This window comes from Ammospiza nelsoni, chromosome 35 (assembly GCF_027579445.1).
Source record: "Ammospiza nelsoni isolate bAmmNel1 chromosome 35, bAmmNel1.pri, whole genome shotgun sequence".
NCBI classification, from domain to species: Eukaryota; Metazoa; Chordata; class Aves; order Passeriformes; family Passerellidae; genus Ammospiza; species Ammospiza nelsoni.
In genome coordinates, this window is record NC_080667.1 from 1306019 (window position 1) to 1793605 (window position 487587).

At 52.3% G+C, this 487587-nt stretch overlaps 8 protein-coding genes, 1 long non-coding RNA gene and 3 pseudogenes across 12 annotated transcripts; 4 read left to right on the forward strand and 8 right to left on the reverse strand.

The window, feature by feature from the left end:
- The first annotated feature begins 38811 nt into the window (after window positions 1-38811).
- On the forward strand, window positions 38812-39744 carry LOC132086050 (olfactory receptor 14A16-like; annotated as a pseudogene).
- A 27008-nt stretch (window positions 39745-66752) lies between these two features.
- LOC132086045 (uncharacterized) lies at window positions 66753-70582 on the reverse strand. 2 transcript variants are annotated; one of them, XM_059491507.1, is made up of 3 exons: window positions 69340-70582; window positions 68263-68424; window positions 66753-67623 (listed from the first exon to the last, which is right to left on the reverse strand). In XM_059491507.1, the coding sequence occupies exon 1, from the start codon at window positions 70580-70582 to the stop codon at window positions 69473-69475; it is 1110 nt and encodes a 369-aa protein (XP_059347490.1). In that variant the 3' UTR covers window positions 66753-67623; window positions 68263-68424; window positions 69340-69472. The 2 variants fall into 2 exon arrangements, with proteins under 2 accessions (XP_059347490.1, XP_059347489.1); XM_059491506.1 differs by having other exon boundaries at window positions 68263-70582.
- Window positions 67911-69072, reverse strand: LOC132086049 (uncharacterized). Its single transcript, XM_059491513.1, has one exon. It carries the CDS (start codon window positions 69070-69072, stop codon window positions 67993-67995), a length of 1080 nt encoding a protein of 359 aa, XP_059347496.1. The 3' UTR covers window positions 67911-67992.
- Window positions 70583-71846: 1264 nt separating the features above from the next.
- On the reverse strand, window positions 71847-75782 carry LOC132086046 (uncharacterized). Of its 2 annotated transcripts, XM_059491509.1 has the most exons (3): window positions 74433-75782; window positions 73356-73517; window positions 71847-72716 (listed from the first exon to the last, which is right to left on the reverse strand). In XM_059491509.1, the coding sequence occupies exon 1, from the start codon at window positions 75673-75675 to the stop codon at window positions 74566-74568; it is 1110 nt and encodes a 369-aa protein (XP_059347492.1). In that variant the 5' UTR covers window positions 75676-75782; the 3' UTR covers window positions 71847-72716; window positions 73356-73517; window positions 74433-74565. The 2 variants fall into 2 exon arrangements, with proteins under 2 accessions (XP_059347492.1, XP_059347491.1); XM_059491508.1 differs by having other exon boundaries at window positions 73356-75782.
- A 31971-nt stretch (window positions 75783-107753) lies between these two features.
- Window positions 107754-112747, reverse strand: LOC132086022 (zinc finger protein 268-like). Its single transcript, XM_059491483.1, is given in 5 exon segments — window positions 107754-108363; window positions 108365-108600; window positions 110851-112007; window positions 112194-112274; window positions 112692-112747. Coding segments are annotated over 4 exon segments (2025 nt in total). The 5' UTR covers window positions 112216-112274; window positions 112692-112747.
- A 2379-nt stretch (window positions 112748-115126) lies between these two features.
- LOC132086055 (uncharacterized) lies at window positions 115127-116259 on the forward strand. The gene is made up of 2 exons (XR_009420341.1): window positions 115127-115205; window positions 115652-116259. It is a non-coding gene; the product is annotated as an uncharacterized LOC132086055 (long non-coding RNA).
- Window positions 116260-134335: 18076 nt separating this feature from the next.
- Window positions 134336-137474, reverse strand: LOC132086054 (histone H3-like centromeric protein A). Its single transcript, XM_059491516.1, has 4 exons — window positions 137273-137474; window positions 136703-136794; window positions 135448-135525; window positions 134336-134833 (listed from the first exon to the last, which is right to left on the reverse strand). The coding sequence occupies exons 1-4, from the start codon at window positions 137346-137348 to the stop codon at window positions 134699-134701; spliced, it is 381 nt and encodes a 126-aa protein (XP_059347499.1). The 5' UTR covers window positions 137349-137474; the 3' UTR covers window positions 134336-134698.
- A 28336-nt stretch (window positions 137475-165810) lies between these two features.
- On the reverse strand, window positions 165811-173280 carry LOC132086044 (zinc finger protein 883-like). Its single transcript, XM_059491505.1, is given in 6 exon segments — window positions 165811-166671; window positions 166673-166736; window positions 166739-167081; window positions 167083-167654; window positions 167841-167919; window positions 171649-173280. Coding segments are annotated over 6 exon segments (1395 nt in total). The 5' UTR covers window positions 171712-173280; the 3' UTR covers window positions 165811-166397.
- A 1488-nt stretch (window positions 173281-174768) lies between these two features.
- Window positions 174769-184434, forward strand: LOC132086052 (U1 small nuclear ribonucleoprotein A-like). Its single transcript, XM_059491515.1, has 7 exons — window positions 174769-174813; window positions 175708-175793; window positions 175929-176101; window positions 178152-178328; window positions 179971-180141; window positions 180896-180984; window positions 183027-184434. Exons 2-7 carry the CDS (start codon window positions 175721-175723, stop codon window positions 183184-183186), a joined length of 843 nt encoding a protein of 280 aa, XP_059347498.1. The 5' UTR covers window positions 174769-174813; window positions 175708-175720; the 3' UTR covers window positions 183187-184434.
- Window positions 184435-224365: 39931 nt separating this feature from the next.
- LOC132086043 (zinc finger protein 271-like) lies at window positions 224366-468454 on the forward strand (annotated as a pseudogene).
- Window positions 424316-433481, reverse strand: LOC132086047 (zinc finger protein 501-like; annotated as a pseudogene).
- LOC132086048 (zinc finger protein 239-like) lies at window positions 458234-468373 on the reverse strand. Of its 2 annotated transcripts, none has more exons than XM_059491511.1 (3): window positions 468316-468373; window positions 459613-459678; window positions 458234-459459 (listed from the first exon to the last, which is right to left on the reverse strand). In XM_059491511.1, exons 1-3 carry the CDS (start codon window positions 468332-468334, stop codon window positions 458453-458455), a joined length of 1092 nt encoding a protein of 363 aa, XP_059347494.1. In that variant the 5' UTR covers window positions 468335-468373; the 3' UTR covers window positions 458234-458452. The 2 variants fall into 2 exon arrangements, with proteins under 2 accessions (XP_059347494.1, XP_059347495.1); XM_059491512.1 differs by lacking the exon at window positions 468316-468373 and adding an exon at window positions 464300-464340.
- Window positions 468455-487587: the final 19133 nt, after the last annotated feature.

Sequence of the window (487587 nt, forward strand, 5' to 3'; positions counted from 1 at the left end):
TGGAAGGGACACACACAGGAAAACAACTCTTGACTGCTTGTTCCTTGTGCTATCTCTGTGCACGTGGCAACTGTGCCCTCAGCTCACAGTGAGTGTCCCTGCGCTGCCACCAGCACCATTTCTGGGGAGCTGGCTGTCACTCCAAGCAGCCCCACACCCACATCCTTGGAACGCTGCGCCTGACCAAGAATCTACTGACTCAGCTTGACAGAGCCGTCGGTTCTGAGAAGGATGTTGTCACTCTTCACATCTCGATGGATCACATTATTTGAATGAAGAAAATCCAGTCCTTGCAGGCACTGAGAGAGAAAACAGAAAGAGGAGGGCAAAAATGAGTGATGTGATTTCATCACATGAGAAAGAAACAAAGAGTCGAAAAGATTCCCTCTCCAGGGGAATGGGGAGTAATTGTAGAACACAGTGCCACTGAGAGGAAGAGCTTGCTGCTCCAACACTTGCACAGCAGGACCTTTCTGAGGAAAGGCATGTCAGCTTTGGAAAGAGCAACAGCACCTGCTCTTTTAGACTGTCCTCTGCAAACCAGCCAGGATGATTCCTGCTGCAGTGGATGTGCTCAGAAGCAAAGAGCATTTTGGCTGCACTCCTGTCCTTCTTAGCTGAGGACTGCGAGAATCGAGTCTCTCTTTTTTCTTTGCTCTTTGTTTCAAATCCTGCCACCAGCACCTTTGCTTTTACAGGCAAGGAATGCAGTGAAGACAGAAAAAAGTTTAGCGAGGCAAGATGGGGAACAGCAAATACAAGAGGCGGAGCGAGAATACAACAGGAGGAGATAAGAGTACTGGCACTGAGTACAGCGAGTGCAGGGCCACTGGCAGGCCTTTCACTTGAGATGCTTTTACTTGCCCATAGCATACCAGCCACACAGAAACAAAGCTTGGCACATGAAATCACTCCTGTTCTGAGCCCCTGTTCCCAGACAATCCTGCCCAAGCCCTCAGAAGCACAGATGGGATTGCTGACCTCCCGACTGATGGCTGCAATGTGGTCTTCAGACAGGAAGGTCTTGTGGATGACATCACTCAGGGCGCCTCCATCCATGTACTCCATTACCAGCCAGAGTTCCTCACCCAGAAGGTAGCTGAAAGAAGGAAACAAGGCCGGGGAAATAAACATGCATGGCTACCTTAATGTTTTGCTTCTGGGTTTCTTGTTTCCAGGTGCCTTTGTGACTAGGACAGAATCAAAGGAATAGACAATCTGCAGTCTGTGCAGTCTGGAGGAGAAAGGCACAGCAGTGAAAAAGGAGATGTCTTAGAGATATCTTAGATGGCCAGGAGGTGAAAAATGCAGTTTAGTAGCAGCCCAGGTAAAAACCTGTCAGGCATGGTGTTCCTGGAAATAAGCACCTAGTCTTTCTGGCATGCACAGCAATGACAAAGAGGGGCAACGATCTAAGAGAAATCCACTTTAGGATGGTTCATCAGCATTTAAGAAACTTTAAAAAATCAATCCCAAAAAAATCTGGAGGCAGTGTACTTTGAGGGTGTTGACTTAGTAAGATACATCTGACCCAGGTTTCAGTAATTTTGGAATAATTTTCAAACGACAAGTGGCAGTGAAAACTCATGCAGACAAGATGCACTCTCCTCACATCCATTGGAGATGAGTAAAGAAATATGTATAAATAAAAAATGAACAGCTCTACTTTCTGCCACTGACCAAAGTGGGTTTTTAACCTCTCATGTTTGCTGTATGTAAATGCCCATTGATGGGATAAGACCATAACCTCTCACCTGTCTAAATAATTCACAACACTGGGACTCCTACACTTCTTCATGATCATGATTTCATTAACAGTTAGTTCCTTCGTTCTTAGTCCTTGAAGATGTATTTTCTTTATGGCCACCTAAAATGACATTGAAAATCAGTAACTCGAGAAGTTGGTGGCATGAGACGACAATGCACATGGAGCAAGTAATTTTGCAATGACACAGCTGAGCTGTGCCAAACTGCCTTGTGATCAGGCGCTGCAATAATTAGGAACTGACATTCCAACAGCCCATTTCTCTGCTCCCTTAGGGAACAGTTACAGGACACGTGGGGCCACTGACGTTTTGCCTTGTCCACTTGGTAACAGTGGTGTCTCAGCTATCACACACAAACCTCTGACCACACTCTCTGCTGCTTTGTTTGGGATTCAGAAGAAGTAATCCATGCCTTAATGCGCTGTGCATACATCTTGGGCTATGGGCATGGTTTAGGGCTTTTAGGGACACCTTGCAGATCTCTCCCTACGTGCAGTTACCAAGTGCAGTACTGCAGGTGGCTAAGGAACTACCAGTAACTTTCAGATGTATTTGCTGGCAGCCAGAAATGAGAATTCAGGACTCTGAAGCTGTAGCCCCAAAGAGCAGTGAGGTGCTCTAAGGCACCACCTTTGTTTTAGCAATGGAGAGCGAGTGAGCGTGTCCTTCTCTGAAAGGAGCCGCTGCCCTCCGTGCCTTCCTTCTGGCAGCTGAGGAGGACAAAGTCCCAAATGTATTTTGCAGGCTGGCACCAGTCTGTTCTTCTTGTGCCTTTTCAGCACAGCTCGTCCCAAAGCTCCAGCCACAGCTCACACCAGAGGGGAAAGCCCTCATGTGCAGCAGAGTCTGCGGGTATTGTTGACATTCACCTCTCCTCCTGTGGCATTGTTGAGTGCTCTGACCACTTGTCCAAAACCCCTAGAAACAAAACAGAGGCAGAGAAAGGAGAAGCTGTTTAGCTCCTAGAGTGAAAGCCAGCCCACACAGGAGATCTCTGCTGGAAGTGTAAAAAACCTGCGGGAAGCAGGAGGGCTCTGCCAGAAGGCAGATGATGCATTTTCCTCTCAAGTGCATGGGCACTGGGCCTGTTCCTGAAGCACTGGGGTTGAACTTCTAAAGGGAGTTTAGTCTTTCCTCTTGGGTTTCACTTTCTAAACTGTGTGGTTCCTATCCTGACCACAGAGTATTTCCTTCTGCAAACCAGGGGAAAGAAATGTGCTTGGGAACTGTTATCTCACACAGCTTTGATAGAGCGTAGGTTGCTCTTTCAGGCAAGCAAGTTTCTTCTTTTCTCATTAATGGGGCAGTATGATTTTGAGACATACAAAAATGCTAAGGAAATTAACACAGAGCTGTCCCACACTTGAGAGACAAGGAGATCTTCCAGGTCCTGTTCCTTGATGCAGGCAAGACCTTGGCAGCATGGAGATGTCACTGACGATGCCTTCTGAGAACACTCACAAATTCTGAGCAGCACTGAGAGATGGGGTCATCTATCCCCAGTGTGTGAACATGTTTGCAGCTGGCCTGACTTCACACTGGATAGACATTCCACCATTCCACCAGAAAAACACCTGGGCCATGGCTGTGCAGGAGTAACTGCGGTTGGACTCAGCTGCTGCCAATGTGTTCCAGTTCGGTGTATATCCTAAAGGGATTTTCCTGGTTCACCATTCTCTCTGAGGGAAACAAAATGCAGGATGGTGACTTTAAAGCAGAGATCCCAGCTTCCAGGAGATACAAAAGGCAGCCCCACTGTCTGGGGCTCTGAGCCCTTTGTGGTCAGCTGGGTAGCAACAACCACAACAGCAACAGGACAGGCAGCCCTGCAGTGCAGATGGCTGGCACAGAGACTGATTTTGTACAGTCCTTTGAAGAGTTCTCTTGACAGGAAACAAAGCACGGGGAGATGCATTCCCAGGAGAGAAGGACATCTTCCCCACCCTTTCAGCAGTTGGCCAAAGGAATTTATTTCCATTTGTAAACCAGAGCAGCTCATGCTATAACAGATCCCGAAGGGGCTTTCAGCATCAGGAGCCTGACCTGTTTATGAGCAGGCTGAGCTCAAAGATGCCCCTCTCCCAGCTAAGGAAGGCTCCAGCCTCTGCAGTCCCTCCAGCCCTCAGGGGCAGGGCAGCTAGCACAACAAGGCTGGCAAAGCCCAAGCATGAGCACTGGCAAGCAGTGGGAAGAAGCCACAGCCAGCCTGAGCCCCTTAGAAGCTGTTGCCCCCATTGAGGACACAACAGGATGGGCTTTGAGATCAGCCACACCGAGGGGTGGATCAGTGCCCTTTTTGTCCCAACAGGTGATGGCAGACACAGAATCCACTGGGCTCTGGTCTCACCCCCACCAGGTCTTATCTGAGAGCACAGCACTGGCAGCTGTTACAGGCAAGAAGCAGATCCATTAGGGTGTGCTGCAGAATAAAAAAGGACTTGATGTGTTTTCCTAGAGACTGATCTGAGCAGGGCTTGGGCCAATGGGTAGGATTCTAACAGTCATGGGAAAGAGTGGGAATCGGGTATGGAAAAGTGCCATGGATCCGAGGGATATACCATACCATGGCTGGGCTGGAGGCTCTCTCCGGAGAAATGCCTGCAGTACAGTTTTATCTGATCACGCCACTTGGATGCGTCTCTTGGACTCATCTTGATAAGTATAAAACTAGAAGATTAAATAAAGGTTGCTACAAAAGTATCGTGTATTTCTTTGAGGGCACATGGAAAACACCTCTTGCTCTCTATTTGTCCTGTAACCTGATGTTCTTTCAAAGTAGTTCTGATTGACAAAAAGATAGCATTTTTGCGAAAATAATCTGCAGATGTAGTAGCGGTAACAGTAGCAGTCATAAAAATGCCATCAGTAAGACGTGGGGCAGAAAAGTTCTTTCAGGATGGAGAAACACCAACTCCACTAAAAAAGCCCCACAAACCATCAACTGAAAAATCCCAAAACACAAAAAACCCCCCACAGAAACAAAAAAAAAAAAAAGTGCCCCATAAAAAACAAAAAAAAAAACCCCAAAAAAACAAACAAACAAACAAAAAAAAAAAAAAAACAAAAAAAAACAAAAAAAAACCACAAAAACAATGCCACTGTTGGAGAATTTTGCTCAGACATGGCTTGAAGGAAGGAGGCCATGAAAATATACAGCTGATGGAAAAGTAAAAGGCAGCTGTAAGCAGCAGTTCCCAAGCCTGTTTCTGTAAATAACTAGGTTCTCAGGCACATTTTTATAAACAGTAGGGTTCTCAGGCAGTTTTCTCATAACAGGTAAACATTCTATCTTTGGCTGTTTTGGGAAAGTAAAAGTAACAGACAGGGAGGTTTTGAGAACCTTTCATATCAGGGTGAGAACACAAATCTTGGTTTCAATAACAAACCACAGGTATTGAAAACAAAAGGAGGGTTGGTGTTTAATCTGTAACCAATGATGAGCTTGGGTTTTACAATATGTATGAGCTTAATTAGCGCTGTTATAAAAAGTGCCTGCTTGAGCAATAAATTGGAGTTCGATGCTGATCAAAGGATGGGTCGTCTCCATTCGCTTTCAACAATTGGTGACACCCGATTGTGATACGGCAATGCACCACGAAGGAGCGAAGAAACGGGTCAGGTCCTAAGCAGTGGGACGGCAGAAACGTGATAAAAGGGATAAAAAAGAAGCTGAGACGTGTCACGCCTTGGGTGATCGTAAAGGCGAGCCCGACTGATACGTTCTGCACGCGACCTTGAAGAGGCTGCATTCTGAGCTGAGAAATTAGGTATGAAAAGGCAAGCAGCATATTTACAAAAACAGCAGGTTAAGGGGATGGATTTGCAAAAGGCTTTACAAGGACTTTGGACTTACGGCCATGCTAGGGGAGTTTTTATTAACCTTCATAGGGTTTATGAGTTAACAGAGTGGCGTAAATTCAGTGATTTATTATGGGAAGCTACTTTGGAGAGTGATAAAACTGCTAAGAAGTTAAGTAAGCCATGGCGCGTGATGTACAATGCACTGCTTCAGCATGTCTCTGAGTGCAATACAGCGGCCGCGGCTCAGGGCGCTTGCGGGGCCGTGCCGCTCCGAACTCGGCATGGGCGCTGCGCCATGGAGAGCAGCCACGGCGAATGACCACCTGAAATGCTGCGCTGCCACAGCGGGAGCCGAGCCGCTGCGGGGGGAGCCACGGGTGCAGCGCACGCAGTGAGTCAGCCTGCCAGTGAATCTTGCAAAACAAAGACCCCAGCGCGGGAGGAGGGGGGGGGGCGGGTCGCCCGCTCCAACACACGCGCCGCGGGACCGGAGTGCTTTTCCAGCGGGAGCGCTTCTCCCTCCGCCCCGCAGCCGGCTAAAGCTTCGGTTTTAGACCTCGCAGCTGTGGTGGATGTAATTTTTGTCAGCAAAAGGAAAAGATCCCTACTACAATTAAGAAACCAGTGATAATAAACAAGCAACACCAAGGACCATTACAACCCAGACGTTTCTCGCATAGCTGATTTTGGCTCAGCATCCGTTATGCTGTCAGAATTACCTGCATTAACACATTAACGTAGACTTTAACATCAGAGGCACACATGGCTCGGTCGGTGGAACAATTAAACTCTGAAACTGTGTTTTGAAAAATTTAAAAATGTTAAAGATGTGTGGAAGCGAATGTATGGGTGAAATGTAGTGAGTGTGCTTTTTATGTTCTTGGAGATTTGCTTGGATGTGATAGATGTGAAGGCAAGCACTGAATTAAAAAGAATTTTCCACAGTTATACCTTAAAAACAAACTCCTTATGTTTAAGTGCATTCAAGTGTAAAAATGCTATAGCAAACATATGAAGACAGTTGCTTCATCTAAGTATTTTAGAATCAGGCCTGTAAGTAAGTTATAGTAAATGCTATATTCTATTTTTATAGTAAGTTTTATTTGTTGCTAAGTAGTTTAAATTAAATTATCTATTAAGTGCCATTAAATCTTAAATATTGTTGGGGTTAAGTTAAAGTATTATTAAGTTTAAGTTAAGTTAGATTCTATTAAGTTTAAATTATATTAGGTTTAAGTTATGTAGAATTTAAAGTCAGTTAAGTTCTACTAAGTTAAGTTCTGTTGAGTTTAATTTCTATTAAGTTTAAGTGATGTTAAGTTCTATTAAGTTTCCATATTTTAAGTGCTGTTAAGATTGATTTATGCTAGATGTTTATTTTATGATCAGGATTTGTTGGAAATATATGTTATGGTGCATACTATTTTCCCACCACTCCAAATCAACAAAGGACTGAGAGTCGCTCAGCTGGTGCCATTTGAGCCAAATGACTAAGGGATTACAGACTGTAAAAAAACAATAGAGGGGGGAAATGGTTTTGAATCCACCGGAGGATTTACCTTACTGACTTTGAACTTTTCTGAGAAACCCAAGAAAAGCGTGGATTTGAAAATTTCAAGGACAGAAAGGATCATTTTCAGGCTTGCTGTTCACCTCCTCTCCAGGTTTGCATGAATGAAAACAGCTAACAGCCTTCTTTTCTTAGTCCAATTACCACCTACCATGCTGTCGTGGTTTGACTGGAAATGGGACATCTGGGATATGTTGTTTTGTTGTGGTTACCAATGGGTGTTCGGATTTTAAGATGAGCACCTGGTTTGACCAGTGGGGTATTGTATCCACCTCTTGAGACTACAAACCCAAGGAGTTAAAAGCAGGGCTCTTGTCCTTCAGAGCCCTCTTGGGATTTCCGTCGTGAAGGGTTGGGCCTCCCTCCCCCGGCCCAGTTGCTGCTGGGCTGGGGGAGGGGAAAGCCACGTGGCCCATCTATGGTAGGCCCAGATTCAGTGGAAGGGTGGGGGAGCATCGAGTGACCTGTTTACCCCCCCCCCCCCCTTTCTGGAGACGAAGAGAATGCAGCCTGTGCTGTTATCTTGAAACTTGATATCATGTGCTGGCAGCACGGCTGGGAGAAGAAGGGGGGGGCTGTGAGAAGCCCAGCCACCTGGGAGAGCTTTTAACTCTTGTGGATAGTGAGAACTTCACGGAACATTACCTTTCCTAGGAAAAGGATAAGAGTGGAAGATGAAGGAAGAAACAGGCCAGTAAGGGGGTCTGGCAAAGAGAAAGAGAAATGTTGAAGGAATGGGGGAAGATGGAGTGGCAACTTTGCTAGACTCTTTTGTTGTAGATCCATGGACTGTTTCCTGGTGATACAGAGGCTGCATTGCAGAGGGAAGTGGAGGCTCGGAGCCAGGAGAGTTTGGTGTTGAGACCCCTCGGCCCCAGGGGGTATAGAAGAAATGGGGGGCACAAAGGTCCCAGAGATGAGAGTGTGCTCTGCTTGGAACGAGAGGAGGCATCCTTAAAAGGCCCACCCTGAAAGCAGGCCTCTGCCTCATCCTATGCCTGGTGGTGAGAGCACCTTGGCATGGAAAGGAGATGTCACGAGATAGCAGGACTCCGGGCGGTGCTAATTGTAACAAGAAGTCCGTAGTACAAGGAAGGACTCCGTCTACTCTTCATAAGCTGAAGATTTGATTTTCTAAAGGGTGGTGCCAGACCGAGTGTGGATAATTTTGGGAAATGAATTGTATTGGGATCTGGAGGAGGAGGGGGAAGTGTTTCTGTGTAGTTTTCATTCTCCTTGTGATTTCTTTTTTTTTTTGTGGGTGTGTAGTTTAGTAATTGTGTGTAGTTTAGTAATTGTGTGTAGTTTAGTTAATAAACTTTTCTTTATGTTTAAGCTGGAGCCTGCTTTGCTTATTCCTGCTCACATCTCACAGCAGATATCAGGTAGAGTGTATACTCATGGGGGCTCTGGCTTTGCCAGGCCCAAACCATAACACATGCAATGCCTGATAAGGCAGGACATTATGGCTCAGTTGGGGGTGGTTTTAACCCTTTGGGGTAAAAGCCATTGCTTGGACCATGGCTGGGGAACCTCATAGAGATACTGAGTGTGCTTTTGAATGCTTTTGCTTGTTTTGCTTTGTATTTTTGGTTGTATTCAGGATATGGTCAGTAGAATGATAGAGAAACCTGGCATACTAACCTCCTTGTGCAAAAAAAAAAAAAAAAGGCGGGAATTTGTTGGAGAATTTTGCTCAGACATGGCTTGAAGGAAAGAGGCCATGAAAATATACAGCTGATGGAAAAGTAAAAGGCAGCTGTAAGCAGCAGTTCCCAAGCCTGTTTCTGTAAATAACTATGTTCTCAGGCACATTTTTATAAACAGTAGGGTTCTCAGGCAGTTTTCTCATAACAGGTAAACATTCTATCTTTGGCTGTTTTGGGAAAGTAAAAGTAACAGACAGGGAGGTTTTGAGAACCTTTCATATCGGGGTGAGAACACAAATCTTGGTTTCAATAACAAACCACAGGTATTGAAAACAAAAGGAGGAGTTGGTGTTTAATCTGTAACCAATGATGAGCTTGGGTTTTGCAATATGTATGAGCTTAATTAACGCTGTTATAAAAAGTGCCTGCTTGAGCAATAAATTGGAGTTCAATGCTGATCAAAGGATGGGTCGTCTCCCTTCACTTTCAACACGCACCCCTCCCAAAAAAAATCCCCAACGAAAAAGACAAAACTCCAAAACCAGTCCATTTATTTCAAGTTTTTTTGCTCTGATTACTGGTTGGAAGTCAGGAGTCTAATGAGAATTTAGGAAGCTGAAAATTCTGTTCAGTTTGGCACTAGCACACGGGACTTGCCTAGATCATTTGCAAGGTCACAGCCTTCTGCTGATCCCAGAACAATCCCTGCTTCATCCTTTAGCAGAGAGGGAAGCTCAGGCAAACCCAAGCCAGTCCCAGGTGCCCTCAGAGGCAGCAGGAACACCCAGAGCTCTCTCGCTGCCTCGGAGCACAGCACTTCCTCTGGGGAGTCCTAAATGGCCCTGTGACACCAAACTCAGGAGGAGCATTTGGTACAGCTCTGCTGATACCTGCCCACAACACACTGTCCCTCAGACAAGAAACACCCCAGACGTACCCAGCATCTCCAGGTGCTTCTCCTCAGTCTCCTCTTTCAGGGAGATGAAGTAACTGCCCGAGCTTGAGCTCCCAGGTTCAACAGAAAGGCTTCCTTGGGATGATGCTGCTGCGGCAGCAGGATCAGAGCCCATGATGTGCTGGACCTAGAGCACTTCTGGCGGGCACTGTTCCTGTACCTCACTCCAAACTTGGGGTCCTTATTGCCAGACATTGGCTGGAATTCTTTGCAGGCTGCCTGGTGAGATGTCAACACTCGCACCTCAAGTCAAACAGAACAAAGCAGTCAGACACTACAGCTTGTCCCTGTCAGCCAGGAGTCATCGACTGTGAGGAAAGGGAAAGAACAGATTGACAAGGGATACAGGCAGCTTGTTTCAGTCCTCCCTCTTGGTCACCACGTTCCACTGTAAAAAGACTTTAAGGAAACAGGAGAGCAGGAATAGGCCAGAAGAACAGAGCAGCAGCGGAGATTCAGCACACCAGGAAATGTCCTTCAGAGTGACTGTGACACACACTAGAGCAGGATGGCACTCACAGGCATGGCCCCACTCCCTGCTGCTCTGAGTGGAAAGGCAAGAAGGGCAGAAACCACCAGTTTGGTGACTGCAGTGACTGCATCCCACTTTCACTCATTCTAGAGCCTGAGGGAGGTGATTAAGCTTCTCTCTGACAATTTTCATTTCTTCCTCCAGCCTCTTCTCCCTTGTCCTGTTGCTAGCCTCAGAGTCCTGCAGCTCTGCCTGCACGTGTCCCTTGATAGACTGGAAAGGAGAAGGGAGAGGACATTTCATGAGTGGAGTGGCTGCCACTCTTTCACTCACCTGGTTTTGTTGATGGCTCCTGTGCTGATGGAGATTCTCCTCTTGAATTCTTCCCATGTCTTCCTTGTTCTTTCTCTTCACGTCCATGATGGCACTCTGAGCTTTGGCCAGCTCTGCTTGTGGCCCTGCCTTGATCTTCTGTGCACACAAATGCAGAGCAAGTGACTGGGAGCTGCCATCAAGCTCAGCTTTTTCCTCTTGCAGCCTCAAAATCACATTTATTCAGCCACTTCTTTCTGCTTCCCTCCCCACATCTGCTTCCATTGCAAACCTCCTGTCCCAGGGCTGATCTCTGTAAATTCCAAGGCCCTGTGCTTCCAGTGCCTGTGGGACTTCCTGGCCTCCTCAGTCCCAAGAGCTCTGGTTTATGCCCCTCTTTGTGCCCTTCCCTCTGCCACCTGGCCAGTCAGGCTCACCTGGCCATTCTCCTGTAGCTCTTCCACCTGCTGCCTGAGCTGCTCTTCCTGCTCTCGGGCTGGGAGCAGCTCTCCCTGAGTCTGGCATGGCATCTCTGATGAAGCACTCTGCTCCTGCTCTTTCTCTAGAAGCACCTGCACAGAAAGCAAGAGAAGATGGGTTTCAACTTCCCATACGCCCTTTGTGGGCCAAGACTCACAGACTGCTGGGCTCATACGTTCCCAAAGCACTGTGCTGCTGCTCTCCTGGGTCGTTCTCTGCCTGAGGGGAGGCACAGATTCCAAAGTGACCCTGGCCTTACAGTCAGGACCATCTGGGATTGAAGCTCCAACAGCCTCTCAGGCAGCTGACAGGGAAGGTGTGGCATTTCTCAAGGGTCTGATGAGGGCCTCCCTCTGCTTCTGCCATGTCCTGTTTGTCTTTCAGTAGTGACTGACACCCCACCATGTCCCACAGCTCCATCCTGGCGCTGAAGGTGGCATCCTGGGTGAGCTCAGCCCTTGTGAGAGACTCCTGGAGTTCACGTTCTCTTCAGGCCTGCACCAGCATTTCTGCCTTTCTGACATCCACACTCTTGTTAGAAAACCTGGTCATTCAGGAGATGAGGATGCATGCAAAGATCTCTGATGGAGGTCTCAGAGTCTCTATGTCCACCTCAGTACATGGAGGAGGACCAAAGTGTTTCTTCTCCCTCTTTTGTCAACTGAGAATTCTGACCAGCAGAAACAGAGGATCTCCTAAGGTCCCAAAAACGAATGCACTTACACAGCCCTGAGGAAGCCAGTGAAGGAAACCATGTGTCATGTAATGCATGGCATGTATGACCAGAGTCACCAAACACCACCTAAACATGGAATTGTTCCACCTCTCTAGGACAGGCAGAAATTGAAAGAATTAACTGGAGACATCAGGACACAAGAGGCCAGAGGAGGAAAACAATTCTGAATGGAAAAACCATCATATCTGGAGGGGGAAACATCTCTGCCTGCTCAGAATTGGTCAAGGGAACATGTCTCTAATCCTCTCCAGAAAGGAATGCTTTTGGTGGTCTTTGCACCTCCAACTGCCTTGGACCACAGCCAAGAAGATTCAGTTATGTAAATGTTACATAGATAGATAGGTAGGAAGATAGATGGATAGATCTCACTACTATAATCTCCAGTTTCTGCCCTCTCTGTTGCTGCACACATCACAACATGGTAGCCAGTGCCCCGATCGGCAGCAATCCCGAGATTGCTCTCCTGTTGCTCAAAAAAGCACACTCTTGGGGAATGTGGTACATGCAGGTCCTTATGGAAAGGGATCAGACCCAGAGCATTGCACTGGGAACTGCACTCTTTGTGCGTCTGTGCTCGGGCAAGTTCTCTTGGACTCAACCACACTGACAATGCGAAAGTGGCTGGAATGAGAAATGCAGCCCAGCCCCTTCCAGTTTCTGTGATCTCTGAGGAGCAGCTGGAATGCAAGGGCATTGACCTCCTGCTAAATTTCCAAAAACATCACACAGTGATTCTCTGGGATGGAGAAGGACAGAGATAGTGTTAAACTCAAAGTGATCTTTAAGGCCATGCATGAAGGCTTGGAAACCCAAAAGCTCCATCTGCATCAAGGTACAAAATGGGCGCAAAATGCCTTCCAGAGCTTGATAAGGGCAGAAAAGATGGTGCAGCAGCATTGTTGCTTGCTGGAAAAAGAGCAAATGAACAGGGCTTTTCCTCCTAGGAATCCCACAAACCACAAGATGGAAGTGTCAACCACTCAGTATCTTAAGCCCTTGGATGCAGTGATGGCATGTTTGGAAGAGAAACAGCCCTTGTGCTGAGCACTGTTATGTAGGGCTTGACGGAAGTCTGCCTGGAGGTGCCTCAACAGCCTCCCATTGTCCAGGCTGAAGCTCCCTCAGCACCTCCTCACTGGCCTTGTGCTCCACCCCCTTGCCCAGCTCCCCTGTCCTTCTGTTCACACGCTGCAGCCCCTCAATGACTCTCTGCTTCCCAGGGGCCCACAAGTGCACACAGCACTCCAGCTGTGGCCGCAGTGCTGCCCAGCAGAGGGCCACACTCACTGCCCTGCTCCTGCTGCCCCACTGCTGCTGACACAGGCCACCATGCCCTTGGCCTTCTTGGCCACCTGGCCACACGCTGCCTCATCTTCATCTGCTGAAGGCCGCCAGCCCTGTGTCCTTTTGGCCCACGCAGCTCCGCAGCCACAAAGGTGCCCATTTCACCTGAGATACAGCAGGCACCATTGCAAGATGGTCTTCCTATTCTGAGCAACAAGACAGCAGTGAAGGACTTGCAGCTTCACCCCCCCTCTGGGCTCCAAGGCACTTGCCAAAGCTGCAGACTTCACCACTAAATGGATCAGCACAAACTTTCCCCTTCTGCTGTTTGCATTTTCTCAAAAGCCAAAACCCAGCTGGGCCAACAGTGAATCTACAAGTGAAGAACAACTCAAGAAAACTACAGAACACTTCCACAAACCAAAGACACCTTTCCAAAAAGAGAAAAGAAACAAACAAAGCCTTTTGACCTCGAGCACTACCATGTGTGCCCTTGGCAGTAACACCACAGAAGTCCAGAGATGGAGCTTCCCTGAACCAAGCAGCCAGAGGATCAGACAGAGCCTCCAGCTCTGCACTGCCCCAACAGGACAGGTCAAAGGCCAATTTCTAGCTGTCACTGCCTGCGGGAAATGGCTACGTCCTGCAGGACTCGAACCCTCAGCATTCTCAGCCAGACACAGCAAGTGCTAGCTGCTCAGAAACTTGCACCTCTGCCTTGCACTAAAGACAGCGCCCACCACAATGGGCACTTACTCTCTTGGAATGATGAGCAGGCCGTGGTGTGACCATGGGTGGACAAAGGCAGTGGTCGTCTTTCTCATTGTCCTCCTCTCTGTCTTCCTCTTCAATAGCAGAGAGGCCCAGGGGAATGATGGCTCTTGCTTTTCTGACCTGTGGCAAGAGACAATCATAGGGAGAGGTGCTACCTGGTGCTTATAACCTTGTTTCGTCTCACACCCACAGCCACCTCCTCTAAGGAGAACTCATCAACTTTGTTAGCAATGGCGTTCTAAGTCACTCCAACCAGACTAAAATGGGCACATTCAAAAGAACAGTATATGGCTATGAATTTGATATTCCTCCCTGGCTGCTATTTGCAAGCAAAGTTATCTCTGCAAAAGGCAGCTTTTGGTTCTTGAAAGCTCTGAAATGGAAAAGTAGGAAAGTGCCAGCAAGGTCTTTGCATCTGCTTCAGCAGTCATGGAAAACCAGAAAGAACTCAGAATCCCTTCCAGTTCTTATAAGGACAGAAAACGTTGTGCAGAAGCATCCTTACATGCTGTAAAAAGAGAAAATGTATAGGGCTTCTCCTCCTAGGAAACCCAGAAACCACATGATGGAAGTGTCACCCAGTCCAGTATCGAAAGGCCTTGGATGCAGTGACGGGATGTTTGGGGGTGAAACAGCCCTTGTGCTGAGCACTGTTATGTAGGGCTTGACAGAAGTCTGCCTGGAGGTGCCTCAACAGCCTCCCATTGTCCAGGCTGAAGCTCCCTCAGCACCTCCTCACTGGCCTTGTGCTCCACCCCTTGCCCAGCTCCCCTGTCCTTCTGTGCACATACTGCAGCCCCTCAATGACTTTCTGCTTCCCAGGGGCCCACTGTTGCAGTGTGTTGCAATTTCCTGTTTTACTTCCCAGTGCCTTCCCAGCTGTGGCAATACCTCTCTTCCCCCTCACCCCCTGCGGGGCTGTCAATCAGTTTTAACATTCCAGCAAGGCCTCATGTGGTTGGTCAAGTTCAAAGGATGCCCTTCTGGGCTGGGGTCATTGGCTTGTCTATGTGTCCCTGAGACCCTCCTCCTCCCACCTGGTTGGTGCCTCACCTGTCCTTTCCCCTCCCCCTGTAACTGGGCTTAAATTGAGCAAGGACCATGTGCTCAGCATTCTGTTGGAGCTGTTACCAGATTCAGACATCTGTGGTCATGGAATAATACTCTGGATATTAACCCTCCGGCAGAATCCATCTCCTTTTCCTCTTCACCCTAGCCTGAAGCCTTTCCACCAAAGGTAAACTGAGTTTCTACAAGCCTGGACTTGTTTCAGTGCCCAGCTGCAACATATCCAGCCAGCCAAAAGTGTCTCTGAGGTGAAATACCACAGTTGCTGCCTTTGGCCCAGCAGCAAGGTCAGATGAGCCAAGGCACAATCTACCTGGTAACATTGGGATCTATTCCAATATTTTGGCACCTAACCGTGGGGCAGAGCGACTCTGCAGCCCCAAGAAGGAATCTCATTACCTCAGACAGGCTTCGGCAGCCGTGAACCCAGCTGAAGAGCTCTCACTGCATTGCTCTCAGCAGAGACTTTGGGACTGACCCACAGAAAGTTTCGTGGACTGTTTGGTGCCTTTGGAAAGTGAAGCTCCTTTCTGGTGAGCTGATTTTCCAGGGGAGAATAGGAGAGCCTTCCCTGGCCCGGGGCGGGGGGGTCCTATTCTGGTGAAGAGACCAGCCTGCCTGGACCTGGCCAGCAACAGTTTCCATTTCGGGTAAGTATCCCTGCTCTTGGGTGGAGTAGAAGCTCAAAAAAACAGACTCTGCCGTGAGTTCTGTTCCTTTTTGCTCTTGCTTTTAGGCTGTGCAGCCCCACAGATGGAAACCATTGTGTTCTGGGCTTCAGCTTTCTGCAGCATGTTTCGCCGTCTTTTGGAATTCGCGGCGCCAGTGGAGGGGCGGGGGTGGTCTCCCTGCCCTTTCCCCCCCGCTCGGCTGCGCAGCGTGCTCGGCTCTCTCTGCAAGGGGAGCTCTCTCGCTGCAAGGGACGCTGCTCTCTCTCTTTGCAGGGGAGGGGGGAGCTCTCTCGGTGAAGGGGACGCTGCTCTCTCTCTGTGCAGGGGAGGGGTGGCTCTCTACACTTGGCGTGGGGCAGGGGGTGCTCTGTACACGCGGCACGGGCCGGCCCCGGTTTCGGCTTGCCGCGTGGTGGGGGGGGAGGCTGCTCTCTCTCAGTACTGAGGGGGGGCTGCATTCTTGGCTGGGGGGAGGCTGCTCTCTTCCTCGGCTCCGCAGGATGTGTCCTGCTGCTGCTGCCTGGCAATTTTAAAAGCAGTATGTACAGCTGCATTGTAAAGCCTTTGCTCGTTATCGCTTTCCTATCTGTGGGGATTTTTTAGAAATCAGTAGCTGATTTTGGCTTTGTTTTTGGTCAGGCAGGATTTTGTACTTTGCCTTTTACATCTAACATGGGCTCAAAGTTGAACATTGCACAAAAAGGAGTGTATTATCATATTGTTAGTATTTCAGTCAGTGGTAATGTGAAGTTCTCTAAAACAGTTTATAAGATGGTTTTTTCTAGACTTCCCACAAATCTCCCGTGAAGAAATCCACAATATTCAATTTTGAGATAAAGTAGGGAATGAATTGATAACCTTAGGACAGTCTGGGAATACATCTTCAGCTAAATTTGTGTTCTGGAGTTTACAAATTCGAACAGCCTCGCTCAAACAAAAGGAATGAGAGAAAAAGCCAATTGTCAAGCCATGTACCTCTGCTCTCCCTGTTTCTCCCTCTCCTAGCTCTAAAACCCCTAAACCCCTTACCCCAAAACTTGGTATTTTAAAGAGAGCACATTCGTTGGGAAGTCGACTCCCAGAGTTCATTAAAATGCCTGAGTTGCCCTGTCCACAAGGCCCTGGCCAGGCTGCGTGGAACCTTTCCTAAAACCCTGTGCCCCCTGCTCTGAAACCCAGAGCATGTGTCAGCTTTTCAGAGAGCAGTGATGTCCAAAATGGTCCCCAGTCCCTTGGGGGTCCACAGGATGGAGGTTGCCATGTGGCATCATCCCAAACCTGCTCTTCTTCTTCCCAAAATCCTTATAAGCATCCCAAAATTCCATCCCCATCCCCCTCCCCTCCTGTTCCTCCTGATACCTTCCCCCCTCCCCCTCCCTTTACTGCAGTACCCTCAGCTCCGCCCCTCTACTCCTCCCAGGGGGCATCTGCTGACGTGATGTCACCAGGTGTCCCCGCCCCCTGCCTGCCCCTGACCCTGCCCCCTGTTCCCACTGTATCCCCACCCCTTGCCAGCCCCCTGTCTCCGCCCCCTGTGCCCATTGAGTCCCTGCCCCCTCCCCGGGTTCCCACGGTGGGGGCACACCCACTGCCTGTCACCAAACCTGTATCTGTTATCCCAATGCTTCCAATTCAAAGGATACAGGGCAGGGAACCTCAGACCTAATACAGGGTCCCATTTTGTCATTTGCTCCTGTTACGTTTCAGCCTGCAGCACAAGAGGGGGCGGCCCCAACTGCTAATTGGAACTCTTTTGGATGACAATTGATTAAAGAGATCTGTAAATCTCATAAAAATATGGTCCCCACAATCAATATTTCCGTGGCCTTTTAAATTCTGAACTGAGTAGGACTGTAGTAGTCCCACATGATTTAAAACAGCTTTTTTCGTGCCTCATGACCTCCACGGAATTCAAATTATGGGAATTAGCATGGAAACAACTGCTAAAAGATGCTCTCCCAGGCTTGCATGCTGATCCATACACAGCGAAAGATACTAATGGCATGCCATTAAGCATCTCTCTGGCGAGGGCCAATGGTCTTCAACCTCAACCCAAGCTACTGTAATTCCTGTAGAAACACTCGAGAAAGTAAGGGAAGCAGCTGAAAAAGCATTCTTTTCCCTCCAACCTGAGGGCCCATTTGAGCCCCATAGTAAGATCAAGCTGCTACCATCAAAGCCTTTTCTGAAATTTGTAGAAAGGTTAACTAGAGCTATTGAAATATGAGTTAAAAAGAGAGTGCAAGGGAAGAGGTTGTAGAGGAAATGGCATTTACAAATGCAGATAAACAGTGTTGAGTGGCAATTTTGAGTCTTCCTCTTGAACCTCCCCTACACGAAAAGATATGCTTCTAGTCTGTAACAGGAAAGTGCATCTGATGAGTGTTGCTGAAGACACAAGACCAAGTCTGCTGCCAAGACTCCCTCAGCGTGCACCTATTCCCTCAGCACATCAGTACCCTGGGCAGCAGCAAAGACCAGCAATGGTTGACCCCACAAAGCCATGCCTGCTTTGCAACAACCTTGGGAACTGGAGTAACCAGTGCCCCCTGAAAAAGCAATTTGATGAATTTAGAAATGGCAGGGGAGGAGAACTACAAGCACTCCCAGGGGGTCAACAACAGCAAAAAAACTGAATGGGGAGCGCCGGCCTCCCAGGCGTGCAGACACAAAAAGGGCAGGCCAAGGGAATAAGGGAAGCAAAATAAACCAAGCGCATCATAATATTAATATTTGTGTAAGTGAAGCAGATGCTTCAAAGACCATGTCTGCAGTCCACTGTTGAAAGTTAAATGAAGTAACCTTTGTTATGATTTAGGTCAACCTATGTTAACCACGTCTTCTGTCAATGAGCCTTAGAGGTTGCAGCTGTCTTTCACTCCACCTGAAAGACACTGACTGGCATTTTGTCTCTGTTAATCCAGAACAGAAGGGTACTTGGCACCAAATTCATTTGTAAGTACATCTTCATTGGGGACACCAAACACACACCACAAGAGATTGAAATTGGTCCAGGAATGACAACATCAGATCCTGAGCAATTCGTTCTCGGGCTGCACTGTTTCCACCCACCCCTGTTTCTTCCCAAAGGACAAATTGTTGCACAAGCTGTCCCTGTGCCGTGTTTACCTGAAGGCACCAAAAAACAAGGGCTCACAGTCGCCCGTGTCCAAGTTATTGGGAAAGACAAACCCAAATTATGGTGTAATGTCAGTGGGGGTGGGGAGTCAAAATGCATTGAGATGCTTGTAGACATGGGTGCAGACTGCGTGGTGATCCCAGTACAAGACTGGCCAGCACATTGGCCTTTGCAAAACGTTGCTGGTCACGTTCGAGGTGTAGGAGGCCTGAAATTGGTGAGACAATCCAAAAGCATCATCCAAATCGAGAGACCAAATAGACAATTGGCAAATATCTGTCCATTTGTGTTAGATTATTCGGAACCTTTGTTAGGGGGAGATGTAATGGCCCAGTGGGGTGTCACAATTGATATTCCAGACTCTCCACAGCATTTTAGTACAGCGATCATTGAACAGCGCCCCACCCAAAAACCAAAGTGGAAAACAGACAAACCAGTTCAGGTGAAACAGTGGCCGCTCAGTAAACAAAAAAAAAAAGGTGCTGGAGGAGCTAGTGGAAGAGCAACTGAAAAAGGGTCACATTGTGGAGACCATGTCCCCATGGAACTCTCCAGTGCTTGTCATCCAGAAGGCTGACAAAAAGAGATGGCGGCCCCTCCACGACCTCCGACAAATTAATAATGTCATTGAGGATATAGGCTCTCCCCACCCTGGTATGCCATCCCAAATAATGCTTCCCCAGGACTGGAAATTAGCTGTTATTGATATAAAAGTATGTTTTTTCCAAATTTCCCTACACCCTGACGATGAACCGTGTTTTGCATTCTCCGTCCCCACCATCAAAATGGAAGCCCCTATGAAAAGGTACCATTGGAAAGTTCTTCCTCAGGGATTAAAGGTATCTCCAGCAATCTGCCAGTGGTATGTCTCTTCCCTGCTTTCCCCAGTGCGTGCAGCTGCAGAGAAGGCCATCATCTATCATTATATGGATGATATCCTTGTGTGTGCCCCCAATGATGATTTACTCACATATGCGCTTGACCTAACGATCGATGCATTGATTGTTGCAGGGTTCGAGCTCCAGGAAAAGAAAATTCAAAAGATGCCACCTTGGAAGTATTTGGGCTTAGAAATTGGAAATAGGACCATTGTTCCTCAAAAACTAGAAATCAATCCAAGGATCAAGACCCTTGCGGATGTCCACAAGTTGTGTGGGTCCTTGAATTGGGTAAGACCATGGCTCGGTCTGACTAATGAAGACCTTGCCCCTCTTTCCAATTTATTGAAAGGGGGAGAGGACTCGGGTGCTCCTAGGTCTATTACCCCAGAGGCACGGAAAGCTCTAGAAAAGGTTCAGATTGCAATGTCCACAAGACAGGCCAACTGATGCCGGCCTGACCTGCCATTCAAATTTATCATCCTAGGTAAGTTGCCACACCTCCATGGAATTATTTTCCAGTGGGAGGAAAAACAAACACCTAAGGCAAAGGACACACCAAAAAAGGACTGGGACCAGAGGGACCCTCTCTTGATCATAGAATGGGTTTTCCTCAGTCACAACAGGTCCAAGAGACTGACAAAGCCTCAGGAGCTGATAGCGGAACTGATCCGGAAAGCAAGGACCTGGATCAGGGAGGCAGCAGGATGTGATTTTAAGTGCATTCACATTCCAGTTGAGTTAAAATCGGGTCAAAATACTATGAAAATACTGGAACAATTGTTTCAAGAAAATGAAGTGTTGCAGTTTGCTCTGGATTCCTACTCAGGACAAATTTCTGTAGAGTGCCTGCCCACAAAATGTTCGAACAAGATGTTCAATTTGCTCTGAAATTGAGAAGTGCTCAGAGTAGGAGACCTTTAAAAAAGGCTCTGACTGTCTTTACAGATGCGTCTGGGAGGTCCCACAAGTCCGTTATGACTTGGAAGGATCCTCAAACCCAGCAGGGAGACGGACATTGCTGAGGTGGAAGGTTCACCTCAGGTTGCTGAGTTGGCTGCAGTTGTTAGGGCTTTTGAAAGGTTCTCACAACCATTCAATCTGATTACAGACTCTGCATATATGGCAGGAGTAGTATCCAGGGCAGATCATGCAATACTGCAAGAAGTGTCTAACATCACACTTTTGGAATTGCTCTCAAAACTGGTAAAGTTAGTGACTCACCGAGAGCAACCATTTTATATGATGCATATCAGGTCACACACCGACTTGCCAGGGTTTATCGCTGAAGGCAACAGAAGGGCAGATGCTCTTGCTGCACCTGCAGTGATGGCCACTCTCCCAAATGTTTTTGAACAGGCAAAGTCAGCCACCAGCTTTTCCACCAAAATACACCTGGCCTAGTTTGTCAGTTTAACATCACTCAGGAACAGGCCAAAGCGATTGTGGCCACATGCCCAAATTGCCAACAACATGCACTCCCTACAGTGAAAACGGGAGCAAACTCCAGGGGGTTGAACAGTTGTGAACTGAGGCAAACAAATGTAATGCACATACAGTCATTTGGACGGCAGAAATATGTTCATGTTAGTGTAGATACCTTTTCTGGTCTATGCTTCTACCCACACAGAAGAATCATCTATCGATGCCATTAAGCACCTCTTACAGGCTTTTTCTTCAATGGGCATCCCCAAGAAATTGAAAACTAATAATGGGCCTGCCTACAAATCCAAGGAATTCAGGAGCTGCCTGCAGCAATGGGGAGTAGAGCACAAAACTGGCATCCCCTACTCCCCTACAGGTCAAGCCATTGTAGAAAGAACTCACCGTGATATTAAAAGAGTCCTGGACCAGCAACAACAGGTTCTGAAGGTGGAACCTCCCCACATCCAGTTATCCAGGGCGCTGTTCACTGTCAATTTTCTGAAACGTTCCTTTGGCAGCCTGAACCCACCCATCCTACGCCACTTTGTGGGGAGCAGTCGTACATATGAAAGAAAAGCCTCTGGTCTTAGTAAAGGACCCTGAGACTTGGAAGACAGTGGAACCTTACAAATTAGTTACTTGGGGATGTTGATATGCCTGTGTGTCTACCCTCTCTGGTTTAAAGTGGGTTCCTTCCAAATGGATAAAGCCCTATCTTCCCAAGGACTCAAAGATATCTACAGAAGCGCCCCTTGTTGCTAACGCTACCTGGAGAAGGAAACACCGCACACGTTCTCTGGAGGAAATTCCATTTAAGACTCCTATCTGGAACAGTTTGTAATATATGTTTGTCTCAAGTTCCTTGTACCAGGTTAGATCCTGCTGTTCGTGTACAGTCTCGAGACACCATGAGACTGAGCCTGCTCCACATCCTACCTGCAATCATTTCTTCAGCGGTCTCCTGGATAGTCCCTCAGCCCAAAGCGAACGTATGGACCACCTTGGCCAGAGCCCTTGGACAAGATCATATTTGTCTCTCCACAGCGATGGCCTCTGACCCCCTGTCAACTTGCCTGGTGGGAGTTCCGTTTAAACCCTCAGAGTTCCCAAATGAAATGTGGCATGCTTTAAGTGAAGTTAACTTACTCGCACCTTCTCCTGGCCACTATCCTGCTGACAATCCTTTACTGTTTTGGCAGGAGTCGGTGAGAAAGTTACCAGTGCCATAAAGGGAGCCACAAGAGTTCCATCTCTTACGCTCCATGAATGCAACCTTTTGCGCTCACTTTAAATTCAATTCCCACTTACCATATCGTGAAGCTAGATGGAACACCTATCCTGACCCTAGCAACCCACACTGCACAGACAAAAACTGGTGTGAAAATTCAGTCCTAGTCATGCACTCATCAAGTGGTGATTACAAGCCTCGTGAACACCCAAAAGGTGTGTTTTTACTATGTAGAGACAGAGCATGGGCAGGTCTCCCTCCTCGTCTGCTTGGAGGTCCATGTACCTTTGGCAAGCTGAGCCTGTTAACCCCAAATCGTACAAACCTAATACACTGGCAAATAAAAAACAACACACATGCATTAGCTATCCAAAAAAGAGACCTAAGGCAATTAGACCCTGGCTGTAATTCGGAAATTGTTCACTGGTCCAGACCTAAGGCCACCGCAATTACAGTCCTTCTGCTGTGAATCTCAGCAGCAAAAGCATGGGATAATTAGGCCAATTGGAATGTTGGGTTGTAAAACAGCCATACCTCACTTCTACTGCCCTGACTGACCTCTTATCAGATGAGGAAATTACCAGGCAAGCCACCATTCAAAATAGTGCAGCCATAGACTATCTGCTCCTTCTGTACAACCATCGCTGTGAAGAATTTGAAGGTCTCTGCTGCCTCAACTTGTTATCAAAAGCAGAGAACGTCCATGCCACGATTGACAAGATGAAAACCATGGTGAGCGACATCAAGAGAGGAACTGACGACTGGCTGAGTGGACTGTTCAAGGGATGGGGACTCTTGGGCTGGTTGGGATCTATTCTGAAAATTGTGGTTTTAGTACTGTTTATTTTAGTTATTGGTATTGTAGTTCTTAGCATTGTTTTTGGACTAACCAAACACATGGTTCTCAAGTTGATTTCAAGCTCATCTCCCCCTTCGGAAGTTTACCATTTGGAAGCCCTTAGTGCTCCAATGGATGACATGGAAGCCTCAGCGGAGAACACTGACCCTCCTGTAGAAGAGGAACCGACTTACCAACCATGGTTTGGCAAGCACTCTGCACCACAAACCCAGTCCTCTTCTTTTTAAACAAAACTAGGGGGAGATGTTGCAGTGTGAAGCCATTTCCTGTTTCAACTATCCCAACCCCTCAGGTGTGCCAACCTCTCCTTTCCCCTCCCCCTTGCTCTCCTGCTGGGTGCTGTCCATCAGGCTTAACATTCCAGCATGGGCATCGTGTGATTGGCAGAGGTTCAAAAGATGCCCCTCAGACCTGGGGTCATTGGCCTGTCTAAGTGTCATTGTCCCCTGAGACTCACCTCCTCCCACCTGGTTGGTGGCTCACCTATCCTTTCCCTCCCCACTCCCCCGGGCTTAAAAGGACACTCAGAACATGCGGTCAGGATTCTGTTGGAGCCATTACCAAGATTCATATATCTGTCACCCTGGAATAAAATTCTGGATTTATCCTCCGGCAGAATCTGTCTCCTTTTCTTCTTCACCTCGCCTAGAGCCTTTTCATCAGAGGTAATAACTGAATTCCTACAAGCCTGCACTTGTTCCAAGCGCCAGCTGCAATTTCCAGCTACCCAACGGTGTCTCTGAGGTGAAACACCACAGCTGCTGCCTTTGGTCCATCAACAAGGGTCAGATGAGCCCAGGCACATTCCACCCGGTAATGTTGGGATCATACCACCCTAATTTTGCTTTCTCCCTGGCAACTCTTGATGTAAGACCAAAGTTCCATGTATTATTGTTTCAGTGGAACTCAAATATCACAAGATGCCCTGATAATAATTGAATGTGTTTTCAGAGCACACCAACCTACTAAAATGATTACAACCCTACCAAAAATTATTGTACAACTAATCAGGAAAGGTAGAGAGTGTCTGTGCTTCCTTGCAGGAACAGACTTTGTGAATATATACTTACTTCTCACTCAAGAGCACCTCAATTGGCTACTTCAAACATCTGAACCACTGCAGTATGCCTTTGATAGTTTTTACACAGGCTAGGATCAGCCACCAATTCTACCATCAAAACATTCCTGCACTGCTCAGGATGTTTAAAATTACCCGAGACCCAGCAAGATCCATTGTAGCCACCTGCCCAAGGAACATGCCCTTGCTTCTGTCAGAGCTGGAGTCAATCCAAGAGGATGAGAGAGTCTCCACATCTGGCCATCAGACATCACACACTAAGCCCCTTTTGCCAGACTAAAATACATCCACGTCTCAATCAACACCTTTTTCCATGCGGTTTTGCCTCTGCCCATGCTGGTGAAAAATCAGAAGATGCTACAAAACATTAGTTTTTACTTTTTTGCACCTTAGCACTTCCACAGGAAATTAAAACTGATAATGCTCCTGCTTATACCTTGCACTGATTCCAACAAGTTTCTGACCACTGGGGTATAAAACATGTCACAGGCATACCACACTCCACCACAGGACAGTCCATAGTCAAGAAGGCCCGCTGATCCATCAAAAGGATCCTTGATCAACAGAGAGGGTGAGTGCAGATATTATCCCCCATTGAGAAACTGGCCAAGGCCCTTTAGGTGTTCAACATTTTGAACAACTCATTTATGGAGCCAACTCCCCCAGTCATCAGGCATTTTACTAATTCAACTGCAGCCCAATTAAAAGAAAAGCCACCTGTGTTGATCAAAGACTGAATCTAAACAAATTATGGGCCCTTTCCTATTAATTACTTGGGGAAGAGAAGATGCCCTTGTCTCTACAGAAACAGACCCAAGATGGATCCCAGCAAAATCATAAAACTGTTATTGGGAACGGTGAGGCAAACACCAGAGCCACCATCAGAAGAACAGAATGAAAGCCTAAGAGAGACAGCAGCAGCCTGGAAAAGAAGGACATAAGAAGATCTCCTAAGCAGCGTTGAGCACACACACCAAGACCAAGATAGCTCAGACACCACTAACCACGAGTGTCAGGGTTTGACACTGGCGCAATGCCAGTGCCCCCATGAAAATATGTGGAGAGCTTTGTGGACAGTTGGTTAGCTGAGAAAGGTCACGTCAACAATGCCGCTGGTTAAGCTAGAAGGGGACAAGCATAGGAGTCAGTAGTCAGTGTCCAATAACAGACAAGGACATTGTGCCCTTGGTGCAACAACAGGATAGGGAAGAACATCTTTGGCAGAAATATGAAGAATAGTTTCAATAAAATATCCACAAGAATGCAGAAGTAGGCGTAGTTGGCTGATAAGTAACTAACCAGTAGTAAGCTCGCCTTTGCAATATGTATGAGCTTCATTAACACCGATATAAATATGTGTACCTATCAATAAAGTTTGAGGTTTGCTGATCACTCATATTGCGTGCCACATTTCTCCTGCCGATCCCAACAAAAATACACTCTCTCTGGTGTCTGCTGTGAGATGTGACCAGGAATAAGCAAAGTAAGCCCCCACTTAGAAATAAAGAAAAGAAAACTTTATTCACGAAACTACAACTATATGTAAAAAGAAACACACAGGAAAAATGAAAACCTTCCAAAAACATTTCCTCCTTCCCCCACCAAATTTCCAATGCATCCATCCCTCAGATCACCAACTCTCAGTCCATTACCACCCTTTAGATAATCAATTATCAGTTCATCAAGAGGAGAGGAGTCGTTCTTGTTCCATAGGCTTCCCCAGGAAACACCGTTGAAACCGCGTGTGTTTCCATGTCACTCATGGCAGCGCTCAGAGAATATTTGCCCTGGTGACCTCTTCCTTCCATGTCCAATGCTCTCACCACATGGACCAGAGCTGCTTCTAGGGTTTTCCTTTTAAGGATGCTTTGTCCCGTTCCAAAAAGAGCGCAGTCTCTCACTTTTGGGACACCTGTCCCCCCCAGATTTCCTCCCCTGGGGCCGAGGGATCTCAACACTGAACCCTCTTGGCTCTGAGCCATTGCCTCCCCCTGGATGCAGTCTCTGTGTCACAGGAAACATGGTTCTGTCCATGGCTATACAAGAAAGGTCCACCTAAGGCCACTGCATCATTTCCTCCCACCTATGATTCTTCTCCACTCTTCTGACATATTTCACTCACAGGGACTTTCATCACACTTGCCCATTTCCTCCTCCATTTCATCTCTATCTCTCTTCTAGGAAGGTTAATGTTCTGCAAAGTTTTCATTATCCAAAATAAGGGTTAAAATCTCGGGCTGTGCCGGAAACTTTGTTGCTGCACTCCACCCCCCCATCCCCCCTGCCCATCCTCGGGGCCAGGCCTACCTCACATGGCTGCATGGCTTCCCCTCCCTCGCCCAGATGGCAGCTGGGCAGGGGAGGTCTGACCTGCTTCCCTTGCCAGAACCCAAGCAAGCTTCCCCTGGGAGTTCTCTGCTTTTAACCCCTGTGTTCTCAGAGGCGTATCCATGTCCCCAGTGGCCACACCAGGTGCCAATATTCAAATCTGAGCACCCATTGGTGTGACCACAGCATCCCAAAAAACTCACTTCCTCTCAAAACGTGACAGTGGGTAATGCAGAAAGATGGAGAAAGACGTTGTGTACCACAGTGAAACCTAGTCTTGAGTGAGAACTGTGTGTAAGGATTCATTGTGATGCACGTGGAAATAGAATAAAGGATGGATAATGTTCCAGATTGCAAGGTAATGTGTGTATTCTATTTGCCATCTGTTAGAGGTAGGGCAGTTATCTTCTGTTAATTGGGCAGATTTTTAATCTCTTCCACAAACTAATCCTCCCTCTGGGAAATATCTTCTGTTCAATTTTGGCCATGGGTACCTGGAGGAAAAGGACAGGAAGGAAAGCCCAGAGCCCCAGTGTTCCAGGGGCAGAGAGCAGCAGCCCTCGACATGCCAAACCAGCCAGACCTGTTCCATGTCCCCTGGGTTCCATGGGGCCCCCACAGTTCACAATGGTCTCTTTGATTCCATGAAGCACCTCTGTGTCACCAAGGCCCCTTGGTTCCAGGAGGTTCTGCACTGTCAGCAATGGTCTCCTTGTTTCTGCAGTGTCACAATGGCTACACGAAGGCCTGAGGGTTCAAAAGAACAGAGCACGAGCTCAGTCCATGGTCTGGACCCTCCTTCTCCTGGGGTTTGTGTCTCACCCACACTGGAACCCAAGCAGTTAGTAGCTGTATCTGTGTCTGTCTGTAAATGTGTCTTTCTACCATTCTCTCTCTTTGTTTTTTCTTATTTTCCTCTTTACCTTGAACATTTTTGAGTAACTTAACATCTTAAGGGTTAGAGGTATCCAGGATAGACAGGCAAGTTAATGAAGTTAATGCTGTATTTAGAGTTTTGTGTTGAATTGGATGTTCTGTTAAATTCTTTTCCAAAGTTCCTTGACTTTCTGTATTTTACCAGTAAAACTTTGTGTCATTTTGATCTCTTGAGAATATCTGGTTGGTGTTTCTCTTGTGCACCAAACTCAAGTAAAGGAGCCTTTGGTCACTCCCAGCATTTGAGTGTTCTGGGGTGTCCCAGCCCCGCAGGCTCACAATGGCCTCTTGTTTCCATGAGGCCCCACTGTGTCACACCGGCCCTCAGCTCCCTGAGAATCTGGAGTGTCACACGGGTTTATGGCATTTGTCCTTGCTGCCCCTCACATCCCCCTGGCCCACCAAGAGCCCCAAGGCAGCCATGAGGGACAGGCCCTGCTGGCCCAGGCTGGGCTCAGGGCTTGGCCTTTCTGCTTCCTGCAGCCAAGCCAGGCCTTGCTCAGCATCGCAGTTCCCTGCTCAGAGCCCTGGGCTCCCTGCAATCCTGGCCTCAAGGATCTGCTCTCACCAGGGCCTGGGCAGCCTTTGGCACTCCCTGCCCTCACTGGGGCCCAGACATGCTCCAAGGCACTTGGAGTTTTGTTGCTGACTCCTTGAGCAGCTTCTTCATCCTTCTCTCTGTGCCTGAGGCTCCTGGAGCCAGGCCCAAATCCACTGTGGGTTTGATTAAAATACAGAAAGCCCTCAGGACCTCTTTCTCTCCCTTCCATTGTTTTCCAGTCTCCAGAGCTTGTGCAGTGATTAGAGTCAGTTTGGACTTCTTTTCAGAAGGGAGATTCCAAAGTGCACCTCATGATTTTTGATTTAGGTCAAGGAAATATTTTTTTACTTTTCATTCCAGAGAAGAGGGAATAGAAGCATTCCCCAAGAGATCTTGATGCTGAATTTCTCCTTAGGAGGTCTGGGCATGGAGAACGATGAGCCCCTTGCAGGCTGACCCTGTTTGGACAAGTTGTTCCTCACTCCCAGCCTCACCATGTCTGACATGGCCCACCTGGCACTTACATCCCTGTGCCCTGCAGCAGAACCTTGTCCCCTGAGCTCTGCAGCTCCATGTCCCAGCCCATTGCACCATGTCCCACCTGCTCTCCTCAGGGCTCTGCCTGCACACCGGCCCAGGAGAAGTTTCCCTGATGGGAAGGAAAGAATGGAAAAGCCTGAGCAGGTTTCCTAAACAACAACCCCCACTCAGGAACCTCCTGCTCACTACACGCTGCCTGGAATGGTAGAATGTCGCCTTTCTACAAGGGACGGTGTGAGCAGAAATGATATCTGGAAGCAGAATTCTCTGAGTCTTGCAGCTGAATTCTCTGTCCCTGTCCTTTCCCTGGCTGTCTGTTGCAGATGGAAGCTGCTGGTGCCATCCTCACCTTTACCCTCTCTTTTGAATGCAAACAGATGTTCCCAGGTGTGTTAAGCAGGATTTGCTCAATGTTTCCTCAAAACTTCTGTGTTCCTCATGGAATGAAGGGGCCATTTTGTCAGCGAGGGGGTGACATGGAAGTAAGGAGTCAGTTGTGACACTGGGGTCCCATGGAAGCAAGGGACCATGGTGACACAGCAGGGCCTTGTGGATCCAGTGGTCCATTGTGACGCTGTGGATCCAAGGAGACCATGGAGACACCCCCAGAACCTCAGGGAACCAAGGAGTCCATGGTAACCCAGTGGGGCTGCATGGAGCCAATGGTCCATGGTGACACTACCCATCCAAAGAGTTTATTTTGACACTGTGGGAGTTCATGGAGCTAGGGAGGCCATTATGACACTGAAGAAATTCATGGCACCAAATATTCATGGTGACACAGCAGGGCATCATGGGAACCAAGGAAATGCTGTTGGCAGCAGGGAAACTCATTGAACCAGAGGCCCTTGTGGCATTGAAGAACCAACAGAGCTGCTGGACCTTTTCCCCTGGCTCTGCACAGCTCCTTGGAAGGCACGGCAGGAGCAGCACCCTGGGAGCCTTGGGAATGCCCCTCTGGGATCCATGGCACACAATCCCCGGGGCTGGAATTCCAGTTTCCAGCCAGAAAAAGATGTACCTGTCCTGGGAGTCAAAGCTCTTAAGAAGGAGCCAAAAGCCAAATTGAGCAAGATCTTACAGTGACATTTCACTGCCAGACTGCATAACTTCACCCATGGTTGTTGTAGCTCCCAGATTGGGAATTAAATCAGGCCAGGGCCTTTGGTGGGAGCTCCCCTGGGTAAAGGGCGACACTGAGAGAGAAACAGAGCAGGCAAAGAGAGGCAGGAGAGAAAGGAGAACACAAACACAATCAGCTGAGAAGGTGGCACTCTGAAAAACAAACCTGAACTGACTGAAAATGAATGGAACATAAAGAAATAATTTTGTAACTTGATTTCCTATCAAAATAGAATTTCCTCCATTTCTCATAAACCTCCTCCCTGTGTCATTCAGCAGGGCTGTCAAAAAGGTTTTGTTCTGAGTGGATGTTCCAGGCTGCAGCCACAAGCAAAAAGGGAACGGGAATTTTCCTGCTCCTGGTGAGTTTGACATCTTCAGCTGAGGAGAGGAGGAGGCACCAGAGGAAAAGGGCAGCTGGGCTTCATCCTTCCACAGAAAAGAGTGAGGGGAAAATCTCCCATCCTGTCGATGAGAAGGAGGATGAGGAGGAGGAGGAGGAGGATGACGTAAATTAAGAGGAGAATGAGGCCATGGACGAGGAGGACGATGATGACAAGAAGGAAGAGGACGACGAGGAGGAGTGTGATGAAGAGGATGAGAAAGAGGATGAGAAAGAGGAGGAGGATGAGGAGGAGGAGGCGGAGGATGAGGACAAAAATTGAGGAGACGTGGAGGAGGCAGATGAGGAGGAGGCCGTGGACAAGGAGGACAAGGGGGAGTAGGAGAAGGAGGAAAGGGATCAGGAGAAGGAGGAGGACGAGGACGATGAGTAGAAGGAGGAAGAGGAGGAGGACAACAAGGAGAAGGAGGAGGAGGATGAGGAGGAGGACGAGTAAAAAGAGGAGGAGGAAGAGAACGATGTAAAGGAGGAGGAGGACAACACCCTGGATGAGGAGGACAATAATGAGGAGGAGGAGGAAGACGACGACAACAAGAAGGAAGAGGAGGAAGAAGAGGACGAGAAGGAGTGTGATGAGGAGGATGAGGAGGAGGACAATGAAGAGGACAAGGACGAGGATGTGGAGGAGGTAGACAAGAAGGAGGACAGGAGGGAGGAGGAAAGGGAAGAAGAGCAGGAGGAGGATGATGAGGAGAAGGAGGAGGAGGACAAGGAGGAGGCAGAGGATGAGGAGGTGGACATGGAGGAGGTAGAGGAGGAGGAGCTCAATTAGGACGAGAAGGAGGAGGATGAGGGGGAGGAGGAGAAGGACGTCGAGGAGGGGAAGGAGGATGAGGAGGAGGACAAGGACAAAGAGAAAGAGGAGAAGGACGAGGAAGAGGAGGATGAGGAGGATGATGACAATGATGAGAAAGAGGACGAGGAGGAGGAGGATGATGAGGAGAAGCAGGAGGAGGAGGAGGAGGATGGGGAGCAGGAGGACGAGGAGGAGGCCGAGGATGAGGGGGATGACGAGGTTGACAAGGAGGAGGAGGAAAAGGAGGAGGAGGGGGAAAAAGAGGGGTAGGAGGAGGAAGAGGAGAGAGAGGTTGAGGACGAGGAGGAGTCATGAGGATGAAGAGAAGGGCAGGGAGGAGGAGGGCAGGGAGGAGGAGGAAGAGAAGGAGGCAAAGGATGAGGAGGTGGACATGGAGGAGGTAGAGGAGGACGAGGCGGAGGAAGAAGAGGATGAGGAGGAGGACGAGGAGGAGAAGGAGGACATCAAGGAGCGGGAGGAGGACGAGGATGAGGGGGATGATGAGGATGAAGACAAAGAGAAAGAGGAGTAAGAGGATGAGGATGAGGACGTGTAGGAGGAGGACAACGATGAGGACATGGAGGAGGAGGAGGAGGAGGGGGACGACAACGAAGAGGAGAAGGAGGCTGAGGAAGAGGAGGACAAGGAGGAGAAGGAGGAGGAGGACAAAGATGAGGAGGACGAGGAGGAGGAAGAGTACAAGGAGGTGGAGGAGTGGGACGACGAGGATGAAGAAAAGGAGGAGGACGTGGACGAATGGGATGGGGAGGATGAGGAGGATGACTAGGGGGAGGGGGAGGACTTTGAGGAGGAGGACGAAGAGGAGGAAGAGGATGAGTAGGAGGAGGAAGAGGATGAGAAAGAGGACAAGGAGAAGGAGGAGGATGACAATGAGGGGGACAAGAAGGAGGAGGAGGAGGATGAAGACTAGGATGAGGAGGAGGAGCAGGAGGAGGAGGAGGACGTGGAGGAGGAGGAAGCGTACGAGGAGGAGGAGGAGGATGAGGACGAAGAAGAGCAGGCGGACGTGGATGAGGAGGAGGAGGACGAAGATGAGGGCAAGGGGAAGGGGAGGACTAGGAGGAGGAGGACGAGGAGAATCAGGAGGATGCAGAGGATGAGGAGGAGGACAATGAGGAGGATGAGGAGAAGGACAAGGAGGAGGAAAAGGAGGAGGATGAAGAGGATGAGGACGAGGAGGACGAGAAAGATGAGGACGAGGATGATGGGGATGAGGATGATGAGGAGGACAAGGAGAAGGACGAGGAGGACAAGGAGGACGAGGATGTGGTGGAGGATGAGGACGAGGAGGCGGATGATGATGAGGAGGAGGAGGAGTAGGAGGAAGACATGGATGAGGACAAGGAGGAGGAGGACAACGAGTATGAGGAGGAGGAAGAGGAGGAGGAGGAGGAGGAAGAGGAGGAGGAGGAGGAGGAGCACGAGGAGGATGTGCAATGTGGAAGGTCATGGACATCACACCATGAACAATATGATCCAGTGAAGGCAAATTTATTATCCCTAAAAATACTATATTTATAATAAATCTCTACTGTCCATGCATCTCTAGTTAATACATAATTGGTTAATCCTAGCTGTTCATGCATCTAAAATAGAATTCTGATTGGATCACCTAATTTTTCACAGGTCTCTCACACATCTGGCCCAACCATGGCTCACTTTTTTCTAACTTTCCCAAGCTTGCTGTCAAACTTGCTGAGTCCTGATGACTCTTTTTTTTGTATCTTTTTCAAGGATATACCAACGCCATTTCTGAATATGTCCATTATTCATGTTTGTGAACGTGTACATTGTCCATTATTAAAAGCAGGCTGGATTATGCATCATCTGAATATGGTCATTGCCTAACAAAAACTCCTCAATCTGCAAAAAACTCTCAACAAACTGTGACAGATCGTGAGGGGCCATGATGAGTCATGAGGGGCCATGAAAGGCTGTTGGGGTCCTTGAGGGGGACAAAGGTCTCTGAGAGGCTGTGGGAGGGCAGGCACCTCATGGAACCAAGGGTCCATTATGACACTGTGGAACCAAGGAGACTGATGTTTGCAGTATTGAAACTTATGGAGTCAAAAGTCCATCATGACTTTCTGGGGCCTCATGGAACCATGGAGAACCATTATGACACTTCAGGACCCACTGGAACCAAGGGGCAATTGTGACACTGCAGGGTCTCATTTAACCAAGGGCTCATTGTAGCACGGCAGGGCCTCATGGAATCAAGGGGATCGTAGTGGGGCTCCATGAGACCACGGGGATATTTTGACTCTGGTGAACCAAGGAGACCATTGTGACATTCCAGGGCTGCATGGAACTGAGAACTGATATGACAGTGAGAAGCTGTGGTGGTTTGACCAGGAAGAAGTGGGAATTCTGGGATGCTGTGGTCAAACCAATGGGTGCTTGGATTTTGATATTGGCACCTGGTGTAGCCAGTGGGTTTTTGGACACACCTCTGAGAACACACAGGGGTTAAAAGCAGAGCTTCGGCCCTGGGAGGCTCTCTTGGGACTTCGAGGGACGGAGGTCGGATCTCCCTTCCCCCGTCCAGCCGCTGCTGCTGGGCGGGGGAGGGGCAGCCATGTGGTAGGCCTGGGCCTGGACAGAGATGGGAGGTGAGGAGGCCCTGGAGGATGGAAGGGTGGACGAGCCCCAAGAGACATCGAGCAGTCATCCCCCTCCCCCCACCCCTTGGAGACAGACAGAGAGAGAGAGAGTGCAGCCTGTGTTTGTGTGCCGTTACCTTGAAATTCAGTAAACATGTGCTGGCAGCAGGCAGCCCGGCTGAGGAGATGGGGGGGGTGCAGACAGGAGTCCAGCCGCTTGGAGGAGTTTTTAACCCCTTTTGGACAATGAAAACCTTACAGAACATTAACCCTTCCTAGACGAGAGATAAGAGTGGAGGAGGACAAAGGAAATGAGCGAGTGATGGAGGTCTGGACCAAAGAGAGAGTGAGAGATGTTAGAAGAATGGGGAAGATGGAGTGGCATTTTATGCTGGACTCTTTTGTGTAGCCATGGACAGAGCCATGTTTCTGTGTGATACAGAGACTGAGTCCAGGGGGAGAAATGTCCCAGAGCCAAAGAAGATTCAGTGTGGGTACCCCTCGGCCCCAGGGGGTATATAAAATATGGGGGGGACAGATGTCCCAAAGGTGAGATATTGTGCTTTTCTGGAACTGGACAAAGCATCCTTAAAAAGACAACCCTGGAAGCAGCCCTGATTCTTGTTCGGTGGTGAGAGCACCGGAACAAGGACGGAAGAGGCCACCATGACACATGGAAGGACTCCCTCTCCTCTTGAGGAACTGAAAGTTGAGCATTCTAAAGGGGTGGTGCTGGACCCAGAATTGGTGATTTTGGAAGACCTATTGTATTGGGAATTTAGAGGGGAGGAGGAGGAGAGTGTTTCTGTGAGGTTTTCATTTTCATTGTGGTTTTTTTTTTTCTTTTGTGCGTAGTTTAGTAATTGTTTGTGTAGTTTAGTTAATAAACTTTTCTTTATGTTTAAGCTGGAGCCTGCTTTGCTTATTCCTGGTCACATCTCACAGCAGACACCAGGGAGAAGGTATACTCATGGGGGCTCTGGCTTTGCCAGGCCCAAACCATGACAGAAGCCCAATGGAATCAAGAGGCCATTCCATACTTCAGGGCCTCATGGAACCGAGGAGCCCTTGTGACAATGCAGGGCCTCATGGAATCCTGGAGGCCATTATGGCACTTTGAGGCCTCGTTGAATCAAGGGGCTCTGCAGGGCCTTGTGGAACCAAGGAGCTCCCTGTGACACTGCAGGGACTTGTGAAAGCAATGAGACCATTCTGGCACTCTGAGTCCCCATGGCACCAAGGGGCAAGTGTGATACAGCCAGGCCTTGTGGAACCAAGAGGCCATTGTGATCCTGGGGAGCCCAATAGAACCAAGGGGCCATTATGCCATTGTGCATTTCCATGGAACCAAGGAGCCCATTGTAGTATTGCTGGGCCTTATGGGAACAAAGATCTCTTGTGATACTACGGGACCTCACAGAACCAAGGGGCAATTGTGGTGCTGCAGGGCCCAAGGGATCCAAGAACATGGAAAAGTTCTGGTTGGCTTGGTTTAACTGGTCCAGCTGACCTTGGCATGTTGAGGGTTGCTTCTCATCTAGTCCTGGAGTTCTCTGCTTTCCTTCCTGTGCGAAAAACTTTCCGTTTCCTCCAGGGATGCATGGCTGAAACTGGGATTCTATCTCCATATTTGATTAAATACACAGATTATCCCATATGAAACCTGCAAGAACAGAAAGTTCTGGATGGCCTTGGCATGCTGGGGGCCACCTCTCATCTATCTTCAAAACAAGGCAGGGGGAGGCTGGGTGTGTTTTCTTTCCATGGAAAAGAACATCTTTCAATTCAGGTGTCCATAACCAAAATTGGAAATCTGCCTCCAAAATTCCTTATATCCAAGGATTGCTCCCAGACAAAAGCTGCCAAGACAAACTGGTCTGGCTGGCCTTGGCCTCCTTGGGGCTGCCTCTAATCATCCTTTGAAAAACTGGGGCTCTGCCCTTTCCTTCCTGTGGAGAAGAACTGTCATTCTGGCCCAGGCACTCAGGGCTGAAATGGAATTCCACCTCCAAAACTCCACAAATATCCAAGGATTGCTTTCAGACAAAAGCTGCCAGGACAGACAGGTCTGGCTTGCCTTGGCCTCTGGTGACTGCCTCTGATCTGCCTTCAAAACCCTGGGGCTCTGCGGTTTCCTTCCTGAAGAAAAGATCTGTCCTTCTTGTCCAGGTGCCCATGGCCTCAAGCACATGAGCACTGTGCAGGGACAAAGGAGCTCGGTGCTCAGTGAGGTGGAGACTGAGGAGAGCAGAGAAAAGCCCTGGGAGGGAGTGAAGGGTGGTTTCAGAGATGGTGGATCCTTTTTACATAGTAGAGAACACCTGGAAAAATGAAAAAAATTAATGCCAAGGGCAGATGGGGAGGCCCAGACTAGATACAAGGAGAAAGGAATTTCCGTCCCAGGGCAGGGCTGTAGTGCAACACATCCCCCAGAAGGAGCCTGGAGCAGCCCAAGGCTTTGTGTGGGCACGCAGGGGCAGGCAGGAGGAAGAGCTGTCAGCAAAGGAAGGGGCCAGCCAGGTGGGGCAGCCAGGGAATGCTGACAGCCTGCAGCGACAGAGGAGCAGGGCAGGGACACCGTAGCACAGCCTGGGCTGCACAGGGCACAGGGATGGGCAGCAGCTGCAAGACAGCCCTGACAGAGCCAACTTGGGCAGCACTTTGGCCATGGCTGCTGGCCCTGGGCCTGAGGCAGGAGCAGGAGACAAGTGAGCCTTGCAGGCCTGTGGCCTCATTGCCTCCTTGTCCCTGCTCAGCAGCCTGGCAGGGGTCACCCCATCCCGGGAAGAGCCCTGAGCAAGGACAGAGTCTGCCCTGCCAGGGGCTGGGGCTCAGGCCTTGGCCTTTTGCATTCCTGAACCACATCCAGCTTTGCTCAGCACCAGAGACACCTTTGCCTTGTTTGTGCCCAGCTGCCATCACTGCCTCCAGTGTTCTGCTCTAACTGGAACCTGGGGACACTTTCTCAGTTGTGTATCTCAGTGGGACCCATTAAAACTTCAAGAAACTTTGGGGTTTCAATTTCATTTTGAGTTCTTGAGAAGTTGTTGACCCTCTCAGGGACTGAGTCTGATGTAAACAACACAAAATCCCCAAGAGGCTCATTAAAATCCTTGTGCTGTGTCTGTGCTGCTGAGCTTTAAAGGAACAGCTCTTCCCAGGGCCAGCACCTCTGCCAGCCCAGCAGGGCTGAGGGCTCTGCCTGCAGGCACTGAGGGGACAGGAGCCAGGCAGAGACAGGCTGAAGGCAATCAGTATTGGGAAGACATTGAGCTGAGACTTCACTTGGGGAAAGATCTTCACAGCCCTCTGCATGGTGAGTGTGTGGGTGCAAGGCAATGTCCCCTGTGCTCCTGGAGGGATCTCCTGAAGCCAGCACACCCCACAGCCTGGGGGGTGTGTGAGGAGGACTCTCCCAGTTTCTCTGTGGCATAGGAGGAGGAGGAGGAGGAGGAGGATGTGCTGCAGAGCGGGGCTGCCCTGGGCACCATCAGAGGGACAGGCTGGATGGCTCCTGCTGCCAGGGACGGCTGCAGGGGGTGAAGCTGGGGCTGCAGCCAGGGCTGCCCAGGGCTGTCCTGCAGAGCAGCTCCTGCAGCCCTCAGGGCTCTTGGCCAGTCCAGGGCATGTGCCACCTGCCAGGGGCAGCTCTCAGCCTGCCTGGCAGCTCCCCATGGACGCTGTAGAGGACAAGGTGGAGGTGGAAGGAGCCACCCCCATCAGGGCAGATTCCTCCTGCTGTGGAGATGGTGCTGCATGGCCAGGGCTGCTCTCAACTTTCTCCTAAAGGGAAGGGAAAGGGGCTGTCAGCTTTGGCTGTGTCACTGAGACTCCTGCACTGTCAGCCTGGGCATCAGCAGATATGCCTCAGATCTCCCTCAGAAAGTGCCTCCTCAGCCTCCTATCCCTACAGACAGCAGCAGCAGCACCTTGGCTTGCAGCATCTCTGCTTGTCTGGCCTGCCCTTAAGCCCTGCTGCCAGGGAGATGCCCCTGGGCAGTGCCCTGTGCTGGGAGGGGTCTTCAGGGCAGAGCTGAGCCCCCAGGGCTGGGCTGGGCTCAGGCAGCACAGGCAGGGCCCAGCCCTGGGCACAGGGAGCAACTGCTGGCAGGGCTAGCTCCAGGGAGCAGAGCCCTGGGCAGGCAGGGAGAGGGAGCTGCTGCTGAAATTCCGTGGCAGGGGGGTTAAGGCAGCTCTGGGCCAGCCCTGCACTGCAGATTTCTTCCCCACCACAAGCCCTTGATCTCCTGCACCACCCATCAAAGCCTTCCCCTCCAAGGCCATGGGATCAGTGGCAGGAGTTCCCTCCCTGCAGATCCCCCTGATAAGGGGACACTCCCAAGGCCCATCTGATGTTCCCGTATGGCCTCCAGAGCAGTGCTGGGCAATTTCTCCTTTTTCCCCTCCTCTTCCTGCTGCCTTTGATCCCAGCTCAGGTGGGAGCTCTGGGCACTGAGAGTGCAACACTCTCCATTCAGGATGGAATATCTCTGGGACACTCAGGAATATCTCTGGGACACTCTGGATGCTGCTGCTGTCCTGCAGGCTCTGTTTCTGATGGGGTCAGCTCTCCCCTGCAGCTCTGTGCTCCCACAGCCCCTCGGCACTGAGGCCAGGGCAGTGGTGCTGGCAGGGCTGTGCAGGCACTGCCATGAGCCCTCTGTGCCCCTGGCTGTGAGGGGAGAGCCCAGCTCTGCCTTGGGCAGGATGAGACAGGAGCAGGAATTTGGAGTCCTGCCCTTGAGACTGGATTCACCAGCTCTCCACAGGGTCTAGTTTCTCCTCAGAGAGCCCCTGGGTGCCCCCCAGCCCCAAGAGGGGACAGCCCTGGGCACTGAGAGCAGGGCTGATGGACAGAGTGTCTGCCCCATCCTGCACGAAGGGATGATCTCTGTGCCTCACAGCACCCACCAAGTGTCCCTCAGGCAGAACTGCAAATGCCAAGGATTTCTGCCTTAAAAATTCCACTGCCTGTGCTGGGGCAAGTAGAAGCAAACAACCAAAAGAACATCCCCAGAGCTCTGCTCTGCAGTCGGGTGAGTTGGGAGTGACAGTGATGAAAAGCTGTTTAATTCCTGGGTGCATTTAAACAAACATCACTGCCAGTTCCTATTTATCTGTTTTTATAGAGCAGAACTGACTTCTCCAGAGATTCAGCAGAGCCCCTTGCTCCTTAGAGCTTTCTGAGCAAGTCCTCATTAGAGTTCTTAAAATGGGCCATTAAAGGTTTATGTGAGACAGGAGAAGTGACTGCAGGGGGATTTACATGACACCTCGAATAGATTTTATTCTGTGACATCAAAAGTAATCTGGCACTGCCATTTCCTTCCCTGACAGGTGTTATTCCTCCATAAATAACCATACACAAGGCTGCAAATGTCCAACAGCAGCTCCATCAGGCACTTCCTCCTGCTGGCATTGGCAGACACACGGCAGCTGCAGCTCCTGCACTTCTGCCTCTTGCTGGGCATTTCCCTGGCTGCCCTCCTGGGCAATGGCCTCATCATCAGCGCCGTAGCCTGCGGCCACCACCTGCACACGCCCATGTTCTTCTTCCTGCTCAACCTGGCCCTCAGCGACCTGGGCTCCATCTGCACCACTGTCCCCAAAGCCATGCACAATTGCCTCTGGGACACCAGGGACATCTCCTACACAGGATGTGCTGCACAGCTATTTCTGTAAGTATTTTTCATGTCAGCAGAATTTTCCCTCCTGACCATCATGTGCTATGACCGCTACGTGTCCATCTGCAAACCCCTGCACTATGGGACCCTCCTGGGCAGCAGAGCTTGTGCCCACATGGCAGCAGCTGCCTGGGCCAGTGCCTTTCTCTATTCACTGCTGCACACAGCCAATACATTTTCCCTGCCCCTGTGCCATGGCAATGTCCTGGGCCAGTTCTTCTGTGAAATCCCTCAGATTCTCAAGCTCTCCTGCTCCAAATCCAAACTCAGGGAACTTGGTCTTATTGTGCCTGGTGCCTCTTTAGCATTTGGCTGTTTTGTGTTCATTGTTTTCTCCTATGTGCAGATCTTCAGGGCTGTGCTGAGGATCCCCTCTGAGCAGGGCTGGCACAAAGCCTTTTCCACCTGCCTCCCTTACTTGGCTGTGGTCTCCCTGTTTCTCACCACTGTCATTTTTGCCTACCTGAAACCCCCTTCCATCTCCTCCCCATCCCTGGATCTGGCCCTGTCAGTTCTGTACTCGGTGGTGCCTCCAGCCCTGAACCCCCTCATCTACAGCCTGAGGAACCAGGAGTTCAAGGCTGCAGTGTGGAGACTGATAGCTGGACAATTTAAGAAACATTAAACTGCTGGGCAGTTTTTGCAAGTCACTTGTAATAAAACTCATTTTTTGGCACCTCCAGTCCTCTGGGACCTCCCTGCTGAGCCAGCACTGATGGTAAATGATGGAGAGCAGCTTGGGGAGCTCATCCACCAGCTCCCTCATCCCCCTGGGATGGATCCCATCTGCTCCCAGAGACACCTGTGAGCATCTGAGTGGCTTAGCAGGTCCGCAGTTGCTTCCTACTGTATTACAGGGGGCTTTTCTGCTCCCTGTGCCCATCTACAGCTCAGAAGAACACTTGTCCTGAGGACAACTTGACTTATTGTTGAAAATTGAGACAAACAAGGTGTTAAGCAGCTCAGCCTTTTCCTTATATTTAGTTACTATCATTCCCCACTGCATCCAATAGAGAGCAGAGATTCTCCTTTTCCCTTCTTTTGCTCTTAATTTATTTCTGAAAAAATTTTTATTCTTTTTCACTGAAGTGGCCAGGTTGTGTCTTAATTGAGCTTTCACCAAACTACTTTTCTTTCTCCATGACCTAACAACATCCTTAAACACTTCCTGAGTTGCCTGACCTTCTGTGGAAAGGTGATGCACCCTCTTTTTCCCCCAAGTTCTCACAAAAGCTCCCTGTCCAGCCAGGCCAGTCATTTTCCTGCTCTCATCTTTTGTCACAGAGGCACAGGCTTCTCCTTCCCCCTTAGGATTATTTTATTGAGGTGTGTCCATCCTTCCTGGATCCCTTTGTTTTTTAGGGTTGATTTCCTTTTAAAAAATCAGTATCTGATATAATATTACCCAAATCTGCATCATAAAAAGGCCAAACTCTACTCTCTGTAAGTCCAGCATAGAAGTTTTGTTGATGCCTCTCCTCCTTTCACAGAATATTGAAAACTCAATAATTTCATGGTCACTGTACCCCAGGCAGACTCCAACCCCCACATCTCCCACCAGCCCTTCTCTGTTTGTGACCAGCAGGAGGCAGAGCTTTCCTTGGGAGTGGGAGTGTTAGCAAACATTCAGTTAAATAGAAAATCATTAATACCAATGTAGCATTAAGAAGCAGCATTCTTTATTCAGCTGGATGCACAGGGGATAGCTCCTCCCAAAGTCCTGCATGCTGCGTACAGGAAAGTTTCTGTTTATATTCTGTATTTTGCACACATATTCATTGATTGTCCTGGACTAAACATACATATGATAATCATTACCCCAAAATCTTTAACATATTTCCCCTTCTCTTTTGCATGCATTCTTCTGTCCTGAGGGTCTCTCTGGTGGTCCCTGGTGCTCATGGACCCCAATGTTTCAGTCAGGCTGGCGGAGCTGGCAGGACACTGAGGCTGGTGAATTTCAGTTCCCCTTCTCACACAATGGGCATTGTCTGGTTTCCATAGGCCTGGGGTTTTGGAGAACCAGCATTGTGTGTGCTCACCTGGTGTAGACAATTTATCATCTGGTAACATGAGATCACAGAGTGGGCTGTGACATCACAGAGTGGGTTATGTGAGGTCACTGAGCAACTACAGCATCATAGGCTGTCTCTGTGACACCACAGAGCAGACTATGACAACACAGAGTTGGCTGTGACATCAGAGACCAGCTGTGTGACATTAGAGAAAGGGCTGTGACATCACACAGGGGGCTTTGTGACATCACTTGTTGCTGTTGGGGGTACAACTGACACCAAAGAAGGCTTCAAGCATCAGCCCTTTATTGTCCTTCAGTACAACCTTTTATATCCTTCATCTTACATGCATTGCACCTGTGTGCCCTCTGTACCCTTTTGTGATTTGTCAGTACACCTCAGCACTCCATGTCTCATTGCCTTTAATACTGTTCACCTGCACTGCATGGTTGTAGCACTAAGGGATGAGGCTCAACCACAGCTCCACTCCCAATTACCACAAACTGTGTGCCTACAATTCCCCTTTTTTTTTCTTTTAAATAAATGCCATGTCTACCCTCCCCCTACAGGGCCCTTGCAGAAGAAATAGCAAAAATGGTACAAGTATCCCTTGTGTAGATTCCACTAACTCTGGAATGCATCCATGAACTGACCTTGATTTATTCCCCAAACTTACATTATCTATCATCAAAAATCCTGATACCTCCACTTCTAGACTATTGACAATACCAGTAGTTGTGCAACTTTATAAGGCAACACACAAGAATAAGCTGAAGGCCATATATTAGGATAGTAACAAAATCAACAGCCACATAATTTTATCAAAGGCTATACAACTTGAACAACATCAATAACTATACAATTTCATCAAGTAACATACAAGGATAAGAGAGAGTCTATATGTTCCTATCACCCACACATTTTTGCTTATTTCAGGGAGTCAAGTGTGCCATAGCTGGGTTCATTGCTTTGAGGGCTGTCATGCAACACAAGCTGAACGCAATGAGCAGGCATCCACTGAACTCCAATATCTGTCGAGTGTACATATGCATATGGAATATAAACTTTTACACTTATGCCTAATCAAAGATTAGTATTTGCAATTCACAAACAAAATACACATTCTATCAGCAAACAAATACACTGCACTGAACAATAGAGCTACTCTATCCCCAGCTCCCACTGCTACTTTAATATTTCTATTCTTCCTTTTACAGTTCTTTTGTATTAATTGGTCACTGCAAGCCTCTCTTGTCCTGCTCTGTTTTCCATTATTTTCAAATCTCATGGAGCAATCTCCAGGTGGTAGCCAAATCTGCAGCTGCCTTGTCCCTTTTTATACTATATCCCATAGTCTTTCTCCAACTTCATTCTATGTACTAACACTAAAAGCAGTACTTGCATCAGTCTCAAAATCTTGTGACTTTGCTCATAGTAAAACACTATGAAGGGTGTACTCAGTAGTCTTAATGCCTTTTCTTTCCAACAAAGCTTTCCATGTAGACAAAACAATCTGTTCTTCACTTGATAGGTTATTTCCCATTCTGTCCCCAGGGACTCACCTGTCACCCTGGTTTTTTGAGATTTTCTAAGCCTTCTGATGTTGACATTCTTGTAGTGAACTTTCTCACACACTTTCTGTAAATAACTCATTGTTTTTCATTCCTTTATGGAGAAGGAGAGAGTTGATGGACTGTTGGTTTGACCTGTGTCATTGCAGAGCTGTTACTGTCACCTTCCAATCCACTGTCACTTTTGTAAAACTATAAATATTGGAGTCAGAGAATAAAACTTCCCTTTTTTCCTTCACCTTGAGAGAGGTGGTGTGTGTTCTTTCGTGTCCGTCAGTGACATCTGGTGACCGCTGAAGTGTGTTGCAACCTAGGCTGAAACACAGACAGCGGATTGCGGTGAGGTTTTCCCCTCCTCCTTTTTGGTGCTTTGCCTGCTGTTCTCGGGCAATGGAAACCTCTGTGGCTTTCCGGGACGATTCCCTCATTTTGGATCTCTGGAGGGTGGTTCTGGAGTGGAAACAGGTGTCTGTTTCCTGGGATGGTTTGGAGAGATTGATTCTGTGGGCCCGAGAGCTAGGGTTTTTTTCGGACATTGCGAAGGTGTTCAATAGGCAGGAGTGGTCTCGCTTGGGGGACCACCTTATGGAGGCCCTCTTTGATGATTGCACTGTAGATGTGGGACCGCTGCTGCTGCAGTGGAGGCAATGTGAGGAGCTTTGGCAGGGGTCCGGTTCTTGTACCCCTCGGAGCTCCCAGGGAAGCCCTTCTATTTCAGATGTGGATGAGGAGGAGATTGAGCTCCTGTATGATGTGGACCTCCCCTCCCCGCCTCGTGACGGTGTGCTGGGGAGTGGCCATTATCCGCCTGGGGTGGATTGGGCTCACAGCCAGCTGGTCCCGAGTCCGGGGGGCTCTCTGGATTTGGCGGGCCGTCCTCGCCCCGCCTCGTCCTATGCGGGTGGCGGGACGGGGGGCGGGTTGCCCTCTCTGTGTGCCTTCCCGGCCTTTAAGGGTCAGCCTCCGCCCCGATTTGAGGCTGCTGCGGTGACTACCTGTTGTCCGAACTGCGGTGTGTCCACCACGTTTCCCCTGAGCGAGGTGGGGGTGGGTTCTCCCACCTCCGAATCGGGTTCCTCAGCGGGGGGAGCGATTTCGCCCTCCTCCACGTCTGTGCAGCCTGCTGGGCATGCGCAGCCGGTGGAGGCAGTCGGGGGCGGGACATTGCCCGCCTCTGGGTCTGCGCAGCCGGTGAAGGCAGCCAGGGGCGGGGCGTTGCCCGCCTCTGTGTCTGCGCAGCCGGTGAAGGCAGCCGGGGGCGGGGCGTCGGTCGATGCTCTGCCCGGCCCCGCTCCGGTGGGCGGGCAGCCCGTCCCTCTCCGTTCGGTGGGGGCCGTGCCCGCTACGGGATCTTGCAGATTGGGGCGGGCTCTCATAGGGGGCCTTCCCGGCTCCCTTGTGCCGCCCCGCAGTGACGCGGCTCCGCGGGCTGCGCCTCCCTCGGCATCCCACCCCGCCCCCGTATCAGGGGATGGGGGCCCCGCGCCGGTTTCGTCCAGCGCTGTGCCAGATGTGCGGGCTGTGCCGGCAGCTGCGGCCGCCGAGGCGGCTCCGGCCGGAGCTGCAGCGCAGCAGGGGACTGGGGTGTTTACCTTTAGTGCAACTGCTGACGCGACCGGCGGGAGGCCGGCGGGTGCCCGGGGCCATGGCCCTTTCTCGTCAGGTCTTTGGACGCTTCCTGCGTGCCAGGTGACTGTGCGTCCAACTGAACGTTTTTGGCCAGAGGCAAAAACCAAGACTGACAAGATGAATGAACATCTCTCTTCACGGCATCTGCAGGGTCGGGGGGTGGATTCCTTTGGCTCTGCCGGTGCTGCAGGGAGCGCAGGGATGAGTGGTGTTGCCCCGGCTCCCAGTCAATCAATCCCTCCTGTCTCTGGGGGGCCCAAGGATCGGGGCACGGCAGGTGCGGTGGCTTTGCCAGGGGGTCCCCAGGCTTTCCCTGTGCTCAGGGGCGTCACTCATAACACTTATGAACCCCTTGTGTATAAGCTGGAGAAGGAACTCCGTGAAGCGGTTGCTCAGCATGGTTTGAGGTCTGCTGAGGTTATGCACATTCTTCGGAGGCTTGATCAGGATGTGCTGACACCTCACGATGTCCATTGTGTGGCACATTCTCTTTTTGACCCTGTGCAATTTGGTGTTTTTGAGACCAAGTGGGCTCGTCTGGCAGCCCAAGCAGTGAGGTGGAATGCTGCGCTGGCGCCGGAGGACCCCAGGCGTGCAGTTGTTGTTGATACGCTGTTGGGGACAGGGCGTTATGAGAATGTTCAGGGGCAGGTTGGATATGATCCCCTTGTGCTTCAGCAATGCAACACTCTGGGCATGGGAGCGATTGTGCAGACCCTGGAAATGGCTGCTCCGAAGCAGCCGTTCTCAACTGTTGTCCAGGGGGATGATGAGCCTTTTATGGTATTTGCGGTGAGGTTGATTGCATCCGTGGAGAGGCAGGTGCCTGATCCTGTGGCGAGGGACGTTACAATTGCAAACCTTGTCAAGTGCAATTGTAATGACGCTTGTAATAAGGTTATAGCGGCTATGCCTGGTGATCCTAGTATCTGGGAGATGGCAGAAGCCTGTGCGAACGTCATTCCCTCACGTCGGAAGTTGGCCACTGTGGCTGCCGCTGTGCAGCCGGTCTGGGCAGCACCACAGGGCGGGCGGCTGCAGCAGGGGAATGCGCAGACTAGCAGGAAGCGGGGGAAGAAGGTTCAGAAGGTCAAATTCCCCATGTTCTTGTGTGGTCGGTGTGGTAGGCCGAATCACATGGCTAACGTTTGTAAGGCGACTGTTCATGCTAATGGCCAGGCGTTGCCAGGTTCGGGAAACGTGAAGCGGAGCGCGCAGCAGGAGGGGCACGCTCAGACACAAGCTTCCCTCCAGACCCAGGTGCCGATGGAGGTCTCCTTTGCCGGCTTGCAGCCAGCATCCGCGGATCAGCAGGCGTGGATGTCTGCACCGCAGCAACAGTTGTCTTAGATTCGTCTGAGATACGCAAGGTTCCCCTGGATGCCTTTGGTCCCTTGGGTGGGGGCATGAGTGCTCTCCTTATGGGGAGGTCTAGTGCCACCCTTCAGGGCATCATTGTGCACCTGGGGCTCATTGATGCAGATTTCAAAGGGCAGATTTGTGCCATGGTCTCCACACTCACTCCCCCTGTCACAATCCCAAAAGGGACACGGCTTGCTCAACTTGTGCCTTTTAAGTCTTCTGTTCACAGGACAGCTGACCGGTCACGTGGAGCTGGTGGCTTTGGATCCACTGGGCCGCCTCAGGTTCACTGGACTGCTGTCCTGACCAAGGACCGGCCCGAGATGCTGTGTACCCTGTCTGTTCCTGGTGCGACACCGTCGGAAATCCACCTCCGCGGGCTTCTCGACAGTGGTGCTGACATCACTGTTCTCTCCCTTGCTGCCTGGCCCTCGGAGTGGCCCCTGGATCCGGTGGGGACATCTGTCGCGGGCCTGGGAGGGACGGCACAATGCTACGTGGCCCAGCAGCCCGTGCTGGTCACCAACCTGGAGGGACAGATGGCCTGGGTTAGGCCTCATGTTACTTCTACTCCTGCCAGCCTTTGGGGGAGGGATGTTCCGTCTGCCTGGGGGGTGCGTATCGGGACGGATTTTTAATGGGGGCCACTGCAGTGAAGGGCGCAGAGTGTCCTACGCCTCCTATACGGTGGCTGGTGGACAAACCCGTTTGGGAGAAGCAGTGGTCCCTCCCTGATGATAAATTAGTCGCCCTTCGGAATTTGGTGCAGGAGCAGTTGGACCAGGGTCATCTGGAGCCTTCTAACAGTCCTTGGAACACTCCTGTCTTCTGTATCAAGAAGAAATCTGGGAAATGGAGGTTGTTGCAAGACCTCTGGAAGGTCAATGCCGTGATGGAAAGCATGGGACCATTGCAGGCGGGCATGCCATCGCCTACCATGCTTCCTGCAGGCTGGCCGGTCCTCATTGTGGATCTGAAGGATTGTTTCTTTTCGATTCCTTGCATCCCGATGACAGACCGAAGTTTGCCTTCTCGGTGCCAGTGATTAACGAGGCTGAGCCCCCACAGAGATATCAATGGAGGACATTGCCTCAGGGTATGCGTAATTCTCCTGCCATATGCCAGTGGTATGTGGCCCGTGCCTTGTCTGGAGTTCGCAAGCAGTTTCCTGATGCGCGTCTGTATCATTATATGGACGACATTTTGGTGGCTGCGTCCACCCAGGATGAGCTGCTGAGGATTCAGCCTCGGTTGCTTGATGCTTTGCATGCTCATGGACTGCAAGTGGCTCCAGAAAAGGTTCAACAAAAACCACCCTGGAAGTACTTGGGGGTCAAAATTTTGGAACGGACAATCTGTCACCAGGAGGTGCAATTTGTGCATTCTGTGAAGACACTGAATGATGCTCAGAAATTGATAGGTGTCATCACTTGGTTACGTCCTTATTTGGGACTAACCAACACACAGCTGTCTCCTCTGTATGATTTGTTGAAAGGAGACTCTGATCTGAAGTCACCTCGCACACTGACCCCTGAGGCACGTAAGGCGTTGGAGGTGGTTCAGCAAGCTGTTTTGGCTTGTCAGGTTTATCGCATTGATCCCTCCGTTGATGTCACTGTGTTCATTACCACTCCAGATTCGCATCCCACAGGTATCATTGGTCAATGGAGTGACAAATGGTCTGATTCCTTGCACATTCTGGAATGGGTTTTCCTGCCCCATCAGCCGCAGAAGACGGCAACTACGTTGCTTGAGCTGATTGCTCGCTTGATAATCAAATGCCGACAACGGTGTTTGCAATTGATGGGTGCGGATCCTGCAAAGATCATACTCCCGGTGCAACGGGAGGATTTTGACTGGAGCTTTGCAAACAGTGTGTCTCTGCAGAGTGCTCTGGAAAATTTTTCAGGGCAGATCACTTATCATCTGCCCAGCCATAGGCTGTTGCATATGGCGAAATCTACACAAATTTCTTTGTGGCCCAAGAATAGTCAGGAACCCGTGCAAGGACCCACCGTCTTCACTGATGGTTCAGGAAGGACAGGAAAGGCCATTGTTACCTGGAGGGATGGGTCTGAGTGGCAGGTTCTGGAAGGCCATGAGAATGGGTCAGCTCAATTGGTTGAACTGCGGGCTGCTGTCATGGTATTTGAGAAATTTTCCCAGGAACCTTTCAACTTGGTCACGGATTCCGCCTATGTGGCTGATATCGCACAGCGGTTGGGTCATTTGGTTTTGAAGGAGGTCAGTAATCCTGCCTTGTTTCAGTTACTGAAGACCTTGTGGTGTGCCATTCAGGCCCGAGTTCATCCATTTTATGTTCTGCATGTGAGGAGTCACACCGATTTGCCAGGTTTTATAGTGGAAGGTAATGCAAGGGCTGACAAGTTTGCCAACCCAGCATGGGTAACGCCTCAGCCTGATACACTCGCACAGGCCAAGGCATCGCATGGGTTTTTCCACCAGAATGCACATACCTTGCAGAAGCAGTTTCAGCTGACGCCAACTGAGGCTCGTGACATTGTCGAGTCATGTGATGACTGCCATGCACTTGCTCCGCCTCTGCCAGCAGGGGTAAATCCCAGAGGCCTTAGGGCCTTGGAGCTTTGGCAGACCGATGTCACCCAGGTTGCCGAGTTTGGCCGGTTCAAGTATGTGCATGTCACTGTGGACACGTTCTCTTCTGCGATGTGGGCTTCGGCTCACACTGGGGAGAAGGCCCGTGATGTCCTTGCCCACTGGAGGCAGGCCTTTGCTGTTCTGGGCATACTTTCTGCTGTGAAAACCGACAATGGTCCTGCTTACGCATCACAAAAGGTGCGGCAGTTCCTGCAGTTGTGGGGTGTCTCGCACAAGTTTGGTATCCCTCATTCTCCAACTGGTCAAGCTATTGTAGAACGCGCTCATGGTACTCTGAAGCAGGTTCTTCAAAAACAAAAACGGGGAATGCAGGGTGAAACCCCGCACAGTCGATTGGCAAAAGCTTTGTGTACAATCAATCATCTCACTGTGCCACAGAACTCAAATAACCCTGTCATTTTGAATCACCATCTCTCATTGCAGGCGGCAGACGAGGCACATCAGCCTCGAGCGAAGGTTCGGGTGCGGAATTTAGTCACGAAACAGTGGGAAGGTCCCTATGACCTTATTGCTTCGGGGCGCGGGTATGCTTGTGTATCCACAGATACTGGGGTACGCTGGGTACCTTCCAAATGTGTTCGCCCTGATCTGCGACCGCAGAGACAGAATCCAGCTGATGAGCAGGATGGAGACCGTGACCAACCTGAAAGGCATCAAGCAGGGGAATCATTGAGTGATGATTCGGATGCAGACGTTGAGAGTGATCACTCCGATGATTCCTCTGCAAGTGGACACTGAGTGTTGTTCCTATTTTCCTCTTCACATTGTTCATTTTCCTTTTTTCTTTTTTAAACGGAAAAGGGTGAGATGTCGCCCTGGTTTTTTGAGATTTTCTAAGCCTTCTGATGTTGACATTCTTGTAGTGAACTTTCTCACACACTTTCTGTAAATAACTCATTGTTTTTCATTCCTTTATGGAGGAGGAGAGAGTTGATGGACTGTTGGTTTGACCTGTGTCATTGCAGAGCTGTTACTGTCACCTTCCAATCCACTGTCACTTTTGTAAAACTATAAATATTGGAGTCAGAGAATAAAACTTCCCTTTTTTCCTTCACCTTGAGAGAGGTGGTGTGCTTGTGTTCTTTCGTGTCCGTCAGCGACACTCACCTGTACCCCAGGTGTCAAAATCAGTCTGGTCCAGACCAAGCAGCATCCCCCCGCTGCTCTCAACACTACGCCAGGCTCCATCTCCGTCTGTACCTCGCTCTACAGCCCAATCCCAAATCACATCGGGTCACTGTGGAGTTGGCCACCATAGAATTTCAGAAGGCTTCTCTTATGTGCTTTCTGTGCAGCTCTTGACTCTGCCTCTCAGAGTTTGAGGTTGTTTTTGTTCCAATGCTCGTACAGCAGCGATTTAGCAAGCCTCCCCCACACTCCTTGGGGGCCGTGCTGCTGCTGAGGCACCGGCTGCTGCAGTGGCCATGCCATTTGCCACTTCCATTGCACCGTTTCTGTGTCCCACTGCACGCACTGCCATTTAGGGGGAACCCAGCACTGTCCTTGGTCCCCGCCTGACTGTGCCCATACCTTGGTAAAGGCGCAGGGCTCGATCCAATGCACCTGCAGAGAGCAGCAGGCAGCGGCACAAGTGAAAGTGTGGCTGATACTCTCCCACATTTTAATAAAAAAGGCAGTTTGTACGTTACCTCCCAAGCCATCTCCTTCCAAACAAGCAAAGTGCATAGCCTCACTCTATTTCTTGCACACCAAATAAGCAAAGTGTGTAGTGCCTGTCCTCATATCCAGCACCCTTCCTCTTGGGGGTGGTGTCTCATATATTGTACAGACTTCTAGGCTCTCAGATCCACCTACATTTCTTTCAGGATCTCAGGTCTGCCTGGCTATAGCTCATCTGGCTCTTGGTCCACCCTGCTCAGATCCCAGGCTCCTAGTCTGCCTGGCACCACCATCTTACTGCTTGTAGGTCCACAGTGGTCTGCTCAACTCACCTTGCCTGGGAAGGGCTTCCAATGTGGGGCTGGAGCCCTTGGGCTGTGAGCAGAGGCTGAGGGAGATGGGCTCCTCCAGCCTGGAGCAGGGAAGGCTGAGGGGCTCCTCATCCCAGCCTGGCAGTGCCAGCGAGGAGGGGATGGAGAACTCAGAGCCAGGCTCTTCACCAGGGGGCCTGGGGGGAAACAAAAGCCAATGGGAAGGGGAAAGAGAGGAGATCAGCCACGACAGAAGGAGTTGAAATGAGTCAGGCTGGTTTCAGCATTTCCTCAACACCAAAAGCAGCCTGACCCAATTCTCCATCCACCACTGACAGCTTTAAAATTGGGAATTATTCAGGCTGTTTTATCCCAGTTCACCCAGAGCATCCTGAGACAGCAACTTCACTGTGTTTATAACTGTCGCAGAATCATCTTTGTCTAAAATTGGTTTTGTACAAATATCCCTTGTGAATGGTGGACATGTCAGATGTTGATCGGATGTCTCACACTGCTGAGAGAAGAGTTTCCATGTTTCTTAAATTGTATCATGTTTACATTTTTTTTATTTTGGCCATGAAGAGAAACTTCCTTTGCTTCTGAGTCCCACCAGTTCCTGACCCCCAGAGGACACAAACCTGGTGAGTTCTGGCTCCCACTCCAGTGGTGGCACCTGCACCTCCCTCCACAGCCAGAGCAGAGCTCCCTTGTCCCAGAAAGTCCCTGGCAATGCAGGGATGAAGGAAACAGGACAGGTTGTGGGGATCAGGGGCAAGGCACAGTCAGGGATTTGGGGTGGTTGTGAGTCCAGGGCAGGACCCAGCCCTTGGCCTTGGTGAACCTCATCCCATTGTCCTAGACCCATGGCTCCAGCCTGTCCAGATCCCTCTGCAGAGCTTCCTGCCCTCCAGCACAGCCACACTCCCACCCAGCTTGGGCTCACCTGGGAGCTGACTGAGAGTGCCCTCAATGGCCTCATCCAGATCAGCAATAAAGAGATTTCACTGACCTGACCCCAGTCCTGAGCCCTGGGGACACCCCTGGATGTGACTCCATTCCTCAGCTGCTCTGAGTGCCACGGGTTGGATGGGGGAAATGGTGGGGAGGGGGTAGGGACAAAGTGTGATTGATTGTCAGCGATGAAGGGTCTTGATTTTCAAATCTGTTCAGACTGCATTAGGAGGTGCTGGGTATCAATATCAACTGGAGATTGCTGATACCAATCAATAAACAGGGAAAGAAAATTAAACAGCACAAAACAATTCTCTATTCATTGTTTTGAATATAGTAGATTCACTTTGAATACACTTCTGAATTCTGTCTAATTAACCACAGTAGAACTGAAGATTTGAATTATTCCCATGAACTTCCCTTGTTTGGATGTTTTGAACAAATGTGAATGAGTCTTTGTCACAGAATTCCTCAGCTGAAGAGCTCAAGAAAGAAGAGGCCTCTGGAAAAGTAAAATTCATCAGCAACCTCCAAGGTGCTGAGGATCCATCCCCATCAGTGCAGCAATGAGCAGAAATGGGCACAGTTTTGTGGCTGCCCCAGCTCTGGGATGGGCCCTGGGCCTGGAGCAGGAGCAGCTCTTGAGGGCCACAAGGCCGGGGCTCTTGTGCTGCCCTGGGCAGATGGGATGGCAGCAGGGGCTGCAGAGCCCTCAGCACCTCAGCCCGAGGGGAGCAGGACAGCTAGGGAGCCTCCTTTGGCCTTGGCCAAGCACCTTCTCCATGGCTGGGGCTGAGTCCTGTGGCAGCTGCAGCTGCTGCTGTGCCCTTGCCAGGGGCTGAGGCCATGGGGCAGTGCACAGAGCTCTGGCCTGAGCAGAGCTGTGGGGCCAGAGCCGGCTCGGCTGGGCTGGGGAGAGGCCCTTGGTGCTGCCCAGTGCTCAGGGCAGCTGGCAGAGCTTGCAGGGAGCTGGGCTGGGCTCAGAGAGCCTGACCCAGAAGCCATCAGTGTCCATCTCAGCCTGGCTGAGTGTGCAGGGGCCAAGAAGAGCAGCCCAGGGTCTGCAAGTTCTCTGGGTGGGAGCTGTGCTTGTGAGCCCCTGAGCCCTGCCGAGTGCTGGGGCTGCACCTCCAGCTCCAGAGGAGATGGCACAGATGGGAGCACAGACAAATCATTCCTGCTGCATTCTTTCTTGTGTTTGCTTTTACAGGTGACCTGGATCCATATGTAGAGAAGGAGTTTTGTATCAGATAACACTGGTAGAGTGAGAAGAATAGGAGTTTTTAGCTGAAAATATTATTTCATGCATAATATAGAATGAGAAAAAAAGACACATGATGAGAAGAGCATCTGAGTTTTTCAGAGGAGGAGAGACTCATTGATGTTCCAGTAGTCAAATCCGTTCAAATACTTTCCTCAGGGCTTCCTTGAGATGAGAGGTGACCACCAGAGGCCAAGGCCAGCCAGAGCTCTGTCCTGGGAGATTTTGTCTGGGAGAACCCTTCCATATAGGGAATTTTTCAGGGGGAGTATCAGTTTTGGCTGTGGGGACCTGGAAAGGTGGGTGGTTCTTTTCCATAGTGCTGCTTCACACTGGCACCTTGGGACCATGTGGCCCAGATGCCACAATGATTGCCTTGATTCCATGGGGTCCCCACAGTGTCACAATGGCCCCTTGGTTCCATGATGCCCATATTTGTTACCATGATCTCCACATGAAGGAAAGCACAGAGCCTCAATGTTTCAGGGGCTGATGAACAGCAGCCACCAGAGACCAAGGCCAGCCTGAGCTGTCTGTTCTGGCAGATTTCATCTAGGAGCAACTGAATAAATATCTTTGATTCTGTATCTCAGATTTACAGAATTTTAGAAGTAGAATCCTGATTTTAGAAATGAGCACCTGGTGGAGAAGGCCAGTTCATTCCCACAGGAAGGAAAGCCCAGAGCCCCAGTGTTTCAGGGGCACATGGGAACAGACCCTCAACATGCCAAGGGCAGTTGAGCCAATCAGGCCAAGCCAACCACACCTGTTCCCTGTTCCCTTGGATCCACAAGACCCCACAGTTTCAAAATGCTGGTGTCATATTAAATCCTTGGTTACACGAGGTTCTTCTGTGTTCTACTTGCTTCCATTGGGCCCTGCAGTGACACAATGGTCTCCCACTTCCATGAAGCCTTGCAGTGTCAAAAGTGTTTCCTTGGTTCCATGGAGCTCCAGAATGCCAAAATGGCCCCTTGGTTTCATGAGGCTGCAGAGTGTCCCAATAGCCCTTTGGTTCCTTTGGGCTCCTCAGGATCCCAGTGGCCCCTTGGCTGCATGAGTCCCAGCTTTTTCACACTGGCCCCTTGCTTCCACTGGGCCCCACAGCATCACAATTGTCCCCCCTTAATTCCATGAGGCCCCTCAATGTCACAATGGACCTTTGGTTGCATGAGTCCCACACTGTTCCATGAATCCTTAGTTTCATGAGGCCCTGTAGTGTCACAATGGTCCCTTGGTTCCATAGAGACATGAAGTGCCACAATTGGCCCTTTGGTTTCACAAGGCCTCAAAGTGTGAAAATGGCCTCCATGGTTTCATGCAGCCATGCTGTGTCAAAATGGACTTTTGGTTCCATGATGCCCCACAGTGTCACAGTGGTCTCCTTGCTTCTGCACTTTAAGAATCTCCCCTTGGCTCTTGGTGCCCCACAGTGTCACTATTGTGCCCTTGGTTCCATGAGGCTTTGCTGTGTCACAATGGCCTCCTTGGTTCCATGATGTCCCATAGCAGAGCAATGGTCTCCTTGGTTCCACAGTGTCAGAATGGCCCCTTTGTCCCATGGAGCCCCACAGTGTCACTATGGTCCCCTTGATTCCATGAGGCCCTGCAGTGTCACAATGGCCTCTTGGTTCCAATGGGTTCTGAAGGGTCATAATGTTCTCCATGGTTCCATGAGGCCCTGCAATATCCCAATGGACCCTTGGTTCCAAGGGCCCCGCAGTGTCACAAGGCTGCCTTAGTTCCACGAGGCCATGCAGTGTCATGGTGGCCCCTTGGCTCCATGAGGCAAAGCAGAATCAGAATGGCCCCTTGGTTGCATGGAGCACCACGGTGTCACCATGGTCCCATTGGTTCCACAGGGCCCCTCAGTGTAACAATGGACCTTTGGTTCCATGAGGTTCCTAAGTGTCTCAGTGGGTTCTTGGCTCCATGTGGCTCTGCTGTGTCACAGTGCCAGGTGGTTCCATGAGGCCCTACAATGTCCAAATGATCTCCTTGGTTCTGGGAAGCCCTACAGAGCCACAATGGACCCTTGGTTCCACAAGGCCTTGCTCTGATACAATGGATTTTGGCTCCATGGGGTTCCACAGTGTCACAGCTGAGTCCTTGGTTCTGTGAGCCTCTGCTGTCACCAAATGTCCAAAATATCAGAATAAGGCTCCTTAACACTCATTTTGTGTTTGAGAGAGCAAAATTTATTCAAGCCTGAGGACCAACATGGGATAACTCCCAACCTTACGTGGACATGTAATTCTACCAATGTGTTGCTTATATACAGTCACTAAATATGAATTACAATTTACCTATTTCCATAAAACCCACCCCAAGTTCCCAGATACACTCCTTATTTTCTTCATCCCTGCACCCTTAAGCCAGATGTCTTCTTCTTCTCTTCCAGCCATCCTTGCTGGGAAAGCAGCCCCTGCATGCCTTGTTCCAGTGCTGAAAGTTCACAGGCAGGGTAAAAATGGAATGAACCCTTTTGGTATCAGCCCAAGGCTTTGTGTGGGCAGGCAGAGGCAGGCAGGAGGCAGAGCTGTCAGCAAAGGAAGGGCCCAGCCATGTGGGGCAGCCGGGGGATGCCGACAGCCTGCAGCGACAGAGGAGCAGGGCAGGGACACTGTGGGACAGCCTGGGCTGCACAGGGCACAGGGATGGGCAGCAGCTGCAAGACAGCCCTGACAGAGCCAGCTTGGGCAGCACTTTGGCCATGGCTGCTGGCCCTGAGCCTGAGGCCAGGAGGGGACAAGTGAGCCTTGCAGGCCTGTGGCCTCATTGCCTCCTTGTCCCTGCTCAGCAGCCTGGCAGGGGCTGCCCCATGCTCCTGCTCTTGCCATTGCACATCCCCACAGGCCAGTGACCATCCCGGGAAGAGCCCTGAGCAAGGAGGGAGGGACAGAGTCTGCCCTGCCAGGGGCTGGGGCTCAGGCCTTGGCCTTTTGCATTCCTGAACCACATCCAGCTTTGCTCAGCACCAGAGACGCCTTTGCCTTGTTTGTGCCCAGCTGCCATCACTGCCTCCAGTGTTCTGCTCTAACTGGAACCTGGGGATACTTTCTCACCTGTGTCCCTCAGTGGAACCCATTAAAACTTTTATAAACTTCAGAGTTTAAATTTGAGTTGTTGAGAAGTTTTCTGAACACTCTCTCAGGGACTGAGTCTGATGTAAACAACACAAAACCCTGAGAGGGGCAATAAAGTTTTTTAGTCCAGTTATGGACAGAGATTTCAAACACCTTGTCAGAAATACACATTCCTATTTTAAATTATGTTGGTAATTTTTATTTCTCCTTAGAGCAGAGGTGATTGCAGCATTCTGTGATTGATATTGACCCAGGGTCTCTCCTCAGTGAAATAAACAGGGCAGGAGACTTTTTCTCCTTTTAATGCCTTTATTAAAAGTGATCAGCTCAGGATTGGGCAGCTCGGACGGGGCTCCAGCTTCCCATCGTCTCTCCCAGGGCAACGAGGAGGAGGAGGGTATGCGCAGCTTTGTCCACTAGGGGCAGAGCTGGGGGTCTGGTCCTCGTGGGAGCCTTTAGGGCGTGGTGACCCCTTCGGATGTTGTTGCTCACAGCTTCGCCCTGATTGCTCCCGTGCTCAGGGTGAGAGGGACTACGAAGGTGTTCAGCATCTCTGCAGGCTCCAGCACTCTGTTCCTGACGTCCAGACATCACTCCAATCTCGCAACTCTATGTTGGCTCGTTGTTTTGGGAGTCTTTTTTAACAAGATAGAAGCAGTAGCTTCTCATGGCATGCTGATCTTGGGGTTATTTTGCATGTCTCCTGTCGAGGTCCGCCCGAGTGAACGGGTGATGGATGATTTTTTGGTGCAAAAAATAACCAACAAGGCACAGGGGCTTTGCAGTAACAAATCAACAAAATGCAATTTTATTGATAATAACCACAACTAAATATGCATTTGGTTAGGGAATCTGGGGAAGAAAAGGGTAAGACAAGGGAAGAGGGAGGAAAGAAGTTCAGGGAGGGGCTATAGCTACCGAAATGTGATGTCTTCAGGGTCCCGCCATTGAAGCTCACTGGTGTACGTCTCGGGGAGATCTCAGAGGACGGTCGGAGTGCACCCCAAAATATACCGTTTTTCGTTGGGGGAAGGGTGGTCGAAATTAGGTTTCCAAGGAGAGAAAAGAATAGGAATTGAAGGAGACGGTGTTTATTTCTATTGTTTTCATGGCCGAATGCTTGCAGGTACGTTTATTCTGGGCAGTTTTTCCCCCCCTCCCCGAGCTGGGGGGGGGGGGGGGTCAGTCCCAGTCTCTTGAAGGGGATTACCAGGGGGGTGCCAAGGGGGTGCCAGGGGGTGCCAAGAGGGTGCCAAGGGAGTTTCTTGTCTTGTCTTGGTTCCTTGATGAGGGGATTTGCATCTCTGTTTGCCTGTCACGGTGGTTGAAGGCAGGCAAGAGGGGCCTTCTCTTGGAGGGGGGAGCCACCCCAGAGCTCAGACCAGCCTAGTCAGGAGGTATTGAGAAAGTCTAGATCCATTGTTCAGAAAAGGGCACCATGCCCCTTTCAAGTTCAGCATGGCATGTTCTGCAAACACCACCTGTGAACATACTGAATAAGCATGAGACTTCCCAACTGGCTCAACAGTTTCTAACCTTTCGGTGGTCTTTTCTCATGACAATTGTGAGGCAAAAATGAAGGATTTTCAGATAGACTCTCACATCTCCCCCTTTCTTAAGTCTCTTCTCCTCACTGTTTGGGGAGGTCCCACCCTTCACTGTCCCAGAGAAGAGCCATTAACTCGGCCCCAGCTAGGCTTTTACTGATACAAAAACAACTATTAACAACAACGACTCGTAATTACCATAACACACAAGCAGCACCTCAGCAGCAACAGTGGTAACCTTTTTCTCACAAAAAAAGTGCAGATTTTTGTTTATAACAGTTCCCCTTCTTTTTCTTTGATCGAGCCTAAATTTAAGCTTGCATCAACTTACAATTTTTTCTTCATGGGCTTCATATTTAATTTTTTGTATTGATTATAAATTTCTTGAGCACTCTGGTAATCATTGTCACTTAACTTCGTTGCCTTTCTTGGCTTCTTTAGGTTGGTCTGCATGGCCAATACAACTTCAATGAAACAGGGAAACAAGCATAGTAAAAAGAGCAATTCTCTAAGTATACACACAGTGAGAAAAACTTTTTCCTGTATACACTCTTATTGAAAATCCATAGGTTATCTCACTAACTGGAATCAAGTGTAGGAGTTTGTTCTTGGTTATTCACACATGCTAATTTTTTTATTTTGTTTGAAATGTTTCTGATAATTGCATTCTTTATTTTTAATACTCCTTGGAGCTTGATGATTCTGTTTAACATAGATATTGGAGTCCGAACTTGGCTTTTACAATTTTGAATTTTCTTAATTTCTATTGCACTTTGCTTCTTCTGTTTGGTTTCTCTAAATCATTGTATATAGGAACTCCTAAACTTGATCTAGTTTCTTTGGGTAATAGGTTTTATTATTCTAGCTGCGTAGCTGCCAGACCAGTCTCCTGACAATTTAGTGTATGCTGTAGTACTAGAGATCAAAACCAGGTGTTTAGAGCTCTCCCAAATTGTATTATCAGTTTCTGTTGGGCATTCCTTATATTTACACAGTTCTTTCATTTTCTAAGAGGGGTTTATCCCTTTTTCAGTATACTTATTCATATACTTCATAGTGGGTACAGTTGTCTCTTTCTCTTTTCTCAACAGACTCTAATTTGTTTGGATCTGTTGGGATCTACTGGGTAGCTGAACACTTTACTGCAAAATACTTGTTACAAACCATCTTTCTTACTGTTTTCACCATTTCTTTGCTTTTTACTAGATCTACTGAGCTTGTTTCAGCAGCATCACATTCAAAGCACAACCAGGCTTCTCCTACAGGGCACTCTCCCAGGAGTGGCTGCCTGAAAGTGGCAGTATTGTGTGCTATCTAATACATTCTCTTATTTTTCTGATAAAGGACCAATTGGGAGAGGTTAACACAATCAGGGTTAGAATTGATGTGGACTCTCGACAAAGAGCTCACTTCTTCCTCCTCATAGCGGGGTAGGTAGCACTCACTGCACGGCTCTCCTGGGCTCCCCAGAGCACCACCAGCAATCAGAGCCATCATTACTACCCTTCCCAAGAGTCCGGTATGGGTCATTTTGCACAGCCTGCCCACCCGGCCTTGCCTCTTGGGGAATTTTACTGAGAAGAAGCTTCCAAGCTCTTTAGAGTCCATTCTACCCACTTCTCTGGTTAAACCTCTCTTGGTCTGTTCCCTACCAATTTTGGTTTATCTTAGGGGAGTGTTCTGTAGAGGATTAACCTGGAGTCTTTAGGACTAAATTGGGGAACTTAACTAGAATTACTTATTTACAGTCTTAAACTTTTTACCAACATACTTTACACAGAACTGTCCTGAAACATTTTAAGCAATGTTAGAGCTCTGATACCAATTATTTTCCCATACAGTTCAGTCTTTTTGACTCTTCTTTCTGAGAGTCAACTTTAAATCACAGTACACTCAGGTGAATTAACTTGTGAAGTGGATGAATCTTTATCCAGTGTCTGGAGGTGAGAGTGGTGTGGACTCTGGCCCAATGCCAGAGGGAAAAACTGGGACTCTGGCCCAATGCCAGAGGGAGAATGGGGTGGAGTCTGGTCTAATGCCAGAATGCCAGAGTGGAAAAAACTGATGTTGAATCTTGGTCCAGTGCCAGGGGGTGAGAGTGATGTGGGTCCAACCTTTTTCTTCTGGTCTTCACAGTCAAATTAGTAATGAAGAGTACCTGAAATGGGCTTTCAAATATAGGCATTGATGGTCTGCTATTTTATGATTCTATCAAAACTCAGTTTCTCTGTTTAACGTTATTGGTTAATTTCTCTTTTTTCATAACTTGTTTGTTTCTCTCATCAACTTCTGCAAACTCTGTATTTTACAAGGAGTTGTATTTCTGTTAGCTAACTTAACTCCCAAAGTGCTTTTATTCTCCTATTTTTCTGTGTATTTAACTTACTGGTTTTCTGTTCTATTTTCAAGATCTTATCTATTTATCTCTTGCTTCTGTTTCTTACTTTCACTTACAGCTTAAATACTACTTTTCTTTCAACTCCTTACACTTAATTTTTTTTCTCACACTGTTCTTCTACACAATACACTTCCCTCTAAGGAGATGTGTTAAAACTTATAATGCACAATCTACATTACCTCTATTCTAATTTGTCTGCATTCACTCTCTTTCATTTCTCATTCACTCTCACACATTCCTTCACACCCTCAAGACACAAACTGGATCATTATTGCTAGAAAATCACAGGTCTTTGTGGCTCCCCTCACCTTGGGGTTGGCCTACACGTCTCAGTATCTCTGGGCCTCTTGGAAGGGCCCTGAGTCTAGTTGCCTCTAGTGCACATTCACCTGTGAGGCTGTGTGTCACTGACGCTCTTACAGCTACGGCTCCCTTACACATCTGGGGAACACTAGTCTGGTTTGCAGGTCACACACACACTTCCACTGCCCCCCTTCCCACCTGTCCAGGAACTTGAGGCTGACTTCGTGACTCACTCTCACACACACAACAAGACAACAATAAGGTACCTTTTATTTTCACATCACTTGTTACAAGTTTATTGCTACTGGCCAGTTTTGGTGCTATTGGATATCCTTTCTACTTAGCTGTTTTTGTCTAACTTCAAATGTTTTCTCACTATACTATACTTTTTAGTACTTTGTTGAGACAGGACTTATCTTCTCCTGTATCTACTCAAAAATTCTAATTCTTCATTCAGGGGTCCCACCTCAAAGTTTACCAAGGGCTCTTTTAGATGTTGCATCGAGTCCCCTAAAGTGTAAAGCCCCTGACCCTCTACTCGTCACCTCTAAGGATCTTCCCTAAATTATCTTGTTCCCTGGCTATTGCTTCATCGAGAATGAGCTTTCTACAAAATCTCCTGACGTGTCCTGCCTCTCCACAGTAATAGCAATGTTGTTCTCACAAAGGGACTTGAGATCTCTCCATCCCTCTTGTACCTGACAGTACTGGCCAATCCTTGCCTCCTCCTGGTGGTGGACTCGCCCACCCTGCACTTTCTCTAGCTACAGCAACCATGATCTTAGCCTTGGCCTTTGCTTTTTCTTCCTCCCTCCTTAAATACACCTTCAATGCTTCTCTCAATAACTCATTTATGTCTTTCTCTTGCCAATCTTCAATCTTTTCCAGTTTTCTCCATATATCTGGCCAAGATTTGGTAACAAATTGGACTTTTAGAAGCACTTGACCTTCTGGGATGTCTGGGTCTATTCTAGAGTACAACTGGAAGTTACGCTTTACTGCCTGGCGGTTAAGCCAGGCAACAGGAGCTTCATCCTTCTCTTGTGCACCCTCAAATGCCAATTTGGTATTAGTTTGTTTGGGAACTGACTCTTTGATCCCCCGTATTATCAAAGACCTATATTCCATCATGGCCTTCTTCTCTTCCTCCTGGTTAGGGCTCCAGCTGGGATCCGTTAGTGGCAATTTATGTTCACCTGTTGGCACCTGGGGTCCTGGATGGTTCTCTTTCTCCCAAATTCTTATGCCACCGGCCCTAATTATCCGGACCTCTTCTGGGGAAAATAATATATTGAGGATGGAATTCATCTCCCCCCAAGTGTAGATATTTGGACCTAAGAATTGATCCACTTGGTTTGCTATGCCCCCTGGGTCCTCGACTAAATGCCCCAACTCTTTCTTGAATTCTCTCACCTCAGAAGCAGTTAGGGGAGCATTCACAAAGCCAACACCTCCTGCTACACCTCCCATAGGAACTTCTCTGAGGGGAAAGAGTTTCTCTGTCTTGGAGGTCTTGGATCTGGTGCTACAGTACGGCCCACCTTCAGATGCCAAACTACTAGTTTGAGGGATATCTGGGTTACCCTGAACTATCTGCACATCAGCAGCTGTATTTGCTGATAGCTGTTTACTGGACAAGGAGATATTTGTGTCCCAACTAGGAGGAGGTAAAGGGACAGCAATAGGAGGGGGAGAAGAGCCTGAGTGGATATTAAGTGGAGCTGGAGAAGGGGTGGAGAATGCAGCAGGTGGAGTAGGCACTTGTGGTGATTGTGAAGGTCCGCCAGAAATAAACGGGTGACGAATGATTTTTGGGTGCAAAAATAACCAACACAAGGCACAGGGGTTTTGCAGTAACAAATCAACAAGGTGCAATTTATTGATTATAACCACAGCTAAATATGCGTTGGTTAAGGGATCCGGGGAAGAGAAGGGTAAGACAAGGAAAAAGGGAGGAAAGAGGTCAGGGAATGGGGTATAGCTACCAAAACGTGATGTCTTCGGGGTCCCGCCGCCGAAACTCGCTGGTACACGTCTTGGGGAGATCTCAAAGGACAGTCAGGCCAAACCCCAATATATATACTGTTCTTGGTTGGGGGAAGGTAACTGAAATTAGGTTTCCATGGAGGGGAGAAGTCCATTGTTTTCATGGCCGAATGCTCACATGTACGTTAAGTTTTCCCCCTCCCTGAGTTGGGAGGGAGTGCAGTCCCAGTCTCTGGAAGGAGGTTGCCAGGGGGGTGCCATGGGGGTGCCATGGGGGTGACAATAGGGTGCCAGAGGGGTTCTTGGTTCCTTGATGAGGGGATTCTCATCTCTGTTGGTCTGTCACGGTGGTTGAAGACAGGCAAGAGGGGTTTTCCCATGGAGCGGGGGGGGGAGCCACCCCAGAGCTCAGTCCAGCCAGCTCAGGAGTTTGGAAGAAAGTCCAGTTCAATTGTCCAGAAAAGGGCAGCATGCCCCCTTCGAGTACAGCATGGCGTGTTCTGCAAACATCACTTGTGAACACACTAGATAAGCAGGAGACTTTCTTTCTCAACCAGCTCAGCAGCTTTAACCCTTCGGTAGTCTTTTCTCATGACAATTGTGAGGCAAAAAATGAAGGATTTTCGGATGGACTTCTACACGACCCCGTGACTCACGATTGTCTTGAGGAATCTTCATCAGCAGAGCTCTAGAGTGTCTTCGATACTCGTTGCACGTCGGTAGCATAACCCTGGAAAAGTAGGGATGACAGGGGAGAGGGGATAAAAGGGGAAGAGAAGGAAAAGAAAGAGGGGAAAAAGGGAATCAACAAACATAAACATAAACATAATTAATATTGATCATCATAACAACTTCACACGTGGTTATTTGTTATTACAATTTCAAAAATTATTATTAATTTTAACAATTTCACAAAATATTAATCAGTTAAAGCAATATCATTTGTTTAACAATTTCAAAATGATTAAAACAAATCACAAACAACAAACAAATCATAATATAACCATCGTCTTTTAAAATTATTTTCTAAAAATTAAAGTAACTTTCTGTGAATCATACTTGATATTTAAGAAGTTGTTCTAAGGCACATATGCCTGATTCATAACTGTTTTGTATCAAGTGTTTTGGGGACATCTATTGTATCGAGTACATCAGCTAAGCGGTGTGCATTGACTACAGTTGACAGTTTCTTAAGCTTTTTAATCGTTCTCCAATTCAAAATGAATAGGGCTGCTGACAAGATAAAGCCAAGCGTAACTAGGATCAAAAGAACAACAATTGGATGGCACACACTGTTCAGAACACCTGTGGCAGTAGGTGACCACCCAAAAAGAGTATCCCACCACCTATGCTCAGCATCCTGCTTTACCCTCTCCATAACTCGGTGTATTTGTCTCACGTTGTGATGAACAGTCACCAGGGTCTTCTGTCCACTCTCCTTGATTTTCTTGAGGATGTCAATCAGGTCTTGATGGAGCAATAGTTGTCTCACGAGGGTGAGGTTCATTCCGATAGGAGTGGGCATCAGCTTCTGGATCAGTGTGTAGTTGGATTGCAGTAAGTGGTGAGAAGTAACTGGAACTTCATAAGAGAAATCGCATCCTACTATCTTAGTAAAGTTACAAGCACAAAAGTTTGAATGATTCTTTGTATCTACCACAACATCTCCTACAAAGACAGAATCACATGTCGTTCTAAAGCATGCACAGCCATTGCCTATGTATATAAGAACTGTCTGGGTATCCTCATGTGGACAAATCTTGAAATGACAGTTGTTCTGCTCTGTGTCCAAACACATATCCTGAGCTACAATTGCATTGCTTTCACAGATAAACCCTTGCTGTTCTCGGACAATACAAGTTTCCAGGTTAACAGTTTGCCATTTGTCATCAACCTGACGAGCCCATCCCCTACGTTCAGTAGGATAGAGAACAGCTCCGTCATGGTTTAATCCTAATGCAATAACAGGGAAGACCAAATGTACAGAGGCATTGCGTATGGTTAGGACAAAAGCAGTGGCTGTGTTTGAGATGGGATCATAGGTAAAGTTCACCAGGTTCCACCAGGATTGGAATTCTCTTTCAAATTCAGTGGCACTGTCCCAGATTATTTTCCAAATTTCTGTGGGGAAGGTGCCTTCCTCGCCCTCTCTTATGATTGCAGCAGAGAGAGATTGCATCCACAATTGTGCCTGGATACAGCTGAAGGCTAAGGAAACATTGTTCTGTGTAGCACTAAGTGCATCAATTACCAATTTGTGATTATCCACATTCACTCTTTCCCAATTTGGTAATATGCTTGATAGCAGCCACTGGTGTGTTCGCAAAAGCCAATAAGAATGACTGCAGTAGTTGCTGTAATTTGGTCAAATCTCTAGTTGTGACAGCCAATTTATTCAAGTTCAATTAATTTACATGTTATGTATAATATCATCACTTGGTGTTACCATAAGGGGAAGGGAAAACATCATTTCTGTTGTCCATCACTAGTGTTATCATGGTTTATCAGGTCTTCATGTCCCTCGGAGTTCTTCTGAAAAAGTAAACACAACAGACTCTGCCACGAAGAGACAGAAAAGGTTAGAAGAATGGAATTGTCAGAGAGGTTTTGAACAGCAGTGGTACTTCCCCTACAGCAGCGGGGGGTCCACCAAAAACAGGTTGTCCAGGGTAATGCCCTGGGTTCTTGAAATCATCTGCTCCCTGTAGTGAAGGAATTGTGCTTGGAGCTGTCTGGCAAAAAGCAGTGATTTTGGAACACTCATTTACCCCCCATCTATAGTAAGAGGTGTGAGAAGTCCATTTAATCTTTTTACCTTCTGCCCTATCCTGCACACTTTTGACAGTAAAGTGAGAAACATTACCAGATTGAATTTCCTGTGGGTTTAGGAAAATCCCAAACCATCCCTGCATTGCTTTAACAGTATTATCTCCTGTAGCTCTTTTAAAAGCATCAGCCTGGAGCAACCCAAATATAAACATAGCATAGGACTTGGTGTTAATACAGACAAGAAAGTAATTCTGTCCCTCACTTTGGAAAATACTCCAAACAGTTAACAGTTCCCCAACCTGGGCATTGTCCTGTTCCTCTCTGTTAGCAGAAGTGGGGGAGAGAGGAGGGGTTGCTCTAGTCACAGAGGCAGGTTTATTTTGGCTGCTGCCCAAGCTCCCAGTTTCTTGGATTGCCCAGTTCTCCTCCACCTCTCTGGGAGCCAAGCCAACCACAAACACCCCTTCCCAGGTAGTGTACCTTTTCTTTTCATGAATCAATTGCAGGCAGCCAGCTTTGTGAATGTTTTCCAGGAGTTGGTCGGGGGTACGGACCAAAGGGTCTCTCCTTTCCAAGGGGTTGAGCCCCTCTGCCCAATGATCTTTGTGCTGAGTTAGGGACCATGGGATGCATCTGTCTGCTGTTGTTAGGAACACCCCATGTCCCCAGCACCCACCGGCTTCTTGTTCTGACAAAAGAATCTGATCTCCCCCAGTGAGAGACACTTGACAAATGTGTTCTGTTTCAGATTTTTGGGGGAGAAGCCCGTACTGCTTTGCAAGTTTTGTTAATTCAGTAGCAGTGTACGGGATTTCTTTAGTGGTTTTGTGCGGGCTAAAATCTTCATTATTGATATAGTTGCATTCTGTTTTAATTAGAGGTTTTATGTTGTTACAGCAGTGTTTCCCACAATTTTTCATCAGGGTTAATTCTGTTTGAGAACAATTTTGACTACTGTGAGGAGTTTTTTTCTCCTCTGTTTCTTTTGAGGAATCAGAGTTCTATGAATTTTTAACATGTTCCTCTCTCAGGGCAGTCCGTAACAAGTTATTTACATTTCTTTCTTCATCCAATTGTTTTTGCAAAACTTCAACTAGGTTTTGGAGGGAGTCTATGATAGCATTTTCCCCACTTTTTCACTTAAAGCGAGTTTCTATGGCTGCTGTGAGACAGGCACCCAAGACTGAGCAGAGGATGGTTTTATTTTTGCCCAGTTTAAATTTTGTTTCATGTTGCAAAGAAGATATTCTATCAATAATATTTTCTAAGTTAAACCAATTGCAGTTTGCCCATTCTTCTCCCCCCGGAGAAGGTGTGGCATTGTATTTAGCAAGCAGAGCATAAAATTCAGCTTTACCTTTTGCACTGAAGTTTTTAGTCATTTTGTGAGGGGACCAAAGCTACACCAGGGAGTTAACTTAAGTTACACAAATCACACAGCCTTTCCACTGTCCCCTTGCTTCCCTGGGTAGTTGAAGAGGCAGAATCAGTCTGGGAGGCCCTGTGAGGTTGCTTCAAATTTGTCTCTTCCTTCCCAGACAGTACAGATACACACTCACATGAACACATACACACAGAAATGTTTTCTTTGTGAGGGGACCAGAACCTAGAACAGGGAAAAAGCCACTCAGCCTTCGCTGGGCCACCCCTCGCTCCCTGTGTAGGTGAAGGGACAATATCTGTCTAAAAGGCACTGCTTAATTACTTCAAGTCTGCCCCTTCCCTTTTAGACAGTCCAGGTACACAAAATACAGCAGTAAAAAAACAGTAACAGGTTCAAATTCACCTCAAAAACAACAGTGACAGGTTCAGATTCAATTCAAATACAACAACAACAACAACAGTATCAATATCAGTAACAGCATCAATATCAGGATCAGGAGAAGTATCAGTGTCAGTGTCCCTGCCAGTAAAATCAGTAACAGAAGTGACAGTAACAATTTCCCCTGCTTTTGCACCAAAAAAATCTTTTGTGTCAATTCCGGGGCCTGTGTGCTCAATCGAGCATGAGGTTTGGCTTTGGCATGTGTAGTCTGCGAGAGGTTACAAACTACACAAAACCTGCAAAATCTCACTGGCTGCTGGAATCCTTGTCCGTGACGCCAATTATGTGAAGGTCCGCCAGAAATAAACGGGTGACGAATGATTTTTGGGTGCAAAAATAACCAACACAAGGCACAGGGGTTTTGCAGTAACAAATCAACAAGGTGCAATTTATTGATTATAACCACAGCTAAATATGCGTTGGTTAAGGGATCCGGGGAAGAGAAGGGTAAGACAAGGAAAAAGGGAGGAAAGAGGTCAGGGAATGGGGTATAGCTACCAAAACGTGATGTCTTCGGGGTCCCGCCGCCGAAACTCGCTGGTACACGTCTTGGGGAGATCTCAAAGGACAGTCGGGCCAAACCCCAATATATATACTGTTCTTGGTTGGGGGAAGGTAACTGAAATTAGGTTTCCATGGAGGGGAGAAGTCCATTGTTTTCATGGCCGAATGCTCACATGTACGTTAAGTTTTCCCCCTCCCTGAGTTGGGAGGGAGTGCAGTCCCAGTCTCTGGAAGGAGGTTGCCAGGGGGGTGCCATGGGGGTGCCATGGGGGTGACAATAGGGTGCCAGAGGGGTTCTTGGTTCCTTGATGAGGGGATTCTCATCTCTGTTGGTCTGTCACGGTGGTTGAAGACAGGCAAGAGGGGTTTTCCCATGGAGCGGGGGGGGGGAGCCACCCCAGAGCTCAGTCCAGCCAGCTCAGGAGTTTGGAAGAAAGTCCAGTTCAATTGTCCAGAAAAGGGCAGCATGCCCCCTTCGAGTACAGCATGGCGTGTTCTGCAAACATCACTTGTGAACACACTAGATAAGCAGGAGACTTTCTTTCTCAACCAGCTCAGCAGCTTTAACCCTTCGGTAGTCTTTTCTCATGACAATTGTGAGGCAAAAAATGAAGGATTTTCGGATGGACTTCTACACGACCCCGTGACTCACGATTGTCTTGAGGAATCTTCATCAGCAGAGCTCTAGAGTGTCTTCGATACTCGTTGCACGTCGGTAGCATAACCCTGGAAAAGTAGGGATGACAGGGGAGAGGGGATAAAAGGGGAAGAGAAGGAAAAGAAAGAGGGGAAAAAGGGAATCAACAAACATAAACATAAACATAATTAATATTGATCATCATAACAACTTCACACGTGGTTATTTGTTATTACAATTTCAAAAATTATTATTAATTTTAACAATTTCACAAAATATTAATCAGTTAAAGCAATATCATTTGTTTAACAATTTCAAAATGATTAAAACAAATCACAAACAACAAACAAATCATAATATAACCATCGTCTTTTAAAATTATTTTCTAAAAATTAAAGTAACTTTCTGTGAATCATACTTGATATTTAAGAAGTTGTTCTAAGGCACATATGCCTGATTCATAACTGTTTTGTATCAAGTGTTTTGGGGACATCTATTGTATCGAGTACATCAGCTAAGCGGTGTGCATTGACTACAGTTGACAGTTTCTTAAGCTTTTTAATCGTTCTCCAATTCAAAATGAATAGGGCTGCTGACAAGATAAAGCCAAGCGTAACTAGGATCAAAAGAACAACAATTGGATGGCACACACTGTTCAGAACACCTGTGGCAGTAGGTGACCACCCAAAAAGAGTATCCCACCACCTATGCTCAGCATCCTGCTTTACCCTCTCCATAACTCGGTGTATTTGTCTCACGTTGTGATGAACAGTCACCAGGGTCTTCTGTCCACTCTCCTTGATTTTCTTGAGGATGTCAATCAGGTCTTGATGGAGCAATAGTTGTCTCACGAGGGTGAGGTTCATTCCGATAGGAGTGGGCATCAGCTTCTGGATCAGTGTGTAGTTGGATTGCAGTAAGTGGTGAGAAGTAACTGGAACTTCATAAGAGAAATCGCATCCTACTATCTTAGTAAAGTTACAAGCACAAAAGTTTGAATGATTCTTTGTATCTACCACAACATCTCCTACAAAGACAGAATCACATGTCGTTCTAAAGCATGCACAGCCATTGCCTATGTATATAAGAACTGTCTGGGTATCCTCATGTGGACAAATCTTGAAATGACAGTTGTTCTGCTCTGTGTCCAAACACATATCCTGAGCTACAATTGCATTGCTTTCACAGATAAACCCTTGCTGTTCTCGGACAATACAAGTTTCCAGGTTAACAGTTTGCCATTTGTCATCAACCTGACGAGCCCATCCCCTACGTTCAGTAGGATAGAGAACAGCTCCGTCATGGTTTAATCCTAATGCAATAACAGGGAAGACCAAATGTACAGAGGCATTGCGTATGGTTAGGACAAAAGCAGTGGCTGTGTTTGAGATGGGATCATAGGTAAAGTTCACCAGGTTCCACCAGGATTGGAATTCTCTTTCAAATTCAGTGGCACTGTCCCAGATTATTTTCCAAATTTCTGTGGGGAAGGTGCCTTCCTCGCCCTCTCTTATGATTGCAGCAGAGAGAGATTGCATCCACAATTGTGCCTGGATACAGCTGAAGGCTAAGGAAACATTGTTCTGTGTAGCACTAAGTGCATCAATTACCAATTTGTGATTATCCACATTCACTCTTTCCCAATTTGGTAATATGCTTGATAGCAGCCACTGGTGTGTTCGCAAAAGCCAATAAGAATGACTGCAGTAGTTGCTGTAATTTGGTCAAATCTCTAGTTGTGACAGCCAATTTATTCAAGTTCAATTAATTTACATGTTATGTATAATATCATCACTTGGTGTTACCATAAGGGGAAGGGAAAACATCATTTCTGTTGTCCATCACTAGTGTTATCATGGTTTATCAGGTCTTCATGTCCCTCGGAGTTCTTCTGAAAAAGTAAACACAACAGACTCTGCCACGAAGAGACAGAAAAGGTTAGAAGAATGGAATTGTCAGAGAGGTTTTGAACAGCAGTGGTACTTCCCCTACAGCAGCGGGGGGTCCACCAAAAACAGGTTGTCCAGGGTAATGCCCTGGGTTCTTGAAATCATCTGCTCCCTGTAGTGAAGGAATTGTGCTTGGAGCTGTCTGGCAAAAAGCAGTGATTTTGGAACACTCATTTACCCCCCATCTATAGTAAGAGGTGTGAGAAGTCCATTTAATCTTTTTACCTTCTGCCCTATCCTGCACACTTTTGACAGTAAAGTGAGAAACATTACCAGATTGAATTTCCTGTGGGTTTAGGAAAATCCCAAACCATCCCTGCATTGCTTTAACAGTATTATCTCCTGTAGCTCTTTTAAAAGCATCAGCCTGGAGCAACCCAAATATAAACATAGCATAGGACTTGGTGTTAATACAGACAAGAAAGTAATTCTGTCCCTCACTTTGGAAAATACTCCAAACAGTTAACAGTTCCCCAACCTGGGCATTGTCCTGTTCCTCTCTGTTAGCAGAAGTGGGGGAGAGAGGAGGGGTTGCTCTAGTCACAGAGGCAGGTTTATTTTGGCTGCTGCCCAAGCTCCCAGTTTCTTGGATTGCCCAGTTCTCCTCCACCTCTCTGGGAGCCAAGCCAACCACAAACACCCCTTCCCAGGTAGTGTACCTTTTCTTTTCATGAATCAATTGCAGGCAGCCAGCTTTGTGAATGTTTTCCAGGAGTTGGTCGGGGGTACGGACCAAAGGGTCTCTCCTTTCCAAGGGGTTGAGCCCCTCTGCCCAATGATCTTTGTGCTGAGTTAGGGACCATGGGATGCGTCTGTCTGCTGTTGTTAGGAACACCCCATGTCCCCAGCACCCACCGGCTTCTTGTTCTGACAAAAGAATCTGATCTCCCCCAGTGAGAGACACTTGACAAATGTGTTCTGTTTCAGATTTTTGGGGGAGAAGCCCGTACTGCTTTGCAAGTTTTGTTAATTCAGTAGCAGTGTACGGGATTTCTTTAGTGGTTTTGTGCGGGCTAAAATCTTCATTATTGATATAGTTGCATTCTGTTTTAATTAGAGGTTTTATGTTGTTACAGCAGTGTTTCCCACAATTTTTCATCAGGGTTAATTCTGTTTGAGAACAATTTTGACTACTGTGAGGAGTTTTTTTCTCCTCTGTTTCTTTTGAGGAATCAGAGTTCTATGAATTTTTAACATGTTCCTCTCTCAGGGCAGTCCGTAACAAGTTATTTACATTTCTTTCTTCATCCAATTGTTTTTGCAAAACTTCAACTAGGTTTTGGAGGGAGTCTATGATAGCATTTTCCCCACTTTTTCACTTAAAGCGAGTTTCTATGGCTGCTGTGAGACAGGCACCCAAGACTGAGCAGAGGATGGTTTTATTTTTGCCCAGTTTAAATTTTGTTTCATGTTGCAAAGAAGATATTCTATCAATAATATTTTCTAAGTTAAACCAATTGCAGTTTGCCCATTCTTCTCCCCCCGGAGAAGGTGTGGCATTGTATTTAGCAAGCAGAGCATAAAATTCAGCTTTACCTTTTGCACTGAAGTTTTTAGTCATTTTGTGAGGGGACCAAAGCTACACCAGGGAGTTAACTTAAGTTACACAAATCACACAGCCTTTCCACTGTCCCCTTGCTTCCCTGGGTAGTTGAAGAGGCAGAATCAGTCTGGGAGGCCCTGTGAGGTTGCTTCAAATTTGTCTCTTCCTTCCCAGACAGTACAGATACACACTCACATGAACACATACACACAGAAATGTTTTCTTTGTGAGGGGACCAGAACCTAGAACAGGGAAAAAGCCACTCAGCCTTCGCTGGGCCACCCCTCGCTCCCTGTGTAGGTGAAGGGACAATATCTGTCTAAAAGGCACTGCTTAATTACTTCAAGTCTGCCCCTTCCCTTTTAGACAGTCCAGGTACACAAAATACAGCAGTAAAAAAACAGTAACAGGTTCAAATTCACCTCAAAAACAACAGTGACAGGTTCAGATTCAATTCAAATACAACAACAACAACAACAGTATCAATATCAGTAACAGCATCAATATCAGGATCAGGAGAAGTATCAGTGTCAGTGTCCCTGCCAGTAAAATCAGTAACAGAAGTGACAGTAACAATTTCCCCTGCTTTTGCACCAAAAAAATCTTTTGTGTCAATTCCGGGGCCTGTGTGCTCAATCGAGCATGAGGTTTGGCTTTGGCATGTGTAGTCTGCGAGAGGTTACAAACTACACAAAACCTGCAAAATCTCACTGGCTGCTGGAATCCTTGTCCGTGACGCCAATTATGTGAAGGTCCGCCAGAAATAAACGGGTGACGAATGATTTTTGGGTGCAAAAATAACCAACACAAGGCACAGGGGTTTTGCAGTAACAAATCAACAAGGTGCAATTTATTGATTATAACCACAGCTAAATATGCGTTGGTTAAGGGATCCGGGGAAGAGAAGGGTAAGACAAGGAAAAAGGGAGGAAAGAGGTCAGGGAATGGGGTATAGCTACCAAAACGTGATGTCTTCGGGGTCCCGCCGCCGAAACTCGCTGGTACACGTCTTGGGGAGATCTCAAAGGACAGTCGGGCCAAACCCCAATATATATACTGTTCTTGGTTGGGGGAAGGTAACTGAAATTAGGTTTCCATGGAGGGGAGAAGTCCATTGTTTTCATGGCCGAATGCTCACATGTACGTTAAGTTTTCCCCCTCCCTGAGTTGGGAGGGAGTGCAGTCCCAGTCTCTGGAAGGAGGTTGCCAGGGGGGTGCCATGGGGGTGCCATGGGGGTGACAATAGGGTGCCAGAGGGGTTCTTGGTTCCTTGATGAGGGGATTCTCATCTCTGTTGGTCTGTCACAGTGGTTGAAGACAGGCAAGAGGGGTTTTCCCATGGAGCGGGGGGGGGAGCCACCCCAGAGCTCAGTCCAGCCAGCTCAGGAGTTTGGAAGAAAGTCCAGTTCAATTGTCCAGAAAAGGGCAGCATGCCCCCTTCGAGTACAGCATGGCGTGTTCTGCAAACATCACTTGTGAACACACTAGATAAGCAGGAGACTTTCTTTCTCAACCAGCTCAGCAGCTTTAACCCTTCGGTAGTCTTTTCTCATGACAATTGTGAGGCAAAAAATGAAGGATTTTCGGATGGACTTCTACACGACCCCGTGACTCACGATTGTCTTGAGGAATCTTCATCAGCAGAGCTCTAGAGTGTCTTCGATACTCGTTGCACGTCGGTAGCATAACCCTGGAAAAGTAGGGATGACAGGGGAGAGGGGATAAAAGGGGAAGAGAAGGAAAAGAAAGAGGGGAAAAAGGGAATCAACAAACATAAACATAAACATAATTAATATTGATCATCATAACAACTTCACACGTGGTTATTTGTTATTACAATTTCAAAAATTATTATTAATTTTAACAATTTCACAAAATATTAATCAGTTAAAGCAATATCATTTGTTTAACAATTTCAAAATGATTAAAACAAATCACAAACAACAAACAAATCATAATATAACCATCGTCTTTTAAAATTATTTTCTAAAAATTAAAGTAACTTTCTGTGAATCATACTTGATATTTAAGAAGTTGTTCTAAGGCACATATGCCTGATTCATAACTGTTTTGTATCAAGTGTTTTGGGGACATCTATTGTATCGAGTACATCAGCTAAGCGGTGTGCATTGACTACAGTTGACAGTTTCTTAAGCTTTTTAATCGTTCTCCAATTCAAAATGAATAGGGCTGCTGACAAGATAAAGCCAAGCGTAACTAGGATCAAAAGAACAACAATTGGATGGCACACACTGTTCAGAACACCTGTGGCAGTAGGTGACCACCCAAAAAGAGTATCCCACCACCTATGCTCAGCATCCTGCTTTACCCTCTCCATAACTCGGTGTATTTGTCTCACGTTGTGATGAACAGTCACCAGGGTCTTCTGTCCACTCTCCTTGATTTTCTTGAGGATGTCAATCAGGTCTTGATGGAGCAATAGTTGTCTCACGAGGGTGAGGTTCATTCCGATAGGAGTGGGCATCAGCTTCTGGATCAGTGTGTAGTTGGATTGCAGTAAGTGGTGAGAAGTAACTGGAACTTCATAAGAGAAATCGCATCCTACTATCTTAGTAAAGTTACAAGCACAAAAGTTTGAATGATTCTTTGTATCTACCACAACATCTCCTACAAAGACAGAATCACATGTCGTTCTAAAGCATGCACAGCCATTGCCTATGTATATAAGAACTGTCTGGGTATCCTCATGTGGACAAATCTTGAAATGACAGTTGTTCTGCTCTGTGTCCAAACACATATCCTGAGCTACAATTGCATTGCTTTCACAGATAAACCCTTGCTGTTCTCGGACAATACAAGTTTCCAGGTTAACAGTTTGCCATTTGTCATCAACCTGACGAGCCCATCCCCTACGTTCAGTAGGATAGAGAACAGCTCCGTCATGGTTTAATCCTAATGCAATAACAGGGAAGACCAAATGTACAGAGGCATTGCGTATGGTTAGGACAAAAGCAGTGGCTGTGTTTGAGATGGGATCATAGGTAAAGTTCACCAGGTTCCACCAGGATTGGAATTCTCTTTCAAATTCAGTGGCACTGTCCCAGATTATTTTCCAAATTTCTGTGGGGAAGGTGCCTTCCTCGCCCTCTCTTATGATTGCAGCAGAGAGAGATTGCATCCACAATTGTGCCTGGATACAGCTGAAGGCTAAGGAAACATTGTTCTGTGTAGCACTAAGTGCATCAATTACCAATTTGTGATTATCCACATTCACTCTTTCCCAATTTGGTAATATGCTTGATAGCAGCCACTGGTGTGTTCGCAAAAGCCAATAAGAATGACTGCAGTAGTTGCTGTAATTTGGTCAAATCTCTAGTTGTGACAGCCAATTTATTCAAGTTCAATTAATTTACATGTTATGTATAATATCATCACTTGGTGTTACCATAAGGGGAAGGGAAAACATCATTTCTGTTGTCCATCACTAGTGTTATCATGGTTTATCAGGTCTTCATGTCCCTCGGAGTTCTTCTGAAAAAGTAAACACAACAGACTCTGCCACGAAGAGACAGAAAAGGTTAGAAGAATGGAATTGTCAGAGAGGTTTTGAACAGCAGTGGTACTTCCCCTACAGCAGCGGGGGGTCCACCAAAAACAGGTTGTCCAGGGTAATGCCCTGGGTTCTTGAAATCATCTGCTCCCTGTAGTGAAGGAATTGTGCTTGGAGCTGTCTGGCAAAAAGCAGTGATTTTGGAACACTCATTTACCCCCCATCTATAGTAAGAGGTGTGAGAAGTCCATTTAATCTTTTTACCTTCTGCCCTATCCTGCACACTTTTGACAGTAAAGTGAGAAACATTACCAGATTGAATTTCCTGTGGGTTTAGGAAAATCCCAAACCATCCCTGCATTGCTTTAACAGTATTATCTCCTGTAGCTCTTTTAAAAGCATCAGCCTGGAGCAACCCAAATATAAACATAGCATAGGACTTGGTGTTAATACAGACAAGAAAGTAATTCTGTCCCTCACTTTGGAAAATACTCCAAACAGTTAACAGTTCCCCAACCTGGGCATTGTCCTGTTCCTCTCTGTTAGCAGAAGTGGGGGAGAGAGGAGGGGTTGCTCTAGTCACAGAGGCAGGTTTATTTTGGCTGCTGCCCAAGCTCCCAGTTTCTTGGATTGCCCAGTTCTCCTCCACCTCTCTGGGAGCCAAGCCAACCACAAACACCCCTTCCCAGGTAGTGTACCTTTTCTTTTCATGAATCAATTGCAGGCAGCCAGCTTTGTGAATGTTTTCCAGGAGTTGGTCGGGGGTACGGACCAAAGGGTCTCTCCTTTCCAAGGGGTTGAGCCCCTCTGCCCAATGATCTTTGTGCTGAGTTAGGGACCATGGGATGCGTCTGTCTGCTGTTGTTAGGAACACCCCATGTCCCCAGCACCCACCGGCTTCTTGTTCTGACAAAAGAATCTGATCTCCCCCAGTGAGAGACACTTGACAAATGTGTTCTGTTTCAGATTTTTGGGGGAGAAGCCCGTACTGCTTTGCAAGTTTTGTTAATTCAGTAGCAGTGTACGGGATTTCTTTAGTGGTTTTGTGCGGGCTAAAATCTTCATTATTGATATAGTTGCATTCTGTTTTAATTAGAGGTTTTATGTTGTTACAGCAGTGTTTCCCACAATTTTTCATCAGGGTTAATTCTGTTTGAGAACAATTTTGACTACTGTGAGGAGTTTTTTTCTCCTCTGTTTCTTTTGAGGAATCAGAGTTCTATGAATTTTTAACATGTTCCTCTCTCAGGGCAGTCCGTAACAAGTTATTTACATTTCTTTCTTCATCCAATTGTTTTTGCAAAACTTCAACTAGGTTTTGGAGGGAGTCTATGATAGCATTTTCCCCACTTTTTCACTTAAAGCGAGTTTCTATGGCTGCTGTGAGACAGGCACCCAAGACTGAGCAGAGGATGGTTTTATTTTTGCCCAGTTTAAATTTTGTTTCATGTTGCAAAGAAGATATTCTATCAATAATATTTTCTAAGTTAAACCAATTGCAGTTTGCCCATTCTTCTCCCCCCGGAGAAGGTGTGGCATTGTATTTAGCAAGCAGAGCATAAAATTCAGCTTTACCTTTTGCACTGAAGTTTTTAGTCATTTTGTGAGGGGACCAAAGCTACACCAGGGAGTTAACTTAAGTTACACAAATCACACAGCCTTTCCACTGTCCCCTTGCTTCCCTGGGTAGTTGAAGAGGCAGAATCAGTCTGGGAGGCCCTGTGAGGTTGCTTCAAATTTGTCTCTTCCTTCCCAGACAGTACAGATACACACTCACATGAACACATACACACAGAAATGTTTTCTTTGTGAGGGGACCAGAACCTAGAACAGGGAAAAAGCCACTCAGCCTTCGCTGGGCCACCCCTCGCTCCCTGTGTAGGTGAAGGGACAATATCTGTCTAAAAGGCACTGCTTAATTACTTCAAGTCTGCCCCTTCCCTTTTAGACAGTCCAGGTACACAAAATACAGCAGTAAAAAAACAGTAACAGGTTCAAATTCACCTCAAAAACAACAGTGACAGGTTCAGATTCAATTCAAATACAACAACAACAACAACAGTATCAATATCAGTAACAGCATCAATATCAGGATCAGGAGAAGTATCAGTGTCAGTGTCCCTGCCAGTAAAATCAGTAACAGAAGTGACAGTAACAATTTCCCCTGCTTTTGCACCAAAAAAATCTTTTGTGTCAATTCCGGGGCCTGTGTGCTCAATCGAGCATGAGGTTTGGCTTTGGCATGTGTAGTCTGCGAGAGGTTACAAACTACACAAAACCTGCAAAATCTCACTGGCTGCTGGAATCCTTGTCCGTGACGCCAATTATGTGAAGGTCCGCCAGAAATAAACGGGTGACGAATGATTTTTGGGTGCAAAAATAACCAACACAAGGCACAGGGGTTTTGCAGTAACAAATCAACAAGGTGCAATTTATTGATTATAACCACAGCTAAATATGCGTTGGTTAAGGGATCCGGGGAAGAGAAGGGTAAGACAAGGAAAAAGGGAGGAAAGAGGTCAGGGAATGGGGTATAGCTACCAAAACGTGATGTCTTCGGGGTCCCGCCGCCGAAACTCGCTGGTACACGTCTTGGGGAGATCTCAAAGGACAGTCGGGCCAAACCCCAATATATATACTGTTCTTGGTTGGGGGAAGGTAACTGAAATTAGGTTTCCATGGAGGGGAGAAGTCCATTGTTTTCATGGCCGAATGCTCACATGTACGTTAAGTTTTCCCCCTCCCTGAGTTGGGAGGGAGTGCAGTCCCAGTCTCTGGAAGGAGGTTGCCAGGGGGGTGCCATGGGGGTGCCATGGGGGTGACAATAGGGTGCCAGAGGGGTTCTTGGTTCCTTGATGAGGGGATTCTCATCTCTGTTGGTCTGTCACGGTGGTTGAAGACAGGCAAGAGGGGTTTTCCCATGGAGCGGGGGGGGGGAGCCACCCCAGAGCTCAGTCCAGCCAGCTCAGGAGTTTGGAAGAAAGTCCAGTTCAATTGTCCAGAAAAGGGCAGCATGCCCCCTTCGAGTACAGCATGGCGTGTTCTGCAAACATCACTTGTGAACACACTAGATAAGCAGGAGACTTTCTTTCTCAACCAGCTCAGCAGCTTTAACCCTTCGGTAGTCTTTTCTCATGACAATTGTGAGGCAAAAAATGAAGGATTTTCGGATGGACTTCTACAGTGATGCAGAAGGAACTGGAGGAGCTGAAGGTGGTGAGGGAGTGGTTACTGGAGGAGATACTGGGTTTATCATAGGGGAAGCTGAAGAGATAGAAGGAGGAATTTGAGCAGGTGGTAATGAGATGGCAGCCAGGGGAAGAACTGGACCTGCCGTTTGAAGTGCTCGAAGAAGAGGATTATAAGATGGAGGGGCAGAAGGAGGCAAATAATCCAGGGGGTCCCATCTTTTACTAATTCCATCATCCCCTCCTTCATTCTCCTCCTTCTTCTTCTGTACCTTACAAATTCGCACCCCTTCATCCCCAATAGTGTTCTTTAACCAGCAAGATACATACAGTAATTGCTCAGGATCAGTATCTCCTCAAGCTGTCAGATAATGATTTAGTTGTTGGCACATCCACTTATCCTTTGTCCCACACCAAGGCCATCCTCCTTGCACCTCTAATTCCGGCCAGACTTCTACACAATAGTGGATCATTTTCACTTTATCTAATCCCTCTGTGGCCTCTAGAGAATCTCATTTCTCTAACAGTTCTCCTAAGGGACTATTGGGAAGTATATTCCTCAGTCTCTTGCCGGTCTTTTTATTATTACACCCTCCCATTTTTCAGGTCTCAACAGTAAAAAATCCCAAAGGTGCCTCTACTGACAGATAATTTCAAGAAAAATCTTGTTTGAGGAGCTTCAACCTCCTCCACCGAACTTCAAATTTTTGCCTGATGCTCAGGACTTTATACTGAAACAACTGCCTGAACTCTTGATTGCCTGACTTCCTAACGTCAGATCTTACATCTATCAGGACTTGAACACACGAAACCTCGGCCTAAGAATCCGGGTTGTGCCTGACACCCTCTGTCAGGAAAAACAACTGCCTGATTTTTAGTTTGCCTAACCTGCCAATTTTGAGGCTTCACCGTATCAGGACTTAAAAACAAACCGCAGCCTCCTTTGCTGGGATTTGTGCCTGACTCCTTTGTCAGGACTTACTTTGCCTGCAGGGCTTGTGAGCTTACCCGAATCCTTCTCAGGACTTACAATCTGCCTGACTTCCCTCTGTCAGGACTTACTTTGGGTGCGTGCCACTCATACAACTATTCCCTTTGCACACCCGGCAGGGGGGGCCTCCTATCCCCCTTAGGAGACGACCCACTCACACTAGTTCGACGCACTTCCCACTGTTCCCAGCCGGCCCCTTCGCCGGAGTCCGGAAAGGCGGTACTAAAGGGGTCCACTCTCACTCCGAAGGTGCAGCTGCCGGCCCTCGTCTTACACACACACTCGCCTGTCTACCTCTCCCGCCACCGGATTTCTCACCAGCCGGGTGCTCCAGTGTTCCTCTGCCTCACTGGTCCTGAGACGATCTCTCTGGTCCTGGTAGTCAGCTGTCCTGGAGGTCCAAGATGGCCAGTCCTGGTGATCTCTTTCGGCATGGCTATCCCAGACGAGCAGCCCTGCTGAAATAAACAGGGCAGAAAACTTTTTTTCCTTTTAATGCCTTTATTAAAAGTGATCAGCTCAGGATTGGGCAGCTCCGACAGGGCTCCAGCTTCCCATCGTCTCTCCCAGGGCAACGAGGAGGAGGAGGGTATGCGCAGCTTTATCCACTAGGGGCAGAGCTGGGGGGTCTGGTCCTCGTGGGAGCCTTTAGGGCGTGGTGACCCCTTCGGATGTTGTTGCTCACAGCTTCGCCCTGTTTGCTCCTGGTGTTGGGACGACTCCCGTGCTCAGGGTGAGAGGGACTACGAAGGTGTTCAGCATCTCTGCAGGCTCCAGCACTCTGTTCCAGATGTCCAGACATCACTCCAATCTCGCAACTCTGTGTTGGCTTGTTGTTTTGGGGGTCTTGTTTAACAAGCTAAAAGCAGTAGCTTCTCATGGCATGCTGGTCCTGGAGTTATTTTGCATATCTCCCCCCCCAATTCTCTTCTCGTCACTGTTTGGGGAGGTCCCCACCCTTCACTGTCCCAGAGAAGAGCCATTAACTCGGCCCCAGCTAGGATTCTACGGATACAAAAACAACTGTTAACGACAACAACCCGTAATTACCATAACACACAAGCAGCACCACAGCAGAAACAGTGGCAACTTTTCTAACAAAACAAAATTGGCAGAATTTTTGTTCATAACAGGAGGGATCTCAGAAAGCTGCGAATGGAGCAGAAACTGCAGAAGTTAAGCAAGTGCCTGGTAAGGACGGCCTGGAATCCCCAACTCAGCCAGGAGAAGGCCGCTGGGGCCAGCGCTCAGTGTGCGGGTGGGGCACTCGTGCCCCTGCGTGCTGCTGCAGCCAGAGGCCGCGCGGGCTCTTCTCAGGCTCCCGTGGGCCCAAGCCGGGTGCCCATGGAGCACGGGCCCGGTGGGGCTGCAAGGCAGGGGTGCCACCGCGGCTCCCCAGGCAGCACCTGGCCCTCTCTCCCTCCCCTCGGGAGCCCGGTGCCAGCGGCTGCTGGCCGCGCCTCAGGGCTGTGCGGGCAGGGGAGGCCGATGCTTGGCGCAGGCAGCGCCCAGCACAAGGGCTGAGCCCGCGCCAACCCTTCCCTCCTGCCGCTCTCTCCAGCTGGCAGATGACAGGAGAAGAGCGGCCGAGCACCTGCGCCGGGCCCTGAGCTACCTGGAGAGCCCACAGGCGCCCCTGCGAGAGGCAGCCATCAGGTTCATGGGTGAGTTACGAGCCCGGGCTCCCTCCCCAGCCTGCCGCAGCTCAGCCCCAGCTCCGCCTGCTGCCCCGGCAGCGGCAGCCGGGCCCGGCGCCGTGGAGCCCCGCCCGGCCTGGACATTGCTGCTGCCGCCCTCTGACAGGCGTGCCCTGGGGCGACAGCGTGCTGCATAGGCTGAGCTGAGCCCTGCCGGGCCAGCAGCCCGTGTGGCCACAGCGCCGGCAGCGGCGCTGGCAGGGAGCTATGCGGCTGGGACCGTGACAGGCTCTGTGTTCACAGGCATAGCGGGGCGGCACCTGAGGGGGCAGCAGCAAGAGCTGCAGCTGATCTGCACTGGTGAGTGGTGGCAGCGGGCTGACAGCGGGGGCTGCCGGGGGGAGCTGCAAGCCCTGCCCCGGCTGCGGAGGGCTCTGCTCCTGTGGGCAGAGCACACTGAGATTTCAGGGCCACGCGGGCCATTCGTGGCCAGCAGCTTCGGGCTGATCCCCTTGCTCCCTTCTCCCTCCTGGCCATGGCAAGAGCCGGCTGGGATGGCCCTTGCAGGGGGCTCTTCCTCGGCTCCCTGCAGCTCCAGCTTCTGACCGTGCCTCTGTTCCTCTCTCTCGCAGCCCTGGAAGACAAAACGAATGACGTCAGCCTCGCCGTCGGAAGCCTGGCAATTCAAACAATGTGCATCCTCAGGTCAGGAGAGTGGGTTCCCATCTCCAGGTTCCAGTGGCTCCAAAACCACCTGCGCACGGCGTGGAAGACACAGCCTCGTCTGCCACGGCTCAGCTGCCTGCCCTGCCAGAGCTCTGTGGAGAGCTGATCGCAGAAGCTCTTTTTGCTGGGGCCACCTGAGTCAGGTGGAATTTTCTTTTTCTTCAAGAATTTTCTTTTCTTTTTTTTTTTTTTTTTTTTTCTTTTACCATGTAAATATAGACTATGTTAAAATACACAGACTCCCAGGATCTTTCTTTTGCTGCCCAGGGTCCATAAGGCATAGTGGAGGAGAGGGAAATGGGTGCTTGCGCTCAGCCAGCTGCCCAGGTGTGCAGTGGGCCAGGGGAAATGGCCAAAAGCCCCTTGGCCTGTGGTGGTTCTGCTGAAGCCTTTGTGCTGCCCACAGAGCGGCTGGGCAGGGGCCGGAGCTGCGGGGATCCCTGCCAGAGCGGTGCCTGGAGATGGCCACAAGCCCTGTGCCAGGCAGGAAGCGCCATGTGTGTCCTCCAGCCCGTTTGCTGCTGGCTGCCTTGCTGAGGGCTCCCAGGTGCCTCTGGATGGGGCTGCTCTGGAGCTGCTGTGGGGCTGTGGCACTCCTGCCGGGCAGCTTGGCCTGGCTGGGGCAGCCTCTGAGGGGCTGGGGCGCTGGCAAGCCCTGGGCAATGGGCTGTCAGAGGCCACAAGCAGCCCCCCAGCAGCCGCCTTGTTCCTGCCAGAGTTGACTTGCAAGACGCATCCTGGGCACTCTGGAATTAACAGCATCAGTGTTGTTGGAAATCCAAATGCAGAGAAATCTCAGACCTTTGGTCTTGTCAGCAAAGCTTAGAATTAAACACAGGATTTGATCTGAGACTTTGGAAAGGACTTCTAAACTAAGGTGCTAGAAGCTAGAATGCGGATTTCTAGTCTATAGCAGCGACACGGGGAGGAAAGTTGAAGTGGAGGAAAGTTTAGAGTTCTAGAGTTCAAGATCTAGGAAGAAATCAAAGTAGTTACAATGGTAAACAAGAAGTTTAGGATGCAGTGCTGTAGGTTTGTGTGTCATAGCATGATTGGCTAAGGAAGCTTACACTGTTAGCTTGATGGGGGAACCCAGGAAATTACTCTGGCTGCCCTGCAGGACTCCAGACCCTGTCAGAGGGCTCAGAGACCTTGGCACAGAGCCCAAGACCCCTGTGCCTTTGATTTAGCCCTTGGAAGAAACAATCACCAACCTTGTATGAAGAATGACCAGCCACAAAAATTTGAAGTAGAAAGGTAGTGAATTTATCCCAGAGTGGAAAACTAGATTTTGAGGGTTTTTAGAATGGGGCTTCAGGGGGCAAGATGGAGGAATCTGGGCATGTCCAGCCTTTCTCCTTCTTCTTCTTGGCCTCCCTCTTCTGCTGTGATGTTGGCACTTCCAGATTGGTCTAGAGCAGAAGCTCACTGTCTAACATAGATGATAGGGATTGGAAAGTAATTGTAAATATTGTACAGGTAGTTTTTAGTATATAAAGATAACACCACCCCAGGGGAGGCAGAATGCCTTAGACTGTCTTGCTGAGCGGACCTTGGCGGGACAGGAGAAAGAATTTTACAGATAAGATACAATAAACAACCTTGAGACCGAGAAATGAAGAGCTCTGACTCCTCCTTCGACCACCGGGCTGGGAAAAGAGACTTTCTAACTTATCTCAGGGTCACTCTGACCAGCTAGAGACCCCAAGAGCATGAGTCCGTAAGATGAAATCTTGAAGATTGGATGCAAAACATAAAGATCCTTGTTGGCCGTGTCTTCTTGGCCAAGAAATCCTTCAAAGCTCTTGTAACTACAAGTCTTGCAGCCCTGTGAGCCATGCGATGGAGATGTGAGCCAAACTGAACCCTTCCTGCCTATGTAGAAGAGAAGAAAAAGCAATGGCATCATCTAAAAATCTCAGAGGTCCGCTCTCTAGCTCGTTCCAAACTCCTTCAACTCCCCCAAAGTGGGATTTAGCTACAAATAGATGACAAGGACTCTTAGGGCTGGCTTTTTGACTCCAGAGCGGCTGCTTTAGAATCTTTCACATAACCCTGTGTAATTAGGTGCCAGAAATGTATAATTTGAAGAAACTTTCCCAACTGACTTGCATGGAGGCTTGTTTGAAGGGTGTTTGAAGGCAAAGCCTCCCAGCAGAGGTGTGGGCTTTGGCCTAGCTGTGTCCCCTGCTGATTGTGAAGTGTGCCATCAGCTGAAGGGCTATCTGGGCTAAAAATATCCTCCAGTCACTTGGACCTGCTCTTTTTGGCCTATAAAAGCTGGACCCACTTTCGGGGCAAATTTGGAGACCTCATCTATGGGTGGATGGACCACCTAGGATTTTCCCAGTTGCTGGGAATTGTTCTCCATGTCCCTGGATTAAAAGTGGGTTGCCCAGCAACTGCGCATCTGCAAGATGTCAATTGTCTTGGTTTGAAGAGAGAGGTGTCTGCTAAGGAAGGCAGAAGTCTTCTCTGATATGGAAAATGTAAATCCCCTCCCTTCAAACGATTTTCATTTAGAAATTCAAATGCTCTCAGGGAAAGATATGGGGATAGGCCTGAGCCCGCAGAGCACGGCAGCCTTTTCTTATGGTCTGAGCCCTTCCTAAAGATCCTGTCAGGCTGTCTTAGACACCTGGGACCAGGGATTCCTTCCAAGCTGGGCCACTTTGGCTGGGCTGGGGCCAGCCCCAGGGCAGGAGGCAGTGTGTGCAAGGGCCCTGGGTGGCACGCTGCAGCACGGTCACCATGCCATGGAACGGAACCCGGTCTCCAAGGTCCCTTTGTGACACATGGGAAATAGAAGCTTGCCCGGTGCTGGGAACAAGCAACGGGGCACGACGGGACAGAGCGGTGCTGTGAGGAGCCCCCACACAGCGCACTCATTCCAGTCTGACCAGGAGCTTTTCTGCAGCGTTGGTCCTGCAGCTGAGCTCGAGGCCAGAGTACAGGACTCGGTGACCCGTGGCCTTCCGAGGCTTCTATTCTGCAGCTGCCCTCAAGGCCAGAGTGTGGGACTTGGTGCCCCGGAGCTTTCCCAAGGCATCTCTCCTGCAAGTAGCTCCAGTCACAGACATGGAGCAGAGACCCCCGAGAGTGCCCAAGATGGCCTGGGTGGAGGAGGAGGAGGAGGAGGAAGAAGGACCTGGAGCAGCCCCAGCACAGCAGACTGAAGAGGTGGTGCCCTTCCATCCACTGCAGGAGGGTTAGTGGCAGAACTGGGCTGCAGGGCTGGAGCCTGCAGCCAACTTGGCCCCATGCCATGCCATGCCATGCCATGCCATGCCATGCCATGCCATGCCATGCCATGCCATCCCCTGGGGAAATGCCCATGGACAGGCGGGAAGAGGGGCCGGGCAGACACCCCACAGCAGCCTCGCTCCATCCCCCTGGGGCATCCCGCGGATCTCCCTGCCTGGGGACCGCAGGCCTGGGCTGTGTTCTCCGGCCTCTCCCGCAGCCCCTCAGCTCTGGCTGCGCTCCCTCTTTGCCAGATGAAGCTGTGGAGCACACACAAGAGCAGGAATCTAGCCGTGGCCGCTTCCACAGAACAGCGCAGGTACCTGCAGCCACCCCCACCTGGGCTGGGCCTGCTCTCCCTGCTCAGCCCAGCACCATGTGTGCAGCACTCCATGCAACATCCCCGGCATCTTGCCCTTCTCCTACACCTCGTTTGCGACTTCATCTGGAGCATTCGGCCAGAAGAGACCCACACCATGGGCACTGGGCTCAGAGCTCACTCTGAGCTCCTCAAGCATGAGACCAGTGCCACCCTGCTGGATTTGCTCCTGGAGAAGGGTGTTGCCAGGCCAGAACAAGTAAGCAGCCTGGGACCAGGCTTCAATTCCCCCATGAGTCACATGGCTTCCCCAACCACGCCAGCTGGTCCCTCAGAGCCTTTGAGGCCATGGCAGTGCACTGGCAAGGGAAGCACTTCTCTGGGGAGCCTGGAGACATTGCTCTCTCTGGCAGCTTTCCAAGTCTCTCCGTGCCTCCTGCAGGTGCCTGCCATGGTGAGGTACATTCACCGATAGCTCCTGGCCAACGATTCTGCTGAGCACAGGCTGGACAAGGCCGGATGAAACTCACCAAAGCACACCCGGCTGATGCAGTCAAGAGGCTCCTGCGTGTGGCCCCATCCTGTGACAGGTATGGGGCCCACCTGCCCAGAGGGCTCAGGCCTCCCCAGCCCATCACCCTGTACCGCCTGGCTCAGGTGTCTGAGCAACAGAGAGTTCCAGAACCCTCTGGCTGCTGCCTTTCCCAGCCCTGGCATGTCAGCCCCTGAGCCTGCTGCCATGCTGCCTTGCTGCCCCTCAGGGCCTGTCCTCACAGGGCTGGGCTGCCTGGCTGCTGCCAGCAAGGGCCAGAGGGCAGAGGAAGAGCCGGCGGTCAGCCTGGGCCCCTAAGGATGCCCAGGCCATGATGCTGTGTCTGAGACCCCACCATGAGACAGAGCTCTAACCCCACAGAGCTGCCATCTCCATGTGGAAGACCATCATGTGCTCGTCCAGGATTGCGGAGCCAGTGCAGCTGATCCTCCTGGATGTGCTGGGGAGCTGGCCAGAGTACAGCACATGCACCTCGGATGGGGACAAAACGGCTGTCTTTGCCCTGACTGTGAGTTTCCGCAACTGGCCTTTGCTGGCCCCAAGGCCGCCTCTCCAGCAGCTCTCCATCCTCCTTCCCCCACTGCATCTGCCTGCCTCAGGTGCTGGCCAGAAACTTGGCCCAGGGGCAGCATCAGGCCCACCAGGCCCTGTGCTCCCCCTGCCTCTCTCCGAGCCTCTCCCTGCCACGCTCGGGCCCTGCCACACGGACACCTCGGCACTGAGCACTGTCTTGGGGGGCTTTGTCCTTTGCAGGCAACCGTGGTGATGTGGAAGATCCTCCAGGAGTCCTCTGTCCCACGTGTAGTGAGGCCATATTTCCCCCGCCTTTTTGTTCATCTGCTCTTCCAAGTGTTCTCCAGCACAGAAGAGATGCCAGAGGAGGTCCAAACCTTCTGGAAGGATTATCTGGAAGAGCACGGTCTTGCCACCAGCCCCAACAGGTGCTCCATCCCACTCCTCCGGTCCTTGACACGTGGCCTGCAAAGGAGCCAGTGCTGCCAGTGTGACCTGGGGTTTGCTGTGCACACAGGTTTGCAGTGCAGACCCTGAAGTCCCTGCTCTGCCAAAAGCAGTACAAGGATGTGGTGTTGTCAGTGGAAGGCAAGTGTGGCTGGGACACGCTGCTCTGTGCTGACACCCGCCACTATGCCATGGGTCTGCTGGCCAGGTGAGACTCTCTTTCTCCCCATTGATCCTGGCATTTGTGCTCTGTGCCCGAGCTGTCCCACACATTCCCCGAGGACCTGGGACACACTGAGGGACAGCTAAGGAAACACTGAGGGACGGCCAAGCAGACTGGAAAAGGCTGGGAGGGGAGACAGCACAGGAGGAGACACCTCCTAAAGGGCCCAGATCCCCTTGCAGAGTGGTGGTAAAAGACCAGCAGGCTCTGTAAGCCTGTCCTTGGAGAGATTTGCTTAGGTTCCTGCTCCCTTTTTTGCCCTCCTAGGGAGATGCGCCATGCTTGTCATCGGTTGTGTTCCAGTATTGCACTCCACCTCCTCTGGCTGCTCAGCACACAGGAGCCACACTGGGATCTGCCCGCCCTGGCATTCCTTGTGGAGGTCAGCCGGGTGTCCAGCGCTGCCTGGCTGAGCTGCCTCCCAGCTCTCTGCCCTCTCGTGGCAGCAGCCGCCTGGGACGGTGCCCGTACCCTGTGCTGCTGCTGCTGCTGCATCCTGGGCCCAGCACTGTGCGGCTGCGGGCTCCTGCCGGCCGGCTCCCCTGTCACTGGCCTGTGCCTTTCAGGTCCTCATGTGCCTGGATTCTAGTGAATGTGGTGACAGTGTTGTGAAGGTCTCTTCACGGTACCTGCAGAGCGAGTGCAGGGAGAGGCGTCGCCTGGCGCTCAGGGCCCTCCTCGAGCTCATTGATGATGCCTCAATGGTGAGAAGGGGGCAGTGGCTGAAGCTGCGCTGGGAACGCAGTCACTTGGCCTGGCCTGGCCTTTGGGCTCTGGGGCAGCTGCTCCTATCTCCTGCTTCAGCTGCCCCAGTGCTTCAGGACAGTCCTTTGGCCTCTGGGCCCTGTGGCAGTAGGGTGGGACTTCACAGACTTGTGTTCCGCACAGGCCAAAAGAATGTGGAGCTTGACCAAAAGCCTCATGCACCTACTGGGGGACAATGATGCACAGATAGCTGGGATGGCACTCATCACACTCAGCTTTATACTCCTGCACAAACACATTCTGATGTCAACCCCCATTGCCATGCAGCTGGCTGAGGCAGTCCTGCCACTCTTTGACCACGTAAGGCTCCGTGCCCCCAGCTACAGCCACTGGCTGCTGCCTGGAAACTGTGTGCCCTGTGCATTTCCAGCCCTGTGCCCAGGGTGCCCTGGAGGAGCCAATGCTGAGGTGTTTTTTCTTTTTTTTTTCATCTAGGATAATAGCCAAGTACAGCTGCTCTCCATAAAACTCTTCCGAGACATGATGGAGTATTTGGAAGAGAGAGAAAAACCTTTGGAAAGCCCTGTGCAACAGAGCCTGCTTCCACTCTTCTTCCACTGCAATGATGAGAATCAGCATGTGGCAGAGGTGAGGACTCCTGGGCTGCTGCTGTCCGCCTGGCAGGGGGCTCAGCTGCCTCCTGCCCTGTGCCTTGTCGACGGAAGGAGACCCAGACATCAATTAGATCATCGCAGGTCCAATTTTATTGATCGATACAGTGGGTTAAATACAGTTCATAATAAGCCTCATACATATTGCAAGGCTGAGCTCAGGATTGGTTAGTTACATATCAGCAACTACGCCTACTTCTGCATTCTTGTGGTTATACTTTTGATACTTTTTGCATATTTCCAGCAAGAATCTCTCTTCCCTATCCTCATGTTGCGGCAAGGGCATCCTGTCCTTGCCTGTCATTGGTCACTGACTGCTGACTTCTCTTTTCAGATTAACCAGCAGCAGTATGGTAGTATGGCCTTTCTCAGCTAACCAACTGTTAACAAAACTCTCCAGATTTCCCCCATTTTCTTCTTGAGCAAGAAGATTAGTCTGCCAGGTTTTTGCTATCGTACGGCTGACCATATTTTGGATACAATTAAAGACACAAGGCAAAATAAGCAAAAACAATAAAATTACACTCAGTAGTCCTATAGCATAGATCACAAGGTTCCTCAGCCATGGTCCAAGTCCTAAGCTTTTAAGCCATTCGTCAATTCCTAAACCCTCTTCTTCCTTGAGATTGTGAAGTCCCTGTTGCAATTCTTTTATCTTAGTGTGAATGGACACCGAATGATCAGACAAATTCATGCAACACATTCCCTCAAACTCTTCACATCCATGCCCTTGTGCTAAGAGTAAAAAATCTACAGCAGCTCTATTTTGCAAAACAGCATGATTAACACTCTGCACATCTGCGGTTAGCATGTCTAAAATTTGCGATGTCTTGTTTAGCTCATCCTTTGCCCAGCACCCTAATTGTTTTGCTAAATTCGTAGCTTTATTGGCAGATCCTCCTGGCAAGATTGTTCAAACTACCACTTGTTTGAATGTACCCCAAAACTGTGGATCTCCTATCTGGATGCAGTCTAAGTCATGTATACTATGTCTCCTCCTGTTTGACTTTTGACTCAGCTGCATTAACAAGAACACATTAGGGTGAAACAATGACAATTTTCCCAAAAAACAGGGTCCACCCTGTGGTTTAGCTGGTATACCATTCCACGCCCTGTCTCCAAAAATTAGATATATTCCTGTGGGTAATTTCATTGGTGTCGTGATATTTGTGCCGTTACATTGACTGTAATGCTGCAGAGAGAATTTACTCAAATTCAGGGATGAATCTAAGGTGGCCCATGTTTCTTTAGGTTGATTTAAATTCTGAGCATCCAAAGGTTCAAAACTAAACCATCCACCAGCTGTAGTGTTGGACATACTGGCGTTTGTACTTCCAAAAAGATCCAATTCCTCAGGAGGAGAATGCAAAGAAGTGTTAAGTGATTGGATTAGTAAGCTTTGGCGATAGCCATCACTCTGACTTGCAGTATACCCTTGTTGAGCTGGCAGTTTGATGTTTGCCATGTTATGCATGCATAAGGTTTGATTATCTATTAAACTGCAAAATTCTCCAGGAGACCACACCGGAAGTCCTACCAGGCATGTTCGAAATGGGTTAGTGACCCCTCCAAGACTAAGACAAAGCGATGATTGATTAATTTGATTGGCAAATGTTACCCATAGATTTTCTCTTGGCTGACTAAAATGTGTTATCCCTACTGCTTCACTCGCTACAGCATTGAGCAGTATAATAAAAACAAACCTCATTTTTCTCTCTTCTTTCCCTGTTTTTCCTTTCTTTGTTGTCTTTTCCCTGGTTTGTTAGAGTGACTAATGTGGACCTGAGTTAGTCTTTGAATACACTGATCTAATTCCAAATCAGAATCCTTGCTTACAGGTATAGCGCCAGGTAGGTTTAAAGGCAAATTAGCTTTACGGCGGGCTGCTATGATGCGTGAAGATGTAGTAATTTCAAGCTCTCTAAGTATTTGCTGCAACTTTCACCTCATATAGGCTATGGCTACTTGTTCTGCAGTTTCATAAAGTTGTAATCCCGACCTTCCTGGTAGACCAGTACTTTGCTCAAGAGCGTTATACCAGGAAGAATCTCGAATCCACTTCCCAAAACAAGGTCTACACCATAAATATCCTATTGTCCTTTGCAAGTACCAATAAACCTTATTACAATATGCACAATGCAAAGCTATCCATGCATAGCACTTATCATTATCCTTTTTACAAACATAGCAAGGAAGTGTATATAAGAAAGGATCAGTATTAAAGTCCGTTTCTATAACCCAATCCAACCAGTTCAATGGTGGTGATTGCAAAGCCTCTTCACCTTTCTTACTATATGAGGCTAACAGTTCAAGCTCTTTCTTTAGTGTAAGGCGTATCTTTTTTTGTAATCGCTGTTCTTGTTCTTCAACAACTACAGCATCCCACCAGGCAGGGTCCCGTAGACGTGAAATTGCCCTAATCATAGAAAACTAATTAGCAATCACTAATAGCTTTACTTAGATGAAGTTGTTCCCTTTCTTGCCTTCTTTTTCTTATCTGTCTTCAGTTTTGCTGCTCCTAATTTTACTGGTCCTGTCACATGCAAACTCAATTTTTGCAACTTTTCAAAGCAGCAGTCTAATGCTCTTTCGGGATTCCCTCTGAAGGGCCCTACAATTGAACGCTGCATTAAAGGTACTAATTTTCTACACCTAACAGAGACTATGCGTGATTTATTTGGAACCTTAATTCTGTTCACAATACATTGTACTTCCCATCAATAATAAGCAAGAATTTTCTGTTCAAGAGACAAGATAAAGATTTAAAGCTGCATATGCATTTTGCCCCGTTTGTCTCCTTAATTCATCCTGCCAGCTTTTACCCCACGTGTACTCGTGCTCAAAAGTGTTACACCAAAAATCCCATAATAATGATTGTTCTATCCAAAAAGTTCTATCACAACCCCCACAATGTAGGGCTCTCCAAGCAGCACAGTGTGAATTGTGACAGTCAAGGCAATTTTCTTTTGCTGGACTTATTAAGCGAAAGGTTGATAAAGAGTCAATAAAACCAATCAGCTCCTGGGCCATCCAGTAGTGATGCGTCAGTGCTCTGTCCACCATTTTCGAGTGTCCCTTCAGCTGTAGCAGTAGCGGTCGTAGGACTAGAAGCAGTTTCTTCCCCAGTCGCTCCTTGTCCTCCTCCGTGAGGAGGTCCACCAGATGCTGCATCAAAAACAGGTTTAGTCCACTTAGCAGGCACCCACAAAGGCCCTGTAGGTGAGGAAACACAAAGATACCCTCGACCCCAGTATAACACTTTTGCAGGTTTTTCCCATAATCCTGTACTCGGGTTCTTATACTTAACCCAGACCTCCCTTTCCTTAGTAGTTTCCTGACCTGACCTCGGGTGATGTTTAATTGCAGGAGGGGTATCGTCTTCCCCAAAATACATAAATGGTTGATCACATACAGAACCTTAGCCAAACATGCTTGTGGGTCTCTTAAATCTTGATGCTTTTCAATATACTGCTTAAGGGTGCTGTTTGCTCTTTCCACTATTGCCTGTCCAGTAGGGGAGTGTGGAATACCTGTCACATGCTTAACGGACCATTGATTCAAAAACCTCTGGACCCTAGCACTTACATAAGCTGGACCATTATCCATTTTGATACTCTTTGGGACTCCCATGACAGCAAAGCAACTTAACAGGTGCCTGATAACATGTATAGCTTTCACTCCTGCTTGAGCCGTAGCCCATATGTAATGACTATATGTATCTATAGTGACATGCACTTACTTGACTCTACCAAATCTAGCTACATGCGTAACATCCATTTGCCATTTCTCATTTATTTCTAAACCTCGAGGATTAACTCCGACGCCTAAACCTATTCCCCCATTATGATAACTACATGTTGGACATGCTCTAAAATTGGCCTTAGCTTCTGACAGACTCAGCTCAAAGTGCCTTTCTAATCCTTTTGCATTTTGATGATATCTACTATGTGCTTCTCTGGCCAATGTATGCTTATCAACAGGACAAGAGTTATCAATGGGTAAGGTAACCAATTTGTCTGCTCGTTCATTCCCTTCTCCTAAACCTTCAGACCATTTATGGCTCCTAATATGAATCACAGAATACACTGCATTTCTCTCCCGTAAAGCTTTCCTTAATTGTACCAGTAACTCATACAATTGTTTATTATTCACTTCCTTAATTGCTGCTTCCTCTATTCGTCTGACTACTCCTGCGACATACATAGAGTCTGTGACCACATTTAAAGGCTCCTGTAAATTGGACACTGCCCATACTACTGCTAACAATTCCAAGGTTTGTAAGCTATCTGCAGGGTCTGCTGTGAGGAGTTGATGCTTCCATTGTCCTTTTTCTTGCCAGGTGACAGCAGCACGCCTTGATTTCTTTCCTGCATCTGTAAAAGCTGTAATAGCTCCTTCTATGGGGTGTTCTTCTCTCAACGGTCGGGTGATCCAGTTCCATTCTGTCATCCTTTGCAAAACTCTAGGCACTAATTTGCTAGTCTCTACTTTAGCAGACGATGTCAATAATGCTTCCTGTAAATCCTTTGAATTAATCAAGTACCAGTCCAGGGTTTCTTTTTCCATAGGCAATCTAATAGTAGCGGGTTCTCTACCATCCACTTCAATAATTCTGAGACGCCCCTTTTTGATTAATGCAGCCAATTGTTCGATTTTTGAAAATATTGTTTTCTTATGTTGTAGTGGTGGTGACAACCATTCCAAAACCCGTATCTCCCCCGTTTTCTTTAGCTGTTGAGAGAGAGCACCAAGCAAGTGGCAAGGGCTATTCCAGATGGTAAGGTCAATGGGGTAGTCGAGTTGTCGATGAGACACGTACCCTTGTTGTACACAGTTACTAATTTGCTGCAAAGCAAGATGGTGCTCCTTTGTGAGGTGTACAGGTGTAGTGGGGTCAAGGCCCTTTAACAAAGGCCATAGGGTTTCTAACAAATGATTTGGTATTCCCACAATGGGCTTTAACCATTGTAAGTCTCCCAGCAACTTCTGTGCATCATGCAGAGTCTTAATGTCTAATTGTAATTCTAATTTTTGAGGTATTACTATTTGATCCATCAAAGTCCATCCCAAATATTTCCAGGGGTTTGTGATCTGAATTTTCTCTGAAGCAATAACAAGTGAATATGCTGAAAGAGTATCTCTAATGTTGTCAATCTGTAAAGAGGAAAATGGTTGTTGCTGTGAAAACAAAATATCATCCATGTAATGATATATTATAGTTGCTGGCCATTTGCGACGTAGTGGCTGTAATGCAGCATCAACATAAAGCTGACACAACGTCGGAGAATTGCGCATGCCCTGCGGAAGAGTCGTCCATTCAAATCTTTTGTCTGGTTCTCCACGATTTATTGCCGGTAAAGTAAAAGCAAATCTCTTCATGTCATCAGGATGCAGCCCAATAGTGAAAAAACAATCCTTTAGATCAATAATTAAAAGTGGCCAGTGTTCTGGAATCATAGCTGGATTTGGAAGAACAGGCTGTAAGGCCCCCATTGGTTCCATCTGGTCATTTACAGCCCGTAAATCATGTATCAAACGGTATTTCCCTGATTTCTTCTTGATTACAAAAATAGGTGTATTCCAAGGGCTCGTGGAAAGTTGTAGATGTCCCTTTGTATATTGTTCCTTTACCAATTCATGGGCATGCATAAGACTCTCCCCTTTTAATGGCCATTGCTTAACCATCACCGGTGTATCCGTTTCCCAGGTGAGTGGAATGGGGAAAGTCCAAGCAATGGCAATTACCCCAAAGGGTGATGGTTAGTTAACACCACTCCTAATTGTGTTAAAATGTCCCTTCCAATTAAGCAAGAAACTGTAGGAGGCAATTGAACAATTGAAAACACAGCAGATACTTGTTGATTATCAATGCACACAGACAAAGGCGGCGATCTGCTTGCTAACGAAAATCGTCCTATTCCTGTGAGCATGTTTGATGATGGGAATAGGGGCCAATGTTGTGGCCATGCTTCTGGAGAAATGATGCTGGTATCTGCTCCTGTATCCAATAATCCATAAAGGGTTATGCTTTGATGTCCATGGGTAATTTCAACTTTTTGTTTTGGTCTATTTTGTAAATCCACAGTCAAAAGTGTAACACCAGTAGAGCCAAAACCCTTTTCATTCCGTTTGCCCAGTAAATGATTGTATTCCCGATGTCATTTGTGATAGTGGTACCAATTGTGCGATGCGTTGTCCTTTTGTTATTTTAATCGGAGGATAAAGGGTGTAAACCATGATTTGTATTTCCCCTGTAAAGTCCGCATCAATAACACCAGTCAAAACAAATAATCCCAGCATGGTTGTTGAGGAGCGTCCTAATAACAATGCTCCACATCTTTGTCCATTTAATATAAGAGGACCTTTTACTCCAATTGGTATTCTCTCGGGCCGATTTGTCATTAATGTAACGTCTACTGCTGCTGCTAAGTCCAAACCGAGGCTCCCTGCTGTTGCTGGTTGCAGACAGGAGGTGGCAGTGATGTTACGGCAGCAGCTGGTGTCTCCGATGTTACGGCGGCAACTTGTGTCTGGGCGCGGCCCCCCAGCACGCTCATCCGATGGTTTCCCGGCCGGCGCCTACAAGCTGTAGAATTGTGGGAACTGGATCGGCAGCTTTGACACCATATACCAGTTGCTCGACACGTTCGGCGCGTATGTCCCTCATTGCCGCATCGGTAACACTTGATGAATGGTCTCGAGCCTCCTTGCGTGACTGCCAGTGAGCTGCTTCGGAGAGGAGCAAGAGCAGCTAACACTTGGTTCTGAGTAGACTCTGCTTGCTTTTGCAACCCTAATCCTAATTCCTTTAAAGCTTCTGCTATAAATGCCTGTGAAGCTGTTGGCATTAATGCCATTCGCTCTAATGCCTCCTCAATAGTCCAATTTGCTCCTAAAGTAGCTAACACTCTTTGTGTTGCTGGATTGCTATTTTGTAAATCACACTGTTTCAATAGCACCCCCTTCATATATTCTGCAACACCAGCCCGATCTATGGCAGCAGCTGCCCTATCAATAAAACTTCCAAATGACTCTTCTTCTACCTTGTTTAATACCCATATAAGCCGGTAACCCTCCTGGCTCCTTAACCATGTCTACTGCAGAACACACTAATCGCATAGCCTCTCTAAGCTTATCTGCTCCCGATATCATCTGTGCCTATGTACGCAAATATGCTCCTAAGCCCATCAGCTCCTCTACTGTTACTCCATGTAATGGATCTCCCTGAGCTCGTTGTACAGGAACCGACTCATTAACCAGAGCTTGCCAATGTGCATTAAACAATAACTGCTGATGCTGAGTGAATATCAAACGCACTATTCCTCTTAAATCATTTGGGCATAAAACCTGAGTATTAAAAAGATAGTCTAGCATTTGCCTAACAGGTTCACTTTTTACTCCAAACTGACTAACCGTAGAACGTAACTGAGCTAACAACTTCCAATCTAAGGGGGTATACTCCGCTATATTATGCGTAAGGTTCCCCTGTGCATCATACTGTGGTGTGTATGTAACCGGACATGCAAGACTAGAAGCTACTTCCACCGCCTCGCCATCCCCCATTTGCATTACTTCTTTTGCCAAAGCAGCCCAAGCGTCCCTCCTCTGTCTAGCCATTTCCCCCCATAGGTCACTGTGTGCCCCTGGGATGGGATCTGACTCCTTGAGGGTGCTATGCTGCTGGCACTTCGGTACAGGCACCGAGATTTCGCGCAGGGGAGGCGGTGGAACCAGAGCTTACTCGCGTGGGGGAAGCGGTCCCCCCAGCCGGAGCTGGAACGGGAGCCGGCTCGCTCGGGGGAAGTGGCGGAGGCAAAGCTGGCAGCGGAGGCGAAGCTGGCTTGCTCCCACCCCCACCATCCAACTCGCCTTAAGCTGGTGGCGGAGGCAAAGCTGGCTTGCTCTTACCTCCACCATCCAACTCGCCCTCCCCCTCTGACAAGAAGGGTGCAGACAGTTCCACTGTGTCTATAGGAAAATCCTCCACACCACTTTGCTGGGGACTCTTAGGCATAAGAATCTTAGTTACAGAAGGTGCTAAGGGATCATCCTAATGACCATACCGTTTATTCCTCTTATGAGCTTCTGTCGCCCTTTCTGCTGCCTTTCTCTCAGAAACATGCTGAAGCAACGTGTTATACACCACCCGCCATAACTTCCCTAATTTCTTTGCTGACTTATCATCGTCTAACACTGTATCCCACAGGATATCCCCAAACTTCTTCCACTCTGTTAGCTCATGAACTGTATGTGGGTTAGCAAAAATACCTTTAGCATGGCCGTAAGTTAATAACCCTGGTAACTCCTTTTTTATATCTATCCCCTTTATTCCTCGTCATTCTAAATACGCGGCAAATATATCGTATGCCGCTTGACTATCCATACCTATTTGTCAGCACGCGCTGTTGCAGCTCTCCAGGCTCCTGCAGCACGTATTGGCTTGAGTCACCGTTGTGAACCTCAAGGGTGCTTCAAATTCCGGCACCGTCCCGGTTGCAAGGACCCAAACCCAACTTTCTCGACCGTGGTGCGTTTTCCCTTTTTCTTTTAATCCGAGAAAAAAGGGCAGAGGTTCGGCGTTGCCCGCATTCTCCACCATTTGTCGACGGAAGGAGACCCAGACACCAGTTGGTTCATCACAGGTGCGATTTATTGATCAGTACGGCGGGTTAAATACAGTTCATAATAAGCTTCATACATATTGCAAAAGCTGAGCTCAGGATTGGTTAGTTACATATCAGCAACTACGCCTACTTCTGCATTGCTATGGTTCTACTTTTGATACTTTCTACATCTTCTCAGGATATATTCAGGAATAATCTCTACTTCCTATCCTCATGTTGCAGCAAGGTCACTGACTACTGACCTCTCCTTTCAGCTTGCTGACTGCTGACTTTCCTCCTTCAGCTCAACCAGCGGCATTATGTCAGTATGGCCTTTCTCAGCTAACCAATTATTAATAAATCTCTCCAAAGGCTAACCAATTATTAATAAATCTCTCCACAGTCAACAAGGATATTTATGTTTTGGACCCAATCTTCAAGATTTCATCTTACGGACTCATGCTCTTGGGGTCTCTAGCTGGTCAGAGTGACCCTGAGATAAGTTAGAAAATCTCTTTTCCCAGCCCGGTGGTCGAAGGAGGAGTCAGAGCTCTTCATTTCTCAGTCTCAAGGTTGTTTATTGTATCTTATCTGTAAAATTCTTTCTCCTGTCCCGCCAAGGTTCGCTCAGCAAGACAGTCTAAGGCACTCTGCCTCCCCTGGGGTGGTGTTACCTTTTTATACTAAAAACTACCTGTACAATATTTACAATTACTTTCCAATCCCTATCATCTATGTTAGACAGTGAGCTTCTGCTCTAGACCAATCTGGAAGTGCCAACATCACAGCAGAAGAGGGAGGCCAAGAAGAAGAAGGAGAAAGGCTGGACATGCCCAGAGTCCTCCATCTTGCCCCCTGAAGCCCCATTCTATAAACCCTCAAAATCTAGTTTTCCACTCTGGGATAAATTCACTATCATTCTACTTAAACTTTTTGTGGCTGGTCATTCTTCATACAAGGTTGGTGATTGTTTTTTCCAAGGGCTAAATCAAAGGCACAGGGGTCTTGGGCTCTGTACCAAGGTCTCTGAGCCCTCTGACAGGGTCTGGAGTCCTGCAGGGCAGCCAGAGTAATTTCCTGGGTTCCCACATCCTACTGGAGTGTAAGCTTCCTTAGCCAATCATGCTATGACACACAAACCTACAGCACTGCATCCTAAACTTCTTGTTTACCATTGTAACTACTTTGATTTCTTCCTAGATCTTGAACTCTAAAACTCTAAACTTTCCTCCACTTCAACTTTTCTCCCCGTGTCGCTGCTATAAACTAGAAATCTGCATTCTTGCTTCTAGCAAGAATGCAGATTTCTAGTTTGGGAGCCCTTTCCAAAGTCTCAGATCAAATCCTGTGTTTAATTCTAAGCTTTGCTGACAAGATCAAAGGTCTGAGATTTCTCTGCATTTGGGTTTCCAACAACACTGATGCTGTTAGTTGCAGAGTGCCCAGTATGCGTCTTGCAAGTCAACTCTGGCAGGAACAAGGCGGCTGCTGGGGGGCTGCTTGTGGCCTCTGACAGCCCATTGCCCAGGGCTTGCCAGCGCCCCAGCCCCTCAGGGGCTGCCCCAGCCAGGCCAAGCTGCCCGGCAGGAGTGCCGCAGCCCCACAGCAGCTCCAGAGCAGCCCCATCCAGAGGCACCTGGGAGCCCTCAGCAAGGCAGCCAGCAGCACACAGGCAGGAGGACACGGCTGGCGCTTCCTGCCTGGCACAGGGCTTGTGGCCATCTCCAGGCACCGCTCTGGCAGGGATCCCCGCAGCTCCGGCCCCTGCCCAGCCGCTCTGTGGGCAGCACAAAGGCTTCAGCAGAACCACCAAAGGCCAAGGGGCTTTTGGCCATTTCCCCTGGCCCACTGCATGCCTGGGCAGCTGGCTGAGCGCAAGCACCCATTTCCCTCTCCTCCACTATGCCTTACGGACCCTGGGCAGCAAAAGAAAGATCCTGGGAGTCTGTGTATTTTAACATAGTCTATATTTACATGGTAAAAGAAACAAAAAAGAAACAATGAAAAGAAAATTCTTGAAGAAAAAGAAAATTCCACCTGACTCAGGTGGCCCCAGCAGAAATAACTTCTGCGATCAGCTCTCCACAGAGCTCTGGCAGGGCAGGCAGCTGAGCCGTGGTAGACGAGGCTGTGTCTTCCATGCCGTGCGCAGGTGATTTTGGAGCCACTGGAACCTGGAGATGGGAGCCCACTCTCCTGACCTGAGGATGCACATTGTTTGAATTGCCAGGCTTCTGACGGCGAGGCTGACATCATTCGTTTTGTCTTCCAGGGCTGCGAGAGAGAGGAACAGAGGCACGGTCAGAAGCTGGAGCTGCAGGGAGCCGAGGAAGAGCCCCCTGCAAGGGCCATCCCAGCCAGCTCTTGCCATGGCCAGGAGGGAGAAGGGAGCAAGGGGATCAGCCCGAAGCTGCTGGCCACGAATGGCCCGCGTGGCCCTGAAATCTCAGTGTGCTCTGCCCACAGGAGCAGAGCCCTTCGCAGGCGGGGCAGGGCTTGCAGTTCCCCCCGGCAGCCCCCGCTGTCAGCCCGCTGCCATCACTCACCAGTGCAGATCCGCTGCAGCTCTTGCTGCTGCCCCCTCAGGTGCCGCCCGGCAATGCCTGTGAACACAGAGCCTGTCACGGCCCCAGTGGCACAGCTCCCTGCCAGCGCCGCTGCCGGCACTGTGGCCACATGGGCTGCTGGCCCGGCAGGGCAGGGCTCAGCCTATGCAGCACGCTGTCGCCCCAGGGCATGGCTGTCAGAGGGCGGCAACAGCAACGCCCAGGCCGGGCGGGGCTCCACGGCGCCGGGCCCGGCTGGCACTGCCGGGGCAGCAGGCCGGGCTGGGGCCGAGCTGCGGCGGGCTGGGGAGGGAGCCCGGGCTCGTAACTCACCCATGAACCTGATGGCTGCCTCTCGCAGGGGCGCCTGTGGGCTCTCCAGGTAGCACAGGGCCCGGCGTAGGTGCTTGGCCGCTCTGCTCCTGTCCTCTGCCAGCTGCAGAGAGCGGCAGGAGGGAAGGGTTGGCGCGGGCTCAGCCCTTGTGCTGGGCGCTGCCTGCGCCAAGCATCGGCCTCCCCTGCCCGCACAGCCCTGAGGCGCGGCCAGCAGCCGCTGGCACCGGGCTCCCGAGGGGAGGGAGAGAGGGCCAGGTGCTGCCTGGGGAGCCGTAGTGCTGGCCCTGCCTTGCAGCCCCGCCAGGCTGGGGTTTCATGGGCACCCGGCTTGGGCCCACAGGAGCCTGGTGAAGAGCCCGCGCGGCCTCTGGCTGCAGCAGCGCGCAGGGGCACAGCTGCCCGGCCCGCACACTGAGCACTGCCCTCAGGGGCCTTCTCCTGGCTGAGTTGGGGATTCCAGGCCGTCCTTACCAGGCACTTTCTGAACTTCCACAGTTTCTGCTTCTTCACCAGCTTTTTGAGATCCCTCCTCTTCATGAACTTGACTGCATAAAGTAGCGTTTCCCGAGAAGCCTGGAGAGCAGCAGAGACGCGGAGATGGCCCTGCAGCCCAGGGCACGGGACGCGCCTCCCCCTGCCATGGCCTGGAGGAGGGTGCAGTCCAGCAGGCGCTGTGGAGAGTTTTGTTAACAGTTGGTTAGCTGAGAAAGGCCATACTGACATAATGCCGCTGGTTGAGCTGAAGGAGGAAAGTCAGCAGTCAGCAAGCTGAAAGGAGAGGTCAGTAGTCAGTGACCTTGCTGCAACATGAGGATAGGAAGTAGAGATTATTCCTGAATATATCCTGAGAAGATGTAGAAAGTATCAAAAGTAGAACCATAGCAATGCAGAAGTAGGCGTAGTTGCTGATATGTAACTAACCAATCCTGAGCTCAGCTTTTGCAATATGTATGAAGCTTATTATGAACTGTATTTAACCCGCCGTACTGATCAATAAATCGCACCTGTGATGAACCAACTGGTGTCTGGGTCTCCTTCCGTCGACAAATGGTGGAGAATGCGGGCAACGCCGAACCTCTGCCCTTTTTTCTCGGATTAAAAGAAAAAGGGAAAACGCACCACGGTCGAGAAAGTTGGGTTTGGGTCCTTGCAACCGGGACGGTGCCGGAATTTGAAGCACCCTTGAGGTTCACAACGGTGACTCAAGCCAATACGTGCTGCAGGAGCCTGGAGAGCTGCAACAGCGCGTGCTGACAAATAGGTATGGATAGTCAAGCGGCATACGATATATTTGCCGCGTATTTAGAATGACGAGGAATAAAGGGGATAGATATAAAAAAGGAGTTACCAGGGTTATTAACTTACGGCCATGCTAAAGGTATTTTTGCTAACCCACATACAGTTCATGAGCTAACAGAGTGGAAGAAGTTTGGGGATATCCTGTGGGATACAGTGTTAGACGATGATAAGTCAGCAAAGAAATTAGGGAAGTTATGGCGGGTGGTGTATAACACGTTGCTTCAGCATGTTTCTGAGAGAAAGGCAGCAGAAAGGGCGACAGAAGCTCATAAGAGGAATAAACGGTATGGTCATTAGGATGATCCCTTAGCACCTTCTGTAACTAAGATTCTTATGCCTAAGAGTCCCCAGCAAAGTGGTGTGGAGGATTTTCCTATAGACACAGTGGAACTGTCTGCACCCTTCTTGTCAGAGGGGGAGGGCGAGTTGGATGGTGGAGGTAAGAGCAAGCCAGCTTTGCCTCCGCCACCAGCTTAAGGCGAGTTGGATGGTGGGGGTGGGAGCAAGCCAGCTTCGCCTCCGCTGCCAGCTTTGCCTCCGCCACTTCCCCCGAGCGAGCCGGCTCCCGTTCCAGCTCCGGCTGGGGGGACCGCTTCCCCCACGCGAGTAAGCTCTGGTTCCACCGCCTCCCCTGCGCGAAATCTCGGTGCCTGTACCGAAGTGCCAGCAGCATAGCACCCTCAAGGAGTCAGATCCCATCCCAGGGGCACACAGTGACCTATGGGGGGAAATGGCTAGACAGAGGAGGGACGCTTGGGCTGCTTTGGCAAAAGAAGTAATGCAAATGGGGGATGGCGAGGCGGTGGAAGTAGCTTCTAGTCTTGCATGTCCGGTTACATACACACCACAGTATGATGCACAGGGGAACCTTACGCATAATATAGCGGAGTATACCCCCTTAGATTGGAAGTTGTTAGCTCAGTTACGTTCTACGGTTAGTCAGTTTGGAGTAAAAAGTGAACCTGTTAGGCAAATGCTAGACTATCTTTTTAATACTCAGGTTTTATGCCCAAATGATTTAAGAGGAATAGTGCGTTTGATATTCACTCAGCATCAGCAGTTATTGTTTAATGCACATTGGCAAGCTCTGGTTAATGAGTCGGTTCCTGTACAACGAGCTCAGGGAGATCCATTACATGGAGTAACAGTAGAGGAGCTGATGGGCTTAGGAGCATATTTGCGTACATAGGCACAGATGATATCGGGAGCAGATAAGCTTAGAGAGGCTATGCGATTAGTGTGTTCTGCAGTAGACATGGTTAAGGAGCCAGGAGGGTTACCGGCTTATATGGGTATTAAACAAGGTAGAAGAAGAGTCATTTGGAAGTTTTATTGATAGGGCAGCTGCTGCCATAGATCGGGCTGGTGTTGCAGAATATATGAAGGGGGTGCTATTGAAACAGTGTGATTTACAAAATAGCAATCCAGCAACACAAAGAGTGTTAGCTACTTTAGGAGCAAATTGGACTATTGAGGAGGCATTAGAGCGAATGGCATTAATGCCAACAGCTTCACAGGCATTTATAGCAGAAGCTTTAAAGGAATTAGGATTAGGGTTGCAAAAGCAAGCAGAGTCTACTCAGAACCAAGTGTTAGCTGCTCTTGCTCCTCTCCGAAGCAGCTCACTGGCAGTCACGCAAGGAGGCTCGAGACCATTCATCAAGTGTTACCGATGCGGCAATGAGGGACATACGCGCCGAACGTGTCGAGCAACTGGTATATGGTGTCAAAGCTGCCGATCCAGTTCCCACAATTCTACAGCTTGTAGGCGCCGGCCGGGAAACCATCGGATGAGCGTGCTGGGGGGCCGCGCCCAGACACAAGTTGCCGCCGTAACATCGGAGACACCAGCTGCTGCCGTAACATCACTGCCACCTCCTGTCTGCAACCAGCAACAGCAGGGAGCCTCGGTTTGGACTTAGCAGCAGCAGTAGACGTTACATTAATGACAAATCGGCCCGAGAGAATACCAATTGGAGTAAAAGGTCCTCTTATATTAAATGGACAAAGATGTGGAGCATTGTTATTAGGACGCTCCTCAACAACCATGCTGGGATTATTTGTTTTGACTGGTGTTATTGATGCGGACTTTACAGGGGAAATACAAATCATGGTTTACACCCTTTATCCTCCGATTAAAATAACAAAAGGACAACGCATCGCACAATTGGTACCACTATCACAAATGACATCGGGAATACAATCATTTACTGGGCAAACGGAATGAAAAGGGTTTTGGCTCTACTGGTGTTACACTTTTGACTGTGGATTTACAAAATAGACCAAAACAAAAAGTTGAAATTACCCATGGACATCAAAGCATAACCCTTTATGGATTATTGGATACAGGAGCAGATACCAGCATCATTTCTCCAGAAGCGTGGCCACAACATTGGCCCCTATTCCCATCATCAAACATGCTCACAGGAATAGGACGATTTTCGTTAGCAAGCAGATCGCCGCCTTTGTCTGTGTGCATTGATAATCAACAAGTATCTGCTGTGTTTTCAATTGTTCAATTGCCTCCTACAGTTTCTTGCTTAATTGGAAGGGACATTTTAACACAATTAGGAGTGGTGTTAACTAACCATCACCCTTTGGGGTAATTGCCATTGCTTGGACTTTCCCCATTCCACTCACCTGGGAAACGGATACACCGGTGATGGTTAAGCAATGGCCATTAAAAGGGGAGAGTCTTATGCATGCCCATGAATTGGTAAAGGAACAATATACAAAGGGACATCTACAACTTTCCACGAGCCCTTGGAATACACCTATTTTTGTAATCAAGAAGAAATCAGGGAAATACCGTTTGATACATGATTTACGGGCTGTAAATGACCAGATGGAACCAATGGGGGCCTTACAGCCTGTTCTTCCAAATCCAGCTATGATTCCAGAACACTGGCCACTTTTAATTATTGATCTAAAGGATTGTTTTTTCACTATTGGGCTGCATCCTGATGACATGAAGAGATTTGCTTTTACTTTACCGGCAATAAATCGTGGAGAACCAGACAAAAGATTTGAATGGACGACTCTTCCGCAGGGCATGCGCAATTCTCCGACGTTGTGTCAGCTTTATGTTGATGCTGCATTACAGCCACTACGTCGCAAATGGCCAGCAACTATAATATATCATTACATGGATGATATTTTGTTTTCACAGCAACAACCATTTTCCTCTTTACAGATTGACAACATTAGAGATACTCTTTCAGCATATTCACTTGTTATTGCTTCAGAGAAAATTCAGATCACAAACCCCTGGAAATATTTGGGATGGACTTTGATGGATCAAATAGTAATACCTCAAAAATTAGAATTACAATTAGACATTAAGACTCTGCATGATGCACAGAAGTTGCTGGGAGACTTACAATGGTTAAAGCCCATTGTGGGAATACCAAATCATTTGTTAGAAACCCTATGGCCTTTGTTAAAGGGCCTTGACCCCACTACACCTGTACACCTCACAAAGGAGCACCATCTTGCTTTGCAGCAAATTAGTAACTGTGTACAACAAGGGTACGTGTCTCATCGACAACTCGACTACCCCATTGACCTTACCATCTGGAATAGCCCTTGCCACTTGCTTGGTGCTCTCTCTCAACAGCTAAAGAAAACGGGGGAGATACGGGTTTTGGAATGGTTGTCACCACCACTACAACATAAGAAAACAATATTTTCAAAAATCGAACAATTGGCTGCATTAATCAAAAAGGGGCGTCTCAGAATTATTGAAGTGGATGGTAGAGAACCCGCTACTATTAGATTGCCTATGGAAAAAGAAACCCTGGACTGGTACTTGATTAATTCAAAGGATTTACAGGAAGCATTATTGACATCGTCTGCTAAAGTAGAGACTAGCAAATTAGTGCCTAGAGTTTTGCAAAGGATGACAGAATGGAACTGGATCACCCGACCGTTGAGAGAAGAACACCCCATAGAAGGAGCTATTACAGCTTTTACAGATGCAGGAAAGAAATCAAGGCGTGCTGCTGTCACCTGGCAAGAAAAAGGACAATGGAAGCATCAACTCCTCACAGCAGACCCTGCAGATAGCTTACAAACCTTGGAATTGTTAGCAGTAGTATGGGCAGTGTCCAATTTACAGGAGCCTTTAAATGTGGTCACAGACTCTATGTATGTCGCAGGAGTAGTCAGACGAATAGAGGAAGCAGCAATTAAGGAAGTGAATAATAAACAATTGTATGAGTTACTGGTACAATTAAGGAAAGCTTTACGGGAGAGAAATGCAGTGTATTCTGTGATTCATATTAGGAGCCATAAATGGTCTGAAGGTTTAGGAGAAGGGAATGAACGAGCAGACAAATTGGTTACCTTACCCATTGATAACTCTTGTCCTGTTGATAAGCATACATTGGCCAGAGAAGCACATAGTAGATATCATCAAAATGCAAAAGGATTAGAAAGGCACTTTGAGCTGAGTCTGTCAGAAGCTAAGGCCAATTTTAGAGCATGTCCAACATGTAGTTATCATAATGGGGGAATAGGTTTAGGCGTCGGAGTTAATCCTCGAGGTTTAGAAATAAATGAGAAATGGCAAATGGATGTTACGCATGTAGCTAGATTTGGTAGAGTCAAGTAAGTGCATGTCACTATAGATACATATAGTCATTACATATGGGCTACGGCTCAAGCAGGAGTGAAAGCTATACATGTTATCAGGCACCTGTTAAGTTGCTTTGCTGTCATGGGAGTCCCAAAGAGTATCAAAATGGATAATGGTCCAGCTTATGTAAGTGCTAGGGTCCAGAGGTTTTTGAATCAATGGTCCGTTAAGCATGTGACAGGTATTCCACACTCCCCTACTGGACAGGCAATAGTGGAAAGAGCAAACAGCACCCTTAAGCAGTATATTGAAAAGCATCAAGATTTAAGAGACCCACAAGCATGTTTGGCTAAGGTTCTGTATGTGATCAACCATTTATGTATTTTGGGGAAGACGATACCCCTCCTGCAATTAAACATCACCCGAGGTCAGGTCAGGAAACTACTAAGGAAACGGAGGTCTGGGTTAAGTATAAGAACCCGAGTACAGGATTATGGGAAAAACCTGCAAAAGTGTTATACTGGGGTCGAGGGTATCTTTGTGTTTCCTCACCTACAGGGCCTTTGTGGGTGCCTGCTAAGTGGACTAAACCTGTTTTTGATGCAGCATCATAGGGCTACTGGGTGTAATGTTAATGTTTTTGCCTATATTGCCTTGTGTCTTTAATTGTATTCAAAACATGGTCAGCCGTATGATAGCAAAAACGTGGCAGACTAGTCTTCTTGCTCAAGAAGAAAACGGGGGAAATGTGGAGTTTTGTTAACAGTTGGTTAGCTGAGAAAGGCCATGTTGACATAATGCCGCTGGTTAAGCTTAAAAGGGAAGTCAGCAGTCAGTGACCAATGACAGGCAAGGACATGATGCCCTTGCCGCAACATGAGGATAGGGAAGAGAGATTCTTGCTGAAAATATGCAGAGTATCAAAAGAATAACTACAAAAATGCAGAAGTAGGCATAGTTGCTGATATGTAACTAACCAATCCTGAGCTCAGCTTTTGCAATATGTATGAAGCTTATTATGAACTGTATTTAACCTGCCGTATCGATCAATAAATCGGACCTGTGATGAACCAACTGGTGTCTGGGTCTCCTTCCATCGACACCCTGCCAACCCCCCCTTTGTCACTCCCTCAGCCTGGGGGGGAGCTTGGTGGCACCGCAGGACCCCTCTCTGTGCCATCCCTGAGGTGGCACCTGTGTTTTTTGTCACCACCACCCACCAATTTGTCACCAGTGCCCCAAAACGGGGTGGCCCACATCCTACGGTGGGGTGTAAGGGACAACAACATTTTTGGTGTCTCCCTCACTACTTCCTTTCCCCCAAGGATGCTGTGCGACTCTGCACCGCCCCCTCACACCTCCTCCTCCTCCTTCACCTGTGCCCCAGGAGGTGATGCCGCTGCTCCCACTGGGGAGTGACACCAGTGACACCGAGGGGACACTGTGGGTCACCCCTCAAAGGGACTGCAGGGTCACAGTGGCTCCTGGAGTTACAGCTGGTGGCTCCTGCAGTGACAGTTGGAGGTCCCACCATGCTGTGGTGACAATTTTGGGGGTGAGTGCTCTTTTTGGGGTCTCCAGGGTGGGTCCCAAAATCCCCTACCATCACCACAAAGTCCTCCCCAGCCCTCGCCTCAGTTTCCCTCTAGCTCTGTAGGGACTATGTGGAGCTGATATTATACCATTGGGTTTATCTTGGGGGATTTTGGGTTGGGGGCTACTGGGATGGGCTGGTGGGACAGTGGGATGGGCCAGGCTGTGGCCAGGCTGGTGGTCATCTGGCCTGGGGGCAGGCCAGGCTGGAGGGCTGCAGGGTCAGGGGCTGTCCAGATCAGAATCCAGCTGGGATCCATGGCTCTGATGTCCATCTGGACCAGGGTCCATCCAGAGTGGGATCCATGGTCTGGTGTCCATCTGGACCAGTGTCCATCAAGAGTGGGATCCATGGTCTCGTGTCCATCTGGACCAGGGTCCAACCTCTCCTGCCCCCATCAATCCCATACTCTCTGGCCAGGGCCACTCCTCACTGCAGAGTGGACAAGACCCTCAGTCAGTGCCAAGATGACCCCAAACCCTGTCCCAGCAACCTCACCAGGCCACCCATCCCGAGCCCCAGTGCCACTGGTGTGCCCTGGAAGCCAGGCCAGCTCTGGAACTCCTGGAAAAGGAGATCCATAGTCCTGGGCTGGGGACTCAAGGGCATCCAGGATAGCGAGCGCTGAGTCCATGTGGCATGGGGGGACAGTTAGGAACACAGCTGGCGACATGCCTGGGTGGACCGGGGTGGGGGGTGAAGGAGGTTTAGGGATGGGGAGAGGGTTGGAGGGCGGGATGCACCCAAAACTTTACCAAGTCAAAGGGGAGGATGTTCAAAACTGGGGGGGAAAGGATGGAAGTGAGGGAAAGGAGCCAAAAAGGGGGAAAAGGACCCCAAATAGGGGAAGAGTGACCCAAAATGGGGGGAGGACCCAAATGACAGAGAAAGGATCCAAAATAGGGAGGAAAAGACGCAAAAGACCGGGAAAGGATCCAAAACAGGGGGAAACGTCCAAAGTGGGGGGAAAGGACCCAAAATCAGAGGACAAAAGGTGTCACGGGAATGAAGCTCTTCCTGCACTTGGGGTGCTCGCAGGGCTGCCCTTAGTGCAGGGTTTGTTGGTGTCTGCTCAAGATAGAGCTCTGACAGAAGCTCTTCCCACACTCAGAACACTCGTAGGGCCTCTCCCCGGTGTGGATGCACCAGTGGCTGATGAGAGCAGCGTTCTGCTTGAAGCCCTTCCTGCAGTCAGGGCAGCAGAAGGGCCTCTCATCTGTGTGAAGCTGCTGGTGCAGGAGGAAAAAGGAGCTGGTCTGAAACCTCTTCATGCATTAAACACACTCATAGGGCCTCTCCCCAGTGTGGATCGTCTGGTGGTCAATCAGGTGGGACTTTGACATGAAGCTCTTCCCACACCGCCCACATTTGTAGGGCTGTTCCAGCCCTGTGTGGACTTCCATGTGGTGGGTCAGGTGGCACCTCCTCTGGTAGCTGTTCCCACATTCCCCACACTCAAAAGGCCGTTCCCCAGGGTGGTTTCTCTGGTGGATGGTCAGTTCAGAGCTCGTCCTGAAGCTCTTCCCACACTCTGCACACTCGTAGGGCCATTCCCCCGTGTGGGTCCTCAGGTGGGCAGTCAGGGTGGAGTTCTGGGTGAAGCTCTTTCCACACTCAGGACACTCGTAGGGCCTCTCCCCGCTGTGATGCGCAGGCAGTGATGAGGCCAGAGTTGTACCTGAAGCCTTTTGCACAATGGGGGCAGCAGAACGGCCTCTCACCTTTGTGACTCTGCTGATGCCTGACAAGACAGTAACTCATATGAAACCTCTTCCTGCATTTATCACACTTGTAGGGACGTTCCTCTGTGTGGATTCTCATGTGGCGGACCAGGGAGGATCTCAGGGAGAAGCTCTTCCCACATTCTGAGCACTTGAGAGACTTCTCCCCATCCTGGAGCTGCTCATGGACCCCCAGCTCTGAGCTCCAGCTCCCTCCCGGGCCCAGGGTGGGTCTTTCCTCCGCAGATCCCCATGATCTGCGTTTGCAGACCCTCCTCGTGAGAGATCTATGGGGCTTTTCTTTCCCTTTTGATGCATGTGCTGTTGAGCTGCACAAAACAACTTCCACAACGTTCTCCTGTGGGGATTTGTCCTCCCTGGTCTCTGGCTTTAGCTCCTTCTCTGGGGAAGGAAGGACAAGGAGAGGATGGGATTTGCCTCTGTGTCACAGGGAAGGACAAGGAGATCCCCCCAGTGCATCCCCAGCAGGACAGCTTTGGCAGCAGGGTTGTCCTGCAGCCGGGGGCCGTGCTGGGCTGGAACATGGAGCAGGACAGAGGGGGAAAGGGGCACTGACTTCCTCCTCACCTGCCTGGGGCTCCGGGGACATCTTCCTCCTCACGGCCATCTTCCTTCTTCATGGGGCCAAGGTTTGTGAATGGGAAATCCTGTTTTGGGGGAAAACAAGGGCTGAACGCATTGGGTTTGATGGTCCCGCTGCCCAAGAGCAGCTGGAGAAGTCAGCGCCCCTTTCAGCCTCGGGGGGCCCGGAGCCCGCTCATCCCCAGCCTCCCGCATCCCTCCAGGCAGCCGGTTTGTCCCCCAGCTCCGGGATGGCCCCTCTGCGCTCTCCCCTCTCCGGGGCTCCCGAGCTCCCCCCGGCTCTCCCGGGCATCCCCCAGCCCGAGATCGCCCCTGTGCCCACCGGTACCGGGCGAACGTGAGACTGTTCCCTCCACGGCAAATTCACAGTTCGGGTTTGAGGTCCTGCAAGAGTCAAACATCCCCTGCCCCACGAAAAAACCCTCCCGGAGACCCCCCGATGGATCTGGTGCGAGCTCCCCCATCCCGCTCCCCTGCGGCTGCTGGAGGGGGCGATGCAGCCCGAGCTGGGGGAGCTTCGGCGTGAGCGGCGGGGGAAGGCGGCGGGGAAACCAACGTGGTTCTGCCGCTCCTCTTCCTTCCGCTCCTCCTCTTACTCCTCATCTGTTCCTCCTCTTCCTCCCGCTTTTCTTTCACTCCTAGCCCGGCCCGGGCAATGCTGACACCCAAAAGCAGCCGCGCTCTGCCCTGGGCGGGTTCCGAAACAGCAGAACAGTGAAACTGGGGAGTGAAACTGGGAGCACCGGGAAAGATCCTGAGAGCCGCGGGAAGGAATTAGGAGCACTTTCCCTGCGAGTCCCGCTCTTACTGGGAGCACTGGGAGAGAACTGGGAGGAAACAGCGCCCAGAGGCGGCTGCAGCCAGCGGAGCCACCACAGAAAGCGTGGTTATGAGGAGAGCACACTGGGATTGGTGGGTGGGAGCAGCGCGGGGTTTGCTCGGTTATGTGAGGGCCGGAGGGGCTGCAGCGATGGCAGCGGGGTCCGGTGAGAGTGGACAGGGAACGGGAATGGGGACCGGGAAGAGGAATGGGAATGGGGACATAATTGGAAATGGCATCCGGAACTGGAATGGCACAGATAATGGCGACAGGGACCAGGAATTGGAATATGGATATGGGACAGGGAATATTGAAATAGAAATATGGGAACAGGAGCGGGTCCGTGAATAAGAGAAGGGGAACAGAGACTTGGAATATGGGACAGGGAATGGGATTCAGGCTGGGATGGGAGCGGAACGGTACCAGGGTGACATGGGAATGGGTGGGTGAGACGGGAGTGACAGCAGGGAGAGGGGGATCCTGGACAGGGGACACTGGCAACCAGGACAGAGGGACATGGAGACGGGGACAGTTCCAGGGCAGGGGGTCCTGGATCAGCTGCCTCACAACTTTCGCCAGGGTCTCCCAGCACTTCTGCAGCTACTGGGCCTGTTCTGCCCAAAGCTCTGAGCAACCTTTAAATCCCTCCCAGGAACCCTCACCTCCCTCAAACCCAGCATGCCCCCCATCCCCTAGGAGATCCCCCCCATGTCCCCATCAATGGCTTATTTCAATGTCTTTATTTTTACCCCAGTTTTGGGTGTTTTGAAGGGACAAAGAGAAATGAAAGGAAAATCCAGGCCATGGGGTGCCAGGAGGATGTGAAGCCCACAGACCAGTGATTACCAAGATGGATCACTGGCACCAGGGATTGCCCGGGCTCTGCCCAGCGAGGGTCACTGGGGATCAGCCAGGGTGGATCCCTCTGTGGGGGATGGTGCTCGAGCAGTGCAGGAAGCTCTTCCTGCACTCAGGGCACTCACGGGGCTGTCCTTAGTGATGGCTCCGTTGGTGTCTGGCCAAGTTACCGCTCTGAGAGAAGCTCTTCCCACACTCAGAACACTCATAGGGCCTCTCCCCGGTGTGGATGCGCTGGTGCTTGACGAGGGTGCAGTTGTGCTGAAAGCCCTTCCCACAGTCGGGGCATCGGAAGGGCCTCTCATCTGTGTGAATGCGCTGGTGCAGCAGGAGATGGGAGCTGGTCTGAAACCTCTTCCTGCATTTATCACACTCGTAGGGCCTCTCCCCAGTGTGGCTCCTCCGGTGGATGACGAGGGTGCAGTTGTACCTGAAGCCCTTCCCGCAGTCGGGGCAGCGGAAGGGCCTCTCCTCTGTGTGAGTGCGCTGGTGCTTGATGAGATTGGACTTGGTGTAAAACATCTTCCTGCATTTATCACACTCGTAGGGACCTTCCCCCATGTGGCTCCTCTGGTGTTTGATCAGGTCAGGACGCTTGCAGAAGCTCTTCCCACACTCGGGACACTTGTAGGGCTGTTCCCCTGTGTTTCTCCTCTGGTGTCTGCTCAGTTCGTAGCTCCTTCTGAAGCTCTTCCCACACTGCCCACACTCGTAGGGCCGTTCCCCTGAGTGGATTACCATGTGGATGATCAGGCCGGAGCTATGGCTGAAGCTCTTCCCACACACCCCACACGTATAGGGCCTCTCCCCTGTGTGGCTCCTCTGGTGTTTGATCAGGTCAGGACGGTTGTAGAAGCTCTTCCCACACTGGGGACACTCATGGGGCCGTTCTCCTGTGTGGATCCTCCGGTGTCTGCTCAGTTCTGAGTTCCTCTTGAAGCTCTTCCCACACTGCCCACACTCATAGGGCCGTTCCCCAGTGTGGATTCTGCAGTGGATGATCAGGGAGGATCTCTTACTAAAGCTCTTCCCACATTCTGAGCACTTGTGGGGCTTCTCCCCATCCTGAACCTGCTCATGGACCCCCAGCTCCGAGCTCCGGTCACCTCCCAGGCCCAGGTTGGGTCTTTCCTCCTCAGATCCTCGTGATCTGCGTTTGCAGCCCCTCCTCATGCGGGATCTCTGGGGCTTTTCTTCCCCATTGGATTCCTGTGCTGTGGAGCTGCACAATATGGCCTCTTCCACGAGGTTCTGCTGTGGGGATTTGTCCTCCCTGCTCTCCATCCTCAGCTCCAGATCTGGGGGAGGAAGGACAAGGAGAGAATGGGATTTGCCTCCATGCCACAGGGAAGGACAAGGAGATCCCCCCAGTGCATCCCCAGCAGGACAGCTTTGGCAGCAGGGTTGTCCTGCAGCCGGGGGCCGTGCTGGGCTGGGACATGGAGCAGGACAGAGGGGCAAAGGGGCACTGACTTCCTCCTCACCTGCCTGGGGCTCCGGGGACATCTTCCTCACGGCCTCCTTCTTTTTCTTCCTGCCAAGGTTTGGGAATAACGAATCCTGGTCTGGGGGGAAAACAAGGCTTACTGAATTGGCTTTGATGGTGCCGCTGCCCAAGAGCAGCTGGAGAAGTCAGCGCCCCTTTCAGCCTCGGGGGGCCCGGAGCCCGCTCATCCCCAGCCTCCCGCACCCCTCCAGGCAGCCGGTTGGTCCCCCGGCTCCGGGATCGCCCCTCTGCGCTCTCCCCTCTCCGGGGCTCCCGCGTTCCCCCCGGCTCTCCCGCGTATCCCCAAAATCCGTGATTGCGGCTGTGCCCGCCGGTACCGGGCGATCGCCACGTGGGACCCCCCCCAAGATCCCTGCAGGGGCATTTCCGGCCCAGGTTTGGCGTCCCGCAAGATCCAGACATACCCTGCCTCGCAAAAAAAACATCCCGGAGACCCCTCCGATGGATTTGGGGCGAGCTCCCCCAGCCCGCTCACCTGCGGGTTCCGGCGGAGAGGGCGATGCTGGCGGATCCGGGGGAGCGGCGGGCTGAGCGGGGAAACCGCGGGCTGTTGGTGCTGCTCTTCCTCCTCCTCCTCCTCCTCCTCCTCTGTCCCTCCTCTTCCTCCTACTCCTCCTCCGCTCCCAGCCCGGCCTGGGCAATGCAGACCCCCAAAAGCAGCCGCGCTCTGCCCTGGGCGGGTTTCACAGCGGGCCCGTCCCGCGCGGCACTGGGAGCGATCCTGGGAGCACCGACAGCGATCCTGAGATCAGCGGGAAGGAACTGGGAGCGCTTTCCCTGCCGGTGCCGCTCTTACTGGGAGTACTGGGAGGGAACTGGGAGCAAACAGCGCCCGGAGGTGGCTGCAGCCGGCGGTGGGCGGGGCCAAACTGCAGGGAGTGGTTATGGAAATACGGGAGCGATCGCGCGCTGGGATTGGTGGGCGGGAGCAGCGCGCGGTTTGCTCGGTTATGTGAGGGCCGGGGGAGCCGGAGCGATGGCGGCTGCGTCCGGTGCGAGGGGACAGGGAGCGGGAATGGGGACAGGGAGCGGGAATGGGGCTGGGGAATGAGAATGAGAATGGGGACAGGGACCGCTGATGGGGACAGGGAATGGAGATAGGGACCGGGAATGGGGACAGGGACCGGAGATGGGGATGGGAATGGGGACAGGGACCGGGGATGGGGACAGGGACTGTGAATAAGACCTGGGATGGGAATATGGGAACGGGACAGGGAACATGGAAAGAGCAACCACAGAGAGAATATGGGCTGGGGATTGGTGCTCCAAAGTGTCCCAGTGAAAGCCAGCAGGGGCTGTGAGCTCTGCAGCTGGGCCTCCCCTGCGCTGCTGCGGCCCAGGGCCCAAAGGCGGGAGCTGTAGCCTCGCTCCTGTCTTAAGAACAGGAGCCTCCTCCAGGCCCATGGCCCCTGCATGGCCCCAGTGTGAGGGAGGGCTCTGAGGCACAGCGGCTGCTGGCAAGAGGGGCTGCTCCGGCCAGCTGGGGGCCTCTGAGAAATGCCCAAAGCCTTGTGCTCTCTGCAGCTGGCCAAGGACAGCAGCCGGGCTGAACGGTTCGTGTGGCACAGCCAGCCCGAGCTCTGCAGCCCTCAGGGCCCCATGGGAGAGGCGGCCCTTAGGAATGGGACCGGGAGTACGGGACTGGGACCAATACTGGGATCAGGAATGGATACAGGGACAGGAAATATGGGACTGGGGATAAGGACATGAATGAGGACAGGAACCAGGAATATGGGAGAGGGACCTGGAATGGGACCAGGAATGGGAATATGGGAACAGGACAGGGAATACGGGAATGGAAATCTCAGAGGAGCATTGGGACCAGGAATAGGAGCAGGACAGGGAATGTGGGACAGGAACAGGAATTGAGACCAGGAGTGGGATTCACGCTGGGATGGGTGCACAACGTGTCCCAGAACAGGGTGACATGGGAACGGGAGGGAGTGAGGGGGGTGAAAACAGGAATAGAGGGATCCTGCACAGGGGACACCAGGAACTGAGACAGGGGGACATGGGGACAGTCCTGGGCCAGGGGCTCCTTGATCAGCTGCCCCAGAACCTCCACGGGGGTCTCCCAGTGCAGCTGGAGCTGCTAGGCCTGGGGTGCCCAAAGGCCCGAGCAACCCCCAAGTCCCTCCCAGGAAACCTCACCTCCCTCTAATCCAGCATCCCCCACATCCCCTGCAAGATTCCCCCATGTCCCCATCCTTGCCTTAGTTCAACATCTTTATTTTTACCCAGTTTTTGGGTTTTTTGAAAGGACAAAGAGAAATTAAAAGACAATCAAGGGTACAGGGAGCCAGGATGAATTGGAGCCCCCCAGGCAGGTGTCTTCCCAAAATGGATCACCAGCACCAAGGATCACCGGGGCTCTGCCCACCTCGGGTCACTGGGGATCATCCAGTGTGGACTGTCCCATGGGGGATGGAGCTGGAGCAGTGCATGGAGCTCTTCCCGCACTCAGGGCACTCACAGGGCTGCCCTTAGTGGTGCCTCCATTGGTGTTGGGTCAAGGCTGAGCTCTGGCAGAAGCTCTTCCCACACTTGGGACACTCATGGGCCTGTGACATCACAAGGAGCGGAGATGGATGTCAGGCACCCACCAAAGCTGCTCTCTCACTCCCCTCCAGAGATGGAGAGGAGAGAGAAAATAGAATGAAGTCTTCATGGGTTGAGTTAAGGACTGGGACAGATCACTCAGCAAATGCCATCATGGGCAAAACAGTTCAAAATTAGAGACATTAATTGAATTTATTACTATCAATCAGAGCAGGATAGTGAGAAGTAAAATAAAGCTTTAAAAACACCTTCTGCCCATCCCTCCCTCCCTCCCTGCTCTGCCTCCTCCCTCAGTGGTGCAGGCAGACAGGCAATGGGGGTTCTGCTCAGTTCATTCCTGTTGTTTCTCCTGCTGCTCAAGGAGAGGAGTCGTTCCCCTGCTGCACCATGGGGTCCCTCCTGGAGACACTTCTCCATGAACTTCTCCAAGGTGAGTTCATCTCAGGGACAGCAGCTCTTCACAAACTGCTGCAGCGTGCCTCACTCTCCCATGGACTCACGTGGAAGGACCCTGCTCCTGCGTGGGCTCCTCTCTCCATGGGTTTGCAGGCCTCTGCCTGGTCCCTGCTCCAGCACAGGCTTCTCATGGGTTCACAGCCCCTGCTCAGGCACCCCCTGCTCCAGCACGGGCCCCTCCAGGTGCTGCAGGTGCATCTCTGTTCTCTGTGCCCTCCATGAGCTGCAGGGGCCCAGCTGCCTCCCCAGGGGCTGCCCCAGGGAATCTCAGGGCAATCAGCTCCAGCCCCTGGAGCAGCTCCTGCCCCTTGTCCTGCCCTGCCCTGGGGTGTGCAGAGTTGTTCCTCTCTCACATGTTCTCACCCTGGTCACAGCTACAACTACATGATAACCTATTTTCATAAATCTCTTATCCCAAAGGTGTTACCACCATTTCTAACGGGCCCAACCTTGGCCAGCGGCTGGTCTGTCCTGGAGCTGCCTGGAATTTCCTCTGTGGGACATGGAGGAGCAGCTGCTTCCATCATCCTCTCACAGAAGGTGCTCCTAGAGCCCCCTCTTACCAAAACCTGGCCATGCAATCCTAGTATAAGTATGGTCGGGTTTTATTACCATTATTCATTCTTATTATTGCTATTTTGGATACTTTTGCTCTTAATATTACAGTTACTACTTGTATTTTTTAGTCTTTCTGACTCTATATTAAGAGTGTCTTTAGTAGAACTTGAAACAAGAGTTCTTAATTGCAAGTAGAAGTTATCATTTTTTCAGCCTCTTGCCCTGCCCTGTTCTGTGTCATTGTGGTGTGTGAAGCTGCTGCTGCCAGGGCTCCCCATTTCCCTGGTTTGGGAAATTTGATGGCATTGTTCACATGTCAGAAAGAGAGGGCTTATTCCAATCAAATGCATTGCCTGAACTCTTCTAGTCCCAGCTGTTGGAACCTTGTTTTGTAATGTTGTTGACTTTCCCAGTATCTGTTAATATTTGTGATTTTATGACAAAATGTTCTTGGATGTGATTTTGCAAAATTCTGTAGTCAGCTTTCAGTTTGCTCTGGGATTTCTTAATGGTGTGTCAGAACTGAATGCAGCATTTTGGGTGGTGTGAAAAACAAGTTCACTCTCCTGTGAAAATTTAAAAAGTGTAATAAAGGACAATAGGAGACAGGGACCATAGAGCAAAGGGTATTATGGCCGGGTGCACCTTGGCACTCAGGCAAGACCACCCTGTTACCTTTGGGGATACCCCTTAAATACCTTTTCCATTATATCAGCCTGTTGCATATTCATAGATCCTTATGCATAGTAAACTTTTCCCCAAACTAGTTTACATGTTCCAAGAGTTATTTAGCATGGCTCCTCCTTGGGTTCACCTTTTTAGAGCATGCAGATTCCTTGGTTGTGGATTTAGTCCTTTTTTATCACCTCCAGTTTTTGGGTCTTGGTCCACACTGTCTTCATACGGTGAGTGCTGATATTTGACATACCTGTAGCAGGTGTCCTCATCCTATGTTCATTGGATGTTATCCCATCCAAGCAGGCATTTTAACACAAGCATGGCTATTTCACTTCTATGTCTAAGCTTAATTAACAACAGAAAGAAAAACCATATAACAAAGTTAGTTTAACATTACACATACAAAATCCGTTTTTTATTGGCAAAAGCCATTATTATAATATGCATCTCTAACAGGTGGAAAGCCTTCACTCAGAGCTAGCATTGTCTCAGCAGCAGCTGGTTTTGCACTTGCAAGCAGAGATAACAAAGATTCCATGAGATGAATGTTCCGCCTCGTTGCAGAACCTCCAGTGGTGGCTGGAGCCAGCTGCCCTGGGAGATGCAGGTGGTGCCGGGGCGGGCAGTGGCCGGAGCCCATGGCAGGGGCTGGCCATGGACACTGACCCTGGGCTGAGCTGGGGCTCGGGGCCCTGCAGCGCCGGGCGCTTGGGGCCCGCTCACACTGGGATCCTGCGGGAGCCGGGAGCAGTGAGAGAGCCCGGGCCAAACATCAGCACCCGTGAATCATGATTTAAAAAAAAATTTTTAAAAATTTAGGATTTTAGGTGAGAGTTAGAGCCAGTTCATATTGAAGTTAGATAAACCAACAATATGTTAATGATTATTAGATGCTTAAGCTAAAGCTAATTGTTATATTATGAGCTCATTTGTTGAAGGAAGTGGAGCAAGTGAACCATTATAGGAACATATTGAAACCAGTAGAACAATGCCCAGCACCTGGACTCTGTGTCAATCCATCAGGAAGCAGGGGGCCTTGGATCGTGCCAGAGGGTCACAGAGACCTGACCAAGACCTTCCTGTCTTCTTCCCTGGGACCACTGACCCAATTCAGGACCACCAACCCAATTCAAGAGAAGAAATGTGCACTCATGAAGGACTAATGACCTCATTTTAGTACAAAGTGTTATAAATGAGAAGCTTGACTAGGTCAATATTCAAGCAACAATCAATTTATTAATAATTATGGTAAAGTATGAGCAATACAGTGCTAGGTACAGTGGGGGAAGTTTTCCCTCCAACTGCACACTGATAGTTGAGGCTTACAGCTATTTATAGGGGTACTCATAAGCTTTCTCAGCAGTTTCTATTCCCAATTTTTACTCATCAGCAGTTTCTATTTCCAATTTTTACTCATCGGCAGTTTCTACTTCCAATTTTTATGTCCCAATTCTATACACTGTTGTGATTTAGTTTTTCTCAGGATGTATCCTAAAAAGGAGTATCCCCAGATAATGGTGGTCCGGCTTCTGAAAGAAGAAAAAAATATCCCAGTTGATGGGGTTCCAGTTTCCAGATGTGTGTCCACCTTTTAATTGCAAGGACTATAAATCTCATAACAGTGATGTGCAGCTTCCCTTGGTCGACACTATTAATCATTGAGTTGATGTTCATCTTCCTTTCTCAAGCTGCTTTTCACTGTTTTGTTAAGGCGTGAGATAAGCATGTTTCCTTTTTATATATTCTAAAGCTATGGTTTCAAAGATCCTTACTATAAGCAATATTCTAAAATTATATAATTTATATTTATATAAAATTTATATAAAATTTATATAAAATAATATGTCCTGGTTTAGGGCAAATTTGTTAAAGAATCTGCAAAGGAGGGCCCCTCCAGAAAGCAAACCCACACGGCCCCTCTCCCCAACTGGTTCGGGAAGAATTCCTCGGAGAGAAGTGGGAAGAACCTGTCTATTTAAGGCAGAGCACCCCCCAGCACACAAAATGAACAATACCAGATGACACCGCTCTGAGAAAGATGGCAAAATCAGAAAGTCTCTTTCGGGGGTGGTTGCTCTGTTCTCAGTTCCTCTGGCACTGGGACAGCTGCTGCAGCCAAACGGTGCAAACCCTCAGTGTTCCCAGGTCCCAGTCCGGAGCAAGTTCAAGATGGTTGAAGAAAAGGAGAGGAGAAACAGTCCAGGGAGGAATTTGGACTGTTTAGCTAGAGCTGGCTAATAAGCAGAGGCCAAAGCAGAGCAGAAGCGAGAGCAGAAAGAGAGCAAGCAAAGCAGCAAGCCGAAAGCAAGAAGCGAAAAACAGCCCTATGTACTGCCCATCTCTGTGTCCCTGATAAGAGAAACCCAAACAAAACTTTCACTCTTCAGAGCCGGTTTTAAAGGCACAGAACAGATGAATGGGGATACAAGCATCATAACGTCACCCCAGGACATTCCACCCCTTATCACCATATCATCAACATACTACAACACATCATGCATTATTCATACAAAATTTCCATCTGTTCCCCCAAAATTTACAAGCAATACCCATCATGCCTTCATCACATCCCCACACTGGACCACTGAATCCAGGCCCTATATTACAGAGCTGCAGGATTCCCCCCTTTTACTTTACTCACTTAAAGCTCCATCTATCACTTGCTCAGACCTTCGACACTTACACATTTCCTTCTATCTCATGTCTGTATGGTTTAATGTACAGACAATGGCAGTAACATCCAATAAGCAGCGATATTGCATATCATTCTTACCCCACAATCAGATCTCCCTGAGGTACACATCATGCTGTTCCATCTCTTTGCATTATCCACCATGTGCAACCTGGTCCCTGAGCAAAGACAACCCCACGAATGGGTTTGTCTGTACTCGAGGCAGAATTGATCCACACAGTCTTCCCTAACAAACCTCTGATATATACCACTGGGACTTTGTCTCCTATTACATTCAGGGACTCAGACTGGGCAGGACCTGCTCGGTTGGTGGAACCTCGGGTGTTAACTAACCAGGTGGCCTTTGCTAAATGCTGCTCCCAATTTTTGAAAGATCCCCCACCCAAAGCTTTCAACTGGGTTTTTAGTAGTCCATTGTACCTCTCCACTTTTCTTGCAGCTGGTGCATGGTAGGGGATATGGTACACCCACTCAATGCCATGTTCCCTAGCCCAGGTGTTGATAAGGCTGTTCTTGAAATGAGTCCCATTGTCTGACTCGATCCTCTCAGGGGTACCATGTCTCCACAGGACTTGCTTTCCAAGGCTCAGGATGGTGTTCTGGGCTGTAGCATGAGGCACAGGGTGGGTTTCCAACCATCCAGTGGTGGCTTCCACCATGGTCAGCACGTAGCGCTTGCCCTGGCGTGTCTGGGGCAGTGTGATAGAGTCAATCTGCCAGGCCTCCCCATACTTGTACTTGGACCACCGCCCACCGTACCAGAGGGCTTCACTCGCTTGGCCTGCTTGATGGCAGCACACATCTCACAGTCATGGATAATCTGAGAAATACTGTCCATGGTTAGATCCACCCCTCGGTCTTGTGCCCACTTAGAGGTGGCATTCCTGCCCTGATGGCCTGAGGCATCATGAGCCCATCGAGCAAGGAATAACTCTCCCTTGTATTCCCAATCTAGGTCTATCTTGGACACCCCTATCTTTGCAGCTTGGTCTACCTGCTCATTGTTTTGGTGCTCCTCATTGGCCCTACTCTTGGGTACATGGGCATCTACATGGTGGACTTTCACAAGTAGCCTCCTTACCCTGGTAGCAATGTCTTTCCACTCATCAGCAGCCCAAATTGGTTTCCCTCTACGTTGCCAGTTAGCCTTTTTCCACCTCTCCAGCCATCCCCACAGAGCATTGGCTACCATCCATGAATCAGTGTAGAGATAGAGCTTTGGCCACTTCTCTTTCTCAGCAATGTCTAGGGCCAGTTGAACAGCTTTGAGTTCAGCAAGTTGGCTTGATCCACCTTCTCCTTCGGTAGCTTGTGCAACCTGTCGTGGGGCTCCATACGGCTGCTTTCCACTTCCGGTTCATCCCTACGATGCGACAGGAACCATCAGTGAAAAGAACGTAGTGTGTTTCCTCTGGTGGCAGTTGGTTACAGGGAGGAGCCTCTTCAGCCCGTGTCACAGGTTCTTGTTCCTCTTCATTTGTGACACCAAAATTCTCACCTTTGGGCCAATTTGTAATGACCTCCAAGATTCCAGGGCGATTCAGTTTACCTATACAGGCGCACTGAGTGATGAGAGCAATCCACTTGCTCCATGTAGCACTGGTGGCATGGTGAGTGGAAGGAACCTTGCCTTTGAACATCCACCCCAGCAGTGGTAGTCGGGGTGCCAGGAGGAGTTGTGCTTCAGTGCCTATTACCTCCGAGGCAGCCTGGACTCCTTCATAGGCAGCCAAGATTTCCTTCTCTGTTGGAGTGTAGTTGGCTTCAGACCCTCTGTAGTTTCGACTCCAAAATCCCAGTGGTCGACCCCAAGTCTCCCCAGGCACCTTCTGCCAAAGGCTCCAGGACAAGCCATTGTATCCAGCTGCAGAGTAGAGCATGTTCTTTACCTCTGGTCCTGTCCTGACAGGGCCAAGGTCTACTGCATGAGCAATCTCCTGCTTGATCTGTGCAAAGGCTTGTTGCCGCTCAGGGCCCCACTGGAAATTATTCTTCTTGCGGGTGACCAGGTAAAGAGGGCTCACGATCTGACTGTACTCAGGAATATGCATCCTCCAAAAACCTATGGCACCCAAGAAAGCTTGTGTCTCTTTCTTATTGGTGGGTGGAGACATTGCTGTGATCTTGTTGATGACATCTGTAGGAATCTGACGCCGTCCATCTTGCCACTTCACTCCTAGGAATTGAATCTCATGAGCTGGTCCCTTTACTTTGCTCTTTTTAATGGCGAAACCAGCTCCCAGGAGGATCTGGATGATTTCCTTCCCTTTCTTCAAACACTTCCGCAGCTGTGTTCCCTCACACAATGATGTCATGCATGTACTGCAGATGTTCTGGAGCCTCACCCCTTTCTAGTGCAGTCTGGATCAGTCCATGGCAGATGGTGGGGCTGTGCTTCCACCCCTGGGGCAGTCGGTTCCAGGTGTACTGCACGCCCCTCCATATGAAAGCAAACTGAGGCCTGCATTCTGCTGCCAGAGGAATGGAGAAAAATGCATTGGCAATGTCTATAGTGGCAAAGCACTTCGCTGCCTTGGACCCAAGCTCATACTGGAGCTCTAATATGTCTGGCACAGCAGCACTCAGTGGTGGAGTCACTTCATTCAATGCACGGTAGTCCACAGTCAATCTCCATTCTCCTTCAGATTTTCGCAGGCCAAATGGGGCTGTTGAAGGGTGAGTGGGTCTTGCTGACCACCTCTTGGCTCTCCAGCTCTCGGATCATCTTATGGATGGGGATCACAGCATCTCCAGTGGTTCTATACTGTCGTCGATGCACTATGGAAGTGGCAATTGGCACTCGTTGCTCTTCTCCCGTCAGGCATCCTACTGCAGATGGATTCTCAGACAACCCAGGCAAGGTGTTCAATTGCTGGATGCCCTCTGTCTCTACAGCAGCTATTCCAAATGCCCATCTGAGTCCTTTTGGGGTACCCACTTCGAAGGTAGTCTATGCCCAAAATACATGGGGCCTCTGGGCCAGTCACAATAGAATGCTTCTTCCACTCATTTCCCATTAGGCTCACATCAGCTTCCACCAAAGTGAAATCCTGGGATCCCCCTGTCACACCAGCAATAGAAACAGACTCTGTCCCCACATGTCTTGATGGGATTAATGTGCATTGCGCACCAGTATCGACCAAAGCTTTGTACTCTTGTGGTTCCGATGTGCCAGGCCAACGAATCCACACAGACCAGAAAGCACGATTTTCCCTGGCCTCTACCTGTCTAGAGGCAGGGTCCCTCTAAGCCTGGTTATCCTTCTTTCCCTGGGCATATGTTTTGGATGTTCCTTCAAGGGGATTAGACATGTCATCATCATCATACCTGGCAGTTTGGCTACGGGCATCTGGAGCTGCTTTCCTCCTGGTGGCTTCCTTCAATTCACGCACCTGTCGTGCCAGAACAGCAGTAGGTTTCCTATCCCACCTTCTCATGTTCTCCCCACGATCACGCAGGTAAAACCACAGCTCAGCTCGTGGGGTGTACCTTCTCTCACCATCTGGGAAACGTCTGCCTTGGATACCAGAACCTTGGATCTGTACTGCTGAAATTTGGAGGTCTTCTTTAATCTCCTCTCTAAGCTTCTTATGGTTCTCCTCTATCTTATCCTCTAAATTCTGCAGACGTGTTCCTACCGCTGCGATTCTGGCATGTGTTGGGCCCTGCACAGCATCTGCATATGCTCGGAGCTTCCTTGCCATGTCAAGCACAGTCTCATCCCATTCTTGGATCGTCCAGTTCTCCTCCACCTCCCTAGGAGCCAAGCCAACCACAAACACCCTCCTTCCCAGGTAGCGTGCCTTTTCTCAGCATCTTTGAAACCACAGGAATAAAAACCAACAAGCTTTGTCCGACCCTCAGGACCCCACTGCCAAATGTGTACTGAAAGCTGTGAGGAGGCAAATCCCCACTCCACCTGAAAGGGATCTGTAGGATGCATAGGGTCCAGTGCTTGGTGCGCTGTCACTTCAAAAATCAGTAATTGCAATGTTTCTTCCTGAGAAGAAGTCAAATCACATTTTGTTCTTTTTCTCAGCAAGTCATAAAAGGGAACAAAAAGGTCATTCTGGTTACTAAGAAGTTTATCTGGTCTTTCTATAGGAGACAGAGCTACTATGGTTTTCTGAAGGAGAATTGCTGTAGGCTTAAGTGTTCCTGGAAGCCCTTGAGTTAAAGAGGTCATAATTTCAGGCTTTACAGGTGATTTCATTGGTGACTCAAAACCAGGAATTAATTTCTTTTCATGGATCAATTGCAGGCATTTGTGGCTTTGTGAATGTTTTCCTGGAGTTGGTCGGGGGTACCAACCAAAGGGTCTCTCCTTTCTAAGGGGTTAAGCCCCCCTGCCCAATGAGCTGTGTGCTGATTTGGGGACCATGGGATGTGTCTGTCTGCTGTTGTTAAGAACACCCCATGTCCCCAGCACCCACCGACTTCTTGTTCTGACAAAAGAATCTGATCTCCCCCAGTGAGAGACACTTGACAAATGTGTTCTGTTTCAGATTTTTGAGGGAGAAGCCCGTACTGCTTTGCAAGTTTTATTAATTCAGTAGCAGTGTACCGAAATTTCTTTAGTGGTTATGTGCGGGTCAAGATCTTCATTATAGATATGGTTGCATTCTATTTGAGAGCAATTTTGATTAATGTGAGGAGTTTCTTTCTCCTCCGTTTCCTTTGAGGAATCTCCATTATGTGAATTTTTAACATGTTCCTCTCTCAGGGCAGCCTGTAACAAGTTATTTACATTTCTTTCTTCATCTAATTGTTTTTGCAAAACTTCAACTAGGTTTTGGAGGGAGTCTATGATAGCATTTTCCTCACTTTTCTGCTTAAAGCAAGTTTCTATGGCTGCTGTGAGGCAGGCTCCCAAAACTGAGCAGAGGATTGTTTTATTATTTGTGCCCAGTTTGAATTTTGATTCGTGTTGCAGAGAACATATTCTATCAATGACATTTTCCAAATTAAACCAATTGTTCTCTGCCCAAGTTTCTCCACCAGGTGATGGTTTTGCATTGTGTTTAGCAAGCAATGAGTAAAAGTCAGCTTTTGCTTTAGCACTGAAGTTTTTAGTCATTTTGTGAGGGGACCAAAACTACACCAGGGAGTTAATTGTAAACTCAAGTTACACAAATCACACAGCCTTACTAGTGTCCGCTTGCTTCCCTGGGTAGTTGAAGAGACAGAATCTGCTGGGAGCCTCTGTGTGGTTACATCACGTTTGTCTCTTCCTTCCCAGACAGTGTATACACATGCACACACGCACACACATGATTCCTTTGTGAGGGCACCAGGACCTACATCAGGGGGAAAGTCACTCAGCCTTTGCTGCGCCGCCCCTCACTCCCCTGTGTAGGTGAAGGGACAAAATCTGTCTAGGAGGCTCTGTGTGGCTGCTTCAAGTTTGTCCCTTCCTTCCTACACAGTCCAGATACACACAAATACAAGAGTAACAGTTATCCCCGTTTTGCACCGAAAAATCTTTTGTGCCAATTCCGGAGCCTGAGCGCTCAGTTGAGCATGAGATTTGCCTTTTAGGCGTGTGCAGTTTGCGAGAGATTCGAATCACACCCTTTTGGAGTAGACTCTCTCTCCCCTGTTACAGACTACACAGAACCTGCAAATCTCTTTGGCTACCAGAATGTTGTCCATGAAGCCAATTATGTCACAATCCATTCCAGTGAACGGGTGATGCGATGATTTTAAGGTGCAAAAAGAACCAACAAAGGCACAGGGGATTTACAGTAACAGAATCAACAAATGCAGTTTTATTAAAATAACCCCAACAGAAATGCGTTGCTAAGGGGGAACTGGGGAAAAAAGGAGAAGATAAGGAAAAGGAGGAGAAGAGGGGAGATGGATATAACTACCGAAACATGATGCTGCTTTTGTCCTTCGAAGGTCCAGCCATCGAAAGCTCACCAGGCCATGTCCGGGGAGATCTCAAAATCTCTAGCTAACTCAGAGGTTTTTATTATTGAAAATTGTGAGGGGTGGGGAAACAGATACAATAGGGAATAGATGTAGCAGGTAGTCTATGTTCGCAGCAGTAAATGAGAGCCATTGTTTTCTTGGTCCAGTGGTCACAACCTGCAGGCAAACATCTCGCTTTGGTCAGCTTGCTTCCCCCACACACCTCCCCCGGGCTGGGGGTTTCAGTCCCAGTCCTTGGAAGGAGCAGAGGGGCATTTTCACATAGGAGTTTCATGTCTCAGTCCTTGATGGAGCGGCTTCTTACATCCCAGTCTGTCTGTCACGGTGGTTGTAAAACAGGTGAGGGTTTTTTGTGGGAGCCCACCTGAAACTCAGGAGAAGTCCAGCCAGGCCGAGAGGTGGGACAGCTTCCAAGGCTATTGTTGCAAACGGGGCAGGGTGCCCCCTTCTTAGAATACAGCAAACACTCCTGTGAAAACAACTAACACTGTGCTTTCAGGTCTCAGGGCCTTTGGCATGAGACTTTCTCCTTCAGAGCCAGAGATCCTAGACAGTGGGGTCTTCTCTTCAGTGGTCCCCCAATAACAATCGTGAGGCAGATGAGGGATATTTCGGACAGACTCTCACACCACCCAAGCTGATTTTTAATAAAGGCGTTAAAAAGGAGAAAGATCTCCTGCGTTATTTATTTCAGAAGGGATTTGGGGGAAATGTATGGGGAGTGCAGGAAATCGGGAGTGGTTAGGGGCACACTGGGTATCTATAGGGCATCTAGAAGAGGTCTGTGGAATTTTTGGGGGAGACTCTAGGAGTGCTGAGGAAAATCTGTGAAAGGAATTGGGGGTTCAGGTAGGGCTTTGGGAGATCTTTGACGGTCCGGGGGTCTGTGGGATGTTTTGGGGGGCCCAGGACGGCGTTGGGAGGTCTATGGGCACCAGCAAGTCTATAGGGGTGCCTGGGGCTTCGTTGGGCATTTCGGAGCAGGGAGCCCCCAAACCCATGGGAGTGGAGCTCACCTGTCTTCTTCACCTTCACACGGCTGACGTGCGCCGGGGGGTTCTGGTGGCTCTCCGCCCCTGAGGGCGCTGGGGGGGAAGGGGAGGGGTCAGAAGCTCCCCCTGAGCCCTCAAAAATCCCTCGTGCCCCCCCTCGCCTCCCACTTGCCTCTGGTTCCGCGCCAGTTTACTCACTTCCTGGACTACAACTCCCAAAAGACCGCGGGGCCCCGTAGGACGCCGATAGAGCCGGGACTGCGGTTCCCGTCATGCCCCGCAGCCCGCGAGAGGCCAGTCAGGGCCGGGACTGTCCCCTAAGCACCGTCCCAGCTGCTCCCCGAGTGCTCCCCTGAACTGTGAGTGCGCCCCGGGGCCCCGTAAGTACCCCCAGTTTCCCTCTCCTGACCCCCAAGTGCCCCTCAGGGTCCCGAAGTTCCACCGACCCCCACTTGCTCCCAAATGCTGCCTGTGTGTCCCCTCGGACCCCCAAGTGCTCTGCACCTGCCTCCCCGCCCCCTAAGCGCCCCTCCAGACCCTTTAATGATCCCCCAGCTGGCCTCCAAGCGCCCCTCGAGTGTCTCCTGGGAATTGGCTTGATGACAACAATGTAGAGAAAGACCCTGACTCTATCGCAGTATCAGCAACACTTCAGCCTTTAATTAAAATTTGAATCAAAACTGCAATTGCCGATGTTTAGGATGAAAAGGCCTCCGCACTTTTTCGTGCCACTCCCGTGGTCCCTCTTGGAGCCAGGGAAATTGCAGGAAAAGCATTCTTGCATGTTGCATGCATCAAAATTTCATGGGAATCAGGAACAGAGTCTGTGTAGTGAACTTCCCTGACAGGTGGAGAAAATCCTGTCAGATGAAGAGCAGGTTGAGAGGGCTTTGGGGACGTGGAGTATACAAAATCCCAGAGACCCCCCTCCATCCCCTACAGACTCCCCAGTAGATCCCAAACATGCTCAGAATCCCCTCAAAATGCTCCATAGCTCCCCCTCCCCCCCGAACACCCTATAAACCCTCAGGACCCTGCCTCTAAAACCTCCTGAGGCTCTCTAAAATAATCCATAGATGTGCCCAAACCCTTGGCACTCCCCCACACCCCCAAAAGGGGCTACCCCAGGTGGACTGCCTGAGCTACTTTTTGGGCTGATATGTATGTAGGTATAAATCTAATAGAGAGATAAAATATAATACAGAAAGGGGCCTCCAGGAGAGCTGGGGAGGGGCTTTGTCAGGGGACAGGATGGAGGGTGAGGGTTTTCACCTGCCAGAGGGCAGGGTTAGATGGGATATTGGGATGAAATTCCTCCCTGTGAGGGTGGTGAGACCCTGGCACTGGTCCAGAGAAGCTGCAGCTGCCCCATCCCTGGAAGTGTCCAAGGCCAGGTTGGACAGGGCTTGGAGCAACCTGGGATAGTGGAAGATCTCCCTGCCCATGGCAGGGGGTGGATGGAGATGACCTTTGAAGTCCCTTCCAACCCAAACCAGCCTGGGTATCTAAAAGTGGGGGAGGTTTGGGGTAGGAAGCCTTGGCTGACCCCAGGTGCCCTCCCAGGCTGCTCCATCACTCACACTTCAGGAAGAAACAGCAAGAGAAAACCTGATGAAAAAGCTCCTGGGAGAGATGGGTTGGGGGGGTGTGAGTCTCTCAGGAACTGCTCCAGCCCTTTCCAGTCCCTCAGGTGGAGGCACTTAGGGCATGATTCCTACCCAATAGGCATCCCAATGGGGGAGAAGACAGGTTCAACCTCTTGATCTAGCCTGTCCCGATCCCTCTGCAGAGCCTTGCTGCCCTCCAGCAGGTCCGCAGTCCCACACAAACTGGTGTTATTTGTGAAATTAGTTTGACTTCCACTTGATCCCCTCATCCAGATCATCAATAAAGATGTTGAACAGGACTGGACCCAGCACTGACTCCTGGGGTCACCCACAAGGAATTGGGTGTTATGGATAGAGTGGGAGCTTCAGACAAGCCCTGTCTTAGGCTAATATTTTTGGATACAGCTTGAATTAGGTGGCCAGCACCTAAACCACTCTGGCTTACAAGTTCTAAGAGTGGCAGATCAGGTCTATTATGAAATTAGTTATTTCTTGAATAGACTGGAGATAATAGACAAAAGGTCTTGAACAGAGTTACTTACTACACGGTATAAAACAGAAGAACTACTAGTAGATTACATAAAACCGTGCACAACATTAAGGTTCCTATATCAAAGCTAGGAAAGAAATAACATAGATTAGGAGTCAATGTAACTTACCAACAAACTGGCAAGAGTGTGCACAGAGACTCTTCACTCAACCCTCAAGAGAGGAACCACAAAACCAGCATCCCAACTTTGAGGGAAAAGTCCCACTCATTTCCAGGGAATGTGCAGGAACTTCTACTTTGTGAAAGTTTAGTGTAGCTTTAATAGATTGTGAAGTAAAATGTCTGTCAGAAATTCCAGCTTATCTTTCCACAATCTTGCTTCCACAGCAAGATGTTTATTGTCAGCCAGAAGTACTGCTTCCATGGCACCCAAATAACCACGAGACAAGCGGTCTTTAGTGATTTATTTCACCAATCAGCAAGCTCTTGTGGCAGGGAACACGTCCTGCTACACTAACCCCAGCTGGATTTAGTTCCATTCCCCACCACTCTCTGGGCTTGGGCATCAGCCAGTTTCTCATGCAGCAAACAGTTGCCCTGTCCAATCCATGAGCAGCCAGCTCCTCCAGTGCCAAAGGCTTTACTGCTGTCTATAAATATCCATCCATGGCCCTTCCCTCATCTCCTGAGTGGGTCATTCTGTCACTGCCTGCAGCCCCTTGGCCTGGGCGGGAACAGCCTGTGGCACTGGGCAGCTGTGGCATTCCAGGGACTTCCACGGCTTTGCTGGCTTTCCCTGGCCCGCAGCCGCTGCTGGAGGTGAGCGTGGCCGCACTGCAGGCGGTGCAGGTGACTCTGGGCGTGCTGGAGCTGCTGCCAATGTGCTGCGCTGCCTGAGCCCACACCCGCGTCAGCTGCCGCCTTTCCGCTCCCTGCATGGCCTCTGAGAGCTGAAGCTGCAGGCGCAGCAGCCACAGGGGATGCGCATGGTTCCACAACGCTTCTTCCAGGGCCTCAGTGCCTTGCGCTCGCTCTGCCTGTCTCAGAACTCGCTCTCGGCCATCCCTGCCGATGCCTTCGATGACCTGGCACCTGTGGCAGTGTTGTTGGCTGTGACTGACTCTGTGCGAGGTAGTGTGCATGGTGGTGTGCCTGCTGGTAACTCCAAAACAGAAATTTTTAACTTTTAAGAAAAAGATGGTTACTTTAGGGAAACATTCTTTTCTTTCCCTCCCAATCTCGCTCCCTCTGGTTTTACAAAGGAACTCTGGGGAAAGGGATTAGTGGGATTAATGGAGGGAGGCCGTGGAAGGGGGGAAAAGGAGGTAGGAATTTGTGGGAACATAAAAAAGGGGTAGTAGGACAATGGAAAGGAAAAGTGGAAAGTGGGAGAGGGGCAGGGAGGCCACAGGAATTGGGGAAGGGTATTAGAAGCGAGACTTATCTGATTGGAAGGTTCAGTCATTATGCTTTACCATGGGAAGGAAAGGATATAGCCCCAGTGGTTTAGGTGGAAGTTACAGGCTGCCCTAGGGAGGTAAAGATCAGCAAAAGCTTTCTGATCTGGCTGCTTTTGTATGAGAGTCATCTTTGAGCATATATAATATCAGAGGTGGTATCCACATTTGAATGATGGGCTTCTGGATGAGAATGAGAGTTCTCTTCTGTAGGAAGGAAAGCATGTAGCCCCAGTGTTTGCGGTGCTGATGAGAGGCTGCACAGAGGAGGTAAAGGCCAGCCAAGACCTCTCTACCTCTCTATCATGGCACCTTTTTGGAGGGAGCAATCCTTGGACATAATATTGGAAGTGTTATCTAATTTGGGTAATGGGTAAAATCCCTGGTCATATTCAATTAAGTGCACTTACAACTGAAAAGCATATGTGATGTAGAATGCATGTACTAAGTTACCATACTTACTAGCTTAAATAAAATAAGTGACTCTACCCTGTGGGTTGAACTTGTTAATATGTGAACCAAATTTGCTTCCTGTTGGCAGTGATTGCTCCTGCAATAAGGATAAGCTGCCCTTTGATGGTTAACTTGATCCTTAGTGGGGGTGTGCTGGCATCATTACTGATATCATTCCTGGATAGAAAAAACAGTATTAGTCTCAGCAGCATTAGCCTGAACAGGTTACCCCTTTATTACTGCGCCTGAATGGGTCGCAGCTGGTGAGAGAGAGACGGTGAATCTTGTTTCTTGAATCAGAAGGCTTGATTTATTTATATATTATATATAATACATTATTACTATGCTAATAGAATATAGAGAGAGGTTTGCAGAGCAGCTAGGCTAGGCTAGGAATCGATAGAAAGAAGAATCCACAACAAAGTTGTGTCCAAGGACTGAGTCCCTGGCTTACACTTTGTGATTGGCCCTTAATTATAAACAAAGAAAATGAGCCAATCAAGGTGCGTCCCATTACATTCCACAGCAGCTGATAATAATTGTTTACCTTGTCTTCCGAGGCCTCTGGCCTCCAGAAGACACAGAAATCCGAAAGAAAGGATTTCTGTGAAGAAATGTCTGCGACACCCCTTAGTGGCTCAAGTTGTTTAATCACTTGGACTAATGACAAAATTCCTTTTTCCCACTCAAAATCTCTCTGTTCCATCTCTTTAAATGGGGTTGAGTTGAATAGTAAATATTTCTTTGGTCTTTTGTGGTGTTAGGCCTTGACATTCTTCAGGAGGAATCTCAACTTCTACTTTATGAAGTGCTTGTCCACTGCTGTTGCTGCTTCCCGTGTTTTCAGGGGGGTCTCCTGCAATTTGAGTTGTCCTCCATGGGTAGTGTGCTCTCCTAATTTCAGCTATCAGTTCTGCAAAGTTTAGTACAGCAGTGATTGTAGGTGTGTTCAACTGCCTGTAATAAATCATAAGCCAAAACTGTCTGTTCAGCTCTTCCATGAGCCAGACCCTAAGACTGGCTCAGTTGGTCTGAGCATGGTGCTGAACCACAGTTGTTGGTTCAATCTGTGTATGGCCCATTCACTTAACAGCTGGACTTGATAATCTTTGTGGGTCCCTTTCAACTCAGAATATTCTGTGATCTGTGACATAATGGCAATGCCAACAGCAAACGTTGGCTAAACACTGGCATGTTCTATGTGGCTGGAGTGTTAAAATGATCACTGGCCACTGTCTCTGACAGGAGAGATAGGAATGTGATTGAGTGATAGTACCTTTTTTCTTTTAATCTGTCACCACCCCATCAATGCCCAAGCACACGGGTGCTTATATGTGGCCGTTAGGTTTGCAGTAATTGGATATTTCAACTCCTAGTTGGGCCACATTGGCCAGAACTTCAGAAATTCCACTTCTCCCTGCAGCAAAAATCCAGCATGGGGACACACTAGCAGTCTTTGGATCAGGGAGTGCAGGTGCCATGTGGAGTCAGCACAGTCTCTGGATTCCTTTTAGGGTTTGGGCTAATGTTCAAACATTAACATTGACTCACTGCCATCAGGCAGACAACAGATTTAAATGCTCAGAACATCAAAACCCTAAATATTGTCATTGTGATCTTTGATTGCAAAGCAAGTAGCCAATATCCACTTCTCATCCAGAACCCATAAATTAACCATAAGCAGCTTGACAGATAACATTTTCTCCATTTACTAAAGTGATTTTAACTCTTAGCGTCTGGGTCATACACCCAGCGTCTTGGCATCCTGCTTCATTAGTACTGAATGCTGTGCTCCTGTATCTACTAGAAATGTAATTGATCATTGACAATAACCAACTGGAATCTAGATGTGTGGGTCATTAGTATGTATTGATAGGGCTCCACTTGTTGCATTTCAGTCTCACTTGGCTTGTGCCTGGAATGCTTTTGCAAATCAGCCACCTGAATGGACTCTTGCACAATACAGGGTGAATTGGTAGCTTGCTTAAGCATCACCTTTGCTGTTTCTTTCAGTTTTCATCTTTTCTCCTTTTCTTCCTGGAACTGTTCCTGCAACTGTTCATTTCTCAGTAACAGGGATAAATAAGGTTTCCTCTCTCAGTTCTTGTTTCTTTCTTCTATAATTTTCCCTATTCAAATTCTAAAATAATTGTCTTTCCTTACACTCTGCTGAAGCAAGTAGGGTCCTAAGATGGTCTTTCTCAGTCATAAGTTGATCCACTTGGATTCTCAGCTTTTCTCCTGTCTCCATCTCAGAGGCCAGTGGTGACTTTGATACCTCATTTTCTGTGTAAGTCTTACTTTTGGGGAGCTTCCTTAAGTGTTTGCAGCTGCCAGCCCCCCGCTCACTGAGGATGCCAAAAGTTGTTTCTAAGACTCCAATTAACAACATTAGCCTGTGAGGCCATAGTAATGGTAGGTCTCCCAGGAGTTCCAACTCCCACATCAACATTTTTATGCTGCTTGTGGCAAAAGAGTGCAACTTTCCTTTTCCCCAGGTACTAAATTCTCCAGAACAGCAGTGGATAATTTATCACTTCCCAAGAAATTCCTTTCTGCAAGCCTTTCACTCAAACTGCATTCCATTATGCACTGGCACCCTCCTGCTCCCTTTTGGGCAGTCTGCTTCCTTGGTGCAAGTCCAATCTCCTGATTTGGATGTTCTGTTTACTAATTGTTAAGTGACACCCATCCTTCTGCCATAGCTAATTAGCCCTGAAGATCTCTTTCACCACAAGGTCTTTTCCCTAGTTTTCCTCTCTGTGGGGTTAACACTTGCTTCAAGTGATCCTGAAATTCTGCCACAGTGTTTTATCATGTCCAGCAAAACTCTAACCATGGCAGCCACATACTTGGTTAATCAGTGATGTAGGTGAGGGCTGTCCTGGAACATCTGTCATTCATCAGTTGCAAAAACACTGCCTTCTGTACACCCTCTGTCCCATGATCAATGGTTGGGGTCTCAATCCTAAGCAAATCACTCCTCTCTAATGGATGCAACCTCCTGCTCAATAGGCGGCACTCTGAGTTAAAGACCACAGTTTTCACTCACCATTGAAAATACTTCTGGCCTCCAGAAGCCTTGGGCCTCCACCTCAGACAAATGATTTAATCACCCTCTGCCAGAGGCACTCTCCAAACATATCCAGTTTCTGATTACTATGTAAGTCTGCTGTACTTTTCCTGGAACTTTGCTATCTTGGCTGCTGTGTACCACACTGTTTTAGTAACAGTGTGCAGACCCTGACTATCATAGAAGGTTTCATCTTTAATTTGGGGTTGTAATGTGATTTCCTCATTATCAAATGTACTGCTGCTTATAGGGACATTAGAGAGGTCAAAGCAATTTTCTGTCCTGCCCACAATTTGCACTATGAACTTTCTTTGAAAGTTCAGTAACAAAAATATTCCCCACCAGACTGGGGAAAAAAGAGGGTTGAGGAGACCCCAAAACTGGAGGTATTTCAAACCAGGTGGGTTGGGGCTGGGCTGGGATTTTAGGGGAGATATTTGGGGTCCCTGAGGTTTGGGGGGCTCAGAGGGTACCCCAAGGATTGCAGGGATGGGCAGTTTTAAGGGGATTTGGGTAGGTTTTGGGTTCTGAGGCTCGGGGGGAGTCTCCAAGGCATGAGGAAGGGGGGGTTGGAGTCCCAGGGCAGGGTTGGGGTTGGGCGGGTCCGTTCTGGGGTCCCTCCCGTGCCCTCAGGCGCGGGCACAGGCGCTGCCGGTGCAGCGCCCCCGCAGGTCCCGCCCCTCCCCGCTCAGCAGCGCCCCGAGCGGCACCAGCGGGAACAGCAGCCGGGGACGGCCCAGAACCCCATGGCCCCGCCCCCCAAGTGTGGCCTTCCCCAAGCCCCGCCCCATAGCGGGGACCCCGTTGAAGCCCCACCCCCAGAGCTCCGCCCATGGACGGGAGACCTCCAGAGCCCCCCCCGCGGGGGTACTAAGCCCCGCCCCCCAGAGGCAACCCTACCACGTTCAAGCCACCTCTAAGCACCGCCCCCAAAGCCCTGACCTCCGCTCAAAAAGCGAATCCCTTAAGCGCCACCCCCTAGCCGACCCCCCCCCCCCCCACCTCTATACGTGGAAACCCTTAGGCCCCAAGATCATCCTGGCCCCCATCCCAAGTGCCCTTACCTAGAATACTCAGAGCCCCTCTCCCTGTGGCTTCTCCTCCCCTCCCGAGTTCCCCCCTGCGGTGCCTCAACTCCAAATCCCCTCCAAGCTCCCCAGCATCAGCACCTAGGGGTCACAAACATTTATTGGGGTACAGCAGAACTGGGAGGGTCTCCACTAGGGTGGAGGTCCTGGGTAGGTTTCCCTGGGACTGGCATGCTGGTGATGGGGGTTCCAGGGGGATCGTGGGTAGGGGTCCTCAATAATCTGAGAGGTGCTGGACTAAGGAAGGGGACCTTCACCCAGGATGGGTCCCTGAAGGGGTTGTTGGGGATCCTGAGGTGGGGGAGTCTATGGGGTGGGTCCACGTGGGGGGCCTTGGGGGACCCCATGGTGGGGGGGGAGGGTCTCAGCATGATGGTCCCATAGGAGGTCCCAGTAAGATTATGGGTGTGAGATTATCAGGAGAGACCCCTCAGAGGGTCCTCATTCAGATGCCCCCCAGCTCGGGTCCCCGCAGGCGCCGGGCCAGCTGCAGATCCTTGAGGAACAGGGTGACTTGGCGGGTGTGCAGCAAGCACAGGTATGCTTCTTCCAACAGCCTCGCCATGAAGGCCTCTGCTGCCTGTGAACCAAAACCTGAGGGAGGGTCCCCAAAGCTCCCCAGCATGCTCCAACCCCCACACCTTCCTCCAGAGTCACCCCCCCCCAAACACACACCCGAGGGGGCAGGGTCCCTCCAAACCCACCCATGGGTGACCAAAGCACCTTGTGCCTGTAAATGTCTTAGGGGGGGGATCAATACCCAGTGACCCATCCTCAATCCCTGACAGACCCTGGGAGTAAGGGACCCCCCCCCACCCAGCACCCAGAGACCCTCTCAACATCCATGGAACCCTGTCCCAGAACCCATAGACCCTCCCCCCAGCCAATGGAGACCCTCCTAGACTCCTCCTCAGCTCCCATCACATTCACCCAGCAAACCTCTCAGCCTTATCCAAGCATCCAAAGAGACCTTCCTGGACCTCCTCAGCTCCCAGAGACACCCCCAGCACCCACAGGACCCCCTGCAGCACCCACAGACCCCCAACCCCCATGGAAACCTTCTCAGTACCCATGAGATCCCCCTCAGCCCCTTCCCCACGCCCCTAAGTCCCTGGATACCCCTGCAGGACCCATAGGACCCCTCCAGCCCCTCTGTGACCTCCCTCCACCATGCCTGAGCCCCGCGAGCTGCACCTCCTGCAGCGCCAGCAGGGCCATGCTCTGCCAGTGGTAATCGATCCCGCGGGTGAAGAGCAGGCAGAGCTCCCGCACCTGCGGCAGAGAGGGCACAGCAAGGGGGGCACATGGGGGCAGCAGGGTCACAGGGAGTGTGGGGACATCGGGACAACATGGAGGGGATATGGGGGCATTGGGGACATCCTGGGCTGGGGACACCACCATGGCGATACCCTGGAGACATGGAGACACTGCCCTGGGGACATCCCAGGGACCTGGGGACACCCTTTTGTCACCCTAGAGACACTTTGGGGACACCCCAGGGAGAGGAACACTGGGGACAGGAACACCTGGGAATACACTGGGGAGTGAGGACATGGGAACACCATTATGGGGACACCCTGGGATCTCCCAGGTGGGAGGAAGGGGCGAAGCACCACTCTGGGAACATCTTGGGAACACCCTCTGCCATGGGAACATGGGGACACCCCAATGGGACAGGGGTACAGTGCCAGCACAGCAGGAGGGGCACAGGGAACTCTCAATGCATGCAGCCTCTGAAGGTGGCAGGACACAAGGATGTCTGGAACCACAGAATGACATTGGAGGATATGCAAGGATGTTGGGGGAGGACAGGCCCACTATGTCACGAGGATGGAGAGGACAAGGACATGGGGAGGGCTGGAACAGGGTTGAGGGGGAGGCCTGGGGAAAAGGGATGGTCTTGAAGAGTCCCAGGGGGTGATCTGGGGTTCTGAGGGGTAACTTGGTGGGTCTGTAGGGGGTTGGAAAATTGCAGTGGGTTTTTGGGGTGGGGTCCACAGGGAAGTTGGAGGGTTCCAGGTTGGATTTCAGGCGTCCCAGGGTGGATTTGGGGTTGGATTTTAAGGGGCCCTAGGGATTGCTTGAAGGGTTGCAGTGGGTATTTGGGAGAGCCCAATGGGGAGCTGAAGGGTCCCAGGGTGGATTTGAAGGCTCTGGGGGAAGTTGCAGGGTCAAGAGGGTTGATCTGGGGTATCCTGGGACAGATTTGGGGATCCCAGGAGAGGGGATCCAGAGTGGTTTGGAAGATCCCAGACAATGCTGGAGGTTCTGGGGTGAAAATGGGGGGGGGGGTCCTGGAGGGGTTTGGGGGTCCCACAGTAGATTTTGTGCGTATCTGAGATGATCTGTGTGGTCCCAGGGGAGTTTGGGAGTCCTTGGGGGTGCTGGGGAGGTTCTAGGGGGGGAAATCAGGATGTCTGGGGATTTTAGGGATGTGGGGGGTTCTCACCAGGCGGGCAAAGGGGCCAGGGCGCAGCAGCAGGCGGGTGCTACTCTGGTACTTGCGGATCTCCTGCAATGCCCGCTGACCTGGGCGGCACCCTGTGGGGGCATCGGATAGGGGTCTGTGGGGGCTTTAGGGGATCTATTTAGCCTGGGGGACACAGATGGGGAGCTCAAAAGGAACATGGGGGTATAGATCTATAGCCTCTGTCAGAACACAGGGGGCTATAGGGGATCTGTGGGGGCTATAGGGGCCTGGGGACAGGGTGAGGCTGTGGGGGTTATAAGGGATCTGTAAGGTCTGGGGGGACATTGTGGGTATAAAGGATCTATAGAGAGCTAAAGTGATGTCTGATATAGGGGAGTTATAGGGACAGGGAGTATGGGGGTAGAGAGGCTATAGGGGAGAGGGAGTGTGGGGTGACTGTAGGTGATGGAAGCATATAGGGGTATATAGGGTGCAGACTAGGGGCGGAGGAAAACAACAGAGGGAGTCCATAGGAATGCTCTAGAGGGGGGCCTGAAAGGGGGCTCGATGTAGGAGGTCCATAAGGGGAGTCCCCCGCCCCTCACTCACTGCGTGCCAGCGGCGGGGGCGATGGGGGGGCTGGGGAACGCCCGCGCCGTCGGGGGGTGGGTTTGGGGCGGGGCATGGTGTGGCCGAGTCCACCGCAGGGTCAGGGCGAGTTCAGAAGGGGACCCAGCGGCTGGGGAAGGGAGAGTCAGGGTGAGCTCAGCTGTGCGGGGTCTCGACACGCTGCCGCCATCCGCCGCGCCGTTCAAATCTCCCGCCGCGCCGCTCGTGACGTCACTTCCCTCCGCGCGCCTATCGGGGCGCGCGACCGCCCGGTGCCGCGCCGGACTCCGCCCGCCGAGGGCTCATTAGCATAACTCTGCATGGCCCCACCCCCAGGCACCCCGCGCCTCCGTGCTGCCGGGGTAGTCTCAGTTACCGTCCCCGTGCGGTGCCAGTACGGGCTCTGTAATCGTCCTGGTGTGATCCCAGTCACTCTCATGTGGTTCCCGTTGCTCTCAGTCATCTGCATGGTTCCATTTACGCCCAGAGTGATTCCAGTATGATTCCAGTCCCCTGCAGTATGATTTTAGTGCTTTCCAGTCACTCCCAGTGTGAGTCCAGTATGATCACAACGACTGTCACTATGATCCCTGCCACATCCCCAACGGTCCCAATCAATTCCTGTCACTACTAGAATGATCCCACCATGATCCCAATCACTCCCAGTATGATACCAGTTGCCCCCAGTGTGGTTCCAGACACTCCCAGTATGAACCCAGTGTGGTTCCAGTTGTCCCCTCGTGTATGATCCTAGTTGCCCCAGTTATGGTCCCAGTACCCCAAACATGGTTCCAGCATCTTCCCTTTGCTCCCAGTGTTTCTTCAGTTGTCTCCCAACATGGTCCCAGTAGCTCCCTGTGATTCCCAGTACCCAGTAGGGGTCAGTCAAGGATTACAACTGTCCATGAAATCCATTGGGAGAAGTAGATTGGGGCGTTAGTGAACCCATGGTGGCCCAGGTGGACTTTGGGGTCTCTTGAGGGCATTGCCTCGCAGACCTCCCAGCTAACCCCCAGTTTTCCCAGCGGGCAGACACACTCCTTATTTGACCCCATCAAGCCTCCCAGTTGCCCCTAGTTGTCCACCCAGGCCAGATGTTGAATAGGACCGGCCCCAACACTGAGCCCTGGGGAACCCAGCAGTGCCCAGCCCCAGCTGGCTGTGGCCCCATTCCCACTCCTCCTTGGCTTGGCCACCAGCCAGGCGTTCCCAGCGAGAGGCACCTGTCCCAGCTGCGAGCTGCAGGTGCTCCAGGAGAGGCAGGGAGATGGAGGCAGTGCCAAAGGCTTTGCTGAGCTGCAGGCAGACACACCCACACATGTCCAACACCCACTGGGGTCACCTGGGCGCAGCAGGAGATCAGATGAGTCAGGCAGTACCTGCTTTTCCCAAGCCCTGGCTGTTCCCAATGCCCTGGTTTTCCTGTCCGTGCCATGGGTGCTGAAGTCCCAGTTGGTGCCATGTTGCCAATGGGACACCGTTGTGCTGGCCATCAGTACCTGCTGTTCTTCAGCTACCTCAGCAGTCCCACAGCAGAAGGGTCCTCTGAAAGACCAAGCAAGGGATTCAGCTGTCTTAATTTCTTCTGTTTCCACAGCAGCTTTCCCAAAGCTCAGTGGTGTCCTTTTAGATCCTTGAAATACCTCTCCTGAGGTAATTTGTGCCAAGGGTACATGCAGCCTCTAGGCCAGCAACAATGGCGTTTTTCTGCCACTCATGCTCAGTCAGGAGCTCTTCAGCTTCCAATATAGTCCCTGTTGGGATCCCCCTGTCATCCCAGAAACAGAGGTGGATTCTGCCCCTGCATGATGGCATCAGGGTGCATTGTGCACCCATGTCAGCTAAAGCCTTGTGCTCCTGTGGCTCTGCTGTGCCAGGCCATGGATCCACACAGTCCAACTGACTCCACTGTCCTTTTTCCACACCTGGCTGGAGCCAGGGCCCCTCTAGCTCTGATCATGGTACTTGTTGCTTGCTCCTTGTAAATATGACCTGGAGGTCCCTTCCAGAGGGTCAGAAGTAACATCAGCCCTTCAATTCCACCTGAAGACTTGCCCAGTGGAAACTGAGTGACATTTTTCCTTGAAGAGTTTTCTGTGGTGGTTAATTTTTCTTCTCAACTCACATACCTGTGCTGCCAAGGCAGAGGTGGGTTTTCCCTCCAACTTCCATATGTCTTCACCATGGCCAGGCAAGTAAAACCACAGGTTACCTTGTGGTGTGCCCCTCTCTCTTGAGCAGGGGGCACCTGCCCCCTATAGAGTCCAGTCTGTGCTAGTGGAGCATAGGGCACTTTTTTCAGTTGCTGGAGGTCTTTACCACAGACAAGATGCAAGCCCATAGGGTGAAAAAGATACTTTCTTCATATTGTGAGAGTTTAGTAACCAAATTATCGACTCTTTGTTCTCCTTTCCATGACATCACTGCCAATGAGTTGGTATATGGTGATGGCACCTCAGTAGGAACTTCCATCACGTGGTTTGTGTACACTGAACCTCATGTGGATCTACAGGGAACTGTAGGTCTGGACACAATCCTGTGCCATGTGCCCCCGATGATCCTGCCTGAGCAGGAAGGTTGAACCAGATGATCCGCTGGCCCCTTCCAACCAAACTGATTTTGTGATTCTGTGAAAGCAGGAGCAACTCGCAAGTGATGATGGCATACAGACAATTGGGGGAAAGAAAGTTCTAGTTACAGGGAGGAATTATGGTACAGGGAGCAGGACAAAGGGATACAGAAAGGAGATATGGCACAGGGATGGATGATGGCACAGTGTTACCGTATTTTAGCTGGTTTGTGATAGACAAACCAACTGTCCCCTGGTTTGACTGACAGGGGCCTTGCCCAGTCACATCTCTCCCAAGGCTGCAGGCATTTCCTTGGCCAGGACCTGAAAGGGAGTAGAGTTCTGAACTATGGAAGCATCCAGATGGGATTTTTCAAATGCCCTATATAAGCAAGGGCTTGGGAAATAAAAGCTCACTGTTGCCACATGAACATTGGGGTTGTTACAGATTGAATTTATTTTATTGATTCCTTGTTAAGTGGTTTGTTCTGTTGTACCTCCATGTTCTCCCCAAGTTGGTTTACCCCTGGGTTTTATCCTCCCTCAAAGCTGTCCCTCATGCCATTCCCCACCCCTTGTTCCAGCTCTTTCCCTGCCTGTCAAATCCAGCCCTTGATTCCTGAACCTCCCCTGCCACTTAAACCTCAGGCCAATCCCCGTCCTGCAACACCCCTTAGGAATTCCCCTACTCCTGGAGGCCCCACTGGCCCATGTGACCCATCCTCTCCACCCTCCTACCCCAGCTGGCCTGGGGCACTCCGTGTAATCCCCTCACTCATCCCCTGAGGATTTCGTGTTGGTTAGCTGTTTGTATCTCCCCCTGACTTGTATCTGTACAAAACCCCTTGCGCAATGGAGCTAGGGGCTCTTTGTCCTGCTCCCTTCATCTGGAATAAACTGTTCCTTGTGGAACCTCAAGATGGAGAGCCTCCTCCTTTCTCTTCTGCCTGCTCCCTGTCGTGGCTTGTGTCTGGCACCTTAGAGCAAGTGGCTATAAAGGTTCTGCCTCTGGTAAATCCCCATACCGAGGCAGTTCCCCTCTCCTGGCATGGCACTGGAGCTCTAAGAGCCAGCCCGAGTTCTGGCAGTCACTTCAGGGGTGAGTGGTCTTTGTGTCCTGCCAATTTCCCCCCCCACCACCGAACACTCACAGCACGGGGAGCAGGACAGAGCAACTGGAGATAAACCAGGAGGAAGGCAGGGAGAAGGTTCCCCACTGGACTCCATAAAATTACATCATAGAACCGATCTAATTGCCTTCTATTGCGGGGTGTAGAGGTTTAGGGACATCACACCATGACCAAAATGATGCAGTGAAGCCAAATTTATTATCCCTAAAAAGACTCCATTTATAATAAATCTCTACTGTCCACGTGTCTCTAGCTAATACATGATTGGTTAATCCTAGCTGTTCATGCGTCTAAATTAAAATGCTGATTGGATCATCTAATTTTTCACACATCTTGCTGTGGTCGTCTGGCCCACCCATGACTCACATTTTTCTTACTTTCCCAGGCTTGCTGACAAACTTGCTGAGTGCTGATGATTCTTCTTCTTGTATCTCTTTCAAGGATATACTGACCCCATTTCTGAATATGTCCATTATTCATTGTTTGTGAACGTGTTCATTGTCCACGATTACAAGCAGGCTGGATTGTGCATCGGCTGAATATGGCCATTGTCTTGCCAAAACTCATCAATCTACAAAAGACTCTCAACAGTTCCCTGTTTTTTGGGGTTTTTTTGCCACAAGCCAGACTGATTTAAAAACACGGTCAATTACTTTTTGCACACAGAGTAGTAAGCAAGGCACTATAAGCAGAATTGAAAAAAGAATACAAAGTAACATAATACCAAAGAGTACCAAGTCCTTGAGCCAGCCTGTTATTCCCCAGGATTTTAGTCACTCATCAAAAGAATTCTCAACAACTGTCAGCTTTTTCATATTCTCCTTAAGCAATGACAGTTTCTTGTCAACAGATTCAGAGTGGTCAGAGAGATTCATGCAACACATCCCTTCAAAATCTTCACACCCATCTCCTTGTGCTAGCAACAAAAAATCTATAGCAGCCCTATCCTGTAACACAGTGTGGCGTATGCTACCTACATCAGTGGGTAAGCTCTTTCAGTATTGCAGATGTAATGTTAATTTGTTTGTCTGGCCAACAAGCCAATCGTTTGAATTGTATAAGGGCCTTTGATGAAGCTATTCCTGGTGTAAAAAGTGATGCCAGTATAACCAAAGGCATATTCTACAATTCTACATTATCCTTACAGTCTGAGCCTAATAGATGCACACTACGTTTTGGACGTTGGAATTTGTGCCTGGTGTCAAGCATCTCTTGAATGCTAGGGGCAAACAGTGTCAATTTCCCAAAAGAGCACGGTCCTCCTCATGCTTTCTGAGGAATTGCAGGCTAAGCTTTATCTCCACAAATGAGAAAAACTCCAGGAGGTGACATCCTTGCAGATTTTTTGTTTTAGGGATACAGACCATGTCCAATTGGCACAGTATGCCATGGTATTGTAATACCAGGAAGAAACTGGAGATATCCAAGTGCTATCATCTCTGGGTTTTCCTGATTTCTCCCTAATCAGCTCTTTACCCTTGTAGTACTCAAAGAACAAACAATAATTTCCTGGCACTGATCCCAAAATATCCAGTTCCTGTGCTTCCTGACTTGTAGTATTTAAACCTTGAGTGATTGTAAATGCTTGAGTTCTTAAAGGATTTCTAGGGATTTTTTGTTTTTCACACCAATTTTCTGTGATCACCCCATTTTTATTAGTACACCAATTTGACCAGGCCTTACTTAAGTTGCCATAAATTTGAGCTCTGGTCCAATGTCCGAATTCTTCCATTGAGTCTAAGGGCATCCCAATTCAACAGGTGCCAAATGGTTCTGAAGGTGTAGCTAGTGATAAGCAGAAAGATTCTTGCCTTGTTCTGTTAGCCTATGTAACTCACATGTTAGCTCGCTGCTCTATATTGTATACTCCCTGCATTTCCTTAATCACTCCACTAAACAACATTAATATTTGCCAGACTGGTGCCACTGTTGCCCTTGTCGTCCATCAGGTCTGTGCTTTGCCCAAATTGCTTTAGCTTCTTCTCACTCCAAATCTCTCAAGTGATGGATTTGTGGTATTGCTATTCCTACTCCACATTCAGCAGCTATTATCTTGCTTTCTAGTACAATTTGGTTTACTATAGCAATTAAAGCAAAGTTAAACTGCAACCACAGTAACAATCTTTGCTTATATACTTCTATCAAAGATACATCTTGGAGAAAACTCTGATATCCTCCTGAGGTACGCCCTAAAACTTTAGCTAATGGTACTCTCGGGGTACTAGTATTAAGTATGTGAAAGCTGTTATTGCATATTAGGTTAATAGGCCTAAATTTTTGCTTTTCCCCTCGGACCACTGCTAAATTATGCTCTTGACAAATTTGTCGCCAAGTTTTTAAGTTACACTTTATACAATGAACCTTAAGCCATGGCTTACATGTACAACCATGCAGATATCAAGCATTTTCTATCTGACTTACAACTTGTGATGGAAGTGAAGGTAAAAGAAGTCTGTCTATATCTAACTCGTGTGTATTAAGCTTATCTGGAATTGCTCGTACTTCCTCAGCATAGTCCAGCAAACTTGGTAGGTATTCCAACCATTGGTCAGCTGTTGAAGAATCGGATTCAGGGCTGTCTGGAATCGGTGCTTTCGCTGATTCTCCGCCTCTGGGCACAACATTGGTTGATAACAATGGTTTCACCCACTTGGCTGGAATCCAGCGAATGCCTTTATCTGTAAGTAAGCACATAGAACCTCTTCCTCGTAATTTGACTGTAGCTGGTCCTTTCCACACCCCTGTTTCTGGATTTTTGAACATGACCTGAATACCGTCAGGCAATTCCTCCCTTGGATTATGTGTGAGGGCATGATGCACAAGAATAGGTGGATCTTCCCTATCTCCTGTTGTTCTAAGGTAATTAAGTACAAAAATAGCTTTAGCTATTTTTTCTTCAGAGGATAACCCTGAAGTTCCCCCTTTTTGTTTTTGCAGCATGCCCTTGAACATCTGATGGGCATGCTCAATAATTGCCTGTCCAGTAGGATTGTGAGGAATACCGATGTCACGTCAAATACCCCATAAATTACAGAAATGTTTGAATCTTAAGGAACAGGAAGCAGGACTATTGTCAGTCTTAATTGCTAAGGGGATACCTAATATGGCAAAGCAATTGTACAAATTTTCTCAACATGATGTCTCACCTGTTAAGGGAGTAGCCCATAAAACACAAGCATAGGTATCAATGGAAACATATACAGATTTTTTCTGACCAAATTCTGCTACATGAGTTACATCCATTTGCCATAATTGCAAGGGTTGAGTACCCCTAGGGTTAACACCAGTGCCTAAACCAGTGCCATCTCATTGACAGGTCAGGACAGGATGGCACAAAACTAGAAGCATCAGTAAGGGGAATAGCAAATTGTTTACCTAACATTTTTGCAGATTGATGAAGAAATGCATGGGAAGTTTTGGCTTGCTGAAATTTATCAGAGTTTGGCATTGGCCAGACAGTGGCTACTAACCCATCAGCTTGAGCGCTACCTTCAGACAGACCAGGGAGAGCTTGATGACTACAAACATGAGTAATAAAGTATTCCTGCTGTCGTTGATTTAGGTTTTTAAGCAGTCAGCTTAAAAGGGAATACAAATGCTTATTAGTCACCTCCTTAAGTACTGCTCTTTCAAGGCGTTGGACACAGCCAACTACGTAAAGTGAATCAGAAACAATGTTAATGGCCTCATTATTCCAATTTTCAAAAGCCCAAATCACAGCTTTCAATTCTATTGTCTGCAACATATCTCTTACCTCTCCAAAAAATGACATGCTTTTTCCACACTTTGTCTTGCTGCCAAGTGCAGGCAGCCCTTTTGGACCTTTTACCTGCATCTGTAAATACTGTCTGCCCAGACACCGGCCAATCAGATCTCCAGGGTCTGTCCTCCAGACGCTGATGCTCCACTAAAGATAACACCCAGTGCCGTGGATAAGTATTGTGAACTTTACTGTCATATCCAGCCCAAGCTATCTGTAACGAAACAGAATGTCTAATTCCCCATTCAAAATACCAGTTAGCCATTGAATATGGTTCATGTCCCCAGATTTCCAATATTCTCCCTCTGCCCTTCATCATCAAATGAGCAAAAAGTTCCAGTCGAGTGGTAATAGCTCTAGATTGTTTTACAGGTAAAAATACCCATTCCAAAATAACTAAAGGATTAGCCCGAGTTTTAATCCATTGACAAATCAAGGCAAAAGGATGCTTGGCATAATTGTCACCCTCCTTGCTCTGATTGATGATCATCAGCTGAACTGGAACATGCTGGATCAGAGGATGTGCATACGATGTAGCAACCTTTCTGGCAATGTGATCCAAGGCCTGCTGTTGTCTCTTATCCAGGCTCTGGCGTTCATCTGTCTGAGAAAAAGTGCCTAGTAACTCTATTTGTCGGGAGTTTAGTTCAAGCATGGCTTAAAGAAAAAGGCCACGAAGCCATGCAACTGAGAGAAAAGTAACAGGTAGCTGTGAAGCAGTTTCAAAGCAGTTTCCAGCCTGACTTCTATAAACAATTAGTCTCTCTCAGGCATCATTGTATAAACAATAAGGTTCTCAGGCAGTCTTCCCATAACAAATGTAACATCCTCTCTGGGAAAAGATGGCACCCTGGAAACAGATGTGGAAGTTTTGGGAGCCGTTCATATCACAGTGGGAACACTGGTTTTGTTTTATGTAAACAATCAACGGTATTGTAAAACAAAAGGAGTGGTTAGAGTTTTCTCTGTTAGCCTATCGTAAAGCTGTATTTTGGAATATGCATGAAGTTAATTAACACTGTTATTTAAAGTGACTGATCGATCAATAAATTCGGAGTTCGATGCACAATGGTCGTTCTCCCCCTCACTTCAACAAATTGGTGACCCCGACGTGATAACGGAACCACGACGATCGCGGCCACCACGGGGATTGCGAACACCAAAGGATAAGTGAGGACTGGTTCAGGCTCCGAAGCAGCGGGAGCGGCAATAAGCGCGAAATTAAAGCGGAGGAAAAAAGGAAACCGCCGATACGCGCCGTGCCCTGGCGACCATATTAGATGGGACCAGCTGATACGTGCGGCATAGTCTGGGAAAACGCTGCTAGGTGAAAGTGCGCACTTAAAAAGAGGTATGGAAAGACAAGCCGCATATGAACTTTTTATTATGTTTTTGCAAAAAAGGCAAATTAAGGGAATAGACTTACGGAAGGAATTGCAAGGTCTTTTGGCTTATGGTCTGGAACGGGGAATCTTTGTGAATCCCCACACAGTTTACGAGTTAACGGAATTGCGTGAATTCGGTGATTTATTGTCAGAGGCTGCTTTAGAGAGTGGTAAATCTGCCAAGAAGCTAAGCAGGCCATGGCGAGTGATATATGGTGCACTATTTTACTATCTCTCTGAGTGCAAGACAGCGGCCGCAGCTCGTGGCACTTCCGAGTCTGTGCTACTCCGAACTCGGCACGGGCGCTCTGCCATGGGGATCAGCCGCGGTGAGCGACCGCCTAAAACGCTGCGCTATAGCGGCGGGAGCGGAGGCAGCGGCGGGGAGAGCGGAGCCGCCCCGGGAGAGAGCGAAGCCGCCGCGGGGGGAGAGCGAAGCCGCCGCGGGGGGAGCCACGGGTGCAGCGGTGCCTGCAGCGGAGTCAGCCTGCCGGCGAGTAAACAAAGAGCCCAGCACAGGGGGGGTTTTCGCCCGCTCCGACACACGCACCGCGGGACTGGAGCGCTTTTTGCAGCGGGAGCGTTTCTCCCTCCCCCCACAGCCGGCAAAATCTTCAGTTTAAGACCTAACAGCCTAATGGATGTAACTTTTGTCAACAAAAGGAAAAGATCCCTGTTGAAATTAAGAAACAAGTGATGGTAAACAAGGAAAGTTAAAGGCACTTTAGTTCTTCCTGGCAGAGACTGAAACAGGAATCAGCGTACTGTATGCATGGGTCAAATTTCGGCCGGTTTGGCTCGGCATTGGTTATGCTGTCTTGAAATCACCTGTATTGGCAGAGACTTTAACATCAGAAGCCCAGATGGCTCAGTCAGTGGAACATCAGACTCTAGAATTATATTTTGAAAAGTTTAAAAATGTTAAGATATGTTAGACTGATCGTATGAGTGAGATGTTGTGAGTGTGCTTTTTGATATAGAAATGCTATAGCAAACACGTGAACAAAGTTATTTTAGCTTAATATTTTAGAATCAGGCCTGTAAGTAAGTTATAGTAAATGCTATATTTTATGTCTATAGTAAGTTTTATATGTTATTAAGTAGTTTAAGTTAAATTAAATGCTAAATACTATTAAGGTTAAGTTTGTTAAGTTTATTTGCTGTTAAGTTCGAGGTCTGTTAAGGTTAAATCATATTAGGTTTAAGATAAGTTAGATTCTGTTAAGTTTGATCTTACATTATTTACAAATAAGTCTAAAATCAGTTAAATTTTGTTATAGTTTTGTTAGAATTAAGAGATTTTACATGTAAGTTCTGTTGATTTAAAATTCTATTAAGTTTAAGTAAAGATAAGTTTAAGTAATGTTAAGTTCTATTAAGTTTAAATATTTTAAGTATTTTAAGTATAAGTGCTATTAAGTTTAAGTGATGTTAGATAGATTTATGCTTTTACGATAGGTGTTTGTTTTATGACTTGTGTTCAAAGTGTTGTTGTGAACATCAGAGAAACCTTGCTAGCTGAAAATACTATTTAGTTATTAGAATTGCCTATTCTTATGTTGCAAAGAGTGTAGCACAGTTAGCCCATAGAATTTTGAAGCCAGTTAAGTTCTATTAATTTGAAAATAAGTCTGCTAAGTTAAGTATTTTAAGTGCTTCAAGTGCATACTACTTTCTCACCACTCCAAATCAACAAAGGACTGAGAATCGCCCAGCTGATGCCATTTCAGCCAAATGACTAAAGGATTACAGACTATAAAGCTGATTTTGAACATTTTTGAGAAACCCAGGGAAGAGGTGGATGTGAAAATCTCATGGACAGAAAGGATCGTTTTCAGACTTGCCATTCACCTCCTCTCCAGGTTCACATGAATGAAAACAGCTAACAGCTTTCTTTTCTTAGTCCAATTACCACCTGCCGTGCAATGCCTGATAAGGCCGGACATTGTGGCTCAGCTGAGGGTGGTTTTAACCTTTGGGATAAAACGCTGTTGCCGGACGACCAGGGAACTGATTGACATTATTGAATCATTATCATCTTTCCATATAAAAGGACCGGCAAAAGAGAACTGCCTTGAATGTCACAGCCCAAATTGTGCTGCTTGGGTTGCACTGTGTTGTGGAGGTTGTGACAGGACCTTTTGGGTGGATCAGCTGTCACTTTTCCATTTATGGTGTAACACCTGTAATTATAGACATACCTGAAAACATAATTGGGAGTGGGCTCTAAGGAACGAAACAGGACTAAACACTGCCTCAGCTTTAGATCTTTATGAATCACATGAGCAGAAAATCTTGGCTTATTATCGGTGGGAGGTACAGTGTATTTTGAAAAGGGTTAAAGGTTAAAAACTGATAAGAAAAAAAAAAAGGTCAAAGTAAAAACAGAAAAATGAGGTTTACTTTTGTTATATTGCTAGGTGTAGTGGTAGCTGAAGAATTAAGGGTAATACAGTTTAATCAACCTAGAGATAATGTATGAATAACACTTGCTAGACAGATTAATCAGTCGTCGCTTTGTCTCAGCATTGCCAGTATCGTCTCCTCAAGAATTCTGCAGTCTTATTAATAATCGTGCTTTATGTATGCACAATATGGTAAATATTAAATTGCCTGCATAGAAAGGGTATACTGCCAGTCAGAGTGATGGCTACCAACAATGTCTGTTAATTCAATCACTTAATACTCCTTTGCATTCTCCACCTGAGGAGTTGGAGCTTTTTGGAAGTGCAAATGCTAGCATGACCAGCACTTCCAACAGTGGATGGTTTAGCTTTGATTATTCTAATCCTCAAAAGATGAATCCATATAAACAAACATGGGCTACTCTGGATTCAGCTCTAAAGCCAAACATAGTGTCTAAACAACTCTACAGCCATTGTAAAGGCTCTAGCATCATGACACCTAAGAAATTACCTACAGGAATATTTCTGGTTTGTGGAGATAGAGCCTGGAATGGAATACCAGCCCAACCTCAGGGTGGACCTTGTTATTTAGGCAAGTTATCACTATTCCACCCTAATATATTTGTGTTAATGCAATTAAGTCATAAGACAAGCAGGCAAGGGCGCAGCTTACATGACTTGGACTGTAGTCCAGTGGGGGATCCATGGTTCTGGAGTAGATTTAAACAAGTGATGGTTTCAGCTCTCCTACCATGGGGTGCTGCAAGCAAAGCCATGACTCTAGCAAAACAAATAGGGTGTTGGGCTAAGGGTGAACTAAATAAAACTTCACAGATATTAGATATGTTAACTTCAGATGTACAAAGTGTTAATCACGCTGTTCTACAAAATAGAGCTGCTATAGATTTCTTATTATTAGCACAAGGCCATGGGTGTGAAGAGTTTGAAGGGATGTGTTGCATGAACTTATCTGATCATTCTGTATCTATTCATGCTAAGTTAAAGGAGCTATGACTAGGGCTTAACAGCCTTAAGGAAGAAGAAGGATTGGGTATTGATGAGTGGCTTAAAAGTTTAGGATTGGGACCATGGCTAAGAAACCTTGTAAAATATGCTATAGGGATATTAGGTGTACTCTTATTGCTTTTGCTTATCTTGCCTTGTTTCTGTAGCTGTATCCAAAAGATGGTTAGTAGGATGATAGAGAAAATGTGGCAAACTAACCTCCTTTCTTTTAAAGAAAAAGACGGGGGAAATGTCGGGAGTTTAGTTCAAGCATGGCTTAAAGAAAAAGGCCACGAAGCCATGCAACTGAGAGAAAAGTAACAGGTAGCTGTGAAGCAGTTTCAAAGCAGTTTCCAGCCTGACTTCTATAAACAATTAGTCTCTCTCAGGCATCATTGTATAAACAATAAGGTTCTCAGGCAGTCTTCCCATAACAAATGTAACATCCTCTCTGGGAAAAGATGGCACCCTGGAAACAGATGTGGAAGTTTTGGGAGCCGTTCATATCACAGTGTGTCCTGGTTTAGGACAAATTAGGGGAAATCTCCAAAAGGGAGCCCCCCAAAAACAAAACAAACCTCCAACCACCCCTCCCCCAACACCGGGTTCGGGAAGGAATTTCTCGGAGGAGCAAAGTGGAAAACAAAACCTATTTATTTACAAGTAACAAAAGAACACTCCCCAACACAAGAAAAGAAAAGAAAACAGAAAAAAAAGACTGTGTGTTGAGAGGGCGCGGCGCTTCTCTGCAAGCTTCGGGTGTCCTGGACGCCTTCAGGTCACGTCCGGAGCCGGTCCAGTATCTTCAGGGGAGGGTAAGAAAGAGGGAGCAAGAGAAAAGGAAAAAAACAGCACAAAAAAGCAGAAAGCAAGCAAGCAAAGCGGCTAGCCAAGCCAAGCAGCAAAAGCCAAAAGCAAAAAAAGGCCTGGTCAAACACTCCCCCCTCTCTTCCCCGCCCCGCCGCAGCAAGACGGCCGGGGGGGGGGGAAGAGAGAAAAGGCACAGCTGCCAGACACAACACACGATATTGGGATAAAGGCTGTCAACCCACGACACTCCACCCCTTATCCCATATCGTGAATATACAATAAAAACTTTCATTTCACTTACTCACACCTTTGACACTTACGCATTCCTCTCATCTTACTTGCTCAGACCTTTGACACTTACAGTTTCCTTCTGTCTCACATTCAACAAACAATGACATTCATATATGAATCTCATCCCACAATCAGGTCTCCCTGAGGTACACACCGTGTTGTTCCATCTTTCTGCATTATCCACCATGTATAACCTGGTCCTTGAGCAAAGACAATCCCACGGATGGGTTTGTCTGTACTCGAGGCAGGGTTGATCCATACTGTCTTTCCCAACAAACCTCTGACATGGGCCACTGGGGCTTTATCCCCATCTACTATATTAAGGAGCTCAGACTGAGCAGGACCCGCTCGGTTGGTGGAACCTCGAGTGTTAACTAACCAGGTAGCCTTTGCCAAATGCTGCTCCCAGTTTTTAAAAGACCCCCCACCCAATGCTTTTAAGGTGGTTTTTAACAATCCATTATACCTTTCCACTTTCCCTGCAGCTGGTGCATGATAGGGGATATGGTATATCCACTCGATACCATGTTCCCTAGCCCAAGTATTAATAAGATTGTTTTTAAAATGAGTTCCATTATCCGACTCAATTCTCTCGGGAGTACCGTGCCTCCAAAGGACCTGCTTTTCAAGGCCCAAGATAGTGTTACGGGCTGTGGCATGAGACACAGGGTAGGTTTCCAACCATCCCGTGGTGGCTTCTACCATGGTTAGTACATAGCGCTTGCCCTGGCGGGTTTGAGGCAGTGTGATGTAATCAATCTGCCAGGCCTCCCCGTATTTGTACTTAGACCACCGCCCCCCATACCAGAGGGGCTTCACCCGCTTGGCCTGCTTGATGGCAGCGCACGTCTCACAGTCACGAATAACCTGAGAGATACTGTCCATGGTTAGATCCACCCCTCGGTCTCGTGCCCACTTATAGGTGGCATCTCTACCCTGGTGGCCTGAGGCATCATGGGCCCATCGTGCTAAGAATAACTCTCCCTTATGCTCCCAGTCGAGATCTATCTTCAACTCCCCTATCTTTGCAGCCTGATGGACTTGCTGGTTGTTTTGCTGCTCTTCATTAGCTCTACTTCTGGGGACATGGGCATCTACATGGCGAATCTTCACAGGTAACTTCTCTACCCGAGTAGCGATATCTTTCCACTCTTCCGCAGCCCAAATTGGTTTTCCTCTTCGCTGCCAGTTCGCCTCTTTCCATCTCTTCAGCCAACCCCATAGAGCATTGGCTGCCATCCAGGAATCGGTATACAAATAGAGCCTTGGCCACCTCTCTCTCTCTGCAATACCTAGGGCCAGTTGAATAGCTTTGATTTCAGCAAATTGACTGGATTCACCCTCTCCTTCAGTAGCCTCTGCAACCCGTCGAGTGGGACTCCACACAGCTGCTTTCCACCTCCGTTTCATCCCTATGACACGACAAGAACCATCGGTGAATAGAGCATAGCGTGTTTCTTCTACTGGTAACTGATTGTATGGCGGAGCTTCCTCAACCCGGGTCACTGGCTCTTGTTCCTCATCTGCGACACTAAAGCTTTCACCTTCAGGCCAATTTGTAATTATCTCCAGGATCCCAGGGCGATTTAACTTCCCAATTCGAGCGCGCTGCGCAATGAGGGCAATCCACTTACTCCAAGTAGCACTGGTGGCATGGTGGGTAGAGGGAACCTTTCCTCTGAACATCCATCCCAACACCGGTAGTCGGGGTGCCAAAAAGAGTTGTGCCTCTGTACCAATCACCTCCGAGGCGGCTTGGACTCCTTCATAGGCGGCCAAGATTTCCTTTTCTGTTGGAGTATAGTTATCTTCAGACCCCCTGTAGCTCCGACTCCAAAATCCCAATGGTCGGCCTCGGGTCTCGCCAGGTACCTTCTGCCAAAGGCTCCAGGACAGACCATGGCTCCCGGCTGCAGAGTAGAGCACGTTCTTCACATCTGGTCCCGTCCTGACTGGACCAAGGGCTACAGCATGAGCGATCTCCTGCTTGATTTGGACAAAAGCTTGCTGCTGCTCAGGGCCCCAATGGAAGTCGTTCTTCTTGCGGGTAACCAGATAAAGGGGTCTCACAATCTGACTATACTCAGGGATGTGCATCCTCCAGAAACCTATAGCGCCTAAGAAAGCTTGTGTTTCCTTTTTATCAGTTGGTGGGGACATGGCAGTGATTTTATTAATAACATCCACAGGAATCTGATGCCGTCCATCTTGCCACTTCACCCCCAAGAACTGAATTTCTCGGGCAGGTCCCTTGACTTTGCTCTTCTTAATGGCAAATCCAGCTTCCAAGAGAATATGAATTATCTTCTCTCCTTTCTCGAACACTTCTATTGCCGTGCTCCCCCAAACAATGATATCATCAATATATTGCAGATGTTCTGGAGCCTCACCCTCTTCTAGTGCAGCCTGGATCAGTCCATGACAGATGGTAGGACTGTGTTTCCACCCTTGGGGCAGTCGGTTCCAGGTATACTGCACTCCCCTCCATGTAAAAGCAAACTGAGGCCTGCAGTCTGCTGCCAGAGGGATGGAGAAAAACACGTTAGCAATATCGATGGTCGCATACCACTTTGCTGCCTTAGACTCCAGCTCGTACTGCAGTTCCAGTATGTCCGGTACAGCCGCACTCAGTGGTGGAGTCACTTCATTCAAGGCACGATAGTCCACAGTCAGTCTCCATTCTCCGTCAGATTTTCGCACAGGCCAGATAGGGCTGTTAAAGGGTGAGTGGGTTTTACTGACCACCCCTTGGCTCTCCAGCTCTCGGATCATTTTGTGGATGGGGATCACGGCATCTCGATTCGTCCGGTACTGCCTGCGGTGCACTGTTGAGGTGGCAATTGGCACTCGCTGCTCCTCTACCTTCAAGAGTCCTACTGCAGATGGGTTCTCTGATAGTCCAGACAAGGTGTTCAATTGTTTAATACCCTCTATCTCCACTGCAGCTATTCCAAAAGCCCACCTGAATCCCTTAGGATCTTTGTAATAGCCATTCCGGAGGAAGTCTATGCCCAAAATACACGGAGCCTCTGGACCAGTCACAATCGGGTGTTCCTGCCATTCCTTCCCAGTCAAGCTCACCTCAGCTTCCAACAAAGTCAACTGTTGTGATCCTCCCGTCACTCCAGCAATGGAAACAGGTTCTGTCCCCACGTGTTCCGATGGCATTAAGGTACACTGTGATCCAGTGTCAACCAACGCTTCATAGTCTTGTGGCTCTGATGTGCCAGGCCATCTGATCCACACCTTCCAAAAAACCCGGTTCTCCCGTGCCTCTTCCTGGCTGGAGGCAGGGCCCCTCTAAGCCAGATTGTCCTTCTTTCCTTGGGCATATGCCTTAGAAGTTCCTTCAAGGGGATCGGACATGTCATCGTCATCATTATACTTAACATCTCGGCTACGAGCGACCGGAGCTGCTATCCTTTTGGTGATACTTTCTCTTTTCTTCAAATCACGCACCCGTTGTGCCAAAGCAGCGGTGGGTTTTCCATCCCATCTCCTCATGTCTTCTCCAGACTCACGCAGAAAAGCCCATAACTCAGTCCGTGGGGTGTACCTTCTCTCCCCATCAAAGGAGCGCCAGCGTTGGACACCAGGACCTCTAATTTGTACAGCTGAGATTTGAATAAGGTCCTCCTTAATCTCTTCCCGGAGTTTCTTATGATTCTCCTCAATTTTATCCTCTAGTTTCTGCAGTCGGGTTTCCACTGCTGCAATTCTGGCATGAGTTGGGCCATGCACAGCATCTGCATACGCTCGAAGCTTCTTTGCCATATCGAGCACAGTCTCATATGTATCATCCCGCTTCATTATTGCTAGGGCAGAAGCGTATTCAGGTGGCCCAAGTCGCACGAGTTTCCTCCACATTACAGGTGTGCATGGTACCAGGTCCGGATTTCTAGTTGTTGTGTCATCTGAGAAAATGAGCTCTGCCACCGCCATCTCTCTCAGGCGTTGGATCCCCTGTTCTATGGTCTTCCACCGTGTCTGCTGCATATAGAGATCATCCGTACACAGGTATCGTTCTGCTACGCTTCTTAGGACCCGTTCCCAGAGGCTGTGAGGGTTAGCCCCCCTCATCATACCTTGATCGATGACAGGATCATGTGACAGGGATCCCAAATGCCTCGCTTCAGTACCATCCAAAATCGTAACCTCCCCTGCAGCATCCCAAAGGCGGACTAACCAACTAATTATAGATTCGTCAGGTTGTCGTCTGTAATCCTTTCTTAGGCCTCTGAGGTCCTTCAGAGAAAAGGAGTCAATATTAGCTCCAGATTCTGTGCCCCTTGATGTGGCCTCTGATTTTGGTGAGGGTCCTTCTCCTGCATCATCATCCTCATCATCCTCCACCTTTCGATCGGTCTTGCCTTTACACTTTCCACCTCTTGTATTAGCTGCAACAGCCATGGTTTGGGGCCTACTGTCTGATGCAGCTGCTAGCCTGGAGCCTGGGAGGTTAGCTGCAGCCTGGGTCACTGGGGTAGTAACTAACTTATCACCCTGTTCCCTTTCTGCTATCTGCTGCTCCACAGTATCTAGCAGAGTACGGTAAACAAATGCCAAGGCCCAGCTCACTGCAGTAATCCTTTCTTCCTTAGTGTTACCATGGCACTTCTCCCTCAAATACTTTGCCACCTCGACTGGATTCTGAATTTGATCAGATGGAAAGTCCCAGTCCATAGGATCAGAAAATTCCTTTAAAGTCTGGCCCATGTCCTCCCATTTCCCACTCCAGTCAAGATTTTTCCTGCTTTGTTTTACTCCTAAGTCAGGAGTGTCTCTAACCCCTATAGAAATCTCAGTCTTCATTTTATACACACTCCAGACAGTATAGAAAAGGCTTAATAAATTAAATGCCAGAAAGATGGTTTCTTTCAAACTCAGGGGAAATTCAGTATTTTCTAATAGAGATGTCAACAATTTGGAGGACAAGAAGGAAGACAAAGGCTGAAAAGCCCCTTCCCCTTCTTCTCCCCAAACAAACTGAGTAAACAACCATAATAACAGTCCATAGATTCCTGAAATAAAGTCCAGCATTTTTATCCGACACATCATCATACATAAGACCAGCACAATGACTATTCTGGTTAGTGCCCCCCGCTTACAAAAGCTACTTATTAGGGCCAACATCAGAGCTATTTTTGGGTAAGGAAATAACCCCAGGGACCACAAAAGTATTAAAACTTCAAAAACCCCTAGGGACCAGAACGACCGGCAAGCTTCCACTCCAAATGACATTATGAATCACCGATATGCCCACAAAATAGCCAAAACCAAAATATTATTGTTATAGGTTTTTTTCCACTGTTTTTTGGCCTCCCTTTCCCGGCCAACGCACCAAAAGTATATTGTCCTGGTTTAGGACAAATTAGGGGAAATCTCCAAAAGGGAGCCCCCCAAAAACAAAACAAACCTCCAACCACCCCTCCCCCAACACCGGGTTCGGGAAGGAATTTCTCGGAGGAGCAAAGTGGAAAACAAAACCTATTTATTTACAAGTAACAAAAGAACACTCCCCAACACAAGAAAAGAAAAGAAAACAGAAAAAAAAAGACTGTGTGTTGAGAGGGCGCGGCGCTTCTCTGCAAGCTTCGGGTGTCCTGGACGCCTTCAGGTCACGTCCGGAGCCGGTCCAGTATCTTCAGGGGAGGGTAAGAAAGAGGGAGCAAGAGAAAAGGAAAAAAACAGCACAAAAAAGCAGAAAGCAAGCAAGCAAAGCGGCTAGCCAAGCCAAGCAGCAAAAGCCAAAAGCAAAAAAAGGCCTGGTCAAACACTCCCCCCTCTCTTCCCCGCCCCGCCGCAGCAAGACAGCCGGGGGGGGGGAAGAGAGAAAAGGCACAGCTGCCAGACACAACACACGATATTGGGATAAAGGCTGTCAACCCACGACACAGTGGGAACACTGGTTTTGTTTTATGTAAACAATCAACGGTATTGTAAAACAAAAGGAGTGGTTAGAGTTTCCTCTGTTAGCCTATCGTAAACCTGGATTTTGGAATATGCATGAAGTTAATTAACACTGTTATTTAAAGTGACTGATCGATCAATAAATTCGGAGTTCGATGCACAATGGTCGTTCTCCCCCTCACTTCAACATCTATTAACGGTCCAAGTTCTTCATTAGTTATCCCACAAATAGGTCGAATCCATTGAATATCCCCCACTCACTTCTGGACACCATGTACAGTTTTAATTTCAGTGGTAATGGTGAGTTTCTGTGGCTTCACTACAGACTGATCAATTGGCCACCCAAGATATTTCCAAGGAGCAGAATATTGCACTTTATCAGGAGCAATTTTTAAACCCCTTTCCTCTAGCAAAACTCTTGTGGTTTTTAGAACAGTTACAGAGTCTAATTGTTTTCCAGCCACTAATATATCATCCATGCAGTGATAGATGATATACTCAGGGAATTGCTGCCAAACAGGTTCTAATGCCCAAGCAACATAAATTTGGCACACCATAGGGGAGTTTCGCATGCCTTGGGGCAAAGAAATCCATTCATACCTTTTGTAGGGTTCTGCCTTCTTGATAGATGGAACAGAAAATGCAAAATGACTCGTGTCATCTGGAGAGTTAATTTCAGGTGAAAGAATTTGTAAAATAATTTCCCAAGTTTATGCTGCATAGTATTACAGCACATAAGAAAAGATGTTTGTGTTACCCAATTCTTGAATAAAAAAACAATGTGCACATCACTTTTCCCAGTGGAAATACTGATGGCATACAGAGTTATAAATAAATACTATGTGGAATCTGTGTGGAAAAGTCCCCATTGTCTTTCTGATTTCAGTCATCAAGGGAATGGTGAAAAAACAGTCTTTGAGATAAATGATCAATAGATTCTATGACTCAGGTATCATAGTAGGAGATGGAAGACCAGATTGCAAGGCACCCATCCTTAGCATTACTGCATTAACAGCGTGTAAGTCATGGAGCAACCTCCATTTCCCACTCTTTTTTGGGATGGCAAAAATTGGAGTGTTCCAAGGGCTAGTGGATGCCTTTATGTGCCCTTCCTCAAGCTCTTCTTGCACTAATTGTTGGATTATGGGCAGTTTTTCCTTTGACAGAGGCCACTGATCAATCCACACAGGTGTATCAGTGGTCTAGCTGATTTTGAGGATTGGCTGCCTTCCAGTGGCCGCTGCTAAAAAGGCTGTGGAACAATGGCAGCTTTTAACTAGCCTAACAGATCCCTAACCAAGCAAACCTAGTAAAGTACCAGGAGTTTGCATGACATAAGGCCTTGTAGATACATTCACTCCATCTGGGAAAGTAAAAGTAATTACTTCCCTGCTCATCTGAGTTGCCTGAGTCCCTCCAATACCCACAATGCCTAAAGCAGGATTGACCAATGCCTAATGTTTTGGCCATATTGTGTTTGAAATGATGGTTACAACTGCTTCAGTATCAATTATGAGTTTCTTAGTAATGGAATCACTATTAGGATGTGTCAGGGTTACCTGTTTGTCTGGTTTACCTCTTGTGATGTCCATGGCCCACTATACTTCTGGTTTACCTGTGGAACCAAAGCTTCCTGTTCCCCCTTCCTTGTAGCGTGTACAGGGGACACAAGACTTAGAAGAAACAAGCTGAGCAATTCATGAACCTTTGGGAATAGATACAGGAGGGAAAAATGTTCTAACCATAATTTTAACAACCCCTTGATAGTCTGGAATTACATCCAATCCCTTTTTACTGGTAGATGATCTCCCTAACAGAAAAGCACTCAGCCCATCCCCCAAGGGTCCTTTTACATTAGTATCTATCAGGTGCACAGCAGAGTCGGTGATGGTAACATCTACTGCGGTTTCCATGTCCACTCTGGCGCTTCTAGAAGTTGATTATCTGAGTGAGCAAAGTCCTCCTCCTCCTCCATGGGAGGCTGAGCTATCCAGACAGCTCTCTGTACTTGTTTCTTTACCCACAGAGATTATGCGCTCCTAAGTTCGTTTCCCTGGAACCAACATTATTTAGTATTGTGGTTATCTTTTTTGCAGATAGAACAAAATTTTTTCATAGTTGCAGAGTGACACAACTCCCAACATGTCCAATTTTACCACACTCAAAGCATTTAATATTCTTTCCTTTGGCTCTCTTTTGCTGTTTAGAAATCAATGGTTTTACTGCATCCTGTACTGCAGCAGCTACATAGGCTGTTTTTTCTCTCTCTGTAGTTCTAGCCATAAGTTCTGGCATTTCTGTAACATCAGCTCCCTTCTTTAATGTTCCCAAAATCTGACGAGTTTTAGCATTAGCATTGTCAAAAGCAAGCATATTAAACAATTGTACCTTTGTGTCTGAATCCAAATCAGGACGATCATAGATAGCTTCATGCAATTTGTCTACAAATTTATCAAAGTCTTCATTCATTCCTTGGCAAATCTGTGTAAAGGACTTAGTGCGTAACCCATCTGGAAGTGCAAGGATAGCATTATATGCTAGTTGTTGGCTCATCTCTAAGACTTGATCAATGCTCCTAGCCTGGGCAGTGGCAGTAGCCCAGGGCCCTTTGCCAAGTAACTGTTGTGCTGTTAAACCATACAGAGGATCACCCTGCACTCTAGGTCTTGCTGGTTCTTGAGTACACTTTTTCTCCCAGCTTTTATGACACATCACCTGCTGAGAGGGTGGCATTATAAGTCTTATTAGGGTATGCACATCAGCTGGAATTAGTGTTAGATGGAAAAATATACTGCAGAAGTGGCTGTGCAAGTTGGGATTTTAAACCAAATTGTGAAATTGCAACTCTCAACTTTCCTAAAATCTTCCAATTGAAAGGTTCTCCAACTCAACTTGCAGCATTAGTTACTACAGGAAAACCTTCTACATCATTTGAGAGAAAAGTCCCTTCTACAATAGCTTCTGTAATAACTCCCTTCCACTTTCGTTTCTGAGCTGCTTCTATTTCAAGGTCACATTCCAACTCTAATTCCACATTCTTTACAGCGTGGAGGGAGGATTTCATTTAACCAGCTTGAATACTGGCTCAGAGACAAAATGAGAGGGTGGTAACCGCTTTCCTGGTAGTCTGTCTGAACCTACTATCATTGGCAAGTCCATTTTCTCGAAAGAATAGTCTCTTTTGGGGACAACTGAATCTTTTTGTTGAATTACCAATTTTTGCAAAGTGTCCACTAAAGATTTTAAATCCTCTTCAATAGAAGCATTACTCATAACATATCCTTCCTTATCCTTTTCACTTTCAGCATGTTTAGTTCCTAAATTACTGTTATCAACAGTTTGTTCACTCTGAGTACAACTGTCCTCTGTTCTGCAGCCTAACCCCCCTTGAAGAGGCAGCAGCTTCCTCATTCCCGCTCTGAGCTGGAGGAGCAGTTGGTGTCATGCTCGATTCTGAGCTGAGGGGTTGTGGGCTGCGTGAAGGAATATCTAAGGTGGTAGGAAACAGTTGCTGAACTGAAGTTACTGGAAATGCCTGAGGCTGTTCCGACTGAGAGGCAAGGGCTGTGCAAGCCGCAGCAGCAGCTTTTCTCTCTGCTTTTAAGGCTTGCAACACCTCTATGACAGTTTTCTACAAAGTAGCATATTTAGATGCCTCTTTTGCCTCACTCCTGCCAGATGCAATGCTATCCCACAACTTCCGCCCCACAACTTGCCATGTCAAAATCTCTAAAGCAACCTGTGCTCCTGCTATGAGATTATAGTCCCAAACCCAGTGTAATAGTCTCTTCAAATTGGAAGCATCATACTTTTGTTCTCTCTTAGAGAGGACATGTTGGAGGAGTTTCTGAACACTTTCCCTTTCATGTTCAGACCCCATCTCCTCCCTGGCCGCTCGCCTTGATCAGGGTGAGATTCAAGTCATCTACGATTGGAGCTCCAGTAACCCTTTCCTCTCACCAGGGCAGTGAGGATACTTTCGACCAGCTTCTCCGCTCCTCCAGGGTTGGCTCTGATCCTCTGCACAGCAGCCAAATTGCCGACCTCGAGTCCCTCTGGTGCTATGACATTGGGCCTGCCCGTGTTCTCCACCAGAAATGCGGAGGTTCAGGGACATCACACCATAACCAATATGATCCAGTGAAGCCAAATTTATTATCCCTAAAAAGACTATATTTTATTATAAATCTCTACTGTCCACGTGTCTCTAGCTAATACATGATTGGTTAATCCTAGCTGTTCACGTGTCTAAAATGGAATGCTGATTGGATCATGTAATTTTTCATGTGTCTTGCTGTGGTTGTCCGGCTCACCCATGGCTCACGTTTTTCTTACTTTCTCAAGCTCACTGACAAACTTGCTGAGCCCAATGACTCTTCTTCTTGTATCTTTTTCAAGGATATACTGACCCCATTTCTGAATATGTCCATAATTCTTTGTTTGTGAACATGACCATTGTCCATTATTACAAGCAGGCTGGATTATGCATTGGCTGAATATAGCCATTGTCTTGCAAAAACTCCTCAACCTGCAAAATATTCTCGACAGGTGTTTCTTATTTGCAGGGACAGGGCATGGCCCAGTATCACTTCACACATCAAAGGCGGACTTTGAAACTTGGAGAGGCTTACCTTGCTGGCACCCAACATGAAAATGATTCATAGCCAAAGAGATAGAGTGAAAAGATCTATGCACTACTTCGAATCTGATTGAAAAGACAGTGTTATGTATTGGAGTTAAAACAAGACAAAATCAGCCTCCATCTTGTGCCCTTGGGTGGCTGAATCCAAAGCCTTAGTGATGGTATAGGGATAAAATGTTTCTAAAATCATGGAATATTCGGGTGAGTTAGAAAGGAAGGATAGGCCTGGTAGGTCCTGGGAAAATGTTGAAGGAGACCCTGGGAAAATGTTAGGCTGCACCTGTATAATCATTTAATGACTGTGATAAATTATATGATTGTTAGATGCTTGTTGGATGATTGTTTGGTAATTGGATATAATCACTGTTAGATGATTGTTAGATGATTGTTAGATGATTGTTTGGTAATTGGATATAATCACTGTTTAATCGTAACAAGGATAATGAGAAATTATGTTAGGGGGGTTTGATGGAAATTACGGAAATCCATTCTTGGATGAAATCAATGTATACAATAGAACAATATAAGTTTAATAATTAGTATGTAGTTATATAACGATAAGTGTATAAAACCATGTTCATCCTGAATCCATGTTGTAGTCAGATTTGGGTCTGTGCCCCTGACACCCAGAGCTCTTCAATAAAAGCACCTGCATACAATCATTCTGTGATTATGTGTTCCTGAACGCTAACATTAGGACAATTAGACCATCTTGGGTGCCTAAGTAAGCAAACCAATGCTACCTCCCTTGCATTGAGTGGCCTGCTGTCAGATGTAGATACCATCAGACACACTACCTTGCAGAACAGGGCAGAATAGACTTTCTACTTTTGGCACATGAGCACAGCTGTGAGGACTTTGAGGGAATGTGTTTCATGAACCTCTCCCGCCACAGCAAGTCAATCCACAGCAGCATTCAAGTGCTGAGGGGAGGGTTCGAGAAGCTTCAGGTGGAAAACAAAGACTGGTTGAATGAACTCTTCAAATCCTGGGGACTGAAGGGTTGGATGATGTCTTTAGTCAAGATGGGACTGTTAGTTTCCTTGGTTGTTGTTGCTGTGATGTTGGTTGTTCCATGCTTGTTTGGATGTTTTTACAGTTTTGCAAAGTTCTTTCCGCTCCATTTTTGTTAGGAAACAGAAAGGAAGAGATGTGGGAATTGGCCCAGCTGTGACACGAAGTCAGCCAGATTTTACCCCAAAAGAACTGGGCATTAGTTTCAAGCCCTGGGAATCATTTGTTTAACTTAAGGTGAGACTGAGAGTTCCCCCATAAGCCCATGGTGTTATTATGTTAAGTTGTCCAAGTTCTGCTCCCCTATTGATTACTTGTTTCCCATATATGGTTATAGTTCCAGAATGTTCCACCCCCAAGTGTACATGTTGCTGCTTCCCCTTTGTTTTGGGTCTCTGGATGCTGCCCCTCACACTGTGCTCAGCTACTCCACATTTGCTGTTTTTCACCCTTTATTAAAGTTCTTTCCAGGCAACTCCATTGAACCCGCTCCTTTTCATTTTCGCCACCCTCGCCCTGAAGTTAGGGAACCAAAGAGGTTTGCTGCAGCCATCCTCACCACGACAGTGATGGATCTTAATCACTGCAGGTAATATTTGGTAGTGATGATTGGGTGCATTGCTGAGCTTCTCCTTCTGTGATTCTTTGCTGCTTTGAACTACAGTAAATTACACTGATTCCTTCAGTTCATGTTTGTTTCTTTGGTGCTGACCCTGCCCACTCATGAAACAAAACTGGCACAGTCTGGCCAGATCAAAACAAAATGTCACTTCTTAAATGTAAATTTAAGGAATCAGTTCCATCTGAAATTCACAGATGGGAAGCCCTTCCCTAGAGTTTGCTGACTCTGGAGTGGACTGAGGTCAGAACACCGTCTGAGCAATGAGGCAGTCACTTTAAAGAAACTGAACCACTGGATGTATTAAAATGCATCCAAAAATTGCATATGGAGAAAGGAAAACAATTTGTGAGTGGGTAAAGATGAGGATGAATTTTGTTAACAGCCCATTGGAAACAGCACCAATAGAAGGACCGGTTGTTGTTGCTCTCACATGGAGTGACAGCAGAAGTTTTTAATCTTGAGCATATATTAATTTGTTCAAGTGAAAGAATATTAATATAATAACTATATACATATGTGTAATAAAATATAACATTTTAATATATATTTATAAACATTTATCTATGTTTCTATCTATATCTTTATCTATATATAAAATAATAATGTGAAATAATGCTGACAATTCTGATTTACCACCTGTGACTTCTCAAGGATCTAGCACTAAATATCCTACAGAAAAGCGTTCTCCAGGACCCAAATGTCGGTGGTAAACTTTGTAAGATTGTATACAACAAATAAAGGAGGAATGGATGAAATTGGCTATTTTTATGGGGTTTGCTGATACTGTGATGTGGAATGCTTTGTCTGTTACTGTGAAAAATACAGTGATTAAGACTGCTAGGTTTTTCATACACCAGACTATCCACAATCTGCTAGATTGATTGAATGGGTAAAAGGGTTATTCAAAGAGCAGTTGAAAAAAGGAGATGGGAACCTGCCCCCGTGGAGAACCCATCTCACAGATGTGCTCTATAGATTTAACAAGGGTACAAGGGCCCCCCTGGGAAATGGAAACCCCCTGGATGTGCATGGCTGCACCCAATTTGCAAATACAACTATAACTATGAACAGTGACACTTTAACTTCCTGAGAAATTATTCTGGTCTGATGGCCCCTGACAGGGCCCTCCTAGAGGCTGCAGGGCTGGACCTTCATGCATTATAATTAATTAGGATAAATCAAAAGCAAATGAGAATTATCAATACTGACATAGGAATTCCAATTCCTCTAGGACACTTTGGTTTGATAACTGCTCACTGGAGCTTGGCTTTGAAAAGTGTACCTGTCATGGGAGGAGTTGATGCAGATTATCAAGGAGGAATTAAAGTAATTAATGTAATTAAAGTCACTAAACAATAATGAATAAAGTGTGATTATTCCACCCCATGACAGGGTAGCACAGTTATTGATATTGCAGTTTTAAAAACAATTGTGAAAAAAGGAGATGCACCTCCAAATATCACTGTTGTTGGAGATAAAGGGTTTGAATCCATCAGTCCTAATAATGGAGCCAAAGCGTGGGTCCAGAGGCCAAAAGGCCCTCGTAATCCATCTGAAGGAACAGCTGTGGGGAAAGACAACACTGTTTGAATCCTGAAACCAAAATCACCAAGAAAAGGGGGCTAAAATCACCCACACGGGCTTAAGATCCACCCATATAGGTTTAAAATCATCCAAAGGGACCTAAAATCCCCACTAAAATGCTTGAAATCACTCAGATCTAAAACCCACCCTAAACTTGCCCAGCTTGGCCTAAAATCACCCAAATGGGCCTAAAATTTCAGGGACTGGGACCAAGTCTGGGACCAGAACTGATACCAGAACCAAGACCAGCACCGCTCTGGGACAGGCACCATTACTGGGACCGAAACTGAAACCAGCACCAGAACTGGCACTGGGACAAAGACTGAGACTAAGACTGACACTGGGACTTGCTACCCGGAGTGCTCTGGGACCAGGACCAGGACTGGAACTGAGACCAGCACTGGCACCAGGACCTCTCTGGGACCGGGACCAGGATGGAGACTATCTGGAGCACTGCGGGACTGAGACCAAGACTGGCATTGGAATCAGCACCGAGACTGGCAGCGCTCTGGGACTGGGGCTGAGGCTGGCACAGGGAGCACTCCAGGACCAAGACTGGCACAGGTACCAGCATTAGAACCAGGACAATTCAGAGACCGAGTCTGAGATGAGGACTGAAACCAGAAGCAGCACCAGCACCAAGACTGGCACTGCTCTTGGACTCAAACTGAGACCAGGACCAGCACAGCTGGTTGACATTGAGATCAACACCAGGATGAGAATCAGCACTGGGAATGCTCCAGGAGCACCCTGAGACTGAGACTGGACTGGGACTAAGACTGACACTGGGAGTACTCCTGGACAGAGACTGAGACCAAAACTGGGAACGGGATTGGCACCGGGATCGATCCAGGACTTCCGTGTTCACTCTGGAGAGTTTTGGCTATGCCCCCGTGCAGGACTGGGAGGGATCCCTGGGCGGGGTGGGACTGCCTCAGTTCACATTGTTCTGGTGCAGCCATCCCAGTCCATATGATCCCAGTCCGCATGATCCCAGTCTGTATGGTCCTGCATGGCACACACTCCAAAAGTCTGGAATTCCAGTTCCCCCTGAGGAAAAAGTGTTCCTGCCCTTGAAGGCAGAGCGCTTAAGAAGGGGCTGAAAGCCAAGTCTACTTGCAAGATCTTACAGTGACATTTCACTGCCAGCCTTCAAAACCTCACCGATCGTTGCTGTAGCTCCTGCATTGGGAATTAAATCAAAGCAGGGTGGCAGCTGCCCTGACTCAAGGGAGATACTGAGAGAGAAACAGAGCAGGCAAAGAGAGGCAGGAGAGAAAGGAGGACACAAAAAAATCAGCTGTGAAGGTGGCACTTCGGAAACAGAACTGCAACTGACTGAAAATGAATGGGACAGAAATCACTAACTCTGAAAGTTTTATTTACTATCAAATACATCCCACTCACCCAGCCCCACGCAATCCCAATCCACCATTCCAAATTTGGATCCCACTTCTCCCAATCTCCTTCCAACCCCTTCTCACCATGGCGGCTTTGGAATCAAGTGAGTTTGGCACACAGTTGAGATTTTTGAGGAGGGAACAAGGAATTTTGAGTTGGGTTTGAGCCATTTTGGGGTACAACTGTATGGTTTTCAGTGGGGCTGAGTTGCTATGAGGAGACAGATTGATCCCTCTTGGTTTCTGCAGTGCAAAGAGATGGAGAACACTGCCCAAAAGCCTCCCAGAACCCATAAATCCTCAAGATCATGTCCCCAAATCATAAATTCCCTCTAAAACTGTGAAATGGTCGGACTTTAGATATCTTTGATCAGTTTCTTTCTTTTCAAGCCTGTTTTGCCTGTTTTTAAGGGATGAAGATGAATCAGAAGAAAATGAAGGCCAAAACAAAAGGATAACCAGCTAGGTGCCTTCCCAACATGGATCAAAGGGAATGTGGGTCACCAGGGCTCTTCCCAACAAGGGTCCTCCAGTGGGGAATGGAGTTGGAGCAGCATATGAAGGTCTTCCTGAAACTGGGGCACTCACAGGGTTTTCCTTACTGGTGGCTCTGTTGGTGCTTGGTCAAGACTGAGCTCTGTGAGAAGCTCTTCCCACACTGTGGACACTCATAGGGCCTCTTCCCAGTGTGGATGCACCGATGGCAGATCAGGGAGGAATTGTGCTTGTAGCCCTTCCCGCAGTCAGGGCAGTGGAAGGGCCTCTCCTTTGTGTGAATCTGTTGGTGGTTGATGAGGGTGGAGTTGTACATGAATCCCTTCCCACAGTCGCGACAGTGGAAGGGCCTCTCCTCTGTGTGAGTCCGACAGTGTACGAGGAGATGAGCTGATCCGAAACCCCTTCCCACATTCTGAACACTTGTAGGGCCTCTCCCTGTGTGGATGACCTGGTGCTGAACCAGGTTGACACGCTGGCTGAAGCCCTTCCCACATTCCCCACATTTGTAGGGCCTCTTCCCAGTGTGAATGTTCTGGTGCTGGATCAGGTTGGTACTCTGTCTGAAGCTCTTCCCACATTCCCCACACTCATAGGGCTGCTCCCCAGTGTGGGTCCTCTGGTGGTGGATCAGGTGCGAGCTCCGGCTGAAGCTCATCCCACATTTCTCACACTCATGAGGCCTCTCCCCAGTGTGGATGCGCCGGTGCCTGACAAGATGGGCATTTTGCCTGAAGCCCTTCCCACAGTCGGGGAAGCGGAAGGTCCTCTCCTCTGTGTGCCGTGCACTGGTGCACAAGGAGACTAGAGCTGAGCTGAAACCTCTTCCTGCACTGATCACACTCATAGGGCCTCTCCCCAGTGTGGACCACCTGGTGATGGATGAGGGAGCAGCTCCGGCTGAAGCTCTTCCCACATTCCCCACACTCATAGGGTTGTTCTCCAGTGTGGTTAATCTGGTGGCAGATCAAGCTGGAGCTGACTCTGAAGCTCTTCCCACATACCCCACACTCATATGGCCGTTCCCCAGTGTGGATCCTCTGGTGCTGAATCAGGCTGGAGCTCCGGCTGAAGCTCTTCCCACACTCCAAGCACTTATGGGGCTTCCTGCAATCATGAAGCTGCTCATGGACCACCAAGTCCAAGCTCTGGCTCGATCCCTGGCCGCCTTCCTGGCCCAGGTTGGGTCTTTCCTCCTCAGATCCCCGTGATCTGCGTTTGCAGCCCCTCCTTGCGTGTGATCTCCGGGGCTTTTCTTTCCCCTTTGATTCCTGTGCTGTGGAGCTGCTCAAAACAGCCTCTTCCAGGAGGTTCTGGTGCAGGGATTTGTCCTCCCTGGTCTCCATGCTCAGCTCCTGGTCTGGGGGAGGAAGGACAAGGAGAGGATGGGATTTCCCTCTGTGCCACAGGGAAGGACAAGGAGATCCCCCCAGTGCATCCCCAGCAGGACAGCTTTGGCAGCAGGGTTGTCCTGCAGCCGGGGGCCGTGCTGGGCTGGGAGATGGAGCAGAAGAGAGGGGGAAAGGGGCACTGACTTCCTCCTCACCTGCCTGGGTGTTCCGTGGCATCTTCCTTGTCCTTGCACCCTCCTTCTCCATCCAGCCAAGGGCTGGGAATGGGAAATCCTGGTTTGAGGAAAAACAAGGGATAAGCATGTTGAGTTTGAAGGTCCTTCTGCCCAAGTCCATCATCTCTGGAAGTCACTGGGCATCGGGGGTCCATAGAATCCTCCAGAACACCAAGATTCAGCTCTGAAAAAACCTCACAGAAGTTCCCCATCTCTGGTCTCTCCCCTTTGGTCTTAGGGGATTCCTCCCTGTCCCAGCTGCTTGGGGTCGTGCTCATATTGTGGGTCTCCCTTCTCCTCGGTTCCCATCCTCCTCAGGCTGCTGTGAATCCCAGGAATCCAAAAGGTTCTCCTCTCCTCAGTCTCCCCATTTAGGAATGCTGGAGGTTTTCTGGGGTCCCAGGGTGCCTTCTCCCCTTATTTCTCTGCTTTGGGGTGCAGAAGCTCCAAGGAGTTCCCCCTGCCCCTCTCCAGGCTGTTGAAGGTCCTGTGAATCACGGCACTCCCCCTTCTCTGAGCTCCCCACTTTGGGCTCCTGGGGAACACAGGGCTCTGCTCCTCCAGGCTGCCTCTGCCGGCAGCTGCCACTGGAACCCCTCAATGTCCCCAAAAGGGGCCTTTTCCACTCAGCTGTACAGTTCTTCATTCTCCAAACACTGCCCCCCAAAAAACCCAACCCACAGAGCCCCCAGAATATCTGGGCCAAGGTCCCCTTTCCCTGTCACCTGCAAGATGGGGGGGTGATGATCCCACAGGTGCAGGGCTGCAAATTCAGGGAGTGCTCGACCTCGTGGTTCCTTCTCCTTTCCTTGATCCTCCTCTTCCTTGCACTCCTCCTCTTCCATCCCTCCTCCTCCTCCTCCCTAAGCCCACCTCCTTCTCCTACTTCCAACCCTTCTCCCCCAGCAGCAGCCACACCCTCGCAGCCCGCAGCAGGAGCGGGGATGGAGCCGGAACAGGTCAGGATGGGCAGAGCGGGGCTCTCGCCTGCTCCCACCCACTGGGGCCGGGGGGAACCTGGCCTGGGCCAAAGGAGAGGCAAACTGGGCCTTGCTGGGGGCTGCACATCCACACTGGGGCTTGCTGGGGACCCTGCCTGGCCACTGTCAGCCTTTGGGGCTCCTCTTGGGACATCCAGGAGCGGGGGGATGCAGAGAGGGCTGGGGGATACCAGGAGTGGCATCACAGGGAGGAACTATGCTATACTGGGGTAACTGGAAACTTACTGGGGCAACTGGGAATGACTGGGAATTACTACAAGCATGCTGAGAGCAACTGGGGTATACTAGGAGTGTCTGTAACCATACTGAGCTGACTGGAACCACACTGGGAACAACGGGGACCATGTTGAGGAGAACTGGGATGACAATGTGGGCAACTGGGAGGGAATGCGGGTGACTGGGTCTGCACTGGTGGCAACTGGGCATGACTGCGACCATGTTGGGAGGGATTGGGATCATCCACAGCATGACTAGGACTATACTAGGGACAACTGGGTGCAACTGGCTTCACACTGGGAGGAACGGGGAGAAATCGGAACCATGCTGGGGGTAACTGGGATCCTACAGGGATCACAGTGGAAGCAGCTGGGCCCATGCTGGGACAGACTAGGATCATACTTGCAGCAACTGGGACTGCACTAATGGTGACTGGGAGTAGCTGTGATCAAATGAGCTGGAAGCAACTCTGGGCATCTGGGAGTGCTGGGAACATGCTGGGACCAGCTGGGTTATACTGGGAGAGACTGAAACAATAGTGGGGGTAAATGGGAGCAACTGGAATCATGCTGAGTGATAATGGCAGGAGGTATGCCTATGTCAAGGTCATACTGGGATCATACTGGGAGTAAGTACAATAGTACTGAGAGTATGTAAGAGTGACTGGGATCCTACTGGAATCAGACTGGGGGTGACTGGAAAGGTGCTTGCCATGACTGGAACCATACTGGAGGTGACTGGGAGCAACTAGGACCACACTAGGAGTTATAGAGAGTCACTCTGGGCATGACTGGAATAATACTGGGAGGATCTAGAAGATACTGGATGCAACTGGGATCATACTAGGAATGACTGGAACCATACTGGCAGTGACTATGGGCACTACTGGGACCACCCTGGGAGCTACTGGGATTACAATGGGTGTGAATGGAACCTGACTGGGGGTTACTGAGAGCTACTGGGCCCATGTTGGGAGGAAATTGTGGACACATTGGGAGCAACTGGGATCAACTGGACTGTACTGGAACCATGCTGAGGGGACTGAGCTCACAACTGGGATCATACTGGAAGCAACTAGGACTGTACTTTGGGCAACAAACAAAAACTGGGATCATGCTGGAGGCAACTGGGAATAACTGGAAAATACTGGGATAATTCTCAGGTAACTAGAGCCTCACTGGGGCAACTTGGAGTGCCTGTAACCATACTAGGGATAACTGGAACAACACTGGGAACAGCAGGGACCATGCTGGGGATGACTGGGACTACTCTACAGAAACTGCAAGTGATTGAATCTACACTGGGGGACACTGGATGTGACAGGGACCATGCTGAGAAGGACTAGGACTATTCTAGGGGCAACTGGGATCATACTTGTAGGAACTAGGAACAACTGGAACTATGCTGGGGGCAACTGGATCATACTGAGGGTGACTGGAATCATACTGGGATTGACTAGGAGTGGCTGTGGGCAACTGGAATCATGCTGAAAGTTACTGGGAGCATGCTGGGGGTGACTGGGATACACTGGGAGAGACAGGGATTTACCGGGATCATACTGGAGGCTACTGGGGTCACTCTGGCATTGACAGGGAGCAACTGGGATCACACTGGGGGCAACTGACATCAGACTGGGAGTGATTGGAATTATACTGGGATTAGAGTGCCTGTCATTGGACCCTTATTGGGGGTTATTGGGAGCTACCAGGCCCATGCTGGGAGCCAACTGGGGACATAATTAGAAGAACTGGGAGCAAGTGGGATAAAAACAGGGGCAAGTAAAACAGGAGGTTCACTGAGGTAACTAGAAGTGCCTGGCAATAACTACGAGAAAGTTCAGGGTACCTGGGATATACTGGAAGTGTCTGACACCATAGAAGTAGTGCCTGGGACCAAAGTGGGAGTGGCTGAGAATGCTCTAGAGGACCTGGGATCATGCTGGGGGCAAGTGTGAGTGACTGGGGCCATGCTGGGAGAGACGGGGACCATATTGGAATGACTAGGACTATGCTAGGGGCAACTGGGAGAACTGGGAACACACGAGATGAAACTGGGAGCAAGTGAGATCTTGCTAGGAGCAAATTGCATCATCATAGGGAATGACTGGGAGTGACTGGGCTCATAGTGGGAATGTTGCGGAAACTGGAAACGGGGGGAGCAACGAGGGGGCTCATAGTGGGAGCAGCCACTTCCAGCACCAGGAACCCCAAACCCCATTCCCAGTTATCCCACCTGCTGGGGTCCTGGCAATCCCAGGGTTCCCCCCCTCTCAGGGTCCCCGCTTTGCCCTTCCGGGGCTCTCCTGGGGCTCCCCAGAACCGGTGTCCCCCCGCCGGTGCCGCTGCTCCCGCGCGCTCCCCATGAGGCCCCAGCAGAGCTCGGAGGGCCGGCCGGGAAGCCCAACCCCTCCCGCCAGGGCTCTGCCACCACCCACACCGGGACCCCCTAAAACACCTCCCAGGGACCCCTGATGTCCCCCCAAGGGCCATCCACGGCTCGGCTTTGGAGCCCTGCCAGATGCAAACATCCCCCCCAAAAAACCCCAAAGCCAGCTCCCCCTGCCCAGGCACCTGCAGGATGGGGGACGATGGTCCCTGGGTGGCTGCAGTGAGTTCAGGAACTGCCAGGGCCATGAGATTCCCCCGTTGTCTCTTCCTCTGTTGCTTCCTGCTGCCACTCCACCTCTTCCTCCCTCCCTCTCCCCCATTCCCAAACCCCAAACTGTGAGGCAAAAGGGGCGCGGTAGAGGGGACACGCACTCCTATAAGGACCCAGTTTGGCCTAAAATCAGCCAATTGGGATTCAAGTTATCCAACGGGGTCTAATGGTTTGGTCTAAAATCCAACCAAATGGGCCTAAAATTGCCCAAAGTAGTTTGCACAAAATGGCCCAAAATCACCCTGAATTTCCAAAATGGGCTTAAAATCCACCCTGAAAGTATCTGGTTTTGCCTAAAATGACCCAAATGTGTATAAATCCACCCTAAAATCCACCTGTTTTTTACTAAAATCACCCACATGGACCTAAATTCACCCAAACATGCCTGAAACCAACACAAGAGGACCTAAAATCACCTTAAAAAGACTTGATTTGACCTAAAATTAACTAAAGAAGCCAAAAATCTGACTAAATGGGCCCAAAATCACCAAAACAAGGAACCTAAAATCACCCACCCAGGATTAAAATTCACCCAGTATGGGCATAAAATCAGCCAAAGGGTCCCAAAATACACACTAAAACTGCCCAGTTTATCCTAAAATCATCCAAACAGGCCTAAACTCTATACAAACGGGCCTAAAATCATCCCGAAGGATCTAAAATCCACTCTAAAACCCACAAGATTTAGCCTAAAAGTCATTCAAAGAGGCCTAAAATCCACACTACAAGGCTTGAAATCACTCCAAAGGATCTGCAACCCACCCTAAACCCACCCAGTTTGGCCCAAAATCACCCAAATGGGCTGAGATTGGGGCCGAGACTGGGATTGTCACCAGGATCGGTTCCGGTATCCGCGCGTTTGGCTGCACCCCTGGATGGGACTGAGTTGAGACTGGCAGGGGCCAGGGCTCTCAGGAGAGCTTTTGGGGACACTGGCCTCTTCTGAGCTTCGGGGAATTTTGTTGGGAGTTTAAGGGAAATTATTGGGTTTTTTGAAGATAATTGCAGGGTTTTCGGTGAGTTGAGGAACTTTGAGGGGTTTGGATTTGGGGGGATTTTATTGGTGCTTTGCGGGGTTGTTTTCTAGGGGTGTTTGGGAGCTTATTGAGATTTTTTGGGGTTTTGTTAAATTTTAGTGGGGTTTACTATGATTTTGTTGGAGTCTGGAGTTTTTAATGGTTTTATTATATTTAGGGGGGTTGAGGGCATTTTATTAGAATTTGGGGGGCATTTAGTGGGATTCTTTGAGGGTTTGGGTTCATTTGGGATTTTTTTGGTTTTTGGGGAGATTTTGGTGGGTTTTTGTGGGGCTTTTTGGGTGTTGCCAGGATTTCTTTGGATCTTGGGGGGATTTTGTGGGACTTTTTGTGGTTTTGGAGATATTTTTGGGGTTTAATTGGAGTTTTGAGAGGTTTGTTGGGATTTCAAGAGATTGTGTGGGCTTTTACTGAAATTCTAGGGTGTTCTAAGGGGATTTTGTGAGATTTAATTGGGATTTTATGGGTTTTATTGGGACTTTTGGGGGTTTTAAGGAGATTTTGGTACCTCTAAGCCCTTCCCCGCACCCAGGGGCAACCATAAAGCCCCCCAACCCTGAAGCCCCCCCAAACACCCACTAAAAACAAAATCCTCTAAAAATCCCAATAAATTCTTCGAAAAACCCAGAGAATACCTCAAAATCTCAGTAAAACCCACCAAAATTCAAAAAAAACTTCCCAAAATTTCTATAAACCCCCCCAAAACCCCAATATAATCCCCCAAAATCCAAAACCCCCCAAACCCACAAAACCCCCCAAAACCCAGTAATTCTCTCCAAAAACCCACTAATTCCTCCTAAACTCCTGACAAAATCCCCCAAAGCCCAAAAAAGCCCCCCCAAAACGCCCAAAAATCCCCACAAAATCCCCCAGACTCATGGGGGCTGTCTTGGATCAAGGGGGCACTGGCTGGAGGAACAGGAGCCACTTCAGTGGCCCTTGAAGCTTTTTGGGGAGGGGGAACGATGGGAGACCTGCATAAAAACGGGGATTGGGAACCCCTGTTGTGCCCCCTCTGCCCAAAACACCCAGACCCCGGTCCAGGGTGGGCCTGGGACCCCCTGGGACACCCAAATCTCCCCCAGTATTTCCCAAATCACCCCTCCAGGAACCCCAAACCCTTACAGAGCCCCCCAAGGTTGGCCCAGGACCACCCTGGACCCCTAACCCCTCCCCAGGTCCCCCATACCCCCAGAAACCCCTGAGACCCCCAGGAGCCCCCTGAGAGCCCCCAGACCCCAATCAGGCCCAGCCCAGGATGTCCCCGGAGACCCCCCCCCCCCCCACCCAGAGCCTTCCCAAGACCCCCCCCCCAGAAGCCTTCCCTCCGACCCCTCCCCAATCCCCCTCAGGGATCATCCGCAGATCCCCCAGACCCCTCCCCAAAACCAAGCCAGGACCCCGCAGGGCCCCAAAAACCCCTCACACAACACCCCAGGACCTCCCAGACCCTCCAAAGACCTTCCTACGACCCCCCACCTCAAGACCCCATCCACATCGCCCCCCCCCCCAGATCCCCCCCGTCAATGCCCCACGACCCCTCCCCAGAGCCTCCCTGACACCTCCAGGACCCCTCAGGATCCCCCCCCACCAAATACCCCTCCCCAGACCCCCAGGACCCCAAGAACCCCCCCAAGAACCTCCCACAATTCCCTCTTAGAACCCCCAACCCCCCCCCACATCTCCCATCCCCCACCCGTCCCGGCCGCCTCAGCAGCTCCAGGATCCCTCGGTCCTCTCCCAGCGCCTCCCGGAGCACCCGCCCGAGCCCGGGACAGCGGAGGAGGCGGAGGAGCAGGAGGAGGAGGGAACGCCCGCTTCAAGACCGACCCCGGGGTCAGAGGGCTCCACTTCCGGCTCGCCTCTAATTGGCTGGAGTTGAGCGGGGGAGGCGGGCGTTGTGAGGCGAGCCGCACGATGAGTGGTTGGTTTGGGGAGGATCGCGCCGCTATTGGTTGGAAGGGGCCCGCGCACGCGGCGGACGCGGTCGCGGCAGTGGCAGTCAGTCGTGAGGGGAGAACGGCTGAGGAGGGAGCTGAGGTGGGGTATGAACGGAATGGAGTGGTCTTAGATGGCTTTGGGGGGAAATAGGTGGGGGTTGAGGCGGCTCTGAGGGAAAGTGGGAGGTGTGAGGTTGCTGGTTGCTGCGGGACGGATTTGGGGGAAATTGGGCGGGTCTGAGGGATTTTTGCGGGGTCTGAGGGATAATTAGTGGCATGTCAGGTTGTTCCGGGGGGGAAACTGCAGGGAAAAGACGGGTATCTGAGGTGGGTTGGGAATGCGTTTGGGGGCAGTTGGGGTTGTTTGAGGGGCTTTTGTGGGGTGTGAGGCGGATTTGGGGCGAACGTGAAGGGAATTGAGGCGGTTTGAGGGGGATTTGGGAGGAGTTAGGGGCGTTTGAGGTGGGTGTAGGTGCATTGAGTGGTCCGAGGCTGTTGGGGGGCGCTTTGGGTGGTTTGAGGAGTTTTTGTGGGGTCTGAGGTAGAACTGGGGGGAAATGGAGGGGGAGGGGGCGCTTTGAGGTGAGTCTGGGCAGGAATGGGGAGATCTGAGGTTGGTTAGGGGGTTCTGAGGTGAGTCTGAGGAGAAATGGACGATTTTGGAGGAATGGTTAAGGGAAAATAGGGGGATCTGAGGTCGGTTTGGGGGGAATGAGGGAGTCTGAGGGGCTTGGGGAGGAGCTTGAAAGGGTCTGGAGGGTTCTCAGGTGGGTTTAGAGGGGTCTGAGGGGGATTCGGAGCATCTGGGGGGTTCTGAGGTGACTCTGGGGGGAATTTGCGGGGTATCTCAGGTGGGTCTGGGGTCAATTTTGGGGGGAACTGGGCGGGTCTGTGGGAAATTTGGGGAGGTTTAGGTGGGTCTGGGGGCACCTAAAGGGGGTGTCAGGGGGTGAAGGGGTCCCAGATGCCCCCTAAAGCCCTCCTGTCCCCACAGAGGAGTCCTGGCCATGGCAGTGCAGGACCCCCGGCCCAACCACACCATCTACATCAACAACCTGAATGAGAAGATCAAGAAGGATGGTGAGGAGGGGCTGGGGGGGTCTCTGAGTGTCACCAGGGGCTCAGGCTGTCCCTTGTGCGTCCCCACTGTCACCGTGATGTCCCCATTGCCAGTGTGCTGTCCCCATTGTCACCGTGCTGTCACTCTGTCCCCAGAGCTGAAGAAGTCCCTCTATGCCATTTTCTCGCAGTTTGGGCAGATTTTGGACATTTTGGTGTCTCGCAGTCTCCGCATGCGGGGCCAGGCCTTTGTCATCTTCAAGGAGATGAGCAGTGCCACCAACGCCCTGCGCTCCATGCAGGGCTTCCCCTTCTATGACAAACCCATGGTGAGACAGAGACTGGGGGAGAATTCTGGGATTTTGGGAAAAAAATGGAATTCTAGGGAAAAAACACCAAAATGTGACCACAAATATCCCTAAAATCTAACTTATAATCCTTCTGAATTCACCCTGAGCACCCCAAAACTTCCTCCTCTATGATACACTCATGGTGAAACAGAAATTCTGTGGAAAAACACTGGAATTGTGGGAAAAATTCCTGGTATTTTAGGAAAAAGACTGAATTTCTGGGAAAAAAACCGCAAAATCCTGCTGGAAATCTACCAAAAATCCCCTGGGAACACTCTCAAATCAAACTACGAATCAAAGCTTCCCCTTCTATGACAAGCCCACAGTGGGACAGAAACTTGATGAAAAAAAATCTGACATTCTAGGGAAAAACTGGAATTCTGGGGGAAAAAATGCCAGAATCTGGCCTCAAGTATTCCCAAAATCCAACCTGTAATCCTCCAAATTCACCCTGACCACCGTAAGGCTTCCCCTTCTATGACAAGTGCATGGTGATAGCCAAACCTGAGGGAAAATTTTGACATTTTGTGAAAAAATCCTGGAATTCTGGGGAAAATCCTGAATTCCTGGGGGGAAAAACCCCAAAATGCAGCATCAAATATCCCCAAAATTCAACCAGACCACCCCAAAGCTTCCAATTTTATGGCAAGTTTCTGGTGAGAGACAATTCTGGGGGGAAATGCTCAAATTACGGGAAAAATCCGCAAATTTTGGGGGAAAAAAACCTGAATTCTTGGGGGGAAAAATTAAATCCAGCCTCAAATATCCCCAAAATCCCACCAAAAAAAAAAAACAAAAAAAAACAAAAAAAACCAAATCCCACTAGGAATGCACCAAAATCAAGCCAGGACCTGCCCCAAAGTTTCCTCTGCTACAGCCAAACCCAGTGAGAACCAAATCATGGGAGAAACCCCAAAATTACTGGAAACCCCCTGAAATCTAGCCAGGAATTCCCAAAGCTTTCACTTCTATGGCAAACCTGTGGTGAAACTGCAAATTCAACCTGGAAGCCCCAAAAATCTGTTGGAAACCCCCAAATCCCTCTTGGAGCTCCTCCAAAATCTCTGAATTCCTCAGAAACTCCCAAATCCCTCCTAAATATTTCTGAATTCCCTCAAAATCCCTCAGAAATTCCTAGATCCCTGCTAGGACTCCTGAAATACTCCCAGATTCCTCTTGGAGCTCCCCCAAACGCCATCTGAAAATCCCAAAATACTTTCTGGAACCTTCCCAAATCCCTCGCAACCCCTGAAAATCCCTTGGAAAACCCCAACCCCCCGCTGAAACCTCTTCAAATTCTTCCAAATTCCCTCTTGAAATTCCCTAAAACCCCTCAGAACCCCCCAAAATCCCTCAGAAACTCCCTGAATCCCTCCTTGAATCTCTCCCAAATCCCTCAGAACCCTTGAAAATCCTTCAGAAAACCCCAAAATCCCCCTTGGCAATCCCAAAATCCCTGTTGGCACCTCCCAAATTCCTCTGAATTCTCCCAAAATTCCTTCTTGAACTTCCCAAAATTCCTCAAAAATGTCCCTAATTGCTCTTGGAACCCCCCCATATCCTGTCTGGAACCTCCCCAAATGCCACAGAATTCCTGAAAATCCCATGGAAAACCCCAAAATCCCTCTTGGAACTCACCCAAATCCCCTCTAAATTCCCTCAAATTCCTCTGAAATTTGCAAAACTCTTTCTAGAACTTCCCAGAGTTCGTTGAAAAACCCAATATCTTTCTTGGAACTCCCCCAAATACTTGAGAAAGTCTCAAATCCCTCAGAAAACCCCAATTCCTCCCCAGATCCCCCCAAAATCCTCGGGAACACCCCCAAAACCCCCTGGACTGATCCCAAATCTTCTGGAACCACCCCAAAATCCCATGGAACAACCCCAAATCCTCTTTGGAACCTCCAGAAATCCCTTGGAAAGCAGCAAATCTGAGCACTCCTGGGAAAACCCCAAAATCCCTCCCAGAGATGCCCCGAATGCTCTGAAATCCCCCAGATGCCCCAATCTTGGGAATGTGCCATCCCAGCGGATCCAGTACGCCAAGACGGACTCAGACATCATCGCCAAGATGAAGGGAATGTTCGTGGAGCGGGATCGGGACCGGGAGTGCAAACGGGACAAGCGCAAAGCCAAGGGGGGAGAGGCCCCTGGCCCCAAAAAGAGTGGGGCTGGAGCGCAGGGGGCAACGCAGGGGGCAGTGCCCGTGAGTGCCAGGGGATTGCTTGATTGGACTGGGGTCATTAGTGGGATTTTGGTTGTTCGTGGGATTTGGGGTTATTAGTGGGATTTGGGGTCATTCATGGGATTGGGGTTATTAGTGGGATTTGGGGTCATTCATGGGATTGGGGTTATTCGTGGGATTTGGGGTCATTAGTGGGATTGGGGTTGTTTGTGGGATTTGGGATCATTCGTGGGATTTGGGGTAATTCGTGGGATTTGAGGTCATTCGTGGGATTTGGGGTTGTTTGTGGGATTTGGGATCATTCGTGGGATTGGGGTTATTAGTGGGATTTGGGGTTATTTCGTGGGATTGGGGTCGTTCATGGGATTTATGGGATTGTTTTGTGGGATTTGGAATCATTTATGGGATTGGGCTCATTTGTGGGATTTTGAGATCAGAATCAGGGCACAGGGGATGGTGCCAGTGGGTGCCAAGAGATTTATAGAATCTTTTATGGGATTTGGGGTAATTTGTGGATTTTGTGATTGTTGCACAAGGGTCAGTGCCCATGAGTCCCAGGGTATTTATGGGATTGTTTTATGGGCTTTGGGGTCATTCATGGGATTTGGGGTCATCTATGGAATTTTGAGATCAGAATCAGGGCACAGGGGGTGGTGCTCAGTGGGTGCTAGGAGATTTACAGGGTCATTTATGGGATTTGGAGTCATTTATAGGATTTGGGATTGGGAACAAGGCACAGAAGGCAGTGCTCGTGAGTGCCAGGGGAATTTGGGATGGTTTTGGGGGATTTTGGGATTGTTTTATGGGATTTGGGATTGTTCCCAGGGCATTTGGGATCACTACAGGGGGTTTGGGATTGTTTAATGAGACTTTGGGATCATTTTGGGGGTGGTTCTGGGGGATTTGGGATCATTCCATTGGATTTTGGGGTGGATTTATGGGATTTGGGATTGGGGCACAGGGGACAGTGCCTGTGAGTGCCAGGAATTTGGGATCGGTTCAGGGGATTTTGGGATCAGTCCTGGGGGATTTGGAGATGTTTGGGTGGGGATTGGGGATCATTCCTGGGGATTTGGAATCAGTTGATGGGAATTTGGCATCATTTTATGGGATTTTGGGGATTGTTCTTAGGAGATTTGGGATTGTTTAATAGGGTTTTGGGATGGTTCCAGGGGATTTTGGAATCATTCCAGGGGGTTTGGGGAAAGGTTCAGGGAGATTTTGGGATTGTTCCAGAGAATTTTGGGGGATTTGTGGGGATTTGGGATCATTCCAGGGGATTTGGGATTGTTCCTGGGCATTCTGGGAGGGCATGGGGGGATTTGGATGGGATTTGGGGAGGATTTGAGTTATTTGGGTTCTTTGTGTGCCTTTGGGGTTATGTAGGGTAATTTTGGGGTTATTTAGGGTAATTTTGAAGTTGTTTGGTGTAATTTTGGGATTTTCAGGGTAAGTTTGGGATAATTTGGGGTAATTTTTCATAGTTTTGGGAAAATTGGGGGGTTTTGGGGCCCGCATGTCTGTAGGGTAATTCAGGGATAATTCCATGTGGGTTTGGCATAATTCTACATAGATTTGAGATTCTCACTGTACTTTTGGCATAACTTTGGGATTCTGTCTGTGCCTTTGGGATGATTTGGGATGTGTTGGGGTCTCTCCTCAGGGGATGCCGCCACTGGCGCAGCCGCCCCGGATGCTGCCGCACCTGGGGGGACAACCGCCCTACATCCCCCCCCCGGGCATGATTCCAGCCCCAGGAATAGCCCCAAATCCCGGAATTCCCCCGGGAATGGCCCCACAGCCTGGAATGGCGCCGATCCCTACCCCACAGCCTGTGAGTGACCCCAGAACCTGAGTAATTTAGAGGACTTGTGGGATTTTTGGGATGGAATTTGGTGGGATTTTGAGGGAATTTTTGGTGGAGAATTTTTGGGTGGATTTCCTGAGATTTTTGGTAGGATTGAGGGAACTTGGGGGCATTTTTTGGTGGATTTGTGAGGGTTTTGGTGGGATTTTGATGCGGATTTTTTGAATGGATTTGCAGTGGGTTTTGTGGCTTTTGGGACAATTTTTGTGCAATATTTTAAGGGGATATTTTGGACGATTTTGAGGGATTTTTTGGGTGGATTTTGTTTAATTTGGGGATTTTGGGTGGGATTTTTGTGCAGATTTTTCTGCATGGATTCTGTGAGATTTTCATGGGGATTTAGTGGTACTTTTTGAAGATTTTTACTGTGAGATTTAGGGGGATTTTTGGGGTGATTTTTGTGGGATTTTTTGGGGATTTTGAGGGATTTCTGTGGGCTTCGGTGCATTTTTTGTAAGGATTTTTGGCATGAACTTTGTGGTCTTTTGGGTGGAATTTTGGTGAATTTTTGGTCAGATTTGGAGAGACTTTTTGGGGGATTATTTAGAGAGATTTTTGGGGGGTTTTGGTGGGATATTGCACAGATTTTTATGGGGGTTTTTCCAGGATTTTTGGGCAGATTTTTTTTTAGTGTGTACACAGTGTGACTTTAGGTAGATTTTGGGCCTGATTTGGGGCAGATTTGGTGCTGATTCTGGGGTTTTTCTCTCATTCCCCACAGCTGTCGGAAAACCCCCCGAACCACATCCTGTTCCTGACCAACCTCCCTGAGGAAACCAACGAGCTGATGCTCTCCATGCTCTTCAACCAGTGAGAACTTGGGCAATTCCGGGAATTCTAGGCAGGGACTGGGGTATTGGGGTATTCTGGGGCTTTGAGAGGGTGGAGAGAGGTGAGGAGGCCTTTGGGCTCGATTTTTTTTTTTTTTTTTTTTTTGGCAAATATCAGGATTTTGGGGGGGAAGTTCTGGATTTTTTGAGTAGGAATTTCTGGGTTTTTGGAGGAATGTTTCCAGATTTTTTTGAGGAATGTTTTTTGGTTTTTTAGGGGAGTTGGGTTTTTGGGTTTATTTGGGAACGGCTCTGGAGTTTTTGGGGGAAGTTCCACGATATTTTGGGAATGCTTCAGGATTTTTTTTTGGAGAAACTTTCTGGACTAGGGGGACAGGTTTATCAGTTTTAGGGGGAACATTTCTGTTTTTTCTTAAGAAGGTTTCTAGATTCTGAGGAATGTTTCCAGATTTTTGGGGGAACATTTGTGGATTTTGGGAGGAAGTTCCTTGATTTGGGGGAATATTTCAGGATTTTCTGCAGGAAAAGCTTCTGGCTTTTTGTGGGGACAGTTACGGATTTTTTGCGGAAAGATCCTCAATTTTAGAGTTTATTGGGGTTTTTGGGGGGATGTTTCTGGACTTTTTGAGGACCATTTCTCAGTTTTTGGGGGAAATGTTTCTAGATGTTTTGGGGGACACTCCTGGATTTTTTTGGGGAACATCTCTGGATTTTTGGCAATCTTTCTGGATTTTTTCAGGGAGGCTTTGGTGGGGGGGAATGTTTCTTCACTTTTAGGGAGGTTGGATTTTGGAGGTTTTGAACAATTTTGGGAGGGTTTTTGTGGGATCTTGGAGGTATGTTTCTGGACGTGGTGGAATTTTTCGGGATCTTGTGGGATATTTCTGGATTTTGGGGGGTGTTGGGTTTTTGGAGTTTTGGGAATTTTGAGAATGTTTAAGTGGGATTTAGAGTTGGATTTTTGATTGATGGGATGTTGGATCTTTGGAAATGTTTTGGAATCTTTGGGTTTGTTGGATTTTTGGGGAGTTGAACATTGAAAGATTTTCAGAGCATTTCCCTGGAATTTTGGGGAAATCCTGCAGGACTTTTGGGGTTCTTGGGGATATTTTGGGATTTTGAGGGACTTTCTGAGATTCGCAAGCCATTTTGAGAGCATTTCAGTCGTATTTTGGGGGTAATTTCCCAATACTGGGGGTTTTCCCAAACTCGGGCTCTCCCCCTTGGATTTCTCAGGGATTTCCCCAAATTCTCAGCTCCTCCTGACCCCAACCCCCCATCCCAAATTCCCAGGCATTGGGAATCCAGGAGCTCCCTCGGGGGCATTTGGTGGCATTCCTGGAATTTGAGATTTTTTTGGGTATTTTGAGAGGAGTCATGTGGGGAATGCGTTGGATTTTTGGGGGAATGTTTCTGGAATTTTTGGAGGGAAATGTTTCCAGACGTTAGGGAATGTTTATGGAGTTGGATTTCTGGGGTTTTGGGGAGCATTGCTGGATATTTTTGGGGATGTTTCTGGATATTTGGTGCAGTTGGATTTCTGGATCTTTTGAGGGGGAAAAGTCTGGAATTTGAGCGGAAATTCTGGATATTAGGGGAACATTTCTGGACTTTTATGGGGAGTTGGATTTCTGGAACTTTTTTTGAAGCGTTTCTGGATTTTGGGGGGATGTAGCCAGATCTTTTTGGGAATGTTTCCAAGTTTTTTGGGGGGAATGCTTCTGGATTTTGGGGGAAAATTTTTAGGTTCTCGGGTTTTTTGAGGAATATTTCTGAGTTTTTGAGAGAAGTTTCTGGATTTTTTGGGGAACATGGCTGGATATTTGGGAATGGTGCTGGATTTCTAAGAGACGCTGTTTCAGGGGTTTTTGGGGGGGATGCTTCTGGATTTTTGGGGGGTGCATTTCTGGATTTTGTTGCGGAACATTTCTGAATTTTTGGGGAACCATTTCTGGAATATTTTTGGGGAACATTGTCAGATTTTTTGGGGAACGGTCCCAGGTTTCTGGGAGAACGGTTGCAGGTTTTTTCAGGCTCTCCTGACTCCACTCCCCATCCCAGGTTCCCAGGGTTCAAGGAGGTGCGCCTGGTGCCCGGGCGCCACGACATCGCCTTCGTGGAGTTCGACACAGAGGTGCAGGCGGGCGCTGCCCGTGAGGCCCTGCAGGGCTTCAAGATCACCCAGAGCAACGCCATGAAGATCTCTTTCGCCAAAAAGTGACCCAAAACACCCCAAACCCCACCAAAATACCCCTAACCCCCCCCAAAAAAGGGCCTGAAATACCCCAAGATCCAAAAAAGCGCCTCAAAACCGCCCCTAAATACCCAAAACCTGCCCCAAAACACCCCAAAATCCCATAGAAACGCCCTAAAATCCCTCAAAACCACCCCAAAACAACCTAAATCCCATAAAACTGCTCCCAAATTCCAGAAAACTGCCCCAGAAAAAGTCCTGGCCCCGATCCAAACCCCACACACACCCCTACTCCCCCAGGTAAGTTCAGCTCCGCCCAAATCTTCATTTTTTTAACCCAAATCCTCCTTTTTCCCACCTCAAATTATTTTTTTTCCAGCCCAAATCCTTTGTGAGTCCCCAAATCCCTTTTCCTATCCCAAAATCTCCCTTTTCCACCTCAATTCCCTACCCCAAATCCTGTTTTTTTCACCTCAAATCATTTGTGCATCCCAAATCTCCTTTATCTACCCCAGATAACCCTTTTCCACCCCAAATGCTTCCCTGCCCACCTGAAATCCCCTTTTCCCACACAAAATCTCCTTTTTTAACTCCAAATCCTCTTTTCCCATCCCAAGTGCTTCCCAGCCCACCCTAAATCCTCTTTTTCCACCAAAAATCTTTCCTCACCCTAAATGCCTCAATTCCCACCTCAATCTCCCTTTTCCCCTCCCCACCCTAAATCCCCCTTCCCCCACCCAAAATTCCTTTTTTACCCCAAAATCTCCTTTTTTCATCTTAAATCCTTCTTTTTCCACCCCAAATCCCCTTTTTCCACCCCAAAATCCGTTTCCATCCCAAGATTTCCTTTTCCCACCCAAATCTCCTTTTTTCCATCCCAAATCCTCCTCTCACACGAAAATCTCCTTTATCCATCTTAAATGCTCTTCTTTCCTCCCTACATCTTCTTACCCCAAATCCTTCTTCTTTCACCCCAAATGCCCTTCTTCCACCCTGGATCCCCACCCCAAATTCACTTTCTCCACCCCCCAGGGGCTTTTGGGGTTCCCAGGGAGTTTTTGGGGTTTTTCCCAGCATTGTACCCAGGGTCTCTCTGCAGACATTGCACCTGGAGCTGCCCCCACCCCAGATAAGCCCAAATCCCCTTTTCCCACTCCCCCACATGTTTCTGGGGTTCCCAAGGGGGTTTTGGGGTCTTTCCCAGCATTGTACCCAGAGTCTCTCTGCAGACATTGCACCTGGAGCCTTCCAAAATAAACCCCACTATGCCCCCCAGGGCTGGAGTGGTTTTGGGGGGATGTTGGGGATGGGGGGGTGGGGGGCGTGACCCCTGAGACTTCGGGGACTGGGGGGGATTTGATCCTGAAATTTGGGGGTTGGGGTGTTTGACACCCCAGGGTTTGAGGTTTGGGAGTATTTGACCAGGATTTGGGATTTTGGGGGGCTTTGACCCCAGGATTTGGGGATTAGGGGATTGGACCCCAGATTTTGGGGATGAGGGTTGGATACCCCACATATTTCAAACCCCAGGAGTTGGGGATTGGGGGTTTTAAGCCCAAATTTTGGAGATTGAGGGTGTTTGGCACCTTAGGGTTTGGAGATATTTGACCCCAAACTTTGGGAATTTGAGATGGTGGACACCCCAGATGTTTTAAACCCCAGGATTTGGGGCTATGGGGATTCTACCCAAACACTTGGGAATTGGGGAGTGTTTGACACCCCGGGATTTGGGGGTTTGATTCTAAAATTTAGGTTTCAGGGTGGAGGGGGGAGGTTGACATCCCAGAATTCGGGTTTAGGGATGTTTGACCTCCCCTGCCAGTGTTGGAACCCCCAGGATCTGGGGTCAAGGACTTGACCCCAGGATTTGGCATGTTTGACCCCAGGATTTGGGGTGTTTGACCGCCTCAGGTTTGTGGTCGGGGTTGAGATCGGAGCCATTCCCTTGAAACAGCGGCGGGATCAGGAAAGGGAGACACCTCAACCCAATAACGGTCCCCGACCCCGGGGAGAGACCTCGTCCCAATCCCGGAATGGACCCATCCCCACAATCCCGGACCCCTCCCCATTCCTAGACCCTGTCCATCTTATGGATCCCTTCCCCAATCCTAGACCCCTCCCCAGTTCCAGATCGTTGTGTTAACTGATCTCGGAGTGCAAAACACAACATGGAAAGGGGATTGCAGTATCAATCAAAAACAAATGCACCTTTATAGAATGACCACAGCAAATGTGTGAAAGGAATTAGGGAGAGGAAAAGAATAGAAAAGAGGGGGAGAAAGAGAGAGGGAGTATATCTACCAAATGTGGAGAGACGAAGTCCTTGTAGTCCAGCCGATGGAGTTTGCCTAGTCATGTTGGCAAGATCGCAAAGTCCCGGTTAACTCAAGGTTCTATTATAGTCCATTGCTGAGGGGGGAAACAGATATTGAAATGGCTGAGGGGGAAGAGATACAATCAAGAAGTCTATTGAAATGGCTAAGGGGGGGGAAAAGGTATTGAAGACAGGTACAGACAGTCATGTTCTCAGCAGGATAAGTCAGTATCAGCAGTGAGTGGGACCGACTGTTTCAGGACTGCTTTCTATGGGAAACCAATCTATGTCCAGTGAACACATCTGTACGCAACACTTAGCAGGCTTCCTGCTTCAGTCAGGCCAGCACCCCTGCATCAGAATTACGGGGGTCTGAGTCCTTGGCAGGGGGCTTCAATCTCTGTCCCTCATGGTGGTAGTGGAGCAGATGAAGGATTTTCCATGGTGGTTCTACCAAAGTTGCCCCAGCAAGTTCATGTGTCCAAGAGGTGGGAAAATTCCTGGCCTATTGTCAAGAAGCAGGTGCAGTCATAGGGCGTGTTGCCCCTTGGCAGGCCCTGCTAGAAGCAGTCACTGTAGACACAGCTGTGAACAATCACTTGGCAGGCCAGAATTCTGCTCAGGGGCCTCAGGATTTTTGGTGTTCATCCACGTCAAGCAGGCCAGAATTCCGATCAGGATCCTCAGGGTCCCGATATCTGTCCTGGGGATGGATGGTCGTGAGGTAAATGAGGGGAACTTGAGATCATCTCTCATACCAGCCGGTGACTCATGACAGTCTGCCATAGGTCTTCATCAGCAGGGTTCCATAGCATAGTTGCAAAGTCTTCAGGGCTTGTCGAGTGTTGGTAGTATATTCTGGAAAACAGAGACAGAATGTAGAGAGAGAGAGAAAAGAAGGAAAAAGAAAAGATAGAAAAAGGGGAAAAGGGAAACAATGAACAAATATAATTAATATTAATTAAAACAATATTCTTTTCAAACAATTTCTTCAAACGATCCAAACAAATCACAAATAATCAAAGGCATTAAAGCAATAAACAAATACAGTAAGTATTAATTTAAAATAATTTTTGCAAAACAAATCACCAAAAATCAAAAGTAATTTTCACAAAATCACAAAAGAAAATTGAGGATTATTTCAAAACACATACTCTAATTTGTAATTACCTTGTGTCAACAGTTTTGGGGATGTCCACAGTGAAGAGGACATCAGCCAAGTTGTGTGCATTAATTACAAACTTCAATTTTGTTAACCATTTAATCATTCTCCAATTCATAATGAATAAGATTGCTGATAAAATAAAACCAATCAGAACTAGAATCTAAAGCATAATGATGGGATGATACACATTGTTCAGAACACTTGTGGCAGTAGGTGATCATGCGAAAAGAGTGTCCCACCACCTGTGTTCGGCCTCTTTTTTTACTTTCTCTATGACACAGTGTATTTCTTTCACTTGGTGATGAACAGTTACCAGGGCTTTCTGTGCATTCTTCTTGATCTTCTCTAATATTTTTATTAAGTCCTGGTGAAGCAACAATTGCTTTACCAAAGTAATGTTCATCCCAATGGGAGTAGGTAATAATTTGTGAATTGGTGTTTAATTGGATTGTAAAAGGTAATGAGAGGTAACTGGAGCTTCATAAGAAGAATCACATCTTGCAATTTTGGTAAAGTTACAAGCACAAAAATTTGAATTATTTTTAGTATCCACTACTACATTTTCTATAAATACAATATCACAAGCAGTTCTAAAGCATGCACACCTATTGCCTATGTGTTTAAGGACTCCTTTCAGAAGTCTTGTTAGGACTAATTTCAAAATGACATTTTGCTCTGTGTCCAAACGTCTTGAGCTATAATTGCATTGCTTTCACAGATGAACACTTGTTCTTGGACAATACAAGGTTCCAAATTACCAGTTTGCCATTTTTTACCAATTTGACAGGCCCATTATCTATGTTCAGAAGGATAGAGAACAGCTCCATCATGATTCAGCCCTAATGCATTGATAGGAAATCTCAAATGCACTGAGGCATTGCATATAGTTAACACAAAAGCTATGGCTGTGTTTGTAATGAGGTCATAAGTAAAATTCACCAAGTTCCACCAGGACTGGAATTCTCTTTCAATATCAATGGCACTGTCCCAAATTTTTTTCTGAATTTTAGTAGGAAAATTCCTTCTTCACCTTCTCTTATCATTGAGGCAGCAACTGACTGCATCCACAATTGTGCCTGGATACAGCTGAGAACCAAAGAAAGGTTGTTGTGTGTAGCACTGAGCGCATCAATTACCAATTTGTGATTGTTTACATTTACCTTCTTCCAATTTGGTCATATGTTTGATAACAACCAGTGCAGTCATCCTTATTGGCTTTGGAAACGCAGCAGTTGTTGTTATAATTTAGTCAAATCCCTATTTGTGGCAGCCAATTTATTCATTAGTACTTCTGAATCAATGCTATTTAGCGTTCCCAAACCTGTTCCTGCAACACCAGTTATGTCTCTTAGCATCCATTTTTTAAAAGAGCTCCCTTTTCACAGCCAGGTCATCCAACCCTCAAAGGAAGTCTGCAATAAAGGTAAACAGGCCGGCTGAATTTCTGAGACATTGTTTTGCATCAGCAATTTGACTTGTTTAAGAGACCATGCCGGATTGAATATTTGTTGTTGTCCAGTTTTCCTGATTATGTATGGTCCAATTTCAAAAATTCTCAGACTAAGCATAATCGGTGGTTGGGAGGGAGTGGTGGTAGTAGAAGGTTGGGTCATAGCATTTATTATAAACTTAAGAGAAAGGCCTTTAGTATTTTTAGACCAGACACAAACTACTTCTGTGGTTTGTGTTAATGTAAAATTGTGCCAACAGTCTTCTACGCTGGGTGCATACAAACCTGTTCACACTTATTTGTCTGATCTGTCAAAACACTGATTGAGATTGCTTTGCTATAAGTAGTTCTGCAAATCATTCAGCTAATTTCTTCTCCCAGTACCCCTTGAAGCTGCCAGGATTTTTGTTTTTCCCATTCCTCCAAAGTGAACAAAAGCCTGGGACCAAGGCCATTCGGTAACACACTGACTAAGGGTACTCTCAGTCCCTTCTACCAGTTGGGGTATAACTATTGTACTTAATGTGGGCTTCGTAGTCTCAGTCCCTTCTGCCCACTGGGATGTAACTACTGTACTTAATGTGAGCTTTGTGCTCTCAGTCCCTTCTACCCATTGGCGTGTAACTACGGTTCTCAGTGTGCGCTTCATGCTCTCAGTCCCTTCTATCCACTGAGATGTAAATACAGTACTCAGTGTGGGTTTTGTTATAGCATCTATCCTAAATTTATGAACTAAGCCTTTTCAACCTAACGGGTCAGTCAAGTTATTTTGCAGGTGGCATGTCACATAAGTCGGTTTAGCTAAAGTAAAATTATGACAGCAATCGGTTCATTTTTACAATCCTTTGTACTTGCAACATTGTTTGTTTTGGGACCTAGCGTGTAATGCCCAACATACTCCTGGCAGCATCACAGAGTAAGGGGAAGTTGTTTGGCACACTCCCACTTGTTTGTATGACACAGTCTCGCTGAAGGGATATCCAGATCATTTTTCCCACCTGCTTCCATAAAATTTCCGACAACTGTAATGGAGGTGGCTTTCTCATGGAGAAATCTTTCCACTTTTCTGCATGCTACCACAATCATTTCACCAATTGTTCCAGTTAGGATTCTAGTCCAGTCCTTCTGATCCCATCCCTGCTCACTTGGATGATATACCTCGGAGTCATGCAGCACTACAGGCTCTAGGTTCGGGTGGCCACCCTTGGGATACGCTCCTAGAACATTAGTGTGATGGAGGGTAGCTTCAGATCATGACCATTCATCAGGATTCTGTCCATGGAATTGTGGTAGGATGCAGAAAGCAGGATTCTGTCCATGGAATTGCGGTAGGATGCAGAAAAATATCACCAGTGTTATCATGGTTCAGATGATTCTCATGTCCCTCGGGGTTCTTCTGTAAAAGTAAAAACAACAGAAATCCTTCCACTGAGGGGCAGAAAAGACTTAAAATGATAGGATTATCCAGCATGTATTTATCCAATGCTCTTTCCCTAGAGTATCAGAGGCTGCCCATGCATATTTATTCAGAGGGGTTTTCAGCACTAGTGGTACTTCCCCTACAGTAGGGAGGTCCACCAGAACAGGTTGTCCAGGGTAATGTGCTGGATTTTTTGAATTGTCAGGTCCCTGCTGTGAGGGAATGATTCTTGGAGCTGTTGGGCAAAAGGCAGTGATTTTGGGACATGCATTCACCCCCCCGCCATCTACTGTTCACTCCTTTAGCAGCTTCCCATAACTGAATTTCCCAATTTCCCTCCTGTGGCTTCAGAAGTCGTTTCAAAAGACCATTGGTCCTTTCCATTAGCTTGAGGGTAGTAAGGGGTGTGGAAAGTCCACTTAATTCCTTCACCTTTTGCCCAGTGCTGTACACCTCTAGCAGTGAAGTGGGACCTGTTGTCAGATTAAATTTCCTGTGGCTTTGGGAAAGTTCCAAACCACCCCTGCAAAGCTTTAACCGTATTACGACCTGTGGCCCTTTTAAAAGCATCAGCTTGAACGAACCCAGATACAATTTCTACTCCTACCAGCACGAAGTGTTTACCTCCTGACTTCTTAAAGGGACCGATATAGTCTACCTGCCACACGTCCCAAAAGCCTTTACCCTTTCTTCAATGCAGAGGGTCATCTTCTAAAGGATGTTTTACACATTTCCTTGGTAACCAGCCAACCACGAGCATGAGCTTCTTTGTAGAAATCTTTTGCACCCATGTTCTTTTTACGTGCAGCCATTCTAATAGTTGATCCCAGTCCTCAGTAATTTGTTCCTTATCCAGGGGGCTGAGTCTTGCTAGTTCATCAGCTCTATTATTCCACTCTCCTGCTGGATTTCCATCTGTTTGGTGAGAAGCTACCCAACCAACAGCAAAATTTCCTTGACTTGCAAAATCTAAAATTTCTTGCCACTTTTCCTTTTGCCACACTGGAATTCCTAACTTCCCAATCATTTTGCTGCCAGAAAGGAAGCCACTTGGTACAACCTTTGTACACTGCATAAGAGTCGCTGTAAATGCAGACAAGAGAAATGTTCTGTGCCTCATGTCAGAAAACACTCCAAACAGCTATGAGTTCCCCAGCCCGAGGGCTGCCTTCCCCTTTGGTAATGATTCTTTCACCAGATGAAATGTGTAAGGCAGCTGCTCTATATCTCCATACCTTCCCTTCCTGTTTTGCAGAGGCATCTGTGAACCAAGAACTTGCTGCTAGTTCGGGGAGAAAGGAAGGGCAGCTTTGATTACAGAGGCAGGTTTATCTTAGTTTCTAGCCAGGCTCTCAGTGCCTTGGATTGCTAGATTTTTAGCAGCATCTTCTGTTATTGAGACGGTATTACAGTAGGCTTCCATCTGAGCATACCATTTTATAACTGAGGCCCTTTGGGCTACCCCATCAGGTGGGGGGAGGTCCCATTAGTGGCAATTTTGATAACTTTGAAAGGGTCTCTTAAAACAATAGGCCATTGTTGTGCAATTTTTTCCACTTCTAGGAGAGCTAAGCTAACCACAAACAACCCCTTTCCCCAGGTAGTGTATCTTTTCTCAGCATCTTTGAAACCACAGGAACAAAAACCAAGAGGCCCCGTCAGACCCTCGGGACCCCACTGGCAAATATGTACTGATAGCCCTGAGGAGGCAAATCCCCATTCCACTTGAAAGGGGTCTGTGGGATGGATAGAGCCTAGTGCTTGGTGAGCTGTTGCCTCAAAAATCAGTAATTGCAATGCTTCTTCCTGAGAAGGAGTCCAATCAGTGTCATCCTTTTCCTCAGCAAGTCATAAAGCAGCCTAGCAATTATTGAGAAATCTGGGATGTATTTTCTCCAGAACACTAATAGTCCTAGAGCTTGCTGGAAGTCTTTCCTCCATTCAGACATTTGAATCTGATCTAAAGAGGTTAGGATATCAGTGGAATACATGTCATACTTCCTTTCCACCAAATTCCCAAAAACTTCACTTCCTGAGAAGGCTTCTGAATTTTCTCTGGGGGCATCTGCAAATCAATACTTTCTAAGTAAGAGATTATTTTCTGCTGATGTTCCCTTACTACCTCTATTTCAACCCCCCTCCCCCTGCCCCGCCCTCACCCCAGAATGTTATCAATGATTATCAGCTACAGGATCAGGTTTGGGTATATTTTCTAATTCCCGGGCTAAAGCATGGTGGGCTAAAGTGGGGGAGTGTTTGTAGCCTTGGGGAAGCCTAGTGAAAGTGTATTGCTGTCCTTTCCCATGTGAAGGCAAAATGGTCCATATCTTCTGGCTGTATAGGTATCATAAAGATGTCTTTGACATCCATAGTTGCCATTGCCGTGATTGAGTGAGCCTTTTCTTGAATTGATGTTATTAATTCAGCTAAGTTTGGGACCGCTGCTGTAAGAGTGTCTGTGTTGGCATTAAGCCTGTGAAAATCTATTGTTAGTCTCCACTTTCCATTGGCTTTTCAGACTGGCCATACCGGTGAATTAAAAGGAGAATGTGTGTGAATTATTACCCCTTAGTTTCTCAAGTCCTGTAGAACCGCTTTGATACCTTCTCTGGCACCAGAAGGTAGAGGGTATTGTTTTACATTAGTTGTTTTATTATAGGGTAGAGAGGGTGCAGCTTGAAGCAGCCTAATGTTAAGTGGCAGTGTGCCAAAAGACCACAGAAATCCCTCAGAGTCTTCCCACTGCCTCCCAGCAAGGACATCCATTCCTAATCAATTATTTGCAATGTTCCAAATTACCATTTTGACGACTAGTTGATGCCCATCTCCAGGGAGCGTCAGTTTGACTAAGACAACATTCATAGATTCTATAGTTCCCAGAGCATTAGGAACACAGCATTGTCTCTTAGTTGGAACAATTCCACACCTCTGGGTATCCTTTTTTGTTAGTGGAGAGATTTGATCCCCAGTGTCAATCAAAAAGGTTACTAGTACTCTTTTGGGGCCCATGATAGCTGTGATTAATTTATCTCCTGATTTATTTTTAGTGAACATTCTTAAATAAATTCAAGCTCTGCCCCTTTGCCCACCTGTAAGCAGCAGAGAGATTCTTTTTCCCGAAAACTCTTGGTTTTGGTTCACTGCCTATGTTCTGTGGGAGAGGCTGGGAGAGGGTTAGTTTTGGTTCCTGAGAAGGGAGGGGTGCACTGGGTTGAGTCAATGAATTAGGTGCTAATTATTTATTATTTTCTGCAATTTATCAAGGGGCAAACCATCCATCACCTCTTTGGGGACCCCTTTATAATTTCCAACAACCACCAATGGTGGCGGTTAGAGATCTGTTTTCCCTTCTCTATATTTTCACTGTGAGGAGCCCCAATAAACCAAACACCTTTTGTTTTTTCTGATTTCTCCTCCGGGGTTTTTATAGGTCCATTAATTAATTGTCTACAATAACTAATCAGATCTACTGCAATTTCACCCCATGTCCAAACTTTACAGCTACTGGCAGGTGAATCAGATTGAGAAGCTGAAGGCTGTGAGGGGGAAGAGTATGGAGTGAAGCCAGGCTCAGTAGATCCACTTTGGTCAGTGGAGTTCCTGAGGAATCTATCTAGTCTTTCTACAGGATTCAAAGCCATTATGGTTTTGTGTAGAGTCATTGCTGTAGGTTTAAACATTTCTGGAAGCCCACAAATTCAAGGGGTCATTAGTTCTGGCTTCACAGGTAATTGCATTGGGGATTCAAAACCAGGATGTAATTTCTTTTCATGAATCATTTGCAGGCCGCTTTGTGGACACTTTCAAAGAGCTGGTCAGGGTGCCAACGATTGCCTGGGGGGGTCACCCCTTTCCAAAGGATTCATTTTCCCGGCCCAGAAAGACGCGCCCTGTGTCAGGGACCATCCGTCACACTTATCTCCTTATCTCCTGTTGTCAAGAAGACTCCATGTCCCCAGTACCCACTGGCCTCCTGTTCAGCTAATTCAATTTGATCTCCACCACTGAGGGACACTCGGAAGACATATTCTGTCTCCAATTCTTGTGGGAGGTGCCCGAATTCTTTTTTCAGCTTAGCTAATTAGGTAGCACTGAATGGTATTTGTTTAGTTGTGATGTGTGGGTCAAGATCCTCATCATTAATATAGTTATATTCTGTTTGAACCAAGGGTCTCAAGCGAGGACAGCAGTACTCCCCACAATTTTTTACCCCCTGAAATTCCTTATGGGGATAGATTTTTTAATCTGAGGAGTTTCCTTTTCCTCTGTAGAGGAATCAGTATTATGTGAATTCTTAACATATTCCTCTCTAAGGGCAGCTCACAACATATAGATCTCGTTTCTATCTTCATTTAATTGTTTTTTCAAAATTTCAACTAGGTTTTGAGGGTAATCTATTATTGCCCTTTTCTCACTTCTTCACTTAAAACGGGTCTCTATGGCTGCTGTGAGACAAGCTCCCAAAACTGAGCAGAGGATGGTCTTATTTTTGCCCAGTTTAAATTTTGTTTTGTGTTGTAAAGAACATATTCTGTCAATAACATTTTCTAAATTAACCAGTTGTTCTCTGCCCAAACTTCCCAGTTTGGCATTGTATTTAGCGAACAGAGCACAAAACTCAGCTTTAACTTTTTCACTGAAGTTTTCACTCATTTTGTGAAGAGACCAGAACCATGACAAGGAGATACAGACTTAAGTTACACAATCACACAGCCTTTGCTGTGTTCCCCTTTGCTTCCCTGGGTGGGTGAAGGGACAAAGCTGCCTGAGAGGCCCTGCTTAGTTACTCCAAAGGCGTCCCCTCCTTCCCAGACAGTCCAGATACACACACTAAAACGGTTTTTTTGTGAAGGGACCAAAAACCACAACAGGGAGGTACAAACTAAGTTACACAACTACACAACTCTTGCTGTGTTTCCCCTCACTTCCCTGGGTGGGTGTGGGGATGAATCTGTCTGAGAGGCCCTGCTTAGTTACTCCAAAGGTGTCCCTTCCTTCCCAGACAGTCCAGATACACACAAACACTAAAACAGTTTCCCCTTTTTGCACTTAGAGATCTTTTGTGAAATTCTGAAGACAGAACCCTCAGTTAAGTATTGGGATGTTTTTCACCTAGGTGTGTGCAGTTTGCGGGAAATTCTAGTAACGCCCCTTGCTATCCAGATATGTTCAACTCTTTGGGGAATTGTCGCAGACATTTCTCCACAGAAATCCTTTCTTTCAGATTTCTGCGTCTTCAGGAGGCCAGAGGCCCCCAAAGAGAAGGTAAACAATTATTATCAGCTGCTGTGGAATGCAATAGGATTCACCTTGATTGGCTCATTTTCTATGTTTATAATTAAGGGCCAATCATCAGTGCAAGATAGGGGACTGAGTCCCTGGACACAACTTTGTTATGGATTTTTTTCTATCTATTCTTAGCTTAGCTAGCAGCTCTGCAAACCTCTCTCTATATTCTATTTAGTATAGTCATAATGTATTATATATCATATCTTAATAAATCAAGCCTTCTGATCAAGATACAAGATTCACCGTCTCTCTCTCACCAGCAGCGGCCCACTCAGGTCAATGTAATATCTGGTGACCCCTCGTGTCAGAGCAAAAATTAATTTGATAAGACCAGAGGAGCAAAATTGCTGCACTGGGTAAAAATCCTGTATGTGTAGCATTTGATGGTTGCTTTGAAGCGACCACGAAAGTGGATTCAAGCCAGGAGCTGAAGAACTGAAGATCCTGATTTGGACAGAGTTCACAGCCAAGGCTGACCACAAGAGAACCTTTCCTCTGGAAAACCATCAGGAAAGATGATGGAAAAGAGCAGCAGACCTGTGGAGCTGGCCAGAGCAAGCTGGACTCTTTCAAAAGGTACTGTTCACTTTTCTATCCCTGATGAACCAGCCCTTCGTAGCTTGTGGCTGTTCGTATGGCAGACCCATGCCTTGCCAGAAGAGATTCAATTCTCCCCTTCAGAGGAGAAAATCATGGCCCTCTGGAAATATTGGTGCAGAGAAGACGGTTTCCTTTTGTCAAAAACAGATATCTATGAATTCTTTCGATGGGCAAAGCTTTTTGGGTTCTTTGCTGATGTCTTATATGCTTTAGATGTTTTTGTCTGGGAGTGCATGGACTCAATTATCCAGTGCATCTACAGTAAGGGACGCGTGTTGCCTTCTATCTACCCAGCATTTATAAAGCTTTTCCCTGTCCTGAAGCGCAGAGCAGCTTGTTTTCCATGGATCTCTAACTGTTATGGCCAAGCTCTGTTTCCACTGCCCTTGGCAGAAGACCTGGTGGGTGATGACTTTGGGCTTTTTTCCCCCCCCGCTTCACGGCGGAGGGGGGCGAAACTTCGCGGTGCGAAGAAGTTTTTTTTACTCTTTCTCCGGACCATGCTCAGATGGAGCCTTCTCCTTTCCCCCCTTCTCTCTCTCCGGGGGGATGGGAGTGGCCGCTCAAGCCAGGGCCGGCCTCTCAGACTCCGCCTTCAGACATGGGGGCGGCACCGGTCTATGAGGTTTCCTCCACGCCCCTGCCAGAGCTGTCACTCCAGGAGATCCCGCCCCCGCCAGAGCCTGTGTCGGAGAAGACAGAAGAAACAGCACTGTCAGCGATTGACCTGTTGCTAAGCAACAGCGACGCTCCGCCGCTCCTCCCAGCTCCGCTGGTGCCCGTGCCGTGCCCGCCGCCGCTTTCAGAGCCAAGGGACGCAGCAACAGCGTGTTCCCGCGCGTCCCCGCCGCCTCCGCAGCGGACCCCAGAGTCAGCAGCAGAAAACGGAGTTGAGCCCGCGGGACCCTCGGAGCAGCCCGCGGCGGATCCCACGCTCAGCGCGGTTCCCCCCCCCGGTTCCGGCTCCCTCCCCGATGCTTCCACCAGACGTCCCAGCAGTCGCTCTGGCGGGGGGTCTCTCCTTCCGTGGAGCGGGGGCTGCCCGCCAGCTCACTGTTGTGGCAGTCCAGCTGCCTGTTTTTAAGATCAGCATTCTCGGCGGTTTGGGGGGTGGTTTTTCGGGGATTGTCCCATGGAGGCCGCCGCCTCTCTTGTGCCCTAGTGGCATGGGGGGGCAGGTGCATCCAGAGAGTTCTGCCTCTGATCTCCAGCCCGGAGGGGATGGGGATGAAGCCAGGGGGCGGATGAGAGACAAACCCGATGCATTGCCAAGGGAGAGGGCACAATTGGAGGAGACCATAGCTGGTTTGCTGTGGGAAACAAACATCTCCAGACCCCAGATGGGATTGCTGGGGAAGGCTTCTATTTCCCTGCTGCTGGCATGCCTCAGTGGTTTAGGGGAAAGGAAGCGTCTCACTACCCGTGCTGCCATTGTGCTGGCAGCAGGGTTCAGGCCTGTGGATATACACAGCCTTCCTTATGAGTTTGGCCTGGGCCGTTTGGCTCAGAAAATTCCTGGGCCAGGCCCACTGCGAGGCCTCCTTATGATTTTGGGGATACTGGTTTGTCCTACCGGTCCGGGTCCCCCCCTGTGTGAGCCAGTTTTGGGGTTCCTGGTCCAGTATGGGCCAGGGCCCCCAGGGCCTTTCCTTCTCTGGCACTGCTCTGCCCAGCTGCTGCTCTTTTGCTTTTCGATCAAAAAAAAAAAAAAAAAAAAAAAAAAAAAAAAAAAAAAAAAAAAAAAAAAAATTAAATAAAAAAGATTGAAAATACTGGGCAGCAGCTCTGAAGCGCTGAAGCACTGAAAGCACTGAAGGGCCAGAAAAGGACATTCTAAAAATTGTTCAAATTGTTTAAAATTGTTTAAAATTGTGTTATGCTGTTTCAGGACAAAAAGGACTCTAAGGACTCTCAGATGTCCAAAAGAAACAACTTCAGCTGATGGACTGTTCCTGAAACTCAGCTGCATGGACTTGAATTCTCTTTACATTGTATTTTGCAATTTTCTTATATTGTAGGATTGTTTTAGTGAATTGTTAGTATTCTATATTTTATAGGTGAAGGAATTTCCTGTTCATTCCACATCAGCATTTTTTCTTTTATTTTATACAATTTAGAAAGGTGAGATGTCGCAGACATTTCTCCACAGAAATCCTTTCTTTCAGATTTCTGCATCTTCAGGAGGCCAGAGGCCCCCGAAGAGAAGGTAAACAATTATTATCAGCTGCTGTGGAATGCAATAGGATTCACCTTGATTGGCTCATTTTCTATGTTTATAATTAAGGGCCAATCATCAGTGCAAGATAGGGGACTGAGTCCCTGGACACAACTTTGTTATGGATTTTTTTCTATCTATTCTTAGCTTAGCTAGCAGCTCTGCAAACCTCTCTCTATATTCTATTTAGTATAGTCATAATGTATTATATATCGTATCTTAATAAATCAAGCCTTCTGATCAAGATGCAAGATTCACCGTCTCTCTCTCACCAGCAGCGGCCCATTCAGGTCGATGTAATAGGGAATGAGGGGCTGGGTGTGGCTGGTGTAGAACTTTTTACCTGTATTATCAGCCCATGCCTGGTCCTTCTTCAGTCTAACCTGGTTTTAGCTAATTTTGCGGTTTGCAAGTTCTGTTAAACTTGTTATCTTGCTCTTGATAGCATTTGTTGTGTCACTTGCTCTGCTATCTTGCTTTCTCTTCTGTCTCGCTTTATGTGCACATCTCATTCCAGTGCTGCTTGTGGTGAACCTTTCCTTGCACACCACTAAGGATTCCCCCATACCCCAGTGTCCCAGCAGCTCCATGCCCAGCCAGGAGGAGCAGCAGGTTTGACAGGGCATCCCCCCAGATTTTACCCACACTAATAATACAGCCGGACACTTGGGAAGCTGCCTTAGGCTTTATTGTCCACCACCATCCCAGGAGGGAGCAGCAAATTGTCCCCCCTCCTGCAGACGCTGATTCCGGGGGCTCACAATGCTTCCTTGCTTCCATGAGGTTCTGTCAAGTCCCAGTGAAACCTTGGTGCCATATTGTTCCAGAGCCTCACACTGCTCTCCTGGCTTCCACAAGGTTCCTCTGTTACCCACTGCAGCCTTGGCTGCATGAGGGTCTCTTGGCTTCTATGAGGGTCTCCTGACTTCCAAGTTCCTCTCTGACCCACTGCAGCCTTGGCTGCATGAGGGTCTCTTGACTTCTGTGAGGGTCTCCTGGCTTTCATGATGCTCCACTATGTCCCAAGGGGCATCTGTGGCTTGGCTTTGGAGTCCTGCAAGATCCAAAGATTTCCCCTCAAAAAACACCAGCCCAGGGACCCCCAGGGTATTTGGGCTGAGCTGCCCTTCTCCAGGCATCTGCTTGGAACCCAAGTGACTGTTGTGACTCCATTGGAATGTCATGGAACAAACTGTCCCTTGTAAGACTGTGGGGTGCCACTGTGAACATTGCCACTGCCCATGGAACCAAGTGTCCATGGTGACACATTAGGCCAGGCCTAATGGAACACGGGAGGCCACTGTGACCCAATGGAAACTCATGGAACCAAGGCTCTGTTGTGAAACAGAGGGGCCTCATGGCACCAAGGAGACCATTGTGAGGCAATGAAATGTCCTGGAACAAGGAGTAAATTGTCAACACAACAGGGCCTGATGGAGCCTAGGTGCTGATGGGACATTTCCAAGTGTTCATAGTGACAGAGCCTGGTCTAATGGCACACAGGACAACATTGTTACCTAATGGAATCTCATGGAACCAAGTGTGCACTGTTTTACAGTGCAGCCTCATAGAAGTGAGACCATTGTGTTGCAATGGAATATCCCGAAACCAAGGCTCTGTTGTGACAAGGACACCACTGTGATGGAATGGAATCTCAAGGAACCAAGGGTCAACTGTCAACACATCAGGTTCTCAAGAAACCAAGTAAAATACTGTGACACTGTGGAATCTCATGGAACCAAGTCTGAATTGTTACAAACAGGGGCCTCATGGGACCCAGGGAACCATAACAACACCATGGAATCTCATGGAAGCAAGTGTCCACAGTTTCACGGTGCAGCCTCACAGAGCGCTGGACACCATTGTGTTGCAATGGGAACACATGGAACAAAGGCTCCAAAATGACACAACAGGGCCTCATGGAATGCAAGAGATCATCCTGATGGGATGGAAACCCATGGAACCAAGGGTCCACTGTTTTACAGCATGGCCTCATGGAGTACTGGAGACCATTGTGACACCATGGAAATGAATAGCCGAAAGGCTCCACTGTGACCCAGCAGGGCCTCATGGAATCCAAGGAGACCGCTGTGATACAATGGAATCTCTAAGCTCCAAGGATCAATTGTCAACCCATGAGGTTCTCATGAAAGCAAGCAGAACATTGTGACAGAGTGGAATCTCATGGAAGCAAGGCTCTACTTTGATCAAGTGGGGCCTCGTGGGACACAGGTGCCACTGGACATTGTCAGGCCTAGTAGGAACAAGACACCACTGTGGCAGACCAAGGCCTCATGGGACCTGGGAGAGCACTGTGACACAATGGAACCTGATGGAACCAAGGGCCCATTGTGACACAGCAGGGTCTCATGGAACGCCTGTGCCACTGGGACATTGCCAAGGCTCGTGCAAGCAAGGTTACACTGTGACAAAGGAAGGCCTCATGGTAGCCAGGAGATCACTGTGATGCAATGGATTCTCATCAATCCAAGGCTCCATTGTGACAAAGCACGGCCTTATGGAAACCTGGTGCCATTGAGACATCCCCAGCCTTGGTGGAAGCAAGTGTCCATTGTGACACAGCACAGCCTCAAATCACAGGAGAGCAGAGGGATGCCATGGAATCTTGGGGAACCAAGTGTCAATTCTAAACATATCGAGGACTCATGGAACCCAGGAGACTATGGTGATGCTGCACTTTGCCACAATGGGGCCATGCTTCTGTGAGAATCCATGGACCCACAGTGTTCTCCTGGGTTCCAAGAGGCCACACTGTGTCACAATGGCCCCTTACTTCCACAAGCCACGACATGGTCCCAGTTGCCCCTGGGTTCAATGAGGCCATGCTGCGTTCACAACTGACACTTGCTTCCATGAGATTCCATTGCATCACAGTGGTCCCCATGTTTCCATGAGGCTGTGCTCTCTCACAATGGACACTGGGTTCCACAAGAGCTGGCAATGTCCTGGTGGCACCTGTGTCCTATGGGCCCCACTTTGCCAAAGTAGAACCTTGGCTCCATGAGATTCCAGGCTGTCCCAGTGCTCTGCTGAGTTTGATGAGGCTGTGCTGTGTCACAATGGACACTGAGTTCCACCTGCCCTGGCAATATCCAACTGGCACCTGGCTTCCACGACGCCCCGTTGTGTTTGCAGTTGACACTTGGTTCACCAAGATGTCACTGTGTCACACTGCTCTCCTGGAAGCCCTGAGGCCTTGCTGTGCAATAATGGAGCCTTATTCCAACTAGACCTAACAATGTCCCAGTGGCACCTGTGTCCCATGAGGCCCCACTCGGTCAAAGCAGAACCTTGGGTTAACAACTGACCCTTGTTTCCTTGAGATTCCATTGTACCACAGCCATCTCCTTAGTTCCATGAGGCCCAGTTGTGCTACAATGGTCTCCAGCATTCCATGAGGCCCTGCTGTGTCACTATGGAGCCTTTGTTCCATGTGTTCCCATTGTGACATGATGGTCTCCAGTACTCTATGAGGCTGCGCCTTGAAACTCTGGACTCTTGTTTTCATAAGATTCCATGTTATCACTGCCAGGAAAATCCACAAACGCCAGAGGTTTATGTCCAAAAATGAGACAGAGGAGTCCTCCAACTTTATGTGAATAAAGGGAGAGAGTTCACTGGGGCACACAGCTGAAGGGTTTTCTCTCTCAAGGTTTCCGAGGGTGCAGCTTCTTTTTATCCTAAACTCCCGGCTGCATGCTGTCCTCTTCCTTTTCCCATTGGCCAAGGTACTAGGAAGGCACAGCCTTCTCAACCTGCCTACCCCATATTCCTTCTTGAACCTGGCATTACCCCTCAAAGTTCAGGCTTGTGCAGACCCTTGTCTGTTTCAGGAGTCAAGTTGTCTTCACCCAGCAACAAACCTGCTGCCCAAAGGCAGTAGAAATATTACCACCCATTTCAAAGATATTAACACCCATCCCTTTACCCATCAAATTATTTGTAAAGACATTAGCTCACATATTTCCTCTCAAATTGATGTATCTTGTGCTGGTGACAGTCTTTTAAATCCAGCCTTCTGCTTGACCTTTCTGTTGTTGTAGTTCCATGGGCAGAGGTTGTTGTGTTTTACACCTTCCCATGGGCAGGCTGGTGTTCAGCCATCTCCAGGACAGCAGGGCCCCACCCCACATCACTGTGACCTGGGAAGACAAAATCCATCACTCCAAATGTCCCTCCTGTCTCCTTCTTCCCAGGCATTTGGTTTGCTGCTGGTTGCTGCAGGAAAAAGGAGATGACTGTGACACTTTGGGGCACATGGAAACAAGGAAACTCCTATGACACTCTGGAGTCCCATGGAACCAATATCCATTGTGACACACAGAAGGTCAGAGAACCAAAGAAAGTCCTGTGACACTGTGGGGACCATGGAACCAAAAGGCTGACATGTGGAAATAGAGATTCCGCAACCAGCAGGTTAGTGAAGTAGATATGTTTGTTTATTCAGCACTGGACACATGGGGAATCACTTCTTCAAAGCTGGGTGTGTCCAGCAGAGCAGATGCTCTGTATTATATACACTTAAACCCATACATATTTATCATTGCCTATACATATCCATAACCTCTCCCTGCCTGCTCTCACTTTGTATGTCAATCAGCTTTTATTGTTCTGTGCTTGTACACTTTTAGCACTCTTCACATCTGCAATTCTCCAAGGCTTCTTGTCATGGTCCAAATCACAAATCCAGTTTTTACCAATTTTTCAAGCACTGGTTCAGTCTTCAACAATAGGCGAGATCCCTTAAAGTACAGAAAGTCCCCTTAAGGTATAGGAAAGAGGACCATCTGCTCTTGATTACACAGCAATATAGGAAACTTTTCTTGATTACACTGTGAACTATAGTCTGTTTAAACCTTGATTACACAGCCAACTATAGTCTGTTTAAGCCTACATCAATCCCCCTTTTCAAAACTATAGGCAAATTCTTTTGCCTTCTAGGTGATACCACAATATTTTTATTGTGTTTTCATGTGCTTCAAGAATTGCAATCGTTACATTTATAGATTTCATTATCCTAACAATCCAAATAAGCATAAACAATAATACAACTAGACTTATGCAAACTAAAACTAAAAGCACTATTATAGGATGACACAACATATTTAAGATCCCAGTGGCGGTAGGGGACTGTCACTTGTATTAGGGATGGCTGAATAAAGCGACACAGACTCCAATGTTGTCAAAAGGCAAATGCCCAGTTTATTAGCCATCACATTCTTTTATAGACTGTTCTGACAAAGCTGGACCTGATTGGTCCTCAATAAACACTCCTCACATCATTGGCTAATTAGGAATAACACCCTTCTTGTTAACATCATACAAGTAAATAATAAAACACCAGCTGCAAAGATAAAATATTGTTTTAATTCTTTCTCTGAGCTGTCTCAAAAATCCCCAGAGCAATGCCTGGGAAAGTTTATCTGACTCTCTCTGACCAGACTGTCAGCATCCACAGGGGACCATCCAAAAAGTACTTCCCACCAATGGTGTGTCATGTCATCCCTTACTTGCCTTAAAACTTTCCCTATCTCCTCAACATCATGGTGGATTGTGATTAAAGTTTTCTTTCCAGTCTCCTTTACTTCTTTGAGAATGTTCCCTAGGTCTTCATGTCTTAATAATTGTTTTACCAGAGTAAGGTTCATGTAGGTAATATCTCCTGAACCGTAGTAAAATTAGTTTTTGCATGCCCACCTATTTTGACAAAATTGCAGATACAAAGGTTAGAGTGGTTATAGATCATAGAATCATCTATCAGTATGGTGGGGCATGCTGTTCTTAGATATGCACAGCCTTGGCCTATATACACAAGCATAGTTATTTGGTTAACTGGATGAACCTCAAAATGACAGATGCTCTGTTCAGTATCTAGGCAAATGTCTTGTTCATCTATGGTGTTGCTTTCACAAATGAACCCTAGTTGTTCCCTTGCAAGACAAGACTCTATATTTATAGTTCACCACTTTCCTTTAGTCTTTCGTGCGCAAGTTCTATGTTCTGAAGGATATAACAAGGTTTTGTCACGGTTCAATCCTAAGGCAATGATGGGGTGGATCATGTGTATTGAGGCATTATGAATGGTCAACATGAAATCAGTCACTATGCTAGTGACAGGCTCATAAGTGAAATTTACTAAAGCCCACCAGGGCTCCACCAATCTCTCTTTCTACCTCAGCAGTATTGTCCCAAACAATCCTTCAGATCTCAGTGGGGAAGGTGCCCTCCCCTCCCACTTGTATAATTGAGGCAGCGATTGATTGCATCCATAGTTGTGCCTATATACAGCTGAAAACATTTTAATGAAATATTGTCTTGGAATGTATTTAGTGCAGTTATTGTTAACTCATAATGCCACAGTTCCTCCATATTTTCCCACCCTGGTAATACTTTCAATAATTTGCATTGGCTAGTGCCTTATGCTAGCAAGGAAGACTGAGAGGTTTTTATAAATTAACTAGATTGCTGCCTGCTATAGCTAATCTGTTCATTAATCTTTCTGAATCCATTGTATTCAAACCCCCAGTCCTGTTCCCAGCACCTCTGTAAGGTTTTTCTTCCTTCAAGTTGTAGGTATAATTTTCTGTAGCCAATTGGTCCATTCCATGAAGGAAGTCTTAAGAAATGGAGCACATTTTGACCAGATGTTAGAAGCACTCACCTGCATTGCCATTTCGACTCACTTCAGGGACCATTCTGGGTTAATCAATAGCTTTTGAATTCCCGAGGGGAATTGGGCCCTATTTTGGTAATCAGAGGTTGGAGCTCCTTTTTATATTGGGGCTTTTAATTTTTTTTTATGTTTTCATCAAGATCCTTGACTTAATTTAAATAAATTTGTGTTATTGTATAGAAATTGTATACCCCAGTGTTCTTTGCTTTCAATAAGAATTCAGAAACTGTACAGTTAATTAAGCTTTTATTGCCAACCTCTGTTGAACCTATGGGCCCATATTTTGTTGCATCATATAATACTTTCCCTAAGAAGTTTGTAGCATTCCCAGTAACAATCATACCTGTAGACTCATAGAAGCCTCCCAACAACTTTTAAATAGTGGTGATGCCATTGAAGGTGCACATTGGTATGACATTTTTTGGATTTTGCATATTCACACATCCTTTGATTAAGATTAGGATTGTGTAAAGAGTAGCTTTCCAGGACATACTTGTGTGACCTTCCAGGAAGACTGTGAAGCCTTTTTGATTCTTGTGTGATGTATCCGTGATGCTTGTTCCTTGATCTTGACTGCTGTGAAGGATGTGAGGAGCCATTGGAATGGTCTCTCCCACTGTGGTTCCAGAGTTTTTTTGTGAGAGTCTTTACATACACACAATCTCCAAGTTGGATGTTATGCACAGGCCCATCCAAACCCCTGCTTCAAGTCCCAACTACATTTCTCAGTTTCTCAGTTTTGTTTAGTTGTTTGCCTAATGCCACTATGTATGAGATCATAATTTCATCCCTAGCTTATGTGGACATCCCTTTTTGTATTCCATAAGGTCTCCCATACAAGATTTCAAAAGGGCTCAGTCCTTCTTTTCCCCTTGGCCTAGTTTGTAGGCACAAAAGTGTTAGAGAAATAGACTGAGGCCAGGTCAAGTTTGTTTCTTGTCCTAATTTCACAATCTGCTGTTTGATTAAGTGGTTCATCATTTCTACCTGTCCACTTGACTAGAATGATATGGGGTATGAAGCTGCCAATCGATACCCAAATGGTAGCTGATTTGCTGCACTATTTTTGAGGTAAAATGTGGTCCTCTTAATCCTCTTTGTCCTCTTAGACATAGTTGCTGGAACTCCAAAGAGCGGTATGATTTCCTCTATTTGTATTCTTGTTACCTTCCAAGCCTTGGCTGTTCTGGTAGGGAATGCCTCTGGCCAGCCTGAAAAGGTATCAGTTAGTATCAGTAAATATCTATACCCCCCTTTTCCTGGAGTTCCATAAAATCATTCTGCCACTGATGCCCAGGTCCTTTGCCTTTCCCAGTTTGGCCTAATTTTGGTTTGGGGGTATTATATTTTTGGGATTAGTCTGGAGGCAAAGATCGCATTGCAGAGTCACCTGTTTCACAGTGGCATGTAATTCCTAGCAATAATTCCTTTAAGTAGAAACTGGTGTAGGGCGTCTGCCCCCCAGTACCTTTTCTTGTGCTCTTCCCTAACCAAAGGCCATATTAAATAGGAGGGAATGATCAGTTGTCCTTGTGGGGTGACAGCCTACCCTTCTTTATTAAATGACCCATCTAGGTCAGAAATGAGGCTTTGATACGCTTTGGTATATTTTGGCTCACCTTCTAAGGAGATTCGCCTATCAAGGCTCCTGTTTTTACCTTTTTCTTGGCTGCCTGTTTTGCCTCTCTGTCCACCAGCTAATTTCCTTTTTCCAATTCCTAACTTACTTTTTGGAGTGCTTTGATGTCCATGATTGCCCCTTTCTCAGGGAGTTGGTCTGCCTCCAACAGTTTCAGGATCTCTTCTACACATTTAATGTTTTTGCCCTGTGAATTTAATAGTCCTCTTTCCTTCCAGATTGCTCCGAGTGCACATACGACTCAAAGCTATATTTTGAGTCTGTATAGATATTCACAGTTTTGCCTTGGGCCAGTTCCAAGGCTTGAGTTAGAGCAATTACCTCTGCCTTTTGTGCAGAGGTATTGATGGGCAAAGGTCCTGACTGTATTATTTCTCGGCTGGTGGTGATGGCATATCTAGTGTGTCTTTTACTGCTTAGGGCATAACTGCTTCCATCTGTGAACCAGTTTTCTGTGTTCTCCACAGGACTATGTTTCAGGTCTGGACAGCTTAAATATGTCACTTTGGTGGTTTCCAGACAGTCACGATGTGCTGGTTCTTCTGTATTTCTGCTGAGGAAAGAGGCTGGATTAACAATATTATTTACCACAATTTACACATTGTCTTGTTCTATCATTGTAGCCTGATATTTCAAAAGTCTTTGTTGGGAAAACCACTGCCCACCTTTCATTTCTAGTACTGCAGATACTGTATGAGACACTAGCATGGTCATTGTCTGGCCCAAGATAAATTTTCAGGCCTTCTGGATGTTTAGTGCCAGGGCTGCGACTGCTCACAAACATCCAGGCCAACCTTTTGCACTTGTGTCCAGCTGTTAGGAAAAGTAAGCCACTGATCGGTGATACTGGCCCAGATCCTGTGCCAATATTCCTAGGGCAATCCCCTGCTTCTGATGGGAAAAGAGAAAAAATGGTTTACTCACATCTGGAGTCCCAAGGCTGGAGCTGACATCAGAGCCTTTTTCAGTGACTCAAAGGCTTGTGTAGCTCCCTTGTTCCATTGAAGGTTCTTTCATTCAGTGGTTGTCAGCATATATAGGGGTTTAATCAGCAGTCCATAGTTGTAGATCCACAGCCACCACCACCCCAAAAAGGTTTGTAATTCTTTCACTCTTTGTGGCCTTGGCATTTGGCATATTGACTCTTTTTGGGCTCATCTTAGAGTTCTTTGTGTCCAGTACTAATCTCATGTCCTAGATAAATTACCTCCTGCTGCATTACTCGGGCCTTCTTCTTAGATAACCAGTACCAAGAAGTTTAGCAGACTCACCATCCAGGTCAGGCTAGCGTCCTTTTTTTTGGTGCCAATCAGGATATCATCTACATATTGTAACAGCTTCCCTTCTTCCGATGGGGCCTCCCAGGACTCAAGATCTTTTGCTTATTGATTGCTGAATATAGTGGGGCTGTTCTTGAATCCTTGGGGTAATACAGTCCAAGTAAGGTGGGTTTTACACCCACTTTTGGGGTTTTCCCATTCTAATGCAAATATATTTTGGCTGGCTTTATGGAGAGGGAGGCAAAAGAAGGCATCCTTCAGGTCTAAAATAGTAAACCAGGTTAGTTCAGATGTCAATACAGTCAACAAGGCATATGGGTTTGCCAACACTGGATAGAGGTCCTCAGTTATTTTATTTACAGCTCATAAGTCCTGCACCACTCAATACAACCCGTCAGGTTTATGGGCAGGTAATATGGGGGTAATAAAATCAGACTCGCACTCCTTTACAATCCTAGTTGTAAAAATTTTTCTATCACTGGCCAAATTCCTTCCTGGTCTTCCCTTTTCAGGGGCTACTGTTTGATTCTTACTGGCTGCAATCCCTCTTTAAGTTTGACTTTGGTGGGCAGAGCATTCTTTGCTCTCTGGGCCACATCAGTGGCCCATACCCTGGGATATACCTGGTCTGCGATTTCTTCACTGGTTTTGTTCTCTGTAGAAACACTAGCTAGGGGTAAGCTCATTATTTGTATATAGTGCTGCTCATTTACCTCTGGAGTAATCTTTCCTTTTTCAAATTTAATTACTGCCTCAAATTGCTCTAATAAATCTCTTCCAAAAAACTCCCTTCAGAGAGTTAGGCATATACAGAAATTTGTGGATGCCCTATTGTTTTTCCAGTTTGTATCTCAGAGGTTCACAAAAGTACACCTTTTCACTTTGACGAGTTGCACCTTTTACCAAGATATAATAATTTACCAGGGGCATCAAATCTTGGTTCAAAACCAGATACATTGCCCCTGTGTTGACCAAAAATTCCACTTTCTTTTGTTTTTCCCTAGCTTCATTACAATCAGTGGATCCACTAGGGTGGATTCCCTAGGTCCCCGTCAGTCTTCTTCTACAGGGGCCACTATCTTCCTTTTCTGGTTATTCTGTACTATCTCCTTATCCTTGGATTTTTCTGGACATTCATTTTTACAGTGGTCAAACCTTTTGCATAACACACATTGGTCCTTGCCTAGTCAGGGCAGTCCCCATTTCCTTTCTCCCTCCTCCCTGGTGACCGTCACCACCCTTCCATGTCCCCACTTGTACTTTTCTTCCCTGTTACTAAAAACTCTCCATGCTTCATCCAGGAACACTTATTTATATATTCCTGCTTTCTGTAGGATGCAGCTTTTGCAGCTTGCGCCTAATATCTCCTCTAGACTTGCCCAGAAACAAAGAAACGAGTTATTGTGTTCCTACCTCTGACCCAGGATCCAGCAGTGTGTTATGGCGCATCATATCCCTCAGGTGATCCAGGAATTCAGATGGTGATTCAGAGGAACCTTGTTTGATTATGTGTCATGTGGACAAATTTATGGTTTTATGAATGGCCCTTTACATTCCTTTTGAGATTCACCCCTGGTATGCCTGTAATTTCTCTATGTGTGCAGACCTGTTCACAGCCCATTTTGGGTCTTGGAAGGGGAAGTATTCTATAATGTCTTCCCCCTTGGTTTTATAATAATCATCAGCCAAATCCCCTGTAGTTTTTAGAATTAATTGCTCTTCTGTTTTAGTCATATATTCTAACAATAACTGCGTCATTCCAATCAGGATTGTGTCGCTTTACTATAAACTGGAAGTGTTTGGATGCACTTAGTGGGTCTTTCTGATAATCTTTAGCAACTTTTTCCATGCCTCTAAATTGGTGACAGAAAAAGGTGTCTTAATCAGCAGTGTCCCTCCCTCAGGCACTACTGCCTCCCAGAGAGGTGCCTGCACCACCTCGGGAGCTGATTTTTTCTGGTGTGGGAAGACACAGGATTATCTGAGGGAGTGAGGGTTCTGTCTGAGTCTGCATCTGTTCCTGTAATTGTGGAGGAGGCTTAAACAAATCAGTTAGGTCCTATTCTCGTGCCTGGTGAATTTTATCTCTTCTAGAGTACTGTTGGCCAATTTTGCATGCTGAGCAACATCGCTTCAATTTACCTTTAAGGTCTTTGTGTTTTTCCTTCTCAAGGGCAAGTACAAGAGAATCTTGTGGTGGCACAGTCTCTCTGCCACTATGGGTGGTTTCAGAAGGTAAAAAACATACCTGCATTTGATGCTTCATCCCATTTTCCCTCTCTCCTTAAGAACAGAATTAACTGCAAAGTAATGTTATAGTCTATAGTTCTGTTAAGGGGCTATTCAGCCTCATTCTCTAATCTATACAACAGCCACCACTGGTTGCAATATTTAATAAGAGTCCTTTTATTTTTTGTCTCTCCTGAGCCAACTATATGTTTCCAGTGCACTAATATGCAGCCTAAAGGGGTTTTTCACTGGACCTCTTTACTCTGGCCTTTCCCCATTCCTTCTGTTCCCTTTGGGGCTTCTTGCCCCTAGTTTCCATGGAACTTCTTTGTACACTTTCTTATAGTCTTGTCCCAGTTATTTTCCTAGCTATCGTATTTCTGGCCATCAAAACAGCCTGTCACATACACAGATACACATTCACTAGTTTCAAAGCTAGCTTAATATATTATTGGTTACAACTTGGATCCATAGTTTGCTGATGTTTTAAGTATACAAACTGTTTGCAGTACTGGACGTACCATACAAAACATTTTAGGCACTTTGTCCATCACTGACCATGCCCCTTGCAGGGTCACAGAACTGCAGATCAGAACTCCCTCTTGCTTTGCAGTGATGCTGCATCTCAAACACACACACACACACACACACACAAAAAAAAAACCAACACGGAATGTTTTAAGTACTTAACATAAAATACCCAGGCATTTACAAATTTAACATCCAATTATTATTCCACTTAATACCCCTCCAGCAGCTGTAAGTATAATCCAAGTAATCATTTAAAAGGGTCTGCTTACCCTTTTCCTGCTTCAATCATTAGCAGGTCCATCCTGGCTCCTGATGCTGGGATGCAGCAGTAACCCTGGATTTGCTTGATCTGCACTCAAGATTGCTAGCTCTATCAGTCAGCAAATCCCAGGGCACCCTCCTCTGAAAATTCAGGGCCCCCTCCTCCTAAACAGGGACTATGCCGTACACCAGATGTCTCTGAGTGGTTTACCAGCAGCCCCTGACCAGGCACCAGCATCCCCTACAACTTACTGGCCCCACCTTTGTCAAACATGCTCTTTGCAACCACAGGAGGTTCTTCCCTGCTCCTGCAGTGAGCAGCTGGGGAAGGAGTTACTCCAAGAAAAGGGCTCGGGGTGTGCCTAGGACATCATCCTCCAGTCAGTCCTGCAGACGAGCAGAGAGACTCCTGACTGGTTCACCAACTGACATGTAGAAATAAGGACTCCACAACCAGCAGATTAGTGAAGTAGAAGTTTGTTTGTTCAGTGCTGGACACACGGGGAATCACTTCATCAAAGCTGTGTGTGTCCAGCAGAGCAGATGCTCTGTATTAAATACTCTTAAGCTCATACAAATTTGTCATCGCCTATACATATCCATAATCTATCCCCGCCTACTCTCACTTCGTATGTTAATCAGTTTTTATTGTTCTGCGCCTGCACACTCTTAGCACTGTGTCCTGGATTGCCAAGCAAATTGTATTCTATTTGCCATCTGTATGGCACTTGTCTTCTGTTAAGGGGGCAGTTTTCCTTATCTCTTCCACAACCAGGGAGACATCTGCTGATGACAGGCTATTGAATGTCATTGCATGACTGATAAGAACTACAGCATCCCATTGTGAGATGCTCTGCCTGGAGGGAGGAGCCAAGCATTCCTAGTTGGATGTAATCTGGAGTTTCTGGAACACCAGCACAGCTTTCTCCACTGGATCTTCAGAGGAAGACTACACCCTTCTACAGGATCCCTGCTCCAACAGAACCACACCTGACACTCCAGGGGGACTGCAGCCACAATTCCAATGGGACTGCTGCCAACATCCTGACCAACAGGGTGTCAGGTTGTGTTCTCACTCTATCAGTATCGTTTTGGTCTGCTGCATTGTTTATCTTTTTATTTTCTTCCCTAATAAAGAACTGTTATTCCTGCTCCCATATATTTGCCTGACAGCCCCTTAATTTCAAATTTATAACAATTTGGTGGGGGGGGTTTTACATTTTTCCATTTCAGGGGAGGCTCCTGCCTCCTTAGCAGACACCTGTCTTTCCAAACTAAGACATATTGCTTTCTGGGGGTCTTCTGGGCAGTGGTCATGGGATGAAGTAAGCAGTCTTCCTAGTATGCCCTTTGAATGAACCTGGTCTTTGTGCAGACTCTCTTCACATTTGGCCATTCTCCAAGGCTTCTGGCCATGGTCTGAAACACAGATCCAGTTTCTACCATTTTTTTTGAGCACTTCTTTAGTCTTAAACAATAAACTATATTCCCTTAGGGTATAGAGGATCCCCTTAAAGTATAGGAAAGAGGACCATCTGCTCTTGATTATACAGCAGTACAGGAAAAGGACCACCTTTTTTTGATTACACTGTAAACTACAGTTTGTTTAACCCTTGATTACATAGCCGACTATAATCTGTTTAAGCCTGTATCACGGCCAAAGTGACACCGTGCAGCCCCATGCAACTGAGGGTCCATTGTGACACAGCATGGCCTCATGGAACCAAAGAATCCAAAGGAATAAAACATTTCTTGCAGAGCTCTGTCTTGGGGAAAGGGAATGTCTTTGGTGGCAGCTTGGGCTTGGCACATACTTGAGGGTGTCTTTCCTCATTTTTCAATGAGGAAACTCAGGAATTTTTGATTGCTTCAAAAAAACAAATCCCTAATTTGCCTGAGTGCAGCCAGTTCTCCAAGCAAAACAGGTCCCAGGCGCGTGAGGAGAGACAGGATGGGGTTGGGAATGTTGAGCAAGGTTGTCCACACTGGATCAGGCCTCAATGCACAGCTTCTCTGACCAGGCCTGACCACCTGAGGAAAGTCCCTGGGTCAATAGCAGTCACTGAATGCTGCAATCAACTCTTCTCTAAAGAGAAACTTAATAAAATACAATCTTTAAAATAGGAACTCATATTTTTTAGAAGCACTTTGAAGTATTTCTCCATTACTGCAGTAGGAAAACCTTCTTAATGAATGGCACCAGATCAGAGGGAAATCAAGGCAGAGCCATGCTTTGTCAGGACTGCCTTGATCCTAATGAACCCTGTGGTGCATTTAGTGCTGAGCCCTGGAATCTCAGAGCCTAAGAGGAGATTGCACAAACCTTTGGAGTCAGTCAGAAAAAAATCCCAAAGTGCCTCGAGGCATTAATGGGTCCCACTGAGGTCCATCCCCAACACAGGCTCCTCATGGACTCCTTGGAGGAGAGAATTGGAGACCAGATTGCACAAAAACCTCTCAGAGACTCAGTGTGGAAAAGAAAGTCCAAAGCACCTTAAACACCTTGCATATCTCAAAGTATTAATGAGCCCCACTGAGTGTCAATACAAAGCTCTCAAGGGACTAATTAACGCAAATAACTGGGGTCATGATTGCACAAACTTCTCACCGAGTCTATACTGATGCCTTAAGAGGCTACCTGGAACAGAGGTGAGACAGTGTTAGATTGTTTTGTCTACACTGTGAAGAGAACTTGCTAACACTCTATCTGAAGTTCAGAGTTATATACTAATGCAGTACTGAATCTGGAAAGTATGAAAGCTGAAACTTAAGGCATCAGTATCAAAAGGGAAACACCAAGTACTTTGAAAAAATGGAAGTACCTCGAAGCATTAATAAGCCCACTGAGTGTTGTTACTGACAAAGAATCCTAAGGGACTCATTACATCAGATAATTGGAGGCCATGATTGCACAAACCTCTCAGAAATCCAATGCAAAAGCACAACCCAAAGTCCTTTGAAGAACGTGCACTCCCTGGAAGCCCCCACAGGGCCATTGCTGAGCAAGGCTCCCCAGGGACTCCTTCCAGCAGATCCTTGAGGCCACTGGGATGTGGGCTAGGGGGAGATGCTGAGGGCAGGACAAGGGGCTGAGAGTGCCCAGCCTGGCTGGGGCTGTGCCAGGAGGCCCCAGTGCCTCAGGACAAGGTGTCTCCTCACAGCCCTTGGTGGCACAGACCCTGCTGTGCCCCAGGGCAGCAAGACTTGGCTTCTCTTTGTCCCCACCTGTCATCACTGCCTCCAGTTCTCTGCTCTGCCTGGGGCCTGGGGCCACTTTCTCAGTTGTGTCCCCATTAAAGGTACCAGGAACTTTGGAGTTTGGTTCCGACTGTGGATTCTTTAGAGGTTTCTTCATCTCCCTCTCAGGGACTGATGTTCAGGGCCTCAGCACAAAGCCCCAGAGGCTCATTAAAGTCCTGGTACTGTGTCTGTGCTGCTGAGCTGGGCTGGGCTGCACCAGCAGGGCACAGACAGAGCTCCCAGGGGCTCAGCACTGGCAGGGGCTGTGGGATATCCCAGAGGGGGCTGTGCCACAGTGGCACCTCTGCGGCTGTGTCATAGAGGCACAGAGCAGCTGTGATGTCAGAAAGGGGCTGTGTGACAGCACAGAGTGGGTTGGGTGAGGTCACAGATGGGGCTATGACATCACAGAGTCTGTAATGTGAGGTCATCAAGCAGCTACAGCATCATAGAGGGCACTATGTGACTTCACTGAGCAGGCTGTGATGGCTCAATTGTATGACATCATAGAGCAGGTTATGATGTCACATGGTGGTGATATGACTTCATAGAGTGGGCTGCAAGGTGACAGAGGAGACATCCTAGAGTGGGCTGTGACATCACAGGGCAGGTTGTGTGACCTCACAGTGTCGACTGTAACATGTCTTAGGTTGCAATGCAAGATGTGACCAAAAGTATGTTATCTATCACTGGGAGGTAGTGTCACGATCCATCCTTATGAACCAGTTTCATGATGGTTCGTGGATTGATCTCAGGGTGCAAAAGAACCGACACGGTACAAGGGATTGGCAGTGATAATCAAAACAAATGCACCTTTATTGAATGACTACAGCAAAATGCGGTAGAGGGATTAAGGGAGAGAAAAGATAGAGAGAAAGGAAAGAGAGAGAGAGGTGGGGGGGGGGGGGATATAGCTACCAAATGTAGAGACAAAGTCCTTTGGTCCAGTCCAGTTGAGGATCTGCCTGTTACGTTGGGGAGATCTCAAAATCTCTAGCTAACTCAGAGGTTTTTATTATGATAATTCTATTGAAAATTTGGGGCGGGGGGGATACAATAAGGAATAGATGTAACAGGTAGTCTATGTTCTCAACAGTAAGCAAGAGCCATTGTCTTCTTGGTCCAGTGGTCACACCTGCTGCAGGCAAACATCTCCCTTTGGTCAGCTTGCCTCCCCCAGGCTGGGGGTTTCAGTCCCAGTGCTTGGAAGGAGGAGAGGGGCCTTTTCACATAGGAGTTTCATGTCTCAGTCCTTGATGGAGAGGCTTCTGACATCTCAGTCTGTCTGTCACGGTGGTTGCAAAACAGGTGAGGGTCCTCTGTGGGAGACCACCCAAAACTGAGGAGAATTCCAGCCAGTCCGAGAGGTGGGACAGCTTCCAAGGCTATTGTTGCAAAAAGGACACAGAGCCCCCTTCTTTGGGCTCAGTGTAGCATACAGCAAACAATACCTGTGAAGACAGTAACTTAGCACTGTGCTCTCCAGGTCTCAGGGCCTTTGGCATGTGACTTTCTCCTTCAGAGCCAGAGATTCCAGACAGGGGTGGTCTTCTCTTCAGTGGTCCCCAAATGACAATCATGAGGCAGATGAGGGAAAATTCGGACAGACTCTCACAGGTAAGGGGTGTTCTTTATCTTTTCCATGTCTCATCCTTCATAACTCTGAGGGCATATCTTCTGTTAATGGCCAAGATGTTAAAACCAGATGGGGCAGTTTTCTTTACCTCTTCCACGACCAATCCTCCCTCTGGGGAGATACCTTCTGTTAATGGGCCATTGAGCCTCACTGCATTGTGGAGAGATTTATTAATAATTGGTTAGCTGAGAAAGACCACGCTGAAATAATGCCGCTGGTTAAGCTGAAAGAGAAAAGCCAGCAGTCAGCAAGCTAAAAGGAAAGGTCAGCAGTGACCTTGCTGCAACATGAGGAAAGGGAGTAGAGATATTCCTGAATATATCCTGAGAATATGTAGAAAGTATCAAAAGTAGAACCATAGGAATGTAGAAGTAGGCGTAGATGCTGATATGTAAGCTGACCAATCCTGAGCTCAACTTTTGCAATATGTATGAAGCTTATTATTAACTGTATTTAACCCGCCGTACTGATCAATAAAATTGGGCCTATGATGATCAACGGATGTCTGGGTCTCCTTCCGTCGACAAATGGTGGAGAATGCGGGCATAACCGAATCTCTGCCCTTTTTCTCGATTAAAAGAAAAAGGGATTACGCCACGGTCGGGAAGTTGGGTTTGGGTCCCGGCAGCAGGGACGGTGCCGGAATTTGAAGCACCCTTAAGGTTCACAACGGTGGACTTAAGCCAATACGTGCCGCGGGAGCCTGGAGAGCTGCAACAGCGCGCGCTGATTAACAGGTATGGATAGGCAAGCGGCATATGATTTATTTACCGCCTATTTAGAGCGGCGTGGGATAAAAGGGATAGATTTAAAAAAGGAGTTACCAGGGTTATTAGCCTATGGCCATGCTAAGGGTATTTTTTCTAACCCTCATACAGTTCATGAGCTAGCAGAGTGGAAGAAGTTTGGGGAAATATTGTGGGATACAGTGTTGGACGATGATAAGTCAGCAAAGAAATTCGGGAAGTTATGGCGGGTGGTGTATAACACGTTACTGCAGCAGGTCTCTGAGAGAAAGGCAGCAGAAAGGGCAACAGAAGCTCATAGGAGGAATATAGGGTATGGTCGTGAGGATGATCCCCTGGCACCTTCTGTAACTAAGATACTTATGCCTAAGGGTCCCCAGGAAAGTAGTGTGGAAGATTTTCCTATAGGCGCAGTGGAACCGTCTGCACCTTTCCTGTCTGAGGGGGAGGGCGAGTCGGATGGTGGGGGTAAGAGCAAACCAGCTTTGCCTCCGCCACCGGCTTCGGGCGGGTCGGACGGTGGGAGTGGGAGCAAGCCAGCTTCGCCTCCGCCGCCAGCCTTGCCTCCGCCGCTTCCCCTCAATGAGCCGGCTCCGGTTACAGCTTCGGCGGGGGGGCTGCATACCCCGCGCGAGCCGGCTCCAGCGGGGGGGCTGATTGCCCCCCGCGGGCCGTCTCAGCTTGAGCCGGCTCCGGTTTCACTGTCAGCTCCAGCGGGGGGGCTGCTTCCCCTGCTTCCCCCGCGCGAGCCAGCCTCTGCTTCACTGCCTTCCCCGTGCGAAAACTCGGTGCCTGCACCGAAGCGCCAGCAGCATAGCACCCTTAAAGAGCCAGATCCCATCCCAGGGGCACACCGTGATCCATGGGGGGAGATGGCTAAACAGAGGAGGGAAGCTTGGGCTGCTTTGGCGAAAGAAGTAATGCAAATGGGGGATGGTGAGGCGGTGGAAATAGCTTCTAGTCTTGCATGCCCAGTTACATACACACCACACTATGATGCACAGGGGAACCTTACGCATAATATAGCAGAATATACTCCCTTAGATTGGAAGCTGTTAACTCAGCTACGTTCTACGGTTAGTCAGTTTGGAGTAAAAAGTGAACCTGTTAAGCAAATGCTAGATTATCTTTTTAATACTCAGGTTTTATGTCCTAATGATTTAAGAGGTTGATATTCACTCAGCATCAGCAGTTGTTGTTTAATGCACATGACCCATTACATGGAGTAACAGTAAAGGAGCTGATGGGCTTAGAGGCATTTTTACGTACAGAGGCACAGATGATATCGGGAGAAGATAAACTTAGGGAGTCTATGTGGTTAGTGAGTGCTGCAATTGACATGGTTAAAGAGCCAGGAGGGTTACCGGTTTATATGGGCATTAAACAAGGTAGAGAAGAATCATTTGGAAATTTTATCGATAGAGCAGCTACTGCTATAGATCGGGCTGGTGTTGCAGGGCCCTATTGAAGTAGTGTGCCTTGCAAAATAGCAATCCAGCAACCCAAAGAGTGCTAGCTACTTTAGGGGCAAATTGGGCTATTGAGGAAGCATTAGAGTGAATGGCATTAATGCCAACAGCTTCACAGGCATTTATAGTAGAAGCCTTAAAGGAATTAGGATTAGGGTTGCAAAAGCATAGTCTACTCAAAATCAGGTGTTAGCTGCTCTTGCTCCTCTCCGAAGTGGCTCACTGGTGGTCACGTAAGGAGGCTCGAGACCATTCATCAAGTGTTACCGATGCGGCAATGAGGGACAGACACAAGTTGCCACCGTGTCATCAGAGACACCAGCTGCTGCTGTAACATCGCTGCTACCTCCTGTCTGCAACCCGCAACAACAGGGAGCCTCGGCTTGGACTTATCAGCAGCAGTAGACGTCACACTAATGACGAATCGGCCTGAGAGGATACCCACTGGAGTAAAGGGCCCTCTTATATTAAATGGACAAACATGTGGAGCATTATTGCTGGGACGTTCTTCTACAACTATGTTGGGATTATTTGTTTTGCCTGGTGTTATCGATGCAGACTTTACTGGGGAAATACAAATCATGGCTTACACCCTTTATCCTCCGATTAAAATTACAAAAGGACAACGCATTGCACAATTGGTACCACTGTCACAAATGACATCAGGAATACAATCATTTACTGGACAAACACGGGATGAAAAAGGTTTTGGCTCTACTGGTGTTACACTTTTAACTGTGGATTTACAAAATAGACCAAAGCAAAAGGTTGGAATTACTTATGGGCATCAAAGCATTACCCTTTATGGATTATTGGATACAGGAGCAGATACTAGCATCATTTCTCCAGAAGCATGGCCACAACACTGGCCTCTATTTCCCTCATCAAACATGCTCACAGGAGTGGGAGGATTTACACTGGCAAGCAGGTCGCCGCCTTTGTCTGTGTGTATTGAGAATCAACAAATATCTGCTGTGTTTTCAATTGTTCAACTGCCTCCTACAGTTTCTTGTTTAATTGGAAGGGACATTTTAACCCAATTGGGAGTGGTGTTAACTAATCAGCACCCTTTGGGGTAATTGCCATTGCTTGGACTTTCCCCATTCCACTCACCTGGAAAACAGATACACCGGAGGTACTCTTTGGGAGGGATGGACAGCATGATAATGACTCTGACAAGGTCAAGTGCACAGGCAAATGCTGTGGAGTCTGGCAAATCTGGGGCCATCCCAATACATCACCTTCATTGCAACAATTAATGCTGATACCAACCGAGAGACAGTGGGTTCTGTAGCCAACAAGCTTAGAAACTGTGAGAGTGTGATCAATGACCCCATGCAGGATCATGTCTCTGCTGTGGTTAAGAGTCTCCAAGAGGACATAAGGGAGATGAGGGAGGAGGTGAGGAGGAACAGTTCCCACATTGCACCAGTGCGAGTCACAGGCCCCAGAGTCAGAGCCCAACGTTCCCCAGAGAGAGAGGGTACACCCCGCAGGTTGAGCTGTGGTTTTTTCTGCGTGACCATGGGGAAGACATGGGAATGGTGGGATGGAAAACCCAATTCTGTCCTGGCAGCATGGGTGCACCAGCTCAAGAAGGTAAACATTAAGCAAGTGATGGTCCACTGAAGTGAAAGCCTTCATTGACCAAGCTGCCAGGTATGATCTGTCATATCTCCTTGAAGGAACCTCTAGTATGTATGCCCAGGAAAGAAGTAAAAACCAGGCCTAGAGGGGCCCTGCCTCTAGCCAATAAGAGGCACAGGAAAACTGGGTCTTTTGGATGGTGTGGATTGATAACCTGGCACATCAGAGCCACAGAAATATGGCTCTGAAGTGTTAGTTGATACTGATGCACAGCGTACCCTGATACTATCAGGACATGTGGGGGCAGAACCCGTTTCCATTGCCAGGGTGATGGGGGGATCAAAGCAATTGACTCTGATGGAAGTTGAGGTGAGCCTGATTGGGAAGGAGTGGCAGAAATTCCTAATGTGAGTGGCCCAGAGGCCCCGTGTATTCTGGGCATAGACTTCCTCCGGAATGGCTTTACAAAGACCCAAAGGGACTCAGGTGGGCTTTTGGAATAGCTGCTGTAGAGACAGAGAACATGAAGCAGTTGAACACCTTGCCTGGACTATGAAAAGACCCATCTGCAGTAGGACTCCTGAAGGTGGAAGAGCAACGAGTGCCGACTGCCACATTTGACGGTGCACCGCTGGTAGTATCAAATGAATCAAGATGCTGTGATCCCCATCCACAGAATGATCTGTGAGCTTGAGAGCCAAGGGGTGGTCAGTAAGGCCCACTCACCCTTCAACAGCCCCATCTGGCCTGTGTGCAATTCTGACAGAGAATGGAGATTGACTGTGGACTCTCCTGCCTTAAATGAAGTGACTCCACCGCTGAGCGCTGCTGGGCCGGACATGCTGGAACTCCAGTATGAGCTGGAGTCCAAGGCAGCAGAGTGGTACGCCACTGTTGGCATTGCTAATGCATTTCTCTCCATTCCTCCGGCTGCAGAATGCAGGCCTCAGTTTGCTTTCACCAGGAGGGGCGTGCAGTGCACCTGGAAATGCCTGCTGCAGGGGTGGAAACACAGCCCCATCATCTGCCATGGACTGATCCAGGCTGCACTGGAAAAGGGTGAAGCTCCAGAACACCTGCAGTACATGGATGGCATCATTGTGTGGGGGAACACAGCAATGGAAGTATTTCAGAAAGCAGAAAAAATCATCCAGAATCTACTGGAGGCCAGGTTTGCCATCAAGAAGAGCAAAGTCAAGGGACCTGCCTGAGAGATCCAGTTCCTGGGAGTGAAGTGGCAAGATGGATGGCGTCAGATTCCCACTCAGATCATCAGCAAGATCACCGTGATGTCTCCACCAACCAGTAAGAGGGAAACACCCGCTTTCCTAGGCACCATAGGCTTTTGGAGAATGCACATTCCTGAGTACAGTCAGATCATGAGCCCTCTCTACCTGGTCACTCGCAAGAAGTACGATTTCCACTGGGGCCCAAAGCAGCAACAAGCTTTTACCCAGATTAAGCAGGAGATCGCTCATGTGGTAGCCCTTGGCCCATTTAGGACTGGACCAGACGTAAGGAATGTTCTTTGCTCTGCAGCTGGGTACAATGGCTTGTCCTGGTGCCTTTGGCAGAAGGTGCCTGGGGAGACTCGAGGCCGACCACTGGGATTCTGGAGCTGAAGTTACAGAGGGTCTACAGCCATCTACACTCCCACAGAGAAGGAAATCTTGGCTGCCTATGAAGGAGTCCAGGCTGCCTCAGAGGTGACTGGCACGGAAGCACAACTCCTCCTGGCACCCTGACTACCAGTGCTGGGGTGGATGGTGATGGAAAGGTTCCCACCACCCACCCCGCCTCTGACGCTATATGGAGGAAATGGATTGCTCTTATCACACAGTGCACCTGTATAGGAAACCTGAATCACCCTGGGATTTTGGGGATAATTACAAACTGGCTGGAAGGTGAAAACTTTGGTCTCGCTGATGAAGAGGAGCAGGAACAAGTTACAAGGGCTGAAGAAGCTCCATGATACAACCAACCACCACCAGAGGAAACACAATACGCTTTTTTCACTGACGGTTCCTCTCACATCATAGGGATGAACTGGATTTGAAAAGCACCCATATGGAGCCCCACATGACAGGTTGCACAAGCTACCGAAGGAGAAGGTGGATCAAGTCAGCTTGCTGAACTCAAGGCCGTTCAGTTGCCCCAGGACATTGCTAAGAGAGAGAAATGGCCAAAGCTCTACCTCTACACTGATTCATGGATGGTAGCCAATGCTCTGTGAGGCTGGCTGGAAAGGTGGAAAAAGGCTAACTGGCAGCGTAGAGGAAAACCAATTTGGGCTGCTGATGAGTGGAAAGACATTGCTACCAGGGTAGGGAGGCTACCTGTGAAAGTCCACCATGTAGATGCCCATGCTCCCAAGAGTAGAGCTTATGAGGAACACTGAAACAATGAGCAGGTAGACCAGGCTGCAAAGATAGGGGTGTCCAAGATAGACTTAAATTGGGAACACAAGGGAGAGTTATTCCTAGCTGGATGGGCCCATGATGCCTCTGTAAGTGGGCACGAGACCGAGGGGTGGATCTAACCATGGACAGTATTGCTCAGGTTATCCACGACTGTGAGATGTGTGCTGCCATCAAGCAGGCCAAGCCCCTATGGTGTTGGGAAGGATGAAAGTTTGGCAAGAAAGTCTCACAGATATGTATGCTTAGCAGAAAGATTTTTAAATGTAGAGTCTGATGAAGGAATGGAGATGGAAGCAAGTTTTGATATAGAAGAAAAGAATTGCTGAAACAGTCTTACTGGATAACTAAGATGGCAAAGGGTATGTTAGTGAGAAGGGGGTTTTTATGACTTAGAGCAAAGGATAAAGCCACCTCAAACAAGCAGATGTTTTTACTGAGCAGAAAGATAGCACAGGCAAACAAGCCTGCTGATGTTGCAAGTAGAAAAAAGGTCTCCAGATTTTCCACTGCAAGAAAACTGAAAAACAACTTCTAGCTTAAACTGTAATGTACTAACTTTTAGTGACTGGAGAATACTAACATGAATATGGTAATTATAGCAGTAATGATAGGCTGTAGATAATAGTTAAGGTATAGGTTGGTTCTACTGTATTAAGATGCTCAGCAAAGAAAAGTATATAATGCAATGTAACCAAAACCAAAGGGTCTGCAGGCCTGCTTGTAGCAGGAGCTGACAGCTGCAGGCACAGGCTCTGTCGCCCACAACCCTGGACTGCTGTAACATCTTAGATAGAATAAACTGCATTTTGAAGAGCCACCTGGAGTCCCACATCCCTCATTTCGGCTCTTACACCTGAGGACCCTGATTGGAATTTTGACCTGCTTGAGGTGGATGCATGCCAAGCCCTTGAGCAGAGTTCTGGCCTGCCCAGTGATTGTTTGCAGGGCTATTTGCCGCCATGGTACACTGTTTTTAACAGGGCCTGGTTAAGGGGGTGATGGGCCTGTGTGCTTGCACCTGCTTTGCGACAACAGCCCAGGAATTTTCCCACCTCTTGGCCCAATTAACTTGCTGGAGCAACTTTGGTGGTCCTCCCCATGGAAAATCCTTTGTCTGTTTCACTACCACCATGACGAACAGAGATTGAAGCCCCTCTGCCAAGGACTGAGACTGAGACCCCTATAATTCCGACACAGTGTGCTGACCAGATAGAAGTGAGCAAAAACGTAGTGGCCAAGGGCCTTGTTGGAGACAGACAGGTACTGTGGGGACAGGGACATGGGGCTGGAGGTGGCCCTGTGGTACCTCAGTGTCCCCACATCCCCTCCATCGCCCTGAGAATCTCCATGTCCCCAAACCACCACTGTGTCCGCAACCCCTCCCAGTGTCCCCGTGGCACCTTCTTGAGGGAATATGCAGGGTGCTCCAGGAGGTCCTGATGTCCCCAGCCTCTCCTGGTGTCCTCAACCCTGCCTGGTATCCCTGTGCCACCTTCTAAAGGGAGTAGACCACATGCTCCAGGAGGTCCCCTTGTCCTCAAGCCCCACAATGCCCCCAACTCCCCCGATGTCCCCAACCCCTCCCAGTATTCCCATGCCATCTTCTTGAGGACAAAGGCCAGGTGCTTCAGGAGGTTCCTGCAGGTGTAGATGGCCTGGGTGTCATTGGTGCCGTCTTTGTAGCCCAACAGGTGCTTGAAGGCCAGCACCAGCTGGTTGCTGAGCCTGAACAGGATCAGCTTGGGTACAAAGGCCACCACCTCTGTCACCACATATTCTGTCATGGTGACAATGGTGAGTTTTATCCCAAAACAGTGACACCCCATGCTTGGGAACAAAGTCCTCCATGGTCAGGCCCTGTCCCACCCTGGCAACACCATCATGTTTCACCCCAAAGCAGTGTCACTCTATGGTTTGGGACAAAGGCCACCACTGCCATCAGCTCCTTTCTCACCACGGTGATGCTGCCATGCTTTGTCCCAGGACACCCCAGCATCCCTTTCAAAGTGTCCCCATGTCCCCGTGCTCCCTCCCTGGTATCCCAGTCCCTCGTGCTACTGTCCCCAGTGTCCCCACCTGCCATCCCCACTGTCCCAGCTCGCTGTCTACTGAGACCACAGCCACCTCGGATGTGCTGTACCTGGGGCCGCAGCTCAGCAGCTGCTTGGTCTCTGGGGACACTCGCCGATGTCACATCAGTCTGGTGTCCCTGCTGCTCGGTGTCACCCCCTGGTCCATGTCCCCGCTGTTCGGTGTCACCCCGTGTCCTGGGATCACCCCTGTTCCGGTGTCCCCCTACTCGGTGTCACTCCCCGGTCTGTGTCCCCCTCGGTCCGGTGCCACTCCTCTCTTCCGGTGTCCCCACTGCCCAGTGCACACTGTCCCCTGCCTCCGATAAACCCCCGGTCAGGACTCCCTGTCCCCGGTGTCACCCTCGTCCCCGTGTTCCCCCACCCTGTTCTGGTGTCTCCTCCGCTCGCCGTCCCCTCTGCCCACAGGGCAGGTGCACAGCGTCCCCTGGAGCCGTTAACTTCCCCGGCCCGGGCCTCGGTGTCCCCCCACCCGAGTGTCGCTCCTGTTCCCGGCCGCTCCTCGCCCCGGTGTCACCCCGCTCCCGCCCGCTTCCCAGCACTCCCATTGCCCGTGTCCCTCTTGCCCGGTTCCCATCCCTGTCCCGTTCCCGGTCCCATTCCCGTATTTCCAGTCCCATTCCCGGTTCCGGGCTCCCGGTCCCTGTTCCCATTCCCAGTCGCAATACCGGTCCCGGCTCCTGTCCGCATTGCCAATCCCAGTCCCGTATTCCCTGGCCCATTCCGAGTCCCGCTCCCCATTCCCGCTCCCAGCCCCCTCTCACCGGACGCCGCCGCCATCGCTCCGGCCCTCACGTGACCGAGGAGACCCCGCGCTGCTCCCGCCCACCAATCCCAGTGCGCGATCTCTCCTGTATTTGCGTAACCACGCCCTTCGATTTGGCCCCGCCCACCGCCGCCTGAAGCCGCCTCCAGGCGCTGTTTGCTTCCAGTTCCCTCCCAGTGCTCCCAGTAGAAGCGGGACTGGCAGGGAAAGCGCTCCCAATTCCTTCCCGCGGCTCTCAGGATCGCTCCCACTCCCGGGGCCGCTATGGGAACCCCACCCTAGGGCAGAGCGCGACGCCTTTTGTGTGCCGGCACTGCCCGGGCCGGGCTGGGAGCGGAGGAGGAGCGGGAGGAAGAGGCGGGACAGAGAAAGAGGAAAAGGAAGAAGACGAGCAGGAACTGGAGAAAGAGACGGGCAAGGAATAGCAGCAGTATCAGCAACACCGCGCGGTTCCCCCGCTCAGGCCGCAGCTCCCCCGGCTCCTGCTGCATCGCCCTCCTCGCCTCCAGAACCCGCAGGTGAGTGGGGAGCGGGAGGTCGCCCCAAATCCATCGGGGGGGGTCTCTGGGAGAGTTTTTTTTGTGGGGAAGGGATCTTAGGATCTTCCAGGACCCAAAAGCTGAGTCACAAATAACCCTTGGGGGAGTCCCGCGTGCCCTGTCCCTGCGGGCAGAGAGGCGATCTCGGGTTTGGGGATCCCAGGGAGAGCCGGGGGGAACGCGGGAGCCCCGGATGGGGGAGAGCACAAAGGGGCGATCACACAGCTGGGATACCCCGGCAGCCTGGAGGGTTGAAGGAAGCGAGAGATGAGCGGGCTCCGGGCCCCCCGAGGCTGAAAGGGGCGCTGACTTCTCCAGCTGCACTTGGGCAGCGGGACCATCAAAGCCAACACACTCAGCCCTTGTTTTCACGTCCAAAGCAGGATTTCCCGTTCCTAAACCTTGGCCGGATGGAGGAAGAGGAGGCTGCGAGGAAGAGGAAGATGGCCCGGGAGCCCCAGGCAGGTGAGGAGGAAGTCAAGGCCCTTTCCCCCTCTGTCCTGCTCCATCTCCCAGCCCAGCACGGCCCCCGGCTGCAGGACAACCCTGTTGCCAAAGCTGTCCTGCTTGGGACGCACTGGGGGGAATCTCTTTGTCCTTCCGTGTGGCACGGAGGGAAATCCCATCCTCTCCTTGTCCTTCCTCTCCCCAGGCACTGAGCTGAGGGCGGAGACCAGGGAGGATGAGTCACCACAGCAGAATCTCGTGGATGAGGCCATTTTGAGCAGCTCCACAGCACAGGAATCTAACGGGGAAGAAAAGTCCCGGAGATCCCTCACGAGGAGGGGCTGCAAACGCAGATCACGGGGATCTGAGGAGGAAAGACCCACCCTGGGCCGGGAAGGTGGCCGGAGCTCAGAGCTGGGGGTCCCTGAGCAGCTTCAGGATGGGGAGAAGCCCTACAGGTGTGGAGAATGTGGGAAGAGCTTCAGCCGAAGCTCAGCCCTGATCCGCCACCAAAGGATCCACACTGGACAAAGGCCCCATGAGTGTGGGCAGTGTGGGAAGAGCTGCAGAGATAACTTTGACCTGATCAACCACCAGAGGAGCCACACGGGGGAGCGGCCGTATGAGTGTGGGGAATGTGGGAAGAGCTTTCAGAGAAGCTCCACTCTTCTGAAGCATCAGCGGACACACACAAATGAGAGGCCCTATGAGTGTCCCAAATGTGCGAAGAGGTTTCAGACAAGCTCCCATCTGCTCACACACGAGCGGATTCACACAGATGAGAGGCCCTTCCGCTGCCCCGACTGCATGAAGGGCTTCAAATATAACCCCGACCTCATCAAGCACCGGCGCATCCACACCGGGGAGAGGCCCTACGAGTGTCCTGAGTGTGGGAAGAGATTCACCCAGAAGTCGAACCTGATTGTCCACAAGAGGATCCACACCGGCGAGAGGCCCTATGAGTGTGGGCTGTGTGGGAAGAGATTCAGCCAGAGCTCTGAACTGATGCTTCACCAGAGGATCCACACTGGGGAACGGCCTTACGAGTGTCCCGACTGTGGGAAGACCTACAGCCGGAGCGATCACCTGATGATCCACCAGAGGAGCCACACTGGGGAGCGGCCCTACGAGTGTGGGGAGTGTGGGAAGAGGTTTCAAAGCAGCTCAGATGTCCTCGTACATCAGCGCATTCATACAGATGAAAGGCCCTTCCGCTGCCCTGACTGCGGGAAGGGCTTCAAGCACAACTCCACCCTGATCACCCACCAGCGCATCCACACTGGGGAGAGGCCCTACAAATGTCCCCAGTGTGGGAAGACCTTCAGCCAGAGGTCAGCCTTGACCCAACACGAATGGAGGCATCACTCGGAAAGCCCTGTGAGTGCCCCAAGTGTGCCCCAAGTGTGCACTGCTACAGTTCCCCAAGTGTGCACTGCTGCAGTTCCCCAGGTGTGCACTGTTACAGTTCCATACCCTGTGGCAGTGTTTGTGCTGCATGCTGTCCAGTGGGCAGAGCCCCAGTGATCTGTGGTGCTGGTAAGCTGTGTTGGGAAGACACCTGGCTGGGGGCTCTACCTCTTAATGGCTCCATGTAGCCTTGATTATCTTTTAATTTCTCTCTGTCCTTTCAAAACACTCCAAACCAGGATAAAAATAAAAACATTGAACTAAGACAAGGATGAGGACGTGTGTGGATCTTCCAGGGGATGTGGGGGCTGCTATGTTCCAGGGAGTTGAGGGTTCCTGGGTGGGACTTGGGGGCTGTTCTGGGCTTTGGGCACCCCAGGTTGAGTGACTCTGGCTGCACTGGGAGAGCATGGCAGAGTTTCTTGGGTAGCTGATCAAGGACCCCCTGCCCTGGAACTGTCCCCATGACTCCATGTTCTGGTTCCCCATGTCACCTGTCCACGATCCCCCTCTCCCTGCTGTCACTCCCCTTGCTCCCCACCCGTTCCTATGTCACTGCACTTCTTGTCCCGTCCAGCTCCCATCCCAGTCTGGATCCCGTTCCCAGTCTCATTCCCCGTCCCAGTCCACTATTTGTCTGGTTGCCGTTCCCATATTCCCAGGCCCATATTCCGGGTCTCACTGCCGATTGTGAGTCCGTTCCCATATTTCCCTTTCTATGTTCCCAGTCCCATTCCTGTATTCCCGTTTGCGAACCTGGTCTCATCTTCCTAATCCCCATCTCATATTCTCTCTCCAGTTTCGGTTTCCATATTCCCTGTTCTGGTCCCATATTCCCATTCCCGCTCCCTGCCCCCTCTCACCGGACGCCGCCACCATCGCTCCGGCCCCCCCGGCCCTCACGTGACCGAGGAGACCCCGCGCTGCTCCCGCCCACCAATCCCAGTGCGCGATCTCTCCTGTATTTGCGTAACCACGCCCTTCGATTTGGCCCCGCCCACCGCCGCCTGAAGCCGCCTCCAGGCGCTGTTTGCTTCCAGTTCCCTCCCAGTGCTCCCAGTAGAAGCGGGACTGGCAGGAAAAGCGCTCCCAATTCCTTCCCGCGGCTCTCAGGATTCCACCCAGTGTTCCCTGTATCACTCCAGTGCCGCGTGGGCCGGGGCCGCTTTAGGAACCCCCCTAGGGCAGAGCGCGGCTGCATTTGAATGTTTGCCCCTGCCCGAGCCGGGCTGAGAGCGGAGGAAGAGGAGGGACAGAGGAGAGGAGGAGGAAGAGCAGGAACAGGAGGAATACGAGCAGCAGCAGCAGCAGAACCAAGCGGTTCCCCTGCCCGCCCGTTCAGGCCGCTGCTCCCCCTGTCTCGCCGGCATCGCTCCCCTCCGGAACCCACAGGTGAGCGGGCTGGGGGAGGTCTCTGGGAGGGTTTTTTTGCGAGGCAAGGGATGTTTGGATCTTGCTGGACGCCAAAGCAGAGCCACAAATGCCCCTGGAGGGATCTTGGGGGTCCCGCTTGGCGATCACCCGGTACCGACGGGCACAGCGGCATTCACGGATTTGGGGATCCCCGGGAGAGCCGGGGGGAACGCGGGAGCCCCGGAGTGGGGAGAGCGCAGAGGGGCCATCCCGGATCCGGGGGACCAACCGGCTGCCTGGAGGGGTGCGGGAGGCTGGGGATGAGCGGGCTCCGGGCCCCCCGAGGCCGAAACGGGCGCTGACCTCCAGCTGCTCTTGGGCAGCGGGACCATCAAAGCAAATTCAGTAAGCCTTGTTTTCCCCCAGACCAGGATTTCCCATTCCCAAGCCTTGGTCCAATGCAGGAGAAGGAGTAGGTTGCAAGGAAGAGGAAGATGTCCCGGGAGCCCCAGGCAGGTGAGGAGGAAGTCAGTGCCCCTTTCCCCCTCTGTCCTGCTCCATCTCCCAGCCCAGCACGGCCCCTGCACTGGGGACGCACTGGGGGGGATCTCCTTGCCCTTCCGTGTGGCACGGAGGGAAATCCCATCCTCTCCTTGTCCTTCCTCCCCCAGACCAGGAGCTGATGATGGAGACCAGGGAGGACAAATCCCCACAGCAGAACCCCATGGAAGAGGCTGTTTTGAGCAGCTCCACAGCACAGGAACCCAACGGAGGGGAAAAGTCCCGGAGATCCCTCACGAGGAGGGGTTGCAAACGCAGATCACGGGGATCTGAGGAGGAAAGACCCACCCTGGTCCGGGGAGGCAGCCAGAGCTCAGAGCTGGGGGTCCATGAGCAGCTTCAGGATGGGGAGAAGCCCCACAAGTGCTCAGAATGTGGGAAGAGCTTCAGCAAGAGATCCTACCTGATCTGCCATTGGAGAATCCACACTGGGGAACAGCCATACGAGTGTGGGGAGTGTGGAAAAAGCTTCTTCGAGCACTGCCTGCTGATTGTCCACCAGAGGAGCCACACCGGGGAGAAGCCTTACAAGTGTGATAAATGCAGGAAGAGATTTCAGATCAGCTCCACTCTCGTCAGGCATCAGAGGATTCACACAGATGAGAGGCCCTTTCTCTGCCCCGACTGCGGGAAAGGATTTAACCGTAATTGCACCCTCATCAAGCACCGGCGCATCCACACCAGGGAGAGGCCCTACAAGTGTGCTGAGTGTGGGGAGAGCTTCTCCCAGAGCTCTCGCTTGACCAAACACCAACGGAGCCAGCACTAAGGGCAGCCCTGCGAGTGCCCTGAGGGCAGGAAGAGCTTCCTGTGCTGCTCCAGCTCCATCCCTCACTGCAGGATCCGTGCTGGATGATCCCCAGTGAGCCATTGTGGGCAGAGCCCTGGTGATCTGTGGCGCCGGTGATCCGTGTTGGGAAGACACCTGCCTGGGGGGCTCCACATCCTCCTGGCTCCCCATGGGCACCTGCACACATCCACAGCCCAACATCAGAAATCCATTGTGGAGAGTGGATTGGTCAACTTCTGACTGCAGAAAAATCTCACATTTTTCATCATCTCAGTGGCATTGAGCAATACTGGATAGCCTTGCAGGTCTTCTCCTACATAAATCCAGTGTTTTAGTTCTCCATGGCCCACGGCTGTCTTTCACAGCCAAATGAAGACAGACTGGGGCAAAACCTCTGATTTTGGAGACAGTGGGATGGAAACCCCTCCAAAAAATGTTCTTTTCACCCACCCAAGCACATGGATGTTCTGCTGGCCGGGACATGTAAATAATTTTGTTTTGGCCTTGATTTTCTTTTCCTTTCTGTTCATCCCTTTGAAACTCTTGAAACTGGGGTAAAAATAAAGACATTGAACTAAACATGGATGGGGGCATGGGATGACAATGACATGGGTGGGGACAAGGGGGGACATGGAAATAGGTGGGGACATGGGTGACCCAGACATAGGTGGGGACATGGGAGGACAGAGACATGGGGGTGATGCCCTAAGTTTTAGCTTTCATGTTTTTCAGATTCTATACTGCCTTGTGTGTAACTCTGAACTTTGTATGGATTGTTAGTAAGTTCTCTTCACAGGGTAGTTAGACAAAACCATCCTTTTCCAGCTTGAGAATCCAAGGACATCTGTTACGGCCTCAGACCCAAAAAGCATAAACAGTGAGTTGAAGGGAGAAGACAAGGAGGATGGGACTTCATAACCTGAAGTTATAATTGGACAACTAACCCCAGTATGTAAATAGTTATTTACCAAACCATTATTTATGAAAGTGTGAAAAACTTATAAAAGTGTGAAAACTTGTGACTGATGGTCCATGTTGTGTCCATCTTGGGCAGAGCCCCGGCCAGGCTCTTGTACTGCCTAAGGTATATCCTTTAAAGGCCTTTTAATAAACGCCTGCTTTATTCCTTTAACTCTGTCTAGCCTCTGTTCCAGGTCAGCCTCTCATAGGCATCAGTTCTGGCACCCCATGAAGGGACAGAAGGCATCAGGAAAACCCCCTGGACCAGAGGAAGACCTAGCTGCTCCCCCCCACTCTTGCCAGCACTCCCAGGGTGCCCCAGCTGCAGTAGTGAAGGTATCAGAGCCTGAGAATCCTTGGGCCTGGCACAGAGGCATGTGAGTAACTCAATAAAGGAGGTATTCTGTTTTAGCACCTGTGTTAGCTGTTAGGAGATCTCTTGTAGTTTTGTTTAGTGTGGAAGGACCCTAGGGGGTCCAGGTGGAGTTGCTTTATGTTCACTCTCTGTCTCACCCACTAGAGTGAGAGAGGAGACTCTCTGGAAAAGTGAGCCTTTAGCACTACAGTGGGAAGTATTGGCCTGAGGCCTGGGCGGGTGCCATAGGTTAGCTCCTGCACTATGGTTCCAAAGGTTGTGAGCTCTAATCCTGCGTCTTACTTGTTCTTGCTTGCTCTTTCTCTCTACCTCTTGCTGGTTCTTTTGATCTCTGCAGACTTTCCTACTCACTAATGTTAATATGGGGTTTGTATTCTCCTGTGATTGTAATAGTAATATATCGAGAAGTAGTCCTCTGGGGTTAATATTGAAAAACTGGCACGAACTAACAGATCATTGCTTTTTAAACCCAGACTTATCAGGCTCTCAGAAAAGATGTGTCCAACATATGAACTAGACAACAAGATGTGGCCTGAATTTGGTAGTTCCGGTAAGAAATTAATATCAAGTTTAATATCCCACATATGGGAGGACAAATATTTTGACAAGTTAGAATATGCTAGGCTTTTTATGGTATTAGCATGTCAGCAAAGCCCATCAGCAAACAAAAAGGAACAGCATATATTGGTTTTAAATAAAAAAGACGGGAAAAGTAAAAAGGAGCAGTTGATATTGAGCAGTGGATGTAAAAATAAGGAGAAGGTGGAGTTAGACCTCATCACCCCTGATCTGAGGGTGGGGCCCAGAGCCCCTCCACCCCCGCCTGTGCTGTCGGTACTGTGAAAAATGCCAATCACTTGTTTTTAAAATTTTAAAAGTTTAATAGTAATAAAATGGTTATAAAAAATAGTAGTACAATTAGAGTAATAATAATTTGGACAACTTGAATTAGGACAATATAAGACAATAAATATAAAAAGTTACGGACGTCCGGGTACCTTTTTCTGGGCAGCATGAGCCCGAAAAAGGACACAGATTAACAGAGGATTAACCCTTAAAAGCAATAGCCTGTTGCATATTCACACACTTTATACATGATGCATAAATTCTATTCAAACACAGGATTCTGTCTGGTCATTGTCAACTTCTTCCTTCTAATCCTAACAGCGCCTTCGAGGCAGGAAGAAATTCATTTCTTCTGATAAGAGGGCAATAGATTCTTTTTCTGTGAAAGATTTAGGTGTCCTGTGGCTGCTATCTCGCTGCAAGTCCCTTCTTTAAAAAAAGTATCCTACATAGCATAGTTTGTATTTTAACATTTTTTGTAACCTAAAACTATATTTAACACAGTATTTAAGAGAATTAATACAGCATTACTTTTTAACACAACACATATAATATTAATTTTAATATTTGTGAAAAGCTAATCATAAAATACATGCATTTTTCACAGGTGTCACCCCTGGCGGTGGCCCCACCGTCCGAGCATGTTGGGGGCAGGATGGGGGGAGCATGCCCCCGGCTGCTCCTGGGCAGTGAAGGAGCAGCAGGGAGGGCTCTGGCAGCCATCGCTGCAGCTATGGCCATCCGCTGCAGCTGAGTCCCCCTCCCATCCCCACTTGTCCTGGGGGGCAGGTTCGGGGGGCAGAGCCTTCTGCCGAGAGTGGCCCGCCCGTGGGGGTCTGGTGCTGCTTCTGCTCACAGGCCCATGAGTTTCCGCAGCAACCCCGAACACTGCGGAGCCGCCTCTGGAGATGGCATCTTCAAAGTGAGCAGGCACACAGCCTGGCTTCCACCACAGTGTAAGTCATGCTTAGTGCTGTCTAGAACTGGGATTGGTCGAAGCAGATGTACCACTCCAGCAGAGTCAACAGAGTCAGACAGCTCTTGCTCGAGTAACTCCAAGGAGGAGAAGAAGAATGAGATTGCTGCCCCGAGCAAGCAAAGGAGGGAAAAGATAGATAAACAGGCCATACCACACCCCCATAGTGAAATGTACTAGGTCAAAAAAAAGGTAAAGAACTGGTTTTGCAAGCCCCATTGCGGCAGGCAGTCGGCAACCAGGGGCCAATATGTGTAAAGGTTCCATACTCCCTTACTGAGTTGGAGTAGTGGAAAACTACTGTGAAGAAATATAAAGAGAATTCAGATTAAGGTGGCAAAATTAGTAGAAAGGGCAATTAACTAAAAACCCTGACTGGGCTGATTTGAACTCCACGAACTCAGATGCATTACTTGATCCCACTGAGAGACAAATGGTCAATGAAACAATTACATCAGTAGAGGCTAGCATAGCAAATGGGTTGCTTCAAGGCACCATTACACAGATATTTCCCCTAGAAAATCCAGGTAGGGATCTAAATACCAGAACATATGGCAAAGTTAAAACAATATCAAAGTCTCATGGTATATGGGTTAAAACATGGTGTCCCTAAAGCGATAAATTGGTCAAAGGCTTACAAAGTAAGGCAAAATTATGATGAATCACCCACTGATTTTTTAAACAGATTAAGAGAAACTGCCATCAAATATGCAGATGTAGATCCTGAATCAGCTGATGGCAAAGCACATCTAGTTCTCTTATTTACAGCTCAAGCTACAAATGATATAAGAAGAAAGCTGCAAAAGATACAAGGGAGTTTGAGACATAGATAAATTGGTAGAGGTGGCCTGGGAGGTATTTTGAGACAGGGGCCCAACTGAAAGAGTTAAATCCCAACCTAGTAAGAAGGGAACTCAGGAAAAGTCATCCAAGAAAACATCCTCTGCAGAGAAAGATCAGTTTGTTTATTGTAAAAAATGGGGACATTGGAAGAATGACTGTCCAGCATTGAAAGTCCCCAGTTCCCCAGCTCCCGGTAGGTCAAGTTCCAAGTGATGTGGACTGAAGGCTGCCCCTCAGTGGAGCCTTCAGTTATAGCTGAACTGTGGAAAGATGACATTGAATTTTTAGTAGATACTGAAGTAGCTGATATGTTAAATACCTTAGAAGGGAAGGCAAGTCACGATACTGCACATGTTGTTGGGGCAGCTGGGTTAAGCGAAACATGGCTTTTCTTCCAACCTTTAAAATTTAAACTGGGAAAGCACTGGGTAACCATCAATTCCTCTATATGCCAAACTCCCCTAAACCATTGCTGGGGAGGGATTTACTAGAAAAATTGGAAGCAGAAATTAAATTTTAAAAAGGAAAAGGGGGTAAGAGTTGTAATTCCTGAATCTAAATTTATCCAAGTTGCTGCACTTTTTATACATGAAAAATGTAGTGAAATTCCCATTGAAGTTGAGAATGTGGTAAGTCCATTAGTGTGGGCCAGTGATCTCCCAGGAAGATCCAAACAAGCAGAACCAGGGAGTATTGCATTCAGACCAGGAGCCACACCGGTAAGGCAAAAACAATACCCTTGAAATTGGAAAACCATAAGGGATTATTATCTGTAATTGAAAAACCCCCTCCAACATGGGTTACTAGTGCAATGTGGGTCCAAATACAACACCCCCGTCTTAGCTGTTAAAAAAGCAGATGGCAAAAGTTATCAATTAGTACAAGATTTGGGAGCAATTAACAAAATTACACAGGACATATTGTCACCTGGGGGGGGGGGGTCACACGGCCCTATGCTGGGTGTCACCAGAGGCATCCTGGTAGCAGTGTTCTCACAGGTGTGGCGACATTGTCCTCTGATGCGTGTCCTGGTGGCATTGTGTCCCCATCCCCTGCCGTGGCTCCCTGTCACCTCTCTGTTGTCCCTGTCCTGCCCCGTGTGACTCTTTCCCCCTGTGCGTCCTGTCCTTATCTCCCCTGTGTGTCCCTATCCCCTTCTCTGTGTTCCAGTCCCTTCCACAATGTTCCTGCCTCCTGTCCTCTGCGGGGCTCAAGTCCCAGAGGTCCCAAGGCCGTGTCCTACAGGGTGTCACCATGTGCCTCAGGATGTTCCTGTGGCTGCTCCTGGCGCTGAGCGTCTGCACCGGCCCCACCACAGGTGGAGACATGACAAGACACCCTGTGACCCCCATCCCACAATGTTCCACAACACCCCTTCTCCTCTGATTTTGGGTCCATCCCCATCCATTTAGTGTCCATTCCCTCTGTTTTGGGTCCCACATCAAATCACCCCAAAGTCCCCCAAAATTCCTCACCCACGATTGTCCACCCCCTGGACCCCCCACAGGCACCTGGCCACAGAGCTGTCTCTGGTGCACCACAAAATCCCTGAAAATCACCCCAAAAGCCATTGAGATCCCCTAAAATGTTCACCCATTATGTCCACGTGCCCACCCCCGGGCTCCTGCCCCAGGCACTCAGCCACAGAGCTGTCACTGGTGATACCAAGCCGCAGGATCTGCAGGGTGTCCCAGACGGGGCCCCCAGCCACTGCCTCCAGCGGCCTCTGCCGCAACAGGTGCCCAGGACTGCAACACCAGAAATGGTCAGAGACCCAAAAATTAATCAGGGATCCCAAAAACCCATCAGGGATTCCAAAATTCTGGGTTAGGGACAATACCAGGGTGTCTGCCCCCTCCCCTCCCAGTATTTCCCATGTGCCCTCCCACCTTGGGGACATTTGGGGGACACTCCCTTCACCCTCCCGGAGTGTCCTCCCTTTCCCTCCCACGTTGGGGACAATTCTGGTCCCCCCTTCCCTTTTGTGGTGTCTGCCCCTTTACTCCTGTGTTGGGGACATTTGGGGACAACCCCCCTCACCCTCCCATGTTCTGCACATCCCAGGATAATCCTTAACGAGTTGGGGACAATCCCAGGACATCCCCCCTGACCCTCCTTGACTTGGAGACATTTGGGAATACCCGCTTTACCCAGGTATCTCTTCTGGGGGTCCCAGGTGAGCTGCATGGCCACGGCCAGGCTAACGCCCAAGGAGCAGCTGGTGACAAGGACAGTGTGGGCTGGGGGGGTGGCCATGGTGTCACCTCCCCACCCCTGGCAAAGGCTCTTAACAGGATCAGCGCTCATGTGGCACTGGAACTGGGGTCAAGACAGGAGGGAACAAATGGAGGTGACACCCTGAGATCCCCCCAACAGGGGGGCACAAAGGGGGAATCCTCCCATAGCTGCCTCCAGGGGTGGCAGAGATTTGGGGACATTCCTGCAGACAAGGCAAAGTGTGGGGTTGGCCCACCCCGTGGGAGTTTTGCAGGCACCCCCAACATGGACAAGATGAGAATCTGACTCCTTGTTTCAGAAGGCTTGATTTATTATTTTATGGTATATATTATATTAAAACTATACTAAAAGAATGGAAGAAATAATTTCGTCAGAAGGTGTCCTGGTTTAGGACAAATTAGGGGAAATCTCCAAAAGGGAGCCCCCCAAAACAAAACAAACCTCCAACCACCCCTCCCCCAATACCAGGTTCGGGAAGGAATTTCTCAGAGGAGCAAAGTGGAAAACAAAACCTATTTATTTACAAGTAACAAAAGAACACTCCCCAACACAAGAAAAGAAAAGAAAACCGACTGTGTTGTGAGGGCGTCAAGCTTCTGTTGCAAGCTCCAGGTGTCCTGGACGTCTCAGGTCTGGTCCGGAGCCAGTCCAGTATCTTCAGGGAAGGGTAAGAAAGAGGGAGCAAAAGAAAAGGAAAAAAAAACAGCGCAAAAAGCAGAAAGCAAGCAAGCAAAGCTCAAAAGACCTCGCTCAAATCCACTGGGGGATCTTGGGGAGTTTTTTTTTTGTGGGGCCGGAGATGTTTGGATATTGCAGAACTCCAAAGCTGAGATGGAAATATCCCCAAAAGGACTTTGGCGGATGCCATGTGGTGATCGCCTGGTACCAGCAGGCAGAGGGGTGATATTGGGTTGGGGATCCTCAGGAGAACCGGGGTGGAACATGGGAGCCCTGAAGTAGGGACAGCAAGAGGAGTGATCCCAGAGCTGGTGGACCTCCGGCAGCCTGGAGGAATAGGGGAGGCTGGAGATGAGTGGGCTCCAAGTCCCCTGAAGCTGAAAGGGGCACTTGTAAGAATCCGTGTATCTCGGGCTGCTGTATGAGTCCATTCTGGCTAGCTCTGGACCCTGGCCCACACGGTCTTACATGGACGAAGCAAAAGAGGAGAAACGCTCTTCTCCACGTGGAGATGAGTGTCCTGTTTATTGCTTTGGGAAGAGACACTTGAGGATTTGGAGACCTCCCAAGTGGAAAAGAGGGTGTAATATTCTTGCAGGGGACCTTTATACTCGAGGGATGGGGGTGGGGGAAGAGGACCGCAGCCAATGGGGTACCATTGAGGAGGGGTGAGGGGAGGGGTAACCAGGGGCCAAACCACCAGGGAGTATAGCAGAGGGGTGCATGAGGGAAGGGAGAAGAGAAATAACAATCTACATGACATAACATACTCAGTACAAATTTCCAATCGCCCAGTGCAAAACAACAACTAAATAAACTATTTAGTTCAATACAACACTTCCCCCTTTTCTCTTAACAAAAATAAAAGGAAATGCATCAGACTATTTCTGCTGCAGATTATGAATTTGTCCACCACTCATGATTCGCGGGCCTGTCGATTTGCTTTAGGTCCACAAACTCTGTGCGGTTGACTTCTGCGGTACTGCAGACCAAACCGTTGATAGCCTTTAAAAGTATGCGACGTAGAATCCCAAACGCTAACATGACTAGAAAAAGAGCAATAAAAAACAACAAAATTGTCCTAATTATAGAGGTCCACCACCCCAAGAGTCCCCAGTCCTTGAACCTCCCTGTGGTGGTTTGACCAAAAAGAAGGGGGAATTCTGGGATGTTGTGGTCAAACCAATGGGTGCTTGGATTTTGATATTGGCACCTGGGGTAGCCAGTGGGTTTTAGGACACACCTCCGAGAACACCCAGGGGTTAAAAGCAGAGCTTCGGCCCTGGGAGGCCCTCTTGGGACTTCGAGGGACAGAGGTCGGAGCTCTTCCCCGTTCAGCCGCTGCCGCTGGGCGGGGGAGGGGCAGCCATGCGGTAGGCCTGGACAGACATGGGAGTGAGGAGGCCCTGGAGGATGGAAGGGTGGAGAGCAACAAGAGACATTGGGCAGCCATTCCCCCCCCCCCCCCCCCTTTTGGAGACAGAGAGAGAGAGAGAGAGAGAGTGCAGCCTGTGTTACCTTGAAATTCAGTAAATATGTGCTGGCAGCAGGCAGCCCAGCTGAGGAGATGGGGGGGGGGGGGGGGTGCAGCCAGGAGTCCAGCCGCCTGGAGGAGTTTTTACCCCTTTTGGACAATGAAAACCCTACAGAACATTAACCCTTCCTAGACGTGTGCTAAGAATGGAGGAGGATGAAGGAAATGAACCAGTGATGGGGGTCTGGACCAGAGAGAGAGAGAGTGAGAGATGTTGAAAGAAGGGAGAAGATGGAGTGGCATTTTATGCTGGACTCTTTTGTGTAGCCATGGACAGAGCTATGTTTCCGTGAGATACAGAGACTGAGTCCAGGGGGAGAAATGTCCTGGTGCCAGAGAAGATTCAGTGTGGGTACCCCTCGGCCCCAGGGGGTATATAAAATATGGGGGGGACGGATGTCCCAAAGGTGAGCAGGTGAGATACTGTATTTTTCTGGAACTGGACAAAGCATCCTTAAAAAAAGACAACCCTGGAAGCAGCCCTGATCCCTGTTCGGTGGTGAGAGCACCGGAACAAGGACGGAAGAGGCCACCATGACACATGGAAGGACTCCCTCTCCTCTTGAGGAGCTGAAAGTCTGAGCAATCTGAAGGGTGGTGTTGGACCTAGAATTGGTGATTTTGGAGGATGTATTGTATTGGGAATTTAGGGGGGAGGAGGGGGGAGAGTGTTTTTTGTGAGGTTTTCATTTTCCTCGTGGTTTTTTTTCTCTTTCTTTCCTCTTTTGTGAGTAGTTTAGTAATTGTTTGTGTGTAGCTTAGTTAATAAAATTTTCTTTATGTTTAAGTTTGGAGCCTGCTTTGCTTATTCCTGGTCACATCTCACAGCAGACACTGGGGAGAAGGTGTACTCATGGGGGCTCTGGCTTTACCAGGCCCAAACCATAACACTCCCGCTGAACCAGTCCTCAGATTCCTGCTTGACTCGTCCGATCAGGCTTTTCACTTCTCGGAGAGCTGCGTGGATGTTGGGTGCCTTTGATGCTAGGTTCAGGCAGCACAGTCCTTCAAATTCCTGGCACTCGTGTCCATGCAGCAGCAGGAGGAAATCTATGGCCGCACGATTTTGGAGTATGGCCTGCCTGGTAATCTCCTCGTCCTCTAGGAGGGAGCTGATGGCCGTGGATGTCAAGTTTGCCTGTTTGACTACCCAGCACTCTAGGTGGCCCAATTCACATAGAGCCTTGGCTGCTGCAACCCATGGAAGGAACAGGGATACGGCAACTCTTTTTGACTTGGCCCAATGGAGGATGTCTGCATCACAATTTGGGTCCAAATTGTCAACGCTTCTCTTGTGAATTTTGCTAGCCGAATTGTTCTTTTGAGTCCATTTGCCAATCATGGTTTGGTTGCGTGTCAACAGGGACAACCGCCCAATGGTACATGGCCCTCCTAAAAGCCGAGAGGGGATTCCTGCCCATGCCAAATCCCCACAAATTCGTAGTATTTTGGTGTGAAGGGTGTCTTTTGTTGCTGGCTTTGGGGGCAGTCTTGGGCAGTGTCCTGGTTTTTTGCATCTGAAGCAAATGACATGTTGAAGTTGCTCTGGTGACATCTGTTGCCTCCTCACTCCTGGAGATACAGCTGTCACAGTCTCTGGGTTTGTCGGCCTTGACCATGCCTCCCGTGCAGCAAACAATTCCACCTTCCCAGCACAGGTTTCCATCATCTCTGCCAGTGTAGGCGGGGGGTTGAGAGGCAGTCCCAGGAGCACCCTGCTGCAGACTTCATTAGCATTCCTCTGCGCCATCTCTTTCACTATCTCCGCTTGTGTCTTGAGGTCCTGTACTTGTCTCTCAATCTGTGCATGGAGCCAGTTGCAAGAAACTGCAAGAAACTTTCTGAAGGAGACTGTTTAATGTCAAGGAAACTACCACTAGCTTCAGCAGTTGGTAGCTGGTTAAAAGCCTTATCCACAGCCTTTGAAATCTTATCTAGAATGAATTTTGACAACACCCAAGCTTGGTCCTCAGGCTTAGCCCACTCCCCCTTGCCGAACCGTTGCCTTCTGATATAAGGCAAGGCAACCTGGTTCTGAGGAACAGCACAGTGACCCAAACTCTCCAGGGTCGCTCGGGCCAAGGAGCACGCAGACACCAAATGTGGTGGATGGTCCAAAGGCCTTTATTATCTTTATTATAAAACCCCCTTTATATGGGGTTTTATAATCTAGGGGGTCTTCTACGTCAGAGGGGGTCTGTCTTTACTATCTATGGTTAGTAAGGAGTGGAAAGTTACTGGGTAGGGAATGGAAAGTTACTGGCACTCAGTTTAGGGAGGCTACATTCCTATGATAATTTCTTATCTAAGGGGAACGGGGTCCTGCCTTCCCATTACATTGCGAGATCTTCCGACCGCCTGTCCCTATCTACCACATCTCCCCCCCGCTTTTACACAAATGAATGAGGTAGTCATACACATAGGTACTGAAATGAGGTATAAGGTTGTAGTTTGACAAGGGAAAGGGATTTGGTAAACCTGAGTAAGTTTTTGCCAGACAAGTTTAGAACTTGTGACTGGCAGTGTTCCCTGGTTGAATTCACAGCAATTGTTGCCGGCCTATGAACAGGATGTTGGTCCGTTCTAGGCGGGCCTGAATGAATGAGACTAGCTTGTTCAGCAGGCATGGTCCGAAGGTAACTGCCAAAAGCAGCAATGCCAATGGACCTATTAGGGTAGGAATCAGAGTGGTTAGCCATGGTGATTGATTGAACCAGGACTCGAACCAACCCTGTTGGGCTTCCCTGTCCTTCTGCCTCTGAGCCAGTCAGCTTCGGACTTCCATCATGGAGTCTCTTACAACTCCTGTGTGGTCTGCATAGAAGCAGCACTCCTCTTTCAAGGCGGCACACAGGCCTCCTTGCTGCATGAACAGGAGGTCCAGACCTCGCCTGTTCTGCAGGACCACCTCCGAAAGTGAGGAGACTGACTTCTCTAGAAAGGAGATGGATTTCTCGATCCTTTGCAAGTCCTCATTGATTGTCATTTGCAGCTGGGACAGTCCTTGGTGTTGGGTCACTAAGGCTGAGACACCCGTTGCCGTTCCTGCTGCTCCTAGACCGAGCAGCATTGCAATAGTTACACCTGTTATTATTTCTCTTTTGTGGAGCCGGCTGGGTCCCTCAAAAAGGTGGTATACTTCTTCGTCTGAGTGGTACAGGACCCTAGGAACAATCAGAACTTGGACACAAAAGTTATTAGAGTCATCGGATTTGGCAAGGAACACACAGGGACTCACTCCAGATCGCTGGCAAACCCACATCCCAGATGTGGATGGGACTACCCACTTATTGTTTTTCCTGTTGGGCTTGACAACTTTGGTGCAGACGTTGCCTTTCCGCCTAGCTAGGGTTGCATTGCAAAGAATCTGCCCTGGCCTGTGACTTGACTCAGGGTGATCCCTTTGCGAGGGGTTTCCCATCTGCACTGGTGAGGGGCATTGGCTGTGGAGTAACTGAAGGGAGTGTTTAAAGCGACTCCTTTGTAAAAGGGGGTTTGACACTGTAACAAAGCCAGCAGGATTCGGTTAGGTTAGGGTTGGATTCGTTCAGGGATACAAAGGTAGCTTCTAACATACGAAGGATTGGGTCTGAGTCCGACCCGGCTGAACGGCCTATATGAGAGGCTTCCGAATGGCCGGTCGGGACGTTGCTGACCCCTGTGGGTAAGGTTTTGGGGTAGGTTACGTTTCTCCCTTTCGGCACGCTTTTAATCGCTTTGTTGGGTCCGACCGCTTGGGGCGCCGACGGTTGGAGCCTGATAATTCGCACATTCACCCTCTCTTTTGACCCTTGAAGGACTACTGTCCATGTTCTGCCTATGGCCCAACTGGGGTGATGTGGCTGCAAGACCGTCATGTTGTAGCTAGTACATTTCCGAATTTTTGGGACTTTATGGCGATTTCGATAGAAGCTTCCGTGAAGGAAGACGGGTGTTTTGCAGCCGCTGGGTGCCCAGGTGAACTGTAAGAATTTGTTGGGCTCTTGTGGATCCCACCCACGCCCCGATGGTCTGGCATCTGTAACTATGGTTTCGCAGCCCCAGTGCCCACAATATCCTCGCCCTGGGTGATTGCAGTAGCTTTTCCCAGGGTTTGAAGCTGGGCACCAGTAGGATAGGTACATGTGTGTGGCATGTGGGGAATTGGGGTCTACCTTTGGTCGTCCTGGAAACAGGTTGGTGATGCGGAGCACGAAGGATGGGGTGTTTGGTGTGGTGATTTCTCTGAGCACCTTGTGACTACTAAGGTGTCGCATGACCCACCTGAATGGCCGATGGGGGTAGTGATCTGGGCTGGCTTGCCCTCTGGCAACAAGCCCCAACAGCAAAATCACACAGAAACACCGTTGATGCTTGGGTCCCGCCCTACTTCCCACATGCCCAGCATGGTCCCTTAAATCCCTCTTGGCATGATGGAGCAGCTGCTGATAGGCGCCTTGGCCGGGGGCAGTTTACTGCCAAGTGGCCTGCCTGGCCACACTTAGGGCATGCCGTCACACTGGACTGTGTGGGCTGCAGTGTGGACTGCCGCTTGCATGGGAGCAAGGTGTTCCTCCTTTGCAATGTGTCTAATCATGTCTGCTGTATTAGACCCAGGTGGCAGTGATCTTAAAATGTCCTTGGTGGCTGAGTTGCATTGCTGGCGTAGGCAGTCTGCCAGCATGGGACCCTTAGCCTCTGAGGGTAATGAGGAGGAATCTAATGCTGCCTGAAGCCTGTCCACAAACTGAGTGAAGCTCTCACTTTCGCTCTATCCTATGGTGGACCACGGGGCAGGGTTAGCCACTACTTTGGAAGCAGAACGAATGGCCTCTCGGGCAGCCCGGGTGGTTGTCATAACTTCATGGGCCCTTAATCCCTCAGCCTGGGCCTGGGGGGTGATCATAGTGGGGTCTCTGTCCATCAATCTCTGTATACTGGAGCCGTGTAGTGGATGGTCAGGTCCCGTTATCTGGGCTAGCTCCTTTGTGCATTGATTCTCCCACTCTTGTTTGAAAACAATCATTCCTGCCCCATCAAAAATCATTCTGCACGTCTGTTTGATGTCAAAGGGAAGCATGTCATCCCCCCCAAAAACGCCGTCACTAAGTGTGGTAACCATGGCAGAATTAATCCCCTTGTCTGCAATCGCTTTAATAATTGCCTGTACCTCTTTCGGATTCACTGGAGAATAGCTCCTTCTTTGGTTTTCGCCTGCCCCCCCCACGCGGACTGGGAACACTAGCTTGGCTGAAGGGGTGTACTCGGCGCAGGCTATCTTTATTTTTCGCCAGTCTGTAAGTGGGGTTCGGTCTTTCTCTGCTGACCCCTTCACCCATGTGGGAGTGCTGCGACTGGAGACCTTATATGCTGCTGCTCTCCCTCTGTTAAGGCTAGAATCGGAATCGGAGCTCCCCGACTCCCTCTCAGACTCATCCCGGCTTGAGTCGGAGTTGGAATGGCCGAGCACTTCCAGACTGCTCTGCCTTTTTCTCAGGCTCCGACCCCGCCCCCTCCTGCAGGGGGAGGACCTTTCCCTCCCCCTGGGGTCTCCCTGCCTCCTGCTGGGGGAGGTCCTTGCCTTATACGGGCTTAATTTGAATAGAGCGCTCTGATTGGTCTCACCCTCCACCGCGGGGACAGCCCCCCCCCCCCCCCCCCGCTCTCCCACGCATGTGATGTTAAGCGGGCTGACTCCATTTCCGCCCTTTTCCCCCTCTTCTCTTCTGCCCTGACCACGCGGCCGGCCGCCATCTTTGAGCCCATACGGCGGTGGAGAGATTTTATCGATCCGGGCGGTTTCTGACCGTCCCGCCGCTTCCCGCGCCTCCTCCACCAGCCCCCACCAAAAACACTGCACCCGTTGCTCTGCCTCCTGCGCTGGGTCGGCAATCGGCGGGGGAGGGGACGGGTAGAGGAGCCACGGTTTTGTCGAGAGGCTCTGAGGAGGGGCTGGGATCTGGCGGGCTCCGCGGGGGGGTTGGGGGGTCTCCTGGAGGTTTTGGGCTCGGGCTCGAGGGGAGGTGGGACACGCCTAGCCCCCGCACATCCCCATCTGCAATCTGATCACTTTCCGGGGTGGTCTGGGTCGTAGCTCCTACCCCAACTGCGGAGCAGCTATTAAACAGCTTCTGGCAGCTTTCCAGGTTTCTTGCTCTTGTCGAGCTTTTTGCAGAGCCCGGATGACTCTGCCCCACGATTTTAGGGCTTTCCCCGAGCCTGAACACATGGTATCCTTGGCCAGGGTTTTCGTACAATTATCCCACACCTCCGGGTGTAAAATATCCACGGGACTTTCTATAGCCCCCAGCTTAATCAATCTCGGCAATGCGAGAGTCATATATTTAAGCTTACATTCAATTCCCCATTGTGCATGCATTTCACTTACTACCTTTGCAATTGCTTCCATGATTCGAGGGCGTCCCCTCTGCTGCACAAGGCCAGCTGTGCAGCCGCCGTCTTCTCTCCAGACGAATCCCCGTTCCCCGGGCGCTGGTTTGTTCCCGGGTTTCCGGCACCAGTTGTTGCCTTCTGATGCAAGCCAAGGTGACCTGGTTCTGAGGAAACGGCACGGCGACCCAAACTCTCCAGGGTCACTCAGGCCAAAGACGCACGCAGACACCAATATGGTGGACGGTCTAAAGGCCTTTATTGTCCCGTCTCGTCGGGTTTAATACTCGGGAAGGTTTTTTCTCTACGTCAGGGGGTCTTACCTTACTGTAATTGGTTAGTAAGGAGTCGAAAGTTACTAATGTTAGGGGGGACTGCATTCTTGGGTGATCCCTTATCACTAGGCGTTAGGGGGAGAGGAATCCTGCTGCTTTCCGTGACATCGCGAGGTTTTCCGAGCACCTGACCCTATCTACTACAAATTCCTAATTCCATATCTTTCCCTGAGAGCCCGTTAATTTCAAAATTATAGTAATTTGGAGGGAGGGGGTTTACATTTTCAATTTTAAGGGAGTCTCTGCCTTCCTTAGCAGACACTTGTCTTTTCAAATCAAGACAGGCAGTGGGACCATGAAACCAAACACGCTCATTCCTTGTTTTCCCCCAAATCAGGATTTCCCATTCCCAAACCTTGGCCTGAGGGAGGAGAAGGAGGAGGCTGCAAGGAAGAAGATGCCCAGGGAGCCCCAGACAGGTGAGGAGGAAGTCAGTACCCCTTTCCCCCTCTGTCCTGCTCCATCTCCCAGCCCAGCACGGCCCCCGGCTGCAGGACAGCCCTGCTGCCAAAGCTGTCCTGCTGGGGATGCACTGGGGGGATCTCCTTGCCCTTCCCTGTGGCATGGAGGCAAATCCCATCCTCTACTTGTCCTTCCTCCCCCAGACCAGGAGCTGAGGATGCAGACCAGGGAGGACAAATCCCCACAGCAGAACCTCGTGGAAGAGGCCATTTTGAGCAGCTCCACAGCACAGGAATCCAATGGGGAGGAAAAACCTCGGAGATCCCTCACAAGGAGGGGCTGCAAACGCAGATCACGGGGATCTGAGGAGGAAAGACCCACCCTGGGACTGGGAGGCAGCCAGAGCTCAGAGCTGGGGGTCCATGAGCAGCTTCAGGATGGGGAGAATCCACACCAGTGCTCAAAGTGTGGGAAGAGCTTCAGGTGGAGATCGGAACTGATCCGCCACAGGAGAATCCACACAGGGGAATGGCCATACAAGTGTGGAGAGTGTGGAAAGAGCTTCAGGATGAGCTCTGAACAGACCAGACACCATAGGAACCCCACAGGGGAACAGCCCTACAAGTGTGCCATGTGTGGGAAGAGCTTCTGCGACTGTGCCAGCCTGATCAAACACCTGAGGACCCACATGGGTGAACGGCCCTACATGTGTGAGGAGTGTGGGAAGAGCTTCAGCCAGAGCTCCCACCTGATTGTCCACATGAGGAGCCACAATGGGGAGAGACCCCACAAGTGCAGGGAGTGTGAGAAGAGCTTCGGCCACATCCTCAGCCTAATTGTCCACCTGAGAAACCACAGCAGGGAGAGGCCCTACAAGCGTGAGCAATGCAGGAAGAGGTTTCTGAGCCGTCCTCCACCACCAGCTCATTCACACAGAGGAGATACTCTTCCACTGCCCTGACTGTGGGAAGGGCTTCAACCACAACTCCAACCTCATCAGGCATCTTCACATCCACACCAGTGAGAGGCCCTATAAGTGTCCCGAGTGTGGGAAGAGCTTCTCACAGAGTGGTAACTTGACCAGACACCAACGGAGCCACCACTAAGGGAAGCCCTGTGTTGAAGATTGCAATGCAAGATGTTTCCCATTACCATCTGTATGGCAGATTACCTTTGTGAAGTTGACAGTTTACCTTATCTCTCTTTTTGAGTGACCACATTCACACCTCCCTGGGGAGGGGACATCTGCTGATAACAGACTATTGAATGTCACTGCATGACTGATAAGAACTATAGCATCCTATTGTGAGATGCTCTGCCAAGAGGCAGGGGCCAAGCATTGCTACCCAGATATAATCCAGAAGTTTTTTAAACACCAGCAGGGCTTTCTCCATGGGATTCCCCAGAGGAAGAGCAGCTGCCTCTTCTTACACTGGATCTTCAGAAGAAGAATACATCCTTCTCTACAGATCCCCCTTGCTCCAACAGGACCGCACCTGATTCTTCAGGAGGACTGCAGCCACAGTTCCAATTGGACTGCCACCCACAGGGTGTCAGGTTGGGTTCTCACTCTGTCAGTGTTGTTCTAGTGTACATTGTTTATTTTATCCTTTTTTTTCCCTTTCTGTATTAAAGAACTGTTATTTTCTGCTCCCATATTTTTGCATGAGAGCCCCTTAATTTAAAATTTATAGCAATTCGGAGGGGTGGGGAGGGTTTACATTCTCCATTTCAGGGGAGGCTCCTGCCTTCATTAGCAGACTCCTGTCTTTCCAAACCAAGACACCCTGTGAGTGCCCTGAGTGTGGGAAAAGGTTTGTGCACTGCTCCAGCTTTATCCCCCACAGTAGGACCCACCCTGGATGTTCCCCCGTGAGTGCTGATGGGCAGAGTCCTGGTGATCCGTGGTGTCAGTGATCTGTGTTGGGAAGGCACCTGCCTGGGGGGCTCCACATCCTCCTGGCTCTCCCTGGTCACCTGAACTCATCCACAGCCCAAGATCAGAAATCCCTTGTGGAGAGCCAATTTGTTAACTTCTGACCCCAGAAAAATCTGCCTTTTTGCATCTTCTGGTGTCATCAAGCAATGCTAGATAGCCTTGGAGTTCCTCCTACATAAATCCATCGTTTTGATTCCCTCTGCTCCACGGGCATCTTCCACAGCCAAATGGGGATGGACTGGGGCAAACCCCATGATTTTGGAGATAGTGGGGTGGAAACCCTTCTAAAATGTTCTTCCCACCCACCCAAGCACATGAATACTCTGCTGGCAAAGACACATAAATTATTTTGTTTTATCCTCGAAACGAAAAGGTTTCTGTTCATCTCTGTGAGAGCCCTGAAACTGGTGTTAAAAAAAAAGGCATTGAACTAAGACATGTCTGGATGCATGTGGGGGACAATGACATGTGTAAGGCCATGGAGGGATATGGACATGAGAGGTCATGGACATGGGCGGGAACGTGGGAATCATCAATGGGGACATGAACTGAGACAGCATCAGTGCCACCACCTGTGCCACCACAGTACCAGCAGCACCTTCGTCTTGGTCATGTCCCTGATGCACTTCCTGTCACCACATCCCCACTGTCACCACTGCGGTGTCCCAGCCAAATATCACCACCCACCAGGGCAGGATGGGGACCTTGTTCAGCTGGTGACAAGTGGCTCGGAAGCCAATGGCAGCCACCAGTGTGTCCCAGGGCCACTGCACTCAGGAGGCCCCAGTCACCCCTGGGGACAGACTGGGGACAGGGTAAGGCTCAGTGTTGCTATGAATATGAACAAGGCCAAACTGTCTCCAGAGAAAGAGGTTCTCATTTATTAAAATAGCTGCAAGGAACGGAGTACCCAGGATAAGCCCAGGCACCCACACAGCAAGCCAAAACCAGAACAGTGTGCTAACCCCAAATGCACTGGATTCTCCCCAAAAAGCAAAGTATCCAAAAAGAAGAACCCTGACCCAATTGAACTCCCCACATTTATAGCCCCTTTTGAGTCCAGGATTGGTCCATTTTGGATCCACATGACAATTGGTCCATTTCCAGGCTTCTCATTGGTCTTTAGCGCTGTTCATTCTGGACCAAATGTTTCTGCAGGGCTTTGAATGATTGGTCAGATCTTCCATCCAATCCATCTTTGACCTCGCCTTGCCCTGCCAGAGCACTGTTCCACCAAATCCTGGACCCTTCTCCTAGCACATTCTAATAGGCCCCCCTCTTTTGACATAATACAATTAATATAACATAATTAATACAATATAATTGAGCTATACTCTTATTTAACTTAACTTTTACCTATAACAGTGTCATGTGTGGGAGTCACGTGGCCCTCTGCTGGGTGTCACCAGAGGCGCCCTGGTGGCAGTGTCCCCACAGTTGTGATGACATTGTCCCCTGATGTGTGTCCTGGTGGCATCACATCCCCTCCCCTCCATTTGTCCCATTGACAGGGACCGTGGCTCCCTGTCACCCCTCTGTGCTTCCCGGGCCTGGCCTGTGTGTCCGTGTCACTCCTCTGTGAGTCCATGTCCCCATCTCCCCCATTGTGTCCCTGATATTGGAGACACGACAGAGCACACCAAGGCTCCTGCAACAACAGCCAACTGTTATTGAGTGCTTTTCTGATATAGTTTTGAATGTGTCCATGGTTTGTCAAAATTGCCTGAACTAGAGTCCACCCAGTCAACTGGCCAACAGCTAGCTGTGTCTGCAATGGCCAGGACCTGCTCCCCAACAGTCCAGTTATATGGTTGAGGTACTTACATAATTAGTTATATAATTAGTTCTATTTTATTTATAAGATTAGGATTATTTATAACTTTGAGGTCTTCAAGCCAGCTGTTACCCACAGCAGTTGCCACTTTTTGTTTTTAAATAAAAAAGCATTATCTGTCATCCTCTGCAGGGCTTTGCAGACATGATGATAACAAGTTCTGGCCTGGATGGTATGCCTCAAAGTTTTTAGTAGATCAAAAAACTGTGCATGGTCAATTTCTTTTAACAGGGCGAGCCCTGTGAGAGGCTTGCCCAAGGCATTGTGGTAGTACAACACCATATTAGGTCTTTGATCTCTGTCTTAGGTTGAAAGTTTTAGCTGGGGGTTGCATCCCATTTGCCATCTATTATCTTCTGTTAATTGGGCAGCTTTCTTTATCTCTTCCACAAACCACACTGTCCTCTGCGAAGATATCTTCTGTTAATAGGCCATCAAGTCTCACTGATAAAATTACATCACCCCATTGTGAGATGCTCTGCCCAGCGGGAGGAGCCAAGTTACAGAGGGTCCAAAGCCAACTTCTCTCCCACAGAGAAGGAAATCTTGGCTGCCTATGAAGGAGTTCAAGCCCCCTCAGAGGAGACTGGCCCAGAAGCACAACTGTTCCTGGTACCCCAAGGACCTGTGCTGTAGTGGATGTTTAAAGGAAAGGTTCCCAGTGCCCACCATGCCTCTGATGCTACATGGAACAAATGGATTGCCCTCATCACACAGCGCATCCATGTTAGAAACCCAAATTGCCCTGGAATTTTGGAAATAATTACAAACTGGCCAGAAGGTGAAAACTTTGGTCTCATTGATGAAGACGAGCAGGAACAAGTGACAACGACTGAAGAAGCTCCACCATACAACCAACAACCTCATGTTTCCTACTACTGAGGAAACACAATAAGCTCTTTTGGCTGATGGTTCGTGTCACATTGTAGGGATGAACTGAAAGTGGAAAGCAGCTGTATGGAGCCCCACATGATCAGGTTGCACAAGCTACCAAAGGAGAAGGTGGATCAAGTCAACTTGCTGAACTCAAAGCTGTTTAGCTGGCCCTGTACATTGCTAAGAGAGAGAAATGGCCAAAGCTCCACCTTTATACTAATTAATGGATGGTAGCCAATGCTCTCTGGGGTTGGCTGGAAAGGTGGAAAAAGGCCAACAGGCAGCGTAAAGGAAAACCAATTTGGGCAGTTGAAGAGTGGTTGGTTAGAGAAGCTGCCTGTGAAAGTCCACCATGTAGATGCCCATGTCCCCAAGAGTCGGGCTACTGAAGAACACCGAAACAATGAGCAGGTAGACCAGGCAGCAAAAATAGAGGTGTCAAATATAGACTTAGATTGGCAAAACAAGGGAGAGTTATTCCTAGCTCAATGGGCACATGATGCCTCAGGCCATCAGGGCAGAGATGCCACCTATAAGTGGGCACGAGACCGAGGGGTGGATCTAACCATGGACAGTATTTCTCAGGTTACCCATGACTGTGAGACGTGCTGAGATCAAGCAGGCCAAGTCAGTGGAGCCCTTGTGGTATGGCAGGCAGTGGTCCAAATATAAATGTGGGGAGGCCTGGCAGTTGACTACATCATACTGTCCCAGACACGCCAAGGCAAGCACTACGTGCTGATCATGGTGGAAGCCACCACTGGATGGTTGGAGACCTACCCTGTGCCTCATGCTACTGCCTGGAACACCATCCTGGGTCTGGAAAAGCAAGTCCTGTGGAGACATGGCACCCCTGAGAGGATTGAGTCAGACAATGGGACCCATTTCAAGAACAGCCTTATCAACACCTGGGACAAGGAACATGGTATTGAATGGATAGATCATATCCCCTACCATGCACCAGCTGCCGGGAAATTTGAACGATGCAATGGACTACTTAAAACAACCCTGAAGGCACTCGGGGTGGAGGGGACTTTTAGAAATTGGGAAATTAACCTAGCAAAAGCCACCTGGATGGTCAACACCAGAGGGTCCATGAATTGAGCTGGTCCTGCCCAGTCTGAACCTCTGCACACAGTGGATGGAGAAAAAGTCCCTGTTGTACACATGAAAGGTATCTGAGGAAAGACCGTTTTGATTACTCCCACCTCAGGCAAGGACAAACCCATCCGTGGAATTTTTTTTGTTCAAGGATCTGGTTACACTTGGTGGGTAATGCAGAAAGATGGAGAAAGCCATTGTGTACCACAGGGAAACCTAGCCTTAGGTGAGAACTGTGTGTAAGGTTTCTTTGTGATGCAGATGGAAAAAGAAAAAGGGGTGGATAATGTTGGAGATTGCAATGCAAGTTGCTTACAATTACTATCTGTATGGAAGATTACCTCTGTCAAGTGGGCAGTTTGCTTTATCTCTCTCTTTTTGAGTGACCACATTCACACCTCCCTTGGGAAGGGACATCGGCTGATAACAGACTATTGAATGTCACTGAATGACTGATAAGAACTATAGCATCCTATTGTGAGATGCTCTGCCCAGAGGCAGGAGCCAAGCACTGCTACCCAGGCATAATCCAGAAGTTTTTCAAACACCAGCATGGCTTTCTCTACGGGATTCCCCAGAGGAAGAGCAGCTGCCTCTTCTTACACTGGATCTTCAGAGGAAGAATACATCCTTCTCTACAGATGCCCCTTGCTCCAACAGAACCACACCTGACATTTCAGGAGGACTGCAGCCACATTTCCAATTGGACTGCCACCCATAGGGTGTCAGGTTGGGTTCTGACTCTGTCAGTGTTGTTCTAGTTTACTTCATTGTTTATTTTATCCTTTTATTTTTTTTCCCTTTCTGTATTAAAGAACTGTTATTTTCTGCTCCCATATTTTTGCGTGAGAGCCCCTTAATTTCAAATTTAGTATCTCAAGTCCTCAAATCTTTTAAGTACAATGTTTACACAAAGAACCAAAGTTGACTTACAACCTAACTCATCATAGAAGAACAATTTACATTACAAGCACACCAAATACTAGCACAAATATCACTGTAATCTCTTACATGTTTTAGCCCAGTGATTAAGATCTAGTAGCTCCTGCAAGTTCCCTCACAAAGATTAGAGGCACTACTCTGTGTTTACAAAGTACATCCATAATGAACAAGTCCTAAACGAAAGGCAGCAGCAGCGCATCCTTTTGTTGTTCAGAATCCTCTCACCATCTAGAAGAGAAACATCCTGTCCCAATAGAGAAGAAAACTAGAAGGACGCCTGTGATAAAAACCACGTCAAAACTAAACTAGAAAACTAATAATCCTATATAAATTGATCAATAACCTTTAAAAAAATCCTTAAAAGATTAATAAAAGAACAATTATAGCAAAGTCACATCACCCCCACAAATAGTCTCTCAAAATTCAGCAATAGTCATCGCCTATAAAAAGACATTAGACTCCTAGAATTTACTTCATGTCCTGAAAAAGATCAATAAAGTGATTAAATAAGACCTCTTCAACCTAAACTCCCTTCTTTATCAAGAATCCCAAAACACCAGCCTCTCATTATCATTAATTTCAAAGACTGTTTTTTCCACATCCCACTTCATCCTAATAATACTCCAAAATGTACTTTTTCAGTTCCCATCATCAATCAAAGAGAACCCATACAGAGATATCACTAAAAATCATTGACCCAAAGAATGAGGAATTCACCTATAATTTATCAATATTTTGTCACACAAACTTTGTCTCCAGTCCAACAAAAGTATCCAAGATCCATGATTTTACACTACATAGGTAATTTGCTCATCACAGCTCCATCACAAACAAAAATAAAACAAACTGGTGCTAGTGTTGTTACTAAAATCCAAACTACTAACCTTCAAATTTCTATAACCAAAATTCAGAAAGTTTCACCCTAAAAGTATCTAAAACAAAAGATAACTGAAAAACCAATTACACCACAAATGATACAGCTCCAAACCAGTGTCAACAACCTACAAAATTTACAACTTCTAAGAAAAATTAATTGAGTAAAACCTATTTTAAAAATTACCAACGATGAGCTAAATCCACTTTTCAATTTATTAAGAAGAAACTGCAACATCAACTCTCCTAAAACTCTAACATCTAACGCTCATACAGCCCTTAACAAAGTCATAAAAGCTCTCCAAAGACAACAAACTCATCACTATATTCCAAAAAAGCCTTCAGTTTTTACAATTTTAAGAGAAAAAATACATCTTTATAGTCTCATTTTTCAGTAAAACTCTTCTAAGAAAAATCCTTTGTTGATAATAGGTTTTTCTTCCCTACAAGTTTCCAAAGACTATTTTTACAGTTTTAAAGATGATTTCCCAAATTATAATTAAAGCCAAAACAAACAGTTTATTAAGTTTAACAAGTCAAAAATTTCCAGTTATCTATTTACCATTTTAAAAATATTATCTTAATTAAACACTACAAAATTCTAATGATTTGTAATATACATTGTTGAACTTCCCACGTGTTTGTTCTATTCATTACCCAACTCACAAATTATTACAAACAAAACAAAATTAAACTTTAGAGAGAAACCTATGTTAAGTAAAGAATCTTTAAATACAAGAACTCTCTTCACTAATAAATCTAGCAAAAGTCACAAATCTGTCATCACTTGGTTAAACCAAAGAACTAATGCTTAAGAGTCAGATATTCAAATATAGTCAGATATTCAAATAGTAAAAAGATCTCCTCAAATTGCTGAACTTACTACTATAGTTCAAGTTTTCAGCTCTTTTCACAACCTTTTAATTTAATCACAAATTCTACTTATGTTGCTTATGTGGTTAAAAGATTAAAAAGATCAATTTAAAAAATGTTAGTAATAACAGTTTATACCATTAGCTTTCATACCTTTATGTAACTTTACAATATAGAATTAATCTATATTTTGTTTCTCACATTAAGACTCATTCTTTGCTTCCTAGATCTTTAGTAGGAAAACCGTGAGAGCAAACAAACTAACAATAGTTATTTCAGACACTTTACCAAACATTTTTAAGCAAGCAAAACTAAGTCACGCCTTTTTCCCCCAAAATGCACAAGCACTTGTATGAATGTTTCAAATTTCCAAAAGTCAAGCTAAAGCTATTGTCAGTACTTACCCGTCAATTTATACAGCCTCCTGTTTCTACAAGAGCCATCAACCCTCAAAGCTTACAAAACCTGCAGTTGTGGCAAACAAATACCACTAAATACCATTCTTTCAATAAATTTTAAGATATTAATGTTTCAGTAAACACATTCTCTAGTAAAATTTTTACTTCTCTTCACACAGGCGAAACAAGTAATCGTACCTATCACCATTTTTTACAAATTTTTGCATCATTAAGTTTACCCCAAAAAGTAAAAACCAACAATAGTCCCACATATATATCTCAAAAATTACCCATATTTAAAAAAAATAGGGTGTTCATCACATCTTTAGTATTCCTTGCTCTCCCACAAGTCAAACAATTATTAAAAAAAAATCAAATATTAAAACACATTCTTAATCAAGAGAAGAGGGGAGTAAAGCTCACACCACAAATAAAGTTAAACAAAGATTTATATGTTTTTAATTTTTAAAGAACTCTGTTGTAAAACCCAATCCACCAATTTTTAAACATTTTTCAAATAACGCACCAGCAAAACTCAAAAATAAAAAATTTATTTTTGTTTTAATTAAACACCCTGTTTTAATTAAAAACCCTAAAACCAAACAAATTAAAAGTCCTTTCCAATTAATTACTTAAAGCAAAAGGTATACTTCTGTCTCTGCAAGTACAAAAATTGAGTTCCAACCAAAACCATCAAACCATATCACACCCCAAAACATGTTAACAAGTCCAAAACCATGAAAACAAGTACACAGATGTGAACCAAACCAAAAGATCACAAGCCACACCTAATGTTCCTTATTCGTCAGTAAAACCTACAAATGCTAATTTTATGTTATTTAAAAATGTGTCAATTATTAGTTTCATAGAGCTAATTTTTGGCAAAAGCATAATTTTTATTTTGTTATGTTAAAAATATTAGACTTTTGTCGGAACTCAGTACATCCCTCTGGGTGTCCAGAGTTGCTGGGCCCCCTGCCGGGGGGCTCGGAGACCCTGGCACGCAGCCCAGAACACCTGTGGGTTTGATTATGAGCCATGGAGCAAATTACCAGCTCTGTATGAGGACCTGAAAGTCACAGAAGTTTAAATAATGTAATAATAAAATTATCACTGGGTGAAAAGGTAGATTTTGGGATTTTTAGAATAGGGGTTTTGGGGACAAGATGGAGGGACTTGGGCATGTCTAGTCCTGCTTCTTCTTCTTCTCTGCCTCCATCTTCTGCTGTGACACTGGCACTTTGGGATTGGTTTAGAATTAGAAGTGCACTGTCTAACATAGGTGATAGGTATTGGAAAGTAATTGTAAATATGCTATACATAGTTTGTAATATAAAAATACAACACTGCCCCAAGGGTGGTCAGAGTGCTGCTGGCTGCCCTGCTGAGCAGACCTCGGCTGGGCAGCAGAAAATTTTTGTAGATAAGATATAATAAACAATGTTGAGACTGAAAACTGAAGAAGTCCGGCTTGTTCGTTGAACGTGAGGGCCGAAACAGAGACTTTTCACAAATCTCAGGGCTGCAATTAGAGAGACTTTCAAAAGTAAAATTTAATTTAAAGTCAAAACCAAAGTTTTAAAATTACTATATATAGAAAGATTTTTTGCCAAAAATTAACTCACAAAAAACCCCACCAAAATTAAATAATATACTAGTGTTAGTTAGTTTTAACTGCTTCTTATAATACAAACAGTTTCATACCTTAAAATACTACAAAAAGTTTCAACAAGTTTATTTTTACCCCCAACTAATTTCAACAATAACATTAAAACAATTAAATCAAGTTGGCTAAGCAAACAAACTAATACCACATCCACTACAAACAGTGATATGTTAACAAATGTTAATAGTGTTAAACATATTACCCTTCAAAATAAAGCAACTGTTAGTTTTTTTTTACTAACACATAAACACAGTTGTAAAGGATTTAAAAGACTGCATCGTATATACCTATCTAATAATTTTAAATCCATCCAAAAAAACATACAAAAGCTAAAAGATTTAACAACTCAAATTAAAAAAAATAGTGAGTCATAATTAGATAATTCATTCCAAAAAATAGAAATTTGCACCTTAACTAAACAAACTTTATAAAATAAGTCTATATGTGTTAAGTATTTTAATAGTCATATTAGTAGTAACACCTTACATACTACAGTGTGCAACAAATAATAAACAAAATGATCTAAAAAGTTTTTATCATATAAAAGAAAAAAAATTTCACAGAGTTCTCAAAATCTTACAAAAATAGTAAAAGTATAAACATAAAAAAAAGTTTTAAATTAAAACCTTCAGACCAACAAAACTTTTTCAAACAATAACTTATAATTGGTTTCAAACATAACTTATACCCTTTAACTAAACTTTCACAAGATTAAAACTTCTATATTATAATATAACAATACTTAATGCAAAATAAAATACTTTAGGTAAGTAATAAACAAATATATTATAGTAAAACTACAAAACACAAAGTAGTTTATACACAACACAATTACAAAAGTTTCTTTTAAAGTAAACTGAAAAAGAGAATTGTAAAAATCCATAAAATCAAAAAGTTTTTAAAAGGCTACAGAAAACAAATCATAAAACAAAAAACCTATAATCAAAGATAAACAGTAACCATAAGATTAATCAACAAAAAATTATGTAAAAAATAGACAAATAAAGACAAATAAAACAATAGTCTCTATATTAACACTTAAATAACTCCCTAAGCTACAAAAAAATCTAACAAAATATTAAGAAGTTCTAAGCTTAATAATAAAGCTCTATACATTGTATTTTAAAACTTACAAGGGAGTATGTGTTCAAAATAAACAAACATTTTTTTTACCAAAAATATGTACACTTATAGTAGGTAGAACTACTGTCAATATACTTTTACTTTGTGTAATTAGTCAAAAAACTTTTAAAGTAAATTGTAACATTAAGTTCTTAGTCTGCTACCTAAGATATAAACTAATAGCATCTTCCCATTATCATGAATATATAATAAAACTAATACTAAAAAATAAGACAACTCCAAACATGTTCCCAACAATCCCATCCCATTCACAGTTTATACATAACCCCCAACTAACAATAGGTGGAAGCCACCATTGGACAGCTGAAGACTCACCCTGTACTTCACACCACTGCCTGGAACACCATCCTGGGCCTGGAAAAGCAAATCCTGTGGAGACATGGCACCCCTGAGAGAATCGACTTGGACAATGGGAGCCATTTCAAAAACGGCCTGACAAACACCTGGGGCAGACAAATGGTATTGAATGGCTAGATCATATCCCTTATCATGCACCAGCTGCTGGGAAAGTTGAACGGTGCAATGGACTACTTAAGACTTCCCTGAAGACTTCCCCTACTTGGCAGGGGAATTTTTAGAAACTGGGAAAGGAACTTAGCAAAAGTCACCTGGATGGTCAACACCTGAGGGTTCATCAATCGAGCTGGTCCTGCCCAGTCTGAACCCCTGCACACAGTGGATGGAGATTAAGTCCCTGTGGTACACATGAAAGGTATTTTAGGAAAGACTGTTTGGATTCATCCCACCTCAGGCAAGGACAAACTCATCTGTGGGATTGTTTATGCTCTACTGGTTACACTTGGTGGGTAATGCACAAAGATGGAGAAGCCCATTATGTACCACAGGAAAATCTAGTTTTAAGTGAGAGCTGTGTGTAAGATTTCATTGTGATGCAGATGGAAATAGAATAAAAGGTGGAAAATGTCTTAGGTTGGAAATGGGTGTGTGTATTCTATTCCTGTCAGTTAGAGGTGGGGCAGTTATTGCCTGTTAATTGGGCAGTTTTCTTTATTTCTTCCACAACTAATCCTCCCTCCATGGAGATATCTTCTGTAAATGGACCATGAATCCCACTGCATGACTGATAAAAATGACATCATTCCATTGTGAGAAGCTCTGCCCAGAGGGAGGAAACAAGCATTCCTACCTGGATATGATCAGAGATTTGGAAGTCCACAGCCAACCTTTCCCACTGGATTCCCAGAGGAGCAGCTTTTTTCTCTAATGGATTCTTAAAGGAAGACCAGGCCCATCTACAACACCACTGGATCTTCAGAGGAAAAGTACAGCCTTCAACAGGATCATTGCTCAACAGAACCACATCTGTCAGTCCAGGAGGACTGCAGCCACCATTTAATCAGACTGCTGACAACACCCTGACCAACAAGGTGCCAGGTTGGATTCTGACTCTGTCAGTGTTTTTTTTCTGTTTGTACTATTGCATTTGTATTTTAAATTTTCCTAGGAAAGAACTTTTTATTCTTTTTCCCATATCTTTCCCTGAGAGCCTCTTAATGTCAAAATCATAATAATTCAGAGGAAAGAAATTTACATTTTCCATTTCCCATTAGCAGATTCCTATCTTTTCAAGCCACAGGGCAGTGTGGAGCTTTCCTGTTCTGAGGAGGCTGTAATCTGACACTAAGGCTCCTCCCGTGGACACCTGATAAAACCCCCACTGTGGGTCTGCTTTGTTCTTTTTTCTCTCTGCTCTCGGCTCTCTGGGGCTCTGCTCGGGCTCCCAGGCCTCTGCCTCCTGCCCCCACTACCACGGCACGGGATGGGGGGGGAGATAAAATGGACTCCTGTGCTAAACAACGAAGGAGTTTGTCTTGTCTGTTTCTCCTGCTGTCGGCTGTGGCCTCCCTGGACACGATCTCATCATTGTAGCTGCACACTGCTACAGGGCAGCACAAAGGGGAATTTCTGTGGAAGCTGCAGAACCTCTGCCAGAAGTGGAATTCCCAATGTTTTACCCACTGTCCGAAAGCAACACCCAAACTCGGCTCTTCCCACCTAACCCCGGGTTTTCCCACCTAAACCCTTCTCTTCCCACCTAAACCTGTCTCTTCCCACCTAAACCCGTCTCTTCCCGTCTAAATCCAACTTTTCCTACCTAAACCCGACTTTTCCCACCTAAACCCAGCTTTTCCCATCACCAGCTCTGGGAAATTGCACATGCCAAGGACCCGAAATACCAGACACAGCACCAAAGCAGAGACACAAAACTTCCTGCAGAGTCCATGCCCAAAATCCTGCAGCTGCTTTGGCTGTTCCCAGCCTGGAGAACACCCTGAGATCGCCTGGAGCACAGAGATGGAGGACAAGGACACCACAAGCCCCTCAGTGTTGCGTTGTGATTTCAGGGTTTATCTCAGAACCTCGGGTCCCTCCCCTGATAATTCCCTGCAAGGTGTGTCAGTCACCTCTCCTTCCCCCTCTCTTGCCCCCTCCTAGCACTGTCTGTCAATCCTGGAATTCCAGGAGGGCGTCGAGTGATTGGCAGATCCAAAGGATGCCCTCTACCCCTGGGCATTGGGCCATCCATGTGTCCTTTGTCCCTTGAGACCTCCCTTCCTGTACCTGGTTAGTGGGATCCCTACCCCTTCCCTGCCCTTCTCCCTGGGGTTAAAATGAACAGCAACCACAGCGTCAGGGAGTTCTGTTGGAGCTGTTGCTGGATAGTGGGCCAGAATAAAGCTCTGGATCCAAACCCTCCATCAGAACCGGCTCCTTTCCTTCACCATCACCTTAAAGCTTCTCTAGCAGAAGTAAACTGAGGAGCAGACCCTGTTATGGTGGGAAGCTCCATCCCAGCACCACCCGAGTGCTGCATGCCTGGACTTGTCTCCACGTGCCCAGCTGCAGCACCTAGCCAGCCAAAAGTGTCTCTGGGGTGAAACACCACACACCCAGCCAGCCAAAAGTGTCTCTGGGGTGAAAAAGCCAAAAGTGTCTCTGGGGTGACCCCTGTGATGTCCTCATGTCCTCTGTGGTGTCCCCATGTCCTTTATGACTTCCCCATGTCCCTTATGGTATCCCCATGTTCCCTACCATGTCCCCATGACCTCTGTGGTGTCCCCATGTCCCTTATGATGTCCCCATGTCCCCTGTGGTGTCCCCACATCCCCTATGATGTCCCCATGTCCTCTATGGTGTCCCCATGTCCCTTACCATATCTCCATGACCCCTCTGAAGTCCCCATATCCCCTCTCATGTCCCCATGTCCTCTCTGATGTCCCCACTCCCCCCCACATGTCCCCCCTTCAAGGACACCAAAGCCAATTGCTGAGAAATTACTTTTTTAACCAAAAACCCAAAAAACCATGAGGGGACAAAAAGCAACAGGAGTAGAGCAGTGATACCCCAGCACTGGGTGCCACTGGTGGGTTGGTAATACCCCAGGGTGGTGGCATCTCGGGGACTCAGCTGGGACAGCCGAAGAACGTCATGGACTCGGAGAACTCGACGAAGTCCTGGCAGCGCCGCTGGAGCAACGCGTCCTGGCATGTGGCCTCCGAGGGCCACTCCTCCAGCCAGGTGTCCTTCCCGATCAGGTATCTGTACCTGGGGACACAGGGGACAGCTGGGGACACGGGGAGAGACAGGGGGACATGGGGACAGTGGGGACAGTGGGGATATAGGGGTGGCCTCCGAGGGCCACTCCTCCAGCCAGGTGTCCTTCCTGATCAGGTACCTGTACCTGGGGACATGGGATCAGCTGGGGATGTGGGGACAGACAGGAGGATATGGGGACAGTGGGGACAATGGGGATAATGGGGACATGGGGGAAATGGGGATTTATGGGTAATGGAGATATAGAGACAATGGGTACAATAGGGACAATGGGGACAGTGGAGATAATGGGGGCAATGGGGACACATGGGGATATAGGGGGCAATGGGGAGACAGGAGACAGCTGGGGACATGGGGACAGCCAGGGGGACATGGGGATATATGGGGATATAGGGGACAATTGAGACAATGGGGATATAGAGACAGTGGAGACAATGGGGACATGGGGACAGTGGGGACATAGGGGACAGTGGGGATATAGAGGTGGTCTTCGAGGGCCACTCCTCCAGCCAGGTGTCCTTCCTGATCAGATACTTTTACCTGGGGACATAGAGGACAGCTGGGGACATGGGACAGCTGGGGACACGGGGACAGCGGGGGACACAGGGACAGCCAGCGGGACATGGGGACAGCTGTAGGGACAGACATGGGGACAGTGGGGACAATGGGGATAGAGAGGCAATGGGGACAGTGGGAACAGTGGGGACAGTGAGGACAGTGGGTACAATGGGGACAGTGGGGACAATGGGGCAATAGGGACATCTGGAATTCAGGGGACAATGGGGACAATAGGGAAAATGGGGATTTAGGGTCAATAGGGCCAATGGGGCCAATGGGGACCCAGGGGACACAGGGGACAGTGGGGACCATGTCCTACTGTCTGCCGCTGGCCCAGAGGTCGCTGGCCTGTCCCCAGACCAGGTAGTCCTCTCCTCTCTGCAGCCTCAGGGTCTCCCTGCACTGCTGGTGGCTCACAAAGGTCCTGTTGCTGCCGGCTGGGTCCTCGTCTGTGCCTGTCACAGTGTTACCATGTCACCGTGGCACCGTGTCACCATGGCATTGTGTCACCATGGCCTTGTCCACTCTATGGTGGCCTTGTGTCCCCCTGAGGTGACCATGTCACCTTGTTGAGGTGACCTTGTCCTCCTTCCATGTGCACCCATGACAGCTATGTCCCCCCATGATGGCCTTGTCTCCCCTGTGGTGGCCTTGTCCCCCCCGAGGTGGCCGTACCCATCTTGATGACCGACAGGATCTCCATGATGTAATTGTCGTAGGTCAGGGTCTCCTCCTGTGCCACCACCCTCACCTTGTACACTGCCAGGGGACACATTGGGGACAATGGGGACAGTCACCCCTGCCAGGGTGGCCCTTCTGTGTCCCCTGTTCCCACCGTGACCTTCCCTGCCCCCACCAAGTCCCCAATGTCCCTAACACCACCTGCCATGACCCCATATCACCCCATGTCCCCATTGTCCCCAATGGCCTCAATGTCTCCAATGCCCCAATGTCCCCAATGCCCCAACGTCCCCACTGTCCCCAAGGTCCCCATTGTTCCCAAGGTCCCCAATGTTCCCATTGCCCCCCAATATCCACATTGTCCCCAACATCTCTGATGTCCCCAATGCTCTGTGTCCCTAATGTCTCCATTGCCCCCAATTCCCCATTGTCCCCAATGTCCCCAATGCCCCATTGTCTCCATTGCCTCCATTTTCCCCAATATCCCCATTGTCCCCAACGTCCCTGAGGTCCCCATTGCTCCCAATGTCCCCGATGTCCCTGATGTCACCAATTCCTCCAATTCCCCAATGTCTCCAATGTCCCCAGTGTCCCAGATGTTGCCATTGTCCCCAGTGTCCCCAATGTCCCAAATGCCCTCAATGTCCCCAATGCTCCCAATGTCTCCAATGTCCCCAGTGTCCCCATTTCCCACCGAAGTCCACCCCAGGCTCGCAGGCACACTCGATGCGTTGGTTGACGGTGATGTCCCCAGGCTCCTCCTGATGCTTGAAGCAGCTCTCTGTGGGGACATTGTGGGGACATCACGAGGACATCACGGGGACATCATGGGGATATCGCAGGGACATTGTGGGGACATCACGGGGACATCATGGAGACATCATGAGGGTATCACAGGGACATCATGGGAACATCATGGGGGCATCACGGGGACATCACGGGGACACAGCCATGACAAGGTCAACTCTGGCAGGGACATGTCCCCATCAGAGTCATGACATATGACATCTCATCAATGATGTGTCCCAGACAGGGTCATGACGTGTCCCACCACAGCAGGAACATGTCCCCATCATGGCCGTGATGTGTCCCATCATGGCCAGGGTATATCCCCACCATGGTGACATGTGACATCTCATTATTGATGTGTCCCACCATGACCATGACATGTCCTTACCATGCCCATGATGTGTCCCACCATGTCCATGTCACATCAACGTGTCCCACCATGACATGTCCCCATCATGGTGACATGTGACATCTCATCATTAATGGGTCCCACCATGACCATGACATGTCCTTACCGTGCCCATGACGTGTCCCCATCAGGGCCATGAAGTGTCCCATCACATCAAGGTGTCCCACCATGACCAGGACATGTCTCCACCATGGCCATGACACGTTCCCATCATGGTGACGTGATATCTCATCATTGATGTGTCCCACCATGTCCATGATGTGTCCCACCCTGGCCATGAAGTGTCTTATCACATCAACATGTCCCACCATGGCCAGGACATGTCCCCATCATGGTCATGACGTGTCCCACCCTGTCCCCATGTCCCTGTGTCCGCGTGTCCCCGTGTCACCTTCAGCACAGCGACAAACGTCCCCCTGGCAGATCTTGTTCAGTTTCCCTCCCTCCTTGTACAGGTGGTAGAACCGGGTGCAGCGATCGTCTGCAGGGACACGGGGACATCAGAGGACAGCGGGGGACAGCTGGGGACAGCAGGGGATGTGGGGACAACTGGGGACATCAGGGGACACGGAAACATCAGGGGACAGCAGGGGGCAGTGGGGACAGCAGGGGAGACAGCAGGGGACATCAGCCAGGGAGACACAAGGAGATCAGGACACAGGTGACAGAGGTAACTCTGGTGACCTGGGTGGCACTAGGGACAGGGACAGGGACAGGGATGGGGTGAAGATGGGGAGGGGACAGGGCACAGAGGAGTGGGACAGGGGACAGGGGTCAGGGACAGGGACAAGGATGGAGACAGGGACGAGGATAGGGGACAGGGATGGGGACAGAGGAGACAGTGACAGTGACAGTGACAGTGACAGGGAGGGGACAGTGACAGTGACAGTGACAGTGAGAGAGGTGACAGAGGGGACAGTGACAGTGACAGGGACAATGACAGAGGGGACAATGACAATGACAGTGACAATGACAGTGACACACTGATGCTGTAGTAGCTGTAGACAGTGACACAGTGACAGTGACAGTGACAGTGACAATGACAATGACAGTGACAGTGACACAGTGACACAGTGACAGTGACAATGACAGTGACACAGTGACACAGTGACACAGTGACAATGACAATGACAATGACACAGTGACAGTGACAGTGACAGTGACAATGACAATGACAATGACACACCAATGCTGTAGTAGCTGTAGACGCTGATGGCCGCCAGCTGGATCAGCCCCACCTGGAACCTCTGGTGGGCCTTGAAGGCGAAACACTCCTGGGCCCTGTGTGACACCTGGGGACAGCGCAGGGACAGCCGGGGACAGAGACAGGGACAAGGGACAGGGGACAGCAGGGGGACAGGGACAGAGACAGGGGACAGCACGGGGACAGGGATAGGGACAAGGGACAGGGATCAGCACGGGGACAGCACAAGGACAGCACAGGGACGGGGACAGGGGACAGCACGGGGACAGGGACAGCATGGGGGGACAGGGGACAGGGATGGGGACAGGGAACAGGGACAGGGGACATGGGGGTGGCACTCAGACAGGCTGTGAGTCACCTCCACAACACACTCGGTCCTGTCCCCAGCTATGTCCCCATGCTGTCCCCACCCATCCCTGTCCTTGTCACCACCTTGAGACTGTTGCTGTCACCACCCTTGTCCCCAGCTGTGTCCCTGTCACAGCCCTGTCCCTGCCCATGTCCCCAACTCCATCCTGATCCCTGTTCCTGTCCTGTCCCTGTCCCCATTCCTGTCCTCTCACATTTCTGTCCCATCTTGTCCCCATGTCCCTCCTGTCCCCAGTGTCCCCCGTGTCCCCATCTTCATCATCACGACTGTCACCCTCCTGTCCCTGTTCATGTCCCCCATCCACCTTGGTCCCTGTCCCATCCTGTCCCCACCTCTGTCCCACCTTCTCCCTGTCCCTGTCCCTGTACCATCCTGCCTTTGTCCCATCTTGTCTCTGCCATCACCCCAGTCCTGTCCCCATCCCCGTGGCCCCAGTGTCCCCAGTGTCCCCACCTTGTCCAGGTAAATGACGACATTGCTCCGCTCTTTGTCCTGGTCCAGCTCAAACTTGGAGATGTACCTGTCCACACCCTCGGACAGCTGGGGACAGCGGGGACACAGTGACATTGGGGACACTGGGGACAGAGTGACACCGATGACAGCGGGGACACAGTGACATTGGGGGCAGTGGGAACAGTGTGACACTGGGAACAATGGGGACAGAGTAACATCAGGGACAGAGTGGCATCGGGCATGGAGGACAACGGGGACAGCGTGACACTTGGGACAGTGTGACATTGAGTGTCCCCATGTCGTGTGTTGTCCCCGCCCCCCCCCCCCACCCCCCGGTGCCCCAATGTCCCCTGCTGTCCCCTGCTGTCCCTATGTCCCCCTGTTGTCCCCATGTCCCTGTGATGTCCCCATGTCCCTGCAGTGTCCCCATGTCCCCCGGTGTCCCCACAGTGTTCTCATGTCCCCACACTGACCCTCCTGAGGTCCTGCACGTCCAGTGTGAATCCCGTGAGCATGGACACGTCCAGGATGGACATGGTGGCATCCACGGTGTCCAGGTACCTGTGGGGACACAGCTGAGGCCACCCCACCTGTCCCCACCCCTGCAGTGTCCCCAGCGTCCCCTCCCTGATGTCCCCAACACCCCCATGGGACAAGGTGAGTGTTTTTTGTCTCCAGTGTCCCCCATGCTTGTCCCTAGTGTCCCCAATGTCCCCAGTGTCCCTTCATCCCACTCCCCATCCTGTCCTCACTGTCCCCAATGTCCCCAATGTCCCCATCCTTTCACTGATATTCCTGCCCCCAATGTCCCCTCTATCTCCCCAATGTCCCCATGTTGTCCTCAATATCTCCATTCTCTCTCTGGTGCCCCTGTCCCCAACACCCCCTCTCTGTCTCTGTTGTCCCCAGTGTCTCCAATGTCCCCAAGGTCCCCAGTGTCCCCAACGTCCCCGTCCTTTCCCTGCTGTCCCTGTCCCCAATGTCCCCATTTTCCTCCCTGTCCCCAGTATCCCCATTTTACTCCTTGTCACCAATGTCCCCAATGTCCCCATTTTCCTCCTTGTTCCCAATGTCCCTCCCGCCCCTTCTCCCTGTCTCTGATGTCCCCAGTGTCCCCAGTGTCCCCACTGTCCCCAATGTCCCTGCTGTCCCCATCCTTTCCCCAGTGTCCCTGTCCCCAACACCTCTTCTCTGTCTCAGTTATCCCCAGTGTCCCCAATGTCCCCAGTGTGCCCAATGCCCCCTGTGTCCCTCCATCCCATTCCCCATCCTGTCCCCAATGTCCCCAGTGTTCCCATCCTTTCCCTGCTGTTCCAGTCCCCAGTGTCCCCATTTTCCTGGATGTCTCTGCTGTCCCCCTGTCCCTGATGTCCCCATATTCTTCCTTGTCCCCAATGTCCCTCCCTCCCCTTCTCCCTGTCCCCACTGTCCCCAATGTCCCTGCTGTCCCCACCTTGACCCCAAAGTCCCCAATGTCTCCATTTTCCTCCCTGTCCCCTATGTCCCTTCTTCCCCTTCTCCTCTGTGACCCCACTGTCTCCAATGTCCCCAGTGTCCCCAACATCCCCAATGTCCCCACCTGGTGCAGATGTTGATCTTGACTGTCCTGATGATGTCCTCCTCTTCCCTGCCTGGGTGGGGACACTGAGGTGACATTGAAGGTGACACGAGGTACTCACAGAGGGGACATGGGGAGGGGATGGTGGTGAAATTGCGAGGACAGGAAGGGGACAGTTGGGGACCCACCCTTGTTGACCTCCTGCACATCCACGGTCAGGTTGAACTTGTCACACTTGTCCTCCCTCTCAGGGACCTTGGCGTGGTACACAGTCACCACTGTCATTGTCCCCTTGCCCATGCCCTCCGCCTTGACCGTGAAGTCCTTATTGTGCTTTGTCTGAGGGGACAGTGGGGACACTGGGGACACTGGGGACATTGGGGATGTGGTACATGGTCACCACTGTCGTCCCCTTGCCCACGCCCTCCGCCCTTGGTCTGAGGGGACATTGGGAAGGGACAGAGGATGTCCCCAGGAGGGACAGGGGACATTGGGAGGGGACAGGTGACATTGGGAAGGGGACAGGAGACAGTGGGAAGGGACAGAGGATGTCCCCAGGAGGGACAGGGGACATTGGGAAGGGACAGGGGATGTCCCCAGGAGGGACAGGGGACATTGGGAGGGGACAGGTGACATGGGGAAGGGGACAGGGGACATTGGGAAGGAACAATGGATGTCCCCAGGAGGGACAGGGGACATTGGGAAGCTACAGGTGATATTGGGAAGGGGACAGGGGACATTGGGGAGGGACAGGAGATGTCCCCAGGAGGGACAAGCAGAGGTGCAGGGGCACGTGGGAACATGGACGGGACGGGCAGGACACAGAAGGGGTGGCAGCGCTGCAGAGATAGAGGGGACAGGGACATTGAAGGACACGGAGGGGACGCGGAGATCAGGAGGACAGAGAGGTGACAAGGACATTGCAGGTCACAGCAGGGGAGGGGACAAGGCCAGCCTGGGACATTCCAAGCCTGGAGAGGATACAGAGGTGACAGGAGGGGACATGGAAGGGACAAGGACAATGGTGGCCATAGTCATGGGATGGGATTATCCCACGAGGAGACCCAGAGGTGACAGTGTCAGGTGACAATGCCAGGGACAGGTGACAGGGACGGGTGACAGGTGCCAGTGACAAGGAGAGATGACAAGGACAGGTACCTCGGTGGAGCGCGCCACCAGCGCATTGCGGTTCTCGATGCGGTACTTAACGGGGCTGGCGCGGCGCGGCAGCAGCACCGACACGTCCAGCTCCAGCTGCTCCTGGGCCTGCGCAGCCACCTGGTACTGGGCCAGTGCTTGGAACACGAGGATGGTGGCCTGAGGGGACACTGGTGTCACTAGGGCTTGGGGACACTGGGTGGAGATCCCACAAGGGCTCTGGGGTGGCCTGAGGGGACACTGGGGTAACCAGGGTTTGGGGACCCTGATGGAGAACCCACAAGTTCTCCTGTGTGGCCTGAGGGGACATCAGGGTTACCATGGCTTGGGTACACTGGTGGAGAACCCACAAGATCTTCTGAGTAACCTTGAGGGGACACCCGTGTCACCAGAGCTTGGAGACATCACCTGGAGCACGCCCAAACTCTTCTGAGTGACCTTTGGCTCCTGTGCCACCCAAGATGTCCCCAAAATGACAACGCCCATCCCTGTCAACCCCAGCGCCACCAGGTGTCCCAGGGATGTCCCCGCGCATGGCCGGGGCTGTCCCATGTCCCACCTGGGTGGAGCCGTAGGTCTCTCCATAGTAGTTCTGCTGGGCCAGCCACCGGACCACTGGCCCAGCCAGCTCGGACTTCTTCATCTGCACCAGGGCCAGCAGTGCATAGGACGTGCCCTCGATGTTGTAGGTGCAGGCGTTGCGCTCCTCCCAGCTGGCCCCACCTCTGGGGACATCAGAGACATCTTCAGCCACCAGGGACCCCCACGGCCACCTCAGCCTGGCCACAAATTACAGCCTCGGGTGAGGCGTTATCTCAGGAGGGTCCTAAACCACTTCTGGAGAACCTCAGGAGGACCCAAACCTACCTCCTCTGATCCCAGTTTCATCCCTTTTAACCCCAAGGTGAGGTTGGAGAACCTCAGGAGAACCCAAAACCAGATTTGGAGAACCTCAGGAGGACCCAAAACCACTTTCCCTGACCCTAAAATACAACCCTGGGTGAGAATTCAGTTCTGGAGAACGTCATGAGGACCCAAAACCAGATTTGGAGAGCCTTGTGAGAACCCAGAACCACCTCCTCTTACCCCAGTTTCATTCCTTTTAACCACAAGGTGAGGTGTCACCTTCGAAAACCTTAGGAGAACACAAAACCAACTTTGGAGAACCTTCTGACGACCCAAAACCACCTCTCCTGACCCTAAATTCCAACCCTTTCCACACCAAGGGGAGATGTCACTTTTGATGAACCTCATGATGATCCCAAACCACCTCCTTTCACCTCAAATTGCATCTCCCAGGTGAAACTACCTCCCCTCACCCAAATTTCCACCCCAAGTTTGGTGTCATCTTTGGAGAACCTCCTGAAGACACAAAACCAGTTTTCCTGATGCCAATTTTGACCCCTTTGGATAACCTCATGAGAACCCAAACCCACCTCCTTTCACCCCAATTTGACCCCTCTTGAAATGTCACCTTTGGAGAACCTCCTGAAGACCTAAACCCACCTCCTTTCACCTCGCTTTGACCTCTCTTGGGGTGTCTCCTTTGGAGAACATCCAAACCCACCTCCTTTCACCTCTATTTTGACCCTTCTTGAGGTATTACCTTTGAAGAACCTCCTGAAGACCCAAACCCACCTCCTTTCACCCCAACTTTGACCCCTCTTGAGGCATCACCTTTGGAGAACCTCATGAGAACCCAAACCCACCTCCTTTCACCTCAATTTTGACCCCTCTTGAGGCGTCACCTTTGGAGAACCTCATGAGAACCCAAATCCACTTCTTTTCACCCCAGTTTTGACCAATTTCCACCCCAGGTTTGGTGTCATCTTTGGAGAACCTCCTGAAGATCCAAAACCAATTTTCCTGGTGCCAATTTTGACCTGCTAAGGCATCACCTTTGAAGAACCTCCTGAAGACCCAAACCCACCTCTTTTCACCCCGGTTTGACCCCTCTTGAGATGCCGCCTTTGGAGAACCTCATGAGAACCCAAATTCACCTCCTTTCACCCCACTTTTGACCCCTGTTGAGATGTCACCTTTGGAGAACCTCATGAGGATCCTCTCACTCTTGAGGTTCCCAGCCAGGGCCAGCGTGTAGGACGCCAGGGCCACTGTGTAGGGCTGGGCCAGCCCCTCGTAGCACCATGCCAGGAACCCGGTGGCCTTGTTGATGCTGTCATCCAAGCTCTGGGAACCAAGGATGGAGAATTTGGCATCTCAGGTGGCTTTCATAATGGTCTGAAACTGCAGGAATGTCACCTGTGGGGTCACTCACATTTATGTGGTCCTTGCAGATGCCCCGTGCCTCCTCCAGGGCGATGAGGACGAAGGCGGTGAGGGACACCTCGGGCTCGGCACCTTGGTAGCCTCCCTGTGGGATGAAAAAGAGGGAAAAAATCTCGGGATCAGGGTTTTCCAAACATTTGGTGGTCCACCAGCAGCTCATTCCAAAGATCTGTCCTTGACCAATCTGAGGGACATTCAAATGTCACCTGAGGGACATTCAAACAGTATCTGACCTTCATGTGAGCAACACCCAAGGGACAATCAAGGGACATCCAATGGACACTCAAATGTCACACAAGGGACACCCAAAGAATATCTGACCTTCACCTGACCTTTTTATGAGGAACATCCATGGGACATTCAAGGGACACTCAAGGGACACCCAAGGGACACCAAATGGGCATCCAGACTTCACCCAAGGGACACCCAAGGAACACCCAAGGAATGTTTGACTTTCCCCTGACCTTCATCCCAGGAAGGTCCAAGGAACACCCAAAAACCATCTAAGGAACACTTGACCTCCAGGCAAGGAACACCCAAAACCCACCCAAACTTCAACCAAGGAACACTCAAAGAATTCCTGAGGTTCACCTGACATACACCCAAGGAACATCCAAGGAACATCCAAAGTTCACCAGACCTTCACCCAAAACCCACACAAAACCTCCCATCCTCCACCCGAGATCCCCCAAGCTTCGGCCACCAGCACTGACATGGTTGAGGTGTCCCCTTACCATCATCCCCTTATGGATGACAGGCGCGTCCTCCTGGAAGACCCCGTCTGGCTTCTGCTTGTTGAGGATGAGCCACTTGATGGGGCCGCAGATCTCGCCGTGCTCGATGTCTGTCAGCTTCCTGGCCATGACGAACACCTTCACCACGTAGGCGGTCAACCTGGAGATGGGGACACCTGAGGGTCACACCTGTCCCTGTCACCTGGGCTGGGTGGTGGTGGCGGCAGCAGGTCCCTCACCAGGTGCTGGAGGGGCGATCGAGGAAGGCGGCGTATGAACTGTCGGGCTTGCGGAAGGCCAACTGCTGGGTGTAACCTGCAAGGAGATGGCTGTTGGTCAACGTGAGGGGTGGCCTGGGTGGGCTTCAGGTCACCAATGTCTTCCAACCGTTGGTCAACATGAAGGGTAGCCTCAGGCCACCAATGTCCTCCAACTGTTGGTCAACATGAGGGGTGGCCTCAGGCCATCAATGTTCTCCAACCGTTGGTCAACATGAGGGGTGGCTTGGGTGGGCTTCAGGCCACCAATGTCCTCCAACCACTAGCCAACACAAAGAGCACCCACCCAAGCTGAGGAACCCTCAGGACACCAACCTGCTCTGGAGCCCCTCCCAGTGCACACCAGTAACTCTGGAAACCCCAAACTGGCATCACCCAACCCAGGTCACCTCCAGAGGAGCAACCTTCTGTACCACCTCAGATGACAGGAACCTTCTGTGACGCGAGAGCAGACACCAAGGGACATTCCTACCCCTTTTGAGGACATTTCCACCATTTCTGAGGCTGTTCACACCATTTTGGGGCCATTCCCACCCCTTTCGGAGCTGTTCCCACAATTTTGAGGATATTCCCACAATTTTGAGGATGTTCCCCCCATTTTGGAGCTGTTCCAATGCCTTTAAGAGCCATTTCCACCCCTTTCAGGCCTGTTCCCACCATTTTGAGTACATTCCCACCACTTTTGAGGCCATTCGCACCACTTTTGAGGACAGTCCCCTCCCTTTCGGTGCAGTTCCCATCATTTTGAGGACATTCCACTATTTTGAGTACATTCCCACCATTTTGGTGCTGTTCCCACCATTTTGGGGACCCTCCCACCACTTTCAGTGCTGTTCCCACCATTTTGGATCCGTTCCCACCCTTCTGAGGATATTACCACCATTTTGAGGACATTCCCACTATTTTAAGGACATTCTCACCACTTTCGGTGCCATTCCCACCCTTCTGAGGACATTCCCACCACTTTTGAGGCCATTTCCACCATTTTAAGGCCATTCCCACCACATTTGAGGACAGTCTCATCCCTAGCAGTTCCCACTATTTTGAGGACATTCCTAACATTTTGAGGACATTCCCACTATTTTGAGGACATTCCACCATTTTGAGGAGGTTTCCACCATTTTGAGGACATTCCCACCATTTTGGTGACATTCCCACCATTTTAAGGACATTCCCACCACTTTCGGTGCCATTCCCACTATTCTGAGGACATTCTCACTACTTTCGGTGCTGTTCCCACCACTCTGGGGACACTCCCACCACTTTTGGGGCTGTTCCCACCATTTTGGTGCCGTTCCCACCATTTAAAGGCAATCCCTCCATTCTGGGGCCGTTCCCAACTTTCTTGATCAGCTCAATGGCACCAGCCCGGTGATCAATGCCGAAGGTCTCCCACTGCATGGTGTTGTCCAGGTAGTGGACAGCGATGACCGTGGGCATCAGGAAGATCATGTTCTGCTCCCCACAGCCCTTTGGCGTCACGATCAGGTGCTGCAGCTTGGCCCCATCAATGGCCTTCTCCATGATGATGGACACGGGGTTGCCTGGGCAAGGAGAGGTTCTGCTTCAGCAGAATCACCACAGGCCAAGGGGCTTCTGGCCATTTTCCCTGCAGCACTGCACGCCTGGGCAGCTGGCTGAGCACAAGCACCCTTTCCCCCTCTTCCCCTATGCCCTACGGACCCTGGGCAGCAAAAGAAAGATCCTGGGAGTCTGTTTATTGGAACACATTCTATATTTACATCGTAAAGGAAAACAAAAGAAGAAATTAACAGTCTTGAACACAAGGAAAATCCCCGCTGGCTCAGGGCCCAGCAGACAGAGCCTCTGGGATCATCTCTCCATAGAGCTCCAGCAGCAGAGGTGGCCAAGCCCTGAGAGACCAAGCCCTTTTTTCCACGCCCTGCGGAGCCGATCTTCCAGGTCCTCCAAGATGGAATATCGAATTGTAGCTTCTGCCCTGAGAATGTGTAAAGTTTGAAGAGCGAGGCCTCTGACAGAAAGGCTGATGTCATCTGCCATTTCTTCAAGGGCTGCAAGAGAGAGGAACAGAATCACGGTCAGACACCAGATCGGCGGGGAGCCGAGGAGAGCCCCCAGCCAGGGCCATCCCAACCGGCTCTTGCCATGGCCAGGAGGGAGCAGGGAGCAAGTGGATCAGCCCGAAGCTGCTGGTCACGAATGGCCCACGTGGCCCTGAAATCTCGGCCCACGGCAGCAGAGCTCGGCCCACGGCAGCAGAGCCCTTCGCAGCCGGGGCAGGACTTGCAGCTCCTCCTGGCAGTCCCTGCTGTCAGCCCGCTGCCCTCACTCACCAGTGCAGATCCGCTGCAGCTCTTGCTGCTGCCCCGTCAGGTGCCGCCCGGCCATGCCTGTGAACACAGAGCCTGTCACGGCCCCAGCGGCACAGCTCCCTGCCAGCGCCGCTGCCGGCGCTGTGGCCACACAGGCTGCTGGCCCAGCAGTGCTCAGCCGGGCCCTTGCCGCACGCTGCCGCCCCAGGGCACGGCTGCCAGAGGGCGGCAGCAGCAACGCCCAGGCCAGGCGGGGCTCCACGGGGCCGGGCCCGGCTGGCGCTGCCGGGGCAGCAGGCGGGGCCGGGGCCGAGCTGCGGCGGGCCGGGCCGGGGAGGGAGCCCGGGCTCGGGACTCACCCATGAACCTGATGGCCGCCTCTCGCAGGGGCTCCTGTGGGCTCCGCAGGTAGCGCAGGGCCTGGCGCAGGTGCTCGGCCGCTCTTCTCCTGTCCTCTGCCAGCTGCAGAGAGCGGCAGGAGTGAAGGGTTGGCACGGGCTCAGCCCCTGGGCCGGGCGCTGCCTGCACCCCACCCCGGCCTCCCCTGCCCGCACAGCCCTGAGGCGCGGCCAGCAGTCGCTGGCCAAGGGCCTCCGAGGGCAGGGGACAGAGGGCAGGCTGCTGCCCGGGGAGCCGCGGTGCCGCCCCGCCGGGCCGGGGCTGCATGGGCACCCGGCTCAGGCCCACGGGAGCCTGGAGAAGAACCCGCGCGGCCTCTGGCTGCAGCAGCAGGCAGGGGCACAGTTGCCCGGCCTGCACAGTGAGCACTGCCCTCAGGGCCCTTCTCCAGGCTGAGGATTCTTGGCTGCTCTTACCAGGCTCTCGCCGAACCTCCATATCTCATCCACCTCTGGCATTTGTTCGAGATTCCTTCTCTTCAGGAATCTGGCTGCAGAATGCAGTACTACACAGGAGGCCTGGAGAGCAGCAGAGACGCACAGATGGCCCCACAGGCCAGGGCACAGGAGCATCCCAGTGCCACAGCCTGGAGGAGGCTGCAGCCCGCAAGGTGCCAAGGCAGGAGGCAGCCCAGCCCCTTCCCATGGGGACAGCAGCCGGCCACAAGTCCTCACCTCAGCAACCATCTGGTTTTCATCATGGCAGTGGAGGTAGAGTGGGACCAGGCTCTGGCGCACGTGGGACTTCAGGGCCTTTCTTCCATCTTTGCTTAATGAGTCCAGAATCTCTTGAAAGACACACATGGAGCTCAGCTGCACCTGGCTATCATCCTGTATGAGAGGAAGGGCAAAAGACCTGAGCATCAGCTGCTTCAGGCCCCCCAGGGCACAGGCCTGCATCTCCACAGGGCACCAAGTGTCCGGGCAGCAGCCAGTGGCCGTGGCTGTGGACACAGAGCCTTACATGGTCAAAGAGTGGCAGGAGTGCCTCAGCCAGCTGCAGGGCAATGGGGGTGGGTATTAGGGCACCATCATCCAGGAGCAAATATCTTAAAAGAAGAATGGTCATCCCAGTCATGTCGCTATCATTTTCCTGCAGGAGCTCCACAAGACTTTCAGTCAGGCTCCACATTTTTTCAGCCTGTGTGGAACACAAGTTTGTGAAAGGCCACCCTGCTGCCGCAGGGCCCAGAGGCCAAAGGCCTGTCCCGAAGCACTGGGGCAGCTGAAGCGGGAGGCAGGAGAGCTGGGAGCAGCTGCCTCAGCGCTCGAAGCCCAGGCAAGGCCAAGCGACTGCGTTGCCCAGCCCCACGCTGCCTGCACGGCTTCAGCCACTGCCCCCTTCTCACCATCAAGGGATTCTTGCCCAGCACTACGAGGCCTCTGAGTGCCAAGTAACGCCTGGCCCTGTGCTCGTTCTGCAGGTTCTGTGTCATGATCTCTAGAACACTGTCACTGCATTCCCTCATGTCCAGGCACTCGAGGACCTGAAAGGCACAGGGCAGTGACAGGGAGCCGGCCGGCAGGAGCTCGGAGCAGCACAGGGCCGGGCCCAGGCAGCAGCACAGGGCACGGGCACCGTCCTGGCAGCTGTGCCTACGAGAGGCCAGAGAACTGGGAGGCAGCTCAGCCAGGCAGCACTGGCCTTGAGGCTCACCTCCACAAGGAACGCCAGGGCAGGGAAATCCCAGTACGGCATCTCTTCACCGAGCATAGCAAGCAGGTAGAATGCAATCCCGGAACAAAAGTGTATGGCTGAATGGCAAAGTATCCTGACGAGAGGAAAAGGAAACAAGACCCTGAGCCAGTGGGGCAAACCTCTCCCAGGAGAGACTCACAGAGTCCTCATCTTTCCCCACCACCTTTCCAGCCAGGGGAGCTGGCCCACTTGGGAGTTGGTTGCTCATGGGCACCCTCCTCTGCCAGCCTTTTCCAGTGTGCTTGGCCGTCCCTCAGTGACAAGGCCCTCTGGCCCATGACCACGGTGACTTTGTGGGACACCCTGGGCAGAGAGCACAAATGTCAGAGGCAGTGGAGAGAAGGGGCTCTCACCTGGCCAGCAGAGCCACGGCAAAGTGGTGGGTGTCAAGAGAGAGCAGCGTGTCCCAGCCACACCTGCGTTCCATTGCCACCACCACATCCTCACAGCGGACAAGGCAGAGCAGGGACTTCAGGGTGCGCACTGCAAATCTGTGTGCGCAGCAAAGCCCAGGTCACACTGGCAGCACTGGCTCCTTGGCAGGCCACGTGGCAGGATCAGGAGGAGTGGGATGGAGCACCTGTTGGGGCTGGTGGCAAGGCCGTGCTCTTGCTGGCATGCCTTCCAGAATGGATCGACCTCCTCTGGCATATCCAGAGTGCTGAAGAACACTTGGAAGAGGAGATGCACAAATAGGCGGGGGAAATACACCTTTAATATCCGTGGCAGACAGGGCACCTGGAGGATCTTCCACATCACCACGGTTGCCTGCAAAGGACAAAGCCCCCCGAGACAGCGCTCAGTGCCGAGGTGTGCGTGTGGCAGGGCCCGTGCGTGGCAGGGAGAGGCCAGGAGAGACCTTGGCAGGGGGAGCACGGGGCCTGGTGGGCCTGAAGCTGCCCCTGGGCCAGGTTTCAGGCCCAGGGGCCTGAGGCAGGCAGATGCAGTGGGGGAAGGAGGATGGAGAGCTGCTGGAGAGGCGGCCTTGGGTCCAGCAAAGGCCAATGTCAGAAACTCACAGCCAGGGCAAAGACACCAGTTTCGTCCCCATCGGAGGTGCACGTGCTGTGCTCTGGCCAGCTCCCCAGCACATCCAGAAGGATCAGCTGCGCCAGCTCCGCAGTCCTGGCTGAGCCCATGATGGTCTTCCACATGGCCATGGCAGCTCTGCGGGGTCAGAGCTCTGTCTCAGGGGTGTCTCAGACACAGCACCGGGGGGAGCTGAGCTGGCTGCCAGTTCTGCCTCTGCCCACTGGCTCTGGCCAGCAGCAGCCAGGCAGCCCAGCCCCGTGGGCACAGAGCCCTGAGGGGCAGGGAGGGAGCATGGCAGCAGGCTTGGGGGCTGACATGCCAGGGCTGGGAAAGGCAGCAGCCAGAGGGCCTGGGAAGTCTCTGTTGGTCAGACAGAGGCCTGGGACAGTCTGTACAGGGTGTTGCGCTGGGGAGGCCTGAGCCCTGTGGGCAGGTGGGCCCCATACCTGTCACAGGATGGGGCCACACGCAGGAGCGTCATCACTGCGTCATCTGGCTGTGCTTCCGTGAGATCCAGCAGGGCCTCGTCCAGCCTGTGCTCAGCACAGTCATTGGCCAGGAGCCACTGGTGGATGAACCTCACCATGGCGGGCACCTGGATAATTGGGTAACAAGCACCAGGAGACTTGGAAAGCTGCCAGAGGGAGCAGTGTTCCCAGCTTCCCCAGAGAAGTGCTTCCCTTCCCAGCCCACTGCCATGTGGCCCCAAAGGCTCACAGCAACCAGCATTGCTTGGCTTGGGAGGCCAAGCAATTCCTGGGAGGATCAAACCCTGCCCACAGGCTGCTTACTTGGTTTGGATAGTAAAAATTTTCCTCTACAAGCATACACAGGAGGGCAGCGCTGGGCTTGGTTTGGAAGCTGGGAGAGTAGGGTCTGAGCCCAGTGCTCATGGTGATGCTCTCTTCCTCCTGCATTCTCTTGATGAATTTCCAGACAAGCTGTAGGAGAAGGGCAGGAAGCCGGGGATGTTGCATGGAGCGCTGCAAACGCGGTGCTGGGCTGAGCAGGGACAGAAGGCCCAGCCCAGGTGAGGGTGGCTGCAGGTACCTGGGCTGTGCTGCGGAAGCGGCCACGGCTGCATTCCTGCTCTTGTGTGCGCTCCAGGGCTGCATCTGGCAAAGAGCGAATGCAGCCAGAGCTGAGGGGCTGTGGGAGAGGCCGGAGAACACAGCCCAGCCCTGAGCTCCCCAGGCAGGGAGAGCCCCGGGATGCCCCAGGGGATGGAGCAGGGCCACTGCGTCGGGTCTGTCCATGGGCATTTCCGTCCTGTCCATGGGCATTTCCTCTGGGGATTGCATGGCATGGCCTGGCATGGCATGGGGCCAAGCTGGCTGCAGGCACCAGTCCCACAGTCAGGCTCTGCCACTCACCCTCCTGCGGTGGATTGAACGGCACCACCTCCTGGGTCTCCTGTGATGGGGCAGCTCGTGGGCCTTCTTCCTCCTCCTCCACCCAGGCCATCTTGGGCACTACCGGGGGTCTCTGCTCCATAGCTTTGACTGGGTTTGGGGCAACTTGCAGGAGAGATGCCTTGGAAAAGCTCCAAGTCACCAAGTCCTGCAGTTGTGCCTGGAAGGCACCTTCAAGAGAGAAGCCTCAGGAAGGCTGCAGGACAGCAAGTCCTGCACTCGCTCTCAAGGGCTCCTGCCACAAGGACAGGAGACTCCTGTCAAGGATTGTGGTCTGGCCTCGAGGGCACCTGCAGAAAAGAAGCCTCAGGGAGACCACGGCTCAGCAAGTCCTGTGGTCTGGCCTCGAGCTCAGCTGCAGGAACAAGGCCTCGGAAAAGCTCCGGGTGGGAGGCGAACGAGCGCGCTGTGCGGGGGCTCCTCACGGCACCGCTCTGTCCCGTCCTGTCCCGTCGCGTGCTCCGAGCACTGTGGCCTGCTCTTCTCACCGGCAGCTCCTGTGTCACCACGTGTCACAAAGGGCCCTTGGACACCCGGTTCCATGTCACAGTGACTGTGCGGCACCGTGTCACCAAGGGCCCTTGCACACCCTGCCGCCTGCCCTGGGGCCGCCCCCAGCCCAGCCAAAGTGGCCCAGGCTGGACGGAATGCCTGGCCCCAGGTGTCTAAGGCAGCCCGACAAGATCTTTAGGAAGGGCTCAGAGCATCAGCAAACGCCGCCTGGCTCTGCCGGCTCAGTCCTTTCCCCATATCTTTCCCTGAGAGCATTTGAATTTCTAAATGAGAATCATTTGAAGGGAGGGGATTTACATTTTCCATTTCAGAGAAGGCTTCTGCCTTCCTTAGCAGACATGTCTCTCTTCAAACCAAGACAATTGCTTATCATTTTGCAGATGTGCAGTTGCTGGGCAGCCCCGTTTTACACCAGGGACCTGGAGAACCATTCCCAGCAACTGGGAAAATCCTAGGTGGTCCATCCACCCATAGATGAGGTCTCCAAATTTGCCCCAAAAGTGGGTCCAGCTTTTATAGGCCAAAAAGAGCAAGTCCAAGTGTCCTGATGATATTTTCAGCCCAGAAAGCCATGCTGCTGATGGCACACTTCTCAATCAGCAGGGGACACAGCTAGGCAAAAGCCCAGACCTCTGCTGGGAGGCTTTCTCCTCAAACACCCTTCAAACAAGCCTCCATGCAAGTCAGTTGGGAAAGTTTCTTCAAATGATCCATTTCTGGCATAGAACTACACAGGGTTATGTGAAAGATTCTAAAGCAGCTGCTCTGGAGTCAAAGAGTCAGCACTAAGAGTCCCTGTCATCTATTTGTAGCTCAATCACACTTTGGGGGAGTTGAAGGAGTTTGGAACGAGCTAGAGAGCGGACCTCTGAGTGTTTGAGATGATGCCATTGCTTTTTCTTCTCTTCTACATAGACAGGAAGGGTGAGTTTGGCTCACATCCCCACCGCATGGCTCACAGGGCCGCAAGACTTGTAGTTACGAGAGCTTTGAAGGATTTCTTGGCCAAGAAGACACGGCCAACAAGGATCTTTTTGTTTTGCACCCAATCCTTCAATATTTCGTCTTACGGACTCATGCTCTCGGAGTCTCTAGCTGGTCAGAGTGACCCCAGACGAGTTAGAAAGTCTCTTTTCCCAGCCCGGCGGTACAAGAAGGAGTCAGAGCTCTTCATTTCTCGGTCTCAAGGTTGTTTATTGTATCTTATCTATACAATTCTTTCTCCTGTCCTGCCGAGGTCCGCTCAGCAAGACAGTCTAAGGCACTCTGCCTCCCCCGGGGCGGTGTTATCTTTTTATACTAAAAACAACTACGTGTACAATATTTGCAGTTACTTTCCAATACCTATCATCTACGTTAGACAGTGAGCTTCTACTCTAAACCAATCTAAAAGTGCCAACATCACAGCAGAAGATGGGGGCCAAGAAGAAGAAGGAGAAAGGCTGGACATGCCCAGAGTCCTCCATCTTGCCCCCTGAAGCCCCATTCTAAAAACCCCCCAAATCAATTTTTCCACTCTGTGATAAATTCACTATCATTCTACTTAAACTTTTGTGGCTTGTCATTCTTCCTACAAGGTTGGTAATTGTTTTCTCCAAGGGCTAAATCAAAGGCACAAGGGTCTTGGGCTCTGTGTCAAAGTCTCTGAGCCCTCTGACAGGGTCTCGAGTCTTGCAGGGCAGCCAGAGGAATTTCCTGGGTTCCCACATCATGCTACAGTGTAAGCCTCCTTAGCCAATCATGCTATGACACACAAACCTACAGCACTGCATCCTAAACTTCTTGTTAGTTACCATTGTAACTACTTTGATTTTTTCTAGATCTTGAACTCTAAATCTCTTACTTTTCCTCCACTTCAACTTTCCTCCCTGTGTCTCTGCTATAAACTAGAAATCCGCACTCTTGCTTCTAGCACCTAAGTTTGGGAGCCCTTTCCAAGGTCTCCGATCAAATCCTGTGTTTAATTCTAAGCTTTGCTGACAAGACCAAAGGTCTGAGATTTCCCTGCATTTGGATTTCCAACAACACTGATGCTGTTAATTCCAGAGTGCCCGTGATGCGTCTTGCAAGTCAACTCTGGCAGGAACAAGGCGGCTGCTGGGGGGCTGCTTGTGGCCTCTGATAGCCCATTGCTCAGGGCTTGCCAGCGCCCCAGCCCCTCAGAGGCTGCCCCAGCCCAGCCAAGCTGCCCGGCAGCAGCGCCGCAGCCCCACCGCAGCTCCAGAGCAGCCCCATCCAGAGGCACCTGGGAGCCCTCAGCAAGGCAGCCAGCAGCACACGGGCACGAGGACACACATGGCGCTTCCTGCCTGGCACAGGGCTTGTGGCCATCTCCAGGCACCGCTCTGGCAGGGATCCCCGCAGCCCCGGCCCCTGCCCAGCCGCTCTGTGGGCAGCACAAAGGCTTCAGCAGAACCACCACAGGCCAAGGGGCTTCTGGCCATTTTCCCTGCAGCACTGCATGCCTGGGCAGCTGGCTGAGTGCAAGCACCCTTTCCCCCCTCCTCCCCTATGCCCCACGGACCCTGGGCAGCAAAAGAAAGATCCTGGGAGTCTGTTTATTGGAACACATTCTATATTTACATCGTAAAGGAAAACAAAAGAAGAAATTAACAGTCTTGAACACAAGGAAAATCCCTGCTGGCTCAGGGCCCAGCAGACAGAGCCTCTGGGATCATCTCTCCATGAGAGCTCCAGCAGCAGAGGCGGCCAAGCCCTGAGAGACCAAGCCTTTTTTTCCACGCCCTGCGGAGCCGATCTTCCAGGTCCTCCAAGATGGAATATCGAATTGTAGCTTCTGCCCTGAGAATGTGTAAAGTTTGAAGAGCGAGGCCTCTGACAGAAAGGCTGATGTCATCTGCCATTTCTTCAAGGGCTGCAAGAGAGAGGAACAGAATCACGGTCAGACACCAGATCGGCGGGGAGCCGAGGAGAGCCCCCAGCCAGGGCCATCCCAACCGGCTCTTGCCATGGCCAGGAGGGAGCAGGGAGCAAGTGGATCAGCCCGAAGCTGCTGGTCACGAATGGCCCACGTGGCCCTGAAATCTCGGCCCACGGCAGCAGAGCTCGGCCCACGGCAGCAGAGCCCTTCGCAGCCGGGGCAGGACTTGCAGCTCCTCCTGGCAGTCCCTGCTGTCAGCCCGCTGCCCTCACTCACCAGTGCAGATCTGCTGCAGCTCTTGCTGCTGCCCCCTCAGGTGCCGCCCGGCCATGCCTGTGAACACAGAGCCTGTCACGGCCCCAGCGGCACAGCTCCCTGCCAGCGCCGCTGCCGGCGCTGTGGCCACACGGGCTGCTGGCCCGGCAGTGCTCAGCCGGGCCCTTGCCGCACGCTGCCGCCCCAGGGCACGGCTGCCAGAGGACGGCAGCAGCAACGCCCAGGCCAGGCGGGGCTCCACGGGGCCGGGCCCGGCTGGCGCTGCCGGGGCAGCAGGCGGGGCCGGGGCCGAGCTGCGGCGGGCCGGGCCGGGGAGGGAGCCCGGGCTCGGGACTCACCCATGAACCTGATGGCCGCCTCTCGCAGGGGCTCCTGTGGGCTCCGCAGGTAGCGCAGGGCCTGGCGCAGGTGCTCGGCCGCTCTTCTCCTGTCCTCTGCCAGCTGCAGAGAGTGGCAGGAGTGAAGGGTTGGCGCGGGCTCAGCCCCTGGGCCGGGCGCTGCCTCCACCCCGCCCCGGCCTCCCCTGCCCGCACAGCCCTGAGGCGCGGCCAGCAGTCGCTGGCCAAGGGCTTCCGAGAGCAGGGGACAGAGGGCAGGCTGCTGCCCGGGGAGCCGCGGTGCTGCCCCGCCGGGCCGGGGCTGCATGGGCACCCGGCTCAGGCCCACGGGAGCCTGGAGAAGAACCCGCGCGGCCTCTGGCTGCAGCAGCAGGCAGGGGCACAGTTGCCCGGCCTGCACAGTGAGCACTGCCCTCAGGGCCCTTCTCCAGGCTGAGGATTCTTGGCTGCTCTTACCAGGCTCTCGCCGAACCTCCATATCTCATCCACCTCTGGCATTTGTTCGAGATTCCTTCTCTTCAGGAATCTGGCTGCAGAATGCAGTACTACACAGGAGGCCTGGAGAGCAGCAGAGACGCACAGATGGCCCCACAGGCCAGGGCACAGGAGCATCCCAGTGCCACAGCCTGGAGGAGGCTGCAGCCCGCAAGGTGCCAAGGCAGGAGGCAGCCCAGCCCCTTCCCATGGGGACAGCAGCCGGCCACAAGTCCTCACCTCAGCAACCATCTGGTTTTCATCATGGCAGTGGAGGTAGAGTGGGACCAGGCTCTGGCGCACGTGGGACTTCAGGGCCTTTCTTCCATCTTTGCTTAATGAGTCCAGAATCTCTTGAAAGACACACATGGAGCTCAGCTGCACCTGGCTATCATCCTGTATGAGAGGAAGGGCAAAAGACCTGAGCATCAGCTGCTTCAGGCCCCCCAGGGCACAGGCCTGCATCTCCACAGGGCACCAAGTGTCCGGGCAGCAGCCAGTGGCCGTGGCTGTGGACACAGAGCCTTACATGGTCAAAGAGTGGCAGGAGTGCCTCAGCCAGCTGCAGGGCAATGGGGGTGGGTATTAGGGCACCATCATCCAGGAGCAAATATCTTAAAAGAAGAATGGTCATCCCAATCATGTCGCTATCATTTTCCTGCAGGAGCTCCACAAGACTTTCAGTCAGGCTCCACATTTTTTCAGCCTGTGTGGAACACAAGTTTGTGAAAGGCCACCCTGCTGCCGCAGGGCCCAGAGGCCAAAGGCCTGTCCCGAAGCACTGGGGCAGCTGAAGCGGGAGGCAGGAGAGCTGGGAGCAGCTGCCTCAGCGCTCGAAGCCCAGGCAAGGCCAAGCGACTGCGTTGCCCAGCCCCACGCTGCCTGCACGGCTTCAGCCACTGCCCCCTTCTCACCATCAAGGGATTCTTGCCCAGCACTACGAGGCCTCTGAGTGCCAAGTAACGCCTGGCCCTGTGCTCGTTCTGCAGGTTCTGTGTCATGATCTCTAGAACACTGTCACTGCATTCCCTCATGTCCAGGCACTCGAGGACCTGAAAGGCACAGGGCAGTGACAGGGAGCCGGCCGGCAGGAGCTCGGAGCTGCACAGGGCCGGGCCCAGGCAGCAGCACAGGGCACGGGCACCGTCCTGGCAGCTGTGCCTACGAGAGGCCAGAGAACTGGGAGGCAGCTCAGCCAGGCAGCACTGGCCTTGAGGCTCACCTCCACAAGGAACGCCAGGGCAGGGAAATCCCAGTACGGCATCTCTTCACCGAGCATAGCAAGCAGGTAGAATGCAATCCCGGAACAAAAGTGTATGGCTGAATGGCAAAGTATCCTGACGAGAGGAAAAGGAAACAAGACCCTGAGCCAGTGGGGCAAACCTCTCCCAGGAGAGACTCACAGAGTCCTCATCTTTCCCCACCACCTTTCCAGCCAGGGGAGCTGGCCCACTTGGGAGTTGGTTGCTCATGGGCACCCTCCTCTGCCAGCCTTTTCCAGTGTGCTTGGCCGTCCCTCAGTGACAAGGCCCTCTGGCCCATGACCACGGTGACTTTGTGGGACACCCTGGGCAGAGAGCACAAATGTCAGAGGCAGTGGAGAGAAGGGGCTCTCACCTGGCCAGCAGAGCCACGGCAAAGTGGTGGGTGTCAAGAGAGAGCAGCGTGTCCCAGCCACACCTGCGTTCCTTTGCCACCACCACATCCTCACAGCGGACAAGGCAGAGCAGGGACTTCAGGGTGCGCACTGCAAACCTGTGTGCGCAGCAAAGCCCAGGTCACACTGGCAGCACTGGCTCCTTGGCAGGCCACGTGGCAGGATCAGGAGGAGTGGGATGGAGCACCTGTTGGGGCTGGTGGCAAGGCCGTGCTCTTGCTGGCATGCCTTCCAGAATGGATCGACCTCCTCTGGCATATCCAGAGTGCTGAAGAACACTTGGAAGAGGAGATGCACAAATAGGCGGGGGAAATACACCTTTAATATCCGTGGCAGACAGGGCACCTGGAGGATCTTCCACATCACCACGGTTGCCTGCAAAGGACAAAGCCCCCCGAGACAGCGCTCAGTGCCGAGGTGTGCGTGTGGCAGGGCCCGTGCGTGGCAGGGAGAGGCCAGGAGAGACCTTGGCAGGGGGAGCACGGGGCCTGGTGGGCCTGAAGCTGCCCCTGGGCCAGGTTTCAGGCCCAGGGGCCTGAGGCAGGCAGATGCAGTGGGGGAAGGAGGATGGAGAGCTGCTGGAGAGGCGGCCTTGGGTCCAGCAAAGGCCAGTGTCAGAAACTCACAGCCAGGGCAAAGACACCAGTTTCGTCCCCATCGGAGGTGCACGTGCTGTGCTCTGGCCAGCTCCCCAGCACATCCAGAAGGATCAGCTGCGCCAGCTCCGCAGTCCTGGCTGAGCCCATGATGGTCTTCCACATGGCCATGGCAGCTCTGCGGGGTCAGAGCTCTGTCTCAGGGGTGTCTCAGACACAGCACCGGGGGGAGCTGAGCTGGCTGCCAGTTCTGCCTCTGCCCACTGGCTCTGGCCAGCAGCAGCCAGGCAGCCCAGCCCTGTGGGCACAGAGCCCTGAGGGGCAGGGAGGGAGCATGGCAGCAGGCTTGGGGGCTGACATGCCAGGGCTGGGAAAGGCAGCAGCCAGAGGGCCTGGGAAGTCTCTGTTGGTCAGACAGAGGCCTGGGACAGTCTGTACAGGGTGTTGCGCTGGGGAGGCCTGAGCCCTGTGGGCAGGTGGGCCCCATACCTGTCACAGGATGGGGCCACACGCAGGAGCGTCATCACTGCGTCATCTGGCTGTGCTTCCGTGAGATCCAGCAGGGCCTCGTCCAGCCTGTGCTCAGCACAGTCATTGGCCAGGAGCCACTGGTGGATGAACCTCACCATGGCGGGCACCTGGATAATTGGGTAACAAGCACCAGGAGACTTGGAAAGCTGCCAGAGGGAGCAATGTTCCCAGCTTCCCCAGAGAAGTGCTTCCCTTCCCAGCCCACTGCCATGTGGCCCCAAAGGCTCACAGCAACCAGCATTGCTTGGCTTGGGAGGCCAAGCAATTCCTGGGAGGATCAAACCCTGCCCACAGGCTGCTTACTTGGTTTGGATAGTAAAAATTTTCCTCTACAAGCATACACAGGAGGGCAGCGCTGGGCTTGGTTTGGAAGCTGGGAGAGTAGGGTCTGAGCCCAGTGCTCATGGTGATGCTCTCTTCCTCCTGCATTCTCTTGATGAATTTCCAGACAAGCTGTAGGAGAAGGGCAGGAAGCCGGGGATGTTGCATGGAGCGCTGCAAACGCGGTGCTGGGCTGAGCAGGGACAGAAGGCCCAGCCCAGGTGAGGGTGGCTGCAGGTACCTGGGCTGTGCTGCGGAAGCGGCCACGGCTGCATTCCTGCTCTTGTGTGCGCTCCAGGGCTGCATCTGGCAAAGAGCGAATGCAGCCAGAGCTGAGGGGCTGTGGGAGAGGCCGGAGAACACAGCCCAGCCCTGAGCTCCCCAGGCAGGGAGAGCCCCGGGATGCCCCAGGGGATGGAGCAGGGCCACTGCGTCGGGTCTGTCCATGGGCATTTCCGTCCTGTCCATGGGCATTTCCTCTGGGGATTGCATGGCATGGCCTGGCATGGCATGGGGCCAAGCTGGCTGCAGGCACCAGTCCCACAGTCAGGCTCTGCCACTCACCCTCCTGCGGTGGATTGAACGGCACCACCTCCTGGGTCTCCTGTGATGGGGCAGCTCGTGGGCCTTCTTCCTCCTCCTCCACCCAGGCCATCTTGGGCACTACCGGGGGTCTCTGCTCCATAGCTTTGACTGGGTTTGGGGCAACTTGCAGGAGAGATGCCTTGGAAAAGCTCCAAGTCACCAAGTCCTGCAGTTGTGCCTGGAAGGCACCTTCAAGAGAGAAGCCTCAGGAAGGCTGCAGGACAGCAAGTCCTGCACTCGCTCTCAAGGGCTCCTGCCACAAGGACAGGAGACTCCTGTCAAGGATTGTGGTCTGGCCTCGAGGGCACCTGCAGAAAAGAAGCCTCAGGGAGACCACGGCTCAGCAAGTCCTGTGGTCTGGCCTCGAGCTCAGCTGCAGGAACAAGGCCTCGGAAAAGCTCCGGGTGGGAGGCGAACGAGCGCGCTGTGCGGGGGCTCCTCACGGCACCGCTCTGTCCCGTCCTGTCCCGTCGCGTGCTCCGAGCACTGTGGCCTGCTCTTCTCACCGGCAGCTCCTGTGTCACCACGTGTCACAAAGGGCCCTTGGACACCCGGTTCCATGTCACAGTGACTGTGCGGCACCATGTCACCAAGGGCCCTTGCACACCCTGCCGCCTGCCCTGGGGCCGCCCCCAGCCCAGCCAAAGTGGCCCAGGCTGGACGGAATGCCTGGCCCCAGGTGTCTAAGGCAGCCCGACAAGATCTTTAGGAAGGGCTCAGAGCATCAGCAAACGCCGCCTGGCTCTGCCGGCTCAGTCCTTTCCCCATATCTTTCCCTGAGAGCATTTGAATTTCTAAATGAGAATCATTTGAAGGGAGGGGATTTACATTTTCCATTTCAGAGAAGGCTTCTGCCTTCCTTAGCAGACATGTCTCTCTTCAAACCAAGACAATTGCTTATCATTTTGCAGATGTGCAGTTGCTGGGCAGCCCCGTTTTACACCAGGGACCTGGAGAACCATTCCCAGCAACTGGGAAAATCCTAGGTGGTCCATCCACCCATAGATGAGGTCTCCAAATTTGCCCCAAAAGTGGGTCCAGCTTTTATAGGCCAAAAAGAGCAAGTCCAAGTGTCCTGATGATATTTTCAGCCCAGAAAGCCATGCTGCTGATGGCACACTTCTCAATCAGCAGGGGACACAGCTAGGCAAAAGCCCAGACCTCTGCTGGGAGGCTTTCTCCTCAAACACCCTTCAAACAAGCCTCCATGCAAGTCAGTTGGGAAAGTTTCTTCAAATGATCCATTTCTGGCATAGAACTACACAGGGTTATGTGAAAGATTCTAAAGCAGCTGCTCTGGAGTCAAAGAGTCAGCACTAAGAGTCCCTGTCATCTATTTGTAGCTCAATCACACTTTGGGGGAGTTGAAGGAGTTTGGAACGAGCTAGAGAGCGGACCTCTGAGTGTTTGAGATGATGCCATTGCTTTTTCTTCTCTTCTACATAGACAGGAAGGGTGAGTTTGGCTCACATCCCCACCGCATGGCTCACAGGGCCGCAAGACTTGTAGTTACGAGAGCTTTGAAGGATTTCTTGGCCAAGAAGACACGGCCAACAAGGATCTTTTTGTTTTGCACCCAATCCTTCAATATTTCGTCTTACGGACTCATGCTCTCGGAGTCTCTAGCTGGTCAGAGTGACCCCAGACGAGTTAGAAAGTCTCTTTTCCCAGCCCGGCGGTACAAGAAGGAGTCAGAGCTCTTCATTTCTCGGTCTCAAGGTTGTTTATTGTATCTTATCTATACAATTCTTTCTCCTGTCCTGCCGAGGTCCGCTCAGCAAGACAGTCTAAGGCACTCTGCCTCCCCCGGGGCGGTGTTATCTTTTTATACTAAAAACAACTACGTGTACAATATTTGCAGTTACTTTCCAATACCTATCATCTACGTTAGACAGTGAGCTTCTACTCTAAACCAATCTAAAAGTGCCAACATCACAGCAGAAGATGGGGGCCAAGAAGAAGAAGGAGAAAGGCTGGACATGCCCAGAGTCCTCCATCTTGCCCCCTGAAGCCCCATTCTAAAAACCCCCCAAATCAATTTTTCCACTCTGTGATAAATTCACTATCATTCTACTTAAACTTTTGTGGCTTGTCATTCTTCCTACAAGGTTGGTAATTGTTTTCTCCAAGGGCTAAATCAAAGGCACAAGGGTCTTGGGCTCTGTGTCAAAGTCTCTGAGCCCTCTGACAGGGTCTCGAGTCTTGCAGGGCAGCCAGAGGAATTTCCTGGGTTCCCACATCATGCTACAGTGTAAGCCTCCTTAGCCAATCATGCTATGACACACAAACCTACAGCACTGCATCCTAAACTTCTTGTTAGTTACCATTGTAACTACTTTGATTTTTTCTAGATCTTGAACTCTAAATCTCTTATTTTTCCTCCACTTCAACTTTCCTCCCTGTGTCTCTGCTATAAACTAGAAATCCGCACTCTTGCTTCTAGCACCTAAGTTTGGGAGCCCTTTCCAAGGTCTCCGATCAAATCCTGTGTTTAATTCTAAGCTTTGCTGACAAGACCAAAGGTCTGAGATTTCCCTGCATTTGGATTTCCAACAACACTGATGCTGTTAATTCCAGAGTGCCCGTGATGCGTCTTGCAAGTCAACTCTGGCAGGAACAAGGCGGCTGCTGGGGGGCTGCTTGTGGCCTCTGATAGCCCATTGCTCAGGGCTTGCCAGCGCCCCAGCCCCTCAGAGGCTGCCCCAGCCCAGCCAAGCTGCCCGGCAGCAGCGCCGCAGCCCCACCGCAGCTCCAGAGCAGCCCCATCCAGAGGCACCTGGGAGCCCTCAGCAAGGCAGCCAGCAGCACACGGGCACGAGGACACACATGGCGCTTCCTGCCTGGCACAGGGCTTGTGGCCATCTCCAGGCACCGCTCTGGCAGGGATCCCCGCAGCCCCGGCCCCTGCCCAGCCGCTCTGTGGGCAGCACAAAGGCTTCAGCAGAACCACCACAGGCCAAGGGGCTTCTGGCCATTTTCCCTGCAGCACTGCATGCCTGGGCAGCTGGCTGAGTGCAAGCACCCTTTCCCCCCTCCTCCCCTATGCCCCACGGACCCTGGGCAGCAAAAGAAAGATCCTGGGAGTCTGTTTATTGGAACACATTCTATATTTACATCGTAAAGGAAAACAAAAGAAGAAATTAACAGTCTTGAACACAAGGAAAATCCCTGCTGGCTCAGGGCCCAGCAGACAGAGCCTCTGGGATCATCTCTCCATAGAGCTCCAGCAGCAGAGGCGGCCAAGCCCTGAGAGACCAAGCCTTTTTTTCCACGCCCTGCGGAGCCGATCTTCCAGGTCCTCCAAGATGGAATATCGAATTGTAGCTTCTGCCCTGAGAATGTGTAAAGTTTGAAGAGCGAGGCCTCTGACAGAAAGGCTGATGTCATCTGCCATTTCTTCAAGGGCTGCAAGAGAGAGGAACAGAATCACGGTCAGACACCAGATCGGCGGGGAGCCGAGGAGAGCCCCCAGCCAGGGCCATCCCAACCGGCTCTTGCCATGGCCAGGAGGGAGCAGGGAGCAAGTGGATCAGCCCGAAGCTGCTGGTCACGAATGGCCCACGTGGCCCTGAAATCTCGGCCCACGGCAGCAGAGCTCGGCCCACGGCAGCAGAGCCCTTCGCAGCCGGGGCAGGACTTGCAGCTCCTCCTGGCAGTCCCTGCTGTCAGCCCGCTGCCCTCACTCACCAGTGCAGATCCGCTGCAGCTCTTGCTGCTGCCCCGTCAGGTGCCGCCCGGCCATGCCTGTGAACACAGAGCCTGTCACGGCCCCAGCGGCACAGCTCCCTGCCAGCGCCGCTGCCGGCGCTGTGGCCACACAGGCTGCTGGCCCAGCAGTGCTCAGCCGGGCCCTTGCCGCACGCTGCCGCCCCAGGGCACGGCTGCCAGAGGGCGGCAGCAGCAACGCCCAGGCCAGGCGGGGCTCCACGGGGCCGGGCCCGGCTGGCGCTGCCGGGGCAGCAGGTGGGGCCGGGGCCGAGCTGCGGCGGGCCGGGCCGGGGAGGGAGCCCGGGCTCGGGACTCACCCATGAACCTGATGGCCGCCTCTCGCAGGGGCTCCTGTGGGCTCCGCAGGTAGCGCAGGGCCTGGCGCAGGTGCTCGGCCGCTCTTCTCCTGTCCTCTGCCAGCTGCAGAGAGTGGCAGGAGTGAAGGGTTGGCACGGGCTCAGCCCCTGGGCCGGGCGCTGCCTGCACCCCACCCCGGCCTCCCCTGCCCGCACAGCCCTGAGGCGCGGCCAGCAGTCGCTGGCCAAGGGCTTCCGAGAGCAGGGGACAGAGGGCAGGCTGCTGCCCGGGGAGCCGCGGTGCCGCCCCGCCGGGCCGGGGCTGCATGGGCACCCGGCTCAGGCCCACGGGAGCCTGGAGAAGAACCCGCGCGGCCTCTGGCTGCAGCAGCAGGCAGGGGCACAGTTGCCCGGCCTGCACAGTGAGCACTGCCCTCAGGGCCCTTCTCCAGGCTGAGGATTCTTGGCTGCTCTTACCAGGCTCTCGCCGAACCTCCATATCTCATCCACCTCTGGCATTTGTTCGAGATTCCTTCTCTTCAGGAATCTGGCTGCAGAATGCAGTACTACACAGGAGGCCTGGAGAGCAGCAGAGACGCACAGATGGCCCCACAGGCCAGGGCACAGGAGCATCCCAGTGCCACAGCCTGGAGGAGGCTGCAGCCCGCAAGGTGCCAAGGCAGGAGGCAGCCCAGCCCCTTCCCATGGGGACAGCAGCCGGCCACAAGTCCTCACCTCAGCAACCATCTGGTTTTCATCATGGCAGTGGAGGTAGAGTGGGACCAGGCTCTGGCGCACGTGGGACTTCAGGGCCTTTCTTCCATCTTTGCTTAATGAGTCCAGAATCTCTTGAAAGACACACATGGAGCTCAGCTGCACCTGGCTATCATCCTGTATGAGAGGAAGGGCAAAAGACCTGAGCATCAGCTGCTTCAGGCCCCCCAGGGCACAGGCCTGCATCTCCACAGGGCACCAAGTGTCCGGGCAGCAGCCAGTGGCCGTGGCTGTGGACACAGAGCCTTACATGGTCAAAGAGTGGCAGGAGTGCCTCAGCCAGCTGCAGGGCAATGGGGGTGGGTATTAGGGCACCATCATCCAGGAGCAAATATCTTAAAAGAAGAATGGTCATCCCAGTCATGTCGCTATCATTTTCCTGCAGGAGCTCCACAAGACTTTCAGTCAGGCTCCACATTTTTTCAGCCTGTGTGGAACACAAGTTTGTGAAAGGCCACCCTGCTGCCGCAGGGCCCAGAGGCCAAAGGCCTGTCCCGAAGCACTGGGGCAGCTGAAGCGGGAGGCAGGAGAGCTGGGAGTAGCTGCCTCAGCGCTCGAAGCCCAGGCAAGGCCAAGCGACTGCGTTGCCCAGCCCCACGCTGCCTGCACGGCTTCAGCCACTGCCCCCTTCTCACCATCAAGGGATTCTTGCCCAGCACTACGAGGCCTCTGAGTGCCAAGTAACGCCTGGCCCTGTGCTCGTTCTGCAGGTTCTGTGTCATGATCTCTAGAACACTGTCACTGCATTCCCTCATGTCCAGGCACTCGAGGACCTGAAAGGCACAGGGCAGTGACAGGGAGCCGGCCGGCAGGAGCTCGGAGCAGCACAGGGCCGGGCCCAGGCAGCAGCACAGGGCACGGGCACCGTCCTGGCAGCTGTGCCTACGAGAGGCCAGAGAACTGGGAGGCAGCTCAGCCAGGCAGCACTGGCCTTGAGGCTCACCTCCACAAGGAACGCCAGGGCAGGGAAATCCCAGTACGGCATCTCTTCACCGAGCATAGCAAGCAGGTAGAATGCAATCCCGGAACAAAAGTGTATGGCTGAATGGCAAAGTATCCTGACGAGAGGAAAAGGAAACAAGACCCTGAGCCAGTGGGGCAAACCTCTCCCAGGAGAGACTCACAGAGTCCTCATCTTTCCCCACCACCTTTCCAGCCAGGGGAGCTGGCCCACTTGGGAGTTGGTTGCTCATGGGCACCCTCCTCTGCCAGCCTTTTCCAGTGTGCTTGGCCGTCCCTCAGTGACAAGGCCCTCTGGCCCATGACCACGGTGACTTTGTGGGACACCCTGGGCAGAGAGCACAAATGTCAGAGGCAGTGGAGAGAAGGGGCTCTCACCTGGCCAGCAGAGCCACGGCAAAGTGGTGGGTGTCAAGAGAGAGCAGCGTGTCCCAGCCACACCTGCGTTCCATTGCCACCACCACATCCTCACAGCGGACAAGGCAGAGCAGGGACTTCAGGGTGCGCACTGCAAACCTGTGTGCGCAGCAAAGCCCAGGTCACACTGGCAGCACTGGCTCCTTGGCAGGCCACGTGGCAGGATCAGGAGGAGTGGGATGGAGCACCTGTTGGGGCTGGTGGCAAGGCCGTGCTCTTGCTGGCATGCCTTCCAGAATGGATCGACCTCCTCTGGCATATCCAGAGTGCTGAAGAACACTTGGAAGAGGAGATGCACAAATAGGCGGGGGAAATACACCTTTAATATCCGTGGCAGACAGGGCACCTGGAGGATCTTCCACATCACCACGGTTGCCTGCAAAGGACAAAGCCCCCCGAGACAGCGCTCAGTGCCGAGGTGTGCGTGTGGCAGGGCCCGTGCGTGGCAGGGAGAGGCCAGGAGAGACCTTGGCAGGGGGAGCACGGGGCCTGGTGGGCCTGAAGCTGCCCCTGGGCCAGGTTTCAGGCCCAGGGGCCTGAGGCAGGCAGATGCAGTGGGGGAAGGAGGATGGAGAGCTGCTGGAGAGGCGGCCTTGGGTCCAGCAAAGGCCAGTGTCAGAAACTCACAGCCAGGGCAAAGACACCAGTTTTGTCCCCATCGGAGGTGCACGTGCTGTGCTCTGGCCAGCTCCCCAGCACATCCAGAAGGATCATCTGCGCCAGCTCCGCAGTCCTGGCTGAGCCCATGATGGTCTTCCACATGGCCATGGCAGCTCTGCGGGGTCAGAGCTCTGTCTCAGGGGTGTCTCAGACACAGCACCGGGGGGAGCTGAGCTGGCTGCCAGTTCTGCCTCTGCCCACTGGCTCTGGCCAGCAGCAGCCAGGCAGCCCAGCCCTGTGGGCACAGAGCCCTGAGGGGCAGGGAGGGAGCATGGCAGCAGGCTTGGGGGCTGACATGCCAGGGCTGGGAAAGGCAGCAGCCAGAGGGCCTGGGAAGTCTCTGTTGGTCAGACAGAGGCCTGGGACAGTCTGTACAGGGTGTTGCGCTGGGGAGGCCTGAGCCCTGTGGGCAGGTGGGCCCCATACCTGTCACAGGATGGGGCCACACGCAGGAGCGTCATCACTGCGTCATCTGGCTGTGCTTCCGTGAGATCCAGCAGGGCCTCGTCCAGCCTGTGCTCAGCACAGTCATTGGCCAGGAGCCACTGGTGGATGAACCTCACCATGGCGGGCACCTGGATAATTGGGTAACAAGCACCAGGAGACTTGGAAAGCTGCCAGAGGGAGCAATGTTCCCAGCTTCCCCAGAGAAGTGCTTCCCTTCCCAGCCCACTGCCATGTGGCCCCAGAGGCTCACAGTAACCAGCATTGCTTGGCTTGGGAGGCCAAGCAATTCCTGGGAGGATCAAACCCTGCCCACAGGCTGCTTACTTGGTTTGGATAGTAAAAATTTTCCTCTACAAGCATACACAGGAGGGCAGCGCTGGGCTTGGTTTGGAAGCTGGGAGAGTAGGGTCTGAGCCCAGTGCTCATGGTGATGCTCTCTTCCTCCTGCATTCTCTTGATGAATTTCCAGACAAGCTGTAGGAGAAGGGCAGGAAGCCGGGGATGTTGCATGGAGCGCTGCAAACGCGGTGCTGGGCTGAGCAGGGACAGAAGGCCCAGCCCAGGTGAGGGTGGCTGCAGGTACCTGGGCTGTGCTGCGGAAGCGGCCACGGCTGCATTCCTGCTCTTGTGTGCGCTCCAGGGCTGCATCTGGCAAAGAGCGAATGCAGCCAGAGCTGAGGGGCTGTGGGAGAGGCCGGAGAACACAGCCCAGCCCTGAGCTCCCCAGGCAGGGAGAGCCCCGGGATGCCCCAGGGGATGGAGCAGGGCCACTGCGTCGGGTCTGTCCATGGGCATTTCCGTCCTGTCCATGGGCATTTCCTCTGGGGATTGCATGGCATGGCCTGGCATGGCATGGGGCCAAGCTGGCTGCAGGCACCAGTCCCACAGTCAGGCTCTGCCACTCACCCTCCTGCGGTGGATTGAACGGCAGCACCTCCTGGGTCTCCTGTGATGGGGCAGCTCGTGGGCCTTCTTCCTCCTCCTCCACCCAGGCCATCTTGGGCACTACCGGGGGTCTCTGCTCCATAGCTTTGACTGGGTTTGGGGCAACTTGCAGGAGAGATGCCTTGGAAAAGCTCCAAGTCACCAAGTCCTGCAGTTGTGCCTGGAAGGCACCTTCAAGAGAGAAGCCTCAGGAAGGCTGCAGGACAGCAAGTCCTGCACTCGCTCTCAAGGGCTCCTGCCACAAGGACAGGAGACTCCTGTCAAGGATTGTGGTCTGGCCTCGAGGGCACCTGCAGAAAAGAAGCCTCAGGGAGACCACGGCTCAGCAAGTCCTGTGGTCTGGCCTCGAGCTCAGCTGCAGGAACAAGGCCTCGGAAAAGCTCCGGGTGGGAGGCGAACGAGCGCGCTGTGCGGGGGCTCCTCACGGCACCGCTCTGTCCCGTCCTGTCCCGTCGCGTGCTCCGAGCACTGTGGCCTGCTCTTCTCACCGGCAGCTCCTGTGTCACCACGTGTCACAAAGGGCCCTTGGACACCCGGTTCCATGTCACAGTGACTGTGCGGCACCGTGTCACCAAGGGCCCTTGCACACCCTGCCGCCTGCCCTGGGGCCGCCCCCAGCCCAGCCAAAGTGGCCCAGGCTGGACGGAATGCCTGGCCCCAGGTGTCTAAGGCAGCCCGACAAGATCTTTAGGAAGGGCTCAGAGCATCAGCAAACGCCGCCTGGCTCTGCCGGCTCAGTCCTTTCCCCATATCTTTCCCTGAGAGCATTTGAATTTCTAAATGAGAATCATTTGAAGGGAGGGGATTTACATTTTCCATTTCAGAGAAGGCTTCTGCCTTCCTTAGCAGACATGTCTCTCTTCAAACCAAGACAATTGCTTATCATTTTGCAGATGTGCAGTTGCTGGGCAGCCCCGTTTTACACCAGGGACCTGGAGAACCATTCCCAGCAACTGGGAAAATCCTAGGTGGTCCATCCACCCATAGATGAGGTCTCCAAATTTGCCCCAAAAGTGGGTCCAGCTTTTATAGGCCAAAAAGAGCAAGTCCAAGTGTCCTGATGATATTTTCAGCCCAGAAAGCCATGCTGCTGATGGCACACTTCTCAATCAGCAGGGGACACAGCTAGGCAAAAGCCCAGACCTCTGCTGGGAGGCTTTCTCCTCAAACACCCTTCAAACAAGCCTCCATGCAAGTCAGTTGGGAAAGTTTCTTCAAATGATCCATTTCTGGCATAGAACTACACAGGGTTATGTGAAAGATTCTAAAGCAGCTGCTCTGGAGTCAAAGAGTCAGCACTAAGAGTCCCTGTCATCTATTTGTAGCTCAATCACACTTTGGGGGAGTTGAAGGAGTTTGGAACGAGCTAGAGAGCGGACCTCTGAGTGTTTGAGATGATGCCATTGCTTTTTCTTCTCTTCTACATAGACAGGAAGGGTGAGTTTGGCTCACATCCCCACCGCATGGCTCACAGGGCCGCAAGACTTGTAGTTACGAGAGCTTTGAAGGATTTCTTGGCCAAGAAGACACGGCCAACAAGGATCTTTTTGTTTTGCACCCAATCCTTCAATATTTCGTCTTACGGACTCATGCTCTCGGAGTCTCTAGCTGGTCAGAGTGACCCCAGACGAGTTAGAAAGTCTCTTTTCCCAGCCCGGCGGTACAAGAAGGAGTCAGAGCTCTTCATTTCTCGGTCTCAAGGTTGTTTATTGTAGCTTATCTATACAATTCTTTCTCCTGTCCTGCCGAGGTCCGCTCAGCAAGACAGTCTAAGGCACTCTGCCTCCCCCGGGGCGGTGTTATCTTTTTATACTAAAAACAACTACGTGTACAATATTTGCAGTTACTTTCCAATACCTATCATCTACGTTAGACAGTGAGCTTCTACTCTAAACCAATCTAAAAGTGCCAACATCACAGCAGAAGATGGGGGCCAAGAAGAAGAAGGAGAAAGGCTGGACATGCCCAGAGTCCTCCATCTTGCCCCCTGAAGCCCCATTCTAAAAACCCCCCAAATCAATTTTTCCACTCTGTGATAAATTCACTATCATTCTACTTAAACTTTTGTGGCTTGTCATTCTTCCTACAAGGTTGGTAATTGTTTTCTCCAAGGGCTAAATCAAAGGCACAAGGGTCTTGGGCTCTGTGTCAAAGTCTCTGAGCCCTCTGACAGGGTCTCGAGTCTTGCAGGGCAGCCAGAGGAATTTCCTGGGTTCCCACATCATGCTACAGTGTAAGCCTCCTTAGCCAATCATGCTATGACACACAAACCTACAGCACTGCATCCTAAACTTCTTGTTAGTTACCATTGTAACTACTTTGATTTTTTCTAGATCTTGAACTCTAAATCTCTTACTTTTCCTCCACTTCAACTTTCCTCCCTGTGTCTCTGCTATAAACTAGAAATCCGCACTCTTGCTTCTAGCACCTAAGTTTGGGAGCCCTTTCCAAGGTCTCCGATCAAATCCTGTGTTTAATTCTAAGCTTTGCTGACAAGACCAAAGGTCTGAGATTTCCCTGCATTTGGATTTCCAACAACACTGATGCTGTTAATTCCAGAGTGCCCGTGATGCGTCTTGCAAGTCAACTCTGGCAGGAACAAGGCGGCTGCTGGGGGGCTGCTTGTGGCCTCTGATAGCCCATTGCTCAGGGCTTGCCAGCGCCCCAGCCCCTCAGAGGCTGCCCCAGCCCAGCCAAGCTGCCCGGCAGCAGCGCCGCAGCCCCACCGCAGCTCCAGAGCAGCCCCATCCAGAGGCACCTGGGAGCCCTCAGCAAGGCAGCCAGCAGCACACGGGCACGAGGACACACATGGCGCTTCCTGCCTGGCACAGGGCTTGTGGCCATCTCCAGGCACCGCTCTGGCAGGGATCCCCGCAGCCCCGGCCCCTGCCCAGCCGCTCTGTGGGCAGCACAAAGGCTTCAGCAGAACCACCACAGGCCAAGGGGCTTCTGGCCATTTTCCCTGCAGCACTGCATGCCTGGGCAGCTGGCTGAGTGCAAGCACCCTTTCCCCCCTCCTCCCCTATGCCCCACGGACCCTGGGCAGCAAAAGAAAGATCCTGGGAGTCTGTTTATTGGAACACATTCTATATTTACATCGTAAAGGAAAACAAAAGAAGAAATTAACAGTCTTGAACACAAGGAAAATCCCTGCTGGCTCAGGGCCCAGCAGACAGAGCCTCTGGGATCATCTCTCCATAGAGCTCCAGCAGCAGAGGCGGCCAAGCCCTGAGAGACCAAGTCTTTTTTTCCACGCCCTGCGGAGCCGATCTTCCAGGTCCTCCAAGATGGAATATCGAATTGTAGCTTCTGCCCTGAGAATGTGTAAAGTTTGAAGAGCGAGGCCTCTGACAGAAAGGCTGATGTCATCTGCCATTTCTTCAAGGGCTGCAAGAGAGAGGAACAGAATCACGGTCAGACACCAGATCGGCGGGGAGCCGAGGAGAGCCCCCAGCCAGGGCCATCCCAACCGGCTCTTGCCATGGCCAGGAGGGAGCAGGGAGCAAGTGGATCAGCCCGAAGCTGCTGGTCACGAATGGCCCACGTGGCCCTGAAATCTCGGCCCACGGCAGCAGAGCTCGGCCCACGGCAGCAGAGCCCTTCGCAGCCGGGGCAGGACTTGCAGCTCCTCCTGGCAGTCCCTGCTGTCAGCCCGCTGCCCTCACTCACCAGTGCAGATCCGCTGCAGCTCTTGCTGCTGCCCCGTCAGGTGCCGCCCGGCCATGCCTGTGAACACAGAGCCTGTCACGGCCCCAGCGGCACAGCTCCCTGCCAGCGCCGCTGCCAGCGCTGTGGCCACACAGGCTGCTGGCCCGGCAGTGCTCAGCCGGGCCCTTGCCGCACGCTGCCGCCCCAGGGCACGGCTGCCAGAGGGCGGCAGCAGCAACGCCCAGGCCAGGCGGGGCTCCACGGGGCCGGGCCCGGCTGGCGCTGCCGGGGCAGCAGGCGGGGCCGGGGCCGAGCTGCGGCGGGCCGGGCCGGGGAGGGAGCCCGGGCTCGGGACTCACCCATGAACCTGATGGCCGCCTCTCGCAGGGGCTCCTGTGGGCTCCGCAGGTAGCGCAGGGCCTGGCGCAGGTGCTCGGCCGCTCTTCTCCTGTCCTCTGCCAGCTGCAGAGAGTGGCAGGAGTGAAGGGTTGGCACGGGCTCAGCCCCTGGGCCGGGCGCTGCCTCCACCCCGCCCCGGCCTCCCCTGCCCGCACAGCCCTGAGGCGCGGCCAGCAGTCGCTGGCCAAGGGCTTCCGAGGGCAGGGGCCAGAGGGCAGGCTGCTGCCCGGGGAGCCGCGGTGCCGCCCCGCCGGGCCGGGGCTGCATGGGCACCCGGCTCAGGCCCACGGGAGCCTGGAGAAGAACCCGCGCGGCCTCTGGCTGCAGCAGCAGGCAGGGGCACAGTTGCCCGGCCTGCACAGTGAGCACTGCCCTCAGGGCCCTTCTCCAGGCTGAGGATTCTTGGCTGCTCTTACCAGGCTCTCGCCGAACCTCCATATCTCATCCACCTCTGGCATTTGTTCGAGATTCCTTCTCTTCAGGAATCTGGCTGCAGAATGCAGTACTACACAGGAGGCCTGGAGAGCAGCAGAGATGCACAGATGGCCCCACAGGCCAGGGCACAGGAGCATCCCAGTGCCACAGCCTGGAGGAGGCTGCAGCCCGCAAGGTGCCAAGGCAGGAGGCAGCCCAGCCCCTTCCCATGGGGACAGCAGCCGGCCACAAGTCCTCACCTCAGCAACCATCTGGTTTTCATCATGGCAGTGGAGGTAGAGTGGGACCAGGCTCTGGCGCACGTGGGACTTCAGGGCCTTTCTTCCATCTTTGCTTAATGAGTCCAGAATCTCTTGAAAGACACACATGGAGCTCAGCTGCACCTGGCTATCATCCTGTATGAGAGGAAGGGCAAAAGACCTGAGCATCAGCTGCTTCAGGCCCCCCAGGGCACAGGCCTGCATCTCCACAGGGCACCAAGTGTCCGGGCAGCAGCCAGTGGCCGTGGCTGTGGACACAGAGCCTTACATGGTCAAAGAGTGGCAGGAGTGCCTCAGCCAGCTGCAGGGCAATGGGGGTGGGTATTAGGGCACCATCATCCAGGAGCAAATATCTTAAAAGAAGAATGGTCATCCCAGTCATGTCGCTATCATTTTCCTGCAGGAGCTCCACAAGACTTTCAGTCAGGCTCCACATTTTTTCAGCCTGTGTGGAACACAAGTTTGTGAAAGGCCACCCTGCTGCCGCAGGGCCCAGAGGCCAAAGGCCTGTCCCGAAGCACTGGGGCAGCTGAAGCGGGAGGCAGGAGAGCTGGGAGTAGCTGCCTCAGCGCTCGAAGCCCAGGCAAGGCCAAGCGACTGCGTTGCCCAGCCCCACGCTGCCTGCACGGCTTCAGCCACTGCCCCCTTCTCACCATCAAGGGATTCTTGCCCAGCACTACGAGGCCTCTGAGTGCCAAGTAACGCCTGGCCCTGTGCTCGTTCTGCAGGTTCTGTGTCATGATCTCTAGAACACTGTCACTGCATTCCCTCATGTCCAGGCACTCGAGGACCTGAAAGGCACAGGGCAGTGACAGGGAGCCGGCCGGCAGGAGCTCGGAGCTGCACAGGGCCGGGCCCAGGCAGCAGCACAGGGCACGGGCACCGTCCTGGCAGCTGTGCCTACGAGAGGCCAGAGAACTGGGAGGCAGCTCAGCCAGGCAGCACTGGCCTTGAGGCTCACCTCCACAAGGAACGCCAGGGCAGGGAAATCCCAGTACGGCATCTCTTCACCGAGCATAGCAAGCAGGTAGAATGCAATCCCGGAACAAAAGTGTATGGCTGAATGGCAAAGTATCCTGACGAGAGGAAAAGGAAACAAGACCCTGAGCCAGTGGGGCAAACCTCTCCCAGGAGAGACTCACAGAGTCCTCATCTTTCCCCACCACCTTTCCAGCCAGGGGAGCTGGCCCACTTGGGAGTTGGTTGCTCATGGGCACCCTCCTCTGCCAGCCTTTTCCAGTGTGCTTGGCCGTCCCTCAGTGACAAGGCCCTCTGGCCCATGACCACGGTGACTTTGTGGGACACCCTGGGCAGAGAGCACAAATGTCAGAGGCAGTGGAGAGAAGGGGCTCTCACCTGGCCAGCAGAGCCACGGCAAAGTGGTGGGTGTCAAGAGAGAGCAGCGTGTCCCAGCCACACCTGCGTTCCATTGCCACCACCACATCCTCACAGCGGACAAGGCAGAGCAGGGACTTCAGGGTGCGCACTGCAAACCTGTGTGCGCAGCAAAGCCCAGGTCACACTGGCAGCACTGGCTCCTTGGCAGGCCACGTGGCAGGATCAGGAGGAGTGGGATGGAGCACCTGTTGGGGCTGGTGGCAAGGCCGTGCTCTTGCTGGCATGCCTTCCAGAATGGATCGACCTCCTCTGGCATATCCAGAGTGCTGAAGAACACTTGGAAGAGGAGATGCACAAATAGGCGGGGGAAATACACCTTTAATATCCGTGGCAGACAGGGCACCTGGAGGATCTTCCACATCACCACGGTTGCCTGCAAAGGACAAAGCCCCCCGAGACAGCGCTCAGTGCCGAGGTGTGCGTGTGGCAGGGCCCGTGCGTGGCAGGGAGAGGCCAGGAGAGACCTTGGCAGGGGGAGCACGGGGCCTGGTGGGCCTGAAGCTGCCCCTGGGCCAGGTTTCAGGCCCAGGGGCCTGAGGCAGGCAGATGCAGTGGGGGAAGGAGGATGGAGAGCTGCTGGAGAGGCGGCCTTGGGTCCAGCAAAGGCCAGTGTCAGAAACTCACAGCCAGGGCAAAGACACCAGTTTTGTCCCCATCGGAGGTGCACGTGCTGTGCTCTGGCCAGCTCCCCAGCACATCCAGAAGGATCATCTGCGCCAGCTCCGCAGTCCTGGCTGAGCCCATGATGGTCTTCCACATGGCCATGGCAGCTCTGCGGGGTCAGAGCTCTGTCTCAGGGGTGTCTCAGACACAGCACCGGGGGGAGCTGAGCTGGCTGCCAGTTCTGCCTCTGCCCACTGGCTCTGGCCAGCAGCAGCCAGGCAGCCCAGCCCTGTGGGCACAGAGCCCTGAGGGGCAGGGAGGGAGCATGGCAGCAGGCTTGGGGGCTGACATGCCAGGGCTGGGAAAGGCAGCAGCCAGAGGGCCTGGGAAGTCTCTGTTGGTCAGACAGAGGCCTGGGACAGTCTGTACAGGGTGTTGCGCTGGGGAGGCCTGAGCCCTGTGGGCAGGTGGGCCCCATACCTGTCACAGGATGGGGCCACACGCAGGAGCGTCATCACTGCGTCATCTGGCTGTGCTTCCGTGAGATCCAGCAGGGCCTCGTCCAGCCTGTGCTCAGCACAGTCATTGGCCAGGAGCCACTGGTGGATGAACCTCACCATGGCGGGCACCTGGATAATTGGGTAACAAGCACCAGGAGACTTGGAAAGCTGCCAGAGGGAGCAGTGTTCCCAGCTTCCCCAGAGAAGTGCTTCCCTTCCCAGCCCACTGCCATGTGGCCCCAGAGGCTCACAGTAACCAGCATTGCTTGGCTTGGGAGGCCAAGCAATTCCTGGGAGGATCAAACCCTGCCCACAGGCTGCTTACTTGGTTTGGATAGTAAAAATTTTCCTCTACAAGCATACACAGGAGGGCAGCGCTGGGCTTGGTTTGGAAGCTGGGAGAGTAGGGTCTGAGCCCAGTGCTCATGGTGATGCTCTCTTCCTCCTGCATTCTCTTGATGAATTTCCAGACAAGCTGTAGGAGAAGGGCAGGAAGCCGGGGATGTTGCATGGAGCGCTGCAAACGCGGTGCTGGGCTGAGCAGGGACAGAAGGCCCAGCCCAGGTGAGGGTGGCTGCAGGTACCTGGGCTGTGCTGCGGAAGCGGCCACGGCTGCATTCCTGCTCTTGTGTGCGCTCCAGGGCTGCATCTGGCAAAGAGCGAATGCAGCCAGAGCTGAGGGGCTGTGGGAGAGGCCGGAGAACACAGCCCAGCCCTGAGCTCCCCAGGCAGGGAGAGCCCCGGGATGCCCCAGGGGATGGAGCAGGGCCACTGCGTCGGGTCTGTCCATGGGCATTTCCGTCCTGTCCATGGGCATTTCCTCTGGGGATTGCATGGCATGGCCTGGCATGGCATGGGGCCAAGCTGGCTGCAGGCACCAGTCCCACAGTCAGGCTCTGCCACTCACCCTCCTGCGGTGGATTGAACGGCACCACCTCCTGGGTCTCCTGTGATGGGGCAGCTCGTGGGCCTTCTTCCTCCTCCTCCACCCAGGCCATCTTGGGCACTACCGGGGGTCTCTGCTCCATAGCTTTGACTGGGTTTGGGGCAACTTGCAGGAGAGATGCCTTGGAAAAGCTCCAAGTCACCAAGTCCTGCAGTTGTGCCTGGAAGGCACCTTCAAGAGAGAAGCCTCAGGAAGGCTGCAGGACAGCAAGTCCTGCACTCGCTCTCAAGGGCTCCTGCCACAAGGACAGGAGACTCCTGTCAAGGATTGTGGTCTGGCCTCGAGGGCACCTGCAGAAAAGAAGCCTCAGGGAGACCACGGCTCAGCAAGTCCTGTGGTCTGGCCTCGAGCTCAGCTGCAGGAACAAGGCCTCGGAAAAGCTCCGGGTGGGAGGCGAACGAGCGCGCTGTGCGGGGGCTCCTCACGGCACTGCTCTGTCCCGTCCTGTCCCGTCGCGTGCTCCGAGCACTGTGGCCTGCTCTTCTCACCGGCAGCTCCTGTGTCACCACGTGTCACAAAGGGCCCTTGGACACCCGGTTCCATGTCACAGTGACTGTGCGGCACCGTGTCACCAAGGGCCCTTGCACACCCTGCCGCCTGCCCTGGGGCCGCCCCCAGCCCAGCCAAAGTGGCCCAGGCTGGACGGAATGCCTGGCCCCAGGTGTCTAAGGCAGCCCGACAAGATCTTTAGGAAGGGCTCAGAGCATCAGCAAACGCCGCCTGGCTCTGCCGGCTCAGTCCTTTCCCCATATCTTTCCCTGAGAGCATTTGAATTTCTAAATGAGAATCATTTGAAGGGAGGGGATTTACATTTTCCATTTCAGAGAAGGCTTCTGCCTTCCTTAGCAGACATGTCTCTCTTCAAACCAAGACAATTGCTTATCATTTTGCAGATGTGCAGTTGCTGGGCAGCCCCGTTTTACACCAGGGACCTGGAGAACCATTCCCAGCAACTGGGAAAATCCTAGGTGGTCCATCCACCCATAGATGAGGTCTCCAAATTTGCCCCAAAAGTGGGTCCAGCTTTTATAGGCCAAAAAGAGCAAGTCCAAGTGTCCTGATGATATTTTCAGCCCAGAAAGCCATGCTGCTGATGGCACACTTCTCAATCAGCAGGGGACACAGCTAGGCAAAAGCCCAGACCTCTGCTGGGAGGCTTTCTCCTCAAACACCCTTCAAACAAGCCTCCATGCAAGTCAGTTGGGAAAGTTTCTTCAAATGATCCATTTCTGGCATAGAACTACACAGGGTTATGTGAAAGATTCTAAAGCAGCTGCTCTGGAGTCAAAGAGTCAGCACTAAGAGTCCCTGTCATCTATTTGTAGCTCAATCACACTTTGGGGGAGTTGAAGGAGTTTGGAACGAGCTAGAGAGCGGACCTCTGAGTGTTTGAGATGATGCCATTGCTTTTTCTTCTCTTCTACATAGACAGGAAGGGTGAGTTTGGCTCACATCCCCACCGCATGGCTCACAGGGCCGCAAGACTTGTAGTTACGAGAGCTTTGAAGGATTTCTTGGCCAAGAAGACACGGCCAACAAGGATCTTTTTGTTTTGCACCCAATCCTTCAATATTTCGTCTTACGGACTCATGCTCTCGGAGTCTCTAGCTGGTCAGAGTGACCCCAGACGAGTTAGAAAGTCTCTTTTCCCAGCCCGGCGGTACAAGAAGGAGTCAGAGCTCTTCATTTCTCGGTCTCAAGGTTGTTTATTGTATCTTATCTATACAATTCTTTCTCCTGTCCTGCCGAGGTCCGCTCAGCAAGACAGTCTAAGGCACTCTGCCTCCCCCGGGGCGGTGTTATCTTTTTATACTAAAAACAACTACGTGTACAATATTTGCAGTTACTTTCCAATACCTATCATCTACGTTAGACAGTGAGCTTCTACTCTAAACCAATCTAAAAGTGCCAACATCACAGCAGAAGATGGGGGCCAAGAAGAAGAAGGAGAAAGGCTGGACATGCCCAGAGTCCTCCATCTTGCCCCCTGAAGCCCCATTCTAAAAACCCCCCAAATCAATTTTTCCACTCTGTGATAAATTCACTATCATTCTACTTAAACTTTTGTGGCTTGTCATTCTTCCTACAAGGTTGGTAATTGTTTTCTCCAAGGGCTAAATCAAAGGCACAAGGGTCTTGGGCTCTGTGTCAAAGTCTCTGAGCCCTCTGACAGGGTCTCGAGTCTTGCAGGGCAGCCAGAGGAATTTCCTGGGTTCCCACATCATGCTACAGTGTAAGCCTCCTTAGCCAATCATGCTATGACACACAAACCTACAGCACTGCATCCTAAACTTCTTGTTAGTTACCATTGTAACTACTTTGATTTTTTCTAGATCTTGAACTCTAAATCTCTTATTTTTCCTCCACTTCAACTTTCCTCCCTGTGTCTCTGCTATAAACTAGAAATCCGCACTCTTGCTTCTAGCACCTAAGTTTGGGAGCCCTTTCCAAGGTCTCCGATCAAATCCTGTGTTTAATTCTAAGCTTTGCTGACAAGACCAAAGGTCTGAGATTTCCCTGCATTTGGATTTCCAACAACACTGATGCTGTTAATTCCAGAGTGCCCGTGATGCGTCTTGCAAGTCAACTCTGGCAGGAACAAGGCGGCTGCTGGGGGGCTGCTTGTGGCCTCTGATAGCCCATTGCTCAGGGCTTGCCAGCGCCCCAGCCCCTCAGAGGCTGCCCCAGCCCAGCCAAGCTGCCCGGCAGCAGCGCCGCAGCCCCACCGCAGCTCCAGAGCAGCCCCATCCAGAGGCACCTGGGAGCCCTCAGCAAGGCAGCCAGCAGCACACGGGCACGAGGACACACATGGCGCTTCCTGCCTGGCACAGGGCTTGTGGCCATCTCCAGGCACCGCTCTGGCAGGGATCCCCGCAGCCCCGGCCCCTGCCCAGCCGCTCTGTGGGCAGCACAAAGGCTTCAGCAGAACCACCACAGGCCAAGGGGCTTCTGGCCATTTTCCCTGCAGCACTGCATGCCTGGGCAGCTGGCTGAGTGCAAGCACCCTTTCCCCCCTCCTCCCCTATGCCCCACGGACCCTGGGCAGCAAAAGAAAGATCCTGGGAGTCTGTTTATTGGAACACATTCTATATTTACATCGTAAAGGAAAACAAAAGAAGAAATTAACAGTCTTGAACACAAGGAAAATCCCTGCTGGCTCAGGGCCCAGCAGACAGAGCCTCTGGGATCATCTCTCCATAGAGCTCCAGCAGCAGAGGCGGCCAAGCCCTGAGAGACCAAGCCTTTTTTTCCACGCCCTGCGGAGCCGATCTTCCAGGTCCTCCAAGATGGAATATCGAATTGTAGCTTCTGCCCTGAGAATGTGTAAAGTTTGAAGAGCGAGGCCTCTGACAGAAAGGCTGATGTCATCTGCCATTTCTTCAAGGGCTGCAAGAGAGAGGAACAGAATCACGGTCAGACACCAGATCGGCGGGGAGCCGAGGAGAGCCCCCAGCCAGGGCCATCCCAACCGGCTCTTGCCATGGCCAGGAGGGAGCAGGGAGCAAGTGGATCAGCCCGAAGCTGCTGGTCACGAATGGCCCACGTGGCCCTGAAATCTCGGCCCACGGCAGCAGAGCTCGGCCCACGGCAGCAGAGCCCTTCGCAGCCGGGGCAGGACTTGCAGCTCCTCCTGGCAGTCCCTGCTGTCAGCCCGCTGCCCTCACTCACCAGTGCAGATCCGCTGCAGCTCTTGCTGCTGCCCCATCAGGTGCCGCCCGGCCATGCCTGTGAACACAGAGCCTGTCACGGCCCCAGCGGCACAGCTCCCTGCCAGCGCCGCTGCCAGCGCTGTGGCCACACAGGCTGCTGGCCCGGCAGTGCTCAGCCGGGCCCTTGCCGCACGCTGCCGCCCCAGGGCACGGCTGCCAGAGGGCGGCAGCAGCAACGCCCAGGCCAGGCGGGGCTCCACGGGGCCGGGCCCGGCTGGCGCTGCCGGGGCAGCAGGTGGGGCCGGGGCCGAGCTGCGGCGGGCCGGGCCGGGGAGGGAGCCCGGGCTCGGGACTCACCCATGAACCTGATGGCCGCCTCTCGCAGGGGCTCCTGTGGGCTCCGCAGGTAGCGCAGGGCCTGGCGCAGGTGCTCGGCCGCTCTTCTCCTGTCCTCTGCCAGCTGCAGAGAGTGGCAGGAGTGAAGGGTTGGCGCGGGCTCAGCCCCTGGGCCGGGCGCTGCCTGCACCCCACCCCGGCCTCCCCTGCCCGCACAGCCCTGAGGCGCGGCCAGCAGTCGCTGGCCAAGGGCTTCCGAGGGCAGGGGCCAGAGGGCAGGCTGCTGCCCGGGGAGCCGCGGTGCCGCCCCGCCGGGCCGGGGCTGCATGGGCACCCGGCTCAGGCCCACGGGAGCCTGGAGAAGAACCCGCGCGGCCTCTGGCTGCAGCAGCAGGCAGGGGCACAGTTGCCCGGCCTGCACAGTGAGCACTGCCCTCAGGGCCCTTCTCCAGGCTGAGGATTCTTGGCTGCTCTTACCAGGCTCTCGCCGAACCTCCATATCTCATCCACCTCTGGCATTTGTTCGAGATTCCTTCTCTTCAGGAATCTGGCTGCAGAATGCAGTACTACACAGGAGGCCTGGAGAGCAGCAGAGACGCACAGATGGCCCCACAGGCCAGGGCACAGGAGCATCCCAGTGCCACAGCCTGGAGGAGGCTGCAGCCCGCAAGGTGCCAAGGCAGGAGGCAGCCCAGCCCCTTCCCATGGGGACAGCAGCCGGCCACAAGTCCTCACCTCAGCAACCATCTGGTTTTCATCATGGCAGTGGAGGTAGAGTGGGACCAGGCTCTGGCGCACGTGGGACTTCAGGGCCTTTCTTCCATCTTTGCTTAATGAGTCCAGAATCTCTTGAAAGACACACATGGAGCTCAGCTGCACCTGGCTATCATCCTGTATGAGAGGAAGGGCAAAAGACCTGAGCATCAGCTGCTTCAGGCCCCCCAGGGCACAGGCCTGCATCTCCACAGGGCACCAAGTGTCCGGGCAGCAGCCAGTGGCCGTGGCTGTGGACACAGAGCCTTACATGGTCAAAGAGTGGCAGGAGTGCCTCAGCCAGCTGCAGGGCAATGGGGGTGGGTATTAGGGCACCATCATCCAGGAGCAAATATCTTAAAAGAAGAATGGTCATCCCAGTCATGTCGCTATCATTTTCCTGCAGGAGCTCCACAAGACTTTCAGTCAGGCTCCACATTTTTTCAGCCTGTGTGGAACACAAGTTTGTGAAAGGCCACCCTGCTGCCGCAGGGCCCAGAGGCCAAAGGCCTGTCCCGAAGCACTGGGGCAGCTGAAGCGGGAGGCAGGAGAGCTGGGAGTAGCTGCCTCAGCGCTCGAAGCCCAGGCAAGGCCAAGCGACTGCGTTGCCCAGCCCCACGCTGCCTGCACGGCTTCAGCCACTGCCCCCTTCTCACCATCAAGGGATTCTTGCCCAGCACTACGAGGCCTCTGAGTGCCAAGTAACGCCTGGCCCTGTGCTCGTTCTGCAGGTTCTGTGTCATGATCTCTAGAACACTGTCACTGCATTCCCTCATGTCCAGGCACTCGAGGACCTGAAAGGCACAGGGCAGTGACAGGGAGCCGGCCGGCAGGAGCTCGGAGCTGCACAGGGCCGGGCCCAGGCAGCAGCACAGGGCACGGGCACCGTCCTGGCAGCTGTGCCTACGAGAGGCCAGAGAACTGGGAGGCAGCTCAGCCAGGCAGCACTGGCCTTGAGGCTCACCTCCACAAGGAATGCCAGGGCAGGGAAATCCCAGTACGGCATCTCTTCACCGAGCATAGCAAGCAGGTAGAATGCAATCCCGGAACAAAAGTGTATGGCTGAATGGCAAAGTATCCTGACGAGAGGAAAAGGAAACAAGACCCTGAGCCAGTGGGGCAAACCTCTCCCAGGAGAGACTCACAGAGTCCTCATCTTTCCCCACCACCTTTCCAGCCAGGGGAGCTGGCCCACTTGGGAGTTGGTTGCTCATGGGCACCCTCCTCTGCCAGCCTTTTCCAGTGTGCTTGGCCGTCCCTCAGTGACAAGGCCCTCTGGCCCATGACCACGGTGACTTTGTGGGACACCCTGGGCAGAGAGCACAAATGTCAGAGGCAGTGGAGAGAAGGGGCTCTCACCTGGCCAGCAGAGCCACGGCAAAGTGGTGGGTGTCAAGAGAGAGCAGCGTGTCCCAGCCACACCTGCGTTCCATTGCCACCACCACATCCTCACAGCGGACAAGGCAGAGCAGGGACTTCAGGGTGCGCACTGCAAACCTGTGTGCGCAGCAAAGCCCAGGTCACACTGGCAGCACTGGCTCCTTGGCAGGCCACGTGGCAGGATCAGGAGGAGTGGGATGGAGCACCTGTTGGGGCTGGTGGCAAGGCCGTGCTCTTGCTGGCATGCCTTCCAGAATGGATCGACCTCCTCTGGCATATCCAGAGTGCTGAAGAACACTTGGAAGAGGAGATGCACAAATAGGCGGGGGAAATACACCTTTAATATCCGTGGCAGACAGGGCACCTGGAGGATCTTCCACATCACCACGGTTGCCTGCAAAGGACAAAGCCCCCCGAGACAGCGCTCAGTGCCGAGGTGTGCGTGTGGCAGGGCCCGTGCGTGGCAGGGAGAGGCCAGGAGAGACCTTGGCAGGGGGAGCACGGGGCCTGGTGGGCCTGAAGCTGCCCCTGGGCCAGGTTTCAGGCCCAGGGGCCTGAGGCAGGCAGATGCAGTGGGGGAAGGAGGATGGAGAGCTGCTGGAGAGGCGGCCTTGGGTCCAGCAAAGGCCAGTGTCAGAAACTCACAGCCAGGGCAAAGACACCAGTTTTGTCCCCATCGGAGGTGCACGTGCTGTGCTCTGGCCAGCTCCCCAGCACATCCAGAAGGATCATCTGCGCCAGCTCCGCAGTCCTGGCTGAGCCCATGATGGTCTTCCACATGGCCATGGCAGCTCTGCGGGGTCAGAGCTCTGTCTCAGGGGTGTCTCAGACACAGCACCGGGGGGAGCTGAGCTGGCTGCCAGTTCTGCCTCTGCCCACTGGCTCTGGCCAGCAGCAGCCAGGCAGCCCAGCCCTGTGGGCACAGAGCCCTGAGGGGCAGGGAGGGAGCATGGCAGCAGGCTTGGGGGCTGACATGCCAGGGCTGGGAAAGGCAGCAGCCAGAGGGCCTGGGAAGTCTCTGTTGGTCAGACAGAGGCCTGGGACAGTCTGTACAGGGTGTTGCGCTGGGGAGGCCTGAGCCCTGTGGGCAGGTGGGCCCCATACCTGTCACAGGATGGGGCCACACGCAGGAGCGTCATCACTGCGTCATCTGGCTGTGCTTCCGTGAGATCCAGCAGGGCCTCGTCCAGCCTGTGCTCAGCACAGTCATTGGCCAGGAGCCACTGGTGGATGAACCTCACCAAGGCGGGCACCTGGATAATTGGGTAACAAGCACCAGGAGACTTGGAAAGCTGCCAGAGGGAGCAGTGTTCCCAGCTTCCCCAGAGAAGTGCTTCCCTTCCCAGCCCACTGCCATGTGGCCCCAGAGGCTCACAGTAACCAGCATTGCTTGGCTTGGGAGGCCAAGCAATTCCTGGGAGGATCAAACCCTGCCCACAGGCTGCTTACTTGGTTTGGATAGTAAAAATTTTCCTCTACAAGCATACACAGGAGGGCAGCGCTGGGCTTGGTTTGGAAGCTGGGAGAGTAGGGTCTGAGCCCAGTGCTCATGGTGATGCTCTCTTCCTCCTGCATTCTCTTGATGAATTTCCAGACAAGCTGTAGGAGAAGGGCAGGAAGCCGGGGATGTTGCATGGAGCGCTGCAAACGCGGTGCTGGGCTGAGCAGGGACAGAAGGCCCAGCCCAGGTGAGGGTGGCTGCAGGTACCTGGGCTGTGCTGCGGAAGCGGCCACGGCTGCATTCCTGCTCTTGTGTGCGCTCCAGGGCTGCATCTGGCAAAGAGCGAATGCAGCCAGAGCTGAGGGGCTGTGGGAGAGGCCGGAGAACACAGCCCAGCCCTGAGCTCCCCAGGCAGGGAGAGCCCCGGGATGCCCCAGGGGATGGAGCAGGGCCACTGCGTCGGGTCTGTCCATGGGCATTTCCGTCCTGTCCATGGGCATTTCCTCTGGGGATTGCATGGCATGGCCTGGCATGGCATGGGGCCAAGCTGGCTGCAGGCACCAGTCCCACAGTCAGGCTCTGCCACTCACCCTCCTGCGGTGGATTGAACGGCACCACCTCCTGGGTCTCCTGTGATGGGGCAGCTCGTGGGCCTTCTTCCTCCTCCTCCACCCAGGCCATCTTGGGCACTACCGGGGGTCTCTGCTCCATAGCTTTGACTGGGTTTGGGGCAACTTGCAGGAGAGATGCCTTGGAAAAGCTCCAAGTCACCAAGTCCTGCAGTTGTGCCTGGAAGGCACCTTCAAGAGAGAAGCCTCAGGAAGGCTGCAGGACAGCAAGTCCTGCACTCGCTCTCAAGGGCTCCTGCCACAAGGACAGGAGACTCCTGTCAAGGATTGTGGTCTGGCCTCGAGGGCACCTGCAGAAAAGAAGCCTCAGGGAGACCACGGCTCAGCAAGTCCTGTGGTCTGGCCTCGAGCTCAGCTGCAGGAACAAGGCCTCGGAAAAGCTCCGGGTGGGAGGCGAACGAGCGCGCTGTGCGGGGGCTCCTCACGGCACCGCTCTGTCCCGTCCTGTCCCGTCGCGTGCTCCGAGCACTGTGGCCTGCTCTTCTCACCGGCAGCTCCTGTGTCACCACGTGTCACAAAGGGCCCTTGGACACCCGGTTCCATGTCACAGTGACTGTGCGGCACCGTGTCACCAAGGGCCCTTGCACACCCTGCCGCCTGCCCTGGGGCCGCCCCCAGCCCAGCCAAAGTGGCCCAGGCTGGACGGAATGCCTGGCCCCAGGTGTCTAAGGCAGCCCGACAAGATCTTTAGGAAGGGCTCAGAGCATCAGCAAACGCCGCCTGGCTCTGCCGGCTCAGTCCTTTCCCCATATCTTTCCCTGAGAGCATTTGAATTTCTAAATGAGAATCATTTGAAGGGAGGGGATTTACATTTTCCATTTCAGAGAAGGCTTCTGCCTTCCTTAGCAGACATGTCTCTCTTCAAACCAAGACAATTGCTTATCATTTTGCAGATGTGCAGTTGCTGGGCAGCCCCGTTTTACACCAGGGACCTGGAGAACCATTCCCAGCAACTGGGAAAATCCTAGGTGGTCCATCCACCCATAGATGAGGTCTCCAAATTTGCCCCAAAAGTGGGTCCAGCTTTTATAGGCCAAAAAGAGCAAGTCCAAGTGTCCTGATGATATTTTCAGCCCAGAAAGCCATGCTGCTGATGGCACACTTCTCAATCAGCAGGGGACACAGCTAGGCAAAAGCCCAGACCTCTGCTGGGAGGCTTTCTCCTCAAACACCCTTCAAACAAGCCTCCATGCAAGTCAGTTGGGAAAGTTTCTTCAAATGATCCATTTCTGGCATAGAACTACACAGGGTTATGTGAAAGATTCTAAAGCAGCTGCTCTGGAGTCAAAGAGTCAGCACTAAGAGTCCCTGTCATCTATTTGTAGCTCAATCACACTTTGGGGGAGTTGAAGGAGTTTGGAACGAGCTAGAGAGCGGACCTCTGAGTGTTTGAGATGATGCCATTGCTTTTTCTTCTCTTCTACATAGACAGGAAGGGTGAGTTTGGCTCACATCCCCACCGCATGGCTCACAGGGCCGCAAGACTTGTAGTTACGAGAGCTTTGAAGGATTTCTTGGCCAAGAAGACACGGCCAACAAGGATCTTTTTGTTTTGCACCCAATCCTTCAATATTTCGTCTTACGGACTCATGCTCTCGGAGTCTCTAGCTGGTCAGAGTGACCCCAGACGAGTTAGAAAGTCTCTTTTCCCAGCCCGGCGGTACAAGAAGGAGTCAGAGCTCTTCATTTCTCGGTCTCAAGGTTGTTTATTGTAGCTTATCTATACAATTCTTTCTCCTGTCCTGCCGAGGTCCGCTCAGCAAGACAGTCTAAGGCACTCTGCCTCCCCCGGGGCGGTGTTATCTTTTTATACTAAAAACAACTACGTGTACAATATTTGCAGTTACTTTCCAATACCTATCATCTACGTTAGACAGTGAGCTTCTACTCTAAACCAATCTAAAAGTGCCAACATCACAGCAGAAGATGGGGGCCAAGAAGAAGAAGGAGAAAGGCTGGACATGCCCAGAGTCCTCCATCTTGCCCCCTGAAGCCCCATTCTAAAAACCCCCCAAATCAATTTTTCCACTCTGTGATAAATTCACTATCATTCTACTTAAACTTTTGTGGCTTGTCATTCTTCCTACAAGGTTGGTAATTGTTTTCTCCAAGGGCTAAATCAAAGGCACAAGGGTCTTGGGCTCTGTGTCAAAGTCTCTGAGCCCTCTGACAGGGTCTCGAGTCTTGCAGGGCAGCCAGAGGAATTTCCTGGGTTCCCACATCATGCTACAGTGTAAGCCTCCTTAGCCAATCATGCTATGACACACAAACCTACAGCACTGCATCCTAAACTTCTTGTTAGTTACCATTGTAACTACTTTGATTTTTTCTAGATCTTGAACTCTAAATCTCTTACTTTTCCTCCACTTCAACTTTCCTCCCTGTGTCTCTGCTATAAACTAGAAATCCGCACTCTTGCTTCTAGCACCTAAGTTTGGGAGCCCTTTCCAAGGTCTCCGATCAAATCCTGTGTTTAATTCTAAGCTTTGCTGACAAGACCAAAGGTCTGAGATTTCCCTGCATTTGGATTTCCAACAACACTGATGCTGTTAATTCCAGAGTGCCCGTGATGCGTCTTGCAAGTCAACTCTGGCAGGAACAAGGCGGCTGCTGGGGGGCTGCTTGTGGCCTCTGATAGCCCATTGCTCAGGGCTTGCCAGCGCCCCAGCCCCTCAGAGGCTGCCCCAGCCCAGCCAAGCTGCCCGGCAGCAGCGCCGCAGCCCCACCGCAGCTCCAGAGCAGCCCCATCCAGAGGCACCTGGGAGCCCTCAGCAAGGCAGCCAGCAGCACACGGGCACGAGGACACACATGGCGCTTCCTGCCTGGCACAGGGCTTGTGGCCATCTCCAGGCACCGCTCTGGCAGGGATCCCCGCAGCCCCGGCCCCTGCCCAGCCGCTCTGTGGGCAGCACAAAGGCTTCAGCAGAACCACCACAGGCCAAGGGGCTTCTGGCCATTTTCCCTGCAGCACTGCATGCCTGGGCAGCTGGCTGAGTGCAAGCACCCTTTCCCCCCTCCTCCCCTATGCCCCACGGACCCTGGGCAGCAAAAGAAAGATCCTGGGAGTCTGTTTATTGGAACACATTCTATATTTACATCGTAAAGGAAAACAAAAGAAGAAATTAACAGTCTTGAACACAAGGAAAATCCCTGCTGGCTCAGGGCCCAGCAGACAGAGCCTCTGGGATCATCTCTCCATAGAGCTCCAGCAGCAGAGGCGGCCAAGCCCTGAGAGACCAAGCCTTTTTTTCCACGCCCTGCGGAGCCGATCTTCCAGGTCCTCCAAGATGGAATATCGAATTGTAGCTTCTGCCCTGAGAATGTGTAAAGTTTGAAGAGCGAGGCCTCTGACAGAAAGGCTGATGTCATCTGCCATTTCTTCAAGGGCTGCAAGAGAGAGGAACAGAATCACGGTCAGACACCAGATCGGCGGGGAGCCGAGGAGAGCCCCCAGCCAGGGCCATCCCAACCGGCTCTTGCCATGGCCAGGAGGGAGCAGGGAGCAAGTGGATCAGCCCGAAGCTGCTGGTCACGAATGGCCCACGTGGCCCTGAAATCTCGGCCCACGGCAGCAGAGCTCGGCCCACGGCAGCAGAGCCCTTCGCAGCCGGGGCAGGACTTGCAGCTCCTCCTGGCAGTCCCTGCTGTCAGCCCGCTGCCCTCACTCACCAGTGCAGATCCGCTGCAGCTCTTGCTGCTGCCCCGTCAGGTGCCGCCCGGCCATGCCTGTGAACACAGAGCCTGTCACGGCCCCAGCGGCACAGCTCCCTGCCAGCGCCGCTGCCGGCGCTGTGGCCACACAGGCTGCTGGCCCGGCAGTGCTCAGCCGGGCCCTTGCCGCACGCTGCCGCCCCAGGGCACGGCTGCCAGAGGGCGGCAGCAGCAACGCCCAGGCCAGGCGGGGCTCCACGGGGCCGGGCCCGGCTGGCGCTGCCGGGGCAGCAGGCGGGGCCGGGGCCGAGCTGCGGCGGGCCGGGCCGGGGAGGGAGCCCGGGCTCGGGACTCACCCATGAACCTGATGGCCGCCTCTCGCAGGGGCTCCTGTGGGCTCCGCAGGTAGCGCAGGGCCTGGCGCAGGTGCTCGGCCGCTCTTCTCCTGTCCTCTGCCAGCTGCAGAGAGTGGCAGGAGTGAAGGGTTGGCGCGGGCTCAGCCCCTGGGCCGGGCGCTGCCTGCACCCCGCCCCGGCCTCCCCTGCCCGCACAGCCCTGAGGCGCGGCCAGCAGTCGCTGGCCAAGGGCTTCCGAGAGCAGGGGACAGAGGGCAGGCTGCTGCCCGGGGAGCCGCGGTGCTGCCCCGCCGGGCCGGGGCTGCATGGGCACCCGGCTCAGGCCCACGGGAGCCTGGAGAAGAACCCGCGCGGCCTCTGGCTGCAGCAGCAGGCAGGGGCACAGTTGCCCGGCCTGCACAGTGAGCACTGCCCTCAGGGCCCTTCTCCAGGCTGAGGATTCTTGGCTGCTCTTACCAGGCTCTCGCCGAACCTCCGTATCTCATCCACCTCTGGCATTTGTTCGAGATTCCTTCTCTTCAGGAATCTGGCTGCAGAATGCAGTACTACACAGGAGGCCTGGAGAGCAGCAGAGACGCACAGATGGCCCCACAGGCCAGGGCACAGGAGCATCCCAGTGCCACAGCCTGGAGGAGGCTGCAGCCCGCAAGGTGCCAAGGCAGGAGGCAGCCCAGCCCCTTCCCATGGGGACAGCAGCCGGCCACAAGTCCTCACCTCAGCAACCATCTGGTTTTCATCATGGCAGTGGAGGTAGAGTGGGACCAGGCTCTGGCGCACGTGGGACTTCAGGGCCTTTCTTCCATCTTTGCTTAATGAGTCCAGAATCTCTTGAAAGACACACATGGAGCTCAGCTGCACCTGGCTATCATCCTGTATGAGAGGAAGGGCAAAAGACCTGAGCATCAGCTGCTTCAGGCCCCCCAGGGCACAGGCCTGCATCTCCACAGGGCACCAAGTGTCCGGGCAGCAGCCAGTGGCCGTGGCTGTGGACACAGAACCTTACATGGTCAAAGAGTGGCAGGAGTGCCTCAGCCAGCTGCAGGGCAATGGGGGTGGGTATTAGGGCACCATCATCCAGGAGCAAATATCTTAAAAGAAGAATGGTCATCCCAATCATGTCGCTATCATTTTCCTGCAGGAGCTCCACAAGACTTTCAGTCAGGCTCCACATTTTTTCAGCCTGTGTGGAACACAAGTTTGTGAAAGGCCACCCTGCTGCCGCAGGGCCCAGAGGCCAAAGGCCTGTCCCGAAGCACTGGGGCAGCTGAAGCGGGAGGCAGGAGAGCTGGGAGCAGCTGCCTCAGCGCTCGAAGCCCAGGCAAGGCCAAGCGACTGCGTTGCCCAGCCCCACGCTGCCTGCACGGCTTCAGCCACTGCCCCCTTCTCACCATCAAGGGATTCTTGCCCAGCACTACGAGGCCTCTGAGTGCCAAGTAACGCCTGGCCCTGTGCTCGTTCTGCAGGTTCTGTGTCATGATCTCTAGAACACTGTCACTGCATTCCCTCATGTCCAGGCACTCGAGGACCTGAAAGGCACAGGGCAGTGACAGGGAGCCGGCCGGCAGGAGCCCGGAGCTGCACAGGGCCGGGCCCAGGCAGCAGCACAGGGCACGGGCACCGTCCTGGCAGCTGTGCCTACGAGAGGCCAGAGAACTGGGAGGCAGCTCAGCCAGGCAGCACTGGCCTTGAGGCTCACCTCCACAAGGAACGCCAGGGCAGGGAAATCCCAGTACGGCATCTCTTCACCGAGCATAGCAAGCAGGTAGAATGCAATCCCGGAACAAAAGTGTATGGCTGAATGGCAAAGTATCCTGACGAGAGGAAAAGGAAACAAGACCCTGAGCCAGTGGGGCAAACCTCTCCCAGGAGAGACTCACAGAGTCCTCATCTTTCCCCACCACCTTTCCAGCCAGGGGAGCTGGCCCACTTGGGAGTTGGTTGCTCATGGGCACCCTCCTCTGCCAGCCTTTTCCAGTGTGCTTGGCCGTCCCTCAGTGACAAGGCCCTCTGGCCCATGACCACGGTGACTTTGTGGGACACCCTGGGCAGAGAGCACAAATGTCAGAGGCAGTGGAGAGAAGGGGCTCTCACCTGGCCAGCAGAGCCACGGCAAAGTGGTGGGTGTCAAGAGAGAGCAGCGTGTCCCAGCCACACCTGCGTTCCATTGCCACCACCACATCCTCACAGCGGACAAGGCAGAGCAGGGACTTCAGGGTGCGCACTGCAAACCTGTGTGCACAGCAAAGCACAGGTCACACTGGCAGCACTGGCTCCTTGGCAGGCCACGTGGCAGGATCAGGAGGAGTGGGATGGAGCACCTGTTGGGGCTGGTGGCAAGGCCGTGCTCTTGCTGGCATGCCTTCCAGAATGGATCCACCTCCTCTGGCATATCCAGAGTGCTGAAGAACACTTGGAAGAGGAGATGCACAAATAGGCGGGGGAAATACACCTTTAATATCCGTGGTAGACAGGGCACCTGGAGGATCTTCCACATCACCACGGTTGCCTGCAAAGGACAAAGCCCCCCGAGACAGCGCTCAGTGCCGAGGTGTGCGTGTGGCAGGGCCCGTGCGTGGCAGGGAGAGGCCAGGAGAGACCTTGGCAGGGGGAGCACGGGGCCTGGTGGGCCTGAAGCTGCCCCTGGGCCAGGTTTCAGGCCCAGGGGCCTGAGGCAGGCAGATGCAGTGGGGGAAGGAGGATGGAGAGCTGCTGGAGAGGCGGCCTTGGGTCCAGCAAAGGCCAGTGTCAGAAACTCACAGCCAGGGCAAAGACACCAGTTTCGTCCCCATCGGAGGTGCACGTGCTGTGCTCTGGCCAGCTCCCCAGCACATCCAGAAGGATCAGCTGCGCCAGCTCCGCAGTCCTGGCTGAGCCCATGATGGTCTTCCACATGGCCATGGCAGCTCTGCGGGGTCAGAGCTCTGTCTCAGGGGTGTCTCAGACACAGCACCGGGGGGAGCTGAGCTGGCTGCCAGTTCTGCCTCTGCCCACTGGCTCTGGCCAGCAGCAGCCAGGCAGCCCAGCCTTTTGGGCACAGAGCCCTGAGGGGCAGGGAGGGAGCATGGCAGCAGGCTTGGGGGCTGACATGCCAGGGCTGGGAAAGGCAGCAGCCAGAGGGCCTGGGAAGTCTCTGTTGGTCAGACAGAGGCCTGGGACAGTCTGTACAGGGTGTTGCGCTGGGGAGGCCTGAGCCCTGTGGGCAGGTGGGCCCCATACCTGTCACAGGATGGGGCCACACGCAGGAGCGTCATCACTGCGTCATCTGGCTGTGCTTCCGTGAGATCCAGCAGGGCCTCGTCCAGCCTGTGCTCAGCACAGTCATTGGCCAGGAGCCACTGGTGGATGAACCTCACCATGGCGGGCACCTGGATAATTGGGTAACAAGCACCAGGAGACTTGGAAAGCTGCCAGAGGGAGCAGTGTTCCCAGCTTCCCCAGAGAAGTGCTTCCCTTCCCAGCCCACTGCCATGTGGCCCCAAAGGCTCACAGCAACCAGCATTGCTTGGCTTGGGAGGCCAAGCAATTCCTGGGAGGATCAAACCCTGCCCACAGGCTGCTTACTTGGTTTGGATAGTAAAAATTTTCCTCTACAAGCATACACAGGAGGGCAGCGCTGGGCTTGGTTTGGAAGCTGGGAGAGTAGGGTCTGAGCCCAGTGCTCATGGTGATGCTCTCTTCCTCCTGCATTCTCTTGATGAATTTCCAGACAAGCTGTAGGAGAAGGGCAGGAAGCCGGGGATGTTGCATGGAGCGCTGCAAACGCGGTGCTGGGCTGAGCAGGGACAGAAGGCCCAGCCCAGGTGAGGGTGGCTGCAGGTACCTGGGCTGTGCTGCGGAAGCGGCCACGGCTGCATTCCTGCTCTTGTGTGCGCTCCAGGGCTGCATCTGGCAAAGAGCGAATGCAGCCAGAGCTGAGGGGCTGTGGGAGAGGCCGGAGAACACAGCCCAGCCCTGAGCTCCCCAGGCAGGGAGAGCCCCGGGATGCCCCAGGGGATGGAGCAGGGCCACTGCGTCGGGTCTGTCCATGGGCATTTCCGTCCTGTCCATGGGCATTTCCTCTGGGGATTGCATGGCATGGCCTGGCATGGCATGGGGCCAAGCTGGCTGCAGGCACCAGTCCCACAGTCAGGCTCTGCCACTCACCCTCCTGCGGTGGATTGAACGGCACCACCTCCTGGGTCTCCTGTGATGGGGCAGCTCGTGGGCCTTCTTCCTCCTCCTCCACCCAGGCCATCTTGGGCACTACCGGGGGTCTCTGCTCCATAGCTTTGACTGGGTTTGGGGCAACTTGCAGGAGAGATGCCTTGGAAAAGCTCCAAGTCACCAAGTCCTGCAGTTGTGCCTGGAAGGCACCTTCAAGAGAGAAGCCTCAGGAAGGCTGCAGGACAGCAAGTCCTGCACTCGCTCTCAAGGGCTCCTGCCACAAGGACAGGAGACTCCTGTCAAGGATTGTGGTCTGGCCTCGAGGGCACCTGCAGAAAAGAAGCCTCAGGGAGACCACGGCTCAGCAAGTCCTGTGGTCTGGCCTCGAGCTCAGCTGCAGGAACAAGGCCTCGGAAAAGCTCCGGGTGGGAGGCGAACGAGCGCGCTGTGCGGGGGCTCCTCACGGCACCGCTCTGTCCCGTCCTGTCCCGTCGCGTGCTCCGAGCACTGTGGCCTGCTCTTCTCACCGGCAGCTCCTGTGTCACCACGTGTCACAAAGGGCCCTTGGACACCCGGTTCCATGTCACAGTGACTGTGCGGCACCGTGTCACCAAGGGCCCTTGCACACCCTGCCGCCTGCCCTGGGGCCGCCCCCAGCCCAGCCAAAGTGGCCCAGGCTGGACGGAATGCCTGGCCCCAGGTGTCTAAGGCAGCCCGACAAGATCTTTAGGAAGGGCTCAGAGCATCAGCAAACGCCGCCTGGCTCTGCCGGCTCAGTCCTTTCCCCATATCTTTCCCTGAGAGCATTTGAATTTCTAAATGAGAATCATTTGAAGGGAGGGGATTTACATTTTCCATTTCAGAGAAGGCTTCTGCCTTCCTTAGCAGACATGTCTCTCTTCAAACCAAGACAATTGCTTATCATTTTGCAGATGTGCAGTTGCTGGGCAGCCCCGTTTTACACCAGGGACCTGGAGAACCATTCCCAGCAACTGGGAAAATCCTAGGTGGTCCATCCACCCATAGATGAGGTCTCCAAATTTGCCCCAAAAGTGGGTCCAGCTTTTATAGGCCAAAAAGAGCAAGTCCAAGTGTCCTGATGATATTTTCAGCCCAGAAAGCCATGCTGCTGATGGCACACTTCTCAATCAGCAGGGGACACAGCTAGGCAAAAGCCCAGACCTCTGCTGGGAGGCTTTCTCCTCAAACACCCTTCAAACAAGCCTCCATGCAAGTCAGTTGGGAAAGTTTCTTCAAATGATCCATTTCTGGCATAGAACTACACAGGGTTATGTGAAAGATTCTAAAGCAGCTGCTCTGGAGTCAAAGAGTCAGCACTAAGAGTCCCTGTCATCTATTTGTAGCTCAATCACACTTTGGGGGAGTTGAAGGAGTTTGGAACGAGCTAGAGAGCGGACCTCTGAGTGTTTGAGATGATGCCATTGCTTTTTCTTCTCTTCTACATAGACAGGAAGGGTGAGTTTGGCTCACATCCCCACCGCATGGCTCACAGGGCCGCAAGACTTGTAGTTACGAGAGCTTTGAAGGATTTCTTGGCCAAGAAGACACGGCCAACAAGGATCTTTTTGTTTTGCACCCAATCCTTCAATATTTCGTCTTACGGACTCATGCTCTCGGAGTCTCTAGCTGGTCAGAGTGACCCCAGATGAGTTAGAAAGTCTCTTTTCCCAGCCCGGCGGTACAAGAAGGAGTCAGAGCTCTTCATTTCTCGGTCTCAAGGTTGTTTATTGTATCTTATCTATACAATTCTTTCTCCTGTCCTGCCGAGGTCCGCTCAGCAAGACAGTCTAAGGCACTCTGCCTCCCCCGGGGCGGTGTTATCTTTTTATACTAAAAACAACTACGTGTACAATATTTGCAGTTACTTTCCAATACCTATCATCTACGTTAGACAGTGAGCTTCTACTCTAAACCAATCTAAAAGTGCCAACATCACAGCAGAAGATGGGGGCCAAGAAGAAGAAGGAGAAAGGCTGGACATGCCCAGAGTCCTCCATCTTGCCCCCTGAAGCCCCATTCTAAAAACCCCCCAAATCAATTTTTCCACTCTGTGATAAATTCACTATCATTCTACTTAAACTTTTGTGGCTTGTCATTCTTCCTACAAGGTTGGTAATTGTTTTCTCCAAGGGCTAAATCAAAGGCACAAGGGTCTTGGGCTCTGTGTCAAAGTCTCTGAGCCCTCTGACAGGGTCTCGAGTCTTGCAGGGCAGCCAGAGGAATTTCCTGGGTTCCCACATCATGCTACAGTGTAAGCCTCCTTAGCCAATCATGCTATGACACACAAACCTACAGCACTGCATCCTAAACTTCTTGTTAGTTACCATTGTAACTACTTTGATTTTTTCTAGATCTTGAACTCTAAATCTCTTACTTTTCCTCCACTTCAACTTTCCTCCCTGTGTCTCTGCTATAAACTAGAAATCCGCACTCTTGCTTCTAGCACCTAAGTTTGGGAGCCCTTTCCAAGGTCTCCGATCAAATCCTGTGTTTAATTCTAAGCTTTGCTGACAAGACCAAAGGTCTGAGATTTCCCTGCATTTGGATTTCCAACAACACTGATGCTGTTAATTCCAGAGTGCCCGTGATGCGTCTTGCAAGTCAACTCTGGCAGGAACAAGGCGGCTGCTGGGGGGCTGCTTGTGGCCTCTGATAGCCCATTGCTCAGGGCTTGCCAGCGCCCCAGCCCCTCAGAGGCTGCCCCAGCCCAGCCAAGCTGCCCGGCAGCAGCGCCGCAGCCCCACCGCAGCTCCAGAGCAGCCCCATCCAGAGGCACCTGGGAGCCCTCAGCAAGGCAGCCAGCAGCACACGGGCACGAGGACACACATGGCGCTTCCTGCCTGGCACAGGGCTTGTGGCCATCTCCAGGCACCGCTCTGGCAGGGATCCCCGCAGCCCCGGCCCCTGCCCAGCCGCTCTGTGGGCAGCACAAAGGCTTCAGCAGAACCACCACAGGCCAAGGGGCTTCTGGCCATTTTCCCTGCAGCACTGCATGCCTGGGCAGCTGGCTGAGTGCAAGCACCCTTTCCCCCCTCCTCCCCTATGCCCCACGGACCCTGGGCAGCAAAAGAAAGATCCTGGGAGTCTGTTTATTGGAACACATTCTATATTTACATCGTAAAGGAAAACAAAAGAAGAAATTAACAGTCTTGAACACAAGGAAAATCCCTGCTGGCTCAGGGCCCAGCAGACAGAGCCTCTGGGATCATCTCTCCATAGAGCTCCAGCAGCAGAGGCGGCCAAGCCCTGAGAGACCAAGCCTTTTTTTCCACGCCCTGCGGAGCCGATCTTCCAGGTCCTCCAAGATGGAATATCGAATTGTAGCTTCTGCCCTGAGAATGTGTAAAGTTTGAAGAGCGAGGCCTCTGACAGAAAGGCTGATGTCATCTGCCATTTCTTCAAGGGCTGCAAGAGAGAGGAACAGAATCACGGTCAGACACCAGATCGGCGGGGAGCCGAGGAGAGCCCCCAGCCAGGGCCATCCCAACCGGCTCTTGCCATGGCCAGGAGGGAGCAGGGAGCAAGTGGATCAGCCCGAAGCTGCTGGTCACGAATGGCCCACGTGGCCCTGAAATCTCGGCCCACGGCAGCAGAGCTCGGCCCACGGCAGCAGAGCCCTTCGCAGCCGGGGCAGGACTTGCAGCTCCTCCTGGCAGTCCCTGCTGTCAGCCCGCTGCCCTCACTCACCAGTGCAGATCCGCTGCAGCTCTTGCTGCTGCCCCCTCAGGTGCCGCCCGGCCATGCCTGTGAACACAGAGCCTGTCACGGCCCCAGCGGCACAGCTCCCTGCCAGCGCCGCTGCCGGCGCTGTGGCCACACGGGCTGCTGGCCCGGCAGTGCTCAGCCGGGCCCTTGCCGCACGCTGCCGCCCCAGGGCACGGCTGCCAGAGGGCGGCAGCAGCAACGCCCAGGCCAGGCGGGGCTCCACGGGGCCGGGCCCGGCTGGCGCTGCCGGGGCAGCAGGCGGGGCCGGGGCCGAGCTGCGGCGGGCCGGGCCGGGGAGGGAGCCCGGGCTCGGGACTCACCCATGAACCTGATGGCCGCCTCTCGCAGGGGCTCCTGTGGGCTCCGCAGGTAGCGCAGGGCCTGGCGCAGGTGCTCGGCCGCTCTTCTCCTGTCCTCTGCCAGCTGCAGAGAGTGGCAGGAGTGAAGGGTTGGCGCGGGCTCAGCCCCTGGGCCGGGCGCTGCCTCCACCCCGCCCCGGCCTCCCCTGCCCGCACAGCCCTGAGGCGCGGCCAGCAGTCGCTGGCCAAGGGCTTCCGAGAGCAGGGGACAGAGGGCAGGCTGCTGCCCGGGGAGCCGCGGTGCTGCCCCGCCGGGCCGGGGCTGCATGGGCACCCGGCTCAGGCCCACGGGAGCCTGGAGAAGAACCCGCGCGGCCTCTGGCTGCAGCAGCAGGCAGGGGCACAGTTGCCCGGCCTGCACAGTGAGCACTGCCCTCAGGGCCCTTCTCCAGGCTGAGGATTCTTGGCTGCTCTTACCAGGCTCTCGCCGAACCTCCATATCTCATCCACCTCTGGCATTTGTTCGAGATTCCTTCTCTTCAGGAATCTGGCTGCAGAATGCAGTACTACACAGGAGGCCTGGAGAGCAGCAGAGATGCACAGATGGCCCCACAGGCCAGGGCACAGGAGCATCCCAGTGCCACAGCCTGGAGGAGGCTGCAGCCCGCAAGGTGCCAAGGCAGGAGGCAGCCCAGCCCCTTCCCATGGGGACAGCAGCCGGCCACAAGTCCTCACCTCAGCAACCATCTGGTTTTCATCATGGCAGTGGAGGTAGAGTGGGACCAGGCTCTGGCGCACGTGGGACTTCAGGGCCTTTCTTCCATCTTTGCTTAATGAGTCCAGAATCTCTTGAAAGACACACATGGAGCTCAGCTGCACCTGGCTATCATCCTGTATGAGAGGAAGGGCAAAAGACCTGAGCATCAGCTGCTTCAGGCCCCCCAGGGCACAGGCCTGCATCTCCACAGGGCACCAAGTGTCCGGGCAGCAGCCAGTGGCCGTGGCTGTGGACACAGAGCCTTACATGGTCAAAGAGTGGCAGGAGTGCCTCAGCCAGCTGCAGGGCAATGGGGGTGGGTATTAGGGCACCATCATCCAGGAGCAAATATCTTAAAAGAAGAATGGTCATCCCAATCATGTCGCTATCATTTTCCTGCAGGAGCTCCACAAGACTTTCAGTCAGGCTCCACATTTTTTCAGCCTGTGTGGAACACAAGTTTGTGAAAGGCCACCCTGCTGCCGCAGGGCCCAGAGGCCAAAGGCCTGTCCCGAAGCACTGGGGCAGCTGAAGCGGGAGGCAGGAGAGCTGGGAGCAGCTGCCTCAGCGCTCGAAGCCCAGGCAAGGCCAAGCGACTGCGTTGCCCAGCCCCACGCTGCCTGCACGGCTTCAGCCACTGCCCCCTTCTCACCATCAAGGGATTCTTGCCCAGCACTACGAGGCCTCTGAGTGCCAAGTAACGCCTGGCCCTGTGCTCGTTCTGCAGGTTCTGTGTCATGATCTCTAGAACACTGTCACTGCATTCCCTCATGTCCAGGCACTCGAGGACCTGAAAGGCACAGGGCAGTGACAGGGAGCCGGCCGGCAGGAGCTCGGAGCTGCACAGGGCCGGGCCCAGGCAGCAGCACAGGGCACGGGCACCGTCCTGGCAGCTGTGCCTACGAGAGGCCAGAGAACTGGGAGGCAGCTCAGCCAGGCAGCACTGGCCTTGAGGCTCACCTCCACAAGGAACGCCAGGGCAGGGAAATCCCAGTACGGCATCTCTTCACCGAGCATAGCAAGCAGGTAGAATGCAATCCCGGAACAAAAGTGTATGGCTGAATGGCAAAGTATCCTGACGAGAGGAAAAGGAAACAAGACCCTGAGCCAGTGGGGCAAACCTCTCCCAGGAGAGACTCACAGAGTCCTCATCTTTCCCCACCACCTTTCCAGCCAGGGGAGCTGGCCCACTTGGGAGTTGGTTGCTCATGGGCACCCTCCTCTGCCAGCCTTTTCCAGTGTGCTTGGCCGTCCCTCAGTGACAAGGCCCTCTGGCCCATGACCACGGTGACTTTGTGGGACACCCTGGGCAGAGAGCACAAATGTCAGAGGCAGTGGAGAGAAGGGGCTCTCACCTGGCCAGCAGAGCCACGGCAAAGTGGTGGGTGTCAAGAGAGAGCAGCGTGTCCCAGCCACACCTGCGTTCCATTGCCACCACCACATCCTCACAGCGGACAAGGCAGAGCAGGGACTTCAGGGTGCGCACTGCAAACCTGTGTGCGCAGCAAAGCCCAGGTCACACTGGCAGCACTGGCTCCTTGGCAGGCCACGTGGCAGGATCAGGAGGAGTGGGATGGAGCACCTGTTGGGGCTGGTGGCAAGGCCGTGCTCTTGCTGGCATGCCTTCCAGAATGGATCGACCTCCTCTGGCATATCCAGAGTGCTGAAGAACACTTGGAAGAGGAGATGCACAAATAGGCGGGGGAAATACACCTTTAATATCCGTGGCAGACAGGGCACCTGGAGGATCTTCCACATCACCACGGTTGCCTGCAAAGGACAAAGCCCCCCGAGACAGCGCTCAGTGCCGAGGTGTGCGTGTGGCAGGGCCCGTGCGTGGCAGGGAGAGGCCAGGAGAGACCTTGGCAGGGGGAGCACGGGGCCTGGTGGGCCTGAAGCTGCCCCTGGGCCAGGTTTCAGGCCCAGGGGCCTGAGGCAGGCAGATGCAGTGGGGGAAGGAGGATGGAGAGCTGCTGGAGAGGCGGCCTTGGGTCCAGCAAAGGCCAGTGTCAGAAACTCACAGCCAGGGCAAAGACACCAGTTTCGTCCCCATCGGAGGTGCACGTGCTGTGCTCTGGCCAGCTCCCCAGCACATCCAGAAGGATCAGCTGCGCCAGCTCCGCAGTCCTGGCTGAGCCCATGATGGTCTTCCACATGGCCATGGCAGCTCTGCGGGGTCAGAGCTCTGTCTCAGGGGTGTCTCAGACACAGCACCGGGGGGAGCTGAGCTGGCTGCCAGTTCTGCCTCTGCCCACTGGCTCTGGCCAGCAGCAGCCAGGCAGCCCAGCCCTGTGGGCACAGAGCCCTGAGGGGCAGGGAGGGAGCATGGCAGCAGGCTTGGGGGCTGACATGCCAGGGCTGGGAAAGGCAGCAGCCAGAGGGCCTGGGAAGTCTCTGTTGGTCAGACAGAGGCCTGGGACAGTCTGTACAGGGTGTTGCGCTGGGGAGGCCTGAGCCCTGTGGGCAGGTGGGCCCCATACCTGTCACAGGATGGGGCCACACGCAGGAGCGTCATCACTGCGTCATCTGGCTGTGCTTCCGTGAGATCCAGCAGGGCCTCGTCCAGCCTGTGCTCAGCACAGTCATTGGCCAGGAGCCACTGGTGGATGAACCTCACCATGGCGGGCACCTGGATAATTGGGTAACAAGCACCAGGAGACTTGGAAAGCTGCCAGAGGGAGCAATGTTCCCAGCTTCCCCAGAGAAGTGCTTCCCTTCCCAGCCCACTGCCATGTGGCCCCAAAGGCTCACAGCAACCAGCATTGCTTGGCTTGGGAGGCCAAGCAATTCCTGGGAGGATCAAACCCTGCCCACAGGCTGCTTACTTGGTTTGGATAGTAAAAATTTTCCTCTACAAGCATACACAGGAGGGCAGCGCTGGGCTTGGTTTGGAAGCTGGGAGAGTAGGGTCTGAGCCCAGTGCTCATGGTGATGCTCTCTTCCTCCTGCATTCTCTTGATGAATTTCCAGACAAGCTGTAGGAGAAGGGCAGGAAGCCGGGGATGTTGCATGGAGCGCTGCAAACGCGGTGCTGGGCTGAGCAGGGACAGAAGGCCCAGCCCAGGTGAGGGTGGCTGCAGGTACCTGGGCTGTGCTGCGGAAGCGGCCACGGCTGCATTCCTGCTCTTGTGTGCGCTCCAGGGCTGCATCTGGCAAAGAGCGAATGCAGCCAGAGCTGAGGGGCTGTGGGAGAGGCCGGAGAACACAGCCCAGCCCTGAGCTCCCCAGGCAGGGAGAGCCCCGGGATGCCCCAGGGGATGGAGCAGGGCCACTGCGTCGGGTCTGTCCATGGGCATTTCCGTCCTGTCCATGGGCATTTCCTCTGGGGATTGCATGGCATGGCCTGGCATGGCATGGGGCCAAGCTGGCTGCAGGCACCAGTCCCACAGTCAGGCTCTGCCACTCACCCTCCTGCGGTGGATTGAACGGCACCACCTCCTGGGTCTCCTGTGATGGGGCAGCTCGTGGGCCTTCTTCCTCCTCCTCCACCCAGGCCATCTTGGGCACTACCGGGGGTCTCTGCTCCATAGCTTTGACTGGGTTTGGGGCAACTTGCAGGAGAGATGCCTTGGAAAAGCTCCAAGTCACCAAGTCCTGCAGTTGTGCCTGGAAGGCACCTTCAAGAGAGAAGCCTCAGGAAGGCTGCAGGACAGCAAGTCCTGCACTCGCTCTCAAGGGCTCCTGCCACAAGGACAGGAGACTCCTGTCAAGGATTGTGGTCTGGCCTCGAGGGCACCTGCAGAAAAGAAGCCTCAGGGAGACCACGGCTCAGCAAGTCCTGTGGTCTGGCCTCGAGCTCAGCTGCAGGAACAAGGCCTCGGAAAAGCTCCGGGTGGGAGGCGAACGAGCGCGCTGTGCGGGGGCTCCTCACGGCACCGCTCTGTCCCGTCCTGTCCCGTCGCGTGCTCCGAGCACTGTGGCCTGCTCTTCTCACCGGCAGCTCCTGTGTCACCACGTGTCACAAAGGGCCCTTGGACACCCGGTTCCATGTCACAGTGACTGTGCGGCACCGTGTCACCAAGGGCCCTTGCACACCCTGCCGCCTGCCCTGGGGCCGCCCCCAGCCCAGCCAAAGTGGCCCAGGCTGGACGGAATGCCTGGCCCCAGGTGTCTAAGGCAGCCCGACAAGATCTTTAGGAAGGGCTCAGAGCATCAGCAAACGCCGCCTGGCTCTGCCGGCTCAGTCCTTTCCCCATATCTTTCCCTGAGAGCATTTGAATTTCTAAATGAGAATCATTTGAAGGGAGGGGATTTACATTTTCCATTTCAGAGAAGGCTTCTGCCTTCCTTAGCAGACATGTCTCTCTTCAAACCAAGACAATTGCTTATCATTTTGCAGATGTGCAGTTGCTGGGCAGCCCCGTTTTACACCAGGGACCTGGAGAACCATTCCCAGCAACTGGGAAAATCCTAGGTGGTCCATCCACCCATAGATGAGGTCTCCAAATTTGCCCCAAAAGTGGGTCCAGCTTTTATAGGCCAAAAAGAGCAAGTCCAAGTGTCCTGATGATATTTTCAGCCCAGAAAGCCATGCTGCTGATGGCACACTTCTCAATCAGCAGGGGACACAGCTAGGCAAAAGCCCAGACCTCTGCTGGGAGGCTTTCTCCTCAAACACCCTTCAAACAAGCCTCCATGCAAGTCAGTTGGGAAAGTTTCTTCAAATGATCCATTTCTGGCATAGAACTACACAGGGTTATGTGAAAGATTCTAAAGCAGCTGCTCTGGAGTCAAAGAGTCAGCACTAAGAGTCCCTGTCATCTATTTGTAGCTCAATCACACTTTGGGGGAGTTGAAGGAGTTTGGAACGAGCTAGAGAGCGGACCTCTGAGTGTTTGAGATGATGCCATTGCTTTTTCTTCTCTTCTACATAGACAGGAAGGGTGAGTTTGGCTCACATCCCCACCGCATGGCTCACAGGGCCGCAAGACTTGTAGTTACGAGAGCTTTGAAGGATTTCTTGGCCAAGAAGACACGGCCAACAAGGATCATTTTGTTTTGCACCCAATCCTTCAATATTTCGTCTTACGGACTCATGCTCTCGGAGTCTCTAGCTGGTCAGAGTGACCCCAGATGAGTTAGAAAGTCTCTTTTCCCAGCCCGGCGGTACAAGAAGGAGTCAGAGCTCTTCATTTCTCGGTCTCAAGGTTGTTTATTGTATCTTATCTATACAATTCTTTCTCCTGTCCTGCCGAGGTCCGCTCAGCAAGACAGTCTAAGGCACTCTGCCTCCCCCGGGGCGGTGTTATCTTTTTATACTAAAAACAACTACGTGTACAATATTTGCAGTTACTTTCCAATACCTATCATCTACGTTAGACAGTGAGCTTCTACTCTAAACCAATCTAAAAGTGCCAACATCACAGCAGAAGATGGGGGCCAAGAAGAAGAAGGAGAAAGGCTGGACATGCCCAGAGTCCTCCATCTTGCCCCCTGAAGCCCCATTCTAAAAACCCCCCAAATCAATTTTTCCACTCTGTGATAAATTCACTATCATTCTACTTAAACTTTTGTGGCTTGTCATTCTTCCTACAAGGTTGGTAATTGTTTTCTCCAAGGGCTAAATCAAAGGCACAAGGGTCTTGGGCTCTGTGTCAAAGTCTCTGAGCCCTCTGACAGGGTCTCGAGTCTTGCAGGGCAGCCAGAGGAATTTCCTGGGTTCCCACATCATGCTACAGTGTAAGCCTCCTTAGCCAATCATGCTATGACACACAAACCTACAGCACTGCATCCTAAACTTCTTGTTAGTTACCATTGTAACTACTTTGATTTTTTCTAGATCTTGAACTCTAAATCTCTTACTTTTCCTCCACTTCAACTTTCCTCCCTGTGTCTCTGCTATAAACTAGAAATCCGCACTCTTGCTTCTAGCACCTAAGTTTGGGAGCCCTTTCCAAGGTCTCCGATCAAATCCTGTGTTTAATTCTAAGCTTTGCTGACAAGACCAAAGGTCTGAGATTTCCCTGCATTTGGATTTCCAACAACACTGATGCTGTTAATTCCAGAGTGCCCGTGATGCGTCTTGCAAGTCAACGCTGGCAGGAACAAGGCGGCTGCTGGGGGGCTGCCTGTGGCCTCTGATAGCCCATTGCTCAGGGCTTGCCAGCGCCCCAGCCCCTCAGAGGCTGCCCCAGCCCAGCCAAGCTGCCCGGCAGCAGCGCCGCAGCCCCACCGCAGCTCCAGAGCAGCCCCATCCAGAGGCACCTGGGAGCCCTCAGCAAGGCAGCCAGCAGCACACGGGCACGAGGACACACATGGCGCTTCCTGCCTGGCACAGGGCTTGTGGCCATCTCCAGGCACCGCTCTGGCAGGGATCCCCGCAGCCCCGGCCCCTGCCCAGCCGCTCTGTGGGCAGCACAAAGGCTTCAGCAGAACCACCACAGGCCAAGGGGCTTCTGGCCATTTTCCCTGCAGCACTGCATGCCTGGGCAGCTGGCTGAGTGCAAGCACCCTTTCCCCCCTCCTCCCCTATGCCCCACGGACCCTGGGCAGCAAAAGAAAGATCCTGGGAGTCTGTTTATTGGAACACATTCTATATTTACATCGTAAAGGAAAACAAAAGAAGAAATTAACAGTCTTGAACACAAGGAAAATCCCTGCTGGCTCAGGGCCCAGCAGACAGAGCCTCTGGGATCATCTCTCCATAGAGCTCCAGCAGCAGAGGCGGCCAAGCCCTGAGAGACCAAGCCTTTTTTTCCACGCCCTGCGGAGCCGATCTTCCAGGTCCTCCAAGATGGAATATCGAATTGTAGCTTCTGCCCTGAGAATGTGTAAAGTTTGAAGAGCGAGGCCTCTGACAGAAAGGCTGATGTCATCTGCCATTTCTTCAAGGGCTGCAAGAGAGAGGAACAGAATCACGGTCAGACACCAGATCGGCGGGGAGCCGAGGAGAGCCCCCAGCCAGGGCCATCCCAACCGGCTCTTGCCATGGCCAGGAGGGAGCAGGGAGCAAGTGGATCAGCCCGAAGCTGCTGGTCACGAATGGCCCACGTGGCCCTGAAATCTCGGCCCACGGCAGCAGAGCTCGGCCCACGGCAGCAGAGCCCTTCGCAGCCGGGGCAGGACTTGCAGCTCCTCCTGGCAGTCCCTGCTGTCAGCCCGCTGCCCTCACTCACCAGTGCAGATCTGCTGCAGCTCTTGCTGCTGCCCCCTCAGGTGCCGCCCGGCCATGCCTGTGAACACAGAGCCTGTCACGGCCCCAGCGGCACAGCTCCCTGCCAGCGCCGCTGCCGGCGCTGTGGCCACACGGGCTGCTGGCCCGGCAGTGCTCAGCCGGGCCCTTGCCGCACGCTGCCGCCCCAGGGCACGGCTGCCAGAGGACGGCAGCAGCAACGCCCAGGCCAGGCGGGGCTCCACGGGGCCGGGCCCGGCTGGCGCTGCCGGGGCAGCAGGCGGGGCCGGGGCCGAGCTGCGGCGGGCCGGGCCGGGGAGGGAGCCCGGGCTCGGGACTCACCCATGAACCTGATGGCCGCCTCTCGCAGGGGCTCCTGTGGGCTCCGCAGGTAGCGCAGGGCCTGGCGCAGGTGCTCGGCCGCTCTTCTCCTGTCCTCTGCCAGCTGCAGAGAGTGGCAGGAGTGAAGGGTTGGCGCGGGCTCAGCCCCTGGGCCGGGCGCTGCCTGCACCCCGCCCCGGCCTCCCCTGCCCGCACAGCCCTGAGGCGCGGCCAGCAGTCGCTGGCCAAGGGCTTCCGAGAGCAGGGGACAGAGGGCAGGCTGCTGCCCGGGGAGCCGCGGTGCTGCCCCGCCGGGCCGGGGCTGCATGGGCACCCGGCTCAGGCCCACGGGAGCCTGGAGAAGAACCCGCGCGGCCTCTGGCTGCAGCAGCAGGCAGGGGCACAGTTGCCCGGCCTGCACAGTGAGCACTGCCCTCAGGGCCCTTCTCCAGGCTGAGGATTCTTGGCTGCTCTTACCAGGCTCTCGCCGAACCTCCATATCTCATCCACCTCTGGCATTTGTTCGAGATTCCTTCTCTTCAGGAATCTGGCTGCAGAATGCAGTACTACACAGGAGGCCTGGAGAGCAGCAGAGATGCACAGATGGCCCCACAGGCCAGGGCACAGGAGCATCCCAGTGCCACAGCCTGGAGGAGGCTGCAGCCTGCAAGGTGCCAAGGCAGGAGGCAGCCCAGCCCCTTCCCATGGGGACAGCAGCCGGCCACAAGTCCTCACCTCAGCAACCATCTGGTTTTCATCATGGCAGTGGAGGTAGAGTGGGACCAGGCTCTGGCGCACGTGGGACTTCAGGGCCTTTCTTCCATCTTTGCTTAATGAGTCCAGAATCTCTTGAAAGACACACATGGAGCTCAGCTGCACCTGGCTATCATCCTGTATGAGAGGAAGGGCAAAAGACCTGAGCATCAGCTGCTTCAGGCCCCCCAGGGCACAGGCCTGCATCTCCACAGGGCACCAAGTGTCCGGGCAGCAGCCAGTGGCCGTGGCTGTGGACACAGAGCCTTACATGGTCAAAGAGTGGCAGGAGTGCCTCAGCCAGCTGCAGGGCAATGGGGGTGGGTATTAGGGCACCATCATCCAGGAGCAAATATCTTAAAAGAAGAATGGTCATCCCAATCATGTCGCTATCATTTTCCTGCAGGAGCTCCACAAGACTTTCAGTCAGGCTCCACATTTTTTCAGCCTGTGTGGAACACAAGTTTGTGAAAGGCCACCCTGCTGCCGCAGGGCCCAGAGGCCAAAGGCCTGTCCCGAAGCACTGGGGCAGCTGAAGCGGGAGGCAGGAGAGCTGGGAGCAGCTGCCTCAGCGCTCGAAGCCCAGGCAAGGCCAAGCGACTGCGTTGCCCAGCCCCACGCTGCCTGCACGGCTTCAGCCACTGCCCCCTTCTCACCATCAAGGGATTCTTGCCCAGCACTACGAGGCCTCTGAGTGCCAAGTAACGCCTGGCCCTGTGCTCGTTCTGCAGGTTCTGTGTCATGATCTCTAGAACACTGTCACTGCATTCCCTCATGTCCAGGCACTCGAGGACCTGAAAGGCACAGGGCAGTGACAGGGAGCCGGCCGGCAGGAGCTCGGAGCTGCACAGGGCCGGGCCCAGGCAGCAGCACAGGGCACGGGCACCGTCCTGGCAGCTGTGCCTACGAGAGGCCAGAGAACTGGGAGGCAGCTCAGCCAGGCAGCACTGGCCTTGAGGCTCACCTCCACAAGGAGCGCCAGGGCAGGGAAATCCCAGTACGGCATCTCTTCACCGAGCATAGCAAGCAGGTAGAATGCAATCCCGGAACAAAAGTGTATGGCTGAATGGCAAAGTATCCTGACGAGAGGAAAAGGAAACAAGACCCTGAGCCAGTGGGGCAAACCTCTCCCAGGAGAGACTCACAGAGTCCTCATCTTTCCCCACCACCTTTCCAGCCAGGGGAGCTGGCCCACTTGGGAGTTGGTTGCTCATGGGCACCCTCCTCTGCCAGCCTTTTCCAGTGTGCTTGGCCGTCCCTCAGTGACAAGGCCCTCTGGCCCATGACCACGGTGACTTTGTGGGACACCCTGGGCAGAGAGCACAAATGTCAGAGGCAGTGGAGAGAAGGGGCTCTCACCTGGCCAGCAGAGCCACGGCAAAGTGGTGGGTGTCAAGAGAGAGCAGCGTGTCCCAGCCACACCTGCGTTCCATTGCCACCACCACATCCTCACAGCGGACAAGGCAGAGCAGGGACTTCAGGGTGCGCACTGCAAACCTGTGTGCGCAGCAAAGCCCAGGTCACACTGGCAGCACTGGCTCCTTGGCAGGCCACGTGGCAGGATCAGGAGGAGTGGGATGGAGCACCTGTTGGGGCTGGTGGCAAGGCCGTGCTCTTGCTGGCATGCCTTCCAGAATGGATCGACCTCCTCTGGCATATCCAGAGTGCTGAAGAACACTTGGAAGAGGAGATGCACAAATAGGCGGGGGAAATACACCTTTAATATCCGTGGCAGACAGGGCACCTGGAGGATCTTCCACATCACCACGGTTGCCTGCAAAGGACAAAGCCCCCCGAGACAGCGCTCAGTGCCGAGGTGTGCGTGTGGCAGGGCCCGTGCGTGGCAGGGAGAGGCCAGGAGAGACCTTGGCAGGGGGAGCACGGGGCCTGGTGGGCCTGAAGCTGCCCCTGGGCCAGGTTTCAGGCCCAGGGGCCTGAGGCAGGCAGATGCAGTGGGGGAAGGAGGATGGAGAGCTGCTGGAGAGGCGGCCTTGGGTCCAGCAAAGGCCAGTGTCAGAAACTCACAGCCAGGGCAAAGACACCAGTTTCGTCCCCATCGGAGGTGCACGTGCTGTGCTCTGGCCAGCTCCCCAGCACATCCAGAAGGATCAGCTGCGCCAGCTCCGCAGTCCTGGCTGAGCCCATGATGGTCTTCCACATGGCCATGGCAGCTCTGCGGGGTCAGAGCTCTGTCTCAGGGGTGTCTCAGACACAGCACCGGGGGGAGCTGAGCTGGCTGCCAGTTCTGCCTCTGCCCACTGGCTCTGGCCAGCAGCAGCCAGGCAGCCCAGCCCTGTGGGCACAGAGCCCTGAGGGGCAGGGAGGGAGCATGGCAGCAGGCTTGGGGGCTGACATGCCAGGGCTGGGAAAGGCAGCAGCCAGAGGGCCTGGGAAGTCTCTGTTGGTCAGACAGAGGCCTGGGACAGTCTGTACAGGGTGTTGCGCTGGGGAGGCCTGAGCCCTGTGGGCAGGTGGGCCCCATACCTGTCACAGGATGGGGCCACACGCAGGAGCGTCATCACTGCGTCATCTGGCTGTGCTTCCGTGAGATCCAGCAGGGCATCGTCCAGCCTGTGCTCAGCACAGTCATTGGCCAGGAGCCACTGGTGGATGAACCTCACCATGGCGGGCACCTGGATAATTGGGTAACAAGCACCAGGAGACTTGGAAAGCTGCCAGAGGGAGCAATGTTCCCAGCTTCCCCAGAGAAGTGCTTCCCTTCCCAGCCCACTGCCATGTGGCCCCAAAGGCTCACAGCAACCAGCATTGCTTGGCTTGGGAGGCCAAGCAATTCCTGGGAGGATCAAACCCTGCCCACAGGCTGCTTACTTGGTTTGGATAGTAAAAATTTTCCTCTACAAGCATACACAGGAGGGCAGCGCTGGGCTTGGTTTGGAAGCTGGGAGAGTAGGGTCTGAGCCCAGTGCTCATGGTGATGCTCTCTTCCTCCTGCATTCTCTTGATGAATTTCCAGACAAGCTGTAGGAGAAGGGCAGGAAGCCGGGGATGTTGCATGGAGCGCTGCAAACGCGGTGCTGGGCTGAGCAGGGACAGAAGGCCCAGCCCAGGTGAGGGTGGCTGCAGGTACCTGGGCTGTGCTGCGGAAGCGGCCACGGCTGCATTCCTGCTCTTGTGTGCGCTCCAGGGCTGCATCTGGCAAAGAGCGAATGCAGCCAGAGCTGAGGGGCTGTGGGAGAGGCCGGAGAACACAGCCCAGCCCTGAGCTCCCCAGGCAGGGAGAGCCCCGGGATGCCCCAGGGGATGGAGCAGGGCCACTGCGTCGGGTCTGTCCATTTCCTCTGGGGATTGCATGGCATGGCCTGGCATGGCATGGGGCCAAGCTGGCTGCAGGCACCAGTCCCACAGTCAGGCTCTGCCACTCACCCTCCTGCGGTGGATTGAACGGCACCACCTCCTGGGTCTCCTGTGATGGGGCAGCTCGTGGGCCTTCTTCCTCCTCCTCCACCCAGGCCATCTTGGGCACTACCGGGGGTCTCTGCTCCATAGCTTTGACTGGGTTTGGGGCAACTTGCAGGAGAGATGCCTTGGAAAAGCTCCAAGTCACCAAGTCCTGCAGTTGTGCCTGGAAGGCACCTTCAAGAGAGAAGCCTCAGGAAGGCTGCAGGACAGCAAGTCCTGCACTCGCTCTCAAGGGCTCCTGCCACAAGGACAGGAGACTCCTGTCAAGGATTGTGGTCTGGCCTCGAGGGCACCTGCAGAAAAGAAGCCTCAGGGAGACCACGGCTCAGCAAGTCCTGTGGTCTGGCCTCGAGCTCAGCTGCAGGAACAAGGCCTCGGAAAAGCTCCGGGTGGGAGGCGAACGAGCGCGCTGTGCGGGGGCTCCTCACGGCACCGCTCTGTCCCGTCCTGTCCCGTCGCGTGCTCCGAGCACTGTGGCCTGCTCTTCTCACCGGCAGCTCCTGTGTCACCACGTGTCACAAAGGGCCCTTGGACACCCGGTTCCATGTCACAGTGACTGTGCGGCACCGTGTCACCAAGGGCCCTTGCACACCCTGCCGCCTGCCCTGGGGCCGCCCCCAGCCCAGCCAAAGTGGCCCAGGCTGGACGGAATGCCTGGCCCCAGGTGTCTAAGGCAGCCCGACAAGATCTTTAGGAAGGGCTCAGAGCATCAGCAAACGCCGCCTGGCTCTGCCGGCTCAGTCCTTTCCCCATATCTTTCCCTGAGAGCATTTGAATTTCTAAATGAGAATCATTTGAAGGGAGGGGATTTACATTTTCCATTTCAGAGAAGGCTTCTGCCTTCCTTAGCAGACATGTCTCTCTTCAAACCAAGACAATTGCTTATCATTTTGCAGATGTGCAGTTGCTGGGCAGCCCCGTTTTACACCAGGGACCTGGAGAACCATTCCCAGCAACTGGGAAAATCCTAGGTGGTCCATCCACCCATAGATGAGGTCTCCAAATTTGCCCCAAAAGTGGGTCCAGCTTTTATAGGCCAAAAAGAGCAAGTCCAAGTGTCCTGATGATATTTTCAGCCCAGAAAGCCATGCTGCTGATGGCACACTTCTCAATCAGCAGGGGACACAGCTAGGCAAAAGCCCAGACCTCTGCTGGGAGGCTTTCTCCTCAAACACCCTTCAAACAAGCCTCCATGCAAGTCAGTTGGGAAAGTTTCTTCAAATGATCCATTTCTGGCATAGAACTACACAGGGTTATGTGAAAGATTCTAAAGCAGCTGCTCTGGAGTCAAAGAGTCAGCACTAAGAGTCCCTGTCATCTATTTGTAGCTCAATCACACTTTGGGGGAGTTGAAGGAGTTTGGAACGAGCTAGAGAGCGGACCTCTGAGTGTTTGAGATGATGCCATTGCTTTTTCTTCTCTTCTACATAGACAGGAAGGGTGAGTTTGGCTCACATCCCCACCGCATGGCTCACAGGGCCGCAAGACTTGTAGTTACGAGAGCTTTGAAGGATTTCTTGGCCAAGAAGACACGGCCAACAAGGATCATTTTGTTTTGCACCCAATCCTTCAATATTTCGTCTTACGGACTCATGCTCTCGGAGTCTCTAGCTGGTCAGAGTGACCCCAGATGAGTTAGAAAGTCTCTTTTCCCAGCCCGGCGGTACAAGAAGGAGTCAGAGCTCTTCATTTCTCGGTCTCAAGGTTGTTTATTGTATCTTATCTATACAATTCTTTCTCCTGTCCTGCCGAGGTCCGCTCAGCAAGACAGTCTAAGGCACTCTGCCTCCCCCGGGGCGGTGTTATCTTTTTATACTAAAAACAACTACGTGTACAATATTTGCAGTTACTTTCCAATACCTATCATCTACGTTAGACAGTGAGCTTCTACTCTAAACCAATCTAAAAGTGCCAACATCACAGCAGAAGATGGGGGCCAAGAAGAAGAAGGAGAAAGGCTGGACATGCCCAGAGTCCTCCATCTTGCCCCCTGAAGCCCCATTCTAAAAACCCCCCAAATCAATTTTTCCACTCTGTGATAAATTCACTATCATTCTACTTAAACTTTTGTGGCTTGTCATTCTTCCTACAAGGTTGGTAATTGTTTTCTCCAAGGGCTAAATCAAAGGCACAAGGGTCTTGGGCTCTGTGTCAAAGTCTCTGAGCCCTCTGACAGGGTCTCGAGTCTTGCAGGGCAGCCAGAGGAATTTCCTGGGTTCCCACATCATGCTACAGTGTAAGCCTCCTTAGCCAATCATGCTATGACACACAAACCTACAGCACTGCATCCTAAACTTCTTGTTAGTTACCATTGTAACTACTTTGATTTTTTCTAGATCTTGAACTCTAAATCTCTTACTTTTCCTCCACTTCAACTTTCCTCCCTGTGTCTCTGCTATAAACTAGAAATCCGCACTCTTGCTTCTAGCACCTAAGTTTGGGAGCCCTTTCCAAGGTCTCCGATCAAATCCTGTGTTTAATTCTAAGCTTTGCTGACAAGACCAAAGGTCTGAGATTTCCCTGCATTTGGATTTCCAACAACACTGATGCTGTTAATTCCAGAGTGCCCGTGATGCGTCTTGCAAGTCAACGCTGGCAGGAACAAGGCGGCTGCTGGGGGGCTGCCTGTGGCCTCTGATAGCCCATTGCTCAGGGCTTGCCAGCGCCCCAGCCCCTCAGAGGCTGCCCCAGCCCAGCCAAGCTGCCCGGCAGCAGCGCCGCAGCCCCACCGCAGCTCCAGAGCAGCCCCATCCAGAGGCACCTGGGAGCCCTCAGCAAGGCAGCCAGCAGCACACGGGCACGAGGACACACATGGCGCTTCCTGCCTGGCACAGGGCTTGTGGCCATCTCCAGGCACCGCTCTGGCAGGGATCCCCGCAGCCCCGGCCCCTGCCCAGCCGCTCTGTGGGCAGCACAAAGGCTTCAGCAGAACCACCACAGGCCAAGGGGCTTCTGGCCATTTTCCCTGCAGCACTGCATGCCTGGGCAGCTGGCTGAGTGCAAGCACCCTTTCCCCCCTCCTCCCCTATGCCCCACGGACCCTGGGCAGCAAAAGAAAGATCCTGGGAGTCTGTTTATTGGAACACATTCTATATTTACATCGTAAAGGAAAACAAAAGAAGAAATTAACAGTCTTGAACACAAGGAAAATCCCTGCTGGCTCAGGGCCCAGCAGACAGAGCCTCTGGGATCATCTCTCCATAGAGCTCCAGCAGCAGAGGCGGCCAAGCCCTGAGAGACCAAGCCTTTTTTTCCACGCCCTGCGGAGCCGATCTTCCAGGTCCTCCAAGATGGAATATCGAATTGTAGCTTCTGCCCTGAGAATGTGTAAAGTTTGAAGAGCGAGGCCTCTGACAGAAAGGCTGATGTCATCTGCCATTTCTTCAAGGGCTGCAAGAGAGAGGAACAGAATCACGGTCAGACACCAGATCGGCGGGGAGCCGAGGAGAGCCCCCAGCCAGGGCCATCCCAACCGGCTCTTGCCATGGCCAGGAGGGAGCAGGGAGCAAGTGGATCAGCCCGAAGCTGCTGGTCACGAATGGCCCACGTGGCCCTGAAATCTCGGCCCACGGCAGCAGAGCTCGGCCCACGGCAGCAGAGCCCTTCGCAGCCGGGGCAGGACTTGCAGCTCCTCCTGGCAGTCCCTGCTGTCAGCCCGCTGCCCTCACTCACCAGTGCAGATCTGCTGCAGCTCTTGCTGCTGCCCCCTCAGGTGCCGCCCGGCCATGCCTGTGAACACAGAGCCTGTCACGGCCCCAGCGGCACAGCTCCCTGCCAGCGCCGCTGCCGGCGCTGTGGCCACACGGGCTGCTGGCCCGGCAGTGCTCAGCCGGGCCCTTGCCGCACGCTGCCGCCCCAGGGCACGGCTGCCAGAGGACGGCAGCAGCAACGCCCAGGCCAGGCGGGGCTCCACGGGGCCGGGCCCGGCTGGCGCTGCCGGGGCAGCAGGCGGGGCCGGGGCCGAGCTGCGGCGGGCCGGGCCGGGGAGGGAGCCCGGGCTCGGGACTCACCCATGAACCTGATGGCCGCCTCTCGCAGGGGCTCCTGTGGGCTCCGCAGGTAGCGCAGGGCCTGGCGCAGGTGCTCGGCCGCTCTTCTCCTGTCCTCTGCCAGCTGCAGAGAGTGGCAGGAGTGAAGGGTTGGCGCGGGCTCAGCCCCTGGGCCGGGCGCTGCCTCCACCCCGCCCCGGCCTCCCCTGCCCGCACAGCCCTGAGGCGCGGCCAGCAGTCGCTGGCCAAGGGCTTCCGAGAGCAGGGGACAGAGGGCAGGCTGCTGCCCGGGGAGCCGCGGTGCTGCCCCGCCGGGCCGGGGCTGCATGGGCACCCGGCTCAGGCCCACGGGAGCCTGGAGAAGAACCCGCGCGGCCTCTGGCTGCAGCAGCAGGCAGGGGCACAGTTGCCCGGCCTGCACAGTGAGCACTGCCCTCAGGGCCCTTCTCCAGGCTGAGGATTCTTGGCTGCTCTTACCAGGCTCTCGCCGAACCTCCATATCTCATCCACCTCTGGCATTTGTTCGAGATTCCTTCTCTTCAGGAATCTGGCTGCAGAATGCAGTACTACACAGGAGGCCTGGAGAGCAGCAGAGATGCACAGATGGCCCCACAGGCCAGGGCACAGGAGCATCCCAGTGCCACAGCCTGGAGGAGGCTGCAGCCTGCAAGGTGCCAAGGCAGGAGGCAGCCCAGCCCCTTCCCATGGGGACAGCAGCCGGCCACAAGTCCTCACCTCAGCAACCATCTGGTTTTCATCATGGCAGTGGAGGTAGAGTGGGACCAGGCTCTGGCGCACGTGGGACTTCAGGGCCTTTCTTCCATCTTTGCTTAATGAGTCCAGAATCTCTTGAAAGACACACATGGAGCTCAGCTGCACCTGGCTATCATCCTGTATGAGAGGAAGGGCAAAAGACCTGAGCATCAGCTGCTTCAGGCCCCCCAGGGCACAGGCCTGCATCTCCACAGGGCACCAAGTGTCCGGGCAGCAGCCAGTGGCCGTGGCTGTGGACACAGAGCCTTACATGGTCAAAGAGTGGCAGGAGTGCCTCAGCCAGCTGCAGGGCAATGGGGGTGGGTATTAGGGCACCATCATCCAGGAGCAAATATCTTAAAAGAAGAATGGTCATCCCAATCATGTCGCTATCATTTTCCTGCAGGAGCTCCACAAGACTTTCAGTCAGGCTCCACATTTTTTCAGCCTGTGTGGAACACAAGTTTGTGAAAGGCCACCCTGCTGCCGCAGGGCCCAGAGGCCAAAGGCCTGTCCCGAAGCACTGGGGCAGCTGAAGCGGGAGGCAGGAGAGCTGGGAGCAGCTGCCTCAGCGCTCGAAGCCCAGGCAAGGCCAAGCGACTGCGTTGCCCAGCCCCACGCTGCCTGCACGGCTTCAGCCACTGCCCCCTTCTCACCATCAAGGGATTCTTGCCCAGCACTACGAGGCCTCTGAGTGCCAAGTAACGCCTGGCCCTGTGCTCGTTCTGCAGGTTCTGTGTCATGATCTCTAGAACACTGTCACTGCATTCCCTCATGTCCAGGCACTCGAGGACCTGAAAGGCACAGGGCAGTGACAGGGAGCCGGCCGGCAGGAGCTCGGAGCTGCACAGGGCCGGGCCCAGGCAGCAGCACAGGGCACGGGCACCGTCCTGGCAGCTGTGCCTACGAGAGGCCAGAGAACTGGGAGGCAGCTCAGCCAGGCAGCACTGGCCTTGAGGCTCACCTCCACAAGGAACGCCAGGGCAGGGAAATCCCAGTACGGCATCTCTTCACCGAGCATAGCAAGCAGGTAGAATGCAATCCCGGAACAAAAGTGTATGGCTGAATGGCAAAGTATCCTGACGAGAGGAAAAGGAAACAAGACCCTGAGCCAGTGGGGCAAACCTCTCCCAGGAGAGACTCACAGAGTCCTCATCTTTCCCCACCACCTTTCCAGCCAGGGGAGCTGGCCCACTTGGGAGTTGGTTGCTCATGGGCACCCTCCTCTGCCAGCCTTTTCCAGTGTGCTTGGCCGTCCCTCAGTGACAAGGCCCTCTGGCCCATGACCACGGTGACTTTGTGGGACACCCTGGGCAGAGAGCACAAATGTCAGAGGCAGTGGAGAGAAGGGGCTCTCACCTGGCCAGCAGAGCCACGGCAAAGTGGTGGGTGTCAAGAGAGAGCAGCGTGTCCCAGCCACACCTGCGTTCCATTGCCACCACCACATCCTCACAGCGGACAAGGCAGAGCAGGGACTTCAGGGTGCGCACTGCAAACCTGTGTGCGCAGCAAAGCCCAGGTCACACTGGCAGCACTGGCTCCTTGGCAGGCCACGTGGCAGGATCAGGAGGAGTGGGATGGAGCACCTGTTGGGGCTGGTGGCAAGGCCGTGCTCTTGCTGGCATGCCTTCCAGAATGGATCGACCTCCTCTGGCATATCCAGAGTGCTGAAGAACACTTGGAAGAGGAGATGCACAAATAGGCGGGGGAAATACACCTTTAATATCCGTGGCAGACAGGGCACCTGGAGGATCTTCCACATCACCACGGTTGCCTGCAAAGGACAAAGCCCCCCGAGACAGCGCTCAGTGCCGAGGTGTGCGTGTGGCAGGGCCCGTGCGTGGCAGGGAGAGGCCAGGAGAGACCTTGGCAGGGGGAGCACGGGGCCTGGTGGGCCTGAAGCTGCCCCTGGGCCAGGTTTCAGGCCCAGGGGCCTGAGGCAGGCAGATGCAGTGGGGGAAGGAGGATGGAGAGCTGCTGGAGAGGCGGCCTTGGGTCCAGCAAAGGCCAGTGTCAGAAACTCACAGCCAGGGCAAAGACACCAGTTTCGTCCCCATCGGAGGTGCACGTGCTGTGCTCTGGCCAGCTCCCCAGCACATCCAGAAGGATCAGCTGCGCCAGCTCCGCAGTCCTGGCTGAGCCCATGATGGTCTTCCACATGGCCATGGCAGCTCTGCGGGGTCAGAGCTCTGTCTCAGGGGTGTCTCAGACACAGCACCGGGGGGAGCTGAGCTGGCTGCCAGTTCTGCCTCTGCCCACTGGCTCTGGCCAGCAGCAGCCAGGCAGCCCAGCCCTGTGGGCACAGAGCCCTGAGGGGCAGGGAGGGAGCATGGCAGCAGGCTTGGGGGCTGACATGCCAGGGCTGGGAAAGGCAGCAGCCAGAGGGCCTGGGAAGTCTCTGTTGGTCAGACAGAGGCCTGGGACAGTCTGTACAGGGTGTTGCGCTGGGGAGGCCTGAGCCCTGTGGGCAGGTGGGCCCCATACCTGTCACAGGATGGGGCCACACGCAGGAGCGTCATCACTGCGTCATCTGGCTGTGCTTCCGTGAGATCCAGCAGGGCATCGTCCAGCCTGTGCTCAGCACAGTCATTGGCCAGGAGCCACTGGTGGATGAACCTCACCATGGCGGGCACCTGGATAATTGGGTAACAAGCACCAGGAGACTTGGAAAGCTGCCAGAGGGAGCAATGTTCCCAGCTTCCCCAGAGAAGTGCTTCCCTTCCCAGCCCACTGCCATGTGGCCCCAAAGGCTCACAGCAACCAGCATTGCTTGGCTTGGGAGGCCAAGCAATTCCTGGGAGGATCAAACCCTGCCCACAGGCTGCTTACTTGGTTTGGATAGTAAAAATTTTCCTCTACAAGCATACACAGGAGGGCAGCGCTGGGCTTGGTTTGGAAGCTGGGAGAGTAGGGTCTGAGCCCAGTGCTCATGGTGATGCTCTCTTCCTCCTGCATTCTCTTGATGAATTTCCAGACAAGCTGTAGGAGAAGGGCAGGAAGCCGGGGATGTTGCATGGAGCGCTGCAAACGCGGTGCTGGGCTGAGCAGGGACAGAAGGCCCAGCCCAGGTGAGGGTGGCTGCAGGTACCTGGGCTGTGCTGCGGAAGCGGCCACGGCTGCATTCCTGCTCTTGTGTGCGCTCCAGGGCTGCATCTGGCAAAGAGCGAATGCAGCCAGAGCTGAGGGGCTGTGGGAGAGGCCGGAGAACACAGCCCAGCCCTGAGCTCCCCAGGCAGGGAGAGCCCCGGGATGCCCCAGGGGATGGAGCAGGGCCACTGCGTCGGGTCTGTCCATGGGCATTTCCGTCCTGTCCATGGGCATTTCCTCTGGGGATTGCATGGCATGGCCTGGCATGGCATGGGGCCAAGCTGGCTGCAGGCACCAGTCCCACAGTCAGGCTCTGCCACTCACCCTCCTGCGGTGGATTGAACGGCACCACCTCCTGGGTCTCCTGTGATGGGGCAGCTCGTGGGCCTTCTTCCTCCTCCTCCACCCAGGCCATCTTGGGCACTACCGGGGGTCTCTGCTCCATAGCTTTGACTGGGTTTGGGGCAACTTGCAGGAGAGATGCCTTGGAAAAGCTCCAAGTCACCAAGTCCTGCAGTTGTGCCTGGAAGGCACCTTCAAGAGAGAAGCCTCAGGAAGGCTGCAGGACAGCAAGTCCTGCACTCGCTCTCAAGGGCTCCTGCCACAAGGACAGGAGACTCCTGTCAAGGATTGTGGTCTGGCCTCGAGGGCACCTGCAGAAAAGAAGCCTCAGGGAGACCACGGCTCAGCAAGTCCTGTGGTCTGGCCTCGAGCTCAGCTGCAGGAACAAGGCCTCGGAAAAGCTCCGGGTGGGAGGCGAACGAGCGCGCTGTGCGGGGGCTCCTCACGGCACCGCTCTGTCCCGTCCTGTCCCGTCGCGTGCTCCGAGCACTGTGGCCTGCTCTTCTCACCGGCAGCTCCTGTGTCACCACGTGTCACAAAGGGCCCTTGGACACCCGGTTCCATGTCACAGTGACTGTGCGGCACCGTGTCACCAAGGGCCCTTGCACACCCTGCCGCCTGCCCTGGGGCCGCCCCCAGCCCAGCCAAAGTGGCCCAGGCTGGACGGAATGCCTGGCCCCAGGTGTCTAAGGCAGCCCGACAAGATCTTTAGGAAGGGCTCAGAGCATCAGCAAACGCCGCCTGGCTCTGCCGGCTCAGTCCTTTCCCCATATCTTTCCCTGAGAGCATTTGAATTTCTAAATGAGAATCATTTGAAGGGAGGGGATTTACATTTTCCATTTCAGAGAAGGCTTCTGCCTTCCTTAGCAGACATGTCTCTCTTCAAACCAAGACAATTGCTTATCATTTTGCAGATGTGCAGTTGCTGGGCAGCCCCGTTTTACACCAGGGACCTGGAGAACCATTCCCAGCAACTGGGAAAATCCTAGGTGGTCCATCCACCCATAGATGAGGTCTCCAAATTTGCCCCAAAAGTGGGTCCAGCTTTTATAGGCCAAAAAGAGCAAGTCCAAGTGTCCTGATGATATTTTCAGCCCAGAAAGCCATGCTGCTGATGGCACACTTCTCAATCAGCAGGGGACACAGCTAGGCAAAAGCCCAGACCTCTGCTGGGAGGCTTTCTCCTCAAACACCCTTCAAACAAGCCTCCATGCAAGTCAGTTGGGAAAGTTTCTTCAAATGATCCATTTCTGGCATAGAACTACACAGGGTTATGTGAAAGATTCTAAAGCAGCTGCTCTGGAGTCAAAGAGTCAGCACTAAGAGTCCCTGTCATCTATTTGTAGCTCAATCACACTTTGGGGGAGTTGAAGGAGTTTGGAACGAGCTAGAGAGCGGACCTCTGAGTGTTTGAGATGATGCCATTGCTTTTTCTTCTCTTCTACATAGACAGGAAGGGTGAGTTTGGCTCACATCCCCACCGCATGGCTCACAGGGCCGCAAGACTTGTAGTTACGAGAGCTTTGAAGGATTTCTTGGCCAAGAAGACACGGCCAACAAGGATCATTTTGTTTTGCACCCAATCCTTCAATATTTCGTCTTACGGACTCATGCTCTCGGAGTCTCTAGCTGGTCAGAGTGACCCCAGATGAGTTAGAAAGTCTCTTTTCCCAGCCCGGCGGTACAAGAAGGAGTCAGAGCTCTTCATTTCTCGGTCTCAAGGTTGTTTATTGTATCTTATCTATACAATTCTTTCTCCTGTCCTGCCGAGGTCCGCTCAGCAAGACAGTCTAAGGCACTCTGCCTCCCCCGGGGCGGTGTTATCTTTTTATACTAAAAACAACTACGTGTACAATATTTGCAGTTACTTTCCAATACCTATCATCTACGTTAGACAGTGAGCTTCTACTCTAAACCAATCTAAAAGTGCCAACATCACAGCAGAAGATGGGGGCCAAGAAGAAGAAGGAGAAAGGCTGGACATGCCCAGAGTCCTCCATCTTGCCCCCTGAAGCCCCATTCTAAAAACCCCCCAAATCAATTTTTCCACTCTGTGATAAATTCACTATCATTCTACTTAAACTTTTGTGGCTTGTCATTCTTCCTACAAGGTTGGTAATTGTTTTCTCCAAGGGCTAAATCAAAGGCACAAGGGTCTTGGGCTCTGTGTCAAAGTCTCTGAGCCCTCTGACAGGGTCTCGAGTCTTGCAGGGCAGCCAGAGGAATTTCCTGGGTTCCCACATCATGCTACAGTGTAAGCCTCCTTAGCCAATCATGCTATGACACACAAACCTACAGCACTGCATCCTAAACTTCTTGTTAGTTACCATTGTAACTACTTTGATTTTTTCTAGATCTTGAACTCTAAATCTCTTACTTTTCCTCCACTTCAACTTTCCTCCCTGTGTCTCTGCTATAAACTAGAAATCCGCACTCTTGCTTCTAGCACCTAAGTTTGGGAGCCCTTTCCAAGGTCTCCGATCAAATCCTGTGTTTAATTCTAAGCTTTGCTGACAAGACCAAAGGTCTGAGATTTCCCTGCATTTGGATTTCCAACAACACTGATGCTGTTAATTCCAGAGTGCCCGTGATGCGTCTTGCAAGTCAACGCTGGCAGGAACAAGGCGGCTGCTGGGGGGCTGCCTGTGGCCTCTGATAGCCCATTGCTCAGGGCTTGCCAGCGCCCCAGCCCCTCAGAGGCTGCCCCAGCCCAGCCAAGCTGCCCGGCAGCAGCGCCGCAGCCTCACCGCAGCTCCAGAGCAGCCCCATCCAGAGGCACCTGGGAGCCCTCAGCAAGGCAGCCAGCAGCACACGGGCACGAGGACACACATGGCGCTTCCTGCCTGGCACAGGGCTTGTGGCCATCTCCAGGCACCGCTCTGGCAGGGATCCCCGCAGCCCCGGCCCCTGCCCAGCCGCTCTGTGGGCAGCACAAAGGCTTCAGCAGAACCACCACAGGCCAAGGGGCTTCTGGCCATTTTCCCTGCAGCACTGCATGCCTGGGCAGCTGGCTGAGTGCAAGCACCCTTTCCCCCCTCCTCCCCTATGCCCCACGGACCCTGGGCAGCAAAAGAAAGATCCTGGGAGTCTGTTTATTGGAACACATTCTATATTTACATCGTAAAGGAAAACAAAAGAAGAAATTAACAGTCTTGAACACAAGGAAAATCCCTGCTGGCTCAGGGCCCAGCAGACAGAGCCTCTGGGATCATCTCTCCATAGAGCTCCAGCAGCAGAGGCGGCCAAGCCCTGAGAGACCAAGCCTTTTTTTCCACGCCCTGCGGAGCCGATCTTCCAGGTCCTCCAAGATGGAATATCGAATTGTAGCTTCTGCCCTGAGAATGTGTAAAGTTTGAAGAGCGAGGCCTCTGACAGAAAGGCTGATGTCATCTGCCATTTCTTCAAGGGCTGCAAGAGAGAGGAACAGAATCACAGTCAGACACCAGATCGGCGGGGAGCCGAGGAGAGCCCCCAGCCAGGGCCATCCCAACCGGCTCTTGCCATGGCCAGGAGGGAGCAGGGAGCAAGTGGATCAGCCCGAAGCTGCTGGTCACGAATGGCCCACGTGGCCCTGAAATCTCGGCCCACGGCAGCAGAGCTCGGCCCACGGCAGCAGAGCCCTTCGCAGCCGGGGCAGGACTTGCAGCTCCTCCTGGCAGTCCCTGCTGTCAGCCCGCTGCCCTCACTCACCAGTGCAGATCTGCTGCAGCTCTTGCTGCTGCCCCCTCAGGTGCCGCCCGGCCATGCCTGTGAACACAGAGCCTGTCACGGCCCCAGCGGCACAGCTCCCTGCCAGCGCCGCTGCCGGCGCTGTGGCCACACGGGCTGCTGGCCCGGCAGTGCTCAGCCGGGCCCTTGCCGCACGCTGCCGCCCCAGGGCACGGCTGCCAGAGGACGGCAGCAGCAACGCCCAGGCCAGGCGGGGCTCCACGGGGCCGGGCCCGGCTGGCGCTGCCGGGGCAGCAGGCGGGGCCGGGGCCGAGCTGCGGCGGGCCGGGCCGGGGAGGGAGCCCGGGCTCGGGACTCACCCATGAACCTGATGGCCGCCTCTCGCAGGGGCTCCTGTGGGCTCCGCAGGTAGCGCAGGGCCTGGCGCAGGTGCTCGGCCGCTCTTCTCCTGTCCTCTGCCAGCTGCAGAGAGTGGCAGGAGTGAAGGGTTGGCGCGGGCTCAGCCCCTGGGCCGGGCGCTGCCTCCACCCCGCCCCGGCCTCCCCTGCCCGCACAGCCCTGAGGCGCGGCCAGCAGTCGCTGGCCAAGGGCTTCCGAGAGCAGGGGACAGAGGGCAGGCTGCTGCCCGGGGAGCCGCGGTGCTGCCCCGCCGGGCCGGGGCTGCATGGGCACCCGGCTCAGGCCCACGGGAGCCTGGAGAAGAACCCGCGCGGCCTCTGGCTGCAGCAGCAGGCAGGGGCACAGTTGCCCGGCCTGCACAGTGAGCACTGCCCTCAGGGCCCTTCTCCAGGCTGAGGATTCTTGGCTGCTCTTACCAGGCTCTCGCCGAACCTCCATATCTCATCCACCTCTGGCATTTGTTCGAGATTCCTTCTCTTCAGGAATCTGGCTGCAGAATGCAGTACTACACAGGAGGCCTGGAGAGCAGCAGAGATGCACAGATGGCCCCACAGGCCAGGGCACAGGAGCATCCCAGTGCCACAGCCTGGAGGAGGCTGCAGCCTGCAAGGTGCCAAGGCAGGAGGCAGCCCAGCCCCTTCCCATGGGGACAGCAGCCGGCCACAAGTCCTCACCTCAGCAACCATCTGGTTTTCATCATGGCAGTGGAGGTAGAGTGGGACCAGGCTCTGGCGCACGTGGGACTTCAGGGCCTTTCTTCCATCTTTGCTTAATGAGTCCAGAATCTCTTGAAAGACACACATGGAGCTCAGCTGCACCTGGCTATCATCCTGTATGAGAGGAAGGGCAAAAGACCTGAGCATCAGCTGCTTCAGGCCCCCCAGGGCACAGGCCTGCATCTCCACAGGGCACCAAGTGTCCGGGCAGCAGCCAGTGGCCGTGGCTGTGGACACAGAGCCTTACATGGTCAAAGAGTGGCAGGAGTGCCTCAGCCAGCTGCAGGGCAATGGGGGTGGGTATTAGGGCACCATCATCCAGGAGCAAATATCTTAAAAGAAGAATGGTCATCCCAATCATGTCGCTATCATTTTCCTGCAGGAGCTCCACAAGACTTTCAGTCAGGCTCCACATTTTTTCAGCCTGTGTGGAACACAAGTTTGTGAAAGGCCACCCTGCTGCCGCAGGGCCCAGAGGCCAAAGGCCTGTCCCGAAGCACTGGGGCAGCTGAAGCGGGAGGCAGGAGAGCTGGGAGCAGCTGCCTCAGCGCTCGAAGCCCAGGCAAGGCCAAGCGACTGCGTTGCCCAGCCCCACGCTGCCTGCACGGCTTCAGCCACTGCCCCCTTCTCACCATCAAGGGATTCTTGCCCAGCACTACGAGGCCTCTGAGTGCCAAGTAACGCCTGGCCCTGTGCTCGTTCTGCAGGTTCTGTGTCATGATCTCTAGAACACTGTCACTGCATTCCCTCATGTCCAGGCACTCGAGGACCTGAAAGGCACAGGGCAGTGACAGGGAGCCGGCCGGCAGGAGCTCGGAGCTGCACAGGGCCGGGCCCAGGCAGCAGCACAGGGCACGGGCACCGTCCTGGCAGCTGTGCCTACGAGAGGCCAGAGAACTGGGAGGCAGCTCAGCCAGGCAGCACTGGCCTTGAGGCTCACCTCCACAAGGAACGCCAGGGCAGGGAAATCCCAGTACGGCATCTCTTCACCGAGCATAGCAAGCAGGTAGAATGCAATCCCGGAACAAAAGTGTATGGCTGAATGGCAAAGTATCCTGACGAGAGGAAAAGGAAACAAGACCCTGAGCCAGTGGGGCAAACCTCTCCCAGGAGAGACTCACAGAGTCCTCATCTTTCCCCACCACCTTTCCAGCCAGGGGAGCTGGCCCACTTGGGAGTTGGTTGCTCATGGGCACCCTCCTCTGCCAGCCTTTTCCAGTGTGCTTGGCCGTCCCTCAGTGACAAGGCCCTCTGGCCCATGACCACGGTGACTTTGTGGGACACCCTGGGCAGAGAGCACAAATGTCAGAGGCAGTGGAGAGAAGGGGCTCTCACCTGGCCAGCAGAGCCACGGCAAAGTGGTGGGTGTCAAGAGAGAGCAGCGTGTCCCAGCCACACCTGCGTTCCATTGCCACCACCACATCCTCACAGCGGACAAGGCAGAGCAGGGACTTCAGGGTGCGCACTGCAAACCTGTGTGCGCAGCAAAGCCCAGGTCACACTGGCAGCACTGGCTCCTTGGCAGGCCACGTGGCAGGATCAGGAGGAGTGGGATGGAGCACCTGTTGGGGCTGGTGGCAAGGCCGTGCTCTTGCTGGCATGCCTTCCAGAATGGATCGACCTCCTCTGGCATATCCAGAGTGCTGAAGAACACTTGGAAGAGGAGATGCACAAATAGGCGGGGGAAATACACCTTTAATATCCGTGGCAGACAGGGCACCTGGAGGATCTTCCACATCACCACGGTTGCCTGCAAAGGACAAAGCCCCCCGAGACAGCGCTCAGTGCCGAGGTGTGCGTGTGGCAGGGCCCGTGCGTGGCAGGGAGAGGCCAGGAGAGACCTTGGCAGGGGGAGCACGGGGCCTGGTGGGCCTGAAGCTGCCCCTGGGCCAGGTTTCAGGCCCAGGGGCCTGAGGCAGGCAGATGCAGTGGGGGAAGGAGGATGGAGAGCTGCTGGAGAGGCGGCCTTGGGTCCAGCAAAGGCCAGTGTCAGAAACTCACAGCCAGGGCAAAGACACCAGTTTCGTCCCCATCGGAGGTGCACGTGCTGTGCTCTGGCCAGCTCCCCAGCACATCCAGAAGGATCAGCTGCGCCAGCTCCGCAGTCCTGGCTGAGCCCATGATGGTCTTCCACATGGCCATGGCAGCTCTGCGGGGTCAGAGCTCTGTCTCAGGGGTGTCTCAGACACAGCACCGGGGGGAGCTGAGCTGGCTGCCAGTTCTGCCTCTGCCCACTGGCTCTGGCCAGCAGCAGCCAGGCAGCCCAGCCCTGTGGGCACAGAGCCCTGAGGGGCAGGGAGGGAGCATGGCAGCAGGCTTGGGGGCTGACATGCCAGGGCTGGGAAAGGCAGCAGCCAGAGGGCCTGGGAAGTCTCTGTTGGTCAGACAGAGGCCTGGGACAGTCTGTACAGGGTGTTGCGCTGGGGAGGCCTGAGCCCTGTGGGCAGGTGGGCCCCATACCTGTCACAGGATGGGGCCACACGCAGGAGCGTCATCACTGCGTCATCTGGCTGTGCTTCCGTGAGATCCAGCAGGGCCTCGTCCAGCCTGTGCTCAGCACAGTCATTGGCCAGGAGCCACTGGTGGATGAACCTCACCATGGCGGGCACCTGGATAATTGGGTAACAAGCACCAGGAGACTTGGAAAGCTGCCAGAGGGAGCAATGTTCCCAGCTTCCCCAGAGAAGTGCTTCCCTTCCCAGCCCACTGCCATGTGGCCCCAAAGGCTCACAGCAACCAGCATTGCTTGGCTTGGGAGGCCAAGCAATTCCTGGGAGGATCAAACCCTGCCCACAGGCTGCTTACTTGGTTTGGATAGTAAAAATTTTCCTCTACAAGCATACACAGGAGGGCAGCGCTGGGCTTGGTTTGGAAGCTGGGAGAGTAGGGTCTGAGCCCAGTGCTCATGGTGATGCTCTCTTCCTCCTGCATTCTCTTGATGAATTTCCAGACAAGCTGTAGGAGAAGGGCAGGAAGCCGGGGATGTTGCATGGAGCGCTGCAAACGCGGTGCTGGGCTGAGCAGGGACAGAAGGCCCAGCCCAGGTGAGGGTGGCTGCAGGTACCTGGGCTGTGCTGCGGAAGCGGCCACGGCTGCATTCCTGCTCTTGTGTGCGCTCCAGGGCTGCATCTGGCAAAGAGCGAATGCAGCCAGAGCTGAGGGGCTGTGGGAGAGGCCGGAGAACACAGCCCAGCCCTGAGCTCCCCAGGCAGGGAGAGCCCCGGGATGCCCCAGGGGATGGAGCAGGGCCACTGCGTCGGGTCTGTCCATGGGCATTTCCGTCCTGTCCATGGGCATTTCCTCTGGGGATTGCATGGCATGGCCTGGCATGGCATGGGGCCAAACTGGCTGCAGGCACCAGTCCCACAGTCAGGCTCTGCCACTCACCCTCCTGCGGTGGATTGAACGGCACCACCTCCTGGGTCTCCTGTGATGGGGCAGCTCGTGGGCCTTCTTCCTCCTCCTCCACCCAGGCCATCTTGGGCACTACCGGGGGTCTCTGCTCCATAGCTTTGACTGGGTTTGGGGCAACTTGCAGGAGAGATGCCTTGGAAAAGCTCCAAGTCACCAAGTCCTGCAGTTGTGCCTGGAAGGCACCTTCAAGAGAGAAGCCTCAGGAAGGCTGCAGGACAGCAAGTCCTGCACTCGCTCTCAAGGGCTCCTGCCACAAGGACAGGAGACTCCTGTCAAGGATTGTGGTCTGGCCTCGAGGGCACCTGCAGAAAAGAAGCCTCAGGGAGACCACGGCTCAGCAAGTCCTGTGGTCTGGCCTCGAGCTCAGCTGCAGGAACAAGGCCTCGGAAAAGCTCCGGGTGGGAGGCGAACGAGCGCGCTGTGCGGGGGCTCCTCACGGCACCGCTCTGTCCCGTCCTGTCCCGTCGCGTGCTCCGAGCACTGTGGCCTGCTCTTCTCACCGGCAGCTCCTGTGTCACCACGTGTCACAAAGGGCCCTTGGACACCCGGTTCCATGTCACAGTGACTGTGCGGCACCGTGTCACCAAGGGCCCTTGCACACCCTGCCGCCTGCCCTGGGGCCGCCCCCAGCCCAGCCAAAGTGGCCCAGGCTGGACGGAATGCCTGGCCCCAGGTGTCTAAGGCAGCCCGACAAGATCTTTAGGAAGGGCTCAGAGCATCAGCAAACGCCGCCTGGCTCTGCCGGCTCAGTCCTTTCCCCATATCTTTCCCTGAGAGCATTTGAATTTCTAAATGAGAATCATTTGAAGGGAGGGGATTTACATTTTCCATTTCAGAGAAGGCTTCTGCCTTCCTTAGCAGACATGTCTCTCTTCAAACCAAGACAATTGCTTATCATTTTGCAGATGTGCAGTTGCTGGGCAGCCCCGTTTTACACCAGGGACCTGGAGAACCATTCCCAGCAACTGGGAAAATCCTAGGTGGTCCATCCACCCATAGATGAGGTCTCCAAATTTGCCCCAAAAGTGGGTCCAGCTTTTATAGGCCAAAAAGAGCAAGTCCAAGTGTCCTGATGATATTTTCAGCCCAGAAAGCCATGCTGCTGATGGCACACTTCTCAATCAGCAGGGGACACAGCTAGGCAAAAGCCCAGACCTCTGCTGGGAGGCTTTCTCCTCAAACACCCTTCAAACAAGCCTCCATGCAAGTCAGTTGGGAAAGTTTCTTCAAATGATCCATTTCTGGCATAGAACTACACAGGGTTATGTGAAAGATTCTAAAGCAGCTGCTCTGGAGTCAAAGAGTCAGCACTAAGAGTCCCTGTCATCTATTTGTAGCTCAATCACACTTTGGGGGAGTTGAAGGAGTTTGGAACGAGCTAGAGAGCGGACCTCTGAGTGTTTGAGATGATGCCATTGCTTTTTCTTCTCTTCTACATAGACAGGAAGGGTGAGTTTGGCTCACATCCCCACCGCATGGCTCACAGGGCCGCAAGACTTGTAGTTACGAGAGCTTTGAAGGATTTCTTGGCCAAGAAGACACGGCCAACAAGGATCTTTTTGTTTTGCACCCAATCCTTCAATATTTCGTCTTACGGACTCATGCTCTCGGAGTCTCTAGCTGGTCAGAGTGACCCCAGATGAGTTAGAAAGTCTCTTTTCCCAGCCCGGCGGTACAAGAAGGAGTCAGAGCTCTTCATTTCTCGGTCTCAAGGTTGTTTATTGTATCTTATCTATACAATTCTTTCTCCTGTCCTGCCGAGGTCCACTCAGCAAGACAGTCTAAGGCACTCTGCCTCCCCCGGGGCGGTGTTATCTTTTTATACTAAAAACAACTACGTGTACAATATTTGCAGTTACTTTCCAATACCTATCATCTACGTTAGACAGTGAGCTTCTACTCTAAACCAATCTAAAAGTGCCAACATCACAGCAGAAGATGGGGGCCAAGAAGAAGAAGGAGAAAGGCTGGACATGCCCAGAGTCCTCCATCTTGCCCCCTGAAGCCCCATTCTAAAAACCCCCCAAATCAATTTTTCCACTCTGTGATAAATTCACTATCATTCTACTTAAACTTTTGTGGCTTGTCATTCTTCCTACAAGGTTGGTAATTGTTTTCTCCAAGGGCTAAATCAAAGGCACAAGGGTCTTGGGCTCTGTGTCAAAGTCTCTGAGCCCTCTGACAGGGTCTCGAGTCTTGCAGGGCAGCCAGAGGAATTTCCTGGGTTCCCACATCATGCTACAGTGTAAGCCTCCTTAGCCAATCATGCTATGACACACAAACCTACAGCACTGCATCCTAAACTTCTTGTTAGTTACCATTGTAACTACTTTGATTTTTTCTAGATCTTGAACTCTAAATCTCTTACTTTTCCTCCACTTCAACTTTCCTCCCTGTGTCTCTGCTATAAACTAGAAATCCGCACTCTTGCTTCTAGCACCTAAGTTTGGGAGCCCTTTCCAAGGTCTCCGATCAAATCCTGTGTTTAATTCTAAGCTTTGCTGACAAGACCAAAGGTCTGAGATTTCCCTGCATTTGGATTTCCAACAACACTGATGCTGTTAATTCCAGAGTGCCCGTGATGCGTCTTGCAAGTCAACTCTGGCAGGAACAAGGCGGCTGCTGGGGGGCTGCTTGTGGCCTCTGATAGCCCATTGCTCAGGGCTTGCCAGCGCCCCAGCCCCTCAGAGGCTGCCCCAGCCCAGCCAAGCTGCCCGGCAGCAGCGCCGCAGCCCCACCGCAGCTCCAGAGCAGCCCCATCCAGAGGCACCTGGGAGCCCTCAGCAAGGCAGCCAGCAGCACACGGGCACGAGGACACACATGGCGCTTCCTGCCTGGCACAGGGCTTGTGGCCATCTCCAGGCACCGCTCTGGCAGGGATCCCCGCAGCCCCGGCCCCTGCCCAGCCGCTCTGTGGGCAGCACAAAGGCTTCAGCAGAACCACCACAGGCCAAGGGGCTTCTGGCCATTTTCCCTGCAGCACTGCATGCCTGGGCAGCTGGCTGAGTGCAAGCACCCTTTCCCCCCTCCTCCCCTATGCCCCACGGACCCTGGGCAGCAAAAGAAAGATCCTGGGAGTCTGTTTATTGGAACACATTCTATATTTACATCGTAAAGGAAAACAAAAGAAGAAATTAACAGTCTTGAACACAAGGAAAATCCCTGCTGGCTCAGGGCCCAGCAGACAGAGCCTCTGGGATCATCTCTCCATAGAGCTCCAGCAGCAGAGGCGGCCAAGCCCTGAGAGACCAAGCCTTTTTTTCCACGCCCTGCGGAGCCGATCTTCCAGGTCCTCCAAGATGGAATATCGAATTGTAGCTTCTGCCCTGAGAATGTGTAAAGTTTGAAGAGCGAGGCCTCTGACAGAAAGGCTGATGTCATCTGCCATTTCTTCAAGGGCTGCAAGAGAGAGGAACAGAATCACGGTCAGACACCAGATCGGCGGGGAGCCGAGGAGAGCCCCCAGCCAGGGCCATCCCAACCGGCTCTTGCCATGGCCAGGAGGGAGCAGGGAGCAAGTGGATCAGCCCGAAGCTGCTGGTCACGAATGGCCCACGTGGCCCTGAAATCTCGGCCCACGGCAGCAGAGCTCGGCCCACGGCAGCAGAGCCCTTCGCAGCCGGGGCAGGACTTGCAGCTCCTCCTGGCAGTCCCTGCTGTCAGCCCGCTGCCCTCACTCACCAGTGCAGATCCGCTGCAGCTCTTGCTGCTGCCCCCTCAGGTGCCGCCCGGCCATGCCTGTGAACACAGAGCCTGTCACGGCCCCAGCGGCACAGCTCCCTGCCAGCGCCGCTGCCGGCGCTGTGGCCACACGGGCTGCTGGCCCGGCAGTGCTCAGCCGGGCCCTTGCCGCACGCTGCCGCCCCAGGGCACGGCTGCCAGAGGACGGCAGCAGCAACGCCCAGGCCAGGCGGGGCTCCACGGGGCCGGGCCCGGCTGGCGCTGCCGGGGCAGCAGGCGGGGCCGGGGCCGAGCTGCGGCGGGCCGGGCCGGGGAGGGAGCCCGGGCTCGGGACTCACCCATGAACCTGATGGCCGCCTCTCGCAGGGGCTCCTGTGGGCTCCGCAGGTAGCGCAGGGCCTGGCGCAGGTGCTCGGCCGCTCTTCTCCTGTCCTCTGCCAGCTGCAGAGAGTGGCAGGAGTGAAGGGTTGGCGCGGGCTCAGCCCCTGGGCCGGGCGCTGCCTCCACCCCGCCCCGGCCTCCCCTGCCCGCACAGCCCTGAGGCGCGGCCAGCAGTCGCTGGCCAAGGGCTTCCGAGAGCAGGGGACAGAGGGCAGGCTGCTGCCCGGGGAGCCGCGGTGCTGCCCCGCCGGGCCGGGGCTGCATGGGCACCCGGCTCAGGCCCACGGGAGCCTGGAGAAGAACCCGCGCGGCCTCTGGCTGCAGCAGCAGGCAGGGGCACAGTTGCCCGGCCTGCACAGTGAGCACTGCCCTCAGGGCCCTTCTCCAGGCTGAGGATTCTTGGCTGCTCTTACCAGGCTCTCGCCGAACCTCCATATCTCATCCACCTCTGGCATTTGTTCGAGATTCCTTCTCTTCAGGAATCTGGCTGCAGAATGCAGTACTACACAGGAGGCCTGGAGAGCAGCAGAGACGCACAGATGGCCCCACAGGCCAGGGCACAGGAGCATCCCAGTGCCACAGCCTGGAGGAGGCTGCAGCCCGCAAGGTGCCAAGGCAGGAGGCAGCCCAGCCCCTTCCCATGGGGACAGCAGCCGGCCACAAGTCCTCACCTCAGCAACCATCTGGTTTTCATCATGGCAGTGGAGGTAGAGTGGGACCAGGCTCTGGCGCACGTGGGACTTCAGGGCCTTTCTTCCATCTTTGCTTAATGAGTCCAGAATCTCTTGAAAGACACACATGGAGCTCAGCTGCACCTGGCTATCATCCTGTATGAGAGGAAGGGCAAAAGACCTGAGCATCAGCTGCTTCAGGCCCCCCAGGGCACAGGCCTGCATCTCCACAGGGCACCAAGTGTCCGGGCAGCAGCCAGTGGCCGTGGCTGTGGACACAGAGCCTTACATGGTCAAAGAGTGGCAGGAGTGCCTCAGCCAGCTGCAGGGCAATGGGGGTGGGTATTAGGGCACCATCATCCAGGAGCAAATATCTTAAAAGAAGAATGGTCATCCCAATCATGTCGCTATCATTTTCCTGCAGGAGCTCCACAAGACTTTCAGTCAGGCTCCACATTTTTTCAGCCTGTGTGGAACACAAGTTTGTGAAAGGCCACCCTGCTGCCGCAGGGCCCAGAGGCCAAAGGCCTGTCCCGAAGCACTGGGGCAGCTGAAGCGGGAGGCAGGAGAGCTGGGAGCAGCTGCCTCAGCGCTCGAAGCCCAGGCAAGGCCAAGCGACTGCGTTGCCCAGCCCCACGCTGCCTGCACGGCTTCAGCCACTGCCCCCTTCTCACCATCAAGGGATTCTTGCCCAGCACTACGAGGCCTCTGAGTGCCAAGTAACGCCTGGCCCTGTGCTCGTTCTGCAGGTTCTGTGTCATGATCTCTAGAACACTGTCACTGCATTCCCTCATGTCCAGGCACTCGAGGACCTGAAAGGCACAGGGCAGTGACAGGGAGCCGGCCGGCAGGAGCTCGGAGCTGCACAGGGCCGGGCCCAGGCAGCAGCACAGGGCACGGGCACCGTCCTGGCAGCTGTGCCTACGAGAGGCCAGAGAACTGGGAGGCAGCTCAGCCAGGCAGCACTGGCCTTGAGGCTCACCTCCACAAGGAACGCCAGGGCAGGGAAATCCCAGTACGGCATCTCTTCACCGAGCATAGCAAGCAGGTAGAATGCAATCCCGGAACAAAAGTGTATGGCTGAATGGCAAAGTATCCTGACGAGAGGAAAAGGAAACAAGACCCTGAGCCAGTGGGGCAAACCTCTCCCAGGAGAGACTCACAGAGTCCTCATCTTTCCCCACCACCTTTCCAGCCAGGGGAGCTGGCCCACTTGGGAGTTGGTTGCTCATGGGCACCCTCCTCTGCCAGCCTTTTCCAGTGTGCTTGGCCGTCCCTCAGTGACAAGGCCCTCTGGCCCATGACCACGGTGACTTTGTGGGACACCCTGGGCAGAGAGCACAAATGTCAGAGGCAGTGGAGAGAAGGGGCTCTCACCTGGCCAGCAGAGCCACGGCAAAGTGGTGGGTGTCAAGAGAGAGCAGCGTGTCCCAGCCACACCTGCGTTCCATTGCCACCACCACATCCTCACAGCGGACAAGGCAGAGCAGGGACTTCAGGGTGCGCACTGCAAACCTGTGTGCGCAGCAAAGCCCAGGTCACACTGGCAGCACTGGCTCCTTGGCAGGCCACGTGGCAGGATCAGGAGGAGTGGGATGGAGCACCTGTTGGGGCTGGTGGCAAGGCCGTGCTCTTGCTGGCATGCCTTCCAGAATGGATCGACCTCCTCTGGCATATCCAGAGTGCTGAAGAACACTTGGAAGAGGAGATGCACAAATAGGCGGGGGAAATACACCTTTAATATCCGTGGCAGACAGGGCACCTGGAGGATCTTCCACATCACCACGGTTGCCTGCAAAGGACAAAGCCCCCCGAGACAGCGCTCAGTGCCGAGGTGTGCGTGTGGCAGGGCCCGTGCGTGGCAGGGAGAGGCCAGGAGAGACCTTGGCAGGGGGAGCACGGGGCCTGGTGGGCCTGAAGCTGCCCCTGGGCCAGGTTTCAGGCCCAGGGGCCTGAGGCAGGCAGATGCAGTGGGGGAAGGAGGATGGAGAGCTGCTGGAGAGGCGGCCTTGGGTCCAGCAAAGGCCAGTGTCAGAAACTCACAGCCAGGGCAAAGACACCAGTTTCGTCCCCATCGGAGGTGCACGTGCTGTGCTCTGGCCAGCTCCCCAGCACATCCAGAAGGATCAGCTGCGCCAGCTCCGCAGTCCTGGCTGAGCCCATGATGGTCTTCCACATGGCCATGGCAGCTCTGCGGGGTCAGAGCTCTGTCTCAGGGGTGTCTCAGACACAGCACCGGGGGGAGCTGAGCTGGCTGCCAGTTCTGCCTCTGCCCACTGGCTCTGGCTAGCAGCAGCCAGGCAGCCCAGCCCTGTGGGCAGAGAGCCCTGAGGGGCAGGGAGGGAGCATGGCAGCAGGCTTGGGGGCTGACATGCCAGGGCTGGGAAAGGCAGCAGCCAGAGGGCCTGGGAAGTCTCTGTTGGTCAGACAGAGGCCTGGGACAGTCTGTACAGGGTGTTGCGCTGGGGAGGCCTGAGCCCTGTGGGCAGGTGGGCCCCATACCTGTCACAGGATGGGGCCACACGCAGGAGCGTCATCACTGCGTCATCTGGCTGTGCTTCCGTGAGATCCAGCAGGGCCTCGTCCAGCCTGTGCTCAGCACAGTCATTGGCCAGGAGCCACTGGTGGATGAACCTCACCATGGCGGGCACCTGGATAATTGGGTAACAAGCACCAGGAGACTTGGAAAGCTGCCAGAGGGAGCAATGTTCCCAGCTTCCCCAGAGAAGTGCTTCCCTTCCCAGCCCACTGCCATGTGGCCCCAAAGGCTCACAGCAACCAGCATTGCTTGGCTTGGGAGGCCAAGCAATTCCTGGGAGGATCAAACCCTGCCCACAGGCTGCTTACTTGGTTTGGATAGTAAAAATTTTCCTCTACAAGCATACACAGGAGGGCAGCGCTGGGCTTGGTTTGGAAGCTGGGAGAGTAGGGTCTGAGCCCAGTGCTCATGGTGATGCTCTCTTCCTCCTGCATTCTCTTGATGAATTTCCAGACAAGCTGTAGGAGAAGGGCAGGAAGCCGGGGATGTTGCATGGAGCGCTGCAAACGCGGTGCTGGGCTGAGCAGGGACAGAAGGCCCAGCCCAGGTGAGGGTGGCTGCAGGTACCTGGGCTGTGCTGCGGAAGCGGCCACGGCTGCATTCCTGCTCTTGTGTGCGCTCCAGGGCTGCATCTGGCAAAGAGCGAATGCAGCCAGAGCTGAGGGGCTGTGGGAGAGGCCGGAGAACACAGCCCAGCCCTGAGCTCCCCAGGCAGGGAGAGCCCCGGGATGCCCCAGGGGATGGAGCAGGGCCACTGTGTCGGGTCTGTCCATGGGCATTTCCTCTGGGGATTGCATGGCATGGCCTGGCATGGCATGGGGCCAAGCTGGCTGCAGGCACCAGTCCCACAGTCAGGCTCTGCCACTCACCCTCCTGCGGTGGATTGAACGGCAGCACCTCCTGGGTCTCCTGTGATGGGGCAGCTCGTGGGCCTTCTTCCTCCTCCTCCACCCAGGCCATCTTGGGCACTACCGGGGGTCTCTGCTCCATAGCTTTGACTGGGTTTGGGGCAACTTGCAGGAGAGATGCCTTGGAAAAGCTCCAAGTCACCAAGTCCTGCAGTTGTGCCTGGAAGGCACCTTCAAGAGAGAAGCCTCAGGAAGGCTGCAGGACAGCAAGTCCTGCACTCGCTCTCAAGGGCTCCTGCCACAAGGACAGGAGACTCCTGTCAAGGATTGTGGTCTGGCCTCGAGGGCACCTGCAGAAAAGAAGCCTCAGGGAGACCACGGCTCAGCAAGTCCTGTGGTCTGGCCTCGAGCTCAGCTGCAGGAACAAGGCCTCGGAAAAGCTCCGGGTGGGAGGCGAACGAGCGCGCTGTGCGGGGGCTCCTCACGGCACCGCTCTGTCCTGTCCTGTCCCGTCGCGTGCTCCGAGCACTGTGGCCTGCTCTTCTCACCGGCAGCTCCTGTGTCACCACGTGTCACAAAGGGCCCTTGGACACCCGGTTCCATGTCACAGTGACTGTGCGGCACCGTGTCACCAAGGGCCCTTGCACACCCTGCCGCCTGCCCTGGGGCCGCCCCCAGCCCAGCCAAAGTGGCCCAGGCTGGACGGAATGCCTGGCCCCAGGTGTCTAAGGCAGCCCGACAAGATCTTTAGGAAGGGCTCAGAGCATCAGCAAACGCCGCCTGGCTCTGCCGGCTCAGTCCTTTCCCCATATCTTTCCCTGAGAGCATTTGAATTTCTAAATGAGAATCATTTGAAGGGAGGGGATTTACATTTTCCATTTCAGAGAAGGCTTCTGCCTTCCTTAGCAGACATGTCTCTCTTCAAACCAAGACAATTGCTTATCATTTTGCAGATGTGCAGTTGCTGGGCAGCCCCGTTTTACACCAGGGACCTGGAGAACCATTCCCAGCAACTGGGAAAATCCTAGGTGGTCCATCCACCCATAGATGAGGTCTCCAAATTTGCCCCAAAAGTGGGTCCAGCTTTTATAGGCCAAAAAGAGCAAGTCCAAGTGTCCTGATGATATTTTCAGCCCAGAAAGCCATGCTGCTGATGGCACACTTCTCAATCAGCAGGGGACACAGCTAGGCAAAAGCCCAGACCTCTGCTGGGAGGCTTTCTCCTCAAACACCCTTCAAACAAGCCTCCATGCAAGTCAGTTGGGAAAGTTTCTTCAAATGATCCATTTCTGGCATAGAACTACACAGGGTTATGTGAAAGATTCTAAAGCAGCTGCTCTGGAGTCAAAGAGTCAGCACTAAGAGTCCCTGTCATCTATTTGTAGCTCAATCACACTTTGGGGGAGTTGAAGGAGTTTGGAACGAGCTAGAGAGCGGACCTCTGAGTGTTTGAGATGATGCCATTGCTTTTTCTTCTCTTCTACATAGACAGGAAGGGTGAGTTTGGCTCACATCCCCACCGCATGGCTCACAGGGCCGCAAGACTTGTAGTTACGAGAGCTTTGAAGGATTTCTTGGCCAAGAAGACACGGCCAACAAGGATCTTTTTGTTTTGCACCCAATCCTTCAATATTTCGTCTTACGGACTCATGCTCTCGGAGTCTCTAGCTGGTCAGAGTGACCCCAGATGAGTTAGAAAGTCTCTTTTCCCAGCCCGGCGGTACAAGAAGGAGTCAGAGCTCTTCATTTCTCGGTCTCAAGGTTGTTTATTGTATCTTATCTATACAATTCTTTCTCCTGTCCTGCCGAGGTCCGCTCAGCAAGACAGTCTAAGGCACTCTGCCTCCCCCGGGGCGGTGTTATCTTTTTATACTAAAAACAACTACGTGTACAATATTTGCAGTTACTTTCCAATACCTATCATCTACGTTAGACAGTGAGCTTCTACTCTAAACCAATCTAAAAGTGCCAACATCACAGCAGAAGATGGGGGCCAAGAAGAAGAAGGAGAAAGGCTGGACATGCCCAGAGTCCTCCATCTTGCCCCCTGAAGCCCCATTCTAAAAACCCCCCAAATCAATTTTTCCACTCTGTGATAAATTCACTATCATTCTACTTAAACTTTTGTGGCTTGTCATTCTTCCTACAAGGTTGGTAATTGTTTTCTCCAAGGGCTAAATCAAAGGCACAAGGGTCTTGGGCTCTGTGTCAAAGTCTCTGAGCCCTCTGACAGGGTCTCGAGTCTTGCAGGGCAGCCAGAGGAATTTCCTGGGTTCCCACATCATGCTACAGTGTAAGCCTCCTTAGCCAATCATGCTATGACACACAAACCTACAGCACTGCATCCTAAACTTCTTGTTAGTTACCATTGTAACTACTTTGATTTTTTCTAGATCTTGAACTCTAAATCTCTTACTTTTCCTCCACTTCAACTTTCCTCCCTGTGTCTCTGCTATAAACTAGAAATCCGCACTCTTGCTTCTAGCACCTAAGTTTGGGAGCCCTTTCCAAGGTCTCCGATCAAATCCTGTGTTTAATTCTAAGCTTTGCTGACAAGACCAAAGGTCTGAGATTTCCCTGCATTTGGATTTCCAACAACACTGATGCTGTTAATTCCAGAGTGCCCGTGATGCGTCTTGCAAGTCAACTCTGGCAGGAACAAGGCGGCTGCTGGGGGGCTGCTTGTGGCCTCTGATAGCCCATTGCTCAGGGCTTGCCAGCGCCCCAGCCCCTCAGAGGCTGCCCCAGCCCAGCCAAGCTGCCCGGCAGCAGCGCCGCAGCCCCACCGCAGCTCCAGAGCAGCCCCATCCAGAGGCACCTGGGAGCCCTCAGCAAGGCAGCCAGCAGCACACGGGCACGAGGACACACATGGCGCTTCCTGCCTGGCACAGGGCTTGTGGCCATCTCCAGGCACCGCTCTGGCAGGGATCCCCGCAGCCCCGGCCCCTGCCCAGCCGCTCTGTGGGCAGCACAAAGGCTTCAGCAGAACCACCACAGGCCAAGGGGCTTCTGGCCATTTTCCCTGCAGCACTGCATGCCTGGGCAGCTGGCTGAGTGCAAGCACCCTTTCCCCCCTCCTCCCCTATGCCCCACGGACCCTGGGCAGCAAAAGAAAGATCCTGGGAGTCTGTTTATTGGAACACATTCTATATTTACATCGTAAAGGAAAACAAAAGAAGAAATTAACAGTCTTGAACACAAGGAAAATCCCTGCTGGCTCAGGGCCCAGCAGACAGAGCCTCTGGGATCATCTCTCCATAGAGCTCCAGCAGCAGAGGCGGCCAAGCCCTGAGAGACCAAGCCTTTTTTTCCACGCCCTGCGGAGCCGATCTTCCAGGTCCTCCAAGATGGAATATCGAATTGTAGCTTCTGCCCTGAGAATGTGTAAAGTTTGAAGAGCGAGGCCTCTGACAGAAAGGCTGATGTCATCTGCCATTTCTTCAAGGGCTGCAAGAGAGAGGAACAGAATCACGGTCAGACACCAGATCGGCGGGGAGCCGAGGAGAGCCCCCAGCCAGGGCCATCCCAACCGGCTCTTGCCATGGCCAGGAGGGAGCAGGGAGCAAGTGGATCAGCCCGAAGCTGCTGGTCACGAATGGCCCACGTGGCCCTGAAATCTCGGCCCACGGCAGCAGAGCTCGGCCCACGGCAGCAGAGCCCTTCGCAGCCGGGGCAGGACTTGCAGCTCCTCCTGGCAGTCCCTGCTGTCAGCCCGCTGCCCTCACTCACCAGTGCAGATCCGCTGCAGCTCTTGCTGCTGCCCCCTCAGGTGCCGCCCGGCCATGCCTGTGAACACAGAGCCTGTCACGGCCCCAGCGGCACAGCTCCCTGCCAGCGCCGCTGCCGGCGCTGTGGCCACACGGGCTGCTGGCCCGGCAGTGCTCAGCCGGGCCCTTGCCGCACGCTGCCGCCCCAGGGCACGGCTGCCAGAGGACGGCAGCAGCAACGCCCAGGCCAGGCGGGGCTCCACGGGGCCGGGCCCGGCTGGCGCTGCCGGGGCAGCAGGCGGGGCCGGGGCCGAGCTGCGGCGGGCCGGGCCGGGGAGGGAGCCCGGGCTCGGGACTCACCCATGAGCCTGATGGCCGCCTCTCGCAGGGGCTCCTGTGGGCTCCGCAGGTAGCGCAGGGCCTGGCGCAGGTGCTCGGCCGCTCTTCTCCTGTCCTCTGCCAGCTGCAGAGAGCGGCAGGAGTGAAGGGTTGGCGCGGGCTCAGCCCCTGGGCCGGGCGCTGCCTCCACCCCGCCCCGGCCTCCCCTGCCCGCACAGCCCTGAGGCGCGGCCAGCAGTCGCTGGCCAAGGGCTTCCGAGAGCAGGGGACAGAGGGCAGGCTGCTGCCCGGGGAGCCGCGGTGCTGCCCCGCCGGGCCGGGGCTGCATGGGCACCCGGCTCAGGCCCACGGGAGCCTGGAGAAGAACCCGCGCGGCCTCTGGCTGCAGCAGCAGGCAGGGGCACAGTTGCCCGGCCTGCACAGTGAGCACTGCCCTCAGGGCCCTTCTCCAGGCTGAGGATTCTTGGCTGCTCTTACCAGGCTCTCGCCGAACCTCCATATCTCATCCACCTCTGGCATTTGTTCGAGATTCCTTCTCTTCAGGAATCTGGCTGCAGAATGCAGTACTACACAGGAGGCCTGGAGAGCAGCAGAGATGCACAGATGGCCCCACAGGCCAGGGCACAGGAGCATCCCAGTGCCACAGCCTGGAGGAGGCTGCAGCCCGCAAGGTGCCAAGGCAGGAGGCAGCCCAGCCCCTTCCCATGGGGACAGCAGCCGGCCACAAGTCCTCACCTCAGCAACCATCTGGTTTTCATCATGGCAGTGGAGGTAGAGTGGGACCAGGCTCTGGCGCACGTGGGACTTCAGGGCCTTTCTTCCATCTTTGCTTAATGAGTCCAGAATCTCTTGAAAGACACACATGGAGCTCAGCTGCACCTGGCTATCATCCTGTATGAGAGGAAGGGCAAAAGACCTGAGCATCAGCTGCTTCAGGCCCCCCAGGGCACAGGCCTGCATCTCCACAGGGCACCAAGTGTCCGGGCAGCAGCCAGTGGCCGTGGCTGTGGACACAGAGCCTTACATGGTCAAAGAGTGGCAGGAGTGCCTCAGCCAGCTGCAGGGCAATGGGGGTGGGTATTAGGGCACCATCATCCAGGAGCAAATATCTTAAAAGAAGAATGGTCATCCCAATCATGTCGCTATCATTTTCCTGCAGGAGCTCCACAAGACTTTCAGTCAGGCTCCACATTTTTTCAGCCTGTGTGGAACACAAGTTTGTGAAAGGCCACCCTGCTGCCGCAGGGCCCAGAGGCCAAAGGCCTGTCCCGAAGCACTGGGGCAGCTGAAGCGGGAGGCAGGAGAGCTGGGAGCAGCTGCCTCAGCGCTCGAAGCCCAGGCAAGGCCAAGCGACTGCGTTGCCCAGCCCCACGCTGCCTGCACGGCTTCAGCCACTGCCCCCTTCTCACCATCAAGGGATTCTTGCCCAGCACTACGAGGCCTCTGAGTGCCAAGTAACGCCTGGCCCTGTGCTCGTTCTGCAGGTTCTGTGTCATGATCTCTAGAACACTGTCACTGCATTCCCTCATGTCCAGGCACTCGAGGACCTGAAAGGCACAGGGCAGTGACAGGGAGCCGGCCGGCAGGAGCTCGGAGCTGCACAGGGCCGGGCCCAGGCAGCAGCACAGGGCACGGGCACCGTCCTGGCAGCTGTGCCTACGAGAGGCCAGAGAACTGGGAGGCAGCTCAGCCAGGCAGCACTGGCCTTGAGGCTCACCTCCACAAGGAACGCCAGGGCAGGGAAATCCCAGTACGGCATCTCTTCACCGAGCATAGCAAGCAGGTAGAATGCAATCCCGGAACAAAAGTGTATGGCTGAATGGCAAAGTATCCTGACGAGAGGAAAAGGAAACAAGACCCTGAGCCAGTGGGGCAAACCTCTCCCAGGAGAGACTCACAGAGTCCTCATCTTTCCCCACCACCTTTCCAGCCAGGGGAGCTGGCCCACTTGGGAGTTGGTTGCTCATGGGCACCCTCCTCTGCCAGCCTTTTCCAGTGTGCTTGGCCGTCCCTCAGTGACAAGGCCCTCTGGCCCATGACCACGGTGACTTTGTGGGACACCCTGGGCAGAGAGCACAAATGTCAGAGGCAGTGGAGAGAAGGGGCTCTCACCTGGCCAGCAGAGCCACGGCAAAGTGGTGGGTGTCAAGAGAGAGCAGCGTGTCCCAGCCACACCTGCGTTCCATTGCCACCACCACATCCTCACAGCGGACAAGGCAGAGCAGGGACTTCAGGGTGCGCACTGCAAACCTGTGTGCGCAGCAAAGCCCAGGTCACACTGGCAGCACTGGCTCCTTGGCAGGCCACGTGGCAGGATCAGGAGGAGTGGGATGGAGCACCTGTTGGGGCTGGTGGCAAGGCCGTGCTCTTGCTGGCATGCCTTCCAGAATGGATCGACCTCCTCTGGCATATCCAGAGTGCTGAAGAACACTTGGAAGAGGAGATGCACAAATAGGCGGGGGAAATACACCTTTAATATCCGTGGCAGACAGGGCACCTGGAGGATCTTCCACATCACCACGGTTGCCTGCAAAGGACAAAGCCCCCCGAGACAGCGCTCAGTGCCGAGGTGTGCGTGTGGCAGGGCCCGTGCGTGGCAGGGAGAGGCCAGGAGAGACCTTGGCAGGGGGAGCACGGGGCCTGGTGGGCCTGAAGCTGCCCCTGGGCCAGGTTTCAGGCCCAGGGGCCTGAGGCAGGCAGATGCAGTGGGGGAAGGAGGATGGAGAGCTGCTGGAGAGGCGGCCTTGGGTCCAGCAAAGGCCAGTGTCAGAAACTCACAGCCAGGGCAAAGACACCAGTTTCGTCCCCATCGGAGGTGCACGTGCTGTGCTCTGGCCAGCTCCCCAGCACATCCAGAAGGATCAGCTGCGCCAGCTCCGCAGTCCTGGCTGAGCCCATGATGGTCTTCCACATGGCCATGGCAGCTCTGCGGGGTCAGAGCTCTGTCTCAGGGGTGTCTCAGACACAGCACCGGGGGGAGCTGAGCTGGCTGCCAGTTCTGCCTCTGCCCACTGGCTCTGGCCAGCAGCAGCCAGGCAGCCCAGCCCTGTGGGCACAGAGCCCTGAGGGGCAGGGAGGGAGCATGGCAGCAGGCTTGGGGGCTGACATGCCAGGGCTGGGAAAGGCAGCAGCCAGAGGGCCTGGGAAGTCTCTGTTGGTCAGACAGAGGCCTGGGACAGTCTGTACAGGGTGTTGCGCTGGGGAGGCCTGAGCCCTGTGGGCAGGTGGGCCCCATACCTGTCACAGGATGGGGCCACACGCAGGAGCGTCATCACTGCGTCATCTGGCTGTGCTTCCGTGAGATCCAGCAGGGCCTCGTCCAGCCTGTGCTCAGCACAGTCATTGGCCAGGAGCCACTGGTGGATGAACCTCACCATGGCGGGCACCTGGATAATTGGGTAACAAGCACCAGGAGACTTGGAAAGCTGCCAGAGGGAGCAATGTTCCCAGCTTCCCCAGAGAAGTGCTTCCCTTCCCAGCCCACTGCCATGTGGCCCCAAAGGCTCACAGCAACCAGCATTGCTTGGCTTGGGAGGCCAAGCAATTCCTGGGAGGATCAAACCCTGCCCACAGGCTGCTTACTTGGTTTGGATAGTAAAAATTTTCCTCTACAAGCATACACAGGAGGGCAGCGCTGGGCTTGGTTTGGAAGCTGGGAGAGTAGGGTCTGAGCCCAGTGCTCATGGTGATGCTCTCTTCCTCCTGCATTCTCTTGATGAATTTCCAGACAAGCTGTAGGAGAAGGGCAGGAAGCCGGGGATGTTGCATGGAGCGCTGCAAACGCGGTGCTGGGCTGAGCAGGGACAGAAGGCCCAGCCCAGGTGAGGGTGGCTGCAGGTACCTGGGCTGTGCTGCGGAAGCGGCCACGGCTGCATTCCTGCTCTTGTGTGCGCTCCAGGGCTGCATCTGGCAAAGAGCGAATGCAGCCAGAGCTGAGGGGCTGTGGGAGAGGCCGGAGAACACAGCCCAGCCCTGAGCTCCCCAGGCAGGGAGAGCCCCGGGATGCCCCAGGGGATGGAGCAGGGCCACTGTGTCGGGTCTGTCCATGGGCATTTCCTCTGGGGATTGCATGGCATGGCCTGGCATGGCATGGGGCCAAGCTGGCTGCAGGCACCAGTCCCACAGTCAGGCTCTGCCACTCACCCTCCTGCGGTGGATTGAACGGCAGCACCTCCTGGGTCTCCTGTGATGGGGCAGCTCGTGGGCCTTCTTCCTCCTCCTCCACCCAGGCCATCTTGGGCACTACCGGGGGTCTCTGCTCCATAGCTTTGACTGGGTTTGGGGCAACTTGCAGGAGAGATGCCTTGGAAAAGCTCCAAGTCACCAAGTCCTGCAGTTGTGCCTGGAAGGCACCTTCAAGAGAGAAGCCTCAGGAAGGCTGCAGGACAGCAAGTCCTGCACTCGCTCTCAAGGGCTCCTGCCACAAGGACAGGAGACTCCTGTCAAGGATTGTGGTCTGGCCTCGAGGGCACCTGCAGAAAAGAAGCCTCAGGGAGACCACGGCTCAGCAAGTCCTGTGGTCTGGCCTCGAGCTCAGCTGCAGGAACAAGGCCTCGGAAAAGCTCCGGGTGGGAGGCGAACGAGCGCGCTGTGCGGGGGCTCCTCACGGCACCACTCTGTCCCGTCCTGTCCCGTCGCGTGCTCCGAGCACTGTGGCCTGCTCTTCTCACCGGCAGCTCCTGTGTCACCACGTGTCACAAAGGGCCCTTGGACACCCGGTTCCATGTCACAGTGACTGTGCGGCACCGTGTCACCAAGGGCCCTTGCACACCCTGCCGCCTGCCCTGGGGCCGCCCCCAGCCCAGCCAAAGTGGCCCAGGCTGGACGGAATGCCTGGCCCCAGGTGTCTAAGGCAGCCCGACAAGATCTTTAGGAAGGGCTCAGAGCATCAGCAAACGCCGCCTGGCTCTGCCGGCTCAGTCCTTTCCCCATATCTTTCCCTGAGAGCATTTGAATTTCTAAATGAGAATCATTTGAAGGGAGGGGATTTACATTTTCCATTTCAGAGAAGGCTTCTGCCTTCCTTAGCAGACATGTCTCTCTTCAAACCAAGACAATTGCTTATCATTTTGCAGATGTGCAGTTGCTGGGCAGCCCCGTTTTACACCAGGGACCTGGAGAACCATTCCCAGCAACTGGGAAAATCCTAGGTGGTCCATCCACCCATAGATGAGGTCTCCAAATTTGCCCCAAAAGTGGGTCCAGCTTTTATAGGCCAAAAAGAGCAAGTCCAAGTGTCCTGATGATATTTTCAGCCCAGAAAGCCATGCTGCTGATGGCACACTTCTCAATCAGCAGGGGACACAGCTAGGCAAAAGCCCAGACCTCTGCTGGGAGGCTTTCTCCTCAAACACCCTTCAAACAAGCCTCCATGCAAGTCAGTTGGGAAAGTTTCTTCAAATGATCCATTTCTGGCATAGAACTACACAGGGTTATGTGAAAGATTCTAAAGCAGCTGCTCTGGAGTCAAAGAGTCAGCACTAAGAGTCCCTGTCATCTATTTGTAGCTCAATCACACTTTGGGGGAGTTGAAGGAGTTTGGAACGAGCTAGAGAGCGGACCTCTGAGTGTTTGAGATGATGCCATTGCTTTTTCTTCTCTTCTACATAGACAGGAAGGGTGAGTTTGGCTCACATCCCCACCGCATGGCTCACAGGGCCGCAAGACTTGTAGTTACGAGAGCTTTGAAGGATTTCTTGGCCAAGAAGACACGGCCAACAAGGATCTTTTTGTTTTGCACCCAATCCTTCAATATTTCGTCTTACGGACTCATGCTCTCGGAGTCTCTAGCTGGTCAGAGTGACCCCAGATGAGTTAGAAAGTCTCTTTTCCCAGCCCGGCGGTACAAGAAGGAGTCAGAGCTCTTCATTTCTCGGTCTCAAGGTTGTTTATTGTATCTTATCTATACAATTCTTTCTCCTGTCCTGCCGAGGTCCACTCAGCAAGACAGTCTAAGGCACTCTGCCTCCCCCGGGGCGGTGTTATCTTTTTATACTAAAAACAACTACGTGTACAATATTTGCAGTTACTTTCCAATACCTATCATCTACGTTAGACAGTGAGCTTCTACTCTAAACCAATCTAAAAGTGCCAACATCACAGCAGAAGATGGGGGCCAAGAAGAAGAAGGAGAAAGGCTGGACATGCCCAGAGTCCTCCATCTTGCCCCCTGAAGCCCCATTCTAAAAACCCCCCAAATCAATTTTTCCACTCTGTGATAAATTCACTATCATTCTACTTAAACTTTTGTGGCTTGTCATTCTTCCTACAAGGTTGGTAATTGTTTTCTCCAAGGGCTAAATCAAAGGCACAAGGGTCTTGGGCTCTGTGTCAAAGTCTCTGAGCCCTCTGACAGGGTCTCGAGTCTTGCAGGGCAGCCAGAGGAATTTCCTGGGTTCCCACATCATGCTACAGTGTAAGCCTCCTTAGCCAATCATGCTATGACACACAAACCTACAGCACTGCATCCTAAACTTCTTGTTAGTTACCATTGTAACTACTTTGATTTTTTCTAGATCTTGAACTCTAAATCTCTTACTTTTCCTCCACTTCAACTTTCCTCCCTGTGTCTCTGCTATAAACTAGAAATCCGCACTCTTGCTTCTAGCACCTAAGTTTGGGAGCCCTTTCCAAGGTCTCCGATCAAATCCTGTGTTTAATTCTAAGCTTTGCTGACAAGACCAAAGGTCTGAGATTTCCCTGCATTTGGATTTCCAACAACACTGATGCTGTTAATTCCAGAGTGCCCGTGATGCGTCTTGCAAGTCAACTCTGGCAGGAACAAGGCGGCTGCTGGGGGGCTGCTTGTGGCCTCTGATAGCCCATTGCTCAGGGCTTGCCAGCGCCCCAGCCCCTCAGAGGCTGCCCCAGCCCAGCCAAGCTGCCCGGCAGCAGCGCCGCAGCCCCACCGCAGCTCCAGAGCAGCCCCATCCAGAGGCACCTGGGAGCCCTCAGCAAGGCAGCCAGCAGCACACGGGCACGAGGACACACATGGCGCTTCCTGCCTGGCACAGGGCTTGTGGCCATCTCCAGGCACCGCTCTGGCAGGGATCCCCGCAGCCCCGGCCCCTGCCCAGCCGCTCTGTGGGCAGCACAAAGGCTTCAGCAGAACCACCACAGGCCAAGGGGCTTCTGGCCATTTTCCCTGCAGCACTGCATGCCTGGGCAGCTGGCTGAGTGCAAGCACCCTTTCCCCCCTCCTCCCCTATGCCCCACGGACCCTGGGCAGCAAAAGAAAGATCCTGGGAGTCTGTTTATTGGAACACATTCTATATTTACATCGTAAAGGAAAACAAAAGAAGAAATTAACAGTCTTGAACACAAGGAAAATCCCTGCTGGCTCAGGGCCCAGCAGACAGAGCCTCTGGGATCATCTCTCCATAGAGCTCCAGCAGCAGAGGCGGCCAAGCCCTGAGAGACCAAGCCTTTTTTTCCACGCCCTGCGGAGCCGATCTTCCAGGTCCTCCAAGATGGAATATCGAATTGTAGCTTCTGCCCTGAGAATGTGTAAAGTTTGAAGAGCGAGGCCTCTGACAGAAAGGCTGATGTCATCTGCCATTTCTTCAAGGGCTGCAAGAGAGAGGAACAGAATCACGGTCAGACACCAGATCGGCGGGGAGCCGAGGAGAGCCCCCAGCCAGGGCCATCCCAACCGGCTCTTGCCATGGCCAGGAGGGAGCAGGGAGCAAGTGGATCAGCCCGAAGCTGCTGGTCACGAATGGCCCACGTGGCCCTGAAATCTCGGCCCACGGCAGCAGAGCTCGGCCCACGGCAGCAGAGCCCTTCGCAGCCGGGGCAGGACTTGCAGCTCCTCCTGGCAGTCCCTGCTGTCAGCCCGCTGCCCTCACTCACCAGTGCAGATCCGCTGCAGCTCTTGCTGCTGCCCCCTCAGGTGCCGCCCGGCCATGCCTGTGAACACAGAGCCTGTCACGGCCCCAGCGGCACAGCTCCCTGCCAGCGCCGCTGCCGGCGCTGTGGCCACACGGGCTGCTGGCCCGGCAGTGCTCAGCCGGGCCCTTGCCGCACGCTGCCGCCCCAGGGCACGGCTGCCAGAGGACGGCAGCAGCAACGCCCAGGCCAGGCGGGGCTCCACGGGGCCGGGCCCGGCTGGCGCTGCCGGGGCAGCAGGCGGGGCCGGGGCCGAGCTGCGGCGGGCCGGGCCGGGGAGGGAGCCCGGGCTCGGGACTCACCCATGAACCTGATGGCCGCCTCTCGCAGGGGCTCCTGTGGGCTCCGCAGGTAGCGCAGGGCCTGGCGCAGGTGCTCGGCCGCTCTTCTCCTGTCCTCTGCCAGCTGCAGAGAGTGGCAGGAGTGAAGGGTTGGCGCGGGCTCAGCCCCTGGGCCGGGCGCTGCCTCCACCCCGCCCCGGCCTCCCCTGCCCGCACAGCCCTGAGGCGCGGCCAGCAGTCGCTGGCCAAGGGCTTCCGAGAGCAGGGGACAGAGGGCAGGCTGCTGCCCGGGGAGCCGCGGTGCTGCCCCGCCGGGCCGGGGCTGCATGGGCACCCGGCTCAGGCCCACGGGAGCCTGGAGAAGAACCCGCGCGGCCTCTGGCTGCAGCAGCAGGCAGGGGCACAGTTGCCCGGCCTGCACAGTGAGCACTGCCCTCAGGGCCCTTCTCCAGGCTGAGGATTCTTGGCTGCTCTTACCAGGCTCTCGCCGAACCTCCATATCTCATCCACCTCTGGCATTTGTTCGAGATTCCTTCTCTTCAGGAATCTGGCTGCAGAATGCAGTACTACACAGGAGGCCTGGAGAGCAGCAGAGACGCACAGATGGCCCCACAGGCCAGGGCACAGGAGCATCCCAGTGCCACAGCCTGGAGGAGGCTGCAGCCCGCAAGGTGCCAAGGCAGGAGGCAGCCCAGCCCCTTCCCATGGGGACAGCAGCCGGCCACAAGTCCTCACCTCAGCAACCATCTGGTTTTCATCATGGCAGTGGAGGTAGAGTGGGACCAGGCTCTGGCGCACGTGGGACTTCAGGGCCTTTCTTCCATCTTTGCTTAATGAGTCCAGAATCTCTTGAAAGACACACATGGAGCTCAGCTGCACCTGGCTATCATCCTGTATGAGAGGAAGGGCAAAAGACCTGAGCATCAGCTGCTTCAGGCCCCCCAGGGCACAGGCCTGCATCTCCACAGGGCACCAAGTGTCCGGGCAGCAGCCAGTGGCCGTGGCTGTGGACACAGAGCCTTACATGGTCAAAGAGTGGCAGGAGTGCCTCAGCCAGCTGCAGGGCAATGGGGGTGGGTATTAGGGCACCATCATCCAGGAGCAAATATCTTAAAAGAAGAATGGTCATCCCAATCATGTCGCTATCATTTTCCTGCAGGAGCTCCACAAGACTTTCAGTCAGGCTCCACATTTTTTCAGCCTGTGTGGAACACAAGTTTGTGAAAGGCCACCCTGCTGCCGCAGGGCCCAGAGGCCAAAGGCCTGTCCCGAAGCACTGGGGCAGCTGAAGCGGGAGGCAGGAGAGCTGGGAGCAGCTGCCTCAGCGCTCGAAGCCCAGGCAAGGCCAAGCGACTGCGTTGCCCAGCCCCACGCTGCCTGCACGGCTTCAGCCACTGCCCCCTTCTCACCATCAAGGGATTCTTGCCCAGCACTACGAGGCCTCTGAGTGCCAAGTAACGCCTGGCCCTGTGCTCGTTCTGCAGGTTCTGTGTCATGATCTCTAGAACACTGTCACTGCATTCCCTCATGTCCAGGCACTCGAGGACCTGAAAGGCACAGGGCAGTGACAGGGAGCCGGCCGGCAGGAGCTCGGAGCTGCACAGGGCCGGGCCCAGGCAGCAGCACAGGGCACGGGCACCGTCCTGGCAGCTGTGCCTACGAGAGGCCAGAGAACTGGGAGGCAGCTCAGCCAGGCAGCACTGGCCTTGAGGCTCACCTCCACAAGGAACGCCAGGGCAGGGAAATCCCAGTACGGCATCTCTTCACCGAGCATAGCAAGCAGGTAGAATGCAATCCCGGAACAAAAGTGTATGGCTGAATGGCAAAGTATCCTGACGAGAGGAAAAGGAAACAAGACCCTGAGCCAGTGGGGCAAACCTCTCCCAGGAGAGACTCACAGAGTCCTCATCTTTCCCCACCACCTTTCCAGCCAGGGGAGCTGGCCCACTTGGGAGTTGGTTGCTCATGGGCACCCTCCTCTGCCAGCCTTTTCCAGTGTGCTTGGCCGTCCCTCAGTGACAAGGCCCTCTGGCCCATGACCACGGTGACTTTGTGGGACACCCTGGGCAGAGAGCACAAATGTCAGAGGCAGTGGAGAGAAGGGGCTCTCACCTGGCCAGCAGAGCCACGGCAAAGTGGTGGGTGTCAAGAGAGAGCAGCGTGTCCCAGCCACACCTGCGTTCCATTGCCACCACCACATCCTCACAGCGGACAAGGCAGAGCAGGGACTTCAGGGTGCGCACTGCAAACCTGTGTGCGCAGCAAAGCCCAGGTCACACTGGCAGCACTGGCTCCTTGGCAGGCCACGTGGCAGGATCAGGAGGAGTGGGATGGAGCACCTGTTGGGGCTGGTGGCAAGGCCGTGCTCTTGCTGGCATGCCTTCCAGAATGGATCGACCTCCTCTGGCATATCCAGAGTGCTGAAGAACACTTGGAAGAGGAGATGCACAAATAGGCGGGGGAAATACACCTTTAATATCCGTGGCAGACAGGGCACCTGGAGGATCTTCCACATCACCACGGTTGCCTGCAAAGGACAAAGCCCCCCGAGACAGCGCTCAGTGCCGAGTTGTGCGTGTGGCAGGGCCCGTGCGTGGCAGGGAGAGGCCAGGAGAGACCTTGGCAGGGGGAGCACGGGGCCTGGTGGGCCTGAAGCTGCCCCTGGGCCAGGTTTCAGGCCCAGGGGCCTGAGGCAGGCAGATGCAGTGGGGGAAGGAGGATGGAGAGCTGCTGGAGAGGCGGCCTTGGGTCCAGCAAAGGCCAGTGTCAGAAACTCACAGCCAGGGCAAAGACACCAGTTTCGTCCCCATCGGAGGTGCACGTGCTGTGCTCTGGCCAGCTCCCCAGCACATCCAGAAGGATCAGCTGCGCCAGCTCCGCAGTCCTGGCTGAGCCCATGATGGTCTTCCACATGGCCATGGCAGCTCTGCGGGGTCAGAGCTCTGTCTCAGGGGTGTCTCAGACACAGCACCGGGGGGAGCTGAGCTGGCTGCCAGTTCTGCCTCTGCCCACTGGCTCTGGCCAGCAGCAGCCAGGCAGCCCAGCCCTGTGGGCACAGAGCCCTGAGGGGCAGGGAGGGAGCATGGCAGCAGGCTTGGGGGCTGACATGCCAGGGCTGGGAAAGGCAGCAGCCAGAGGGCCTGGGAAGTCTCTGTTGGTCAGACAGAGGCCTGGGACAGTCTGTACAGGGTGTTGCGCTGGGGAGGCCTGAGCCCTGTGGGCAGGTGGGCCCCATACCTGTCACAGGATGGGGCCACACGCAGGAGCGTCATCACTGCGTCATCTGGCTGTGCTTCCGTGAGATCCAGCAGGGCCTTGTCCAGCCTGTGCTCAGCACAGTCATTGGCCAGGAGCCACTGGTGGATGAACCTCACCATGGCGGGCACCTGGATAATTGGGTAACAAGCACCAGGAGACTTGGAAAGCTGCCAGAGGGAGCAATGTTCCCAGCTTCCCCAGAGAAGTGCTTCCCTTCCCAGCCCACTGCCATGTGGCCCCAAAGGCTCACAGCAACCAGCATTGCTTGGCTTGGGAGGCCAAGCAATTCCTGGGAGGATCAAACCCTGCCCACAGGCTGCTTACTTGGTTTGGATAGTAAAAATTTTCCTCTACAAGCATACACAGGAGGGCAGCGCTGGGCTTGGTTTGGAAGCTGGGAGAGTAGGGTCTGAGCCCAGTGCTCATGGTGATGCTCTCTTCCTCCTGCATTCTCTTGATGAATTTCCAGACAAGCTGTAGGAGAAGGGCAGGAAGCCGGGGATGTTGCATGGAGCGCTGCAAACGCGGTGCTGGGCTGAGCAGGGACAGAAGGCCCAGCCCAGGTGAGGGTGGCTGCAGGTACCTGGGCTGTGCTGCGGAAGCGGCCACGGCTGCATTCCTGCTCTTGTGTGCGCTCCAGGGCTGCATCTGGCAAAGAGCGAATGCAGCCAGAGCTGAGGGGCTGTGGGAGAGGCCGGAGAACACAGCCCAGCCCTGAGCTCCCCAGGCAGGGAGAGCCCCGGGATGCCCCAGGGGATGGAGCAGGGCCACTGTGTCGGGTCTGTCCATGGGCATTTCCTCTGGGGATTGCATGGCATGGCCTGGCATGGCATGGGGCCAAGCTGGCTGCAGGCACCAGTCCCACAGTCAGGCTCTGCCACTCACCCTCCTGCGGTGGATTGAACGGCACCACCTCCTGGGTCTCCTGTGATGGGGCAGCTCGTGGGCCTTCTTCCTCCTCCTCCACCCAGGCCATCTTGGGCACTACCGGGGGTCTCTGCTCCATAGCTTTGACTGGGTTTGGGGCAACTTGCAGGAGAGATGCCTTGGAAAAGCTCCAAGTCACCAAGTCCTGCAGTTGTGCCTGGAAGGCACCTTCAAGAGAGAAGCCTCAGGAAGGCTGCAGGACAGCAAGTCCTGCACTCGCTCTCAAGGGCTCCTGCCACAAGGACAGGAGACTCCTGTCAAGGATTGTGGTCTGGCCTCGAGGGCACCTGCAGAAAAGAAGCCTCAGGGAGACCACGGCTCAGCAAGTCCTGTGGTCTGGCCTCGAGCTCAGCTGCAGGAACAAGGCCTCGGAAAAGCTCCGGGTGGGAGGCGAACGAGCGCGCTGTGCGGGGGCTCCTCACGGCACCGCTCTGTCCCGTCCTGTCCCGTCGCGTGCTCCGAGCACTGTGGCCTGCTCTTCTCACCGGCAGCTCCTGTGTCACCACGTGTCACAAAGGGCCCTTGGACACCCGGTTCCATGTCACAGTGACTGTGCGGCACCGTGTCACCAAGGGCCCTTGCACACCCTGCCGCCTGCCCTGGGGCCGCCCCCAGCCCAGCCAAAGTGGCCCAGGCTGGACGGAATGCCTGGCCCCAGGTGTCTAAGGCAGCCCGACAAGATCTTTAGGAAGGGCTCAGAGCATCAGCAAACGCCGCCTGGCTCTGCCGGCTCAGTCCTTTCCCCATATCTTTCCCTGAGAGCATTTGAATTTCTAAATGAGAATCATTTGAAGGGAGGGGATTTACATTTTCCATTTCAGAGAAGGCTTCTGCCTTCCTTAGCAGACATGTCTCTCTTCAAACCAAGACAATTGCTTATCATTTTGCAGATGTGCAGTTGCTGGGCAGCCCCGTTTTACACCAGGGACCTGGAGAACCATTCCCAGCAACTGGGAAAATCCTAGGTGGTCCATCCACCCATAGATGAGGTCTCCAAATTTGCCCCAAAAGTGGGTCCAGCTTTTATAGGCCAAAAAGAGCAAGTCCAAGTGTCCTGATGATATTTTCAGCCCAGAAAGCCATGCTGCTGATGGCACACTTCTCAATCAGCAGGGGACACAGCTAGGCAAAAGCCCAGACCTCTGCTGGGAGGCTTTCTCCTCAAACACCCTTCAAACAAGCCTCCATGCAAGTCAGTTGGGAAAGTTTCTTCAAATGATCCATTTCTGGCATAGAACTACACAGGGTTATGTGAAAGATTCTAAAGCAGCTGCTCTGGAGTCAAAGAGTCAGCACTAAGAGTCCCTGTCATCTATTTGTAGCTCAATCACACTTTGGGGGAGTTGAAGGAGTTTGGAACGAGCTAGAGAGCGGACCTCTGAGTGTTTGAGATGATGCCATTGCTTTTTCTTCTCTTCTACATAGACAGGAAGGGTGAGTTTGGCTCACATCCCCACCGCATGGCTCACAGGGCCGCAAGACTTGTAGTTACGAGAGCTTTGAAGGATTTCTTGGCCAAGAAGACACGGCCAACAAGGATCTTTTTGTTTTGCACCCAATCCTTCAATATTTCGTCTTACGGACTCATGCTCTCGGAGTCTCTAGCTGGTCAGAGTGACCCCAGATGAGTTAGAAAGTCTCTTTTCCCAGCCCGGCGGTACAAGAAGGAGTCAGAGCTCTTCATTTCTCGGTCTCAAGGTTGTTTATTGTATCTTATCTATACAATTCTTTCTCCTGTCCTGCCGAGGTCCGCTCAGCAAGACAGTCTAAGGCACTCTGCCTCCCCCGGGGCGGTGTTATCTTTTTATACTAAAAACAACTACGTGTACAATATTTGCAGTTACTTTCCAATACCTATCATCTACGTTAGACAGTGAGCTTCTACTCTAAACCAATCTAAAAGTGCCAACATCACAGCAGAAGATGGGGGCCAAGAAGAAGAAGGAGAAAGGCTGGACATGCCCAGAGTCCTCCATCTTGCCCCCTGAAGCCCCATTCTAAAAACCCCCCAAATCAATTTTTCCACTCTGTGATAAATTCACTATCATTCTACTTAAACTTTTGTGGCTTGTCATTCTTCCTACAAGGTTGGTAATTGTTTTCTCCAAGGGCTAAATCAAAGGCACAAGGGTCTTGGGCTCTGTGTCAAAGTCTCTGAGCCCTCTGACAGGGTCTCGAGTCTTGCAGGGCAGCCAGAGGAATTTCCTGGGTTCCCACATCATGCTACAGTGTAAGCCTCCTTAGCCAATCATGCTATGACACACAAACCTACAGCACTGCATCCTAAACTTCTTGTTAGTTACCATTGTAACTACTTTGATTTTTTCTAGATCTTGAACTCTAAATCTCTTACTTTTCCTCCACTTCAACTTTCCTCCCTGTGTCTCTGCTATAAACTAGAAATCCGCACTCTTGCTTCTAGCACCTAAGTTTGGGAGCCCTTTCCAAGGTCTCCGATCAAATCCTGTGTTTAATTCTAAGCTTTGCTGACAAGACCAAAGGTCTGAGATTTCCCTGCATTTGGATTTCCAACAACACTGATGCTGTTAATTCCAGAGTGCCCGTGATGCGTCTTGCAAGTCAACTCTGGCAGGAACAAGGCGGCTGCTGGGGGGCTGCTTGTGGCCTCTGATAGCCCATTGCTCAGGGCTTGCCAGCGCCCCAGCCCCTCAGAGGCTGCCCCAGCCCAGCCAAGCTGCCCGGAAGCAGCGCCGCAGCCCCACCGCAGCTCCAGAGCAGCCCCATCCAGAGGCACCTGGGAGCCCTCAGCAAGGCAGCCAGCAGCACACGGGCACGAGGACACACATGGCGCTTCCTGCCTGGCACAGGGCTTGTGGCCATCTCCAGGCACCGCTCTGGCAGGGATCCCCGCAGCCCCGGCCCCTGCCCAGCCGCTCTGTGGGCAGCACAAAGGCTTCAGCAGAACCACCACAGGCCAAGGGGCTTCTGGCCATTTTCCCTGCAGCACTGCATGCCTGGGCAGCTGGCTGAGTGCAAGCACCCTTTCCCCCCTCCTCCCCTATGCCCCACGGACCCTGGGCAGCAAAAGAAAGATCCTGGGAGTCTGTTTATTGGAACACATTCTATATTTACATCGTAAAGGAAAACAAAAGAAGAAATTAACAGTCTTGAACACAAGGAAAATCCCTGCTGGCTCAGGGCCCAGCAGACAGAGCCTCTGGGATCATCTCTCCATAGAGCTCCAGCAGCAGAGGCGGCCAAGCCCTGAGAGACCAAGCCTTTTTTTCCACGCCCTGCGGAGCCGATCTTCCAGGTCCTCCAAGATGGAATATCGAATTGTAGCTTCTGCCCTGAGAATGTGTAAAGTTTGAAGAGCGAGGCCTCTGACAGAAAGGCTGATGTCATCTGCCATTTCTTCAAGGGCTGCAAGAGAGAGGAACAGAATCACGGTCAGACACCAGATCGGCGGGGAGCCGAGGAGAGCCCCCAGCCAGGGCCATCCCAACCGGCTCTTGCCATGGCCAGGAGGGAGCAGGGAGCAAGTGGATCAGCCCGAAGCTGCTGGTCACGAATGGCCCACGTGGCCCTGAAATCTCGGCCCACGGCAGCAGAGCTCGGCCCACGGCAGCAGAGCCCTTCGCAGCCGGGGCAGGACTTGCAGCTCCTCCTGGCAGTCCCTGCTGTCAGCCCGCTGCCCTCACTCACCAGTGCAGATCCGCTGCAGCTCTTGCTGCTGCCCCCTCAGGTGCCGCCCGGCCATGCCTGTGAACACAGAGCCTGTCACGGCCCCAGCGGCACAGCTCCCTGCCAGCGCCGCTGCCGGCGCTGTGGCCACACGGGCTGCTGGCCCGGCAGTGCTCAGCCGGGCCCTTGCCGCACGCTGCCGCCCCAGGGCACGGCTGCCAGAGGACGGCAGCAGCAACGCCCAGGCCAGGCGGGGCTCCACGGGGCCGGGCCCGGCTGGCGCTGCCGGGGCAGCAGGCGGGGCCGGGGCCGAGCTGCGGCGGGCCGGGCCGGGGAGGGAGCCCGGGCTCGGGACTCACCCATGAACCTGATGGCCGCCTCTCGCAGGGGCTCCTGTGGGCTCCGCAGGTAGCGCAGGGCCTGGCGCAGGTGCTCGGCCGCTCTTCTCCTGTCCTCTGCCAGCTGCAGAGAGTGGCAGGAGTGAAGGGTTGGCGCGGGCTCAGCCCCTGGGCCGGGCGCTGCCTCCACCCCGCCCCGGCCTCCCCTGCCCGCACAGCCCTGAGGCGCGGCCAGCAGTCGCTGGCCAAGGGCTTCCGAGAGCAGGGGCCAGAGGGCAGGCTGCTGCCCGGGGAGCCGCGGTGCTGCCCCGCCGGGCCGGGGCTGCATGGGCACCCGGCTCAGGCCCACGGGAGCCTGGAGAAGAACCCGCGCGGCCTCTGGCTGCAGCAGCAGGCAGGGGCACAGTTGCCCGGCCTGCACAGTGAGCACTGCCCTCAGGGCCCTTCTCCAGGCTGAGGATTCTTGGCTGCTCTTACCAGGCTCTCGCCGAACCTCCATATCTCATCCACCTCTGGCATTTGTTCGAGATTCCTTCTCTTCAGGAATCTGGCTGCAGAATGCAGTACTACACAGGAGGCCTGGAGAGCAGCAGAGATGCACAGATGGCCCCACAGGCCAGGGCACAGGAGCATCCCAGTGCCACAGCCTGGAGGAGGCTGCAGCCCGCAAGGTGCCAAGGCAGGAGGCAGCCCAGCCCCTTCCCATGGGGACAGCAGCCGGCCACAAGTCCTCACCTCAGCAACCATCTGGTTTTCATCATGGCAGTGGAGGTAGAGTGGGACCAGGCTCTGGCGCACGTGGGACTTCAGGGCCTTTCTTCCATCTTTGCTTAATGAGTCCAGAATCTCTTGAAAGACACACATGGAGCTCAGCTGCACCTGGCTATCATCCTGTATGAGAGGAAGGGCAAAAGACCTGAGCATCAGCTGCTTCAGGCCCCCCAGGGCACAGGCCTGCATCTCCACAGGGCACCAAGTGTCCGGGCAGCAGCCAGTGGCCGTGGCTGTGGACACAGAGCCTTACATGGTCAAAGAGTGGCAGGAGTGCCTCAGCCAGCTGCAGGGCAATGGGGGTGGGTATTAGGGCACCATCATCCAGGAGCAAATATCTTAAAAGAAGAATGGTCATCCCAATCATGTCGCTATCATTTTCCTGCAGGAGCTCCACAAGACTTTCAGTCAGGCTCCACATTTTTTCAGCCTGTGTGGAACACAAGTTTGTGAAAGGCCACCCTGCTGCCGCAGGGCCCAGAGGCCAAAGGCCTGTCCCGAAGCACTGGGGCAGCTGAAGCGGGAGGCAGGAGAGCTGGGAGCAGCTGCCTCAGCGCTCGAAGCCCAGGCAAGGCCAAGCGACTGCGTTGCCCAGCCCCACGCTGCCTGCACGGCTTCAGCCACTGCCCCCTTCTCACCATCAAGGGATTCTTGCCCAGCACTACGAGGCCTCTGAGTGCCAAGTAACGCCTGGCCCTGTGCTCGTTCTGCAGGTTCTGTGTCATGATCTCTAGAACACTGTCACTGCATTCCCTCATGTCCAGGCACTCGAGGACCTGAAAGGCACAGGGCAGTGACAGGGAGCCGGCCGGCAGGAGCTCGGAGCTGCACAGGGCCGGGCCCAGGCAGCAGCACAGGGCACGGGCACCGTCCTGGCAGCTGTGCCTACGAGAGGCCAGAGAACTGGGAGGCAGCTCAGCCAGGCAGCACTGGCCTTGAGGCTCACCTCCACAAGGAACGCCAGGGCAGGGAAATCCCAGTACGGCATCTCTTCACCGAGCATAGCAAGCAGGTAGAATGCAATCCCGGAACAAAAGTGTATGGCTGAATGGCAAAGTATCCTGACGAGAGGAAAAGGAAACAAGACCCTGAGCCAGTGGGGCAAACCTCTCCCAGGAGAGACTCACAGAGTCCTCATCTTTCCCCACCACCTTTCCAGCCAGGGGAGCTGGCCCACTTGGGAGTTGGTTGCTCATGGGCACCCTCCTCTGCCAGCCTTTTCCAGTGTGCTTGGCCGTCCCTCAGTGACAAGGCCCTCTGGCCCATGACCACGGTGACTTTGTGGGACACCCTGGGCAGAGAGCACAAATGTCAGAGGCAGTGGAGAGAAGGGGCTCTCACCTGGCCAGCAGAGCCACGGCAAAGTGGTGGGTGTCAAGAGAGAGCAGCGTGTCCCAGCCACACCTGCGTTCCATTGCCACCACCACATCCTCACAGCGGACAAGGCAGAGCAGGGACTTCAGGGTGCGCACTGCAAACCTGTGTGCGCAGCAAAGCCCAGGTCACACTGGCAGCACTGGCTCCTTGGCAGGCCACGTGGCAGGATCAGGAGGAGTGGGATGGAGCACCTGTTGGGGCTGGTGGCAAGGCCGTGCTCTTGCTGGCATGCCTTCCAGAATGGATCGACCTCCTCTGGCATATCCAGAGTGCTGAAGAACACTTGGAAGAGGAGATGCACAAATAGGCGGGGGAAATACACCTTTAATATCCGTGGCAGACAGGGCACCTGGAGGATCTTCCACATCACCACGGTTGCCTGCAAAGGACAAAGCCCCCCGAGACAGCGCTCAGTGCCGAGGTGTGCGTGTGGCAGGGCCCGTGCGTGGCAGGGAGAGGCCAGGAGAGACCTTGGCAGGGGGAGCACGGGGCCTGGTGGGCCTGAAGCTGCCCCTGGGCCAGGTTTCAGGCCCAGGGGCCTGAGGCAGGCAGATGCAGTGGGGGAAGGAGGATGGAGAGCTGCTGGAGAGGCGGCCTTGGGTCCAGCAAAGGCCAGTGTCAGAAACTCACAGCCAGGGCAAAGACACCAGTTTCGTCCCCATCGGAGGTGCACGTGCTGTGCTCTGGCCAGCTCCCCAGCACATCCAGAAGGATCAGCTGCGCCAGCTCCGCAGTCCTGGCTGAGCCCATGATGGTCTTCCACATGGCCATGGCAGCTCTGCGGGGTCAGAGCTCTGTCTCAGGGGTGTCTCAGACACAGCACCGGGGGGAGCTGAGCTGGCTGCCAGTTCTGCCTCTGCCCACTGGCTCTGGCCAGCAGCAGCCAGGCAGCCCAGCCCTGTGGGCACAGAGCCCTGAGGGGCAGGGAGGGAGCATGGCAGCAGGCTTGGGGGCTGACATGCCAGGGCTGGGAAAGGCAGCAGCCAGAGGGCCTGGGAAGTCTCTGTTGGTCAGACAGAGGCCTGGGACAGTCTGTACAGGGTGTTGCGCTGGGGAGGCCTGAGCCCTGTGGGCAGGTGGGCCCCATACCTGTCACAGGATGGGGCCACACGCAGGAGCGTCATCACTGCGTCATCTGGCTGTGCTTCCGTGAGATCCAGCAGGGCCTCGTCCAGCCTGTGCTCAGCACAGTCATTGGCCAGGAGCCACTGGTGGATGAACCTCACCATGGCGGGCACCTGGATAATTGGGTAACAAGCACCAGGAGACTTAGAAAGCTGCCAGAGGGAGCAGTGTTCCCAGCTTCCCCAGAGAAGTGCTTCCCTTCCCAGCCCACTGCCATGTGGCCCCAAAGGCTCACAGCAACCAGCATTGCTTGGCTTGGGAGGCCAAGCAATTCCTGGGAGGATCAAACCCTGCCCACAGGCTGCTTACTTGGTTTGGATAGTAAAAATTTTCCTCTACAAGCATACACAGGAGGGCAGCGCTGGGCTTGGTTTGGAAGCTGGGAGAGTAGGGTCTGAGCCCAGTGCTCATGGTGATGCTCTCTTCCTCCTGCATTCTCTTGATGAATTTCCAGACAAGCTGTAGGAGAAGGGCAGGAAGCCGGGGATGTTGCATGGAGCGCTGCAAACGCGGTGCTGGGCTGAGCAGGGACAGAAGGCCCAGCCCAGGTGAGGGTGGCTGCAGGTACCTGGGCTGTGCTGCGGAAGCGGCCACGGCTGCATTCCTGCTCTTGTGTGCGCTCCAGGGCTGCATCTGGCAAAGAGCGAATGCAGCCAGAGCTGAGGGGCTGTGGGAGAGGCCGGAGAACACAGCCCAGCCCTGAGCTCCCCAGGCAGGGAGAGCCCCGGGATGCCCCAGGGGATGGAGCAGGGCCACTGCGTCGGGTCTGTCCATGGGCATTTCCTCTGGGGATTGCATGGCATGGCCTGGCATGGCATGGGGCCAAGCTGGCTGCAGGCACCAGTCCCACAGTCAGGCTCTGCCACTCACCCTCCTGCGGTGGATTGAACGGCACCACCTCCTGGGTCTCCTGTGATGGGGCAGCTCGTGGGCCTTCTTCCTCCTCCTCCACCCAGGCCATCTTGGGCACTACCGGGGGTCTCTGCTCCATAGCTTTGACTGGGTTTGGGGCAACTTGCAGGAGAGATGCCTTGGAAAAGCTCCAAGTCACCAAGTCCTGCAGTTGTGCCTGGAAGGCACCTTCAAGAGAGAAGCCTCAGGAAGGCTGCAGGACAGCAAGTCCTGCACTCGCTCTCAAGGGCTCCTGCCACAAGGACAGGAGACTCCTGTCAAGGATTGTGGTCTGGCCTCGAGGGCACCTGCAGAAAAGAAGCCTCAGGGAGACCACGGCTCAGCAAGTCCTGTGGTCTGGCCTCGAGCTCAGCTGCAGGAACAAGGCCTCGGAAAAGCTCCGGGTGGGAGGCGAACGAGCGCGCTGTGCGGGGGCTCCTCACGGCACCGCTCTGTCCCGTCCTGTCCCGTCGCATGCTCCGAGCACTGTGGCCTGCTCTTCTCACCGGCAGCTCCTGTGTCACCACGTGTCACAAAGGGCCCTTGGACACCCGGTTCCATGTCACAGTGACTGTGCGGCACCGTGTCACCAAGGGCCCTTGCACACCCTGCCGCCTGCCCTGGGGCCGCCCCCAGCCCAGCCAAAGTGGCCCAGGCTGGACGGAATGCCTGGCCCCAGGTGTCTAAGGCAGCCCGACAAGATCTTTAGGAAGGGCTCAGAGCATCAGCAAACGCCGCCTGGCTCTGCCGGCTCAGTCCTTTCCCCATATCTTTCCCTGAGAGCATTTGAATTTCTAAATGAGAATCATTTGAAGGGAGGGGATTTACATTTTCCATTTCAGAGAAGGCTTCTGCCTTCCTTAGCAGACATGTCTCTCTTCAAACCAAGACAATTGCTTATCATTTTGCAGATGTGCAGTTGCTGGGCAGCCCCGTTTTACACCAGGGACCTGGAGAACCATTCCCAGCAACTGGGAAAATCCTAGGTGGTCCATCCACCCATAGATGAGGTCTCCAAATTTGCCCCAAAAGTGGGTCCAGCTTTTATAGGCCAAAAAGAGCAAGTCCAAGTGTCCTGATGATATTTTCAGCCCAGAAAGCCATGCTGCTGATGGCACACTTCTCAATCAGCAGGGGACACAGCTAGGCAAAAGCCCAGACCTCTGCTGGGAGGCTTTCTCCTCAAACACCCTTCAAACAAGCCTCCATGCAAGTCAGTTGGGAAAGTTTCTTCAAATGATCCATTTCTGGCATAGAACTACACAGGGTTATGTGAAAGATTCTAAAGCAGCTGCTCTGGAGTCAAAGAGTCAGCACTAAGAGTCCCTGTCATCTATTTGTAGCTCAATCACACTTTGGGGGAGTTGAAGGAGTTTGGAACGAGCTAGAGAGCGGACCTCTGAGTGTTTGAGATGATGCCATTGCTTTTTCTTCTCTTCTACATAGACAGGAAGGGTGAGTTTGGCTCACATCCCCACCGCATGGCTCACAGGGCCGCAAGACTTGTAGTTACGAGAGCTTTGAAGGATTTCTTGGCCAAGAAGACACGGCCAACAAGGATCTTTTTGTTTTGCACCCAATCCTTCAATATTTCGTCTTACGGACTCATGCTCTCGGAGTCTCTAGCTGGTCAGAGTGACCCCAGATGAGTTAGAAAGTCTCTTTTCCCAGCCCGGCGGTACAAGAAGGAGTCAGAGCTCTTCATTTCTCGGTCTCAAGGTTGTTTATTGTATCTTATCTATACAATTCTTTCTCCTGTCCTGCCGAGGTCCGCTCAGCAAGACAGTCTAAGGCACTCTGCCTCCCCCGGGGCGGTGTTATCTTTTTATACTAAAAACAACTACGTGTACAATATTTGCAGTTACTTTCCAATACCTATCATCTACGTTAGACAGTGAGCTTCTACTCTAAACCAATCTAAAAGTGCCAACATCACAGCAGAAGATGGGGGCCAAGAAGAAGAAGGAGAAAGGCTGGACATGCCCAGAGTCCTCCATCTTGCCCCCTGAAGCCCCATTCTAAAAACCCCCCAAATCAATTTTTCCACTCTGTGATAAATTCACTATCATTCTACTTAAACTTTTGTGGCTTGTCATTCTTCCTACAAGGTTGGTAATTGTTTTCTCCAAGGGCTAAATCAAAGGCACAAGGGTCTTGGGCTCTGTGTCAAAGTCTCTGAGCCCTCTGACAGGGTCTCGAGTCTTGCAGGGCAGCCAGAGGAATTTCCTGGGTTCCCACATCATGCTACAGTGTAAGCCTCCTTAGCCAATCATGCTATGACACACAAACCTACAGCACTGCATCCTAAACTTCTTGTTAGTTACCATTGTAACTACTTTGATTTTTTCTAGATCTTGAACTCTAAATCTCTTACTTTTCCTCCACTTCAACTTTCCTCCCTGTGTCTCTGCTATAAACTAGAAATCCGCACTCTTGCTTCTAGCACCTAAGTTTGGGAGCCCTTTCCAAGGTCTCCGATCAAATCCTGTGTTTAATTCTAAGCTTTGCTGACAAGACCAAAGGTCTGAGATTTCCCTGCATTTGGATTTCCAACAACACTGATGCTGTTAATTCCAGAGTGCCCGTGATGCGTCTTGCAAGTCAACGCTGGCAGGAACAAGGCGGCTGCTGGGGGGCTGCTTGTGGCCTCTGATAGCCCATTGCTCAGGGCTTGCCAGCGCCCCAGCCCCTCAGAGGCTGCCCCAGCCCAGCCAAGCTGCCCGGCAGCAGCGCCGCAGCCCCACCGCAGCTCCAGAGCAGCCCCATCCAGAGGCACCTGGGAGCCCTCAGCAAGGCAGCCAGCAGCACACGGGCATGAGGACACACATGGCGCTTCCTGCCTGGCACAGGGCTTGTGGCCATCTCCAGGCACCGCTCTGGCAGGGATCCCCGCAGCCCCGGCCCCTGCCCAGCCGCTCTGTGGGCAGCACAAAGGCTTCAGCAGAACCACCACAGGTCAAGGGGCTTCTGGCCATTTTCCCTGCAGCACTGCATGCCTGGGCAGCTGGCTGAGTGCAAGCACCCTTTCCCCCCTCCTCCCCTATGCCCCACGGACCCTGGGCAGCAAAAGAAAGATCCTGGGAGTCTGTTTATTGGAACACATTCTATATTTACATCGTAAAGGAAAACAAAAGAAGAAATTAACAGTCTTGAACACAAGGAAAATCCCTGCTGGCTCAGGGCCCAGCAGACAGAGCCTCTGGGACCATCTCTCCATAGAGCTCCAGCAGCAGAGGCGGCCAAGCCCTGAGAGACCAAGCCTTTTTTTCCATGCCCTGAGGAGCCGATCTTCCAGGTCCTCCAAGATGGAATATCGAATTGTAGCTTCTGCCCTGAGAATGTGTAAAGTTTGAAGAGCGAGGCCTCTGACAGAAAGGCTGATGTCATCTGCCATTTCTTCAAGGGCTGCAAGAGAGAGGAACAGAATCACGGTCAGACACCAGATCGGCGGGGAGCCGAGGAGAGCCCCCAGCCAGGGCCATCCCAACCGGCTCTTGCCATGGCCAGGAGGGAGCAGGGAGCAAGTGGATCAGCCCGAAGCTGCTGGTCACGAATGGCCCACGTGGCCCTGAAATCTCGGCCCACGGCAGCAGAGCTCGGCCCACGGCAGCAGAGCCCTTCGCAGCCGGGGCAGGACTTGCAGCTCCTCCTGGCAGTCCCTGCTGTCAGCCCGCTGCCCTCACTCACCAGTGCAGATCCGCTGCAGCTCTTGCTGCTGCCCCCTCAGGTGCCGCCCGGCCATGCCTGTGAACACAGAGCCTGTCACGGCCCCAGCGGCACAGCTCCCTGCCAGCGCCGCTGCCGGCGCTGTGGCCACACGGGCTGCTGGCCCGGCAGTGCTCAGCCGGGCCCTTGCCGCACGCTGCCGCCCCAGGGCACGGCTGCCAGAGGACGGCAGCAGCAACGCCCAGGCCAGGCGGGGCTCCACGGGGCCGGGCCCGGCTGGCGCTGCCGGGGCAGCAGGCGGGGCCGGGGCCGAGCTGCGGCGGGCCGGGCCGGGGAGGGAGCCCGGGCTCGGGACTCACCCATGAACCTGATGGCCGCCTCTCGCAGGGGCTCCTGTGGGCTCCGCAGGTAGCGCAGGGCCTGGCGCAGGTGCTCGGCCGCTCTTCTCCTGTCCTCTGCCAGCTGCAGAGAGTGGCAGGAGTGAAGGGTTGGCGCGGGCTCAGCCCCTGGGCCGGGCGCTGCCTCCACCCCGCCCCGGCCTCCCCTGCCCGCACAGCCCTGAGGCGCGGCCAGCAGTCGCTGGCCAAGGGCTTCCGAGAGCAGGGGCCAGAGGGCAGGCTGCTGCCCGGGGAGCCGCGGTGCTGCCCCGCCGGGCCGGGGCTGCATGGGCACCCGGCTCAGGCCCACGGGAGCCTGGAGAAGAACCCGCGCGGCCTCTGGCTGCAGCAGCAGGCAGGGGCACAGTTGCCCGGCCTGCACAGTGAGCACTGCCCTCAGGGCCCTTCTCCAGGCTGAGGATTCTTGGCTGCTCTTACCAGGCTCTCGCCGAACCTCCATATCTCATCCACCTCTGGCATTTGTTCGAGATTCCTTCTCTTCAGGAATCTGGCTGCAGAATGCAGTACTACACAGGAGGCCTGGAGAGCAGCAGAGATGCACAGATGGCCCCACAGGCCAGGGCACAGGAGCATCCCAGTGCCACAGCCTGGAGGAGGCTGCAGCCCGCAAGGTGCCAAGGCAGGAGGCAGCCCAGCCCCTTCCCATGGGGACAGCAGCTGGCCACAAGTCCTCACCTCAGCAACCATCTGGTTTTCATCATGGCAGTGGAGGTAGAGTGGGACCAGGCTCTGGCGCACGTGGGACTTCAGGGCCTTTCTTCCATCTTTGCTTAATGAGTCCAGAATCTCTTGAAAGACACACATGGAGCTCAGCTGCACCTGGCTATCATCCTGTATGAGAGGAAGGGCAAAAGACCTGAGCATCAGCTGCTTCAGGCCCCCCAGGGCACAGGCCTGCATCTCCACAGGGCACCAAGTGTCCGGGCAGCAGCCAGTGGCCGTGGCTGTGGACACAGAGCCTTACATGGTCAAAGAGTGGCAGGAGTGCCTCAGCCAGCTGCAGGGCAATGGGGGTGGGTATTAGGGCACCATCATCCAGGAGCAAATATCTTAAAAGAAGAATGGTCATCCCAATCATGTCGCTATCATTTTCCTGCAGGAGCTCCACAAGACTTTCAGTCAGGCTCCACATTTTTTCAGCCTGTGTGGAACACAAGTTTGTGAAAGGCCACCCTGCTGCCGCAGGGCCCAGAGGCCAAAGGCCTGTCCCGAAGCACTGGGGCAGCTGAAGCGGGAGGCAGGAGAGCTGGGAGCAGCTGCCTCAGCGCTCGAAGCCCAGGCAAGGCCAAGCGACTGCGTTGCCCAGCCCCACGCTGCCTGCACGGCTTCAGCCACTGCCCCCTTCTCACCATCAAGGGATTCTTGCCCAGCACTACGAGGCCTCTGAGTGCCAAGTAACGCCTGGCCCTGTGCTCGTTCTGCAGGTTCTGTGTCATGATCTCTAGAACACTGTCACTGCATTCCCTCATGTCCAGGCACTCGAGGACCTGAAAGGCACAGGGCAGTGACAGGGAGCCGGCCGGCAGGAGCTCGGAGCTGCACAGGGCCGGGCCCAGGCAGCAGCACAGGGCACGGGCACCGTCCTGGCAGCTGTGCCTACGAGAGGCCAGAGAACTGGGAGGCAGCTCAGCCAGGCAGCACTGGCCTTGAGGCTCACCTCCACAAGGAACGCCAGGGCAGGGAAATCCCAGTACGGCATCTCTTCACCGAGCATAGCAAGCAGGTAGAATGCAATCCCGGAACAAAAGTGTATGGCTGAATGGCAAAGTATCCTGACGAGAGGAAAAGGAAACAAGACCCTGAGCCAGTGGGGCAAACCTCTCCCAGGAGAGACTCACAGAGTCCTCATCTTTCCCCACCACCTTTCCAGCCAGGGGAGCTGGCCCACTTGGGAGTTGGTTGCTCATGGGCACCCTCCTCTGCCAGCCTTTTCCAGTGTGCTTGGCCGTCCCTCAGTGACAAGGCCCTCTGGCCCATGACCACGGTGACTTTGTGGGACACCCTGGGCAGAGAGCACAAATGTCAGAGGCAGTGGAGAGAAGGGGCTCTCACCTGGCCAGCAGAGCCACGGCAAAGTGGTGGGTGTCAAGAGAGAGCAGCGTGTCCCAGCCACACCTGCGTTCCATTGCCACCACCACATCCTCACAGCGGACAAGGCAGAGCAGGGACTTCAGGGTGCGCACTGCAAACCTGTGTGCGCAGCAAAGCCCAGGTCACACTGGCAGCACTGGCTCCTTGGCAGGCCACGTGGCAGGATCAGGAGGAGTGGGATGGAGCACCTGTTGGGGCTGGTGGCAAGGCCGTGCTCTTGCTGGCATGCCTTCCAGAATGGATCGACCTCCTCTGGCATATCCAGAGTGCTGAAGAACACTTGGAAGAGGAGATGCACAAATAGGCGGGGGAAATACACCTTTAATATCCGTGGCAGACAGGGCACCTGGAGGATCTTCCACATCACCACGGTTGCCTGCAAAGGACAAAGCCCCCCGAGACAGCGCTCAGTGCCGAGGTGTGCGTGTGGCAGGGCCCGTGCGTGGCAGGGAGAGGCCAGGAGAGACCTTGGCAGGGGGAGCACGGGGCCTGGTGGGCCTGAAGCTGCCCCTGGGCCAGGTTTCAGGCCCAGGGGCCTGAGGCAGGCAGATGCAGTGGGGGAAGGAGGATGGAGAGCTGCTGGAGAGGCGGCCTTGGGTCCAGCAAAGGCCAGTGTCAGAAACTCACAGCCAGGGCAAAGACACCAGTTTCGTCCCCATCGGAGGTGCACGTGCTGTGCTCTGGCCAGCTCCCCAGCACATCCAGAAGGATCAGCTGCGCCAGCTCCGCAGTCCTGGCTGAGCCCATGATGGTCTTCCACATGGCCATGGCAGCTCTGCGGGGTCAGAGCTCTGTCTCAGGGGTGTCTCAGACACAGCACCGGGGGGAGCTGAGCTGGCTGCCAGTTCTGCCTCTGCCCACTGGCTCTGGCCAGCAGCAGCCAGGCAGCCCAGCCCTGTGGGCACAGAGCCCTGAGGGGCAGGGAGGGAGCATGGCAGCAGGCTTGGGGGCTGACATGCCAGGGCTGGGAAAGGCAGCAGCCAGAGGGCCTGGGAAGTCTCTGTTGGTCAGACAGAGGCCTGGGACAGTCTGTACAGGGTGTTGCGCTGGGGAGGCCTGAGCCCTGTGGGCAGGTGGGCCCCATACCTGTCACAGGATGGGGCCACACGCAGGAGCGTCATCACTGCGTCATCTGGCTGTGCTTCCGTGAGATCCAGCAGGGCCTCGTCCAGCCTGTGCTCAGCACAGTCATTGGCCAGGAGCCACTGGTGGATGAACCTCACCATGGCGGGCACCTGGATAATTGGGTAACAAGCACCAGGAGACTTGGAAAGCTGCCAGAGGGAGCAATGTTCCCAGCTTCCCCAGAGAAGTGCTTCCCTTCCCAGCCCACTGCCATGTGGCCCCAAAGGCTCACAGCAACCAGCATTGCTTGGCTTGGGAGGCCAAGCAATTCCTGGGAGGATCAAACCCTGCCCACAGGCTGCTTACTTGGTTTGGATAGTAAAAATTTTCCTCTACAAGCATACACAGGAGGGCAGCGCTGGGCTTGGTTTGGAAGCTGGGAGAGTAGGGTCTGAGCCCAGTGCTCATGGTGATGCTCTCTTCCTCCTGCATTCTCTTGATGAATTTCCAGACAAGCTGTAGGAGAAGGGCAGGAAGCCGGGGATGTTGCATGGAGCGCTGCAAACGCGGTGCTGGGCTGAGCAGGGACAGAAGGCCCAGCCCAGGTGAGGGTGGCTGCAGGTACCTGGGCTGTGCTGCGGAAGCGGCCACGGCTGCATTCCTGCTCTTGTGTGCGCTCCAGGGCTGCATCTGGCAAAGAGCGAATGCAGCCAGAGCTGAGGGGCTGTGGGAGAGGCCGGAGAACACAGCCCAGCCCTGAGCTCCCCAGGCAGGGAGAGCCCCGGGATGCCCCAGGGGATGGAGCAGGGCCACTGCGTCGGGTCTGTCCATGGGCATTTCCGTCCTGTCCATGGGCATTTCCTCTGGGGATTGCATGGCATGGCCTGGCATGGCATGGGGCCAAGCTGGCTGCAGGCACCAGTCCCACAGTCAGGCTCTGCCACTCACCCTCCTGCGGTGGATTGAACGGCACCACCTCCTGGGTCTCCTGTGATGGGGCAGCTCGTGGGCCTTCTTCCTCCTCCTCCACCCAGGCCATCTTGGGCACTACCGGGGGTCTCTGCTCCATAGCTTTGACTGGGTTTGGGGCAACTTGCAGGAGAGATGCCTTGGAAAAGCTCCAAGTCACCAAGTCCTGCAGTTGTGCCTGGAAGGCACCTTCAAGAGAGAAGCCTCAGGAAGGCTGCAGGACAGCAAGTCCTGCACTCGCTCTCAAGGGCTCCTGCCACAAGGACAGGAGACTCCTGTCAAGGATTGTGGTCTGGCCTCGAGGGCACCTGCAGAAAAGAAGCCTCAGGGAGACCACGGCTCAGCAAGTCCTGTGGTCTGGCCTCGAGCTCAGCTGCAGGAACAAGGCCTCGGAAAAGCTCCGGGTGGGAGGCGAACGAGCGCGCTGTGCGGGGGCTCCTCACGGCACCGCTCTGTCCCGTCCTGTCCCGTCGCGTGCTCCGAGCACTGTGGCCTGCTCTTCTCACCGGCAGCTCCTGTGTCACCACGTGTCACAAAGGGCCCTTGGACACCCGGTTCCATGTCACAGTGACTGTGCGGCACCGTGTCACCAAGGGCCCTTGCACACCCTGCCGCCTGCCCTGGGGCCGCCCCCAGCCCAGCCAAAGTGGCCCAGGCTGGACGGAATGCCTGGCCCCAGGTGTCTAAGGCAGCCCGACAAGATCTTTAGGAAGGGCTCAGAGCATCAGCAAACGCCACCTGGCTCTGCCGGCTCAGTCCTTTCCCCATATCTTTCCCTGAGAGCATTTGAATTTCTAAATGAGAATCATTTGAAGGGAGGGGATTTACATTTTCCATTTCAGAGAAGGCTTCTGCCTTCCTTAGCAGACATGTCTCTCTTCAAACCAAGACAATTGCTTATCATTTTGCAGATGTGCAGTTGCTGGGCAGCCCCGTTTTACACCAGGGACCTGGAGAACCATTCCCAGCAACTGGGAAAATCCTAGGTGGTCCATCCACCCATAGATGAGATCTCCAAATTTGCCCCAAAAGTGGGTCCAGCTTTTATAGGCCAAAAAGAGCAAGTCCAAGTGTCCTGATGATATTTTCAGCCCAGAAAGCCATGCTGCTGATGGCACACTTCTCAATCAGCAGGGGACACAGCTAGGCAAAAGCCCAGACCTCTGCTGGGAGGCTTTCTCCTCAAACACCCTTCAAACAAGCCTCCATGCAAGTCAGTTGGGAAAGTTTCTTCAAATGATCCATTTCTGGCATAGAACTACACAGGGTTATGTGAAAGATTCTAAAGCAGCTGCTCTGGAGTCAAAGAGTCAGCACTAAGAGTCCCTGTCATCTATTTGTAGCTCAATCACACTTTGGGGGAGTTGAAGGAGTTTGGAACGAGCTAGAGAGCGGACCTCTGAGTGTTTGAGATGATGCCATTGCTTTTTCTTCTCTTCTACATAGACAGGAAGGGTGAGTTTGGCTCACATCCCCACCGCATGGCTCACAGGGCCGCAAGACTTGTAGTTACGAGAGCTTTGAAGGATTTCTTGGCCAAGAAGACACGGCCAACAAGGATCTTTTTGTTTTGCACCCAATCCTTCAATATTTCGTCTTACGGACTCATGCTCTCGGAGTCTCTAGCTGGTCAGAGTGACCCCAGATGAGTTAGAAAGTCTCTTTTCCCAGCCCGGCGGTACAAGAAGGAGTCAGAGCTCTTCATTTCTCGGTCTCAAGGTTGTTTATTGTATCTTATCTATACAATTCTTTCTCCTGTCCTGCCGAGGTCCGCTCAGCAAGACAGTCTAAGGCACTCTGCCTCCCCCGGGGCGGTGTTATCTTTTTATACTAAAAACAACTACGTGTACAATATTTGCAGTTACTTTCCAATACCTATCATCTACGTTAGACAGTGAGCTTCTACTCTAAACCAATCTAAAAGTGCCAACATCACAGCAGAAGATGGGGGCCAAGAAGAAGAAGGAGAAAGGCTGGACATGCCCAGAGTCCTCCATCTTGCCCCCTGAAGCCCCATTCTAAAAACCCCCCAAATCAATTTTTCCACTCTGTGATAAATTCACTATCATTCTACTTAAACTTTTGTGGCTTGTCATTCTTCCTACAAGGTTGGTAATTGTTTTCTCCAAGGGCTAAATCAAAGGCACAAGGGTCTTGGGCTCTGTGTCAAAGTCTCTGAGCCCTCTGACAGGGTCTCGAGTCTTGCAGGGCAGCCAGAGGAATTTCCTGGGTTCCCACATCATGCTACAGTGTAAGCCTCCTTAGCCAATCATGCTATGACACACAAACCTACAGCACTGCATCCTAAACTTCTTGTTAGTTACCATTGTAACTACTTTGATTTTTTCTAGATCTTGAACTCTAAATCTCTTACTTTTCCTCCACTTCAACTTTCCTCCCTGTGTCTCTGCTATAAACTAGAAATCCGCACTCTTGCTTCTAGCACCTAAGTTTGGGAGCCCTTTCCAAGGTCTCCGATCAAATCCTGTGTTTAATTCTAAGCTTTGCTGACAAGACCAAAGGTCTGAGATTTCCCTGCATTTGGATTTCCAACAACACTGATGCTGTTAATTCCAGAGTGCCCGTGATGCGTCTTGCAAGTCAACGCTGGCAGGAACAAGGCGGCTGCTGGGGGGCTGCTTGTGGCCTCTGATAGCCCATTGCTCAGGGCTTGCCAGCGCCCCAGCCCCTCAGAGGCTGCCCCAGCCCAGCCAAGCTGCCCGGCAGCAGCGCCGCAGCCCCACCGCAGCTCCAGAGCAGCCCCATCCAGAGGCACCTGGGAGCCCTCAGCAAGGCAGCCAGCAGCACACGGGCATGAGGACACACATGGCGCTTCCTGCCTGGCACAGGGCTTGTGGCCATCTCCAGGCACCGCTCTGGCAGGGATCCCCGCAGCCCCGGCCCCTGCCCAGCCGCTCTGTGGGCAGCACAAAGGCTTCAGCAGAACCACCACAGGTCAAGGGGCTTCTGGCCATTTTCCCTGCAGCACTGCATGCCTGGGCAGCTGGCTGAGTGCAAGCACCCTTTCCCCCCTCCTCCCCTATGCCCCACGGACCCTGGGCAGCAAAAGAAAGATCCTGGGAGTCTGTTTATTGGAACACATTCTATATTTACATCGTAAAGGAAAACAAAAGAAGAAATTAACAGTCTTGAACACAAGGAAAATCCCTGCTGGCTCAGGGCCCAGCAGACAGAGCCTTTGGGATCATCTCTCCATAGAGCTCCAGCAGCAGAGGCGGCCAAGCCCTGAGAGACCAAGCCTTTTTTTCCATGCCCTGAGGAGCCGATCTTCCAGGTCCTCCAAGATGGAATATCGAATTGTAGCTTCTGCTCTGAGAATGTGTAAAGTTTGAAGAGCGAGGCCTCTGACAGAAAGGCTGATGTCATCTGCCATTTCTTCAAGGGCTGCAAGAGAGAGGAACAGAATCACGGTCAGACACCAGATCGGCGGGGAGCCGAGGAGAGCCCCCTGCCAGGGCCATCCCAACCGGCTCTTGCCATGGCCAGGAGGGAGCAGGGAGCAAGTGGATCAGCCCGAAGCTGCTGGCCACGAATGGCCCACGTGGCCCTGAAATCTCGGCCCACGGCAGCAGAGCCCTTCGCAGCCGGGGCAGGACTTGCAGCTCCTCCTGGCAGTCCCTGCTGTCAGCCCGCTGCCCTCACTCACCAGTGCAGATCCGCTGCAGCTCTTGCTGCTGCCCCCTCAGGTGCCGCCCGGCCATGCCTGTGAACACAGAGCCTGTCACGGCCCCAGCGGCACAGCTCTCTGCCAGCGCCGCTGCCGGCGCTGTGGCCACACGGGCTGCTGGCCCGGGCCCTTGCCGCACGCTGCCGCCCCAGGGCACGGCTGCCAGAGGACGGCAGCAGCAACGCCCAGGCCAGGCGGGGCTCCACGGGGCCGGGCCCGGCTGGCGCTGCCGGGGCAGCAGGCGGGGCCGGGGCCGAGCTGCGGCGGGCCGGGCCGGGGAGGGAGCCCGGGCTCGGGACTCACCCATGAACCTGATGGCCGCCTCTCGCAGGGGCTCCTGTGGGCTCCGCAGGTAGCGCAGGGCCTGGCGCAGGTGCTCGGCCGCTCTTCTCCTGTCCTCTGCCAGCTGCAGAGAGTGGCAGGAGTGAAGGGTTGGCGCGGGCTCAGCCCCTGGGCCGGGCGCTGCCTCCACCCCGCCCCGGCCTCCCCTGCCCGCACAGCCCTGAGGCGCGGCCAGCAGTCGCTGGCCAAGGGCTTCCGAGAGCAGGGGACAGAGGGCAGGCTGCTGCCCGGGGAGCCGCGGTGCTGCCCCGCCGGGCCGGGGCTGCATGGGCACCCGGCTCAGGCCCACGGGAGCCTGGAGAAGAACCCGCGCGGCCTCTGGCTGCAGCAGCAGGCAGGGGCACAGTTGCCCGGCCTGCACAGTGAGCACTGCCCTCAGGGCCCTTCTCCAGGCTGAGGATTCTTGGCTGCTCTTACCAGGCTCTCGCCGAACCTCCATATCTCATCCACCTCTGGCATTTGTTCGAGATTCCTTCTCTTCAGGAATCTGGCTGCAGAATGCAGTACTACACAGGAGGCCTGGAGAGCAGCAGAGACGCACAGATGGCCCCACAGGCCAGGGCACAGGAGCATCCCAGTGCCACAGCCTGGAGGAGGCTGCAGCCCGCAAGGTGCCAAGGCAGGAGGCAGCCCAGCCCCTTCCCATGGGGACAGCAGCCGGCCACAAGTCCTCACCTCAGCAACCATCTGGTTTTCATCATGGCAGTGGAGGTAGAGTGGGACCAGGCTCTGGCGCACGTGGGACTTCAGGGCCTTTCTTCCATCTTTGCTTAATGAGTCCAGAATCTCTTGAAAGACACACATGGAGCTCAGCTGCACCTGGCTATCATCCTGTATGAGAGGAAGGGCAAAAGACCTGAGCATCAGCTGCTTCAAGCCCCCCAGGGCACAGGCCTGCATCTCCACAGGGCACCAAGTGTCCGGGCAGCAGCCAGTGGCCGTGGCTGTGGACACAGAGCCTTACATGGTCAAAGAGTGGCAGGAGTGCCTCAGCCAGCTGCAGGGCAATGGGGGTGGGTATTAGGGCACCATCATCCAGGAGCAAATATCTTAAAAGAAGAATGGTCATCCCAATCATGTCGCTATCATTTTCCTGCAGGAGCTCCACAAGACTTTCAGTCAGGCTCCACATTTTTTCAGCCTGTGTGGAACACAAGTTTGTGAAAGGCCACCCTGCTGCCGCAGGGCCCAGAGGCCAAAGGCCTGTCCCGAAGCACTGGGGCAGCTGAAGCGGGAGGCAGGAGAGCTGGGAGCAGCTGCCTCAGCGCTCGAAGCCCAGGCAAGGCCAAGCGACTGCGTTGCCCAGCCCCACGCTGCCTGCACGGCTTCAGCCACTGCCCCCTTCTCACCATCAAGGGATTCTTGCCCAGCACTACGAGGCCTCTGAGTGCCAAGTAACGCCTGGCCCTGTGCTCGTTCTGCAGGTTCTGTGTCATGATCTCTAGAACACTGTCACTGCATTCCCTCATGTCCAGGCACTCGAGGACCTGAAAGGCACAGGGCAGTGACAGGGAGCCGGCCGGCAGGAGCTCGGAGCTGCACAGGGCCGGGCCCAGGCAGCAGCACAGGGCACGGGCACCGTCCTGGCAGCTGTGCCTACGAGAGGCCAGAGAACTGGGAGGCAGCTCAGCCAGGCAGCACTGGCCTTGAGGCTCACCTCCACAAGGAACGCCAGGGCAGGGAAATCCCAGTACGGCATCTCTTCACCGAGCATAGCAAGCAGGTAGAATGCAATCCCGGAACAAAAGTGTATGGCTGAATGGCAAAGTATCCTGACGAGAGGAAAAGGAAACAAGACCCTGAGCCAGTGGGGCAAACCTCTCCCAGGAGAGACTCACAGAGTCCTCATCTTTCCCCACCACCTTTCCAGCCAGGGGAGCTGGCCCACTTGGGAGTTGGTTGCTCATGGGCACCCTCCTCTGCCAGCCTTTTCCAGTGTGCTTGGCCGTCCCTCAGTGACAAGGCCCTCTGGCCCATGACCACGGTGACTTTGTGGGACACCCTGGGCAGAGAGCACAAATGTCAGAGGCAGTGGAGAGAAGGGGCTCTCACCTGGCCAGCAGAGCCACGGCAAAGTGGTGGGTGTCAAGAGAGAGCAGCGTGTCCCAGCCACACCTGCGTTCCATTGCCACCACCACATCCTCACAGCGGACAAGGCAGAGCAGGGACTTCAGGGTGCGCACTGCAAACCTGTGTGCGCAGCAAAGCCCAGGTCACACTGGCAGCACTGGCTCCTTGGCAGGCCACGTGGCAGGATCAGGAGGAGTGGGATGGAGCACCTGTTGGGGCTGGTGGCAAGGCCGTGCTCTTGCTGGCATGCCTTCCAGAATGGATCGACCTCCTCTGGCATATCCAGAGTGCTGAAGAACACTTGGAAGAGGAGATGCACAAATAGGCGGGGGAAATACACCTTTAATATCCGTGGCAGACAGGGCACCTGGAGGATCTTCCACATCACCACGGTTGCCTGCAAAGGACAAAGCCCCCCGAGACAGCGCTCAGTGCCGAGGTGTGCGTGTGGCAGGGCCCGTGCGTGGCAGGGAGAGGCCAGGAGAGACCTTGGCAGGGGGAGCACGGGGCCTGGTGGGCCTGAAGCTGCCCCTGGGCCAGGTTTCAGGCCCAGGGGCCTGAGGCAGGCAGATGCAGTGGGGGAAGGAGGATGGAGAGCTGCTGGAGAGGCGGCCTTGGGTCCAGCAAAGGCCAGTGTCAGAAACTCACAGCCAGGGCAAAGACACCAGTTTCGTCCCCATCGGAGGTGCACGTGCTGTGCTCTGGCCAGCTCCCCAGCACATCCAGAAGGATCAGCTGCGCCAGCTCCGCAGTCCTGGCTGAGCCCATGATGGTCTTCCACATGGCCATGGCAGCTCTGCGGGGTCAGAGCTCTGTCTCAGGGGTGTCTCAGACACAGCACCGGGGGGAGCTGAGCTGGCTGCCAGTTCTGCCTCTGCCCACTGGCTCTGGCCAGCAGCAGCCAGGCAGCCCAGCCCTGTGGGCACAGAGCCCTGAGGGGCAGGGAGGGAGCATGGCAGCAGGCTTGGGGGCTGACATGCCAGGGCTGGGAAAGGCAGCAGCCAGAGGGCCTGGGAAGTCTCTGTTGGTCAGACAGAGGCCTGGGACAGTCTGTACAGGGTGTTGCGCTGGGGAGGCCTGAGCCCTGTGGGCAGGTGGGCCCCATACCTGTCACAGGATGGGGCCACACGCAGGAGCGTCATCACTGCGTCATCTGGCTGTGCTTCCGTGAGATCCAGCAGGGCCTCGTCCAGCCTGTGCTCAGCACAGTCATTGGCCAGGAGCCACTGGTGGATGAACCTCACCATGGCGGGCACCTGGATAATTGGGTAACAAGCACCAGGAGACTTGGAAAGCTGCCAGAGGGAGCAATGTTCCCAGCTTCCCCAGAGAAGTGCTTCCCTTCCCAGCCCACTGCCATGTGGCCCCAAAGGCTCACAGCAACCAGCATTGCTTGGCTTGGGAGGCCAAGCAATTCCTGGGAGGATCAAACCCTGCCCACAGGCTGCTTACTTGGTTTGGATAGTAAAAATTTTCCTCTACAAGCATACACAGGAGGGCAGCGCTGGGCTTGGTTTGGAAGCTGGGAGAGTAGGGTCTGAGCCCAGTGCTCATGGTGATGCTCTCTTCCTCCTGCATTCTCTTGATGAATTTCCAGACAAGCTGTAGGAGAAGGGCAGGAAGCCGGGGATGTTGCATGGAGCGCTGCAAACGCGGTGCTGGGCTGAGCAGGGACAGAAGGCCCAGCCCAGGTGAGGGTGGCTGCAGGTACCTGGGCTGTGCTGCGGAAGCGGCCACGGCTGCATTCCTGCTCTTGTGTGCGCTCCAGGGCTGCATCTGGCAAAGAGCGAATGCAGCCAGAGCTGAGGGGCTGTGGGAGAGGCCGGAGAACACAGCCCAGCCCTGAGCTCCCCAGGCAGGGAGAGCCCCGGGATGCCCCAGGGGATGGAGCAGGGCCACTGCGTCGGGTCTGTCCATGGGCATTTCCGTCCTGTCCATGGGCATTTCCTCTGGGGATTGCATGGCATGGCCTGGCATGGCATGGGGCCAAGCTGGCTGCAGGCACCAGTCCCACAGTCAGGCTCTGCCACTCACCCTCCTGCGGTGGATTGAACGGCACCACCTCCTGGGTCTCCTGTGATGGGGCAGCTCGTGGGCCTTCTTCCTCCTCCTCCACCCAGGCCATCTTGGGCACTACCGGGGGTCTCTGCTCCATAGCTTTGACTGGGTTTGGGGCAACTTGCAGGAGAGATGCCTTGGAAAAGCTCCAAGTCACCAAGTCCTGCAGTTGTGCCTGGAAGGCACCTTCAAGAGAGAAGCCTCAGGAAGGCTGCAGGACAGCAAGTCCTGCACTCGCTCTCAAGGGCTCCTGCCACAAGGACAGGAGACTCCTGTCAAGGATTGTGGTCTGGCCTCGAGGGCACCTGCAGAAAAGAAGCCTCAGGGAGACCACGGCTCAGCAAGTCCTGTGGTCTGGCCTCGAGCTCAGCTGCAGGAACAAGGCCTCGGAAAAGCTCCGGGTGGGAGGCGAACGAGCGCGCTGTGCGGGGGCTCCTCACGGCACCGCTCTGTCCCGTCCTGTCCCGTCGCGTGCTCCGAGCACTGTGGCCTGCTCTTCTCACCGGCAGCTCCTGTGTCACCACGTGTCACAAAGGGCCCTTGGACACCCGGTTCCATGTCACAGTGACTGTGCGGCACCGTGTCACCAAGGGCCCTTGCACACCCTGCCGCCTGCCCTGGGGCCGCCCCCAGCCCAGCCAAAGTGGCCCAGGCTGGACGGAATGCCTGGCCCCAGGTGTCTAAGGCAGCCCGACAAGATCTTTAGGAAGGGCTCAGAGCATCAGCAAACGCCGCCTGGCTCTGCCGGCTCAGTCCTTTCCCCATATCTTTCCCTGAGAGCATTTGAATTTCTAAATGAGAATCATTTGAAGGGAGGGGATTTACATTTTCCATTTCAGAGAAGGCTTCTGCCTTCCTTAGCAGACATGTCTCTCTTCAAACCAAGACAATTGCTTATCATTTTGCAGATGTGCAGTTGCTGGGCAGCCCCGTTTTACACCAGGGACCTGGAGAACCATTCCCAGCAACTGGGAAAATCCTAGGTGGTCCATCCACCCATAGATGAGGTCTCCAAATTTGCCCCAAAAGTGGGTCCAGCTTTTATAGGCCAAAAAGAGCAAGTCCAAGTGTCCTGATGATATTTTCAGCCCAGAAAGCCATGCTGCTGATGGCACACTTCTCAATCAGCAGGGGACACAGCTAGGCAAAAGCCCAGACCTCTGCTGGGAGGCTTTCTCCTCAAACACCCTTCAAACAAGCCTCCATGCAAGTCAGTTGGGAAAGTTTCTTCAAATGATCCATTTCTGGCATAGAACTACACAGGGTTATGTGAAAGATTCTAAAGCAGCTGCTCTGGAGTCAAAGAGTCAGCACTAAGAGTCCCTGTCATCTATTTGTAGCTCAATCACACTTTGGGGGAGTTGAAGGAGTTTGGAACGAGCTAGAGAGCGGACCTCTGAGTGTTTGAGATGATGCCATTGCTTTTTCTTCTCTTCTACATAGACAGGAAGGGTGAGTTTGGCTCACATCCCCACCGCATGGCTCACAGGGCCGCAAGACTTGTAGTTACGAGAGCTTTGAAGGATTTCTTGGCCAAGAAGACACGGCCAACAAGGATCTTTTTGTTTTGCACCCAATCCTTCAATATTTCGTCTTACGGACTCATGCTCTCGGAGTCTCTAGCTGGTCAGAGTGACCCCAGATGAGTTAGAAAGTCTCTTTTCCCAGCCCGGCGGTACAAGAAGGAGTCAGAGCTCTTCATTTCTCGGTCTCAAGGTTGTTTATTGTATCTTATCTATACAATTCTTTCTCCTGTCCTGCCGAGGTCCGCTCAGCAAGAAATATTTGCAGTTACTTTCCAATACCTATCATCTACGTTAGACAGTGAGCTTCTACTCTAAACCAATCTAAAAGTGCCAACATCACAGCAGAAGATGGGGGCCAAGAAGAAGAAGGAGAAAGGCTGGACATGCCCAGAGTCCTCCATCTTGCCCCCTGAAGCCCCATTCTAAAAACCCCCCAAATCAATTTTTCCACTCTGTGATAAATTCACTATCATTCTACTTAAACTTTTGTGGCTTGTCATTCTTCCTACAAGGTTGGTAATTGTTTTCTCCAAGGGCTAAATCAAAGGCACAAGGGTCTTGGGCTCTGTGTCAAAGTCTCTGAGCCCTCTGACAGGGTCTCGAGTCTTGCAGGGCAGCCAGAGGAATTTCCTGGGTTCCCACATCATGCTACAGTGTAAGCCTCCTTAGCCAATCATGCTATGACACACAAACCTACAGCACTGCATCCTAAACTTCTTGTTAGTTACCATTGTAACTACTTTGATTTTTTCTAGATCTTGAACTCTAAATCTCTTACTTTTCCTCCACTTCAACTTTCCTCCCTGTGTCTCTGCTATAAACTAGAAATCCGCACTCTTGCTTCTAGCACCTAAGTTTGGGAGCCCTTTCCAAGGTCTCCGATCAAATCCTGTGTTTAATTCTAAGCTTTGCTGACAAGACCAAAGGTCTGAGATTTCCCTGCATTTGGATTTCCAACAACACTGATGCTGTTAATTCCAGAGTGCCCGTGATGCGTCTTGCAAGTCAACGCTGGCAGGAACAAGGCGGCTGCTGGGGGGCTGCTTGTGGCCTCTGATAGCCCATTGCTCAGGGCTTGCCAGCGCCCCAGCCCCTCAGAGGCTGCCCCAGCCCAGCCAAGCTGCCCGGCAGCAGCGCCGCAGCCCCACCGCAGCTCCAGAGCAGCCCCATCCAGAGGCACCTGGGAGCCCTCAGCAAGGCAGCCAGCAGCACACGGGCATGAGGACACACATGGCGCTTCCTGCCTGGCACAGGGCTTGTGGCCATCTCCAGGCACCGCTCTGGCAGGGATCCCCGCAGCCCCGGCCCCTGCCCAGCCGCTCTGTGGGCAGCACAAAGGCTTCAGCAGAACCACCACAGGTCAAGGGGCTTCTGGCCATTTTCCCTGCAGCACTGCATGCCTGGGCAGCTGGCTGAGTGCAAGCACCCTTTCCCCCCTCCTCCCCTATGCCCCACGGACCCTGGGCAGCAAAAGAAAGATCCTGGGAGTCTGTTTATTGGAACACATTCTATATTTACATCGTAAAGGAAAACAAAAGAAGAAATTAACAGTCTTGAACACAAGGAAAATCCCTGCTGGCTCAGGGCCCAGCAGACAGAGCCTCTGGGATCATCTCTCCATAGAGCTCCAGCAGCAGAGGCGGCCAAGCCCTGAGAGACCAAGCCTTTTTTTCCATGCCCTGAGGAGCCGATCTTCCAGGTCCTCCAAGATGGAATATCGAATTGTAGCTTCTGCCCTGAGAATGTGTAAAGTTTGAAGAGCGAGGCCTCTGACAGAAAGGCTGATGTCATCTGCCATTTCTTCAAGGGCTGCAAGAGAGAGGAACAGAATCACGGTCAGACACCAGATCGGCGGGGAGCCGAGGAGAGCCCCCTGCCAGGGCCATCCCAACCGGCTCTTGCCATGGCCAGGAGGGAGCAGGGAGCAAGTGGATCAGCCCGAAGCTGCTGGCCACGAATGGCCCACGTGGCCCTGAAATCTCGGCCCACGGCAGCAGAGCCCTTCGCAGCCGGGGCAGGACTTGCAGCTCCTCCTGGCAGTCCCTGCTGTCAGCCCGCTGCCCTCACTCACCAGTGCAGATCTGCTGCAGCTCTTGCTGCTGCCCCCTCAGGTGCCGCCCGGCCATGCCTGTGAACACAGAGCCTGTCACGGCCCCAGCGGCACAGCTCTCTGCCAGCGCCGCTGCCGGCGCTGTGGCCACACGGGCTGCTGGCCCGGGCCCTTGCCGCACGCTGCCGCCCCAGGGCACGGCTGCCAGAGGACGGCAGCAGCAACGCCCAGGCCAGGCGGGGCTCCACGGGGCCGGGCCCGGCTGGCGCTGCCGGGGCAGCAGGCGGGGCCGGGGCCGAGCTGCGGCGGGCCGGGCCGGGGAGGGAGCCCGGGCTCGGGACTCACCCATGAACCTGATGGCCGCCTCTCGCAGGGGCTCCTGTGGGCTCCGCAGGTAGCGCAGGGCCTGGCGCAGGTGCTCGGCCGCTCTTCTCCTGTCCTCTGCCAGCTGCAGAGAGTGGCAGGAGTGAAGGGTTGGCGCGGGCTCAGCCCCTGGGCCGGGCGCTGCCTCCACCCCGCCCCGGCCTCCCCTGCCCGCACAGCCCTGAGGCGCGGCCAGCAGTCGCTGGCCAAGGGCTTCCGAGAGCAGGGGACAGAGGGCAGGCTGCTGCCCGGGGAGCCGCGGTGCCGCCCCGCCGGGCCGGGGCTGCATGGGCACCCGGCTCAGGCCCACGGGAGCCTGGAGAAGAACCCGCGCGGCCTCTGGCTGCAGCAGCAGGCAGGGGCACAGTTGCCCGGCCTGCACAGTGAGCACTGCCCTCAGGGCCCTTCTCCAGGCTGAGGATTCTTGGCTGCTCTTACCAGGCTCTCGCCGAACCTCCATATCTCATCCACCTCTGGCATTTGTTCGAGATTCCTTCTCTTCAGGAATCTGGCTGCAGAATGCAGTACTACACAGGAGGCCTGGAGAGCAGCAGAGACGCACAGATGGCCCCACAGGCCAGGGCACAGGAGCATCCCAGTGCCACAGCCTGGAGGAGGCTGCAGCCCGCAAGGTGCCAAGGCAGGAGGCAGCCCAGCCCCTTCCCATGGGGACAGCAGCCGGCCACAAGTCCTCACCTCAGCAACCATCTGGTTTTCATCATGGCAGTGGAGGTAGAGTGGGACCAGGCTCTGGCGCACGTGGGACTTCAGGGCCTTTCTTCCATCTTTGCTTAATGAGTCCAGAATCTCTTGAAAGACACACATGGAGCTCAGCTGCACCTGGCTATCATCCTGTATGAGAGGAAGGGCAAAAGACCTGAGCATCAGCTGCTTCAAGCCCCCCAGGGCACAGGCCTGCATCTCCACAGGGCACCAAGTGTCCGGGCAGCAGCCAGTGGCCGTGGCTGTGGACACAGAGCCTTACATGGTCAAAGAGTGGCAGGAGTGCCTCAGCCAGCTGCAGGGCAATGGGGGTGGGTATTAGGGCACCATCATCCAGGAGCAAATATCTTAAAAGAAGAATGGTCATCCCAATCATGTCGCTATCATTTTCCTGCAGGAGCTCCACAAGACTTTCAGTCAGGCTCCACATTTTTTCAGCCTGTGTGGAACACAAGTTTGTGAAAGGCCACCCTGCTGCCGCAGGGCCCAGAGGCCAAAGGCCTGTCCCGAAGCACTGGGGCAGCTGAAGCGGGAGGCAGGAGAGCTGGGAGCAGCTGCCTCAGCGCTCGAAGCCCAGGCAAGGCCAAGCGACTGCGTTGCCCAGCCCCACGCTGCCTGCACGGCTTCAGCCACTGCCCCCTTCTCACCATCAAGGGATTCTTGCCCAGCACTACGAGGCCTCTGAGTGCCAAGTAACGCCTGGCCCTGTGCTCGTTCTGCAGGTTCTGTGTCATGATCTCTAGAACACTGTCACTGCATTCCCTCATGTCCAGGCACTCGAGGACCTGAAAGGCACAGGGCAGTGACAGGGAGCCGGCCGGCAGGAGCTCGGAGCTGCACAGGGCCGGGCCCAGGCAGCAGCACAGGGCACGGGCACCGTCCTGGCAGCTGTGCCTACGAGAGGCCAGAGAACTGGGAGGCAGCTCAGCCAGGCAGCACTGGCCTTGAGGCTCACCTCCACAAGGAACGCCAGGGCAGGGAAATCCCAGTACGGCATCTCTTCACCGAGCATAGCAAGCAGGTAGAATGCAATCCCGGAACAAAAGTGTATGGCTGAATGGCAAAGTATCCTGACGAGAGGAAAAGGAAACAAGACCCTGAGCCAGTGGGGCAAACCTCTCCCAGGAGAGACTCACAGAGTCCTCATCTTTCCCCACCACCTTTCCAGCCAGGGGAGCTGGCCCACTTGGGAGTTGGTTGCTCATGGGCACCCTCCTCTGCCAGCCTTTTCCAGTGTGCTTGGCCGTCCCTCAGTGACAAGGCCCTCTGGCCCATGACCACGGTGACTTTGTGGGACACCCTGGGCAGAGAGCACAAATGTCAGAGGCAGTGGAGAGAAGGGGCTCTCACCTGGCCAGCAGAGCCACGGCAAAGTGGTGGGTGTCAAGAGAGAGCAGCGTGTCCCAGCCACACCTGCGTTCCATTGCCACCACCACATCCTCACAGCGGACAAGGCAGAGCAGGGACTTCAGGGTGCGCACTGCAAACCTGTGTGCGCAGCAAAGCCCAGGTCACACTGGCAGCACTGGCTCCTTGGCAGGCCACGTGGCAGGATCAGGAGGAGTGGGATGGAGCACCTGTTGGGGCTGGTGGCAAGGCCGTGCTCTTGCTGGCATGCCTTCCAGAATGGATCGACCTCCTCTGGCATATCCAGAGTGCTGAAGAACACTTGGAAGAGGAGATGCACAAATAGGCGGGGGAAATACACCTTTAATATCCGTGGCAGACAGGGCACCTGGAGGATCTTCCACATCACCACGGTTGCCTGCAAAGGACAAAGCCCCCCGAGACAGCGCTCAGTGCCGAGGTGTGCGTGTGGCAGGGCCCGTGCGTGGCAGGGAGAGGCCAGGAGAGACCTTGGCAGGGGGAGCACGGGGCCTGGTGGGCCTGAAGCTGCCCCTGGGCCAGGTTTCAGGCCCAGGGGCCTGAGGCAGGCAGATGCAGTGGGGGAAGGAGGATGGAGAGCTGCTGGAGAGGCGGCCTTGGGTCCAGCAAAGGCCAGTGTCAGAAACTCACAGCCAGGGCAAAGACACCAGTTTCGTCCCCATCGGAGGTGCACGTGCTGTGCTCTGGCCAGCTCCCCAGCACATCCAGAAGGATCAGCTGCGCCAGCTCCGCAGTCCTGGCTGAGCCCATGATGGTCTTCCACATGGCCATGGCAGCTCTGCGGGGTCAGAGCTCTGTCTCAGGGGTGTCTCAGACACAGCACCGGGGGGAGCTGAGCTGGCTGCCAGTTCTGCCTCTGCCCACTGGCTCTGGCCAGCAGCAGCCAGGCAGCCCAGCCCTGTGGGCACAGAGCCCTGAGGGGCAGGGAGGGAGCATGGCAGCAGGCTTGGGGGCTGACATGCCAGGGCTGGGAAAGGCAGCAGCCAGAGGGCCTGGGAAGTCTCTGTTGGTCAGACAGAGGCCTGGGACAGTCTGTACAGGGTGTTGCGCTGGGGAGGCCTGAGCCCTGTGGGCAGGTGGGCCCCATACCTGTCACAGGATGGGGCCACACGCAGGAGCGTCATCACTGCGTCATCTGGCTGTGCTTCCGTGAGATCCAGCAGGGCCTCGTCCAGCCTGTGCTCAGCACAGTCATTGGCCAGGAGCCACTGGTGGATGAACCTCACCATGGCGGGCACCTGGATAATTGGGTAACAAGCACCAGGAGACTTGGAAAGCTGCCAGAGGGAGCAATGTTCCCAGCTTCCCCAGAGAAGTGCTTCCCTTCCCAGCCCACTGCCATGTGGCCCCAAAGGCTCACAGCAACCAGCATTGCTTGGCTTGGGAGGCCAAGCAATTCCTGGGAGGATCAAACCCTGCCCACAGGCTGCTTACTTGGTTTGGATAGTAAAAATTTTCCTCTACAAGCATACACAGGAGGGCAGCGCTGGGCTTGGTTTGGAAGCTGGGAGAGTAGGGTCTGAGCCCAGTGCTCATGGTGATGCTCTCTTCCTCCTGCATTCTCTTGATGAATTTCCAGACAAGCTGTAGGAGAAGGGCAGGAAGCCGGGGATGTTGCATGGAGCGCTGCAAACGCGGTGCTGGGCTGAGCAGGGACAGAAGGCCCAGCCCAGGTGAGGGTGGCTGCAGGTACCTGGGCTGTGCTGCGGAAGCGGCCACGGCTGCATTCCTGCTCTTGTGTGCGCTCCAGGGCTGCATCTGGCAAAGAGCGAATGCAGCCAGAGCTGAGGGGCTGTGGGAGAGGCCGGAGAACACAGCCCAGCCCTGAGCTCCCCAGGCAGGGAGAGCCCCGGGATGCCCCAGGGGATGGAGCAGGGCCACTGCGTCGGGTCTGTCCATGGGCATTTCCGTCCTGTCCATGGGCATTTCCTCTGGGGATTGCATGGCATGGCCTGGCATGGCATGGGGCCAAGCTGGCTGCAGGCACCAGTCCCACAGTCAGGCTCTGCCACTCACCCTCCTGCGGTGGATTGAACGGCACCACCTCCTGGGTCTCCTGTGATGGGGCAGCTCGTGGGCCTTCTTCCTCCTCCTCCACCCAGGCCATCTTGGGCACTACCGGGGGTCTCTGCTCCATAGCTTTGACTGGGTTTGGGGCAACTTGCAGGAGAGATGCCTTGGAAAAGCTCCAAGTCACCAAGTCCTGCAGTTGTGCCTGGAAGGCACCTTCAAGAGAGAAGCCTCAGGAAGGCTGCAGGACAGCAAGTCCTGCACTCGCTCTCAAGGGCTCCTGCCACAAGGACAGGAGACTCCTGTCAAGGATTGTGGTCTGGCCTCGAGGGCACCTGCAGAAAAGAAGCCTCAGGGAGACCACGGCTCAGCAAGTCCTGTGGTCTGGCCTCGAGCTCAGCTGCAGGAACAAGGCCTCGGAAAAGCTCCGGGTGGGAGGCGAACGAGCGCGCTGTGCGGGGGCTCCTCACGGCACCGCTCTGTCCCGTCCTGTCCCGTCGCGTGCTCCGAGCACTGTGGCCTGCTCTTCTCACCGGCAGCTCCTGTGTCACCACGTGTCACAAAGGGCCCTTGGACACCCGGTTCCATGTCACAGTGACTGTGCGGCACCGTGTCACCAAGGGCCCTTGCACACCCTGCCGCCTGCCCTGGGGCCGCCCCCAGCCCAGCCAAAGTGGCCCAGGCTGGACGGAATGCCTGGCCCCAGGTGTCTAAGGCAGCCCGACAAGATCTTTAGGAAGGGCTCAGAGCATCAGCAAACGCCGCCTGGCTCTGCCGGCTCAGTCCTTTCCCCATATCTTTCCCTGAGAGCATTTGAATTTCTAAATGAGAATCATTTGAAGGGAGGGGATTTACATTTTCCATTTCAGAGAAGGCTTCTGCCTTCCTTAGCAGACATGTCTCTCTTCAAACCAAGACAATTGCTTATCATTTTGCAGATGTGCAGTTGCTGGGCAGCCCCGTTTTACACCAGGGACCTGGAGAACCATTCCCAGCAACTGGGAAAATCCTAGGTGGTCCATCCACCCATAGATGAGGTCTCCAAATTTGCCCCAAAAGTGGGTCCAGCTTTTATAGGCCAAAAAGAGCAAGTCCAAGTGTCCTGATGATATTTTCAGCCCAGAAAGCCATGCTGCTGATGGCACACTTCTCAATCAGCAGGGGACACAGCTAGGCAAAAGCCCAGACCTCTGCTGGGAGGCTTTCTCCTCAAACACCCTTCAAACAAGCCTCCATGCAAGTCAGTTGGGAAAGTTTCTTCAAATGATCCATTTCTGGCATAGAACTACACAGGGTTATGTGAAAGATTCTAAAGCAGCTGCTCTGGAGTCAAAGAGTCAGCACTAAGAGTCCCTGTCATCTATTTGTAGCTCAATCACACTTTGGGGGAGTTGAAGGAGTTTGGAACGAGCTAGAGAGCGGACCTCTGAGTGTTTGAGATGATGCCATTGCTTTTTCTTCTCTTCTACATAGACAGGAAGGGTGAGTTTGGCTCACATCCCCACCGCATGGCTCACAGGGCCGCAAGACTTGTAGTTACGAGAGCTTTGAAGGATTTCTTGGCCAAGAAGACACGGCCAACAAGGATCTTTTTGTTTTGCACCCAATCCTTCAATATTTCGTCTTACGGACTCATGCTCTCGGAGTCTCTAGCTGGTCAGAGTGACCCCAGATGAGTTAGAAAGTCTCTTTTCCCAGCCCGGCGGTACAAGAAGGAGTCAGAGCTCTTCATTTCTCGGTCTCAAGGTTGTTTATTGTATCTTATCTATACAATTCTTTCTCCTGTCCTGCCGAGGTCCGCTCAGCAAGAAATATTTGCAGTTACTTTCCAATACCTATCATCTACGTTAGACAGTGAGCTTCTACTCTAAACCAATCTAAAAGTGCCAACATCACAGCAGAAGATGGGGGCCAAGAAGAAGAAGGAGAAAGGCTGGACATGCCCAGAGTCCTCCATCTTGCCCCCTGAAGCCCCATTCTAAAAACCCCCCAAATCAATTTTTCCACTCTGTGATAAATTCACTATCATTCTACTTAAACTTTTGTGGCTTGTCATTCTTCCTACAAGGTTGGTAATTGTTTTCTCCAAGGGCTAAATCAAAGGCACAAGGGTCTTGGGCTCTGTGTCAAAGTCTCTGAGCCCTCTGACAGGGTCTCGAGTCTTGCAGGGCAGCCAGAGGAATTTCCTGGGTTCCCACATCATGCTACAGTGTAAGCCTCCTTAGCCAATCATGCTATGACACACAAACCTACAGCACTGCATCCTAAACTTCTTGTTAGTTACCATTGTAACTACTTTGATTTTTTCTAGATCTTGAACTCTAAATCTCTTACTTTTCCTCCACTTCAACTTTCCTCCCTGTGTCTCTGCTATAAACTAGAAATCCGCACTCTTGCTTCTAGCACCTAAGTTTGGGAGCCCTTTCCAAGGTCTCCGATCAAATCCTGTGTTTAATTCTAAGCTTTGCTGACAAGACCAAAGGTCTGAGATTTCCCTGCATTTGGATTTCCAACAACACTGATGCTGTTAATTCCAGAGTGCCCGTGATGCGTCTTGCAAGTCAACGCTGGCAGGAACAAGGCGGCTGCTGGGGGGCTGCTTGTGGCCTCTGATAGCCCATTGCTCAGGGCTTGCCAGCGCCCCAGCCCCTCAGAGGCTGCCCCAGCCCAGCCAAGCTGCCCGGCAGCAGCGCCGCAGCCCCACCGCAGCTCCAGAGCAGCCCCATCCAGAGGCACCTGGGAGCCCTCAGCAAGGCAGCCAGCAGCACACGGGCATGAGGACACACATGGCGCTTCCTGCCTGGCACAGGGCTTGTGGCCATCTCCAGGCACCGCTCTGGCAGGGATCCCCGCAGCCCCGGCCCCTGCCCAGCCGCTCTGTGGGCAGCACAAAGGCTTCAGCAGAACCACCACAGGTCAAGGGGCTTCTGGCCATTTTCCCTGCAGCACTGCATGCCTGGGCAGCTGGCTGAGTGCAAGCACCCTTTCCCCCCTCCTCCCCTATGCCCCACGGACCCTGGGCAGCAAAAGAAAGATCCTGGGAGTCTGTTTATTGGAACACATTCTATATTTACATCGTAAAGGAAAACAAAAGAAGAAATTAACAGTCTTGAACACAAGGAAAATCCCTGCTGGCTCAGGGCCCAGCAGACAGAGCCTCTGGGATCATCTCTCCATAGAGCTCCAGCAGCAGAGGCGGCCAAGCCCTGAGAGACCAAGCCTTTTTTTCCATGCCCTGAGGAGCCGATCTTCCAGGTCCTCCAAGATGGAATATCGAATTGTAGCTTCTGCCCTGAGAATGTGTAAAGTTTGAAGAGCGAGGCCTCTGACAGAAAGGCTGATGTCATCTGCCATTTCTTCAAGGGCTGCAAGAGAGAGGAACAGAATCACGGTCAGACACCAGATCGGCGGGGAGCCGAGGAGAGCCCCCTGCCAGGGCCATCCCAACCGGCTCTTGCCATGGCCAGGAGGGAGCAGGGAGCAAGTGGATCAGCCCGAAGCTGCTGGCCACGAATGGCCCACGTGGCCCTGAAATCTCGGCCCACGGCAGCAGAGCCCTTCGCAGCCGGGGCAGGACTTGCAGCTCCTCCTGGCAGTCCCTGCTGTCAGCCCGCTGCCCTCACTCACCAGTGCAGATCTGCTGCAGCTCTTGCTGCTGCCCCCTCAGGTGCCGCCCGGCCATGCCTGTGAACACAGAGCCTGTCACGGCCCCAGCGGCACAGCTCTCTGCCAGCGCCGCTGCCGGCGCTGTGGCCACACGGGCTGCTGGCCCGGGCCCTTGCCGCACGCTGCCGCCCCAGGGCACGGCTGCCAGAGGACGGCAGCAGCAACGCCCAGGCCAGGCGGGGCTCCACGGGGCCGGGCCCGGCTGGCGCTGCCGGGGCAGCAGGCGGGGCCGGGGCCGAGCTGCGGCGGGCCGGGCCGGGGAGGGAGCCCGGGCTCGGGACTCACCCATGAACCTGATGGCCGCCTCTCGCAGGGGCTCCTGTGGGCTCCGCAGGTAGCGCAGGGCCTGGCGCAGGTGCTCGGCCGCTCTTCTCCTGTCCTCTGCCAGCTGCAGAGAGTGGCAGGAGTGAAGGGTTGGCGCGGGCTCAGCCCCTGGGCCGGGCGCTGCCTCCACCCCGCCCCGGCCTCCCCTGCCCGCACAGCCCTGAGGCGCGGCCAGCAGTCGCTGGCCAAGGGCTTCCGAGAGCAGGGGACAGAGGGCAGGCTGCTGCCCGGGGAGCCGCGGTGCCGCCCCGCCGGGCCGGGGCTGCATGGGCACCCGGCTCAGGCCCACGGGAGCCTGGAGAAGAACCCGCGCGGCCTCTGGCTGCAGCAGCAGGCAGGGGCACAGTTGCCCGGCCTGCACAGTGAGCACTGCCCTCAGGGCCCTTCTCCAGGCTGAGGATTCTTGGCTGCTCTTACCAGGCTCTCGCCGAACCTCCATATCTCATCCACCTCTGGCATTTGTTCGAGATTCCTTCTCTTCAGGAATCTGGCTGCAGAATGCAGTACTACACAGGAGGCCTGGAGAGCAGCAGAGACGCACAGATGGCCCCACAGGCCAGGGCACAGGAGCATCCCAGTGCCACAGCCTGGAGGAGGCTGCAGCCCGCAAGGTGCCAAGGCAGGAGGCAGCCCAGCCCCTTCCCATGGGGACAGCAGCCGGCCACAAGTCCTCACCTCAGCAACCATCTGGTTTTCATCATGGCAGTGGAGGTAGAGTGGGACCAGGCTCTGGCGCACGTGGGACTTCAGGGCCTTTCTTCCATCTTTGCTTAATGAGTCCAGAATCTCTTGAAAGACACACATGGAGCTCAGCTGCACCTGGCTATCATCCTGTATGAGAGGAAGGGCAAAAGACCTGAGCATCAGCTGCTTCAAGCCCCCCAGGGCACAGGCCTGCATCTCCACAGGGCACCAAGTGTCCGGGCAGCAGCCAGTGGCCGTGGCTGTGGACACAGAGCCTTACATGGTCAAAGAGTGGCAGGAGTGCCTCAGCCAGCTGCAGGGCAATGGGGGTGGGTATTAGGGCACCATCATCCAGGAGCAAATATCTTAAAAGAAGAATGGTCATCCCAATCATGTCGCTATCATTTTCCTGCAGGAGCTCCACAAGACTTTCAGTCAGGCTCCACATTTTTTCAGCCTGTGTGGAACACAAGTTTGTGAAAGGCCACCCTGCTGCCGCAGGGCCCAGAGGCCAAAGGCCTGTCCCGAAGCACTGGGGCAGCTGAAGCGGGAGGCAGGAGAGCTGGGAGCAGCTGCCTCAGCGCTCGAAGCCCAGGCAAGGCCAAGCGACTGCGTTGCCCAGCCCCACGCTGCCTGCACGGCTTCAGCCACTGCCCCCTTCTCACCATCAAGGGATTCTTGCCCAGCACTACGAGGCCTCTGAGTGCCAAGTAACGCCTGGCCCTGTGCTCGTTCTGCAGGTTCTGTGTCATGATCTCTAGAACACTGTCACTGCATTCCCTCATGTCCAGGCACTCGAGGACCTGAAAGGCACAGGGCAGTGACAGGGAGCCGGCCGGCAGGAGCTCGGAGCTGCACAGGGCCGGGCCCAGGCAGCAGCACAGGGCACGGGCACCGTCCTGGCAGCTGTGCCTACGAGAGGCCAGAGAACTGGGAGGCAGCTCAGCCAGGCAGCACTGGCCTTGAGGCTCACCTCCACAAGGAACGCCAGGGCAGGGAAATCCCAGTACGGCATCTCTTCACCGAGCATAGCAAGCAGGTAGAATGCAATCCCGGAACAAAAGTGTATGGCTGAATGGCAAAGTATCCTGACGAGAGGAAAAGGAAACAAGACCCTGAGCCAGTGGGGCAAACCTCTCCCAGGAGAGACTCACAGAGTCCTCATCTTTCCCCACCACCTTTCCAGCCAGGGGAGCTGGCCCACTTGGGAGTTGGTTGCTCATGGGCACCCTCCTCTGCCAGCCTTTTCCAGTGTGCTTGGCCGTCCCTCAGTGACAAGGCCCTCTGGCCCATGACCACGGTGACTTTGTGGGACACCCTGGGCAGAGAGCACAAATGTCAGAGGCAGTGGAGAGAAGGGGCTCTCACCTGGCCAGCAGAGCCACGGCAAAGTGGTGGGTGTCAAGAGAGAGCAGCGTGTCCCAGCCACACCTGCGTTCCATTGCCACCACCACATCCTCACAGCGGACAAGGCAGAGCAGGGACTTCAGGGTGCGCACTGCAAACCTGTGTGCGCAGCAAAGCCCAGGTCACACTGGCAGCACTGGCTCCTTGGCAGGCCACGTGGCAGGATCAGGAGGAGTGGGATGGAGCACCTGTTGGGGCTGGTGGCAAGGCCGTGCTCTTGCTGGCATGCCTTCCAGAATGGATCGACCTCCTCTGGCATATCCAGAGTGCTGAAGAACACTTGGAAGAGGAGATGCACAAATAGGCGGGGGAAATACACCTTTAATATCCGTGGCAGACAGGGCACCTGGAGGATCTTCCACATCACCACGGTTGCCTGCAAAGGACAAAGCCCCCCGAGACAGCGCTCAGTGCCGAGGTGTGCGTATGGCAGGGCCCGTGCGTGGCAGGGAGAGGCCAGGAGAGACCTTGGCAGGGGGAGCACGGGGCCTGGTGGGCCTGAAGCTGCCCCTGGGCCAGGTTTCAGGCCCAGGGGCCTGAGGCAGGCAGATGCAGTGGGGGAAGGAGGATGGAGAGCTGCTGGAGAGGCGGCCTTGGGTCCAGCAAAGGCCAGTGTCAGAAACTCACAGCCAGGGCAAAGACACCAGTTTCGTCCCCATCGGAGGTGCACGTGCTGTGCTCTGGCCAGCTCCCCAGCACATCCAGAAGGATCAGCTGCGCCAGCTCCGCAGTCCTGGCTGAGCCCATGATGGTCTTCCACATGGCCATGGCAGCTCTGCGGGGTCAGAGCTCTGTCTCAGGGGTGTCTCAGACACAGCACCGGGGGGAGCTGAGCTGGCTGCCAGTTCTGCCTCTGCCCACTGGCTCTGGCCAGCAGCAGCCAGGCAGCCCAGCCCTGTGGGCACAGAGCCCTGAGGGGCAGGGAGGGAGCATGGCAGCAGGCTTGGGGGCTGACATGCCAGGGCTGGGAAAGGCAGCAGCCAGAGGGCCTGGGAAGTCTCTGTTGGTCAGACAGAGGCCTGGGACAGTCTGTACAGGGTGTTGCGCTGGGGAGGCCTGAGCCCTGTGGGCAGGTGGGCCCCATACCTGTCACAGGATGGGGCCACACGCAGGAGCGTCATCACTGCGTCATCTGGCTGTGCTTCCGTGAGATCCAGCAGGGCCTCGTCCAGCCTGTGCTCAGCACAGTCATTGGCCAGGAGCCACTGGTGGATGAACCTCACCATGGCGGGCACCTGGATAATTGGGTAACAAGCACCAGGAGACTTGGAAAGCTGCCAGAGGGAGCAATGTTCCCAGCTTCCCCAGAGAAGTGCTTCCCTTCCCAGCCCACTGCCATGTGGCCCCAAAGGCTCACAGCAACCAGCATTGCTTGGCTTGGGAGGCCAAGCAATTCCTGGGAGGATCAAACCCTGCCCACAGGCTGCTTACTTGGTTTGGATAGTAAAAATTTTCCTCTACAAGCATACACAGGAGGGCAGCGCTGGGCTTGGTTTGGAAGCTGGGAGAGTAGGGTCTGAGCCCAGTGCTCATGGTGATGCTCTCTTCCTCCTGCATTCTCTTGATGAATTTCCAGACAAGCTGTAGGAGAAGGGCAGGAAGCCGGGGATGTTGCATGGAGCGCTGCAAACGCGGTGCTGGGCTGAGCAGGGACAGAAGGCCCAGCCCAGGTGAGGGTGGCTGCAGGTACCTGGGCTGTGCTGCGGAAGCGGCCACGGCTGCATTCCTGCTCTTGTGTGCGCTCCAGGGCTGCATCTGGCAAAGAGCGAATGCAGCCAGAGCTGAGGGGCTGTGGGAGAGGCCGGAGAACACAGCCCAGCCCTGAGCTCCCCAGGCAGGGAGAGCCCCGGGATGCCCCAGGGGATGGAGCAGGGCCACTGCGTCGGGTCTGTCCATGGGCATTTCCGTCCTGTCCATGGGCATTTCCTCTGGGGATTGCATGGCATGGCCTGGCATGGCATGGGGCCAAGCTGGCTGCAGGCACCAGTCCCACAGTCAGGCTCTGCCACTCACCCTCCTGCGGTGGATTGAACGGCACCACCTCCTGGGTCTCCTGTGATGGGGCAGCTCGTGGGCCTTCTTCCTCCTCCTCCACCCAGGCCATCTTGGGCACTACCGGGGGTCTCTGCTCCATAGCTTTGACTGGGTTTGGGGCAACTTGCAGGAGAGATGCCTTGGAAAAGCTCCAAGTCACCAAGTCCTGCAGTTGTGCCTGGAAGGCACCTTCAAGAGAGAAGCCTCAGGAAGGCTGCAGGACAGCAAGTCCTGCACTCGCTCTCAAGGGCTCCTGCCACAAGGACAGGAGACTCCTGTCAAGGATTGTGGTCTGGCCTCGAGGGCACCTGCAGAAAAGAAGCCTCAGGGAGACCACGGCTCAGCAAGTCCTGTGGTCTGGCCTCGAGCTCAGCTGCAGGAACAAGGCCTCGGAAAAGCTCCGGGTGGGAGGCGAACGAGCGCGCTGTGCGGGGGCTCCTCACGGCACCGCTCTGTCCCGTCCTGTCCCGTCGCGTGCTCCGAGCACTGTGGCCTGCTCTTCTCACCGGCAGCTCCTGTGTCACCACGTGTCACAAAGGGCCCTTGGACACCCGGTTCCATGTCACAGTGACTGTGCGGCACCGTGTCACCAAGGGCCCTTGCACACCCTGCCGCCTGCCCTGGGGCCGCCCCCAGCCCAGCCAAAGTGGCCCAGGCTGGACGGAATGCCTGGCCCCAGGTGTCTAAGGCAGCCCGACAAGATCTTTAGGAAGGGCTCAGAGCATCAGCAAACGCCGCCTGGCTCTGCCGGCTCAGTCCTTTCCCCATATCTTTCCCTGAGAGCATTTGAATTTCTAAATGAGAATCATTTGAAGGGAGGGGATTTACATTTTCCATTTCAGAGAAGGCTTCTGCCTTCCTTAGCAGACATGTCTCTCTTCAAACCAAGACAATTGCTTATCATTTTGCAGATGTGCAGTTGCTGGGCAGCCCCGTTTTACACCAGGGACCTGGAGAACCATTCCCAGCAACTGGGAAAATCCTAGGTGGTCCATCCACCCATAGATGAGGTCTCCAAATTTGCCCCAAAAGTGGGTCCAGCTTTTATAGGCCAAAAAGAGCAAGTCCAAGTGTCCTGATGATATTTTCAGCCCAGAAAGCCATGCTGCTGATGGCACACTTCTCAATCAGCAGGGGACACAGCTAGGCAAAAGCCCAGACCTCTGCTGGGAGGCTTTCTCCTCAAACACCCTTCAAACAAGCCTCCATGCAAGTCAGTTGGGAAAGTTTCTTCAAATGATCCATTTCTGGCATAGAACTACACAGGGTTATGTGAAAGATTCTAAAGCAGCTGCTCTGGAGTCAAAGAGTCAGCACTAAGAGTCCCTGTCATCTATTTGTAGCTCAATCACACTTTGGGGGAGTTGAAGGAGTTTGGAACGAGCTAGAGAGCGGACCTCTGAGTGTTTGAGATGATGCCATTGCTTTTTCTTCTCTTCTACATAGACAGGAAGGGTGAGTTTGGCTCACATCCCCACCGCATGGCTCACAGGGCCGCAAGACTTGTAGTTACGAGAGCTTTGAAGGATTTCTTGGCCAAGAAGACACGGCCAACAAGGATCTTTTTGTTTTGCACCCAATCCTTCAATATTTCGTCTTACGGACTCATGCTCTCGGAGTCTCTAGCTGGTCAGAGTGACCCCAGATGAGTTAGAAAGTCTCTTTTCCCAGCCCGGCGGTACAAGAAGGAGTCAGAGCTCTTCATTTCTCGGTCTCAAGGTTGTTTATTGTATCTTATCTATACAATTCTTTCTCCTGTCCTGCCGAGGTCCGCTCAGCAAGAAATATTTGCAGTTACTTTCCAATACCTATCATCTACGTTAGACAGTGAGCTTCTACTCTAAACCAATCTAAAAGTGCCAACATCACAGCAGAAGATGGGGGCCAAGAAGAAGAAGGAGAAAGGCTGGACATGCCCAGAGTCCTCCATCTTGCCCCCTGAAGCCCCATTCTAAAAACCCCCCAAATCAATTTTTCCACTCTGTGATAAATTCACTATCATTCTACTTAAACTTTTGTGGCTTGTCATTCTTCCTACAAGGTTGGTAATTGTTTTCTCCAAGGGCTAAATCAAAGGCACAAGGGTCTTGGGCTCTGTGTCAAAGTCTCTGAGCCCTCTGACAGGGTCTCGAGTCTTGCAGGGCAGCCAGAGGAATTTCCTGGGTTCCCACATCATGCTACAGTGTAAGCCTCCTTAGCCAATCATGCTATGACACATAAACCTACAGCACTGCATCCTAAACTTCTTGTTAGTTACCATTGTAACTACTTTGATTTTTTCTAGATCTTGAACTCTAAATCTCTTACTTTTCCTCCACTTCAACTTTCCTCCCTGTGTCTCTGCTATAAACTAGAAATCCGCACTCTTGCTTCTAGCACCTAAGTTTGGGAGCCCTTTCCAAGGTCTCCGATCAAATCCTGTGTTTAATTCTAAGCTTTGCTGACAAGACCAAAGGTCTGAGATTTCCCTGCATTTGGATTTCCAACAACACTGATGCTGTTAATTCCAGAGTGCCCGTGATGCGTCTTGCAAGTCAACTCTGGCAGGAACAAGGCGGCTGCTGGGGGGCTGCTTGTGGCCTCTGATAGCCCATTGCTCAGGGCTTGCCAGCGCCCCAGCCCCTCAGAGGCTGCCCCAGCCCAGCCAAGCTGCCCGGCAGCAGCGCCGCAGCCCCACTGCAGCTCCAGAGCAGCCCCATCCAGAGGCACCTGGGAGCCCTCAGCAAGGCAGCCAGCAGCACACGGGCACGAGGACACACATGGCGCTTCCTGCCTGGCACAGGGCTTGTGGCCATCTCCAGGCACCGCTCTGGCAGGGATCCCCGCAGCCCCGGCCCCTGCCCAGCCGCTCTGTGGGCAGCACAAAGGCTTCAGCAGAACCACCACAGGCCAAGGGGCTTCTGGCCATTTTCCCTGCAGCACTGCATGCCTGGGCAGCTGGCTGAGTGCAAGCACCCTTTCCCCCCTCCTCCCCTATGCCCCACGGACCCTGGGCAGCAAAAGAAAGATACTGGGAATCTGTTTATTGGAACACATTCTATATTTACATCGTAAAGGAAAAGAAAATAAGAAATTAACGGTCTTGAACACAAGGAAAATCCCCGCTGGCTCAGGGCCCAGCAGACAGAGCCTCTGGGATCATCTCTCCATAGAGCTCCAGCAGCAGAGGCGGCCAAGCCCTGAGAGACCAAGCCTTTTTTTCCACGCCCTGCGGAGCCGATCTTCCAGGTCCTCCAAGATGGAATATCGAATTGTAGCTTCTGCCCTGAGAATGTGTAAAGTTTGAAGAGCGAGGCCTCTGACAGAAAGGCTGATGTCATCTGCCATTTCTTCGAGGGCTGCAAGAGAGAGGAACAGAATCACGGTCAGACGCCAGATCGGCGGGGAGCCGAGGAGAGCCCCCTGCCAGGGCCATGGCAACCGACTCTTGCCATGGCCAGGAGGGAGCAGGGAGCAAGTGGATCAGCCCGAAGCTGCTGGCCACGAATGGCCCACGTGGCCCTGAAATCTCGGCCCACGGCAGCAGAGCTCGGCCCACGGCAGCAGAGCCCTTCGCAGCCGGGGCAGGACTTGCAGCTCCTCCTGGCAGTCCCTGCTGTCAGCCCGCTGCCCTCACTCACCAGTGCAGATCCGCTGCAGCTCTTGCTGCTGCCCTCTCAGGTGCCGCCCGGCCATGCCTGTGAACACAGAGCCTGTCACGGCCCCAGCGGCACAGCTCCCTGCCAGCGCCGCTGCCGGCGCTGTGGCCACACGGGCTGCTGGCCCGGCAGTGCTCAGCCGGGCCCTTGCCGCACGCTGCCGCCCCAGGGCACGGCTGCCAGAGGGCGGCAGCAGCAACGCCCAGGCCAGGCGGGGCTCCACGGGGCCGGGCCCGGCTGGCGCTGCCGGGGCAGCAGGCGGGGCCGGGGCCGAGCTGCGGCGGGCCGGGCCGGGGAGGGAGCCCGGGCTCGGGACTCACCCATGAACCTGATGGCCGCCTCTCGCAGGGGCTCCTGTGGGCTCCGCAGGTAGCGCAGGGCCTGGCGCAGGTGCTCGGCCGCTCTTCTCCTGTCCTCTGCCAGCTGCAGAGAGCGGCAGGAGTGAAGGGTTGGCGCGGGCTCAGCCCCTGGGCCGGGCGCTGCCTGCACCCCGCCCCGGCCTCCCCTGCCCGCACAGCCCTGAGGCGCGGCCAGCAGTCGCTGGCCAAGGGCTTCCGAGGGCAGGGGCCAGAGGGCAGGCTGCTGCCCGGGGAGCCGCGGTGCCGCCCCGCCGGGCCGGGGCTGCATGGGCACCCGGCTCAGGCCCACGGGAGCCTGGAGAAGAACCCGCGCGGCCTCTGGCTGCAGCAGCAGGCAGGGGCACAGTTGCCCGGCCTGCACAGTGAGCACTGCCCTCAGGGCCCTTCTCCAGGCTGAGGATTCTTGGCTGCTCTTACCAGGCTCTCGCCGAACCTCCATATCTCATCCACCTCTGGCATTTGTTCGAGATTCCTTCTCTTCAGGAATCTGGCTGCAGAATGCAGTACTACACAGGAGGCCTGGAGAGCAGCAGAGACGCACAGATGGCCCCACAGGCCAGGGCACAGGAGCATCCCAGTGCCACAGCCTGGAGGAGGCTGCAGCCCGCAAGGTGCCAAGGCAGGAGGCAGCCCAGCCCCTTCCCATGGGGACAGCAGCCGGCCACAAGTCCTCACCTCAGCAACCATCTGGTTTTCATCATGGCAGTGGAGGTAGAGTGGGACCAGGCTCTGGCGCACGTGGGACTTCAGGGCCTTTCTTCCATCTTTGCTTAATGAGTCCAGAATCTCTTGAAAGACACACATGGAGCTCAGCTGCACCTGGCTATCATCCTGTATGAGAGGAAGGGCAAAAGACCTGAGCATCAGCTGCTTCAGGCCCCCCAGGGCACAGGCCTGCATCTCCACAGGGCACCAAGTGTCCGGGCAGCAGCCAGTGGCCGTGGCTGTGGACACAGAGCCTTACATGGTCAAAGAGTGGCAGGAGTGCCTCAGCCAGCTGCAGGGCAATGGGGGTGGGTATTAGGGCACCATCATCCAGGAGCAAATATCTTAAAAGAAGAATGGTCATCCCAGTCATGTCGCTATCATTTTCCTGCAGGAGCTCCACAAGACTTTCAGTCAGGCTCCACATTTTTTCAGCCTGTGTGGAACACAAGTTTGTGTTTGCGCTGGGCCCTTCCGTGCCTGCAGAGCCTACAGAGGCCCGCGCGAGAGGCGGTCGTCAGGTTCATTGCTGAGCCCCGAGCCCGGTGCCCCTCCCTTTCCCCGGCCCGGCTGCTGCCCCGGCTACAGCGGGAGCCGCGCCCCGGCTGCTGCAGCCCCACCCGCCCTGTGCGCTGCCGCCGCCCTCCCGCAGCCGTGCCCTGGGCCGGCAGCGGGCGGCAGGGCCCGGCAGGAACCCTGCCCGGGAGCAGGGCGTGCGGCCGCAGGGCTGGCAGAGCCCGTGTCGGGCAGCTGTGCCGCCTGGGGCCGCCACATGCTCTGTCTTGCCAGGGGTGGCCGGAGTGCTCACGATGGGGCAGTAGGAAGAGCTCCACGTCCTCCCTGAGGGTGAGTCAGGGCAGCTGCGTGGCAGCGAGCACTGCCGGGCGGGGGCAGCTCCAAATGCCGACCCCGCAGCTACAATCCCTGCCCGGGCTGCCGAGGGCTCTGCTCCCTGTACGGACGGGGGGTGGCGGGGATAGAGCCCGGAGAGCTGCCAGCGACACGCGGGGGTCCGTGGCCAGCACCTTCCGGCCGAAGCCATGGCAAGAGCCGCCTGGGATGGCCCTGGCAGGAGGCTTTCCTTGGATTCCCTCAATCTGGCCTCTGACCTTGGCTCTGTTCCTCTCTCTTCTAGCTCTTCAAGCCCTGAAGGAAGGTGAGAGTCCATCGTGCATGAGCAAACTGCTTCAGATGACCTTTGATAGAAGATCTGCAGGACTTTGTTTGCCTGATGGATCAGATGTACCAGCGTCCATTAGCGATTTCCAGTGCCCATTGAAGATGGGAGCACCTGCAGAGCAGGATGGACCCGCTGGAGCTCCAGGCACAGCTCTGGCTGCTCAGAGATGAGCCTGTGCGAAGCTCCAGGAGCTCCTGCCATCTCTCTCCCTGTTGACAGCTCCTTCCCTTCCCTGCAGCCCTCAGGCCCTGCCCATCCCCTTTTCTGCCTCCCAGCTCACCCCTTCGCTTCGCTTTCCCTTAATAAACTGTTTGGGTTTTTCACTTGACCCGCGTCTCCGTGGAACTGAAGCGACGCAAAACCTGAGCCCGGGGACACGCAGGGCCCTGCTGCCGTTCTCCTCGGCGCTGTGTTCCGTGCACGGACAGAGAGGAACAAGGGCAGCTCAGGCTGCAGAGGTCCCTGTCCCGCTGCTCCCGGGGCCATTTCCAGCCAATCAGAGCGTTTGTCGCTGATGACTCATCAGTTGCCAGGAGCGGAATTTGGGGCGGCGGGAGGTGACCCCGGGGATGGGGATGGGGCGTGCGGGGGCAGCCGGGGCCGCACTGGTGGCACTGGGGGTGCTCGGAGCCCCCCCGGCCGCGGGGGGAGCGGGGGGCTGGGGAAGAAGGGGGGCCCCAAATTAATCCAAAGGGGTGTCGGGACTCCCAAAGGGAGCAGGAGGCGCCTGGAACCCCCAAAACCAAGCACGGGGGAAGGGACTGGGGACTGGGGGAACGATGGGGAAAGGGCAGGAGAGCGGGGGGAAGGAGGGGGAGGGAGTCCCAAACAGGATCAAGACAACTTGATGTGGCCACCTTGAGAGGGGGATGGCAGCCAAAGGTAGCCTATGGTAGCCAGAGCTTTTTCCCAGTCCGTGTGATCCCAGCTTGCGCAATCCCAGTCCATATAATCTCAACCCAGTTTATCCCAGTCTGTATTGTCCTGATCTGTATGGTCCCATTCCATATGGTCCCAGCTCATATTTGATCCCAGTTCATATTTGATCCCAGACTGCATGGTCCTGCACGCACGCCCAGGGTCTGGAATTCCAGTTCCCAGCCAGGAAAAAATGTTCCTGCCCTTGAACTTCCTTCCTATCCTCTCAAAAAAATGCAATAAAATTATAAACAAAAAAAAATTAAACTTGAAATTAAATAAATTATTATAAAAATACAATATAAAAATTTCAAGTCTTCTTTACAATACTCCAACAATGATTCAACCCAAACCAACAACTATTACTATAATATTACCAATGCATATAAATAAACAAATTATATACCAAGAAATACGTTTGAAAGTCTTAACTCAATAACTAATATACTTTAGATAAAAAATATCTAAAAAAACTAACATACAATCTAACACACCTTAGGAAAACAATTCATATTACAAATACACTAAACAGAAAACCAAACACCACTATAATTTCTCATACATTTTAAGCAAACAATTAAACTTTAATAACATCCTTAAGTACTCTTGAAAATTTTTTTTTTTTTTCAAACTTCTAATTTCAGGTGCGTGGTTTTATTTGGATATTGGTTTTTGGATTGTTTGGGTTAGATGATTTAAAAAATGAAATTTTTATAGGAATTTAATCAGCTGAGAAGGCAGCACTCTGCAAACAGAACTGACTGAAAATGAATCGGACGGAAATAAGTAACTCTGAAAGTTTTCTTTGCTATCAAATACATCCCACCCAGCCACCCCACACAATCCCCATCCCACTGCTCAAAATTGGGATCCCACTTCTACCAATCACCTCCCAACCCCAACTCACCCTGGTGGCGGTGGAATCAAGTGAGTCTGGCGTGAGACTGAGATTTTGTGAGGCAGGAATAAGCAATTTGAGGTGGGTGTGAGCCCTGTTGGGTTACAATCCAGTTGTTTTCAGAGGGATTTGAGTGGTTTTGAAGTGACAGATTGATCCCTCTTGGCTTTTGGAGAGCAAAGACATGGAGAAGAGAAAAAAATTTAAGCCAAACCAAAAGGAGAAGCAGCCAGCTGTGTACCCGACATGGATCACAGGGAATGTGAGTGACCAGGGCTGTGCCCAAAGTGCCTCCTCCAGTGGGGGATGGAGCTGGAGCAGCGCACGAAGCTCTTCTCGCACTCGGTGAACTCGCAGGGCTTCCCTTAGTGGTGCCTTCATTGGTGTTGGGTCAAGTGAGAGCTCCTGGAGAAGCTCTTCCCACACTGGAGACACTCGTAGGGACTCTCCCCAGTGTGGATACGCCAGTGGGTGTATTTGTGATGAGGGTGTATTTGTCCCTGAATCCCTTCCCGCAGTCGGGGCATTGGAAGGGCCTCTCCTCTGTGTGAATCCGATAGTGCTGGAGGAGATGGGAGCTGGTCTGAAACCTCTTCCCACACTCGGACCACTCATAGGGCCTCTCCCCACTGTGGATCCTCTGGCACTTGGTCAGGTCAGACCTCCACCTGAAGCTCTGCCCACACTCCCCACACTTGTAGGGCTGTTCCCCAGTGTGGGTGGGTCCTCGATCCAGTGTGGTGCACGATCAGGATGGAGCTGCATGAAGCTCTTCCCACACTGCCCAAATTCCAAAGGAACCCAAATCCCCAGGACTCCAAATTCCCAGGACTCCCGCAATTCCCTGTGACTCCAAACTCCTGTGACCCCAAATTCCAGCAATGTCCCCAAAATGGTGAGACTCCCGGTGACGCCAAATTTCCCGTGACTTCTCCAATTCCTCGTGACTTCCTCAAATTCTGCTTTTGGGGTCCCCCCCAATCCCCCTATTCTCCCCCATTTCGGGGGCCCCTCGTTCCCTGTTTTGGGGTCCCCCTTGTCCTCATTTTTAGGGTCCCTCATTCCCGGTTTTGGGATCCTCCAATCCTCCCAAATTCTCTCCAAATTCTCACAATTTTGGGGTTCCAAATTCCCCCATTTTGGGGTCCCCTAATTCTCCTCCTTTCTCTTTTTGGAATCCCCCAAATTCCCCCCATTTTAGGGTCCCCCATCCCCATTTTTGGGGACCCCCTTCCCCCCCAATTTCCTCCAATTTTGGGGTCCCCTCAATTTACCCCATTCCCGGTTCTTGGGATCCCAAATCCCCTAAAATCTCATTTAGGGGTCCCTCTTTCCCCTTTTGGGATCCTCAATCCCTCCAAAAACTCCCCCAATTTTAGGACATCCGTTCCCATTTTTGGAATCCCAAATCTCCCTTGAACTCCCCCAATTTTGGGGTCCCCGTGTCCGTTTTTAGGGTCCCCTGTACCCATTTTGGGATCCCCCTGTTCCCAGTTTTTGGGGTAACTCCATTCCCGCTTTTTGGGGTCCCCAATTCCCCCAAATTTTGGGGTCCCAGTGCCCATTTTGGGTCCCCCATGCCCATTTTGGAGTCCCTCCGTTCCAGCTTTTTGGGGTCCCAAATCGCCCCAAATCCCCCCAAATTTTGGTGTCCCCGTGCCCATTTTTGGGGTGCCCTGTACCCGTTTTTGTGGTGTCCTGTTCCACTTTTGGGGTTCCTCCATTCCCGATTTTAGCATCCCCAATCCCCCCAAACTCTCCCAAATTTGGGATCCCCGTGCCCATTTTTGGGGTGTCCCGTGCCCGTTTTTGGGGTGTCCCGTGCCCTGCTCCAGCGCCAGCCCCAGCGTGACACGCCCGGTTCTGCCGGTGGCTCCGAAGATCGCGATCTTCATCCCCCGCGCCGTGAACCGAACCGGAACGAACTGGATCGAACCAGACCGAACCGCGAACGGGATCGGCATCGGCACCGGGAGCGCTCCGGGAGCTCCGCGATTACTCCGAGGAGTTTTGGCCTCACCGCCGGGCAGGACTGGGAGGAACTGGGCGGGACCCCGGGACTGGGAGGAACTGGGAGGGACGGGGCGGGAATTGGGAGGGACCCCCTTTACTGGGAGGGAACTGGGAGGGACGGAGGGGAGCGGGACCACCTCGGTTCGCACGGTTCCGGTTCAGCCAACCCGGTCCGGATGGTCCCAGTCCCTGTTTGATCCCAGTCCATATTTGATCCCAGTATATATGATCTCAGCCCAGTTTATCCCAGTCAGGATTATCCCAGTCCATATCTGATCCCAGTCCAGTTTATCCTAGTCAACTGTTGATCCCAGTCTATATTTGATCCCAATCCAATGGTCGCAGTCCATATTTAATCCCAGCCCAAATTTGATCACAGTCCCTATTCGATCCCAGTCCACTTTATCCCAATCTGTATGGTCCCAATCCGTAGGATCCCAGTCCATATTTGATCCCAGTCTAAATAATCTCAGTCCAGTTTATCCCACTCTGTACAACCCCAGTCAATATTTGATCCCAGTCCATGTTTGATCGAGACCCTATTTGATCCCAGTTCCTATTTGATCCCAGTCAATAGTTCATCCCGGTCTGTATTTGATCCCAGTCCACATTTATTCCAAGTCCATATTTGATCCCACCCAATATTTTACCCCAGTCCATATTTGATCCGAGCCCATATTTGATCCCAGTCTATATAATCTCAGTCCAGTTTATCCCAGTCTGCATTTGATCCCAGTCCATTTGATCCCAATCCATATTCTATCCCAGTCCATTTGATCCCAATCCATATTTAATCCCAATCCATATTTGATCTCAGTCCATTTCTGATCCCAGTCCATATCTGATCCCAGTCCATATTTGATGGAGTTCCTATTTGATCCCAGTTCCTATTTGATCCTGGTCTATATAATCTCAGTTCAGTTTATCCCAGTCTGTATTTGATCCCAATCCATATTTAATCCCAATCCATATTTGATCTATGTCCATATCTGATCTCAGTCCCTATTTGATTCCAGTCCGTATTGCCCTGCACACATTGCAAAAGGCTGGAATTCCAGCTCCCAGACAGGAAAAGATGTTCTCGCCCTTGAAGGCAAATGGAGCAAAATCCTACAGAGATATTTCCCTGCCAGCCTTCAGGACTTCAGATCCTGGGACTGGGAATAAAAATAATAATTGGGAAATAAAATAATAAAAAAAACAAGGGAGGGTCTGTGGGGACAGAGGGGACAATTAAATCAGGGCAGGGTCAGTTAAATTAGGGGAAGGTCTTTGGTGGCAGAGGGGTCAATTAAATCAGGGGACAGACTTTGGTGGTCCCTGGGGCAATTAAATATAGGGAGGGTCTCTGGTGCTGCTTGGGTCAATTAAATCAGGGGAGGATCTCTGGTGCTGCCTGGGTCAACTGAATCAGGGGAGGGTCTCTGGTGGTCCCTGGGTCAAGGGAGACACTGAGAGAGAAACAGAGCAGGCAAAGAGAGGCAGGAGAGAGCAGGGGACACAAACACAATCAGTTGAGAAGGCAGCACTCTGCAAACAGAACTGCAACGGGCTGAATATGAACAGGAAAGAAATCAGTACGTCTGACAGTTTTATTTGCTATCAAATACATCCCACACACCCAGCCCCACACAATCCTCTTCCCACCACTCCAAATTGGGATCCCACATCTCCCAGTCTCCTCCCAAGCCCATCTCACTCTGGAGGCTATGGAATCGAGTAAATTTGCTATGGGATTGGGTTTTTCTGAGGTGGGTTTGAGCATTTCTGGGATGGGATTGAGCTATTTTCACTGGGATTTGAGTGGTTTTGAAGTGAGAGATCCATCCCTCTTGGCTGTTGGAGTGCAAAGAGATTGAGAAGAAGAAAAAATTAAGGTGAAACGAAAAGTAGAAGCAGACAGGTGTATTGCCAACATGGATCACAGCGAATGTGAGTGACCAGGGCTGTTCCCAAAGTGCCTCCTCCAGTGGGGGATGGAGCTGGAGCAGCACACAAAGCTCTTCCCACACTCGGGGCACTCACAGGGCTTCCCTTAGTGGCGACACCAACGCCTCCGTTGGTGTCGGGTCAAGGTAGAGTTCCTGGAGAAGCTCTTCCCACACTGGGGACACTCATAGGGCCTCTCCCCAGTGTGGATGCGCCGGTGCCTGACGAGCGTGCAGTTGCGCTGGAATCCCTTCCCACAGTCAGGGCAGCGGAAGGGCCTCTCCTCTGTGTGCTTGCGCTGGTGCAGGAGGAGATTGGAGCTGGTCTGAAACCTCTTGCTGCATTTATCACATTCGTAGAGCCTCTCCCCAGTGTGGATGCGGCGGTGCTTGACAAGGGTAGAGCTGTCCTTGAATCCCTTCCCACACTCAGGGCATTGGAAGGGCCTCTCCTCTCTGTGAATGTGATAGTGCCGTAAGAGATGGGACCTGATCTTAAACCTCTTCCCACACTTGGAACACTCGTAGGGCCTCTCCCCAGTGTGGGTCCTCTGGTGGTTGATGAGCTTGTACTTCCACCTGAAGCTCTTCCCACACTCCACGCACGTGTGGGGCTTCTCCCCATCATGGAGCTGCTCACGGAGCACCAGCTCTGAGCTCTGGCTCAACCTCCGGCCGCCTTCCTGGCCCAGGCTGGCTCTTTCCCCCTCAGATCCCCGCCAGCTGCGTTTGCAGCCCCTCCTCGTGCGGCATCTCCAGGGCTTTTCCTCCCCGTTGCCTTCCTGCGCCGTGGAGCCGCTCAAAACGGCCTCTGCCACCAGGTTCTGCCGCAGGCATTTGTCCTCCCTGCTCTCCATGCTCAGCTCCTGCTCTGGGGGAGGAAGGACAAGGACAGGATGGGATTTGCCTCCGTGCCACAGGCAAGGGCAAGGAGATCCCCCCAGGGCTGTGCTGCAGCCGGGGCCGTGCTGGGCTGGGAGATGGAGCAGCACAGAGGGGAAAGGGGCACTGACTTCCTCCTCACCTGCCTCAGTGTCCTGGGACATCGTCCTCTTCCTCACAGTCCAGCAGTCCACCAGGGGTCGGCAATGGGAAATCCTGGTTTGGGGAAAACAAGGGATGAGCATGTTTGTACAGTGTCGGGGGGTAGCAAGGTCGGGACGGACGGAGACGAGAGATCTGTGAAGCCAGGTCGTGGAACTTGTGTTTTATTGCAAAGGGCCTGGGTGCAGGGCCCTGCTTGGAGCTGCCAGCCACAGCTTGGAGCAGGCCCGAGAGAACAGAGGGGTACAGAGGATGAGAGGGTGAGAGAGCAAGAGAGTAAGGTTACCGATAGAATACAATAAATCTTCTGTGTTAAATATTCTATCTCTCACTAACCAAGATACTAATCCTAGAGCATTTACATACAGCCTGCAGGATTCATTACGTCACCATATGTGTTATATTTTAAACCCTAAAATGCACACTTTGGACCCCTTCTGCTGAGCTAGTAGGGTCTGCTCTGACCCTTGGACCTCTCTGCAAGCAGAGGGAGTTGTTTCATCTAAAGAGGATTACCTTATATCGGGCCACACCACTGTTTTCCAGTAGTTCAGTAAGTAAGGTATCTCAAACCTTGTTTTCATTTTATCTTGCTTTTACTTTCTATATTCTCAAAATCATTTGCCAGACAACCATATTTATAAGGCTTTCCTGTTTCTTCTTCCCCAACACACCTTTAGTTTCAAGGTCCCTCTGCTCGAGTCCATCTCTACAAGTCACCAGCCACCTGGGCTCCACAATATCTTCCAAAACCACAGAGATTCAGCTCCGGAAAAGCCTCCCAGGAGCTCCCCATGCCTGGTCCCTCCCCTCTGGTGTTCAGCAATTCCCCCTGTCCCACCTGCTGGGGTCACACTTGGACTGGGGCTCCCCCTTCTCCTCGGTGCCCGCCCAGCCCAGGCTGCTGGCAGTCCCAGCAATGCCAAAAGCTCCCCCCTCTTCACTCTCCCCATTTCAGGATGCCGGGGCTCTTGGGCTCCTGGGCTCCCTTCTCCCCTCGTTCTCTGCTCGGGGCTGCAGCGGCTCCAAGGAGTCCCCCCTGCCCCTCTCCAGGCTCTTGAGGCTCCCGCCAATGGCGGCGCTCCCCCCTCTCTGGGCTCCCCACTTTGGGCTCCTGGGGCACACAGGGCTCTGCTCCTCCAGGCTGCCTCTGCCGGCAGCCGCCACCGGCACCCCCCGATGTCCTCCCTGAGGAGCCTTTTCCGCTCAGCCTTGGACTGCTTCATTCTCCAAACATCCCCTCAAAAACCCAACTAGGAGCAACTGGGAGTGACTGGGAACATGCCAGAGGGAACTGGGCTACACTGGGAGATACTGGGACGGACAGGAATGAAAGCGAGGGTAAAAGAGAGCAACTGGAACCATGTGGAGCACAACTGGTTCATACTGGCAGGGACTGGGAGCACACTGGGCTCATCATTGGATCATACTGGGAGGGACTGGACTAATACTGGGAGTATATGAGAGCAACTGGGAACACACCCTGCACATCATCCCCCATACTGGGCCTGACTGGGAGCAACTGGGAGCATGCTGGGAGCAAATGGCATCATACTGGGACTGACTGGGCTGATCTAGGAAGCAACTGGAACCATGCTGGGGGCAGCTGGGATCATACTGGGAGAAACTGGAAACAACTGGGACCACACTGGGAGGGCTGCCATGTGACTGGTATCAAACTGGAGCTTACTGGGATCATACTGCGGTCAAAGTGAGTGACTGGCATCACAGTTTGGGCCACTGGGAACAACTGACAGAAACTGGGATGATGCTGCAAGCAAACTGGAGGAACTGGGAAGGACTGGATGCATGCTGGAGGCAACTGGGATATACTGGGCATGACTGGGGGATCATACTGGGAGAACTGACACCTTACTGGGGCCACTGGCAGTGTCTGGAAATGACTACAGACATGCTGGGGGAACTGGGATATACTGGAAGTGTCTGTAACCATACTGGGGGGACTGGAACCACACTGGGAACAGCTGGGACCACAGTGGGGAGAACTGGGACCACATTGGGGGCAACTGGGAGTGAGTGGGACCATGATGGGAGGGACAGGGATCATATGGGGAGTGACTGGGATTAGAGCAGAGGCAACTGGGTTTAACTGGGACCATACTGGGAGTGTTTGTAACCATAGGGGAGTGATGGAAGCACACTGGGAACAGCTGGGCCCATGCTGGGAGCAACTGGGATCACACTGGGGGCACTGGCATCAGACTGGGAGTGACTGGGAGCAACTGGGATTAGACTGCAGGTGACTGGAATCATACTGGGAGTGGCTACACTCATACTGGGATTATACTGGGCATGAATGGAACCTGACTGGGGGTTACTGGGAGCTACTGGGCCCATGTTGGGAGGAAAATGTGACACACTGGGAGCAAGTGGAAACAGCTGGAAGGTACTGGAACCATGCTGAGAGGACTGAGACTATAACTGGGGCAACTGGCATCATACTGGGAGCAACTGGGGCCACCCTTTGAGCAACAGATGGAAACTGGGATTATGCTAGAGGAAACTGGGAGTAACTGTGAAAGACTGGGATCATTCTGAGGTAACTAAAACATACTTGGAGTGTCTCTAACCATACTGGAACCACACTGGGAACAGCTGGGATAATACTGGGAGCAACTGGGACTACTCTTGGGGAAACTGGGATCATAATGGGAGGAAATGGGAACATCTGGAATTATGCTGGGAACAACTGGGATCATACTGGGATCACAGTGAGAGCAGCTGAGTCGATACCGGGTTACACTGGGATCTCATTAAGAGCGACTGGAATCATACTGGGATTGACTGGGAGTGGTTGGTTTTGTGGATTTTGGGGGATTGTATTGGTATTTTGAGGGGGAGTTTTTCTGGGCATATTTGGGGGTTTATTGAATTTTTTTGTGGCTTTTTTTGAATTTCGGGGGTTTTACTGGGATTTAGTTGGGATTTATTTGGATTCTCAGAAATTCTGGGGGTTTTATTGGGATTTTTAGGAGATTTTGGGGCATTTTATTGGAATTGTGGTGGCATTTATTGGGATTCATTGCAGATTTGGGTTTTTTTGGGATTTTTGGTGGGATTTGGGGAGTTTTGTGGGGGTTTTTGGGTGTTGCCAGGATTTCCTTGGATCTTGGAGGAGATTTTGTGGGACTTTTGGGGCTTTTAAGGCTTTGGGGATATTTTTGGGGGATTTGCAGAGTTTAATCAGGATTTTTGGCGCTATTAGGATTTCACAGGATTTTGTAGGCATTTATTGGGATTCTAGGGTGTTCTAATGGGATTTTGAGAGATTTAATAGGGATTTAGTGGGTTTTATTGGAACTTTTGGAGGTTTTAAAGAGATTTTGGTGCTAATCAGCCCTTCACCACACCCAGGGAATGCCCCAAAGCCTCCCTAAAATTCCACAAAAACCCCACAACATCCCCAAAAATTACAAGAAAACCCTCAAAAACCCCAGAGAATCTCCAAAAATCCTAGTGGAACTCAACAAAATTTAAAAGGGCTCCCAAAAACGTCAACAAATCCCTCCCCTCCAAAAAACCCCCATAACCCCAATACAATCACCCACAATCCAAAACCCCCCAAAACAACACAATCCCCCAAAATTACGTAACCATCTCAAAACCCAATAATTCTCCCCAAAAACCCCAATAATTCCCCACAAACTCCCCAAAAAAAACTCCAAGCCCAAAAAAGCTCCTCCCGAAATCCCCAAAAACCCCTCTCAAAATCCCCCAAAATCCCCACAAATCCCCCCAGACTCAGTGGGGCCGTCCTGGATCAGGGGGCACCGGCGGGTGGAACAGGAGCCACTTCAGGGGGCCCTCGGAGCGTTTTGGGGAGGGGGCACCATGGGAGACCCCCAAAAACCGGGGTGGGGGGGGACCCCTGCTGTGCCCCTTCCCCCCGAAACCCCCAGACCCCGGTTCAGGGTGGGCCTGGGACCCCCCGAGACCCCCAAATCTCCCCCGGACCCCTCCAGGAACCCCAAACCCCCCAGAGCTCCCCCAGTGTTGGCCCAGAACCACCCCGGACCCCAAAAACCTCCCCAGGACCCTCAGACCCCCCCATTTCCCCCAAAATTCACCCCAGACCCCCCTAAGACCCCCCCCCGCCCCAAATCCATCAGACTGCCCCAAATCCCCCTCAGGCCCCTCAATCTCCCCCAAACCCTATGAAATCCCCTCAGACGCCCACACATTTTTCCAGAGCCACCTCAAAACCCCCCAGATCCACTCGCAACCCCACAGTTCCTCTCACAATCCCCCCAAAGCCCCTCAGACCCTCCCAATTCCCCTCAGATCCTCCTAAACCCACCTGAGAACGCTCTAGACCTCTCAAGCTCCCCCCAAAGCTCCCGAAAGCCCCCTCATTCTGTCCAAACCCACCACACACCCCCTTGTTTCCCGTCGATGCCCCCAAAAATCACCAATTTCCCCTCAGACCCGCCCCAAACCCCCCCTGCTTTCCCCGGACCCACCTCAGCTCTGCTCTCCCCTCACAATCTCCCGCCTCTGCCGCGTGCGCGGGCTACCAACAATGGCGGCGCGCCCCGCCCGGAACCAACCAATCACCGCGCTGCACGTCCTGGAAGCAACCAATCACGGCGCCGCTCCCCTCAGCAATGCCCGCCCCCCCCGCCGCCTCAGCCAATCAGAGGCGACCCAGAAGCGGCGCCCCCTTCCCCGCTGCTGCCGGGACCCGCCGGGCTCGGGACGGGAGCGGGAGGGGCCCGAGAGGGGATTGGGAGGGGGGGGGCGGGGGAGTGTCCGGGGGGGTCTGGGGGGCCTTTGGGGAGGGGTCCGGGGGTTTGGGGGGTCTGGGGGGGGTCCTGGGGCATTGTGGGGGCACATGTGGGGCGCATATAATATGTATCTATAACAGTGGCTGCAGGGCAGGGAGAGCCGAGCTCAGGGTCCCAGGCAGACGGGGATGGTCCCTCTTTTATGGAGGTGGGTGGTAATAAGATCCCAGTGCAGTCTCACAGCAGAGGCTCACCCTGATTTGCAGAAAAAATGCCGCAATTTGTAGAAGCTGTAAAGCCAGTATGATTTATTTCAGTGCTGCCCTAAGGACACAGGCACCCCCGAAAATTCCCAAGTCTATTTTACCTCTTGTTGCATATACATAAAAGACATGTGCATATGAGAGGAATGTGGGATTTGTCTTTACAAACCAGCTGTGGGTCTGCTGCTAGATAAAACCAGCACTGAGAGATAAAAGAAACAATGGGAAGGATTCCAGTAATTGATAAATGGAAAAAGATATGTGTTTTTACAAATAAACTTTATGGTTGCTGATAAATTAAATTGTATGCTGAAAGATGAAAGAAACAATGGGGGGAAACCTAAATTCCATAAGAATTGAAAATTAAAAGGGAGGGTTATACATCAGAGGGGAATCTCTGATATCAGATGTTTTGGGAAGTCTGTACCTCTCAAGTACCTCAGCCACTGGGGAAAGAGAGAAGGGAAATTGGGATAAAAAGGAGGCTGCATCCTGCAAAAATTGGAGAGACCCCAGGGGAATGCCCCATGGTCTCTCCCATTATGCAAATAAAGTCAAAGGACTCCTCTGTCTCCTTTTTGGACATAAACCTCTGATGTTTGTGGATTCATTTTCCTGGCACACATGTATTAAACTGTCTTATAAATTTTATGAGCCTGCCAGTTGTTTAGTCACATAGTTGTAACCCAGATCCAGTTTTTCCATCAGCTTCAGCCCCAGGGTCGGCGGGGGGGGAGGGGGCCCCTCTCCTTATCTCTCTTCAGCTTGGATGTTTGCATTCCTTTCTAGGTAGCCTTGAATCTCCTTTGTTTTCTCTGCAGGCTTTTTTGGGAGCACACAAGTTAACAGACTACAGGAGATTAAACAGCAGACTTCAGCTAAATCTAAAATTGGTTTCTATCCCGAGTTAAATTTCTAACCCACAGCTGGAGAAGCAGCTCTGGGCTGGGCTGGGAGAAACTCCCAGATAAGAGAACTGCAGCCAGGTGCCCTCCTCCCTGAGCTTGATCACATCTTTTGTTTTCTGAAGTATCCAGTTCTTAGTGTTTCCTAGCAATTCTCTAAGCAAACAGGAACAAAAGGACCCCCCAACATACCTTTGCACCCTAAAAATTCTGCTCTGTCCAATCATTTCTTCTGGTGGCATCGAGCATAGGTGGATGATCCTTGGAGGTCCTTTCCAACCTAAATAATTTCCATCTTTATCCCATCAAAACACCCAGAACTGAAGTAAAAATAAAGAAATTAAAGAAAGAGATCTAAAGCTGCACCACTTCACTGGGATTTGGAGGTGAATTTGGGGTTCAGAGGAATATCCAGGAGGATGTGGGTGTTGTAGGGCTGTGGGGCCACAATCTTGTAGCTGTGCTGGCAGAGTTTGTCCCCCTGAGCCCGTCTGTTCTCCAGGAATTCTGGTTCTGTCCCAGTCCCTGGCCTGGCTCTCCCCGTTTGGGGTGTCTCCCCAAAGTGCCCAAATCGCTGCTGAAGTGCCTGGGCTGCTCCTGGCTGGGGATGTTGCTGCCCACCAGCCTCTCCTGGTCAGTGCCAGGGGGTGGGAGGGGGTTTGGGGGGTCCTGGGGGAATGGGGAGAGGCTTCTGTGGCTCTTGGGGTGTTTGTGGTGCTGGGAGGGGTTTGGGGGGCTTTTGTGGCAGACTGTGAGGGGGGTTTGGGGTCCTGGCTGGGCTGTGTGGCTTGCAGAGAATTTGGGTGGGTTTTGGGGGAGATGGGAAGGGGGTTTGGTGGCTCTTAGGACCATTTACATTGCAGGGAGTGTCACGGACATATTTTCTAAAAATTCCTTTCGCTAGGAGTTTTCTCCTGAGGAGCTGAGAAGCCTCAGAAAAGAAATGTAAACAATAACTCTATGATGGCTGTGGAATGTGGTCTGGAGATGGTTTACCAACAGGTGCATCTTTGATTGGTCTCATGTGGTTGTTTTTAATTAATGAACAATCATAGGTCCAGCTGTGTCAGGACTCTGAGCAGTCACAAGATTTTATTCCTTTCTTTGCTAGCCTTCTGATGTCTCCTTTCTCTTTCGTTAGTGTAGTTCTAATTTATCATTTTCTTATAATATATATCATAAAATAATAAATCAGCCTTCTGAAACACGGAGTCAAGATTCTCATCCCTTCCCTCGTCCTGGGCACCCTCAAACACCACCACAGAGGGAGTGCTTTGGGGGAGTCCTGGCCAGGAGCTGTGGCGTGGTTTGGGGGGTCTGGGAGGGGTTTTAGGGCAGATGTGACCCCCCAAAGCAGCCACCAGACCCCACCCCCAAGATGCTGCCAGGGCTCTGTGGCTCCATGTTGGGGTTCATCCTCCTGGTGCTGCAGCAGAAGGTGAGGGGGAGTCCCCAGGGGCTGTGTGTGTCCCCCCCATGCCGGTGTCACCCCCTTGTCCCTCCCCACAGGGCTCCTGCCCCAGCTCCTGCTCCCCAGAGGGAATTTGGGGAGGGGGCAGAGGGGGTGCACAGCCCCCATCAGGGGATGACCCCAGCCCAGCCCCTTTGCTCAGCACCAGGCTGAGCTCGGGGCCGATGGAAAGCAGATCCTGCAGCTGGGACAGTGTCACTGTGATGTTTTCTGAAAAAACCCTTTGCCAGTGTGAAAAACGCCAATCGCTTTTTTTTTTAATTTTACAAGTTTAATAGTAATAAAATGGTTATAAAAATAGTAATATAATTAGAGTGATAATAATTTGGACAATTTGAATTAGGACAATATGAGACAATAGAGACAAGGAGTTACGGACATCCGAGTACCTTTTTCTGGGGAGCACGAGACTGAAAGAGGACCCACGTTAGCAAAGGATTAACCCTTTAAAACAGCAGCCTGTTGCATATTTATACACCTCATCCATGATGCATAAATTCCATTCAAATAGAGGATTCTGTCTGGTCAGTGCCACCTTCTTCCTCTGAATCCTAACAGGGCCTTCGAGGCTGGAAGGAGTTCATTTTTTTGATAAGAGGGCAATAAATTCTTTTTCTCTGAACGATTTTGGTATCCTGTGGCTGCTATCTCACAGTGAGTCCTTTCTTTAAAAAAAGAATCCTACGTAGCATGGTTTCTATTTTAACATTTTAATAACCTAAAACTATATTTAACACAGTACTTAAGAGAATTAATACAGCATTGCTTTCTAACACAAGACATATAATATTCATTTCAATATTTGTGAAAAGCCAATCATAAAATACACATTTTTCGCATGCAGGCAAAGCCAGCGAGACAGCAGAGAAAGCGAGAGAGCAGAGCAAGCGACACAACAAACACACCGAGAGCAAGAGAGCAAGTTTGAACAGAACTCGCAAAGGGCAAAACCAGCTCAAACCAGGTTAGACTGGAAAAAAAGGAGCACCAGGCATGGGCTGATGATCCAGGTAAAAAGTTCCAACATGAGGGGGACGACAGAAGCCTTCATCAAAAGAGCACCAGAAGACTGACGAGCAACAAAGGGGGAACTGACGCAGGCACTGAGGCCACACAGGGTTGTAAAACCGTGACACAGCTTTATGCAAATGTGAGTATGGTAATGAAGTGTTACAATTGTGACTTTTAAAATATAACTGAAGGCTAAAGGAGATCAAATGGGTGACACCGTGGAATATCATGGAACCAAGTATGAATTGTTCCAGGACCCAGGAGACCATGGTGACACCGTGGTGGAATCTCATGGAACCAAGTGCCCATGAGTTTCATGGCTCAGCCTCATAGAACACTGGAGACCATTGTGTCCGACTGGGAACACATGGAACAAAGGCTCCTTAGTGACACAGCAGGGCCTCATGGAATGCAAGAGATCATCCTGATGGAATGGAAACTCATGGATTCAAGGGTCCACTCTTTTGCTGTGTGGCCTCAGGGAATGCTGGAGACCATTGTGGCACCATGAAAACGAATGTCATAAAGGCTCCGCTGTGACCCAGCAGGGCCTCGTGGAACCAAGGACACCCCATGATACAATGGATCTCATGGAACCAAGGTCCAGCTGTGACAAAGGTGGGCCTTATGCAACCAAGGACATGGCCATGATCCAATGCAATCTCTAGGATCCAAGGATCAATTGTCAACACCTCAGGGTCTCATGAAACCAAGCACAACATTGTGACACAGTGGAATCTCATGGGAGCAAGGCTCTGCTTTGATCAAGTGGGGCCTTGTGGGACACAGGTGCCACTGGGACATTGTCAGGCCTAGTAGGAACAAGACACCACTGTGGAAGACCAAGGCCTCATGGGACCTAGGAGAGCACTGTGACACAATGGAACCTGATGGAACCAAGGGCCCATTGTGACACGGCAGGGTCTCATGGAACGCCTGTGCCACTGGGACATTGCCAAGGCTCCTGCAAGCAAGGTTGCACTGTGACAAAGGCAGGCCTCGTGGCACCCAGGAGACCATTGTGGGTCATTGGAATCTCATGGAACCAAGGCCCCATTGTGACAAAGCACGGCCTCATGGAAGTCCAGTGCCATGGGGACATCTCCAGCCTTGGTGGAAGCAAGTGTCCATTGTGACACAGGACGGCCTCAAATCACAGGAGAGCAGAGGGATGCCATGGAATCTTGGGGAACCAAGTGTCAATTCTAAACACAGTGAGGACTTATGGAACCCAGGAGACCATTGTGACATTGCCCTTTGTCACAATGGGGCCATGCTTCTATGAGAATCCATGGGCCCACAATGTTCTCCTGGGTTCCAGGAGGCCCCGCTGTGTCACAATGGCCCCTTGCTCCCACAAGCCACAGCATGGTTCCTGTTGCCCCTGGGTTCTGTGAGGCCATGCTGCATTCACAACTGACGCTTGCTTCCATGAGATTCCATTGCGTCACAGTGGTCCCCATGTTTCCATGAGGTTCTGCTGTGTCACAGTGGACACTGGGTTCCACAAGAGCTGGCAATGTCCCAGTGGCACCTGTGTCCTGTGGGCCCCACTTTGCCAAAGCAGAGCCTTGGCTCCATGAGATTCCAGGCTGTCCCAGTGCTCTGCTGAGTTCCATGAGGCTGTGCTGTGTCACAATGGACACTGAGTTCCACCTGCCCTAGCAATATCCAAGTGGCCCCTGGCTTCCATGAGGCCCCGTTGTGCTTGCAGGTGACACTTGGTTCCCCAAGATGTCATTGTCACGCTGCTCTCCTGGGCGCCCTGAGGCCTTGCTGTGCAATAATGGAGCTATGTTCCTCCCAGACCTGGCAATATCCAAATGGCACCTGTGTCCCATCAGGCCCCACTTGGTCAAAGCAGAGCCTTGGCTTAACAACTGACCCTTGTTTCCTTGAGATTCCATTTGTGAAAAACACGTTCACTCTCCTGTGAAAATGTACAAAGTTTAATAAAGGACAATGGGAGACCAGGCCCATGGAGCAAAGGTTATTACAGCCGGGTGCATCTTGACACTCAGCCAGGAGCACCCTGTTACCTTCGGGGATCCCCCTGAAATATCTTTCCCTTATATCAGCCTTTTGCATATTCATAGACCATCATGCATATCCATAAACTACTTTACATATTCCAGGAATGATTTTACATGGCCCCTCCTTGGGTCTGTCTTTTCAGAGCATGTGTGTTTCTTGGCTGTGGTTTTGGCTCCTTCTCTTTATCACCTCCAGGTTTGGGCCTTGGTCCACTCTGCCTTCAGACGAGGAGTGCTGATAGTTGGCAGATCTGTACAGGTGTCCTCATCCTGTGTGCATTGGACGTTATCCCATCCAAGCAGGCAGTTTAACACAAGCACACCCCTATCAGCTATTTCACTACTATGTATAAGCTCAATTAACAACAGAAATAAAAACTATATCTTTACAACAAAGTTACTGTAACATAACACATACAAAATCCATTTTAATATTTGCAAGAAGCCAATTTTATGATGTTTATTTCTAACAGGGTGAAGGAGCCCTGGCCCAGGCTCTGGCCCTGCGGGACACGGGGACGCTGCCGGGGGGTCCCTGTCCCCCTGTGCCACCCCCAGGGCCCCGGCCCCCTGTCCCCGTGTCAGGCTCTGGGGTCGATCTCCTGGAACATCCTCTGGGGGAGGCTGTGGGGCCGGGGGCGGGGGTACCCAGGGGGAAAGGGGACCCCGCTGTGCACAAGCAGAGTTGGGCTGCTCTGAGGGGAGCTGTGAGGGGGGCCGGGGCAGAGTGACCTCCCCAGCGCCCTCACACAGCCCCTGTGATGTCATAGTGCCCATGTGATGTGACACTGCCCCTGTGATGCCACACTGCCATCTGTGATGTCACACAGCCCCTCTGATGTCACACACCCCCTGTTTTGTCAAACAGATCTTCTGATGTCACACAGCCACCAGTGATGTCACAGAACCACTCTGTTATGTCACACAGCCTCTATATGAAGTTATTCAGCTGCTGTGTGATGTCACAGAGCAGATGTCACAGGCTTCTCTGTGATGTAACAGCCTTCTCTGTGACATCACATAGCTGCTTTGTGATATCATATTCAATGTCACAACCCACATTGTGATGTCACAGACCAACCTTCTATGATGTCACAGCTAGCTCTGTGATGTCACAGCCCCCTCAGTGCTGTCACACAGCCCACTCTGTGCTGTTCCACAGCCCCTTGCTGACATCCCAGCTGCTCTGTGCCTCTGTGACACAGCCCCAGAGGTGCTGCTGTGACACAGCCCCCTCGGGGCCATCCCACAGCCCCTGCCAGTGCTGAGCCCCTGTGAGCTCTGTCTGTGCCCTGCTGGTGTCCCTGAGGGGCCCTGGCAGTGCCCAAGCCCTGCTGGGCTGTGCACAGGAGCTGCTCCTGGCCAGAGCTGTCTCTCTGCAGCGCTGCCCTTGCCAGGAGCTGCCTCTGGGCCAGGAGCCCGGCCCAGCTCAGCAGCACAGACACAGCACAGGGACTTTAATGACCCTCTGGGGCTTTGCTGCTCTTTGCATCAGACACAGTCCCTCAGAGTGTGCTCAAAGAACTTCTCAAGAGCTCAAAGTGAGACTGAAATACTGAAGTTTCTTGTACTTTAAAGAGATTCCTGTGAGGGACAGGACTGAGAAAGTGTCCCCAGGTTCCAGTTAGAGCAGAACACTGGAGGCAATGATGGCAGCTGGGGACAATCAAGGCAAATGAGTCTCTGGTGCTGAGAACACCTGGATGTGTTTGAGGAATGCAAAGGGCCAAGGCCTGAGCCCCAGACCGTGGCCAGGCAGATCCTCTCCCTCCCTCCTTGCTCAGGGTTCTTCCCGGGATGGGCACTGGCATGTGGGGATGTGCAATGCCAAGGGCAGGAGCATGGGGCGGCCCCTGCCAGGCTGCTGAGCAGGGACAAGGAGGCAATGAGGCCCCAACCCTGCAAGGGTCACTTGTCCCCTCCTCGTGGCCTCAGGCCCAGGGCCAGCAGCCATGCCCAAAGTGCTGCCCAGGTTGGCTCTGGCAGGGCTGTCTTGCAGCTGCTGCCCATCCCTGTGCCCTGTGCAGCCCAGGCTGTCCCACGGTGTCCCTGCCCTGCGCCTCTGTCCCTGCAGGCTGTCGGCATCCCCCAGCTGCCCCACATGGCTGGGCCCTTCCTTTGCTGACAGCTCTGCCTCCTGCCTGCCCCTGTCTGCCCACACAGAGCCTTGGGCTGCTCCAGGCTCCTGCTGGGGACGTGCTGCACCACAGCCCTGCCCTGGGAGGGAAATTACTTTCTCCTGGTGCCAGTCTGGGCCTCCTCAGCTGCACTTGGCATTAATTCTTTCTCTCTCTGGCTGTTTTCCACCTATGTCAAAAGGATCCACCATCCCTGAAATCACTCTTTAAACACTCTCATAGCTCTGCTCCATTGCCCTCAGTCTCCACTCCACTGAGCACAGAGCTCCTTTGTCCCTATACAGTGCTCATGTGCCCAAGGCCTCCAAACCCCTCATTGGGACACCTCTGAGCCCACTCCAAGGTGTTTCCAAATGAAAACATTCGGCTCATAGTCTAAGAAAATCACCGGAGGACAGAGCCAGCCTGACCTGTCTGTCCTGGCTATTTTGTCTGGGAGCAATCCTCAGACATACAGAATTTGGGCGGCCAAATTCTAATTTTAGCCATGGTCACTGGACAAGAAGGCTGGTTCTTTTCCATAGGAATGAAGGAACAGAGCCCCAGTGTTTCCAGGACAGATGAGAGGTGACCATCAGAGGCCAAGGCCAGCCAGAGCTGGCAGGTTTTGTTTTGTGAGATACCATTGCAAATAGGAATTTTTAGGGAGAGTACCAATTTTGGCAATGGGAATCTGAAAAGTCAGAGAGTTCCATAGCAAGGAAAGCACAGAGCCCCAGTGCTCCAGGAGCTGATGAGAGGCAGCCCTTGACATCCCAAGATCAGCCAGAGCTGTCAGGTGGCCCCTGGGAGGCCAAGCCAGCCAGAGCTGTTCCATGTTCCCTGGGTTCCATGGGGCCCCACAGTGTCCCAATGGTCCCTTGTGTCCACGAGACCCTGACGTGTGATAATGCCCCCATGGTGACACGAGGCCCTGAAGGGTCACAATGGTCTCCAAGGCTCCATCAGGCCACACAGAGCCATAATGGTCTCTGGGTCCATGGAGCCCCTCTGTGTCACCAAGGCCCCTTGGTCCCATTGGCTCCAGTGGTGCCACAATGATCCCTTTGGTTCCATGAGGTCCCCACAGTGTCCCAGGGATCTCCATGGGAAGGAAAGAACCCAGCTCCAGTGTTGCAGGGGCAGCCACCAAAGGCCAATGCCAGCCTGCCTTTACAGTACTGGCAACTTTTGCCTGGGAGCAACCCTTGGATATTCAAAATTTCAGAGGTAGAATCCCAATTTCAGACATGGACACTGGAGGAGAAGGATGGCTCTTTTCCATAGGAAGGAAAGCACAGAACACCGGTGGTGTTTCAGGGGCAGATGAATGGGGGCCATCAGAGGCCTAGGCCAGGCAGACCTCTCTGTCCTGGCAGCTTTTGTCTGAAAGCAACCCTTTGATATCGGGAATTTGGGAGGTGGAACCCCAGTTTTGGCCGTTTCTGCATGGATAAGGATGGCTCTTTTCCATAGGAAGGAAAGCACACAGCCCCAGTGTTTGGACAGCAGGGGAGAGGCACCCTCAGGAGTCCAAGGGCAGCCATACCTGTCTGTTTTGGCAGCTTTCACTTGGGAGCAATCCTTGCATGTACGGAGTTTTGAACATGGAATCCCAATTTTGGCTATGTTCAAGATGGGTGTTTTTTTCCCATAGGAAAGTAAAACACAAAGTCCAAGTGTTTTGGAAGAAGATGAGAGTTGGCCACCCTCAGCCAGACCTGTCTCTCCTGGCACCTTTTGTCAAGGGGCTTTCCTTGGACATTGGGCATTTTAGAGGTGGAATCTCAGTTTTGGCTGTGGGTGCCTGGACAAGAAGAAGATTTCTTTTCATTAGGAAGGAAAGCAGAGAGCCCCAGTGTTTCAGAGGTAGATGAGGGCCAGCCCTCAGCAAGCCAAGGCCAGCCAGACTTGTCAGTCCTGGCAGCTATTGTCTGGGAGCTATCCTTGGATATAGGGAATTCCGGAGGCAGTGTCCCAGTTTTGGCCATGAGTGCCTGGTCGAGATGGATTTTTTTTTCCCTACGAAAGAAAAGCACATGGTCCCAAGGTTTCAAAGGCAGATGAGAGGTGGCCCCAGGTAGCCAAGGTAGCCAGATCTGTCTCTCCTGGCAGATTTCATCTGGGAACAATCTGTGCATGTAAGGGAATTTGGAGAAGGAATCCCAGTTTTGGCCATAGGGCCCTGGAGGAGGACCAGGACAGTTCTCTCCCATAGGAAGGAGAGCCCAGAGCCCCAGTGCTCCAGGAGCAAATGAGGAGCAGCCGTCGACATGCCAAGGTCAGCCAGACCTGTCCAGCAGCCCCCGGGAGGCCAAACCAGCCACACCTGCTCCCTGTCCCCTTTGTTCCATGGGGCCCCACAGTGTCCCAAGGGTCTCCTTGATTCCAGTGTTGCCTTCTGATATAAGGCAAGGCGACCTAGTTTCAAGGAACAGCATGGCAACCCAAACCCTCCAGGGTTGCTTGGGCCAGAGAAGCACACAGACACCAATGTGGTGGATGGTCAAAGGCCTTTATTATCTCATCTCGTGGGGTTTTATAGTCTAAGGGGTCTCTCTATGTCAGAGGGGTCTGCAGTACCATCTATGGTTAGTAAGGAGTGGAAAGTTACTAGCACTACTATCGTTAGGGGGGCTGCATTCCTGGTTACATTCCTAGAGTGATGTCTTATCTTAAGGGATTATGGAAAAAGGAGTCCTGCGCTTTCCGTCACATCGCGTGATCTTCCGATCGCCTGTCCCTATCTACCACATCTCCCCCCCCCCCGTTGTTTTTCACAAATGAATGAGGTAGTCATATACATAGGCACTGAAATGAGGTATACAGTTGTAATTCAACAAGGGAAAGGGGTTTGGTAAACCTGAGTAAGTTTTTGCCAGGTAAGTTTAGAAAATCTTGTGACTGGCAGTGTTCCCTGGTTGAATTCACAGCATTTGTTGCCGGCCTATGAACAGGATGTTGGCCCGTTCTAGGCGGGTCTGAACGAACAAGACCAGCTTGTTCAGCAGGCATGGTCCGAAGGTAAGAGCTAAAAGTAGCATTGCCAATGGACCTATTAGGGTAGAAATTAGGGTGGTTAGCCATGGTGATTGATTGAACCAGGACTCGAACCAACCCTGTTGGGCTTCCCTGTCTTTCTGTCTCTGAGCCAGTCTGTTTCGGAGTTCTGCCATGGAGTCTGCCTCTTACGACTCCCGTGTGGTCTGCACAGAGGCAGCACTCCTCTTTCAAGGCAGCACACAGGCCTCCTTGCTGCATGAACAGGAGGTCCAATCCTCGCCTGTTCTGCAAGACCACTTCTGAGAGTGAAGAGACTGACTTCTCTAGGAAGGAAAGATATTTCTAGATATTTTGCAGGTCCTCATCGATGGTCTGTTGCATCTGGGACAGTCCTTGGTGTTGGGTCACTAGGGCTGAGACACCTGTGGCCGTTCCTGCTGCTCCTAGGCCGAGCAGCATTGCAATAGTTACAACTGTTATTATTTCTCTTTTGTGGAGCTGGTTAGGTTCCTCATAAAGGTGGTACACTTCATCATCTGAATGGTACAGGACCCTAGGAACAATCAGAACTTGGACACAAAAGTCGTTAGAATCATTGAATTTGGCAAGGAACACACAGGGACTCACTCCAGATCGCTGGCAAACCCACATCCCAGATGCGGATGGGACTACCCACTTATTGTTTTTCCTGTTGGGCTTGACAACTTTGGTGCAGACGTTGCCTCTCCGCTTGGCTAGGGTTGCATTGCCAAAGCATCTGCCCTGGCCTGTGACTTGACTCAGGGTGACTCCTTTGCGAGGGTTATCCCATCTGCACTGGTGAGGGGCGTCGGCTGTGGAGTAACTGAAAGGAGTGTTTAAAGCGACTCCTTCATAAAAGGGGGGTTTAACGTCGTAACAAAGCCAGCAGGATTCGGTTAGGTTAGGGTTGGATTCGTTCAGGGATACAAAGGTAGCTTCTAACATACAAAGGATTGGGTCTGAGTCCGACCCGGCTGAGTGGCCTATCTGAAAGGCTTCCGCATGGCCGGTCGGGATATTGGTGAACTTTGTGGGCAAGGCTTTGGGGTAGGTCATGTTTCTCCCTTTCTGTGCGCTTTTAATCATTTTGTTGGGTCCGACCACTCGGGGTGCCGATGGTTGGAGCCTGATAATTTGCACATTCACCCTCTCTTTTGACCCTTGAAGGACTACTGTCCACGTTCTGCCTATGGCCCAACTAGGGTGATCTGGCTGCAAAACCATCATGTTATAGCCAGTGCATTTCCGAATTTTAGGGATTTTATGGCGGTTTCGATGGAAACTTCCCTGGAGGAAGACGGGTGTTTTGCAGCTGCTGGGTGCCCAGGTGAACTGTAAGAATTTGTCGGGCTCTTGTGGATCCCACCCAGGCCCCGATGGTCTGGCATCTGTAACTATGGTTTCGCAGCCCCAGTGCCCACAATATCCCCACCCTGGGTGATTGCAGTAGCTTTTCCCAGGATTTGAAGCTGGGCACCAGTAGGATAGGTACATGTGTGTGGCATGTGGGGAATGGGGGTCTACCTTTGGTTGTCCTGGAAACAGGTCGGTAATGCGGAGCACGAAGGATGGGGTGTTCGGTGTGGTGATTTCTTTGAGCACCTTGTCACTACTAAGGTGTTGCATGACCCACCTGAATGGCCGATGGGGGTAGTGATCTGGGCTGGCTTGCCCTCTGGCGACAAGCCCAAACAGCAAAATCACACAGAAATACCCTTGGTGCTTGGGTCTCACCCGTGCGGGTCTCTCGGGCGCTGTCTGGCGGCTTGGTGTTCTGTCACTTTCCTCTGGAACGGGGATGTACACGTCACGAGGACGTCCCACAAGCATGTCCTGTAAACAGAAACTCGCAACTCTCGTCAGTCTCATTCTGCTCATTGTGAAGGTCGGGCTTGTTTGACTTAAGTGGACACCACCTGATTTTGCCATCCTTTTTGACAGCTGCATACCTTCGCCCCATGAGCATCAGCCTCCAGCCCCGTTCCCATTCGCCTAGCTCATTTCTAATTACAACCTGCAGGCCCTCCTCTAGTGCTCGGGTGGCCCAGTGTTTTTGAATGGGACTGTTTGTTTCATCCCCCCTAGGGAATTGATTCAGTGCTAGCAAAGCGGTTGCCAGCATATGCACCTGATCTCCTGGGGGAATGTAATTGGCAAAGCCCTCTGCTTTCGTCAACACTTCTAGCTTGGTTTTCAGGGTCTGATTTGCTCTCTCAACTATGGCCTGCCCGGTACTGTTATATGGGATACCTTGCACTAATGTGATGCCCCATTTTGAGGCGAATTCTTGCACTGTTTTGGAGGTGAAATTGGAACCGTTGTCAGTTTTGACCTGCTTGGGGATACCAAGCCAAGCCATGGCTGTCAGTCAGTGCTGAATTGTGGCCTTGGAGTTAGTTTTGGGGTGCTGTGTGGCTATGGTCGTTCCGCTATAAGTGTCTACTGTCACTGCAAGCCATGCTCGGGGCTTCAGCAGTTGACACCAGGTGAAGTCCGACTGCCAGATCTCTGAAGGCTTGAGACCTCTTGGGTTGACCCCACAGGTCCATAGGGGTGACTTTTGGCAATGAGGGCAAATGGCTACCACATGTTTTGCGTCTGCCGTCGAGATTTCGCATCTCTTCGCCAGTGCTTTGGCTCCAATGTGGAGTGACTCGTGCAGTTGACGAGCTTCCTGCAACGTCCAGACGTCTTTTGCTGCAGCGTCAACTTTGTCGTTGCCGGTCTGGAAATAACCTTTGGCTGGGTCATGGCTGTTGATGTGGATGACTGACACGGTGCCCTATCGCGAGGAGAGTGCTTCTTCCAGCATTAGGGCTGCTGCAGATGTTGACACGCCTGGTCCTGCCATGGCTAGGCAGAGTCTTGCCACGAATATAGAGTCCGTTACAATGTTGAGGTGTTCGTCTTGGAAGAGTCCGCACGCCAAGACGACTGCTGCTGCCTCCAGTTGTTGCACTGACAGTGTGGGGTGACATGCTTTGACGTAATGCCATTGTTCTCCTGCCTGCCAAACTGCTGTTGCAGTTGAGGTCGTGGAGGAAGCGTCTGTGAAGACCGTTGGTCCTGGCTGTGGTCGGTCCATGACCTTTGGCGGTATGTCCATGTCGACTACGGTCAGCAGCTGAGTCCAGGGTGGTCTGGAAGAATAGGAGATTTCTCCTCTGAAGCCGGTGAGAGCAAGGGCTTGGTGCTCCGATATTGTGGCTGACTCCGTGGTCGGTTGCTTGCGGAAAGGAAGGTGGATGCTTGTTGGCTCTGTCCCTAGGTGTTTCAAGGCCAGTTTCCTGCCTTTCATGATGAGGTTAGCAATGCATTCGATTCCTGGGGAAAATGCATGAGCAGGTCTTCTGAGGACCACCCATTGGATTGGTTGGGTCTTTTTGGAAGGTCCTTGGGCCAGTGCTCCCACTCCCCCCTTCGGTGTAAAGTGGACGTATAGGTCCAGCGGCATGGCTGGGTTCCACCTGGCAAGTGTGCCAGTGGACATCTGGCTTTCGATGAAGTTGAGGGAGCTCGTTGCTTGCAGCGTCAGCTCCTTGGGTTCCCAGGGGTGCTTTCTTTTCAGGAGGTGAAGTGTTATAGCCACCACCTGGGTGCTTTTCCATGCCCGGGACTGCCCTCCCACTCCGTTCACTGGAGGGACTTCTTTGAATTGCCAGTGTCTGGGCCAATGTGCTTGGGGAAAAATCGTGCAGTCTGATCCTGTGTCCGCCCAAAACTGAAGCCCTATGACGTGTGCATCTTGACTGCCATAAAGCCGGCATGTCCCCCACACCATCAGGGGCTCCTTCCCTATTTTCATGGCCAGGGCCACCCAGGGGTCCCACTCTGGGGTGTCCCCTGCTTGTCCTGTTGTACCCGTTCGGCTTGTGGTGGTGGGGGGTGTGCAAGTACTGCTGGCGGGGGTGCGAAACTGACTGCTCCCTGTGGGGGCATGGGGTACGGGGGTCCCCTGCCCCACTGGGGGTTGGCATAGATGGGCCATCTCGCATTCGCAGCCGGAGGAGGCTGAGTATGGCCCTGCTGGCTCTTCCCTCTCCCGTGTCCCCGGGGCCGGGATCTACAGTCCCTAGCGAGGTGTCTTCCCTCAGCTCCAACAGATCCCTCTCGGGCGTGCTTGGAGTGGGGGTGCTGCCAGGGAAAGCTGTGCCAGCTGGGGACAGCTCGCTGAGTTGCTGCCCTTCCCCAGAAGCCTGGGCTAACGCAGTCGTCCTGCCACTCCTGCTTAAATACAATGAGCCCCGCCCCATCAAAAAGCATGCGGCTTCTTTGTGTAATATCAAAAGTGAGCAGATCATCATTGCTAAAAAGGCCATCCACAAGAGTGGATACTACAGCTGAGTTGATCCCTTTTCTGAAATCGCATTGACAATCGCTTGCACATCTTTTGGGTTAACTGGGGTATATGCCCTTTGTTGGTTTCCCTGCGCTCCAGTGACCCTCACCGGGAAAGCGTGTATCGTGGCTGCTGGTGCCCAGTCAGCACAAGCTATTTTTATTTTTCCCCAATTGGTGAGTTTGTGTTGTGATTGTTTCCCGATATTGCTTAAAGCTTTATTTGGTTTCGCTTGAAACCGCATTAACTCTGCTCTCTCGGGTTCCGAGTCCGAGCCGGGCTCACTTGGCTCTTCTGAGCTGTCTGAGCAGCTGTTACTTAACTCTAAGCCGGAAGTTGATTGCCGGTACATTTCCGGCGCTCCGTGCCGTATTGTGCAGCTTCGACCCTGCTCCTCCCTTCGGGGGTGGTGCCGCTCCCGCCCCCTGGGCTTGCCCTGCCTCCCGGAGGGAGGGATCTCTCCCTTATATGGTAGTAGCGTTGGGCGCGGCTCTTGATCGAATATGTGCCCTTTGTCGCTCCCCTGCGCATGCGCGCTTGCGGGGACCTGTGGCTCTAGACCGAGCATGCGCTCTGTGCTGGTCTCCCGCGCATGCGCATCTGTGACTACTCGCACGTCCAGGGTTTCCCCGCCATGGACTCGCACACCCCGCCCCTCCCCTGGGTCGCCGGCGCCATGTTTTGCCGTGCGCGGCGGGGCCACCGCCCGCGTGTCCGTGCTAGCCGTTTTCTCGGCATCTCGGGCTTCTTCCGTGAGTTCCCCCCAAAAGGACCACGCGCGCTGCTCTGCCTCCTGCGTCAGATTGGCGACCGGCAGGGGAGGGACGGGTAGAGAAACCGCGGACTTCTTGGAAGGTTCCGTTGGGGGGCCAGGACCTGGTGGGCTCCGCGGGAGGGTCGGAGGGTCCCCTGGGTGTTCCGGGGGGTCCCCTGGGGGCTCCGGGGGGTCTGGGCTCGGGCTCGGGGAGAGGTGGAACGCGCCTGGCCCCCGCGTATTCCCGCTTTCAATCAGATCGCTCTCAGAGGCGGTTTGCGTCGCAGCCCCCATCCTCAGCTTTGGTGTAGCTAATAAACATGTACGCGTGGCTTTCCACGTCTCCTGTTCTTCTAACGCCTTGCGTAGGGCCTCTTCTACTTTCCCCCACGCTTTGAGGCTTTTACCACTGCCTGAGGACTTAGTGTCCTCTGCTAAGGCAGCAGTGCATTTCTCCCACACTTCCAAATATAATATATCTACTGGACGTTCGATCGTCCCCAGCTCTAGGAGCCTTGCAATAGCAAGATTAAAATTCCTGAGCTCACCTTTAATTCCCCATTGCTCATGAGCCTGACTTACGACCTTCGCTGTGGCTTCCATGGTCCACACGGGTCCACACACTGTAGTGGGGGCATCCCCCCCACCACAGTCAGTCCTGCCGCTGCAGCCGCTGTCCTCTGTCCAGGCGAATTCCCATTCCCCGAGCTTCTTCCCGGGTGTCGGCACCAGTTGTTGCCTTCTGATATAAGGCAAGGCGACCTAGTTTCGAGGAGCAGCACGGCGACCCAAAACTCTCCAGGGTCGCTCGGGCCAGAGAAGCACACAGACACCAATGTGGTGGACGGTCAAAGACCTTTATTATCTCATCTCGTGGGGTTTTATAGTCTAAGGGGTCTCTCTATGTCAGAGGGGTCTGCAGTACCATCTATGGTTAGTAAGGAGTGGAAAGTTACCAGGAGTGGAAAGTTACTAGCACTACTATCGTTAGGGGGGCTGCATTCCTGGTTACATTCCTAGAGTGATGTCTTATCTTAAGGGATTATGGAAAAAGGAGTCCTGCGCTTTCCGTCACAACGCGTGATCTTCCGATCGCCTGTCCCTATCATCTACCACAGTTTAGAGACAGACTGTCTAACATAAGTGATAAGTATTGGAAAATGATTGTAAATAAAGTACACATTGTTGATAGTATATAAAAAGTTAACACCACCCCAAGGGCAGGGACTGTGCCACAACCTGACCTGCTGGACAGATCTCAGCAGGTCAAAGAAAAAATGTAACAGATAAGAAAAATAAACCACCTTAAAAAGCAGAACTGACGAATCTCGACTTCTTCTTCAGTTGCAAGGATGAGAAAAAAAAAACTGCAATACTTCAGAGGTCATTTCAATCACAAAAACCCAAAACTCTCCTTCCCTGGGCACTGCCCAGCACAGCCCAGGCTGCCTTCAAGGAGAGCCCTGGGCTCTGGGAGGGACAGGATCTCCCATCCAGGGACCAGGATCAGGCCTTGGCCCTTCTGCTCCCTCAAACCAAGGATTTGCTCAGCACCAGAGCCTCCTGCCCAGTGCCTCTGCCTGCTGCAGCCACAGCTCCAATCATCCCCTGGGGAGGCTCCCGCAGAAAGGGCTTTCAGTGGCATCTCCCAGTGCTCCACCACGCTTTGGGTTTCTCTTCTCACCTGGATTTCTTGAGGCACTGCTGCTTTCTCCTCTCAGCATCTAAGGATCCTGGACTCAGAACAGCAAATACACCCCAGGGCTCATTCAAACAAAGAAAGGCCTCACAAGTCATTACCTTCTGTTGGGAAGGATGAAAGTTTGACAAGAAAGTCTCACAGATGTGTGAGCTTGGCAGAACGATTTTTAAATGTGGAGTCTGATGAAGGAATAGAGATGGAAGCAAGTTTTGATATAGAAGAAAAGAATTGCTGGGCCAGTCTTACTGGATAACCAAGGAGGCAAAGGGAGTGTTGTTGGAAGGGTTTTTTTGGGTTAGAGCAAAGGATAAACACACGTCAAACAAGAAGATGTTTTTACCAAGCAGAAAGATAGCACAGGCAAACAAGACGTGTAGCAAAATAGAAAAAAGGTCTTAGAATTTTCCACTGCAAGAAAACTGAAAAACAACTTCTAGCTTAAACTGTGATGTACTGACTTTTAGTGATTGGAGAATAGTAACATCAATATGGCAATTATAGGAGTTATGATAGGCTATAGGTAAAAGTAAAGCTATAGATTGGTTCTCCTGTGTTAAGATGCTCAGCAAAGAAGAGTATATAATGCACTGTAACCAAAGCTAAACGGTCTGCAGGCTTGTGCGCAGCTGGAGCTGACAGCTGTAGGCACAGGCTCTGTCACTCATGACCCTGGACTGCTCTAACATCTTGGATACAATAAACTGCATTTTGTAGAGACACCTGGAGTCCCACATCTCTCATTCAGGCTCTTACAGTGGCACCCATGTTTCAGTTGGCAAACTTGGACTTATTGACAGTAAGAGACCTCCCAGTGAACTCAGTAGGAAGCAGCCACAAGGATCAGGCACTGGAATGAGGGTGACCGTGGCCCAGACAGGAGTTGCTGCTGGACAGTACCTGGATCGGAGCCTCTGTGTACAGTGCCTGCTGCATAGCTGGGCAGCAGGTGAGCACCGGGAATAATGGGGCACAATAAGTCTGTTGCGCGGAGAGATGTGTATCAGCATTTAAAATCTTTAATGGCATCAAGTCCAAAAACCTTGCCTAAGCAAGAGCTAAAAAAGCTTTTAAAATGGACTAGAACTCATATCCCAAATGCTGACTCTGAAGCCGTCTATACCAGAGACCTTTGGGACTCTGTGGGGGTTAAATTGTATAATGCTATCTCTCGGCATGACAAAACAGCAGCGGAACTTCTCCCCGCTTGCCGAGTCCTTGAGGAAATTTTTGTCGCGAATCTCCCGCCCCGCGCCCCTTGCCCGTCCCCATTGCACCTGAACCCTTGCAGTCGCAGCCTCGGCCTCTCCAGCCGCCAGAGAGGGGGGAAGAACAGGGGGAAGAGAACAGAAACTGCTGCTGCTCCTGCCCAGAGCCGGATCCCGAATCCTGCATCCCGCTGCCCTTGTACCTGCACCCGGGACAGGCACTGCCAGCCCAGCCTGCCCCGTGCCCGTCCCTGGCACCGCCGGCTCCGCAGCCCCAGACCCGGCTCCGGCCCCGCTGGGCTCCGACCTGCACGGCGGGGCCGGTGCGGGCTCCGTCGCCAAGGTGCAGGGAAATCAGAAGTTGACTCCGTTAAACCATCGGGACCTGCATCTCATCACTGGGCAGGTCGCCACCGGCAACAATAAACGCTGAAAGAGCCAAAAAATCATCCCCCAGATCTCCTACTCCTGAAGCTAGCAAAGCTTTGGAGAAAATTACTGATGCTCTGCAAAATAGACAAGCACATTGTTATGCTCCAGATAAACCTTTTTTCCTTGCAGTTCTAGGAGAAATGCTGAGACTGCATGGCCTCATCTTCCAATGGGACTCCTCTCAAAATTATCCTTTGTTAATAATTGAATGGGTTTTTCTTTCTTACAGAGCACCAAAGACAATCTTCACACCTTTAGAAATGATTTCTCAAATTGTCATTATGGGCAGGGCAAGGCTTTTTGCCATAGTAGGTTGTGAATTTAAAATCATCTCTTTACCTATGATTAAATCCTATTTTGATTGGGCCATGAAAAAGTCAGCAGATTTACTGTATGCCTTGTTAGATTTTAGAAATGATTTCTCAAATTGTCATTATGGGCAGGGCAAGGCTTTTTGCCATAGTAGGTTGTGAATTTAAAATCATCTCTTTACCTATGATTAAATCCTATTTTGATTGGGCCATGAAAAAGTCAGCAGATTTACTGTATGCCTTGTTAGATTTTCCAGGTGTTTGCTCTATTCATTATCCAGCACACAAACTGATCAAAGCTAAATTATGCTACAAAGAGAAACCCCTTATCAGTGAAGAACCTTTAGATGCTGTTACTCTCTTCACTGATGGGTCAGGAAAAACACACAAGGCAGTAGTTACCTGGCAAAATAAAAACACTAAATCCTGGGAACAAGACATTCAAAAGGTTGAAGGTTCTCCTCAGATTGTTGAATTGGCTGCAGTTGTAAGAGCATTGCAGCTCTTCCCAGAACCTTTTAACTTAGTCACTGATTCTGCATATGTTGCTAACATTGTTAAAAGAATTGAAGGGTCTGCTTTAAAAGATGTTAGCAATGACAACTTGTGTCTTTGGCTTACCTATCTTTATCAAATTTTGTTACACAGGACTAATCTTTACTTTGCCGCTCACATTGGAGCTCACTCTGGTCTCCCAGGATTTATGGCAGAAGGGAATGCATGAGCTGATGCACTGGCATCTGCAGCGTGTGATGAGGGAGCTGCAGGAGACAGTAAAGATTGCACCCCTGTGCTTCCTGCAGCTCCCTTGCCTGACCCTGTTGAACCGGCTAAATTGAGTCATGCCTTTGTTCACCAAAACACACAGGTGCTCAGACGAGATATTCACATCTCCCTAGAGCAAGCACAAGCCATTGTACAGGCTTGCCCTGACTGCCAGCTACTTCAACCTATCCCTTCTGCAGGAGCAACCAACCCAAGGGGGTTGGAAAGTTTGCAGAAGTGGCAAACAGATATCACAAAGTACCCTTCTTTTGGGAAATTTAAAAATATCCATGTCTCTAGTGATACATTTTCAAAAGCAGTTTTTGCGTCTGTACATACAGGAGAAACAGCTAAGCATGTTTGCCAGCATTTTTCACAAGCATTTTCCTCACTAGGTGTACCTCAAGAAATTAAAAGTGATAATGGTCCTCCGTATGCCAAGAATTGGCCACATTTTTAAATTACTAGGGTGTTCACCATACATTTGGTATTCCCTACGCTCCCACAGGTCAGGTGAATGATGGAAAGAACACATCAAACTCTAAAACACATTTTAGATCAACAAAAAAGGGGGGGGGTAGGATACACCTCAGAGGAGGTTGAATAGGGCTTTGGATGTTTATAACTTTTTGAATAGCTCTGCAGAAGAGCCTGATCCCCCCATTTACAGACATTTCAAGAACAATAAAAAAAACAAAACTGAAGGAACACCCCCCAGTTTTAATTAAAAATCTAGAATCAGGAAAAATAGAGGGACCATTTGAGCTTATTACACGGGGCAAGGGTTTTGCGTGTGTTTCTACAGATACAGGACTCAAGTGGATTCCAGCAAAAACGTGAAACCGTACCACCCATCAAAGCCTGTGGCTGCTTCTGCACCAGCCAGTGACCCTGAGAGTGTGAGCCGAGAGACGGGCACCCAAACGTGAACTACACAGAACCACCCAGAGAAAATTGCCAGAAACGGATCAAGAAAAGAATGGAGTTGTATTATTACTTGCGCTGGTGCATGCTACTTTTAACTTCTTGTTTTTATCTTTGCAGTGAAGCTTTACCTGTAACTCAACCAAAACCAAATGTTTGGGTTTCTTTAGCCAAGTCCGCAGGCTCTGACACCATTTGCTTATCTAACAGCAGCCCTGATAAACCTTTTTCAACTTGTTTAGTTGGAGTTCCTTTCCCAGAGGGTTTTGATAATGTTACTTTTGAGAAATATTGGCCATATGATGATCATCACATTTCCCCAACTCCCAGCCTGAGACACCAAACCTATATTGATAATTTTAAAGTTGATAAATCTGACCTTCAAGAATTAGAAATGTTAGGCTCACTAACTATGGATACTTGTTATTAGTTTCATTTTGTAGGAAAAAACGGGCCACATTTAAATATTACTCCTTATCACCCAGTTTATAGCAATATGACTTATTAGTGTAATCAAACTAAGCTTCTTAGATATGATGAACCTCATACAGATCGTTTTAACAAACTTCCAATTCAATTCCCTAGAGGAATCTGGCTCATCTCTGGAGACAGGGCTTGGCAAGGTATTCCCTCAAAAACAGATGGTGGCCCTTGTGCCTTGGGACAACTTACAACAATTGCTCCCAGTGTCAAAAAAGCAATTAAAAAGAAAAACAGAAAAATAAGATCTTCCTGAGGGCATCATTATGACAGCAACTGCGATGGTGAGTTTCACTCCTGGAACTCTGGAAAATCAATTGTTACAAGCATTTATTTTGCCTCAGTTAAGTTTTGCAATTGCATTGAAACAGTTAAACAAATTAGGGTGTTGGCTCAGTAAAGAAGTAAATGCCACCTCTAGCATAATTAGTGATTTGCTGACAGATGAGGAGGAAAACAGACATGCCACTTTACAAAATAGAGCTGCTATTGACTTTCTTTTACTAGCACATGGGCATGGCTATGAAGATTTTGAAGGATTGTGTTGTATGAATTTTTCTGATCATTCTGCTTCAATTCATAAACAGCTTCAAAACTTAAAAGACTTAGCTGACCAAATTACAACAGATGATCCATCTTGGTTAGACAGTTTGTTTGATGGTTGGAGCTTTGGACCTTGGCTGAAGGAACTTTGTAAGTTAGGCTTGATTGTGTTAGTGGTGATAATTGCAATTATGGTAGTGGTACCCTATGCACTTCAATGTGTGCAGAGAATGATAAATAAGACAGTTTCCAGCATCTTTTTTGTTCATCAGAATGGGGGAGATGTTGGGAAGGATGAAAGTTTGACAAGAAAGTCTCACAGATATGTATGCTTGGCAGAACGATTTTTAAATGTGGAGTCTGATGAAGGAATAGAGATGGAAGCAAGTTTTGATACAGAAGAAAATAATTGCTGAGCCAGTCTTACTGGATAACTAAGAAGGCAAAGGGTGTGTTACTTACAAGGGGTTTTTATGGCTTAGAGCAAAGGATAACCCACCCCAAACAGAAGATGTTTTTACCAAGCAGGAAGATAGCACAGGCAAACAAGTCAGCAAAGTTGCAAGTAGAAAAAAGAATTTTCCACTGCAAGAAAACTGAAAAACAACTTCTAGCTTAAACTGTAATGTACTGACTTTTAGTGATTGGAGAATAGAAACATGATTATGGTAATTATAGGAGTTTGATAGGCTATGGGTAAAAGTAAGGGTATAGATTGGTTCTACTGTATTAAGATGTTCAGCAAAGAAAAGCATATAATGCACTCTAACCAAAACCAAAGGGTCTTCAGGCCTGCCTGCAGCTGGAGCTGACAGCTTGTCCTAGGGTGACGTTATGGTGCTTGTACCCCCATTCATGCGTTCTGTTTATGCTGGATGTTATGTTCTGTGCCTCTGAGACTGGCTCTGAAGAGTGAAAGTTTTGTTTTGGTTTCTTATCAGCCACTCTCCCATGGCTGGCGGGACACAGAGACAGGGCAGAACATGGTGCTGCTTTTGCTTTTTACTTGGCTTTTTGTTCTGCTCTCGTTCCTGCTTTGCTTTTGCTTCTGCTCATTAGTTAGTTTAGCTAAGCAGTCCAAATTTCTTCCTGGACTGTTTCTCCTTTCTTTTTTTTTGGACTTCCTTAAACCTGCTCCAGACTGGGATCTGGGAACACCGAGAGTTTGCACCTTATGGTCTGCAGCAGATGCCCCAGTGCCGGAGGGACTGAGAACAGAATGATCACCCCCAAGAGAGACTTTCTGAATTTGTCATCTTTTTCAGAGTGGTGTCACCCGGTATTGTTCATTTTGTGTGCTGGGGTTGCTGTGCCTGTTCAATAAACAGGTTCTTTCCACTTCTCTCTGAGGGATTCTTACCAAACCGGTTAGGAGGAGGGGCTGTGTGAGTTTGTTTTCTGGAGGGGCCCTCCTTTGGAAATTCTCTACCAAATTTGCCCTCAACCAGGACACCTTCTTTCCACCTGTCCTGGATGGCTCAGGCTGTCTGATGGTAACAATGGAGGGGAAAGGGGACTGTGGGGAGAACAGAGGACATCTAAACAACAGACTGCAATAACATAATCACACATCAGTAAAGCTTCTCTTAATATTCATGCAGCATTCATCCCTTAATTGAGAGAGCCAATCATATCATTAGCCATCTATAAAACAAAGGGACCTAAAATCACTGTTAAAAGGCTTGGTTCAACGTAAAATTACCCAAAGAGGCCTAAAATCAGCCAAAGGCATCTAAAATCCATCTTAAACCTGCCCAGTTTATCCTAAAATCACTCAAACAGGCCCAAACCCCACTCAACTGGGCTTATAACATTCAAAGAGATCTAAAATCCACCCTCAAACCCAACAGATTTGGCCTAAAATCAGCCGAAAGGGCCCAAGATCCATCCTAAAAGGCTTGAAATCACTCCAAGGGATCTGAAGCCCACCCTAAACCTTCCCAGTTTGGCCTAAAATCACCCAAATGGACCTAAATTCTCCAGGACTGAGACCAAACCCAGCAGCAGAATGGGCACCAGCAGCAAGACTGAGACCAACACTGGAACTGGGATTGAAAGCACTACAGGACCGGCACCAGGACTAGGACCGAGACCCAGACCAGCACCAGTACAAGAACTGGCACTGGGACCAAGATTGGGACCAAGCCTGACACTGGGACCGGCACCAGGAGCATTTTGGAACTGGGACCACACAAATCCTCCAGAATATTGTCTCCTAACCATCAATTCCCCTTTAAAAACCTCTGAAATTGTGGAACTTTACACATCTTTGATAAATTTATTTCATTTAACGCAGGTTTGCCTGTTTTTGAGGGATGAAGATGAAGCAGAAGAAAATTAAGGTCAAACCAAAAGGAGAAGCAGCCAGGTGTGTTCCCAACATGGATCACAGGGAATGTGAGTGACCAGGGCTGTGCCCAAAGTGCCTCCTCCAGTGGGGGATGGAGCTGGAGCAGCACACATGATGAAGCTCTTCCTGCACTTGAGGCACACACAGGGCTTCCCTTAGTGGTGCCTCCGTTGGTGTCGGGTCAAGTCAGAGCTGCTGGAGAAGCTCTTCCCACACTGGGGACACTCATAGGGCCTTTCTCCAGTGTGGATGCGCCGGTGGGTGATGAGGGTGGAGTTGTGCTTGAATCCCTTCCCGCAGTCAGGGCATTGGAAGGGCCTCTCCTCTGAGTGAATCCGATAGTGCCGGAGGAGATGGGAGCTGGTCTGAAACCTCTTCCTGCATTTATCACACTCGTAGGGCTGTTCCCCAGTGTGGATCTTTTGGTGGCGGATCAGGTGGGAGCTCTGGCTGAAGCTCTTCCCACATTCCCCACATTCGTAGGGCCGTTCCCCAGTGTGGATGTGCTGGTGCTGGACCAGGTTGGAGCTGTCCCTGAAGCTCTTCCCACACTCCCCACATTTGTAGGGCCGTTCCCCAGTGTGGGTCCTCTGGTGCCTGATCAAGTGCAAGCTCCGGCTGAAGCTCTTCCCACATTCCTCACACTCATGGGGTCTCTCCCCAGTGTGGATGCATCGGTGCCTGACGAGACTGGAGTTGTGACTGAAGCCCTGCCCGCAGTCAGGGCAGCGCAAGGGCCTCTCCTCTGTGTGTGTGCACTGGTGCTTGAGGAGATCAGAGCTGGTCTGAAACCTCTTCCTGCATTTATCACATTCATAGGCCTTCTCTCCAGTGTGTGTCCTCTGGCGCACGATCGGGTGGCAGTTCCACCTGAAGCTCTTCCCACACTCCACGCACGTGTGGGGCTTCTCCCCATCATGGAGCTTCTCATGGAGCAACAGCTCTGAGCTCTGGCTCCATCTCTGGCCGCCTTCCTGGCCCAGGCTGGCTCTTTCCCCCTCAGATCCCCGCCAGCTGCGTTTGCAGCCCCTCCTCGTGCGGCATCTCCAGGGCTTTTCCTCCCCATTGGCTTCCTGCGCCATGGAGCCGCTCAAAACAGCCTCTCTCACCAGGTTCTGCCGCGGGCATTTGTCCTCCCTGCTCTCCATGCTCAGCTCCTGCTCTGGGGGAGGAAGGACAAGGACAGGATGGGATTTGCCTCCGTGCCACAGGCAAGGGCAAGGAGATCCCCCCAGGGCTGTGCTGCAGCCGGGGCCGTGCTGGGCTGGGAGATGGAGCAGCACAGAGGGGAAAGGGGCACTGACTTCCTCCTCACCTGCCTCAGTGTCCCTGGTCATCTTCCTCTTCCTGACAGCCTGCCAGGGGTCAGGAATGGGAAATCCTGGTTTGGGGAAAACAAGGGATGAGCACGTTGAGTTTGAAGGTCCCTCTGCCCAAGTCCATCTGTTCAAGCCATCGGACACCTGGGCTCCAGAAAAACCTCCCAAACACCAAGACTCAGCCCTGAAAAAGCCCCACAGGAGTTCCCCGACCCTTTGGTGTTCGGGGAATCCCCCCTGTCCCACCAGCTGGGATCACACTTGGATTGGGGGTCCCCCTTCTCCTCGGTGCCTGCCCTGTCCAGGCTGCTGGCAGTCCCAGCAATGCCAAAAGCTCCCCCCTCTTCGCTCTCCCCATTTCGGGATGCTGGGGCTCTTTGGGCTCCTGGGCTCCCTTCTCCCCTCATTCTCTGCTCGGGGCTGCAGCGGCTCCAAGGAGTCCCCCCTGCCCCTCTCCAGGCTCTTGAGGCTCCCGCCAATGGCGGCGCTTTCCCCTCTCTGGGCTCCCCACTTTGGGCTCCTGAGGGACACAGGGCTCTGGTCCTCCAGGCTGCCTCTGCCAGCAGCCACCACCGGCACCCCCGATGTCCCCCCAAGGGGCCTTTTCCGCTTAGCCTTGGACTTCTTCATTCTCCAAACATCCCCCAAAAAAACCCATTGCAGGGACCCCCTCCAGGATATCTGGGCCGAGCTCTCCCTCCCCAGTAACCATCTCATGGGTGGGGGCTGCGAATTCAGGGAGGGTTTGGTGGTGCTGAGGCACCTAAACCTGCACTGTTTCCCACAGGAGTGGCCAAGGGAACAGCAGGGCTGGGGGCAAGCCACAAGAAAGGACAACCACAGCCACATTCCTGGATTCACTCCTCCACTGAGGAGCTTGCAACCTGGAGGGGATATCCCACAGGAGAGCAGCTCCATATCACACCCCCAACACCTGCCCTGCTCCAGGGCTGACTCCAGAGCCTGCTTCTGCCTGGCTGAGAGCACAGAGGGAGCTGCAGGACATCTCAGCTCTCCCTGGATCCTTCTCTTCTCCAGGTGAGCACCCCCAGCTCTCCCAGCCTAGCTTCAGATCAGAGGGGCTCCAGCTCTTGGAGCATCTCTGGTGCCTCCTCTGGACTGGTTCCACCAGCTCCAGGTCATTCCTGTGCTGGCCCCCAGGGCTGGGGCAGCTCTGCAGGTGGGGACCCACCTGAGTGGGGCAGAGGAGAAGAATCCCCCCCTTCTCTGCTGCCCACACTGGGATGCAGTCCACGCTCAGGGGCGGTTTAAGGACAAGGGCTTCCCTCTGCTTTCCTGGATCTGCCTTTGTCCCTTCTTTCCTCCCACTCCTCCTCTTCCATCCCTCCTTCTCCTCCTTCTCCCTCAGCTCACCTCCTTCTCCTCTTCTATCCCTTCTGGCTCTCCCCCTTCATCCTTCCCCTTCCCTCTCTCCTCCTCCCCCCTAACCCCGCCTCCTCCTCCCCCTCCATCCCTGCCCTTCCCTCCCTCCTCCTCCTCCCCCAGCAGCAGCCACACCCTCGGTGCCCCGTTCCCGCAGCCCTCGCAGCCCGTGCCAGGAGCGGGGATGGAGCCAGGACAGGTCGGGATGGGCAGCGCGGGGCTCTCGGCTACTCTAGACACTGCGGGCGGGGGGAACCCGGCCCGGGCCAAAGGAGAGGCAAACTGGGCAAACTGGGGGCTGCACATCCAAACTGGGCCTTGCTGGGGACCCTGCCTGGCCACTGCCAGCCCTTGGGGCTCCTCTCGGCACATCCGCCAGGGGATAACGCACACAGGGCTGGGGGATCCCAGCAGTGGCAGCACTGCCAGGGACTGGGCTGCACTGGGGGAACTGGGAATGACTGGGAATGCCTGTGAGCATGCTGAAGGACACTGGGATATACTGGGAGTGTCTGTTAACCATACTCAGGTGACTGGAACCACATTGGGAACAGGTGGGACCATGCTGGGGAGAACTGGGACCCCATGCTGGGGTACTTGGGAGTGAGTGGGAGTGACTGGGTGTACACTGGGGACAACTGGGCATGACTGGGACCATGCTGGCAGGGACTGGGATCATCTATGGATTGGTTGGCACTATACTAGGGACAACTGGGATCACACTGAGAGGAACAGAGATTGACTGGGAGCTACTGGGATCCTACTGGGACCTCAGTAGAAGAAGCTGGCCAATGCTGGGAGTGACTGGCATCATACTGGGTCATACTGGCAGCAACTGGGAACTGCACTGAGGGTGACTGGGAGTGGCTGTGAGCAACTGGCCTCAGGCTGGAAGCAACTCAGGGCAACTGGGAGGGACGGGGAACATGCTGGGAGCAACTGGGATACACTGGGAGGGACTGAAACCACCCTGGGGGTAAATGGGAGCAACTGGAACCACATTGGATGATCATGGGAGCAGTGTGCCCATGCTGGGGTCATACTGGGATCCTATGGGAAATGGCTGGGATCATACTGGGAGTGACTGGGAAGGTGCTGGCTCTGATTAGAACCATACTGGAAGTGACTGGGAGCAACTGGGCCCACACTGGGAGTGCCAGGGAGTCACTCTGAGCATGACTGCAATAATACTGGGAGTATCTGGGACTGACTGGGGTCATACTGGGGGTGACTGGAACCATACTGGGATTGACTGGGAGTGGCTGTGAGCAACTGGAATTGTGCTGAAAGCAGCCAGGGGAAACTGGGAGTGACTGGAAGCATGCTGGGGCTGACTGGGATATACTGGGGGAGACTGGGAGTCACCGGGATCATATTGGAGGCTCCTGGGGTCATGCTGGCATTGACAGGGAGCAACTGGGATCATAATGGAGGCCACTGGCATCATACTGGGAATGACTGGGATCATCCTAGAAGTGACTGGAACCATGCTGGGAGTGATTGGGAGCAACTGGGCCCACACTGGGAATGACAGGGAGTCACTCTGTGCATGACTGCAATAATACTGGGAGTATCTGGGACTGACTCAGGTCATACTGGGAGTGACTACTGATCCTGCTGGGGTCATGCTGGGAGCCACTGGGATCACACTTCGGGCAACTGCCAGAAACTGGGATCATGCTGGAGGCAACTGGGAGGAACTGGGAAAGACTGGGATCATTCTGAGCTAACTAGAACTGTAGTAGGCACACTGGAATATGCTGGGAGTGTCTGTGACCATACTGGGGGGACTGGAAACACTGGGAACAGCTGGGACCATGCTGGGGGCAACTGGGAGTGATTGGGACCATGCTGAGAGGGCCTGGGACTATTCTAGGGACAACTGGGACCATACTGGGATGACAGTGACAGCAGCTGGATCCATACTGGGTGAGACTGAGATCACACTGAGGGTGATTGGAATCATACTGGGATTGACTGGGAGTGGCTGTGAGCAACTGGAAAGAAGTGGGAGTGACTGGGAGCAACCTGGGGGTGGCTGGGATAGAGTGCGAGAGACTGGGAATCACTGGGATTATATTGGAGGCTCCTGGGGTCATGCTGGCATTGACAGGGAGCAACTGGGATCACACTGGGGGCCACTGGCATCAGAGTTGTAGTGACTGCGAGCGATTTGAGTTACACTAAAAGTGACCAGGATCATACTGGGAGTGACTCGAGTTACACTGCAAGTGATCGGGATCATACTGGGAGTGACCGGGATCATACTAGGACTGACTGGGATCATACTGGGAGTAGCTACAATCGGACTGGGATTGCAGGGGGTGTGATTGGTCCCTGTCTGGGGGGTGCTGGGAGCTGCCAGGCGCATGCTGGGAGCCGACTGCGCAGCCACTGGGAGGAACTGGGAGCAACTGGGAATGGCAGGATGCAGCTGCAGCAGAGGCAGCTCCCCGGTGGCCCCGTGCCGGTGCCGCTCGTGATGCCGGCTCTGGCTGTGCCGAGATCCCGCTGGAAGGGGATCCCAGCCAGGGACCCCATGGACACCAGCTGGGGGAACCCCGGGCCGGGAAAGGGCAGGGAACGCAGGGACAGGAGAACTGGGGGGACACCGAGATTTGGGGGCTGGGGGGCACAGGGAGAACCAAAGGGAGAGCTGCGAGAGCAGGGAACGGGGTTTGGGGGTACCAGGACTGAGAAAAGGGGAGGCTGCGGTGGACAGAGCGGGGACGGGCTGGGCTAAGGGGGTTCCTGCACGCAGGAAAGGGAGCTCCAAGGGTCCCCAGTGTTCCCCACTCCCAGCAAAAGTTGGGAAAAGCCAGGATGGCTGGGAAGAGGGGTCTCGAGTGTCCTCGGTGTGGAGGAGGGGCTGGGGAATGGGAAAGGCAGGAATAGGGGTCAAGGGGGTCTCTGGGGGAAGGAAAAGGGGGCTCTGGGGGCTGGGAGAGGCGGGATGGCCGGGAAGGGGGTGCAGGGTGGATCCCATGCCCGGGAATGGGAGTGCGGGGGGATCCCGGTGCCCAGGAGTGGGGGTTCAGGGGCCCCCCGGTGCTCCAGGATGGGCGATCAGAGAGTCCCGGTGCCAGGGGTCCCCCCTCAGTTCTCGCCGCAACCTCGGGGCCCCAGGAGCGCCCCCAGCCCCAGCGCTGGAGCCATCGCGCTGCTCCTCCTCACTCCCAGTGTGATCCCAGTACGGTCCCAGTAGAACTCAGTCACCCGGGAGCTGCTCCCAGGATGATCCCAGTACAGCCCAGTCACTCCCACTGCTGCCATCCCCCCCACCCCTCTCTCCGTTCCGACCTGGCCCGGCTCCATACCCGCTCCTCCCGCCGGCTGCGAGGGCTCCGGGACCGGGGGAGGAAGAGGAGGAGGAGGGAGGGAGGAAGAGGCGGAGCGGCAGCAGGAAGCGGCGGGAGCAGAGCGCAGGCGGAATCGAGCGGCTCCGGCGCTGCCTGAACTCCGGACCCCGGGAGCATCGCCCCCCATCCCGCAGGTGCCCGGGGAGGTTCCCCCCTGTCCCAGCTGCTGGGGTCACACTTGGACTGGGGGTGCCCCGTCCACTCGTTGCCCGCCCCCCGCCAGGCTGCTGGGAGACCCAGTTGGCTCCCAGCATGATCCTGGTAGCTCCCAGTAACCCTCAGTCAGGGTCCAATCACACCCACTCTAATCCCAGTATGATTGTAGCCACTCCCAGTATGATCCCAGTCACTGCCAGTCTGATACCAGTGCCCCCAGTGTGATCCCAGTGACTCTCTGTCTCTCCCAGTATATCCCAGTCACCCCCCGCATGCTCCCAGTCTCTCCCACTTTCTACCAGTTGCTTTCAGCACAATTTCAGTTGCTCACAGCCACTCCCAGTCAATCCCAGCATGATTCCAGTCGCTGTCAGTGTGATCCCAGTCTAACCCAGCATGGACCCTGCAGCTCTCACTCTGATTCAAGTTTGATCCCATTTGCCCCCAACAGAGTTCCAGTTGCTCCCAGTTCCTCCCATTATGATGCCAGTTAACCTGAGATTAGTCCCAGTCCCTCCCAACAGGGTCTCAGTCATGCCCAGTTGCCCCAAGCGTGGTCCGAGTTGTCCCCAGCAAGACCCCAGCTGTTCCCAGTGTGGTTCCAGTCGCCCCAGTATGGTTACAGGCATTCCCAGTACATCCCAATTACTCCAGTAAGGTTCTAGTTACCTCAGAATGATCCCAGTCTTTCCCAGTAACTCCCAGTTGCCCCAGTTATAGTCTCAGTCTTCTCAGCATGGTTCCAGAACCTTCCAGCCGATCACAGTTTCTCCCAATATATGCCAATTTTCCTCCCAACATGGGCCCAGTAGCTCCCAGTAACCCCCAGTCAGGTTCCATTCATGCCCAGTATAATCCCAGTATGAGTGTAGCCACTCCCAGTATGATTCCAGTCACCTGCAGTCTAATCCCAGTTGCTCCCAGTCACTCCCAGTCTGATGCCAGTGCCCCCAGTGTGATCCCAGTTGCTCCCAGCATGGACCCAGCTGTTCCCAGTGTGCTTCCATCACTCCCCTATGGTTACAAACACTCCCAGTGTGGTCCCAGTTGAAACCAGTTGCCTCTGCTCTAGTCCCAGTTACTCCCCATATGATCCCTGTCCCTCCCAGCATGGTCCCACTCACTCCCAGTTGCCCCCAATGTGGTCCCAGTTCTCCCCAGCATGGTCCCAGCTGTTCCCAGTGTAATTCCAGTCACACCAGTATGGTTACAGACACTTCCAGTATATCCCAGTTCCCCCAGCATGTCTGTAGTCATTTCCAGACACTGCCAGTGGCCCCAGTAAGGTGTCAGTTCTTCCAGTATGGTCCCCCAGTCATGCCCAGTATATCCCAGTTGCCTCCAGCATGCATCCAGTCCTTCCCAGTTCCTCCAGTTTGCTTGCAGCATCATCCCAGTTTCTCTCAGTTGCTCCCAGTAGCCCAAAATGTGATCCCAGTCACTCACTTTTACCCCAGTATGATCCCAGTAAGCTCCAGTTTGATTCCAGTCACATGCCAGCCCTCCCAGTGTGGTCCCAGTTGCTTCCAATTTCTCCCAGTATGGTCCCAGCTGCCCCCAGCATGGTTCCAGTTGCTTTCTAGATCAACCCAGTCAGTCGCAGTATGATGCCATTTGCTCCCAGCATGCTCCCAGTTGCTCCCAGTCAGGCCCAGTATGGGAGATGATGTGCAGGGTGTATTTTCAGTTGCTCTTAGATCCTCCCAGTATTAGTCCAGTCCTTCCCAGTATGATCAAAAGAAAAGCCCAGTGTGCTCCCAGTCCCTGCCAGTATGAACCAGTTGTGCTCCACATGGTTCCAGTTGCTCTCTTTCACCCTCACTTTTGTTACAGTCCCTCCCAGTATGTCCCAGTGTAGCCCAGTTCCTCTGGCATGTTCCCAGCCACTCCCAGTTGGGTTTTTGAGGGGGTGTTTGGAGAATGAAGCAGTCCAAGGCTGAGCGGAAAAGGCCCCTCGGGGGGGACATCGGGGGGTGCCGGTAACCGTCCTGGCGGGGACGCCCTGGGGAGATCTCCTTGCCCTTGCCTGTGACACGGAGGCAAATCCCATCCTGTCCTTGTCCTTCCTCCCCCAGAGCAGGAGCTGAGCATGGAGAGCAGGGAGGACAAATGCCCGCAGCAGAACCTGGTGGAAGAGGCTGTTTTGAGTGGCTCAACGGCACAGGAAGCAAACGGGGAGGAAAAGCCCTGGAGATGCCACACGAGGAGGGGCTGCAAACGCAGCTGGCGGGGATCTGAGGGGGAAAGAGCCAGCCTAGGCCGGGAAGGCGGCAGGAGATGGAGCCAGAGCTCGGAGCTGTTGCTCCATGAGAAGCTCCATGATGGGAAGAAGCCCCACACGTGTGGGGAATGTGGGAAGAGCTTCAGGTGGAACTCCAACCTGATCCTGCACCAGAGGACCCACACGGGTGAGAAGCCTTACGAGTGTGGGGAATGTGGGAAGAGCTTCAGCGAGAGCTCCAGCCTGGTGAAGCACCAGAGAACCCACAATGGGGAAAAGCCCTATGAGTGTGGGGAGTGTGGGAAGAGCTTCAGGTGGAGCTCTAGCCTGATCCTGCACCAGAGGACCCACACGGGTGAGAAGCCTTACGAGTGTGGGGAATGTGGGAAGAGCTTCAGCGAGAGCTCCAGCCTGGTGAAGCACCAGAGGATCCACACTGGGAAACGGCCCTACAAGTGTGGGGAGTGTGGGAAGAGCTTCAGCTGCAGCTCTTACCTGATCAGGCACCAGATAATCCACACTAGGGAATGGCCCTACAAATGTGGGGAGTGTGGGAAGGGTTTTATTCAGAGCTCCCACCTGATCAGCCACCAGAGGATCCACACTGGGGAACGGCCCTACGAGTGTGGGGAGTGTAGGAAGAGCTTCAGCTGCAGGTCTGACCTGACCAAGCACCAGAAGATCCATACTGGGAAACGGCCCTACGACTGTGGGGGGCGCGGACAGAGTTTCAGGTGGAGGTCTGACCTGATCAGCCACCAGAGGATTCACACTGGGGAGAGGCCCTACGAGTGTGGGGAGTGTGGGAAGGGCTTCAGAGAGAGGTCCAGCCTGACCAAGCACCAGAGGATCCACACTGGGGAGAGGCCCCATGAATGTGGGGAGTGTGGGAAGAGCTTCAGCTGCAGCTCCAGCCTGATCAAGCACCAGAGGATCCACACTGGGGAAAGGCCTTTCAAGTGTTCCATGTGCGGGAAGAGCTTCAGCCAGAGCTCCCACCTGATCACACACCAGATAACCCACACTGGGGAGAGGCCCTACAAATGTTCCAAGTGTGGGATGTGGGAAGGGGTTTCAGTCCAGCTCCCACCTCCTCCGCCACTGTCAGATTCACACAGATGAAAGGCCCTTCCAATGCCCTGAGTGTGGGAAGGGATTCAAGCGCAACTCCACCCTCATCACTCACCAGCACATCTACACTGGGTAGAGGCTCTACGAGTGTGATAAATGCAGGAAGAGGTTTCTGACCAGCTCCAGTCTCGTCCTGCACTATCGGATTCACACAGAGGAGAGGCCCTTCCGCTGCCCTGACTGTGGAAAGGGATTCCAGCGCAACTGCAACCTCGTCAAGCACCGGCGCATCCACACTGGGGAGAGTCCCCATGAGTGTCCCCAGTGTGGGAAGAGCTTCTCCAGCAGCTCTCACTTGACCCAACACCAACGAAGGCACCGGTAAGGGAAGCCCTGTGAGTGCCCCAAGTACGGGAAGAGCTTCGTGCGCTGCTGCACCTCACGGGTAGTGATTGTGTGGGGCTGGCTGTACAGGATGCATTTGCAGCAAATAAAACTCTTAGACTTACTGATTTCTCTCCTGTTCATGATCAGTCCGTTGCAGTTCTGGTTGCAGAGTACCGCCTCCCAGAGTGTCCCCTCACAGTTGCTGCCCTTGGCCTGAGCCTGCCCCTTTCCCCTCACGGTTCCGCTCTTTCTCTGCCCCGTTTCCCCTCACGGTTCCACCCTTTCCCTGCCCCCTTTCCCCTCACGCTTCCAACCCTTTCCCTGCTGCTTTTCCTTCACGGTTCCTGCCCTTTGCCTGTCCCCTTTCCCCTCACAGTTTGGCCTTCCGGAATGGGGCGGAGGAGGAGGGAGGGAGGAAGAGGCCGAGCAGCGGCAGCACAAGAGGAGAGGGAGAATCTCGTGGCCTGGGCGCTCCCTGAAAGTGCCACAGCTGAAGCCATTCATTATAATGAACAATAGTTTCTGAGAAATAAAAGAATTAAAAGACACTTAAAAGTATATCAAGGGAATTGCAGAAGTTAATAAATAACCTAAAATACACTATTAGGAAAAACTTTGATCAGATATCTAGATAAGTTAATAAATAATCTAAAATACACTCACAGAAGAAACTTTGGAATTAGAATATTTGAAGAAGCAGAAGTGGAAGCCAATAAGTTAAAGTGACCTGCCAAGCCGTTAGAATCAAGCCAAGTACAACAGTAACTTCAGCCAAGCCATGGAAAAAACATGCCAAGGATAACAGGAAGATGTCCAAATTAGGAAAAGCTTAAAATTTAACTAAGGAAGACCAAGAATTCCCGGAAGACTCCGCCTATACTCCTGCCTGCCTATGAATATGCATGTAATAAATGATGTAATCCTTGTTTAAAATTGTATAAAAACCTGCTTTTGCTGTACATAACTTAGAAATCCATTTAGTGATTTCTCCAACGCGTTGCCAATAAATACCTCCTGCCTATAGGCCTTAAATCCAGTCTCTGAGCAGCTTATTATCGCCTTTTGGGGCAAAATTCGGCATCATTTTTGGTGACCCAGATGGGACAGAAAAGGGTCCTTCCAAGCCTTGGCTGGGGGGGCCGGGACCTCTTCGGGGCCCCTGACGGAATTCTGTCAGAAGAGATCCCCATCCCCCAGCCAACGCGCACCCGTGGACAAGAACTTTCTGCATCTCCTGCTCCAAATTAAGAGGTATTTATCTTTGCTTATAGGTTTTACAGTAAAGCGCTTTATTGGGAAACGGGGGTCAGACGTGACCGCTCGAAGGGAAGCCGGGGGACGCCCTGGTAAAGAATCCCGGCTGGGTTAGAGGCCCGGTAATAGAAATGCAGGTTAGAGTCCTGCTGGAAGGAATATTTGTTTTTCGTTTATCTTGGTATCTTTGGTTTGTTCTTATTATGTGGGAAACTGTTTTAACATTGTGTTTAATGTTATAATACTGTGAATTAAGGGTCGAGTACTAAGATTGCTCTCTTGAGACCGGGAGAGAGGTCGGTCAGTTTGTGGTATTCTTGTGTCTGTTCTATGTGTCTGTTGCAAAATCTTACAGGAGACGTCTTGTCACTCTCTATGTAATCTTTTAGAAGAGAATAAGTTTGTAACTTTCAGGTTTTTCTTTTCTTTGCTGATTTATGTCCTGGTGATTTATGACCGGAGATAGCTCAGGGATGCCACTTGCTCGGTTTCTCGGCTGTTTAGGCTGTTTAGGTGGCCTGGAAAGGCCCAGGGATGGCCTTGAAGAGCCCGGCGCTTCAAAGGACGAGGAGAGACTTCTGATCTTGTCTCGGTCTTGGTGTTTATTAATTGTTTATCTAAAAGATTTTCTTTCAGCCCGACAGAGGTCTGCACAGCAAGTCAGCCATGGGCACACTCCACAAACCCCCAGGGCGGTCACTTATCTTTATACCCGAAGTTACGTGTACAATATTTATCATTTTTCCCCAATACCTTCTACCCTTATTAACCGGTGCACTTCTAGTAATAACCAATCCCAAAGTGCCACCATCACCACAGAAGATGGAGGCCAAGAAGAAGAAGAAGAAGGACAGGACACGCCCCAATTCCTCCATCTTACTTCTTTAGACCCCCCTGTACCAAAATCCTAAACCCTGTGTTTTACACTTTAATTAACTTATCCCTTCACCATTCACCCAGTGAATTCCTCCCAGTCCTCATACAGGCGTTGTCTCCTGGGTCAGATCAAAGTCCAGCCACCAGACACTTCTGGCAACATTCCAGGACTCCCGAGCCCCCCAAGGGTGGTCTCGGCCTCTCTGCACCTCCATCCTGAGGTGCTGAGATCCCACATAAGTTGATAGACGTACGTCTCAATCCCGGGAAGAAATTTGTCACCCCCTGCAATTGTTATACTGTCTATGGTGCCTTGCGATTGCATGAATCTGGCAAACCGGTATCTCACGGTCTGTAGGCGACCTCTCGTGACCCTACCTGGTAAAACAGTCTGTTCTGATATAGACCATAAGGTAGGAACTATTTCATAAAGGTGTGTGGGTATGTGTGAGAGTGAATGAGACGCAGCATCGCTGCGAAGCGAGAGGGAGTCCCACTCCGCATTTCCTGTTCTTCGCGAGAAGCCAGGTCGGAAACGGACGAAGCGATTGGAAATTGTGTGTATGAAGTGTTAAAATAAATTGGCATACAGTACTTGCGAGAAAGAGGCTGATCCGGTTAAACAGAAAACGCAGACACAGGGAATAGCAATGGGAGGCCAACAGAGTAAGGACGTAAATATGAAAACCCCCTTAGGATGTATCCTAAAGCACTGGAAGGACTTGGGAGGGATTCCGGGGGGAAACATAAGTAAAAAGACACTCCTTAAATATTGTACACAGTGATGGCCGTTGTATAAGTTAGATGACAATGAGAAATGGCCGCCGGAGGGAACAACTAATTATAACACTATTTTACAACTGATGCTTTTCCTCCGCCGACTTAATAAATGGGACGAAGTGATGTATGCTGACATGTTCTTTACCCTAAGAAATAAACAGGAGTGGCAAAAAGAGTGCGGGGTAAATGTAGCACCTCAGGACCCCCTAGTACTAGCCCTGGAAAAAGATAAGAAAGGTCAAAGCCTAAAGAACGTTGCTGTGATGCATGTAGCATTGGGCAACAATGTCTTAAGTTAACAAAAAGGGATAGTGGAAAGGAGAGCGAAATAAGCCTGTGGGAATACCATCCATTCGCTTCAGGACGGGAAGGGCCTCTTCCCAGGCCAAAAGAGGAACAAGGGGATCCTAGCCCATTTAAGGAACTGGAACGATGGTGGAAATCTAAGTTTGGGCACAGCCCTCAGAAGCTAGACAACGGTTGGGAGGAGGGTAGCCCATTAAAATCGGGGATTGACAAGAAGGAAAGCAGCCCGCAGGGACCAGATAGTCCACAGGGGTCGGGGAGCTACAGGGATGCTGACAGCCCACCCAGACTAGAAGTTGAGAGGGAAGAAGGCAGTCCACATGGAGCAGAGAGCCAAGGGGAGACACGCAGCCTGCCCAAACTAAGTCCATGTGGGGATAGTAGCACACCTAGGAATGGAAGTTTAAGGAAATCAGGTACCTGTAGAATGGAAACAAGCACACCGAGGACTGGAGACAAAAGTAACTCACTGGGAGGTGACGTCTCTAAGTTGAAATATAGTGAGAAGAATGACAATGAGACATGCGAAAGGGAGGCAGAGAACAACTCACAGAAGCTGAATATAGTAATTCAGATAGAGGATAAGAGAGATGGAAGGGGAACAGAAGATGAGGAGGACAGTAGCCCGGAACAGGATAGGCGCCTGCAGATGCGGGAAGAAAGGCGACAGATGCAGAGCGAGAGGCAGTTGGACTGTGTAAACCATGCTAGGGGAGTAGTAGGAAAAGAGTTAACAGAAATAGAAGGTGAAGATGAAGAACAGGGAAAGGGAAAGAGAAAAGAGAAGAGAAAGAATAGGGAAGACATTGAGGCACAGGAAGAAGATCCCGGGGAGGGGATCAGTCACTTGTATTATACCAGATCTGTGGCACGGAGGGAAGCAAAGCAAAGAGAGGAAGGGAACCAACCATACGATAGCTCCTCTCCGACAACTTATGCCAATGGTAGGGGAAAGGACTAGGGTAAAGGTGCCGTTCTCCACGAGTGATCTGAACAATTGGAGGGATGAGGCAAGGAACTTCAGGAGGAATCCAGAGGGAGTAGCGAAGAGGTTTGAATTAATGGCAAAGAATTTAGATATTGATTGGGAAGATATAGAGGTGATGCTGTCAGAATTGACAGATACAGAAAGGGAACTCGGATTGGAAACAGGAAAACAACATGCTCAAGTATTATCAGGGAGGCTAGAAGATAATTTCCCCAGCAGTAAACCAGAATGGGACCCGGGCAACGAAGAGCACTATCGGTGGCTGGTGCAGTATAGAAAACTGATAGCAATGGGCTTGCGTAATGCGATCCCTAAGGCTATCAATTGGTCGATGCTATATGACATCAGGCAGGGAAAGGATGAGACCCCATCAGAGTTTTTGGATAGACTTAGGGCAGCCATGAGACAATACACACCCCTGGACCCAGCAACGGAAGAAGGGAAACAACACCTGTTAGGATTAATGATGGGACATAGTAATCCAGACATCAGGAAGAAATTACAAAAGCTTGAACATCCAGCAAATAAAAACCTGGAGGCGTTGCTGAATGAGGCATGGAAGGTATATAATAATAGAGAAATAGAGGAAAAGGAAAAGGAAGATAAGAGGCTAGCTCGAATAGTGGCTGTAGCAGTAGCAGCTCAAAATACAAACCATTTGGGACCTCATACCAGGGGTAGGGATAGAGGCTACCCAGTGAGAGGGGGAGGGAGGTTCCAACCCCACCCAGCTAGAATAGGGCCAAACCAGTGTGCCTATTGCTTCCAAACGGGACACTGGAAACGTGAGTGCCCTCAATCAAGAGAAAGATCAATGGACACTACTACTATCGCACATCAGGACAGTGAATGAGGAGGACCAGTGGGCCGTACCCTAGCAGACCCACTGGTTAAAATGGAGCTAGGGGAAGGTAAAAAGGAATTGGATTTTTTGATTGATACAGGAGCAACATTTTCGGTTTTAAATCAAGAATTGGTACCTAAGAGTGATGAATTTGTACAAGTTGTGGGAGCAACAGGCCAACCAGAAAAAGCTTACTTTTTGAAACCTATCAAATACAAAATTGGGAAACAAATGGGAATTCACCAGTTTCTGTATTTGCCAAATTCACCAAAGCCTCTACTAGGAAGAGACTTACTGGAGAACTTGGGAGCCATAATAAAATTCAACAAAGACAAATTGGAATTTCAAGTAAGTGAAGAGCAACTGATTACAGCCCTAAGCCTAACAATCAGCTGTATAGAACCGAAGCCTAAAAGTCACAATATTGAGCGAATCCTGAGTGAAACATATGCATTAGTATGGGCTACCGATATACCTGGGAAATCAAAACAAGCAACACCTATCATTATTGAACTTATACCTGGAGTGAGGCCAGTAGTTAGGAAACAATACCCACTGAGGTTAGAAGATAGAAAGGGAATTGAGCCCATAATCAAAAGGTTTTTAGAATTAGGGTTATTAATAGAATGTGAATCAGATTTTAACACCCCAATTCTGCCAGTAAAGAAACCTAATGGAGCATATAGATTAGTCCAAGACCTGAGGGCAGTAAATGAGATAACCAAGACGCTACATCCGGTAGTTGCTAACCCTAACACACTCTTAACTAAATTAAAAGATAATTTGACGTGGTTCACAGTGTTAGACTTAAAAGATGCATTCTTCTGCCTTCCTTTAGCTCCGGAGAGCCAAAAGATCTTTGCGTTTGAATGGGAATCTGTAGATAGGGGAAGAAAAACCCAATTCACCTGGACGGTGTTGCCACAAGGATACAAAAACAGCCCTACAATTTTTGGGAATCAATTAGCTAAAGAATTAGAACAGTGGGAAAAGCTGCTGGGAGATGGTACTCTTTTGCAATACGTAGACGACCTCCTAATAGCAACAGAAACAGAAGAAGAATGCATTGAATGGACTATTTCCCTGTTAAACTTTCTGGGTTTAAGTGGATATCGAGTTTCTCAACAGAAAGCACAGCTGGTACAAGAAGGAGTGGTGTATCTGGGATATGAAGTTTCCAGAGGACAGTGATCCCTGGGAGCAGCCAGGAAAGAAGCCATCTGCCAAATGCCTAAACCAGAGACGGTGAGAGATTTGCGCGCCTTCCTGGGGATGACCGGTTGGTGTCGGCTATGGATCTATCAATACGGAATACTCGCCAAACCACTCTATGACTTACTGAAGGAAAGTAAGGGTGTTCTAGTTTGGACTCCCAAGGCAAAGGGAGCCTATAAGAGACTGAAACAGGAACTCATGAGAGCACCAGCCTTGGGTCTTCCAGACGTGACAAAATCATTCTGGCTGTTTTCTCATGAGCGACAAGGAATGGCCCTAGGAGTCCTAGCACAACAGTTAGGACCGCATAAAAGGGCTGTGGCCTACTTCTCCAAACAGTTGGATGAAGTGAGTAAAGGATGGCCTGGCTGTCTGAGAGCAGTGGCCGCAGTGATAATCAACATTGAAGAGGCCAGAAAGCTCATGCTGGGCCAGAAAATGACTGTGTTAGTGGCTCACACTGTGTCTGCTGTGTTAGAGCAGAAAGGGAATCACTGGCTATCACCTTCCAGATTCCTAAAGTATCAAGCTATCTTGGCTGAGTCAGATGACGTTACTATTCAGGTAACTAACGTTGTGAACGCAGCTTCATTCCTAGAAGGGAAGACCTCAGCAGAACCCATTGAGCACGATTGCCTGGAAACGATCGAAGCCGTTTACTCCAGTCACCCAGATCTCAAAGAAGAGCCATTCGAAGATGCAGCCGACTGGTTCTCGGATGGTAGCAGCTTCGTAAAACAAGGAATAAGAATGGCTGGTTATGCAGTAACTACCACAGAAAAGGTAATCGAGTCAAACCCTTTGCCTGCAGGGACCTCAGCCCAGAAGGCAGAATTGATAGCTCTGACTCGAGCCCTGGAATTGGCAGAGAACATGTGAATAAATATTTGGACAGACTCTAAGTATGCCTTCTCTGTTGTGCACGCTCATGGAGCCATCTGGAAAGAAAGAGGACTATTAACTACTCAAGGGAAAACAGTCAAACATGCAGAGGAAATTCTACGATTGCTAGAAGCAGTCCAACTCCCAGCACAAGTGGCCATAATGCATTGTAAAGGACACCTAAAAGGTAACACTACTCCAGAAGTTGGGAATAGAAAGGCAGATGCAGAAGCTAAATTAGCTGCTGCAAGGACCGGAAAGGTAAATATAACAGCTCTAATACCAGGAGAGCTGGATGTAAACCTCCAACCAAATTATCAGGAATCAGATCATAGATGGATTCAAAGGAATAAAGGTAAACTGTTAGACAGTGGATGGGGACAATTAGAGACAGGACAGTTGGTAATACCAGGGAACCTAATGTGGCAGATTGTAAAGACGGAGCATGAAAAGGCCCATTGGGGTCTAGATCCGCTTTACCAACATTTGCAAGCCAGGATAGCAGGACCGAAATTATTTACTACTGTAAAGCACGTTACATCCCAGTGCGAGCGGTGTCTGAAAAATAACCCGAATACGGGAACCAAGGTACACCAAGGAGCCATAAATCGAGGTAAATTCCCAGGTGAAGTATGGCAAATTGATTTTTCTGAACTCCCAAGAAAAGGGGGGTTTTGGTATTTGTTGGTATTAACTGATACATTTTCTGGGTGGCCTGAAGCATTCCCTTGTAGGACAAATAAGGAAAGAGAAGTGACTAAAGTACTGTTGAATGAAATTATTCCACGGTTTGGGGTACCGAAAAGCATTTCTTCGGATAGGGGTACACATTTCTGTGCAAAAGTGGTGAGAGCAATAAGCAAAGCATTACAAATCAAATGGCAATTACACACGCCTTACCGTCCACAGGCCAGTGGGCAAGTGGAAAAGATGAATCATCTCATCAAACAGCAAATTGCCAAAATATGCCAGGAGACTAATTTGCAGTGGTATCAAGCTTTGCCTATTGCTCTGCTTAGGCTGAGAGTCAAACCAAGATCAAAAGAAAAGTTAAGCCCATTTGAAATTTTGTATGGTAGACCTTATGCTATGCAAGTTGTAAATGGGGACGCTATAGACCAAATCGGTAATCAGTACATTTATGATTATGTAATTACGGTGGGGAAACAGTTCGATAAGAATGCTACTGTGGTGATAGGGCACCAACCTAAACAACCTGATTGCAAATTGCATCCATTTAATCCCGGTGATTGGGTGTATGTTAAGAATCTTTTACGAAAACCCCTACAAGAGAAGTAGGAGGGACCTTTCCAAGTGCTGCTGACTACCTTCACCACGGTTCGGATCAAGGAGCGACCTAAAGAATGTCCTGACCGAAGTAGAACAAGTAGGCCAGCATCATTGGTGGGATATCTTTATAGGATACTCCCCAACAGCTACACAGGTCTTTAACTACCTGGTGCACCCAATGCTAATAATAATTGTAGTTCTGTTACTATTAACTATCACAAATATTTGTATGTGGTGGAGACTAAGAATCATAATGAAAAGGACCCAAATGATTTGGGCTATGGTACGAGCATATCAGCGCCCTATAGGATTAGAATTTGACGAAAGAATTCTTAAGTTATAAGAAAAGGGGGGAATGAAGCCATTCATTATAATGAACAATAGTTTCTGAGAAATAAAAGAATTAGAAGACACTTAAAAGTATATCAAGGGAATCGCAGAAGTTAATAAATAACCTAAAATACACTATTAGGAAAAACTTTGATCAGATATCTAGATAAGTTAATAAATAATCTAAAATACACTCACAGAAGAAACTTTGGAATTAGAATATTTGAAGAAGCAGAAGTGGAAGCCAATAAGTTAAAGTGACCTGCCAAGCCGTTAGAATCAAGCCAAGTACAACAGTAACTTCAGCCAAGCCATGGAAAAAACATGCCAAGGATAACAGGAAGATGTCCAAATTAGGAAAAGCTTAAAATTTAACTAAGGAAGACCAAGAATTCCCGGAAGACTCCGCCTATACTCCTGCCTGCCTATGAATATGCATGTAATAAATGATGTAATCCTTGTTTAAAATTGTATAAAAACCTGCTTTTGCTGTACATAACTTAGAAATCCATTTAGTGATTTCTCCAACGCGTTGCCAATAAATACCTCCTGCCTATAGGCCTTAAATCCAGTCTCTGGGCAGCTTATTGCCTTTTGGGGCAAAATTCGGCATCACAGCCCCGGGAGCATTGCCCCCCATTTTGCAGGTGCCCGGGCAGGGGGAGCGCGGCCCAAATATCCCAGGGGGGGTTCCTGGGTTTGGGGTTTTTTCGGGGGGAGGTTTGCAGCTGTCAGGGCTCCACAGCCAAGCCCTGTCCCCAGATGCCCCTCAGGGGGACATGGGAGGTCCCAGTGTCAGCAGTGCCTGCTCCCAGTATGAGCCCAGTTGGTCCCTCCATGTGCTTCCAGTTTCGTCGGCACTCCCAGTATGAGCCTGGTCATTCCCAATATGGGCCTGTGCACTCCCAGTATAATCCTGGTCACTTCCCCTGCCTCCCTGCAGGATCCCAGTGACTCCCAGACGAGGTCAGTCCCTCCCAGTCCTTCCCTATGATGATGCAAATTTCTCACAGCATGGTCCCAGTTGCTCCAAGTTCCTCCCACTTTCACTCAGTGTGTTCCCAGTTCTCCCAGTTGGCCCTAGCATAGTCCCAGGCACTCCCAGTATGATCCCAGTCTCTCCTAGCAGGTTCCCAGTCACTCCCACTTGCCCCCAGTGTGTTCCCAGTTCCCCCAGCACATTCCCAGTCTGCTCCCAGTCCCACACCCAAATGGTCTGAGAGCCTCGCACTATATCCCAGTTGCCCTGAACATTCTGGCCGTCATTGCCAGGCACTCCCAGTCACATCAGTGTGGTTCACTTGCCCCTAGTTATGTCCCAGGTGCTCCCAGTTGCTCCCCAGTTGACTCCCAGCAGGGCCTGGTAGTTCCAGTAACCCCCAGTCAGGGTCCAATCACACCCACTCTAATCCCAGTATGATTGTAACCACTCCTGATATGATCCCAGTCACTTGCAGTCTAATCCCAGTTGCTGCCAGACACTCCCGGTACAATTCCAGTCCCTCCAGTGTGATCCCAGTTGCTCCCTGTCAATGCCAGCATGATTCCAGTCACTCTGAGAGTGATCCCAGTGGCTCCCAGCATGGGCCCAGCTGTTCCCAGTGTGCTTCCATCACTCCATTATGGTTACAGACACTCCCAGTATGGTCCCAGTTGAACACAGTTGCCCCTGCTCTAGTCCCAGTCACTCCCCATATGATCTCAGTTCCTCTCAGCATGGTCCCACTCACTCCCAGTTTCTCCCAGCATAGTCCCAGTTCTCCCCAGCATGGCCCCCGTTGTTCCCAATGTGATAACTGTTACCCCAGTATGGTGACAGACAATACCAGTATATTCCAGTTGTCCCCAGCATGTCTGTAGTCATTTCCAGACACTGCCAGTGGCCCCAGTAAGGTGTCAGTTATCCCAGTATGATCCTCCAGTCACGCCCAGTTGCCTGCAGCAGGCATCAAGTCCTTCCCAGTTCCTCCAGTTTGCTTGCAGCATCATCCCAGTTTCACTCAGTTGCTCCCAGTAGCCCAAAGTGTGATCCCAGTCGCTCCCTTTAAACCCAAATATTATCCCAGTAAGCTCCAGTTTGATCCCAGTCACATGCCAGCCCTCTCAGCGAGGTCCCAGTATAATCCCAATTGCTTCCAATTTCTCCCAGTATGGTCGCATCTGCCTCCAGCATGGTTCCAGTTGCTTCCTAGATCAACCCAGTCAGTCCCAGTATGATGCCACTTGCTCCCAGCGCGCTCCCAGTTGCTCCCAGTAGGGCTCAGTATGGGGGACGATGTGCAGGGTGTGTTCTCAGTCACTCTCAGATACTCCCAGTTTTAGTCCAGTCCCTCCCAGTACGATCAAAAGATGAGCCCAGTGTGCTCCCAGTCTCTACCAGAATAAACCAGTTGTGCTCCACATGGTTCCAGTTGCTCTCTTTCACCCTCACTTTTGTTCCAGTCACTCCCAGTATGTCTCAGTGTAGCCCAGTTCCCCCCAGCATCTTTCCAGTTCCTTCCAGTATGATCCCCTTTGCTCACAAGCACTCCCAGTCATCCTCAGTGTAGAGGCACTCACTGCCAGTATGATCCCTGTAACCTCCAGCATGATCCCAGTTCATCCCAGTATAAGCCCAGTTGTTTCCAATCACCTCCAGCGTGCACCCAGACACGCCCAGTTCCTGCCAGTTGCTCACAGCTGCTCCCAGTCACCCTCAGTATAATCCCAGTCACTCCCAGTTTATCTCCTTTCCTCCTAACATAGTCTCAATTGCTCTCCGCAGGCTCCTGCTCACTCCCAGTATGATCCCAGTATGATCCCAGTATAATATCAACACAAACCCAGTACAGTCCCAGCATGATACCAGTGTGATGTCAGTACAAAGCCAGTACAGTCCCAGTCACTCCCAGTACGATCCCAGTGCAGCCCAGTCCATGGCAGTGCTGCCACTGCTGGGATCCCCCAGCCCTGTGTGCGTTCCCCCCTGGCGGATGTGCCGAGAGGAGCCCCAAGGGCTGGCAGTGGCCAGGCAGGGTCCCCAGCAAGGCCCAGTTTGGATGTGAAGCCCCCAGTTTGCCTCTCCTTTGGCCCGGGCCGGGTTCCCCCCGCCCGCAGCGGTTGGGAGCAGCTGAGAGCCCCGCGCTGCCCATCCCCACCTCTCCCGGCTCCATCCCCACTCCTGCCACGGGCTGCGAGGGTTGCGGAACGGGGCACCGAGGGTGTGGCTGCTGCTGGGGGTAGGAGGAGGAGGGAGGGAAAGGCAGGGATGAAGGGAGAGGAGGAGCAGGGGTTAGGGGGGAGGAGGAGGAGGAGGGGAGATGGAAAGGGCGGAATGGAAGAGGAGAAGGAGGTGGAGATAAGACAGAGGAGGAGGAGGAGGGGGAATGGAAGAGGAGGAGCGGGAGGAGAAAGAGGAGGGAGGGAGGCGGGGTTAGGGGGAAGTAGGAGAGGAAGGAGGGATGGAGGAGGAGAAGGAGGTGGTGATAAGACAGAGGAGGAGCGGGAGGAAGAGGAGGGACAAAGGCGGATCAAGGCTGAGCTGACGGAGCTGCGCTCGAGCCCTGCCTGAATTCGCAGCCCCCCCCCATGGGATCATCGCCCCCCGCATCGCGCAGGTGAGCGGGGAGGGGGATCGCGGCCCGGATATCCCGGGGGGGTTGGTCGGTGTGGTTTTTGGGGGGATGTTTGGAGAATGAAGAAGTCCAAGGCTGAGCGGAATAGGCCCCTCGGGGGGACATCGGGGGGTGCCGGTGGCGGCTGCCGGCAGAGGCAGCCTGGAGGAGCAGAGCCCTGTGTTCCCCAGGAGCCCAAAGTGGGGAGCGCAGAGAGGGGAAAGCGCCGCCATTGGCGGGAGCCTCAAGAGCCTGGAGAGGGGCAGGGGGGACTCCTTGGAGCCGCTGCAGCCCAGAGCAGAGAATGAGGGGAGAAGGGAGCCCGGGAGCCCAAACACCCCCGTGTAAGGGACGATCCCAAGTTTCCCTCATTTGCCTCTCGACCCTCACAAGGACAGAGACCCAGACCCTGAAATCCCTGACTGCAGTCCTGGCCTGGCTGAGGTACATGCCTGCCAAGTGATTGTTTGCAGCTGTGCTTGCTGTGCCCAGGCTGCACTGCTTGGGGCAGGGCCTGGCAATGAGCAGCTTGCTCTCTTCGCTTACAGCTGATTCACGATTCCCGCTCACCACAACAGCCCATCAATTTACCTCGTCTGGGCCAGATGCCACTGGCTTTAACTTTGTTGATCCCCCACGGAAGATCCTCATCTGTCTCACGAGTGCTGACAAGGACAGGGATTGAAGCCCACTCCCAATGACTGAGACCCTTAAAATTCTATCCCGGGGGCGCTGGGCTGATTGGAGTGGTATGTCTGCTAAGTGCTACCTGCAGGTGTGTTCGCTGGACCAAGACTGGTTTCCCATGGCAACCAGTCCTGAAACAATTGGCCCTGCTCACTGCTGGGGCTGGTTTGTCCTGTTTGGAACTGGACTGTCTGGACTGTTGCCTTCTGATATAAGGCAAGGCGACCTGGTTCCGAGGAACAGCACGGCGACCCGCTCTCCAGGGTCGCTCAGGCCAGAGAAGCACGCAGACACCAATGTGGTGGACAGTCAAAGGCGTTTATTATCTCTTCTCGTGGGGTTTTATAGTCTAAGGGGGTGTCTCTACGTCAGAGGGGTCTGCTTTACCTTCTATGGTTAGTAAGGAGTGGAAAGTTACCAGGAGTGGGGTGGAAAGTTACTGGCACTACTGTTAGGGGGGCTACATTCCCAGTTACATTCCTAGAGAGATCCCTTATCTTAAGGGATTAGGGGGAAAAGGGAGTCCTGCCTGTCCGTTACATGGCGTGATCTTCCGACCGCCTGTCCCTATCTACCACACTGGACTTGTTCCCAACTTTTTCTCCCCTGTCCTGTACCTGTTCCCTTGACTATAAAAGACCCCTGAGTTAAGCAAAGACTTTGAGATTCTTCCCAACGTGACCAGACAGATCTATTGGCCAGACCATGAGGATTTCGTCTGTCCATTGGTAACTATTTCCCCCACTCTTTCTCTCTCTCTCTCTCCTTTACTTCCTTTCTAATAATTTTATCACATTTGCTGTGGGCACTCAATAAAAGGTGCATTTGTTCTGGATGATACTGAAAGTCCCCCTGCTCTGTATCTTTTGCACTCTGAGATGGGTAAAAGGAACCATCACAAGCCCTGCTTGTACCAGTGGATCGTGACAGCCTGGCATCCCGAAATGGGGAGAGCGAAGAGGGGGGAGCTTTTGGCGCTGCTGGGACTGGCAGCAGCCTGGGCAGGGTGGGCACCAAGGGGAAGGCGGACATCTAATACAAGCATGACCGCAGTAGCTGGGACAGGGGGGAACCCCCTAACAACAAAGGGGAGGGACCAGGGATGGCAAACTCCTGGGAGGCTTTTTCAGGGCTGAATCTTGGTGTTTGGGAGGTTTTTCTGGTGCCCAGGTGGCTAGAATTGTAGAGATGGACTTGGGCAGAGGAATCTTCAAACTCAACATGCTCATCCCTTGTTTTCCCCAAACCAGGATTTCCCATTGCCGACCCCAAGGAAGCTTTGAGGAAGAGGAAGATGCCCCAGGACACTGAGGCAGGTGAGGAGGAAGTCAGTGCCCCTTTCCCCTCTGTGCTGCTCCATCTCCCAGCCCAGCATGGCCCCGGCTGCAGCACAGCCCTGGGGGGATCTCCTTGCCCTTGCCTGTGGCACAGAGGCAAATCCCATCCTGTCCTTGTCCTTCCTCCCCCAGAGCAGGAGCTGAGCATGGAGAGCAGGGAGGACAAATGCCCGCGGCAGAACCTGGTGGCAGAGGCCGTTTTGAGCAGCTCCACGGCACAGGAAGCAAATGGGGAGGAAAAGCCCTGGAGATGCCAAATGAGATGGGGCTGCAAACGCAGCTGGCGGGGATCTGAGGGGGAAAGAGCCAGCCTGGGCCAGGAAGGCGGCCAGAGATGGAGCCAGAGCTTGGAGCTGTTGCTCCATGAGCAGCTCCATGATGGGGAGAAGCCCCACACATGCGTGGAGTGTGGGAAGAGCTTCAGGTGGAACTCTGAGCTGAACAGGCACCAGAGGACCCACACTGGGGAGAGGCCCTACGAGTGTGGGGAATGTGGGAAGAGTTTCAGCCGGAGGTCTCACCTGATCGTTCACCAGAGGATCCACACGGGGGAGAGACCCTACAAATGCAAGGAGTGTGGGAAGAGTTTCAGCCATAACTCCAGCCTAACCAACCACCTCATGATCCACACTGGGGAATGGCACTATGAGTGTGGGGTGTGTGTGGACAGAGCTTCAGCCTGAGGTGCAACCTGATCAAGCACCTAAAGATCCACACTAGGGAGAGGCCCTATGAGTGTTCTGCGTGTGGGAAGAGGTTTCAGACCAGCTCAAATCTCCTCCGGCACTATCAGACTCACACAGAAGAGAGGCCCTTCCAATGCCCCAAGTGTGGGAGGGGATTCCAGCGCAACTCCCAGCTCAACAGACACCAGCACATCCACACTGGGGAGAGGCCCTACGAGTGTGATAAATGCAGGAAGAGGTTTCAGACCAGCTCCAATCTCTTCCTGCACTATCGGATTCTCTCAGAGGAGAAGCCCTTCCAATGCCCTGATTGCGGGAAGGGATTCAAGCACAACTCCACCCTCGTCACCCACTGGCGCATCCACACTGGGGAGAGGCCCTACGAGTGTCCCCAGTGTGGGAAGAGCTTCTCACAGAGCTCTAACTTGACCCAACATCAATGGAGGCACCACTCAGGGAAGCCTTGCAAGTGCCCCCAGTGTGGGAAGAACTTTGTGTGCTGCTCCGGCTCCATCTCCCACTGGAGGAGGCACTTTGGGCACAGCCCTGGTCACTCACATTCCCTGTGATCCATCTTGGGAACACACCGGGCTGCTTCTACTTGTGGTTTGGCTTAAATTTTCTTCTGCTTCATCTTCATCTCTTCAAAACCACCAAAACAGGGTTAAATGAAATAAATTGATCAAATATGTCTAAAGTCCCAAAATTTCAGAGTTTTTTAAAGGGGAATTGATGGTTTGGGGACAATATTCTGGAGGATTTGTGTGTTCTGGGGGGATTTTGCACAGTATTCTCCATCTCTTTGCACTCCAAAAGCCAGGAGTGTCACCTCAAAACAACTGAATCCCACTGAAAAGAACTGAATTTTAATTCATACAGTCCCAATCCCACTTCAAAATGCCTTGTTGGCACCTCAAAAAAACTCAATCCCACAGCAGACTCACTTGATTTCACAGCTGCCAGGGTGAGATGGGGTTGGAAGGAGATTGGGAGAAGTGGGATCCCAATTTGGAGCGGTGGGATGGGGATTGTGTGGGGCTGGGTGTGTTGGATGTATCTGATAGGAAATAAACCTTTCAGGGTTACTGATTTCTGTCCCGTTCATTTTCAGTCACTTGCAGTTCTGTTTGCAAAGTGCCACCTTCTCAGCTGATTGTGTTTGTGTCCCCTGTTCTCTCCTGGCTCTCTTTGCCTGCTCTGTTTCTCTCTCAGTGCCTCCCTTGAGCCAGGGCAGCTGCCACCAAAGACCCTGCCCTGATTTAGTTCCCAGTGCAGGAGCTACAACAGCCATGGGTGAAGTTCTGAAGACTGGCAGTGAAATGTCACTGTAGGATCTTGCTCCACTTGGCTTTTGGCCCCTTCTTAAGAGCTTTGCCTTCAAGGGCAGGAACATTTTTCCTGGCTGGGAACTGGAATTCCAGACCCTTGGGGTGTGTGCCGTGCAGGACCAAACAGACTGGGATCATATAGATCAGGACCATGCAGACTGGGATCATATGGAGTGGGACTGCACAGACTGGGACCATATGGATCAGGACCATGCAGACTGAGATCATGTGGACTGGGATCCCACAGACTGGGTGTGCATGGACTGGGACCATGTGGATCAGGACCATACAGACTGGGATCATACAAATTGGGATCATATGGACTGGGATGGCTGCACTGGACAATGCAAATCGAGGCAGTCCCAGTCTGCCCAGGGCTTCCTCCCAGTCGCTCCCAGTCCCACCCGAGGGCGCAGCCAAAGCTTTGGAGCGAATGTGAATGTGGATGTCCTGGAGTGATCCAGGTACAGGTCCTTGTGCCAGTCTTGGAGCAATCCGGAGTGGTCCTGTTCCTGGTGCTGACCTTGGTCTCAGTCTCGGTCCCAGAGCACCCCCAGTACCGGTCTCAGTACACCCACTCAATGCCATGTTCCGCAGCCTAGGTGTTGATAAGGCCATTCTTGAAAGGCGTCCTGTTATCTGACTCAGTTCTCTCAGGAGTTCCATGTCTCCAAAGGACTTGCTTTTCAAGGCCCAGGATGGTGTTCCAGGCAGTGCTGTGATGCACTGAGTAGGTCTCCATCCATCCACCATGGTCAGCACATAGCGCTTGCTGTGGCATGTCTGGGGCAGTGGGATAGAGTCAATCTGCCAGGCCTCCCCATACTCGTACTTGGACCACCGCCCACCGTACCACAGGGGCTTCACTCACTTGGCCTGCTTGATGGCAGCACACATCTCAGTCATGGATAACCTGAGCAATACTGTCCATGGTTAGATCCACCCCTCAGTCTTGTGCCCACTTATAGGTGGCATCTCTGCCCTGATGGCCTGAGGCATCATGGGCCCATTTGAGCTAGGAATAACTCTCCCTTGTGTTCCCAATGTAGGTCTATCTTGGACACCCCTATCTTTGCAGCCTGATCTACCTGCTCGTTGTTTCGGTGTTCCTCATTAGCTCTACTCTTGGGGACATGGGCACCTTCATGGCGGACCTTCACAGGCAGTTTCCCTACCCTGGTAACGTCTTTCCACTCATCAGCAGCCCAGACTGGGTTTCCTCTATGCTGCCAGTTGGCCTCTTTCCACTTCTCTAGCCATCCCCACAGAGCACTGGCTACCATCCAAGAATCAGTGTAGAGGTAGAGCTTTGGCCATTTCTCTTTCAGCAATGTCCAGGGCCAGCTGAACAGCTTTGAGTTCAGCAAAGTTGGCTTGATCCACCTTCTCCTTCAGTGGCCTCTGCCACCTGTCATGTGGGGCTCCATAGGGCTGCTTTCCCCTTCCGGTTCATTCCCACAATGAGGCACGAACCATCAGTAAAGAGAGCGTATCGTGTATCTTCTGCTGGCAGTTGGTTGTATGGTGGAGCTTCTTCAGCCCGTGTCACTTCTTGTTCCCTTTCATCAGAGAGACCAAAGTTTTCACCTTCTGGCCAGTTTGTAATTATTTCTAGAATCCCAGGCCCATTTGGGTTTCCAATATGGGCGTGCTGGGTGACAACAGCAATCCATTTGCTCCATGTAGCACTGGTGGCATGGTGCGTAGAGGGAGCTTTTACTTTGAACATCCACCCCAGCACCGGTAGTCGGGGTGCCAGGAGGAGTTGTGCTTCAGTGCCTATTACCTCTGAGGCAGCCTGGACTCCTTCATAGGCAGCCAAGATTTCCTTCTCTGTTGGAGTGTAGTTGGCTTTGGACCCTCTGTATCTTTGATTCCAAAATCCCAGTGGTCGGCCTCGAGTCTCCCCAGGCACCTTCTGCCAAAGGATCCAGAACAAGCCATGGTTCCCAGCTTCAGAGTAGAGCACGTTCTTCACCTCTGGTATTGTCCTGACTGGGCCAAGGGCTACTGCATGAGCAATCTCCTGCTTGATCTGGGCAAAGGCTTGTTGCTGCTCAGGGCCCCACTGGAAAGTGTTCTTCTTGCGGTTTACCAGGTAGAGAGGGCTCACGATCTGACTGTACTCAGGAATGTGCATTCTCTAAAAGCCTATGGCGCCTAGGAAAGCTTGTGTCTCCTTCTTATTGGTGGGTGGAGACGTTGCTGTGATCTTCTTAAAGACATTATAGGAATCTGACACCGTCCATCTTGCCACTTCACTCCTAGGAACTGAATCTCACGACCTGGTCCCTTTACTTTATTCTTTTTAGTGGCGAAACCAGCTCCCAGGAGGATTTGGATGATTTTCTTTCCTTTCTCAAACACTTCCGCAGCTGTGTTCCCTCACACAATCATGTCATGCATGTACTGCAGATGTTCTGGAGCCTCACCCCTTTCTAGTGCAGTCTGGATCAGTCCATGGCAGATGGTGGGGCTGTGCTTCCACCCCTGGGGCAGTCGGTTCCAGGTGTACTGCACTCCCCTCCAGGTGAAAGCAAACTGAGGCCTGCATTCTGCTGCCAGAGGAATGGAGAAAAATGCATTGGCAATGTCTATAGTGGCAAAGCACTTCGCTGCCTTGGACCCAAGCTCATACTGGAGCTCTAATATGTCTGGCACAGCAGGACTCAGTGGTGGAGTCACTTCATTCAATGCACGATAGTCCACAGTCAATCTCCATTCTCCTTCAGATTTTCACACAGGCCAGATTGGGCTGTTGAAGGTGAGTGGGTCTTGCTGTCCACCCCTTGGCTCTCCAGCTCTCGGATCATCTTATGGACAGGGATCACAGCATCTCGAGTGGTCCTATACTGTCGTTGATGCACTGTGGAAGTGGCAATTGGCACCTCTTGCTCTTCTCCCTTCAGAAGTCCTACTGCAGATGGATTCTCAGACAGCCCAGGCAAGGTGTTCAATTGTTGGATGCCCTCTGTCAATACAGCTGCTATCCCAAATG

Coding starts and splice junctions, on each gene's coding strand:
- LOC132086045 (XM_059491507.1), bottom strand. CDS start 70,582: ATGAAAAATTGTGGGAAACACTGCTGTAACAACATAAAACCTCTAATT.
- LOC132086054 (XM_059491516.1), bottom strand. CDS start 137,348: ATGCCCCGCCCCAAACCCACCCCCCGACGGCGCGGGCGTTCCCCAGCC. Junction 136,795..137,272: donor GCCCCCGCCGCTGGCACGCA/GTGAGTGAGGGG, acceptor ATGCCCCCACAG/GGTGCCGCCCAGGTCAGCGG. Junction 135,526..136,702: donor CTGGCCCCTTTGCCCGCCTG/GTGAGAACCCCC, acceptor TCTCTGCCGCAG/GTGCGGGAGCTCTGCCTGCT.
- LOC132086052 (XM_059491515.1), top strand. CDS start 175,721: ATGGCAGTGCAGGACCCCCGGCCCAACCACACCATCTACATCAACAAC. Junction 175,794..175,928: donor TGAGAAGATCAAGAAGGATG/GTGAGGAGGGGC, acceptor CTCTGTCCCCAG/AGCTGAAGAAGTCCCTCTAT. Junction 178,329..179,970: donor CAACGCAGGGGGCAGTGCCC/GTGAGTGCCAGG, acceptor GTCTCTCCTCAG/GGGATGCCGCCACTGGCGCA.
- LOC132086049 (XM_059491513.1), bottom strand. CDS start 69,072: ATGCAATCTCTCTCTGCTGCAATCATAAGAGAGGGCGAGGAAGGCACC.
- LOC132086048 (XM_059491511.1), bottom strand. Junction 459,460..459,612: donor GACCAGGGACACTGAGGCAG/GTGAGGAGGAAG, acceptor TTCCTCCCCCAG/AGCAGGAGCTGAGCATGGAG.
- LOC132086046 (XM_059491509.1), bottom strand. CDS start 75,675: ATGAAAAATTGTGGGAAACACTGCTGTAACAACATAAAACCTCTAATT.